Source organism: Pseudorca crassidens, chromosome 2, assembly GCF_039906515.1.
Source record: "Pseudorca crassidens isolate mPseCra1 chromosome 2, mPseCra1.hap1, whole genome shotgun sequence".
Lineage (NCBI taxonomy): Eukaryota > Metazoa > Chordata > Mammalia > Artiodactyla > Delphinidae > Pseudorca > Pseudorca crassidens.
Window position 1 is genome coordinate 139204163 of NC_090297.1, and position 556795 is coordinate 139760957.

At 38.4% G+C, this 556795-nt stretch overlaps 5 protein-coding genes, 2 long non-coding RNA genes, 1 other non-coding gene and 1 pseudogene across 32 annotated transcripts; 5 read left to right on the plus strand and 4 right to left on the minus strand.

The window, feature by feature from the left end:
* Positions 1–21807: 21807 nt before the first annotated feature.
* NIBAN1 (niban apoptosis regulator 1) lies at positions 21808–183255 on the minus strand. Of its 2 annotated transcripts, none has more exons than XM_067728909.1 (14): positions 183076–183255; positions 118314–118444; positions 114115–114246; positions 108296–108410; positions 103936–104103; positions 52611–52726; positions 46502–46606; positions 46040–46202; positions 39685–39872; positions 36359–36520; positions 34671–34781; positions 32200–32307; positions 28259–28370; positions 21808–26345 (listed from the first exon to the last, which is right to left on the minus strand). In XM_067728909.1, the coding sequence occupies exons 1-14, from the start codon at positions 183128–183130 to the stop codon at positions 25246–25248; spliced, it is 2766 nt and encodes a 921-aa protein (XP_067585010.1). In that variant the 5' UTR covers positions 183131–183255; the 3' UTR covers positions 21808–25245. The 2 variants fall into 2 exon arrangements, with proteins under 2 accessions (XP_067585010.1, XP_067585009.1); XM_067728908.1 differs by lacking the exon at positions 183076–183255 and adding an exon at positions 182403–182514.
* Positions 183256–183315: 60 nt separating this feature from the next.
* LOC137219809 (reactive oxygen species modulator 1 pseudogene) lies at positions 183316–189640 on the plus strand (annotated as a pseudogene).
* A 6799-nt stretch (positions 189641–196439) lies between these two features.
* On the minus strand, positions 196440–253203 carry LOC137219816 (uncharacterized). Its single transcript, XR_010941258.1, has 3 exons — positions 252834–253203; positions 251600–251703; positions 196440–196507 (listed from the first exon to the last, which is right to left on the minus strand). It is a non-coding gene; the product is annotated as an uncharacterized lncRNA (long non-coding RNA).
* On the plus strand, positions 239942–240046 carry LOC137220278 (U6 spliceosomal RNA). The gene has a single exon (XR_010941589.1). It is a non-coding gene; the product is annotated as a U6 spliceosomal RNA (small nuclear RNA).
* Positions 253197–354642, plus strand: RNF2 (ring finger protein 2). 6 transcript variants are annotated; one of them, XR_010941257.1, is made up of 8 exons: positions 253200–253489; positions 294858–294946; positions 297671–297831; positions 298478–298693; positions 304860–305132; positions 306204–306375; positions 306724–309862; positions 351009–354642. XR_010941257.1 is itself a non-coding variant. In XM_067728933.1 (7 exons), the coding sequence occupies exons 2-7, from the start codon at positions 294860–294862 to the stop codon at positions 320520–320522; spliced, it is 936 nt and encodes a 311-aa protein (XP_067585034.1). In that variant the 5' UTR covers positions 253197–253489; positions 294858–294859; the 3' UTR covers positions 320523–331595. The 6 variants fall into 6 exon arrangements, 5 of the variants coding, with proteins under 5 accessions (XP_067585034.1, XP_067585032.1, XP_067585036.1 ...); XM_067728933.1 differs by lacking the exons at positions 306724–309862; positions 351009–354642 and adding an exon at positions 320496–331595 and having other exon boundaries at positions 253197–253489; XM_067728931.1 differs by lacking the exon at positions 351009–354642 and having other exon boundaries at positions 253197–253489; positions 307886–308745.
* On the minus strand, positions 331141–366504 carry TRMT1L (tRNA methyltransferase 1 like). 8 transcript variants are annotated; one of them, XM_067728921.1, is made up of 16 exons: positions 365981–366499; positions 364412–364549; positions 361451–361561; positions 360034–360147; positions 357066–357130; positions 355323–355452; positions 353740–353863; positions 353171–353250; positions 348322–348571; positions 347709–347921; positions 346593–346783; positions 336920–336998; positions 334819–334985; positions 334092–334154; positions 331623–331749; positions 331141–331398 (listed from the first exon to the last, which is right to left on the minus strand). In XM_067728921.1, the coding sequence occupies exons 1-16, from the start codon at positions 366195–366197 to the stop codon at positions 331329–331331; spliced, it is 2139 nt and encodes a 712-aa protein (XP_067585022.1). In that variant the 5' UTR covers positions 366198–366499; the 3' UTR covers positions 331141–331328. The 8 variants fall into 8 exon arrangements, with proteins under 8 accessions (XP_067585022.1, XP_067585019.1, XP_067585018.1 ...); XM_067728918.1 differs by having other exon boundaries at positions 331141–331519; positions 334092–334151; positions 365981–366489; XM_067728917.1 differs by having other exon boundaries at positions 331141–331519; positions 365981–366484.
* A 97-nt stretch (positions 366505–366601) lies between these two features.
* Positions 366602–470915, plus strand: SWT1 (SWT1 RNA endoribonuclease homolog). 8 transcript variants are annotated; one of them, XR_010941254.1, is made up of 20 exons: positions 366603–366773; positions 369842–369943; positions 371420–371503; positions 372684–372742; positions 377660–378398; positions 382212–382271; positions 383839–383968; positions 384924–385025; positions 385427–385615; positions 391696–391789; positions 398262–398407; positions 400015–400178; positions 401541–401679; positions 406354–406502; positions 410158–410345; positions 413022–413153; positions 439286–439352; positions 443328–443392; positions 456707–457373; positions 457774–470915. XR_010941254.1 is itself a non-coding variant. In XM_067728913.1 (20 exons), the coding sequence occupies exons 3-20, from the start codon at positions 369851–369853 to the stop codon at positions 456834–456836; spliced, it is 2730 nt and encodes a 909-aa protein (XP_067585014.1). In that variant the 5' UTR covers positions 366603–366773; positions 367333–367432; positions 369842–369850; the 3' UTR covers positions 456837–457758. The 8 variants fall into 8 exon arrangements, 6 of the variants coding, with proteins under 6 accessions (XP_067585014.1, XP_067585012.1, XP_067585016.1 ...); XM_067728913.1 differs by lacking the exon at positions 457774–470915 and adding an exon at positions 367333–367432 and having other exon boundaries at positions 456707–457758; XM_067728912.1 differs by lacking the exons at positions 366603–366773; positions 457774–470915 and adding exons at positions 366812–366843; positions 367333–367432 and having other exon boundaries at positions 456707–457758.
* Positions 462952–482981, minus strand: IVNS1ABP (influenza virus NS1A binding protein). Of its 5 annotated transcripts, none has more exons than XM_067728926.1 (15): positions 482895–482981; positions 476438–476658; positions 475360–475487; positions 474969–475138; positions 474765–474840; positions 473497–473670; positions 473026–473151; positions 471563–471670; positions 467508–467637; positions 467047–467271; positions 466452–466573; positions 466229–466355; positions 466014–466145; positions 465735–465908; positions 462952–464414 (listed from the first exon to the last, which is right to left on the minus strand). In XM_067728926.1, the coding sequence occupies exons 3-15, from the start codon at positions 475468–475470 to the stop codon at positions 464161–464163; spliced, it is 1929 nt and encodes a 642-aa protein (XP_067585027.1). In that variant the 5' UTR covers positions 475471–475487; positions 476438–476658; positions 482895–482981; the 3' UTR covers positions 462952–464160. The 5 variants fall into 5 exon arrangements, with proteins under 5 accessions (XP_067585027.1, XP_067585026.1, XP_067585028.1 ...); XM_067728925.1 differs by lacking the exon at positions 482895–482981 and adding an exon at positions 482571–482711; XM_067728927.1 differs by lacking the exon at positions 482895–482981 and adding an exon at positions 481747–481875.
* Positions 482982–528899: 45918 nt separating this feature from the next.
* LOC137211884 (uncharacterized) lies at positions 528900–536666 on the plus strand. Its single transcript, XR_010937263.1, has 3 exons — positions 528900–528953; positions 533005–533075; positions 536613–536666. It is a non-coding gene; the product is annotated as an uncharacterized lncRNA (long non-coding RNA).
* Positions 536667–556795: the final 20129 nt, after the last annotated feature.

Sequence of the window (556795 nt, forward strand, 5' to 3'; positions counted from 1 at the left end):
GACCACATGAGAATTATTATCCTTGTTTTACTGATGTAGAAAATGAAGTTCAGAGAGGTTATATCACTTTGCACAGGTCAAAAGCAGGGAAATGGTACAGTCAAGATTTGGATATAAGTCCAGACCATTTCTACCATATTAGGATGACCCTAAATTCTGGTTTGCCTGTGACAGTCTTGATTTACAATATTATCCTATCCGATTAGTGCCCCCTTTCATTTTCAAAACTGTCCCAGTTTAAATAATAACATATAATCATCCAAACTATATTACATGGCCTTCAAAATCTAGGGATCTCCATTCCCCAACTATATCAGATTCTCTCAGATGTATGAACACACCAAGCAAGTGCGCCTGGCCTGGCTTTTTCTTGCCCCATCAGGCTATTTTGAATAAAAGGGAGAAAAAACAGTATAATTAGGTGGCACAAATTCAGGAAAAGAAAATCCTACTAACAGGAAATATAAGTCTCCTCCTTTATTAAGAAAGATGTAATAATGAGTCACCAAGAAATTGGACAGACTGAAGTAACTGATTATAAAATGCGATGAAAATTATGGGAAAAAGAATAAGACCATTATTGAAGTTAAGCTATATTTTCAACCGTGTTTGCCCAAGAACATTCATATTGATTAAATTCGGTGTCTGTTTTGTCTGTTTCCATTTATCCGTACTAAAAGAGAAAAAAATTGCACCCAATTTTTACCACCTTAGGTATAATATAAAAATCATACCTTTGGTTACAAACTTTCAGTTATAAAATCAATGTCATGGGGATGTAATGTACAACATGACTGTAGTTAATAATACTGTAATCCATATTTGAAAGTTGCTAAGGGAGTGATCTTAAAAGTTCTCATCACAAGGAAAAATTTTGTAACTGTGGTGACAGATGTTAACTAGACTTATTGTGGTGGTCATTTTGCAATATATACAAATATTGAAGCATTACATTGTCACTTGAAACTAATGCTATGTGTCAGTTATACCTCAAAACACACACGCACACACGCACACACACACGCGCGCGCGCGCACGCACATCTTCGGTATAGAATTAGATTTACCTCAGTTGTGGGAACTAGAAAGCACTTCTCTAGGATTCCTTGAAAATTGTCTCAGAGCATTCCTTCTTTAAGCAATACTAAAATTCCTTACCCTGCCATGACCTTTTCTTACAAGATAAATACAGCCATCTGTGGATGTATATGGGTTGAGAAATGCTGGCCTTTGCTCATCAGTGGGTTCCCCATGGCAGAGACACATCACCACGTGATCCCATAGTGAGCGGGCCTCCAGAACTGAGAAGCGCTCTTGTGTGAGGCAAAGGCAGCCCTCTGTCACTCATCATCCCATGACTGGGTTGACTATCAGAGGCTATTGTTTCAGTGTTTCTAATGGTTCCCTCTCTGAAGTATACTATTCTTTGTAGCTTCTGCACTAAGGTTAAGCTGCAGCCACACCCTCTTCCCACCTCTGATATTGCCTGAAGTCTTGCCAACAGTGGGCTGGCAGCAATGGCAGATTGAGAACATTCTAGAAGGCCAACAAGACCAACTAGACAACTTGGGATTCACTGATTAATTCTTTGCATTGTGCCCTTGGTTAGATCCAGCCTCTTTCTTTAAATTCTAGGAAGCTTTTTGGGGTAAAGGGTGGGGAAGATGGGAGAAGGGAAGGGAACAACCACACAGTAAAATCTGTTACCTTGGTCTTGGAGGGGAAATGAGTCTTTTTTTTTTTTTTTTTTGAGTCTTTTGAGTAGGGAATGCTAAAAAGGATAGAACATGGTTTGTGTGAAATTTACACCTATTTGATTGATAATAAAATGTGTTTCAACTCTTACCTACATCTTAAAAATACCCACTAGGCATTTGTGGTGTCATGGTCAAGACGGAGGTCCTGGGAGTGTTTCGAGCTTGGAAGATAGGACAGATCTTGTCTATATCATATTTCCAAAGAAGAAAATCTCATTCTTTCCTAATCTAATAACGTGATCGTGATCCCCCCCTTTCTTCTTGTTGGGATTGTAAGAAAATGATGGCTAGTGTCTAATGAATTTGAACACCATTCTGTGTGCATTGTGTGTATACATTATTTTTTGTCCTTTTAACAATTCTGTGAAGTAAGTACTATTACGATTCTCATTTTCCAGATGAGGAAAGTGAGACACCAAGAGGCCCTCAGCCTCCCAGCCACTGAATGGCAAAGCCAGGTTTCAAAGGCACGCAGTCTGGCCCTGGAGGCGGCGTTCAACCAGCCAATTCCTTGCTTCATGACAAACTTTCTAAAATGGGTTAGCATGTTCCCCGCTGCCTTAAAGTACTAAAACAAACATCTGTAACTTGCTTAATTGTTCCACATGCAGCTGTCATATTGGAAAACATGACAAACTTTATAACACCAATTGTAACACAATTTCCTTGACTTATAGGACATTTGATATTATCTTTAAATGGGTTTTTGACATTGAAAAACATTCATTGCCTCAATATTTTCTGTTTGCCTTCCAGATATAAGACACAAAATTGGGTAAGCACAGAGTCTTTGGGCAGAGCGGTGCCGGGTGGGGCCTGTCTAAGAGAGATAAGAGATGCCCACAAAGCATTATAAAATGAAACAGAAAATAAGTGCTATCAGAGAAGGGCAAATAAAGAGCTAAGGGAGTTCAGGGAGGCAAAGCTGCCCAATCTAATGATCTTAAACTCCAAAGAGTGTCCCATTTCCTTGAGTATCCATTGTCATAGCTGCTATGTGCAAACTATGATGAAATCTGTGAAAGTATCATAATAAGGACCTAAAGAAGCTGTTAGTAATTTAGCATTTCTTGGTCATGAGGTAAGATTAATTGGATTTAAGTAAATAATATTTATCTCATTTGAAATACTGAGATTACTCTTTTCTGACAAACCATACTCCTCATTTCCTTGAAAATATTGTTAAAGTCTTGGGCTTCCCTGGTGGCGCAGTGGTTGAGAGTCCGCCTGCCGATGCAGGGGACACGGGTTCGAGCCCTGGTCTGGGAAGATCCCACATTGCCGCGGAGCAACTAAGCCCGTGCGCCACGGCTACTGAGCCTGCGCGTCTGGAGGCTGTGCTCCGCAACGGGAGAGGCCGCGACAGTGAGAGACCCGCGCACCGCGATGAAGAGTGGCCCCCGCTCGCCGTAACTAGAGAAAGCCCTCGCACAGAAACGAAGACCCAACACAGCCAAAAATAAATAAATTAATTAATTAAAAAAAATATTGTTGAAGTCTAATCCTTAATGAAGTCAGTGCCTCGCCCTAATAGGTGCTTAATAAATACATATTCATTTGGTTGAAGACTTTGCTTAATTAAGCCAGCCTTTAGCACTCATTTGTACAGTTGAACATGTCTCATTATATCATGCTCAATAGTTATCCTTTGTTGTCTTCATCATGCTTGATCCATCTTTCCATTCTTTTAGTCATTTGACAAACTCTTTTTCAGAGGTAGTAATCAGGGTTGATGCTTTTATTTCTTTACAACTTGAGCAATTTATTGGATGGTGGTGCCACTCACCAAAACGGAAACCATAGGATGGGGGCAATTGGGGAGAGAGTGACAGATGGTAAGTTCAAATGGGACATGCTGAGTTTGAGTTTAAGGTACCTATTTGACATCCAAGTGAAGGAATGCATTAAGAAGCTGGATGTCTGGGTCTGGAGAGAGCCCATCTAAATATAAAAGATTTGAGAGTCATCAAGCACCATAGGTAGTAGTTCAAGCCATGGAAAAGTAGTTCTTCACCTGAGGGGTAAGGACCCACAGGGAGTCACCAGGTGCTTCAGGATGTCCATGTAATCCTAAAATTATATGCAACAAGCCCTCCCCACAGGACATATGTCATCACATTCTCCAAGGAATTTGTGACTCCAAAAAGGCTAAGAATGAAGGGTGAAAAGAAAAGGTTCAGGAAGAAACAGCAGTGATCTCCAACATTTAAGAAGTGGAAGAACAGCAAAGAAAAGATCATAATATTTGGAAAGAGTCACAGAAGTCAAAGGATGAGAAAGTTTCATGGAGGGAGTGGTCAATAGTGTCCCATGTGGCAGAAAGTTCAAATGAGATAAGGACAGAAAGGTCCTTATCTTTCTTGCCACTTCCCTCAGGAGTGTTCTGTACGCAGTGGATACTCAGTAAATGTTGACAGAAAAATTATATCCATTAAATCATTTGAGAGGGGTGAAAGAAAAATTAATAGAGTGATATGCCAATGGCAGGTTTAATTAGGTTTGCTGTCACATTAACACATGAAACATATAAGAACTTAGACAGTTAAGACCTTATGAGGCCACTTTATAAAGTCTCTTTTAAGTGGTGAACTGACTCAATCTCCCAAATAACTAGAGCCAGCTCCAGTTGGCTCTAAAGCTGTTTAGTAAACAGCCCCTTCTATGACGTGAATGAAAAGACAATGTCTCTGTACACTTCATTGTTCCTCCTGCTATACTACAGTGCCTGAAAAACTGATTATTCTGGAAGCAAGTGCACGTCGACTGGATTATGTCACCTGGGAGGTGGGCTACAAACATTAGCTGGCTAAAATGTTTGCAGAAATACCATTAACCCACTACTATTGTGGATTGTTAGCTTGAGATTAACATCCTGACTTTTTATTTGCAACCCTTTTAAGTTTATAAAGATTTCATAAACACTGTATAGTATCATTTAATACTAAGAGTCGCCCACCACCCCCCTAAGCAAGTAGTCATAGAAGCCTTTCTTATAAGCTAAAAGAAAAAAAAAGTCCCTATGTCTTTTAAGCATGTAGTCTCATATAGTATAAAGATGGTTAAAAATAATAGACAAGGGCTTCCCTGGTTGCACAGTGTTTAAGAATCTGCCTGCCAATGCAGGGGACACAGGTTCGAGCCCTGGTCCGGGAAGATCCCACATGCCGCGGAACAACCAAGCCCGTGTGCCACAACTACTGAGCCTGTGCTCTAGAGCCCGCATGCCACAACTACTGTAGCCCGCGCACCTAAAGCCCGTGCTCCACAACAAGAGAAGCCACCGGAATGAGAAGCCCGCGCACCACAAAGAAGAGTAGCGCCCGCTCGCCGCAACTAGAGTAAACCCGTACGCAGGAACAAAGACCCAACAAAGCCAAAAATAAATAAATTAAATAAGTTAATTTAAAAATAGACAAAAGTTTTGAACATAGTTCAAATGATAGTGGTGCTGATGGTAAACCCTTTTATTAATTATGATATAAGCCAAGGGACTGCAAGAAAGAGATGCCAGATACAGTGATTTATACAAGATAGAAAGTTGTTTCTCTCCCAGGTAATATTCAGAAGCAGATGCGTGATTCAGGCCTGATAGACAATTCTACTCCACGAAGTCATTCAGGAACTCAGGATGCTATTCTGTCCCCTGGTAGGCATCTCAACAGTAGAAACTGGTTCACCAGCATCATATAAACCTTCCAGCTCCCCTGAAGGGAGAGAGAGAGAGGAGGGCAAGCAGTTTCCTTCATAAAGGAATGTGACCAGGAAGGTGCACACACAACCTAGGCTCACATCTCATCGGAAAGGAGTTATTCAATTGGTCACACAGAGCTGCAAGGAAGGCTGAGATTTTTAGCCTCTAACTGAGCAGCCATGTGCCAAGCTTAAACTCAGGAGATTCTGTTACTGGACAGGAGAAGAGGATAACAAATATTGGGAGACACTTGGCAGTCTGTGCCAAACTCTTGCTTTGGTGTTCTTACAGTCATGATTATACTTACAGATGCAAGTGTGAGGTTTTTTGTTTGTTTGTTTGTTTTTGCGGTACGCAGGCCTCTCACTGCTGTGTCCTCTCCCGTTGCGGAGCACAGGCTCCGGACGTGCAGGCTCAGCGGCCATGGCTCACGGGCCCAGCCGCTCCGCGGCATGTGGGATCTTCCCGGCCCAGGGCACGAACCCGTGTCCCCTGCATCGGTAGGCGGACTCTCAACCACTACGCCACCAGGGAAGCCCCAAGTATGAGTTTTTTGTTTTGTTTTTTGTTTTTGTTTTTGTTTTTTTTTTGCGGTACGCGGGCCTCTCACCGTTGTGGCCTCTCCCGCTGCGGAGCACAGGCTCCGGACGCGCAAGCTCAGCGGCCATGGCTCAGGGGCCCAGCCGCTCCGCGGCATGCGGGATCCTCCCGGACCGGGGCACGAACCCGCGTCCCCTGCATCGGCAGGCGGACTCTCAACCACTGCGCCACCAGGGAAGCCCCCAAGTATGAGTTTTTTAGATTAAAAACTAAAATAGGATAACTCTGGAAAATCCTGTTTTACTTTTAATTTTGCTTATTATATATAGTTTATCTGTCAAATCCCCAAATACTGTAAATAAATAATAGAGTCTCCTGGGAGAGGTGTTAAAAAACATTATTTTGACTGAACCTTGGAGAAAGTTTGGTTACAGAGGTAGCCCAGCTTATCTTTATGACTTTCCTTATCCTGTCTCATGTGTATAAGATGCATAGAGACGGTGTGTTACTAGAAATACTGCGAGACAGCTTCCCTTGAGAGTACTTAAATCCCGTGGGGAGAAGAGACAGCTAGTAAACAGTAAAAGCTATATTATCAGTAATTGCAGTCGCTCCTGGAATAAAAGAATTAAATATAGTAGGATTAACATAAAAGTACTAGAGGGCTATTATTTACTGTTTCACTTTTGGAGGGTGGATCCTGTTGGAAGTTGATAAGAAAACTTAGTGGTTTGCCAAGTTATTTACTTTACTTAATATTAGGTTTTCGTAAGAAAGCGGGGAAATTAGGAGAATAATCACCCAAGTAAGTGTGAATCAGAAGTGTTTTCCCAACACTTGCATTCTTCCAGTATTCCAGGAAACCTAGATTTTAGAACCATTTTAATGCATTTATGAAGTTTTTTCCAACTCCCAGAAATCTGATTTGTGATTTCATTAACAGCAAATTCAAGAACTGTGCTATTCAACATGGTAGCCAGTAGCCACGTGTGGCTGTCGAGCACTTGAAATGTGGTTAGTCCATAAATGTAAATATCTACTGGATTTCAAAGACCTGTTGTGAAAGAATAATGTAGACGATCTGATGATTTTTTAATATCGATTCCATGTTTAAGTAATACTATTTTAAATACATCAGGTTAAATCAAATATATTATGAACACTAATTTGATCTGTGTCTTTGCACTTTTTTAATGTGACCACTAGAAGAATCTTAATTATATTATGATTTCATACCATATTTCTATTGAACAGGGCTGATTTAGAAGCTACATCAGGGAGAGGATAGACAATCTCTTTTTCCAGGCTTGAACTGATCTAGTCTAGGGCACATTGTCTTCATTCGAAGGTTATAGAGTTTTAAACCAACAGCCTCTCCACCCTATACTCTCTCATTCCCCAAATCAACAGAAGGACACTGATAATGTACCCCAGAGTCATTGGCCTCGGGTTGAAAAATTTCTAATGGTGGCTGCTTTCCTATTCTGCATGATGATCCTTTCCGTTTATGGACAATTCTATCAGAAACCCTTTCTTCACAGTGGGAAGAATATTGGCTCTCTGTAATTTCAACTTCTTCTAAGACTTTCTCCTTTCGCATAATTAAAATAAATCTTATCCTTCTTGCCATATGAGTCTTACCATTTGATTTAGCTTAAAAAGTGTGAGGTACTGTATAAGTAACTGTAAACAGTATCATGCCCCCTTCATCTGCCCCAGCTCAAGTTGACTCCACCCCAGAGCAAACAGAGCAATTCCTGTTCCCTTTACTTGTTTGACACATTCTCATTTGTTAATGGAAGTTCTTTTATCAGAATATTCAATCTCTATAGATACAACTTTGTGGAGAAAAGCAAGAGTCGTTATAAGATAAAAATATTCACTAATGAACTGACCTCTAAAAATGTTAGCCTGCACTAACTTCAGTTTAACACTGGTGTCTCTAGGACACAATAGTTTCTTCCAAAAGGAGTGATTTAAATACCAAAGGATTGAGAAGCACCAGGGGAAAACTGATGAAGCCCTTTCAAAGAATGATTTTTTATGATGGTGTAGCAAAATTCATATGATGTGAATTGTCTCTCATACAATCAAACAATTTTTCTGTCAGGAAAATTTTTTTATAAACAAAAAACAGCACCATACTTGTGTGATAGGTTGAAAAACATGGCCCAAATGTTAGATTAGTTAATGAATTAGTAAATATCTAGGAATGTAAATTTTATATCCTGGAAAATAGGATACTGTATTTTCTTGAAATTCTACTACATTTTCTTCCTCCATTCTGCATCCTTTATTTTTGAGAAGAAAAATACCAAATCATTACCCTTTCATCCCTTCCCTTTTGCCACCCTCTTGATGTTTTTAAGTACCATATGGTACCTTATAAGGTCTTTGTAGTGGTATGAATGGTGGCCCCCAAGAGATATGTTCATATCCTCACCCCTGCAACCTGTGAATGTGAGCTTATTTGGATAAAAGGGTCTTTGCAGATGTAATTAAATTAAGGATCTGTGGATTATCTTTGGTGGGTCCTAAAGCCAATGATAAGCATCCTTAAAAGAAACAGAGGAGAAGACACAGAGGAGAAGGCCAGGTAAAAACTGAAGCAGAGATTGGAGTTGGGTGGTCACAAGCCAAAGAACACCTGGAGCTACCAGAAGCTGGAAAAGGCAAGGGAGGCTTTGCCCCTAGAGCCTTCAGAGGGGGCACTGCCTTGCGGACACCTTGATTTCCAACTTCTGGCTTCCAGAACTGTGAGAAAATAAGTTTCTTTTGCTTTAAGCCACCAAGTTTGTGGAAACTGTGATGGCAGCCCTAGGACACTAGTATAGCCTTGCTTGTGATAAAAAGCCTTAACTTGTAAACTAGCTGAGGAGGGGGGAAGGAAATAGTCAACTTTCAACCTTCACTTTCGGCCCAGGTAGCCATTATACTTTTATTGGTATCAAGGTTGGATTGAAGGTATAACATGTCAAATTACTCAGCCCTAATCATACTAATTACTGAATAATAATCATTACTCATAATCCCTACTCTGCCATTATCTTGATAATTTAAGCAAGTTATTTACTTTTTTATTTTTTGTGGTAGGTGGGCTTCTCACTGTTGTGGCCTCTCCCGTTGCAGAGCACAGGCTCCGGACGCACAGGCTCAGCGGCCATGGCTCACGGGCCCAGCCGCTCCGCGGCATGTGGGATCCTCCCAGACCGGGGCACGAACCCATGTCCCCTGCATCAGCAGGTGGACTCTCAACCACTGCGCCACCAGGGAAGCCCCTAAGCAAGTTATTTTATCTCTTGCCTCTCCCTAAAATTCAAGGAGTAAATTAGATCAGAACATCCCAAACTGCTATCTTGAGGAATTCTCTTTTGAAGGATATAAACGGGTATACCCCACAATACCCTTACCCAGAGCCAGGGACTGGGGGTGGGTAGTGTTCTCTGTTCAAATAAATATAGGAAGCTCTGGGCCAGATGTCTGCTATGTCACCTTACCCCTTGGCTATCGCTGATTTCGATACTACGGCAACTAAGCAAACTGGGCCCAGAAATCATAGTCTTTGCTGGTTCCTAGAAATGTGGATAAATAAACTCAGGGGCCATTAGTTAGTCACAGTCCTACCTATGTACAGAAAAGTGGAGAAAGCTACTCTGCAGATAGATGATAATGGAACAGATGAGCAGAGAGGCAAAAATGGGAGATCAGGTAGCCTCAGAGATGGGAAAAATGGAGAAATTATCTCCTGATGGATTTGGGGTACTTTAGTTCCAGCAAGATACTTCTATAACCATAAAATCAACTCTCGTCATTTTTCCTACATAATTTGAGTAGGATTTTGTTACTTGCATCCAAAATAGCATTTACTGAGACAGGAAGGTTAGCATTTGGTAACTAACATCTTATTGGTGCATCTAAAATACTACAGAGAGAAAAAGTACTGCAAAACGAATCCTAGCTGAAGGCCTAGGGATGGGAATTAAAGTTCCAAATAAAGAGAAGAAAGGAAATTTTGCATACTTCACAATTAACTTTATCACTTACATTTTAGCACTAATTTAGTCAGCAAAAGTTCTAGCATAAAATTTAATGCATAATCCCTGTTCTCGGGGATTTTACTATAATGCTACTGATTCCAAACTAATATTAATCCCAATAGTCTCAGGTACAGCTGTGTGTAATTGATAAAGCGTCACCAGTTTTAATTAAGTGGAATAAGGTTACTGCTTCCATGATAGCCATTGTATAACTAGAAGTGAAAAAAAAATTTCATTTAAAGGAGTGTCCCTACAAATTTTATAGGTTTACTAAATTTTAAAGAGATTATCTTTTTCATGTAGAAGTATTTAAAATGCTTTGTGTCCTGAAGTAACTGGGGGCAAGACGGGAATAAAGACACAGACCTGGGCTTCCCTGGTGGCGCAGTGGTTGAGGGTCCGCCTGCCGGTGCAGGGGATATGGGTTCGTGCCCCGGTCCGGGAGGATCCCACATGCCACGGAGCGGCTGGGCCCGTGGGCCATGGCCGCTGGGCCTGTGCGTCCGGGGCCTGTGCGTCCGGAGCCTGTGCTCCGCAACGGGAGAAGCCACAGCAGTGAGAGGCCTGCGTACCGCAAAAAAAAAAAAAAAAGACACAGACCTACTAGAGCATGGACTTGAGGATATGGGGAGGGGGAAGGGTAAGCTGTGACAGTCAGAGAGTGGCATGGACATATATACACTACCAAACGTAAAATAGATAGCTAGTGAGAAGCAGCCGCATAGCACAGGGAGATCAGCTAGGTGGTTTGTGACCACCTAGAGGGGTGGGATAGGGAGGGTGGGAGGGAGGGAGACGCAAGAGGGAAGAGATGTGGGAACATATGTATATGTCTAACTGATTCACTTTGTTATAAAGCAGACACTAACACACCATTGTAAAGCAATTATACTCCAATAAAGATGTTAAAAAAAATGCTTTGTGTCCATGTGTTTAATGTCATCCCTTTAATGGAGTCTAGCAACTTTATCTTCAGGCATTTTTTACCCACTGAGGGAAAATTCCCATCTGTGGTTTTGATCTAGAAACCCTTATTTTTCAAAGAATCAGAAAGGACACGGTTATACACCAAAGGATATCCGGATGAAAAATTTAAAACTCAGCAATTTTTTCAGACTTCAAGTGACCATATGTTGTGTTTTTCATAGCATGTCACATTGTGCTTTAATGAGTGTGACCTCTTTCGTATTTGCAATTCCTTAAGGCATAACAAGCAAGCGGTAATGGGCTTAAATAAATTGTCTTTCATGTAAAACCTCTTGGGGGATCCCTCAGTAATACACGGCTAAAAATAGAACCTAGGAGGTCCTAACTTCCCACGGGACGGTCTGTCAGATCTTGCACGCCGAGGCGCCTGGCTCTTCATGGTGGGAAGAAAGTGCTGGCAAGGTGGTCTGGCAGATGCCGGGGCATCACCTTAGGGATCCTGATGAAGAAACTTTGCATCAAGATCAGAACTTCAGGGCTTCCCTGGTGGCGCATTGGTTGAGAGTCCGCCTGCTGATGCAGGGGACGCGGGTTCGTACCCTGGTCCAGGAAGATCCCACATGCCGCGGAGCGGCTGGGCCCGTGAACCATGGCCGCTGAGCCTGCGCGTCCAGAGCCTGTGCTTTGCAACGGGAGAGGCCACAACAGTGAGAGGCCCGCGTACAGCAAAAAAAAAAAAAAAATCAGAACTTCAAAAGAAGCAGCGGATACCTTCAGAACAGTACTCATCAAATGGTTATTGTGAGGCCAATTTTAACTTGGCAAAGGTTTCCAGTGACTATCTCCCTTTTGCTGATATATCATTCCCAGTTATGGGAGTCAACGGGCTTAAGACTAGAAGTAAATGCACCCAAAGAATCCCTTAATTTATGGGATTCTAGGAAAACAGGACATTTTTGCTGAATTTAAATTCAAATTTCAGATATTTTGAAACATTCATGTTTTTCTGATTTTTGACAGTAAGACATCTTCATTTTGGAACATGGAAGGGGAGAAGGGAGGCGGCTGCAAAAGACAATAAGAACCATTTAAAATCTCGCCAGCCCAAGCCACTGTTTCCATTTCAGCAAATTTTCTTCCAGGCTTTTTTGACTATACATATATATTTAACTTCCTTGTGATTTTTTAATTTTAAACTCAAAACCATGGCTAAGCCTCTCCTACATTGTTGCAGACTCTTTATAAATGATTCTTTTCAAGGATGGTACACCTAGATATATTGAAAATAAAATAGCTCAGCAGAAAGATTTAAATGGTTCTTCTCGGTGTTCTGAAGTTCAATGCAGCTATGAGTTTGGAAACCTATAGGTGAAGACAGTTCTTTCTCCTCTCTCTTCTTCCTGCAGTTTAAATGGAGACTCGGAATCCATTTTATTAGAAGAGTGATGTAGGCTGTACCTTGTTGTAGAGCTTCTTGCCAAGGATGAGGACATTCACCTCCTACATGTGCTCATGGTGTGGAAGTCATTGCCAGGCACACGTCACGTTTCTCCATGATGGTCTAAGCCACCATATCCATGAGGTAGTCTTAGCTCATGTTAGTAAGGCTCTGGTTGTAAGCATAATTTTTAATGATTGTTCTATCACTCGAGGTTCTTGGTTGCAAACAACACTCTAGCTAATTAAATTAATTAATTTAAAGTTTACATCAATGTAAATATGTTAATCTCTTGGAGGGCCCAAGAACTGGCTTGAGGAATATACAGCTCAAATTAGAGCACCAGGATGCTTCAGGAATTTAACTGCACCACTGACTTTGGAGTTCGAACGCTGTTGCTAGCCCCTCTGTCACTGCCCCTCTGAGAGCTGGATATCTCTCTGCTAAAACCTACCACCCTCAGCAGAATGGATCGTTTTCATGGACACGTCTTTTTTCTTACCACTGTTTTGAATTGAAGTTTTGAAAGAGTGAATCTGACTAGAGGAACATACAACACATAACCATGCCCTAGCTGCGAGGGAAAGTGGAAAAACAAGTTGGTGACTTCAAAGTTAGGAACAGAGAAATTTTGCCCATATGTAAAGGCTCTTCATAAGCTACTGGGCAGAGAAAAAGTATAACAAAACTCAAAACAACTGTGTAACGCTTTATTGTATAAATGTTTCATAATATATTTAATAATTACTTTATTGTTGAAAACTTGGGCCACTTAAAACATATTTTTAGTCATGTTTATTGATGTATAATTTACATACTACTAAAATCTGCCCTTTTCAGTACACAGTTTTATGAGTATTGATAAATGCATAAAGCCATGGAGCAACCACTGTAATCAAGATATAGAATAGTTCCATCACCCTCCAAAATCCCCTCACATGCCACTCCATAGTCAGTCCCTCCCACGACCCCACCTGCAGGTAACCGATAACCTATTTTTATCCCTATAGTTTTTCCTGTCCCAGATTGTAATATAAAAGGAATCATACAGTATGTATCCTTTTTTTACTCTGCCTAATTATTTTGAGACTCATCCATGTTATTGTAATATGTCAGTAGAGCATTCCTTTTCATTGTTGAGTAGTAGTCTTATATGCATGTACCAGTTTATTCATTCATTCACCAGCTGAAGAACATTTGGGTTTTCCAGTTTTTGACAATTATTAATACAGCAACTATAGACATCGGCATACAGGTTTTTGTGTGAACAAGAGTTTTTATTTCTCTTCAGTAAACACCTAGGAATGGAATTACTGGGTCATATCGTAAGGGTATATTTAACTTTTTTTTTTTTTTTTTTTGCGGCACGCGGGCCTCTCACTGTTGTGGCCTCTCCCGTTGCGGAGCACAGGCTCCGGACGCACAGGCTCCGGACGCACAGGCTCAGCGGCCATGGCTCACAGGCCCAGCCGCTCTGCAGCATGTGGGATCTTCCCGGACCGGGGCACGAACCCGCGTCCCCTGCATCGGCAGGCGGACTCTCAACCACTGCGCCACCGGGGAAGCCCCAGGGTATGTTTAACTTTGCAAGAACCTGCCGAACTGTTTTCTAAAGTGGACATCTCTCTCTTTTTTGCATTCCCTCCAGCAGTGTATGAGAGTTCTAGCTGCATCCTTCCCGGCACTCAGCCTTGTTTTCATTTTAGCTATGCTAATATGTGTTAAAAATAATACTGATGCTAATCTTTGATGAAATTCCAGGACAGAAAATAAATACAACATGGGAACCCCAGTGAAAAGTCATTCTCTTTTCCTTCCCTTGCTCCCCTTTGCTCAACTCTTCTTGCTCCCCGTTAATTTTTCTTATAAAATTTCGTCTCCTTGGGGACAGAAAGGGAAATATGAAGTAGACACCAGTAGAGTTAGGTGAATTAGTAGTAGCTGGTTACCTGGCCAACCCCAAAAATGTTTCACATGAGAGAAGCTACTTAGGAAAGAGCCAGAAGACCTGTCTTGTACCATATTTTTATTTATCAAAAACCCTTAGAATTTTAAAGGACAGACACCCTTGCACGTGGAAGAGAAAAAATAAAAGCCACCTGGAAGTCCAAAAATCAGTGTCTATATATGAACTTTCCCCCTTGAGCCTGTTATAACTTTAGATATTCTTTTAATTTCTCTAGCTTCTAGATTTGTCCTTTGTATTGAATCTGCTCATCTAGGTTGTGATTTGGCTCAGTTCCTGGCTTCTGCCCCATTATTTGTCCACTGCCCTTACCCCCTTGAACAACACCTAGTACCACAATCACTAACTCCCCTGGCTTCAGACCTGCTAGTGTCAGCATTTAGACACTTGTTATTGGCTTCAGACCCAGCCATTATCTTCCAGTTTCCACCCAGCCCTTGCCTGAATGCTTGGGACTTGACATTATTGATAACTTGGATGGAAACACCAAAATAAATCAAATTTATGGATGCCATAATGCCAGGAGGATAGCTAATATGTTGGATGACAGAATTAGGACAAAGAATATTTCATTGTTTGGAATAAAGAACTGAAACTAATAAGGTGAATTGTAGCTGGATGAGGTTCTGAACTTAGTTTTAAAACTCAGCTGCACAAGCATGAGATGGGAAGTCATGAATTAGTTCTGCCACATATGGAAATAACATAAGGTTTAAGCAGACCACTTTCATGTGAGTCACTGGAGTGCTGAAGTAAGTGGGACTGCCAAAAATAACTGAGTGTGGGCTGAAGCTTCATTACCAGACACAGAGTGAATTGGTCAAAGTGGACATGATCTCACTTTATGCCACCAGTCAGACCATGCTTGGAATATCAGGTTCAGTTTTGGGTCACACACTCTAAGACAGTAAGACAGACAAAGACAAACTGAAATGCATCCACCTTCACCTCCCATTACAGTCTGGTTTCTCTCTTACCGAGGCACTGGTGAATTTTTCGTGAGCCAGTGGACACATTTCATGCCTTATCCTATTTGACCTCGCTGCAGTATTTGACACATGGACCACTCCTTCCTCCCTCAAGTTGTCTTCTCCTCTGGTTGCTTGTCATTATACCCTTTTACTTTTTTTTTTTTTTTTTTGCGGTACGCGGGCCTCTCACTGTTGTGGCCTCTCCCGCTGCGGAGCACAGGCTCCGGACGCGCAGGCTCAGCGGCCATGGCTCACGGGCCCAGCCGCTCCGCGGCATGTGGGATCTTCCCGGCCCGGGGCACGAACCCGTGTCCCCTGCATCGGCAGGAGGACTCTCAACCACTGCGCCACCACTGCACCACCAGGGAAGCCCCCTTTTACTTTTTTTTAACCACTTATCTGACCGTTACATTTTCTCCTTCTGCTCTACAAATATGGAAGTTCCCTAAGTTTCCTAGCCCACTTTTCTTCTATAAATTCTCCAAGGGAGATCCTATCATTTCTGTAGCTTCAATTACCAAATATATGCCACTGACTAATTCTGGGGACTATTTCCCCCAGATCCCTATTTCTAGCCCTGATTTTTTTTGAACTCTTGTTCTATATACCCTCATTTTTTTTTTTTTGGTGAAAAATTTTGATCAGTAAATGCCCAGAAGTCAACAAAAGGTCTCTAAGGAGAGAGATAAAATGTTAAAAGGAGATAGACTTCCAAAAGTAGGACAAATCTAGTGGAGATTATTTGCAATCTGGGACCCCTTCTAGATATTTAACCACTGAGGCACTTGCTTCGCCTGATTCACGTTCTGGGCAGAGATGCTTCTTGCAGGAATGGGTTCATCATGGCCTTCTCTAAGCTGCGGTCAGAAGTGGAGTGGGAACGTGGACGAGCCCCACCTTTAGAAATAAGTAGTGGGCTGACAATTAACCAGGCTTCCTTTTACCTTCTCAAAAGGACTCAAAAATGGTCGACCTGGGAACTTAAATCTACGGACTTAACTTTTTTGTAATTTTTAGAGTTTTTATTTTTATTTCATGTATCTTCCCACAGTGCTTGAAAGCAAACACTTTACCATAAAAAAATGCTCTTTGCTTCCCTTTGAAGATAACAAGGAAGGGAGGAAGTGACAAAATTGTGCCTTACTGGACTGGGCTAGGGGAGAGAACATTTTCGAGAGAAGGCGTTTTGGCTATGAGGTGGAGGCTATTGAGGGAGAAGGGAGTTTTGAGAAGCCAGCTTCAAAGAAGAAAGGAAAACACAAAGAACTAGTTTGTAATTGAGCTGTAAAAAGACTCAACAAAGGAAGTCAAAGCCGTGATTACATAAAAAGAGACAAATTGGGGGATATTTAGTCTGGAAAAGGGATCTCAGTTGTTTGGAGATGTTTGAAATCTGTCAGGAGGAAAAGAGCTTAGATCGCTGTGTATTTCCCTGATGGACAAAATCGGACCCATGGGATGGAAATTATAGTTAAGGACGGTGGCAGAGGAGGAGCAGAGCATGACAGTAACATTTCTGCTCTCCAAACATCAGAGCTGTCTGAAAACAAAATGATCTCCTTTGGGAGATAGTGAGTTCCCCACCCCTAGAGGATGACCAACTAGCAGGAGGTTTTTTAAAGGGTAAATGCAAGCACTGTGGAAGCATTTGCCCTCGATGAACATTAGGGTATCTTCCAACCTTGAGAGTCTATGATTCTATGAATATATTGAATATCTAGGCATGCAGGGAAAACTCCCTCTCTTCTAAAAGTTATGAGTCAAAACATATTAGAAATCATTAAAAATTTCTTGGTGATACATGATGAAGTGCCAAAAGTTGTCAGCATAAAAGCTGAAGGAATTCTGAGAAAAAAGGCTTGAAATGATGCAGGAAGCAGAATGTGAGTCCTGATGCAGTCCTTGGTGCTGGACAGACAAGAAAAGACATTCTTGGTGAGATGGCATACTTCAAGATGTAAAGGAAAATTATTGTAAGCCCCAAAACCTTTTATTCAGCTTTCATTAAAATTTTAAAAGAAACCATGGGTCACTAGGTACAATAATATTCTAGCAAGAAAGCTGGAAGTGCAAAATCTGATACAAGTGCTTTTAAAATGTTATATCTTGGGGATCATATTTAAACAGGAAAAGGAGAGGGATTAGGAATATTTACAAATCAGTTACCTTAGAGTTACAAAGAATATAGAGTACTAACGAGGTAGGATAAACTTTTAAGTAAGATTTATCCTTACTTAACTGCTTTGTGGCAGGAAATAAGAGTTTCTAGCTGGTTTAAAATTTGGGTTTACTTTTGTTTTATTTTCCTTTTGAGAAGGGAAAAGAACTTTCCTTCAGAAGTGGGTGTATGTTTATAATTATCCCCCAAGGACTGTAACCTTCCCTGAAGACTACCATTATTTGCTATAGAAAACTGCATCTATTATGGGCATGTTTGTTGTAGAGAATGGTGCTTGTTTATATGAAGTTATATACTGTTTGTCACCGGTCCAATTTTCTCACTCTCCTGAGATAATTAACATGTTGATCATGACCAATGACCTTGTTATAATTAATCTAAGCAATATATAAAGTATATATTGCTAAGATGGGGGGATCTCTTTTAGACCTTTCTTCTTACAAGGTTTGTAAGTTTAAAAAATACTTTTAAATAGAAGACTCATTTTCCAAACCAATGCAAAAATCAAGATTCTTTGATAGATCAACGGATTAAGGTTGAGAATGATTGTGTTTTGTTCACCTAATGGAGAGTGGGGCTACAGCAGCACATAGACATTGGGGAAGGATGTGAGAGGGACCAACGTTCTGTTTGAGTGTTCATAGTTAGTATCCTACGGAGGCAAGAGTACCGTTTTAGAATCAAACAGAAGTCATCTGAATCCTGGTGAGGCAGGCTGACTGCACTGACGCCCCAGTTAATGGCTCCCCTGAACTCTTGCCCAATGCAGTGTGTGACTTTGCAGCTCTTCCATCCCTGAATCTCGCCCAGCCTTGTGACTTGCTTTGGCCAATAGAATGTGGCAGAAGTGATGTTGCACCAGTTCTGAGCCCAGGTCTCAAGAAGCTTTTTGCCTCTCTCTCTCTCTTTCCTTCTCTCCCTCTCTTTTCCTGGCTTCTGCAACAGGAATGCGCCTGAACCAGCCTGCTGAAAGATGAGAGACCACACGGAGTAGAGCCCAGTTGCCCAGCAATGGATAGGCTCCACCAACATACAGCCAGTCACCTCCAACACATGTTGAGAGAGCCAGCCAGGATGAGAAGAGCCGTCTACCTGGTGTTTGACCCATAGACTTCTGAGCAATAATAAATGCTCACTGCTTTAATCCACTGAGTTTTGGAGTGGTTTCATTTTGTAGAGATTGCTAAATTATACACCTGGTTCAACTAGTTACTAGCTGTGTAACCTTCAGAAGTTGCTTAACTTCTTTGAGGCTCCTTTTATTCATTGTGCTTAAATGCACATTATCTCTTTTAATCCTGACAATAACCTTGTGATTGGGTGCTATTATTCCCATTTCACAAACAAACTAATTCTTATAAAGGTTAAGTGGTTAGCCCAAGTTCACACAATACGTTGACAGCCATACAATTTTCTCATAGAGGACTTCAAAGCAAGTAAACCAAGTTTATAAGCAAACTTTGTGAAGAATTCTAAATTGTAATCTGAAAGGCAGAAAGGCTCATGAATATTAAGAGTATTTCCTTACATGGAATAATTGAACATCTCAGTGCAGAAAAGATAACCCTCAAACTGAAGGTAGTGCTGGCAGGGGCTGATTGTTTTGTTCCCAGGGCCTGGCAGAGTCCATGGCACATTAGCAGATATCGATAAATATTATTTGAAAAAAATTAATCCATGAATGAATCCTGACAGTACCTGGAAAACATCATTTACTCTAAAATCTGAATCAAAAATTTAAGGTTCAAAACTTGAAGCGTCCAGCAGACAGAAATGAAAATACCTTCATTTTCCCTCACATGATCCCTCTCAAACTGTGCTGAAAAAACTGTCCCCCACATGATTCAGGCAGGAGCACAAAGGAGGGTGAGGCAGGGAGTGGAGGTGTTGAAGTCTTACTAGGAGACGTCAGCTCTTAGCTTCAAAATCATCCCAATGCCTTGTAGAAATTCTCCAACACATAAACCCACTTTCCTACCCCAACAGTTACACTTGGAATTGCTAATACAAAGAGAGCTCTCACTACTACATATGCATACCCCTTTGTGTAGAGACCAGAGGGGGGAAAAACACAACTGGATCTGCAGAAGGTCTGGAAGAGCTTCCACAGAGGACTCAAGGTTCCTGGGAAAAGTGTGTAGAGACTAGTAGATAGCAATCTCGATAAAAATTTTCTTCAGGGTATCTGTAGGCAGCTGGATTTTGGATTTTAGCTCATGACAGAGAAGAAATAAAAGAGGCAAGAAACAAAGGGCAAACGTTAATAGGTTCAACAATCAAACCTGCAATTTCTTGAGTAGAGTCCTCAGTTGCCACTTCTGCTGCCAGAACCCTTCTTCCTCTTCTTGCAGAACCACCATTTTCTTCCCAGATTTCCCAGCTGGACTGAATTCCCCCAAATCAGGGACCACATCTTCTTCCCTGCTCCTTGGCCATCCTCAAGAAGAGGGCTTGCTAGAAGGAAGATGCTGTCCATTAATTCTCAGGCATTTGCTCCTGCTTCACAGATTTGGATGCCATTCAATGGTAAACTTCTTAAACTTTTTGCATTGTTGACCTCATAGGAACCTCAGGAAAACCCAGTGGAGGCTACTTTCCTGAAAACTAGGAGGTGGTTCATAGTAGCTAGCTTGATTTGGGGGCAACTTGGCTCTGATGCTCCCTCACAAGAGGGATGGGTGTGCAAAAACCCATGATCAAGTCCCATCACTAAAACAGAACTATCTAAGTAGACTGAGGGTGGGTAAACTTCCCAGCATCACAGATCCTTATTATGTGCTAAGGGATCACCAGCTATATCTCCACTTGTCTCTTACATCTGGGATTGGGGATATTTATTCATTTATTCAACACTTCTTGAGCACTTGCTATATGCAGGGACCTATGCTGTGCTAACGATTCAAAGACTAAAGGCAGGGTCCCTGCCCCAAGGCACAGGACAGGTATATGGCTGCAGCAGTGAGAGGAGATGAGCAGAAGTGAGCACGTACATTTGGCTGACGGTTCAGCAAAGTGTTATTGGGGGTGGGAGCGGGATGGGGAAACTGGCCTGACTTGTACTGACTCTTACAGGAGAAGTAGTGGGAACTGGCCGGGTGGGGAAGGGAGGGACAGATATTCTTGACAAAGGGGAGGCTGTGGCAGAGGTTGAGAGGTGTTCAACCAGGAGGGGCTCGAAGCTTGTGCGGAGAGAAAAGCTGTAGTCGACCTTCCCCGGGACCTCCGTCAGTTCCATCCTAGCCACACCAGATAAACATAGAAGAAAACACATGCAGGGCTTCCCTGGTGGCGCAGCGGTTGAGAGTCCGCCTGCCGATGCAGGGGACGCGGGTTCGTGCCCCGGTCTGGGAAGATCCCAGCTGCCGCGGAGCGGCTGGGCCCGTGAACCATGGCCGCTGAGCCTGCGCGTCCGGAGCGCAACGGGAGAGACCACAACAGTGAGAGGCCCGCTTACCGCAAAAAACAAACAAACAAACAAAAAACATGCAAAAGTGCTTTCAAATTCCCCCCCGCCCCAATTCCAATCTGATTATTGGCCCTAAATAGAAGTTCTGGAGGAGCCGCCCTGAGACTGATGCTTGCGTACCGGAATCTGGGTTTGGACGGAGGAGTGGGAGTGGTGAAGCTTGTGCTACACAGTGTCCCCATCACCACCAGACATGATTTCTCCAGTTCTTCTTCCTCTCTTGCCTGAAGCTGTTGGTGTAGATAAAGTTAAAGCTGAGATCATAGACAACGCTTATGCCAGATAAGGAAGCAACCACCCACTCTGAGCTCTCCCTGGCCGTGTCCACCCTGAGAATTCGAGGTTACTGATACAGGGATCATGTCCACCGTGCTCACCTCTGTTTCTCCAGCACTCACTAGAGCGCCTGCAGACACAATCGTTGTTTTTTGGATGAATGAATTTATGGATGAATGAGCAACTGTGGATATTGGTGAGTAAATATTGTTTTAATTATAATTATAGAAAGAATAAATATTTTGCTCAGTGTTGCCCATTGAAAACAAATTTGTTTGAACAGCAGTTCAATTACATCAAGAATAATTGCCCATTGCTGTATTATAGACGTAATCCAATTCCTAGAGAAATTAGCACATGCATTTTAAAAGCATAATTACAACTGACATTAAGTGACTTCCCTGTGGCTTCTTTCCTGATGACAGAAAAGTAAAAAGTTCCATAATACAGCAACAGTGACTCACCTTTCTGTCTCTGAGGACTCTTCCTCCCAGCTCAAGTATGACATATGCTTAAAACACGAAACCAGCCCCATTCCAAATAAATATGACATTAGACACTTCTTCAAGGACAAACATTTTATTGCAATATAGGCACTTGGCAGGGTAAATATGTCGTTACAAAGTGTTTTAAGTTTATATGCTTTCTACAGTGACCAGAAAAATCAATCCACAGTGTAGATTTCTTTGCTGAGGTTGCAGACTTCAGAAGGCAAATCGTAAAACCCATTTGTTTATGGTAAAGTAAGAAGCCAACTCCATGTAGCCAACTTTTTTACCTGGTGAAATTGTATTATTTAGTCAGTGATGTTCTTCTCTTCCCCAAATTAAAATTGCTATGTAGCATATATCACTTATCGTTTTTTATAAAGAAATAAAATCACTTGTCTGAGAGAACTGTGGAACCCTTTGAAATCACTGGCTCCAATCTGAGGGTTACAAAACCAGACTTGAGAATCTCTGTAATAAAATGTAGAAGATCGAGTCTGAAGACCTGTAGTTCTTCACACTCAGCCTCTTTATAAAGCTTTTGGACAAACTGGAATCTTATCCTTGTGGTCTCTAAAATACGTTTTTTTTTTTTGAAAAGAGAGTTTACTCTGCATAATGCAAAGCACTACTGTCTTTAAGCTGCAAAGGAAAAAAATGACAAGCTAATTATTTTTCAAGGAAAATCTTCTTTCTTTGTGAAAAGTCAATAGTAACATAACTAAAGTCATGGAATTTTTGCTGAAGACCATGTCTTGAGGTTTTATGCATTTCAAATGATTTGCCCATAAGAGAGATCCCCAGAGCAGCCTGCAGAGGCTTTTTGAGCTGCTCATTTAAATCACAATAACCTTGCTCCAACCTGGAAACCATTGAAGCAATACAGATAAATCTGTATTAAAAGCAAGACAAACTTATGGTAATATGAAGCTATTCCACTCAACATGTTAAAAACAGATAAGGAAATTTTAATGCACTTCAATTTCCTGTTCCATCTTCAAATGGAACAATCATCGGACTTAATCTAGTGGACTTGTCTTTTGTGAAATATGTACAGAAAAATTCCTTGTGTTCTCAGCTACATCCTTCCACTTGGTGTCTGGTCTACGGATGGGTAAAGGGAGGGCACTGATTGGGTACTGATTGATATTCATCCATCCAATGAAGTGACAGGTACTCTCATTTAGGGTTGGAAAAATCTCTTAGCTTTCCAAGGTGTGCCAAAAGCCCCGAAGTGAGCAAAGGGAGGAAGCTGGGAAGCTCCGGTGTGGGCTCAGCCTGGGCCCTGACCTCCTCGCTTCCTTGTCACAATGCTCCCGGAGAGAAGGGCAGTCCTGGGCGAGGCTGGGTACTGCTCCTTTGGCTCCTGGCCTTAATGGGCAGCACATCGGACCATCTGGCCACCTGCCCCTTGGACTTTGGACTTGATTTAAGAGAAGACTCCCCAAGGGCAGAAAGCCCAAGTAAAAACATCTCCTTGCCTGACAGCAAGCCCCAAATAGCCCCGGCACAGCGGTGTGGTGAGTGATCAGTTCTCACATTTCCTGAGCACCGGGACACAAGCAGTTCCTTGTTAGGCACTAGGGATATTCAAGTGACTTGAGAAGGCAGGGAGCCATTATTCAAGGCTGTGTGTGCAGGAAGTACACAGGATGACTAAACCCTAGTGTCTGTCCTTGAAGGAAGGAGCCCCTGGAGAGACAGGAAGTAAACATAATTGTAATATTCTAAGCCAAACGCAAGGACATGAGTGAGCACGGGCACTGCGGGGACCAGGGGAGGAGTGACATCCACCTTCTTTACCTACAATGAGATCCTTCACAAACTGAGGATCTAAACACTGTAAAAGGAGTTGAAACAATTCAATGTGAGAGTATACTGATCCTGATTATTCTTCATCCCTTATGACCTAGAAATCCAAGCAATTCTTCATGGAGAGGTGGAGAGGGAGACATTTTAATTCCTGGTTAAATGGTCAAACTATGAGACAAATTCTTTAAAAAACTGATATAAACTACTTGCTGATGATGACCAAAACAAGCTCTTAGGAGAGTATGTTGGGATCTAATATTAAAATTTGTGGAAGGAAACTTCAAGATGTGGAACTGGGACTAAAGCCTTCAGGAAATAATCTGGTATTTTTCTGAAGGACAAGAGGACACATCTTTTTAATCTTTTACAAGTAAGTCCATTCCACCTTTAACATTAACAGGTAAAGGTCAAGATCCATTTAGAGGACGTATTTCCGTCTATTTCCATTACAGTGTAAGCTCTGGGGGAAAGGAGCAGAGTCATTTTCACCACAGTATCCCAGCACCTGGGACATAACAACTTGCTGAACAACTGAACAAATAATTTCCATTTCTGGTAACATCTTTGGAACTTAATGATCTATAGCTTGGTTTTTCTCTCCCTCTCTCTCTTCCTTTCTCGTTCCCTTTTCTTTCCCTCTTTTCTTCTTTCTTTCTTTTTTAATTCACTGTATTCACTTCATTCCCTCCTGAGAATAAACCAGGACTGTTTCCATGGAAAGACAGAAAGTTGCCATATTTTTTCTTTTAGATTAAGTTCCTTTGGGCCTTTTAATTTATACTAGACAAGCACCTTATCTTTTCATTTTTTTCTTTCTTTCTTGCGTCCTTTTGTTGTTGTTGTTGTGACTGTGCCTAACACAGCATGTGGCCTAGAATAGCTGTTCAAATGATGTCTGTTTAATTGGTAGGCTTTATGCTCGATAATTCAGCTAAGCTCTTTCTCTGCACAGTCTAAGGCTAATTTGGAACGCTTTCAGGCGTAAACATGCCCAGGAAATTTCCTTGTCTCATCTGATTTTCTCCAAAAAGTGATTAATTTGTAAGAATTAACAAGATTAATTAGTAAGAAATTGATAGCACAATTAGGAAGAGGCCCAGACAGCTGCACAGACCACAACCTTCCTCCGTTTCTGCTCCCCATCTCAGCTTCCCCTGAGATGTCTCAGGCTCTGTGGGGCTGCACACAGCAGGGGGGACTGACGTTCACCACCTCCCTTTCTTGCAGCCTGAATGTGGACTAATGCTGAGTCCTTAAGAGACCGTGAGGCTGGTATAGTAAGCAGACGGCGAAGCTGCGTTTACGGTATGCCTTTGCATTCTTACAAAACATTTAGAAGCCTTGAAGTGCATTAGAGGAGAATGTGCAGAGCGCTCCGACTGTCTTCTCCACAGCGACCTCCCTCCCGGGACACCCTCAGCTGCCTCTCACCCCACACACTCCGTTACCTTTGTAATTCCTGTCAAAATGCTAAAGCAGTAATTCATGGCAGAACAGTTCCACTGCACAAAGGGTTGCCTCAGCGCTCATGCTCTACGCGCATTCCCTCTAGCTTCATTACACAAATTAAGGAAGCACTTCGTAATTTTTTTTCTTTCTGTTCTGGTAACAACTTGCAGGCAACCCCGAAGTGTATCCTTGAGCTGTAGCCTTTCGGCTGAGTTTGTTCAAAGAAAGACTTTTGGCAAATTGTCCCTTTCACTCCTCCGAGGGCCGCTCTGGGGGATCTTCTCTCTGTGAATCTAGGCTATCAGCGTCTGCGTCACTCTCAACCACCCACTGACACTCGTGAACGCGGGTGGCCTTACTCTTCTTTGCCTCCACGCTAGCGGTAGCCTGGGCTGTGCTGTGACTCCCTCCCACCGCCTCTTCCTGCAGAGAAACCTGGCTCTCACCGGGGCTGACGGGGTCACAACTTAACTTGCAACCTTCTTGGGGCATAGCCTCAGCCTCCACAGCGCACCTGGGCCCTCCTCCCTCAAGGGCGTCCAGTCCGGAGGACCCGGCCGTGAGCTCCCTCTCCGTGGGCTCCCCGGCCTCCGCTGGCTCCTCTAAGGGGCCTGGGCCCCTGGCGCCCTCGCTGAGCCCCCCGCAGGCTGGCTGAGCCTCTGGAGACGCCCCCAACTCTACCCCACCAGCCTCAGCCTCGGGAGAGGGAGGATGGACCTCCCTCTCACTGACTTCACTTTCTTCGCTGTTGACCTGACTAGAGGCAGTTGCTTGATCGGTCTCTGTGTAGATTTGGGTCATTTCCTCTTCTTTTTCAATTTCTTGGGGAACAAGGGTCTCCTTACTTGTATCTTTTTCAATCTCAGGCGCGGCAGATTCCCCTGGTACTTCAGTGGTCACCACCAACAAATTTCTGAGCTCTTTCAAGGAGCCCAAGGAGGAGGTGGGTTCTGGCTTTTCCTGGGTGGGTTCTTGGCCCTCATGAGTCTCTCCAAACTCCAGCTCTGACGAGTGTTTGCCCAGGGCTCCTGCTCTGTCTTCTGCAGCCACCGGATTCACAACAGGGTCATCTGTGCTTGAAATGATGACCTGCCCGTCCCCATCTGGGGGCGGGCTGGGCATAGGGACCCCCGGCTGTTTTTTTTCCCCTGACTCCTGGAATACCTCGTTACTCAGGATCTCACTATCTGGAACTTCCGGCAGAATGGCCGAGGCTCTCCTGGCAGGGCTGGCCTGGTTTGACCCTGCAGGAGTTTTTAGATCAGTTAAGCTGGACACGCTTTCACTGGGCAAGGCCATGTTGTCTTCAAATAAATTGTGTTTCTTCAGGATAGCAGCTTCCTTTATCACTGAGGGATACCAGAAAACAAAACATAATGTTAATACTCTGCCCTGGCCAACCTGGATTTTCTGATTTTTATCCAGAAGCCAAACTCCCCTCTCAGCTTTTCTGGCCATCAAAATTTCCCAATTTCAAGTTCCAGCTTACATTCACCCTCTTCCAGGTAGTCTTCCCTGATGACCAGAGCCTACAAACGCGTGCCAAACCCTGAACCTCTGTAATGTTCCTTCATTCATTCCTTCACTCATTTACTTCTTCAGACAGCACACATTGACTGGACATCAACTATGGGACAGACTCTGAGAATCCAAGGATGAATAAAGTATGGCCTTGGCTTTCAAGGAGCTCAAGTCTATAACAGCATGATCTGTAGCACCCATGGAGGCCCCCATCACATTTCATTAGCTGCTAGTATGTGGGGCTCCAGTTTGCCTACTTTGACTGAACTCCTTTAGGGCAGAACAGGCCTTAACTTTCTCTGCTTTTACTCAAAGTCCAGTCCTGAAAGTGTAATGGGTCCTCAGTACTGAGCATGCAGAAAGCTCTGTTGACCTGCAGTGTCCAAACTGAAGGCCTATGTACCTCTAACTCAGCCCTAGAGGCCTTGAGAGGAGTAAAATCAACAGTAACAACCAGCAGCTGACATTTCTGACAACCAGCCTCCACCTCTGGCTGTGCAGGTTGCACAGTGCCCAGTGATCTCACACCCAAGGGGATGCCATTCACATCAGGGACAGCATAGATGTGGGTATTCAGCGTAGTAATTTTCCAGCAGGCAGCAGTAGCATGTCCTGCTTGAACCAAATCAGTATGTCACGACAATTTTTTGACAGAGAGCAGTCAGGTGTCTGGCGGAAGGGAGCCTTTTTCTAATTTGCCCAAAGGTGCTATGGTGGGCTACCTGTGGCCTTGACTGAGCCCTTCCTTTGTGCAGATACTGTGCTGACGTCTTTTTTTTTTTTTTTTTTTTTGCGGTACGCGGGCCTCTCACTGCTGTGGCCTCTCCCGCTGCGGAGCACAGGCTCCAGACGCACAGGCTCAGCGGCCATGGCTCACAGGCCCAGCCGCTCCGCGGCCTGTGGGATCTTCCCGGCCCGGGGCACGAACCCGCGTCCCCTGCATCGGCAGGCGGACTCTCAACCACTGCGCCACCAGGGAAGCGCTGTGCTGACATCGTTATACTCCTTATCTCACTGGATGAGCTACTTGGACCTGGGGCTGATGCTTGGTCAGCTTTCTGTGTGGAGGGGCTTTGGTGATGCTCTTTGTGGAGACCAGATATGTTTCAGGCCTATAGTTTTAGGGATGGCCCTCTCCAGCCTATTTATATCCAAGTTTTCCTATCTACACTCCTATCCCAAACAAGGACTGATTCCATGGGACACTGGGTGCTAGAGTCTTAACAAGACCCACAGAGGACGGAGTCATCGCCCAGTGTCTTTCTGTCCAGCTGAGCGGAGGTGAGGAATGTGCTGAGAGAGCAGAGCAGCTGGGAAGCCCTGCTACTGAATCACCCTCTCCAGGCTCGGGAGGGGTTGTGAGCCTGTGGCTAAGAAGAGCCCTTTTTCCTCTGTTCTGTCTGCAACAGCTGGAGGAAGATAGCTGTTCAGGAGACACCCTGGGTTTAATGTCTCTAAGCCTTAGTTTTCTCATCTGAAAAATGAAGCTTAAAAATCTCCTCTCATGAGTCCTTATCTGGATTGAAAGAGAAATAATACCTAATGGGCCAGTGGAGTCAAATCATATGACTGCTCAGGGGACGTCCCTTCTGTCCCTGTTCTCTGTCTCCCCAGCTCCTCCTGTCCATTTCCTCTTCCCCTTTCATTCCTGTTGATAAAACCTAGCTGGCCTCCCAGGGTCCACTCAGGGGTACTCCCCTCTATCTAGAGCTTTCTCCAGCACCAGGGAAACCTTCCTTACCTTTCAGAGTTTCGTCAAGGAGGATCTGATGTAAAATCTCCTCGTAGACGTTTTCAACATGGATCATATTGGTGTGATCTGCAAAGATGAACTGCTCGTATTTCTGAAGCTCCTGTAGAGGAAGAGATAAGAAGACGAAGGGGACAAAGCATGAGATGCCAGTTCTCAGAGGAGCTATGGAAAGGACGGCTGTCACTCGTGGTCCCCCCTTGGAGTGTGATGCCTTGGTCATTCCCCTTCCCTTTCCGCAGGCACCATTCCCTGTACTGGGGACATGCTCTATGCCCTTCGAGGGGGCAGACGCCAGAGATTCTGATCATCTCAAGGCCTTGTCAGTGGGTCTGGGGCCCTCCTTGTTTTCATCATAACCAAAACATTTCCTCCCTCTTCTGCTTCTGCTATTTTTTTAAATGCCAAAAGTACTTTACTAAGGTATAAGTTATACCCAGAAAAATGCACACATTTTAAAAGTACAGCTCAATGATTTTAAATGTATAAATATACTCATGTAACCATAACCCAGATCAAGACAGAAAACACTTCCATCACCCTCATACCCTTTTCTAGTCCACACTCCTCCCACCCCAAGAGATAAGCACTGATCTTGTGTCTATCACAAAGATTAGTTTTTCTTGTTCTTTAAAATTATATAAATGGAATCCTGTATTCTTTTTTTGTGTGTTTTTTTTGAGATTCATCCATGTTTCCACATGTGGCAGTAGCTCATTCCTTTTTATTGGTAAATGGCACTCATATGGGTAAACTAAAATTGTTTATCTATTCTCCTATTGATGGATATTGACTTATGAACATAACTGCTATGAATATTCTTGTGCATGATTTTGTGGATTTAGGACTTATTTATCTTGAGTGTACACCTAGAAGTGAGATTGCTGGGTCCTAGAGTAGAGGTATGTTTAACTCTCTTAGGATGGGACCCCTTTTCAGGTTTGGAGAATCTCTAGTCAAAGACTCTTCAGAAATGTTCTCCTCTTTCCCTCCAACTGGCCCCGGAACTCACTGATTCCATCTAAGGCAATCCAGGCATCATGCAAAATCCTTTAACACTTCCTGCTTTCCAAGAGTTTCCACATGGCTTGCCTGTTATTGGTATGAGGTCAAGTCGTGGATCAAAATGAACTAAATCATATCCTAGTGATTAACTCAGTAATCCTTGCACCTGATGGTGCTGGAGGAGGGCTCCTGACATCTGGTTCTCAGAGAGCCAGGGATTTAGCAGTGGGATTCAATGCCTTTTGCCTGGAGGGAGAAGATTTACAGCAGGTGATCAGAAGCCACCACATTCAGACAACTCTCAGTGCTAGGACTTGGGGTTCTGTAGCCCAGGACCAGATCACAGTGGGTAATAATGGGACCCCTTTATACCCACCCTAGGGAAAGCCACAGGACTGAAGAGACATGAGCTTCCATGATCTCAAGAGGGTCTGTGGGACAGGACAGACACACAGAAAAGTGCCACATGGGAAGAGCATTGCCCAGGAACTGGACACTGCCCTGGACTAGCTGTGGGACCCTAGGCAAGCCAGGTCACTGCTCTGCGCCTCTCTCTACCTCTGCAAAATGAGGGGCACAGGCTCACGTCTGCAACACCTTTCATCTCCCCATGTGGTCTTCCGCTCCTTAGTCCCCTGACTGTTATTCATCCCTCAGGACTGGGCGAAAACACGACTCTGGGAAGTCCTCTCTGCCCCCATAGGCAGAGTTGGGCACCCTCCTCTGAACTCTGCGATCACTCTTCCCCACAAGGCTTCTGCTGTGCTCATCACAAAGTCCACCGTGTACCTGTCTCTGTCTCCGGCCTCTAGGCTGTGAACCCCAGGACAGCAGGGACACTGTCCTGGCACAGCGCCTGGATCGTATTGGATACATATTTTATATATGTTTGCTGAATAAATAAACAGTAGACCTTTAAACTTTCAACCAGCTAAATAATCCTGCAGAGAGGAATCATTTCTAGGGGAACTTACTGTGATGCGTACAACTTTACAAAACAGGTCTTCTATACTGAATTGATCAAACTGTGACATACATTGAATTCCCTGGATCCACTAAATTGGAATCCCTGAGGGTGGGTCTGGGAGAATCAGAATTTAAAAAAGAATCTCCCCAGGCAATTCTAAGGTGCAGCTTGGGTTGAGTACCGCAGATCTTGGAAGCTGTGACTTAAAGAACCAAGGGAAACACACTTCAGTTAAAAATAAAGAATTCTTCTCTGAAGCAGATGCTCCCCTAATTTATTTATTCTGTAAATCCAGATGTTTTTAAATTTCTTGACCCTGATACAATATCCTTCATTACTGAAAACGCTGGGCCTTTCTCTCGAAACCAGTCTCTCTTGATTAAAAATCACAAGAGCCTCTTACAGATTGGGTACAACTCTGCGGATTCCTGGAAAAAGGGGAGCAGACTGGAAGGGGACTGCCCTCATGGGAGGGTGTGGCTCCAAGGCCCCCAGATGGCCTTTGGAATTGGAAAAGAAAGCTCGGCAGAACATCTGCGTGCAGACATGTCCAAGGTGCACTGAGTCATCCTTTGGATGGCTGGACTGTTCTATCCAACAGGCAAGAGACAATCATATAGACAGGTTCTTTACTGCCCTGATTTGACCAGATCCTTTTCTATGAAAGAAATATACCCTCAGAAAGGAGTGCCAGGTACTAGAAATGCCCAGGGTTTTCTGAAGAAAAACAGCATTTACAGAATATAAAAATGACCAAAGAAATTTCCGCAGTAAAATAACTCACGCAAAGGATTTTAATGTTCCAATGCTTGGAGACTCTCTAAGTTGCCAAAAAGCCCTTTTTAAATTCTAAAAAGCTCTTTATCGTTTGTGCCAAGAGGGAGCCGGCCTTGCAAATGTCCCAGCTCATAGATCATGTAGCAGTAGTAGAGGCAGTAGTAAATACCATTTTCTGAGTACATACCATGTTATCAGTGAGTGGGATCTAGGTTCACACTCTGGCCGTTCCCAGCTCTGTGACTTTGGGCCCATTCCTTAGCCCCTCAGGCTTCCTCATTTGTGCAATGAGGATATAAATAGTACCTCCTCATAGGGTTGTCATGAGTGTCATGGAGACAACCCATACAAAGTGCCAAGCACATGCAAGCACGTATCAAATGTTCACTGTATCACCCCAGCCTTCTCAGTCTTAAGAAGGATACTGCAAAGTATTATAATCTCCATTTTCTTGACGAAATCTAGGCCAAGAGAGAGGAAAAGTGATCTGCCCGAGGCCCCAGAGCTCATACACAGAGGAGCTGGGACTTGAACCCAGGTCTTGACCCAGCCTCCACAGTTGGCTCATCCATGACCCTGCTCTACAGACTAAGTCACATCTTCACAATCATGGCTGTCACTGGTTGCCTAGTGTCCGTGGCAGCTTTAAATGGTCTCAGTTTCATTGATTTCAGTAAGCATACGTTACTGGATTTAACAGAACAAATAGCCTTCTGTAATCGTGTTACTTAAGGTCTCTTCGTGGATGTAGAGGTCAAGTTTCAGAGGACACGTTGGACCTGTGAGTCACACCATAATGAGGAACCCCTGGTATCCTCAGGCATTCTGCGGCAACCCTTAACGTGGCTCAAACTCTGATCATTACCCTTTGAGATTCTGTCTCAAGGGTCAGCAAATCCAGCCAGCTGCTTGTTTTTGTAAATAAAGTATTACAGGAACACAGACTGCCCGTTTGTTTATGTATCACCTATGGCTGCTTCAGTGCTACAACAGCAGAACTGAGTGATTGCAACAGAAACAGTATGGCCGGGAAGCCTAAAATATTTACTCTCTGACTATTTATTGGAAAAGTTTGTTGACCCCTCCCTGGTCAAATACTGTGTGTAAGCACATCATGACCAAAAAAAATTGCTTGAACTTCATAGGCAACGACAGCAGGCTCTGGAGTAACCCATCCCCTTACTGGTTTGCACACGGACGCCAGTGCCTTCTGCACGGTGGGAAGTGTGATTTGAACCAGCGCCTCTTGAAATATCCTCTTCCGGATGGTGCTGCTGTCATAATCATATTGCTGTCAATACAGAGACAGAAACATAGGCTAAATAGCAACATTACAATCTGTTCACTTTTGCTTCAACAAAAAACTCAGCTACTCACTTCGTCTCCCTTTCCCCCCTTAATTTCTGAGGACCCTTGTGGTGTTCCAAGGTTTCAGAGATCTTTCTGTGCAATTCTCTCACACTCTAAGTAAAGGTTATGACTGATAATGACCCATCTTACCCTCCCCTCTTACACATGTGGAAACTGAAGTAAGATAAAAAAAAAAAAAGAGTGACTTCTGTGTTAGAAAGTTGAAGACAGAACTGGGGGATGAGTTATTATTTCACCACCCCTGTCCTGAGTTGGTCCATGGGAGTCATGATCATCTCCTTCCTTCACTCTACATCCTGAAAGCAGGATTGGTAGGTTGTAACGATTTCCACAAGGAAAGAGAGCATCTGGCTCACAGCTACATTAACACCATGGCATGTTAACCAAAGAGTGCAGTATCTGGAACTGGAAAGATGATGATTCACTCTGTTCTACATGGAACATCCATATCCAGAGACCAGGGTTTGGTTTTATGTGTTGCTTTAAAGTGGGGAAGGCACAGACAAACTGGAGCATAGTCACAGGCATGTAAGCAGAATGGTCAGGCCAAATAAAGAATGGTTAGGGCTTCCCTGGTGGCGCAGTGGTTGAGAGTCCGCCTGCCAATGCAGGGGACACGGGTTCGTGCCCCGGTCCGGAGGATCCCACATGCCACGGAGCGGCTGGGCCCGTGGGCCATGGCCGCTGAGCCTGCGTGTCTGGAGCCTGTGCTCCGCAACGGGAGAGGCCACAATAGTGAGAGGCCCGCGTACCGCAAAAAAAAAAAAAAAAAAAAGAATGGTTAAAGAGATTTATACTGGAGATAATAACTTGGGGCAAAATCATAGCTCTATTCAAACAACCAAAGGCTACCATGTGGAAGAAGGACATGAGCAAAGAGGGTAGAACTAGAATTACCAGTGGTGAGAACTTTGGCTTAGCATTAGGAAGTATGTTCTTGTAGATAAAAGTGTCCAGGAAAGAGATGGACTGTCCTGAGAGGTAAAAATTGTGTTGATGTGGCAGGTGGCATTGACATTGGGACTATCTTTTCTTTCTCAACGGCAGGTTCATTATTTTGTGTGTTACCGTGACAAATATTGCTTTTAATCTCAATGATTTGGCTGCCAGAGTTTCCTACTGCCTGTGAGGCATTAAGATCAGGTCTGAAATTCAGGGACCACCTCCTGGGCTCTGTGAGACTTTGATCTTCTGTTCCAAAGCCCTGCTTAGGGAAAGTAGGTAATAAAAAATTAGTGGACTAGGCTTAGGGATAGTTTTAGCTCTAAGCTCACCACGGACTAGCCTGTTGAGCTTACGTAAGTCACGTGATATCTTAGGAGGTCAGTTTCCTTATCTCTACAATGGAGACATATTCCAGTGATCTCACAAGTTCTTGTGAGGATCAAATGAAACAAGTTTTTAAAAAAATTTATCTTGGCTGTGTTGGGTCTTTGTTGTTGCGCGCGGGCTTTCTGTAGTTGCAGCGAACGGGGCTACTCTTCCTTGTGGTGCGTGGGCTTCTCATTGCAGTGACTTCTCTTGTTGCAGAGCACGGGCTCTAGGTGCACGGGCTTCAGCAGTTGTAGCACGTGGGCTCAGTAGTTATGGCTCATGGGCTCTAGAGCACAGGCTCAGTAGTTGAGGTGCAGGGGTTTAGTTGCTCCGCAGCATGTGGGATCTTCCTGGGCCAGGGATCAAACCTGTGTCCCCTGCGTTGGCAGGTGGATTCTTAACCACTGTGCCACCTGGGAAGTCCAGGTTGTTTTTAAAGAAGCTTAAAGATATGACCTATATATGTAAGTTCCTATTATTACAGCCATTTTAATATACACTTACGCATGAAGCACATTTAAAACAATTTCATAAAGCAGGTATCATGATGGTCAATTTAAATAGGTTTTACTACACTGTAAACTCCTCGAAGAAAGAGGGTGTGCCTTGCCTATTTTTATATTCCATGCAATACCTATCACAATCCTTTGCTTATAGTGGGTAGCCAATAAATATCAAGTCCACTTGCTATGCAAGTAAGCCTGGACACGTCACTTCTGGCTGAGGAAGTGACAATGATGCTGAGGACCTGTGGTCCCTAAAGTAGCCACTAGATGGCAGAATAGGCATGAAAGTCGTGGAGGAACTGCTGCTAGGTGATAGTCACGGGTGTCTCAGGGAGGAAAGAGAAGGGGAAAGATTTTTAAAAGGCGAGGCAAGTGAAACAGAGAACTTGGTATTTTCCACTTAACAAAACAAATGGGTCACATTCTTGCTTCATGCTTCCCACAAACGAGAGAGCAATTTTACCTTTAAGACTCGGAGCTTAACCTTCTCAATGGCGACTGTGGTTTTGGAGGCCTCTCCTTGGAGATGTGGGGAAAGCAACTGCTCAAAAGTGAATACCGCATTCTCCATTAGCTAGAAACCAAAACCAACACAGAAACAGACCGCAGTTACAGGCTGGGATCACTACCCTCTCCAAGTCTACATCAACTTGGAGAGAAGGAGACGATGGCCACCAAGGATGGTCACTACCCTGTGGACGACCCAGGGCAACAGGTCCTCATCCCACTACATGGATAGTGAAATGCATAGGCCCATGGCCACAGTGGCATCAGTAAGAGGCTGGGAAGCACACACACACATACCTATGCATGTATGTACACATGTATGTATCTTTTCTTCTCATCTCTTCTCCTTCCACCCTTAACTGGGAAACCCAAGACTGTGGGGTTGAGGATATCATCATTTTCTGTGGTCATCCCCTTCCCGTGTTCTCTGGTGCCTGTGGTCAGGGCTTAATGAAATGAGGTGGCCCTTTAGTTCTGCACCTCCACTTTCAGATGGATGTAAACCAGGCCAGCACATCTCTCGCTCCATTTTCCAGCCTCCCACCCTACTTCTCTTCCTTTCTCTGCCAGGCTGGGAAGGGAGGCAGGGTCAGAGCTCAGTGGAGACCGTGGCTGACATGCTCGTGGGTTAGGGAACGGAAGTAGTTCAGATTTCTTATTCTCTGCACTTGTGCCTGTACCTGTTTCACCAGGGTCCAGTACTATCAAAGGGACTTCAGTCAAACCGTTGACCAATTTTGTTCCTTGTCTGTCTTTAATCCCTCACAACTCAGAGGTTAGATAATAAAGTGTGCCACTTAATCCTGCCTATAACTTTTAAGAAGAAAAATCTCCTTTCTTCCCCAAGCCTGTGATCCGAAAGCATCCAACACAATACCTTTCTCTCAGCACTTTCAACGCTGCAGTGAATTTACCTAAGAATCTGTCTCACTATCAGCTCCCCAGAGTGGAATCTGCCACAGTGTCCAACCCACAGAAAGCTCCCTTTGAACATTTGTGAAGTAGAATTGTGCTCTTAACGGCTTCAATGATCCACCCTTCCTTCATTTAGAAAGCATTAGAATATGGAACGAGTTTGAGCTATTCACTCCTGCCCTGGAGAAAAAGTTCCTTGTGGAGAAAAAAAGGAACCTATCAAGGAGATCCAAGAAATCCAAATTTAAAGCTCTGATTGACTGATTGATTGATTTACTTTTAACTAGGTTAGGGAATTGATTCAAGCCACTGGTTCTCCATCCTGGTTGCATATTAAAAGCAGTAGGGATGGGAGTGGAAGAAATTTTTTTTTAATTACCAAAAAGATAATATCAAAATCACTTGGAGTGTGGCCTAGACATCAGTATTTCTTAAAAGCTCCCAGATGATTCTAACCTGCAGCCAACATTAATAGCACTGATTTGACAAATCAAGTAATTATCAATTAATGCTACTTTATTTCCCTGAGATATCTCTTCTTTCTGATGCTCATCAACATGGAAGAAAGATGAGCCAGCTGGAAGAGCACAAAATATGTCCTCAGTCAACATGGTGACTAAAGAAATGGGCCTCATTTCCCTGAGCTACAGTAGTACACCTGTCTCATTTGCCGCACTCGTTTCTCTGCTCCCCCATCCTCATCCACGTGGATGAACTCACCGCCCCTACCTCTTGCATGTAGTTCTGCGTCCTCTGGACCACCAGATCGATGTGGGGGAATCTGAAGCGGCTCTTGAGATCCTGCAGGTGCTCCTGAAGCAGGTTGACTTTACTATAACAAGGTTCCATCTTCACGGAATCCAATGGAAGATTCATAAGCCGGTCTAGATGCTGCATTTTGGTGAAGGGAAAAATTACACACCTTCAGACTTAGGAACTATATTACACGACTATTACATATTACATAAATTCTAAACAATCACACATGTTATTAGACTGAATCACTTCTCAGATCACTATATCTGTGACATCTTCATTGTCTTATTTCCGTTCTTGGATGGGTTCCTAGGGCAGCTCTATTGCTACGATAGAGATTGGTAGAAGAACCAACTGGACGATGGAAGCTCCCAGGGCTGCGTTCAGTGGGGCTCAGTCTTGTCAAGCTCTTGATGGACTCCAAGTACCCACTACCAGAGCTCAAGAGTTCAGGAAGGCTCTTTGGCCCATGGAACTGCTGTGGGCTCACAAGCCTCCACAGCCTTCTTTAATGAGTGACATCCCTCTCAGAAAATCCCAGGGAGTTCAGGATGCCCCCTGGACTCTAAGAGTAAAGCCAGAGTCCCCACAGTTCTCTGAGGCTCTGTCAGTGCCCAAGGGCTTCCCTCTGCTAGTGGATGGGGAGGTGGGTGAGATAGGAAGAGGCCTAGCCTAGAAGAGGTATCCAGTTTTAAAACCTGAGGTCCCCCCTCCTCTAGTTTGTACACGTGATAACTTGATCGATGAGGCCATACGACTTCCAGCAAGAGGACAGCAACTGACCTCATCCACTAAGGACCTCAAGTATTATCAACAGTCTTACACTATGAGTGTTTTTGCCAACAGAATGCATCTTATTTTCCAAGCTTATTTAAAAGTAATTTAAAAAATTGAATATTGGAGATCTAGAATAAACAGGAGGGTGGGTAGAGAAAGAGAAGACAGAAAGAAAGGTGCTGAAAATGGAGGCCTACGGAGAACTGGGGAGTAACACAGTAACAGGGTGATTGTGAATAATACAGGATGTGCTGTCTGAGTTTCAGGTCACAGAAAAGAGATAAATCTAGAGTTCTAGATTTCTCTAAACAAGAATTTAACAAGGGGACTTCCCTGGTGGCTCAGTGGTTAAAAATACGCCTGCCAATGCAGGGGACACGCCACGACTACTAAGCCTGCGTTCTAGAGCCTGCGAACCACAACTACTGAGCTTGCATGCCACAACTACTGAAGCCCATGCGCCTAGAGCCCGTGCTCTGCAACTAAGAGTAGCCCCTGCTCACCGCAACTAGAGAAAGCCCACGTGCAGCAATGAAGACCCAACACAGCCAAAATTAAATATTAATTAATTAATTAAAAAAGATACAGAAACTTGGTTATTTATAAGAAAAAAAAAGAATTTAACAAGGGCTCACTTTCATTGTGCTTGTAAAAGGAAAATATTACTCCCTTTAAGAAGTGAGTTCTGGGGCTTCCCTGGTGGCACAGTGGTTGGGAGTCTGCCTGCCGATGCAGGGGACACGGGTTTGTGCTCCGGTCTGGGAAGATCCCACATGCTGCGGAGCGGCTGGACCCGTGAGCCATGGCCGCTGGGCCTGTGCATCTGGAGCCTGTGCTCTGTGACAGGGGAGGCCACAACAGTGAGAGGCCCGCGTACCGCAAAAAAAAAAAAAAAAAGTGAGTTCTGGAGAACCTCACTGAAGTAGAATTAATGACCAGAAGCATGCTGTCAAACTTGCCCCTTGACATATAATTTGTAATGTAAATATCATTAAACAGACAGGAGAGGAAAAATCAATCGGTTACCACTTTGCTCCTGTAAGATTGGCAGAAGTTAAACAAGTGATTCCCTAATGCTGACGGGAATATAAAGGAGAAAGTCCTCTGCCATGTACAATTGGTAGAATTGTAAAATTTTAATTCTTTTTTGGGGAAGCAAATGGAAACATCAGTTAACATGAGGAATATTCCTATCTTCCAACCTAGCAATCCTGTCCTAGGCATCTATCCCATAGAAATAAAAGCATCAAAGTAAATGAATATATATAACAAGATTATTTATTGCAGCTTTGTTCATGGTGCTAGCAACATTTGGATGATTGAATAAATCATGGTGTATTCATACATGAAATATTATGCGGTTATTACAAAAAATGATTTAGAGCTAGAACAGTTAACTTAAAAATTGTTTCATGAGGTATTTTTGAATGAGAAAACTGAAAAGCAGAGCAGTACATATAATATAATCCCATTTTTCTAAGAGTAAACTACCTAAAAAAACATAACCTACAAAATGTGTGTGTTTTATAGGCTATATGAGCATGGAGAAAAGCACAGAATAGCATATGCTAAGTTGTTAACACTAGTTGCTTGAGTGGAAGGAGGGGATATGGGGGGAGGTGGGAGAGTAAAGTTAAGTTCAAAAAAAGGCTACAATAAGAAACCTCAAAATATTTACAGATGATCTTGTTTATATACAATTTTGTGTACGTATGCATTAAAAAAAAAAGAAAGGGAAAGAAACAGAGGTGTCTGGTTTTATCCACTGACTTGTAGGGATGTCTATCGTGATATGGCAAGTGTAAAACAAAGCTGCCCAGTTATGTCTGTCAGTGATTCTCAAATTTTAGGATACATCAGGTCCTCTGGAGGTCTTGTTAAAACAGACTGCTGGGCCCTACCCCAGAGTTTCTGATCTGGTAAGTCATCAGTGGGGCAGCCGTATGATGATGATGATGCTGGTCCAAGGACCATACTTTGAGAAACACTGGTTTTTATCATGAGTCCATACTTTTGGAAGCAGACAAACCAACAAACAGAATTTATATAAATGAGGATATACGTGTATATATTTGTATGAACAAGGGAGAAGCAGGTGAAAACACATACTAAGCTATTGATATTAGTTAATTCAGGGAGTTGGAAGTGGAGAGGGCTTAGGAGTTGGGGGTGGACTAAAATCAGGTGGGTGATTCATTTTGCCTTTATGTAAGTATTTTTGTATATTGTTCACCTTATACAAGCATGTTATTATTTTTGCAACTTGAAAACCATTAATAAAGGAAAGCAGGTAGATAGATGGATGAATGGATGAATGAATAATGTGTTTGAATGAATCGCAGAAAGGCTAGATGAATAGATGGAAGGGGAGCTGAATGGAAGGAAGGAAAGAAGGAAGGAAGGAAGGGAGAGAGGGAGGGAGGGAGAGAGGGAGGAAAGAATGAATGAATGCAGATAAAGACCCACAAAAAGGCAGTCCCAGGCAGACAATTCACACTCCACTCCCTGGCTTCGTATCCTACCTCCTTTAGCTGGGCACTGTCTTTGGTGGTCTGAAAGTTCTGGTTAAGTTCATCCACTTCTTTTTCAAAGAGTGAGCGTACTTCACTGAATCCTGAGCTCACCGGTCCCATGAGCTCCTCCAGAATGGATGCCAGGAATGGTTGCACACTCTCTGCACAACTTCTCTCTGCTGGCTGAGCCACCATCGCTGAGGTAGGAAATAGTCAGAAAACTGTGAGTGATGGCAGAATTGGGTTCAGAGGCACTGGAGCGGGGCCAGGCTGGACAGTGCCCCACAGAGCCCTTTAACAGCCAAGGCAAGCTCAAATGGGCAAGACAGACCAACACAGTGAGTCCTGTGCCAGCACTCACTAGAATGGAAAACCATCAAAGAGAATCTCTCTTTGAGAATTGGAACAAGGAGAATCTCTCCCCTCCCCAAGATTACCTCTCCCCTGGGATGAAATGCATTTTTCTGCTTGGTCCCTATGAATATATAATGCCTATTACAAAAAAAAAGAAAATGCCAAGGACCCATGTATTTCCTATCAATCACCATCATTATAAATTCATAGTTTGTCTTCTAAAAACACAATTTATTAAGTTTTAATTCATTTTTCTAAGCGTTAACCAGTCGATATAATTCAATTCCCCTCCCCGCTTCTCCAGGGCCTTTTTAAAAGCTCAAGTACCATCTTTTTGTGGGGCAAATGGAAACAAATTCTAACTGGTTTGCCACCCCGCCTCCCATCCCCACCCCCAATTTTAAAACACACGCTATTTTTTCTGATAATCAAGGATGACATGCTTAGTGACAGAAACATAAAGAGTACAGAAAATCATAAAGAGGGATTAAAAAAAAATGTAACCATATTCTTACTTCCCAGAGGAAATACTGCCGTTTGATTAATTGACTTATTTATTTATTTATTTTTTTTTTCAACATCTTTATTGGAGTATAATTGCTTTACAATGGTGTGTTTCTGCTTTATAACAAACTGAATCAGTTATGCATATACGTATGTTCCCATATCTCTTCCCTCCTGCATCTCCCTCCCTCCCACCTTCCCTATCCCACCCCTCTAGGTGGTCACAAAGCACCGAGCTGATCTCCCCGTGCTATGTGGCTGCTTCCCACTAGCTATCTATTTTACGTTTGGTAGTGTATATATGTCCATGCCACTCTCTCACTTTGTCACAGCTTACCCTTCCCCCTCCCCATATCCTCAAGTCCATTCTCTAGTAGGTCTGTGTCTTTATTCCCATCTTGTCTGTAGGTTCTTCAAGACATTTTTTGTTCTTAGATTACATATATATGTGTTAGCATACGGTATTTGTCTTTCTCTTTCTGACTTACTTCACTCTGTATGACAGACTCTAGGTCCATCCACCTCACTACAAATAACTCAATTTCCTTTCTTTTTATGGCTGAGTAATATTCCATTGTATATATGTGCCACATCTTCTTTATCCATTCATCTGTTGATGGACACTTAGCTTGCTTCCATGTCCTGGCTATTGTAAATAGAGCTGCAATGAACATTTTGGTACATGACTCTTTTTGAATTATGGTTTTCTCAGGGTATATGCCCAGTAGTGGGATTGCTGGGTCATATGGTAGTTCTATTTGTAGTTTTTTAAGGAACCTCCATACTGTTCTCCATAGTGGCTGTACCAATTCACATTCCCACTAGCAGTGTAAGAGGGTTCCCTTTTCTCCACACCCTCTCCAGCATTTATTGCTTCTAGATTTTTTGATGATGGCCATTCTGACCGGTGTGAGATGATATCTCATTGTAGTTTTGATCTGCATTTCTCTAATGATTAATGATGTGGAGCATTCTTTCATGTGTTTGTTGGCAGTCTGTATATCTTCTTTGGAGAAATGTCTATTTAGGTCTTCTGCCCATTTTTGGATTGGGTTGTTTGTTTTTTTTGTTATTGCACTGCATGAGCTGCTTGTAAATTTTGGAAATTTACCCTTTGTCAGTTGCTTCATTTGCAAATATTTTCTCCCATTCTGAGGGTTGTCTTTTGGTCTTGTTTATGGTTTCCTTTGCTGTGCAAAAGCTTTGAAGTTTCATTAGGTCCCATTTGTTTATTTTTGTTTTTATTTCCATTTCTCTAGGAGGTGGGTCAAAAAGAGAAGCGTAGTAAAGATCCCGATTCAGTAAGTCTGGATACGACATGGAAATCTGCATTTATTTTTAAGTGCTAAGGTGATTCTCATGATTAACCAGGTTTAGAAGCAGCAATGCAGTAAAGGAAGTTTGAGTTGGAAGAGGCTTGAGCTCACTCTGTGGATGGAAGTCTAGCTTTGCGGAACTCTTTAAGTCACCTAACCTCATACAGGATCAAAGAAGTACAAACTCATCTCAGTGTCCAGGCCCTCATTTTACAGATGTGAAAAAGGGGGCCTGGAGATGTTAGCTGATTCAACCAAGGTCACACCCTAATTTTCAGATCCAGAATTATAATTCAAATATATTTGTTTATTTTTATTGGCAAATAACTTGCTTATGGTGAGACAAATGGCCACATTCTTATTTCAATTTGCAGAAATATTTCACACAGTTACAGAGGGTCAGACTGCCTCTTACTCTGAGAATCCAAGATGACCAATACTATTGATACTATGAGTAACTCACAAATATTTGATATAAAATATTAACCAGGTCATACAATTACTAGGGAAAAACCCCTTTCTATTGTATGATTCAAATATGAAACAATCTATGACTCCTAAAAATAACTTACTTGATACCAAAATGCAAAATCGTTTGCCAGGAAGATAAATGAATTATTTATAAATTAACTCTGAGAGAAGAACTATTTGAAAAGTGTCTAATTGAAATTTCAGAATAATCACGAACACGGGTAATATACATAAAAGATTTAGCAACTGGCTGATGTCCGCTGCTGCATGGGGGCAGAGAGAGGCACAGGGAGGGGTCATGGAAGGCCATGCTCCTCTCTGCTTGATCCCCCCTTGCCTATGTACCACCATGTGCTCCAGCCCCCTCTCTGTGCCTTTATTCAGTGTTCCTTTCACCTGTGCCTTCCTTCCTCCACCTCTGCTTGTAAACATCCTACTCACCTCTTCAAGGCCAAGTTTTTTTTTTTTTTTTTTTTTTGCTGGTACGCAGGCCTCTCACTGTTGTGGCCTCTCCCGTTGCGGAGCACAGGCTCCGGATGCGCAGGCCCAGCGGCCACGGCTCACAGGCCCAGCCGCTCTGCGGCATGTGGGATCCTCCCGGACCAGGGCACGAACCTGTGTCCCCTGCATCGGCAGGCGGACTCTCAACCACTGTGCCACCAGGGAAGCCCTCAAGGCCAAGTTTAAATTTCACCTACTCAGGACAGCCTAATGCCCGGAACCACCACACAGCTTCCTGAACTATGGTCTGCTGGTGTTTCCTTAATGATTGAATAAATTTTACATCCCACACAGGTATGCTCTGCTATTTTTCAAGGATGCAGAGATGCTGCTGTAATGATTCATGTGTTGTGACACATTAATTCAAGAGCCATACATTAATTCAGTTGAGCAGAGTGATTAAGAGAGAAAATGCTGGGGCTGGGGGCTGGGTTTGTTCTGACTGTCACACTCTACCTTTGGAATCTCAGGCAAATTACTTAATCTCTACCTCAGTTTTCTCATCTGTAAAATGGGGATCATAAGAGTAATTACTCTGAGGGTTATGGTGAGGATTAAATGAGTTCACTGTGTTCAAAGTGCTCAGAACCCTATGTGACCCTCTGGAAGTACTCAGTAACTGTTAGCTTTTACTATACCTGTTAGCATTACCATTCTTTCCCATCAACTGACACTAAAACAGTACTCTTATTGTGAGGAGCCCACATGGTTTTTTGAAGTCGAAATGGTTCCTGCTTAGGAACCGCTGTGCTCTCCGTTCTTGTCTCTTTTATGGCATTTATAATATTTTTCCTTCTCTTTCAGTATCTGTGACATGCTTTTTATCCTCTTCTACTTGTAAAATCATGTCTTCTTCTTTGACTCTTCAAAGACCTTGTATTCAGCAGGAGCAGAATAAATGCTTATTAAATGAGTCGGTATTTGTGGGGCAGAACTTAAGCCAGTTGCTTCACTCTCAAGAGTCATATGGGAAGAAATGGAGAGATTGCTACTTTAATACTCCCAAAGTTTTTTTCTTGAAATCCAAAGTCCTTTATCAATGCAGGCTGATGTGCAGTTGCTTGTTTTAAAGGGAGAGAACCAGAGGCCTGGTTACAATGTGTTTCTGATATTCCGTTTTAAAAAGACCTGATCACGATTTCCTTTCAAGGCTTCCTTTAGGAAACAAACACTAGTCCAGGGCAGAATATTTTTCCATTTTATGTGAAATACACTGGAGCCACAGAGATTTAGGCAAGAGAGAAAGAGAGACCGGTTTAATTCAGGCCATGAGAATGGCCACTGTTAGGCTCAGCTCAGCTCCAGACAAACAGAATGTATCCGGGCACAGGAGTTGGGTGTTGGCAGTTTTAAGCTGTATAAAGCATTTCAATATACAGTCAACTCTAGATCTGTTGAGCTAATAAAGGAATAAGAGATCTGGATAATAGGAAACAGAAAACACTCTGAAGTTAATTTATTTCTGGCTTTAGAAGGCATCACCTGAACAGATAAACAACAGATTCAGACACACACTCCTTTGCTCTAGTTATGCCTCCTCCAACCTCCTCTCAGGAGGACCTGTTAGAAGAGCCTGGAGCGAGCTGGGCTGCAGTATGAACAGGGCCTGAAGTGCAGAGGATGACCCACCAAGCAGAAAATCCCATTAGGTTCTAAGTCTCTTGAGCACAGGAACTGGGTCTTCCCTGTTCACTGCTAAAGCTCCATCGCCTTGCTCAGAAAGCACTTAGTGACTATATTTTGAATGAACGAGTGAGTGAATAATTTGAAAACTGACTATCTAAGAAGATTGCTGATAAACCATCGCAGATGAGCCGGCGTGCTTCCCCTCTGAAATGATGTTCAGTGTGGTGTGCTTTTTGGGATGTAGGAATGCAGAACCATAGAATTTTATCCTGTAGGATTCCTCAGAGGTCATCTAAGTTCTCTTGTGTGGAAACATGCACACTTCTTTCTTTCAAGGGCCAGATACTGAACATTGTCAGCTTTGCCGTCCCTAAGGTCTCCGTTCCAACAACTCAACGGTGCCTTTGTAGCATGAAAGCAGCCTCAGCCAATACACAAACGAGTGGGCACAGCTGTCTTCCAAGAAAATGCTATTTACAAAAATGGGCGGCAGGCCAGCTTTGGCCCAAGGGCGAGTTTGCTGACCCCAATCTCACAGGCCCTCCCATGTGATTTCAGAGGAGGATACTCAGGCACATAGAAGTCGAGTGACCTCCCTGAGCACACAGGACCATCTACCATTAGAGCTGGGACTATAGACGGTTCCCTACTTAGGATGGTTTGACTTAACGATTTTTCAAGTTTACAGTGGTGTGAAAGCAATAGGCGTTCAGCAGAAACTGTACCTCAAATTTTGAATTTTGATCTTTTCTGGGGCTACTGATAAGCAGTAAGATTCTCTCTCGTGATGCTGGGCAGTGTCAGCAGCCGCAATTCCCCATCAGCCACCGCATCATGAGGGTAAACAACCGATACACTGACAACCATTCTGTACCCAGACAACCTTCTGTTTTTCATCTTTGGTACAGTATTCAATAAATTAAGTGAGATATTCAACACTTTATTATAAAAGAGACTTTGTGTTAGATGATTTTTCCCAACTGTAGGCTAATATAAGTGTTCTGAGCGTGTTTAAGGGAACTATGCTAAGCTATGGTATTTGGTAGGTTAGATGTACTAAACGCATTTTCAACTTACGATGGGTTTATTGGCATGTAACCCCATCATAAGTGGAGGAAGATCTGTAGGATCCAGATTTATTGACTCTAAGCCCAAAGTTTTTTTCTTGTTAAAGGAAAATCCATTATTCACTGATTCAAATATTCACTGTGAGTCTGCATATACCAGGCATGGTACTAGGCACTGGGAATACCTGAGTGAACCAGGGCAGCATGGCCCTGCTCTTCGAGAGCTTACAGCAGGGAGAGGGCAGGAGCAGAGCCATTACAATTTGGTATGAGAAGTGCTACAACGGGAGAGGTGCAGGAGCAGGATACACAGGCACCACTACAAGGCAAGCAGCAACGTTTCCTCCACCCTGTGTCCTTGACGTTTCCATGCGGAGGCCCTTCAGAGCACCACCAGTACACTCCTATTTCAAGTGTTATCATCTCCTTCCAGGTCCCTCGTGTAATTCTCCTCTAAAACTAGGAATTCTCACTATGTGATGGAGCCTTATCTAGTTTGTAGGAGCATGGATTATCTCCACTGACCTTTGATCTTTCCAATTAAAAAGTTCTTTGAGTTCACAATCTGATCCATGTCTGAACGGATGGTGCCTTCCAGGCCTTTTGTCAGAGCCCTGCATTCCTCCTTCAGTGCACTTAACCCTTCTGAAACTTGATGCCGAACCAGGTTGTAGGCCTCTTCGAGGAGCTGCAACAGAGAACAACACAGAAATTGGGGCTCTGTCGTGCGTCAGCACCTGAGGGAGTCAAGTAGAGGCGGGTGGGTTAATCGCAGACAATCGCAACATAAACAAAACTGCACACACATTCTAATTTGTCTTTCAAAGTTTGAGTCTGTTTGGGTTAGTCCTCGTGTAAGTGAGACTGAGCAGACTGGGCAGTTCTCCACCCAGGGAAGGAATTACGTATTTAAAAAAAAACTAAAAAGAGAAGGGAAAGGCATGTTCATTTTGAGTAGCACAGCTGCAGGGCAAAATCATCGCTTACACCGAACCAGGCCCTCTTTCTGTCGTTCTTCTTCCCCTTCATTTTAGGCAGGATGTCTGTCTGAAGGGTTGGCATGAGCTCCTCCATCACCAGGTTACTCAGGATCTGTCAAGAGGAGGAGAGCCTCAGAGCTGGTTTAGTCGGTGACGCCTAAATCTCAGCATCAGGCTAACTGAAGGTGTCACGACCGGCCAACCCCATCCTGGCTACATAAGATTGTCCTGTGCTACGTGAAATCTGTTAGGTTAATAGTTTAACTCTGGGTCTGAGGCCACAGAAATCTCTAGGAAGACAATCCTAGATGGTAAACGTTCTTAAATATCTGCAAGGAACAGTCACGCCTGTTGACATTTTCCCATTGGAAAGGACAAATTCCTCAATTCAAACTTCTACTAGTCAAACTAGAAGAATCTAGCCCGTTTAGGATAAGAGGGGGAACTTCCATTATAGATAAGGGTATCCTTAGCAAAATTGTGAAGGGGGTCAGGCTTGGTTTTGGTGGCTTGAGTTCTTGTCTGTATCCCCTGAGACCGTCGTTTCCCCTGGAGCTTTCTTGGGATCTAAGTGTCTTCATGCTCTTTGTCCCTACTGCACCCTGAATCCCACCTCCATCTTCTTTAAAGTTTAGAAAAAGAAGGGGATAACAAATACTTTGGAACAACTGGACATTGGTGGGATGAGTAGAATATGGGCGAGGCTTGTCTACAGTTTTCAGGGTGTTTTTAAAAAAATATTGCTCCCAAGTCTTTCCTAAAATGCTGAGGTGAAGCAGCATTTTTGAGGAGTTTAAGAGGAACTTGACATGTGCAAACTCCATAGAAATCAGCAAGTCCAAACATTAGGTTCAAGTACATCATCAATAATTCATGAACCTCATCTTGCCCAGTGGAGCAAATTCTTGTTTGGAACACATCTGCCCAAGAGTGATGGAAGTGTTGGCATGGGGAGAGTGAGCTGAGAGAGTAAGGACACTGAAGCCAGAACTTCAAATCAATGGGAAATATTGTCTTAGTTTAAAAGTATTAAATTCAAGAATTATAATAATTGTCCAAATTTATCCTTTTGCAGAGATTGGCTTGAATCTGATCATGAGTGTGAAAGGGATTTGAAAGATGAAAATGTTATACCGTCCAAAGAAAAAGAACATTCCATCTGGGTGGGCTTATAGTTTTCTTTTAGTCTTTCCCATACAATGCTCCAAGAAATTTGGTTCTATTTTATAACTTAAGGGATTGGAAAGGAAATATGTCTGGAAAAAAAAGGAGGGGGATGGGAGTGCGTTGAAAGCAGGGGGAGGGGGTTGGTGATGAGGGAATAGCTCTGGGGCAGGCAGAGGCCAACTCTGTCTCATCCCAACAGCTCTTCTTCCTGTAAACTTCAGCCCCACCACATCCTGACCTTGTGAGGATCCTCACCTGCCCAGGATCTGCTCTGAGATTCCTTACCTTGGTCAGCCCTCCATGAGCAGGGTCCAAAACCCTGGGGCTATCGGAAAGAAAGTAGCTAATCTCATAAAACCAATCATACTAATGAAGGAGTTTCCCCAACCTTCCCTCTTCAGAATAGAATCCACTGAGTTTTACCATAAGGAACCTAAAGATATCTCTCGTGCTTTAAAAAGGGGGGTGGGGGGTGTAAATTTAATTGCTGGGATTTAACTGGGAGATTTTAAAATTCCACCACACATGTACGAAACCAAACCCGGCATTAGGTTGATCGAAACCAAGAAACGCAGGCCCGCTCCCTGAAGGCCATACCACCTGTTACCTTCCAGATGCTGCAGCTGCGAGGAAGGTGTGAGGCCCAGAGAGACTGCCCTCCTTCCTGAGGCTGGCCCCATGGTCTGATCAGGCTGTTGGCCTTGTGCCCTTTGTGTTACTCAGCAACCATGGGTGAAAGAATCCATTTAAATGGGTCACATTCAAGGTCATTAGACAAAAGACAACCTGTGGACAAGGCCTAAAAAAATGTGGATAGTCTTCTGGTCTTGAAACCACCCTGATCTGTGGGAATTTTGAACTGTTCTCTTGGCCCATCTGGTTAATTTAAAGGCAAATAATAAGTATACCACATAGCTTGTACTTACATTTTACAAAATGCTTTCCCTCGTGACTTCATTTGATACATTTTTTATTAAGCAGAAAATATACTGATGCTTTTACTGGTGTACAAATATTTTCACCTTAATAGTCTGTCAGGCAAGTTATTCTAAGATATTTGCTTTGCCTAGACACTTGCCTAAAATAACCATCACCACGAGGGCATGCCATACTAGCTGTGTGAGTCATTACTATGAAGATAATACTGTAACAATGCTGAAAATCTTCTGAATACAGTCCCCTAGGATAGAAGGGGTTAGGACAATGTTATGATTAAGTTCTTAGCAGACATGAAAAAAATGCAAATAAATTCAGTGCTTTAAACAAAAGATGTCATATTCTCAAACTCAGTTATGCTATGCCCTTTTCTTTAACTACTTGGTAGCTTCTTTGGGGCGCTGACCTCTTTTTTCTGTGGGTCGTAGGACAGACACCTTTTCAGCTCCATGTGCGAGTGGTTACAGTGAAGCTTACCCTCACCAGGCCCCACACAGTAAAGTCTTGAAAGTTATTTCCTTTTACCAGCTTCTTAAAGGATCGCCTGACATGGCTCAAAATGCGTATCTGTCACAGACTGGCTTTGTGACTCGGGCCAACTTCTCCGAATGTTCTTTCTCTCGCCTGGAGGGTACCGGACAAATCATCCTGAAATGCCTTTCCAGTGCTCACACCTGATGAGTCTGTGATTTCACCAAAGAAACTTAGATTCCTGGGGGAGCAACACTTCATATTGGGTCACTTGATAACTCCAGATTTTACTGATTTCTTCTCTGGTTTTTGTTTTGTTTTGTTTTCTCCTTTAAGGTATTTTTTTTATACAGCAAAATTAACACCTTCCTGTGACTGCTTTGTGCTAATGCTTTATGATGTCCATATATGAACAGACCCACATATGTACCCGCACACACTGCTAAGGCTGCCTTGTTCTCTGGATGTTTCTAGGTATGTCTTGCCTCACCACGATGGCAAGGGATGAGTCATTTCATTCTTTTACACTTTAGAGCAATTCACACCTATCAGCCCAAACTAAAGAGCAGAAAGTCAACAAAAGAAAACAAACTCAATACTTAACTCCCAGAAAGGACTTAGTACCTGCTTTCAATGCAATCGTGAAGGAATGTGAGCTGATGTGAGATTTCAAATGAAAGAAAAAATCAAGTACTCTGGCTAAACTCAAGAAGCTAAATAACTGTTTAACTTGGTATAGTCCCATGGTTGATGTTGATCTTTCACTGAACCAGAAGCCATCATTTGCTTTGCCATTTATCCACTTAGCATGTGACCAAAACAATCAGCTCCACAAGGCAAGGATCATGCTGCCTTGTCCATCTCTGGTTCAAGAGCACCCAGCATAGTGCCTGGAATATAGCAGCTCAATAAATAATTGTTGAATGAATAAAACTGAGCAAGTCACTTAATCGCTCTATTCTTCCCTCAGTTTTCTCATTTACAAAATGGAAACAATAACTGCTCTACATATCTCATGAGATTGATAAAATGAACAGAGCTGGATTTGAACATAAAAAGTACACCATACAATGGCATTTTAATACTGGTATATCTATTAAATATGCATGTTTATATAACAGGCCAATCAATGGCAAGTAGTTCAGCCTCCCCTATGCTTTCGTTTTTCTTTTTGGCATAAGTATGGCTAGTCATTAATCCTCTCAGATGTATAAATGGATGTGCTTCCTCCAAATATCAGAAACCAAGAATTGATTAAAGTTCTTGAGTAAGTCTCAGGATGGGAAATAAATGAGTTTAGAATCCACCAAAAAAAAAAAAAAAAAAGAAAAAGAAAATAAACAAACGGGACCTAATGAAACTTAAAAGCTTTTGCACAGCAAAGGAAACCATAAACAAGACCAAAAGACAACCCTCAGAATGGGAGAAAATATTTGCAGAAAAAGCAACTGACAAAGGATTAATCTCCAAAATTTACAAGCAGCTCATGCAGTTCAGTATCAAAAAAACAAACAACCCAATCCAAAAATGGGCAGAAGACTTAAATAGACATTTCTCCAAAGAAGATATACAGATTGCCAACAAACACATGAAAGGATGCTCAACATCACTAATCATTAGAGAAATGCAAATCAAAACAATGAGGTATCATCTCACACCGATCAGAATGGCCATGATCAAAATATCTACAAATAAATGCTGGAGAGTGTGTGGAGAAAAGGGAATCCTCTTGCACTGCTGGTGGGAAATGTAAATTGATACAGCCACTATGGAGAACAGTATGGAGGTTCCTTAAAAAACTAAAAATAGAACTACCATACCACCCAGCAATCCCACTACTGGGCATATACCCTGAGAAAACCATAATTCAAAAAGAGTCACGTACCAAAATGTTCATTGCAGCTCTATTTACAATAGCCAGGACATGGAAGCAACCTAAGTGTCCATTGACAGATGAATGGATAAAGAAGGTGTGGCACATATATACAATGGAATATTACTCAGCCATAAAAAGAAATGGAATTGAGTTATTTGCAGTGAGGTGGATGGACCTAGAGTCTGTCATACAGAGTCAAGTAAGTCAGAAAGAGAAAAACAAATACCGTATGCTAACACATATATATGGAATCTAAAAAAAAAAAAAAGGTTCTGAAGAACCTAGAGGCAGGATGGGAATAAAGACGCAGACCTACTAGAGAATGGACTTGAGGACATGGGGAGGGGGAAGGGTAAGCTGGGACGAAGTGAGAGAGTGGTATGGACATATATACACTACCAAACGTAAAGTAGGTAGCTAGTGGGAAGCAGCCGCATAGCACAGGGAGATCAGCTCGGTGCTTTGTGACCACCTAGAGGGGTGGGATAGGGAGGGTGGGAGGGAGACGCAAGAGGGAGGAGATATGGGGACATATGTATATGTATAACTGATTCACTTTGTTATAAAGTAGAAACTAAGACACCATTGTAGAGCAGTTATACTCCAATAAAGATGTTAAAAAAAGAAAAAGAAAAAGGAAGAAGAAGGGGGAGAAGGAGGAGGAGAAGATTCTGAGTCATATGGTAAAACAGTAAAGAACAGCCCACTACCATGAGAAAATGATTTTGGCTTTAGATGTTTAATGACCATACAAAGGCAAGACACCATCTGGCATCTTCCAAATATTGTTCCCTAATAACAAATTTCACACTTGCTATTCTGGGATATGAGGGGAAATTAAAGAATAGCATTCTTGGACCCTGTATGCCTTTAATTAAATAATGCCCATACCCAGCCTCCTCTTCCTGGCTGAATCAGCTGTGTGATTGGTGTCCTTATGGAGGATGAGGTCACATCATGAAATACAGTCTCCTTGGAGATTGTAACAAAGTGCCTGGTACCAAACCAACCGAGACACTTAGCCTATGACTGACATTTAATCAGGGTCTTGGGAAATTATACTGGACCACAGGGAATAGAGTACCAGAAAAGGTAAATGAAACATATAGAAAACTACCTAATGCTTTCAAAATTTATTTCCTTTAGAAATCATTCCATAGATAAAGACAGCTATTGGCCAAATACTTTTCCAACAACATCTCATTTAATTCTCACAACCCTGCAACACAAACACTGTCATTCCTATTTTTTTCAGAGGAGTAACCTGAGACTAAAAGCGGTTAAATAAGGTTGGCAGGCTTTAACCCAAGTCTTCTGACCTAAAGCCCCACCACACACTTGCACTATGCCACACTGCTCACATTTGCTTCTAGTCTGGAAGCATGAGGTCATTTGAGAGAATATGCATTTTCCAGAAAGAAACTGGAAGTAGCTCTTCCATTGCAGTTGCAGTATTTTGGACTGCCCTATTTAGTGTCTGGTCTGGAGGTCTTTAGAGAAGGTGTCCAATAGTTTGCTGACCAAACGCTTCTAGACAATGAGAGAAATGGCCTTTGGAACCACATCCTCCATGCTTGCAACTTTTTAAATTTGCTTATTTATTATGACCCTGACCTCCTACCACTCAGATGGAGAATAGGATCCAAAAGTCTGAGCCCCATGTTACCTGGACTTCATCTCCAGTGATCATTTCCCACGAGCCATAGTGTCCCTTCTCCTGTCGGAAGAATTGCACAGCTTCTAAAAAGGCTTGGACTTCAAATGTCGTCTGCTTCATGTAATCTAAAAGAAAGAGGCAAGGGCATTTAGCAAACAAAACCACTTTATTTTACATTTTTCCATGGTTCAGAGACCCAGCATTACCTGAATATTACAAGGGATAGAATTATGAGACACAAAAAAGTTAAGCAAGTACTGAATTCCAAATTCATTTGCAGGCGTATATCACATGACTTGCTCACTCTACCAGCTGATTAATTCTATCAGTTACTAGACATGCTGGTTATGACCAGAGCAAATCTATCCCCCTTTATCTCTCTTGTATTTCCCTCAGACACCCAGGCACTTAGTGGCTTTATGCCACCAACTATAACACCTCAGTAAGGCAGACTATTCCTCAAAGTGCCTCATGTACCCAAGGTATCCCCTCCCAGTTTCCCAAATAAAATTCCAATTTCTCTGTGACCTGATATCAACTTTCTGTCAAAAGGACATCAATATAATAGGCTGATTTATACAAATGAAGGATAATAATTGCTAACACATATAGCAAGATACTGTTCTTCTAAGCATGTTACATACTTCATTGAAACCTCACAGAAACGTCTGAGGTGAGTATTATCATCTCCAGCTTGTAGATGAGGAGACTATAGCACAGGAAGCACAGAAAGGTGAATTAATTGCCAAAGGTCATATACCAATAAGGGTATGAACTCAGATAGTTTGACCCAAGAGCCTGCTTCTAAGCACTACACTATACTACCTCACATACTGGTTTTTTGATTTGCCTTTCCAAACATATTGGATTTTAAAAGGTGTTGTATCTGAGAGGTAATATCCTACCACAAAGGAATGGATACCTAATGGTATAGGATTTTTTTTTTTTTTTTTGCAGTACGCGGGCCTCTCACTGTCGTGGCCCCTCCCGTTGTGGAGCACAGGCTCCGGACGCGCAGGCTCAGCGGCCATGGCTCATGGGCCCAGCCGCTCCGCGGCATGTGGGATCTTCCTGGACCGGGGAAAGAACCCACGTCCCTTGCATCGGCAGGCAGACTCTCAACCACTGTGCCACCAGGGAAGCCCGGTATAGGATTTTGAAGTGTGCTAAATGGCCTTCCTGGAATTCCACAAATCATACCGTGCATGCAAATATCTTCATTTCTGCAATGGACTGAATGCTTGTGTCTCCTAAAATTCATATGTTGAAACCCTAATCCCCAATGTAATGATATTTGGAGATGGAGGCTTTGGGAGGTAATTAGGTCATGAAGGTACAGCCCTCACGTTGGACTTAAGCCCTTATAAGAAAAGGCTCGCTCTCTTGCTCTCTCTCTCTCTCCTCTCTCTCTGTCTCTGTCCAGACACTGGATCTGCCACTGCCTTGATCTTGGACTTCCAAGACTATGGTATTTTTGTTAGAGCAGCCCAAACTGACCAAGAGAATTTTCATCACATAAAACTAGCTCATGGAGGATACAGTGATAACCGAATTATAGAAATATTAGCAGGAAAGTGAATTTTAGAAATAATCTAATCTAACAATAAAGAAATCAAATCTTAGAAAATGGAAATAAAGTAGGCAAAGTGAAATGACTGAAAGGGTCAAGTCTCCTGCCTCCTGCTTCTCCCCCAGTAGGACACAAAGTTCTCTTGCTAATAGCATATGATCTGTATTAATAGGGCAATATTAGATAGGTCAGTTGAAGGCAGCTGATTCACTGGTGGGGGGGACCTTCAGAGCTTTAAGCCAGTGGGATTGCTCAGTCAAGGACTCAATGGTTGATTCGGGGACTGGGCAGAACTAAAAGAGGATCAATCTGCTCTAAAAGGGGACAATCAATTCATGGATTGTAGATGACTCTTTTGAGATTGGCTTACTAGGTCATAAACCTCAGGAACTTGGAAAAGAGAAAATACAAGGAATAGCCTCTATATGAGTACAAGCAGGGCTTCCCTGGTGGCGCAGTGGTTGAGAGTCCGCCTGCTGATGCAGGGGACACGGGTTCGTGCCCCGGTCCGGGAAGATCCCACATGCTGCGGAGCGGCTGGGCCCGTGAGCAGTGGCCGCTGGGCCTGTGCATCTGGAGCCTGTGCTCCGCAACGGGAGAGGCCACAACAGTGAGAGGCCGCGGCAGTGAGAGGCCTGTGTACCGCAAAAAAAAAAAAAAAAAAAAAAAATCTAAATCAGAAAAAGGGCATGTCCCAAGAATCAGGTTTTCAAATTGAAGTGTTTTCTTCCTTGCCATTTATTTATTTATTTATTTGGTTTGGCAATTGATTTAGTGTTTAATCTTAGAGGTTTGGAAAACACAATTTAAGGTCTTGGTATAAAATTGACAACAAGGGGGCTGTGATATGGGGCTCAGTACACTGGGAGGAACTATACCAATTGAGATGGAAACTGTAATTACTACATTGAGATTCAAAACTGACTCATGTGCTCTTATTTTTAACAGCTGTTTTCATTTCCAGCCTAAGGAAACAAAGAGATGGAAGAAAATGTGGTACTTAGATGGAGTGAGTATTGCCAGACCCATAAGCCTGGGAATGAGGTTTAAGTTCTTCAAGTCCTTACAAGAAGCATCAATTTACTTCTTTCTCCCCTAGCTGACCTCAGTAACCGGAGAAGGTATCTGAAATCATGGCCATACCATCTATATCTATATACATATATATGTAAAGAAAACTATGACACTCCCCCTGATGGCTGCTTTTTCAAAGACCTTTGGAGAAAATAACTGAAGAAATGAGATTTGGAGGCAATGATGTGGGAGCCAGAGAGAAGTCAAGGAAGAAGTGGAAGAGCTAGAACGCAGCAGTGGTGCAGGATGAGGCATGTTAATATAGGCAGAGAAGAAAAGTATTAGCAATCAAATGGACCACAAAGGAAATTATAGTCTTTGAACAGCAGTAATGAAGTTTAAAAAAATAAGGGCATGAATCTCCATTCTGGACTCTACCATTAAGCCAGACTTACACTGGATTTTAACTACTCTTTTTCCTTATGGTAAAAAGGACCTAATCACTGATTTCATCATTAGATTTTTAGATTATAAACGGATTAAAGTAATTTATATAAAACTTTTAGAACACTATCTGTCACGTAATAAGTTGCTTTCTGGATATTGGTTCTCATGATTATAAACAAAGTCCAATAGAAACTGCCAGATCATTAAGGAAATAAAGACAAAGGTTTGCTTTGTAAAGGACAGAACTACAATGCAATGCTCATATGATCTTCACTTCTTCTAAGCTGTTTGCCAAGGCATTGCTGAACTCAGCCAGAATGTACAGGTGTTTGAAAGAAACCAGATTTTCAGTTATTTAATCTACTTCCTGCCACAGATCCCACGGGAACAAATTCTGGGCTCATAATCACCCATGCTCCTGCCAACAAGAACTTGAGAGTTAGTTCCATGGCCCCCAGAATCAACAATGGGTTTTGGTCTTTCGGCCCTCTCCTGCAAGCTGACTTAGAAAAATGGCAGGCATCAGCTCAGACTCTACTTTTCCAACGTGCTGTAGTCATGAGGATGCTCAAGGAGACAGACGTGCTGGGGAGAACTCAGGCATCATTAAATCCAGCTCCTTCAATTTACGGATGAGGAAACTGGAAGAAGAAATGGTTAATTTCTTAGCTGAAGGTCACACAGCTGGTCAGAATCAGAGCCAAGAGTTGAAAAAGTGGCTCTGGCATGTCATAAGCAGCCTTGGCATTCATGCTTACTTAAATCATAGACTATGAGAGTTAGAACTGATCTCAAAGGTCACCCACCCCAAGCTCTTTTCAATGCTGGGAGACTTCAGAATCCCTGAGACACTCGTCCAGCCTTAGCTTGAATATTTCCAGTGACAGGAGGCTCACAATTTAATGAAATAGTCTTTTTTGTCACTGAACTGCTGTAATTATTCGAAAAATTTTCCTTCTGTTGAGCCAAAATCTGTTTCCATGAACTCTCATTAATCCTGCTTCTGCCTTTCAGAGCAAAATAGACAAGTTTACTCTTCTTCCATATGGTAACTAAAAGATAGCTGAGTCTCCTTATCTTCCTGCAATCATTCTTTAAACAATATAGTTTGGGGATTTTTAAAAACTTGGCCCTCCTCTTTCCTTCCTTCCCTTAGTGACCAATTTGAATCTGTCAATATCTTTCTTAAATTTGGACCTAGACTGAATACAACACAAAGAGTATTGTCTAACTGGTGCAAATATTGTAAAATGGAAAGATTACTTTCCTTTTTCTGGTCCTTAACCTCTTTTTTAATCAACGATAGCAAGCTGTTGGCTCATACATTTCCTGTAGTCCAATAAAATCCCTACAACTTTTTCATAAAAAACCCTTGTCAATCTAAGCCTTTTCTAACCTATACTTCTGCTTTTGATTTTGAAGTGCAGGCTTTAACATTACCCCTGTTAAAGTACAACTTACCGTGATCAGTTCAGTGCCCTAGAGCCTGCCAAAATCATTAAAAAATTGTAATTCTGTCCCCAGACTCCCTTTTTTACCTCGGTATCATACGAAAATTTGGTGGGCTTAACCTTCTGTGTTTCTATCCAACTCACTGACAAAAACATTCATCAGATCAAAGGTGAGGACAGAGCCCTGGGAAACTCTAAACATTTTAGGAGACATGTGGGAGACACATCTTGGCCATTCACTCAACAATCACATCCTCGGGACCAAGACATGTCTATTTACCTTAGTCCCTCCCTAGTTCTCATCTGTGCAGCTGCATGGAAAACTCATATTTGGGAGACATGATTAAGGACTTTTGCAAGGGAAAGAAAGCTTCTCTAGGCCCCTTGGGGACAATTATTCAGGGGGCCAGCCAGAGAGAAATCGTTTTTGTTTTTTTTCCACTTATACGGATTTACTGCATGTCTGAGTCAACTGAAACGCCAAAGCTCCAAGGCCTATGTAGTCATCCTGGATTTTAACTCTGGCTGCTGTGTCGGGACTCCCTGACTCGGGCTGGGTTTGGAAGCTGCCTTGTTATTTTATTTTATTGGTAAACGGTGCCAAGCCATGTTAGCTGATCTGCCTGGTGATTTGTGAAAGTTATGTAACAGCATTACTCACTACACTGCTATGGGGTTCATCTCACTAATGTATGCTTCCAAACTGTCTTCAGCTTCAGGTCATATGTCGTCTTTTTTTTTAGGAGACCTGCAGCAAGGCTGTTTGTCCTAGTTTCTCTTCCAGAGCACAGAAGCAGCCCTGGGGAAAGTAACCAACACTTACTGAATACTATCATGGAGTATGAACCATAAGAGTTGTTTACACACACTATCTCATATAATCCTTCCAATAATCCCATTAGGTAGGAATTCATATTCCCACTTTAAGGCTGACAAAGAAACTGAGTTTCAGAAAGGTTAACTAATCCGTTTAAGCTAGTATATGGACAAGCAAGGCCTATTTGCTTCCAATGTCCTGTTATGACACTCTATGGTTTTATCTTTTTAACTTTTTATTTTGAGATAATCGTAGATTCACATTTTTATAAGAAATAATACAGAGATATCCAATATATCCTCACCCAGTTTTCCCTAATGGAAATATCTTGCAAAAGCTATAGTACAATATCACAAGCAGGAAATTGACACTGATTCAATCTAGCCACCTTATTCAGATTTCATCAGTTTTACATGCACAGGTGTGGTGCGTGTGTGTGTGTGTGTGTTGTGGTTTAACTTTAAAATTATTTTATTTTTTTATATCTTTATTGGAATATAACTGCTTTACAATGTGGTGTTAGTTTCTGCTGTACAACAAAGTGAATCAGCTATAGGTATACATATATCCCCATATCCCTCCCTCTTGAGCCTCCCTCCCACCCTCCCTATCCCACCCCTCTAGGTCGTCACAAAGCACCGAGTTGATCTCCCTGTGCTATGCAGTAGCTTCCCACTAGCCATCCATTTTATAAAGTTATTTTAAATTTTATTTCCTTCTCAAAGTTTAGAATCATATAATTCTAGAATTTGACTATATCACAGGGATCATTTAGTCCAAACCACTCATTTAATTAGTGAGCAGATTGAGGGCAAGATAGAATGTGATATGCATTATTAAAAACAAAACAAAAGAAAAAACCCTCTCATTGGAATTAAAAATGAATGATGTCTGTTCTAATGAAATGGTAATAAAAGTTTTTATTTTTATTAAAAAACTTATTTATTCATGACCAACTTAAGCCAATATTTATTACCAAATTGTAAATAATAACTCTTATGAGAACTAGCCCCAGGTTTACTTAGAAGTCCCTGAACAGTATTCTGTAAACTGCCAGACGAAAATATTCATCTACTGGCCAAACCATGTCTGTGTTAGTGAGCACAGACCTACCAGGAAGAGAAGAGGAATAAGCCAAGAAAGAATGTACACCTCCTGAAGATCCAGGGACCCCAGAATGAATTATAATGGTGTTACTCTAGTTGAACATACAAAGATACGAGAACTCACTCTGAGGATATAAAAGACTTCTTAAATAAATGGAAAAAAGGTGTTTCTATTGTTTTGATAGAATGTTTTAACCACGCAGAAAAACTGTATGCCTCATATAGCTAAAAGTGGTATATCTCATGAATTTTTGACTTGTCAATAAATATTAAAAGGCTGTTTGTTAACACAGAAAATGAAGTGGGAATTACTAAAACAAGTGAAGACAAACTAACCTCATTTCCTTTAAATAAATTACATTGGTAGGGCTTCCCTGGTGGCGCAGTGGTTGGGAGTCCGCCTGCCGACGCAGGGGACATGGGTTCGTGCCCCGGTCCGGGAAGATCCCACATGCCGCGGAGCGGCTGGGCCCGTGAGCCATGGCCGCTGAGCCTGCGCGTGGGAGCCTGTGCTCCGCAACGGGAGAGGCCACAGCAGTGAGAGGCCCGCATACCGCAAAACAAAACAAAACAAACAAACAAACAAACAAAAAACGAATTACATTGGTAGAATAGCTGCCATTGACTTTGGAGACATCCTGTATCTAGATTTTAGCAAGACAAATATTAGAGTTGTGCATAATTTTGACTGACACACTGAAGAAATTTAGGTTAGTTGATAATGCAAACGAACATAATGAAGTAGGTAAACAGCCTAAATGATGGGTGCTGGTTAAAGGGCTGATGTTACTGACATCTTAGAGGAAAACATTTTCAATTACTTGGAAAAGGTAATATATAGACAGACAGACAGATAGAGATAGATAGGTAACCAGGGTTTCACTTAACTGTGAGCTCAGTACAAGTCAGTGGTGTGATACAGTCGTACATAAAGCAGGTGAGGTTGGACCACAGGAATGTGGAATATACCAAAGACAATGACATTTATAGATAGATCCTGAGATAGACCACTCTGAGCTTATCATTATATACTTCCAGCTCATGCTGAGCAACAGAATATTTTACAAAAAGTTTAAAAACAAAGAAAAAAAGGTGGAGTATTCTGAAGAAGACCAAGTAAATGAGGAATCTCACAGCCTTGGAAAGAAAAAACCTAGAGGGAAGAATTCTTTATCTGTGTGAAGATCTGCAATGTAAAAGAGGACTGGATTTGTTCCTTGTAGATTCCAGATACTAGAGTCAGGATAGCATGGTCCGAAGTAGAGTGTGGCAGATTTTGACTCAATATTTTCACTCAAAATTTCTAACATTTAGATTTATCTTAGAGTGAAATAGGCTCCAATAAGTTGTCAAAAGTTCCCCTGCAAGAGGAAGTGCTCCATCAGGGCTGAGTTACCTTGTAGAAGGTGTACGGACTTGCTTAAATCTCTCTATTATACACTACCATGACATTGTGTACCTCCTCACCATAGTACTTAGAACAGTTATAATTTCATAGTTGTTAGTATAATCATTTTAATATGCCTTTTCCCTAGACTGTAAGCTCTAGGAAGACAGGAGACTGCTGTTCACATTCATCACTGCATCCTCAATCCCTGGTCTAGTGTCTGGCACATAAGATAGAAAGAGAAAGAGGGAAAAGAAATGAGGGAAGGAAGGAGGAAAGAAAGAGAGGAAGGGAGAAAGGGAGGAAGGGAGGGATTCAAATACTAGAGAGAGGGCTGGATTAAATCTCCTTATAAATTTCCTTCTAAACTGAGATTAACAAAACCCAGGCATGGCGAATGAATCACATTCTCTTCATGAGTCTTTTCCCTACTGTTGTAAAGAATTTCTGAAGGAAATGGATGTCCTCATCCCAATGCTTCTCAGACTTTGGCGAGCATCAGAATCCCCTGCAGGGCTTGCTGAAGCAGACTGTTGGGCCCCACCCCAGCGTCTCTGATTCAGCAGGTCTGAACTAGGGCCCAAGAATGTGCATTTCTAACAAGCTCTCCAAGTGATTCTGCTGCAGGTGGTTTACAGGCCAGATTTTGAGAGAACAAATTACAGAGAAGAAAGAGATACAGTAGAAGACCGTGGCTCTTCAATGCTTAGGGTCTTAATGAGGGCTTTCCCTCATTATCAGGTTAAGAAATGTCCCCTCTGCCAACTGCTCACCTATTTAACACAAATGAACCCTTCTACTTACTCAAAGTGATGTATAAAAATAGTACTATGACGAAGATTTATCAGCGGTATGTGGATAAGGAGCCACTTTAGGCAGGTTCAAAAGGACATCATCTCATGCAACTAGAACTCTACCCGTGGAAGGGAACTCCCACTCACTTCAGAGTCAATCATTGTCTGGACATAAATCCTCAGATGCAACCCTAGTTAAACCTCATTTTCCCTTTTTTGGTACTCAGTGGATATGTGGACTATATTTTCTGTGGCAGCCTTCTTTTCTTCAGCATATATTATCTCACTTTCTTTATCTTAATTTTTTTCAAAGTCTCAAAGAGATAGAAATGACCTATGCTCTCATCTCTTCCAAAGGTAAGGATGGTGTAATCGAACTCCTGGTAAGGAAGGAGGAAATAGTTTATTCTTTCCAAATATCGTGAAGATACTCTGTGCCCTGAAGCTAGGTTCATTGACTATGTCTTCCGTGGCCCTGAAAGAATTTGTCTATCACCCTATGTATCTAAGACACCTGGGCAGAGTCAGGCCAAGAGAACAATGACACAATCAGTCATTTCCTATCTGCCCAGGACAAACATATATGGCTTTACATGGGTGAGATTTATATTCTAAGACAGTGAGTGCAGAACTGTTTCCCAATCCTCTAATAACTATTTGTGGAGATGATGCTGAAATGCCTCAGGAGGAAAAAGTAATTACACCCAAAAACCTAAGCAAAACAAATGAAGACTATCTAATTTACTCTTTAAAATGTGAATTTTTAAAGAGTTCCCTATGTCATGTTTATAGGCCGTTGTGGCAGTGCCCACAGTCGGGTAATCTTTCAGCTCAGACCATGGAAACTGGGTCAGGTGCCTCCCACTGAAATTGTGGGGAGTTGTGTGGCTTACTCCCTGCAGGCAAAAACTTAACCACACAACCTGAACACAATTTAAAGCAAGCCTGAGTGTTCAAATGCATAGGGAAGATGCTCCTCTAGCCACAGACTTTTCTTCCATTTTTGATGACACTGTCTCTTATTCCTGGAAATAACTGTTTACACATGGGTCTTGGTATAATTTGTCACTGCAGAACACAAAAATATTAGGGAAATTCTTCCTGGCTGATTCTCTGGATGACCTTAATATTGTGAGTTCAGAACACCTTGCCTAGTCTGTGGAAGCATGCTTCCACAAGTAAAGGAAGAGGTTTACATTAGGGAACAAGTCACTGGTGCTAACTGGCATCACTTCACCATATCCTAGCCTGACACACCCACAGAGTGTCCTGCTGTCTGATGATGTATCTGGGGATTTCTCACTCATCATCATCATTTATCATCACCAGTGATTAATAATAGCATTCACCTTGCACTTGTCAGAAGATTTTACAGTTTACATCTCATTTGATTCTCACAGCAATCTCATGATACAGGTAAGCCAGATGTAATCATTCCCAGGTAGAAAATGGAAAGAAGTGAAAATCAAAGAAGTTTAAGTCATTCCCCAAGGTCAGATGAATACATAACTCCTTTTATCAGGTCATCAAATGAAAGTTAAAATAATCGGCAGAAAGAAAATTTCTACTCCCATACAGACTCAATATCAAAAAGACCTAACCTTACTTAAAACTTCTAACTACAACAGAAGTTGTAACTACTTTTATCTAGGATAAAATATCTTAGTTTCCTATATTATTTATAACAGTTTTCCAAAGACCTAAAAAATTAAGTTGACCCATGCTCCATTCCCTTCCTAAGTAGGTACGGCAGCCACAGACTCCTGGAACCCATTATCCTGCCCTGATTAAGAAAGTGATGAGCCTAGTTAATCCACGGCCTCCTCCTTAGGTTTGGGGGGTCACTATATAGTTTAGTCCTCAGATTCTTAGGGACCAGATCACTTTATAAAAACTAGGAACTTCATGGGCTTCCCTGGTGGCGCAGTGGTTGAGAGTCCGCCTGCCGATGCAGGGGACACGGGTTTGTGCCCCGGTCCGGGAAGATCCCACAGGCCGCGGAGCGGCTGGGCCCGTGAGCCATGGCCGCTGAACCTGCGCGTCCCGAGCCTGTGCTCCTTAAAGGGAGAGGCCACAGCAGTGAGAGGCCCGCGTACCGCAAAAACCAAACAAACAAACTAGGAACTTCAGCAGTCATGTACCAATAAAAACAGTGTCCACATTCCTGACCTATTACAAGAAGGGGCAGTGCTGCCAACAGAGTTCTTTTTAATTTCTGGGTTAGCTGAGCCTATTATATGTACCAATTTTGCAAAATCGTTTTAAGCCAAAAGACACTTTGAAAGCATCTTGCTATTGGGGAGGCTGAAGGCCTGACTCTACAGCAGCATATACTGTGCCACTAAATGATCCACTGAATGTACTTTATAGGGTAAGTATGTGTTTTATCATGAAAACTCTTAAGCATTCACAATGATTTTCAGTAAAGTCCAAGGAGCATCTTGTTTAATAAGTTGGTTAACAACAAGTTTGAGCAAAACATGATCAGATTACTGAACGGAATATTATGCAGTCACTAAAATAACAATTATGATGACTTAGACAAACTGTGGAAAAACAGTTTGGGGAAATTTTTCATTGCAAAATCCAGGTTATAAAAATTACACATACATCCTGATTAAACAATGTAAAATACGTACCCATAGGAGCCTTGACTGGGAGGGAATGCATAGGAAATGGGAAATGAGTTATGGGGACTTTGTATTTGTGACTCAAACTTTATGAGATGTATTATGATCCTTAGGAAGATTCGTGATGACCTAATGACTTTTTTTGTTTTGTTTTGTTTTCTTTTCTTTTACCAATCCTCTCATGACCATGAACAATATTTGCCCCTCCAGAGTCAAAACAGTCCCGTGGCGGTTTGTCTCTTAAATCCTCAGAGCACCAGCAGTTGCCACATCGTGGCACGTTCCATGATCCCCAACATTCAGGGTCCATAGTGAAGTGTTTGTCAATTAACTGATGTGAGTGGAACAGCCTTTCTCTCCCTCAGGACAGGTGGGACCCAAGCCTGGTTCCCCATGCAGTCCATTAAGCAGTTTCCAGTGTGATTTCAACTGAAGAGGTCATGCGTTTTGTCCTCTCCTTAACCATACTGTTTAGTGTGGTTCACTCAGAATAGGTCTCTGCTGACTCCTTCAAGTGTTTCTCTTCACAAATGGAGGGCAAACCCTTACATCTTGGAGCCCTTTGAGCTTGTCACAAATATCCTTTGAAGTATTCCTATCCTCAGCTTACCATGAAAATTGAACAGGGTCACAGGATGACATCATGTCCTTGAGGACAAGGATGGTCGTATTCATCACTGTATCCTAAGGCCATAGAACAGTGCCTGGCACCAAATGTTCTTTTGAATAGACCAATGAACAAAGAAATGAATGACTCAATAATTCAGAGGCAGCATAGAATAGTGCGGACAACCGTCTACAGGGAATAAAAACTGGGTGCTATTTCTACTTCTGCCACTTCGGCTGTGGGACTTGAGGTGAGTTAATTTGCTACTTTGGGCCTAATTCATCTCACTTGAAATGAGAGGCTGTCAGGTCTCCGTTTTCGGCTATGAAATAGTGTAATCCTATGATAAACTGCAAGTACAGTTAGTTTATCAACACCTGGCTAGTACTTTCCATGACAGTGTTCCAACTTGGGGATATAAAGTTCCAGCTGCAGGACCACTTCATCCTTTACTTCACACTAAACTTTCTTTCTCTCTCGCAAATAATGTGTCTTTCTCTGAGCTGCAGAAAGTAATCAGTGTGGCTATTAGAAAATATTAACTTACAGATGTGGCTTTCATTACATATTCTATTGGCTAGCGCTGATCTAAATTTCTTGGCCCTCCCCTTTCCCCTTTCATTAACCTAAATAACAGTTCAGTTTGTGGTTATTATCACTGGGCTCCCCACCTGGGCTATTTAATTAATTATGCTAATAAAATGGTGAAAATACTTGTTTGCCATTTCATGGTCTATGACAAGATTATAGTAAACCTGATTTGTCTTATGTAGAATATTAAATCATGGACTTAAGTCATATGGGCTTGGTCTCTAAAATACCCTTATTTTTTTCTTGAAAAAGTAGAATCTGCCTGATATCTTAACTTTTAACGAAAGCATCTTGATTTACAAAATCTTCCAGTTCTCCAGGAACACCATCATATTAGTTTGGATGTTTATTTAAGCGTAAACTATAAGATCATTAAAAGACTCTAACGCAGCCAGAAACTTCTCTTTTATAAAATGCTGCAGAATAGAACATATTATATCCTTTATCCAAATCAGAACTATCAGGTGGGATATAGGTCGGTTCTTAATTATCTTTGTTGACTAAGGAAAGCGATGACAATGATAATTCTTTAAACTTTGTTTGCTTCTGTTTTTTTTTTTTTTTTTTTTTTTTTGCGGTACGCGGGCCTCTCACTGCTGTGGCCTCTCCCGTTGCGGAGCACAGGCTCCGGACGCGCAGGCTCAGCGGCCATGGCTCACGGGCCCAGCCGCTCCGCGGCATGTGGGATCTTCCCGGACCGGGGCACGAGCCCGTGTCCCCTACATCGGCAGGCGGACTCTCAACCACTGCGCCACCAGGGAAGCCCTGCTTCTGTATTTTGTGTCTACATTTTAATTCAGAAGAGTCTGATGTCCCAGTGATTCACCCTCTATTAAAACAAAGAACAAAGTTGCCTGATGGGGAACCAATTTGTGCTCGGCTCTTCCTCCTTCCTTACTTTAAGTGATGGCGTCTGAGACCGATGCTGGTTGAAACGACTCCCTTCCTTTTCCTTCTTTTTTTTGCTCCTTCTCCAGCTCCACCACCCCTACATGTGCACTCACATGTATGCACACATGTGTACACACACCCAGAAACAAATCTTTCCCTGGGCTGCGTGAAGTAATCAATACTGGCTCTAAAGGCTTCCCCCAGGATAACAGAAGGGAAAGTGGGAGGGCAGACTCTAGACCAGCGCTGCCCAGTAGAAATATAATGAAAGCCACATACGCGATTTTAAATTTTATAGTAGCCACATCATAATAGTAAAAAGAAAGTTAAGATTAATAATATATTTTATTTAAACCAATATATCCAAAATATGTAAGCAATAAAAATTATTAATGAGATAGTTTACATTCTTTCTTTTTTTTTTTTTACTAAGTTTTCGAAATCTGGTGAGTGTTTTACACTTGCAGCACATTTCATCTCGGACTATCCACGTTTCAAGTGATCAGTAGCCACAGGCGGCTAGTGGCCACCATGTTAGACTGCACAGCTCTGAATGTTCATGGTTTAAGTTCTATTGTTTATCTGAGTGGGGGCAGAGGAAGGAGACAATAAAAGAGGGCACGCCACTGCACGCCTGAACGGTATTCAAGCAGCATGATTGCAAAGGAGATGTATTCAGATGTATTCCTACTCTAAATCAATAAACAAGGAAGAAACCTGACTTTATCTCTAATTCATTGTTACACACATAGCACAGTTCATCTACTAGAATAACCCTAGGAGTACAATAATGCACGAAAATAAGAAAGAAGATGACTTGCAACAAGTCCTTATATGGATTAAGGTTAGAGTTGAAGACCCTTGACAATTACATCTCACTCATAAGCCCTGCCCCATGGGCAGTGAGGAATCCTTACGGCTTTAACTTTGAGGGCTCTCTAACAACAATGCCGTATCATAATAGTTCTGCTTAGTGTGGCTAACCACCAACGGACATATCAGATGAGATCATTTCCAAACAGGATACAGCCTTACAACAATCTGCTATATTTGTAGCAGCAAATTGTTCACCCCTCTCTTATGTTCCACCGAAAAGAAAAAAAACAGCTAAAATGCTTGATGGATTTAGGTGCCTCCTGTTCCTACTGTAGACAATCTCAGTAGTTGCTATAGACTTGAAATACATGATGTAATCAACTCATTCCATGGAACTATTTGGAAGAATTGGCCTGATGATCTAATTCTCTTATGGTAAAACAGAGAAAGAGGAAATAAAAAGAAAACCTCAACTCCTGTGTTGGAAGTATCAAAGCTTCTGAATGCATAAGAGAAACAGAGAGAGAGAACGTGCACGCACATCTCTTACCTTGATGTGTTAGTTATAAGCAAATACCTCTTGAGTATTCACAGCTCTTAATGGTATTTTTACCACTAAGGAAGACATGATGGAATCATAGAACTAGAATGGACTTTTAATGTCTAGTTCATTTCTCTACGAGTAGGGTAGCATTTATTTATTTAATAACTGAAATACCATATAAATTATTCCAGACCCATGATCATTATTCATAATAGTAAAAGCTAATACTTATTAAGTAGTACATTCCATGTGTGGGTTTACAAATCAAAATTAATCAAGTTTAAGTCATTCAGAAGACTTTCTCTCAGTCTTTCCATACATCAAATTTTAGAACACAAGAGTTCTCGTTCTCAGGCAGTTCTCCCTTGTGGGGGACCTACATTTCTCATGTTACAATTGAGAACATTTCTGCAAGTAGCATCTTCAATGGAGTTAGAAACACCATTGGAAAATCATTATTGTGTCTTCCCAGACCTTTTCTTTCAAGCTGAGTAATACAAGTATCTCTAAGATTCCTTACAGTTTTTATTTTTCAACCCCATACTTGCAGTTTTGAATCTCCTCTGATAGCACTCTACAACTCCACATTTCTTAAGTTTTAGGCTGGACGTAGTTCTTCCTATTTAACTTAATATTAACATAACCTTATTTAATATAACCTTATTATATTTAATATAACCTTATTTTATACTGCAGCCTGCCCTGACCCCTTCACTTCCAGCACCCTTAAACCCCCATAATCTCCCCTACTATTTTTCCATAGCACTTATTACCTTTTATCATATTTCATAATTTGCTCATTTACTATATTTATGGTTTATTTGCTGTCTCCCCCAGCAGCCCCTAACTAGAATATAAGTGCACAAGAACAGGGATCTTTGTTTTGCTCATTGCTGTACCTGAGTTCCTAGAATAGTCCCTGGCACGTAGTATATGCTCAATAAATATAGACCTGATCAATGTAAATTCACAGTTTCTAATTAAGTTAATGTAGAAGTATTCATCTAGACACATGTTTCTAGCTGAATTGTAAGTATATCGGGCAAGACACAATTAAATGTCTAATTTAAAATAAATGTTTATTTTATTACAATAGAGAAGAAAACTGGGTTATACTGGAAGTATTCATTCTTTAAAAAGTTTGTTACTCTTCAGTAGCAAGGATTGGGAGCACTGATTATTTCTGTTTTATTCCCATATTTTTCTAATTATGAACACTAAGTCCACAAATCTAGAATATTCAGAGTTATGTTCACTCACTTCTCAATTTAAATATAGGTATCAAATATTAAATCTATTTTAGGCTCCTAACACCTTTACCTGTATTATAAGTTAGACCTCATAATTTTAGATTAAAAAATATTGTGCCTACATGCTATCTGGAGAAAACAGATCCAACTTCCATCTTTTAAACAGCAATTTTATTGATGTGGGTTTATTTTTGATCCCCATTTTATCCCCAATGCTTTTTATGGTGACTAAAATATAGTAGGGGGAAATCTTAAATTATTATTTTTTTTTTGTAAAAAACGAAAAATAATTCTGGCAAACTAGGAAAAATTTGACGAAAGACATTTGGGGGAAAAGCAACAAATACGGTGTATTCTAAAAAATTTTAAAGTAGGGAAAAAGTGATAACTGATTGATGTAGAACTGAGAAAAATCATATTTCAGCCAGAATCATTGCACCTATGGCCTAATCCCTATCATATATTCACTCACTCACCAAACACCGGTTGAACATGTTCTATGTATGAGTCACTGTGAAGAATTCTCTGAATAGAAGGGAAAAAGATTTGGTTCATAGGCATGAAGTTTAGTGTAGGAAATAACGATAAATCCACCATCTCTTCACCATTGTATCCCCAGCACCCCAAACAACCACAGGGCAGATGTTCAATTTGGTAAAAGTGGTACAAAGAATGGCTAATTATCCATAAGACAATAAAGGGTGTAATAAATGCTATCAGAGAGAGCAAAGGGCCACGGGAGTTAAGAAGGGAAAGGAGTCTCTGGTTTGGGATGGGAACGTTTTTCTGGAACAGGGAGCTAAGTGGACAAGGATAGGTTGAATTGTGGGTGTTCAAGGCAAACGGAGGGGCATGATCTAAAGCAAAAAGGCAAACCACACAGAGCACACATGAGCTGTCCTCACCAAACAGCATTTCCTGTTTTCAAATATCTGAGCTATGAAATCTTCAAACCTACCTGCAGAAAGGGTTTTTAATTTATATTAAGTGCAGATATAAAATTATGTGTATGAGGCACCGTGCAAAGGACTGAGGACAGAGACTGGCACTTGTGGCTTCTCTACAGCTGCTAGTAGCTTTCCTTCCTCTCCTTCACTCAGTGTCCTAACTGCAGCCTTGAGCTTACTTGGCAGGAAAAGCGCACATTACAGGCATACCTTGGAGATACTGCAGTTCGGTTCCAGACCGCTACAATAAAGCAAATATCCCAATAAAGGGAGTCCCATGAATTTTTTGGTTTCCCAGTGCATATAAAAGTTATGTTTACATTATACTGTAGTCTATTAAGTGTGCAGTAACATTATGTCTAAAAAACAATGTATATACCTTGATTAAAAAATATCTTATTGCTAAGAAATCCTAACCATCATCTGAGCCTTCAGTGAGTCATAATCTTTTTGCAATAGTAACAACAAAGATCACTGATCACAGATCACCATAACAATAATAATAATTAAAAAGCTTGAAATATTGCAAAACTTGCCCAAATATGACACAGAGACATGAAGTGAGCAAATGCTGCTGGAAAAATGGCGCCAACAGACTTGCTTGATGAGAAATAGCCACAAGCCTTCTATGTGTAAAAAACGCAGTATGTGCAAAGTGCAATAAAGCAAAAGCACAACCAAACAAGGTTTGGCTGTACAACACTCTAGTGTATCCCCATTAGTGTGAGTCTGGTCTTTAAAGAGTTTTTATAATCCTCCACTGAATATGACATGTAATAAGTTAATACTTTCTAAAGTAATTTATAAATTAATGCAATTGCAATTGGAATTCCAGCAGGCATTAGGGGATACTTAGCTACAATGAGTGTGAATTCATAAAAAAGACTATATGCCTAAAGTAGTCAAGAAAAGTATAACATGAATGAATTGTAAGGGGAAACTTCTCTTATCAGATATAAGAACATACAACAAAAATCTACCGTAATAGAATCAAAATCACATTAACATGGGAATAAGTAGATCAACAAAAAATAAAAGAGAATATTTAGATAACCTAAAGATTATATATATAATGTTATATGGCAAAGATAGTAGCTTATTCAATTATTCAGTGGGGAAGGTTAGATTTAATAAATGGTGCTGGCACAACTGGTTATCCACTAATTTACATATATACAAGTGATTTTCAGGAAGACTAGAGATTTAAATATTAAAAATAAAGCAATATAAAAACTTCAAGAAAAATCAAGGGAAATTACATAATAAGCTAGGGGTAGGGGAAATATTAACAAAGGCAGAAAATCCAAAAGCCATAAAACAAAAGATAGACACATTTGACTGTATAAAAATGAGACATCTTTGCATGGCAAAATATATCATAATTAAAGGTTAATGACAATATGATTAAATTGCTCCCAAATTCCTATATAGGTCCTTGATGTATTACATCTAATCTGAAAATATCTTGTTTACATTTATTTCACAGTTTTTCCTTCTTTAAAACTTGTAACTCCTTTGAGAGAATGTGGGTGACAAAATATGTTAACTGTATTATCAGTGCTAATAAATTAGATTTTTCACTTTTCTCTGGATTATCTGGGGGAGGGGGGGTTCCATTCCAGACACATGTGTGTCTCCTATTGTAATCATAGTTTGTAACTGTAAACTGACATGTTCCTTTTGGTGTCTGTAATCCTGGTTCATTTAAGAACGATTACTATTAAAAAAAAAAAAAGAAAGATTACTATTACAGAAAGTGTAAAATTTTCTCAAAAACTTTCCCTATGCCTCTGTAGAGAAAAACATCTTTAAATAAATGTGAAATATTCGCATTTTTGAAATATGGGTGGCAAAAACCCCAATATGATTGGCTAATGACAACAGATAAATGATGAATTTGAGAAAAATGTTTTTAATGAAGAGATAGAAAAGAGTTACTATCTGCAGATGAATGGATAAAGAAGATGTGGCACATATATACAATGGAATATTACTCAGCCATAAAAAGGAACGAAACTGAGTTATTTGTAGTGAGGTGGATGGACCTAGAGACTGTCATTCAGAGTGAAGTAAGTCAGAAAGAGAAAAACAAATACCGTATGCTAACACATATATATGGAATCTAAAAAAAATAATAATAAAACAAATGGTCATGAAGAACCTAGGGGCAGGACAGGAATAAATATGCAGATGTAGAGAATGGACTTGAGGATATGGGGAGGGGGAAGGGTTAGCTGGGATGAAGTGAGAGAGTGGCATGGACATATATATACAACCAAATGTAAAATAGGTAGCTAGTGGGAAGCAGCCGCATAGCACAGGGAGATCAGCTCGGTGCTTTGTGACCACCTAGAGGGGTGGGATAGGGAGGGTGGGAGGCAGGGAGACGCAAGAGGGAAGAGATATGGGAACATATGTATATGTACAACTGATTCACTTTGTTATAAAGCAGAAACTAACACACCATTGTAAAGCAATTATACTCCAATAAAGATGTTAAAAAAAATGGTTATTATCTGAATTTTCACAGAGCTCTTACAAGAAAATAACCAAAATAGGGAGTGGGGGTAGAGAACAAAAGAATGAATGGATGAATGAAAATGGTCAAAGAACATCGATGGACAATTCACATAAAAGTAAATTCACAAGGCCAATAAATACTGGATAAGACGCTTAGACTCACTGGTAGTCAAAGAAAGGGCACTCTAAGTATCAAGGAGATTCACACCCCCGCCCCCATCAGCTTGTCACAGCAGAAAAAAGAGCAAAAAGGCCTATTAGTGACAGGAATGCAGAAACAAGAGTGCTCTCATATGCTGTAGAAATGTGAAATTTTACAATTCATCAGAAAATTAATCTGGCAACATCTACTAAATTAAAAATACATTTACCATTAAATTTAGTAATTCTACTTCCTTTTCACTGCCTCAGAGGAAAAAGAACATGAGGATACATGCACAAGGATATCTATTTCATCATGAATCGTAGTGGTAAAGCAGGAAGCAAAGTTAAGGCTGTCAATAAGAGAATGGTTGAATAATGTAGGACACAAACCATGAAATATTATTATATGGCCACTAACTAATGAGTCATAACTATGCCAATTGACTTGGATAGATTTCCATGAGGTCCTATTGAGTAAGAAAAAAAAAATGCAGAAAAGTATGTATCACATACTTTTAATACAGTCTTATTAAAAAAAAACAGTGACCACAAAAACCCCCTATAATGTATGTATGTATATGGAGAAAAATATGGAAAGATACATATAAGGTTTTTAATATTGTTTACAGAGAAATGAAGAGAATAGGAAGGAGAGAGCAAACAAAAAAGCCTAGAATTTATGATATCCAATTTATGCATTTATATAAACTTATATATGTCTTTTATATATATATATAGATGGATAGATAGATGAGAGAATTTTAAATAAAATAAAACAAAAAGGAGGAAACATTTGTCTCAAAAAAATCACGTAGTTCACTAAAGCCCTCTGCTGCCTGCAAATTGGTCCTCCTCCCACCCACGTTTATCAATGCTGCTTTTCCTCCATGTGATCCTGGGTAAGGCACCCAGCCTCCCTGTGTCCTTATCTATCAAATGATGGCGGTGGAGCACATGATTTCAAGGTTCTCTCCAGCTTTGGCATCATCATCTGATGCCTCTGAAAACACAAATCTATGTTTGTATTTCCCAGGTAACCATGCAGCCTACAGAAAGGGTCAGAAAGCAGAAGCAGACTATACCCCACTACCTGATTTCTGTTTTAACCGTTCTCTTTTTAAAAAGTTTTCTTGACTAGGTAATCAGGCCAATGTTTATTTTCATGTTGCTGTGAAACCATCACCACGGTGTGCAAGCAGGCTCACTTGCTGTACATTGCTGATGTGCTTTGCAGGGTTCACTGAATTTCTGTTGGATGACTTCTGGCCACCAAATAAGCATTTTAAGGGAAGCGCTGGGTGCCAGTTTCATGAACAGCATGGTGAGAACTCCATCGCTCAGCAGGGAACTGAGGCCTGGAACTGGAGGAGGGACAGCTGAGCAGAGTGCGTGCGAGGCAATCAGCTTTCACTGTTGTCACCCCAACACCTCACGGTTCTTCAGATGATAATCAATCAGCACCCACGTGCTCGGCACATCAGAGTCATAGGAAACTGGAACCAAAGCTGGAAATTTAGGGCAGAATGGGCTAGGGTGAGATGGCGGTGGGAGGAGTGGACATCAGAACAGGGACTATAGACAACAAATAGAGAGAGAGAGAGAGAGAGAGAGAGAAAGACAATAAGAAAAGGTTACAAGAATTGGCCCTCTCTTGAATAGCTGAAAATAAACCCAAGAACTGTTGTGTTGGGAGGGGTTGGACTTAAAGCTACAGGGTTAACACAGGCTGGAGTTGTAGACTGAGGAAGCAGTAAGGAGGAAGACATGCCTCGATGGGCATTCACAGATACGCAAAGCTGCAGGCAGTTGGGAATACGCAGTGAAGTTCAGTAAGAAGCACACACCCCCTAAATATAGCACTGGGAGAGGGAGATGTGGCAAAACCCTCAAATTTCCAGAGTTTAAAAAAAATTTAATTTTGTGAACATGCTAAAAGTTTCAAAATATTATAACATCAATTTCAATCATTGCAAAATTGTGACTTAGATGTCACCTCTTTTATTTATCCTCAGACATCATGAAAAAAATGTGTTTATTAGAATAGAAAATAAAAGAAAAACTGTGAATACTGTTTATGGGATGACATTACAAACACTGACATGTCATTTTATGAAAATGTTTTTGTATCTTAAAAATAATTATAATGTATGATATGTATTCAGCATTTACTGTATGTCAGTCATTGTACTAAGTACTCTTTTGCATTATTATCTCACGGAATTTTCACAGTAACTACATGAGGTCAGCACTATAAGTACTTCTCTCTTACTGATGAGAAAAGCGAAGAATAATAAGGGTAAATAACACAGCACATAAGTGAAGCTCCTAAGTGGTAAAGCCAGTATTTGAATTCAAAATAATCTGATTCCATGTAAAGCTCACATCACCATGCCATAACACTCTCCACAAATAGAAAATCCACTTGAATTATGCAATGTCAAGTTTCAGAGAAAGCTTTTTTGCTTAAAGCCTACTTCATGAAGAGACATATGCCATCACGTCCAAAAAAAAAAAAAAAAAATGGTGCCCACAAACATTTCAGTCATGCAAAGTCTATGGCCCACATTGTCTGAAAATGCATGGGTCAAACTAAATATCATAGCTCTTATTTTCAAGTATTTTCTAGACCAGGGGTCAACAAGCTTTTTCTGTAAAAGGCAAAATAGTAACTGTTTTAGGCTTTGAAGGCCATATCGTCTCGGTCACAACTACTCAATGCTACCATAGTATTGCGAAAGCAGCCACAGGATACCTAGGTGAACAGTGTGGCTGTGTTTTACACAAAAACAGGTGGCGGCCAAATCTGTCCCATAGACCATAGTTTGCCAACTCTTGCTTTAGACCACACGTTCTTCAAGGCTAACTTGCCATGTTACTCCTTCAGAGAATCTTTCCCTTGAACCAACCTAAATCAAGCCCTCTATTAAAATGTTTGGGTGCATCTTTTACACACACATCTCGATTTGTAATTCTTTTCTTTATTATTACTAGTTTGTAACCTCTAAGAAGGCGGGGGTCATATCTGTTCTGTATACCATTGGATTCCCAGAACCTAGCAAGTGCTCAAAATAAAAAAGGTGCTCAGTGAGTATCTGTTGGCAGAAGGAAGGGAGGGAGAAAGAGGGAAGGAGGAAGGAAGGGAGGGAGGGAGGAAGGACGATGGCAGCTTCTCATACTTAACGTGCTTCTGCGTTCTGGAGTGGAATGAGTGTGCTTCAGAAAGCCACCTTCCCCTGCACCACTCTGACTAGCACTGCGCAGTCTTTTTTTTTTTTTTGCCGTACGCGGGCCTCTCACTGTTGTGGCCCCTCCCGTTGCCGAGCACAGGCTCCGGACGCGCATGCTCAGCGGCCATGGCTCACGGGCCTAGCCGCTCCGCGGCATGTGGGATCCTCCCAGACCGGGGCACGAACCCGTGCCCTCCACATCAGCAGGCGGACTCTCAACCTCTGCGCCACCAGGGAAGCCCCTGATCCTTCTTCTTTGTGACAGAAGATAGTTGAAGATTTTTTTCCTCTCCTCAATCATTGTGAGGCCACATACCCAGTTTTCTCATCACACAACCTGGTTTCCTGACCTCGTACTATTCATCACTTCTCTGAACACACTCCAATACGTTGCAGCAGCAAGAACACAGATCTATGCATGAATCAGGCTGAGCTATTTAATAATCTTGTGACCTTAAACAAATTTCTTTGTTTTCCATGAGTCTCAGTTTCTTCATCTGCAAAATGGGGCTAAAAATGAAGTCTCCTTAGTATTGTCATGGGGACTGAAAGACCATATATCAAGCACCCAGTACATTGTCTGGCCTGGCTGACATTATTCCACTAAAGCTTTATGGAGAGGATAGGGGTTCAGAAACCACTTCAATGTGAGAGAAAAGTCTGTGCAGGTGAAGAAATGTTCTTTGTGTTCTTCTTTTGTTAAGTTACTTATTCAAAAGTGACTCTACCAATTACAATTACCAATGTAACTGTAAAGGATTATATGTAAAATGACCACCAATGTACAAAAATAATTTTTTTAAACAAAAAGAAGGAATATTTAATGGGGCACAACCAGCAAAACAATTAATTTAATAGCACAGTGCAACAAATTTCACTTTGCTTGGCCAGTCTTAGTAGTCAAGTAAGATAGATTTTCATGAATTACCCAAATAATAAGCTAAAAGTACTATTCTATACCAAGAAAAAAGACTAAACAGGAATCACAGGAAGTGATAAGGAACATGAGGAAAAGTTGCAAAGCTGATGCACCTTTGGAGAAATGGAAAATAATCAGATGATTCATAGTCAAGTGGATAGTCAAGGAAGAAAGCTGAGTCTTCCAAGGAAATTGCCTTTGCTGTTAACACAAATAAAATGTACCTTCCTCCCAACACTCTGGATAGCTTTAATAGCTACTTATCATTTTCAGACACTTCTTCAAATAATGACCTCCTCCCTAAGGTCATTCATTCAGTTAAAAAAAAAAAAAGAAAATGTGTGCATGATTATTATACCCCAGGCCTGGGGCTAGCGCTGAAATGCAATAGTAGATGGGCCCTGGCCCAGCCTCCAGGAGCTTCTAATTTTGGGTAAGTAAGGCAAGTAAGCAGTCAGTGATGATATAATGTAGTTAGTACTGGGAGGAAAGAAAGATGGACAGACTGGAAGAAGGGCTTTCATCTAGCCCTTATAAATTAAGGAAGGCTTTCCAGGGGAAATAGCACATAAGCTCAGGCCTTCAGAAAATGAAACTAAGGAATCCCAAGTGAGCTACTAGCCCAGGATTTATTCCTTAGGCAGAAAGAAGCAAAGGCAGTGAAAATAGTGTTGTAATTCTAGGATATATTCTTTGGAGGAAAATTAAGAAGACAAGAAATATAATTTCAAGATTATAATGTGTAACAGTCCATTTATTTCCAATTGCTAGCTCCCTATTATAATATTTCAATTTCAAATCTGCTCCTTTCTCTTCAGTTATGAAATTCACACTTCTAGGAACATCTTAATTAGACCATAAGTGACTTAGATTCCTAACCTGGTAAAAGGAAAATTGTTTGAATAGTGTAGTACCATGTTCAGTTAAAATCACCAAATATGGAATTAGAAATCAGAAGAGGAACCAGAAATGGAGAAACTTTAGACCACCTTCTCTATCCAATGGCAACTTACTCATCTATGCTGGGAATTTCCCTATACTTCATCATGACCAAAGCCAACTATAAATGTCAATCAACCTATCACAAAATTAATGATATTCAAGATATTTAGAACCTTCTGGCAGTCCTAAGAAGGTTTTGTTTGCAAGGTAGCTATAGAAGAAATAATGGAAGTTTTGCACTTGTTTCAGCCAACAAGAATTCAATTTCTTTTCCATTTTAATGTTGCTCATTGACCAGCACAAATGCAGGTAAATTGATTTATTTTAAAGTCAAACACTAAATATGATGACCTGCATCTGCACAAAAGATACACAGTGCAGCACCTGTACTAAGGCTGCGACATCAGTGAGGCCAACCAGAAAGCTGGGATGTAGCCCCCATTACACACGGCACACACACACGCACACACACATTCTCACACACACACACATTCACTCACACACACACATTCACTCACACACACACACACACACACACACAGAGACTACACATATCAAAAGTGGCCCAGCTGTAATACTGAATGCGCTTAATGAATGGCCTTGTTGCAAAATGTTGTGGTTTCTGACTAGGGTACATAGTGCCAGGAAGTACGGCTCACTCTGTCTATGTTAAGCTTCTGCTGACAAGAAGTGCTAGACGGATGCAAACTACCTATGTTCTCGGCAAGAGTGACTCATTACAATTGCCAAAAGGAGTCTACAGCTTTGTGGAAAGGCTTTTGGTGCTCAGAACTTGAAAATATCTAATTTGATGTCTTAACGAGTGGAGAAAAACAGAAGAGGGGAGACCTTCAGCTACCATCCTCCTCACAAGGAAGTGAAGAAGGAAAGGACAATGGCTTAGGTGTCTTATAGAAGCGCATTTGGGCTGATTCGCCATGTTCTCGGGAACCAAACCACTTCAAGTTGGGCAGGAGTGGCCTTGAAATGAGATGGAATGAGGTAAAATGATGTTCCTGGTCGACTTTCCAATTCTGTTATTCCACCTATCCTTGACAGTCAGAAGAAAATAATTCCAAAACTCTCCACTACTGATTGAATGGGCTAGCCTTACAATGGAGCCTTGCTTATAAGCAGCAGCTGTATGTTTTTGGTTTGTTTCCTCCCACCAGCATCTAAGACAATGTTCTGGATATGATAGGCACTTAATAAGGTTTTTTGTTCCAATTTTTGACTACCTCCTCACTTAAGGTGTCCTTTATCCCTGGCATATATGCACAAAACTAGAAGAAAATTGGTTACACCAGTCCAGGCATTTGGGCAGTCCTCTACCTTGTATGGAAAGCTAGGGAAGGAACCGAGAAGTACAAATGAAGAGAAGTCTCAGTTCTTTTCTTAGTTGGTACTTGCATAGCTCATGCCCTGATCTCCCACAGGAAAGGGAACTTGGTAGGGAGTGGCTTGGTCAAAAATGCTCCTCCCTGACTTCCTTCTCTTTCACTCCCTTTCTAAGCCCCTTAAAATAGGAATGTCCCACTAACAGGCAGATGGTGGTCACTTGAAGCATAATTTGTGGTCTCCAAAAGAAAACACTAAAAACATATCAGGTCAAGTCAGGACTTCCCTTCAGCAAAAGCCAATATAGGAATCCAGCTGGCACAAGAAAATGCTGAAAGGAAAAAAATATATAAAGGCTAAGTACTTAAAACATAAGGAGATGGTAACACAGAAGTACCATGAATTTTCATTTTCACCCCTGCACTATACCCCACAAAATTATTCTCAGCTGTATATTTGCATAAGCCAAGAAAATCCTGACTTTGGAAGAGCATTTTTATAGTACACAGTTTACCATGGGAACACCCATCTGGGTTAGGACACAACTTCATGCTTAAAAGCAGAGAAAACACTGAACTTCTGTATCTCAATTGTCACCTGAATTTCAACAGATGGACAGAAGCTCACTTCCCTCTTGGATAGATATTAGGAAATTAACCACGCTAGTATGGTGCAGTGAGAAGTGACTAACCTCAAATCATCTGGGCCTGAATAAGGAACTGGACTAGATCTTTAAAATAGCAGCTAGTCAAATAAAGAGCACACAATAGGTGCTTAATAAGTACGTGCTCACTGAGAAGCCACAGTGGTACAGAGAGATAGAGCGGGGACTTTGGAGTCAGACTGCCTGGGTTTAAAATCTTGTACTAATTACTAGCTGTCTTCCTGGCTGCCTCAGAATCCTCATCTATAAAATGGAGATGTGATGATAATGGTGTCTACCTTACAGGACTCTTGTGAGGGTTAAAAGAGTTAATACAGTGGTTTTCCAAGTCTGGTCACCACACCAGGAATATCAGCGATACCCAAGAACATAGTAGAAATGCAAATTCTTAGGACCTAAGAATTTGCAAATTCTTAGGACCCAATTCTTAGACCTACTGATTCATGAACTTTGGAGGTGGGGCCCAGCAATCCGGGCTTTAACAGGCCTTCCAGGGGATTCTGATGCCACCAAAGTTGGAGAATCACTGAATTTATGCCTGTAAGCAAACAGCACAGTTCCCTTTGTTCCCAAGCTCACGGGAGCATTCAGGGAGCCCTCAAGACCATTAACATTTAAAGGCAACAACGAGGCTAACTCAAGTTTTCAAAACCCAAGTTTCCTCTCCTCTTGTGAGAGGTGCCTTCCCTCTACCTGGAGGAAGGAACTTCCTTATCCCCAAAACAGGGGGACACCAAGAAGAATCTGAACAAACAGACCATGCTAAGGTTCCCCCAGTTTACTGAACTTAGCTCATATCTTTTCATGACTTTCCACTCTTCATCACACTTAAAAACACTCAGGTTTAACCGTTTCTTCAGGTCTTCATTTCCTTACGAAGGTTCCCATGTCATCTAAAACTTATATTAAATAAATCTATAAGCTTTTCTCCTGTTAATCTGTCTTTGCCAGTCTAATATTCAGAGCAAGCCAGGGACCCTAAGAGGGTGGAGAAAAGCTTTTTCTCCCATACAGTAGTTAGAAGAAGAAGACACAGGCAGAAGGGGAAAGAGTCCATCTTTTAAAGGAGATCGTCCATACACACACACTCAAGGTACAACTTGGCAGAGGGAGCTTTCACGTAAAATTGGATAATTCAGTAGAAAAGAAAAAGGCTCACATTGGAAATGTAAAACTCAGTAAGTAAATAAAATACATCCCAGTTTTACTTGCTGTTAGATTTAAGATAATTCTCAAAAAGGAAATTCTATGAAGTTGTAGTACCCTAACTGAAATATTATAAATGGTTCAATTTTATCACATAATTGCTAAGCACATTGTGGCCCTTCTCTGCTTTTTAACTATTAATTGAATGTCACTTCAAACACTGATTTCATATTATAAAAATCCTAACTATCAGGAATGTAATTTAAGAAAAACAAAAATTAAGTTGCTTAAAGCAAAATATCTTACATTTTAGAGGAGACCCTAGGCAGTAACCATCCTCTAACTTTGAAGTGATGCTGGTTTAGAATACAGATTTCTGGGCTCCACTCCTCAGAGATTCTCATTTAGTAGGTGTGGGGTCAAGCCAGGGAATCTGAAATTTTAAGTATCTTCACCTCCACCCTGATCCCACACCAGGTCATTCAGGGACAAGTGGTTCACAGACCACATTTTGAAAAACATGGCTAAAAATCCTTGTCTACAGATAACCCTAAACAAATAAGAGCTTCAGATTAAGCAAAGTTTTCAGAGCTGAGACTTAACCCTTTATACACAGGAAAGGTTTGAACTATTTTTAATGGAAAGCTTTGTAAGATGTAGTCCACATTTTTCTATCATCTTACCCATAGCATATAGGGTATAATTTAATCTTGATGACAGAAGACTTTATGATTATTGTCATGGCTGACATGTGCTACAGTTGCAGACAGCATTCAACAGAGTGGACCAAAACACTGATTCCTAAAGTGGCCCTAGAACTTGAAAATGTTCTATATGTCAGCTTTAGCTTTTAAGTCTTTTCCCCAAGGGCAAGGAGGCAAATGTGCAGCTGCAGAACCTCAAGAGCAATACAACACGGTTGCAAAATGAATGGGGGCTTACAAGATGGAAGTGGCCTTTGTAAAACTGCTATTAGTGGCAATTAACTTTTGAACACTGTTCAAATTTTATCTGTTGGTATCCAACAATATGGTAGGCTCTCCACTTTAACCAATCCTCTAACTGAAAATAAAAATATGTTGGATAAATTACACTGTAAGTAATATTTTTAAACGCCTTAATGAGCTGGCAATAAAGTAAGTCATCTGTTATGGGTTGCATTGTGTTCCCCCAAAATTCATATGTTGAAGGTCTGACCTCCAATATTTTAAAAAGTGACCTTGCTTAGAAAGAAGGTCCTTGTAGAAGAAATTAGTTAAGATGAAGCCATTCTGGGGTTGGTTGAGCCCTAATACAATGACGTCCTTATAAAAAGGGGAAATGTGGACACAGACATGCACATAGGGAGAATGCTTTGTGACGATAAAGGCAGAGATAGAAGGGATGCTTCTATAAGCCAGGAGAGAAGCCTGGAATGGATCCTTCCCTCACAACCCTCAGAAGGAACCAACCTTTCCAACATATTCTTGCCTCCAGAATGATGAGACAAGAAATTTTTGGTGTTTTAAGCCACTTAGTCAGTGGTACTCTGTTACATCAGCCTTAGCAAATGGATACAAAACCCAAAAACAGTCCTAGGAAACTAATATAAAACACCAAAATGTAAGCCAAGCCTTGAAGCCACTTTTAGAAAAGTAAAGGCATTATTAGACCTAATGCCGTTACTATCTTTAAGCTAATAACCTTTAGCTACTCTTTTCATAGCCTCCCAGGATGCTGAGGACCACAAACAAAGTCCCAATCTGTCACTGGCAAAACCTACTGGGGTCCCCAGGAAACTAAGATGGAATCTAAGTGATAAGGTCTAACCTCTTCCTTTGTGCTTAGTCTAGTTTCACTTGCCTATAGGGGGCCAGGTGCAGACACCTCGTGCCTAACACATCGGGTTAGAGCTCCCAGTGAACGACTGCTGCCACGTGCAGAAGCCCTGCATGCCATACTGCAATTCAAGTCGGTGGCAGCAGGCCGTGGGTAGAGATGCTCTGCCTGGAACTTCAGTCTGGCACACCACGTGCAACATGCCTGTGCTGCCAACTGGCAAGAACTCTGCCCCCTCCCTCCACAGACAGGACCCTCTAAAGCAACCCCGCCAAGGGCCTGCCCAGGAAAGCGTGAGTTGTAGAGCACGAATGTCTCCATTCTTTGATCAAAGAATAAAGCTTTCCTTTGCTTCTGAACCGAAATCAATCTCATTCTATTGGCACAAGCGACACCAAGCAGGAGGACCCTTGTCGGGGCCCAACTCAAGAGGGTTGGCAACAAATCCATATAAGGTACTAAATTAAACTGCAGAAACCACCTGCCTACAAATGGTCTTAGACCATGACACGGAAAATTACCTGTCTCGAAACCTTGGCACTGAGTGAAGGAGATAAATATTTCTCATGAGAACGCATATTCATAAGCCTGTGCCCACAGGCTTTATGGCCTAAATTCACATGAGATGAGTGGTCCAAATATCTAGCAGTGCCCTCAAGCATCTGGTGAGAGGTAACACAAATCCTCTCTAGAGGAATTCACCTTCAATTGGCCTCAGTGTGATATGAGCTTATCATAAAAAATCACAAAGTACACAAGTTAATAAGGTGCCATGAGCAAGAATGAAGAGAAATAAGAGACAGCAGAATACAGCCCATAAAGATCTCAGACGTTGGAATTAGCAACCACAGGATACAAAATATATTAAGTTTAACATGTTTAAAAATAAAAGAAGGAATTGAAAATGTGAGTGAACAGAAAGAGACAATTTAAAGATGATTCAGGTTAGAAAAAAAAATCAAACTAGAAATAAAAAATATAAAAATTAAAACTCAATAGATGTGTTTAAAAGCAGATTAAGTACAGTTGAGAATAGAGATCTGTAGAAACTGTTTAGGAAAAAATAACATGGAAAATCTTAAATAAAAGGTTAAGGGAATAAGAACATATAATATATATCTAATCAGACTCCCCAAAGGAGAAGAGACAGAGAATGAGGGAGAAGAAGAGATAATGGCTAAGAGTTTTCCAAAATTGATTAAATAATAACCCACAGATAACCTCAAGCAGTATAAATAAATAGGAAATCACAGCTAAGACACATTCTTGTGAATTTGCAGAATACCAAAGACAAAGAGATGTTTAAAAACAAATAAGAGAGGCTTCCCTGGTGACGCAGTGGTTAAGAATCTGCCTGCTAATGCAGGGGACACGGGGTCGAGCCCTGGTCTGGGAGGATCCCACATGCCGTGGAGCAACTAGGCCCGTGAGCCACAACTACTGAGCCTGCGCATCTGGAGCCTGTACTCCACAATAAGAGAGGCCGCGATAGTGAGAGGCCCGCGCACCGCAATTAAGAGTGGCCCCCGCTCGCCGCAACTACAGAAAGCCCTCGCACAGAAACGAAGACCCACACAGCAAAAAATAAAAATAAAATAAATTAATAAACTCCTACCCCCCAAAATCTTTTTTTTAACATCTTTATTGGAGTATAATTGCTTTACAATAGTGTGTTAGTTTCTGCTTTATAACAAAGTGAATCAGTTATACATATACATATGTTCCCATATCTCTTCCTTCTTGCATCTCCCTCCCTCCCACCCTCCCTATCCCACCCCTCTAGGTGCTCACAAAGCACCGAGCTGATCTCCCTGTGCTATGCGGCTGCTTCCCACTAGCTATCTATTTTACATTTGGTAGTGTATATATGTCCCTGCCACTCTCTCACTTTGTCACAGCTTACCCTTCCCCCTCCCCATATCCTCAAGTCCATTCTCTAGTAGGTCTGTGTCTTTATTCCTGTCTTACCCCTAGGTTCTTCATGACATTTTTTTTTCTTAAATTCCATATATATGTGTTAGCATACGGTATTTGTCTTTCTCTTTCTGACTTACTTCACTCTGTATGACAGACTCTAGGTCCATCCACCTCATTACAAATAGCTCAATTTCATTTCTTTTTATGGCTGAGTAATATTCCATTGTATATATGTGCCACATCTTCTTTATCCATTCATCCGATGATGGACACTTAGGTTGTTTCAATCTCCTGGCTACTGTAAATAGAGCTGCAATGAACATTTTGGTACATGACTCTTTTGGAATTTTGGTTTTCTCAGGGTATATGCCCAGTAGTGGGATTGCTGGGTCATATGGTAGTTCCATTTGTAGTTTTTTAAGGAACCTCCATACTGTTCTCCATAGTGGCTGTACCAATTCACATTCCCACCAGCAGTGCAAGAGTGTTCCCTTTTCTCCACACCCTCTCCAGCATTTATTGTTTCTAGATTTTTTGATGATGGCCATTCTGACTGGTGTGAGATGATATCTCATTGTAGTTTTGATTTGCATTTCTCTAATGATTAATGATGTGGAGCATTCTTTCATGTATTTGTTGGCAGTCTGCATATCTTCTTTGGAGAAATGTCTATTTAGGTCTTCTGCCGATTTTTGGATTGGGTTGTTTTTTTGTTATTGAGCTTCATGAGCTGCTTGTAAATTTTGGAGAGAAAGCCCTTGCACAGAAACGAAGACCCAACACAGCAAAAAATAAAAATAAAATAAATTAATAAACTCCTACTCCCAACATCTTAAAAAAAATAAAAATAAAAAATAAGAGAGAAAGGAATCAAATTACTCTCGAAAGAACAGCAATTAAGCTGATAGCAAATTTCTCGACTTAAGTGACAGAAGCCAGAAGATAGTGGAATGAAATATTCGATGTGGTGATAGAAACATAACTGCCACCCGAGAATTTCATATGTGGTGAAAATATCTTTTAAGAATAAGGATGAGATAAAGACATTTTCTGATAAACAAAATCTAAGAACGTGTGATCCTAAAGTAAAGAAAATTCTACAGGATGTACTTGAGGAAGAAAGAAAATGCTCCCAGATGGAAGGTCTGAGATGTAAGAAGGAATCATGAACAAAGAGTGGTAAAGCTGTGGCAAACATTAAAAGTGTATAAAGCAGTAACAGTAATACACTGGAAGGTTAAGATAAAAAGATACAATTAAAATTCAAGCCAACAATAGCCTGCCTATCAGTGGGGGGCGGGGAGGGTTAGTGTTAATGGAGTTAAAATGTTTTAAGTTCTCTGTATTTTTTGAGAGAAAATTAAGGATACTGGTTAATTTTTGACTTTGAGAAGTTAAGTTATGCAGGCTAACAAAATATAAGTGGAATATACACATGTCTATTGTAGAGCGATAATAATCCAGAAGAAGGCAAGAATGTAGAGAAAAGGCAACGGGGTATATATAGAAAATACAAAATAAGATGCTAGGTCTATATGAATAATTATAGTAGATGTAAATGGACTGAATGCTCCATTTAAAAGATTGCTGTTTTTACTAACTAGATATTCCATGCAAGCCCTAAAGGAAAAGAAAGTTAGTGTAGCTACATCAATATCAGACAAACTAAACTTGAAGGCAAAAAGCATTATGGTAAAATGGGTCATTTCCTAATGATGAAAGGTTCAATTCACTAGGAAGATAAAACAATGTCAAATATGTATTCATCTAGTTATATATATATATGTTACAAAATATGTAACAAAATATAATTCAAGTGTTAATAGAAATGAAAAGAATCTACCATCATAGTGGCAAATTTTAACATACCTCTCCTAGTAACTGATAAACTTAGCATGATAAAAGATAATTAGTAAAAATACAGAAGATTTGAATGACACAATTGACACACTTTAGCTAACGGGTGTATGCAACTGTTGAATATATATTCTTTTCAATTACCTATGGAGCTTTTATAAAAATCGACCACATACAGGGTCATAAAGTAAGGTGCCACAAATTTTAAAGGATTATATCATATAGACTATATTTTCTGTTCAAAATGCAGTTAAACTAGAAATCAATAACAAATATACAATATATATTTGGAAATTATGAAACATAATTCTAAGTAACTCATAAGTCAAAGAAGAAGAAATAATGGAAATCAGAAAATATTTAAATCTTAATGATAATGAAAAATACTGCCTATCCAAATTTGTGGGATTTAGTTAAAACAATATGTAGAGGGAAATTCATAGCATTTAAATGCTTATGTCAGGGTAGAAGGGCTGGTGATTAATGAATATATTATAATAGTTTCTACTGTTGCAAGACGAATTACACCAAAAGCTAATGGTGTAGAGCAACAATAAATATCTATCCTCTCTCATAGTTTTTGTGGGTCAGGATTTCAAAAGCATGGCTATGTGGTTCTGGCTTGAGGTGTCTCGTGAGGTTGCAGTCACATCATCTGAAGGCTTGAATGAAACAGAAGCATCCACTTCCAAGGTTGTTAGCTGGCAAGCGGGTGCTGGCTGTTGGCAGGGAGGCCTCAGTTTCTCTCCACGTGGCCCTTCACAGAGGGCTGCTTGTGTGTTCTCACTAGATGGTGGCTAGGTTCTCCCAAGTGGGTGATCCAAAAGAGAAAAAGCCAGGCAGAAGCTGTTCTTTTTGTGACCTATTCTTGGAAGCCACATACCATCATTTTTGCCACATTCTATTTGTGAGAAGTGAGTCACTAAGTCTTGTTCACAAGAGGAGGAAAATCAGGTCCTTTTTTTTTTTTTTTAAGGAAAGGGTGTCAAAGCATTTTAAAACAATCACAATGAGCTGAGCACCTATTCATTGTAGAGGTGAGAAAAAAACTCTAGCAAAATAAGCCCAAGGAAACAGGAAAAAGGCAATTTTAAACGACAACATTAGAAATTAACAAAATAGAAAACAGATACACAATAATCTGCAAAGTCCAAAATTGGTTTTTTGAAAAAGTTGACAAAACTGACAAACTTCTAGTGAGACTGAACAAGAAAAAGAGAGGAGGTACAAATAAACAACATGAGAAATAAGGAAGGAACAAGTACAGATGCTACAGAGAATAACGGGGGCCCTGTGAGTATATTCTTTAAAAACAAGAGGATGTTATACATAACTTTATGCCACTAATTTTTTAAAATCATAAACAAAATGGATACATTTCTAGAAAACTGTAACCTATTAAAACAGACTTAAGAAACAGAAAAACTGAATAATCCTATAACAATTTAAAAATCTGTCAGTAGTTTAAAATCTTCCCTCAAAAAGCATGCTAAATTAAGAAGGTCTTACAGGCAAGCTCTACCAAATGGAAAAATACACTAGTAATTCTAGTCTTAAACAAACTATTCCAGATTATATAAAAGGGAAAAGAAGAGGTAGGAACACTCTCTAACTCCTTTTCTGAAGCAAGAATAACCTTGATAGCAAAATCTAAAAATGTCATTGCAAAATAGGAAAATTACAGGTCAAACACATGATGTGAACATTCCTCAAGACGTTAGCAAATCAAATCAAAAGTAAATTTCTATAAACAAGCAGCAAACAGAAAGTGTTCACAGCAGTACCACTAATAATAAATAATGGAAACAGCCCAAATGCCTATCAACAGTAAAATAGATACTAGAAATTATAGCATATTAACATAATGGAATGTATTCAGCAATGAAAATCAATGAAATACAGCTACAAGCAATAACACGGGTGAATCACTGGAATATAATATTGAAAAACAGAAGCCATGAAAGAAAATGTCATAAAATTCCATAGGATTAAGTCTAAGAACATGCAAAATGATTAAACACATGTGATAAAACTACAAAATCCAGGATGGTGCTCTCTCAAAGGGAAAAGAAGTTAATAGGATCAGGGAGAGGCACATAAGAAATAACAGAGGTAACAGTAATGTTCTTTATATCTTCTGTAAGCTTCATAAGCTTTCTTTTATAGGTACTCAATACTTAATTTAAAAACTTCAAAACAACTAACAGAATGAACAATAGCTCCTAGTATGGTCTCTTCCATCTCATATGCTCTAAATTTCTTTACAGCATAGGAAGGAGTACTGTAGCTCACCATTCTATAACAATAGGTGAGAATTTTCTCCAAGCTCTCCTGAATGTTGATTTTTAAAAGAAATTTGGAATACATGCCAAACAGAACTCTTTCATAATGTTGATTATCTAGCCACATATTAAAACAACCATACCATTTGCTCTGTCATTTTAATAAGTGTGTTTCAGTCTTAACCATATTCCAGCTACAAGTAAAAACACTGGAAAGCTATTCAAGCTTTCAGTCATAATAATGTCAAAAACTGTCCTGTGGTTTTTGAATTCACCCAATCCAAATGGCACAGACAAAAAATTTTTGCTTGAATTCACTTTAACTCTCTGGCTGTTTAATCTTTTCTATTATTGTTCCAATTTGTCACCCTTAACTACCATAATAACACAATTTTTAGACCTTCATACCAAAATAACTACTTGATTCCTTGAAAGTGGAGGGGGAAGATGGGCAGGAATCCATGGTTTCACTGAAACTATAGCGTGTGTTTGACAGGCCAAAAGAAATATTCAAGAGTAGTTCCATGGCAACATAGCTTTAGACAACAAATGAACCAAAGACTATATATGAACTGGTGGTGATAAATGCTATATGGCTGAGAGGAGCAGTTCTATTTTTTCTGGTCTCTGATGGAGACCTGTTCTTTCAGGTCCAACTCTTAGACTGTTTTGAGAGCTTCAAGTAATTTAAGTAAATCCAAAAGTATAAACACTATGAATAAAACATGTTTAGACCTATTATTTCAGCTTTATTGAGGTATAATTGACATAAAATTACAAGACGTTTAAAATGTACATCGTGGTGATTTCATCTATGTGTACACTGTAAAAGGATTCCACCCATCTCGTTAATTAACACATCCATCACCTTACGTATTTATCCTTTTTGGGGGGAGGTAAGAACATTTAAGTTCCACTTTTTCAGCAAATTTCAATTATACAATACAGTGTTATCACTACAGTCGCCATGTTTTTCGTTAGATCCTCAGACCTTATTCATCTTATAGCTGAAACTCTGTACCCTGTTACCAACCTCTCCTTATTTCCCCCACCCCCCACCCTGGCAACCACTTTTCTGCTCTGTTTCTAGCCTTCGAACTTTTTTTTTTTTTTTTTAAGATTTCACATATAAGTGATTCTATGCATTATTTGTCTTCCTCTGCCTGGCTTATTTTAGATTAATTACATTTAAAAAGTATTCCAACCCATGTCCTCAAAAGCTGTATAATCTTCCTTTACAAATCAGAGTTTTTATTTAAATTGTATAAAAACCATATATGGTTGGCATTTTTTTTTTATTAGTCATCCATTTTATACACATCAGTGTATACATGTCAATCCCAATCTCCCAATTCATCACACTACAAGCCCCCCCGCTGCTTACCCGCCTTGGTGTCCATATGTTTGTTTTCTACATCTGTGTCTCAATTTCTGCCTTGCAAACTGGTTCATCTGTACCATTTTTCTAAGTTCCACATATATGTGTTAATATACGATATTTGTTTTTTTCTTTCTGACTTACTTCACTGTGTATGACAGTCTCTAGATCCATCCAAGTCTCAACAAATGACCCAATTTTGTTCCTTTTTATGGATGAGTAATATTCCATTGTATATATGTACCACATCTTCTTTAACCATTCGTCTGTTGATGGGCATTTAGGTTGCTTCCATGGCCTGGCTATTGTAAATAGTGCTGCAAGGAACACTGGGGTGCATGTGTCTTTTTGAATTATGGTTTTCTCTGGGTATATGCCCAGTAGTGGGATTGCTGGGTCATATGGTAATTCTATTTTTAGATTTTTAAGTAACCTCCATACTGTTCTCCATGGTGGCTGTATCAATTTACATTCCCACCAACACTGGAAGAGGGTTCCCTTTTCTCCACACCCTCTTCAGCATTTGCTGTTTGTAGATTTTCTGATGATGCCCATTCTTACTGGTGTGAGGTGATACCTCATCGTAGTTTTGATTTGCATTTCTCTAATGATTAGTGATGCTGAGCATCCTTTCAAGCGTTTGTTGGCAATCTGTATATCTTCTTTGGAGAAATGTCTATTTAGGTCTTCTGCCCATTTTTGGACTGGGTTGTTTGTTTTTTTAATATTGAGCTGCATGAGCTGTTTATATATTTTGGAGATTAATCCTTTGTCTGTTGATGCGTTTGCAAATATTTTCTCCCATTCTGAGGGTTGTCTTTTCATCTTGTTTATGGTTTCCTTTGCTGTGCAAAAGCTTTGAAGTGTCATTAAGTCCCATTTGTTTATTTTTGTTTTTATTTCCATTACTCTAGGAGGTGGATCAAAAAATATCTTGCTGTGATTTATGTCATAGAGTGTTTTTCCTATGTTTTCCTCTAAGAGTTTTATAGTGTTCAGTCTAACGTTTAGGTCTCTAATCCATTTTGAGTTTACTTCTGTGTATGGTGTTAGGGATTGTTCTAATTTCATTCTTTTACATGGAGCCATCCAGTTGTCCCAGCACCACTTATTGAAGAGACTGTCTTTTCTCCATTGTACATCCTTGCCTCCTTTGTCATAGATTAGTTGATGATAGCTGAGTGGGTTTATCTCTAGGCTTTCTATCTTGTTCCATTGATCTATGTTTCTGTTTTTGTGCCCGTACCATATTGTCTTGATTACTGTAGCTTTGTAGTATAGTCTGAAGTCAGGGAGTCTGATTACTCCAGCTCTGTTTTTTTCCCTCAAGACGGCTTTGGCTATTCAGGGTCTTCTGTGTCTCCATACAAATTTTAAGATTTTTCATTCTAGTTCTGTAAAAAATGCCATTGGTAATTTGATAGGGATTGCATTGAATCTGTAGATTGCTTTGGGTAGTAGAGTCATTTTCACAATGTTGATTCTTCCAATCCAAGAACATGGTATATCTCTCCATTTGTTGGTATCATCTTTAATTTCTTTCATCAGTGTCTTATAGTTTTCTGCATTCAGGTTTTTGTCTCCCTAGGTAGATTTATTCCAAGATATTTTATTCTTTTTGTTGCAGTGGTAAACGGGAGTGTTTCCTTAATTTCTCTTTCACATTTTTCATCATTAGTGTACAGGAATGCAAGAGATTTCTGTGCACTAATTTTGTATCCTGCAACTTTACCAAATTCATTGATTAGCTCTAGTAGTTTTCTGGTGGCATCTTTAGGATTCTCTATGTATAGTATCATGTCATCCGCAAACAGCGACAGTTTTACTTCTTCTTTTCCAATTTGTATTCTTTTATTTCTTTTTCTTCTCTGATTACTGTGGCTAGGACTTCCAAAACTATGTTGAATAATAGTGGTGAAAGTGGACATCCTTGTCTTGTTCCTGATCTTAGAGGAAATGCTTTCTGTTTTTCACCATTGAGAATGATGTTTGCTGTGGGTCTGTCATATATGGCCTTTATTATGTTGAGGTAGGTTCCGTCTATGCCCACTCTCTGGAGAGTTTTTATCATAAATGGGTGTTGAATTTTGTCAAAAGTTTTTTCTGCATCTATTGATATGATCATATGATTTTGCTTCTTCAATTTGTTAATATGGTGTACCACACTGATTGATTTGCATATATTGAAGAATCCTTGAATACCTGGGATAAATCCCTCTTGATCATGGTGTATGATTCTTTTAATGTGTTGTTGGATTCTGTTTGCTAGTACTTTGTGGAGGATTTTTGCATCTATATTCATCAGTGATATTGGTCTGTAATTTTCTTTTTTTGTAGCATCTTTGTCTGGTTTTGGTATCAGGGTGATGGTGGCCTCATAGAATGAGTTTGGGAGTGTTCCTTCCTCTGCAATTCTTTGGAAGAGTTTGAGAAGGATGTGTGTTAGCTCTTCTCTAAATGTTTCATACAATACAGTTGTGAAGCCATATGGTCCTGGACTTTTGTTTGTTGGAACATTTTTAATCACAGTTTCAATTTCATTACTTGTGATTGGTCTGTTCATATTTTCTATTTCTTCCTGGTTCAGCCTTGGAAGGTTATACCTTTCTAAAAATTTGTCCATTTCTTCCAGGTTGTCCATTTTATTGGCCTAGAGTTGCTTGTAGTAATCTCTTAGGATGCTTTGTATTTCTGCAGTGTCTGTTGTAACTTCTCCTTTTTCATTTCTAATTTTATTGATTTGAGTCCTCTCTCTCTTTTTCTTCATGAGTCTGGCTAATGGTTTATCAATTTTGTTTACCTTCTCAAAGAATCAGCTTTTAGTTTTACTGATCTTTGCTATTGTTTTCTCTGTTTCTATTTCATTTATTTCTGCTCTGATCTTTGATTTCTTTCCTTCTGCTAACTTTGGGTTTTGTTTGTTCTTCTTTCTCTAGTTCCTTTAGGTGTAAGGTTAATTTGTTTATTTGAGATTTTTCTTGTTTCTCGAGGTAGGCTTGTATAGCTATAAACTTCCCTCTTAGAACTGCTTTTGCTGCATCCCACAGGTTTTGGATCATCATGTTCTCATTGTCATTTGTCTCTAGGTAGTTTTTGATTTTCTCTTTGATTTCTTCAGTGATCTCTTGGTTCTTTAGTAACGTATTGTTTAGCCTCCATTCGTTTGTGTTTTTTACGTTTTTTTCCCTGTAATTGATTTCTTATCTCATAGCGTTGTGGTCAGAAAAGATGCTGGATATGATGTCAATTTTCTTAAATTTACTGAGGCTTTATTTGTGACCCAAGATGTTATCTATCCTGGAGAATGTTCCATGCGCACTTGAGGAGAAAGTGTAATCTGCTGTTTTTGGATGGAATGTCCGATAAATATCAATTAAATCTATCTGGTCTATTGTGTCATTTAAAGCTTCTGTTTCCTTATTTATTTTCATTTTGGATGATCTGTCCTTTGGTGTAAGTGAGGTGTTAAAGTTCCCCACTATTACTGTGTTACTGTCGATTTTCTCCTTTATAGCTGTTAGCAGTTGCCTTATGTATTGAGGTGCTCCTATGTTGGGTGCATATATATTTATAATTGTTATATCTTTTTCCTGGATTGATCCTTTGATCATTAGTGTCCTTCCTTGTCTCTTGTAACATTCTTTATTTTAAAGTCTATTTTATCTGATATGAGTATTGCTACTCCAGCTTTCTTTTGATTTCCAATTGCATGGAATATCTTTTTCCATCCCCTCACTTTCAGTCTGTATGTGTCCCTAGGTCTGAAGTGGGTGTCTTGTAGACAGCATACATATGGGTCTTGTTTTTGTATCCATTCAGCAAGCCTGTGTTTTTTGGTTGGAGCACTTAATCCATTCACTTTTAAGGTAATTATTGATATGTATGTTCCTATGACCATTTTCTTAATTGTTTTGGGTTTGTTTTTGTAGGTCCTTTTCTTCTCTTCTGTTTCCCACTTAGAGAAGTTCTTTTAGCATTTGTTGTAGGGCTGATTTGGTGGTGCAGAATTCTCTTAGCTTTTGCTTGTCTGTAAAGCTTTTGATTTCTCCATGAAATCTGAATGAGATCTTTGCCGGATAGAGTAATCTTGGTTGTAGGTTCTTCCCTTTCATCACTTTAAGTATATCATGCCACTTCCTTCTGGCTTGTAGAGTTTCTGCTGAGAAATCAGCTGTTAACTTTATGGGAGTTCCCTTGTATATTATTTGTTGTTTTTCCCTTGCTGCTTTCAATAATTTTTCTTTGTCTTTAATTTTTGCCAATTTGATTATTATGTGTCTCGGTGTGTTTCTCCGTGGGTTTATCCTGTATGGGACTCTCTGTGCTTCCTGGACTTGGGTGGCTATTTCCTTTCCCATGTTAGGGAAGTTTTCAACTATAACCTCTTCAAATATTTTCTCGGGTCCCTTCTCTCTCTCTTCTCCTTCTGGGACCCCTATAATGTGAATGTTGTTGCGTTTAATATTATCCCAGAGGTCCCTTAGGCTGTCTTCATTTCTTTTCATCCTTTTTTCTTCCTTCTGTTCTGCAGCAGTGAATTCCACCATTCTGTCTTCCAGGTCACTTATCCGTTCTTCTGCCTCAGTTATTCTGCTGTTGATTCCTTCTAGTGTGGTTTCATTTCAGTTATTGTATTGTTCATCTCTTTTTGTTCTTTAATTCTTCTAGGTCTTTGTTAAACATTTCTTGCATCTTCTTGATCTTTGCCTCCATTCTTTTTCTGAGGTCTTGGATCATCTTCGCTATCATTATTCTGAATTCTTTTGCTGGAAGATTGCCTATCTCCACTTCATTTTGTTGGTTTTCTGGGGTTTTATCTTGTTCCTTCCTCTGGTACGTAGCCCTCTGCCTTTTCATCTTGTCTATCTTTCTGTGAATGTGGTTTTTGTTCCACAGGCTGCAGGACTGTAGTTCTTCTTGCTTCTGCTGTCTGTCCTCTGGTGGATGAGGCTATCTAAAAGGCTTGTGCAAGTTTCCTGATGGGAGGGACTCGTGGTGGGTAGAGCTGGCTGTTGCTCTGGTGGGCAGAGCTCAGTAAAACTTTAATCCTCTTGACTGCTAATGGGTGGGGCTGGGTTCCCTCCCTGTTGGTTTTTTGGCCTGAGGCAACCCAACACTGGAGACTACCTGGGCTCTTTGGTGGGGCTAATGGTGGACTCTGGGAGGGCTCACGCCAAGGAGTACTTCCCAGAACTTCTGCTGCCAGTGTCCTTGTGCCCATGGTGAGCCACAGCCACCCCCACCTCTGCAGGAGACCCTCCAACACTAGCAGGTAGGTCTGGTTCAGTCTCCCCTGAGGTCACTGCTCCTTCCCTTGGGTCCTGATGCACACACTAGTTTGTGTGTGCCCTCCAAGAGTGGAGTCTCTTTTTTCCCCAGTCCTGTTGAAGTCCTGCAATCAAATCCCGTCAGCCTTCAAAGTCTGATTCTCTAGGAATTCCTCCTCCCATTGCCGGACCCCCAGGTTGGGAAGCCTGACGTGGGGCTCATAAACTTCACTCCAGTTGGTGGATTTCTGTGTTATAAGTGTTCCCCAGTCTGTGAGTCACCCACCCAGCAGTTATGGGATTTGATTTTACTGTGATTGTGCCCCTCCTACTGTCTCATTGTGGCTTCTCCTTTGTCTTTGGATGTGGGGTATGTTTTTTGGTGAGTTCCAGTGTCTTACTGTCGATGACTGTCCAGCAGCTAGCTGTTATTCTGGTGTTCCCACAAGAGGGAGTGAGAGCACGTCCTTCTACTCTGCCATCTTGGTTCAGGCCCTATATGATGGTTTGCATTTTATACTACACAAAATTTAACCATTAAACAGCTACATTACCAAATATTTTTTTCCCTGAACATATCTGAACTAAAAAATATAGTCATGTTTAGCCGGTGGACAAAATACCAAGTTAACAGATGTTGCTACTTATGAAAAAAACAGACATATCCCAGGTCTCAGATGACCTCCAATGAATGGTACAGGTTTGCTTCACTTTAGATCATGCAAACGTATCATAAGAGTAACTTGATTTAATAGTAATGTGCTTTAATTGACCAAAAGATGAAAAATTCTTTTAAGAAGTAATGTTGAAAAGACAACACGGTAATGTATAACTGAAACAGAAGTCAAGGACTAGGTGTCAGGACAACTGGTCCTCTACCACTGACTAGCTGGGACCTTGGGCAAGTAAGTTACTGTCTGAGCCTTATCATAAATAAACTCTGAGGAGATAGAGTAGGCAGTCACTAAGAGCTCTTCCAAATTTAGAGTTTTATGAACAGTAAAAAAGGGTCAGAAAGGGGAAAATGGTAACTTCCTAAGAAAAAACGGCATATTCATATACGTCACATATTTATAATGTGTCGAGTATTACCTATGTGAGGCAAAGAGTATACACTAAACTCAAAGAGAGGCTAATCTCCAAGCAGAGAGAATCCTTTTAAAAATGTTTGTTTGGGACAGTTTATGAAAACTAGAAATTGGTATCTAGTTATTTATTAAACAGTAATTAGCAAACATTTTTGTTTACAATGCATAGAGGTTTTAATGCATTGAAACAAACGTACACTATGAAATACCTTTTATAAGTAAAAGCATTCAAATAGATATTTACAAAAATTATATTTGTTTATCTATGTCCAGTCAAACATCATTCATTTGCAGTAAAGTGTCCAAAAGAGCCCAAGTACTCTTAGCATTTTGTAATTCATAGATATGTGTGTGTATATAAATATAAGTATGTGCCATAAATTCAGAAATATGTTTTCATATATTACAAAAGGAAATTCATTGAATATTTTCAGGTAAAATTTATTGATGCCCACGTCAGACACTTAGTCCCTCAAGTAATAAACTTGTTTCATGAATGGTAATGGGTGTTCAAATAAACACACCAAAAAGGATTTGCTCTAGCTAATTTGAATCATACGACTCTTTTCTGTTTTTTTTTTTTTTTTTTACTTCATTTATTTATTTATTTATTGGCTGTGTTGGGTCTTTGTTGCTGAGTGTGGGCTTTCTCTAGTTGTGGCGAGTGGGGGCTACTCTTCGTTGTGGTGCGTGGGCTTCTCATTGTGGTGGTTTCTCTTGTTGTGGAGCACGGGCTCTAGGCACGCAGGCTTCAGTAGTTGTGGCACACGGGCTCAGTAGTTGTGGCACACAGGCTTCAGCAGTGGTGGCACATGGGCTTAGCTACTCTGTGGCATGTGGAATCTTCCCAGACCAGGGCTCGAACCCGTGTCCCCTGCATTGGCAGGTAGATTCTTAACCACTGTGCCACCAGGGAAGTCTGACACTTTTCTGTTTTAAAATTCAATTTAGGGGCTTCCCTGCTGGCGCAGTGGTTAAGAATCTGCCTGCCAGTTCAGGGGACACGGGTTCAAGCGCTGATCCGGGAAGATCCCACATGCCGCAGAGCAACTACGCCCGTGTGCCACAACTACTGAGCCTGAGCTCTAGAGCCCATGTGCCACAACTACTGAAGCCCGCACGCCTAGAGTCCGTGCTCCGCAACAAGAGAAGCCACCAAAATGAGAAGCCTGCACACTGCAACGAAGAGTAGCCCCGCTCACCACAACCAGAGAAAAGCCCGTGTGCAGCAAAGAAGACCCAACACAGCCAAAGATAAAATAAATTTATTTATTTAAAAATAAATAAATAAAATTCTATTAAATTCAGCATCATTAATTGAACACCTAAAACATGTAAGTGTCAAAATCCAATCTAATAAAGGTATTTGATTTGACATGGGATTTCTGGGATAAGAGCTCAAGGCATACAACCCTGACAGCAACCAATTCCAAAGTTTAACCGTCTATTATAGCTCCACATTCAGCCTAACTCACTCCATCACATGCACCCTTGAATAACATAAATGTCATAGGCGATTGAACTAGTCCAAGTTAAAGCAGAAGTTTGCAAAGTGTCTTTACATGATTGTGTTCTCTTCATGAAGAAAGATGTGTTTTTTTTTTAATAGTATCTTTTCCAATGCACGTGCCCTTATGCTTCCCAGATGTTCTACTGTGCCCTATTTCTTAGTGTTCATGATGATGGGAACCACTGGCGTTTGTTCAGTGGCAGTTCTGACTGTCCTTCAAGCTAGCACAGTACTGCTGAACAAAACGTGCCATCATTCCACCTTCCTTCCAGAATCACCGTCTTCTGATGATGGCTGCCTGACATGTGATTCCCTTATTCCTCAAATACTTTATGCTTTGTATTGACAATTCTTTCACTTACTCATGCCAGTGTGTTTATGAATTAGGCCAAACCACATTTGTAACTGTCATCTCTAAAATCACACTTCAATTCTGAAATCAGCTTTACTTTGGTACTAAGTTATTAATTCATTAGTGTCTTTGAACCATTTTATGAAACACAAGATATATGTCTGAGCACTGCAAAGGGACACAAAAGATGATACAAGATTCTCCTTCAGGGATTTGCAATAGAGTTGGAGAAATAGGACAACTAGACATGAAAATGAATAATGTAAGGCAGATTGTGGTGAGCATCCAATCAGTGGAACAGATAATAGGCACTAATGAAGTTAGCCCTGTGGCCTTCATGGCAGGGGTCAGACTGAAGCTTGTTCTTAAGGAAATAAGAGAGAATTCGAATAGGTGAGGAGTGGGTGTTTCAGGTGTATGAGAAGGCCAAAAATGTCTAGGTAAAACTTTCATTAAAAGCAGGTGGGTGGAGCTTCCCTGGTGGCGCAGTGGTTGAGAGTCCGCCTGCCGATGCAGGGGACGCGGGTTCGTGCCCCGATCCGGGAAGATCCCACATGCCGCAGAGCGGCTGGGGCCGTGAGCCATGGCCGCTGAGCCTGTGCGTCCGGAGCCTGTGCTCCACAACGGGAGAGGCCACAACAGTGAGAGGCCCACGTACCACAGAAAAAAAAAAAAAAAAAAAAAAGCAGGTGGGTGGGGTCGGGTAGCAAGGTTGGGGGGAGAGGAGGCTTGTACTTGAGAATAGTAGGAAATCAGGCACACAATAGCCAGTCTCTTTGGAATTTTCATCTTTTTGAAAATGGCAGTGCCACTGAAGGATTTTAATCAAAAATTGTGTGTAAATATGATTTATCTGACTGTCACACATGGAAGAAGGTGGCAGTAACTGGGAAAAGTAAGATCAACTAAAAGCCTCTGGGAATATTTTTTATGAGTCCCAAAACAGATTGGTAGCAATGAACTTGAAATAAAATACAGAAGAGACACTGGCATTTGAGTATTATCTCTTGAAGGGGGTGAGTCAGAGACTCTGATTTACTGAATTTCACAGACTTTGTATTCCTAAGCAACATGTTGTTTAGATACTGAACAGTAAAATCATAGGCCCATGTCGTGAGTGAAGTTAGTATTTAACACAAAGTCACCAACCTATTTTATATTAATGCTTACAGATTTTGGATACAAACATCTTTAATCTACTTCAACACACATGCCCCATGCTTCTCCCACGTGGGCATATTTGCAACTATACATGAGGATGGAGGGTGGACATGTTTACAGAGCCTGTACCAGATGCCAGGCCCTCAGCCAACTCCATGAGCACAGACAGGTTGCTGACTTCCCATCTGTCTCTACTCTAGATTGTGCTCCAGCTCTCCAGCCTCGTCCAGGCATCTGTCTATGAGACGCGCTCGCCTGGATGTCCCTAGACTTCTCCAGCTCAACATCTGCAACACTGAACACGTCGTTTCCTTTCCCTGGAGGCTGCTCCTCTCCACACAAGGTTCCCATCTCAAAGAATGGCAGAAACCTGGGGCTCTTCCTTGGGTTCTCCCACTGCCTCACTCCGCACATGATCTATCCTTAAGTTCTATTGATTCTACTTCCTGGATATCTCTCTTATTCAGCCACCTCTTGCCATTTCCATTGCCACCTCTTTGGTGCAAGCTACCGCCATCTGTAGGCTGCCAAAGCTTCCTAAGTGGCCTCCTGGCATCCCAGCGGCTACCCTCCCATCCACTGCCCACACAGCAGCCAGTACGTGTGACCTTTCTAAAATGAAAATATGTTTGAGTTGCTTATCTGCTTAAAGCCCTTTAATGGTTTCTTATTGATGCTAGAGTAAAGTGCAAACTCCCTAATATGCTCCACAAAGCCCTTTACAGTCTGGCTCCTGCCCACCTCTCCATGCTTGCTTGGCACCTCTCTCCTCTCTAAGCCCCAGCCACATGAAATTCAGTCAGTTCCTCTAATAGTCCATGCTCTGACTCTCTTCCTGGCCCCAACATATCCTATTTTTCCTGCCAGGAACACTTTTTCCCCTTCCTGAAAATTCTTATGCCAAGAAATGATAATCCTGAGCTGGAAGGACAGATTCACATTGATAATGATCATTATTCCACATTGCATGTATACAGTCTTCCATATGTGTTAATAGTTTTAGCTATATCCCTGTAACTACAAGAACCATATTTTGCAAACTACAGTTCTGAATAGGACTGGATTTTGGACAATAGGACTGTCTTAGAATATTTTGGCTTTATTAAGTCCCATTTTTTGTAGAAGTGGACATTCCAGAACCCTGGACTTCTCCCATCAGGGACAAGGGGCTGCAGTAAGATTCCAAAAGGACAGAAGACAGCAGCTGCTCTAGGTACATGTCACTTGATGGGGTTGAGGGCAGGCTGCCCCAAGTTGTGCTACTCTAGCATGAGGATTATTTTGAGCTGAAAACAATCAAAGCCCAAAAGACTCAGGAAGAGCCTCTGAACTTCCCCTTTACTGCCTAAAAGAATTTAAGGTAGGAGGACTGTCCCAGGGAGAAGCTATCACCATAGATAACTGTAATAAAGTATTGAAATTAGGAGTGGTAGACAGGGAGGAGCCTAAGCAAAGCTGTTTGATCAGAGTCCTCTCTGTGTCCCACTGTCTTTGGATGGCCCAGCGAACATTAACTCTTCCTATCTTCCTGTGAATTATCTTACTTTCCCTCAAGGAAAAAAAAGCCTCAGACCCCCAGCTCTTTCTCCTTAGTCCAGAATATATATAAACCTCATCTTGCCTTGCTGTCTTTGAAATTCTTCATACTTAAGTGAATTCCCCATCTGCATGTAATAAATTTGATTTTTCTCCGTTAACCTGCCTTGTGTCATTTTAATTGCCAGCCCAAAGAACCAAGGTGGGGAAGGGGAAATTTCCCCTCTCCCTCACACAGTGGGCTTGATATTTAGTCCAGTATGTTGCTGAAGATTAATCTTGTGGAGTTTTCTTATGGCTGCTCAGTGAAGGGGTGCCCAAAACAACACACACACACACACACACGCACCCCTCTATGGCCCTTATGAGTGTAAATCATCTTTGAGGCACCCAGAGGAAGATCTGTCACTTGAAGGAAGGAGGAGCAGAGAGCCCTCTACTTGCCCTTACCTACCTCAGGATATAGCCTTATTGTCCAAGAGCAGGGTGTAATTAAGCCCTTTGTCAGGGTTAAATAGGAAAAAAAAACCATTTCATAAGGAGGAACAGGAGAAGTGGTTCCAGGTTCAGAATGAATGGACATGGGTACCTAGACCGATTTGAACCCAGAACTCCCGGGGCAAGTGGTCTGGGCTGTGTGGTGGGATTTGAGCACCTGGGAACCCCAAGTAACAGAAATCGTTGGCAGAACTTACCATGAAGGCAACGAGATGATCTTCCCTGAAAGATCCCTTCAGGGCATTATGCTAAGTGAACTAAGTCAGACAGAGAAAAACAAATACTGTATGATCTCACTTATATGTGGAATCGTAAAACAACGGACTCACAGAAACAGAGAACAGATTGGTCGCTGCCAGAGGAGGTGGGGGGAGGTTGGGTTAAAGGGGTCAAACTTCCAGTTATAGGATAAATTAAGACACAGGTTGTAATGTACAGCATGGTGACTATCGTTAACAATACTGTACTGTATATGAAAAGTTGCTAAGAGAGTAGAGATCAAAAGATCTCATCGCAAGAAAAACTTTTGTTAACTACGTGAGGTGATAGGTGTTAACTAAACTTATTGTGCTGATCACTTTGCAATGATCATACATTAAACCATTATGTTGTACACCTTAAACTAATACAATGTTATATGTCAACGATATCTTAATAAAAGTGGGAAAAAAAGATCCTGAGGACTTGTGAATGGACAGATCAATAGCGGCCCAGCATCAGCTGCTAGAATATCTTGGACCTAGTTGTCAACGGCGGCGCATGCTGGCCTGAGAGCCAATGGGGCAATGACAAAGGCATACAGCCCTGGCTCTGGTCGCCTGGGGATGGAACTCAGCAGCCTCTCCAAAGCCCCCTCAGGGTTTCTGGCCCTTATCACAGCACTCATTTTATACCTATTTCTAAACTCTTTTGGTTATTATGGAAACAATAATGGTTAACTGGGAGTTTGTGAAATCTCTTACTGGTTTAGTCAAGATCCCACAATGAGTAACAGGCAGAGATTGAAACCAAAAAGAAAAAAAAAAAAAGTGTGACACAGTAAAGATGGGTGGTACATTGTGCCGTCAAAAACAAAGAAATAGAGGCGAGAAGGGAGAGACTCATGAGCTCATTGGCCCATGACAGTCAAAGACAGTTCCCTACAATGTTTTGATGGTCTCTGGTTCTGACTGGAGCCACTGGAAGCTATGCCAAATCACGTTAAGTCTGCATAAAGTGAGGTTTCTGGACAGAGGAATGTGACACAGAACAAGGGCAATGTGACTAGACCCCATTATCTCAGTGCCTTTGATAACATACTGGAAAGCAGAGTGGGGTTGTGAATCGACTGAAATCTTCCATAAATGGACTCTAAATACAGGCTACATAACTTCCAAAAACTCCCCAGAGAAACTCCTATTATGGACACGGAAGGGGGAATGAAGCCAGTCCCATCTGGCTGGGTGGAGAACATTCTCTGCTTAGTGAAACTTCATGGTTCTTGTGCTTAGTGCCAAATGCATGTTCATACTAGACAAAGGCCCTGCACACAGAGGTGTAAGTGTACTAGTTAGACGGTGCAGGCAGTGCTGGGGAATTCTTTGTCTCTAAAACATCAAAACCACAAAGTAAGATATTAATAAGGTTATCATTTTTGTAAAGTCCCTAATGAGTTATGAGCCAATATTATGATGAACGTTGGTCAGGGTTTTGCTAGAGCAAAATAGAGTGACATTATCTTTTTCCATTAGCCTTCTGTCATTACACAAGCTAAAATCAAGAACAGACTGAGATGCATCACTAGTGACTTTTGCTCCGTGGCACTGACCCTCTCAGGGAAACCTCAGAACTTTAAAGTAAACGTACAATGAAATTATTAGGAAATACAGTAAAGGCACAGATGGATGAGGTGACTCAACTCAAATGTCACCTGCCCAGAAAGGCCTCCCCTGACGAGCCTTCTCCCTTCTTCCCTACATAGTAACCTCTTGTTACTCTGTAACACATAACTTTGATAACTATCAAGTTATCTTGTGAATTTGTACGTGTGTTTGCCCCTCTTTCCTGTTTGAATGTAGACCCCAAAGAGGGGAACTTTGCATGGTTCATTACTCTGTTCCTAATACCTTTATAGGTTGGCACAGAGTAAATCCTCAATAACATTTGACTGGCTACCTTTCCAACTGCCAAGTAACAAAGAGCTCAATTATCTGTACCTGAAGGTTTTGCAGAGTCCAGAAAAACCAGCATTCACATCAATTTATCAAAAACATCACATACTGGAAAGAGAAATCTTTTTTATTATGGACCCTGTAGTAATGAAATCGGTACGTAGAGGCAACAGGGTCTGAAGCAATGCAACTCCAAGTGTGGTCTACAGACTAACATCATCAGCATCCCTTGGCAGTTTGTTAGAAAACCAAAATCAGGGCCCCAGTATCAGTATATCTGAAGGTGGACCCCCCAAAAAATCTGTTTAGCAAGTTTTCCAAGCGATTCTCATGTACCCTAAAGTTTTGAGTAACTTCTTCAGAAATAAAGGTGAAAATAAACAAGAAATGTCAAAAGGACTAGGATTTTGCCAGGGACAACTGGTACATTCTTGCTGTCACTGAGATTTTTAAAAATCAGGAAAAAGGAAGAGGAGGAATTATACTCAAAATTATATGCATGAATACAGTGCTCTGTCTACATGTGCCATCAGATACCTACTCCACGTCCTGTTGCGCTGAGGCTTCCCTGCCCTGACTAAACAACCAGCAAGCTGGCCTCGCTCTTTGCGCACAAAACCCTCACTTCGTTCGATTTCCCTCTCCTTCCAGAGGCAGCACCATCTGCAGCTCTTTCTTGGAATCATTCTAACAGACGACTGACCAGAACAACTGAGAAAAGGCAGCCCAAGTGGGAACCAGAGGGCAGCCGTGCATACCGTGATTCAGATGTCTGATGCAGTCACTCAGGAGAGCACTGAACTTCCTCTGGTCAGCGGCATGCTGGAAGCAGAAGTAGCCATGTCTGAGGAATGGCTGCCACAGGTACACCGGGAATTCCTTGGGCAGGACCACAAAGGGCTGCGTGTTCTCCTTCTCACTGGACGCTGAAGAAACATGGAAAACACAAAGATGTTTTAAAACATGTATCTCTCATTTAAAATATTTATTTCAGGCTGTGAAGGTTTATTTCCGGCTGGGGGGCAGCCAATGCGATGGAACGGTGGTGTGAGATGTCTTCACAGGGTGGGGGAAAAGAAGAGTTCAGCTTCACCTGTCTCACTCTAGCAGGTGGCCTCACCTCCTATCCACAGGGACAACCAAGGTCGTCAGACATAATCTATCTCAACTTCCTCACCAGGCATGACCCACAAAAAGAGCTCACTCCTCCCTACCGGTCCTCGGCAGTTGATGTGTCTACCTGTCAGGCACTCACCCTACTCTCCCCCAGGCTCCCATCCCACCAGGTCTGCTCTCTGCCCTGCACTCTCTCCCGCCTCCTTGTCACTGCTACACTAGCATTTGCTGCTTTGATGCCATCAACCCCTATTCTCACCCTAGTCTTGTTCCTGCTCCACCAGTCCCAAAACCAAATTGCCTGTTACTAATGTCATCCTGACTGCCAGCCTATGGCTTCTTCATTACCCACCCTTTCAACCCGATTGGAAACATCTGTTGCTGTCAATTACCCCTTCTTTTGAAAACATTCTCTTGACTTCCAGGGGCACCTCTCTCCTCAGTGTCCTTCATGCTTTTTAAAAATTGTTTCCCCTTTTCAGCTTTATTGGTTCCTCTGCCCCTTCTCTCCATCTCCCTCTTTAAGTGTTGGTATTTACCCTGTTCTGTGCTGGTTTCTGCTCCATTCTCATCTCTGCTCTCCTGAGGTGTCATCATTCTTCCCATGACTTTGCATATTGCTTCTGCAATTCATATTTCCTTTTCCTCCTTCCTTTCCACCATGCTTTTGCATAGAAAACTCTCATTCGTCCTTCAAAAGTCAGTTCAAAAGCCACCTCCTCTGGGGTGCCTTTGTTGGCACCAGAGACAGAGTTGGGTGCGCCCTACCTTGTTCTCCCAAAATAATGTAATGATCTGTTTTCGTGTCTGGTACCCACATTCAGAGTGAGAGACATAAAGTGAGATAAGCCTCCCCAGCCAAATAATTTTCCCTGGGAAGCAGAACCACTGCCCCGGAGCTCCTAGAGGATGGAGGCTTCATCTTACTTATCTTTGTATGCTCAGCCCATAGCAGAGCCATGGGACCTAGTAGATGTTCTACTACGGTTTGTTGAATGAATAAATGTGCTGTGTTGTCCTAGGAAATTTTAAAAGCCTTAAACAATGGGACTTTCACCTCTTCCCTCAAAATCAATTCCAAGAAACTGACGTTAACCCCTTATCATTCAGATCCCCTGTCTAAACTTTATTCCCCTCCGTGCATTCCAATTCTATGATACTGCACTAGGATAAATGAGCCCCAGCTTAGTTCCAGAGCCACGGAAAACAAGCAGAAGAAAAAATTAGTTCTGTGCTCTCAGCCTACATAATGGGCACAATCTCAAGGAAAGCAAGGGAAGAGGGACCCAGTAAGAGGCAACTGAAAGCACTGGGCATAGCAAGAAATGGATCATAACCCTAAGGAAGGCTCCGGAACTGAGTCTTGCTACTGGCAAATGAATAAATCAAGATTGGCTTAGATAAAGAATAGATTTCCTGGGGCATACATTGGAATTCTGTTTCTGAAAGTAACAGAGTCAGATGCACTGGGAGCACAAACTTCGGCCCACCAGTCCCTAGCAAAATGCCTGGCACATGATAACATAAGAATGAATCGACACATGAAAGACAACAAATGAATAAATGCTTGAATGCTGTAGTAGAGACCTCTTAGTTGTGACACATCTCTATTCTCTCCTCTTTCTCAGTAACAAAACCCCTGATTTTTAGTTTAGCAAGTGCCTGCATACAATAAAGACTACATTTCCAGCCTCCATTGCGGTTTCGTGTGTCACAGCCACTATGTTTTGGCCAATGAAATGTAAGTGGCAGTGAGACTTCCTAGAAGCATCCTTAAGGAGAGGGAATGTGCCGGCCTCCTCATCTTTTCTCCTTCCTCTTGTCTGGAATGAGAAAGCCATGGCTGGAGTTCCAGCAGCCACCTCGGACTATGTAAATCTGGGCCACAACCCAGAGATAAAGGGGCAGAACGCTAAAAAGAGTCCCTGACCTTTATGGAACTGCCACACCAGCCTGTACTGGTAATATCCAAATATTTTTAGCAAGAAAATAAAAACATATGTATTTACTTTGAGATTTTTGTTGTGTGCAACAAAAGTAGATTCTAGCTAATAAAATGCCAAACAAGTGAATCATTTTAGCAAAACATGGGACCATTTTTGAACATCATCTTAGCACACTACTGTGTAAAGAAGACCTATATTGATAAACCTCCAGTGCTTTACCTCTAGTGAGGTTAATTTCTCCCATCTTTATTGTGCCTTTATTCTTTCCAATAAAATTAGAATCACACTGCTGTTAACAGTGTGATTCCTGCTAACATAGTTTTGTGAAAACACTCTCCTTGCCCTTTCCAAGATGTCACAATTTTGTACAAACAATTAAAAGCAACATTCACCACTTACATTTAAAAAAGCCTTAGGAAGCCCCATAAAATTCATTCCTATTAGCCTCTTGTTATCATTCATTTAACATTTTACAACAATTTTCCAGATACCGTTAGTCTGCATTTTTTCTGAGTTGAGTATAAGGATAACACAAATGATCTACTGTAGAATATTCTATTTTTAAAACTGAGAAGGGCACAACATACAATTTAAAAAGTCTTTGAAATGTCCAGTCTGAAGCCCTGGGCCAAATGGCACTAGTCACACAGGCCTTGTGTTTTTTATTCCTTTTCATTCCTTCTGATATATTTCATCAATAAATCAATAAACGTATTGTCAGTTCTGACTGATTTCATTGGAAAGTTCTTTTGAAGTGGTTCTAAAGAGTCAACGTATTGGCATCCCCATTTCTAAGTGGCAGCTCCAAAGCCAAGATAACATGTAAGTAGATGTTAAAATACAATAATACGTATAGTGTACATAAAGTGTTGTTTTAGCTTGAATTACTTAGTAAGAGTTTGTTAATCTAGGTTTATGGTTCATGTACTAATCCTATAACAGTGTCATTAAAAACACTAAGCATTCTGCACTGAAATAACAATTGATAAAATAATTTTATATTTTCTCCATAAATTCCAGTGAAATGATTATACCTATTAATAAGAACCAGGGTTCTCTCCAAGAAACTAAGTAATTACTGTGCAGTGTGATTTACACAAAGCCAGATGGTGTTATTACATTATCCACAGTTCATGAATCTCTATGAAACGCTCTATTTCGTCTGAATATTATCCATCACACTCTCTACATGGAAAAAGTGAAATGAATGAGAATCAAAGTATGTTAGAGCTGGTAATATCCTTCTAGATGTTCAATTTCAAGGTGAAACAGAAATCAGAGAGGTTCAGCAACAGCTAGGGAAAATGCTTGATGAGCGTCACAGATAGAACTAGATAAAAATCCAGCCTTCAAATTCTCAGTTCAATGCTCTTTCCACGGCAGCATTCAGCTATTATTAAAGATATGCTAATTAATGCAATGCTTTTTTACACAGTAGCTATGAGTTACTGTAATGCTTGTTAAAACCATTTTGTTGATTTAGGATATTTTATTGCATAGCATCCTAAAATTAGAAAAATAATATTCTCTGACAGGTCTTACTGAAAGATGGGATTATACATTTCACAGACTGGGCCCTACATATTTATTTCTGCTGTCTTGTGTAAAGCTTGCAAGATGTTCCAAAGCTTCAAGATGCCTGACCAATGGTATATTTTCCATGCGCTAGGAGCACAGTGACTGACTTGTGTATTACCAAATATGATTTAAAGTAACAGAATTGTTACAATGTTTACCTGAACTAGAGAAATTATATCTTCCATTTGCCTATGGAGAATGTGTGTCTAGCCCAGGGTTTCTCAACCTTGGCAACTACTGATATTTAATGCCAGATAATTCTTCATTGTCAGGGGTGGTTTAGCGAGCATCACTGGCCTCTACCCACTAAATGCCTGTAGCATGATCCTCCCAAGTTGTGACAACCAAAAATGTCTCCAGACACAGCCAACTGTCCCTGAAGAGTGAAATCATCACCCCTCCCCTTGAGAAGCACTGATCTAGCTAAACAAAACATGTTTAGGAATTTTGTCTTGGGAAGGAATGTTCTGCAACTCACCAATGGGGTCTGGGAAATGTCGATCAGATAATAAACCGTATTCATCTTCTGAGGTTAACACCTTGCCACCAGCTGGAAGAATTCGGCTTTTAGGGGGAGCTCCTCTCTGATAGGCCTGGGAAAGGAAAGGCATAAGTGAGTGGATTTTTTCCTCATTTGGATTTTTGGAAAATATCAGGAATATTAGAAATAGACAAATATACTCAGAGATAGAAATTCCCACACTATGTCAACGAGTAAGAGGCATTTATTCAAAAAATATGTTTTGCACTGGAAGCCTCTGTCAGAGACAGCATCAGGACTTGCTCCAGGACCAAAGGAAGAAAGGCTATTACACTTTCCACTGGCTATGTTATAGCTGCAGTGATTGTGTCAGGGAAGGTCACATGACCTCAGCATGTCCAATCAGAGTGAGAGTTAGGGTTTGTCCCAGGGCCAGCGAGAACAGCTCTTATAGATTCCACTGGCTATATCCTGGCTGCAGTGATTGGGTCAGGGTCAGTCACATGACCTGATTCAATCCAATCAGAGTGAGCTTCAGGCCTTGCAAGAGGGGCTGACAGGAAAGCCTCAGCTCTGCGAGGAGGTGAGAACAGGACACCACCACCATCTTGTTACTGTGGAGGACTGTGAAGGAGCCTGACAGTGGAGATTGTGGCCTGTTAGGGAAGTCAGGCTGAATGAAGGCAAAGATCTGAGATGGAAGAAAGAACAAACTGAGTTCTGATATCACTGGAGCTGTGGATCCAAATGTGCCTGAAACCGGACCTGTGCTGTGGAGATTTCAAGTCAGGAGCCACCAATCCGAGCCCCTTTTTCTTTTTTTTATCTTAAGAAAAATTTTTTTTTAATTGAAGTATAGTTGATTTACAATGTTGTGCTAGTTTCAGATGTACAGCAAAGTGATTCAGTTACATATATATATATATATTCTTTTTCAGATTCTTTTCCATCATAGGTTATTATAAGATACTGAATACAGTTCCCTGTGCTATACAGTAGGTCCTCATTGATTATCTATTTTATGTATAGTAGTGTGTATCTGTTAATCTCAAACTCCTAATTTATCCGTCCCTTCCCCTTTCCCCCTTTGGTAACCATAAGTTTGTTTTCTATGTCTGTGAGTCTATTTCTGTTTTGTAAATATGTTCATTTGTATCATTTTTTTAGATTCCTCATAAGTGATACTGTATATTTATCTTACTTTAACTTACTTCACTGAGTATGATAATCTCTAGGTCCATCCATGTTGCTGCAAATGGCATTACCTCATTCTTTTTTATGGCTGAGTAATATTCCATTGTATATATACACCACATCTTCTTTATCCATTCATGTCATGGACATTTAGGTTGCTTTCGTGTCCTGGCTATTTAAATAGTGCTGCTACGAACACTGGGGTGGATGTATCTTTTCAAATTAGAGATTCTCTGGATATGTGCCCAGGAGTGGGATTACTGGATCATATGGTAACTTTATTTTTAGTTTTGTAAGGAACCTCCATACTGTTCTCCATAGCAGCTGCACCAATTTACATTCCCACCAACAGCGCAAGAGGGTTCCCTTTTCTCCACACCCTCTCCAGCATTTATAATTTATAGACTTTTTGATGATGGCCATTCTGACTGGTGTGAGGTGATACCTCATTGTAGATTTGATTTGCATTTCTCTAATAATAAGCAATGCTGAGCATCTTTTCATGTGCCTTTTGGCCACCTGCATGTCTTCTTTGGAGAAATGTCTATTTAGATATTTTGCCCATATTTTGATTGGGTTTTTTTTTTCTTTTTTTGATATTGAGCTATATGAGCTGTTTGTATATTTTGGAAATTAATCCCTTGTCAGTTGCATCATTTGCAAATATTTTCTCCCACTCTACAGGTTGGTTTTTCGTTTTGCTTATGGTTTCCTTTGCTGTGCAAAAGCTTATAAATTTGATTCAGTCCCACTTGTTTATTTTTGCTTTTGTTTCTATTGCCTTGAGAGACTGACCTAAGAAAACATTGGTATGATCTATGTCAGAGAATGTTTTGCCTATTTTCTCTTCTAGGAGTTTTACGGTGTTAAGTCTTATAATTAAGTCTTTAAGCCATTTTGAGTTTATTTTTATATATGGTGTGAGGGTGTGTTCTAACTTCATTGATTTAAATGCGGCTATCCAATTTCCCCATCACCACTTGCTGAAGAGAATAACTTTTCTCCATTGTATATTCTTGCCTCCTTTGTCGAAGATTAATTGACTGTAGGTGTGTGGGTTTATTTCTGGGCTCTCTATTCTATTCCATTGATCCATATGTCTGTTTTTGTGCCAATATCACGCTGTTTTGATTAATGTAGCTTTTTTTTTCTGGCTGTGATCATGTGACCAGCTCTAGACTAGACCAATCACTTCAGTCAGGGTAGAGCTTTACTTGACCCCCATGTGGGTCACAGCCCCTCCTGGCCCCAAGGGTGAAGAAAATGTTTTGCGACCTTGCTACTTGTGGGTAGTACTTTAATACTTTTGTGTGACGGTCACAAGATGGTAAGTCAGAGTCCCTAATCTCAGGGAGATTCACTGTAGATATGTTTCTCAAAGGGGGTGAAACATAATCTCAGTAACTTCAGAAATTCTGCACCACACTTATCATTTCAGATGCTAGCGCCTGAATCATTCTAATAACCAAAAGGATGATGACGCATACAGACATTTACCACACAAAATTCTTGGAGACTAATGACAGATGAGACTGTGGGGCATGTAACTTCAATTATGGTTGCCAAGGATTTTTACCAGAAACATAAAAATGTAACCATGATAAAATATACCACCACTTTGCCCTCAGGCGTGAGACTGTTTTGCAGTAAAATGATCTGGGATGGAAGTGTGATACCAAGACATGACATCAGAACAAATTCCGGCCAGCACACAAAAAGCTCTGCTGTTTGAGAAATGTAAAAGGGGTACAGAGCATCGCTAAAGCAGTGAAGCAGTTGGTTAAACAGATATACTCACATGGACATGCAGATAAGATAAAATGTAAGTATGTACATCTGATGGGAGGGCATAAGTCAAGGGAAAATTTTGAGACTAACAAGCTAAAAGCAAGTTGAGAACTGAAACCACGAAACTGTGGGACCCAAAATCTGTAGTGTACTCGCGAATAACTAAAATAATGTTGATCAGGGCCATAAAATCAGAGTAAACGCACATTCTGCAAGTAGCAAGACTCGTTCTGCATCAATAAGATAGTGACTGAAGAAACCCAAACAAAACAAACTCTTGTATACCTAAGAAGATTGTTTTCATTCTTGTAAGAACTACTAATCAAGTGCCCAAGCACATCAGGACCCAGAGCAGAAGAGAGAAGAATCCAAAATGGTGTGATTTTGAGAAAGTCTAGGAACAGGTTGATTCAGATTGGCCTCAAATGTGAATTGTGTTATCTGTGAAAACAGGCCTAATCTAGGCTTTAATAAACATTATATATTATATTATTTAATCCTCAAAACAGCATTGTGGGGCTTCCCTGGTGGCGCAGTGGTTCAGAGTCCGCCTGCCGATGCAGGGGACATGGGTTCGTGCCCCGGTCCGGGAGGATTCCACGTGCCGCGGAGCGGCTGGGCCCGTGAGCCAGGGCCGCTGAGCCTGCGCGTCCGGAGCCTGTGCTCCGCAACGGGAGAGGCCACAGCAGTAAGAGGCCCGCGTACCGCAAAAAAAACCCCCAAAAACCCCCAGCATTGTGAATCAGACATTATCTCCATTTTATAAACGAGAAAAATGAAGCTCAGAGAGGTTAAATAACTTGCCAATGACCCAGTGGTGAGTAGGTGACAAATCCAGGATTCATACCTGGGTTTGTCCAGCCCCAGCGCAAGTGTATAGGAAGTAGGAAGTGAGAATGAGAATGCTCGTTTTTTTCCTCCTCAATTACCAGCCAAAACTGGATTCTCAATAAAAGAATAGGCAGTTTATAGATAGAAACTTAATGTATACCTCTTAGGTATAATTTTTTTTAAAAACCTTCTGTAATTAAAAAGCAGGATATCATTAAAACTTTAAGGAATTATGGCACACTGCATGGGCATTTTTCTTCCAAGTGTAAAAAAAAAATTGGTTATTACCAAATTCAGTGACTATATCTTAACAATCGGAACAAGTTCACCTGAAAATGATGAGCAAAGTAAAGAAAGCAAAATAGTCCATAAATTGCAAGTTGAGGGAGCAAGCGTAAAAAAATGAAAAGGGGAAAAAAACCACCAAAATTTGATTTAAAATGAAACTTCCATTAGTGCCGAATGTGGTGAAAACCTTAATAAGTACAAGAGTGAGTTCTATGAGTGTTTCCTCCACATTAGTTAGTTGTCATGCTGACAACTGCTCTATATTGGGCTCTGCCAGCACTTGGCCATATGCTAAGGGGTTCAATGCATTCATGTCTTTAATCCTCACAACAACATTGTGATGAAGGAATCATGCTCACCATTTTACAGATGAGAAAACTGAGGCTCAAGGAGATTTATAACTTATGCAAGGACACACATCTGGTAACTGGTAAAGGTGTGATTCAAAGTGCATAATATTAACCATTAGGCTACACTGCCTCTTCTCAAGCTTCCCTGAGAGGACAGTATAACGGGCCATATGAAATCTAAAGTGATTTGTTATTATTATCATTATTTGTACTGTATTGATCATTTGCTTCAGCGAGCAAATCAAATGTTGACTAAAATCCTAAAATAGATCAAGCAGAGAAGATACTGGCTTAACAAATGTTGAAAAGAATAAGACTACCCAAGAAAGCACTCGAGTACTGCCTGGTAGGTGGTATAATAAGTTTGTATTATATTTTATTTCTATTTTCCATCAAAAATTGGAAGGAGACACATTATCTGTCAGCCTGAAGCCTCTTCCTAAAGGTTTAGCATCAGGGGTAATTACTCAGAGTATCTGCAGAGGATGTCCTGACTAGTTTTGAACTTAGAGTGAAGAGTGCAGAGTTTTAAATATGTTACTAACTTTAACCCATAAATAGTAACTATTCATTTCAAAGGGAGCTTGAGAATCTATGTAGACTGAATATGTGTACAGTATGAGACCTGGAAGGAATCAGTGGGATCATTCAGCCTCACACTCTAGTTTAATGGAGGCCTGACCTCAATTTTAGTTTTCCAAATTCTCTGTCCAATGTTCTTTCATTTACACCACATTACCTCCCTTGATGGGGAAAGAAATGGGAACCAATAAAAACTAAGGTCCTCTCAGGTGCTAGGCACTGTACATATGCTATCTCATCTCTCCACATTTTACAGACAAGGGAAAAAATGAGATAACCAGGAAAAAGCTAGTGAAAAAAATTCATACGTAGAAGTGAAATAAAGTAAGTGAAAAGTTCTGAATTTTTAGGAACCCATGCAAATCCAGTCACAATCTTAATAAATAATTCCTCTGCCAGAGGAGGCTTAAGAGTGGGAAGACATGGAGACACAGAGCAGAGAGGGAGAGATATCAGGGAGGTGACTAAGACAGGCCTCGAGGCCCAGTGATCATAGGAAAGGCTCCCGCACTGGCCACTCAGTATAACCTTCTATCTTTACACTCACTTGCAATTACTTGTTCAAAGTCTACGTTGCCCACTAGACTGCAAGCACCTGTCTAATCTACAGTGATATGCCTAGAACCTACTATAACCCACAATAAATATCTGTTGACTGAAATGAATACCTGAATCTGTTAGTGCTCACTGAATCAGTCAGTCTCAAAGGAGAGGGCTTATCAGTCAACCCAGCCAACATTTAAGAAAATTGCAAGAATCAGTGGTAACAAGGAAATGTCTTACCTCTTTGTTCTCATAGCTTTCCACAGCAAAGTCATTTTTAACCACAACATATCTCTCCTTCCATTTCTTTATGTCCTCAGCAAACTGTGATAGCTCTGCTTCATACAAAACAGTTCCAGGCTCCAATGGTGGCTTAAAGAAGATGAATGCAATTAACTGTCACAACAAAAGATAGCATATCATGCTACCACTGAGTCTATTCACAGTATTTCAAGGAATATTTTCAGAAACTATCTTGTGCTGAGATCCTGGGGAAATTGTTGCTTCCCCCCACCTCCCTACACATTTCCCTTTCCTACTTCTCCTGACCAAATGCAAATATTTGTCTTATTGATATTTTTGTGATTTGCATTCCCTTCATTATCCTACAAGAACAGAAGCATATGCTAGAAGGGATTATAGTAGCAAGGTTATGCCTTGCATACCTGTGGCACTTAATAAATCCTTGGTAAACTCTGTGGAAGAGAGGGAGTGAGGCAGTTAACTGTAAGTTGTGGACATCTATCCCAACACCCTGAATATACCTCAGGGTTAATTAAAACAGGCGAGTTAACAGGCTGTTCCCCTCTTTGTCAACCTTCAGGGGCTGCCTCAAGAGTCAGTGTTCAGTGGTTTCCCCAGATCCAAAGGTCTGGGAACCAAGGCTAAAAACACTTAACCCACCTTTGTGCTCTTCAAGGAGACTCTGTTTACTCTCTAATTAAAGAACAAGCAGGCAAGCCAGCAAACCTTCATTCTACCTCTTCCACTTAAAGGTCTAGGGATTTCTCGTTCATAACCCCGGCTAAAAGCCAAGTCATCACTGATTTCTCTCTTCTATTATTTGTGCTGTAGGGAAGTCTCTGTTAGATACCTAGTTAGGTCTTCTGTTGGGCTAACCGTGTAAGGGGTAATTCCCATCCTACCTCATGTATTATCTCAAAATATAGGAATGGGCCTCCTGTCTTTCACGTGTCACTGACTTTACACTGATGTTATTCAAACACTATAGTGCCTTTAAAACAATATTGTAAACCAACTATACTTCAATAAAAAAAGCCATAGTCCCTTTAGAAACTCATGCCTCCCCTTTCAAGCAAAATTTACATGAACCATACAGAGAAGAGTGATATGCTAATCTTTTTAAGAATCTGCTAAGGGTTGAAATAAATAAATAGCTTTATAAATTCCAGGGCTTAATATTGAGGCAGATAATGAGGCGCTCTCCTATATGGACTCATTAACACGTAAAAGAGGACCTCACTCTCCTCTTAAAATGAGACTGCAACCATATATAAGCTGAACTTTATAGTTCTTAGGTACAGCATTTCTTAAACCTGGGCCACTTTTTTTCTTTTATTTATTTATTTATTTATATTTATTTATTTATGGCTACATTGGGTCTTCATTGCTGTGCACGGGCTTTCTCTAGTTGCGGCGAGCAGGGGGGACAAGCGGGGACTACTCTTCGTTGCAGTGTGCGGGCTTCTCACTGCGGGGCACAGGCTCTAGGTGCACAGGCGTCAGTAGTTGTGGAATGTGGGCTTCCGTAGTTGTGGCTGACGGGCCCTAGAGCACAGGCTCAGTAGTTGTGGCGCACGGGCTTAGTTGCTCCGCGGCATGTGGGATGTTCCCGGACCAGGGCTCGAATCCATGTCCCCTGCATTGGCAGGCAGATTCTCAACCACTGCGCCACCAGGGAAGCCCAAACCTGGGCCACTTAGATCAACTGATACGCTTGTTAAAAATGCCGCCTCACCAACCATCCAGATAGTGGAGACTTGGTCAAACTGTGTCCCTGAGCAAGGACCCTGTGGAGCAGAGCAGCTCTCTGCAATCTACGCAGTGGACACGTAGGGCATGTAATATGAGGGGAAAACAAACTACTGTTTTTAAGCCAGTGAGATTTTGCTATTGTCTTTTTACCATACCATTTATTACTGCATCCTGATCGGTTTAATCTTATTAATTTAAGTCCTTCATTATATTGAGTATTTTTTATTGTGGTAAAATACACATGAACACAGGATGCTTTTCCATTTATTTATGTGTTGTTTAATTTCTTTCAGCAACATTTTGTTTTCAGTGTACAATTCTTTCATCTACATGGTTAAGTGTATCCCTAAGTATTGTATTCTTTTTTTCCTTATGTTATTTTTTATTGTGGTAAAATAAATACACATGGCACAAAGTTTACCGTTTTAACCATTTTTAAGTGTACAGTTCAGTGGCATTAATTATATTCACAGTGTTGTGCAACCATCACCACTATCTATCTCCAGACCTTTTTATCACCACAAACTGAAATTCTGTGCCAATTAAATAATAACCCTCTATTTCCCTCACCCCCACTCCCTTGTTACTACTATTCTACTTTTTGTCTATATGAATTTGACTACTCTCGGAAATTCATGTAACAGGAGTTGTACAATATTTGTCAAAAAAAATGCAGCCTCACCCTAGACTTATATACTATATACTATACTATACTGATACTGTATCAGAATCTCTGGGGGTACAGACCAGAGGTTGCATTTTTATCAAACTCCCCAAATTTTGTCAATCACTGTTTTATGGGGATGACAATTAGTTATCCCTACAAAGCCACGCTGCTGAATCTATTGGTCAACTTTCAGCAATACCTGACCTACTTATCACTCCCTCTTTCTTGAAACCCCTTCTTTACTTGACTCTGGCACATTGCACTTTCCTGATTTTTTTTTTCCTACTCCACAGGCTATTTTTCTGTCAGTCCATCTTGCTGAATCTTTCTCCTTTTTCTGATCTCCAAATGTTGGAGGGGCCAGGACTTGGTCACGGAAGCTCTCCTTTTCTCTGTTTATACTTTCCCTTGATTATGTCCCATGACTTTAATACCAGTTATGAGCTAAGAACTCCCAAATTTCTATTCCCTAGCCTCAACCTCTCCACTGAGCTCCAAATCAGAGCATTCAACGACCTAGTCAGTATTTCCATGGGTGTATGTGAAATAAGTATCTTAAACATAATGTGGCCAAAAGTGAAATGATTCCCATCCACTTCTGACTCTTCTGAGTAAAAGACAAGTCCATCTGCTTATTTGTTCAAGCTAAAAGCCAAGTCATCACTGATTTCTCTCTTCTTCTATTATCTCATACCCAACCCATCAACAAGTTCTGTCAGCTCTGACTTGGACTCTTCTCACAACTGTTTCCATCACCACCCTAGTCCAATTGGCCATCGTCCTTCTCTTGGACTGCTACAGTGTCTTCCTTGCCAGTTTCCAGTTTCTTCTCATGTCCCTCCCCATAGTCTATTCTCTATAGAAAGGCCAGAAAGATCACTTAAAATTATAAGTCACTCTGTATTCAATACCCTCCAATAACTTCCCATCACACTTAAAAACCTTTATTGTGGTCTATGGGCCTACATGATCTGGTCACTCTGCATTCCTTTTTCAGCTCTCCTCCCTTGCTTATATGGCTCTCAGCACACTAGCCTTCCTGCTATGCTTCTGACTGCTGCAAGGTCTTTGCACTTCTGTTCCATGTGCCTGGAACACTCTTCCCACAGATATTCACACAGCCTACTCTCTTATTTCACTCTAGTTTCTTCTCAGATGTCATCTCCACAGAAGGCTTCACTGACCACCTTCTCTGAAATGAGACTCCTGCTTTATTTTACTTTGTAGCATTTCTTATAACCTGATGTTCATTTGTTTATTGTCTGTTTTCTATTTGAATATTAACAGGAAAGCAGAGAATTTGTCTTGTTCTCAAGTTCTTAGACTAGGGCCTGGCACATAGTGTCAATAAATATTTTTTTAGGTTGTGGATAATTATTATAATGGAGCAAAGGAGAGAGAATAAGTTACAGGTTTAGAAGATAAAATCACATTTGATCAATGACCAAAATAAAAACACCCATAGTATGAGGCACTGAAATTATGACTTTTTTTTTTACTGTACTTCACCACAGCAAGTCAGATTTCTGACGTCAAAGCATCAATGTGGCAAAAACATAGTAAAACTGAAATCGTGTTCGTTTTCTTTTTATGTGGATTACACCATCAACAAGAAATCATATGTTCTAACTTCCAGGCAAATAGTTTTTTGAGCATGAAATGACTGGAGAACAGATTTTTTAAACTGTCATTCAAATTATTGTTTATTTCAGAAATATTATGGGTTATAAACCATTCCTCAGTGGGAGAAATATGGAAACCAAATTCCATGGGTTACCTTGGTCTTCAAAAATTGTGATGTTAAATCTCTTTGCTGTTCTACTTCACTGCGTACATAATTGCAGAAAGCCACAGAGTACTGGCGACTGTAGTAGGGACTGAAGTTTTTGATAGCAGCCTCAGTTTTCCCTGGAAAAATATGAAAATGAGAATTTACAAATGTAGCATCTGTCTCCATAATTCTATATATACCCCTCTAGGCTCCCCAACACCTCTGCTTCCTAGGGATTTGTTATTAGCCCACATGCCCTGAGGACTTTGATACCTGCTGCCATGACTTCCTCCCCCTCTGGCATCGTCCTGAGAGACTTGGAGGTCCTTAAGGACCATCTATTCAGTAACCAACTTTCTTCATTTTACATTAACAACCCATTGCCATGACCATAAACTCAACCATCCTCCTAGTTCTTCTACAACCACCATTCTACCTCACCCTGTTCTCCACTTCAACTTGCTCTTCATTATCTTCTACCTCCAGTCATTCAACTTCTCCTACACAGCAATACAACAATAATCCCAGGGTTCACCATTTCAACTCTGCACACACATCACTCCATTTGTCTTCAGATCCTAAGGCTCCACTTCTAGTCCTGCTGATCCACAGCCCTGGATAAAATCAACAAACTGTTTCTTCTAGTTCTGCTCCTACGTTTTTGGTTTTAAAATTTTTTTGTTTTATTTTATTTATTTATTTATTTTTTGGCTGGGTTGGGTCTTGTTGCTGCATGTGGGCTTTCTCTAGTTGTGGCAAGCTGGGGCTACTCTTCGGTGCGGTGCGTGGGCTTCTCATTGCAGTGGCTTCCATTGTTGCGGAGCATGGGCTCTAGGTGCACAAGCTTCAGTAGTTGTGGCACGAGGGCTCAGTAGTTGTGGCTTGCGAGCTCTAGAACACAGGCTAAGTAGTTGTGGCGCACAGGCTTAGTTGCTCCATAGCATGTGGGATCTTCCTGGACCAGGGCTCAAACCTGTGTCCCCTGCAATGGCAGGCGGATTCTTAACCACTGCACCACCAGGGAAGTCCCTAAAATTTTTTATGATTCAGAGAATGATATAACTACCATGGGGTAGAGGTAAAAACTTTGGATTAAGAGTCTCAAGACCTAAATTCTGGTCCCAATTCTAGAAGACAGAGAAGTGAACCAGCTGTATGACCTCAGTTGTCACTCATTCTCTCTAGGCTCCAGCATCCTAACTGTAAAGGAAGATGCTCACTAGTCCACACTTTTCTTGGAATCTACGTGACAGTGAAATATAACCATGCAAGTACAGCTGCCTCACAACTGTGACCAGCAACGACAATATGACCTCTTAGCACCAGAAGAAAATAAATCTGAGGAATAATCATGTGGGAGGAGCTTGAGGACTCGAGATGGAGGGAGAGGGAGAGTCAGGCACTGGAATACTCTTGAGCTTTTCCAACCTGTGCTTAACTTTAGAAAGTAGGGAAATTGCAAAGGCAGGAAAGGAGAAGGAGAAATAGGGGAGAAAGGGCAAACAGGCATTCTGAAGCAGATGAGAAGTTCGCACAATATTTCAAGGACTTGCCACAGAGTACACAAATAAATACAGGTCACACTGACTGTGCTTACAAGCTGTTAGTCCTTGGAATAAGATATTAGTTTGAGAAAAAATAAACCTGATATAACATTCCAAAATATTTTAAAATACTCTCATGTGAACTTGGCATAATTTTTGTTTTCAAATTTGATATTATAGTCAACAGAGAAATATTAAAATATAAGGACATAGCTACTTATAGCTCTGTATGGTTTTGTTTTTTTTTTCGCGGTACGCGGGCCTCTCACTGTTGTGGCCTCTCCCATTGCGGAGCACAAACTCCGGACGCGCAGGCTCTGCAGCCATGGCTCACAGGCCCAGCCGCTCCGCGGCATGTGGGATCTTCCCAGACTGGGGCACAAACCCGCGTCCCCTGCATCGGCAGGCAGACTCTCAACCACTGCGCCACCAGGGAAGCCCTGTATGTTATATTTTATACTTATATTTATTTATAGCTGTTTAGAGCTATTACACATGTAAAATTTCAAAAATAAGTGAAGGGTTCTAACCACATAGATCAAGATACTCAATATGAGAAACTTGAATCCATAGCTGCCGACTTCTATGCCTATGGAATCATTGCCCCAAACACCCACAGTGTATAAATACTCTCTATAAGGAAAATCCTTCTTTAGTTTAGGCGTTTAGATCTCATAATACATATGAGGCAAAGGGGAATTCTTGCTTATTCCCTCAATAAAATGACATTTTCTGGTTGCATTTATGAGCTTTAATAATTATTACTTGTAAGGTGCTTTGATACCCACTAATAATAGGTTCTGTAGAAATGCAAATAAAAGTTCCTATAATTTGAATCAGGTATACTTTTGCTTGCTTTGTGAGTTTATGGTATTACTATTAATCAGTATTTGCATAATACTTTAATATACTCAGGCTTTATGTGTCTAATTGGTTATTATTTTTTTTAGCTTTTATACAGTGAATAAGGAATAAAATTCTATACACTTGTCTATAATTTTCTTGTATAGGCGTGGGACATCTTTGAGAATCCCCACAATGAGAATGGTCTCACCTCACTGAAACATATAAATGATTAACAAAATTTGCCCTTAAGATCCAAGTAACCACTATTTAGTCGCAGGAGAGCAGCCAGTTAATTTCTGATTAATTTTTGCACTCTTGCAAGCAATTGGATCTAAATAAAAGGAGGTGGATGTCATTTTATGATGAGCTCTACAAAGCCTTGAAACCTGACATCCTGCCACATCACCAAGCCCCCTCAAGGATGCCCTGCTTATACTGAGATGCTACAATGCCACCACCCCCTCCCAATGTATGAGAAAAATGTTTCTGTGATTTGAATATCTGCATATACTATCAGCACAGCATCCACCAGGGAGCGTTTATAAAAAAGAGATTACAGCTTCCTAAGGGAATTAACCTAAAGACTGGTTCAAAATGTAAATAAAACAGCTAACAACATCACAAGTTCTAAGAGGAAAAGAACCTAAAGCAATTCCCAAAATGTATCTAGATTTTAGATCAAGCTGATCTAAACCCAAATAAAGGAATGCCCAGTGTAGGGATCTTGACAATTTGAGAAAAGCCTGGTGTTGGGGCAAAATACCACTGTAGTTAGGAGGACGGACTCTGGAGTCAGACAGACATGGGCTGACTCTAAAGAGTCCCATCTCTGCTACTTACTAGTAGTGGGACTTCACACCAGTTACTTTCCCTCATATAAAATGAAGCCAACAAGAGTAGCAATCTCATGGATTAAGATGTTATATCATTCAATCATAAAAAAGAAAGAAACACTGCCATTAGCAGCAACGTGGCTGGAACTGGAGAGTATTATTCTTAGTGAAATGTCAGGCTGACAAATACTGTATGATATCACTTATATGTGGAATCTAAAAAGTAATACAAATGAATGTATATGCAAAACAGAAAGACTCACAGATATAGAAAACAAACTTGTGGTTACCAAAGGGGAGAGGGAAGGGGGAAGGACAAATGAGGGGTATGGTAATAACAGATACAAACTACTATATATACAATAGATAAGCAACAAGGATATACTGTACAGAAGAGGGAATTATACCCCTTATCTTATAATAACCTATAATGGAATATAATCTGCAAAAATATTGAATCACTTTGCTGTACACCTAAAACTAACACAATATTGTAAATCAACTATACTTCAATTAGAAAAAAAGAGTAGCAATCTCATAGTGCTGTCTTTTTTTTTTTTTTTTTTTTTTTTTTTTTTTTTGCGGTACGCGGGCCTCTCACTGTTGTGGCCTCTCCCGTTGCGGAGCACAGGCTCCGTCCGGATGCGCAGGCTCGGCGGCCGTGGCTCACGGGCCCAGTCGTTCCGCGGCATGTGGGATCTTCCCGGACTGTGGCACGAACCCGTGTCCCCTGCATCGGCAGGCGGACTCTCAACCACTGCGCCACCAGGGGAGCCCTCATAGTGCTGTCTTAATTACATGAAACAACACAGTAAAATAAAAGTGCTCAGCACTGCATTTGGCACATAGAAAGTTTTTGGTAATCCCTAGTAATTAAATTGATGATGAAACACCCAAGCCAACCACCCAGGGAAGGTCCTTAAACTAAACTGAGGAATCAAGGAGAAGCCAAAAGCAAGTTGTCTATTGTAACTCTTTAACTGGGGCCATCCTGCCCTGCTGCATACAGAACAGCCGTCCTACTCACTGCAAGCTCAAGACAAACATAACCTACATTTTCACAGATGTTTTAGGAATGCTAACCAGCACGTAAGAGGCCCTCAGTGCAACCTGACTTAAAACCAACTAAATCAAACATTAGCCTTAATGAGTCAAAGTGAAAAGCGAGTTAGTAGCTGTGTTACATTGAGCGCCTCTCTCCGAGCCTCAATTTTTTTATACTGAAGTATAGTTGATTTATAGTGTTGTGTTAATTACTGCTGTACAGCAAAGTGATTCAGTTATACATATATATACATTTTTTTTTATATTTTCCATTATGGTTTATCATAAGAGATTGAACATAGTTCTCTGTGCCATACAGTAGGAACTTGATGCTTAATCATTCCACATATAAAAGCCTACATCTGCTAACCCCAACCTCCCACTCCATCCCTCCCCTAATCCCCTCCCCCTTGGTAACCATCAGCCTGTTCTCTATGTCTGTGATTCTCTTTCTGTTTCACAGATAAGTTCATTTGTGCCATATTTTAGATTCCACCTGTAAGTGATATCTGTGGTATTTGTCTTTCTCTGTCTGACTTATTTCACTTAGTATGATAATCTCTAGTTGCATCCATGTTGCTGTTGCTGCAAATAGCATTATTTCATTCTTTTTTATGGTGGAGTAATATTCCACTGTCTATATGTACCACATCTTCTTTATCCATTCATCTGTCAATGGACATTTAGGTTGTTTCCATGTCTTGGCTATTGTGAATAGTGCTGCTACGAACATAAGGGTGCATGCATCTTTCTGAATTATAGTTTTGTCCAGATATATGCCCAGGAGTGGGATTGCTGGATCATATGGTAATTCCATTATTAGTTTTCTGAGGAGCCTCCACACCGTTTTCCACAGTGGCTGCACCAACTTACATTCCCACCAACAGTGTAGAGGGTCCCCTTTTCTCCACACCCTCTCCAGCATTTGTTAATTGTAGACTTTTTGATGATGGCCATTCTGACTGGTGTGAAGTGATACCTCATTGTGGTTTTGATTGCATTTCTCTAATAATTAGTGGTGTTGAGCATCTTTTCATGTGCCTATTGGCCATCTGTATGTCTTCTTTGGAGAAATGTCTATTTAGATCTTCTGCCCATTTTTGGATAGGGTTGCTTCGTTTTTTTGTTGTTGAGTTGTATGAGCTGTTTGTATATTTTGGAAATTAATCCCTTGTCAGTTGCATCATTTGCTAATATTTTCTCCCATTCTGTAGGTTGTCTTTTTGTTTTGTTTATGGTTTCCTTTGCTGTGCAAAAGCTTGTAAGTTTGATTAGGTCCCATTTATTTATTTTTGTTTTTATTTCTATTGCCTTTGGAGACTGACCTAAGAAAACATTGGTACTATTTATGTCAGGGAATGTTTTGTCTATGTTCTCTTCTAGGAGTTTTATGGTGTCATGTCTTATGTTTAAGTCTCAAAGTCATTTTGAGTTTATATTTGTTTATAGTGAGGAGAGGGTGTGTTCTAACTTCACTGATTTAAATGTGGCTGCCCAGTTTTCCCAACACCACTTGCTGAGGAGATGGTCTTTTCTCCATTGTATATTCTTGCCTCCTTTGTCGAAGAATAATTGACCATAGGTGTGTGGGTTTATTTCTGGGCTCTCTATACTGTCCCATTGATCTATATGTCTGTTTTTGTGCCAGTACCATGCTGTTTTGATTACTGTAGCTTTGTAGTATTGTCTGAAGTTTGGGAGGGTTATGCCTCCTGCTTTGTTCTTTTTTTTTCAGGATTGCTTTGGCAATTCCAGGTCTTTTATGGTTTCATATGGATTTTAGGATTATCTGTTCTAGCTCTGCGAAAAATGTCTGAGCCTTAATTTTGTCACCTGTAAAATGGGGATTATAAGACACCCCCTTTCATAGCGTTTTGTGAAGACTCAATAGGATATTCTACAGGTTAAAAAGTACCTATAGCAGTGTCAGACACTTTAGTTACTCAATAAATTTTGACTATTATTACTATTATTTAATATTCCACCATGACAGCATTCAAATAAGTGGATCATCCCACAGGCACCACACAAAATAACTTCAACTTAAACCAGCTTGTTTCCACAGCTTCCAAGATGCTTGAGTATTGAATTGCCACTATTTAGTATAATATTCCCTTTCCTAAATTGTCTGTAAAACACAGTGCCAGGTCTTTCTCTAAAAGGAAGTTACTCAATAATATAAAGACTAGAGCCACAAAGGGCTTCTTCTGCATTTTCTTACCCAAGTATTTTTGGCACAGGCATATTTCTTCTAATCCTACTCAATTACTGCAGCATACTATGCTGGGTGTGGTGCTGCTACCATTTACTTGACCAGGCTGCTCTCAACACCCTTCAGGGTGATCATCACTAATGTTAAAAGAAGCCTCCATGACAGGTCTGTCTGCAACACTTAGCTTCAGTTCAACTCTGTAAAAATAAGAAAAGTATCTTCTGGACCTCTTAAAACCATTTGAATTCATACAGACTCCAAAACTCAGCACTATTATTTGATTCCTTTTCCCTCGCTCCCATATTCAGTCATCAGGTATTGTCACTTCTACAATATTTCTTGAATCCATCTTCTTTTCCCCATCCCAACCCCCATGCCTTCTATCAAGTCTTTATTATCTTGAAACAACACTGTAAAAGTCTCTTAATCTGCCCTATCTCAGAAACACAGCAGAGCAACTATGCAAAACAAAACATAGCAAACAAACCAGAAAAACCTTTCTAGCTCTCAGTTCTAAAAGAGGAACAAAAAAGTCAAAGCCAGAGTGGGAGGGGGCAGTGCCACTGCTGATACATAAATCCTGGAGGATTATGGGAGAAAGACAAACCTTGGTCTGTGTTGCAAAGGCAGATTCTAGAAAGTGGCCAGAGCGAGTCCAGAGTTGATGGAGCAGAACAGGACAGGCTGAATCCTATCTGGCCACCATGGTTCCACTCAAGAGAAAGCTGACACGAATTATCAAGGCCCAGATGTTAGACTGGGGAACTGGCCTTCAGAACCAAGTCTTGCCATTAATGCTCCCAGGAAACTCTTTTGAAATACCTCACAGTCGTAGAACCATAATCCTCTGCATCCCGGCCCGACAAGTTTCATTTGACATGTTGTTGCAAGATCACATTAATTCCTTTGTAAAAACCTTCAACGTTCCCCACTGCCTAGAAAAGTAACCACTTAGCCTGACACCAAAGGCCCTGTGATCTGGCTCCCACTATCTTTTATTTCTCACCTCTCTACTCAGACTAACCCTCCTCGTCCCCTGTACATGGCCATGATTTCTCCCTCCTTTAAAGTCCAGGTGGCAATCCCAACCCAAGAAGAAGACTTTGGGGCTCTCCCCAGCTGGAAACACTCACCTTCTTTTGTATTCTCCCAAAACTGCACCACTTTTGCTACAGCTGTTTAAATATAGCTTATCTCTCCTCCAGGGGTATAGTGTATTTATGTACTCAGCAAATATTTGTTGAATGAATGAGAAAATGGCTAAGTAAATATTTAAGAGTAAAGCAAAGTACAGTGCATCACAATCATGAAACCCATGCTAGTACCCCAAGAAAGGAGAAAGGTCCAGTTCTCAGCCTGACTATTTATTAGTAAAACTATGCACTCTCACAGCACAATTCTTTTGTTTAAAAAAAATATCTGACTCTCACAGGTTAACTCCGTTTAAGCTTTTAGATGAATTTTGTCCCTGAAATGATAGGTGGGGAATTATTTACAAACAAAAGCTTTTCTTGGTTTGTTTGTTTTTCTTGACCAGTTTGTAGACATGGGAAATATATAAGGGCCTAGGTAAAACTTATATAAAGTCTGAAGAACCTGACAGATTTGTATATTTCTCATTCTAGAAGGTTGTTTGTCAATATTCCAGTCCTTCAGTAACTTATCTCAATTCTACACTTTATCAATAGTTTTCTTCCTTGAAAGATACTGTTTCTAGTGGATTATTCCTAGTTCCTTCATTATGGTATATTAAAAAATCTTCTCCAAAATATTCAGATTCTATGCTGTTTCAATCACTTTTAGAAATGTAGCTCATAAGTACAGCAAGATATAAAAAATCCAAGCACTATTTTTGCTATATATCCTTGTCTTTTTTCAATTATTTTTTAAATAGTTGAGATTATTACATTTTGTATCCAATTTTATTTACTTCACACTTCACCTTTGGTGTTTCCTATGATACTACAAAAAACAAAAAATTACATTTTTCAGATGTTACATTTCCATTGTTACTATGAAGGAGAAAAATACAGAAATTAAAAAAAAATAGGTTCCTTTTAACGAAGTGGCTGTTTCCTGAAAACTGAGGCAAATTCACACATGAGAAGAGGGTTAACTAGGCCTTTGGCACACTATCCTTTTTTTTTTTTAACATCTTAATTGGAGTATAATTGTTTTACGATGTTGTGTGAGTTTCTGCTTTATAACAAAGTGAATCAGCTATACATATACATATATCCCCATATCTCCTCCCTCTTGCATCTCCCTCCCACCCTCCCTATCCCACCCCTCTAGGTGGTCACAAAGCACCAAGCTGATCTCCCTGTGCTATGTGACTGCTTCCCACTAGCTATCTATTTTACATTTGGTACCGTGTATATGTCCATGCCACTCTCGCACTTCGTCCCAGCTTACCCTGCCCCCTCCCCGTGTCCTCAAGTCCATTCTCTACATCTGCATCTTTATTCCTGTCCTGCCCCTAGGTTCATCAGAACCACTTTTTTTTAGATTCCATATATATGTGTTAGCATACGGTACTTGTTTTTCTGTTTCTGACTTACTTCACTCTGTATGACAGACTCAAGGTCCATGCTGGCACAATATCTTAAAACCTTTCTAGGTTTCAGGTGAAGATTCATTCGGGAGAATGACAAAATTAGCTCTGAAAATAAAATATTTTTAATATTTATAAAAGTATAATAATATCCACTATTGTTTATTTTCCCCAGAGTTTCTCAGATTATAAAAGTTTAAAAGTCCTGATGAGTTATAACATCGGCTTTAGTTTCAGGTTTCTAAGCACCATCACTTTGCACCTTAGGGTGGAGATATCAGAAATCCCAATTCACAATACAAAGGTGCAAAAATGTAATTACACAAAATACTGCCCAAGGGCTCTCTCGTTCTTCTAGTAAATGCCTTAGAGAATGGGGATAAATTGGATTCTCCATAATTGAACTAAATGATGTTTTATTTTTTAAAGCACATTTATTATTGGTGCTTGAGTGACAGGTTTTCTTAACAGACTCTACTACAAAAATTCTTCATGGGCAGCACTGATGCCAGCAGGTCCCTGTATCCTAGCTGGCAGAAACTCCACTTTGAGTTAAAAATGAGACATATAAACCAACTAAAGTTCTCTGTGATTTACTTCAGATATTAATCCACAGAAGAGAAGCACACACTTAGGCTCCCAAGAGCTTCTATTTAATATATCAGAGTCATGCCAGGACCCTCCCCGGACTCAGAAAGCATCTGGATAGAAAGCAGATATACTTAGGAACAAGCAATAAAACAGTTTCCTTGTTTCCAAAACTTACACTCATAGAAATCCTAAACTCTGAGTGTACTTGCCCTTGGACTGTTAGAGACCCTCATTTTTTTCCAATCCCTATTCTAAAAGCAGGCGCATTATCTTTAATATAGCCACAAAGCTTAGCCCATTAAGGCATTCAGGGAGTCCACATGTACTTACAGATGCTACGTAAGGGGCCAGGCACCAGCTCCAGTTGGTGAGGCAGAAGCAAAAATGGTGTTTTCTACAAATGATCAAATGATCACAGCCACTGAAATGAACTAAGGTTCCCATCTGCACTACATATTTACTAGAACGATACTTTGACAGGTTAATATAAGAGAAATGGGAGGAGCTATCTATGGGGGGAAAAACACACTACCACATTATATTACAATCCTCACTACGTTGACTCTAAGGAAAAATAAAAATCCTACTGTGGTCAGCTATTCAAGAGAACAGATTTTTAGAACTTGTAGGACCTTAAGTCTGGTTTCCTCTTTTTTAGGGGAAGAAACCAACTGCAGTGTTAGAAAAATACATATGCCTGTACTTTTATGCACACATTTTTCTTTAGCCATAATTAGATGGAAGCTAACTTTAAATTTTCTTCCATTTCATTTGGGAAAAGTGCTTGGAAATTTTCAAGATTATTTTGCCATTACTTCACAGCATGCCTCCAATTTCCTCATGACACATTTGATGAGAATAAATCATGTTTATTTTGCTACTTCTCTAAATTGTCTAATTTCCCCTAAGGAAGTTGCTGATTGGCTGTCTTTTTTTATTTTTAAAAAAAGGAGAGGGAAGAGTGTGAAAAAGAAAATTAAACCAATCTGATACAGCTACTTTTTCAGAAAGCATCACAAGAACTATGAATTTAGGAAGAATACTAATATTTTGCCCATTAAACAATCTTTTTTGGTTTTGAAGAAAATATAAAACTGAAATGCAGAAACTGAAAAAATGAAATCCCCTTTCCTCTTTTTGAGTCTAATTATGGTTATTAAAGTTTTTGCACATATTTTATCAGAGGCTCTCAGATTATTCCAAAATCCTGAAGATAATCTTTGCTTTGAGATTGCAGCCATGCAAATGAATACAACATGCACATTAATAGAAGTCAGGCCATATTTAAATGAAGCAACAAGCTTAGGAATGTTACTAAGTGATTCTCCTTCCAACATAATAGGTTCTCTGGTGTCTCCTTCAGATTCTCTTTTATTTTCCTAACTATGCCCTTTCTTTTTTCTTATTTTATTCCACTTTTCTTCTTTCTGCACAGAAGTATGTTTGTCTGAAATGCTTTCTGTTACAGTTTTTACTTCTTCTCTTCAAGAATTTATGCTATTGGGCTTCCCTGGTGGCGCAGTGGTTGAGAGTCTGCCTGCCGATGCAGGGGACACGGGTTCGTGCCCCGGTCCGGGAAGATCCCACATGCCGCGGAGCGGCTGGGCCCGTGAGCCATGGCCGCTGAGCTTGCACTCCGCAACGGGAGAGGCCACAACAGTGAGAGGCCCACGTACGGCAAAAAAAAAAAAAAAGAATTTATGCTATTAATGCAAAAAAAAAAAAAAAGAAAAAATTCAAGAAAACTATGTTTGGGACCCAGATACACTTGTGCTTTGTTAGTTTGGGGAGACAGGTAACAATAAGAAGGAGTGGACTTTGCTATAAAATGAAAGGTAGCATTGCTAGGTTTGGGAAAGTCCAGGAAAACTTCATGAACTAGTCAACATTTCTGCAGGCCAGCTAACTTTCTGAAACCATTTACAAGGCAGATAAAGTACTCATTAGGGAAAATTATTTTAGCATGATCTAACTTATCCTCACACAAATTTCAGAACTGCCAAAATGGTTCTGACCCCTGTCCACTTGATTCAGTCAGGCACTGAGTCCTCTGAATACAATTTTCTTGATGATAACTCAAACACCTTCAACTTTGCTTTTTTTGACAACCTAATGACAGCCAGCCAGTATATCAGTTAATCACTAAATTTAAAAATTCTTGAGTAATGTACGCTAGTGAAAAATTAACTAAAAGCTATTGTATGTGATGCTCTAAAAACAGAAACAGAAAAACCCCACCAAAAACCCCACCAGTACTATCTAAATAGTACCAGGTTATTTAAAGTCACACATTTTTACTGTGGGAATTGCTCTTCTATAAAGTGAATTCGCATGGCGCTTAATAGATGTGCTAGGACCTCATACGATTAGCTCTGCTTGGAGTCCAAGCCTCACAGGTAATTCATTTACTCTAAACTAGCATTATATGCACCAAGGGGGTTAAATATGAAGTAGAACTGTAAATAACTGAGACTACCTTCCACAATAGCCGTACAAAAGCAACTTGAGTCCATCTGGACAGTAGCACAGACATGCCAATGCCAGTCACATTCCAATTTCCATATATTGATGAAAAGACCAAAGATTACAGACTTCTAGAGCTGGATGGGATCATAAGGGTCATTTCCAACCTTTTCCTATTTTCAGAACAAGAAATTAATTGGCCCATGGTCACAAAACTAGTTAGTAATAGAACATTTATGAAAATTTTTAAAGATCATTATCAATGTTTTTAACAAAGTTTTTCTCTCTACTAAGACTAAATGATTTTTATGGAGGAATTCAAGCATTCCCTTTTTATTAATGGAGGAATGTAAGTACTCTTTCGTAATAAAAACCACATTGTCAAGAAGCCTTGTGAAATCATCTTAAATTTAGGTAGAAAGATGTTGTTATGTTTAATCTTATGTGTCCACTTTAGTGGGCCATGGGATGCCCAGATATATGCTCAAACATTATTCAGGAGGGTGTCTTTGAGGGTGTTTCTGGATGAGGTTAGTATCTGAATAGGTAAACTGAGTAATGAATATTGTCCTCCCCAATGTGGGTGGACCTCATCCAATCAGTTAAAGGCCTAAATAGAACAAAAAGGCTGCATAAGAGGGAATTACTCCTGCCTGACGTTTGAGCTGGGACATTTGTCTTTGCTGGCCCCTGGACTTAGACTGAAACAGCTCCTCCTGGATCTCTAGGCTGCCAGCTTTCAAACTGGAGCTACAACATCAGCTCTTCTGGGTGTCCACTTTGCTGCCCTCAGATCTTGGGACTCATTAGTCTCCAGAATTGTGTGAGTCGATTCCTTATTTAAAACATCTCTCCTGTCTCTCTCTCTCTCTCACCCTAATACAGATATAATCAATTGAAATACATTATTGAATCCTCACAAAAGTCTCAATTTATTTCATTAAATGTATATTAAATTGTTGGGTCAACAAGTTAAAAGTAATGAAAATGTCTAGGGCTTCAATGTAATGAGCTCTAAATTTTTCAGTAGAATCTGCAAGCCAGTGTGTTTCAGAATACTCTCTGAAACACATGGAATCTGTATTTAAAACATTCCACTAAGTGATTTATGAAGGACAGTAAAAGCATTTGGCTCAGCTTCATCCAATTGGCAGAGGTTGCCAGCAAGAAGGCAGAGACCCAGCAAAGCTCTGGGTACAGGGGGAACAAGCTGACCTTATCTGAGTACCCCTTAATCTCATTAAGGTGTTCCAATTAAGTGGTATCACTGTCTCAATTAAAGCTGCAGTCTCTATTGGCTAATGCCATAGAACTCCCTGGGAAATACACTAATTAGGTAGATTTTCTTATCTGCTGATTAAGAATCTGTTTTTTGAAAAAAAAAAAAAAAAAGAATCTGTTTTGCACCAAATCAAGGTTGAAACTTACTATGGACCAACCCCATCATCTGTAGAATATTCGAAATGTCTTTAACAAAGTTCCTCTCATCTCTTCTCTATATTCTACTTTATCTGAGACAAGAGATGAGGTATGTTGAATCACAGACCACTAATAACAAGGGTTTTGTATATGTGTATATTTCAATTATGAACCATTTCAACATAATGAACAATAAAGTGAGTAACATATATTCCCACTATCCATCTAAATAAATTTTACCATTACACCATATTTACCTCAAAAAAATTTTAAACAAAACACTACAGCTAGAGCAAAACAAATGCCGTATGCTAAGACATATATGTGCAATCTAAAAAAAAGTTCTGATGAACCTAGTGGCAGGGCAGGGACAAAGATGCAGACATAGAGGATGGACTTGAGGACATGGGGGTTGGGGGGGAGAGTAAGCTGGGACGAAGTGAGAGAGTAGCACTGACATATATACTCTACCAAATGTAAAATAGCTAGTGGGAAGCAGCCGCATAGCACAGGGAGATCAGCTCGGTGCTTTGTGACCACCTAGAGGCGTGGGATAGGGAGGGTGGGAGGGAGACGCAAGAGGGAGAGGATATGGGGATATATGTATACATATAGCTGATTCACTTTGTTATACAGCAGAAACTAACACACCATTATAAAGCAATTATACTCCAATAAAGATGTAAAATAAAAAGAGCATCAAGGATTGCCAGCAGCCACCAGAAGCTACAAAATGGCAAGGAAGGATTCTTCCCCAGAGCCTTCAAAGATCATAGCCCTACTGACACCTTGACTTTGGACTTCTAGCCTTCAGAACTGTAAGAGAATAAATTTCTGCTGTTGTATGACAAAAAAAAAAGAAGAAAGAAAAGGCAGGAGAGTCATAAAGTGCTTCCAGTAAAAGTAGAACATATGTCCAAGTACCTTATTAATTAACCAGAGTAGAGAAATTGGGTATTATCTATAGAGGGATATAAGATGAAGTGAAGGCATTTCTTTCTAACTCTTAAGACAGGGCATATTTGACCATATTTCCATGTTGATGAGAAAGATCCACAATGAGAATGCCTGCAAATACATCCTTGCAACAGTAGTACACATTTTTCACAGTCTATGAAACATATATTTCACTGTGTCTTCAGTGAAATAAATGAAAAAAATTTAAGAGGTAAAAAGGGGTATGCTGGGCTTCCCTGGTGGCGCAGTGGTTGAGAGCCCGCCTGCCGATGCAGGGGACACGGGTTCGTACCCCGGTCTGGGAAGATCCCACATGCCGTGGAGCGGCTAGGCCCGTGAGCCATGGCCGCTGAGCCTGCGCGTCCGGAGCCTGTGCTCGCAACGGGAGAGGCCACAGCAGTGAGAGGCCCGCGTACCGCAAAAAAAAAAAAAAAAAAGGGGGGGGGGCTATGCTAATGACCTTACTTTGCAATTACTTCATTGCCCATGCATCTGAAAATATATGTAGATCTTTTAGCCATTTACTTTATCTCAAATTATCTGAGTCCTTTGATTTACACAGTAGGATCAGAGAATTTTTACTCCTGATTTTGATTGCAGTCTTTCAAACAAAGAATTGGCGTTTTTTAACAAAGTGGCTCTTTGCCTTTTCGTTATTTTAAGTATGTATAGATGTACTTGAGGAGAAATAAGAGTGTATATAATTTTGTGTGGTCAAATTTATAAATCAGTCATACTGTATTCTCTCAAAAAAATACTAGGATCGGGGATTTATAAACTGAATTTTAATTGAATACCTAATACACAGTAAATGCTATAATGAATACACTTGATAATTTAAGCAACTTTACCTATAGTTTTTATTTATCTTTTTGAAATTTGGTACAGTTGTCAAAATATTACATCTTGAAATAAATCAGTAACCCTGAAAAACAAACAAACAAACAAACCCTACAGCTACATTTTTAGCCCCCTTTACCCTGCCTCACAACACTACTAGGCACCACTATACTCAAAGTGATGTTTATTCCTTTAAGGCATTTTAGACTCTTACAAACATGCGTAGGTATCCATATGAAACTAATAGCATTGTTATGCATATTTTCAAACTTGATTCTACCTGTCGTTCTGCAGCTTTTCTTCACCCATATTATGGCAGATAGATAGACATCATATGTCATATACATATATATAAGGTATTTAATTCTAGCTTATTCATTTTAACTGCTATCTATACTTCTAACATATACTACAATGTACCTCCTTGTTGATGGACCTCTCACTTGTTTCCTCTTGCTTTGCTCTTATAATCAATGCTGGTGTGAATATTTACGGTGCAAATACACAAGAGTTTCTCTAGCGTTGAGTGTAGAATTCTGGAGCAAAATGTGAGCATCTTTACCTGACTTGGTATTGCCAAATTTCTCTCCAAAGTGACTGTGGAATTCATATCCCACCAGCTGAGTACAAGAGTTTCCTCCTCGCACGTCATTAGAAACTCTAGGTATTGTCCCACTACACATCTTTGTCTATTTTGATATGTGAAAAAATGGTGCTTTAATTTACATTTATCAGATTACTAGTGAGTTGAGCATCTTTTCATACATTTATTGGTCATTCAGGTTTCTTATTCTGTGAATTCACACCCTCTCTCCATATGTATTCTTACTGATGTGCAGGCATTGTTTATCAATTTTAGGTGTGAATCCTTCTCAGATATAAACATTGCAGTTGTTTTTTCCCAGTCTGTGGCTTGCCTTTTCCCATTGATTATAGTGTTGAACAAAAGTTTTAAAGTTTAATGAAGTCAAATTTAACTATCCTGTCCTCTCTGGTTTGTAATTTTAGGGTCTGGTTTAAGAAATCCTTCCTTACTATTTTCTTTGTAAGGATGTTTTCCTATATTTTCTTCTGAAAGTGCTTTAGCATTAAGCTTTTACAAACTGGAATTAATTTTTGTGTAGAATATGATTTAGGAATCCATACTTTTTCCTACAGATAACTAATTATTCCAGCACTATTTATTGAATAGTCCACATTTCTCCCAATATGTATAACCACAAATGATATGTATCAAGCTCCCATACATATCATGGGCTGTTTTTGCACCCTCTACCCTGATCCATTTGTCTATTGTCTATCTCTGTATCATTAGGCTAAAGAGTAATTGCATTTTACACTTGCAATTGCCTTTCCAATTCAATCCGATAAATAATTAGCTCCTTTTATGCTTAAGGTCCTTCCCAGGTACTACAACTGTTAAAGCCAAGTAAGAGTCCATGAGGTCAAGGAGCAGACAGCCTAGAAAAGAGAAATAAGTTGTATTCAAGTGACTATGACATAAGGAAGACTATGAGAAGCATTAAAAGAAAAGCACCAAAAACATGGTTTCTGCCTTCATAAAGGAGGGATGTTTGACTGGACCATTTAAGAGTTTTTAGGTTTTTGGTGAGTGGAGTGGAGACGATGAGGTTATCAGCTATGAACTTTGCACTCCCTTTGACATTATATGGAGTTCTAGGGCTTCTACTGTTGTACAACTAGATATCTCCCAAAATGAGATCCTTGAGCCTGGAGTGCCCCATAGAAGGGATCCTTGTTCTACCCTCCTAACTGCAGAATGTATGACAGCCAGGTGCTTATGAGAGTGTGTAGGAAGAGCTAAAATAATGTTCAAAGAAGTATACGAGCGATAAGAAAATAATAATAGTTAGCATCCTAAACCCTTTATGTTATTAACTTATCTAATATACCTATTTTACAGATGAGAATATTAAAGCAGAGAAGAAATGCTTATAGTTTGGACAAAAGTAGAAATTGAATTGTTTTGAATCTTGCACATCTCAGAAATAGCAGAATTCTGAGGATCAAAGGAACAATTCATGTGGAACCTGGCAAAGTGCCTGGTACATTATAAGCCCTCAATAATTAGTAGCAAATATTTGAAAAAGTGCCATTAAAAAAATTGTGAAATGGCCCTTCTAGTCCCTATTGAGAATCACTGACCTTGAATGATTTCTTTTTTATCTTTCATTCATTTTATTTTTAATTGTGTTTATTTTATTACATAGGTAATATTCATACAGTTCAAAAATAAAAGTAATATAAAAAGATATACTTTGAGATATCTTCCTCCCACCCCATCCTTGTCCATTCCATTTCCACCTGTCTCTTAAATGCAATCACTTTTATTAGTTTCTTATATATCTTTCCTGTGTGTGTGTGTCTGTGTGTGTGTGTATATATATATATTCTGATTTTTACCTATGTATTATGCAAAGGTTAGCATATTTATACACTGCTTTGAAACTTGCTTTTTCATTTAACAGCATATCCTGAAGACTTTTCAATATCAATACACAGAAAGTGTCCTCATTCCTTTTTTTAACTTTTGCATGGTATTCCATTATATGGATAAACCAGTTATTTAATTTGATGATTCTTGAAGTGTGGGCCCTAGACCAGCCTTATCAACATCACTTAGAAACTTGTTAGACATGCAAATTCTCAGGCCCAGCCCCAGACCTACTGAATCAGAAACTCAAGGGGTGAGGCCCAGCAAACTGTGTTTCAGCAAGTCCTACAAGTGATTCTGATACACAGTGAAGTTTAGAACCATCGGTCTATTCAGTCCTCTACTGATGGATACTTGGACAGTTTCCTCTGTCTAGTGTAAGCAATGTGGTAATGAATCATCTTATATGTGTCTTTTGTACCTGTGCAAGAATGTACATTAAAATGTACACTGTACAGTCTCACAAAAGAAGAGTGGTAAATGGTAGGTATATGTAACTAACACTGTTTTTATACTTCCTTATTACAATTTAGGTGCATCCATTTCTTTTCTATACATTGCAGATTCTTGTAGGCCAGCCTGGAAACCAAACAGTTATAAGTTGTTTCTACAGGAAAAGGCCTTCCTAAATCCAAATCACTGACTTATAATTGAAACATTTGGAGTACATGAAGGACTATCTAGATATGAGAAGAGAAACCGTTACTTCCACTTTGCAAAAGGGAAACACTTTAAAAGGAGGTTCTCTCTTGAACAAGATGAACTTCTGTGGTTGACTGAATGTAGATCAGAGGTGGACGCCTCCTGTGGATGCAAACTTGACTTACTGTGTAATCAGATCAGTGGCTGTCATCTGTCCGCAGTCCCCCAAATAGGTCACCATTTGAGGTTAACACCAAGCACTCAGAGGGCTCATTTGGTTTCAGAACTAAGGCCCTAAATGAGAGACTTCTGGGGTTTCAGATACAGCTGAAGAAAGCTGGCTCAGTCTCAGCACTGAGCAGATCCTCAAGCCTTTCCCTTGGGCGGATTCTCCTGAACAAGGCTGGACTTACAGTGGCCAAAAATTCTGTTTCAGAGAGGTGTGCATCCAAATACCCATTAAGATGGTTCCACCACTTATTCATTATATGACCATAGGCAAGTTACTTTATCTCTAGGGCAGTGTCATTTAATAGAAATTTCTGCTACGATGAAGATGTCCTACATCTGTTCTACGTAGTATGGTAGCTACTAGTCACATGAGACTACTGATTATTTGAAATGTGGCTAGTGTGACTGAGAAACTGAGTAATATTTCAGTTACCTATAGTTACCTTTAATTTGAATAACCATGGCTAGTGGCTACCAAGAGTACTGCAGCTCTAGAAAATCTTCATGTCTTCATTTCAAAATGGGGATTAAAAACCACCCATCTCAGTGTTTTCCTTCATCTTTCTGCTCATAAGATTCTCCTAGGCTGCCTGATTAAAACAACAACAAACAAACAGAAAATTCCATTTCCTACATCAGACCTACTGAATTGGAATGCACTCAAGAAAGGCTAGAGATCCTGTACCTTCAATATCTTCTTCCAGTTGATTCTTATGATCAGACGAGTTTGGTATTTAATAATAGCATTATAATGAAGAGTAGATATGGATGCCTGCACAGTACACATCCCAGAGAGAGAAGAATCTGGTTCTGGAGAAGTCAGTTTGTTGTATAAACACATGTGCTCACTAATATCTAAAGTACTGAAGGGGATCAGAATATGCAACAAAAAAATATGCTACTTTGACATAAGGATTATTTTGAGCTGAAAGCAGTTAAGAAGCAGCAAACACAGAAAGAGCTCTTTTCCCTTCCCCTATCCATCTAAAAGCAGGACATAAATTTCCCTTTGTGAATGTGTTCCCCTTCGCATCTCCCATACAAGAGGGAGAAAACAACCATTAACACTGGAGAAAGAAAGTTAGCACCAAAATGGGTCTGTACAAACAAACCTTACTAAGATAAACCTTGGGACTTCCCTGGTGGCGCAGTGGTTAAGAATCTGCCTGCCAATGCAGGGAACACGGGTTCAAGCCCTGGTCCGGGAAGATCCCACATGCCGTGGAGCAACCAAGCCCATGCACCACAACTACTGAGCCTGCACTCTAGAGCCCACATGGCTCAACTATTGAAGCTCGTGCACCACAACGAAGAGGGCAATGAGAAGCCCGCGCACTGCAACGAAGAGTAGCCCCTGCTCGCTGCAACTAGAGAAAACCCGTGTCCAGCAACAAAGATCCAACGTAGCCAAAGAGAAAAAAATTTATAAAAAATAAAATAAACCTTAACTTTCATTATTTTCCCCCATATATTTACCTTCCCACAATTTACTGCCCTAGAAGCCCAAATCCCTTTTCCTTTGTCTTGTCACTTCTCCACAAATTTATCACCCTTTGTTAAGGTGGTATAAAAGCCCCAAATTCTAACTACCCAACTGATACTCAATACTGAGTTGAATATATGTGAATTGCACACTTAAATAAACTATTTTTTCTCCTGTTATTGTCTCTTGTCAGTTTAAATCATAGGCCCCAGCCACCGAATTTAAGAGGGTAGAGGAAAGTTGCTGCTTTTTTCTTCCTCCCCTACAGCACCCAATTCAAAGCTCTCTGGCATATGGTAAGACAGTGTAGTACTTCTGGGGGTGGGGGATATTCCAGAAGGCTGAGGGCACTTTATCAGTTTTCCTTTGTTTGTTGTAATGGAAAGGAATAGAATAATATAAGCAATGAATCTCTTAATGGTAGCTTTAAGGCTGGATGATCTTGACGCTATTGGATGGGGTAAATTATTTTGGAAATTTGGTGAAGGAAGTTGGAATGGGGAGGTAAGAGAAAACTAATATGTAATTATACCACCAAGATAATTTGAAAAACAGATGTAAAAGAGGGATGGGGATAGAGAAAAGTTGAAAGAAAAATCTTTTATAGCAAAAAGTCTCTTTAATGTCAAAGTTGTTAACTTCATGAAATAGAAAAAAGAAGGATCTCAGTAGGATTAAAGGATGGCTTTTTGTCAAATAGCCTGCATTCTAGTCCATTCCTAAATTTGTTGCTGTTTCAATGAATATATTACATAACCACCAAAGGGAATTCTGAAATTTCAATATAGTTCCAGAAATCTGTGAACATTCCCATTTTGCAGATGTGGAATTCATCTGCTCATTTACTTTCCTTAAGGGAACATAATGACATTCTTTCAGAGTACTTGAAGCTCTCCTAATAAAAGATACAAACAGTACCAGAAAGTTTGTTATTTGTAGAAGAAACATCATAAGCTAATAAATGTGTCTATTATTGCTCTGTGGGCTCTTCTCACAGAGACTCTTCTCACAGAGTCTCACAGAGACTCTCTTCTCACAGAGACTGATCTGGAATAGTATAAATAGATACCATTGGGTCTGCTTTATAGTAGATATACAGAAACAGGAATAAAAGATGGTAATTTGGGGAAGAAGAAAGCTGCAATGAGGTAAATAAATATATATGTGTAAAGCTAAAAGAAGCTCAGGTTGGGAACTTCACTTGAATTTCCATTTTAAATTTCACTTTAATTGTAACATGTAAATTATAATGTTAGGCTAAACTGCAAATTTTGACTTTTACTACTACAGTAGATGGGAGATAACCTAGCTATGAGCAAAAATGTAAAAGAATTCATTAATTCTTCTTTATCCCTTTTAAATAATGATTTATGTTAAAAAACCAAATAAATTATATATAATTTGGTCTAAAGCTTTAAAATGAGGCATTTTTAAAAGTAAAATATTTAATTTCCTAGATAAGATTGGAGGTTGTTTGTTCCATCTAATATAATAACAAAATATTAATATTTTATATTATAATAACAAAAATAAATATTTTTAGTGAATGAATGAACTGGCTAAGTATGAAAACACTACTCTTTTGCCCACAACATCCTCTCTTCCTTCTTCCTCATATTCTCTTTCTTTCTCTCTCTGTCTCTCTCTCTTTCTTCATTTAAACCTAATATTCTACTATTCACCTCCCACCCCTTAGGCACTTGCCTGTCCTGATTCTCCCAACCAACCCCTAGAATGCCTCCAAGCTTAACTTCCTGCACTACCTATCCTAGCACTCTGGGATACCATGGTTTACCCTTTAATACCACAGTCAGGAACACCTTTTATTTTCTTACCCCTAACTATCTACAAAATCTGCCACATCAGTTTCTAGCCCTGGATCAACTCCTCTGCCCACTTTCTCCAGCTGCTGCTTGCAGCCTTCCCAGCAGTACAGAAGACATCACAAAGCCGTGCATTTGGCTCCACTACAAACAAATGAGCTCCAGTCTGGGCTGGACGCATCACTATTCAGCAAACCTTTTCTCATCCTTGGTGACTGCCTCTTCCACTCGCCACAGCAGCTATTGCATCTTCATCAGTATCCTCACTCCCTCCTCCAATTTCCCTTTACTCTCAGACTTCCTTTTTTTAAGAAAATAGAGATAACAAGTGTCACTTCTCTCATATCCACTTCCAAGTTCATCTCATTGTCAAATATACTTTCCTCCTTCCTGCCTGTCTCAAAGGAAGACATCCCAACTTCTTCCTCCAAACTCTTACCCCATCAACTATGTCCTTTTTCTTGCATTGTCATTATCTTCCTCTCCACTGGTTTTTATCTCTAAGCCCACAAATGTGCTCACGTCCTGAAACAAAAACAAACCAAAGCAAAAAATCCACTTCCAAATCCTTCACCTCCTATCTACTTCTTAATCAGCCACTTTCCCCCTTAGAAACACAACCCCAAACCACAGACTATACACCTTGATGACTCACCCATGTACGTCTATCATCCCACCCTCTCCTGAACACTCTCATATATTTCCAACTGTCTCCTCCTAAAGACTCCACATGGATGTCCTTAGAGGCACTTCAAACTTGCTTCCTATGTCACTTAACAGATCCACCATTACCTGGGTGCCTGTAGTAGAAATCTCAGTCATCCTTTCCTCCTTTCGGTGCTACAGACACCAAATCCTTCCCAATTGACCTCAGGAATCGCTCCCAATTGCAGCCCTGCTACCAATGATTGCTCAGACCCTCATCTCCTGCAAGAACAATTCCTGGGCTCCTATCTTGTCTCCTCCCTCTGACCTCTCCCTTTTCAAATCTGTTTTTCACACCACCAATAAAGGTAACGTCATGAAAAGTGCTGATCAGACCCCTCCCCTGGTAAGAACTATCTTGGGCTCTTCAGGCCTTTCTCAAGTTGTCCCCAGCCCTCCTCTCCAGGCTCTCCTCTATCCACAGAGCACAGTGTGCACTGGCTACGCCACGTTCCCCACTGCTGTTGAGCATGTGCATCTCTGACCCTTTGGCTCTACCGTTTGCTCTTCTTTTTCTTTTTTTTACATCTTTATTGGAGTATAATTGCTTTACAATGGTGTGCTAGTTTCTGCTTTATAACAAAGTGAATCAGTTACACATATACATATATCCCCATATCTCCTCCCTCTTGCGTCTCCCTCCCTCCCACCCTCCCTATCCCACCCCTCCAGGTGGTCACAAAGCACCGAGCTGATCTCCCTGTGCTATGCGCTGCCTCCCACTAGCTATCTATCTTACACTTGGTAGTGTATATACGTTCGCTCTTCTTGGAACCCGTAGGTCCAAACTCCTATTCATCTTCAAAGTCAAATTGAAAACCTACCCTGAAGCTTCTCATGACTTTCCTTCATGCACCACCTCAGTCAGAATTAATTGCGCCCTTTTGTATATTTACAACCCAAATTGAACCCCCAGTTTTCCCCTTTCCACTGTAGTGTACTGTAGTGTAGTTAATTGTTTACATCCCCTCTTTCGCCAGCACAACAGCTCAGTGAAAACTCCTGAGAGCCTAGAGAGGTTAGTACCAGGCATGTAGTATGCCTCGATAAATATCTGAGGAATGGATATTGTAGATATCAGCTCTATTTTGAATGCATTTTCTGCCCATCCTCCCAACATCCGTCACCACAGGACTAAGGAAAAAGCAAGTAGAAAATTAATTTGGGAAACAAATGGAACATTTGCACCAACATTTAAATTTGTAAGTATCTCTAGAATTCTTTAGAAAGCTCCATTCCAAAACTGTTCTGTTTCTTGCATACTGTGGAGGAAGCCTTCATTTAAATAATAATTTGTCAGAAAGAGTCATTCTAAAGCAATATGCTTAGCTATGCAAGGATTTAGTACGAGACAAATTGCAAACAAACAAAATCAGTAATCTTAAGTGTTTAGGTAGCTGGTACAAACTGGACTGTCGTGACCTCCTGACGAATCAGGCTGATCTGCTCCCCACAGCCTGGGGCTCCAGAAGAGGAGCTCACAGAGGCAGCATTTTATTCCTTTTCTCCAAATCTGATCTGAAGTTTACTGTTCTACTGGGAACAAATCATCAAAGCTACACATTTACAAAGAAAGTTGTGAGGTAGAAATTTAGATTAAGACCATGCTGAGGTGGCACAAAAATACTTAGTTGATTTAATCCCATTCAGCATGAAGTGCGGGGCAATCAAGTTTAAACAGTGTGAATATTTGAAATTCACTTCTTATTGGAAAAAACCCCCAAATTTATGCTGGAAATAATTTTAAAAGAGAGACCTTTAAGAAGAAAAGAAGTGAGCTCCTCTGTCATCTGTTCTGCTGTTTTCCATGAAAGGTTTCTATGGTGCTTTGGACTTGTCTATATTTGGGTAATGGCAACAGGTGAGGCATAAAGAGCAGCTGCATATTGACTCCCTGGGGGAGAGGGAAATTCTGCAAACATCCTAGGTAATGAGTATAAAACATATCTCTACACACAATGCCTTCTATGAGTCACAGGCTCTTTAAAAATCTCCAGATAAACAAACAAATAAAACAAACACTAAACAATAACCACAAAAAAAAAAAATTAACCAAACATACTCAAAAATAATTTTAAGATTGAAGGAATTTCCCTTAGGAGGGAAAGAGATGAAAGTCTTCTCTCAGTTACCCAGGGCTAGAAAAAAATATCTATATATATTTGTTATTAAGGCTTTAAATAAATAACACCTGCCAACCAAAGCCAGGGAAATGAATGCACAGGAAATGAGGCAAACTTTAAAGAGGAAGTGGTTTTGAGCTGTCAACTGGAGTGGATTAAGGAGTAGGAAACCCACAAGGTGTGTAAAAGTGGTAAATCGAGGACCTCATCTTAAAAGAGAGACTCAAAGCCCAAGGCTAGATTATCACAAAGATGAATAATACAACATATTAGACTTTTACGGCTATTTGAAGAGACTATAAGAAGAAAATCAAGAGACATCAAGAAGATAGAAGGTGTATTATATATAAAACCTTCTAAGTTTGCCATTAAAATCTATGTAAATCATCAAATCATTAAAAATCTAAAGGAAACATTTTAAAAGTAGAATAAGAACACCTTTTTATTATATAATTCTCCAGGATTATTTAAAATTCAGTAGTCTGAACTTAGATATCTTAATGTTATAAAACTTGGTAGTTTATCTGCTGCTTTAAAGTTATAATATAAAAGTTGAAGCAAATAAAAATTTTCTTCCATTGAAAAGCAGTGTATTTCCCTATCTAATTATGCATAATAAAGTATAAGAAAGTGGTACTGTCGGGGAAGTAAAGTATGGTATATTTTAAATTGAAAGCAACCACTGAAAATATATTTGTGAAAGGGTACTAACATTTAAAATGCATGTCATAAAAGTAAGCAACAATAACGAAATAGAGAGAGAGTTCACAGAGAAGTAAACAAATGAAACAAAAACAAACAAAGAAACCCAGCTGGACAGAGGGGAAAAAAAGACTGAAAGAAACTACAAAAATGATAACAGTGATTATTGAATAATAAACTCATGGATGAGTTTTTTCCATCTATTTATATAAAGCGCTATGCTTGGTCGGTATATTTTATTTTTAAATGGGTAAGAAAGAAAACTTTCTCCAGAGAAAAAGTACAAAGTAATAACCTGCTTAGTTAAGGTCTAAAAAACCAGATTAGAGAGCACACAATTGCCCCAATAAAACCATTACATATTATTAAATTAGTATTTGAAAATCAAAGTAAATGGGTGTCCCATTAACTGACAAAGCATGGCATAATCAATTCAATCACTTTAAGAGTTAATCAATAGTAATCTCTCAAACAGCATCGATTCTGCCATCATTTTCAAGAATATTTATACAGTTGAAATAAGGGATTGATTTGGCTAAGCTATGATGCTGTGCTGTGGTTATTTTAAGCATGTAGTCCCAATTTTAAAGAACAAGTAATTACATAATAATAGCAATTTTAACTGCTTCTTCTATATTACAGTTTTAACACATGATTCTTTCAAAATATATTAAATGTTCATTATATGCACATAATTATAGTAAGTGAATTGATAGGAGTAGAAGGAATGATTCTCCCCACTTTCTACCCTTTTTACCTTCCTCATTCTTTTTACATTTCTGTGAGGCACACCCACCACCCACTCCCTCATCCCCATCCCATTCTACCTCCAGACATACAAATGATTATAATGTCACTGGGGAGAGAACTCAAACATACTGGGAAGTATAAGCTTGTAAAATACAATGACACTAAATCATTTTTCTTAATAGTTTCATTACATTTGACTTCTAATTAAAATAATAATTTCTGTTGCCATCTATGACCTTGGTGTTATAGTTTATCCATAGAAACTCCTTTCCTTGGAATTCCAGCCAGTCCTTTTCTAATTCCCAAAATACTTAATTTTTTTGGTCAGCATTTTTTAAGTATAATTTACATACCATAAAAGTTACCAATTTTATGCTTTGTGACCACCTAGAGGGGTGGGTTAGGGAGGGTGGGAGGGAGACGCAAGAGGGGGAGGATATGGGGATATATGTATACATATAGCTGATTCACTTTGCTATACAGCAGAAATGAACACAACACTGTAAAGCAATTATACTCCAATAAAGATGTTTAGGTCTTCCCTGGTGGCGCAGTGGTTGAGAGCCCGCCTGCCGATGCATGGGACACAGGTTCGTGCCCCGGCCCGGGAAGATCCCACATGCCGCGGAGCGGCTGGGCCCGTGAGCCATGGCCGCTGAGCCTGCGCGTCCGGAGCCTGTGCTCCGCAACGGGAGAGACCGCAACAGTAAGAGGCCCGCGTACCGCAAAAAAAAAAAAAATGTTTTAAAAAAAAAGCTACCAATTTTAAGAGTACAATTCAATGAGTTTTGACAAATGTTTATAATCGTACAACTATCACATGATCACGATGTAAAATATTTTTATCGTCCCCAAAGACTCAAATAAAAAAAAATTCAGGCTATCCATCTAACAAATAATAACATTTAGTCCCATTTAAATGTTGTAGTACTCTAAAATCATAATTTTAAATGATTCCAAACAGTGTTGTCCTTTGACTTTCTGAGATTTAGTAAGTCTGCTTTCTAAAAGCTTGAAAAGAAGGTCTATGCCACTTAACAACTTACTAGAAGATTTCTTTTCAAAAAGAAGAAATATTAAGTTTTAAAGCACTCATTTAGTTTTTAAGAAATCTCACTGATTTAAGAATTTCCTTCTGAAAGTATGTCTTTTTCTCCACCAAACAGATTTTACACTTAAATTTACATTTGGGGGTTTTTCTTAATACAAAAAAAGCCAATGCTGGCTAATTGTATCAGCTCCATTAATGCTTAGTCAAAAATGTTAAAGTGTACTGGATGGATTAGATTGTCATGAAATGTGAATAGGAATAAGATTTGTCTAACTTTTACTGAACATTGTGCTTGGTGCTTTAAACATTATCACATGTCATCACTTAACCAGCCATAATACCACACCCAGCAGGTTACAGCACAAGCAACCCTCCAGAGATAGTAATAGGCATAAGATCAAAAACAGGAATCAAGAACCCCTCCACCCCAAGGGAACATCCAAAGGATCAGTATATCCAGCTCCAAGCTGCAGTTGTCCTCTTCATGCTTCAGTGACCTTGGCTGCCAGAAACCAAAGCCACTACTATGTTTTCCTTACACATTGTCTCTCACAGACTTTACAGGACTATCCGGTTTACTGGGCTTTTCTTTATCCTCTTTCACAACTTCCTACTCAGCGACTATTTTATCAGTAAGAGACTGGAGAAAAATGGATAGGGTAAAACTCAAACCTATTTATCTTTCAAATAATCAGCAATGAAATAAAAGTCTTCGGAGATTAAACTCCAGGTAGACTACTGAGAGGAAAGTTTGAAATCTGCTCAATTCAAAGTGAAGGCTGCTAAAACACATGTATCTATCAACCTTCAGCCTGGAAGACAGAGAGACTGACAGTCTGATTTCTTTTGGCAGATTTCCCACATATCTATCTGTGGGGCACACTCCTTAGTACAGAGATGGCCTGAAATGAGCATGCTCAGAATAGTAAGAATGAAACTGACCCAAGAAGAGCAAATTATATGATTTCAACACACGCTTTCCTGTGTGTATATGAAAAGATATGCTTTCGTAAATAAGGAATCATCAAGAAGTAATTCAGACAAGAAGTAAGTCAGACAGAAGCACAAAATCATCCATTCAATAACTCCTAACAAGTGCATATTATGGGTGGAAGGGAGTAAGGGCAAGTATGCCTATGATGACTCTACGTAAACATACAACCACCAACTTGGGAAGGAGGGTTCAGGAGTATGGATGCTCAGTGCTTTGGCCTCCCTCCTGCAAGAGCCTTTGGTAAGATGACTGCAGTCACAGATTTACATTATGGTTTTAGGACACGTGTTAGTACATTTCAAGAAACCAGAACCACAAAGGGCTGTGGCTCAACTAATTTAGTCTTTAGCGGTAGAGGCAATACTTCAGTAAGAGGTAGATTGGTCCCTGGCACGTTTTAAAGTAAGTGTATTTCATTGCTCCTAAAATGCACAGTTTCTTCATATTTTAACATCTCTAAATTGGGACTGTGTTTTATAATCAATGGGGCCTTATAATTGCCTTCCACGAAGTTGCTATCATGGCACGATTGCATGTACACAAACTTGGTCATAGCTGTTCACACTGCTGTCACTTTAACTGAGCTTTGTTTATAGTTAGCATTAACTTTAATTGGCATTTTTATATGTCTTTAAAAGATTATACTGATTTGACATCAAAACAAAAAATCATTGTACAAATAGGCATGGAAATGGAGTTGCAGGATAAATTTTAAGTTAATGGAACAAATATTTACCTTTGGAGAAATGACCATAATTCCTTATTTTGTTGTGAAGCAACAATCAATTTTTAAATGAGATTTAAACAGTCAGTAGAGGAATTTGAGTTGCATGTTGTTACAATGATACAGGCAAAGGACTGTCCACCTAATGCCAAGCTATACAACTGAGAGCAGGTGGAAATGCCAAATATCTCAGAAGAGATGCAAGAAATGTCCAAGCAATGATAATCCAATAGGGCCAAATCATGTATAGTGCAGGATGATCGTTAAACATAATTGGCAGCACTTTTTTTTCATAAAATAGTTGTGCGCTCACAATTGAGATCATACACAAAGCAGTGAGATACTATAGTTAGATTTGGCTTCAGTACCCTCTCCATGGTTCTCCCCTTCTTCAGGTACCTCAATACACTCCCAGCTGTTCCTGCACATTAGTATTACCCCTCTGGGAGATACTAATATTTGAAACATAATATCTAATTATGAAATAAGTTATGGACACAGATGGCTAAAGCTATAAACTGTATTGCATTATTCCTTGAAACAATCTAGAATACATGGAAAATCATAGGTTCAAATATATTTGATTCCCTTATTGGTGGTTCTAAGCAGAGTGCCAATTCAACCAAACATGATGAATTCTTCCCTTTTGTATGTTTGGCTTCTTTGACTTGAATTTATGATTTTCTAAAAGCTTGAAAGTTATTAATGTTTAGCACAGGATTTAAGAAAGACAAAGTCTGGGCATAATCAAAGAAAAACTTAACTGCCGCTCTATTCCTTTTTAGTACCAGTCTCTTTATATCTGTTTTCTTTGGCATATAGAAAAATTTTCCCTTTATCCCTACTAAGGACTACCTACAACCCTGCCAACAAAAAATAGAAACACAACAGATGATCATTATAATGGTAAACTTTCAATAACCCAGAAAGCATGACCAAAAAAAAAAAATCCCTCCCCCCAAATTTGACTGAAGACATTGAAATTAAAAAGTAACCAGACTGAATTAAGTACAAACTTCCCTCTCTAACACTGGAAACCCTTTAAATACCCATATGAATTCCCAGCTTGCATTTTACTCTTACTTCTGCTACTGCCCTACACTCCCATCAAACTAGACCATTATTCTGCCAACAAGACTTGCACCTTCCCATGTCCATGCTGTGCCCTCTGTCTAGAATGCCCTTTCTTCAAGTCCAACTCAACCCTCCAGAAATCCTACCCATCCTTCAAAATCCATTCATTCAATATATATTAAGCACAGTCTAAGCGTAGCACACTAAGGATTAAAAAAAAAGTAATTTGGAAGGTTCCTGTCCTGAGGAGCCACCGGTCTGACTTATATTAAATGCTACATCATCCACAGAGCCCTTTTGGATCCACTCAACCACCTGTGATCTCTTCTTCCTTTAACTCCTCTTCTCTAGTATTATTTCAATTTAACAATCTCTTACTGATCTCCTATTCTATACCAGAGATAATACTGGGCACTTGCACATGCATTTACATCATTTAATCCATATAACAGCCTAACTAAATAGTGTTACCACAGACCCACTGGTCATATGAAAAAAACTGATGCTCATAAATTCACATTCATGGCAAGTGTCCTATTAGGGGCCAGAAGCAGATCCTACTGACTTTTGTATCTGGCGCTATTTCCATCAATATTTCAGCAGCATTCACTTGATCTTATTATTTGCATAGTCATCTTACTTTCTCTATTACAATGACATCTTAAAAGAACAATTGAATCTTACTCATTCTAATGTGTAACTTGACCCTATATGAAATATCTGACTTATAGTAGGTGCTCAATATCTGTTTACAAGGAAAACTGTGTCCCAGGTATTCTGGTGAATGCCAATGATGGTTCACAATGATGCAAAGATGAGGGTCTTAGGCCAACTGATCTCCTTGACATTGTGAGAAGTGGGGACGTACCAAATCCTTATCAGAAGTTGGAATGAGAGAAAAGATGAGGGTTGTGAAGAATCTCAGAGTGTATGTGGGAAAATCACTGGTTCACAAAAGGGAAAATATGTTGACCTGATTAAGACTGGAAGGTCTAAAGTAAGTAACATACTAGAAAAAGTATTAAAAGAAAGAAATGTGAACAAGAGAAGAAAGTTTGTGAGAATTCAGACTGGCTTCATCAAGCTGTGTTCACAGATGCTGAGTAAAATGTAGATCCTGGGGACCAAAGAAAGGCTAGTTGAATAAATGTCAAAGTCTGAATCCAGGGACACCAAATTAGTCAAGAGCTAAGGGTTTTTTAAGCTTTGACTAGGATTTGAGACCCAGAAAGAAAAACAATCCTCCTTCTCTAGGAACTTAAGTAGCTGAGAGACATCTTAAGTTACTCCGAGAGCTCAACTTGAGTCAGGAGGTAGAAGCAGCTACACAGTGAGAAAGAGCTACAGGCTCATGGTTGAAAGCAAATGTAGGTAGACTAGGGAGAGGCTGACAGGATTTTAGAGCTGGAAGGGACCATAACTGCTATCTAATCAAAACTATTCTTATGATAGACACAAAAACGAGAAAGTTGAGTCTAAAGGTTTACACTTATGCTAAACTAAGTAACATGAGCTTGCCCACTTATAACTGACCTCATCTAAATATAGCTGTGCTCCCACATTCCATCACCAGGCAGTGAAAGCCATATGCACCCAGAAGGAATGCATATATGCCTTGCCTGAACTGTGATGGATACTGGGATCAGAGGATCACGAGACAGAAAAGAATTACTGGAGAGCTCACAAAATCCAGCAGTATAGTTCTGGAGGCAGACACTTTCCATTTTTGATCTCCTGGAAAGTGAAAGTATAACACTTTCCAAGGGAAGTGGGATGGAGAGCCATCCAAAGGAGCTCTCTGTTGGGACTTCCCTGGTGGTCCAGTGGCTAAGACTCCGTGCTTCCACTGCAGGGAGTGTGGTTTCAAACCCTGATTAGGGAATTAAGATCCCACATGCCATGTGGTGTGACCAAAAAAAAAAAAAGGAGCTCTCTATTTATGGAATTTCATGTTTATCACACTCCCAGATTGCTGCTTCCCAGTGTATACTAATTTCCTATGGCTGCTGTAAAAAATTACTACGAACTTAAAATAACAGAAACTTATTCTTTGCTTAAAATAACAGAAACTCATTCTCTCATAGTTCTAGAGGCCAGAAGTCTAAAATCGGTAGCATTGGGGCAAAATCAAGATGCAGCAGGCTCCCCTCCCTCTGGCAGAGTCATACTCCCTCCAGAGGCTCTAGGGGAGAATTTGTTCCTTGCCTCTACCAGCTTCTGGTAGCTGCCAGCATTCCTTGGTTTGTGGCTGCATCACTCAAAACTCTGCCTCAGTCTCCACATTGCCTTCGTGTGCATGTGTATGTGTGTGTGTGTGTGTCTAATCTCCCTCTGCCTTTCTCTTGTAAGGATACATGTGATTGCATTTAATCACCTCGTCTCAAGATAATTAATCACATCTGCAAAGACCCTTATTTTAAATAATTTAACATTACAGATTTCAGGAGTCAGGCCCTGATATCTTCTCTGAGGGACATTCTTCAGTCTACTACACCATGTTAACAAAAGTCACTCTCACTGTTAACATAAAAATATTTTCAAATAAAGAGACTGATGGTCTCATATGAAGCCACACTACAAGACTCCATCCTGTTTCTATTTCTCCTATGCCCCTTTGTTACTTGCACATTTCTTTGTAAGAATTAATTATAAGTTCATCTAAGGAAGCATGTTAGGCAGTATAAACATTCAAAAAATCTAACAAAATTATCTAGGTATTCATCCCTGACTTCTTTTAGCAGCTGATTTTTAAATCCGTCTTAAGATGGTTCTGGAGATTGCACAACCCTTCTGTTGTCCTCCAATAACACTTCTACTCTAGAAAATGGCCCTCATTAGTTTTCCCCTTCTTCTGCTTCCCCATACCACCATTCAGAAGAGATCAAGTTATATTTTCCTTCACAGATAGTTAAAATTTATATATGGTTTGCATGTTGTTTGTTTCATTCATTACCTCAGTAAATATTCTTAACTTCCTACCGTGATCCAGACACTGTGCTAATCCTTGCAGATACAAAGATGAAAGGCGGGCTGGTGTCCCCAGTGAATGTAGCAGATATGGAGAATTGCCAACACAGTAAACGTGATGAATGCCAGAATGAAAGTAAATACAGGTACCAGGGGAAGCTACAGCAGTGAAGCAACACACTGCAGAAAGAGCTCAGGTTCTTGAAACAGAAAGAACTGGATTCAAATCCCAGCTTACCACTTACTGCCTTACTCTGGGACCTTAGGCAAATTACTTAAGCTCTTTGAGCCTCACTTTTCTTACCAGTAAGATGGAAACAAAGACTACTCACTTTAAACAACTATCATGAGAACTAAATAGTATAATATATATAAGGCAAGGTGCAAGGAGCATCTAAGTGGCCTGAGGGAACTGGGGAAGCTTGACAGAGACATAAGGCTTAAACTGAAACTCAACATGCACGTAAAGGTTTGTCGGGCCAGTTCAGGCAAAGACTAAAATCTCAAGGTAATTAGAAAGAAGGTTACAAGGTGAGGCTGGAGAGGCGGGCAGGAGTCAGTCATGAGGTTTACAAAGGGCCACTGGAGACCTTCTAAGGGGGAAGTGACACGCTCAGATTTATGCAGACGTGTCAAGGATGGTTTGGGGTACACACAAAAATGAGAGTTGGGAAGATCAGTTACAATTTGGTGTAATAATCCTGGTAAAAGTTCATAAAGGCTTGAAGTTGGGCAGTGACATGGAAGAGGATAAGAGAGGCGGAATATTAAAGACACTTTGGTGGTAGAATTTACTATTTAGTGGGGGATTGTCCGTGACAGGTAACAGAGAGTAAGGAGATCAGGATGGCTCCAAGATTCTCAAGTGACATCTGCATATCTGTGTTTTTCTATGTTTTCTTTCTAGTAAAATCAAACGAAATCTTTCTTTTTGAATCAAAGAAGAAATTCAAACTGAGATGTAAATACAAAAATATGTTGAACATACTTTCCAGCTTTCAAGTGGTTGTTGTGACAGCATGAAGCCACTATAAATGTATTTTTAAATCCCATTAAGCTTTCTTTTCAGAAATTAATTATTCTGATGGAATTCTTTTCCTTTCTTTTCTTTTTTCTTATTAGTCATCCATTTTATACACATCAGTGTATACATGTCAATCCCAATCGCCCAATTCATCACACCACCACCACCCCCCCTGCCGCTTTCCCTGCTAGGTGTCCATACGTTTGTTCTCTACATCTGTGTCTCAATTTCTGCCCTGCAAACCGGTTCATCTGATGGAATTCTTAAGTTAAAGCATTCTCTTCACTAATGGGAATTATAGAGTGCTGAGAGGCTGTAGATACCAAATGTAAATACAATATTAAAGGTAGAATTTTAGAGTTCACCCTAGTAATCATGACCCACATCCCATGGACGGCAGATAAACTGTAACTTTAAAAGTTAGCTTCAGCAGCTAAATCAAGTTACATTGTAGGTTACATTATCAAACATCCACTGGCTAATTTACTCCTGAACTAAACTGATTACCATTACATCTGGCAAGGATTATGGATTATTTTTGCTTTCCCAGTAATTTTACTTTTCTTGCCCTGATTAACATTCACTCAGTATTCAGTAAATGTGTATTGGGTTGCTATTACATGCAACCCCACAAGAAGCCACAGAATTATATAGAAGAACACAATTTGGTGCCAAGGTAGAGGTGAGATGCAGCATGTTCTGTACAAGGCAGAATGCACCGGGCACCACGTAAGTGCCGTAAACAAGGCTCTGAGAGTTCAAAGGAGAGTTACACTTTCAGGGCAAATAACTGAAGGCAGAGACGAAGAGAGAAAAACTCTCAGGCAGAGAGAATCACAGAAACAAATAGGCAGAAGGTAATAAGCCCAAGGTTTCTCCCCTATTCTTTCAGTTCCTCCAATAGAGCTTGTTCCTTCCCACTGAGGCTACTTTGGCTAAAATGCCTTCCTTCCTTCCTTTCTCCTTCTGCTGATCTCATTTCAAATGTTACTTCCTCTAGGAAGCCTTCTCTGACAATTTTAGGTAGAATTTAAAGTTTCCTTTTTAACTCACAAGGCCCCTCCAAACACAGTTTAAATGCAGGTATAAGGTATTATTTGAGAATGACTGCCTGATTTTAAGTCCCTCACTTTTGCCACTTGACATTCAAAGGACTTTGGGCAAATTACTCAATCTTTCTGTGCTTTGATTTCCTCATGTATGAAATGGAGATAACTATATTATCGGTTAGGATTACACGGGGTAAGTTATGTCAAGGGCTTAGCACCAAACCTACAAAGGTCAATGCTCAATAAGTGCTTTATCACATACTTAAAACTGTCTCTGACACTAGACTGTAAACCTCTGATGGGTAGGGATATATCCTATTTGTCTTTGTAGTTCCAGACTCTTGCACAGCACTTGGAAAATGCTGAATAAATTAAAATTTTCAGTGACCAATACCTGATTCTGGGAGTGTCTCGAGAAGATCTTGAGGAGAAAATATCAAATAAGCAGATAGTGATTCGGAATTAGCACTCAAAAGAAAATCATCTACATTGATGTGTAGATTTGAGCTATGTAAACAGTAGTGATATCAAAAGGTGGAATACAAAGACAGAAAGAAAAAGAGAGAATAGAGCCTAGAATAATCTCACATTTTCCAGTTTGGAGACGAAAGAAAAAACAGGGATGGTGCAAGAAGGGAACTGACTAGGGAAAGAGGAAAACCATAGGACAGCCTTGCTCATGGAAACCAAGTTGAAAAAGAGATTCAAATGAAAGCAATTATCTCAACAGTGGGGAACAGGAAAAGGAAGGCAAAAAAAAAATGGATTTCATGAATAGAGGTCACTGATAATATGAAAGTAGTAGTTTTAGTAGACAAGGGAAGGTGGGAAGAGGAATATAGGGTGATAAGAAGTGAGAGTGAGAGAAAGCAATGAATACAAAATTCTACTCTTGAAAAAAGGTTGGTGGTGAAGGAAAAGAGAGCTATGTGATGGCAGCTCAAGGGATAACAACGCAAAAGGTCAAAGGAAGGATTTCCTGGTGGTGAAGGTGGAGGTGGTGATTATGGTGTGCGTGAGATAGGAAAGACTTTAGCCGGTTTCCAAGATCAGAAGAAGAAACCAGGGAGGAGGGAAAGGCTCCGGACAGAGAGGAAGAGGGAATGGATGAGGAGGTCAGGTCCTAGGCTAACTTGAGATTAAAAGGAGACTCCTCTTGCCCTGAAAAAGGACAGTGTGGGTAAGTGGCCATTCAGAGACCATTATGACAAGAGAGCCCAGAAGCCAAAGCCCCTGGATTTTACTAGAACAGCTCTTTCTGGTGCTGGCCCAACAGAACTGTAGCTGGACCTCAGAGACTAAACAAGAATTCCCACATTCACTGTAGGACACCTGGTTTTGAAGATATCAGCAATTGTGCATGGTAGCAAGGAAGCAAATTTACTTTTGCAGACCTGGGAGTGACTTGGAACTTTGAAAGTTCCTCAAATCGCGTAATACCACAGACTACCCCCATACCACTTTTAAGCAGCAAGAAGCTTAAAAATATGGGAAAGAAAACAATTTATAATGTATTGCTTTAAAATGCTTTTCTGATGAAAGCACAGTGATAGGTATATCCTAATTAGTATAAATTTGGTATACCCTAATTTATTTTAGTAGAGGGCAAGCAAGAGGACTACTATTGTCCTATTGTCCTAAGACCATGTGACAGTAATACAGTTCATATTAACTATTACAGCAGGCATTTGGCAAGAAAGTTAAGCAAAATACTTGTACAATATTTTTTTACCTTGTCCTCATTAGTTCTGTGAGTAAAAATGCTCAGGCACATTCTGCATTCTAATAGACAAAATAGATAATCTTTGTAAAAATGTGAGGAGGCTCTTTCTATTTCTGACCGGAAAATAAGTGAAATCATCAACATTTTGTCACTTACTCTGCTTGAGATGCGTCCAATGGGTTACTTCCTACATCTCCTGGCTGCCTACATAGATACGACTGAAAAGGCACTGCACCCCCTTCAGTCTACCCTTTCTGTGTCCCAATTATTTCCTGGTTCACATTATGGAAAATGTGATAAACATTTTGTTGACTCTGGACATCACTTAGAACAATACCCAAACCACTCTGGGATTTGGCAAACAGAAGAAGGAAAAGGAAAAAGGAGAATTTAAAGGAGAGAAGATATTGAGGCAAGTAAACTAAAGCCCACTGAAGCTCTTCGGCATTCCTTTCCCTCTCAATGCCAACAAGTCTTGTTCTAGATTATGAAAGTTAAACCTATAAAATGTCAACACTTTTATTTAAAGAATCTGGGAGAGATTCCATGGACCTCCTGAATTCAGATGGGGGTGGGGACATAATACATATATCTTACAATACTAGTTACTTTACTGTGGTTACTTAAAAGCAATTAGAAGTGCTTCCCTATGTCCCATGCTAAATGATATCATAGATTTGTGTCTGTTGTCATGTTCCTGCAACATTCTCAGAGATGCATCTATAATTTGGCTTAAGGTCTGCTGCTGGGAGATGAAGGAAATATATTTGCCCTAATTTGTAGCAAATCTTCAGCCATTCATTTTGCAGCTCTCCGACCTCCTCACTCCTAATTCAGATCTTGTCTTCCCAATTCTATTTAAGAAAGAGGTTGTGTAAAGATATTAGTCTCACCATGAATTGTGTCTCTAGGACCTAAAAAGGTGTACAATAGTGTAAGTGATGATAGCCAAGTCTGTAATTAAAGTGTTTGAGGTTACAGCTAGGTTTATGGGGTCGGTTGCTCAAACAGGGAAGTGCAGAGGGCGTGTGAGTCTCTGATAAGAAGGATGTTCATAGTTCTCAGGAGAAGGGGGAACTTTTGAAGTTTTTAACTTAAATTTTCAATAGGGAAGGATACAAAGACAGCTGAAATACAAGGATGTTAAAATAGAGGACCAATCTTGACTCAACTTCCCACAGCTCGCAGCCCAATAACAGAAACTATATTAAGACAATGCATAGTACATACAAGGCCTGAAGTTTACAAAAACAAATTAACTGGTACAATTTAAAGTCTCCTGAGGTCCCTGAGTTATCCTTGATTCAAATACACAAAAATTATTGATCTGTAGAATAATTTCTCAGGGAGCCTATAGAGTTCATAATGAAAGCTGGGTAGGCCAAGAAATACAACAGTAAACTATCAGAAAGAGAACATAGTAACCACTGTATCTTTGCACTTCCTGTGTGCATTAAAGTTACGCTTTTTAAAGTCCATTTGGCTGTTTTCAGCTTTAAAAAGGAGATGCATTTTGCAGGTTATAAAATACAACAACACTCAGCTTTAAAGAAAATCTGTAGCACAGGAGGAAATAGACAGGAGCCTTGAATTTTATCACCTCTTGGAAGAAATCTTTACAAATAAATGTAATGGGTAAACTTTAATCTCAGACATATGTGCAGTAAAAATATGTTTAAAAGTGCCATTTTTAAAAGAATCACATTTCTCCTGGATGCTCTCCAGGGATATGCTTGACTAACTGTCCACATGTAGAACCAAGGCAATGACTGGTGGGAACAGTCTCTCATACTCAAGCTCTGTAACTCTGTGCACTAACAAAACAGCCAGCCCCCGTGATGTGTCACATCAAATATGAGAAGGCACCTCCATGTGACTTGAAAATCAGTGATGTTTTAGAAAAATCCTCAACCCAAAACAAGAAAAAGAAACGTGAAGAACATCAACGAGAATGTGAGCTGTTTCGTTTATTTTCGAGAGAAAGTGATACTTTTTATTGTAATCTAACATGTCTAGAAAAATGGTTAAGCTTTTTGGGTCACAGGCCCATTTAACAGTATGCTGAAAGTTTTGGATACCAGAAAAAGGTATATAGCACAAAGTTATGCCACTTTAAATTCTCTGGCTCCAAGTCAAGACATTTTGATTTAGATGTCTGAGAAGAATCCTTCTGAAGCTAGCATCACTAATACTCTCAGTTACAAAATTAGACCAGAATGAGTTCTGTGGGAAGCCTGCATTGGCCAACAAATGGAAAAATAATGGGCTTGTCCTGAAAGAGAAAAGGAAAAGAGGAGATTACATCTAAATTTTATTAATATTTTAGCTCAGACTTAAATTCAACATTTAAAATGGTGACTCTCTGGAATTAATGTAGGCCCCAGACCACTGCAACTTGAATATAATACCAATGCATCAAAGCCATTTCTTAGAGAGAAAATTCTATTTTCTTAATGGAAACAGAAAGTTTGTAGCTGAAGTTGGTTAATGAAGCTAGCAAATGTTACTGCTGAATGACACAGAAAAAAACATCCATACTGTTTAGAAGTTGACCACATATCCTGAGGTTTGAATATTTGCAACCTGCTAAGAAAATGCAATGTAGCAAGTCAAAACCAATAACCCAGCAACTGCAAATTACTGTTCAAAAGTGGATTCCAAAATCTTTGCTCATATAGTTAGTGGGCTCTTTATGAATTAATTAACTTAAAAAATCTTTATTAAGCGCTAAATTATCTAGCACACTATGTTAAACAATGCAGGTGATACAAAAGAGTACAGTTCACTGTGGAAGATGATGCTCCAAATGAAAGCTCAGCATTTGAAACTTACCACAAAAAGGAAGGGAGGGAGGGTAGGATGAAATTCCAAAAAGAAATATGGAAAAAACATTTACTACATTTATCTCTATCACATTGTATAGCAACTTCTATATAGTTACCTCTACAGCCACTGCTGATTTCTGTCTTTGTGTATGTGCAGCACCGAGTCACATCCAGAAGATACCCAAGCACCACTAGAATAAAGAAACCTGCTACCCGCCCTGGGAGGAAAAGGGTGGGTGATGATTATCACTCTTTGTTGGGGGTATTAAAGGCTCTGTGCAGACAAGATAAAGTCAATCTTGCTTGCCGTCCATCTTTCTGGTGACTAGCTCTGGAATATAATAGTCTACTGAAACATACTAAGCCCCATTAACCCAGGATTCAGTCCTTGGATCTTCATGGGAATGAATGCTTGAAGACAGAGAGAACATCATCGTCATCTAAGAAGTCCCAGGCTGGAGACTAAAAGACCCAAGAGTACAAGTGGGATTCTCACACGTCTTCCTTTCAATGGTTAGGACTTTGGAAAAGTGAGAATATTAAGGAAGTGAACTTACTAGGAAGAGGTGTTTAGCAAACAGGATGTCATTTTCTGTTTGATGACTTTATGTAGTACAATGATGGACTTTGGGTAGGGCTGGAGTACCTCTCATGAGGACATGGAAGAAAGTCTTGGAGACTATTAGGTGGTCTTTAAATTGAATATGGAAGAAAAAAAGAAAGCAATATTCATGCAAAATCATGAAACCAGTTGCCAGAAATGTCTGCAGTCTTGCCATGGGAAAATGACGAATAGTTCAGGAGGAGCCATGAGGCTCCTATAAGAAAACAATAGGGAAAAGTTCCCAAAATGACACTCTCAAGGGTCTCATAGTTGTTGTATGGGACCAGAACAGAGCATGGGAATTGGAGAGTAAGATGGTAAATACAATCTCATAATAATTACTAGGAGTTGGTAGCATTCCAAAGAAATATCTGTAAGGAAGGGTGCTAAAGAAATATCACTTATCATCTGTGTGAAAATCCATGAACCTAGGCGGTAAGGGTGATGAAAAAGCATTTGAATGAGGATTAAATGAGAGGAAAAGATATCATCTTGTTGATGAAATCCATATTAACAGACTATCTGGCCAAATGGAAGAAATGGATGATGTGTTCCTAATTTAGTTTACAGTGCTGGCACAGAGGTAAAAAAGAGTTGTGATGGGAAACTTCAACTACCCAAACATTTGACTGGAGACTCTAAACTGAAAACAGAATGTCTGACAAGTTACTGCCTGTACTGGATAGCAACTTTATTTTTCTATAAAGAGAAGCAGTAACCAGGGGAATTGCTACTTGAATCTTATTCTAAACAACAAAGATATCAGCTAGTGAAGTAAAATAAAGAAAGTTGGGTGAAGGCAATGATGCCATTGTATCACATGTAAAGTCCCCTTAACCATCCTTCACTCACCCAAGGCTTTTCACTCTCTTCATAAAACACACTTGTTGATTCACAGAATCCCAGGGCTCAGGTTTGACAGACTACCCTCTAGTACCTCCACTTCACCTGCCAAGCTGTGTGCTTATCAAACATCTGTTGTGTTTCCTTCCAAAGCTATTCATGCCAGTTGTACTGGCTATTGTGGACAAGTAATTTAAATTAAATATTACACAAACTGATTAAATATTAGTACAAAAAGAAAATAATTGTTGTTAACTAAGTTAAATGTTTGGGAAAGTTTTGATAGAGTTCTAATGAGAATTGTTGTTAAATTAGGTGTAAAGCAATTCAACAGTAAACATTGTTTGAAAACCTAAAAACCACAAAAAATGGACCTAGATGGATTTTGTGATCAGATTTCTTTACAAGATCTTACCCAACTCAAAGGAACTCAAAATTGAAGATTATAAAAATTATAAATGATACAGAAATTATAGATGATAAAAAATTACTGATGATACAAAAAAAACTTTTGCCCTATGTCAAAGATTGGGGAATGAATATATTTGTTTCATTAATATATTTTTAAGTTAAAATACAATATTCAAAGTACATGTATCTTGTTACAATTTTCTATTTTAACTGTTTTTGATAATAGTTCCACTCCATTCCAACAGCAACATATAAAAGGCATTCTTGATAGCCAGGTAGAGGGTGGTTGAAAATATGATGATAAAACCTGGACTTCTGTAAGGCAGACTTCAAAAGAAACAGAACCAAGACTTTGGGGCAAGAGACCCTGAAAGAGGGTTGAGTGGCACCTACGTGCCCACATAGTCTGTAATTCTGTCTATACAATCACAGATAGTGATTCCACCAAGGGAAATGATGGGCGTTCCTACATAGTTCTATCATGACCTCTGATTTAGACAGCCTAGGATAATAGGTAGATTGAGACCTATAATTTATAAGAACAACAAAAAGGGTTCTTTTAGTTATGTTAGGAACGAAAGGAATATCAGGAAGAGATAAGCCCGACGTCTGGCACCAAGGCAGTGATGTTGCTGGAATAACAAAGAGAAACAACTGCTCCACTATTATTTTTGTCCTAGTCTTCTCTTCCAAGAAGAATGATTTTGGGACTTAAAATAGTAGACTAAATATGGTAAGAGAAAAAGAAAGCCCAAGATTGTTAAAGAGATTTAAAGTGAGCAGTGGAACACTATAAAGTAACTACAATCCAGTGTACTGAGAAAATTCACAATTAAGATTGCTAAACTGTTGGAACTTCCCTGGCGGTCCAGTGGTTAAGATTCTGTCCTTCCACTGCAGGGGGCATGGGTTCGATGAAGATCCTGCATGCTAAGTGGTGCAGCCAAAAACAAAAAAAAAACAAAAACAAACAAAAAAAGATTGTTAAACTGTTGCAGACCAGTAGAGGTGCTGGAAGAGTTGAATGGATAAATGTAGATCTGATTCTCAAAAAATGAAAAGAGGAAGCATGAATGCAGACTTTGCAATCTACAGGACTTTGAGCTTAATTTTAAAACAAAGCTAATAGAGTCAATATTAATGGGATAGTTTGAAATTTCAAAATTAAAAAATAGATCATAAATAGTATCTGTTGCAAACTAAAAGCAACTATCAAATTTATTAGGGAAATAATAGAAGCACTTCTTTTAAAAAGCAGGATCAAAACCAGAATGACTGCTATGGGGGAGGGGGGCTCATTCTCTCCGTTCTTCATATTTTTATAAAAGGGAATCTTGTACAACAGAAAGGAGAAATAGCCTAAAGATGAGTTTAGAGTCCAAGACAAAGAAATGCATTGTTTCTCCTGCCCTGCTTTCTATTGGAGCAACTGACATGCAGTCAAAACTTTTGAGATCTTTGTAAAAATGCGGCAGCTCTCGGAATTAAATGAGTTTAAGAAAATTTATACAGGCAAAATGAATTAGCAATAGCAAATGATGCTATGAAGTTAGGTGCTGTAGTAAAAAGAGGTCTGGCTTTAGATACAGAAGGACAAATACTGTATTATTCCACTTCAGTGAGGTACCTAGAATGGGCAATTCATAGACAGAAAGTAGAATAAAGGTTATTATTTAATGGGCACAGAGTTTGCATTGGGAATGATGAAAAAGTTTTGGGTATGTAGATAGGGGTGATAGTTACACAACATTGTGAATGTACTTAATGCCACTGAATTGTACACTTACAAATGTTTACAATGATAAATACTGTATTATGTATACTTTACCAAAATAAAAAAATAAAAGATGTCTGGCTTTGACCACACAGACCTGGGTTTGAATCCTAGGTTCTTACAGATTGAGAGCTCCCTTCTTTTTGTTTTTTTTCTTATCAAAGTATAGTCGATTTACAATATTATATGTTTCAGGTGTACAACATAGTGATTCAATATTTTTATATATTATAGTCCATTTAAAGTTATTAAAAAATAATGAATAGGACTTCCCTGGTGGCGCAGTGGTTGAGAGTCCACCTGCCGATGCAGGGGACGCAGGTTCGTGCCCCGGTCCAGGAAGATCCGACATGCCGCGGAGCGGCTGGGCCTGTGAGCCATAGCCGCTGAGCCTGCGTGTCTGGAGCCTGTGCTCCGCAACGGGAGAGGCCACAACAGTGAGAGGCCCGCGTACCGAAAATAATAATAATAATAATAATAATAATGAATAGGACTTCCCTGGTGGCGCAGTGGTTAAGAATCCGCCTGCCAATGCCGGGGACACGGGTTAGAGCCCTGGTCTGGGAAGATCCCACATGCTGTGGAGCAACTAAGTGTGTGCCACAACTACTGATCCTGCACTCTACATCCCACGAGCCACAACTACTGAGCCCATGTGCCACAACTACTGAAGCCCATGTGCCTAGAGCCTGTGCTCCGCAACGAGAAGCCACCACAACGAGAAGCCCATGCACCGCAACGAAGAGTAGCCCCCTCTCACCGCAACTAGAGAAAGCTCGCACGCAGCAACAAAGACCCAACACAGCCAAAAATAAATAAATAAACTTATTTAAAAAAAATAATGAATATATTTCTTTGTGCTATAATATATCCCTTCTTATATACACAGGAGCCTGACTGCTGACCAAAGGCCAAAGACCAGGGAGAACTGGCTGGGGCTGGGCAAAGGAGGTGGCAGAGGGCCTGACCCAGGAGCTAAGTGTGAGCCAAGAGGCAGAGGGTGGAAACTAGGAAGAATTCAGTCCTAGCACAATTCACTAACAAAATAATAATCCAAATACGCATAGATTGGCTTTAGGAGATAATGAGTCTCCTGTTACTGGAGGTATTGAAAGCTCCTCGCAGCCTTTTAAGGGCATTCAAGCATAAGATGACCTTTAATAACTTTTAAATTCCCTTCCAAAGGGGTAGCAGGTGATGTTTATTCCTTTACCATAATCTCCTTAAACTATGGGACATATACAGTGATGCGCCCAAATAATGGTGAAGTGGAAAAATAATGGGGATGGAAAAAGAGCTCTCAGATTATTTGGTTATTCAACCTACTCCTGGATAAGTACAATCAAGATATTCAAGAATATGCAGCAAGAAGAAAATATCCTTAAAAATAAGAATTGCCAAATACAATGATCACTATTAAATATGCCTATGGAATTTTTTTTCAAGAGATACTTAGGTATACACGGTGCTTAGAAAGGTGCTTAGATTCCGATACATTTCTGTCTGAAAAAGGTCTGGAGATTCAGTTAACTCCAGTTCAATGCAATTATTTATTCATTTATTCATTTCATTCAATAACTAAGTTTTGAGGACAGATACCATGGAATACAAAGGGGGTAGGAAAATGCATAAGTAAAATTTCTCCTCCCAAGAGCTCGGATTACTTACTGCCAGAAATTCAGTGTGGGTGATACATTGTGCATCTATTATGCCTTTTGTTTTAAAGCTATAATTTAAAATTTTTTCACACTCTTTGACACCCAAGCAGTACTTCTAAGAGAATAATCAGAGATGCACATAAATATTAATGCATTAGGATGCTCACTAAAAATTTATTTTTAATAATAAAAATATGAAAATGACATGTCCCACAGAGGAGAATGGTTAAATAAATTATAGGATATAATTTACAGAAGCTGATATCATCCACAGCCAATAAAACATGCTTTAGAAGAACATTTGGTGATAAGAGAATTGTTTGTGGCATAATGTGGAGTAGCAGTAGACAGACTTGCATGCGAAATACGATCCACAGAGATGGCACACTGCACTTCTCTCTCAAAATGAAGCAGTTATTAATTTTGTGATAATGCTGTCCTTCAGAGTAACTATGAAAACTGAACTAGGATGATGCTAAGGGGCATGAATTGCACCTATTCAAGTGTAAAATCACAAGTTAGAATTTAAGTCTCAGTTCGTAATCTGGAAATTGAGGATGATAATATTTGTAGGAAATTATGTATAACTGAGTTTGGGTCCCTGCTCTGACACAGACCAGCCACATATACGGCTCTAGCACCACCAGGCAGACAGCAACCATCACCATCACTACTGCCATCATCATTATTGAGTGGAGGCCAAAAAAGAAGCAATAAAGAGAGAATTCAATGGAGTGTTTATTTAAAACAACTCAATCAAGACAATGATTTTTTTTTGCAGTTTAGTTTTATTTTTGGCTGCATTGGGTCTTCGTTGCTGTGCGCAGGCTGTCTCTAGTTGCGGACAGTGGGGGCTACTCTTTGTTGCGGTGCGTGGGCTTCTCATTGCGGTGGCTTCTCTTGTTGCAGAGCATGGGCTCTAGGCGCACGGGCTTCAGTAGTCGTGGCACACGGACTCAGTAGTTGTGGCTCGCAGGCTCTAGAGCGCAGGCTCAGTAGTTGTGGTGCACGGGCTTAGTTGCTCTGTGGCATGTGGGATCTTCCTGCACCAGGGCTCGAACCTGTGTCCCCTGCATTGGCAGGCAGATTCTTAACCACTGCGCCACTAGGTAAGTCCCCAAGAGAATGATTTTTATATCTGCTTTATCTCCAAAATAGTTTTTTAAAATCAAGGGTTATAGGGGAGTGATCAAGGTTACCAGTGAAGAGGAATCTTCATTAATTTAGAAGTTGATGGTCTCATGATTGACCACCTATTAGCTTGATGCTGAACAAGAAATCTGAACCTGTTGGTGAAAAGGTGCACAATTTTTTTTTCAGGTCATCCAGCACTGTTTAGCCTCGTAAGACGAAATTTGCAAAAGATAACTGAGTAATAAGAAAGAGTAATGTAATTTATTCCCCACTGTAATTTACTCCACATTCTTAAGAAGGCAGGCCATGGACACACTGCCTTTTCGCTCCATCATTCTCCTGATATATACTAGGGGCCATTAACCTAGGTAAGAAGATGAATTACTAGAGATGATTATGTATGCCTTCAGCAGCTCACGAAACGTACCCGAGAACAATAAAGATATCTGATGACCTGTCAGGGAGATGCTTATGGAAATGAGAACATCATGATTACACTTCTGCTTGTTCATCTAAAGGCTATCATGATATATAGATGGAAAAATTTCACTTGCTCAGTAGCATCACAAATAAGAAGCTGGTTTCAGATTAGGATATGCTAGAAAGGAAAATTCATGACCAAATTCCTAGTTCAGCAGTAAAAGAGGACAATAATGAACATAAATCAGCATCCAAGCTTATTTCCTTTGAAAGCAATAATTTCATTAGATGACAGTTCTTACTGCTCTTCTGAAATTATAGAATTTGGCACTAAAATTATTTGTAATCTCGGAAGTAAAATATATTATAAATATATGTATCATCAGCATCTTTCTGCTCTTAAATAATAAATGATATTTCTGACTGGAATTCAACAACCTTCAAGGTATCCATGAGAATTAAGACAAAAAGAGGACGAGGCAACTGATATCAAGCCATACAGCAAACTCCTTTTGGGAGCAGGAACTCAATTAGGTTATTCTGAAGCCCAGCCTCTTCCTGTCATGGCAATACAGTGACACTGTTAAGAGCAGGGCCTTGGCTTCAGAGGGAATTCCATCCACTAAATAACACACATGTGACCTTAACCACAGACATAATCTCTCTGGGCCTCAGTCTTACCATCTGCAAAATAAGCATGATAATAGTACCTTCTCAGAAAGTTATTGTGAGGATTCAAATGAGATAATGTGTATAAGTTCTTAACATAGTGCCTGGCAGGTAATTAAAGGCTTACAAAACAGAAACAGAGTCACAGACGTAGAAAACAAACTTATGGTTACCAGGAGGTTAAGGCGGGGGAGGGATAAATTAGGAGATTGGGATTGACATATACACACTACTATATATAAAATAGGTAACTAATAAGGACCTACTGTAGAGCGCAGGGAACCCTACTCAGTACTCTGTAATGACCTATATGGGAAAAGAATCTAAAAAAGAGTGGATATATGCATATGTATAACTGATTCACTTTGCTGTACACCTGAAACTGACACAACATTGTAAATCAACTATACTCCAATAAAAATCTTAAAACAAACAAACAAAACAACATTTATTATTAGAGGAGACATTCATTGTCTATCTGATATCTCCACTTGGATCTCAAACGTAGCATGTCCAAAAATGAACTCTTCACTCTCAAATGTGTTTCCCTCAGTCTCCCCTGTTTCAGTAAGTTGCAACTCCATTCTTTATGTTGCTCAGGTCAGAAATCTTGGAGGTGTCCTTGAAGCCACTTTTTTTTTTTCCTCCTATACCACAGACCTCATCAGCAAATCCTAGCAGGTCTACCTTCAAAATGTATTTATAACGCAACTACTACTCACTACCTCCAGCTACCCCCTAGTCCAAGCCTTCCCTAACCTGGATCACAGATCTAGCTTCCTAACTAACCTCCAGCTTTCTCCCTTTTCCCTCTTACAGTCTGTTCTCTACACAGGAGTCAGAGAAATCAGATTATTTCACCCTTCTGCTCAAAACTCCCCATGGTGTCTCTTCTCATTCAGAGTAAAAGCCCAAGTCCTTACAGTAGCCTGCAAGTCCCTCTGTGATGTTGCCCCACCTACCCCCTGCCCTCCATCTTCCATTAGCACTCATTGCTCATTCCTCTCTAACCACACTGGCTTCCCTGCTGTCCCTAAGGCAGGATAAGCTCCCTTCCAAATTCAAAGCTTTCGAACTTGCTTTTCCCTCTGCCCAGGATGTATCTACCCCAGATATTCCTGTATCCCACTCTAGCACTTCATTCAAATGTCAGAGAGGGCTTCCCTGGCCCCTTCTCTGAAGTAGCAGCCCTCATCACACCCTCCTCTTCTCTGTTCTTACGTTTCTTCAAAATACTCATTACCACATATCATCTTATTATTTGTTTATTTTTCCCCACCAATACCTCCATGATAAATTCCCTCAAGAGCAGTTTAGTGTGTTTTGTTCATCTCAGTTCATGAAACAGGGCACATTCTCTTTGATGACTAAAAGGAAAGATACACAGTGAATGCCTCACCAGAAGAAATAGGTCTGTTCCATGCCATTTTATAAGTTCATCCTAAGTAAGATGCTTTAGTGAGACTTAATCAATAATATGACTTGTTTCACTAATAGGAAAACTGGGGCCTAAAGACAAGCCCAAAGTCACATGGTAAGTGTTAGAACCAGGACTCAAACAAGTTCTTCTGCACCAAGTGTCATGCACTTGTCCCTAAAGTCCATGCTTTCTATTGAGTATGGCACATGCCGTAGTCTCAACTCCATGAATTATAGAAAATGGGCATCGGTTCAGTTCTGGTTCTAACTGGCTGACTAAGGATTTTAAGGGAAAAAATTTTATATGCTGTACAGTTTATTTAAAACCTTTTACTTTGGTTTTGGAATAAATAAGATAAACTATTATAAATGATAAAACAGCTAAGAGTTGAGAGTCTAAGTCCCTAAGAGTGTTAAGTATTTTGCAAGGATCAGAGCAGTGAATCCTTACAGCCTCCATCTGGGGCAGTACCATGATCCCCATTTTACCACTGAAGAAATGAAGGTCAGAGGAGGTTAGGTAACTTTAAAAGCTTGCACAGCTAGAAAGTGATGGGCCAGAACCTGAACTAGTAGTCTGCCTGCAGAGCCAATGTTCTGTTGAATCACAAAAGCTGCAGAGGTAACATGTCTGATGAAAGTTTTATAAGGATTTATCTGCTCTGTAAGTTCATTTTATTTTGTCCACTTTCCTGAAAAATGGAACAGATACATATTATAAATACCATTTTGAAAATTTTTATTAAACTTAAACGTCTTACACTCATTTGCAAAATATATCATTTCTCCTTTTAATTCACAATGCAAAGTTGAAAAAATATCCCTAGAGAAACAATGAGTTTGGCTCTCAACACATCTCAAGACGTCAAATATTTTCATAGATACCGTACAGAGACACTAAGAGTTTGTGCTCTCTTTCTCAGACATTCGTTGACGTCAATAACTGTGATGATCTGAAATAAGCAAAGTAGTTATGGTATGCCTCAAGAGTTTCTCATGAAAGTGCTACAGAACAATACTGAAGAGAGGAAGTGCCAAGACATGAAACATGTTGGTAAGTGGGTCACCAGGTTGTCATGGGGCAAGAGGCATTCCTTATGGCTCTTCTAGAACTTACAATTCTAGGGACCACTGAAAATGCCGAGAAATGCAAGTTTAGAGACATCCCAGAGTCTAGGTGACACATAATACTTTCCAAAGAGTGCTGAGTAAGGGAACTATTTATTTCAATTGCAACAGCAAATTATATCATTCAAGAAGCACTTACATTTTCTTAAATTCCTAAAAGGGGAAAAAATGATTTACTGGCAATGCATCATTTAAGGTAAGGGTTTTTTGGTCTAAACTCTTATCTTAAATATTATTTAAATACACAATGGCCCAAATGTGATCCTATGATAATTGGTGCATCATAGAGGGAGAAGGAGCTGGAGGAAGGAAAAAACCCGGGGGAAGGAATACTCTGGAACAAAAAGGTCAGCAAAGACTTAAGACATCCTCTCAAATCTGGCTATAGAATCCACAGTGGGAGCCAAGAAGAGAAAATGGGAGAAAAGAAAATGAAGCCCACCATTTAGTTCTTTTAATTGCTCTCCACTGTGCTCCCTCCTGGCTGGAAGAAAGGGGTGATCATGTTAAGTACTAGGGTTCCAAATGTTTCCATTCCTTTAAGACAAAATCCAGAAGAGATGAGAATAGTGTAGCATTTCTTTACGAGCTTAAACATTCAACAGAGGGAAATACGGGAGGAAGAATGATCTCAGGGCTTCTTTTATACGGGATCATGAGGGAGGAAGTCAAGTACAAGCCAGTCTGTCTGCCCACCTGTGCCTGCAATTCTTCAGTAGCAAGAGGAAGCTGTACTTAAGTTTTAAACCTGGGGCTGAACAAGACATCAGATTGAAAGAAGAAACTTGCCATTTTCAGGATTTTATGTATAACTATGAATTAGAGTATATTCTGGTATGGACTGGAAACTTAAAATTAGAGATTTTTGGTTTGGTTTGGTTTGACTGAAATACCATGGACTATGAAAAGAGCTCTGTCCCAGAAGTGAGGGGACCTGAGTTCCAGTCCCACATCTGCCATTACTAGCTATGCAGATAGGAGCAACTCAGGCTCTCAGATCACAATAAAGTGATTGGGTTAGATGTTTACCTCTAAGGTCCCTTGCAGTTCTGTGAATCTTTATTCAAGAGTAGGAGCCTAAAAGAATTATGTGAGCCATAAACATGAGTCTCAAATGTAATCTGAAGTTTTCTAGTAGCAGATTAAAATTTTTAAATGGATTGGATTAATTTTACTTTATATTTAATGTATTTTATTTATATATGTATTTAACCCAGAAGGACCAAAATAGTATCACTTCAATATGTAATTGCTATTAAATAATATTACTAAGATATTTTACATTCTTTCCTTTGTACTAAGTCTTCAAAACCTGATATGTATTTTGTACTTGCATCATATCTTTATTTGGACTAGCCATATCTCAAGTACTCAATAGTCAAGTTTAGAGGGCTTGAGCTTTTCTTACCTAAAGATAAAGATATAGCTTATCTTCAAAGTGAAATTACATTTAAAGTAGAAAAGCTATTCATTAAAATGTTAGGGTCAACATATTGAAGAGATGCAAGGGAAGATGTGATCAACAAAGGGATTGGACTTTTGATGGTAATTGCCAAATGGAAAGATACAGAAGGAAGCTGTGTCATGTGGAAATTCAAGGGTTAGACAGAAATGATGTATGCCACCTCCAGGCCTGATAAAATGTTTGCACCTAATTCACCACTGTCCCTCTTCTCTTATCTAGACATATGCAGGTGTTCCATTAAGATCTATGTGGCCATAAGAATAATGGAGCCACCAGATCAGGGGTTTCTAATCTGGGGTCTATGGATGTTTATGGAATCTTCAGATAGAATTCAGGGAGTCCAAAAATTGAATGAGGGTAAATAACAACTTTATTTTTATTAACTTTCAACTCAAATTCAGCATTTCCTTCAATTATGAATGTAAGCAAACCACAGCAGAATTTAACAGTACTTGTGACCTCATCCTCAACAGAGATCACAGATGTCTTCTTAGCACATTTCATTAACTGAATATCATACAATAGCACTTCATCAAAGTGACAGCAGTTATTAGACCCACCACGAGACCTTGTCATTGACTGCATTAATAAAGAAGCACATATATTATTATGTCACAGATTTTTAATGTATTTCGATATCTGTATTTCAATAAAATTGGTTTCTTTTGTAAGCCTGTGTACTTTTTTAAATTTAAAAATATTATTCTGAGAAGGGGTCCCTAGGTTTCACCAGACTACCAAAGGCTCCATGGCACAATGCACTAGAGGGAAAGACTCTGGGTCCTTGAATGACCCCAACCCCCTTCTCTATCCCACACCAGATCACACTGGATTGTGTAATGAGTGAGAAATAAATCATTATCATGTCAAGCCACTGAGATCTGAGGAATGTTAGTTTCAGCAGTTAGCCCACTCTAATGTACAACTGAAATGTGGCTGCAGGCCAATGCCAACTGGTTACAACTGTGACCAGATTCCATACACTGAAGAGACAGGCACTGGCAGTTACAAGCTGGTAAACTGGGTCTCAAAAAAAAAAGAAAAGGACCCCCCCCCCCATGGATTATTTATTTATTTAGTTTTGGCTGCTTGGGTGTTCATTGCTGCGCGCAGGCTTCCTCTAGTTGCGGCGAGCGGGGGCTATTCTTTGTTGCGGTGTGCAGGCTTCTCATTGCAGGGGCTTCTCTTGTTGCAGAGCACGGGCTCTAGGCACACGGGCTTCAGTAGTTGTGGTGCATGGGCTTAGCTGCTCCACGGCATGTGGGCTCTTCCTGGACCAGGGCTCAAACCCGTGTCCCCTGCATTGGCAGGCAGATTCTTAACCACTGCGCCACCAGGAAAGCCCCCCCATGGCTGATTTTAAACTACCAATATGATGTCACTGAACTCTGAATTAGGAAGGATGCCCAGCCAGCGTGAGTTGACTCCTGGGACATCACTGGGACTACTCTCCCTATGACATTTCCTAGAAGGGCGTCTTGCTATTACCCTCCCCTGGTTGGAGGGGAGAGGTGTGTGCAGAATCTTGAGAATAGTTGTTTAAAGGCTCCTATTTAAATCATCATATCTGACTTTTTCATGATGAATAAATAAAGCAGAATACCCTAGATGCAGTAATTTGTACATTCAACAAGCTGTTGAAAAGAATCTAATTAGTACTAATTACAATATTAGAGTGTCCCAACAAATTATAATGCCATTGCTTCTGTAGAGGCATTGTGTTTAAACACTCTGAAACATCAATTAGTCTACAGAACAAATGTGGGAGATAGGTATTATTCAGCAGTGTCTGAAAGCCAATTATTTACTCTGGGAAAGCCTCATGCTGTTCCTGATAGTAAAAAAAAAAATTGATTATCATAATAGTAGGATTGGGAAATTCCAGAATTATATGACCTTCATTTCTGACCTTCCTTTATTTCACTGGGCATTACTGCTGTCCCCATTTTACATATGAGAAACTGAACGCTGCCAGTTGACAGATCCAAAATCTTCAGAGAATCCAGCTTCAGATTCAGCAAGTCCTCAGGAGATTATCACGCCTATTTTTCAAATTTGAAAGCTCCATTTATGAGTCTTTTGTGCCTTACTTCCCAAATATATTTTCTTTTACAATGAAGAAGTTGTTTAAAGGCACAATTTTATTAGAGTTAATTTAAAGTGACCTACTATGCCTGCTTTCACCTATTTGTAAATTCCCTACTATGTTTTGCTAACATTTAGACAAATTTTACTTTCTGGATTAAGCTATTTATAATCTCATCCACTAAAAATATTCACTTCAAAAAATAGTCAAATCATTTGGGGTTAAGATATGGAATCAAGGGTTTAGTAAACGTTTCAAGGGATAAATTACTGGCTTATCTCATTTAAAGTTAATAAGTGACTGTTCAAATCTTATTAAGCTGACGCTCCTTTCCATCAGAAAGGAGTTATGTGGACAAGAAAAAGCTATGTGGACAAGATTTGTAATTTCTGGAAGAACATTTGATATTCCATTGGTTATCCTTTGAGAAATTTGCTTGCCTGGAACATAGTAGGCACGCAATAAATATTAGTGTTTAATGTTGTTATTATTATTATCATTCCTCAGACCAGAAGTTATCATTTTTAGTTAAGAATTGACATCCCAGTTGATATGCACAGGTCTTAGTTATGCTCTAAAATTATCTGCTTTAAATTTAAATAGTACAATTTAAATTCCTCTACTTTAGAGAATGGACCATATTTATAAAAACTGTCTTAACATCCTTGTCTGCTAATTTCATCATGTCTGTAATTCCTAAATCCATTCTATTGATGGATTTTTTTCCTTTGAGCTATGAATATTTTCCTGCTTCTTCATTTGCCTGGTAATCTTAGATCAGATTCTGGGTATTGTGAATTTTACATTGTTGAACGTATATTTTATTGTATTCCTATAAAGAATGTTGGACTTTGTTCAGGCATGCAGTTAAGTTACTTAGGATCAGTCTGATCCTTTTGAGGTTTGCTTTTTACATTTTTTATTAGACAGGTCCAGACCAGTGTTAACGTCTAGTGCTAATTTCTGTTCACTACTACAATGCCCTATGTAATAGAAGGTCTTTCTGTTTCATTTTGTTGTTGTTGTTGTTGTTGTTTTAAGGTCTTTCTGTTTTGGATGATGGGAATGTAAACTATTCCCAGTCCTGGATGAGTGCCAGGAATTGACTCTATAAAACCAGATACACATGATCTTCTATTCTAGAAAATGGTCTTGTATTATTTTTTTGCTAATTTTCTCCTCTTGATTTTCTTTTTTTTTTTTTGCGGTACGCGGGCCTCTCTCTGTTGTGGCCTCTCCCGTTGCGGAGCATAGGCTCCAGACGCGCAGGCTCAGCAGCCATGGCTCACGGGCCCAGCCGCTCCGCGGCATGTGCGATCTTCCCGGACCGGGGCATGAACCCGTGTCCCCTGAATCGGCAGGCGGACTCCCAACCACTGCGCCACCAGGGAAGCCCTCCTCTTCATTTTCTTTGTTCTCTATTTCCTAGGACTTCTGTGAGTCAGATATTGAAATTTTTGGATTGACCCTTGGATTTTTTTTATTATTGCCTCTTCTATTTTCCATATTTAGATGTTTTTGTTCTATTTTCTCCAAGATTTTCTCAAGTTTGTTTTCCAGAGCAACGATTGGATTTTTAAATTTCTTGATCATTAGATTTTTAATTTCCAAGAGATATCTCTTATTCTATTATTGTCATTTCTTCATTGCATCCTGAACTTGTTTTCCAAACTCAATACTTCTCTCATTTTTTAGGATATTCACTATAGTTAATTTTTTTTTCTCCTTTCATTCATTTATTAAGCAAATATTTATTGGTAACAAACCATATACCAGACACTGATCTCTCAATACAAAGACCCTGCTTTCGTGGAGGTGAAAGTGCTGATAGGCAGGCAATAAAAAACTGACAAATAAATATATTTTATGTCTGTTAGTAATAAGTGCTATGAGGAATCCCCTCCATCAAAAACCTTTCCCTCGTGCTCACTACATTCCACCCATACCACCCTTTCTTCAATTCCTTCAGGTTCCTTCTCCTCTTCCCTTTCTATACACTGTTCTCTCTACTCCAAATATTCTTCCCCATCCTCCTGAGCACTATATCTTAAGTATATCTCATCTCCGTGCTCTATCATTACCATCAGTTTTCTGTCTCAATACCCTTTTTACTCCGTTCGTAACATTTATCAAAACTCGTAATGTTGCTTACTCACCATTTAATAGCCATTCATGCTTCTTCCTTGCCAAGTGAGCCTTATTTTGTTCAGGTGTCCCTATAGCCATGTGCTTCAGTGAGGATAGGGCCCAGCCCCAGGCAGGGGTGAATCTGGATTAGTCTAACCAAATCATGATAATTCCATACTCTTGCCAGTAATAACTTAGGAAGGAATGTGTGACCCTGTTCTGATCAGTGGGATATAAAGGCAAGTCTGCTTGTAAGGCATCTGGAGAAGGTTTGTTCTTATAAAGAGACTCACAGAATAGACAGTCCTCTTCTCGACCTCTGGGACATTGCTTTACTGAAGAACGTGATATCTTTTGCTACTCTAGTCATCTTTCAACCATAGGAGAGCTAGCCCACAGAGAGTAGAAAGACAGAAATAAGCTGACCTTTGATGATATCGCTGAGCCACTAAATTAGTCCTACCTTCATGTTTCTTTATGTTCCCATGAGCTCTACTTGAGAAAGCTACTAGATAATGAGCTTCAAACACCAATGAGACATCAACATAAGGACTGATGTCTTCAGTAATACTTACTTGGAAAACAAAGATTAAATGAGAAAAAAAGAATATAATATAATGGTTATATGCCCTGACATAGTAAAATCATAAAATAAAATTGGGGGAGAATTGGGATAGCATATACAAAAATTTTGTTACTAATTCTTAAATCAGCTTGTTCAACATTTTTCTACAATCATAATTGATGGTGGTAGTATTCACATTATTCTCTGAAATAGTTGTATATATTAAGTGGGATAACATAGATAACAATTTGAGGATATTTAATTCTACCATCTATTGTGCCTTTGAGAACCAAGAAAAAGGAGATAAAAATATAATGTAGGAGATATACCTTTTTTTTCACAGTTCTGTCCACTAAAAAGGTCCAGAAACAACGGCCAACCCAGGCATAGCAATGAGCCTCTCTAGGCCCAAACTGTCTTCTTGAATACCATTTTCCACTAAAAGAAACCAGGGATTCTTATAGATATTGCTTATTCCAAGTATGGAATAGGAAATAAATGTGATGAACCAAGAACATCTTGACTTACTGGAAGGCAAGGAAGCTATCAAATACTATTAGGGTAATTTCAAAAGGACTCAGGAGCCAACTTGAAGAGGCTTTCATTGCCAATGATGGGAAATTTGGGCTTCAACAAGGATAAGAATTACAACGGAATGCATAAGTTTACAATGATATTTTTTAAGTTAATTGATCACCTTCAGGGGATGACAGGAAACCAACAAATTATCTTGAAAACTGGTAAATAAAATGAAAGGGTAAAGTTTTTATCCTGCCTTTCCTATATGAACTATCGTATGAGGCAACCAAATAGTAAATAAGGAAAGTATCACTCTATAAAACTATTCCAGCTAATAAGTGAAAACAAAGTGACATAATTAGAATATCACCATTCTTCAATCCCAGTGAATTAATCTATCCTGGCAATGAGCATCAATAACCGCTAACATCACAAAAAGAGACAACCAAATGTTAGGTGCCTCCAAATGAAGAACACAGCACCACCTATAGCCTTGACAAAAGTATGAATCCTCAGTCTGATCACATCTCACTATCTCTGTCGATTTGTAGAAAGTACAGGAGAAATGCGTGGAACTGCACCATGAAAAAATTCCAGACTGTGGAAAACCCTACATGTCCAAGAGCCCAGATCTGTCAACAGATCATTTGCAAGTAAAAGTCAGAGACGTAAGGGAAACCTGTAGTTTAAAAGAAACCTAAAAAGATATCTTTATAATGGGCAAGACTAAACTATAGTGTTTAAAAATGCATTGTTGGGTGATAAAACTATAGGAAGTATAAGAAAGTCATTACTATAAAATCTAGGATGAGTAATGTGGTCATCTGTTACACTGGCAGCCCCTAACGAAACACAGCTCATAGTTTCATGACTTTGTGGAGTCCTCTCCTCTTGCATCTGAACTGGCCCTGAGACTTGCTTTAACCAATAGAATGTGGCAGAGTAATACTGTGCTGTCCTAAGGCTAAGCCATAAGAAGCTGTGGCAGCGTCTAGAAGCTTTTGCATTCTTGCAAACCCTGACCTAGCATTTTAAAAGTTCAGGACCCTACTGGAAAGACCATGTAGAAAGTCCACCTGGAGAGACAGCTTACCCAAGTTCAGACTAGCCACGAGCCAATCTGCCAGCTGAATGGACTCACAGGACTGACTACTAGGAAATAAGTAGAATCACCCAGTGGAATCCGAGGCAGATAGCAGAACTGCGAGGAAATAAATAGTTCTTTTAGGAGCCAGTATCTTCAGGGGTAGTTTTTTTTGGAGAGACAAAGGGGTCTAAGATTGGGATGGGGTACATGGAGGCTTCTGGGATGGCTAGTAAAGTTCCTTCCATTTCTTGACCTGGGTGGTGGCTACAGGACATTTGCCTTGTAATGATGCACTAAGCTATGCATTTGTTTTGCATGGTTTTGAAGCCTATGTTTTATTTTTAAATAAAAGAAAAAAAAATCCACATGGTTTGGCATAGAAACTTTTACTCTTTTTCCAAAATTCCTTCAGACTATGGACTTTTTAAAAAGCACTTCAAGCCTCCTAGTAAAAAAACTATTGATTTATTCTGATCCTATCTACAGCAATATCCAAACAACATCAAGCATAGAAGTATAAACTTCTTTGGGTCTTAGACCTTGCAATTTGCAAAACTGAATTAATTTCTTTCATATATCTAAATCTTTTCTTCTCTCCTGTAAGTGAGAAAAAACATGTAGTACCAAAAAAAAAAAAAAAAGAGGTACTTTTATAAGCTGGCCTGCAATTTCTTATTGGCAGCAACTTGCTAGTCTCTTTTTAAAATGAATTTTCCAGTTTCACAGGAGAAAATCTGTATCGCATTTGGGATTGTGTGTGTGTGTGTGTGTGTGTGTGTGTTTTAGTTTGGAACTGTTAGAATTTCAGCCCTCATGTCATATGTTTTACTAAAGTGCTTTTAACAGACTGTGGCAGATGAATTGTGCTTTTTTATTCTTTTGTCTTCCTTTTCATTATTATCCTCACCTCTGACTTCATTTTTCATTTCACAAGGCAAACTGCTGTATGTACCTTTTTCCTTAAAATGGTGTTAGTTAGCTTCACTGATCAAAAATATTAAAATTTCTGATTAGGAGATTAAAATTCACTGTCATAATGCACGTTGCATATTTTGTAAAACTTTCACAGTACATTTATTTTAATTAAATTAGAAACTACTGTCACAAATCCTGCTCCTCCTGTTGCACTTTTTACCTGGGAACCCAGTTCAGATCTTTCCAGAGAACAACAGAGTAAAACCATAATCAGCTCAGTAGTCCACAGCAAAACTAAATAAAAATCACTATTGTCATTCTAGGAGTTACTATTACTAAAGCACCCGTGATGAAGTGATCCTCTTGTAGCCAACGTCGATAGGCAAAAAAAAAAAGTGTTTCATCAAAACCAGATCTTGATTTAGCATCTGACTCTATGCGTTCATCAGAACATGAATTGGGACCAAAGAGGGAAGATCACTCTTTCTTCCAAAAGCACGGGAGAAAATATTGATTTGTCTCAGCCTAGGGTCTTTATTTTTGATGAATCTAAGAACCTCAATTCACATTGAATTCCCAAAGTCTTGATTTCCATTCGCAAAGACTAAAGGTAGTAGAAAGTAATAATTGCCACCAGAAATTCCTAATCAGCAATAGCTTTCCTAATGCAAAACTCCTGCCAGCTGCACTAGTAGACTGTCATTTCTTAAATTAAAACATAATGGGATCAATATATCTTTGTGCATTATTTACACAGGGCCCTCTCCTTCTTTTCTCCCGTCTCTGCTCTTCCCACCTGAGGCACTGCAATTCCTCACTTCTTAGGAGAACCCATTTATTTCTACAAATTAGGAACTGAGACAAACACTAATGGGATAATTCTTACCCACTTCCTACTTTCTTTGGATTAATTTTTCTTGAGGGGGACCTAATAAGGCAGCACTTAGTGTACTGGCTAGAATGCTTTGGGCCATAAATAACAGAAGAAAATTATATTAGTTAGGATAAGTTTGACTGTGGATAACAGTAATAGCACAGATAACACTGGCTTAAGTAAGATAGAAGTTTATTTCTCCCTTATTATGGTCCAGAGGTAAGTAGTCCAAAGCTGGTATGTAAGTTCTACTACATGAAGTCCTCAGGAACCTAGGCTCCTTTGTCCACTTATTCCACTTTGCATGAATTCCTTCTTAAAGGACAAGCCATCGTCCAAGATGGCTGCTCCAGTCACTTTCGCAATCTAGCCAGCAGTATGGAGGACAGGACAAAGAAAGGCACACCCTTTCCCTTTAAGGTCACTTTCTGGGGACTGCATACAGCACTTCTACCTACATCCCATTAGCCAAAACTCAGTTACATGACCCTATCTAGTTGCAAAGGAGACTGGGAAATATCTTTATTCTAGGAGTTCGTGTGGCCAGCTAACATTTGGAAGTTCTATTATTTTAAAAAGCAAGAGAGAATTATATTAGGGGATAACTAGCAGTCTCTACCAGCCCAGCTCAAAGAGGACTTAGTATCTATCATAACAAGATGTACTCAAGAGTAGGGCAGGCAATCAGTGAGGTTTGCTGGGCTCCAGCTTCTCCTCTCTGAGACTGCCTCAGCCTGGCACTGCTCCAGGTGTTGCCTATGTCTTAAGCTAGTGCCCCTCCTGCTCATCAAGATAAAAACAGCAGTTCCAGGCATCACATTTCAGACGCAACAAAATCCAAAAGGAGAGAATACATCTCTTCCCTTTGTCTCCTTTTGAAAAGGGAAGAAAGTTTTCTTAGAAGCAGCCAGCAAAGTTCCCTTCAAGCTTCAATGGACAGGGACTTCCCTGTTGGCGCAGTGGTTAAGAATCCACCTGCCAATGCAGGGGACACTGGCTCGATCCCTGGTCCGGGAAGATCCCACATGCCGCAGAGCAACTAAGCCCGCGTGCCACAACTACTGAAGCCCGCACGCCTAGAGCCCGTGCTCACAACAAGAGAAGCCACCACAATGAGAAGCCCACGCACCACAACGCAACTAGAAAGAAGCCCACACGCAGCAACGAAGACCCAACACAGCCAAAAAAAAAGCTTCAGTGGCCAGATTTCATCACAATCCCATGCCTTGTATACAGCTGACCCTTGAACATCAGCGGGGAGATGGGTGTGAGAGGCGCCCCCCCTCTGCACAGTTGGCCCTCCATATATGCGTTCCTCCATAACTGCAGTTCCTCCATATCTGTGGCTCCACATGCCCAGATTCAACCAACTGGGGATCATATGGTACTGCAGAATTTACTATTGAAAAAACCCTGCATATAAGTGGACCCATGCAGTTCAAATCCATGTTGTTCAAGGGTCAACTGCAATCACTGACAAGAACACACCACCATGATAGGCATGGACCAACTAGCACCCATCTCTCAGAAGCCATAAGTGGGGCTAGCCTCTCTGAAACAGAGGGCTGCCCTAACAAAACTGGGGCTCTGTTATGAAAGAGGAATGGGGAAACGATGCTGGGTTGGCATCTTATAGTGTCTACCACACTCTGTATCCTAAAGTTCCATTACAATATACAGTTGACCCTTGAACAACATATGGGTTTGAACTCCGTGGGTCCACTTACTTTTTGTCAATAGTAAATACTACAGCACTACATGATCCACAGTTGGTTGAATCCGTGGATGTGGATCCGTGGACAGCAAGGAACCGCAGTTACGGAGGGCCTACTATAAGTATACACAGATTTTCGACAGTACAGAGGGTCAGCACCCCTAACCCCCATATTGTTCAAGGGTCAACTGTACTTTTACTAGAGATAAATTGAACTCTGAGCTTACATCAGACCAGTTCTTTTGCCCATCTCCTACCAACAAATCACAGCTGAAGAACAAGCAAATGTGTGGACTAATAACTACGCATCTAGGGTGAGGAGACTGCAAACTCCCTATCTTCCATTCACCTGGTCTAGGGAGACTTTATTCCAGACACTATCATCAGCCTAAATTTCACATACAGCCACCTAAGTTAACCCTTATGGTATAAATATGAGAAAATTCCTCTGAGAGGAATACATGTTGTTTTTAAGCTGAAACTCATTTCTTCCTTTATAAGCATCAGATCACTGATGAGTATTTCAGAGGAAGCCGCTTTACAGGTGAGGTGTGGCTGACAATGTGATAGTCAGTCTAGGAGAAGAACAGTTTTCTTGACTGCTATTTGCTGCTACCAGGCCTAGAGGTGTCCTCCAGCATCCCCCAGCCCACCCCAAGAACCCAAGTATCCCTCAGTTCTCAGCCGCAGCATTGATTTTCCAGTACTTTTCCGACCCTCCACAGGACATATGTGAGAGAGTTTTCAAGTTTGTTTTCTTTTGATTCATCAACAATTCAATGGTAATTTTTTAAAGGAAATAAAATTATTGCTTTAACAGGAAAACGCTGTGTTTTTTGACGCTGTAGTTCACTTTTAGGCATACCAAAAGTTTAAAAGGAAAAAAACACAGGGCAGGAAAAGAGAAAAGTGCCCTAAATTGACCACTGATGCCTGGATTTTATGAGCTTTCTTTCTCATTAAAGCAAGATCCTTTTAGGTCACTGCTAAATGCATTCCTGACGGCTAACAGATGACACTACCCATGTGATTACAAGCTGGTCTTAGTAATGTTTATTAATAGCAACATCTCATCAAGGGAAGTTACTGAAAGACTTCTAGACACATCCCCAAAATGTATTCTTTTGTTAAGAAACATGAGCGCGGTACTAATTTTCAAAACTAACATCTTTAGAAATGAAGTAACTCCTTTAACACTTCTGGTGCCCCTTTACCTAGAGCTTTACCAAATCTTAAGAAATAATGTACTTTCAAAATATCCATGGGACAAAGATCACTAATAATACAAAGTTTTGAGGCACACAAACCAAGTGGCAGCTATTGAATGATTTGGCCAAAAGTAAGTGCTGATACAGAATCATTAGCCTCCTAGCAATACAGCTGCTCATAACACGTACAAGATTAAGTTAGCAAAATTCACTCCAAATGTATTGACTAGTTATTCTCCATGTTGGCAAAGTTTATAAAGCTTGAAAGAAAGTTATTTTCTCAGCTACAGGAGATTTCGAATCTATAATATTTCACTGGCGGCTACTTTATGAGAAAGGTTATAAAATCATGCTTAAACTTTACTGTCATACTTTCAATTGTTCTGCTCACAATTAAATCAAAGCTTGAGAATATTTGTGGGCTAACGGATGGGCAAAGCAGTGAAGACAGGGTTATGGTTTTTTTCAGGGATCTGGGGCTTCAAAACCATCAGGAAATCACAGCCTCATGAACTTCTTTTGCTCATGCACTAACAATTCACAACACCATGCATTTTTCCAGTGCTCTTTTCTCTTTTTGGCAAGACTAGTATTCTCAAATGAGGCAACTTCTCATTTTCTCTGGAGGTATTCTAACTTTAACTCTTCTCTTCCCTCCACCCCTACATACCTTGAAAGTGCCCTCCCAAACAAATAATGAGGAGATATAACTGAACAAGACTAGAGGATATAATGACTGTCACACAATCTGCTTATAGTTTTATGCATTCAGAATACATTTATTACAAGTCCTTCCTGTGTACTAGCTAGCTCATATTTTTGTATGTCATAATTTAATTTCAGAATGAAAAAGGTAACACATTTTCTTATCACATGAGTACAATGCTTGCGTCTGCAGCAACATCCATGATAACCATGAAGTCTTCTTCAAGCAAGTTAACCCCCTCACATTGCGGGACTTCCACTGATTACCGTAGAGGCCATGCTGCAACTTGATGTTTCTATGCTTTTCAGTGAAACCAAGTTTTATAAAATAAATGCCATAAACATATTTTGCTAATAATTAAATGCAAGCCCCTTCTCACAATGTTCTAGTACATTGTTCTTTCAGTCCCCTAACCATTGGTGTAAATAACAAGCATGTAGCCAAATTTGTAAGATTAAGGCAGACTTGGTTTAGCTCTTTTTCTCATATAAACAAATCATCCATCTTTTCCCCATTTTAAATAAACAACAGCAAAGGGATACTTGACCAAGTTTTATTCCCTGACAGTAGGGGTTGTTGATGATCTTCTACCTCTCAAAGCACCAGAGCAGAAGTCTGGAAAATCAGTTAAATTGCTCTCAAGTGCCCTAATTTGATATCCTTTTTAAATGGTTTTAAATGTTGTGACTGAAAGCAAATTTGGAATAAAGACACTAAATAAATGCTTTCCTCTTAGGAAATGGTTCAGGGGCCAGAAAGAGGTACCAGAAAGACCTTTTTTTTGCAGAATTAGGGTAAAACCTAGAGTATAATACCTAGTTTAGCAGGTATTTCTAAAGCCAGAAAAACTAAATTCACAAGATAACCAACTGTTAGGTAGTGGTTGTCGGCAAGGTTTGCGGGGGAGGGAAGAGAAAGAGGCCAGTTACACCCAGGAGATAAAGAATCATGATTTCCTGCAGTTGCAGCTCAGTTTGGGTTTTGTTTTCTTCTGCCTCACACTCTTTACTGTATCACTATATTCCAGAAAGGCTCTCGAATGAGTTTCTCCCCATAAACAATTTTAGCAACTGTTACCCAATATGCCAGTGTTCCTCTTTCGGTTTTCCCCAACCTCTCACCTCCGGGAAGAGAAGGGAACCGCACAACCTGGGGGCCTGATGACATTGTCCTTTCTGCCTCTGATGAAATCATCCCACAAGTGACACTATGAAGCTCAAGTAAAGCTGTGGCCGACGCTGCGTCTTACAAAACCAGGCCAGGGAAATTCTGCCTTATATGCCGGGAATCCCCAGGGGAATCTCTAGAAGCGAGGGGACATCCCCACTGTTCTCTCTGCGGCAAGTTCAGAAAGAGCTCAGAACTGAGTCCAATGCCAGGTACAGGACGGCGAGGTGTTGCTGGGCGGGGGGCGGGATGTGCAGAACAGACAACGAAGCGGCCCGAGTGGAGGCAGCTGGGTGGTCCTCCTCTCCACAACCTTCACCTGCGTCTCCCAACCGCCCGGCGGCGCTTCCCTAAGCACCCCCAACCCCTTCGCCCTGGCTGCCCCGCACCCCACCCGGGCCAGGGCGCGCAGGCCGAGCTGCCGTCCGGTTGCGGGAACCCTGGCTGAGCGCCCCGTGCGCCCCTGTCATCCCCGCGCACGCCGGTGGAGAGCGGGTCGTGGCGGGCAGGGGCGCTGCGGACGCCGGTCGGGTCGCCCCCTCTGGGGCCAGTGCCCGGGGGCCCAGCCTGGCGCAAGGCTCCGGGCGGACGGGCGTCGCGCTCCCGGGAAGCCCCCGGCGGGCGTACCTCGGATGTAGGCGCACTTGCCCTCGTCCAACTGACTGGAGGCCGAGCCGCCCATGGCGACGGTGCGGGAGAACGCTGAACGCCGCGGCTGCCCGACCCAGTCCCTGGGCGGGAGGGACTGACACTCCCGTCGGCGCCCGCTGCCCGCTCCTGGAAGTTGATGAGACGGAGATCTGAGCTCTGCAATTAAAGGGCAAACTTCCTCCAAGAGGCGCGGCCTTCTCGGGCGCCTCCTACGGGTCCGCGCCCTCTGAGGATCTGTGGGCTGGCCCGGGGCTGTCTTCCCGCCTTCGTTTCACTGGGAAGCTCCGAGGGGATGTCTGGTCTGGAAGGACTACTTCCCGCTTCTTCTCTTCTCTGGCTTCTTATTTTCACCTTGGGGTAAGAGGACAATTTCCCTAGTGACTGGAAACCTCTGTGAGCTGGAACCTTCCCCCTCACATTTCACGAGGTGGAGTTCCAGAGCTCCTTGCTTTGCACGCCCTCCTCTCCGGTACGGAAGCAACAGTTCTTCTCAAGCATAACCTAAGAACTTGTTAGAAACGCAAAATCTCGGCACCTTTCCTCTCTACCGCTCTACACACACGCACGCGCGCACACATACACACACACACACACACACACACACACACACGGCGCCCCAATTAGAAACTCTGGGAGTGGAGCCCAGCAATCTGTTTTCACAGGCACTCCAGGTAATTCTGATGCCTGTTGACGTTTGAGAACCAGTGGTAAACTGTCCCTTCCTGCAGCCAAGAAGTTGGACCAAGGAGGGAGTGGGGGATGAAGGGAAAAAAAGAGGGAAATGGAAAAAGCTAGGGAGAACCGAAGGCTGGGCCTTGATCAGAGTCTGCTCTTAACATCTTTAGGTTCGGTTCCTCCCCTCCGCAAACTAGAAATAGTTCATTAGAAAGTGCACTTGTTCTTTTCCCACAACCACTGTTTAGCTTGGCAGCTTCTCCCAAACAAGAACCAGCTTGGTAGAAGGGTCACCACTTATTTCTTCCTATTCTTAGCAGTCAGATTTTAGTGATTCCTGTTGACTTAACCTCCAAGGTCAAATGGTCTGTTCACACAAGAACCAGGCCTGTGGAGGACTTTGAAGGCTTTTCCCTCCAAGGTTAATTATCTAGCGTTTTAGCACAAAGATTTCTCATACCTCACACCCAGTCTCTCACACCTTACGTTCCAATCCATCAGTAAATCCTTTCAAATCTACTTTCAAAATACATCCAATATCCAACCATTTCTCATCCCCTCCACTGCTATCAATCCCATCATTTCTCACCTGAATGATTACAATAGCCTCCTAACTGGTCTCCCTCCTTCAGAGAAAAAAACACAAAGTCTGTCACAGACACTCGGCTCTGCCCTCATCTATCACACACTCTCCCTCCCCCTTGCTCTCTCTATTCCAGCCCTACTGGCCTTTTTGCCTCTTCTAGGACACACCAAGCTCAGGGCCTTTTTTGCACATGCTCTTTCTTCACCTAGATTTCTCTTCCCTCAGGTAATTCACATGGCTTACTCTCCAACTCTGTCACTTCATTCATAGCTCTACTTAAATGCTAACACCTCCGAGAGGCTTTTATTAACCCCCTATTTAAACACCAGCCTTCATCTCTCTGCCTCTTACCCTTTCTTATTTCTATTCATATCACCTAGCATCATCTGACATATATTTCATTGTCTGTCTCTCCCCACTGAGATGGAAACTCCATGAGGTCAGGGATTGTCTTTGTTGATACTGTTGTTTCTTGGGATTTTTAAAAAATTATTTGTTTTCTTTTTTATTATTATTTTTTCTTTAAGGACAGGGATTTTATGTTCTCTGATATACCTTAAAAGCCTAGAACAACACCTAGCACATAGTAGGTGCTCAGTGGACGGCTACTGAATAAGTGAATGCGTGAAATATAAAATGTTAAGAATCTGCAGTCAATGAAAGCTGTGATCTCAGTGAATAAAGAGCATTTCCAGATAACTATTCAATGATTTAAACAATTCAATGTTCAACTCTTTTCTCAATATTCTAGTTGGCTCTATTAAGTATATTTTCTCAGAGTAGTAATTCCTTTCATTATATAAATTGCTATAATTATGCCTCAGAATACTGTTATTGTTATTAAATAAAACTTGTTTGGATCTCCTGCCAGAGTATAGTTTTAGCTTGTCTTAGCTCTTTAGCTCTTATTTGGGAATACACTGAGAAAAGGCTGATTATACTGATCTATCATTCTTTGCTCATTTGTAGCATTCACAGAATGAACAAAGTACAAGGAAGGACTTTGTATGGTGTAGTTATTAACAAGCTTTGTAACCAGACAGTTCCAACTTGGAATCCTAACCTAATAGATTACTTAATAGCCATGTGACCTGGTCAAGTTTCTTAACTTACCTGTCTTAGTCTCCTTATCTGTTAAACGGAGCTAATAACACTTACCTCATAGTATAGTCAAAATTAAATTTGATTGGGTCTGTGAAGCACTTAACATATTCCGAGGAACATAATAAGTGTTCAGTAAATGGAAACTAGGATTGTTATTATCAGAAGGACAGAGTGGTCAAAGAGGCAATTTTCTAGAGAAAGTGTATTTTAATTGGACCTTGAAAATCACTGATGTTACATTAAGCAAGAACTTCTGCTCCCTTTTTTCCCCGAATAAAGCTCTTTTTCCCGAATCGGTTTACAGGAAAAATTAAGGAATTCATTATTTTAGTGATAGTATTTAATATTTGCAAATCCTATGTGGGAATCATTTTATTAATCACACACTAAAATGAGTCTCCAAGCAGTTCAATAACTTTATGAACCAGATTCAACTTCATATGATTCAAATCAGCTAGTTTAGAAAATTTCCTTTACAATGTTAGTTTTTGTATCGCATCAGTGTTTTGGGTCTTAAAATACTCTTGAGACCATTTCTTTCAGGTAAGTTTCACATACTAAAATGATTACCTTTTTTTAACATCTTAATTGAAATATAATTCGCCCATTTAAATTACCTTTTTTTGAAGGAACAAATTAGTTTAATAGACATTTAGCACATTGAAAATGTGACTGTGTTTTGGGATTCCCTTGCATGTCATAGAACTTTGAACCCCTTGTTTGCCATGTTCTCATTTGAGTTAGTGACATCTGTCTATTTGGGAATTTAACTGCCTGCAGAGCAGGGACAATCTCAAACTGTGCATTTCCCCAAGTACCTTGTACTGCCCTGTAATATCCGAGTATAAGCTCTGTAATTACTTGATTGACTGGTAATCACAAACAGTAGGTCACATCAGCTGTCTAATTTAATCTTCACAAAAAGCCACTGAGGTAGGCACTATTATTATCACCATTTTACAGGTAAGGAAACCAAGATTAAGAAGTTTAAGGAATTTATCGAGGTCACCCATCACCTGGGCTTACCTGACTCCAGAGTTCATCCTCTTAACCACGATACTGCTTCTTTTATTTTGAATCTTGCTTTTGTTTATTTACATAAGTAACCAGGTTTTACTATAGAAAAATTAGACACTACTGATAAACAAAAAGAAAAAACCTGGAAAATTCACCCAAATCCCAACATCAATATCTTTAGATAACCCCAATTACCAGTTTGATGTAGATTCCTACAAATTTACATACAAATGTATATGCAATTATAATTTATAATTATATACACATTTATTTATAATTATTTATCAAAATGAAATGATATTCTATATGTATTCTATAATCTGTATTATAATTTTTCATCTGGAATATTTCCATCTAAATATTTAGATATAGGTCCATGATAGTTCATTGTATAAATGTAAATTAATTCACCTATCTACTAGCAATGGATGCATACCTATTTCCCTACTCCTCAATCACATTGGACTTTGGCATATCTTTTATTATTTATTATTTTCATTATTCCTTTTAATATTTGGCAATTTGGGGAGTTGAAATTGGTATAACGTTCTATTGTTTAATTTTGAAATTCTTAACGAGAAGGTTAATTAGTTTTTCCATGGATTTTCTGGCCATATGTGTTCCTTTCTGAATTGGCTATTGTTATACTTTTCCATTTTCCTATTGATTTCTTATTCTTATTGATTTGTAAGAGCTTTATATATATTAAAGACATTTACCTGTTTAACACACACGGCAAATTAAACACATTAGGCTTATTAAAACATATTTCCTTATGTTCTTTATTGAATAATCTTCTTTGAAGATTGTGCTAAACATAGGCAAATTGTAAAATCAATTTAATTTGTCTCTGACCCTCTCCCATCTTTACTTTACACTCTCTTCCCCTCTCCTCTTTGTACAACTTCTAAAGAAGGCCTAATCTTAATATCTGTTATAGGTTGTTGTACAAAATAGGGTTAACTATTGAAAGTCATTTTATGAACTGTTTTTGTTTTTTTTTTAAATAAAGCTCCTTCACTTACTAACAAGATTGTTGCAATACTCTAATATGTTCTGTCTTTTTCAGGGGTAAAAGCTTTAGAAATCCTCATTCTGATACTGACTTGCCACATGACTTGGGGAAATAAAGTTTGTAAGCTTTATATTTCTTTTCTTCAACTGGGTATCTGAAAATTAAATGATATCATATATGTAATGAACTTATTACATATGAATATGTCTAGCACATATTTAGCACTCTCTAAATGTAGCATGTAGTAAGAGGTAATAAATGAACAGGTGTTTTGCTGTTTGGTTATTAATTGCTTTTATTAACATATCAATGTTAGTTCTTTTTATTCTTGTGCTTATTATAGTACCTTTAATTTGTGACCAGCAAATCACTCTCTCCAGGAGGCAGGACATTAGGATCAATTTTGAAAGGGAAAAAAATGTGCCCATTATGTTTTAATTGTATATTTGAAAGACACAAAAACCTGTTTTTGTAATACAAACTGTAGAAAATTAACTGGATAAAATCTTTTCTAGAAAGAATATGTAGAAGATGGAATCCAACTTCTCATCAGTGATTCTTGAGGGGAAGTTTCAGAAGCTCCAAGAATGTGTGGAATTTTTATTAGAAAAATATTTTGTTTTAATTGAGAAACATTACTTTTGCTCAACCTGCTTTTCAAATATGAATCATCACAATTTTATGTAGACCTCCAGCATTGTGCAAGACCTTAGACATAGCGTAGAAACCGATAAAGGCTTAAAACTAAGGATGACAAACTCTAGACCCAATGGGTAGTTAGATGTGTATGGACCAATCTTCAAATCTGACAAAGACCAAAAGTGACCAAGGCCACAAGCGAGATGCTGGTGGCCTTGAGTCCCTATGCACAGTTCCAGCCAAGCTGCTTCCACCTCGTGAAGATGGGTTTTGTGATGGGTTGCACCGCGGGCATGGTGGCGGGGGAGCTCCTCAGCATCTTTTCCTGTCTCAGGATCGGAATACGGGGTCGGGGTCTGATGGGCGGTGTCAGGAAAACCATGATGCACAGCGGCGGCACCTTTGGCACATTCATGGTCATCGGGATGGACATCTGATGCTAATCAGGGCAGTGGTTGCCCACTACGTCCACCCCCTCACATCAGTCCCAGTCCGTGTACCATAATAAAACAAGTCTTTGATTTAAGAAAAAAATTTGACGAAGACCAGACCAGCAAAGTTGCCCTTGTGAAATCTATAACCATATTATTGCCATAGATAAACAGATTATAGGGTTCTTCTGAAGGCAGGACTCTAAACTACCTTGTACTTGGACAAGTTAGTTGTTAGTTTAGTACTAGTGCACAAAGAAAAGAGTGCCACCTGCTGGACCACCAATGATACTCCCTCCCGGGCCAGGGCTACATGGCAAGGAAGACAGACACTCTGATCCAAATCAAATTCATATGCTTGCCTTTAAATTAGTTTAACAGACATTCGGCATTATTCAGCTGTTCCTTATAAGCTTCTTTTGCTCAGCTGAAAAATGAATTGTTCTTCCAGAATAGACTTTTCCTGTCGAATTTATTTGAGGGGCTAATTCAATTTTATATTTCAAGATTATACTTACTGCTTATAACACATGGATTGTAATCCATTTTGTAAAGGACTGTCTCTTGAATTTTTCCTCTTGCAGTCTCAGTTCACTCTTTTCTTTACAATGCAAGTCACCAATATATTAATTCCCCTAGTCATGTATCAATAGTTGTGAAAAGTAATATGCCAGGGCTCTGACTTCTATTCTGGCATGCTTGAATGGGGAGATGGAAGGAAGTATTGGCAAGGAACCCCAGGGGGATGCAGGAACAGTGGGACTGGTCCATCAAGGTGGGGATGGATATTATATCACTGATATTGTTTAGAATTTCTGTACATGATGATAAAAAAATACAAGCTGACTTAGTTTTATTATTTCTTTTCTGTTCTCTACCATGTATCTCTTATTGCCTGAACCAAGGACAGACCACTCTCACAGCATCTTCCCAATACACCGCCAAATATTTGCACTCACAAATAGTGTGAGGAGAAGGGCAGAGATGTCCAGATTTCTATGCCTTGTGTATGAAAGAATGTATCCTTCTATATTGGCATGATTTAGTGAACCTGATTAAAACTGTCTTTATCCACACTGCCTTAAGTCCTTTTCTTATTCTGACATTGTACCAATTATCAGTTCATTTATTGATAAGTTGCAAATGATAAAGCTATCATTTTAAATACCTTAAGGTGAATCAATTTAATCAGATTACATTCTCCTAAAATTTAGCTAAGATCAGCTCACTGCAAGAATAACCGTTTTGAAGGAGAAAAAGAGTAATCTAGGAGTGTGAGGACCTTTGAAACACATTTTGTTAGTTTGTTTCCAAACCGGGCCAGTCAGAATCTTGCCCAGGATTTCTCTATTGTAGCTATTGAAAAAGAACCGGTTCTTTCCCCTTGGGTTGATAAACTGGTAGGATATGAATCCTGAGCTGCTAGTGAACATTAGTTCACCAGGAGAGCCCCTGATTGAAAGAGAAGAATTCTCTGATGACATTACATTAGTTGAGTTCTGGCTTTCCCAGTTACATGAAACAATAAATATTCCCCTGAATTGGATTTCTGTCTTCCTTCCCAACCAAAAGCATTTTGACCAATATATAGTGCTTTAAATATAGTGCTTGTATGCAATATTAAAACATTATATAGCTATACTATACCTCTTTATATAATTGATTAAAGCAAATATAAGTAGACATTGCTTTCTATGAGTGATTTGTAGCCTGTGCTGACAAATGGCAGTTAGCACAATGTATAACAATTTGCTTTTCTTTTCTTAATCATTTTTCATTCTCTACAGTTTTGAAAGTGATTTATTTTCATTCTAGACATTTGATTAATGATTGGCTCTACATATACACTCATTCTAATTCAAATTTAAAACCAGCTGGCTCAAATTTTGGCAAGAGAATTAGCAGTCCTCTGCACATCTTGACCTGAATATATACAAATTTTGTTCCTTATTAATCTCTTTTTTAAAAAATTAGATTCATAAAATTCAAAATTTTAGTTTAAGTCAAGCTGCAATTAAATTTGGAAGCATGGCAGCGTTTGGATTAAAACTAAATCAAAAAAAAAGAAAAAAAAAACTAAATCAGATTGGCAGAAAATCTGCAGCCTTAATGCCTATGTTTTACATGGTGTTATTAAAGTTATAGCCACATAAATTATGTCACTTTATCGTAGAATTCTTGGAAATTAACTATGGTAATAGTGATAATAACTTTAACTTAAAGGGAGCCCAGTGTAGATAAACTAAGCAAAATTGAGAAAACTGTTGTGAAAGTGAAGTATCAGTAGAAAATCAGCTGGAGAACAAGGATAGCATTAACCGTCTAGGTTTTCTGTTTGTTGAGACTGATGCGCTATAATCTTGATGGCGATGACTTGGCCTCCAGTGCCTAGAACAGTACCAGGCTATGGTCAGCACTCAGAAGAAGCTTGTTGAATGAATGAATGAATGAATAAATGAATGCTCTTCATGGGACTTCCCTGGTAGTCCAGTGGGTAAGACTCTGCGTTCCCAATGCAGGGGGCCTGGGTTAGATCCCTGGTTGGGGAACTAGATCCCACATGCATGCTGTAACTAAAAGTTTGCATGCCACAACTAAGAAGTCCACATGCCACAACGAAGATCCCTCATGCCACAACTAAGACCAGGAGCAGCCAAAATAAGTTTTTTTTTAATTTTAAAAAAAGAATGTTCTGGGCTTCCCTGGTGGCGCAGTGGTTGAGAGTCCGCCTGCCAATGCAGGGGACACGTGTTCGTGCCCCGGTCCGGGAAGATCCCACATGCCACGGAGCGGCTGGGCCCGGGAGCCATGGCCGCTGAGCCTGTGCGTCCGGAGCCTGTGCTCCGCAACGGGAGAGGCCACAACAGTGAGAGGCCCGCGTATCGCAAAAAAAAAAAAAAAAAAAGAATGTTCTTCAGTAGATACAAATCTTTGATGCAACAAGATTTTTCCTGTAATTACTGTAGGTTTTAAGACATAGTCATTGCAGACTGAGCCAGAAGGAATTTCAGGTATCCTTTTCTTCAAGCTTCCTCATCTTAATATTGAAGGAACTGAGATCAGAAGAGGTAAAGTGACTGCCCAGAACAAAGATGGGGTAATAAATCAGTTAACAAACATTTACCGAGTACCCACTACTTGATAAACATTTGGAACTGTTTCAAATAACGGGAATATAGCAGAGCATAAGACAGCCCAAGTCTCTGCCTTCAAAATAATTTATATTCCAGTGGAGAATGATGATTAACATGTCAATAAATAAATAAGATTTCAGTTCCTGATAAATCATGCTTTGAAAATACTAAAATAGAATACTGTGGTGGAGAATGACAGAGGGTGGGGAAAGACACAAGTGATTTAGTAGATTACTCAGCACAGGACTCTAAGAACTCTCATGTGAGCTGAGCCCTGAATCATGAGGACACACCCACACAAATGTAAGAGGAAGAATATTCCAAGTGCAAGTGCAAATGTCCTGAAATGGGAACAAGCTTGGTGTGCTTGATGGAAAGAAAAATAGCCATAGTGCTTCAGCTGGAATGAAGAGGGGATAAAATGAGGTTAGGTGGGCAAATACCACACACTGTAGAACCCTGGGTACCAGGAAAAGGAGTTTTATCACAGAGGGTGATGAGACACCATTTAAAAAGTTTTGAGGAGGGAAGTCATATAACTTAATTTTCATTTTAGAAAAATCACTGAGGCTGCTGTATGGAGAATGGACCAAGGTGAAAAAGAGAGGAAGCTGGAGACTGATTAGACTATCCTAGTAATCCAGGCTACTAGGATGTAGCAGTGGAGAAGGGAGAGCAGTAGCCAGACTAAAGACATATTTTGTTAAGTACCTATAGGACTTGCTGATAATTGCACGTGGGCAGTTGGGCAAATGAAGATGCCATTTACTGTGATGGGGAAGACTCTGGGAAGAATAAATTGGGAGGAAGGGAAAAATAATTGGTTCTGCTTTAGACATGTTATGTTTGACATTTTTATTAAACACTTAAGTGGAAATGCCAAAAGGTAATTAGATAAACAAGTCTAGACCTCAGGATAGAGGAGAAGAGGTGTGGATTTGGAAGTCATCCATAAATAGATGATATTTAAAGCGTGGCTGTAGGAGAGAGTGCAGGTAGAGAGCCTGGAGCATTGCTAGAGGTCTGCAGCCAGAAAAGGTGCTGAGAAAGCTACCAGGCCAGTCATAAGAAAATCAGAAGAGTTCGACTGCATGGACATCTACACTGGCAGCCTTAATAGGAACTGTCTCTTATCAATGTGGGGATGGGAGAATGGAGTAATGAAAGCCTGACTGAAGTGTGTTGAGGTGGAATGGGAGGCAAGGACAAAAAGGTAGCAAGTTAAACTTGGCTTTCAGAAATTTTTCTGTGGAGTGGGGAAGAGAAATGGAGTGGTGATTGCAGGAGACTGGAGCACCAAGAGACATGTTAGACTGCTAATGGAAACAGTGCAGTAGAGAGAAAGAATTTGATGATAAATGAGAGCAAAGGAAGAACTGAAGATACACAGCCATGTGGAAGCATTGGCCTTTGGCCTTGGCTGGAGCAGGGATGCTTCTTTCACTGTAACTCAAGGGAAAAACAGATGCCTAAGTTCAGAGGCACGTGAGCTGCAGGATTTGGTAAGGAGCTGAGGCAGTTCTTGGCCAATTCCATCAAAGTTGTATCCAATTTTGTCAAATCCCACTCCAGAGGGAAGTCACATACATAGCCATTAGAATGACAATGTCATATTTCTTGTATTGGACACAATAGCTGAAACTTTTGATAGATGTGATTCCTACTTCAATTAATTTGCAATGTGAAAGATATTCTGCAAATCTGATAATAATATGCTCAGTGCTACAAAAGCATCATTATCGACATAAATGGAATTCTTATAGAACTAACCTTGTTTTGAGGACAATGTAGAAGAGACAAAGCCCTCAATTTTTAGTTTGAATAAAGGAATGAAGTCAACGCACTGAAAATGTGGAAGGAATCTGGGTCCATGAAATCATTGTTGAACCACTGAATTCACCAACTCTGGAACAACCCTACCCCAGATTTCTTGTTGTGTGACTTGGTAAATGTACCAACTGCTTAAGCTGTTTTTCCGCTGGTTACAATCACAGCTGAAAGCATTTTAACTGATATAGTATTTTATTGGGACAACTGGTAGCCATCTGGAAAAAAATAAAATAAAGCTCAAAATTTATACAAAATCGATTCCAGATAAATTAAAATATAATTTTAAAGGTACTGGACAAAACTATGAGGGAATTCTTCTATAATCCTGGATTAAGAAAAGCCTTTCCAAGCATAACACAAAATCTAGAGGCTCCACATGGATGTAATAATGATTCAATAAGCCATGATACTTCAAGATATGTTGCAATGTTTATGTGAACAAAAAAGAGAGTAAACAACATGTACAGAACATGTACACACTATATATACCTTATATAAGAATACGGCTCTAGGTTCATTGGGTTCTTTTTTATTTTACTATAAAGTTTCTTAGATTTCTGATTTGTTTTAAAGATGTCGATTTAATTATCAATATAATGCCTCCACCCCCCAAAAATCTAGAGTCCATACAAGGAAAGATTAATGTCCACATAAATATTTTAAATTCTTCATTTAAAAAAATTACAAGTCAAATCTAAAAAAGCAAAAAAAATGGTTCTGATGAAACTAGGGACAGGAGAGGAATAAAGATGCAGACATACAGAATGTACACTTGTAAAATTACATTTGATAAGGTTATTCTTTGTAGTATTATTAGTAAAAACAAAAGATTTGAAGACCAGGTAAAGGTCCATCAAGGAGCCAGTTAAATAAATTTTGGAGCAATTGTAAAATTGAACACCATTGTAGCTGGGAATAAAAAAAGAATGAAATTTTCCTTTAAATTCTGGTATGGAAAGATCTTCATGATTTAGTGTTAAATTAAAAAAAAACACAAGATACAGTATGTATAGTATGCTACCATTTGTATAAAAAGAGGGAGAAATATATGTACATACTTGCTTGCATATACCTATCTGGAAGAATATACAAGAAACTAATAACGTAGACTCCCTATGGCAGAAATGTTGGAGACAGACAGGAAGGGGAAAAAGACCTTTTACAATATTTTTTTATACATATTGGATTTTAAAGCATATAAATGTATTATATATTTTAAAAATAAATTTAAAGACGCTGTGCAGATTAGACAAACTAAATCTCTGTTATTAAATACTCACGATTTGAGAAATACAAAATTATTTTTGTTAAAACAAATGTTTGGAAAAAACTTAAATGTCCATTAATAGCAGACAGATAAAATAAATTATGGGACATTCATTCCATAGAAAACTAGGCAAGCGTTAAAAGAGAAAGAGAAAGCACTTTATGTAAAAATATAGAAAGATCTCTAGGATACATTTTTTTAATATAAATTTATTTATTTATTCATTTATTTATTTTTGGCTGCATTGGGTCTTCGTTGCTGTGCGCGGGCTTTCTCTAGCTGCAGTGAGAGGAGCTACTCTTTGTCGCAGCATGCGGGCTTCTCATTGCGGCAGCCTCTACCATTGCGGAGCACAGGTTCCAGGCGCACGGGCTTCAGAAGTTGTGGCTCGAAGGCTCTAGAGCACAGGCTCAGCAGCCGTGGCGCACAGGCCCAGTTGCTCCGTGGCATGTGGGATCCTCCCGGACCAGGGCTCGAACCGGTGTTTCCTGCATTGGCAGGTGGATTCCCAACCATTGGGCCACCAGGGAAGGGAAGTCCCTCTAGGATACATTTTTAAGGGGGAAAATAAAGATATGAGGTACTTCCCTGGTGGTCCAGTGGCTAAGACTCCGTGCTCCCAATGCAGGGGGCCCGGGTTCGATCCCTGGTCAGGGAACTACAGGGATGCCATAGAACTCACATGTCGCAACTAAGAGTTCGCATGCTGCAACTAAAGATCCCTCATGCTGCAAGGAAGATCCTAAGTGCCGCAGCTAAGACCTGGCACAGCCAAATAAATAATAAATAAATAAATTTTTTTAAAAAAAGAAAGATATGAAATGGGTCACATAGTAGCCTACCATTTATGTAAAAAGAGGGGAAAATTAATTTATGCATGGCTTATTGGTTGCCTGTGAGAAGGGGGAGTAAGTAGTTGGCAGATGAGGTTTGGAGCAAGCTTTTTTACTGCATATCCTTTTATACCTTTAAAATTTTGAACTACATAAGAGCATTGCCTACGTTTTTAAATAAAATAAAATGTGACTACATGCATGCTCATAGTGATGTCTCAGTATTTTAGGACAGTTAAAAAAAATTCCTATAAGATGGTAGTTCAAAGGGTTCTGGAGTCAGGCTTTCAGGGTTCAAACTCTGATCCTACCAGCGACCTTAAGTAAGCTACTCAAACTCTCTGTGCCTTAGCTTTCCCGTTTCCCAAGATGGGGATCATAAAGTCATTTTGAGAACTGAAGGACAGAATGCTTGCACTGCTTAGCACAATGCTAAACCCATCATAAGGCCACACCAAAGGTTAGCTGGCACCATTCCTAATTTGCTGTGATTATCAAAGCAGCAGAAATTTTAAAGCAAAGGTTGTTCTCCTAAGTCTTAATTTTGTTATTCTAAGTGATACTTAAGTAATTTAAACCGGTCCATTTAACAAATAGAACATAATGGATGGATAATATAAATGCCAACACTAATAACTGACAAATATTTTGTTATTAAGATATTTTTTCATCATCTATTGTTTTCTTTTTCTCTCTTTTAGTATGTGGTATTTTTCTTAAGCTATAAAATATTATTTACTGGATGCTTACAGGAGACATCATTATCCTTTCCACAATTAAATATGAAACTATCAGTAGACCCTAAACCTACCTCTTTCTGTCCTCTCTGTTTTTTTGTGTCAGCAATCCTGGTCACCCCATCATCTTCTGTGAGCCCCTGAAGAACAAAGACCACAGTAAGTGATCAGTATTGTATCCCCAGTATCTGTCATGATGCCTGGAGCATGAAGGCATTCAGTAAAGGTTTGCTGAGTGAATGGACAAATGAATGAATGCATACATGCATGCATGAGAGAAAATGGAGGGAAAGTAACCTTCTTTCTACTTCTGCAGTCTTGCAGAGTCAAAAGAAAGAGAATGAGATGCTGAGGGTTCATGGAAAGTTCAGCAACAAAGAAAGAGGTTTCATCTTCTTAGCTAGTGCATGAGCTCAAGGAGCTGTTGCTCAGAGGTCCTCCCTGGTGGCAGTTATGAGAACTATTGTAGGACGAGTGAAGAAAACAATTATGGAGCACCGACTGTGTATGAGGCACTGTACTAGACACTTCAATACATTGTTTAAACTTCTCAACAATAATACGAGGTAAATGTTATTCCTATTTTGTAGATAAGGAAGGGGTTATCTAAAGGAAGTACACAAACTATTCAACCATGGAAATTAGCAAATCCTAATACATTCCATCTATAGCTCAATACCCTGAACTCTGCCTATCTAAGTTCAAAATCAACTATCTTTCTCAAGCAAATGTTCTAACTTGGAAGCCAAATTGTAGCGTAAGATAAAAATAATACAGCAATACCTTTTCAAATGAAACCATTGTACAGCTCTAAGGTAGCTGCTCAAAGGGTAATCGTAACAAAGTAGTCCAAAGTTCCACTAGGACTACCTTGGTAGATTTCTCTTTGACTTTCTACCCAGCTGTTTTGTGGGTGAAATTAGAGACACAATGAATGATTATACTATAGCTTTTTGTCATCCTATGCTAATGAATATAACTACTAGGGTAGCTGTGATGGTTAAATTTTATGGATCAATTTGGCTAGGCCATGGTATCCAGTTGTTTGGTCAAACAGTCTAAATATTGCTGTGAAGTTATTCTGCAAATGTGATTAACATCAGTAGACTTAAGTAAAGGAGATTACCCTCAATGATGTGAGTGGGCCTCATTCAACTGAAAGCCTTAACAGCAAAAATTGAGGATTTCTGGAAAGGAAGGAATTCTGCCTCAAGACTGTGACATAGAAGTCTTTTCGGTGTTACCAGCCTGCTGGCCTGCCCTGTGAATTTTTTTTTTTAAATACATTTATTTATTTATTTATTTTTGGCTACATTGGGTCTCGTTGCTGCACGCGAGCTTTTCTCTTAGTTGCGGCGAGCAGGGGCTACTCTTTGTTGCAGTGCACGGGCTTCTCATTGCGGTGACTTCTCTTGTTGCGGAGCACGGGCTCTAGGCGCACGGGCTTCAGTAGTTGTGGCATGCGGTCTCAGTAGTTGTGGCTCGTGGGCTCTAGAGCGCAGGCTCAGGAGTTGTGGCGCATGGGCTTAGTTGTTCCGTGGCATGTGGGATCCTCCTGGCCCAGGGCTCGAACCCGTGTACCCTGCATTGGCAGGGAGATTCTTAACCACTGCGCCACCAGGGAAGCCCCTGCCCTGTGAATTTTAGACTTACCTGCCCCCACAATCAATTCCTTAAAATGAATCTCTTTATATTTATTTACATATTTATGTATATATATATATATTTATACATAAAATAATTTGGGAGAAGAGCATCCAAAATACTCAGCTGTAAGAATTAAAAGCATTCAAAAATTTTGTTTGTTTGTTTTTAGCCGCACCTGGAGGCTTGTGGGATCTTAGTTCCCCGGCCAGGGATTGAGCCCGGCCCGGCAGCGACAGTGGCGAGTCCTAACCATTGGACCGCCAGGGAATTCCCTAAATACTTTCTGTTTTGATCAGAAGTTGCACTGATATTTTTTAAGCTTTGGGGGTAAAAATATTAATATGGGGGCTGTGACGTGACTTATAATAAGAAATATATTTTTGGTCTTCATCCCCATTTCTGGCACAGAGCTCCTAAAACCCTTGGAATTTCCTAAGAGTGAGAATGATAAAGGTGTCTTTTTTATGTTAATGAGTGACTTTTGGAAAGCCCTAGGTAACCAAAGGAGGGGGAGGCGCGGGGGGCGGGGAACTGGTTGCCAGGGAAGCCAGCTCTGTGATTAGAGGGTTGAAACTTTGACTCCCACCCCTCTGACCTCTGGGAGGGGAGAGGGGCTGGAGGTTGAATCAATTGCCAATGGCCAACGATTTAATCAGTCACGCCTAGGTAATGAAGCCTCCATAAAAAAACAAATAGGGTTCAGAGAGCTTGGAGGTGCTGGGAGAATGGTGCTCAGAGGACATGGAAGCTTTGTGCCCTTACCACATGCCTTCCACCTGGCTGCTCCTGACTTACATCCTTTTATAATACACCAATGATCTAGTAAGTAAAATGTTTCTGTGAGACATTGGCAAACTAATTGAATCCAAAGAGGGAATAGAGGGAGACTTTAATTTTTAACGAGTTATTCAGAAGTACAGGTAACAACCTGGGCTTGACATCTGCATCTGAAGTGGCGGATGGGGACAGTCTTGTCAGACTGAGCCCTTAACCTGTGGAATCTGATTCTATCTCCAGGTAGATAGTGTCAGAATTAAGTTGAATTGTAGGACACACTGCTGGTGTCCAAGATGTGTGGGGGAACCCCTGCCCACACTGAAACTGGGTCCCAGAGCACTCTTTAGGGGCAATCAGAAATAACAGTCGGGTGCCCCAACTATCTGGCACAAATATTGGGGGATCTTGGTCCTGTACATCCTGACTCCCTTTGCTTCAATTACTTATTTCTCTTGGATTCACTCTTGTTGTCTCTCCAGTCTCAGCAACTCTAAATGAAGCTGTCCTGCTCACACAAACATTATATAAATATACATATGTATTAGTTCTGAAATATATTAGTCGTGTTTCTCTGGAGAACCATGACTGATATACAAGCTATGCTATTTGCAACGGATCAAAAATAAACTAGTATTAAGAAGATTGAAGTAATTAGGAGTCTGTGTCTCTCTTTTGGTAGCATTTATTCAGAAACATTAACTCCAAATCTGCTTTGGAATCCTACAGTCTCTAATTATAGTACAAAAAGACCCAAGATTTAAAAAAATAAAATTAATTGCAGGTCATTTTAATTTTTAAAACACATGATTTATTGCTTTGATAAAGTGCTAAGGTCATCATTAAATCAGACAATGAAAAAGTGATGCAACTTTAAACACCCTGAAGCGCTAATTTTAGGGATCCCTTAGGATTTTTTTTTCAATCCTTAGGTTGCATCCGGGTTGTGTTGCAATATCCATATTTAGATGTGCCCCTAAACTTTTAAACTTTCCTAAGTTTAAAACCACTAAAATATGAAATAAGAACTATCAGGAAAGCATCTGGAGCAGCCACAGAAAAACTGGAGGGAAGTACAATTACAACAAGGCCCTGAGCGGTTAGGTGATAGTCGCTTAGCAATATCTAACAACAAAGAGAGAATAAAACATAAAATGGATTGACTCTTCTGAAAAGTGTTTGAATCTCAAGTGTTGAAAAAATGTCTAGTTCTCTCAAGTTTATAGAGGCAGACACTGTAGCTCTTTAAGGAGCACCTACCATGGACCAGGGTGCTGGCTGGGAGGTGGACACAATCCCCACCTCTAAAAAGATTAGAGTCTAGTGGAGGAGACTGTCAGACAAGTAAACAAGCAATTGCGATGAATTGCAACATGCTTTAAAAATTATTTCATTTACACTGATTTGAGAGAACACTTTTCCCAGCAAGAAGGACAGAAAGATGATTGTGCTAGAGAGAAGGGGATTGCAAAGAGAAGATAACAGCCTTCGAGAGAAGGAGAACTTTCACTCAGGTCTTGAAGTAGAAGGGGCAGAGAATTTGAGGGTGAAGAGAAAAGAGATCAAAGCAAGGAAAGTCATTCTAAAATAGTCCAGGCAGGAGATTTCCAAAGCACAGAATTCAGTTTAGGGCCAGGCTAGCAGCTTAGCCTTGCTGTAGGGTATGTGGTGGGACATTGCACAAGGTAAAATGAGAAAAATAGGGCTTAGTGAGAGACTGGAGGTGGGAAAAGGGGAGAAACGCCTGAATGTCTGGTTTGGGAAACCGTGGCTGTAGAAAACAGAAGGCTAAAAACAGACGGAGGGATAAACTGCTCCGGGAGGAAGAGGATGAGTTGAGTGGGGGAATGATGAGATTGAAGAGCTAGTGGAATACCCAAGTGGAGATTTCAAGTAATCGCAGTAACCTGGGTCTGCCACTTGGGAGAGAGTTTAGGCTAAAAATTTAAGTTCAGTCCTCATTAGCAAATTGAATGAGATTCCCCAGAGGAAGAGGGCAGGACAATAAAAGGAGAGAACCAAGGAACAAAACTGCTGAATCCTAATATTTAAGAGGCAGACCCAAAGAGGGCAGCCCTGGAGAACGCTGAAGAAGGTCAAGGAGATATTATTGTGCCTTTTTGTTTTATTGTGGCAAATTATACATGACATGAAACATATCGTTTTAACCAATGATAAGTGCACAATTCAGTGGCATTAATTACATCCACCATGTTGTACAACCATTAGCACTATTTATTTTTGAAACTTTTTCATTACTCCAAACAGAAACCCGGTAACCATGAAGCAATAATTCTCCATTGCCCCTAACCCAAGCCCTGGTAACTTCTAATCTACTTTCTGTCTCTATAAATTGGACTACTCTAGGTACCGCATGTAAGTGGAATCATTCTTTTGTGTCTGGCTTATTTCACTTAGCTTAGTGTCTTCAAGTTTCATCCATGTTTTATCATTCCTTTTTATATATTGTGCCGTTCTAAACTCAGGAAATTGAAAAAGGGAGAATAGATATTATGGGTGTACTAGGACTGTTATTAAGGCTCACACGCTGGGGCTTGCCAGAGGGAGAAAGGAAGGAGATAATCAACTGGGAGGCCAGAACTGAAAGCTGAGTGCAGAAACCATGATCCGTTAGTTAAGAACTCTGTGGTAGAGCAGACAGGCATCTGGGAGCTGGAGGTTGCTGGGCAAATCTTCATCTGAGAACCAGATAGAGTGTATTTGGACGGATGACTGAACCCAACACAATATTCCCCTCTTCTGATGGGAAGCCCTGGTGGAAATAGTTCTGCCTGAACAGTTCCACAGGCCCTGGGTGGAGGGGGTAAGGGGTGGGGAGGGGGCTGTGACCTACAGTTACTGTCTGAAGGAGGGTGAAGAGCATGAGCCAGAGAAGCACATCAAAAAACAGGTCACTGAGCAAAGTTAGACAGAGGAGCTGAAAGGCATGCTCAGCCCAGGTGAAAGAGGAAGAGGAATATGCAGATGCAATGGTGAAATACTCAGAAGCTAACATCAGAGGCTAAGTTCTATTAACATAAACTTTGTGTGACCAGGGCAGCTTCATTTAGAAGTGCTAAGACTGGAGAGACACAGTGAATTCAAAAGAAATAAGTAATTGGATCAAAAGGAATCAGAATGTACAGGACCATGTTCTCCAAATATTTATGCCAGATAGTTGGGGCACCTATGTATCATTCCTGATTGCCCCCGTGTTAATATTTTTGCCCCCAAGGCTTAAAAGATAACAGTACAACTTCTGACCCCCCGGAAAAGGTACTCTGAATGCTTTTAATTCTTACAGATGAACATTATAAATATTCCCTCACTCAAATTATTAAATTATTGGTTGAGAAATTGAGTTTCTCATTATATAGCATCTATCTCAAATAATGTAATTTTGTCATATAGTGAATATGCTCACTGGGCTTCTGAATCCATAAATCTATCAATTTTGCTGAATAACGAAGCCAAAGAATTATAGAAGACTATAGAAGATGTAAATAACAGTAACAAACATAACAGACATATACAGAACACTGGCTCAAACAACTATAGACAACAAGTTATTTTCTAGGACACAATAAACCTTTACAAAAATTCTCCATATACTGAGCCATAAAGCAAGTCATGACAAATTTCAAAGGACTGAAATCATATATGGCTGTGCTAGAAATCAATAATTTAAAAATGATAACTAGAAATTAAGAAATATACTTCTAAATAACCCATGGATCAAAAAAGAAATAAATGTGGAATTTTTAAAATGTCATGAATCAAAACTTAGAGGATGCTTCTAAGTATCCAAAAGAAAATTTACAGATTTAATTGCAAAAATTATAAAATTTAAATTGCTGAAAATGTATGAGCTAAGCAGACTTCTCAAGATGTTGGAAAAAATTATAGCAAAATAAACCCAAAGAAGGAGAAGGAAGAAAATAATAAAGTAACAAAAAAAAAAAGGAACTCCAAAATAAAAATATAGTAGAGAGTATCAACAAAGCCAGATGTTTCCTTGAAAAAATTAAAAATTGATAAAATTCTATTGATATGGATTAAGAAAAGAAAGAACAAATAATCATATCAGGATGAAAAGGGGGACAAAATTATAGTTACTACAGACATCAGAAAGTTAATAAAGATTTGAATAGACATTTCTCAAGAAAAGTATGCAAATGACTAATGAACATCAAGGGATGCTCAACATCATTAGTCAGTAGGGAAATGGATATCAAAACCACAGTGACATACAATTCACACCCAGTAAGATGGCTATAATAAAAAACAATAGACAATAACAAGTGTTGGCGAGGATTTGGAGAAATGGGAACCCTTGTTTATTGCTTGTGGGAATGTAAAATGGTACAGTCACTTTGGAAAACACTCTGGCAGTTCCTCAGTATGTTACACATAGAGTTACCATATGGTCCAGCAATTCTTCTCATAGGTATCCAGGATAAATGAAACCATATGTCTACACGTGGTACATCCATACAATGGAATATTATTTTTCAATAAAAAGGAATGAAGTGTTGATTCTTTCTAAACCTGGATGAACCACTAAAATGTTACACTGGGTGACAGAAGCCTATCACAAAAGACAACACATTATACGATTCCATTTACATGAAAAATCCAGAATAGACAAATCTATAAGAAGGAAGTAGATTTGTGGTTGCCTAGAAGTGGGGTAGAGGGGTGGTGGTAGTCAATGAGGAGTGACTGCTAATGTTACAGAGAATCTTTGGGGTGTGATGAAAATGTTCTAAACTTAAGATTGTGGTATGATTGCACAATTCTGTGAATATACTAAAAATGTTGAATTACATGCTTTAAATGGATAAATTTTATGGTATGGAAATTACATATGAGCTGTGTTATATCTCTCCAAAATTCATATATTGAAGCCCTAGCCCCCAGCACCTCAGAATGTGACTAGATATGAAGACAGGGCCTTTAAATAAGTGGTTAAGTTAAATGAGGTCATTAGGATGGGCCCTAGTACAATCTGACTGCTATTCTTATAAGAAGAGGAACTTTGGATGCACCAGGGATGCACGTGCACAGAAAAAGACCATGTGAGAAAACAGTGAGAAGCTAGTCATCTGCAAAATAAGAAGAAAGGCCTCAGGAAAAAAACAAACAAACAAAAAACACCAAACCTGCTGACACCTTGGCCTTGGACTTCTAGCCTCCAGAACTGTGAGAAAATAAATTTCTGTTGTTTAAGCCACTCAGTCAGTGGTATTTTGTTATGGTATCCCTAGCAAACTGTACATATCTCAATCAAGATCTTTTTTTAAGTATTTTGCCAAACATACTTGGTTTTCCCCTAAAAGAAATTGTGTATTCAGCTCTCCAAACTATTAGAACTATTTAGGTCTCATGTAGAAATTTCCCTCTTTTTTACCTTATTTTCTAAAATTCTTGCTTGGATTCTTTATTTTTCCATCCTTCCTCATGATAATAGACCTCATTAATATCGGCTCTGGTTTTCAGGGAATGGCTTATTGATTTAGTAAAGGGCTGGGGAAAAGGTACACACAAAGATATGCAAAATCACTCTACCAGAAAACATAGGCAGAACACTCTATGACATAAATCACAGCAAGATTCTTTCTGACCCACCCCCTAGAGTAATGGAAATAAAAACAAAAATAAACAAATGGGACCTAATGAAACTTCAAAGCTTTTGCACAGCAAAGGAAACCATAAACAAGACCAAAAGACAACCCTCAGAATGGGAGAAAATATTTGCAAATGAAGCAACCGACAAAGGATTAATCTCCAAAATTTACAAGCAGCTCATGCAGCTCAACAACAAAAAAACAAACAACCCAATCCAAAAATGGGCAGAAGACCTAAATAGACATTTCTCCAAAGAAGATATACAGACTGCCAACAAACACATGAAAGAATGCTCAACATCATTAATCATTAGAGAAATGCAAATCAAAACTACAATGAGATATCATCTCACACCAGTCAGAATGGCCATCATCAAAAAATCTAGAAACAATAAATGCTGGAGAGGGTGTGGAGAAAAGGGAACCCTCTTTCACTGCTGGTGGGAATGTGAATTGGTTCAGCCACTATGGAGAACAGTATGGAGGTTCCTTAAAAAACTACAAATGGAACTACCATATGACCCAGCAATCCCACTACTGGGCATATACCCTGAGAAAACCGAAATTCAAAAAGAGTCATGTACCAAAATGTTCATCGCAGCTCTATTTACAATAGCCCGGAGATGGAAACAACCTAAGTGCCCATCATTGGATGAATGGATAAAGAAGATGTGGCACATATATACAATGGAATATTACTCAGCCATAAAAAGAAACGAAATTGAGCTATTTGTAATGAGGTGGATAGACCTAGAGTCTGTCATACACAGTGAAGTAAGTCAGAAAGAAAAAGACAAATACAGTATGCTAACACATATATATGGAATTTAAGAAAAAAAAATGTCATGAAGAACCTAGGGGTAAGGCAGGAATAAAGACGCAGACCTCCTAGAGAACGGACTTGAGGTTATGGGGAGGGGGAAGGGTGAGCTGTGACGGGGCGAGAGAGAGTCATGGACATATACACACTAACAAACGTAGTAAGGTAGATAGCTAGTGGGAAGCAGCCGCATGGCACAGGGATATTGGCTCGGTGCTTTGTGACAGCCTGGAGGGGTGGGATAGGGAGGGTGGGAGGGAGGGAGACGCAAGAGGGAAGAGATATGGGAACATATGTATATGTATAACTGATTCACTTTGTTATAAAGCAGAAACTAACACACCATTGTAAAGTAATTATACCCCAATAAAGATGTTAAAAAAAAAAAAAAATCACTCTACCAGAGCAAGGCAGCAGATAATTCAGAAGCTCCCCTTGGTGTAATATATACCCAATCTAATGTGAAAATCCAAGTTCAGGCAATATGAATTTACTGACCCAGGCTTGGGAACTAATACTTTCTTACATTTACATTTCCTCTAAGTAGAAGAAATAGCTTAAAGAACATAATTTGTGTATTTGTCTATTTTCCATTAAAATAGCATCATACAGCAAAAGTTGTATAAAAGCTATTTTAGAGGATATAAACTTTGTGAAATAAAGGCCACTTGTGAATTTGAAATATAAAAAATTAATAAGATAATATTATGAACAACTTATGCCAAAAATTTGAAAGTTTAGATGAAATGGACAAATTCATAAAATATTACAGAGAATTAAGACAAATAAAATTTAATTATGTAAGCATACTAATTTAAGAGGATTATTTCTCCCAATAACTCTTCAAATATGTTACAGTGTATTACCTATAAACGTAATCAAAACCAGGAATACTTTACATGCACAGGATATGTCAGTTGGGATCATCCTGTCCATTGAAATATGGATTGGATCAGCTCAAATATTCACTGCACTATTAGAAAATCCCATATCTGACTTCCCTGGTGGCGCAGTGGTTAAGAATCTGCCTGCCAATGCAGGAGATGCGGGTTCAATCCCTAGTCTGGGAGGATTCCACATGCCACAGAGCAACTAAGCCTGTGCGCCACAACTACTGAAGTCTACGTGCTCTAAGGCCCTCATGTTGCAACTACTGAGCCCGTGTGCTACAACTAGTGAAGCCTGCTCTCCTAGAGCCCGTGCTCCGCAACAAGAAGAGAAGCCACCACAATGAGAAGCCCATGCACCGCAACAAAGAGTAGCCCCTGCTTTCAACAACTAGAGAAAGCCCAGGCACAGCAATGAAGAAGACCCAATGCAGCCAAAAATAAATTAAAAAAAAAAAAAGAAAAAGAAAAGAAAGGAAGTCCCATATCTTCCTCAAAATTCCTGAAAATTTCTAGGGAGATCATATTCATGTCGTTACCTGGCTCTGATAAAATTTGACCAAACTTTAGTTAAGCACCACTGAGTCCTCTTCTCAACAAGGCCTGTAAGAACTGCAACTTTTAGTACAATTTCATCCACCCCCGTCCCCTTCACCAAAAAACGTGAAGAAACGCTAGCATAGTTTCTCAGTTAGAGTTTACGTCCCTAGGACGATGGCCCCAGACCCCTTAAGTTCCTGCCTAATAAAGCTCGACGCTGCCAAAAGAATTTACTATTTGTTCCAGCCAACACTTGACTATAGGGCCCTGGCCTCCTTTTTCTTACAGCATTTACTTTAAAAAAAACTTGCAATCATAAATTCTTTCTCTGTCTCTTTGAGACCTATCTTCTACACTCAAGAATGTGTTTCTCATGTACCTGGGAGCCATCTCTTTGAAATGTAGTCATCAGGAAAGATACAACCCCTGTCTCCCAGTTTCTGGAGGGTAGGGGCCTAAGTTCAATAAGCATCACTTAGCAAACTGATGACCTCATCATATTGACTAAACCTTCCCCACTGATGTCGTCCAGTACTTTTTCTTTCACACATTCCAGCATTTAAAAAGCCTCCCACCTTTTGTTTTGCTGGAGTTGAGCTCAGGATATACTGAGGTCTCTCCTCTACTGCAGTGGTACTAAATAAAATCGGTCTTGCTGTTTTTAACAAGTGTTCAGTACAAAGTTTTTCTTTCATTTTTGCTTCTGCTGGGTTAATTTAGGTAAAGGAAGGTCTCACTGTCCCACATGTGCCATTTCTTTTTCACATACCACGTGGATCCTGTTGCAAAACCCAATACCTCTCCCTAATTTCCTTAAAAACAAAACAAAACTTCTACAAGTAATTAGTGTGAACAGCCAGTTTTACTGAAACATGAGGGAGAAAGAGGTAATTTACATCACAGAAAAGTAAATGCTTAAAATAGAATATCATAGATCCTTTTACAGAGCCCTTTACCTTCTTGCTATATTGTTCAGCCATCCTCTCTCCTTCCTCACCTCCTCTTCTCCTAGCTTCTTGGACACCATTCCTTTCTTGTACCAAGCAGTCTGCTACCTCTTTTGTTCCCGTGTCTCCCGCTGACTGCTGAGATTCTCACCTTCCACCCCAAGAAGTTGACTGAAGTATTTCCTAAAGTAAGACAATTCCCTCCCTAAGATAAATTCCAGTGCCACTTATAAAGAGAATTTTTTACCTTGATACAATTCATATAAATCTTCATATTTACCTATTTGCATATCATTATTGAATCCCTTATCACCATGCTGATAAAAGAGGATTGTAATACCTATAGGTACCAAGAAGCAAGTAAGTATTCTCTGCCTTATCAGAGAAGCAAAACCATCGACACACAGGGGAGAAATTTCACTAAATTAAAGACACTTACTAGTGGCAATTAAAAAGTCCATTACTTCACACATCAAAAAGCACTTAAATAGCTATTTATTTTGCTGCATAAAATACATAAAAATAAAAATCATGTAGCTATTTAACACATTATGAGTCTATTAAATGTAATACATAAAAGGCTTTAGCACTAACATATGTCCGCCCAAAGTACAAAATTCCCTACACATATCTAATGCTATTTCTCATTTTTAAATAAATGTCAGCCTTGAAAGAATCCATTTCCTCAAAATTCTCCAAGAGTTACTTTTTATTCTATTGCCCATGGACCTTTAGTCTCCATTTTCATTTTTCATCTCTGGAGACTGGCTTGGATAACTATTAGCTGAAAACCACAAACTACAGATTGTTTACGTCACACCTAGTAGAACCCTCAGTGAGAATGACCACTTGTTGTAAGTAAGCAAATAATGATGAGTCTGGAATGGCTACTCTATCTACCAAGAACATGCTGAATGATAAAGGTAACACTTATTAGCTATCTATTATGTCTAGTCATTTTAGATGCATATTCTCTTTAAGTTTTACAATCTGGTGGCAGGTGAGTATAAGCATACCGATTTTATAATTTAGGAAATGACAGTGAAGGAGGTTAAGCAACTGCCCCTCGCCCTCAAACTAAATAGCTAAGACATGACAGAACTTGATATAAATTCAATATTTTTTTCTGACTCAAAAGCCTATGCCCTTAATACAATAAAATTTTGTCATGTGCTACTTTTCACATTCTACACGCATTTGCACTATGGATATTTTTATCCAAAATTAGGAATTCAGTTAGCTCCACTGTAGATACTGTGCCTCAGTCTGTTGAACAGAAACAATTAAGGTAGCATTGCACTATTTACAAAAAATGAGCCACTTGTTTTAAGTAATTTTAATACCTCCAAGAAACATTTAAATTGCTTTTCACATAATAAACTTATTTGTGTTTTAGCTGATGAGCTACACTTATTTTCTAGACATTACTTTAAAAAATCCTGGCAAGTTTTTATTTCTCCTAAAACATACAGAAATATACAAAATATTTTTAAAATTTTATTTCTTAACAATTATTATTAGGAAAAATGTCACTTTTTGGAAGTATAGTGAATTTGCAATGTTTCAGGTATACAGCAAAGTGATTCAGTTATATATATATGTAGGTAATATATATGTATTCTTTTTCAGATTCTTTTCCATTATAGGTTATTATAAGATATTGAGTATAGTTTCCTGTGCTGTACTGTAAGTCCTTGTTTATTTTGTATATAATAGTGTGTATCTATTAATCCCAAATTCCTAATTTATCCCTCCCTATTCCCTTTCCCCTTTGGTAACCATAAGTCTGGTTTCTTTGTCTGTGAGTCTAGAAAAATGTCACTTTTCATCATCACTCCTTCCTTTTCCTAAATGTCATTCATATTTTACAATAGGTCACCTATCTTCTGCTCCTGCCCATACACACATAAGCACATATTCAGGACCACAAACACAAGAGTCCCCAATGACTTCATGTTTACAAAGAAGTTAAAGAATAGTGCTTTCTGGAGAGATAGGTATGCTTCCAAACTCATTCTATGAGGCCAGAATAACCCTGATACCAAAAGCAGACAAATGTATCACAAAAAAGAAAATAAAAGGCTCATATCATTGATGATCATAGATGCAAAAATCAACAATGAAATATTAGCAAACTGAATTCAACAATACACTAAAAGAAAAAAATACATTAAAAGAATCATACGAGGGCTTCCCTGGTGGCGCAGTGGTTGAGAGTCCGCCTGCCAATACAGGGGACATGGGGACCGGGAAGATCCCACATGCTGCGGAGCAGCTGGGCCCGTGAGCCATGGCCGCTGAGCCTGCGCGTCCGGAGCCTGTGCTCCGCAATGGGAGAGGCCACAACAGTGAGAGGCCCGCGTACCGCGAAAAAAAAAAAGAATTATACGAAATTGATTCAAGATGGTGGAGTAGAAGGACGTGCGCTCACTCTCTCTTGCGAGAGCGCCGGAATCACAAATAACTGCTGAACAATCATCGACAGGAAGACACCAGAACTTGCCGGAAAAGATGCCCCACATCCAAGGACAAAGGAGAAGCCGCAGTGGGACAGTGGGAGGGGTGCAATCACAATGAAGGCAAGTCCCATCAAAAAGCGGGTGGGTGACTCACAACTGGAGAACACTTATACCACAGAAGTCCACCCACTGGAGTGAAGATTCTGAGCCCCACGTCAGGCTTCCCAACCGGGGGGTCTGTCAATGGGAGGAGGAATTCCTAGAGAGTCAGACTTTGAAGCCTGGCAAGATTTGACTGCAGGAGTTTGACAGGACTGGGGACGTGGAGGCTCCACTCTGGAGGGTGCACACAGGGAGGTGTGCACATGAGGACTCAGGGAGTGGTGACCCCATGGGAGACTGAACCAGACCTGCCTGCTAGTGTTGGAGGGTTTCCTACTGAGGCGGGGGGTGGCTGTGGCTCACCAAGGGGCAGGGACACTGGCAGCAGAATTTCTAGGAAGAACTCCTTGGCATAAGCCCTCCCAGAGTCTGCTGTTAGTCCCAACAAAGAGCCATTAGGCTGCACTGCTGGGTCACCTCAGGCCAAACAGCCAACAGGGAAGGAATCCAGTCCCACCCATCAGCACATAATTGGATTAAAGTTTTAGTGAGCTCTGCCCACCAGAGCAACACCCAGCTCTACCCACGACCAGTCCCTCCCATCAGGAAGCTTGCACAAACCTCTTAAGATAGCCTCATCCACCAGAGGGCAGACAGCAGAAGCAAGAAGAACTACAATTCTGCAGCCTGTGGAATGAAAACCATATTCACAGAAAAATAGACAGAATGAAATGGCAGAGGACTATGTACCAGATGAAGGAACAAGATAAAACATCAGAAAAACAACTAAATGAAGTGGAGATAGGCAACCTTCCAGAAAAAGAATACAGAATAATGATAGTGAAGATGATCAGGATCTCGGAAAAAGAATGCAGGCAAAGATCGAGAAGATGTAAGAAATGTTTAACGAAGACCTAGAAGAATTAAAGAACAAACAAACAGGGGTGAACAATACAATAACTGAAATGAAAAATACCCTAGAAGGAATAAATAGCAGAATAATTGAGGAAGTAGAACAGATAAGTGACCTGGAAGACAGATTGGTGGAATTCACTGCTGTGGAACAGAATAAAGAAAAAAGAATGAAAAGATATGAAGACAGCCTAAGAGACTTCTGGGACAACATTAAATGCACCAACATTCGCATTATAGGGGTCCCAGAAGAAGAGAGAGAGAAAGGACCCAAGAAAATATTTGAAGAGATTATAGTTGAAAACTTCCCTAGCATGGTCAAGGAAATAGCCACCCAAGTTCAGGAAGTGCAGAGAGTCCCAGGCAGGATAAATCCAAGGAGAAACATGCCAAGACACATAGTAATCCAACTGACAAAAATTAAAGACAAAGAAAAATTATTAAAAGCAACAAGGGAAAAACAGTAAATAACATACAAGGGAACACCCATAAGGTTAACAGCTGATTTCTCAGCAGAAACTCTACAAGCCAGAAGGAAGTGGCACAATATATTTAAAGTGACGAAAGGGAAGAACCTACAATGAAGATTACTCTACCCAGCAAGGATCTCATTCAGATTCCATGGAGAGATCAAAAGCTTTACAGACAAGCAAAAGCTAAGAGAATTCAGAACCACGAAAGCAGCTATACAACTAATGCTAAAGGAAGTTCTGTAAGTGGGAAACACAAGGGAAGAAAAGGAGCTACAAAAACAAACCCAAAACAATTAAGAAAATGGTAATAGGAACATACATATCAATAATTACCTTAAATGTGAATGGATGAAATGCTCCAACCAAAAGACACAGGCTTGCTGAATGGATACAAAAACAAGACCCATATATATGCTATCTGCAAGAGACCCACTTCAGACCTAGGGACACATACAGACTGAAAGTGAGGGGATGGAAAAAGATATTCTATGCAAATGGAAATCAAAAGAAAGCTGGAATAGCAATACTCATATCAGATAAAATAGACTTTAAAATAAAAAATGTTACAAGAGACAAGGAAGGACATTACATAATGATCAAGGGATCAATGCAAGAAGAACATATAACAATTTTATATATATATATGCACCCAACATAGGAGCACCTCAATACAGAAGGCAACTGCTAACAGTTATAACACAGGAAATTAAGAGTAACACAATGATAGTGGGGACTTAACACCTCACTTACAGCAATGGGCAGATCATCCAGACAGAAAATTAACAAAAAAACACAAGCTTTAAAGGACACAATAGACCAGACAGATTTTATTGATATTTATAGGACATTCCATCCAAAAACAACAGAAAACACTTACTTCTCAAGTGCTCATGGAACATTCTCCAGGATAGAGCCCATCTTGGTCACAAATCAAGCCTCAGTAAATTTAAGAAAATTGAAATCATATCAAGCATCTTTTCTGACCACAACAGTATGAGATTAGAAATCAATTACAGGGAAAAAAACATAAAAAACACAAACACATAGAGGCTAAACACTATGTTACTAAATAACCAAGAGATCACTGAAGAAATTAAAGAGGAAATAAAAAAATGCCTAGAGAAAAAAGTCAATGAAAACATGATGATCCAAAACCTATGGGATGCAGCAAAAGCAGTTCTCAGAGGGAAGTTTATAGCAATACAAGCCTACCTCAAAAAACAAAAAAAAAATCTCAAATAAACAATCTAACCTTAAACCTAAAGGAACTAGAGAAAAAAGAACAAACAAAACCCAAAGTTAGTAAAAGGAAAGAAATCATGAAGATCAGAGCAGAAATAAATGAAATAGAAACAAAGAAAACAATAGCAAAGATCAATAAAACTAAAAGATGGTTCTTTGAGAAGATAAACAAAATTGATAAACCTTTAGCCACACTCATCAAGAAAAAGAGGGAGAGGACTCAAATCAATAAAATTAGAAATGAAAAAGGAGAAGTTACAATGGACACCACAGAAATACAGAGCATCCTAAGAGACGACTACAAGCAACTCTACGCCAATAAAATGGACAACCTGGGAGAAATGGACAAATTCTTAGAAAGATATAACCTTCCAAGACTGAAACAGAAAGAAACAGAAAATATGAACAGACCAATATCAAGTAATGAAATTGAAACTGTGATTAAAAATCTTTCAACAAACAAAGTCTAGGACTAGATGGCTTCACAGGTGAATTCTATCAAACATTAAGAGAAGAGCTAAAAAAAAAAGAGAATAGCTAACACCCAACCTTCTCAAACTCTTCCAAAAAATTGTAGAGGAAGGAACACTCCCAAACTCATTCGATGAGGCCACCATCACCCTGATACCAAAACCAGACAAAGATACTACAAAACAAGAAAATTACAGACCAATATCACTGATGAATATAGATGCAAAAATCCTCAACAAAATACTAGCAAACAGAATCCAACAGCACATTAAAAGGATCATACACAATGATCAAGTGGGATTTATCCCAGGGATGCAAGGATTCTTCAATATACGCAAATCAATCAATGTGATATACCATATTAACAAACTGAAGAATAAAAACCATATGATCAGGCTTCCCTGGTGGCACAGTGGTTGAGAGTCTGCCTGCTGATGCAGGGGAAACGGGTTTGTGCCCCGGTCCGGGAAGATCCCACATGCTGTGGACCGGCTGGGCCCGTGAGCCATGGCCACTAAGCCTGCACGTCTGGAACCTGTGCTCCACAACGGGAGAGGCCACAACAGTGAGAGGCCTGCGTACCACAAAAAAAAAACAAACAAACAAAACTTATGATCATCTCAATAGATGCAGAAAAAGATTTTGACAAAATTCAACCCCCATTTATGATATAACTCTCCAAAAAGTGGGCATAGAGGGAACCTACCTCAATATAATAAAGGCCATATATGACAAACCCATAGCAAACATCATTCTCAATGGTGAAAAACTAAAAGGATTTCCTAAGATCAGGAACAAGACAAGGATGTCCACTGTCACCATTATTATTCAACAGAGTTTTGGAAGTCCTAGCCATGTCAATCAGAGAAGAAAAAAAAATAAAAGGAATATAAATTGGAAAAGAAGAAGTAAAAATGTCACTGTTTGCAGATGACATGACACTATACATAGAGAATCCTAAAGATGCCACCAGAAAACTACCAGGGCTAATCGAATGTGGTAAAGTTGCAGGATACAAAATTAATGCACTGAAATCTCTCACATTCCCATACACTAATAATGAAAGATCAGAAGGAGAAATTAAGGAAACAATCCCATTCACCACTGCAACAAAAAGAATAAAATACCTAGGAATAAACCTACCTAAGGAGGTAAAAGCCCTGTACTCAGAAAACTATAAGACACTGATGAAAGAAATCAAAGATGACACAGATGGAGAGATATACCATGTTCTTGGATTGGAAGAATCAATATTGTGAAAATGACTATACTACCCAAAGCAATCTACAGATTCAATGCAATCCCTATCAAACTACCAATGGCATTTTGTACAGTACTAGAGCAAAAAATCTTAACATTTGTATGGAGACACAAAAGACCCCAAATAGACAAAGGAACCTAGAGGGGAATAAAATGGAGCTGGAGGAATCAGACTCCCTGACTTCAGGCTATACTACAAAGCTACAGTAGTGAGGACAATATGGTACTGGCACAGAAACAGAAATACAGATTAATGGAAGAGGATAGAAAACCCAGAGATAAACCCACACAACTATGGTCAACTAATCTATGACAAAAGAGGCAAGGACATACAATGGAGAAAAGACAGTCTCTTCAATAAGTGGTGCTGCAAAAACTGGACAGCTACATGTAAAAAATGAAATTAGAACACTCCCTAACACCATACACAAAAATAAACTCAAAATGGATTAAAAAGATAATGTAAGACCAGACACTGTAAAACTCTTAGACGAAAACATAGGAAGAACACTCTTTGACGTAAATCATAGCAAGATCTCTTTTGATACACCTCCTAGAGTAATGGAAATAAAAACAAAAATAAACAAATGGGACCTAATGAAACTTCAAAGCTTTTGCACAGCAAAGGAAACTATAAACAAGACAAAAAGACAACCCACAGAATGGGAGAAAATATTTGCAAATGAATCAACAGACAAAGGATTAATCTCTAAAATATATAAACAGCTTATGCAGCTCAATATTAAAGAAACAAACAATCCAATCAAAAAATGGGCAGAAGCCCTAAATATACATCTCTCAAAGAAGACATACAGATGGCCAAGAGGCACATGAAAAGCTGCTCAGCATCACTATTTATTAGAGAAATGCAAATCAAGACTACAATGAGGTATCACCTCACACCGGTTAGAATGGGCATCATCATTAAATCTACAAACAGCAAATGCTGGAGAGGGTGTGAAGAAAAGGGAACCCTCTTGCACTGTTGGTGGGAATTTAAATTGATACAGCCACTATGGAGGTTCTTTAAAAAACTAAGAATTACCATAGGACCCAGCAATCCCACTACTGGGCATATACCTAGAGAAAACTGTAATTCAAAAAGACACATGCACTCCAATGCTCATTGAAGCACTATTTACAATAGCCAGGTCATGGAAGCAACTTAAATGCCCATCGACAGATGAATGGATAAAGAAGATGTGGTACATATATACAATGGAATATTACTTTTTGTTCCATAAAAAGGAACAAAATTGGGTCATTTGTAGAGACGTGGATGGACATAGAGACTGTCATACAGAGTGAAGCAAGCCAGAAAGGGAAAAACAAATATCGTATATTAACACATACATGAGGAATCTAGAAAAATGGTACAGATGAGCTGGTTTGCAAGGCAGAAATAGGTACACGGATGTACAGAACAAACATGGACACCAAAGGGGGAAAGTGTGTGTGTGTGGGGGGGTGGGATGTACTGGGAGATTGGGATTAACATATATACCCTACTATGTATAAAATAGATAACTAATAAGAAACTTCTGTATAAAAAATAAATTAATTTAATTTAATTTAATTTAAATAAATCCTAATATCAACAGGAAATGACAGACACATGTAAGTGAAAACTAACTTTATTAGAAAAATAATTGCACTGAATTCCTATAATTGGATGGCTCTAAAAATCACTGAGTTTCAGTTACTCAAGGATAGTGATGGAATTTCACCTCATGAAAATTCAGGAACATAACCAAATTATTTATTTCTTTTAAATGGTGTATACCATGAATAAACGTATCATTATGTTACTTAAATCTAATTTTAAAACATTAAAAAAAAAGAATCATACATCATGATCAAGTGGGATTTATCTCAGGGATGCAAGGATGGTTCAATATCCACAAATCAATGTGGTACAACACATCAACAAATTGAACAATAAAAAATATATGATCATCTCAATAGATGCAGAAAAAGCTTTTAACAAAATTCAGCATCCACTTATAATAAAAACTGTCAACAAAGTGAGTATGGAGGAAACATACCTCAATATAATAAAGGCTGTATATGACAAGCCCACAGCTAACATCATACTCAATAGTGAAAAGCTGGAAGCATTTCCTCCAAGATCAGGAACAAAACAAGGATGCCCACTCTCACCACACTTATGCAGCATAGTATGGAAGTCCTAGTCAAAGCAATCAGAAAAGAAAAAGAAATAAAATAAATCCAAATTGAAAAAGAAAATGTAAAACTGTCACTGTTTGCAGATGACATGATACTCTCTGCAGAAACTCCTAAAGACACCACCAAAACCTACTAGATCTTATTAATGAATTCAGTAAAGTTGCAAGATACAAAGTTAATATATAGAAGTCTCTTGTATTTCTATACACTAACAATGAACTATCAGAAGGCGAAATTAAAACAATCCCATTTACACCTTGAGTGCATTATGTTAAGTGAAATAACTCAGAGAAAGAAAGTACTATATGATGTCACTTATATGTGGAATTTAAAATAAGACACAAAAAAGCAAGCTCATAGAAAAAGAGATCAAACTTGTGGTTAACAGAGACAGAGTGTGGGGGGAGGGGAGATTGGAGGAAGGTGGTCAAAAGGTACAAACTCCCATTCATAAGGTAAATAAGGAGAGGACCTTCAAGATGGCAGAGGAGTAAGACGTGGAGATCACCTTCTTCCTCACAAATACATCAACAATACATCTATATGTGGAATAACTCCTACAGAACACCTACTGAACACTGGCAGAAGACCTCAGACTTCCCAAAAAGCAAGAAATTCCCCATGTACGTGGGAAGGCAAAAGAAAAAAGAAAAAACAGAGACAAAAGAATAGGGATGGGACCTGCACCTCTGGGAAGGAGCTGTGAAGAAAGAAAACTTTCCACGCACTAGGAAGCCCGTTCACTGGCAGAGACGGTGGGGATCGGGGGGAAGCTTTGGTGCCACGGAGGACAGCACAGCAACAGAGGTGCAGAGGGCAAAGCGGAGAGATTCCCGCACAGAGGATCGGTGCCGACCTGCACTCACCAGCCTGAGAGGCTTGTCTGCTCACCAGCTGGGGCGGGTGGGGGCTGGGGGCTGAGGCTCGGGCTTCAGAGGTCAGATCCCAGGGAGAGGACTGGGGTTGGCTGCATGAAGACAGCTTGAAGGGTGCTAGTGTGCCACAGGTAGCTGTGAGGGAGTCTGGGAAAAAGTCTGGAACTGCCGAAGAGGCAAGAGACCACTGTTTCTGGGTGTGTGAGGAGAGGGGATTCAGAGCACTGCTTAAACGAGTGCCAGAGACAGGCGTGAGCCACAGCTATCAGCGCGGACCCCAGAGACGGGCATGAAACACTAAGTCTGCTGCTGCAGCCACCAAGAAGCCTGTGTGCCAGCACAGGTCATTATCCACACCTCCCCTCCCGGGAGCCTGTGCAGCCCGCCACTGCCAGGGTCCCGTGATCCAGCGACAACTTCCCTGGGAGAACACATGCTGCGGCTCAGGCTGTTGCAATGTCATGCTGGCCTCTGCTGCCGCAGGCTCACCCCACATTCTGTACCCCTCCCTCCTCCCGGCCTGAGTGAGCCAGAGTGCCCTAATCAGCTGCTACTTTAACCCCATCCTGTCTGGGTAGGGAACAGACACCCTCAGGTGACCTACACGCAGAGGTGGGGCCAAATCCGAAGCTGAACCCCAGGCGCTGTGCAAACAGAGAAGAGAAAGGGAAATCTCTCCCAGCAGCCTCAGGAGCAGCGGATTAAATCTCCACAATTAACTTGATGTACCCTGCATCTGTGGAATACCTGAGTAGACAAGAAATCATCCCAAAATTGAGGCAGTGGACTTTGCGAGCAACTGTACACTTGGGGTTTGCTTTCTGCATCTAACTAGTTTCTGGTTTTATGTTTATCTTAGTTTACTATTTAGAGCTTATAATCATTGGTAGATTTGTTTATTGATTTGATTGCTCTCTTCCTTTTATATATATATATATTTCCTTTTTCTCTTTTTCTGAGTGTGTATGCTTCTTTGTGTGATTTTGTCTGTATACCCTTGCTTTTACTATTTGTCCTAGGGTTCTGTCTGTCCTTTTTTTTTTTTTTTTTTAAGGATAGTTTTTGGAACTTGTTATCATTCGTGGATTTGTTTTTTGGTTATGTTGCTCTCTTCTTTCTTTCTTTTTTTATTACATTTTAATTTTTTATTTCTAATAATTTAAAAATTTTTTTATTTTAATAACTTTATTTTATTTATTTATTTTTCTTCTTTCTTTCTTTTTTCTCCCTTTTCTTCTGAGTCATGTGGCTGACAGGGTCCTGGTGCTCTGGCCGGGTGTCAGGCCTGAGCCTCTTAGGTGAGAGAGTGGAGTTCAGGACATTGGTCCACCAGAGAACTCCCAGCCCCAAGTAATATCAATCAGCAAGAGCTTTCCCAGAGATCTCTGTCTTAATGCTAAGACTCAGCTCCACTCAACGACCAGAAAGCTACAGTGATGGACACCCTATGTCAAACAACTAGCAAGACAGGAACACAACCACACCCATTAGAAAAGAGGCTGCCTAAAATCATAGTAAGTTCACAAACACCCCAAAACACACCACCAGATGTGGTCCCGCCCACCAGAAAGACAGGATCCAGCCTCATCCACAAGAACACAGGCACCAGTCCCCTCCACCAGGAAGCCTACACAATCCACTGAACCAACCTTACCCACTGGGGGCAGACACCAAAAACAATGGGAACTACGAACCTGCAGCCTGTGAAAAGGAGACCCCAAACATAGTAGGCTAAGCAAAATGAGAAGATAGAGAGATACACAGCAGATGAAGGAGCAAAGTAAAAACCCACCAGACCAAACAAATGAAGAGGAAATAGGCAGTCTACCTGAAAAAGAATTCAGACTAATGATAGTAAAGATGGTCCAAAATCTTGGAAATAGAATGGAGAAAATACAAGAAACACTGACTAAGGACCTAGAGGAATTAGAGAGCAAACAAACAATGATGAACAACACAATATATGAAATTAAAAATTCTCAAGAAGGAATCAATAGCAGAATAACTGCGGCAGAAGAAAGGATAAGTGACCCTGAAGATAAAATATTGGAAAAAACTACTGCAGAACTGAAAAAAGAAAAAAGGATGAAAAGAATTGAGGACAGTCTCAGAGACCTCTGAGACAACATAAAACGCACCAACATTCGAATTACAGGGGTCCCAGAAGAAGACGAGAAAAAGAAAGGGACTGAGAAAATATGTGGAGAGATTTTAGTTGAAAACTTCCCTAATATGGGAAAGGAAATAATCAATCAAGTCCAGGAAGTGCAGAGAGTCCCATACAGGACAAATCCAAGGAGAAACATGCCAAGACACATATTAATCAAACTATCAAAAATTAAACACAGGGCTTCCCTGGTGGTGCAGTGGTCGAGAGTCCGCCTGCCGATGCAGGGGACACAGGTTCGTGCCCCGGTCCGGGAGGATCCCACATGCCACGGAGCGGCTAGGCCCGTGAGCCATGGCCACTGAGCCTGCGCGTCCGGAGCCTGTGCTCCACAACGGGAGAGGCCACAACAGTGAGAGGCCGCGTACCACAAAAAAAAAAAATTAAACACAAAGAAAAAATATGAAAAGCAGCAAGGGCAAAACAACAAATAACATACAAGGGAATCCCCATAAGGTTAACAGCTGATATTTTAGCAGAAACTCTGCAAGTCAGAAGGGAGTGGCAGGACATATTTAAAGTGATGAAAGGGAAAAACCTACAATGAAGATTACTCTATCCAGCAAGGATCTCATTCAGATTCAATGGAGAAATTAAAACCTTTACAGACAAGCAAAAGCTAAGAGAATTCAGCATCACCAAACCAGCTTTACAACAAATGCTAAAGGAACTTCTCTAGGTAGGAAACACAAGAGAAACAAAAGAACTACAGTAACAAACCCAAAACAATTAAGAAAATGGTAATAGGAACATACATATCGATGACTACCTTAAATGTAAATGGATTAAGTGCTCCAACCAAAAGACATAGACTGGCTGAATGGATACAAAAACAAGGCCCGTATATATGTTGTCTACACGAGACCCACTTCAGAACTAGGGACACATACAGACTGAAAGTAAGGGAATGGAAAAGGTATTCCATGCAAATGGAAATCAAAAGAAAGCTGGAGTAGCAATTCTCATATCAGATAAAATAGACTTTAAAATAAAGACTATTACAAGAGACAAAGAAGGACTCTACATAATGATCAAGGGATCAGTCCAAGAAGGAGATATAACAATTGTAAATATTTATGCACCCAACATAGGAGCACCTCAATATATAAGGCAAACGCTAACAGCCATAAAAGGAGAAATCAACAGTAACACAATCATAGTGGGGGACTTTAACACCTCACTTACACCAATGTACAGATCATCCCAAATGAAAATAAATAAGGAAACACAAGCTTTAAATGATACATTAAACAAGATGGACTTAATTGATATTTATAGGACATTCCATCCAAAAACAGCAGAATACACTTTCTTCTCAAGTGTTCATTGAACATTCTCCAGGATAGATCACATCTTGGGTCACAAATCAAGCCTTGGTAAATTTAAGAAAATTTAAATCATATTAAGTATCTTTTCCGACAACAACGCTATGAGACTAGATAGCAATTACAGGAAAAAATCTGTAAAAAATACAAACACATGAAGGCTAAACAATACCCTAGTCAATAACCAAGAGATCACTGAAGAAATCAAAGAGGAAATCAAAAAATACCGAGAAACAAATGACAGTGAAAGCATAATGACCCCAAACCTATGGAATGCAGCAAAAGCAGTTTTAAGAGGTAATTTTATAGCAATACAATCCTACCTCAAGAAACAAGAAACATCTCAAATGAACAATCTAAACTTACACCTAAAGCAATTAGAGAAAGAAGAACAAAAATACCCCAAAGTTAGTAGAAGGAAAGAAATCATAAAGATAAGTTCAGAAATAAATGAAAAAGAAATGAAGGAAACGATAGCAAAGATCCATGAAACTAAAAGCTGGTTCTTTGAGAAGGTAAACAAAATTCATAAACCATTTGCCAGATTCATCAAGAAAAAAAGGGAGAAGATTCAAATCAATAGAATTAGAAATGAAAAAGGAGAAGTAACAACTGATGCTGCAGAAATACAACATGAGAGATTACTACAAGCAACTCTATGCCAATAAAATGGACAACTGGGGGCTTCCCTGGTGGCGCAGTGGTTGAGAGTCGGCCTGCTGATGCAGGGGACACAGGTTCGTGTCCTGGTCTGGGAAGATCCCACATGCCGCGGAGCAGCTGGGCCCGTGAGCCATGGCCGCTGAGCCTGCACGTCCAGAGCCTGTGCTCCGCAACAGGAGAGGCCACAGCAGTGAGGGGTCCGCGTACACACACACACACACACACAAAAAAATGGACAACTGGAAGAACTGGACAAATTCTTAGAAAAGCACAACTTTCTGAGACTGAACCAGGAAGAAATAGAAAATATAAACAGACCAATGTGATTGGTCTGAATTGAACTGTGATTCAATTTAAACTGAAATTGAAACTGTGATTAAAAATCTTCCAACAAACAAAAGTCCAAGACCAGATGGCTTCACAGTTGAATTCTATCAAACATTTAGAGAAGAGGTAATACCTATCCTTCTCAAACTCTTCCAAAATATAGCACAGGGAAGAACACTCCCAAACTCATTCTACAAGGCCACCATCACCCTGATACCAAAACCAGACAAAGATGTCACAAAGAAAGAAAACTACAGGCCAATATCACTGATGAACACCGATGCAAAAATCCTCAACAAAATACTAGCAAACAGAATTCAACAGCACATTGAAAGGATCATACACCATGATCAAGTGGGGTTTATTCCAGGAATGCAAGGATTCTTCAGTATATGCAAATCAATCAATGTGATAAGCCATATTAACAAATTGAAGGAGAAAAACCATACGATCATCTCAATAGATGCAGAAAAATCTTCTGACAAAACTCAATACCCATTTATGATAAAAACCTTCCAGAAAGTAGGCATAGAGGGAACTTACCTCAACATAATAAAGGCCATATATGACAAACCCACAGCCAACACTGTTCCCAGTGGTTAAAAACTTAAACCATTTCCAGTAAGATCAGGAAAAAGACAAGGTTGCCCACACTCAACACTATTATTCAACATAGTTTTGGAAGTTTTAACCACAACAATCACAGAAAAAAAAGAAATTAAAGGAATCCAAATCAGAAAAGAAGAAGTAAAGCTGTCACTACAACCCTCAGAATGGGAGAAAATATGTGCAAATGAATCAACAGACAAAGGATTAATCTCCAAAATATACAAGCAGCACATGGAGCTCAATATCAAAAAAACAAACAACTCAATCCAAAAATGGGCAGAAGACCTAAATAGACATTTCTCCCAAGAAGATATACAGATTGCCAAAAAACACATGAAAGGATGCTCAGTGTCACTAATCATTAGAGAAATGCAAATCAAAACTACAATGAGGTATCACCTCACACCAGTCAGAGTGGCCATCATCAAAAAGTCTACAAACAATAAATGCTGGAGAGGGTGTGGAGAAAAGGGAACCCTCTTGCACTGTTGGTGGGAATGTAAATTGATACAGCCACTATGGAGAACAGTATGGAGGTTCCTTAAAAAACTAAAAATAGAATTACCATAGGACCCAGCAATCCCACTACTGGGCATATACCCTGAGAAAACCATAATTCAAAAAGAGTCGTGTAACACCATGTTCATCATGGCACTATTTACATTAGCCCAGGACATGGAAGCAGCCTAAGTGTCCACTGACAGATGAATAAAGAAGATGTGGCACATATATACAATGTAATATTACTCAGCCATAAAAAGAAACGAAATTGAGTTATTTGTAGTGAGGTGGTGTAGTGAGTCCTAGGTGGACTCTAGGTCACACATAGTAGTGACCTAGAGTCTGTCATACAGAGTGAATTAAGTCAGACAGAGAAAAACAAATACCATATGCTAACACATATATATGGAATCTAAAAAAAAAAAGGTTCTGAAGAACCTAGGGGCAGGACAGGAATAAAGACGCAAATGTAGAGAATGGACATGAGGACATAAGGTAGGGGAAGGGTAAGCTGGGACGAAGTGAGAGAGTGGCATGAACATATATACACTACCAAATGTAAAATAGATAGCTAGTGGGAAGCAGCTGCATAGCACAGGGAGATCAGCTCGGTGCTCTGTGACCACCTGGAGGGTGAGATAGGGAGGGTGGGAGGGAGACTCAAGAGGGAGGGGATATGGGGATATATGTATACGTATAGCTGATTCAGTTTGTTATACAGCAGCAGCTAACACAACAATGTAAAGCAATTATACTCCAACAAAGTTGTTAAAAAAATAAAGGTAAATAAGTACTAGGGATGTAATGTAAAACATGACGACTATAGGTAACACTGCTGTATGTTATGTAGGAAAGTTGTGAAGAGAGTAAATCCTATGAATTGTCGTCAAAAGGAGAAAGGTTTTTTCCTTTCTTCCCTGTTTATTGTATCTATATGAGAAGATGGGTGTTAGCTGAACCTATTGTGGTAATTATTTCATAATATATGTAAATAAAACCATCCTGCTGTACACCGTAGACTTATACAGTGATATATGTCAATTATTTCTCAATGAAACTGGGGAAAAAAGAATTTTAAATAAGAGAGTTAGTTTACATTGAAAATAAAATCCCATTTTCAGTCTCATCAAAAAGAATAAAATACCTAGAAACAAATCTAACTAAGGAGGTAAAAGACCTGTACTCTAAAAACTATAAGGCACTGAATAAAGAAACCAAAGACAAAACAAATGGATGGAAAGATTTACCATGCTCATGGATTGGAAGAATATTGTTAAAAAGACCATATTACCAAAGCAATCTACAGATTCAATGCAAAACCTATCAAAATACAAATGACACTTTTCACAGGACTAGAACAAATAAATCTAAAATTTGTATGGAAACACAAAAGATCTGAATAGCCAAAACAATCTTGAGAAAGGAGCATAAAGCTGGAGGTATCACACTCCCTTATTTCAAACTATAACACAAAGCTAGTCACCAAAACAGTATGGTATTGGCACTAAAACAGACACAGAGATAAGTGGAACAGAATAGAGAGCCCGGAAAGGTACCCACACCTATATGGGCAATCTACAACAAAGGAGGCAAGAATATACAAAGGGAAAAGACAGCCTCTTCAATAAATGGTGTTGGGAAAACTGGACAGCTAAGTGCAAAAAAATTAAAGTGGACTACTCTCTCACACCACGCACAAAAATAAATTCAAATGAATTAAAGATTTAAATGTAAGACCGGAAACTATAAAACTCCTAGAATAAAAAATAGGCAGTACAATCTTTGACATGGGTCTTAGTAATATTTTGGGGGATACGTCTTCTCAGGCAAGGTAAACAAAAGCAAAAATAAACAAATGGGACTACAACAAACTAAAAAGCTTTTGCACAGCAAAGGAAACTATCAACAAAATGGAAAGGCTGTCTACTGAATGCGAGAAGATATTTGCAAATACTATATCCAATAAGGGATTAATATCCAAAATATAGAAAGAATCATACAACTCAAAAGCAGGAAAACAAACAACCCAATTAAAAAGTAGGCAGGGCTATATGGGAAAAGAATCTAAAAAAGAGTAGATATATGTATATGTATAACTGACTCACTTTGTTGTACACCTGAAACTAACACAACGTTGTAAATCAGCTGTACTTCAATAAAATTTTAAAAAAATAAAGTGGTATTTTATTGCTTTAAAAAAAGTAGGCAGAGGATATGAATATACATTTTCCCAAAAGAAGACACACAAATGGCCAACAAGCACATGAAAAGATGCTCAACATTACTACTCATCAGGGAAATGGAAATCAAACCACAGTGAGATACTCCCTGATACCTGTTAGAATGGCTATTATCAAATAGGTAACAAATAACAAGTGTTGGCAAGGATGTGGAAAAAAAGGAACCTTTGTGCATCGTTGGTGGGAGTGTAAATTGGTGCAGCCACTATGGAAAACAGTATGGAAGTTCCTCAAAAAATTAAAAACAGAACTACCATACAATCTAGCAATTCCACTCCTAGGTTTTTATCCAAAGAAAATGAAAACACTAACTTGAAAAGATATATGCATCCTTATGTTCACCACAGCATTTTTTTACAACAGCCAAGATATGGAAGCAACCCACGTGCCCATCAATAGATGAATGGACAAAGAAGATGTGGTATACACATATGCAATGGAATATTACTCAGCCAGAAAAAAGAATGAAATTTTGCCATTTGAGACAACATGGATGGACCTAGAAGTCAGACAAAGACAAGTACCATATGATTTCAGTTATATGTGGAATCTAAAAAACAAAACAAATGAACAGACATAACAAAAGAGAAACAGAGTCATAGGTACAAATAGGTGGTTGCCAGATGGGAGAGGGCATTGGGGAGAGGAGAGAAATACATGAGGGAAGTTAAAAGGTACAAACTTCCAGTTGCGAAATAAATGAGTCATGGTATGAAATGTATAGTGTTCGGAATACAGTCAATAATTACATAATATCTTTTTAGGACAGATGGTAACTAGATGTATCATGGTGATCATTTTGAAATGTATAGAATATTGAATCACTATGTTGTATAACATAGTAGTGGTTCAAGAGGAATTAACATAGTGTTGTAGGTTAATTATACTTTAATAACGAACAAAGAAACAAACAAACACAGGAAAAGAGATCAGATTTGTGGTAACCAGAGGTGGGGGGGTGGAAGGAGGGGAAATTGGATGAAAGCAGTCAAATGGTACAAACTTCCAGCTATGACTAAGTACTAGGGATGTAACGTACAACCAGATCAATATAATGAACACTGCTGTATGTTCTATATGAAAGTTGAGAGTAAATCCTGAGTTCTCATCACAAGGAAAAAATTTTTTCTATTTCTTTAATTTTGTATTTATATGAGATGTTGGATATTCGCTAAACTTATTGTGGTAATCATTTTATGATGTATGTAAGTCAGATTATTATGCTGTACACTTTAAACCTATATAGGTCAATTATATCTCAACAAAACTGGAAGGAAAAAAAGAATAGTGCTTTTTTTTTTTTTCTCTCTCCTTTATAGAAGGAATTTCAGATATGGATTAGTCAAAAGTCTCCTGATGGACGAGTAATTGTCTTTGGCTGAGCAATGCTGCTGACCTGAATTAAATAAATTTCAGGAACTTAACATGAAATTCTTAATATAAATTTGTTTTTGTGGTTCAAGAGGGGCTAACGTTAAATATGCAAATGGGTTATAATTAATTATTGCATCATTTGTTATTACATTAAATACTAATACCAAATGAGGAACACCTAGGGCTTCTAGAAGACCACAGATCTAGCCAATTATTGGGGACTCCGAGTTCTTGAGGTTTTGCTGTTAGATTGACCAAAAATTCTAAAGATACAGTCCCCACTGTGTGAAGATTTCAGGGAAACAGTAACTTTTATACATTATAGGTGAAAGTATAGTTGATAAAACTTTTCAGTTGGAAAATTTTATTATGTTATCAAAAACTTTCAAATGTTTAAACTGTTTTGATGAAAAGTATTTCCTCTTTAAGGAGTTTGTCCTACAGAAATATTCACTGTTAAAGAGATTCAGGTGTAAGGATGTATGTAAATCTTACGTACACAAGATTATGTGTAAGGATATTCACCATAAATTATTGATATTAAAAAAATTTGAAGCAACTTAAATGCAACAATAAGGATTTTTTTTATTTTTATTTTTTTACGGTACGCGGCTTCTCACTGTTGTGGCCTCTCCCGTTGCAGAGCACAGGCTCCGGACGCGCAGGCTCAGCGGCCATGGCTCACGGGTCTAGCCACTCCGCGGCATGTGGGATCTTCCCGGACCGGGGCACGAACCCGTGTGCCCTGCATCGGCAGGCGGACTCTCAACCACTGCGCCACCAGGGAAGCCCAGGATTTTATTTTATTCACTGATGGCACATCGACATGATAACATACAGTAGGAAAGGCAGTATAATATGCTAGTTAGAGGAGAGGTTTCCAAATCAGACAAACTAAGGTTTGATCCTTACTTGCTGTGTGACTTTAATATTTTCTAGCCTCATATTTTTCATCTACAAAGTGTTGATAATTATACCTACTTCATATAGATATAAAAATTAAATGAAGGAACATATGTGGGCTTCCCTGGTGGCTCAGTGGTTAAGAATCCGCCTGCCAATGCAGGGGACACGGGTTCGAGCCCTGGTCTGGGAAGATCCCATATGCCGTGGAGCAACTGAGCCCGGGCGCCACAACTACTGACCCTGCGCTCCAAAGCCTGCGAGCCACAACTACTGAGCCCAAGTGCCACAACTACTGAAGCCTGCACGCCTAGAGCCCGTGCTCTGCAACAAGAGAAGCCACTCAATGAGAAGCCCGTGCACCGCAAAGAAGAGTAGCCCCCGCTCGCCGCAACTAGAGAAAAGTGTGCACAGCAACAAAGACCCAACACAGCCAAAAATAAAAAAAAAAATTTTTAATTAAAAAAAGAAAGAATGTATGCTTCTAAACATTTAGCACATTATCTAACACTTGAGAAATATTATTTTCTGTCCATTACAAATGATATTTAGAGTAATATTTCAGAATATGGGAAAATGCTTATAATACAATAAAGTAATATTTCAGAATATGGGAAAATGCTTACAATACAATATTAAGATTTGAACTATATGCAGATAACAATTGCAGTTGTAATATAATCCAAATATACCTGTAACCTATTGGTATTACTGTATTAATGTCCAACATTTTTTTCTCATCAGCCCCTCTCTGGGTAACTGCAAGACCTCAGCTCTGTCTCTCCAGTATTCCTAGGGATTTCTGGGAAGCCCCAGGGTATATCTTGTGTATATTACATTCCCACAACATCCAGGCTATTCCTGGTGTAACCTAGTCCATAGCAACAGGGTTGAAATTTCTTCTGCCTCCGAGACCAGTCGTGTTATTAAATATGATCTGAAATTCTTTGCGCTTCTTGGCTTTGGTACCTGAAACTAAACTGAAATGTTCTTTAACTGTCCACAGAGAATTAATGCTGCCTGACTTCTACTAACTTTCCTAGTAATTATTCTCTCCTTTCATTTACTTTTTTGTCATTTGTACCTCTAAATCAATCTTATATGCTGCCCTACTTTTATTTTTATTTTTTTAATTTTATTGAATGAAATGTTCTTTAAATTCTACAGTGCTTTCCAATCTCCAAAAGTTTCACACACACGATTTCATACAATCTCATAATAACCCTTTTTCAAAATACCCTATTCCTATATTGCTCCTCTCCTCTTCCCTCTCCCCACTGGTAACCACTAGTTTGTTCTCTATATCTTTGAGTCTTATGTTGCCCTATTTTTAAATTGTCTTTCTTTCACAGTATATTTTTGCCCTTTATTGAGTTGACTTCTTTACTGTTAGTGACTTAATCTCCTAGATTATAAATTCTTTATGAGAAAAGACTAGGATTTCTTTTTCTTTAACATCCCCCATAGCACCCGGTGTAATTCTACCACAGACATAAAGTAGGAACTCAGGTAATTCTAATGAATGCAGCCCCAAAGATGCAGTAAGGAATAAATTATGTAATAGGTAACTGACTCAGCAAGAAATCCCTTTATGCTAACAGAGTGGGTCTTTACATGTTGACTTCTCCCATCATTCATCATACTGCCATGATCCAGCGCAGCCTAAAATAGTGGAAAGGCAGCAACCCTCTGCTCTGGGCTCCTCTGACCTCACAAATTCCTCCCCTACATGGGCTGCTGAGACATGAGCTGAATGTGAGACATGCTTCCATAAGGAACAAGGCAGGTTCAACATGCACTACCCTGTATTCTTGATCAATTTCGCATGTATCCTTTCTTCTGCTTCTTTGCTGGTTACAGGTGAAAATGAAAATGATCTCAACCAACTCGTCATTCAAACCAAGCTTTAAACCTGAATCAGCCTTTGTGATCTGACCTGCCTCTTCAGGTACAATTGTAAATATACATCATCTCATCTAATCCTCACAAAACAAGGGGTGATGTGGAGAAGACAGTGCTCAACAATGACTCTATAACCTCCTCCGCATTTCCCAGACTCCCTTGCAGATAGGTTAGGGCCATGTGACTAGTTCTGGGCAATGGACTGAGTAGAAATAACATATGTCTCTAAAGGCCAAGGAAGTTAAAAGCCGATATGGAGGTCCTCCATACCTCTCCTGCTATAACATTCCTGGATTGGAAGCTATTAGTCACAAGAGGGAGCACAGCTGTCACATCCACATAGGAATCTATGAAAGCAAAAAATATAATTTGGTTGTGTTAAACAGCTAAGATTTCACAATTTGTAACTTCAGCATAGCCTATCCTGTCCTGACTAACATAGATAATATTCAGAGTATTTAATAACTAGTACAGAATGGGCACTGACATATCAGAATGAATGTAACGAACAATCAGAACAGACATGGGCTGTACACAGCTGGTATGGCCATATGAGTCCATACCAGTTGAACAGCCCAGAAAATAACTCTACAAACTTATCCCAATTTCATAGTTGATGAAATTTATGAAGTTCAGAGAAGGTCAACTGGCCCGCCTAGAATCAGTGATTTCTAAGTGATATTCAATCCAGCTCTTCTTGCTATAAAGTCTGTTTTCTTCTAACTCTACATTCTATTTCCTACTTGTTGCATGCTTAAATTATCTCAACAACTCATCACAAGTTGTTTTTGATGCTGCAGTAGAGCTGTCCAAATAGTTTGTTCATCTAAACCATGGTGGTATGGTCCAATAGTATCTGTTTATTATTGCTGAGTTTTCTTTAAATTGAGCCCCTTCTTGTTTCCTATAGAATGTCAGCATTATATTTTGCTTTTCTTTTAAATTTTCTTCTGTCATTATTCTTAATTAATCCTGAAACTGTAGTATTTAAGTTGATACATCCAACTTTATGATATATATTTAAAAGGCAAGGGAAAACTAAATTGGATGAAATCCTGGCTTTTGGCAGAGTTCTTTTGCTCCTGCTGCTCATTCTTCATTTAAATTCATAAGTCTCTTTTCTCCATGACAGGATAATCATCTCCACAGCAACTGACTATTACACCACAAAGGAAGATGCCTGTGAGTGAGAACTGACCAGCAGGAGCTGAGCAACACTCAGGCAACAGAGATTCTATTTTCACACAAATATCTCTAATTATAAAAAGCTAAGGAAGAACTATATCGTTCCCTCCATCCCACCCAAATACAAGCAGAGCTATTGCTACATAGTTTCTCACAAAAATATGGTACTTTCAACGAGAGCTTTAATAAGCATATTCCTATGTAGAGATGGTATCACCTATTACTGCAAGGCAAGCATGTATCTAGACTGAAAAGCAGGCACTAGTTAAATTAAAATCACACAGATTATGGCATGATTCAAGAGTAGAAATTAAAGCAGGATATGTTTTACAGATTGCTAATAATATTTAAACAAACAACAAGCCAAAAGTGAAAGGAAAGGTACAGAAATGGTTACTGGCCAAGCAATAATTATTACCAGGGTTGCTCTTTCCAAAGAGGAAATTTGGAATGGGCATGGTGGTGGTCAGGAGCTTGTATGGGTGCTAATCACAGCAATGATAACATGCATTACATTTGAAATGGGTCTGAACACTTTACAACACAATTTCAAGGCAGCACTTTCACTGGCAGGCAGAATTCTCTAGGGAATCTGAAACCATAGTATATACTGGTGATGGAGTCCAGGAGAACATTGGATGATTACTAGATGCTGTCTACTACCCACTGTTTTTACATTGGTTTCATAGAATTTTAAGTCAAATCATATTTATAATCTATAATACACAATCTTACAAGTGACATACGTTGTTTGAAGAATATCAATCTCTTCTCTCCCACTAGATGATAAACATCTTGAGGGCAGGCACCATATCATATGATTATGCTATTTCCTATAATGTTCAAGACAACCCACGATAAAGAGGTTCTGTCTCAATATAATATTGAAATGACAAGTTCCTCAGATCTGTTACAGCAGGAAAAAAAAATTGTTGAAGTAGACACTATCTCTCTGCCCTTTTAGCCCCAAAGCTCAGATTAGTTGGATGGTAGGGTGACCCCCATTCTGGATTCTCTCAACACCAGAGCCCTCCCAAGTTGTCTAACCTGTTAGTCTCCTAAGAACATGTAACCCTTAAGCTGGATTCCATTATCAACCATGCCAAAGAAGCTTCCTCCTAGCACCTTAAGTCTCTAGCCCCTGTACTCTTCTGACTGCATCTGACCTTCCTGGATTACCTCTGTTGCCACTTTCTGCATGCTGGTCCCCAAGCTGACAAATGTTGCTGGAAAAAGTCAGTGAACTTTGTTGATGTTGCTTTCTCTAACTTCACACTTGTCACCTCCACAGAGCCCATACTGCTGCCCAGGAATCTTTTGGGTCATCTCTTACTGATTCCTTAGCACTGTCTATATTGGGGATAATATTAAAAAATTTTAACTACTATAGCAGAGGCACCATCCTTGAACTGATACAGCAAGGTCTGAGAGAGAATCCCAGCTGCACCCTGTATTTACCTCCTTTTAAAAAAATTTATTTTTATTTTTTATTTTGGCTGCACTGTGTCTTCGATGCTGCGTGCAGTCTTTCTCTAGTTGCGGTGAGCCGGGGCTACTCTTCGCTGCGGTGCGCGGGCTTCTCATTGCGGCAGCTTCTCTTGTTGCGGAGCATGGGCTCTAGGCACGCAGGCTTCAGTAGTTGTGGCATGCAGCCTTCAGTAGTTATGGCACACGGGCTCAGTAGTTGTGGAGCACAGGTTTAGTTGCTCCGCCACATATGGGATCTTACTGGACCAGGGCTCGAACCCATGTCCCCTGCATTGGCAGATGGATTTTTAACCACTGTGCCACCAGGGAAGTCCCTGTATTTACCTTTTAGTTGCTGATTGAGGCAACTTGGGAGAGAAGCGAGGTTGCAGGAGCAGCAGATATTTACCAGCTGATATGAAAGCATGTCAGTATTTTAAACAACCAGTACAGCTGTATGGTTTGAAACAACTGAATATCAGTCCTGCTTTCAACTATGACTTTTCTAAAAACTGTCTCTCCTTTTTTTCCTGCCCCCATTCAACATCAACCTTTCTATTTATTCATTCAAAAAATATTTATTGGGCTTCCCTGGTGGCACAGTGGTTAAGAATCTGCCTGCCAATGCAGGGGACACGGGTTCAAGCCCTGGTCCAGGAAGATCCCACATGCCGTGGAGCAACTAAGCCTGTGCGCCACAACTGCTGAGCCTGCTCTCTAGAGCCCGCAAGCCACAACTACTGAGCCCTCATGCCACAACTACTGAAGCCCGCGCACCTAGAGCCCGTGCTCCGCAACAAGAGAAGCCACTGCAATGAGAAGCCTGCGCGGCACAGCGAAGAGTGGCCCCTGCTTGCTGCAACTAGAGAAGGCCCGTGTGCAGCAACGAAGACCCAACGCAGCCAAAAAAAATAAATAAATATATATTTTAAAAATAATAATATAAATAAATAAATACTTATTGAGCACCTTGCATCATTTTAAGTAAACAAGAGACCCAAAAAACCCCCGTCCAAATGGCCTTACATTCTAGTGGGAGTCATAGGTAAGAGAAAACAAATACAGTAAGTAAATACATAGAATGTTTAAAAGTGAGAAGAGCTATGGAAAAAAAGAAAAAGGAGAGGGTAATGGAGTTCGGGACGGCAGGGAGCAGGTGAAGATTTTAGACATGGTGTGAGGGTTGGGCTCACTGAGAAGATGAGGAATGAGCCATTTGATGGGGAAAAGCTTTCAGGACAGAGGAAACAGGCCATGCAAAGTCTTACATTCTAACAACTCCTCATTATGCAGAGATAATTTAAACTCCAACCTCCTGCTGTATAGAGATCAAAGTTATTGGTAAATGATCTCTTTGGCTTTTCTTCCTTTGCATCTCTAACACATCCTTACATTTTTTCTTTTCCTTCACATCTTAGATGAATAAGTGCTCCTCCTTCCAATGTCCACTGCTTTCCTGTGTCTTCCCCATCCTCCTCACCTCATTTACCCTGATTTCCACCATCTACAATCTCTTCCCATTCTGTCTCTTCAGATAGGCAGCAGTCTTTTCTAAATTAAAACACCATTGTCACTTGACCTAAATGTTTCTTCTAAGTATAGGCTATTTCCTCCGTTTAAAATCAAATACTTTCAATTTCCTCACCACCGATATTCTCTTTGGCCTCCGATTTCTGCCTTCTGCCCGCTTCAGACAACTTAAACTAATCTCTTGACTCCTGAAGTCAAATTGCTCCTGGACCCTGTTCACAGTTCTGTCAATTGATAATTATCACTGTCCAGGGAAGATTGATTTGGAAAGGGATACCCATCTACAATTACTTGTATTAAAATCAGGATTCCATTTGTTAAAGTTGTAAATCTTAAAACCCTGGGGTTTTTAAAATGTAATTTTATCTTTTATTGTGGTAAAATACATGCAACATAAAAGTTACCATTCAATCATTTTCAAGTGTAGAAATCAGTGGCATTAGTACTTTCATGATATTGTATAAACACCACTGCCACTATGCACTTCCAGAACTTTTTCATCACCTCAAGCAGAATCTCTGTACCCATTAAACAAGTATGCCTGCTCCACTCTATCCCTGCTGGTAAGCTCCATTCTGCTTTCTGTCTCTATGAATTTAACTATTCTAGGTGCCTCATATAAGTATTTGTCCTTTTGTGCTTGGCTTATTCTACTTAGCATGATATTTTCAAGGTTCCTCCATGTTGTAGCATTTATCACAATTTAGTTCCTTTTTAGGGCTGAATAATATTCCATTGTGTATATATACCACATTTGTTTTTCCATTCATCTGTTGATGGACATTTAGGTTGTTTCTACCTTTTGGCTATTGTGAATAATACATCTGTGAACACTGTTGTATAAGTATCTGTTTGAGTCCCTGCTTTCAATTCTTTGAGGGTATATACCTAGGTGTGGAATCCCTGGGTCATAGTTAATTCTATGTTCAACCTTCTGTTAAACTGTTTTCCACAGAGCTGCACCATTTTACATTTCCACCAGCAATGCATAAGGATTGCAAGTTCTCCACATTCCCAATGACAAATGGTATTTCTCACTTTTTGATAAACGATGTCATAATCGGTTAAAGTGGTATCTCACTGTGGTTTTAATTTTTATTTTCCTAATGAGCAGTGATGTTGAGTATCTTTTAATGTGCCTATTGGGCATGTGTATATCTTCTTTGGATAAATGTCTATTCAAGTCCTTTCCACTCCTAAAACATCTTTATACTTTCTAATTGGGTTTTTGTTGTCACTGTTGAGTTGTAGGAGTTCTTAACATAGTCTAGATATTAATCTCTTAACAGATACATGATTTGCAAATATTTTCTCTAATTCTATAGATTATTTTCACTTTCTTTTTTGATTGAAGTATAGTTGCTGTACAATATTATATGTTACAGGTGTACAATATAGTGATTCACAATTTTTAAAGGTTATACTCCATTTATAGTTATTACAAAATACTGGCTATATTCCCTGTATTGTACAATATATCCTTGTAGCTTATTTTACCCCTAATAGTTTGTACCTCTTATTTCCCTACCCCTATGTTGCCCCCCTCCTCTCCTCTCCCCACTGATATCCACTAGTTTGTTTTCTATACCTATGAGTCTGCTTCTTTTTTGTTATACTCACTAGTTTCTTGTATTTTTTAGTTTCCACATATGAGTGATATAATGCAGTAATTGTCTTTCTCTGTCTGACTTATTTCACTTAGCATAATGCTCTCCAAGTCCATCCATGTTGCTTCAAGTGGCAAAATTTCATTCTTTTCTATGGCTGAGTAGTATTCTGTTGTGTATATATATACCACATCTTCTTTATCCATTTATCTGTTGATGGACACTTAGATTGATTCCATGTCTTGGCAATTGTACATAATGCTGCCATGAACATTGGGGTGCATGTATCCTTTCGAATTAGTGGGATTTTTTTGTTTTTTTCGGATATATACCCAGAAGTGGAATTGCTGGGTCATATGGTAGTTCTATTTTTAGTTTTTTGAGAAACCTCCATATAGTTTTCCACAGTGACTGCACCAATTTACATTCCCACTAACAGTGTATGAGGGTTCCCTTTTCTCCACATCCTTGCCAACATTTGTTATTTGTGTTCTTTTTGATAACAGCCATTCTGACAGGTGTGAGGTGGTATCTCATGGTGATTTTCCTTTTCACTTTCTTGATAGTGTCCTTTGATGCACAAAAGTTTTAAACTTTTGATGAAGTTTAGTTTATCTATTTTTTCTTTTGTTGCCTGTGCTTCTGGTGTCCTATCTACAAAATCATTGCCAAATCCAATGTTATAAATATTTTACCCTATGTTTTTTAAGAGTTAAACCTCATGACAAAGCGATAAAGAGGCATGGACATATATACACTACCAAAAGTAAGGTAGTTAGCTAGTGGGAAGCAGCCGCATAGCACAGGGAGATCAGCTCGGTGCTTTGTGACCGCCTGGAGGGGTGGGATAGGGAGGGTGGGAGGGAGGGAGACGCAAGCGGGAAGAGATATGGGAATATATGTATATATATAACTGATTCATTTTGTTGTGAAGCTGAAACTAACATACCATTGTAAAGCAATTATACTCCAATAAAGATGTTAAAAAAAAAAAAAAAGTTAAACCTCATTTTTAAGTTCAACATATTCTATTTATAAATCGAATAATTTAAAGTATAAAAGGTCACTTTTACTTGTTATTAGGCTAATAATATTCAGCTAATTATGTTTAAAAAAGTTAAATTCCCCTAAAATATTTTAAACTATGTTTTCCAATTTTATATAATCTTCAAATACTTCAAATATCTGACAGAATAAACAGCATAATTTATCTAAATATTTAAATAATCAACAAACACATATGGATTATCACAATATTATAAAACATAGCCCTAAACTACTACAAAAATGGGAATTCAATACTTCTGAGCTATATAATAATTTTCTATATATTCCCAGGGTTACAGAATCACTTATCCAACCAAAGATAGCAGATTTTCCATCCTACTTGGCCTAAATTTTGGGGCACAAAAATGCCATAGATTGAGGTCTATCAGAGATTATGAAGTTAGGGCTCTTTCCTGAGCCCTTTCTTTCAGTGATGGTCATTCTCCTGCCTGCCCACTTTCTTCCAACCTAGTAAATAGATATCAAACACAGAATGAAATCAGAAAGGAAGTTAGAAAAAGAAATACAGATTGGAAAGTCCTAGTCAGAAACTGAGAGTTAGAGTTGCTGAAGATCCCAACAGACAGAGCATATGCCCTCAGACAGACCCTTTTTTCCTTTTAAACAACATATTTTACAACCTTAGATGTTACTGTGACTTGGTAAGAATCTCCTCTCTGCCTAATTGAATTCTATATTATTTTTTTGTCTTTCTTTTGGCCTCCCTGTTATTGGCAAACCTCTTAAACTTAAAATACTTTAACCAATATGGACTGTGATCCTCTTTTTTTTGGAAACTGTTTCCCTTGCTTTCATGAGGCTACAGTCTCCTGGATTTTCTCTCATCTGTCTTCACTGCCTCTTTTGTTCTTGGATCCTTTCACTCTTTTTTCCTCCCTACACTGCATAGAGGTGACCAAGCTCCAAGTTTCACAGCAGAGCCCTCTGGCTCTCTCTATAACCACTTTCCATTGGAATCTTCAGCAACTTTAACTCTCAGCTTTTGACCAGGACTTTGCAATCTGTACCTCTATTTCCAATTTCTTTTTTGAGCTCAGATCTGTGTTTTCTATCTACTGCTGGAAATTTGCACCTAGATTTCTTGCCTTTAGTTCACACTCAACTCATCTGAAATAAAATTCTTTATCCTTTTCACAAATGAACACCCTCTCTGACCTTCCCTTATGGGTACTAGTATTCTCCCAGGTGCAAGACCTGAAAAGTGGTAGCCTTATAAAAAGAGAGGATTGGGAATTGTAAGGGCAAAGGGGGCAGTAGGAATGATAGAACAGAATTAACATATCTAGAATAGAATCTTCAGAGGGAACAAAGCAAAACACCAGGACTTAAGGGTTACATTCCGGATCCCATTCTAATTCATGGCTACGTGTCTTGCTAGGTTTAGTTGCTATGGAACAGAGTTGCCCCAGACCAAGTTCAAGCTTTGTAACTCCATCTGTTGGGGAAGGACAAGCTTCCTGGTGGGCTAAAGCTTTCTCCACTAGTTTTAAAAAACAAAGCTGTTTTAATACAATAGAGCTCAAGAGTTTTTCTTTTCAGAAGCATCCAAGCAAATCCACCGACTTCAGGGCCATAGCTCTTCCTGAACATTGACTCTGAGTATTCTGTTCTCAAGCACCCTGTGGAATTTTTGGACTCCTTTCTCTCACTTCTCACATTCAGTCTGACACTAACACAGGTTTTCTTTCTCAAATATGTCTCTCAAATGTGTGTTTTCTTTTCCACGCCCTCTATTACCACCAGGTCCAGGTTCTCATTACCTTATTCCTGAAGTACTTTGGCCAGTATTTGCTATCTCTGCCAATTGTCTTTTTCTCTCCAATGATCAAGTCTTATGGTCAGAAAACACCTTGGAGTAAGCTAGTCCAAAGTCCATCTAACTCTTGTATCACTTCCCCAGCGTCTCTTACTGTTCCTCTAACCTAGGATAATTAATCCACCTCAAGCACAGTGATGAAGTTGAGTACCATATTACTTCCTGTTTTCAAAAACTTCCAATGGGCTTTCCAGAGTAAAATTTGAACTCCGGAGCTCATATTTAAGTAAGGTTCACACGACATAATAGTCATCAACCTCTTCAGCCTCACACCTCACCGCAGCCTCTCCACCACCCACAGTAGACCACTTACAGTTCCTCAAATACACCGTGCAATTGAACTCTGCTTATCTGCCCACTTGGTTCCCTTTATCCAGGAATGTTTCATTCTCTGCTTACCAAAATCCTGCTTATTCTTCAAGATCTAAGACTCAAATTCTCCTTGTTTGAAATTGTCTTCTCTTCTCTGCTCCCACAGCATTTCACTAATATTAAAGAGGAGAGTGGCTTTACTAGTAGTTGTGCATATGTTTCTCTCCTTCAGAAACTGTGAGCTCCTTGAGTATATATATTACGTGGTATTTTTGGTTTCTTGAGAAATTGAGAATCCCCTATTCTCCTGACTTTCTGCTTTTCAGACATTTTGGTTGGTCTTATATGCGGCAAAGTGTTTTTACATAATTATTAATGAAACATTCAGTCTCTCACTCTGTGCTAGCAGTACAGGGGCTGCAAGATTGAATTCTTGGCACAAATAATACATTGGGGCTAATGACTATAGCAGTAAGAGTACAACTGCTTTCCTGGCACAAAATTGCAATGGGGTAAATTGTAACTTCTAGTGCCTGGTGGTGGCAACATTTTCCTCATTAGACCTGCTCATGGAATGTGGTTTTGGGCAATCTTCCTAAAAGTTTAGCCTTGAGTTTAATGTTCCAAATATTCCAACCATTCTGTAAACTATTTCATACCTTTTAATAAAAATCCTTTCCCACTCCGTCAGCTAAAGTCAGCTTCTGTTGCTTACAACCAAGAACGCTGACTGATAAAGATATTTTCCTTAATTCCCCATAGACCAACTAAGTCAGGATCATAATATTTAAAAGACTTTACTGAAGGGTCAGGGATAACAAAATGAAAATACTGTATTAAAAGTAACCTATCACAGGTTACTAGATAATTGCTGCTCTCGGGGGCTACAAGCCCAGCCTGCGCTCACAGAGAAATTTCATAGGCCCCTGTGCCTAGTCTCTGACATGGCTACGGGTGCAGAAGCTAGCTTTATCCCTACCACAGCCAATTATCCTTAATCACAGTGTACAGTGCCTAGGGCCCACAACACTTTTAGGAAGCCATGAAAATGTTTTTGTTTTAGTTTTTTAAAATAGAATTTTAAAATGAATATAATTATAATAAATATAATATGTAAATTATAGTAAAAATATAATAATGAATCCAGCCTGGATTATACAACACAGTCATAAAATAAAATGTGTGTGTGTGTGTAAAGCAGAACAGTGAAATAAAAAATAGACCCACACATATACGGTTAATTGAATATTTATCAATACAAAGGTGCCAAGTCAATTCAATGGGATATGAAAGCCTCTTAAACAAATAGTGTTGGAACAACCGGAAAAAATGTGTGGAAAAAATAAATCTTGAGTACTCATTTCAGTGGCTTGTATACTAAAATTGGAATGATACAGAGAAGACTAGCATGGCTTTTGCACAAGGATGACATGCAAATTCGAGAAGCAGTCCATATTTTTAAGACAGTTGATTTTAAGTATTCTTACCACACACACAAAAAATAGAAACTACGTTAATTAGCTTGATAGTGTCAATCTATTCACAATGTGTGTATATACCAAATTCTTTAATTAGAACAATCTAATTAAATAATGGGCAAAAACCTAAACAGACACCTCATTCAAGAAGATATACAGATGGCAAATAAGCATATGAAAAAGATGATCAATAGTATGTGTCATTAAGCAATTACAAATTAAAACAACAATGAGATACCACTATATACCTATTAGAATGGCCCAAATACAAAATACTAACAACCGAATGCTGGTGAGGATGTGGAGCAACAGGAACTCTCACTGTTGGTGGGAATGCGAAATGATGCAGCCATTTTGGAAAAGAGTTTGGCAGTTTCTTACGAAACTAAACATACTCTTATCATATGATCCAACAATTGTGCTCCTTGGTATTCACCCAAATGAGTTGAAAAGTTATGTCCACACAAAAACCTGTATATGGATGTTTATAGCAGCTTTATTAATAATTGCCAAAACTTGGAAGCAAGCAAGATATCTTGCAGTAGGTGAATGGATAAATAAACTGGTACATCCAGACACTGAAATATTAATATGAGCTATCAAGCCATGAAAAGACATGGAGGAATCTTAAATGCATATTTCTAAGTGAAAGAAACCAATCTGAAAAGGCTACATACCGTATGATTCCAACTATTCTGGAAGAGGCAAAACTACAAAGACAGTAGATAGATCAGTGGTTGTCAGGGGTTCAGGGAAGAGAGAGATGAATAGGGAGAGTATACAGGAATTTTAGGGCATTAAAACTACTCCGTATGAAACTACTCTTTATGATACTATAATGGTGGATGTATGTCCAAATCCAATGAATGTACAACATCAAGAGAAAATCCTAATGTAAACCATGGACTTTGGGTGCAGAATGTTGATAGTGAGGGAGGAGGTGTAGGGGCATGAGGTATATGGGAATTCTCTACACCTTCTGCTCAGTTTTGCTGTTAATCTAAAACTGTTCTAAAAAATAAAGTCTATTAAAAAACTGAGAGAGAATATTCTTATACATATACCTGATAAAGAACTTATATCATTATACCATTATAAAGGACTCCTACAAATAAAAAATAAAAGGATTTAAAAACCCAATTAAAAATAGGCAAAAGACTTGAACAGACATTTTACAGAAGTAGACATACAAGTGGTCAATAAGCTCGTGAAAAGATACTTAACATCATTAGTCATTGGGGAAATATTAATTCACACTACATTGAAATTCTACTTCACACCCACTAAAATGGCTAAAATTAAAGATTGGCAACATCAGTTGTTGGCAAGTGTATGGTACAAGTGGAACTCTCATACACTGCTCATGGGAGTATAAAATGGTACAGCTTTTTTGGACAACTGTTTGGGAGCTTATAAAATTATACACCCACTTAATGACCCAGCAGTTCCAATCCTAGGTGTTTATCCAAGAGAAGGAAAATATAAATTCACAAAAACTTGACCAAGAATATTAATAGCAGCTTTACTCCAAAAACTGGAAACAAACACAAATGTCCATCAACAAGGTTATGGATTTTTGAAAAAATGTTGCATATTTATACACAGGAATATTACTCAGTAATAAAATGGAATGAACTACTAATACAACAATATGGATGAATCTCTAAAACACTGGACAGAGTAAAAGAATCAGACACAAAAGAATATGTATTGTATAATTCCATTTATGTGACTTCAAGAGCAGACACACTAATCCATAGTGATAGAAATCAGAACATGACTGCCTATTTGGGAAGGGAGATTGACTGAAGGAGGACATAAAGGAACTTTCTAGGGGTGATGAAAGTGTCTTATATCTTGATTGGGGTGTTGGTTACATGGTTACATTTGTTAAAGCTCACCCAGTTGTACACTTACCAGGTATTGCATTTCACTGCATGTCACTTTTACCTCCTTAAGAAACCTTAAGCTTGTTAAGCAAGACATATCATTTATACATCTTTTTCATTTTCTTTCCCCCTCATGCCTAGAAGAATGTCCAGAACACAATGAGTACTCAATACATGTTTGAGGAAAGTTAAACAAATGAACAAATCGTTTTGGCAGTTTATAGACGTGCAATGAGAAATTCAGGTAGCTTCTTCCAGGCATGTGTCTAGTTTCCTTCAATAACTTCTTACAGGGAGAGGGACCTTCCTTCTCTGCTTTTCTTAGACTGTCAATGATCACTCTAGCTTTGAGCAAATTAACTCTCTTTGGTGTTCAATATACATGTATGTGTGCACATGTGGACGTCTCCACAGTATGATCAGTTGTCTTGAGTTTTTCTCCTGTGATAGAAACTGTCTAAATTGATGAATTATTTTTAAAATTTTATCTGATCATATAAATGGATAGTAAAAATAAACTGAAAGCTAAATCACAGGTACTTTTGAGAAAAGCATTTTTGCTTAACTAATGATTTTTAAGATAATTTTCCCTCAAAACTAGACGAATGACTACAAAGTTATTCTATATTGTGCATTTTTTGTCTCAAGACTGTTTCCAAACTAAAACACTTATTATGAGAAATCTCTACGAATAATTTCGAAGTATTGAAAAATAGAAAGTTTATATAACTGTAGGTAGATATGTTAGGCTAATGTAGAAAAGAATCTTTTTTTTCCTTAGATATAATCTTTAAAATGAAATTACTTTCGGTACTTAAATGTGATCTGAAAAGAATAGACTTCTTTATAGCTTCAGTTAAAAAAAAAGCAGATGTCAGACAAAGATGTGTTATTGAATTCTAGCTATTGAAATGTGATGTCTGAAATTACAGATGAGAACAGAGAAAATAGGGATGTGTAAATATTTACATATCAAAGCTGTATTTTCCGAGGATATTTTGCTTTAGATTAAGTAAAAGTTACTCAGAAAATCTTAGATCTTTGAAATATTTTTCAAATACAATTGCATTTCAATGAAAATAACGGCATTTCAAAAGCCAGAAGTTTCAACAAGTTCCAGATTAAGAAATGAAGTCCCAGTTAATTTGAAAAGATGATTGGAGAACTTTTATTTCATTATATGACTAGCATAAAAGGAAACTTCTGAACCATGTACGAGTTCTGATTCTTTACTTTCAAGTTGAGGTCACATTCCTCTCCCCTGTCATGGGATAGTCTCCTCCACAAAACACACATCTGTTTTAAATTCCCGCCACATGTGATAAATCAATGCATAACAGATAATAAATTTGGAAGACTGTATTCCTATAGACTTTGGCTTCTATTCTTTTAGCCTTTGCAAGTCTGATGATTTTTCCATTCTTAGCTCACACAGAATGTGCTTTAGAACTCAGAACTTGTCTCCAAAGGCAATCAGTGGGAAACTTCAAATGATCAATCCTTGCTGTGTCTCTATGAGCTTTGAAAAACTGAACCACCATTTCACAACTTCCTATGCTATAGTCCTTTTTATCCAGTTATGTTTAGTAATTGGGGATTATTACTAAAGTGTACTGGATATTCACTATTTCGATTATTCATACGTTTATTCTCTTATTTTAGTACAAATATCCAAAAAAATGTATCCCCATTTTTATTAATTAAAGTAGGACCACCAGTTGTGAGAGGGCAGTTTAAAATAATGGTTAAGGACATGAATTTGCACACCCTATTGCTTGAGGTGCCTTAGGCAAGTACTGAAATGCTTTAAACCTCTATTTTCTTTTCTTATTTTTTCTTTGGCCACGCCGTGTGACTTGTGGTATCTCAGTTCCCTGACCAGGGATTGAACCTGGGCAATGGCAGTGAAAGCCCAGAATCCTAACCACTAGGCCATCAGGGAACTCCCTAAACTTCCATTTTCTAATCCATAAAATGGTAGTTATGACGATAGTAACTTCCTCATAGGTTTGTTGTAAAGATTAAATGAGATGATGCTTATAAAATACTTAGCACGGTACCTAACACATACAAAGTTTATGAGGTTGTTGGATATTAGCACAGCTGTGACTCTGCCTACACCTCTTCCAACTTCTAGGATTAAAGCCGATATTGCCAAGAGTGGAGTCTTATGAGAGAAAATGCTGTTCCATAGTGTGTAATTAATAATGGCGGTCGAGGGAGAATTATTTCTGTGGCCTTTCTCTTATTGGCCTCACCACATTTAGTATGTGTCTGTTTCCCCTACTAGATGCTGGGTTCTTTGAGGATAGGGTCTATCTATGTCTTATGTCTCTGAATTACTGACTCTGGTTATTTGTCGACTCTTGCTAAGGGAATGTATAAATGAACATGTATGTGAATATACTTGAAACATTCATTTTAAATTTGAGTTATTTAAATGGTTTTAAGTAATTAGAAGAAGAATTTCTTTTAACTGGGTCCAGTAGAGCAATATAGACATTACAGCTACAAATAAAAGGACAGTTATCAATCACATTTTTCTTTGTTCACATTTCAAAGATGAAGTCCAGTTTAGGTATTTTATGTTTGAGATGCCCATTGGACATCCAAGTGGAGAGACTGAATAGGGAGTTGGACATAAGTTTGGAGAGGTCCTCAAGTTTCCAGAAACTTACAGAAGTTCATAGTTTGGAGAAAATGGGGAGTTGTCAATATGGGTAGTACTTAGAGCCATAGGATAGGCTGAATAGGATCACCAAGGGAAGGGATATAAATTAAGAGGACATAAGGTCCTAAGACTAAACCCTGGGACATTCCAAAACTTAGAGTTTGGGGTAATGATGAGAAGCCACAAAAGAGACTGAGCTAGAGAGGGTCAGAGAGATTAGAAGAACCAAGAGAAAACCAGTCATCACATGTTCAGCTCTCATTGTCCCTGGCTCTTTTCAACACGCACTCTGATTGTTCTCATCTATATCAGGAGCTTCTTCCAACTTCGGGGCATCATCACTAATTTTCCTATCTGCCCCTCTGCTTCTCATGACCCTCACTCAGTAATTCTCTGTTTTGCCTTTGTCTTCAGATTTGGCCCACCTGCAACTTGAGGACATAGGGTCGGGGTGTCCATCTGCAGCCTCAGCTCACATAAGCCATGCTGTACGTTTCCCTTATTCCTCACCTCACCTCTCGTCTTCTCAACTGAAAGAGACAGAGAGATAGCTACTCCTGATGTTCTTTGCTTCAGACCCTCTGATTCAGCTTTCAGGTTGGGTGCCTTGCACCCCCTTAAAATTATCCTAAGCCCTGCTTTCCTGGACTTTCTCCTTGCCTGTGTATTGTATTCTGGCTCCAGCTCTGGGCATTCGGCCACTTTGGGAAAACCACCTGTACTTTCCAGTCAGTCCCTGAGTCCCTCTATTTCTGCACAACCCCATCCCCACTCTTCCCCAACTTCAGTGGATAGCACTTTTTGCTGTGACCCCTCAGGTCATTTGAGCCATAGTTGGAGGGAGGTCAAGTCTCCTGAACCCACCTTAATATACTGCCCAAGCTTTTTACTATATGGTGATCTCAAAGAATCTGGGGAAAAAGTTCCCTGGAATAGAGATGTATAAGATGGAAAATTCAAATATTTGATTCTCAGCCTACAATTTGTACGTGCTTCCTGCAATCACATGCTAAATCAGTAGGAATTTCTTGAGGGAGAACTAAGGAGTCTAAATAGCAAACGACACCTAACATTTGCCTTAGAGACTGTGGGATATAAATTAGTAGGAGGAGAAGAGAATCCCAAAATAATTATATTGGTCCTAGAACTCTTTTTGAGGGCTCTATAAGCATTGGTTGGTCCCTGTTTAGCTTAAATTCTTATCAAGTAGGGTTAGGAATGTTTAGGGGAATAGAGACTGAGGTCTAGTGACAAGCCATTTGAATTCCTGAGTTTCAAGCCCACTACACTACCAGATCTCTTAGAAAGTCAAGAATTCCCAAGTTCTAGTTTTCTTATTTGTTTTGTTGATGATGCCTGATCTAGAACAATTGTTTTCTTTACCTCAGTCCTTCAGTTAATAATAGGTAGATATGTGCTGAAATTTTCACTCATTTTTAACAGATAAGCATGTAATTGTACCTTTATTACTGTTGTGATAAAACACAATGTTTTATTCCATTGTGAAACATTCAAACAATACAGAAAGTAAACAATTTAGAAACTGAAAGTCCTCTAAAGTCCTCCTCTCCTTAAATATACTCAATCCCTCCTAATAGTTTGGTGTATATTTAAAAAATATTTCTGTATTACAAAAATGGGATATATGGAACATATTGCCGAGAACTTTTATTTGATAATATACCTTTGATACCTCTCTACGTCAGTACTTGTAGCTCTGTCTCATTTTTAATGGGTATATGATATATTACTGTATGGATTTACCAAAATTTGTTTAGCCAAAAATGTAGGTTATATTAAGTTTTTTACAAACACAATCAATGCAAAAATTAACGTTCATGTATATATTTCTTTGTACACTGTGTGAGTACTTCTGTAGGATATATTCCTGGAATTGGATTTCTTAGGCTAAAAATATACACATTTAAAATTTTGAGAGATAATGACCAAATTGCCTTTTTAAGAGGTTGTGTCATTTTTCATGAACATCAACAAAGTGTGCAATATCTGTGTTCATAAACATTGACCAACAGTGAGTATTATAATTGCCTGAACATGGTAGGTAGAAAATTATATCTATTCAAGTTTGCATTTCTCTAAATGTTATGGTAATGATCAAGTTAGATACTTTTTGTAAAATATATAAAGTATTTTTATTGACTGCTTTTACAAAACTGTAGTTATCATTAATTAAAGGTATACCAAATGTATCTTAGGAGCAAGGCAGAAACATATATGTATATATATATATACATATATACACATATATATTCAATATCTACATCTATATCTACATAAAATATATAAAACCTTGTTTCAAGTGCTGAATAATGACTGGTGTTGAAAGATGAGTAATGACATTTTGCCCTCCTGCTACTTTCACTCTGGGAGGAGGGGGGACATACTTGCACACTGCTAATCTAAGCAAGCGAATTGGGGAGAAAAGACACTAAATGTGGTTTGAGAACTAGTCAAACTTTGAGTCCCAATTGGAATTTAGGATTAATATATAGCATTTTAAACTTCTACTCTTGGTATGAAATGTTACTGTGTTTTGACAAGACTTTAAAATCAACATCCAAATGCAGTTCTACCTGAAAGTCCCCCAATAACAAACTTTTCTGTTGGTCAGAATTTTTCTTCAGGTAGCTGCAATAACATCACATGACATTCCTAACATGGGCTCTCCTGACCCAAGATCATTCCTGGAGTATTCATTTCTAAAGATAGCAATCTCATTGCTTCTCTGTTCTTTTCCACTGAAGAGGTCTGTATTTTCTGTTTGTTGACAGAGATGGCTCTTTTTCTATACCATGAATGACATGGTGTCTACAGGTTATATTTGTGACATCTTCTTGTAATGTAATTTGCATTCACTATGTGTGAAGCCACAAGCTAACGGCTTAGATGAGAATATGGCCAAGCCTAATTAAAGAGCCAAGTCAGGAAATGAATAGGTTGGCAAATAGCTAAGAACTGGATCATGTAGAAGAAAGGACAGCTGTGTTGAGCTCAGGCCCAGAGAAGTCTTTTGAATTTTAGGAGAGGGACAGTCAAAACAGGGCAGCTAATGTGATGAAGTCCAAAAGTGAAACTGGAGCTAAGGATGTATGAGTCAAGAAGTCAAGGAATTGGAAATCCACTAACTCTGAACATCAATACTGTTCTAGAACAAAAGCTGATTAGATCAGAGGATGAGTGAGTATTGGAGAGGGACACAACCAGGTGAGTTAGGCCACCCGTATATACCTAACAGGATACTATGACAAGAAGATTTATTTGCAGCTACCTGTATCTTATCTTACTCCATCTGTGGCAGAACTCATAATTCTTAAGGAACCACAGTCAATTCTGATCTTATAAGCATGACTTATGAAATGTGTTTATTTAAAAATGATGAAACAATATATACAATGGAATATTAGCCATAAAAAAGAATGAAATCTTGCCATTTGGGACAACATGGATGGACCTGGAAGGTGTTATACTTAGTGAAATAACTCAGACAGAGAAAGACAAATACTGTACGTTTTCCTTTACGTGGAATCTAAAAAATGAAACAAACGAACAAATATAACAAAACAGAAACAGACTCACAGAACAAACTAGTGGTTTCCAGAGGGGAGGGGGCAGGGGAGGGGCAAAACAGGTGAAAGGCTTAAGCGGTACAAACTAGCAGTTATAAAATAAATACGACACAGAGATGTAATGTACAGCACAGGGAAGATAGTCAATACTTTATAATATTGTATAATATTTGTGGTGTATAGTCCATAAAAATATTGAAATACCATGTTGTACACCTGAAATAATATACTATTATTGTAAGTCAACTATACTTCAATAAATTTTTTAAAAAATATAAAACAAAAAATTTTCTACAGAATAAAATCCTTAGGAAAAAATCTCTTCCTGGATGTAACACATAAAACCTTGGTATTCTAGGTTGACCAGAATGGTTTTCAGATTTACCTGAATTGTAACCTACTTCAGTATGTTATTCAATGTATATTTCAATGGTTTACTTTTGTGGAGTATTAAAGGCTAATGGATACTGCAGGGTTTTCTACATCTTGATGTGGTCTAAAATAAAACAAAATTTTCTTTGTATGGTTGGGATCTGGCAGTTCTTTTAAATTCTTTACTGAAAAACATTTCCAAGAAATGTGTTAGATAAGAAATGTCTTTACCCTCCACTCTCTCACCCACAAAAACTATTCTTCCATGCTTGTTTTAAGTGGGAAAAATTAAATTGTCCACAAGGGCAGTTTGAGCAAGCTGTAACTTGATTTAAATATTTCGCACTCTTCATCTGTACTTTCCCCTGGGATCTTCCAGCCTTCTTTTCCAGAGAAATTTCCATTTTAGTTCTAAGTTTTGATCTTAATTATCTATTCCTTGCTAGTTTCCAGGATTATTCTTGGTGTTCCTAGATCAATGCCAAGGCACAGTTCTCATCTCTTGCAGTAAACATTTTAAAAGGAAAAACCCTGCAAAGTTTCTTTGAATAGAATAAACTTACTTCACATTAGAAAACTAAAGCCAGTTAATTATTAAATCATACTTTATTTTATATATCAAGTTGGATATCACAATAATATCCTACATTATTAACTACAAAGAAACAGTTGGCTATTTGTGCCGCATCAGAATGAAAACTTTTATTCTTTTGCCTTTTTTCAAACACAGCCTAGTTCATTATTTTACTAAAAGGCACTAACAGATGTTAGGCAGAATGTGGCCACATCTGGGACATATAAAATACCATTCCAAGTCTCCATAGAAGGGAAATAGCAGTATTGTTTAGTTCTCCCCAAAAGCTCTACCAGCCCATCTCATTTAATCTGTTTAAGCTGAAGAGTTAAGACTAGCACCAATTATTTTGGTTGTCTTAGGAATATAAAAAGGAACAATGAATTAAAACACCAAAAGGGAAGTGTCACAAAAAGAAATGCACTATGTTGAAATACAAATTAAAAAAACTTCACTAAAGCTTGTGGCTAGAGCTATATTTTTTCAGCTGAAGAGGTAGTAAATCTTGAGTTGCCTGCTTCCTGAAGCCACCTTGAATTATAGGTCTCTTTAGGCCTTTCTACAATGTTTCTACTTAATTTGACCCTTTCAAAGAAAGCACAACACATCTAAAAGATGGCAAATAAAGATTCTGGTAGAAGATATATTTTGACAGTATATATATATATATATATATATATATTTATATTTATATATTTATATATATATAGTGATTAAATCCCAAGATATTCCAGTCTTTTAACCTACCTTTTAGTTTTAATTTTGTTTTGTTTTCTTAAAGTAACTTTTCTAAGAAAACAAAAACAAAACCTGATGGTTTTTTGTCAACAGATCAGGTTCATATACTATTATATTTAGCATTATCTCTGGCTTCTTGAAAGTAGACCACATTGAGGACTGGAATAAATACTAGTGTTGAGAGGAAGCTCTGGAGATGTTTGCCTCAGACTGCTTACCCATTAGAAAGAAGAAAAATGCTGGAGTTGTGTATGCAGCACAGAGTGGGAAGGCACGTGTGGCATAATGGAATGTATCCTGGACTTGGAGTCAGATTACCTAGGTTTGAGTCTCAGCTCTGCCACTTATGAACTCAATGTTTGGGAGAGTTAGTTAACCACAGAAATCACATTTCCCTCCTCTGTGAAGTAGGAATAATACCTTGGAGAACTGTTCTGAAGAGTCAGTGAAATAATGGATATAAAAGTGTTCTGTAAACTGTGATATATACATAGCTTGTTATTAACAAACTATTGGTGGCCTGCAATTTTCATCTCAGATAAGCAGATAACAATTAGATATTTGGAGCACAGCTGAAAAGAAATCCATGGAGTGGATATAGAATAGGCAGGCGTGAATTTCCATTTGAGACACACTGCCTAAACAGAGAAAGCCTCTGGGGGACTAAATGCAATCTTGATAGGAATGTCTGCTTTTAAGTGGTAAAGCGAGGCAAACCAAGCTCATATGAACTATTCTATTTCATATACACACTGGGATCAAAGATTCCCAGTCTTTCATTCTCTTAACGCCTATTTAAGGAGCATCTATTACATGCCAAGCATTGTGCTAGGTATACGCTGGTGAACAAGATTTCTGCTCTTAAGGAACTTGTGCCCTAGTTACATTAATATCTTTATTCCAAGCACTCGGCAAAGTGTTAGCACATAGTAGATGCTCAGTAAAAGTCGACTGAGCTGAACTAATCTAATTTTGTAGCATTACCATAGCAGAAAGCCAGTAAAGAGATGATTTTTGTGATCAGAGATATCTACCCAATTCACCATGTGATTAACAGGGTACTACTTCTGAAGTTTTGAGGGAAAAGAAACTTTCTAACTAGAGTTCATCTAGTATTATACAGTATTAATTTAATGTCTTCCTGCTTAAAATATAGTTATCACTTCCAATTAGTACATTTAACAAAGGAGAAGGGTGTTAGTAGAAAATGTTTTTCAGGGTGGTATCCCTCATGCCAGGTCGAAAAATTAGCAAAAAGAATATAGCCTGGATATGTCAAATCACTACTGACAGGCTGACTATGGACTTGACATTGATTTAATACACAATTAAAACAAAAGGGAAGAAAAATGGAAAGACCTTTCTATTTATATGATAATCAACTCTTAACAAGTACAGAGAGTTTATGTTTTGAAAGCATACCTTTCTTGAAGCCACTCAAAAGCGCTAGTGTTATGAAATAAAACTTCTTAGAGTTTTTTCATAATATCTAGAAGCTGACTGGTGGGGTCAGGGTGACTGACATCAGTATTGGCCACCAACATCACCACTTCTTCTGAACTCGGTTCAGCCTCAGCTCAAGGACTCAGTCCCCTTGCAGATGGAGGAGGCTATGTAACTAGTTTGGGCCAATGACATGTGATCAGCGATCTGTTTCCTTCCCAAGCTAAGGCTGTGAAAAGTTCAAAGGGATTCTTTACTCACTTTCTTCCTCTGCCACAGAGACTCAGTTGCTGTGTTCTGGGTGATACAGCTACAAGATGGTGAGCCCTCTGTCAATCTGGAGCCCTCTGTCAGTCCTGGAGTGACTGAAATAGAATGAGTCTGATTCACATGAAGCATGAGCAAGCAATAAACTTCTGTTGTGTTAAGGCATGGAGATTTGTTACTATACCATAACACAGCCTTTCCTGATTAAGGTAGTCAGGGAAGGCCCATAATACTCAGTCCAAGTTTCTGAGTAAGAGATAAAATAGATAATGAGTTCCATTAATTTGTCAGTAGTGTCTTTCATATTAAGGATGCTAGCCTGAGGTCTAGCTTTTTAATCACATTTAATCCAGATATCCCATAAGTTTTCCATCAATTGTCCTGTGAATTTTTTTAAAGTACCATATTTAACTTTTATCCATAAAGTTCCTATGCTTTTTACAGATGATCACTTTCCTCAACATCAATTGAATTTCTTAAACTAACCACACATTATTTTCATAAGCATTTTGACTAAAGCAAAATGTTCTGAATTATGAGCAGCATTAATTGAACATGTGCAGTTGTGAACAAAGAAGGGAGATGCTTCTGCAACTGCCCTGTCTCTAGAAAGTGGACCTTGTAGAAGCAGAAGCATTCCTAATTATTTTGATTTTTTTTTTTTTTTCCACATTGGAAAAAGACCTTAACCTTGAAGGGCTGGTAGAATCTGAGAACTGTCATTTCTTATTTAAAGCTTTAGATAGTTAGTGACAGTTTTGAAGTCACTGTCTTTGCTCTTGTTTACCTTAATGGATTGTTAGGTAGGGCACACAGTGTGTTGTGTTTAATATTTTAATGCCTGTCTTCTTTCTTTCTACCTATCCAAAGCTAACACTCACAGTCCTACTCGACTCCGAGCTCCTCAGGAAATCTCCCCTGAACACACCAGCTGGAACGGTTCCTTTGCTTTTCCAAAATCTTATGTAAATTCATACCATTTATTTGGCATTGCTTGTAGAGAATTTTACAGAATTCAAAAGCTGGAAAGGACCTAAGAATCATTCAACACAATCCTCTCATTTTGCAAATGAGGAAAGTAAAGTCCAGAGCTATTATATAATTTAGTTAAGTCACATAGTTAAGAGACACATTGGAAGCTATAAACCCAGTTCGCCCAATCCCCAGTGCAGTCCATTCCTTCGTGCCACAAGTGCCTTCACATTAACTATCTGGTAGCGTTGGTTACCTTTTCCAGAGAACAGGTCATCTCACCAATAGTATATCTTGAGTTCACGGAACTCTTTCGTTACTTCAGTTTGTAGCTTAATTTATACACATTTTATATACTCTTTGGTAGACTAACTGGTTGTGTTTTAGGGCGTCACAGGCGAGAGGAGGAGTCCTAACCCGATCCCCAGCAGCCGGCCAGGGAGGCTTAACGGGGGTCACAGGTAGGGTCAGGAGACCTCAAGGAGAGAGAACGCCGAGTACGAAGTTGCGCAGTCGTCATCCGGGCATTGGCCGGGGGCTCAGTTGCCCCGCGGAGGGCGCCGGGGGGCGGGGCCGGACGGCCCGGGGCGGGGCGGTGGCTCGGGTCCTCCTGGCAGCACGCGGCGGCGCCCCCTCCCCTTGCGCCACGGGCCTCCTGGCGCAGTGCACGTCCCCGTCCCGCGCCTCCGCCCCCTCGCCCACTCGCTCCTTCCCGCCCTCTCCGCTGCGCCGGCCGAGCCGGCTTCCCCTCGGTCTCTCATGAATATTGAGCGGCCCCTGTTGTATTTCCCGAGCTCCATTGCGGAAGCCGAGGCTCGCCATATTGTGCGGCGGCGCCGGCAGCCGCGGCACCCTGTACCTGAGTCTCGCTCCGGCCGCGGCTAGCGCAGCCCGGGACTGGAGCAGGAGCCGGTGAGCGGGGCGGGCGGGTAGGCGAGGGGCGCGGAAGCGGCGGGCTCGGCCGCGCGTTAGCTCGGCGTGGCTGCGGGAGGCTGACGGCCGCCCCGGGGCCGGGGGGGGTGTGTGTTCGCGGGGGTGTGAGGAGAGATGGCGCCGCCACCCCCGGCCGCTCTCGGGGCGGGGATGGCGGGGGAGGCGGCTTCTCATTGTTCCCGTTTCTTCGAGGGTCTTGGCGGGGGTGGGGAGTCCGGCTTGGGGAGGACCCCGTGGGCGAATCTCGGGGATTCCTTCCTTCGTGCGAACCGCTCGCTCCTCTGCGCGGAGGCCGGGGCTGCGGTGCGGCCCCCTCGCCTCCCGGGGCGGGGACCCCAACCTCTCCACGTCCGCTCTCCGGGGGCGAACCGCGTGGAATGCAGGGTTTTCCTCCCCGGGCTTCCCCCTCGCAACCGGGTGTGTGTGTCCGCACTGTGGAGGGTGAGGTAGGGGCGCTTTGTGCAAATAGCCCGCTTCTCCCCGGGGTGCTGGAGTCAGGGTTCGAGTGTAGAGGCGCTCCTCGGCGTCGGGGTTCTCTGTAGGCTGCGGGGAGACCCCTCCTGGTTAAAACATTCCTGGACTGCCGCTTGCTTGCTCGGGAGTATCTGTTGCTGCTTTCTGAAACCTCGAGGTTGCCCCGGAGGAGTCGTGGGGGGAGGGGGTGTCTTGGTTTGTTTCTGATGGAAGCTTCGCGTTTTGAACCCAGTCGTGTACGCTGAGGTCTTTGGTACCGACTGTCGCCGGGGAGCCCTCGTCCTGGTTGTCAGGATCATTTCCCTCCTACAGACGTTGCATCCATGCTCCCAGAGATACTGTTAGTAAAAATTGGTCTCTAAAACTTTGAGGTTCATTCCGATTATTTGGCCCCTAAGACCAATTATAGGCTTATCTCCTTGAATCTTTTTGGGGTATCTATTGCCTGGCTGTTAGAAGTTTTAGAGAATGTGTACCTTTACGTCGTAAAATGGTTTGAAAATGTCAGGTTTCTCGAAGGTGTGTAAAGATACTTGTTTGCTGTGAAAAGGGTAGCTTTGCATTCGGTATTGTAGTAATATGGTTTACTTCTTTTAAAAAGTAAAAAAAATGAGACATGGTTTCATTGTTTTAGACTGAGAATTATGTTTAAAACTAATGTGTGTGTGATTTGCATCACACAGTCTACTTTTGGTAGTTCCAAGATGATCAGCTGGAATACTTAGTGTAATTGGCAGATAATCTACTTTCCTCACTTGCATTAGAGTGTAGTTGTTGAGTATTTTAATAACTTAGATTGGTGTTAGAGCTTGGTTTTAAAGTGAGTGTTTCATCCTTTGACTTATAAAGCATTTAAATGGCAGCAATATGACTCTTGGTTATTCCTTTTTTCCCCTAAAATTTCTACTTGTCACAATCAACAGGTATCTTTTAAAATCTTGTTTGTACATTTAATGTGATTTTTAGTAAAATAATGGGTAGTTATATAAGACTCCATTTTCCAAGGCTAACACAGCAAATATGGCCCCTTACTTTTTCTAAGGATTGGAGATAATTTCCTTCAGGTACCGTTGTGGAATACACATTTGAGGTAAATTATAGTAGTTGTGAGAGTGAAATGGAGAATTTATGAAGGAAAACTGCCTGAGTAGGCTAGTCCGCTTGAGTATTAGAAAAATATGCTGATGGTCCTCAAATGTGCTGCAAAGAAAGATTTTAAATTAGAACCATTAATATACTGTAGGCAATGCAGACATTCAACAGACTGCGAATTTTGAGTTTTTTCCTCTGCCTGTGTGGAACACTCAGACTGCTAGCTCCCAGCTTTGTGTGGATAGAAATATGGAGCAGGTCAGCAAACATCTTTGGAATTTCATTTGTCTATTACTGACCTGCAGCATGTGGTGTCAGGTCTGTCTCTTTAATTTGATTTATTCGTGATTTGTGTTTATATTATGCAGTCTTTGGAGTAAAGGTGATATATGTCTAATGAATAATATATAACCAGATGTTTCAGTGACAGTTTCTTTTCTATACATTAGCACAGAAGCATAATTCCTTCTAGCAAGAAAAGTGAGTTAACATTAAAATGCACTTTATTAAAATTACGGCAGCATTTCTGGTGTGACTTAAAGCACCTCACACCTTTGTATCGACTCATTTGTTAAATATGGGGAAACTAGACAATGTATCACAGTTTGCAGTTTTTAAAAAGGGAAAAATACTGTGAGATTATGTACAGTATGAGGGCATACAGATCTACACTTGATTTTTAATTAATGTTTGTTACGCATGGTGTGGAAGACAGACATTGTCGTCAGACATTAGTTATTTAATTTCCTGATGTTTTTCATTTCTTTGGAATCTTTCAAGATATCAATAAGTTATTATAGTAACTTATTGAATGTTTATTTGCATTTAAGTGAGTAGATCCCCATATAATTTGGGTACAAAGGTACAGTAAAATTTACCCTGTCCATTCTCTGTAGATCCAGCTATCCTGTCTATTCCCCACCGTCCCCCCCTCCCCCCAGACTTTCACTTTGTCTACCTAATGTGTCAGACGGGTCCTCTGGTGTCTCTTGTAAGGTGTATAGCTTGGTTGATTTTACATGGATATACTGACTGTGGTAATGGGACTTTTGGCAGTTAAGTAGCAGCTGGTGTTAGTATGTCCATGGGCAGGAGCTAGGTGATGAGTCCCCGAATTATGCTAAGGGAGTAGGTGGCCCCCTCTCCACTTCTGTGCTTTGTGGAGGAACCCCAGTGGAACTGGCATGGACTTTCAACTTTAAAATTTTTTTCACTTCTCTTTTGTCTTATGGATGTTAGGCAGCCGAAGTGGACTAATAATGTCTCGGGCTAGTGATACCTTTTCTTGGATGTTCAGGAACTATATACATACGTTACTAAGAATTCTGAGAAAGATTCTCATTGCTTGAATTTTCCTTCTCTCTACGTATCTGCCATTTTGTCATAATTTTTAAAAATCAATTTATTAAGTACAATAATGAAAAATTATTATTATTTTTTTTTTGCGGTACGCGGGCCTCTCACTGTTGTGGCCTCTCCCGTTGTGAAGCACAGGCTCCGGACGCGCAGGCTCAGCGGCCATGGCTCACGGGCCCAGCCGCTCCGCGGCAGCTGGGATCTTCCCGGACCAGGGCACGAATCCGTGTCCCCTGCATCGGCAGGCGGACTCCCAACCACTGCGCCACCAGGGAAGCCCGAAAAATTATTTTTGATATTAACCTCAGATTAAATTGTCTAATGAGGGCATTTTATTAAATGAAGTAACAAACCATAACATTTGAACAAAGCATTTTGGTCGTTTGTTTTCAACAGTTGTGTTGATTTGGGGCTCTTCTGCAAGAGGGATTTCTTTTTGTTCCTATGCTGTAGCGTGTAGTTATAGTTTATGAAGAAGTTGGATTCTAAACGTCAGTGCATAAAATGAAAAACACATGTAGTAAGAAATTATGCTTGAAAATCCCTTAGGATAGGAAAACATACCAATAAGTTCAGTTCAGCTTTAGTGTTGGAATAGATTGTTGTTTCTTTTGTTGAACATTAGATGAAGTAGTCAGCCTGCAGTATGGGCTGTGTTGAACACAGCAAAAAGAAAAAAAGTCTTTAAATATAAGAATCACATTCAGCGTGGCATCATGCTCATACCAGGAGAGGCTTGTGGGAACTGAGACCACTGAGGAACAGCAGACCAGCTCCACTATCTCACATTTTCTCTAGGATACATGTGCTCTAGTGAGAGGATGTGGGGTTGTGTGCTTGGAATAGCCTGAACTGTTTAAGTGTTTCTCATTTCCTCTCTTTTTTTTTCCTTTGCAAGCTGGATAGTTTAAATCACAAAAGTTAAATGATTTTTTTGTTGCAATTTAATAGACACTAATTTAAAGGGTTTGGTGGGTTTTTTTCCCCAAAATATATTTTACCTATAACTCCAATGTTCCTTTGCTTTTCCCTTCAGTAAAGAAGCAAGGTATCTCAGAGGAGAGCAGCTAGAATCACTGTGATTAACAATGTATTAGTGTCCAACAGAGAAAACAAACTTCAATAGGAATTTGAACAGAGGGGATTTAATATAGGGAGATGGTTAGATGAGTGTTAAGAGCAGAAAGAGAACGTTATAGTAATCAGTTAAAGAGCTCAGAGAAGAGGTTCTACTGGCCTGGTTCTGAACTTTTGAGGTCAGCCTTGTTGAGCTGCTGATTAGTTCTGGGGGATACTGATAGAAGCTGGAGGCTGGAACCAATTGCTGCTGCCAGTAACTGGAAGGAAGTCCCCTCACCCATCTTCCTGCTTTCCCATCTCCATTCATTACCTCCATTGGCAAAGCCTAACAGGGAGCCCCCTGGCAGAAGAGTTGGTGAAATACAGTTGCACAGTCTCAGCCTAAGCACCACAGAGCAGTCTAGAGTGGTGGTTTTGGAGTTGAGAAACAGGGAGTAAATTACCTGCACAAGTAGTATAGATTCAAATAATTTAAATAGGGAATGCTGTCCTTACCTGGCCTGTTCAAAAAACATATATTGATTATGTTCTGTGTGCCAGACCTTCTGCTAGGGATTAGGGATAGAAAAATGAAGCGAATAGGGTCTCTTATTCAATTGAATAAGCAGAGATGACAAACTACCATACAGTGTGTTAAATGCAGTAACAGATAAGTGATATGCTTTGGGAACCCAAAGGACATAGCAGCCCACTTGCCTCTTCTCTTCCCAGCTAAACCTAATGACTGCTGTTTTTATTTGGTATCTTGATCAAATCCAATTTCATTCTGTTTGACTGCTGTCCTATGAAAGCTGTTTCTCTGAGATGCCTCAGATTTATCATGCAGTTATTGTCATTAGTTAAGCATTTCTCTGTGCTTTATTTTTCTAGATTATAAAGACCATCATTTTCTCTGTACTTATAGCCTAGCCTAGTATTTCACACATAGAAGATGTTTGAGGAATATTCATTTTTGCAGTGGATAATGGGAATTAAAGTATTGCTCATTACCTTTGTAGACATTGTTTCCTCCTTCCAAGGTCACTAGAAAATAGTTTGGCTAGAGTGTTATGATCTTATAGATATGAGAATTGAAAGATTTAAATAATTGGTTAATATAAACTATATAGTACAAGTAACTGATCTACAAATAGGACTTTGGATTTCTGATGTGTTGTATTCCAGATCCAGCAGTTTTGGCAGGGATTTTGTTTGATGGCTAAATAACATCCTCTTCTACTTCTCATTTTAGAGCCTAATGTTCTAAAATCTCAAATTATTTTGGGGTGGGGGGAGGAAGAAAAGAAGCCCCTCCTTTTATTTCTTAAAAATAAAAACATCATGCAGTTTCTATTTACATTGTTCTTTTTAGCTGTCTACTGTTTTCTTTTTTCTACTCACTGTGTTGATTACACTACCTCTATTAGCTATTGTAAAATGTGCAAATCTGCATACTTCATTTCGACTTCTTTTTTAGAAGAGTATTCTGCGTGTTTCCCCCACCATACACAGACTATGTTGATTTAACTTAAAACCAACTGATTTTTCACTTATAAAAAGATGTATGCCTCCATGCCAGTAATTGCATTAAATCCTCACTATTTACACTATTTACTGTATAGAGTCTAATTCAGTCTGGGACGGCTGTCTGTATAGAGTCTAATTCAGTCTGGGACAGCTGTCTGTATAGAGTCTAATTCAGTCTGGGACGGCTGTCTTGGAATCCAGCCAAATGTTTTGTAGGCTTTCCTGTATTACAGAAAGGGTAGTGTTGTGTATAGTAGAAGGAGCTTCAGAATTGAAGGCAGGAGGCTTGGTTTCTAGGTCTGGTTCCACTACTAGCAAGATTCTTGGCCTTTCTGTTTTCTTTTCTATAAAAATAATAATAATAAAAAATAGCACTCTCGTTGACCTTCCATGTTATTTGTAAAGGTTTAAGAGGTAATGTAAAGAGCATTGTAAATGTAAGAGGGTGTATTTGAAGAAAGAGAGAGGGACAGATTGATCTGTGGCATGGATCTTGAAAGAGAGAAAGACAGAGATTGATCTGCGGCATAGTTGTGTGTCTACTTTCAAGTTTTTGAGTCTCCATATTTAAAAGAAGATTTTTAGGGTGAAATGGAGTGTGGGAGGAGTTGTAGATGTCCTATAACCCTACTTTTCCCAAGTCTGGTCAATAGTGTAGTATTCCCAATCTCCTTAAATAACTGTCTGTTAAGGTTGATGTGCTTCATTAATTTCCTTTCACCAGGGCTAAATATCTTATGTCATGAGACAATACCCCAAATTTATACACTTAGGCACAGAACTACCACTTTGCAGATTGTTTAAATGACAGGGGCCTAAGGGAGTAGAAGAAATAGATGCTGTTACTATTTTGACTGGAAATTACCTATTTTGGTTTTGTTTTATTTATGTTGTTTTATAATATCAATTACAGAAAATCTCCGTGCTTTTATTTTTTTGGTTACGTCAGGACTTAGTTGCGGCACGTGGGCGCTTTAGTTGTGGCATGTGAACCCTTAGTTGCTGCGTGCATGTGGGATCTAGTTCTCTGAACAGGGAGCAAACCTGGGCCCTCTGCATTGGGAGCTTGGAGTCTTAACCACTGCACCACCAGGGAAGTCCCTCTCTGTGCTTTTAAAAAGACACTTAGCAAGATTAGAAATTATACCTGTTGTTTAGTTTTTTTTTTTATTAACACCTTTATTGGAGAATAATTGCTTTACAGTGGTGTATTAGTTTCTGCTGTATAACAAAGTGAATCAGCTATACATACACTTATATCCCCATATCTCCTCCCTCTTGCGCTTCCCTCCCACCTTCCCTATCCCCCCCCCCCCCCCCCCCCGCCAGGTGGACACAAAGCTCGGAGCTGATCTCCCTGTGCTGTGCAGCTGCGTCCCACTAGCTATCTGTTTTACCTTTGTAGTGTGTAAATGTCCATGCCACTCTCTCACTTCGTCCCAGCTTACTCTTCCCCTCCCCATGTCCTCAAGTCCATTCTCTAGGTCTGTGTCTTTATTGCTGTCTTGCCCCTACGTTCTTCAGACACATTTTTTTTTTTTTAAGATTCCATATATATGTGTTAGCATATGGTATTTGTTTTTCTCTTTCTGACCTCACTCTGTACGACAGTCTCTAGGTCCATTCACCTCATTGCAAATAACTCAATTTAGTTTCTTTTTATGTTGTTTAGTTCTAATGAATTTAATTTCTTATCCTTGATCTTAAAAGCTTTTTTGTTTCTTTGTGGGTAAATATGAACAATTTTTTTTGAATTTTATTTTATTTTTTTATATAGCAGGTTCTTATTATCCATTTTATAGATATTAGTGTATATATGTCAATCCCAATCTCCCAGTTCCTCACACCACCACCACCACCATCATGCCCCGCCACTTTTCCCACTTGGTGTCCATACATTTGTTCTCTACATCTGTGTCTCCATTTCTGCCCTGCAAACCGGTTCATCTGTACCATTTTTCTAGGTTCCACATATATGCGTTAATATACAATATTTGTTTTTCTCTTTCTGACTTAGTTCACTGTGTATGACGGTCTCTAGATCCATCCATATCTCCACAAATGACCCAATTTCATTCCTTTTTATGGCTGACTAATATTCCATTGTATATACGTACCACATCTTCTTTATCCGTTCGTCTGTCGACGGACATTTAGGTTGCTTCCATGACCTGGCTATTGTAAATAGTGCTGCAGTGAACATTGGAGTGCATATGTCTTTTTGAATTATGGTCTTCTCTGGGTATATGCCCAGTAGTGGAATTGCTGGGTCCTATGGTAACTTTATTTTTAATTTTTTAAGGAAGCTCCATGCTGTTCTCCATAGTGGCTGTATCAATTTACATTCCCACCAACAGTGCAAGAGGGTTCCCTTTTCTCCATACCCTCTTCAGCATTTGTTGTTTGTAGATTTTCTGATGGTGCCCATTCTAACTGCTGTGAGGTGATACTTCATTGTAGTTTTGATTTGCATTTCTCTAACAATTAGTGATGAGCAGCTTTTCATGTGCTTCTTGGCCATCTGTATGTCTTCTTTGGAGAAATGTCTACTTAGGTCTTCTGCCCATTTTTTGATCGGGTTGTTTGTTTTTTAATATTGAGCTGCATGAGCTGTTTATATATTTTGGAGATTAATCCTTTGTCCGTTTATTCGTTTGTGAATATTTTCTCCCATTTTGAGGGTTGTCTTTTCGTCTTGTTTGTAGTTTCCTTTGCTTTGCAAAAGCTTTTAAGTTTCATTAGGTCCCATTTGTTTATTTTTGTTTTTAATTGCGTTACCCTAGGATGTGGATCAAAAGAGATCTTGCTGTGATTTATGTCAAAGAGTGTTCTTCCTATGTTTTCCTCTAAGAGTTTTATAGTGTCTGGTCTTACATTTAGGTCTCTAACCCATTTTGAGTTTTTTTTGGTGTGTATGGTGTTAGGGAGTGTTCTGATTTCATTCTTTTACATGTAGCTGTCCAGTTTTCCCAGCACCACTTATTGAAGAGGCTATCTTTTCTCCATTGTATATCCTTGCCTCGTTTGTCATAGATTAGTTGACCATATGTGCGTGGGTTTATCTCTGGGCTTTCTATCCTGTTCCATTGATCTTTATTTCTGTTTTTGTGCCAGTACCATACTGTCTTGATTACTGTAGCTTTGTAGTATAGTCTGAAGTCAGGGCGTCTGATTCCTCCAGCTCCATTTTTTCCCTCAAGACTGCTTTGACTATTCGGGGTCCTTTGTGTCTCCATACAAATTTTAAGATTTTTTGTTCTAGTTCCGTAAAAAAATGCCATTGGTAATTCGATAGGGATTGCATTGAGTCTGTAAATTGCTTTGGGTAGTATAGTCATTTTTGCAATATTGATTTTTCTAGTCCAAGAACATGGTATATCTCTCCATCTGTTTGTATCATCTTTAATTTCTTTCATCAGTGTCTTACAGTTTTCTGCATACAGGTCTTTTGTCTCCCTAGGTAGGTATTTTATTCTCCCTTATTCTCCCCTAAGTATTTTATTCTTTTTGTTGCAGTGGTAAATGGGAGTGTTTCCTTAATTTCTCTTTCAGATTTTTCATCATTAGTGTATAGGAATGCAAGAGATTTGTGTGCATTACTTTTGTATCCTGCAACTTTACCAAATTCATTGATTAGCTCTAGTAGTTTTCTGGTGGCATCTTTAGGATTCTCTGTGTATAGTATCATGCCATGTGCAAACAGTGACAGTTCTACTTTATCTTTTCCAATTTGTATTCCTTTTCTTTTTCTTCTCTGATTGCAGTGGCTAGGACTTCCAAAACTCTGTTGAATAATAGTGACAAGAGTGGACATCCTTGTCTTTTTCCTGATCTTAGAGGAAATGCTTTCAGTTTTTCACCATTGAGAATGATGTTTACTGTGGGTTTGTTGTATATGGCCTTTATTATGTTGAGGTAGGTTCCCTCTATGCCCACTTTCTGGAGAGTTATCATAGATGGGTGTTGAATTTTGACAAAAGCTTTTTCTGCATCTATTGAGATGATCATATGTTTTTTATTCTTCAGCTTGTTTACATGGTGTATTACATTGATTTGCGTATTTTGAAGAATCCTTGCATCTCTGGGATAAATCCCATTTAATCATGGTGTATGATCCTTTTAATGTATTGTTGGATTCTGTTCGCTGGTATTTTGTTAAGGATTTTTGCATGTATATTCATGAGTGATATTGGTCTGTAATTTTCTTTTTTTGTAGTATCTTTGTCTGGTTTTGGTATCAGGGTGATGGTGGCCTCACAGAATGAGTTTGGGATTGTTTCTTCCTCTGCAGTTTTTTGGAAGAGTTTGAGAAGGATGGGTATTAGCTCTTCTCTAAATGTTTGATAGACTGTGAAGCCATCTGGTCCTGGACTTTTGTTTGTTGGAACATTTTTTTTTTTTTAGCGGTACGCGGGCCTCTCACTGTTGTGGCCTCTCCCGTTGTGGAGCACAGGCTCCGGACGCACAGGCTCAGCGGCCATGGCTCACGGGCCCAGCCGCTCCGCAGCATGTGGGATCTTCCTGGACCGGGGCACGAACCCGTCCAGGGAAGACCTGTTGGAACATTTTTTTTTGTTTTTTTTGCGGTACGTGGGCCTCTCACTGCTGTGGCCTCTCCCGTTGTGGAGCACAGGCTCTGGATGCGCAGGTTCAGCGGCCATGGCTTACGGGGCCAGCTGCTCTGCGGTATGTGGGATCCTCCCAGACCGGGGCACGAACCCATGTCCCCTGCATCGGCAGGCAGACTCTCAACCACTGCGCCACCAGGGAAGCCCCTGTTGGAACATTTTAAATCACAGTTTCAATTTCATTACTTGTGATTGGTCTGTTCATATTTTCTATTTCTTCCAGGTTGTCCATTTTATTGGCATAGAGTTGCTTGTAGTAGTCTCTTAGGATGCTTTGTATTTCTGCGGTGTCTGTTGTAACTTCTCCTTTTTCATTTTTAATTTTATTGATTTGAGTTCTCTCCCTCTTTTTCTTGATGAGTCTGGCAGTGGTTTATCAATTTTGTTTATCTTCTCAGTGAGCCAGCTTTTAGTTTTACTGATCTTTGCTGTTCTTTTCTTTGTTTCTATTTCATTTATTTCTGCTCTGATCTTTATGATTTCTTTCCTTCTGCTAACTTTGGGTTTTGTTTGTTCTTCTTTCTCTAGTTCCGTTAGGTGTAAGGTTAGTTTGTTTATTTGAGATTTTTTTTGTTTCTTGAGGTAGACTTGTATAGCTATAAACTTCCCTCTTGGAACTGCTTTTGCTGCATCCCATGGGTTTTGAATTGTCGTGTTTTCATTGCCATTTGTCTCTAGGTGTTTTTTGATTTCCTCTTTGATTTCTTCAGTGATCTCTTGGTTATTTAGTTATGTGTTGTTTAGCCTCCGTGTGTTTGTGTTTTTTACGTTTTATTCCGTGTAGTTGATTTCTAATCTCATAGTGTTGTGGTCAGAAAAGATGCTTGATACAATTTCAGTTTTCTTAAATTTACTGAGGCTTGATTTGTGACCCAAGATGTGATCTATCCTGGAGAATGTTGCGTGCGCACCTGAGAAGCAAGTGTAGTCTGCTGTTTTTGGATGGAATGTCCTATAAATATCAATTAAATCTATCTGGCCTGTTGTATCATTTAAAGCTTCTGTTTCCTTATTTATTTTCATTTTGGATGATCTGTCCATTGGTGTAAGTGAGGTGTTAAAGTCTCCCACTGTTATTGTATTACTGTCAGTTTCCTCTTTCATAGCTGTTAGCAGTTGCCTTATGTATTGAGGTGCCCCTATGTTTGGTGCATATATATTTATAATTGTTATATCTTCTTCTTGGATTGATCCCTTGGTTATTATGTAGTGTCCTTGTCTCTTGTAACATTCTTTATTTTAAAGTCTATTTTATCTGATATGAGTATTGCTACTCCAGCTTTCTTTTGATTTCCATTTACATGGAATATCTTTTTCCATCCGCTCACTTTCAGTCCTAGTTCTGAAGTGGGTCTCTTGTAGACAGCATATATATGGGTCTTGTTTTTGTATCTATTCAGCAAGCCTGTGTTTTTTGGTTGGAGCATTTAATCCATTCACATTTAAGGTAATTATCGATATGTATGTTCCTATGAACATTTTCTTAATTGTTTTGGGTTTGTTTTTGTAGGTCCTTTTTTTCTCTTGTGTTTCCTACTTAGAGAAGTTCCAAATGCTCTACAAGCATTTGTAGTAGAGCTGGTTTAGTGGTGCAGAATTCTCTTAGCTTTTGCTTGTCTGTAAAGCTTTTGATTTCTCCATGGAATCTGAATGAAATCCTTAGTTAGAGTAATCTTGGTTGTAGGTTCTTCCCTTTCATCACTTTAAATATGTCATGCCATTCCCTTCTGGCTTGTAGAGTTTCTGCTGAGAAATCAGCTGTTAACATTATGGGAGTTCTCTTGTATGTTATTTGTTGTTTTCCCTATTGCTTTCAGTAATTTATCTTTGTCTTTAATTTTTGCCAATTTGATTATTATGTGTCTCGGCATGTTTCTCTTTGGGTTTATCCTGCCTGGGACTCTTGTGCTTCTTGGACTTGGTGGCTGTTTCCTTTTCAATGTTAGGGAAATTTTCAACTATAATCTTTTCAAATATTTTCTCAGGTTCTTTCTCTCTCTCTTTTGCTTCTGGGACCCCTATAATGAGAATGTTGTTGTGTTTAATGTTGTCGCAGAGATCTCTTAGGCTGTTTTCATTTCTTTGCATTGTTTTTTCTTCATTCTGTTCTGTGGCAGTGAATTCCACCAGTCTGTCATCCAGGTCACTTATCCGTTCTTCTTCCTCAGTTGTTCTGCTATTTATTCCTTCTAGTGTATATTTCATTTCCATTATTGTATGTTTGTTCTTTAATTTTTCTCACTGTTTGTTCTTTAATTCTTCTAGGTCTTTGTTAAACATTTCTCGCATCTTCTCTATCTTTGCCTCCATTCTTTTTCCGAAGTCTTCGATCATCTTCACTATCATTATTCTGAATTCTTTTCCTGGAAGGTTGCCTATTTCCACATCATTTAGTTGGTTTTCTGGCATTTTATCTTGTTTCTTTATCTTGTACATAGACCTCTGCCTTTTCATCTTGCCTGTATTTCTGTGAATGTGGTTTTTGTTCCACAGGCTGCAGGATTGTAATTCTTGCTTCTGCTGTCTGCTCTCTGGTGGCTGAGGGTATCTAAGAGGCTTGTGCGAGCTTCCTGATGGGAGGGACTGATGTGTTTTGCTCTGGTGGGCAGAGCTCAGTAAAACTTTAATCCTCTTGTTTGCTTATGGGTGGGGCTGGGTTCCCTCCCTTTTGGTTGTTTGGCCTGAGGCGACCCAACACTGGAGCTTACCCAGCTCTTTGGTGGGTCTAATGCGGACTCTGGGAGGGCTCACACCATGGAGTACTTCCCAGAACTTCTGCTGCCAGTGATCTTGTTCTCATGGTGAGACACAGCCACCCCCCACCTCTGCAGGAGACCCTCCAACACTAGCAGGTAGGTCTGGTTCAGCCTCCTGTGGGGTCACTGCTCCTTCCCCTGGGTCCCGATATGCAGACTACTTTGTGTGTGCCCTCCACGAGTGGAGTCTCTGTTTCCCCCAGTCCTGTCAATGTCCTGCTATCCAATGCCACTAGCCTTCGAATCTGATTCTCTACGAGTTCCTCCTCCCGTTGCCGGACCTCCAGGTTAGGGAGCCTGACGTGGGGCTCAGAACCTTCACTCCGGTGGGTGGACTTCTGTGGTATAAGTGTTCTCCAGTTTGTGAGTCACCCACCCAGCAGTTATGGGATTTGATTTTATTGTGATTGCCCCCCTCCTACCATGTCATTGTGGCTTCTCCTTTGTCTTTGGATGTGGGGTATCTTTTTTGGTGAGTTCCAGTGTCTTCCTGTCAGTGATTGTTCAGTTAGTTGTGATTCTGGTGCTCTCGCAGTGAGAGCACGTCCTTCTACTCCACTATCTTCAGTGTCGATCTTAAAATTTTTAACTGACATATTTGTGAAGAAAGCATGCCTCATAGAATTAGTGGAAAGATGCTTTTTTATTTTTGTGAGGTACTGTTCTCTAGGAATGTTTCCTCTTGTGATTGTAAAGTAATGGAAGCATGTTAAAGGCTCTCAAATATTGATAGTTGAATTTTGTCTAAAATATTAAGACTAAATTTCTCCATTCTTAATGTTATTATGATCAGTTATGTTTGTATTCAGATGTGGGTCTCATTTACCAGTTTGAGTTAACTAGTCATAATTTATCAGTTTAGTGTCCTGAAATATTTTTTTTTCCTGAGAAGTCTCTATAACTTGAAAATTTAATGTTACAGTTTTGTATAATTTAAATAACATGATTGTCAATTCCAGTTTACTTTATTCTGAAGCCTTTGAGTCAAGGATACTGGAATAATTGATTTAGGAGAATTAAGACAATACAGTTGTGCCAGTGAGAAAAAAACAGTTTTACAGAGTCAAGAAGCTGTCATTCACTTCTTAAATGGATTGTTTTTGGTTTTAATCCCTATGTGCAAAATAGTGCTTAGTCCTTTGAAAAGTAATTAAGAGCTAAGAATGGGAAAAAAATCCATGAATTAAGTTGTCTTTTTAATGAAATATAATAACTTTCAGTTGTCACTTTATTAATTAAAATTTTTTTACTGGAAAATTTAAGAAATGGAAAAAATCATGCTTTCAATACTCAGTTTTAATTGCTCTTAAATTTTGATGTATTTCCCTTTGGAAATAAATTTTAGCCTTTGGCTTTTGTTTTGTTTGAAACATAGTTTTAACTGTCTTTTGTATATAGACTTAAATTTATGTTTATTTTAAAATCTAACTTTAGATATCACTAACATTTTCTATGCCATAACCAATTTGGTAACATTTTTGATGATTACATAATATTTCAGGTGGTTGTACCATAGTGTATTTATACACTTCCTTGTGGTTGGATCCTAAGGTTCCTTTTAGCTTTATGTTGATGGTAGGGAAGTACAACATTCATTGTGGCAACCAGATGGAAGTAATTAACAAGTAGTACCTATTGTCTCCATAAGTTTATCTTTGCAAGAATAAACCTGTGTTTTTTTAATTGAAGTATAGTTGATATACAATGTTGTGTTAATTTTTGCTGTACAGCAAAGTGATTCAGTTATATGTATACATATGTTCTTTTTTATATTCTTTTCCATTATGGTTTATCACAGGACATTGAATATAGTTAGTAGGACCTTGTTATTTATCCATTCTATATATACTAGTTTCCATCTGCTAACCCCAACTCCCAATCCTTCCCTCCCTCACTCCCCTCCCCCTTGGCAACCACAAGTCTGTTCTCTATGTCTGTGAGTCTGTTTCTGTTTGATAGCTAGGTTCAGTTATGTCACATTTTAGATTCCACATTTAAGTGATATCATATGGTATTTGTCTTTCTGACTTTACTTCGTATGATAGTCTCTAGGTCTATCCATGTTGCTGCAAATGGCATTATTTCATTCTTTTTTTTATCTCTGAGTAGTACTCCACTGTATATATATACCACATCTTCTTTACCCATTTATCTGTTACAGACATTTAGCTTGCTTCCATGTTTTGGCTATTGTAAATAATGCTGCTGTGAACATTGGGGTGCATGTATCTTTTCGAATTATAGTTTTGTCTGGATATGTGCCCAGGAGTGGGATTGCTAGATCATATGGCAACTCTATATTTTTAGTTTTTTGACGAACCTCCATACCGTTCTCCATAGTAGCTGTACCAGCTTACATTCCCACCAACAGTGTGTGGGAGGGTTCCTTTTTCTCCATATCCTCTCCAGCATTTGTTATTTGTAGACTTTATGATGGCCATTCTGACTGGTGTGAGGTAGTGTCTCACTGTCGTTTTGATTTGCATTTCTCTAATAGTTAGCCATGTTGAGCATTGTTGAGCATCTTTTCGTGTGCCTGTTGGCCATCTGTATGTCTTCTTTGGAGAAATGTGTCTTTAGGTCTTCTGCCCATTTTTCAATTCAGTTGTTTGTTTTTTTGTTGTTGAGTTGTATGAGCTGTTTATATATTTTTGAAATTAAGTCCTTGTCAGTTGCATCATTTGCAAATATTTTCTTCCATTCCATAGGTTGTCTTTTAGTTTTGTTTATGGTTTCTTTTCCTGTACAAGAATTTGTAAGTTTGATTGGGTCCCATTCGTTTATTTTTGCTTAAAATAAACCTGTCTTTGATGGCAGTGGCTTGTTGTGCAGTACAGCTGAAGAAAACTGAGAAGCAGTTAGAGAAGGTAGCCTCCGTTTCCCTGTTTAAGATTTGGAATTCTTTTTTAGACAGTGTGTAGCAAGTGTTTTTGACCTTCAGTCCAAGGATCTCTTAAGGATCCATGAGTAGTCTGGAATTTTGCTTGTGTGTTCTTTTGTATTTTTTTTTTTTTTTTGTATTCTGGACCGCACCCCCCAGAGATGAGAGTTCCTAGCTTTCATCAGATTCTCAAGGGGCATATAGACTCAGAAAAGTTAAGGGCCATGGACTTACAGGATTTTGTTTAAAAAGTGGAGGTAGAGGGAAAACTATATTTAAAAAGTGCCTGAAAACAGTAAAACAGTGTCTGTTGTATCAAATTACTGTTAGTTTTCCTTTCCGTTTATTGTTCAATAATATTGAATCAGTTTTCCTTAGGAGAGAAAGGGTTTTGCTGCTTTCGCTACTTAAATTCTTCTTTACTGTAGTATTATTATGGTTTTCTTTTTTTAACATTGGTTGTTTGAAGAACTCACATTAAGATTTTCAAAGTCTAATTGCTAATAAGTAACTTTGCCCTAATAGACATATACATATGTCTATATATTTTTAATGTATACATATTTGAATATCTTTAAATTGCTAACCAGGAACTCTGCCGTAATGGACATTAAAAATATATGTATACACACATATATATCACCTAAAACATGCTCATTTTACAGATAAAGAGGATAAGAGGTATATATCGACTTGCTCAGTCATGTTGATTTCTCGTATATATGAGCTATGCCAGATTTTTGCTGCTTTTATGAATCTAGAGGTTATGCTAATCTTTATATTTATTAGAGCTATAAGACATCTTTCTATCCTTAAAGTTTCTGGTTTCTTTTTTCTTCATCTAAGACCCCGGCCTTTGAAACTGCAGGAGCTGCTTTTTGCCAGTTTTAAACTTTTTTTGATGCAAGTTGCAGAAACCAGGAGATAGGGGCAGAAGAGAAATCAGTTTACCTTTTGAAATTGTATCAAGAGCCCAAAATGAGAATTGAGGTCTCCTGAATCCCTGTCTGGCTGCTACTGTTTTCCATAACAGTTGCTTTTCTGCAAAAGAAAATCTACCCTAAGTAAAGGGACACCAGAAACACATTCTTTACTTCTCCAATCTTATCTATTGTTTTAAAACTGTTAAAATCTGTGCTTGTTGTATTTTGGTAATAATAGTAATGGGAGTTGAAAAATAGAGGGAAACCCCCTCTACAAACTCCAGCAACTCCGTGTTATCTTCTAAAATAGAACTTTTACATAGCTATGATTGTAGCACAAATGCAAGTTAGTGGCCTCTCTCATCTCTTTACAAGTATTACTACTTATTGCATATGGTATTAATAATTGTTATTTTTAATGATTGAAGAAATTTCCCGATGTTGATGTTGCAGCAGATGTCTCCATGCTGATGGCATCATTATTGTAGTAGTAGTAATAATAATAATTGGCGTGGTAGTTAAAGGCATGGCTTTCTTAGTCAGATAGACCTGAGTTTGAGTCTTTCCTCTGACCCTGTGAGACCTTTAAACAAGTTGCTTGCTTGTTTGTTTATTCAGTTATTTATATTTTGGCTTGATTTCCTTATTTATTAAATGTGGGCAGTAATAGTACATATTTCATAGGGTTGTTAGAATTAAGCAAGATTTCACATAAAGTGGTAAATACTCTGTAGATGTTACCTATTATTATTAATAGCATTATTTTCTGGGACTGGTATTACTGGGTGCAAGAATATGAATGTTTTGTATCTCTGGAAATGGATTGCCTAGCTGTTTTCTGAAAGGGTTATTCCAGTTGCTGTTGGGAGAATGTGGAGGCATCAGCCTTCAGCTTTCTTATCTTTCTCAATCTTATTTTTTCTTTTCTGCCCTTGTCAGAAATTTAGACCCTGTTGGTATATTTTCTGTGACACAGGGAATGTTGCTGTTACTTTGTACGTTGTTACTTGCTAAACCTAATGTGTGTTCATCAGCACTTCTGCTGCTTCTGACAGGAATCTGCACTTGATAGGCATTTCTCTTCCCAAGAAAGGATGACAACCTTGGTATACCACTTTTCAAAAGTTGTTAACGTCAGACTTCCCTGGCGGTCCAGTGGTTAAGATGCTGAGCTTCCAAAGCAGGGGGCGTGGGTTGGATCCCTGGTCGGGGAACTAAGATCCCATATGCTGTGCAGCCAAAAAAAAAGTTAACATCTATTCTGACATGTTGGGTTTTGGACTAAAAGTCATTAGTTACTAGAATTCTCTTTTTAGCTTTGCCATTAATGATAAGCATATGTAAATCTTTAAGCTTTGCTTTATGCTTTGCTTGTGTTTCATATCTCTCTTTCAAAAATAGAAATACAAATCTGTTTCTGCTGTTAAATCTGCAGGTTTTTATTGGGAGCCAACCATGTATGCTGATGGCATAGAGCAACAGTCCACAGTCAGTAGTAAGCTGGTTACACACATCAATATGCTCCCCTGTTTACAGTTTCCTGTAATCTGGGTACGGATGTGAAGTGAAGTTGGTACTCCCTCTTGCTCTACTTAGGAACTCAGAATTTTTCTGCTCTGCTCAGCAAATTATCAATGTCCTTTGTGTCTCTTGGTCTTGTAGCATGGGGAGAATGAAAATTAATCTCTCTCTAAGAATGTGGTTAGTTTGTGGTATAGAGCTGGTGCATGTTCAGGGCTGAGGACCTAGATTATGCTAGAGTTTGAGGTCTAAACTATAGTACTAGTGAGTCAGTAGTTTGGCAGTAGGTCGCTAGATTCAAATAATTGGTTGAAGCAGTTGACTGGGAACCCCTTAGGCAAGCAGAGGTTGATACATGTTACAAGAGTTAGAGAATCCAGACTGGCAGATGAGAACCAGGAGGTAAAGTGCCACTGTTAAGGACTGTCTTGTCAGAGGGACAGACAACTAAGAATTCAGGAAATCAACAAAAATGGGAGGTTCTGACCAAATGGAGCAAAGAAGAAAAAAATAACAGGAGGAAAAAGCAAACAAAACCCGCCACGCGTACAGCCTCTAGCACAAAGATACCAGTTCAGAGGAAAATGTATAGCTAGCTCACTGTTTAAAATATGTATGCAAGCATACCAGATGAATGTGGAGAGCTATGGTATCAGCTCTTTTCTTTAAGACAAGGAAAAAAGTGCAGAAAGCTTTGTATATGACTTGGAATGCTAGACGTGTGAACTTTAATGCACAATACGCCTCTTTTTGACCTGCTTTGAAAAGAAAAGAGTGGAGGAAACGACTGGTCGAGGTTGGTTGAAGTGTTCAAGTTGCTAAAGGTAGAATACCTTCTTAGCTCAAGAGGACACGACTGTGTTAGGCTTTGTACTATTAAGGATATTTAAGCAAGCTTTTTTTTTTTTTTGCGGTACGCGGGCCTCCCACTGTTGCAGTCTCTCCCGTTGCGGAGCACAGGCTCTGGACGCGCAGGCTCAGCGGTCATGGCTCATGGGCCCAGCCGCTCCGGAGCATGTGGGATCTTCCCGGACCGGGGCACGAACCTGTGTCCGCTGCACCGGTAGGCGGACTCTCAACCACTGCGCCACCACGGAAGCTCTTAAGCAAGCTTTTTGATCCACAAAATATGAGAGCTAAGGGGGCTCTTGATATTACTTAATGTAAATTCTTAAACTTAACAAATAAGGAAACTAGATCCTCAGTTAAAGTGACTAGCCTTAGTTCACCCAAGAATTTGGAAGCAGACCTTCGTTACTATTTGAGTATATTTGTAGAAGATTTGTGGCTATTCCTGTTTCAGTAACCGATCTTCCTATTATCAAATTGTCTCCACCTAGTGGCAACAAATATTTTGCAAGGCTGAGTACAACCACTGGGGGAAAAACTGCAGGGGGCCTTTATTCCTCACTGCTTTTGAGGAAGTCAGCCTGGTGACAGTTGTGTTGTTTTGGGGAAGGGAAAGGAGACAGTGTGCCTAATGCTTAGTACATTTTCTGTAACCTTACAGGAATTTGTAAACTCTTTATACTTGAATTAGGCAGCACATTTATCGTTGACCATGTAAGAAGTTCGTGTGTTAAGCTTGTACTCTTTTCATGTAAACACACACACACACACACACACACACACATATAAGCAAATATGTATATATACTCACATATATACTTTTTCCCCCTCTTTTCCCATCTTTATAATGAGTTAAAAGATAGCATGATAACTTCATCAGTGGAGAATAGATGAACTAAACAATAAATGATGTTGGGACAATTGCCAGTGATGTTGGCGGGGGGCTCTGTGGAGGGGAACAGGTCCTAACCTTTGTAAAAAATGAAATTCTGAAAGTATTAGAATAAAGTATGGGTGGATGGTGGATATTGTGTACAATTTTAGAGTATGAATTAGCTTTCCAAAGAAGCCATAGAGGAAAAGATAAATACATTAAAAATATATAAAAAATAAAATCTATGGCCTAAAGAAGCCAAAGGCAAAAGACAGCAAACTGGGGGAAAATATTTAACAGTCATGACAAGCAAAAGGTCAATTTCCTTAACAGAAAAAGTTCTTACAAATTAATTTTTTAAAAAACTAATAGAAATGGATATGAATAAGTAATTGACAGACCCCCCCCCCCCAAAAATGGCCAACAAAGCTCTGAAAAGATACTCAGCTTCACTCATGGTTGAAGCCTTGCAAATTAAAACAGCAATGAAATATCATTTCCCACCGATCAGATTCGGCAGGCTTTTTAACAGTGTTGCTAATTCTTAATTGGTAAAAGGGTACATTGGTCTAGCAATTTAGCAGTATTTGTCTGAATAAAAGAAGTTACCTAGTTTTTGATCCAGTAATTACACTTTTAGGAATTTGCCTAGGCAGCATCTTATCTAATATAATTTTCTGTCCAATGTAAAGTCAACAAAACATACATTAAACTAATGAATGAATGAATGGTAAACCACATCTTTATTGGGGAACAATTTCAGGAACTTATAGTATCATTTGGAAATGCCAGGAGTTTCCTAAGGTCACTTAAAACTAATCTTTAGCTAGAACAGTTCTCAACCCTGGCTATACATAAAAACCATCCGGTTGGCTTTCTAACCATACCAAGAGCCCCAGAAATAATGATTCAGTTGCTCTGAAGTGGGACGTTGGTATCAGAATGGTATCAGAGCTCTCCAGGTGATTCCTGTATGCAGCCAAATTTGAGAACTACATCTCTAGATTAAGGTTGTTTTTCCTGTGAATACATTAATTTTCTTCTGGCAGAAGATAAGACTTTATTGGGCAAGTAAGCTGAAGTTCATATTTTTTCCACCTTGTCCCACCCTGCCTTTGACTTTCGCTTACAATTTGGGTTCAGCTGGTACGTTAGTTTCCTATTGCTGCTATGACAAACTACCACAACATAGTGGCTTAAAAATAACACAAGTTTGTTATCTTACAGTTCTGACAGCCAGAAGTCCACAGTGGGTCTTGGGGAATTAAAATCAAGGTGTTGACGGGGCTGTGTTCCTTCTGGAGGCTCTAGGGGAGAATTCATATCCTTTTCTTTTTTAGCTTCTAGAGGCTGCCTACACCCTTTTGGCTCATGAATTCTTCCTGCATCGTCAAGCCAGCACTATAGCATCTTCACATTTCTTTCTTTGACCTATACCTCTGCCTCCATCACATTGCCTTCTCTCTTTTAAGGACCCTTGTGATTACACTGGGCCAAATCCAGATAATCCATAAACTCCCCATATCAAGATTGTTGATTTAATCACATTGGCAGAGTCCTTTTTGCCATGTGTGGTAACATGTTCACAAATTCTGGCCATTATTCAGCCTGCCACAGTTGGAGACCTAATTCAGAAGCCGCTAAAAATTTACAAATGGAATATTTTATTGTATTTTAAATTGATATCATATTGCAGCCCAAAGGAAATTAGCCTTTTTATGGTAAGTTATGATTAATGTTTATTGCGCCTCAGAAACAATCTGCAGTTTTTCTTTTATTGTTAGAAATGTGGGTTGGATAGGCTAGGCATTCTTGTTTCTATTATAAAATCAATAATAGCTATCATATATTCTTCACAGAATGGTACAAAATAGGTACATACTTTATTTCAACCCTGGCAGGATTTTATATTTTGATATTTGTAGTATCTCCAAAGAGTAGTTTATAGCAGGGTTGAGGTTCACCAGTAGGTTTCTTCCTATTGCTGATGAGTTGTTTTCGAACCAGCTGCAGATAATCCATAAAGATTGATATATGGTGGGATAATTTTAACTACTTCTGTTCCTACACCTGTGAGTTCAGTTAACAAGCCCAGAATTTCCTTTGACCCTTACTCCACTTTTTCTTTTTATACTGCGCAGTTCCTTTCTCTTATAGTTTTGGCTAATATAAGCTGAAATTTCCCACCAGAACCTTTCTTCAGATGGGTTTATTCTTCTGGATGACCTTGCATGTACCTTATGTGCAACAAGTCCAGAACTGAATTCACCTTCTCATCCCTTCCTAGAAGATGCATACCATTTCCTGTTTAAAAAACATTTAAAATATTTTTTTATTGCTGTAAAATATATACTATGTAAAATTTACCATTTTTAATCATTATTAAGCATAGTTTGAAGTAGCAGTAAGTACATTAACACTGTTAATGTAACTGTTACTACTGTTTATTTCCAGAACTTTTTCATCATCCTACACTGTAACTACTCATTACCAATCCACCCCCGCCCCCAGCCCCTAGTAACCACTATTCTACTTTCTATGAATTTGACCATTCTAGGTACTTCATATAGTGGAATCGCAATCTTCATTCCTTTGTGTTTGGCTTATTTTACCTAGTATAATGTTTTATTTATTTATTTAATAGTTTAATGTATTTTAATAGCAAACTTACAGGAAGAGCACAGAAGACAGACAACATTAAAAACATGTACTTGCATATAGGACAACTCAGAAAAGCATAGTGAATGAATGGAATCTACTATATGATAAACATGCTACAAACACTAGTTGCAGTCAGTAAGAAATTTACTCGTTTTAAAAGAATCCAAATGCTGGCATTGTCCAGAAAAATTTAACAGGTTTATTTATAATTGTTATAAAGTTGAACGGCTGAGACATTTTGACTTGCATTAATGCTTTATGTCCTCTCATTTATATTAAAAATTCACACACAAATGAAAATGGAAAAACTGCCAGTACCTGATTTCTGTCCCCTATTTTTCCAGTCATGTACTTAGGTACTTTTTGACCTCATTGGGGGGTGGGGGGGATCTAACATTCAGAACCACCAGTAACAGGAGGATAGCGTTCTTTGATGTGCAAACGTTTTTAATTTTAATAGAGTCCTATTTATCAGTTTTTGCTTCTGTTGCCTATGCTTTTTGTGTCATATCCAAAAAAATCATTGCCGAATTCAGTGTCATGAAGAATTTCCCCTGTGTTTTCTTCTAAGAGATTTATAGTTTTTGCTCTTACATTTAGATCTTTTATCCATTTTGAGTTAATTTTTTTATGTGGGATAAGGTAGGGGTCTAACTTCATTCTTTTGCGGGTAGATAGCCATTTTTTTCCAGTAACTTTTGTTGACAAGACTGATCTTTCCCCATTGAATGATCTTGGCACCCTTGTCAATGTAATTGACCATAATACATGAGGATTTACTTCTGGGCTTTCTGTTCGATTCCATTGGTTGGTCTGTATGTCTGCCTTTGTGCCAGCACCAAATTATTTTGAATATTGTAGCTTTGTAGCAAGTTTTGAGATTAGGAAGTATGAGTCCTCCAACTTGTTCTTTTTCAAGATTATTTTGGCTATTTGGGGTCCATTGAGATTCTATATGAATTTTAGAGGGAATTTATTTTTTCTGCAAAAAATATTGTTGAGTTTCTGTTAGGGATTGTACCAAATCTGTAGATTGCTTTGGGTAGTATTGTCATCTTAACAATATTAAGTCTTCTGATCTATGAACAAGGGATGGGATATCTTACCATTTATTTATGTCTTTAATTTCTTCTGGCAGTGTTTTGTAATTTTCAGTGTACAAATCTTTTTTCTCCTTGGTTAAATTTATTCCTAAGTATTATTCTTTTTGATGCTTTTGTAAATGGAATTGTTTTATTGATTTCTTTTTCAAACTGTTCATTGTTAGTATATGGAAGGTCAGCTGATTTTTGTGTTGATTTTTTTTTCCCCCCTTTGCAACTGTTGAATTCATCAGTTCAGTTTTGAACATTTTTTTGGTGGAATCTTTAGGGTTTTCTACATATAAGATCATGGCATCTGTTAACAGATACTTTTACTTCCTTTCTAATTTGGATGCCTTTATTTCTTTTTCTTGCCTAATTGATCTGGCTAGAACTTCCAAAAATACTTTGAGTAGAAGTGGTGAAAATACCATTTCCTGTTTTGTTATCTCACTTTCTTAGCGTCAACATCTTAAAAAACCCACAAGCTTGTGGCTCTACTCTCCTCTTTTCTTATTTCCTATATCCCATGTATTTTACCTTCTCAGTATTTTTCAGCTCTGTCCCTCCTAAGTCCTTATTATTACCAGCCCCATTCTAGGCATTTCTTATTTGGATACTAGCCTTTAACTAGTATGCCTCCCTCATCTTCCACTGTTGCCAGAGTTGGTCTTTTTGTCCTAATGCAAATCTGCTCTTGTCATTGCACTGTGAATTTCTCCTGACACCTTTGCATGTCATATTGGGCCTCCCTGGTCTCACCCGCAGTTTAATTCTTCAGCCTCACTCTGTGCCACTCCCTTTCTCCCTCTTATCACCAATTTAATGGTGAACTACTTGGAGTTTCACAAACACCATGCTGAGTTGTGCCTTTGCTTTATGTTGGTCCTTCAGGACTGCTTTCCTTTCCTCAGTTGGTTAACTTCCACTTAACTGTCAACTCTCCTCCTCCAAGGAGGAATGTCTTTCTCCAGGTTTCTTTGTGCTCTTGTAGCATTTATCAAACTGTGTTGAAAATATGTTCAGGGCCCACTAGCCAGTAAACTCATGGAGGGTCTCATTTCCATCATGTGCTGTGGTAGCTCTCAAATGTTTCCTAAACTTTTGAACTCAACTGTTTTTCATTATGGATCGGTCTGTTAGTGTCTCATATGGGTAGGCAGAGGGACAGAAGGGAAACCAGGCTGCTGCTGATATAACTGGTGTTGGCTATTAATAGCCCTTGATAGGTGCTTTCTGAAGTCTTGGGGAGAGACTGAATTGGGCCATTAAAGTATCTGTGGGGGCTTCCCTGGTGGCGCAGTGGTTTGAGAGTCTGCCTGCCGATGCAGGGGACGCGGGTTTGTGCCCCGGTCCGGGAGGATCCCACGTGCCGCGGAGCGGCTGGGCCCGTGAGCCATGGCCGCTGAGCCTGCGCGTCCGGAGCCTGTGCTCCGCAACGGGAGAGGCCACAGCAGTGAGAGGTCCGCGTACCGCAAAAAAAAAAAAAAAAAAGAAAGAAAGAATCTGTGGGGGTGGGGAAAGTGAAGGAGTAGTGTTTGAGAAGATGAGATAGTGATGAGAAGTATTATAGGAGGGCACAGATCACACTAAATTATCTAGATCTGCATTTTAAATGCTTTAAAAAAATCTTAAAACGTTTATTTTTCCTGTAACTATAACTTAATTTTATATAGAGACCAGAAAACATTGTCTGTTACCAGTAGTACTCAGAAACTTAATTAAGACTGGATAATGAAGATATGGTAAATCACCTTTGAAAGGTTCCTGCTTTGTGTTCCACAGCGTGGAAAGATATAATCCAATTAGGAAGTGATTATATTACCTTTTAAAATAAAGCTATTGGGTTACCAAAAGTAATTTAGCTTTTTATTCCAGATGTTTAGTACAATGACAACTTTTCCAATAAAGAACACTTTCTTTGTGTTTTTAGAAACTTACAGAAATTAATGTCTGTCTTACAGCTGTAGCGTTAGATTAAACTGCTGTGAGTGGCTTTTATGAGGTGATGCCTATTGCAGGCAATGTTATGATGGCAGTTGGATTGCTTACTCAGAATTATTGCACCCTGGTTTGCCTAGTCTTGAATAAATTTCTAACACCTGTATCCTGTGAGCAAGCAGTGTTTTAATTAAGGAACAAATCGTTTGCTCATTCACATGTTGTATAATGTAATGCAAGAGGAAAAGAAAAATGCTAAAGGTTGGGAGAGTTGATTTGATGTGACCTTTATTTACTTTATGTTCAGAGATGGCAATAACTATGGAAGAAAAAGATAAATTTCTTGTTACAAAAAAAGAGTTTCATAGTTTTTGTTTCATAGTAGAGAAATAAATCTCAAACAAATGAAGAAAAATGCTTTATAGGAAAATGGGATAATCTAAGAAATTTTAAAGTGATTGTATTTTCTGATACATGGTTCACAGTTTAAAAAACAAATTAAGGAAACAAATCATATACAGGATAAAGACAGAAGTATTGACTGTGAGGAGTTAGTTATATAGTTACTTTTACTTTTGGCAGTTGTGGTAGGCTGAAAAATGGACCCTCCAAAGATACCCACATCCGAATCCCGGGAATCTGTGATGTTACTTTATTTGGGGGTGGGGGTCTGTGCAGATGTCATTAAGTTAAAAATTTTGATATAAAGAGATTACCCTGGATTATCTGGGTGAGCTCTAAATGTTATTACATTTGTCCTTGTAAGTGAGAGGCAGAGAGAGTTTACATGCAGGAGAGGAGGAGGCAATGTGACCACAGAGGCAAAGATTGGCATGTTGTGGCCACAAGTCAAAGAATGCCAGCAGTTACTCCAATCTGGAAGAGACAAGGAACAGATTCTCCCATAAGATCTCTGGAGGATGCACAGCCCTGCCAGCACCTTGATTTTGGCCCAGTGATATTGATTTAGGATTTTTGGCCTCCAGGACTGAGCGAGAGAATTTTCTGTTGTTTTAAACCACAAAACTTGTGGTAATTTATTTCAGCAGTTGCAGGAAACTAATACATCAATCTTTCTTCAAAGTATGAATGGACATTTCTATAAGTAACTTCATATACCTTAACTCTTTGTTAACTCTTTGTTCTTTTGTGGGGGTATATTTATAGCTCAAGCACGTTAGACTGTAGTTCTATTTCAAATACTCTGAATAGACCAGGTAATTTTTATGATTAAAACAACTGGTAAACATTTTTAGGCACAGAACTTTGAGGTTTTAGCTCAAAATAAGTTACATTTAAAGCTCTTTTTTGGGGAAGAGTGTTTTTATTCATTCTGGAATCTCCCTGGTGGCTACTTTGAATAGCTACACTCTGGTGAGAGTACAATTTGGAGTCCTAAAACTTTACAACACAGTGTCAGCCCTTTTGCCTGTGTATCTGCTGTTTGATAAGAATTTTTCTTTCACCTGTACTACAGAAAATGTACACTTGAGGCTTTTATTGAGAATGGAGTTATGAGTTTTTTATGACCCAGCATGTGTCAGGGAGTCTTTGAGACTTGACACGTTGGTTTATTAGGAGTCTGACCAAAGTGTAAAGACCGTATAGATTCCCTACACTTTAGCCCTGTATCCTTAATGATCAGACAGCAGTGTACCTGGCCTATATTAATCTTCTCGATTATATTTGTGTTTGGGGAAAGAGAAGGATAATTCAAGAAACATCCATTTGAATGCCTCTAAATGTTCTTCAAAGCTGTGGTTAAAGATGCCCTTCTTTATGTCACCTAGTGCCCCTTTTATAAAGAATTCATAAGTTTCTAATGGGATTTGAGCCAGAAATGTCTCTATCTAATACTTCTTTCTTTCCCTTAAGCTTCCAGGAACTACTCTTAGTATTCAGTTACATACAGGTGACTAGCAGTAAACAACTGACAAAGATATCTGCCCTTTCTGGCAACTTCTGTTTGTTATAGAAAAGGCCTTAAATAAGTAGTCTTGGGAACAAATAAGCCTGTTGATTGATTTTCTTTTTTTAATCACATGAGGCACATGATCAAGCATTCTTGAGTTCCTTTCTAAAATAATAAAATTATTATTTCTGAAAGGGGTTTTATGTAAAAATTTTTATTTTTAATAAGTTAGGGGGTAGCTAAGTCATTTTTTCCCCTAGTCTTTTACATATTGGGGGCTTAAGAAATAATAATTCCTATTTATTGAAATAAAGGAAATTATATCTTTTCAGTTTTATGGGTTATCATTTATAAAATGCCAGACATTTTATATGAACATCTCATTCAGCTTTACCAATGACACTGAAAAGTTTTGTCATTTTGCAGATTAAAAAAAAAAAAGCATTGAGAGACTGAGATGCTTGTGGATCTATAGCCAGTAACAGCCAGCGTTAGCATGCAAACTCAGGTTGATCCAGTTCCAAAAACACTCTGCTTTCTAGTTGTCTCATTTGTTGTACTATAACAAGGATATCCCTAAAATATGAAGTTCTCTGACTCTATGCTTGAAGAATTTATGGTTTAGTGGATCTGTTTTTCCTTCTAGGGGAGCCAGAGAATGATCTTCGGAGCAAATGCATGGCCCAGTCAAGGAATTTGAGGGTCTTGGAGGTCTCAAAGAGTTTAATGGAATCTGTATTAGTATTGTCCTTAGTTTTTTCATGTGAAACCTGCTATTTGCCACATCTAACGTCTATAGACTAGACTATGGGTTTTTAATACTCCCCTCAGCCAATTTGAGGATTATAGATGAGAGGTGGGATAAAAATGGCACTTTGGGGATCCTTTACATTACTTTGCTAGGTACTATTAAGAGAATATTTATGTGAGACGATGTTATGATTAGTGTCTAAGTCCCTAGATGAGTCTTCAAAAGACTAATCCATAATGTAATTGAATTAGTATACAAATACAAATTTTCCAATAGTTTAGACATGTAACTTAAGTATGATATGTTTTTAATGGAAAAACTTAAAGTGGAAATTTTAGTTTCTAAGTTGGGGATTAATGACAAAATAATTTGTATATTCATTTAAACAAATTTGTCACTCTTCCTAAAGCCTGAGTTACAGGATATGTTTTACCAATCAAATTCTGTTAGAATGATAAAATTTTGATATCTATATTTGTTCATATTATCCTGAAAGTAGACAAAATTTCTGGGGCCAGGATAGATTTTACAGTAGTAACCACATCAGTTCCCTTTTGCCCCAGTTCTTCACCCCTAGAGTGATGCAGTGAGAATGGGATGTTCGTTTAGTAGGTGATGAATCCCCAAAATTTGATTCTAGGTGCTTGTATACCAGTTGCCCAGCTCTCCTCCTGAGAGAGGGAGAGAGACCTTTGCTCCCAAATAAAAACAAATTTTCTTTGGTTACGGAAGGGGAAGATCCTAGATTCTTAATCTTTGGACTATTAAATGAATGCTTCTGGGGGGAAAATTAGACGAGTCTCAGAATTTACAACCCCTGGAATGTCTCTATAGTCTCACAGCTGTCCCACCCTGAAATATAAACACATATCCTAGAGAGGTGAATCTCTTATCTATAAGTTTTCAAAGCTTGTCCTTTGAAGGACAGATTTCTTTGCTTAGAAAGCCCTCACCATGCAGAAACATAGAACTATTTTCTCTGCACATAGAAAATAGACCAACTGATAAATCTTCCTTTTTGTTTTATCTTTTCTCATGTTAATTTGAATTGACTTTTTTTTTTAGTCATGAAAATATGAAATGTTAAGGTTGCCTAATTTGAGCTCCTTTCTTTATGTAGTCATCACCATTGTTGAGTTGTTCAGCAAATACTTATTAACTATTATACGCTAGGCACATTGCAAGGTACTGGGAATATTGTGGTGAATAAGATAGGTAACTACCCTGCTTTCAAGGAGCTTAGAGGCTATAAAAGTGTAATGGTGAAAAACAAACAAACAAGGGAAGACTTGAGAGAATGACAAAGTTAGAATTTTGTTAGAATGCATGAAGGAGCTAGCTGTGGGAATATAGTGGAAGAAGAGAGCATTCTGTTCCAGGTAGAAGGATGGGCTACTGAAAAGATTCTAAAATTAGAATGCGTTGCCAAGATTGATAAAGATGGCAAATGTGGCTAAAACACGGAATTTGGATTTGGATTTCCTTTTTAATTGCTTAAAAGAGGTCGATCACATTATACATTTTGCTCTACAACTTGCTTTTGTTTTTAACTTAATGTATGAGGTATACATATGTTGAATTCCATGTCAGTGTGTATAGTTACATAGTATTTTGTACTATGGATATATTCTAATATATTCTAATATTCCCATTGATAAACAAATATATATGTACATGATTTTTTGCTGTTACAATGCTGTGATGACTCTTCATGTATATATATTTATTGCATACCTGTATGAGAATTTTTGTCAGGTAGATTTCCTAAGAGAACCATTATGAGGTCAAAACTTCGGTGCATTAAAAATTTTGACAAATATAGGCTGCTCTGAGTGGTGATGGTTCAACCAGTACCGTACAGTGAGTTTTATTTTTTGATTTGGCCAAAGAGCAGACAGTTCTTTTGGTGTATTCTTTCATTGGCATCTATTTTTCAGATACTGACTTTTGATTCACAAGTTAATTTTATTAAATTGTTTGAAGGATAAACGAATGTGATTATTTTGTAGTTTAAGGTTGCCTTCGTGTGTTAAAATACATGTTGTACTAAAGTTCTAAAAGCTGATGTGTCTACTATTAGACTTATAAAGAATGTGGATAAAATGACATCAACCAGTAAGTTAATTGTATGTTGGTGAAAGGTAATAAAGTGAAAAGTAGGGAATGCATTTCCATAGGGATTTCTGTAACAGTCGTGTATAGCTTGATTCAACCAGTTTCCATTGCAAAGAGTACATTCTTAATGCCAAAAACCGCAGTTATGCCTTAAATGCCAAATTGCTCTGTCCCCAAAACCATGCCACTGTACACTTCCAGTGATTTGAGAATTCCTGTTTCTGCACACCCTTTTAACACCCAGTATTATCAGTCAAATTAATTTTTGTCAGTATTGCAGACAAAAAATAGAGCATATGTAGATAACATTGTCTTGATTTGCAATTTAGTGATTTGTAGTGAAGTTAAGCACAATGTAGTTCTGTTGGCCACTTGTATTCCTCTGTTAATTACCCATTTATCATTTTGCCTATATTGAGTTGTCTTTTAAATTGACCTGGGGGAAGATTTGTTGTGTATTATGGATTTTGGGCTTTGTTTATTATGTATGTTGCAAATATTTTCTCCGTGTCAGTTGTTTATTTTTAAATGTGCTTATATCTTTTGTTGTTTTTTGTATATAAGTTTAAAACTTTTATGAGGTGAAATGTGAACTATTTTTAAAGCCTTCTGGATATTGCATCTTGCTTAGACTGCCTTCCTAATCCCAATCATATGAAGACATTCTACCCTCTTCTAGCTTTCATATAGTTTTTAAAAAATGTTTAATCCTTCTAGAATTTTTTTATTTATCTGTGTAGGTACATCTGATTTAATTCAAAAAACTTAAAACTTTTGTTATCCCTCTGATTTAAAGTATCCTAAATTACATAAATTCACATGCTTTGAACCCTCTGTTTTGTGCATTATTTCATTCATCTTTGTTCATTAATTCATTTGTCTTTTCTTCGGACCATAGTGTTGCTTTTTATTAGGCTTTATTGTTAGATGTAAGGTAAGCCTCACTGATTATTTTTCTCTTTTAAAATATCCTGGGTGTTCTTGTGCATCTTCTAAGTGAACCTTAGAATCACTTTATCTATTGATATTTTGATTGGGATTGCCTTACATTGGATTTATATGTTTATCCAATTTAGGTCTTCTTTAATGGCCTTCAGTTAAGTTGTAGAGTTTTGTCTGGTCAATATTTTTTGAAATTTACTCCTAAATATTTCATAGTTTTTGTTGCCATTGTGAATGGTTGTGAATGGGAGCTATTAAAAAGTACATTTCTAAGTGGTTATTCCTGGTTTATAGGAAACCTGTGGCTTTTTGGCCTGGTTTTCTCTCCTCAAGCCAAACATGTTACTGCCCTTTTTTTTTTTTTTTTTTAGGCCTAGTAGTTTTTCATTTGATGCTACTGGACGTTCCAGGTAGCGATATTATCTGCAGCTGATAATTTTGTCATTTCTTCTTCCACTGTGTGTGTGTGTATGTGTGTCTCTTTTTTTTTTTTTTTTTTTGTGGTGGCATAATTTAGGACTTCCAGCAGAATGTTGTAGGGCAGTCGTGTTTTGCTCCTGACTTTTTAATAGGAATCTTCAAAAGTTTTAACTTTGGGGCTTCTGGCGTATTTTCATCAAGTTAAGGATATTTCCATTTATTTCTAACTTTCTAAGACTTTTAATTAGGAATAGTTGAATTTCTTAAGTGTGTAAAGATGAATATAGCATTCCCTAATAATCTAATTTAAAAATATGTTTTATATCTATGTATGTGCATTTTCTAACGTTTTTTCCCCTTTTGATTATGTCAGAAATTTAGCTATTGGATTAGCTGTATCAGGTTACTAAATTTTGCTTTCATGAACAAGTCCTTTTTTTTTTTTTTTTTTTTTTTTTTTTGCGGTACGCGGGCCTCTCACTGTTGTGGTCTCTCCCGTTGCGGAGCACAGGCTCCGGACGTGCAGGCTCAGCGGCCATGGCTCACGGGCCCAGCCGCTCTGCGGCATGTGGGATCTTCCCGGACCAGGGCACGAACCTGTGTCCCCTTCATCGGCAGGCGGACTCTCAACCACTGCGCCACCAGGGAAGCCCATTTTTCTCATTACACATCCTATACATTTTGATAAGGTTGTATTTTCACTTTATTAATTTATAAAGAACATATAGTGTCAATTTTTTTTTTTTTTGGCGGTACGCTGGCCTCTCACTGTTGTGGCCTCTCCCGTTGCGGAGCACAGGCTCCGGACGCGCAGGCTCAGCAGCCATGGCCCACGGGCCCAGCCGCTCCGCGGCATGTGGGATCCTCCCGGACCGGGTCACGAACCCGTGTCCCCCGCATCGACAGGCGGACTCTCAACCACTGCGCCACCAGGGAAGCCCCTATAGTGTCAATTTTGCTTTCCTTTTTAACCCATTCCAGTGTGGCTTTTGCCCCTCAGCTTAACCCCATTTGATTCTTGGGAAGATCACCATCATGGCCCCTTCTTTAGTTCTGTGTATTTTCCCATTTACTTACCTGTCACACTGACCTTTCTGTCTTTCCTACATGTCTGTTCCTTTGAAGTCTTTCCTTGATCCTCTGTTTTTAATAGCTCCTTTTCTCTTCTTGACTATCTAAACCAATGCCCTTTTTTGTATCTCTTATTTAGAACTTAAGAATTTTTACTTTATTGTGTACATACTTGTGTTTACTGCTATCATTCTTAGCACCTTGTACAGTGCATGGGGTGCAATGGATAATCAGTATTTGAATGAGTGAGTAAATGATATGTAATCTTATGAAAGGATTGGGGTAGGGAGAGGGACCTACCCAGATACATAGGCCTTTTGTCAGGGCAGATCAATTTTGGTAAAAATACTTCAGGAAAATTGATAATCTGGAAATTAAATTCCTTTCAAAGTATCGAAGACTTATAGCCTTTTGTGTAGCTCAGGAGTACACATGCATACCCCGCGTTGAAGAGTCCTAGTTAAATCATAAAAGATCAGCATTAGGAAATTCTTTCCATTTATGTATTATTTAAGGTTCATTTTTTTTTCCTTTCTAAATGTCTTCCCTCATTTATTTAACTTTTATTGAAAAGCAGGCTCATTTCTGTGTGTAGGAGAAAATATTAAGATGTGTCAAATTATTTAAGTCAGTGGGATAGACATGTAAGCAGCTCTAATGCATACAAGTAAGTTCAAAGTACAGAAAATACTTCGTACTTTGCATCCCTTTTTTTCTACTCAAGTAAGTATAACCTCTTCCTCTGGCTTCTTCAGGATCTTTTCATTGTCCTTGAATATCTGTAATTTGAAAATGATATGCTGAGGTGTGGTTTTTTTGACATTTATTCTGCAGGGTATTCTTGGAGCTTCCCGGATTTGTGGTTTGATTATCTGACATTAATTTGGGGAAATTAATTCTCAGTCATTATTGTTTCAAATATTTCTTCTGTTCCTTTCTCTCTTCTCTTCCTAGTATCCCCATTACATGTATGTTACATCTTTTGTAGATATTCCACAGTCCTTGGATATTTTGTTCTGTTTTTCTCAGTCTTTGTTCTTTTTGCTTTTCAGTTTTTGAGGGTTCTACTGGTACATCCTCTGACTTAGAGATACTTTCTTTAGCGGTAGGCAGGCTACTAATAAGACCATCAAAGGCATTCTTTATGGCTGTTACAGAGTTTTTGAGCTCTCATTTCTTTTTAGTTCTTTCTTAGGATTTCCATCTCTCTGCATACATTGGCCATCTGTTCTTCTGTGGTCTTTATCCTTTAGAGCCCTTAGCATATTATTCATAGTTATTTTAAATTTCTGGTCTGATAATTCCAGTGTCCCTGCCATATCTGGTTCTGATGCTTGCTTTGTCTCTCAAATTGTGTTTTTGTCTTTTGGTATGCCTAGTAATTTTTTCTAGAGCCGGACATGATGTACTGGGTAAAAGGAACTGCTGCAAAAAGGCCTTTAGTAATGTGGTGGTGAGGTGTAGGGGGAGGGCAAGGGTTCTGTAGTCCTGTAATTGGTCTCAGAGCCTATGTCTCTGGGCGCTGAACTTCGCTAGTGGTTCTTAGTTTTTTTCTAACCCCTTTTAGGTGGGACAGGAAGACTAGAATGGACTGGAGTTGGGTATTTCCCTTCTCCAGTTCACTTAGGTTCTGGTAATATCCCAGCAGGTTAGGTTCTGGTTAACTAATTTTCCCTGAGGGCAGGACTTGTTACGAAGAACTAGAATGCTCTGGCATATTTAGAAATGGTTCCTTTTCCCCTTCCTCTGCTGGAAGCATGAGGGGAGTTTTCTCTGATAATTAGTGTGGGAATCTGGTTGGGCTGCTGGAGGTAAATTTCACAGTATTGTGGGGGCCTCCCTGTGACTGGATCCTCCTGGAGTTTTTAACTCTCAGACTTGTCCACACTGAGCTTCCTCCAACCATTTTTCAGTTATAGTTCAAGAGTTTCCTATCTGACACTGCTTGCTACTGCGGTTTCAGTGCCTCAGTCTGCTCAGATATGTTGAGATTCCCTGTATTCTGTCTCTTCAGTTTTGGGGCAGTGATTTGCCTTGTGTCCTCCTCTCGCTTATGGATCCCAGAAGAGTAGTTGATTTTTCAGTCTGTTCAGCTTTTTTACTTGTTAGGACTGAATGGTAACTTACATGCAGAACTGGAAATGAAAGTCTAACCTTTTTCTTGTTTAAAAAAAGGTACGCTTACTAAATCTTTTTGTGTAGAATGCATAGGAGTTTTCGTCTCTTTTGCCTGCTCTGCTCTTTGCTTTATGGGTAGTCACTTCTTGAGGGTGTTGTATTGAAAAAGGTTTTGAAACCACATTGAGCCTCCACAAAAGGACTTTGTGATCTACCATATGCGAAGATGTGGAAAGTCAGCATGAGTGCCAGGTATTTGTGGTCCTTAAAAGAGCATTCTGAATATCCTATTGCTGTTTCCCCTTTGGTTATTGAAGCCGTGAGCTTTCAAAATTTAGCTGTGACTAGATCTTTCCTCAAGATCTATTTTCTGTTTCTGTCAGTGCTTCTAAAGTTATCTTGTCCAAACTATAATGCTAACATTCTCTCCACAAATTTGAGTGCCTACTTTGTGCAAGAAACATTTCTGTTTTGTTGGGGGTATCTTTTATTCAGAAGTATAATTTAGGTGGGTATTGGGCCACAGGTAGACCTAGATCTTCCATTGTGCTGCAGGGATCTTCAGGCAGTAGTCAACTGGGAAGCACATTCCTGTTGCTGGAAAGAATCCCTAAGATTACTTTGTCTGACACCTAATTTCCCTTCTTTGCTGGCTTCAACTCTACTCTCCATCCTTTCAGATTATAATTATTACCTAGGCCATCCATTCTTGTTCCTTTCCTTTTTCGTTGCTCTGTCTGTATACATAGATGACTCCCAAATACCAGTCATCAAAATCACAATTTATTCCCATCCGAAAAACAGAAGCTAAATGTCTTTTACATTGTTGGCTTGGGCAAGAGTGAGCTGCAGACAGAAATGCAGCTTCTCACTAAACCAAAGAAGAGGAAAGGTTATACATGATTTGGGGGAAGGGTAGAATTTAGGTTAAATTTAAATGAAAAAATATATTGACCTAAAGCAAAGAGGAACTAATTCTAGAGAGCTTATCTGTTCAGTAACTGCCAAAAGTAGAAACTTGAGCTTCCTAAATACATGTAGATAATGTGCTTTAGGCCAGAGTAGAATTTACAGCTTCCTCTGTATATGTAGATTGTGTCTTGAGGCAAAAAACGGCATTTTTCATTCTCAGATCACCTTTTGACCCTCCTTGGCCAGGTCACAGTAGAGGTCACTATTGTTCAGATTTACACTGCTGACATGTTCTTAAAAATTAAGATAGCAGTTTTGGTGATCAGCAAGACTGTATCCTTTTTTTTGGTCTAGGATTACCTGCTGTATTATCTGATAAGATGGCATCCATGCAGTAGCATTTAAGACTCTAACTATCAGGGAACATATGATTGATTGTAATACAGATTCAAACAGAAAGACTGGAAAATTTTTAAAACTCGTGTAGATCCTAGTTTTCCAAATGATGATACCAGGAAGTTCTGGAACTACAACTAACTTGTGAATTACTTCCTGAATCTTAGTTGCCACAGGAATACAAATATCCAAATCGGATATAATTTGGCTGTGTTCAGGAGAACTGGCATCTCTAGAAAGAAGACTTTAAAAATATATATATATATTTAGGAGAATATTTCATTTGACAGTTCCTATTAATTTTCTGGGGAAGCTTTCTAGATACAGATGAAAGGAGTGTTCTGTTTATAGTTGACCCCAGGGTAACAGTGTTGAGACATGGGTTAGGATTTAGAAGTCTTAGAAATTCCTCCTATCTTAGTAGTTTTAGTTCTTCGATAAATTCATTATGCTATTGTAGGATTTATGGTAGAAATAGTGGTACATGTATCTACAGGGGAGCTGTATTTAAAGGTAGTTCACTTTGAATCAGTGAATTCTAGAGTCAACTTCAGAGCAGCATCATCGGTAGATTTGGGGCCATTGTTCTTTACACACACACACACGTGCGTGCACGCACACACACACACCACGCTTTATTTGCTAATATGGAGCAGTGCCTCTTCCAGATATTTTTCTGATTGCTGTATCTGCCAGTATCTTTATGAATAGGTCGTTAAAACTTAGAGGCTGAAGGATCTTTGATTTTTTTTTTTTTTATCTGAAGGATCATATGTTTGTTTTAGTTTGTCAGTTTTCTAAAGGTCTTCTAACATTTTCTTTCAGCTCTGTGTTGGAAATCATCCAAATTTGCAATTTTCTGTTCCACTTTTTTTTAAATCCTGTATTTTAGATTTTAGCCTATTAAGAAAAAGAGGGGGCAGGTTCTTTTTACATTGCCTCTTGGGTCTATCCCACAATACAGGTTGAACACCTTGAAGCCAGTTTCTTATGTCTCCTATTTATTGGTCCATTCCTTGTTTGCAGCCTAGAATTTTAGTCTAAGTTTTAAAGGAAGGGCACCAGAAAAGGCTTTATTTATCACCCTGGTTTTCTTGATTTCTCTAGTCCCTGTTGAATGTTTTGCAAGGTTTTTTTTTTTTTCTTTTTTCCAGCCACTTTTCAACTATTTTTATCCATCTGAGGGGCTACAAGTAAATGGAATCATTAATATAAGCCTGGGATTCCTGGACAGTTTCTTAATAGAATGAAATTCAGTAGCAGCCATTGGTCTGTCTGCCTTTTGGTTTTGGAAAGTCTTTTATTGTGACTGTTAGCCCTAAACTGTACCTTAACTTAGTTTCCATTGGTTTACCTACCATTGTAGCAGTCTTAAGTGGGTATGGGTCATTGGTTGTTTTCTTGGGGGAAGACCTTGAGGAAAGGATATTTCACTTAGGATTCTAGGGGTGGCAGTAGAGGGGAACAGAGGGAATATAGGTAAAGGTGGTGATGCTAAAACATGATAATGTTGGATGCATAAGGAGGGCAGTTTGAATGCTTATTTTCTTTGGTCTTTGCTAGAGAACTTTAAAGGGATGCTACTTTGAAGTTTGGGTTTAATTTTGAGGCCTCAGCATACCAGTCAAAAAGACTGCCCATTGTGTATTTGGTACTTTTTCCCCTTTCTTTTCTAGAGCTTCTTTTAGTTGTATTATCTTTGACATGTCCAAAATTACCAATAATAGCTAAGGTAATTATAAACATCCTTGGAGAAATTGTGCCGTCTAGCCTGGTAAGCAGAATAACTAGGATTATAATAAGAGTGTATATAGGGGCAGGAGTTCTGTCAGGAGAAGTTTGTATCGTAGATGTAGAGAAACCCACATCAATACACAAACTACATACAATAAGATCAAGTGATGCTTATAAAATGGTGGCTAGGGGGGCTTCCCTGGTGGAGCAGTGGTTAAGAATCTGCCTGTCGACGCAGGGGACATGGATTCGAGCCCTCGTCTGGGAAGATCCCACATGCCGTGGAGCAATGAAGCCTGTGCGCCACAGCTACTGAGCCTGCGCTCTAGAGCCCGTGAGCCACAACTACTGAGTCCACGTGCCACAACTACTGAAGCCCGCATGCCTAGAGCCCGTGCTCCGTGACAAGAGAAGCCACCGCAGTGAGAAGCCTGTGCACTGCAATGAAGAGTAGCCCCTACTTGTCACAACTAGAGAAAGCCCGCACACAGTAACGAAGACCCAATGCAGCCATAAATGAATGAATGAATGAATGAATGGTGGCTAGCGACCATGATTTAGCCCCTAGAGTACAGAAATGTTAACCTTTAACCCCAGAGTACAGAAATGAAGGAGAAAGTCCTCCTACATTAAACAAAGTGATCTCTATTTTAGTTAATCTCTTCATGAAGGCTTTTTAGAGAGGCTTATGGCAACGTTTTTTGCTCCAGAGAGCAGATACTGGTCTGTTGGGTCTCTTGTATCCATCAGTTTGACTAGATAGCAATTAGTAGAGTCTGTGCCATCATTTGATCCTCTGAAGATTGAATGATAGAGAAAAGACAGTATTTCATGAAGGAGAAGTTTTCTGTCACAAAGTTCTTTCAATTTGTGATTCCCACACTCAGGGAGATACTCAAAGAACCACAGGCTACTAATCATAGGATAACAAACTCAGCTAGATTAGTGACCAGAGCTCTGTGAAAAATTGCTCAGATTTCAGGCTACTGTTGGGACACTGATCAGGAACCATGATGGAGCTGAAAGATAATTGTATTTCAAGCACAGAAGATTCAAGGAATGTTTGCTTGTTTGGGAGTCCACTGGTTCTGATAAGCAAAATGAGTGAGTCTTCAAGGTAGACTCAGTGGACAGCCTCAAAATTATAAACAAAAGCCATGACTCACTCACATTTGAAAAATTTGAACATATTTCAAATTTTTGCTTGCACAGGGAGAAACTTCATGTGGAAATGTAGCTGTTTTGAAGAGAAAATGTATATTGAATTTTAGAGGGGGCTAGAATTTAGGTTAAATTTCAGTGAAGTGCTTTTACTTATAAAAGCAAAGTAAGTTAATTGCTCATTGGGTGGGTTCTTGAGAGCAGGGTTTTTTTTTTAATTAATTATTTTTGGCTGCGTTGGGTCTTTGTTGCGGTGCGCGGGCTTCTCATTGCGGTGACTTCTCTTGTTGTGGAACACGGGCTCTACGCGCGTGGGCTTCAGTAGTTGTGGCGCATGGGCTCAGCAGTTGTGGCTCCCGGGCTCTAGAGTGCAGGCTCAGTAGTTGTGGTGCACGGACTTAGTTGCTCGGCAGCATGTATGATCTTCCCGGACCAGGGCCCGAACCCGTGTCCCCTGCATTGGCAGGCAGATTCTTAACCATTGTGCCAACAGGGAAGTCTAAGAGCAGGTACTTTTAAATGGTAGCTGCTAAAAGTGGGAAATTCAGCATCCTGGATACAAATAGATCATGTCCTTCATTGTTTATGTGCCAGTGTAGAATATATGCCATACTGTGATTGTGCAAGTTGTGTCTTTAGGCAAGTGTGATATTTTTCTTTCTCACTATCTACTGGACAACTCTACCTCCCTCAGTGCTCCATTAAATAACTGGAACTCAGTGTGTGTAGCAGCTCCACTTCTCTTCTAACCCACACCTTCCTTCTGTGTTCTATCTCAGTAAAGGATGGTTGCTTTCCTAAAATCTTATTTGACCCTTCCCTCTTAGACCAGTGTTGTATGTATCATGTAGTGATCTGTCTGATTCTTTCTCTCTGTCTGTGCTTTGCTGCTTTGGTTCAGATAGTTAACATCACTGAGGTTTTTTAACAGCCTCCTCATTGTTCTTTTTACTGCTAGTTGCTTTCTATTCTGTCTTCTACATACTGCTTGAATTTCTTTGAAACTATTTGATCATGTCATCTCTTGTTTAAAACTTCCAGTGGCTTCCAGACTCATACCTACATACATGTTGCTCGACTTTGCCTGGAACCCCGTTTCTTTTTTACTCCCATCCCAGTGTAGTATTTTTTTTAAGGCTGTTTAATCTCCATTTAAGCCTTCCCTGACTCCTTAAATTTCCTGATCCTTCTCTAATTCCATATTGTTTTTTCCATATGGTTGCTTAGACTCGATCTTGTCAGTTTGTAGTTTAGCTGTTTACACACATTTCTTTGTTTATAGGCTTTGAATTCTGAGGCAAGGACCTAGAGCATTCTACTTGGCCAATAATAGATGTTTACTGAATACTTGAATGATTGGAGCCTCTTCCTTTGCCCTAGAGGAGTTAGTTGTCTAAGACCATCTTCCTTACATGTATACTAGATCTCGTCCCCCTATTCAAAGACAGGCAGAGAAGTTGGCTGTACGTTGTTCATTCATAGCAAGAGGAAAGTCACAGTGGTGAGGAGACCTTGAAATTGTGTCACATGGTGAGCAGTAGGAAGAACTAGGACATTTAGCCAGAAGTAAAGAAAAATCAGGTGGAATATGATAACAGTGTCCAAGTATTTGAAAGACTGTTTTGTAGAAAAATTATTCGACTTAGTCAGTTTGCCTCCAGAGGACAGCTGTAAGGTGAATAGGAAGCAGTTTTGGGCTCATCATTAGGAGGAGATAAGCTGACTTATTAGAAAGGGGATTTTTCATGAGTGGAGCTGTGAAAGTAGAGGCAGAATGACCTGTGGCTTAAAGTGCTTTAAAGTAGATTTTGTATCTTTGGCAAAAGTTGGACTAGATGGCCATGCTGAAGAGTCTGAGATTTTCCTGACAGTTCTAAGTTCCATGACTGCCAGTTTCAGAAAGATACTTCTTATTTTGGGTGAAGAGAGTTTCCTATACATCAGTAATAATTAAGCATTCTCTGTGTGCGAGCTGTTAGGCATTCAGAGATCAGTGATAACTTCTTGCTCTCAAGTAGCTTGTATTTATAAATGGAAAGATTCTTGAACTTTTCTTCTTCTTCGTTCTTGAGGAGCCAGTGTGTAATTTCTGTTGGTTTTACTCTCAGGATTTACAATGTCTAAAAATTAGTTTTGAGATTTACTTCCCTTTCAGATACTAAAATTGGTTTTCTCTCTTCTTTATTCCTAGCAATGTCTCAGGCTGTGCAGACAAACGGAACTCAACCATTAAGCAAAACATGGGAACTCAGTTTATATGAATTACAACGAACACCTCAGGTAATATAGATTAAGATAACTTAGGGGAAATATGAGGCATATAAACTGGGATATAGTTTTAGAAAGTGAAAACTTGAAAGAACATAACAGTAATAATAAATTTATATACAGTTCTAATTTATGTATGTTTGGTTGACACTTCATTTCTTGAACAAATAATTTGAGTGCATATTCTGTACCAGGTCCTAAGCTAGGCAATAGGTAAAATGGTGAATAAAACAGATGTGGCACCAGCCCAGGGAGTTTATGGACATCAAACAAGTAAATTACACATATGAGAAGTTATGTAAAGGGAAGGTTCTTAATGCTGTAATAAATAATAACGGGAGAACCAGGGAAGACTATTTTGAGAAGGTGAAGATGGGGAAGACTGGGAGAGGAACAGGTTTGAAGGAGAAAAACATGCTTAAAACTGAAGTCATTTTCAGTTTGAAATGCCTATAAGACAAGAAGAGATGCTACCTAGGGGTCTGGACTAAATATAAAGTTTTAGGACTTGTCAGTACATTTTAAGCATGAGAATGCCAGATCACCTAGAGAGAGATGAGCAGAAGGCCCAGAACTTCATCCAGAGGAGCTTCAAGATTTAGAAATTAAGTAATGGAAAAGGAGCCAGCAAAGGAGACTGAGAAGGAACGGCCAAAGAAAAGTAAGGAAAAATGGAAGATGAAGTGAGGAGATCAAAACATAGGACAAAGTGTTTCAAGGAGGATGCAGTTACTGTGTTCAGTACTACTGAGAGGATGAATAAGGTGAAGATTACAAAAGTGAGCACTAGAGTTGGCTGTATATACTTGGTGACCTTGACCAGAGCAGATTCACTTGAGTAGCTTTTGCTGTGTTAAAGGGGAGGGGGAGGTGAAAATGAATAGGTAATGTTTTAGAGAAGTTTGGCTGTGCAGAGAAACAGAGAAATGGAGTGAAAACTTGAGGGCAACATAGAATCGGGAAGTTATTTAAATTTTGTTTTGTTAATAAGATGAGAGATGGAACCACTCTCACCCCACCCTCCTCTACACACAGCTCTAAGCTCATCATTCACATTTCACTATGCAGCAACCCTATATTAATCTAGGCTGATTTAGTGAAGAGGGAGAGATTGCTGAAGTCTGAGATCAAATAGAAATCCAAAGAGGGATATACTTGAGAAGGTAGGAAGGAATGGACATGTGATAGGAAGAGGTGTACTTTCTCCTTGTAAGAAGAAAGAGGAAGATGCTTTATAAAGGTTTGGTAGAGAGAAAACGAGAGAGTTCTTTAAATGAAATTTGAGGTAAGGTAATTAATCTATTGAACATTTAGGTGGTAGGTCTGCAGATAGAAGAAAAGTTGTAAAATAGTGCAGTGAAAAGAAAAATGAGTTTTTAGTGATATCAGTCTGGTTGTGTGATTCCTCCCTTTTTTCCCCTGCAGTGCTATGCAGATGCACAGGTATAGGCATGGAAAATATGGATGGATGGTTTATCCAGGGTTCAGATTTTGCTAGGCAAATTCTAAAGAGGAAGAGGGGACCAGACTTGATTACTAGCTAAGTCATCATCATACTCTCTGTGTGATTTATAAAATCGAGGTTATAATTCCTAAATCAAAAGTTTGTGTGTATATTAAACTAAGTAAAATACAGAAAGTGCTTTATATAGAGAGGTTGAAACATAATGGATACTTGATAATGGACAATATCTGTAGTTTCGATGGCTTTCCTTGTGGGGTCATCAATCTTTGACCCTATAGAGAAAACACAAGTACGACGGAGAGCCAGTGGAGACAGGAAGTGTAACATATGGAAGCCCCTTATTCTACCTGCATCTTCCTTTTCAGTGGCCACATACTAGACCTTTTTCCTCAATCCATAGGAGCCTGTATTGGTGCCTTTAGAGCTACATAATCTTTGTTCTCAGTGCCACCTTGTGGGAAGGGCGAGTAGTGGTAGTGGCAAAGAAAGTTGGAGTCACTAATCTGTGCATTTGGGAGGTTTGTCCTGAATTCTACATTGGAACTCCAAATGCATTTTCGCACTGAAAACATTTTTAGACATGACAATTAGAAATACTAATACTTTTTATACTTCAGAGGTGCTGTGGTTTAAATCAGTTTGTAGGTTAGCTTGAGAACCTGACCACTTTGTATGAAACTTCTCTGTGGATCAAGACTTTTTAAGGTTCAAAAGGTGATTTTAAAATTAAATCCTGTTAAGCTGTGTATAAATAGGGAATACTTGTATTTGAATTTTAAAATCTTTTAATGGATGGCGTGAAATGTATAGTTTATTATCAAAATGGTGCAGTTTTGCAGATGGAAGAAGTTTTAGGGTTCATTTAGCTTAACTTCCTCATTTTGCAGGTAAGAAAACAATGTTAAAACTAATTATTTAGTGTCACAAAGCTAGTTGTAGAACTAATAGAACCTAAGCCATCTGATTCCATATTCAATGCTTTTTTTATTGCTATACCAGGGTGATTTAACATTAGTTATCTTTTAAATATATAATATGTTATCTTTAGCATTAAAATAAGGGCATTTATATAATGCTTTGGTGCTGGGGCTGAGGGGAGTTGGAGGAGATTATAGCTAAAACAAGATTGGTTGTGAGTTGACAGTGATGGTGACTGGGTGATGGGTATATAGATGTTCATTTTTGTCATTTTCTATAGTCTTATGTTTGAACTTGTCCATAATTTTTTTTTAATTAAGTAGCATTTAATTTTAAAGTGATGCTTTTTACAGGAGGCAATAACGGATGGCTTGGAAATTGTGGTTTCACCTCGAAGTCTACACAGTGAATTAATGTGCCCAATTTGTTTGGATATGTTGAAGAACACCATGACTACAAAAGAGTGTTTACATCGTTTTTGTGCAGACTGCATTATCACAGCCCTCAGAAGTGGGTATGTTAAAATGAATTATGCTAGGTACTTAAATTATACAAGGACAGTGTTCTAGTGCTCTGTGGGTTTTGAGAAATACATTTTCTATAAGTGTTCATTTGAGAATTGGAAATTTATCTAAAGTCTAGGTTTTAATTATTGGAGAATCTTTGTTTCGAAACAGTTGATTTTATATAGTTTTAGAAGCTTTTTAGGATGAGTTTTTGTTTTGAGGAAATTACAAAGCATGAAACCATGATTTTCTCACTTAAGTATAATGTCCTGATGACTATTTTAATAAAATAATTCATAACATATAAATTAATATATATTAGTGGATAGTTTTTCCATGTGTAGCATGGATATCAGAAACGGGAAATTTAGGAAGGAATAGATTTTTATTTCTAAAATGGTTATATATAATTTATCATGGGGAAGTATTTAGTTTTTTCTCTATTGGCAAGTAGTATGGAGAGTCTCATGTTTCAAAAATCTTGCTTAGTCATTAGTCAGATATTCAAGGAAAGTCAGGTTAATCAGTTTAAATTTCTGCGACTTAGTAAAGCTATTGGAATAAAGATGATAATTATCTGGAAGCTGGCTATTTTTGTCTTTAGCCCAAAGATCCTGGCATTATTTACATTTTCTTTTCTCTCTTTTTATTTAGCAATAAAGAATGCCCTACCTGTCGGAAAAAGCTAGTTTCCAAAAGATCACTAAGACCAGACCCAAACTTTGATGCACTCATCAGCAAAATTTATCCAAGTCGTGATGAGTATGAAGCTCATCAAGAAAGAGTATTAGCCAGGATCAACAAGCACAATAATCAGCAAGCACTCAGTCACAGCATTGAGGAAGGACTGAAGATACAGGCCATGAACAGGTATATGGGAGAGAAGGCCAGGCAGGTGGCCATTTTTCCACTCTATTAAATACTGAATTAACACCCTCCATTTTGAGATAGATAAAATGCAGTAACAAATAGTAGTTCTGTGTGGTTACCTTTTCTTGAAGGTATAAAATATGTCTCTAGGCCTAATACGGTATTCGATTTAAAGTACTAGAGTCTTAAAAAAGACAAGACAAGACAAATACCCTCTTATACCCACTTCTCCCTCCACTTACCATTGTATTTCTTCTCTTTAAAAGAGTTGTCTGTGCTTACTATATCCAATACTTCTACTGTCCCATTTTGAACTCCCCCAGTCAGGCTTTATCCCAATGCCTCATATCACCCTTGTTGAAGTTACCATTGACCTCCACATTGCAAAACCCAATTGCTGATTCTCAGATCTCATCTTACTTAGCAGCATTTTATACAGTTAATTTCTCTTTTCTGTTTGACTGGTTTCCTTCCGCTGGCTTTCAAGAGACGATATTCTCCTGGTTCCCTTTGTATATGTCGTTAGCTGTTCCTTATTTCAAACTTAACATGTTCAGTACTGAACTTGTAATTCTTATCCCCTACTTCTCTTCATTCTTGCTCATTTTAGTTGATGGCAACTCCATCATCCTACTTGCTTTAGCCAAAAACTTTGGAGTTACCTTTCACCTCTCTCTTTTTTCCCAGTCCATATTCCAGTTTGTGAATAAATATATTTTTAGCTTTTTCCATAATATATCCAAATTGGTCTAGGCAACCACCATCTTTCATTTGAAAGTGTTGAAATAGCCTCCCAATTGGTCTTTCAACTTTCCATGCTTACCTCCACATTGTCTGTGCTCAGCACAGCAGCCAGAGTGATAAATTGGAAGTCAGGTCGTAGTTCTCCTTTGCTTTGAAGCCTGTAATAGCTTCTATTCACATTCAGGTTAAAAGACTTTAATGATAGCTTCCAAGACCCTATATAATCTGAGCACTTTCCTCACCCCTATTCTCTTTTCTGCTCTGACATCTCCTGATATGTTTAGGCCTCAGGGAGAGTCAGCATCTTCCAAAGCCACATTGCAATAAAGTCAGCCACCAATAAAGCCACATCCCAATCTAGTGGCTTTCACCTTGGCTGAATATCAGAATCACTTGGAAAGCTTTTAAATCCTAGGGCCCCAAAGGCATCACTCCAGACTAAGTAAATCAAAATCTTTGATTGGGGTACAGGCATTCGTATTTTAAAAGTTCCAGAAGTGGTTCTGAAGAGTAAACTTTTAGTCTTTTACCAGGAGAAAGAACCCCCTTCATAAAATCCTTTATAGATAGACCTTTGATTTTGCTTGAACATTTCTAGTGGTGGGAGTATGTGATAGAAGCTTCTTTCATTTGTTAATAACTTTATTAAAGCTTCTTGGCTGTTTTTGAGACTTAGCAAGCTTGTTTCTGCCTCAGGGCCTTTATACTTCCTGTTCTCTCTTTCAGGAACCCTCTTCTTCTAGATAGTCCACATGGCACACACACTCATTCTTCAGGTGTCTGCTAAGTTCCCGTCTTCCACCACAGGACTCCATACTTTCTTACCCTCTCTGCCTCATTTTTCTTCATAGCACTTATCATTCTCTGAACATGTGTGTGTTATTTGCTGTACTAGAATAATATAAGCCCTAAGAGGGTAGAGACTGTGTGAGTATTACTGATTCTTATAACACCAGTACATAGAACTACGTTTGGCTTAAAGTAAATAGTTTTGTATAAATATATATATTTTTAAAGTTCTTCCCTTATATTGAATTAAAATTAGTCTTTTGTGTGTAGCAGTCTTGATATGTCTTTGTCAAAATACTTATGTTGGGTTCTATATTTATTTCAGATTCTGCTTCTATCTACTAGTCCTCAAATAATTTCATATAAATATACATTCTTATATGCTCCTCTAAAGGCTAAGTATTTACATTCCTAATTTCTTTTATTCCTCATATGACATTCAAGTTTGTTGGTGTATAGTTCTTGAAATGCTACCTCTAGAACAGTATGTAGTGTTATGGATATGATTTGATAAATGCAGGACATGATAGGCTATTGATCTACCTCCATTATCTGAACATTATTTTATGAATGCTGCCTGAAATTACATTAATCTAGCTCTGTTCTTTGGAAAGAAGTGTGAGGTAAAAATAAATACATTAGACAAGTAACCCTGTTGAGTTTTTTGTTTGTTTCATTATTTTGGTCTTTCCATATCACAGTAGAAAATTATGATAAAAAACATAAAATTTACCATATTCAGCATTTTTAAATATACAGTGCAGTATTGTAAGTGCATTCACACAGTTGTACAATCAATTTCCAGAACTCTTTTCATCTTATAAAACAAACTCTGTACCCATTAAGCGACAGTTTCTCATTTCTTCCTCCTCTCCTCAGCTCCTGGTAACCACCATTCTACTTTGTGTTTCTGTGATTTTGATTACTTTAAATACCTCATATATGTGGAATCATACAGTATTTGTCTTTCTGTGACTGGCTTAATGTCTTCAAAGTTTATCCATGTTGTAGCACCTGCAGAATTTCCTTCCTTTTTAAGACTAATCCATTGTATGTGTTCACTTTTTTTTTTTTTATATAAATTTATTTATTTTTGGCTGCGTTGGGTGTTTGTTGCTGCGCACAGGCTTTCTCTAGTTGCGGTGAGCGGGGGCTACTCTTCATTGCAGTGTGCGTGCTTCTCATTGTGGTGGCTTCTCTTGTTGCGGTGGCTTCTATTGTTGCGGAGCAGGGGCTCTAGGTGTGCAGGCTTCAGTAGTTGTGGTGTGCAGGCTCAGTAGTTGTGGTTTGCGGGCTCTAGAGCGCAGGCTCAGTAGTTGTGGCACATGGGCTTAGTTGCTCTGAAGCATGCGGGATCTTCTAGGACTAGGGATTGAACCTGTGTCCCCTGCATTGTCAGGCAGATTCTTAACCAGTGTGCCACCGGGAAAGTCCCAGTGTTCATATATTTTTGAATCATAGTTTTGTCAATTAACATATTAGTCACCCCCTCTTAATTTTGAAATGCTGTATAGATTTCATAAACAGTATTTTATTTTTGGGGGGGGGAAGTTCTTGAGCATCTTTCCTAAGCAAGGATGCTCACTCGCACCACTTCTATTCAACATGGTATTGGAAGTCCTAGCCACAGCAGTCAAAACAAAAAAGAAAGGGAGGGAGGGTATCCAAATAGGAGGGGAAGAGGTAAAATTGTCATTATATGCAAATGACATAATACTCTATAGAAAACTGTAAAGACTCCACACAGAAACTATTAGAACTAATAAATGAATTCAGCAGAGTAGCAGGATACAAGATTAATATACAGAAATCTGTTACATTTCTTTACACTAACAACGAAATATGAGAAAGAGAAAGTAACAAAACAGAACAATCCTGTTTAAAATTGCTTCAAAAAAAAAAAACCCTAGGAATAAATTTAACCAAGGAAGTAAAAGACCTGTATGCTGAGAACTATAAAATTGATAAAGGAAATAGAAGATGATTCAAAGAAATGGAAAGACATCCCATGTTCTTGAATTGGAAGAATTAATATTGTTAAAATGGGCATACTGCTCAAAGCAGTCTACAGATTTAATGCTATCCCTGTCAGATTACCCATGGCATTTTTCACAGAACTAGAATAAATAATCCTAAAATTTATATGAAACCACAAAAGACCTAGAATTGCCAAAGCAGTCCTGAGGAAAAAGAACAAAGCTGGAGGCATAACCCTCCCAGACTTCTGACAAGACTACAAAGCTACAGTTATGAAAATAGCATGGTACTGGTGCAAAAACAGACATACAGATCAGTGGAACAGAATAAAGAGCCCAGAAATAAACCCACACAACCTGTGGTCAACTAATCTTTGACAAAGAAGGCAAGAATATACAATGGAGAAAAGAGTTTCTTTAGCAAGTGGTGTTGGGAAAGCTGGACAGCCACATGTAAATCCATGAAGTTAGAACATGGCTTCATACCATACACAAAAATAAACTAAAAATGTCTTAAAGACTTAAATATAAGACATGACACGATAAAACTCCTAGAAGAGAGTATAGGCAAAACATTCTCTGATGTAAATTGCAGCAGTATTTTTTTAGATCAGTCTCCCAAGGCAAAATAAATAAAAGCAAAAGTAAACAAATGAGACCTAATCAAACTTATAAGCTTTTGCACAGCAAAGGAAACCATAAACAAAACAAAAAGACAGCGTACAGACTGGGAGAAAATAGTTGCAAATGATGAGACTGACAAGGGCTTAATTTCAAAAATATGTAAACACCTCATACAACTAAGTATCAAAAATCAAACAACCCAATCAAAAAATGGACAGAAGAGAAAAGGGAGCCAGCCCTCCTACACTGTTGGTGGAAATGTAAATTGGTGCAGCACTGTGGAGAACAGTATGGAGGTTCCTTAAAAAACTAAAAATAGAGTTACTATATGATCCGGCAGTCCCACTCCGGGGCATATATCCAGAAAAGGTGAAAACTAATTCGAAAAGATACATGCATCCCAGTGTTAATTGTAGCACTGTTTATATTAGTCAAGACATGGAAGCAACCCAAGTGTCCATAACAGATGAATGGATAAAGAAGGTGTGGTACGTACACACACACACTCTCTCTCTCTCTCTCTCAAATATTAGCCATAAAAAATGAAATACTGTCATTCATAGCAAAAGTGGAGATTATCATACTGAGTGAAGTAAGTCAGAGAAAGACAAATATATGATATCACTTATATGTGGAATCAAAAAAATAATACACATGAACTTATTTACAAAACAGACTCATGGACATGGAAAACAAACTTATATTTACCAAAGGGGAAAAGGGGAGGGGGAGGGATAAAGTAGAGGAGTATGGGTTTAACAGATACGCATCACTATTTATGAAATAGATAAACAACAAGGATTTACTGTATATAGCACAAGAAACTATATTCAATATCTTGTAATAACCTACAATGGAAAAGAATCTGAAAAAGAATTTTATATACATATGTACGTATGTATGTGTGTATATAATTTACTTTACACCCAGAACTAACACAGAATTGTAAATCAACTATAGTTCAATTTAAAAAAAAAGTTCTTGAGCATCTTTCCCAAGCAGTGGGCTATTATTTCCTTGTTCTGGCAATAAAAATGTAGTAATGACACTATTCTTAGAAGTGCATGTCGTTCTTTCATATTTCTTTTTCATCACATATTCCCTCCTTTTTCTTGTATATACAGCTGGAGAGGCAATACATATGGTAGAAAGAATGTATCGAGTTCTTCCTCTGGTTCTGGTGCTTACTAGCTTATAGCCATGGACCTTGGACCTCAGTTTCATTGGTTTTTCCCAATTATAAAATGATAATAACGTTAACTGCCTTGATAGTTGTTTTGATGGGTAAATAAGATGTATACACAAAGTACCTTGCCCAGTTACTGGTTTTTAGTATTTGAGCTTGTTAGAGAGCTGCTTCTGTGTTTATGCTCCATATTTAGATACCATCGCATCTTCTGCATTGGAATAATTTTGCATTGCATTAGCAGACTTTGGGTGAGGTCAGCAGCGGGCAGGTAGTGCTTACCATTACTCTTAAATCCTGTTTCCCTAAGAAATTCTAATTAAAAAGGCATAAATATCTTCCCTCAGAACTGTAAATTTTTCATAACTGAATTATGCCTTTCTTTAGATTTAAAATCTCATAATAAAGGAAATCATCAAAATGTAAATATTTGCCAATAATTCCTATAATCAATAAAGAAAAGTTTTAAGGGAATATAAACATTTGTTTAATTTATTCAGATGTTTGCCTGTGTATAAGTGACATTCCCTAGACCTTTCAGGGACATGTGGGAAATAAATGACATTATTCAACTTGGAGCAAATTCAGTTATCAAGATGTTTTTAGAATTTAGTTTTGGGGTTTTTTTTTTTTTTTTTTTTTTTTGGCTACGCTGCGTGGCTTGCGGGATCTCAGTTCCCCGACCAGGGATTGAACCCAGGCCATGGCAGTAAAAGCCCGGAATCCTAACCATTAGACCACCAGGGAACTTAGAATGTAGTAAATTCAGTAAACATACTTCAAAATTGATGCATTGAAAAGGCCTAAATGAAGATTTCATGTTTTTTGTTTTGTTTTCCTTAACTAGATTACAGCGAGGCAAGAAACAACAGATTGAAAATGGTAGTGGAGCAGAAGACAATGGAGACAGTTCTCACTGTAGTAATGCATCCACACATAGCAATCAGGAAGCAGGACCTAGTAACAAACGGACCAAAACATCTGATGATTCTGGGCTTGAGCTTGATAATAACAATGCAACAGTGGCAATTGATCCAGTAATGGATGGTGCTAGTGAAATTGAATTAGTATTCAGGCCTCATCCCACACTTATGGAAAAAGATGACAGTGCACAGACAAGGTAAGCGTGTGGGTTAGTTTCAGATTATCTGAATTTAGAATGTTAAGGAGTTAAAAGGCAACTTTAGATAAGAATTAAGGGTGACATTTGTCATCCCATTGATTGCCAGGGTTTGGTTGGATATTTTGGCTGCCTGAATTGTTGTTTTCGTCTTTCCTCATGTGCTTCCCACCCACAGTTGCGTATCTGAAAGGAATGACCCTTCTAGGTAGAGGAGGAGAAAGGATCATTTAAATTTCTTAACAATGATGCTAGGGTGTCAGAAGGCTCTAAAATTCATGCTGGCCAGGATGACTGCTTTACCACTATATAACTCTAGAGAGCCTGTCCTTGAGTGCATATAAGCATCAAATATTTGTTGAGTGAGTGAGTAAATGGTATATGATGCTTTAAAAAACAATTAGCATTTCAGTGCTTTGTCTTAAAAACCTAAAATTTATTAATTCTTAGACAAGAAGAAATTTGCTCATATTCTTAGTTTTCTTCTTGCTGCTGTAGACTCAAAACTTCTGATCATTGGGATTGAGGGGTATGTTCTTTTTTTTCCTCTCGGTACAGTGTTATTTCTATTTGATTTTTGTCATTCTGTGTCATATTTTATGGATGGTAAGGTAGGTAGAGCTTTCATGGCCTGGTAGATAGTGAGCTTGTACTTTTACCGTTTCTGTACCTTTTCAATAAGAAATTTTTAGATAATAGAGGAATAAATTTCTGGTATTTTGTCAATAATTGAGACATTTTACATTTTATATACCTTTTTAGAAATGTATTAGTTTTGTTTTGTTTTGTTTTGTTTTTGCGGTACGCGGGCCTCTCACTGTTATGGCCTCTCCTGTTGCGGAGCACAGGCTCCGGACGCGCAGGTTCAGCGGCCATGGCTCACGGACCTAGCCACTCTGTGGCATGTGGAATCTTTCTAGACTGGGGCAAGAACCCGTGTCCCCTGCATCAGCAGGTGGACTCTCAACCACTGTGCCACCAGGGAAGCCCTTAGAAATGTATTAGTTTTATAATTTATGTATGTTTTATCACTAATCTAGAAAGTAAGGTTTTAATGATTTATTTTTCCAGATACATAAAGACTTCAGGTAATGCCACTGTTGATCACTTATCCAAGTATCTGGCTGTGAGGTTAGCTTTAGAAGAACTTCGAAACAAAGGAGAATCAAACCAGATGAACCTTGATACAGCCAGTGAGAAGCAGTATACCATTTACATAGCAACAGCCAGTGGCCAGTTCACTGTAAGTATTTAAAATAATAGGCTGTTGAAATTGGGAGTACATTGATCATCTGAGAGTGGAAGGTTGTGGGGTGGGGCCTAATAAAATGGTACAGACTCTGGAAGGAGGAGAAATTGCAACAGGTAGTTAACTTGATATATCCTTTGTTCTTTTATGAATAGTGTAAGTGACAAGTTTATCTTAGGATTTTTTTTAAAGATGGACTTTTTTAAAATTGGGGTATAGTTGTTTTACATTGTTGTGCTAAGATGGACTTCTCTGTTTGTTCCATCTCACAATTTTGTGCTTTGAGCAGTTTTCATAATTCTTTCTTTTTTTTTTTTGTTTTTGTTTTTGTTTTTGTTTTAGGTGTTAAATGGCTCTTTTTCTTTGGAATTGGTCAGTGAGAAATACTGGAAGGTGAACAAACCCATGGAACTTTATTATGCACCCACAAAGGAGCACAAATGAGCTTTTACTAAAACCAATTCTGAGAATGAACTTTTTTATAGCCTATTTCTTTAATATTAAAGATGTACCGTCATTACTTTTATGGACAGAACATTGGATATGTTGTTCAGTTTTCTTTCTGAGCCAGATTCGTTTACACTATTAGAATCTTTTCCCCTTAATTTAAGATATCCTTTTTTGGAAGGGACTGCAGTTATTCAGTACTTTTTCTTTCCTTTTAAAACTATATCTAGGGTTGTATGTTTTCACAAAGTGTGGTTCCATTTGGAGCATCTTGGAGCTTTTGACCCAGGAATTTTTCATAGTTCTGTATTCTTAAGTGAAGATTCAGTTGGCCGTCCTTTCCCCTCCCCTCAGAAGTTTTTTAGGCCTACAGAATGTTAAATAATATGTATTTTGACTTTTTTTCCTGGAGTCTTGTATATTTATAGTTTTCTATATAAGCTGTAGTATCTTCATGAAGACCAAGGCTCAAATTTACTGTGCGTAAAAAACAATTCTCATAGGATTATTATTTTCATGGTGTTTTCTTCCATAATATCTCATTTTTTTAAAAAAAGTTCTTTATGAACTTAGTGTCCATTGTCATGCAATGTTATTTTCTTCCATTTTTTTCTCTCTAATTTTGGAATTTCTGATCCTGGGGAAGAGAACCAAACAAGATCTCAAGTTCTGTGAGAACTTGGTTCATTCACAGATTTCATTGAAGAAAGAAAAATTAAATTGGTCTTATGTAGTCTTCAAGTGTATATTTAAAGAAGTCTTTTTTGCATTAGTTCTACTGTCACCTCAGTTCCTTTATTATGTGTTATGTTTTTTCCTATTAAAATACCAGAGACATGGAGATATTTTGCACTTTAGCCTTGATGAAAAGTACAAGATATGTTCAAAGCTTCCCTGATTCTTTTCTTATTGGTAGCCACATAAGTTTCAAAAATAACATGGTACATAGAAGTAACAATGGGGAAAAATTTGCTTCTGTTTGAAAAGTGTGTTTAGCATTTTGGGTTGCCATATCAGTTTATAAATTTTGGTGCTCTGCTAATTATACTCTTTCTAGAGAAGCAAGTTAATGGAGCTTGAGCCCTGCCTTGATGTGTAGTGAAAGATAATTCTGTAGAAGAATGTCAGCCAGCATGGTAAAGTTGTTCTACTCTTCTTAATTTAGTTTTATATTGAAGGACAGTGTTTGGTGTTTAGAGCCAAAAGGCTTTATGATTACAGGTCAGAAATAAGATTGACTTGCGTTTTATTTTTCGTCCCTGTCCTGATTCCAGGTATGTTTCCAAGTTTATATTATCACAGTATTTACAAAAACATGTTTGCATTGAGAATTAACCATAAAAGGTTTTTGCCAGGGGAGAGTCATCCTCTAATACCATTGTAACTAAAGCCTGTGTTGTCATTGTAAATATTTACCTGTCATTTTTGACAGATTGGGGCCAGCTTGATGTTTTAAATCTTCACCCCAATACGAAAATTAAAAGGCTTGTGAAATTTTTTACCATTTTATCGAAAATATTTAAAATCTGTTTTTACCTTGGGAATCTGTGCCATGAAATTTGAAAACCACCAAAAATCAAGGGAAATTTTGTAGTCAGTTCCTTTTCTGGTATAATGTTAAATTGTATAGATTATTAATGCATGTCCACTGAATATAACCCTGGTTTTGTGATATAACTGCTTAGATTTTATTGGTGACATTAGGTTAATGGTTGCATTAAATAACTAAATTCCCATTGTGATTATTAATTGAAATTTGTCTTTAGGCAAAAAGTTATTTGTGAATATAAGCTTTGTGCTTAGAGAATGTATGTGTTTTTATCTGTCAGTATGGGAGGATGTAAATTCTTTGCATCATTAGTGAATTTATTGGATGTGTAATCCTTTGAAAAATATAATTATAGGTATTTGATAAGAGCATTGAATGTGTAGTGTCGTGTGTGTGTATGTATGTGTATGTGTGTGTGTTTTGGAGGGTGGGTACTATTTACTATTAACTACCAGCCATTTCATAAAGTATTTATTATTTAAGTAACTTCTATAACCACCGTCTCACCTGAGGAACAAAAGGCTCACTAAATAGGACCTTTGGATAATACATTATCATTTAAAAATTTATTATGGTAAAATTTATATATAACCTAATTTATCATTTTAACCATACAGTTAGTTCAGTGACATTAAGATACATTCACAATGTTGTATAACCATCACCACTATCTATTTACAGAACTATTATCCCAGTCAGAAACTCTGTACCTGTTAAATGATAATTCCACATTACCACTCCTACCCCCAGCTCCTAGTAAACTCTGTTCTACTTTCTCTCTTTGACTTTGACTATTTTAGGCACCTTATATATGTGGAATCATACAGTATTTGTCCTTTGTGTCTTATTTCTCATAGCATAATAGTTTTAAGATTCATCCATGTTGTAGCATATATCAGAATTTATTCCTTATTATGGCTGAATAATATTCCGCTGTATGAATATACCACATTTTTTTAATCCATTCATCTGTTGATGGGCCCTTAGATTGCTGGACACTTTTTGCTGTTGTGAATAATGCTGCTATGACCATTTTTGTACAAGTATCTGTGTGAGTCCCTGCTTTAAATTCTTTTGGGTATATACCTGGGAGTGAAGTTGTTGAATCACATGGTAATTCTATATTTAATTTTTTGAGGAACTGCAAACTTTTCTACAGTGGCTGCACCATTTTGCAATTCCTCCAGCAATGTAGAAGGATTCCACTTTCTCCACATCCTAACTAACACTTGTTATTTTTGTTTTTAATAGCTGTCGTGATGGATGTGAAGTGTTATTTCATTGTGGTTTTGGTTGCATTTCCCTAATGGCTTGTGATGCTAAGCATCTTTTCATGTACTTATTAGCCATTTGTATATATCTTCTGTGGAGAAATGTCTATTTAAGTCTTTTGCCCATTTTTAATTGGGTTGTTTTTCTGTGTGTGTTGTAGGAGTTCTCGATATATTCTGGATATTAATCTGTCATCAGATACATGATTTACAGGTATTTTCTCCCATTCTGTGGGTTGCATTTTCACTCTTTCAGTAGTGTCCTTTGGTGTACCAGTTTTTAATTTTGATGAAGTCTAGTTTTTCTTTCTGTTGCCTGTTCTTTTGGTGTCATATCCAAGAAGGCATTGCCAAATCCAGTATCACGAAGATTTTCCTCCGAGAGTTTAGATCTTTGATCCATTTTGAGTTTTGTATGTGGCGAAAGGTAAGGATTCACCTTTGTTTGCATTTGGATATCCAGTTTCCCCAGCAACATGTGTTGAAAAGACTGCCCTTTCTCCATTGAATGGTCCTGGCAGCCTTAATTAATTAATTTTCAATTGATGAAAATTAATTGACCTTATATGTCATGGTTTATTTCTGAGGTCATATTCCGTTGGTCTGTATGACTGTTCTTTTGCCAGTACCAGTCAGTTTTGATTATTGTAGCTTTGTAATTAGTTTTACGTTATCATTTTAAATCTTAAGGCTGGGGAAGACAATATTTCACTTGTACGTTTAAGAAAATTGAGGCTTAGGATTCTGACTTGGACAACTAAACAAGAAATAATTAAAATGCCAGATGAGAAGAGGTGTCTCTTTTGAATTCCCATCACATTTCTAGTTAGAAATATTTGGTTTTCTAAGTTTTAGAAACATGATTATTAGAAAGGAATAGTAATTAGTGTTCCATTGTTGTAATTATAAAAATGGCTTCTTTGAGAACTTAATGGAGTAAGGACCTCTGAAAATCTGATGTTCCATAAAAGCAATGAGAACACTAAAAGTTGTCAAAATCAACTTTGTCAGAACTCTAAAAATTAACTAAAGGCTGCCAATAGTCTAAAAAGCACTTATTAAACAGAAACCGTAACAATATATTTTGTAACTTGTGTGTGTGTGTGTCTGTGTGTGTGTGTGTGTATGTATGTATGTGTTATACTGCTTAAGAACCCTGCTTTAGAGTCTGGATTTAAATTCCAAAATTCCAATGCAATCTGCCTGTATTTAAATTCCATGCATCACTAGCCTTGGGCAGGTGATGCCAAGGTCATCATTTGACCTTGGGCAATTCTTTTTTCGTTTCTCCAGCACCCAGCCGCAATGGGCAAGTTGGTTTGTAACATTTTATATTGCTCTATCTTTCCCTAGTTCCAGGGTAGCCTTGAAAACAAGTAGCCTTGCAACTATGGTAGCTGTTAAAACCAGCAGCCTAGTTGACACTGGAGGGGACTTGAAGCTAACCAGAAAGCCCACCCCAGAGAACTGTCACTATTTGACCTGTCTGGTACCTCACTGAAAAGCTCTATTCTCAGAGCTTGTCTTTATTTAACCTGACTCGACTCACTGTGTGCAAATAGCTCTGTCTTCAGCCTGTTTGTGGAAAGCAGCTGAAGTTGTTTACCATAGAAGCTGCCTGAGGCAGTGATAACAATTGGGGCTAAAAAGACACTGACCAAAAAAGAAAAGGAAAAGCTGAGGAATGACATATCTGTAGAGGACTTTGAAAAACTCCAGCATATTCCTGGGAATCTAGAAGGCCACATGCGCAAGGCTGTATGCATGCCCAAGAGAAAAATGAAGAAGGCACCATTCTCACCTGTGACAGAACTTGAGGCTCTGCAAGTAGAAAGTGAAGGCTAGGGCAGAGTTGTAAACTGCGTGTTGGAGTGTTGAAGGCCTATCCCAACACATTCACAGAGCACTTCTTCAATGCTAGGAGAGTTATTGTTTGAAGGCATTTAAGGAGATTTCTGTCCAATCATTAGCTGACTTCTAAGCTAACAAAACAGAATATAATGGTCACACTCAGCAAAGAATGCAGACTTTACAGAATTAGTCCAAGAAGTTCACTAACAAATAGCAAACACAACAAACCCTGGGGAGGGAAGGGATTCTGTTGTTCAGAGTTGCCACATCATATTAAATGTCTAGTCTCAACAAAAATTTACAAGACATGCAAAGAGACAAAGTGTCTGGGAGGAAGCCCAGATGTTTGACTTACTAAGCAAAAACTTTGTTAGCTTTTAAAAGCATGTTCAAAGAACTAAAAGAAAATATCTTAAAAGCTAAATTTGAGGGTAATCTTTCACTAAATAGAGAATAAAAGTAAAGAGAAATTATGATAAAAGAACCAAATAGAAATCCTGTTTTGGAAAAATATAACAAGTGAAATAAATTCAGTAGAGGGCCTCAAAAGCAGATTTGAACTGGTAGAAATATTCAGCAAACTTGAACAGAAGTATCAAGAGGTATCAGTTGAGAGTGTCCTCTCAGAAAAAAAGGAAAGGAATAGAAACTAACACAACATTGTAAATCAACTATACCCCAATATAAAATAAAAATTAAATTAAAAAAAAAAGGAATGAAGGGGAAAAAAAGCTGCAGAGATCTGTGGGACACTGTCAAGTGTATTAGCATAATTGGGGTCCTAGAAGGAGAGAAGAGAAAGGGGCACAAAGTGTATTTGAAGAAATAATTGTGCAAAACTTTAGAATTTTATGAAAAAGAATCCGCACATCTCAGAAGCTTAACTAATGCTAAGTAAGACAGACTTTCAGAAGCAGCAAGAGAAAAGTGATCGCATACAAGGTATCTTTAGTAAGATTAACAACTCACTTCTCATGGGAAATCATGGTGGCTGGGAGAGTAGTGAATGACATAAAAAGCACTGAAAGAAAAAGACAGTCCACCTAGAATTCTGTATGCCACAAAATTATTCCTCAAAATGAAAGAAATTAAGATGTTCACACATAAAAACAGAACAAATTTGTCACTAGCAGACCTGCCTGCCTTACAAGAAATACTAAAGAATCCTTTAGGCAGAATTGAAAGGTCATTAGATAGTAAGTTGAATCCACACAAATAAGTAGCACTGGTAAAGTTAACTACATAATTAAACATAAAGGACAGTATATTTGTATTAGCTTGGGCCGCTATAACAAAATACCATAGACTGGATGGCTTAAACAGAATACATTTGTTTCTCATAGCTTTGGAGGCTGGGAAGTCCAAGATCAAGGTGTGGGTAGCTTCAGTTCCTGGTGAGGGCCCTCCTCCTGGCTTGTAGACAGCTGCTTTATCACTGTTTCCCTGCATGGTAGAGAGAGCTCTGGTTTCTTTCTCTTCTTATAAGGACACTAGTCCCATAATGGGGGCCCCACTCTCATGACCTCATCTGAACCTAAGTACCTCCCGTAGGCTCAACCTCCAGCTACCATTACATAATGGGTTTGGGGAAGAGACATTCAGTCTGCAGTAGTACTTCTTATTTGTAAGTCTTCTGATTTAAAAGAAAATCACATACAGTAATAAATATGAGACTGTTGAATGGGTTATAATGTGTATAGTTGTAATTTGTATGGCAATAGCATAAAACATCACGGAGGGAAGAGCTATATTGGAGCAAAGGTTTTATTGACTATGGAAATTAAATTGGTGTTAATCTGCAGTCAGATTATTTTAAATTAAGATGTTATCATCCCTAGCACAACCACTAAAACAATAACTCCAAAATTAGTAAAAGGGATTAAAATGGTATATAAGAAATTAACATTTAACACAAAAGAAGGCTGTAATAGAGGAATAGAGAAATAAGACATAACAGAGAAGACGATAAGCAAACTGGCAGATACAAATCCTGTTACTATGAATTACATTGGATGTGAATGGACGAAACAGTCCAATAAAAGGCAGTTGGCAGAATGGATTAAAAACATGCAACTATATTGCTGTCCACAAGAGACATGTTTAGTTTCAAAGAAACAGATTGGTTGAAAGTAAAAAGGTGGAAAACCTCAACAGAAACCAAAAGAACCTAAATAGCTATACTAATTTTAGACAAAAGAGACCTTGGGCTTCCCTGGTGGCGCAGTGGTTAAGAATCTGCCTGCCAATGCAGGGGACATGGGTTCGAGCCCTGGTCTGGGAAGATCCTACATGACGTGGAGCAACAAAGCCTGTGCACCACAGCTACTGAGCCTGTGCTTTAGAGCCCACGAGACACAACTCCTGAGCCCGTGTGCCACAACTACTGAAGCCTGCACACCTAGAGCCCATGCTCTGCAGCAAGAGAAGCCACCCAATGAGAAGCCCACGCACCACAACAAAGAGCAGCCCCCGCTCCCCAACTAGAGAAAGCGCAGCAATGAAGACCCAACACAGCCAAAAATAAAGAAAAACAATTTATTTAAAAAAAGAGACCTTAAGACAAAAATTGTTAGTAGAGACATAATCATTTATAATGATAAAAGAGCCAGTCTTCAGGAAAATGTAACAATTGTAAATATGTGTCCACCAAACAACAGGACCCTAAAATACATTCCCAGATGAGGCAGAAAGCAGCATAATTGAAGGGAGAAATAGACAATTCAACAATAATAGTTGAAGTCAACACGCTGTTTTCATAGTGGACAGTTTAACTTGGTAGAAGGTCAACAAGGAAATAGACTTGAACAGCACAGTAAACCAACTAGACCTAACACAGCAAGAGAAAACTTTACCCAACAATAGTAGAATACATATTCTCAAGTGGACATAGAATGTTCTCCAGGGTCGGTGATAGGCTAGATCATAAAACAAGTCTCAGTAAATTAAAAGAAAAAATTATTCAGTTTATGGACTTTGGCTACAATGAAATGAAATTAGAATTCCATAGCAGAAGGAAATTTCGTTAATTCGTAAATATGTGGAAATTAACCAATACTTAAAAAAAGGTCGGAGGAAATATCAAAAAGCAAATTGGAAAATATTTTGAAGTGAATGAAAATGAAGACACAACATAGTAGAACTTATAGGATGCTGTGTTTAGAGGGAAAATTACAGGTGTAGATATTAACAAAGGAAATCTCAAACTAATAACCTAACCTTCCACCTTAAGACTGTAAAGAGCAAACTAACCACAAAACAGGCATAAGGGAGGGGGGAACATTGAAGCAGAAATAACTGAAATAGGTCATAGGAAAACAAAAAAATAAAAGATGGTTCTTTGAAAACATCAACAAAATTTACAAACCTGTTGAGAAGACTCAGATTACTAAAATCAGCAATGAAGAATATCAACTACTGACGTTATAGAAAGAAAAATGATTATAAGGGAATAATATGAACAGTTGTATGCCAACAAATTAGGTAACCTAGATCAAATGGACAAATTCCTATAAAGACACAAACTCTGAAACTGGCTCAAGAACAAATTGAAAACCTGAATAGATTTATAATAGATTGAATTAGTTACAAAAAAATAACAACTTCCCACAGAGAAAAATGGCCAGACCCAAATGACTACACTGGTGAATTCTACCAAATGTTTACAGAACTAAAACCAGTCCTTTGTAAATTCTCGCAAAATATAGAGTATACTTGTTAACTCATTCTGTGAGGCTAGTATTTACTCTGGTACCAAAACCAAAGGCATCACAAGAAAGGAAAACTACAGATCAGTGTGTCTTATGAATACAGACATGAATCTCAAACAACAACAACAAAAAGCCCTACTAGCATGCCAAATCCAACAACATATAAAATGATTAATGTAGGACATCTGATTCTAGGAAGATGGAGTAGTATTTTCCCAGAATAGGCAGACAGAAAATCAATTAGTCATTGCTAAGGGCTGGAGAAGAGTTGAAAATTATGGCTATGGGGTTTCTTCTTGGGGGAATGAAAATTAGTAATTCTAAAGTTGGTGATGCTTGTATAACTCTGAATATTTAAACCCCCCTGAAACAATTCCTTAAATAATATTTTAAAAGGGTGCATCTTATGGTAAGTGTCTTATATCTCAATAATGTTATTTATTTATTTATTTTTGTGGTACGCGGGCCTCTCACTGTTGTGGCCTCTCCCGTTGCGGAGCAACAGTCTCCGGACGCACAGGCTCAGCGGCCATGGCTCACGGGCCCACCCGCTCCGCGGCATGTGGGATCTTCCGGGCCAGGGCACGAACCCGCGTCCCCTGCATCGGCAGGCAGACTCTCAACCACTGCACCACCAGGGAAGCCCAGGTTGTTATTTTTTTAAATGACTCCCTTTATAGAAGACAAATGGGTCTTCAGTTACAGATATAACTTTCAGTGCCATTCAGCATACTTTTAGTCTAACCCTACTTGCCTTTTGGGCCCAGTTAAAATTAGAGATGTATCTTAGATGGTGTCTAAGGTTGCTTCCAGCTTAAACATTTAATGATGCATTCTCATGCTTACAAACAGCATGTTTTCTTATCACAGATGATTTATTTGGTATAAAACTGTGACCTTTTTGAATATGGCTATACATTTTATTACTGTTACAGAAATTCTCCTGTAGCTGCTATGTGTTTGAAAGTTTACAGCTAGAAACCACAAGCTTCCTTTTGTAATTTTGTTTAATTAGGAATTGATTTAATAAATGAGTTGTGTAGCTAATCTGTGATTATTTTAGCAGAATGTAATTGAAGAGCTCTCTTCAGTGTTCTTAAGTTATACCAAATTTCTTTCAAATGAGCTCCTCAAAATCTTAAGTGGTATTCTTTCATTGTGTATAGCCCTTAATACCAGTCTCCACTTCAGGTGGCTGGTTTAGTTTGCTAGGTCTGCCATAACGAACAGACAGATGGCTTAAACAACAGAAATTTATTTTCACACAGTTCTGGAGGTTAGAATTCCAAGATCAAGGTGTTGGCAGAATTGTTTCTTCTGAGACCTTTCTCCTTTGTTTGTAGATGACATCTTCTCCTTTTGTCATCACGTGGTATTTCCTCTGTGCATGTGTGTCCTAATTTCTTATAAGGACACCAGTCATACCAGATTAGGGCCCATTCCCAGTGACCTCATTGAATCTAAATTATACCCCTTAAAAGACGCTATCTCCGGGCTTCCCTGGTGGCACAGTGGTTGAGAGTCCGCCTGCTGATGCAGGGGACACAGGTTCGTGCCCTGGCCTGGGAAGATCCCACATGCCACGGAGTGGCTGGGCCCGTGAGCCATGGCCGCTGAGCCTGCGCGTCCGGAGCCTGTTGCTCCGCAACGGGAGAGGCCACAACAGTGAGAGGCCCACGTACTGCAAAAAAAAAAAAAAAAAAAAAAAAAAAGACGCTATCTCCAAATATAGTCATTCTGAAGTACTCAGGGTGTTAGGACTTCAATATGAATTGGGGAGGGTGGGGGGGCACAGTTCGGCCCATAACAGTGGCTAATGCTTGTTATTGGCCTAGACACAATTTAGCAGGCAATTCCTAACATAAAGATGAAAGCATACTACTAAATTATGCTAAATTTATCTTTTAGCAAAACATAAGATGGCCGGAGTCTTAGACTAAATTTTATTCATTTGGTGACCAGTAATAAAAATATATTGAAAGTACTGCTCAGTTGGCAAGTAAAAGTTATTTTCTAAAAGTGTACTTTTTCTGTTTAGTCAATGGATTAAATTTTAAACCAAACTCCATTAAGATGGTACCAAAGGAATACATTTTTTAAAAAATGAGTAAACTCAACAGGTCAAAGATAAGGATTTTGGAGACAGATGTTAGCTGTCAGCACATTGGGAAGACGAATGTTTTCACATGGATGGTGAATGGTCAGTGGTAACTGATAGAGCAGCATAAAGAAAGATCAGGAATGTCCACAGAAACCTTAAAAATTGGAGCCCTTGGACTGCTGGAAAAGATAAGGGTACAAAATGAGCATGAAAATTGGATTGGTTGAATGTGTGTATAAGGAGTATTTGGATCCACAGAAACCATCCTCACCACTAGAAGACTGCCTTTCCATTGTCCCATCAGGAGAAGGGTGATTGGTTCTCTATAAAATATGAGCCAGAGCTGTGTGAGACTTGGGACACCAGGCATAGCAGAGGGGGCCCCATCCTGAATGTTGAGATGACCCTGTTCCCTTCCCATACAAAGTCCCCAGAATGCTGGCATTCTGATGACCACTAGGTAGAAGACTGGAGGATTCCTCTTGGAGAAACCCACAATGACATTTGAGGGTAACCCAAACAAAAAAGTTGCACTTTCTCAGTCGCCTTGCAGTATGGTGCACCAGTAAATAGACTTGAATAGACCTTTGCACACTGAAATATAAGAAGCTAGCCCAAGTCACCAGGCATTTGAGGAAAGCCTCTGACATGAAAGACAGGCTGAAACTATAACAGATCAAAACTGATGAAAGATGAAAAGATGAAAAAATGAAAAAGATAATGCAGGAAGCAGAAAAAAACCCAACTTTAAAATCTCAGAAACTCGGGGCTTCCCTGGTGGCGCAGTGTTTAAGAATCCACCTGCCAATGCAGGGGACACAGTTTCGAGCCCTGGTCCAGGAAGATCCCACATGCCGCGGAGCAACAAAGCCCGTGCGCCACAACCACTGAGCCTGCACTCTAGAGCCCGCGAGCCACAACTCTTGAAGATCGCGTGCCTGGAGTCCGTGCTCCACAACAAGAGAAGCCACCGCAGTGAGAAGCCCGCGCACCACAACGAAGAGTAGCCCCCACTCACTGCAACTAGAGAAAGCCTGCACACAGCAACGAAGACCCAACGCAGCCAAAAATAAATAAATGAATTTATTAAAAAAAAAAACCCTCAGACTCTTACATTCACAAATTAAAAATATCTTTTAAAGGAAATATGCGAGAATAAAAGAACTTGGAGATTATAAAATACAATAGGAAAAATGTTTAAGACCAACAGAAGTATTGGAATGCAAGTCAGATGCATCTCACAGAAAGTGGTAAACAAAAAGGTGGAAAATAGAGAAAAAAGTTTAAAAATCTATCTAGAAGGCCCAAAATTTAACTGTAAAAAGTTTTAGGAAGAGCGGAAAGGTTAAATGGAGAGGAAATTATTGAAGAAACAACGTAATAAAATGATTCAGAAGTGAAGGACCTGGGTTTCCAGATTGAAAGGACCCCAAGAGTGCCTAGCACAAAGAATAGTAAGAAGCTGCATATCAAGGACAGGAGCATGTGATAAAAGGATTCTGAAAGATCCAGAAAGGAGAAAACACATGCACATGTTCAAAGAGGTAAAAAAACATAGTACCAGGCATCTCAAAAATAGTATAAGAAAATTATATCCTTATCTTCTACAGTATTTAGTATATAGGAATTTAATAGGTGGTGCCTAAAATTGAATTGAAAATTCAAAATTGAAAATAAGAGGACTGTTAGTATATTATGTAGAAATAAGGAGTGGATCTTTGGCCCACTCGTTCCACCTCTAAGAATTTACTTAACTTGTGAAATAATGTATATGTACTACTTCGGTAAAAAAACAAAAACAAACAAACAAAATTTGCCTTCTGTTCTCATTTCTGTATGTGAATCTGATGTAACTGTGGCCAAGTGTCTTAGTTCCTCTACCCCATTAGCAGTGTCATCTGTAAGATGAAGGGGTTGATGTTGCCTATGGTCCTTTCTATCTCTAAAACATGAACTTTTATCTTTGAAAGTATGGAATAAAATCTTTACAGGGTTGAGCACACACTTAATAGATTCTTATCAAATGTATTGAGATTTTCAAGTTGTGACAGATTACTGAGAGAGCTCTGGAATTTAATGCAAGTTTACCTGTTATCTTCAAAATGTTGCTTGCAATGATTTTGCTGTCAATTGAGTCCAAAGTATAATGAATGGTTGACGGTTTCAGATATGGAAGATGCTCAGTAGGCCAGTGGTTAACCATAGTTTTGTAATAATTCTGTTCCTGAAGTTTCTATGGAACTGCCTTTAGTCAAAAGTTGACAATTAAACTTTACGTATGTCTATATTTCCTTTAATAAGGGTTGATCACCAAGTGGCTAAAAGCATGAGTACTGAAGTCAGCCTGGGATTGGATCCTGGCTCTTTCATTTGCCAGTTTTAGAGTGGAATTGGATAAATCTCATTGAGCTTTGCTGTAAGCTTATATGATATAATCTGTGTAAAGACAACAATGTGTAGTGCTAAATCTCACATAAATATAAGCTATTAAAATTAACATGTCACTTCCTAGGAAATGTTTTTACTTGGCAAATTTTATTCTCAGGTCTCTATCTGGGGTCCCCAACCCCTGGACCAGTTAGAAACCAGGCTGCACAGCAGGAGGTGAGCGGCGGGCAAGCAAGCGAAGCTTCATCTGTATTTACAGCCGCTCCCCATCGCTTGCATCACTGCCTGAGCTCCGCCTCCTGTCAGTTCAGCGGTGGCATTAGGTTCTCATAGGAACGTGAATCCTACTGTGAACTACACATGTGAGGGATCTAGGTTGCGTGCTCCTTATGAGAATCTAATGCCTGATGATCGGAGGTGGAGCTGAGGCGGTGATGCTAGCGCTGGGCAGTGGCTGCAAATACAGATTATCATTAGCAGAGAGGTTTGACTGCACAGAGACCATAATAAATCAACTGCTTGCAGACTCATATCAAAACCCTATCAATGGGTGGCAAGTGACAGTCAAGCTCAGGGCTCCCATTGAGTCTGCATTATGGTGAGTTATATAATTATTTCATTATATATTACAAAATAGAAATGAAGTGCACAATAAATTTAATGTGCTTGAATCATCCCGAAACCATCCCCCCTCCCCCTGACCGCGGTCTGTGGAAAAATTGTTTTCCACGAAGCTGGTTCCTGGTGCCAAAAAGGTGGGGGACGGCTGGTCTACATGATCTAAAATTCTCTCTTCATAGGGGCTTCCCTGGTGGTCCAGTGGTTGAGAATCCGCCTTCCAACACAGGGGACATGGGTTTGATCCCTGGTCGGACAACTAAGATCCCACATGCCATGGGGCACACTAAGCCCGCATGCCTCATCTAGAGAGCGCGTGTGCTGCAAACTACAGAACCCACACCACGACTACAGAACCCATGTGCTCTGGAGCCCACATGCCACAGCTAGAGAGCACATGTGCTGCAACTAGAGAGAAGCCCGTGTGCCACAACAAAGAGCCTGTATGCTCTGGAGCCTGCACACCACAACTAGAGAGAAGCCCGCACGCCACGATGAAAAATCCTGCATGCCGCAACAAAGATCCCGCATACTGCAACTAAGACCCAATGCAGGCCAAAATTAAAATAAATTTTAAAAAAGTCTGGGGTGGAGGCAAGCCCCCTAGACCTCTTAAAAAAAAAAGAGTGATTCACTGGGGGCCATTATATAGTAATCTACCCCAGCACATTAAAAAACAATAATAAAAAAATTCTTTCTTCACAGTCAACTTCAATTGCATAAAATAGGTTGAAGAAGTTTACAGTTTTGGGATAACTCACACTTACAATTTACTCACATTTTAAAGTTAATAGTCTTATCATCCCCCCACCCCCACCCCCAAGAGCCAGAAAAGGATCCTTGAGCTAGAAGAGGAGTTTCTTTGTAGAGTGGGGAAAGAGAGGCAACAGAGAAAGGGAACATGGCTATGATTGTAAAGCGGCGTGGGCAAGTGTAGACAGTCTTTCTTTCTAGATGTTCAGCTTTTGTAAACTCTTCCTGGGCCTTGTGATTTCCCTTTCCTAAAGAGTATGGGAGTCAATCTCCGTATGAAGTCTAACATTGTGAGATGCCCACTTTTCCAGCCTCCTTTGTAACTTTAAGGCTGAGATTGTTATAAAAGACAATTTGATCCTACAAATTGTGTGAATTTGCTGTCTTGCTGGGTCTCTTCAATGAGAGTAGAGACACTGGGCAGGAAAGATTGGCATTCTCAGAATTGGAATAAGAGTTTCAGAAAGATTTGGATGAATGAGTATCTTAAATCCTTAACTCCACTGAGCCTAACTTAAAATGAAAGAAACTCCTTAGATATTTGCTGCCTTGGTGTATGACTGCTTAATAACCTCACTTCAGGTGGTTAGTTACCTGGGAAAAAGCAGTGTATATGTTCTGTTATCCTTAAAATCCCCCATTGTCTCCAGGACATACAGAAACAAAGTGTGACCTGAAAGAACGTTTTGCTTTTTTTTTTTTTAATCATATATACTGATATGCGGAGAATACCAGGGAAATAGATTTTGAGTATGCTGGCTCCTGAAGGGAGGAATGTAATTTTAAATTGGGTCAGGTTATCAATATGGGTATACTTATACCCAAGGTTAAGGCTCAGTTTGCCAGCTTGAACAGCTGGGGATAGTTCTGTTTGCTTGTTATTTTGACTCAGCAATGGCTTATCTAAATTGGAAGTAGGATGCTAGAAATTCCTTGATATAATGTAGAGAAGGGAAATCAAAGACTTAGGAGGGGGAATGTTGGGGAGGATTTATAATATGATCTGCTCAACCAAATCTCACTATATCCCTCCTGAGGGCCTGATTCACTCTGTTTACCAAGGCATTGAGAAATACACTGCTGAGCAGAGAACTACACCCTTGAGAAGCTTTATAGTATGTCTGTAGGCCATGAACGCCAGTGGGAGGTGCATACATTGAAATGGACTCCTTGATGCCGTGACCGTTGCCAGAACTTCAGTGTGTCAGAAACCAAGTAGTTCCCTTAATGCTAGACTAGAAAGGTGGTGTAGTTACTATAATAGGCAGTAGGACTAACAGGGTGGTCAGTATAGTCTGTTTTTCTTGGGTTTGGCTAATTGATTGTGTGATCCAAAGGACAAAAGTGGTTCTATTTGATTTATATAACTGAAAACTATAGATCTGACTTGAGCCAATATTGTAGTCACCATCTCTTACCCAATTCCCAGGCCCGATATTTTTTTTGCGGTACGCGGGCCTCACTGTTGTGGCCTCTCCCGTTGCGGAGCACAGGCTCCGGACGCGCAGGCTCAGTGGCCATGGCTCACGGGCCCAGCTGTTCCGCGGCACGTGGGATCTTCCCAGCCCAGGGCACGAACCCGTGTCCCCTGCATCGGCAGGCGGACTCTCAACCATTGCGCCACCAGGGAAGCCCCACAGGCCCGATTTAATGCCTATTCCCAGAGCCTTAACATCGCAAGTATAATATGTATGTTCCTCTTAATCTTCTCCAAAGTAACCTGTGGCCGTTTACCAGAGCAATTATGCAACAAGGAAATAAATTCCTAGACATTTTGGGATTACTGAACTGGTCTTGAGTTAGTTCTAATTTGTGGGAACCAGAACATCATGCATTTATTCAGAGTGGAGGCTTATGAAAGTCAGGTGATAAAATGGAGTTCTAACCCATATCTGCTACAGTGGCCCCTAAACCCATCTCTTGGTTACTTCCCATTCATTTCATGAGTGTATGGTTAAGAGTATTAACAATAGCAACTAGCAGAGTCAACACACTGGTTTCCTCATGGTGGAATAGGAACTGGTTTCTTGTGTTTACCAAATTTTAATGGAGGGATACAACTGATATTACTTTACAATGTGATCAACATTTACAGTGTCCTAAATTGCTACTACTGTTATAGTAACAAGGTGCTAATGTAGAATTAGATGGAATTTAAAAGGTATTTCCTCTTTAGGTTGGTAAAATACCTTAACAGAGTTCCAAACTACTTCCTACCAAACTTTCTTTGGAAAATCTGCCTGTATATGTGATATTAATACATATAGATATGTAAGTGATTCAGTATTTTTACAGATTATACTCCATTTAAAGTTATTCCAAATGGGGCTTCCCTGGTGGCACAGAGGTTAAGAATCTGCCTGCCAGTGCAGGGGGCAAGGGTGCGATCCCTGTCCGGGAAGATCCCACATCCTGCGGAGCAAATAAGCCCGTGCACCACAACTACTGAGCCCACGCGCTGCAACTTCTGAAGCCCGCGTGCCTAGAGCCCGTGCTCTGCAACAAGCCACCGCAATGAGAAGCCTGCGCACTGCAACGAAGAGTAGCCTCTGCTCGCCACAACTAGAGAAAGCCCGTGCGCAGCAACAAAGACCCAATGCAGCCAAAAATAAATAAATCGAAAAAATAAAGTTATTCCAAATGCCTATATTTCCCTGTGCTGTACAATATATCCTTGTTGCTTATTTTTTTTTCTTTTCCTTTTTTAAAAAAATTGGAGTATAATTGCTTTACAATGTTGTGTTTCTGCTGTACAATGAAGTGAGTCAGCTATATGTATACCTATATCCCCTCCCTCTTGGACCTCTCTTCCACCCCCCCGCCCCATCACACCCATCTAGGTCATCACAGAGCACCGAGCTGAGCTCCCTGTGCTATATATAGCAGGTTCCCACTAGCTATTTATTTTACACATGGTGGTGTATTTATGTCAAACCTAATCTTCTTCTGGGCCTCCCTGGTGGTGCAGTGGTTAAGAATCTGCCTGCCAATGCAGGGGACACGGGTTCGAGCCCTGGTTTGGGAAGATCCCATGTGCTGTGGAGCCGCTAAGCCAGTGAGCCACAACTACTGAGCCCGCATGCCTCAAGTACTGGAGCCTGTGCACTGCAACTACTGAAGGCCATGTGCCTAGAGCCTGTGCTCCACAACAAGAGAAGCCACCACAATGAGAAACCTGCGCACTACAGCAAGGAGTAGCACCCGCTCGCCACAATTAGAGAAAGCCCATGCACAGCAACGAAGACCCAACGCAGCCAAAAGTAAAATAATTAAAAAAAAAACCCTAGTCTCCCGGTTTGTCCCACCCTCCCCTTCCCCCCTCAGATGTCCACATGTCTGTTCTCTATGTCTAAGTCTCTATTCCTGCCCTGCAAATAGGTTCATCTGTACCATTTTTCTAGGTTCCATATATATGTGTTAATATATGATATTTGTTTATCTCTTTCTGGCTTACTTCCCTCTGTATGACAGACGCTAGGTCCATCCACATCTCTACAAATGACCCAATTTTGTTCGTTTTAATGGTTGAGTAATAGTCCATGATATATATGTACCACATCTTCTTTATCCATTCCTCTGTCGTTGGACATTTAGGTTGTTTCCGTGTCCTGGCTATTGTAAGTAGTGCTGCAGTGAACATTGGGGTACATGTGTCCTTTTGAATTACGGTTTTCTCAGTGTATATGCCCAGTAGTGGGATTGCTGGGTCATGTGGTAGTTCTATTTTTAGTTTTTTAAGGAACCTCTATACTGTTCTCCACAGTGGCTGTATCAATTTACATTCCCACCAATAGTGCAAAAAAGTTCCCTTTTCTCCAGTATTTATTGTTTGTAGATTTTTTGATGATGGCCATTCTGACCAGTGTGAGGTGATACCTCATTGTAGTTTTGATTTGCATTTCTCTAATAATTAGTGATGTTGAGCATCTTTTCACGTGACTCTTGGCCATCTGTATGTCTTTGATGAAATGTCTATTTAGGTCTTCGGCCCATTTTTTGATTGGGTTGTTCGTTTTCTTGATACTGAGCTCCATGAGCCCTTTGTATATTTTGGAGATTAATCCTTTGTCAGTTGCTTCGTTTGCAAATATTTTCTCCCATTCTGAGGTTTGTCTTTTCATCTTGTTTATGGTTTCCTTTGCTGTGCAAAAGCTTTTAAGTTTAGTTAGGTCCCATTTGTTTATTTTTGTTTTTATTTTCATTACTCTAGGAGGTGGGTCAAAAAGGTCTTGCTGTGGTTTATGTCAAAGAATGTTTTTCCTCTGTTTTCCTCTAAGTTTTATAGTGTCTGGTCTTACATTTAGGTCTTTATACTTAATAGATTGTATATCTTTTTTTTTTTTTTTTTTTTTTTTTTGCGGTACGCGGGCCTCTCACTGTTGTGGCCTCTCCCGTTGTGGAGCACAGGCTCCGGATGCGCGGGCTCAGCGGCCATGGCTCACGGGCCCAGCCGCTCGGCGGCATGTGGGATCTTCTTGGACCGGGGCACAAACCCGTGTCCTCTGCATCGGCAGGCAGACTGAATCACTGCGCCACCAGGGAAGCCCTCCTTTTTATATATTATTGAATTCAGTTTGCTAATAGTTTATTGAGGATTTTTGCATCTGTATTCATCAAAGTTATGGCCTGTAATTTCCTTTTTTGGCAGTGTCCTTTTCTGGTTTGGGTTTCAGGGTCATAGTGTCCTTGTAGAATGAACTTGGGAATGTTCAATTTTTTGGAGTAGTTTGTGAAGGATAGGTATTAGCTCCTCTTTATATGTTTGGTAGATTATCCTGTGAAGCTGTCCAGTCCTGGACTTCTGTTTGCTGGTAGTATTTTTAAATTGAAAATTCAATTTCACTACTAGTGATTAGTGTGCTCAGATTGTCTATTTCTTCCTGATTCAGTCTTGGAATGTAGTATGTTTCTAGAAATTTGTCCATTTCTTCTAGATTGTCCAGTTTGTTGGCATATTGCTGTTTATAGTATTCTCTTATGATTTTTCTCTGTGGTATCAGCTGTTATTTTTTGTTTCATTTCTTATTTTGTTTATTTGGGTCCTCTCTTTTTCTTGATGAGCCTGGCTAAAGGTTTATCAGTTTTGTTTATCTTTTCAAAGAACCAGCTCTTGGTTTCACTTATCTTTTCTGTTGCTTTTGGTTTTTTTGGTCTCCATTTTATTTCCTTTCTGATCTTTATTTCCTTCCTTCTCTGCTGACTTTGGACTTTTTTTGTTCTTCTTTTTCTAACTCCTTTAGGTGGAAGGTTATGCTCTTTCTTTGTGATTTTTCTTGTTTCCTGAGGTAGGTCTGTATTGCTATAAACTTCATATTAGAACCGCTTTTGCTGTATCCCATAGATTTTGTCTAAGGGATTTTCTGATTTCCTCTTTGATTTCTTCATTGAGCTCCCCCACCCCCAGTAGCATGTTGTTTAGTCTCCATATGTTTGTGTTTTTCCCATTTTTCTTCCTGCAATTGATTTCTAGTTCCATATGGTTGGGAAAAATGGTTGATATATACTTTCTGTCTTCTTAAAGTTGTTGGGACTTGTTTTGTGTCCTAGCATGTGACCTGTCCTGGAGAATGTTCCATTGCACATGTAAAGAATATATTCTACTCTTTTGGGATGGAATGTACTGTAGATATCTGTTAAGTCCAACTGGTCTGTTCGGTCATTTAAGACCACTGTTGCCTTATTGATTTTCTGTCTGGATGATCTGTCCATTGATGTAAGTGGGGTGTTGAAGTCCCCTACTATTATTGTATTATTGTCAGTTTCTCCCTTTGTGTCTGTTAGTATTTGCTTTATATATTTAGCTGCTCCTGTTTTGGGAGCGTATGTTAACCAGTGTAATATCCTCTTTTTGTATTGGTCCCTTTATCATTATATAATGCCCTTCTTTGTTTTTTGTTATAGCCTTTGTTTTAAATTCTGTTTTGTCTGGTATGAGTATTGCTACCACCACTTTCTTGTCGTTTCCATTTGCATGAAATATTTTTTCATCCCCTCACTTTCAGTCTTTGTGGGTCTTTAGCTCTGAAGTGAGTCTCTTGTAGGCAGCATATCAGCCACCCTGTGTCTTTTGATTGGAGCATTTAGTCCATTGACATTAAAGTAATTATTGTTAGGTATACACTTACTGCCATTTTATTACTTGTTTTCTGGTTATTTTTGTTATTTTCTTCCCTGTTCTTTCTTTAGTTTCTTCTCATGTGGTTTGATGATTTTCTTTAGTGGTATGTTTGTGTTCCTTTCTCTCTTGTTTTTGTGTATCTATTGTAGGTTTTTGATTTGTGGTTACCATGGGGTTCAAATATGTTGACCTATATCTATTTGTTTTAAATAGTAGTCCTTTAAGTTCAAACACATTCTGAAAAGATCTTTTTTTTTTTACTACCTTCCCCTACACTTTGTATTTCTTATATTTTACATCTTCATGTTTATCCCTTTACTGGGATATCAAGTATCCCAGTATCAAGTATCAAGTTATACTTGATTTTAATAATTTTTTTGTTTTTTAGTCTTTGTACTAGCTTATTTAAGTGGTTGATACTCAGCTTTTACTACATATTCGCCTTTACTAGTGGGATTTTCCTTTCCTATAGGTAATTCCTTCTTGTTATAGCCTTTTCTTTTCCACTTAGAGAAGACCCTTTAACATTTTATTTTAGGGTTGACTTAGTATTGATGAATTCTTTCAGCTTTTGCTTGTCTGAGAAATTCTTTATCTCGCCTTCAATTCTAAATGATAATCGTGCTGGGTAGAGTATCCTAGGTTGCGGGTTTTTCCCTTTCATCGCTTTAAATATATCATGCCACTCCCTTCTGGCCTGTGGTTTCTGAAGGAAAATCAGCCGATAGCTTTATGGGGGTTCCCTGGTGTATGACTGTTTTTCTCTTGCTGCCTTTAGAATTCTTTTAACTTTTGCCATTTTTAATTTTGATATATCTTGTTGTGGGTCTCTTTGGATTCATCTTGTTTGGAACTCTTTGTCTTCCTGTATCTGGGTATCTGTTTCCTTCAGGCTTTGGAAGTTTTCAGCCATAATTTCATTAGTACATTTTTGATCCCTGTCTCTCTTCTCCTTCTGGGACCCCTATAATGTGAATGTTGGTACACATGATGTTACCCCAGAGATTCCTTAAACTGTTTTTTGTTTTTTTAGTTTTTCTTTTTGCTTTTCTCATTGGGTAATTTTCATTAATCTATCTTCCCAGATCACTTATGTGTTCTGTATCACCTAGTCTGCTGTTCATTCCTTTTAGTTTGTTTTTCATTTCAGTTATTGTGTTCTTCAGTTCTGACTGGTTCTTTTTTATATTTTCTAGTTCCTTTTAAAAATTCTCACTGTATTCATCTGTTCCTTTCCCTAATTCAGTTAGCATGCTTATTACTAATGCTTTGAATTCTTTATCTGGTAAATTGTTTATTTCTGTTTCATTAGTCCACCCCCCGCCCCCAGCCATTTTCTCTTGCTCTTTCAATTGAGACAGATTCCTCTCTCCTTATTTGGCTTATCTTTCTCTGTCCCTATGAAATTAGGTGTGACAGTTACCTATGGCATTCTTGAAGGGGTCCTTATGTGGGAGTGTCTCTATATAGTCTGCATGTTCTTTGGTGGGAGAGCTGTATCTGACATAAACACAGGTCACATCTTTCTTCAGTGTGTGCTGGCAGTTATCACCTTGGTGGGAGGTGGGGCTGGAGATGGAGGGGCTAGGGCTGGAGTCAGGTGTGAGGCAGGGCTTCCCATGTTCTCAGTGGCCTATCAGGGGTGGGGTCAGGTCCCAAGTTGCTGGAGCAGAAGCCCTGAGGGTCAGGTCTAAGCTGGCTTGGTTACCTTTAAGTGTGTGCTTTTGCCCCTCCCAGCACTGTCACCCTCACACCAGAGGGGAGCAGTGCTGGAGCAAGAGGTGCAGAAATGGGTATTCAGCGAGGGTCAAGGGTTGAGGTGCTGGCTATGGCAGTCTGGCCTGTCAGAGATCCTGAGTGCCTCTGCCACACTGCCTGTGCAATTGCTAGTAATGGCTGCCCCCCTCCCTGTTAAGACAGCCCTTAGGGTTTGAGCTGCCTTGGCATCTTATGGCCAGCTGAGCTTTTTCCTTGGTTGTGGCAACCCTTGTTCCAATGTGAAGATGTGATGCGAGGCAAGCAGTGCTGGAGTATCTGCTCAGCTCAGGTTGGGGGGTATACCAGGGCGTTCACAGGAAAGGAGTCAGCCACTCGAGAGGTTTCAAATTCAGTCTCCCTTTCCGCCCAGCTTTGCGAGCAGGTGAGTATCCACGTGCTCATGAGTGGACAGCAGCCTTCCCACAGCCCACCTGTTAGTCTCACTGGCCCTCCAACCAGCCAAGGGGGCTCATCTTCCCTTTGTTGGACCCCAGGGCTGAGGCATCCAATATGTGGCTTGAACCACTCACCCTGCAGGGAGGGCCTTTGCCCATGTAATCTCCCTTTTCCTCTGAGTTCCCTCCCAGGGTCACAGGTCCCAACCTGATTGCTTGTTTTCCCTTCTTACCTGTTTCTGTGTGAATCTTTCTTACAGCCTTGGTTGTACAGGAGTCTTTATGACAGTTTCCAGTTTTCAGTGAGAATTGTTCCACGTGTAGATGTATTTTTGAAGTGTTTGTAGGGGGAGGTGAGTTCCACATCCTCCTCCTCCTTCACCTCGATTCCTCTCCCCATACACATATATTGTAAATAATCAGATGGTCCATGTGCTGGTTTGTCTTACGGATTTATAGTAATTTTTCTTAAGTATACAAAAAATAGTAATAACTTTTTATTTCTTTTTGTGTTCTTTTGTGAGTTATAATTTTAACTGGCAGGAATAATAAAGGTTTTTTTAATGGTCATTATAGAGACTAATTTGCACTTCACCTGTTCCTTTATTTTACTAAAATTCTGTTAATTGGAGACAAGAAAAAGCAACCTTCTAGGACTATGCTGTAATAACACAAAGAGATTTTCTTTTATTTCCTCTAAGTTAATATTCTATGTTGATGCAACCTAGACTATCTGAATTTCTATATATGTCATGGGAGTGCTTACATGGTGTATTTAAACCTTTCAGTTGTTACTCTCCCTTAATTGTCAAGCTTACTGCTTGTAAAAAGTTACTTCCTCTAACAAGGTAAATATGTATTAAATCCTTGAGACAAAAATCTAAATTTTTGGTATATCTTTTTATCCAAAGTCTTACATTCAAATGAAGCAAGAACAATATTTATTAATGGAAATGAGATTTTTTTCCAACTAATTTTCATAGTCATGTTAGCCTGAGCTACTTGTACAAAAAATTAGCACATACACACACCAAAAAACAAGCAAAACAACAAAAAAGCCAAACCACCCCCCAAAAAACAAGAAAATCCTCACTTCAGAAAGTCATAAGGTGACAAGTTTTACTCCTGAGAGGTAGACAACCAAGCAAATGAATATTGTACGTGCATTAACTGAGGCACTTGAGATCACCCAGTTTATTTAATTCATAACAAAATCTCTCTTCAGAATTTAGTGCCTGTGAACAATCACTATATAAGAACAGTGGTCTCAATTTACTTTAACAAAATCTTACTCTGAAGTTTAGTCATGTAGACCTTAAACTTATAAGAAAATGTATTTCTATCTCAGGCAATTATTTAATTTCTCAAAAGCTAGTAATGAAAGATCAGTGTGGGTAGAGATATGATTTCTTGAAATTGGGAATATATTTTAGCTTGTATTTGTGAAAAAATATATTAGTGACCTGAAAGGACATTGTTCCTCCTATTCTATTTAGGGTCATTTTAATAAAAGGCTCTGGCTTCATCTTATACACTACAAACAGAAAAACATAAATATCATGAATCAGTTTAAGTAGAGATGTGATTAAGTATAGTAAAGGATGGCTTCCATAACATAAATAAAATTCCAAACACTTTGCATGTGAAAAATTTCTGAGTATTAAACAGTGGGGTGATCTCAGTCACAAACTTGGCCTTCACGTGAAATGTTTTCATTAAAATTTTAAGTTTTCTTTAAAATAAGAAAAACTTGGAAAGCATAGCTCCCAAACCAGCTAAGTTAGAAACTGCTAATTTTCTGAATGAAAACAGCACTGTTTTTTTTTATTTTTACACAACTGAATTGAAAGAATAGAAAAAGCACTACAGTTGATATAGAGAACTATTAGGCCATCAACACAGACATCTGGGTACAAACTTCTTTTATATTTACCATCTTCTGCAGCCACTTGCTTCTGCTTTGTCATTCACTGACATTTCAACCGTGTCAGCTACTGTATCTTCGGACGCTGGTTGGACGTGGCCCTCTGACTGTCCTCCAGTGTAGGTGGGGGTGCTGTACTTTAAAAGGATAGATTTAAACTGTATTAGAGGTGCATCTGTACGGACACCCATCGGGTCAAAATGAGTTCGGCTTACTCGAAAGCCTGCTTGAGAAAGACAGCACAAAAACTTTTTTAACCTGGAACAAGGAAAGGAAAAAAATGAGGTTCTTGTACTTTTATTTAAATCACAATGTCATTAAAATATTAAATATATACACTGTCATTCACTGACTGTCTTACTTTGGCATATTCATTCCTTTAATGCTGTGTCTATGGATGTTGTAATAAAAGGGAGGATGTTCAGTATTCACATCAGTCTTTTGCCTCTTGGCTAAATTTGTGGTGGTTTCGTTACTTCTTCTCTTCCCTGAAACATACATATATAAACACAGGAAGTTAGCATTCCCTTAAAAATTACAGCCAAATACTTTTATAACTACATACTGTCTTCGAGTATAAATCCTCTGACACACACCATTTCAACCTATCTAATCTTAATTCTAGACAGCTTTTATTGTAAGAATAATATATATTCTTGATACTTTCACTGTCCTTCACCCATGTAATTTTAATATTTAACTGTTTGCTGAATCAGAACTTCTTTTCTACCTTCTTCAATTTTAAGCCTCAAGTCTATTTCCACCTTCTGTAGAAAGCCATTTATGAATTCTGGGCCAGCCATCCCACACTACACTACTCAGAGTTTAAGTTCTGTCATTTTTTTGTTTTCCCTGTTTCACATATTTAGGTCTTTTATGTGTATAAATCCTTTCTTCCCAAATTATATTCTAATCTAAGTTCCTAGGAATAATGTCCTTTATTTCTATACTTGTATTCTCTACTGAATGCCAATACAGTTGAACAATGCAGGTTTGAATTGTGTGGGTCCACTTCAACATGGATATTTTTTAATAGTAAAAACCACAGTACTACATTGTCCATGGTTGGTTGAATCTGTGGATGAAGGGCTGACTCTAAGTTACACATGGATTAACCCTGGGGTTGTTCCAAGCGTCAACTGTATTTGATATACAGTAGGTCTTCAATGAACACAAAACAAAACCAACACAAAATCAGTCTCAAGGGCTTGGATACAGGAATTTAAAAAGGTATAATGTATGATCTCATTGCCTACTTCTTACCGCAGTACTTAGCCTTTACATTTTAAGTGAAAGGCAGCTAGCAAGTTAAGTTTCTAGCAATGTATCCTTCCAAAAATCACAAAAGGAAGACAATTGAGATATCCAAGTTACTATGAGATTTTTTCTGAATGTTCAACTCAATTATTTCTACAAGGATGTTATTATGGCCAAATTTTAAATTTTTATGAAAACTAACATTCACTTAAGCAAAAGTATTCAGAAGCAAAATTTGATGCATGAAAATGATAAACTGCAAAGATAAATATAAATTATTGTTGAACTGTTGCCTCATGACTCCCCCATTAAATCAAATAATTAAAACTTGATTATACTCTCACATTAAATCTAAGAAGATTTAGGAAAATCTGAGACTAAAAATCCGATATCAAACCTTAATAATTACTATCATCAGCAGTACATGGATTTTTTTTGCCTGATATTTTCTATCATGGAAGATTCTGTATGTTGATATACTAGTTTAGAATAATCATATAATTTCAGAGCTATAAAAGAACCTAAAGAGATTAGTCTAATTCCCTTAATTTATACATGAGAAAGGCTCAGAGATTTAAAATATTTTTAAAACTTATGTTTTACCTTATTCTAAAAAGGTTTTATGACAACTCTTTTGAAGGTGGGGGACCTGGCTGAGGTTATACAACAAATGACACAAGGAAGTAGAATGATGCTCTTAAATCTAATGTGCTTCAGAGTATACCATAATGCCTTTTTCTTCCTCCAACAGAGAAATTAAGGAGAATAAATCATTTAAGTGATTTGAATCTTCGCTAATTAGTTGAAGATGCCAAATGAACATGACTGTTGGCAAGAGTATGCAGTAATTACTAAACTGTAAGCTATTAGCAGGAGTTGAAATTTTCTTGTCTTTGAAGATCAACACTAAAATGTTGAGCAACTAATACAAAATTATAGCTTGTAATTATAGTCCTCTGTTCTTTCAGTCTTAACACTGTGTTTTCTTTTTACCTGTATACAAAACACATTTAGAATCTAACATTGTCTTTTTAAAACTTTAGACATTAAGGCACTGACATTATAAATCTTAACACCCTTTTGATATGAATTTGCAGTGTCTAATATAAGTAAATTTTAAAGTATGCACACACCCCAAATTGTAAGAAAGGCCACGTAATAAATTCTTATGGCCAGAGTATAGGGTCTTCTGGTTAATCAATGGAATTCCTATAAATCATATGTTGATGAGAAAGTTTATAAGAATTAGAATAAAATTTAATCTTAACTCTATAACCTTTATCAAATATAATTTGATCTTATTTTGGTTCATATGGTTCTTTAAGATCTTATAGCTCTTGCAAGGGGATCACCATATATTAGAGATGTGAACAAAGTACACATTAATAGAAACCTTGAACTGTGCAAATGCCAGATAAACAAGGTTGATTATAATTTTGTTGTTGGTGTAATATGAAAATGCATTTTGAAGTACGCTACCAAAGCAATCTCTTCCCTTCCAATTATCCTTCTGCTATGTGCCCTTTTGCACAGACACATACATACATATATACGCACACATATACATACATACCTTGTGCAATGTAATTATCTGTTGTGGTATCATCTGTAGTTTTAATAAATACACCATATTCTTCTTAAATAAAAACAAATGGAAATGATAAAATATTTTACAGAATAACAGTAAGCAACAATTCGAAGTTTAAATAAAAGCTTACTTAATTCTGTGCACACTGCTTTTATGAATATGAGATTCTGTGACCAAAACAGGCTACAAGAATTCATTTTTTAATCCTTTAATAAGAGCTGCTGCTTGTAATGACTCATGACAATGCTAGGATGTCTAACAAGCCCACCCTTATATCAATAGCCAGATAAAACAAAGGAGAAAAAACTTAGCTTTACTGAGTGATAAATGTAAAGCTAGTGTCCATGTCTTAATGGATATTACAAAATTTTTGGCCACACTATTCTGAGTGATCTCAGAATTCTCTCTAGAAAGTGGATGTAGGGTAATAAAATCACAACAGACTTTTAGTTCTTTTCATCTACTAAAATTTAAAAAATACATCTGTCTTAACAAAATCATTATTTATTTCATGCCCCTAATATAAACCTGAAGAAAACTATGCAATTAAAAAAAAAAGTTAACCGGATTATGATGAAACTCATTAGGATTTACTTAAAGCACACAACTTATAATTATACTGCTTTTGATTATAACATCAAATAAAGATAAAAAGATGGGATATTTCTGATAACCAATTTGTAAGCTAGTAAATTAGTGTTCAATTAGTCACCTTGCTTGTTGAGATTTGAAGGTGCATGAACTGAAAACTGACTTTGAGGAGTACACTCTGACTCAAAGATTAATGTCTTTATTAGGGTCTGAATGTCATCTAAACCATGGTGAAGAGATTCAAATAGCATTCTTTTGAGGAATCCAGTATTGAAAAGGGAACTTGACCTGAAAAAAGAACATAGAATTGGGTTTGAGAAATGTTTTCTTTAAAAAAAATGTCTTCATAATTTAACAACAAGTAAGATAATTTGCCCACACCTTTTATCATGTCAGTTCTCTAAGCTAGTGGGATTAGTCAAGGATATTTTATTCACATTATGTCAACAAGAAATTTATTGAGCCCTCATAAGGTGTTTAAGTCCTGTGGTACACAGAGGTGTAAGATATACCAAAGTATAAAATTCAGTGTTTACCTTATGAAAGCTTATAAATCTAGACAGAATCTAGACAGGGACATAGTGTAAGGCAGAGGTTTTCACAATGCATATTCCAGTAATAGTAAACCTTAATTCCAGTGTATACATGGTGGGACAGGGTGAGATACATGAGAATTACATATGCAGGTGGTGATGTAGTTAAGAAATGGCTCAGGGCTGAGTCTGATATGCTTCCCATTTAATTTGAGAGTCACAGGTATAATGGACAGAATATCAGTTCCAAGTCAGATAAACTTGAATTCCTGTCCTCGCTCCACCACTCACTAGCTATGAAATCTTGAATAACTACTGCTTTTGAGTCTCACATTCCTCATCATAATATGGAAAATAAAACCTCTGACAGACTTGTTATGGGAGTTAAGTGAGATAGTAGTACACTTACGATCCCTAGTACAAAGTATATCCTCAAGGAAGAGAAGCTATTAAGGTTAGCAAATTATGAAAGGATACGTGATTTTAAGTGTCAAATGAGTGATCAATATAAGATTTACTAAAAGACAATTTAAAGATTATTTTGGGTTTAAACACTTAAGGAGAAACTTCAAAGAGGATGTATAATTTAAACTGGAGGTGGGGAAGGGGTAAGAGCCTGGATGAGTGTAAAGACATGAACAATGGCTTTAAGTGAGAAAATCTTAAGTCACAGTTTAGACCTCAGTTTTGGAGGTCAGAAAACCTGAGTTCTGGCTCTGCCTGTGCTACTAACTAAATTTTAGGGGGTCAGTTTTAGCCAGCACTTAAATACACTGTGCCATAATTTTCTCATCTGTAAAATGAGGGAGGAGTTGGGCTAGATCTTTCTGGATCCAGCAACCTGTTGTTCTTAATTTCCCTAGTTCCAAGATCAGTGAGTAGGATCAATGTGTGATATAAGTAAGAGAGTACTAGAAGGTAAGGCTGGCCAGGTCATTCTTAATCTACAAGTATTTACATGAAATGAAGATAAAATAATGGGTATCAGCACAAATATGTTTACTATTAGGTTAATTTTTAGGCTTAGTAGATGGCCAAACCTTGGCCTGGTAAAGTAACGAGGTTGAAGTTTGCAGTGATTCTTGTCACAATGCTGTCAGGAATCTCAAATTTCTACAAGAATATCTAGTAACAGACGCTTATGGGAAGGTGTCTGAGTAAAAGCAATTCAACTTTAAGGCATTAAAAACACAATAACTAGTTACTAAGGATGCAAAAGCACACATACATTGAATATTTGCAGCTGTGTCCTGTCTAAACAGCTTTACCTAACACAAAAGCAGACGTTTACTTTCACATGCCCTTCTTACTTAAATTCCTCAAAGATCTTTTATTAATATATTACTTGACTGGTCTATAAAAGTGACACTTTACAATCACACCCTAGTTCTATAGTTATTACCTGAAAAAAGCCTCATTCTTACTATGCAGAAATAAATTATTTGCAGATCAGCTAGGCTTCTCTTTGATCCTACTGCATCTTAGCCCTGTCACGAACTTGGAAGAATAATGATATAGAAAAATGTGAAAACAAAACACCTCAGGTTCATAGGGGGAAAAGAATCATAATTATTTTCCTATACTTAAAAAAAAATTGAACCTTAATTTGCTTGTCTTTTACCACACATAATCAAAAGTAAACAATCAATACATATATCAGTTTTGAATATATTATGCTTAGGCACATACCATAGAGGTCCAAGTTCTATTGCTGTCTTTCCAGGCATGCTTCCATGACAGTTACAGGGTAGCTGTCTATATGGGTTTTCTGTGAAAAGATAATAAAAAGAGAAGTCAAGGGGGAATTGACAATGTAAACAGTAGTAAGTATTATATTAACAATAATTTGCAGCTACAATATACTGAGGATCTACTATGTGCCAGGTATTGTGCTAAGTATTTTATATGCATTAAAAAAATTTAATCCTTACAACTCTCTGAAGTAGGTACTGTTAAGATCTCAGTTGTATAGATCAGAGGATTAAAGCTTAAGAAAGATGTAGAAATCCACATCAAACGACTTATTAGAGGCATAGCTTTTAGTCAGTATATACTACCTGAAATAATTTAAGTAGGAGCAAGTCTTGTAAATTCCACAAGATATCCATATTTTAAAATCAACTGGGATATAATTTACACGCAGTAAAATGTATACATTTTATGTGAAAAGGTTGATGAGCTTTAACAAATGTATATACCCTGGTAACTAACATCCCATCAAAATAAAGACATTTCTTATAAGTTAACTCTTCCGTAACTGGGAAGAAAATGAATTACTCTATTCCCTAGGCTCGATGCATATTCAGCCCCAAAAATCTAGGCTAGAAGAAACTAATTCAGTTTAAAGAGCAATGAGGGGCCTGATGTAATCACAAGGTGACTGGGGAGGTACGAGAGCTATTCTTAGTTTCCAAAAAAGGGTGATATTCTACCATGGACTTTTTCAGTTCACTTCAGACCCAGAATAGTCATTTTAAATCAGACTCTCTCTGAGTTCCCGCAGGCCATTCCTGGGTTGATCATTCACTTTCTTGGAATGGCCTCATCTGATCAGTGGGTCCTAGATATATCCAGAACCCAGGATTATGGTGGTAGGGACATGGGTCTATAACCTCTTGCTATCTGATATCACTCTGTCATTCAATGCAATTAAATGGCAAAATGCACAGTTGTAAAATCTTATATTTACTTAAAGGCTTCCTTCATTGTTCATTCCTAGGTCTACCTTTCAGCCTTAAAAGAAGGTGTGGTTATCATTGACCTTAGCTTTGTTGAGCATGATGTTCCTCAGTTATTATATTAATATATTCAAGAAGTTCTCCCTGAAACCATTAAATAACTAAACTACAAATACTACAGGCAGGGTTACTGAAATTAGGGCGATTTACAGTTACGGTTCTGTCAGTCACACCAACTTACCGCCGACAGCACAGACATAAATTTGTATTAGTCAGTTTGTTTCCTGATGCATTTTGCAAAATGCTCCCATCATATAAACCTATATCTTTTTTCAAGCCCCTCACCTAAGATTTCTCAGTGCCTGGTTAGCATCAGCATCTTGAGGGATCAGGGCTATCATTTCAAGTTACCAGTAGCAAAAAATGAAGGGGTAAAAAAAGAAAACTAGTATTTCTATGTCACTGGTAAAACAGGCTATGAAGGTAATTCCAGATAAGGAATTCAAACATATTTAGAGACTTTTATTTAAATGCAATGGACTGAACACATACTTTATCTCTGCTGTTTCTTAAAGCATTATTAAAATGAGAACAAAGGAATAAAATTCAAACCCCAAAGATAAATAAAATGGTAAAGGAGATGACAAAAGATGATGAGAAATGTCAATAAAATTTTAGAAGTGGGAAGGACATACACAAGGGGATTTAGCAGGTCAGAGAAAGCTAAAGCCTAAGCCTGAAATGGGTAGAAGGGCTACCAATAAACAGCAAGCCCACTGGTGTGGGGGACCTGGAAAGGCTTGAGAATTGAAGGTATTGATGGTCTCTGAAGATGGGAATAGGGTGGTACCACACAAAAAAAGGCCTCGTTTAAAATTTTAAGACTTGTGGATCTTCTCTAATACCAACAGTTAGGCTTCTGCATCTTCTCCATCCCAAAAGAGGAAGTTAATCTTGGGTGAGGCTCAACCGCAGAGAATCTGGGACCAGGGACATTAGTCACAGTTAAGAGTGAGGAGACATATGAAAAGGGACTAAGTAAAAGTCTGTACAAATGTTAAGACCTTTCAGTCTCCTTCTTCAACATGGTTCCTAGAAAGCTGATAGAAGACTGCAAGATTCCTCTGTAGAAATACTTACCAATCCAAGAGAAAAGAGATACACACACAGACACACACACACTTACTGACTGACTGACTGGCATTTGGGTTCTTGTAGTGAAAAGGCAGACTGCGTTCTCATTACAGTAAAGTCTATCTGTTTATAAGCCCTGCCGCAAGTACTTCCACATAACTTTTCAGCATGGAAAACTAAAGACCACTGGACATTTGAGATATACTACAACAGAGAACAAAATTACAAGAGAGAAATAGGAAAGAGAACTAAAACAAAATAATGGCAACAATACAAAAATAAGCAAAACAAAAATCCTATCCTTCCCTAAAATATAAAATATACCCAACTATAATCAATAGTCTTAGAGAGGTAAGATTAGATTTTACATCTCTGAAACAAGAATAGGATACTACTAAAAAGGGGGCAATGAAAAAATATGAAATAACTCTTGGAAATAAACCAAGTATGACAAATTTAAGCAGGAAAGTTGGAAAATAAAACTCAAGGAAATCTATAAAGTAGAACTAAATGCCAAATAAATTAATAGTAGAGATACAAAAAAATTAGAGAATTAATCTAGAAGATCCATCATATAACTAAAATGAGTTCCAGGAAGACAGAAGAGATATTTTGAGAGAAGAAAATTATCAAAGAAATAATAGAAAAAAATTTACCAGAACTGAAGAACTCAAGTTTAAGGGCTCACAGATTGTCCAGCACATTGAATTTAAAAAGATGAATTCACAAACAAAATGAAGTTATTTTAGAATACTGGGTTAAGAAGAGATATTTTAGGAGCACTCAGAGACAAAAACACAAAGGACCATATATATAATAACAATAGCAGACTTGTCAGTATTGGAGGCTAAGAGACAATGGAATAATATCTTAAACATTCTGAGGAAAAACGATTTCCAACCTAGGCTTCTATACTTGGCCATGCAATCCTTCTCAGGAAGCTATGGGAAAAAGTGTAGTTTCAAAAGGCGAAAGTAAAGAAGGAAAAGTGGAAAATACATAAGATTTAAGATATAGGAAATTCTTCAGAAGGAGAAAGCCAAAGAAAATTTCCAGTATGATGGTCTAAAAGGAAGCCCTAGGGCAACAGCTCTCAGAAGACCTAGAAAACAACCCAAACTAGAGCAGGAGGACTGTCTCCAGGGGAATGAAATGAAACCCAAAGATTACTTGATGTTCTTAACCAAAATCACAGGAACACTGAAATTGGATTATGGATTATGAAAAGTATATATACACAAAAGGTGACAAATACATAGTAATTAATTCCAGAGTAAGCAAAGAGTTGTATAAAAAAAGAAATGTTATTACAGCATATTAACTGGTTCATCTGTGTTGTAGCACCCTTCTAAGATAGATAGGCAGCAATGATTCCTGTCTCTGGCATTCATACCCTTCTATAATCCCTTCCTCTTGAATGTGAGATCACTGGATCTAGAGACTCATTTCTAGTGACTAGAATATGGCAATATTCTCTCTTTTTCTCTTTCCTTCTTTTCCTTTCTCTCTCTGGTTCTTGCTTAATCCTTCCAACGAAGTGAGCTGCTATGCTGTGAGTATGAAGAGGACTGCATGACAAGCAGTAACCATGTGAATGAGCTTGTAAGCAGATCCTTCCTCAGTCAGGCCTTGATGATTGCAGCCCTGGCCAACACCTTGACTGTGTCCTTGTGAGAGACCCTCAGCTACTGGACCCAACTGAACCATACCCAGATTCTTGACTCAGAGAAACTATGAGATAATAAAAAGTTGTTTCAAGCCACTAAGTTTTGGAGTAATTTGTTACACAGTAATACATAACCAATATGACTTGTGAACAATATTTTTGTATTTATAAAAATATAAACACTGAATATTGATTAAGCCAACACTGGAGAGGAGAACTACATGCATGTGACTGGGCTGGCTTGAGATGCTGAATACTCTTCTTCCATGAAAGGAAGTTACAGGCAGTATAAGCATGCTACTTAGAAATAGGGAAGACACTAAACATTAAAGACTTTAAATATTAGAAGAAACAGCTATGAGGTTTTAGCTGTTGACTTTAGGCAGTGGGGCAGATATCATTATTTTATTAATAAGACTTATGGAACTATTTGACTTTTTAAATTATGTATTACAAATTGATAAACATAAAAAATTCTAAGTGACCTGACTTTTTTGAAAGACATAATCATTTACACTCTGCAAGTCCTGTATGATTACAAACAAAATGCAGACAACAAATCATATTGCTTTATAGCAACTTATTAAGTAAAAAATCCTTTAAAATGTTTAATTAGGGGGAGGGGGAGGGATGGATTGGGAGTTTGGCATTAGTAGTTGCAAACTATTACATTTAGGATGGATAAACAACAAGGTCCTACTGTATAGCACAGGGAACTATATCCAATCCCGTGGGATAAACCATAATGGAAAAGAATATAAAAAAGAATGTATATGTGTGTATAACTGAGTCACTTCGCTGTACAGCAAAAATAAACATAACACTGTAAATCAACTATATGTCAATTAAAAAATATTAAAAAAAGAAAAACCACTGTAGTAACAGTCCAAAATTATACAGCAACATGAAGCACTTCTGATGGAGAGGGAAAGATGTTAGGTTTTTATGGATTCAGGATCAAATCTGAACAGAGTGTATTTGAGTTTAGTTACTTGTCGATACTGTAAAACACACATGGTGAGATATGAAAGGATAATAAACTCCATGTAAGAAAGAACTGATTCATAATTTTAAGGGCAGGAACACTGTCAGTAACACCGGGGTATGAGGTAAAAAACACTGAGATTCTTTTTTATTGAGGGAAATTCACATTACTGATACCCTTTTAAACACTGAAGAGGTCTGTTATTTCTTACATAAAGGAAAACTGAATTAGGAAAAAACAGAAAAGAAACCATAGGGCACTAAACCAATTATCCAGGAGGACCAAAACTTTCCAAAGTTTCATCAAAGATATTTATGAAATCTATATTTTAAAAAGCCAGAGTGGATTCTGTAACTCCTCTGATTATGTTGCATTGAAACCAAGATTAGGATGGTGGACTGAGCATTTAAACCTGTCTTCTCTTCTTATTCCAAATCTCTAGAAATGATAGAAAATATATTTTTATGAAAAATTCCTAAATAGTGCTGGAAAATAAGATGAGCCATCACACATCCCAAATCATTCAGTGCTTTCTGAAAGCCTACAAGCTGTGAGATCATACTACTGGAAGAAAACCACACTGGGGAGAATAGCTATTAAAGGCAGAAATAGCCTAGGGGCTATATGAACCTAAAAAGCAAGGACGAATGGCACTAGAGTAGCTCTAGGACAACTGTTAAAGGGATTGGTTAGAAACTACTTGAAGCAGCTTACGATTATATAACTCCTCTAATCCATGATTAGTAATTACAGAAGATATTTGTCTTCAGTTTGAAGTGATAAAGGTTTAGGTTGGAGAAGCAAGATAGTGCCCCAAACTTGATAAAAAACAATTATCTAGGGCCCTAAGAAGCTCTGAATTCCAAGTAGGATAAACACAGAGAGACTCACTCAGACACATCATAATCAAACTGCTGAAAGCTACACAGAAAATCTTGAAAGCAGTAAGAGAAAAATAACTCATCAAGTATGAGGGAACAACAATACAATTAATGGGGACTTCCCTGGTGGTGCAGTGGTTAAGAATCCGCCTGCCAAAGCAGGGGACATGGGTTTGAGCCCTGGTCTGGGAAGATCCCACATGCCGCGGAACAACTAAGCCCGTGCGCCACAACTACTGAGCCTGCGCTCTAGAGCCCACGAGTCACAACTACTGAAGCCCACGTACCACAACTACTGAAGCCCACGTGTCTAGAGCCCGTGCTCCGCAACAAGAGAAGCCACCGCAATGAGAAGCCCGCGCACTACAACGAAGAGTAAACCCCGCTCGCTGCAACTAGAGAAAGCCCACGCACAGCAACGAAGACCCAGTGCAGCCATAGATAAATAAATAAATAAATTAAAAACAAAAAAAACCCAATTAATGGCTGACTTTTAATCAGAAATAATAGAGGCCAGAAGGCACTGGAATGACATAGTTGAAGTGCTCAGAGGAAAAAAAAGAACTATCAACCAATAATTCTACATCCAGCAAAACTATCCTTCAAAAAAGAAGGTGAAATAAAGACATTCTCAGGTAAACAAAAACTAGGAGAATTTGTTGTAGCAGACTCACCCTATAAGAAATACTAAAGGGGGTTCTTCAGGTTGAAAGGAAATTTTACAGAGTAATTTGAATCCAAAGGAAGGAATAAAAAGTACTGGAAAGGTAATTATGTGGGTAACAATGAAAGATATGTGTGTGTGTCTCTTTTCTTAATTTTCTTTTAAACTCATAGGATTTAAAAAATAATACTATATTATTGGATTGGGTCTGTAGATGTAATTAACATATGACAAAAATAGCACAGGAGGTGAAAGAAAAATAGAATTATATTAGAGCAAAGCTGCCACATTTTGCCAGTCTTAAGTCAGTATTAACCTGAGGTAGATCAAGATAAGTTAAAGGTATATATTATAATCCCTGGAGAAACCATTAAGAAGATAACTGGAAAAAACATAGCTAAGAAACCAACAGAGGAATTAATTTAAATGACACAGTAAAAAAATATTTAACACTATGAAGGCAGCAAAGGAGGAACACAGAAGACATGAGATACATATAAAACAAATAGTAAAAGTGCTGAAAAGCCAGACATTTTAATAACTACATTCAATATGAATGGTCTAAACACTCATCAAAAGGCAGAAACAATCAGATTGGATAAAAAAAGCAAGATCTAATAAGACACAGATTAAAACTAAAAGGATAAAAAATATATTATGCAAATAGTAACTATGAGAGTGGTATTTGTATTAATATCAGACTATAGGCTTTCAGATAAATATCAGGGATAAAGACAGACATTTCATAATGACAAAAGAGCCAAAGATGATACAACAATTATAAATATATATGAATATTTTTAGATAAAATGATAGTAAAGAAGACAGGTTGAAGAGAGCACACGCATAATAGTACAACGTAAGACAAATTTTAGAATTAAAAAATATTTAAGAAAGCTTTCTTGAAAGGATATTTGAAGCTACATGATGAAAGGGGATGCCATGATTAGGAAAAATCCTAAAATTAAGGTTAGAACATAGTATTTCAAAAGTAAATATTCCTTTGGGAAGCCAGGCAAAATAATTATGTCATATAAAAGAAGGAAAAGTTACAATAATATTCAGTAATAGAAGACAATAAAAGAATTTTGACAAGGCACTCAAACTCTAAACTTTTTAAGTATAAAGCTATAAACAGGGAGCTTTAAACATGCAAGAAATCAAAGAGTATTTTCCCCATGAACCCTCTTGACTAAACTCAGAAAGTTAAATTTAGCCAACCAACACATAATTCAAGAAATTATGGCAAGAACACTGATGATGAGCACTGAATATATTTAATGTGTGGATTATACTGGCAAAATAGAATATAAATGTTACATATAACATAAAAATGGTATAATGGACAAAAATTAGGAAGGGAAAATGGAAAATGGCAGGCTATTACCTCATTTATGTTAGCAAAAAGCCAAAGTATATTACTTAAAACCGATAAATCCAAATTACAGAAACATACACATATTTGCTACTACAAAAGTAAACGTTAAGAAAATAAACAACAGACTAGATAAGTCAGTATCTCATATAGTTAAGAGAAAAGGGCAGAAAGGACAAATACTAAAACTTTAAAAAAATAAGGAGAATATAACCATAGAAACCAAAGAAATGAGAATCATTAGACAACACTTGGCTCAACTCTATGCAAATAAATTAGAAAAGCTGAGTGAATACTATTAACCCTTTAGTGAACAAATAATTCTGATGCTAGCTAAACTGTTCCCAAGCATTGAAAAAAATGTAAAAGTTCCAAATTCTTTTTGAAGGGAATTTAAACTAATTCTAAAGCCCAACCAAAATTATTCTAAAAAGGAAAACTATATACCATCTTATTTATGATATTGAAACAGAACTCCTTTAAAAAGTTAGTAAACAGAATCCATAATAAAAGAATACTTCCTGACAGAGTAGTTAATTCTAGAAAGAATGATTTGATATTGGAAAATTTTATTACAATCAATCAAATTAATAGATCTAAGGAGAAATACCATATAATCACCTCCACAGATGCTGAAAAAACATGTGACAAAATTCAACATCGTGATAAAACATAGTAAAATTGTAAATGAAGGTTACTTTCTCAACATGATAAATGATAGGTATCTCAGATTCAAGTATGAATCGGAAAGCACCAGAGGGAACTAAAACAAGGAACATGACAGGATGCCCTCCATTCCTACTATCAATTAACACTGTAGCAAAAGTATTAAATCTTGGACAAAAGAAAAGCATACTGGGTTCTTAGGAAGCTTCAGAACTGTAACAATATCTCTATCCTCCTTAATGTGATCAAGATAAACCACCAACTGGTTTATTTATTTATTTTTTGTTAAGCCAAAACAAAGGATCCAATGTCAGAACACTGAAAATAGAGCTATGAGAAGGGATTGTCTTAACAGATATTAAACAACACTAAAAGTCTTCTGTAATCAAAACAGTGGGGTAGAGGTGTATGAACATCCAACCACTGGAAAAGAATAGAAAATCCAGAAACAAACTCAAATACATGTGGGATTTTAGTATAAGATAAATATGGTAGTCTCAAATCACTGAAGACGTGAACTATTCAATGAAACATAACCTTCCTTGAATAATATAGGATAGGAAAGCTCTTTCCAACTACAGACAAAATCCAGAGTACATTAAAAGTTTGATTAACTTAACAACAGCAACAATGAAAAATTTCTGCATGAAAACGTAAAAAAAAAAAAGATGCAAACACAAGTGACAAAATGAGAAAAAATATCTGCAACTATCGTATCATATCACAAGGGTTAAACTCTAGTATATAAAGGAGTTCTTAAAAATCCATATTTAAAAAATGCCAAGAACCTAACAGAAAACAATGGGCAACTCTATGTCCCAGAAAAGCAAAATAGAAACAGCTTGATGAGGGCACAAGCCACATCTTTTTCCTTGATTCCCCAGGCCTGGCATATAGTAGAGGCTCAATAAATGTTTACTGAATGAATTTTATAACTGATGGCTTTTATATTCAGTCAGAAACATGAAAATTATTTTTATAGAATTAATGATTTGAAACATCCTAGATAAAGAGGTAATCTGACTTAATGTTCCTAAAATTAGTGACACTGGAAACTAAGTTATTTCTAGATGTTTCAACAGAGGGCAGGGCTAAAGAGCATTAATTATGATGAGTAAATGATTTTAATGAACTCACACGAATGTCTTGTCTGTTGATGAAAGGAAATCCAGTATAGGAAATAAAGTTAGCACTGTAATCTTTAAAATCAAAGGACAACAATATGTATAATTAGGGATGTGATAAAGGCTTATTCATTGGAGGCTTATAGATAAATTAAACCGAATATACAGTCAAAAGAAACTTGAATTTACCTTCTACCATATTACCATCCTTCTGAAAAATTCTCTCTTCACACCACTGACAATGGATTAGGTACTGAATCTTCTTGGCTGTTTCATCTGCAGAAGTAGGCCCCCTCAAAACTCTCACAACAACCAATACAAAATGTTCCAGAGCCACTGCAAACAGTACTTCTATGCCTTTGTTACATCGGGCTGCAGCTCTGGAAAAATTTATTAAAGTTATTTTGGGAGCTTATCATTTTCCTTTGTTTGGCATTATACTGACAGTACTAACTTGGACACTAAACTATGGATGGGTTATGGGAAAATAAGGAAAATTCAATTCTTAGTAGCAGTGATTTTAAAAGATCATTACTATAACTTCTACACAAATTGAAACACAGGATATATAGGATGCTTGGCAGGATTTTAGTAACTACACATTTTCCCTTATGAAATCTTCTCAACATTCTCTGGTTTTCAGTGTCACTTTGTTTCTTGTCATCACAACCATCTTTCTTTCTTTTTATCTACTTTTTTCTATAAAAGCTTCCTCTAAACAGTATATGTTTATTGAGTACTAACTACATGCAGGAACTGAACAGTCAGTGAAATATGAATAAGCAAAGTCCTTGCCATTATTACTTTTATATACTTTTGGATTAAATTCTACTTGACACACCATTTATGTACTTAGTTTTCCCTCTACAGTTCTAAACTAACTTAAACTTTGTATGTATTGATTTGAATCAAGTTTATAAGCCATCATTTTTTTAAACTACATAAATAAAAGATGAAATGGACAAAAAATGATTGTTTCTAAATCTAAAAACAGGCTTTGCTTTCCCTTTTCATGGTGCTGTCCCCTACATTGTTGAAATAAACTGATTTGAAATTAACTTTTAATATTTCCTTTCTTAGTACTTTAATTATTTTAATAACATTTTAAATTGAAGAGTAAACTATTTTAGGCACAAGCTTTCAAATCAAATTCTAACTTAAGATTACCAAACAAATCAAGATTACATATATGGAATACGGAATTTGTATTTCGTGCATATTTTGAAGAATGAAATAAACACTTCTTGTAATATTATTTCGTTTTATCATATACCCAGACAAGGTACACTGTTGGCCATTTGGTACCTTGCCACTGCAGCTACAACAATTCTGGCTGCTAGCTCCTTGTAATATTCAGTTCGGACAATGTTACAGCCGTAGTGACGCCGGGCAACATGTTGTGCCTTGGCATATAAAGAACTGATATCTGTAGAAGTCACTGACACTATGCCAAGGTTTCTTATATTTCTGAATGCAGAATCAAGATAGTTCACAGATGTTCCAAAAGGGTCTAGGTGTCTAAAATCACAAAGAATACAGACATATTTAAAATCATACTAGTATCCAAAATAATACCATTGTCATTATTTCTAATGACAAAATTCCATGGATTCAAAAGGACTTCATAAATCTATTTTAAATATATAATTATGTTTTTAAAGTAAGCAATAAAATGATCATATGATAGGTTACACATGTAAAAATAAATCAGGCTTAGAGGAAATTGTCATGCCCAGGCATTTTATTTCAAATGCTAGAAAATGTTCTTACTGCTTTCCTTAGGCCAATGCCAAAAAACTTTATTAATTTAAATAAACAAACAGTGACAAACTATGTTAATTTTTAACGGCCCCCTTCCTACCCCGTCTCCCGCCAAATCCAAGTCAGTTTAGAAAGTGACACAATTTTTTTCACTTACATGAAATCAAAAGATCTCAAATGCATCAGTACATTGGCATCCATTTTGGTCACCTTAATATTACCAAAGTTTTCCTCTCCTTCTTCAGGAATATCATCATTCTCTTCCTTTTCCTTACAGTCCACTACCACTTTCAGTTTGTTTAAATGGCAGTTCTCCTGAATCAACGTCACAGAGTTTTCATTCAAATCATTAATTGTAACCTTGACTGCATTCCCAAGGTGTTTTGCCCATTGTAATCCCATTATCCCTTGGGAGAAATTGGAGGAAAAATGAGTTTTTAAATTGTAATAAAGAATAAAAGTAGTATAATAATAAAGAATATAATTTTATAAACAACAAAAACAATTTTCAAAATCTTAATACTTTCATAAGTAATTCTTATTCTACTTTCTCACTAAAATGCCTCTGAAGAAAATTTACCACAAGAAAATGTGTCCAACAGATTTCCATTAATAGTTTGTAAAAAAACTTTTCTATAATCCATGTTCAAATAAAATATCCATGTATGTTCTTTATTTGGGCTTTGGTAGGATTTTTTTTTCTTTCTTTTTACAATGGAATACTTTTTTGAAACAAAATCTTACAGAGAAACCCAATATACAATATGAGTAAGAGTGCAGTTACTGTACGTGAAGGGAAGATGGGTAGTTGGAACTCCTCCTGCTGAAGTTTACCCTAATGCACCAAAATATGAAAACAACTTTCCTGGATCAGTGCTTTTCAAATACTACACAACAGCATCATTGTGAATGAAAAAGAACAACTTTGTATGTGTAAGCAAATGACCAAGAGGAATTGAGACCAAGAGGGCCCTTCTCACAGGCTTTCTATTCCTATTGGACTTGAGTCATAAGGGACATTCACTACACAGTGGGAGATGGTGACACAAGCCTAGCCAATATGGAGTAGAAAAAGCCCTATTTACGGGAAGTATTAACCATCTTCTCCCTACATGTGCTTCATAAATGTAAAAAGTTAGCATTTACTATGTGCCATGGTCTTTACATACATTTTCCTACTCTTATAACAAGCTTGTGAAGTAAGTTCCAATATTCACATTTTATATTTATTTATTTGGCTGCGTTGGGTCTTAGTTGTGGCAGGTGGGCTCCTTATTTGTGGCTCACCAGCTTCTTAGTTGTGGCACGTAGGCTCCTTAGTTGCAGCAGGCAGGCTCCTTAGTTGCGGCTCACTGGCTCCTTAGTTGTGGCATGTGAACTCTTAGTTGCATCATGCATGTGGGATCTAGTTCCTGGATGAGGGATCAAACCTGGGCCCCCTGCATTGAGAGCGCGGAGTCTTAACTACTGCACCACCAGGGAAGTCCCTATCCACGTTTCAGAGATGGGGAAACATGCAAAATGACTGCTATGAGCTTGATTTTAGTTTACCAAGGCACATTAAAAAGAAAAGGCTGAGAAGATCTTACTTAAATGATAGTTTTAGGGATTTCAGGTAAAAAAAAGAGTAGTTCATTGCATCATTATTTACAGTAGCCAAGACATGGACACAATCTAAGTGTCCACAGATGGATGAATGAATAAAGAATATGTGGTATATATATATATACATACGTATATATATATATATATACGTATGTGTGTGTGTGTGTGTGTGTATATATATATATATATATATATATATATATATATATATACCCAGTGGAATACCATTCAGCCATAAAACAGAAGGCAATCCTGCCATTTCAGACAACATGGATGGACCCTGAAGGCAGTATGCTAAGTGAAATAAATCAGAGAAAGACAAATACTGTATGATCTAACTTACATGTGGAATCTAAAAAAACCAAACTCACAGAAATGGAGATCGGATTTGTGGCTGCCAGAGGTGGAGACTGGAAGGGTGGGAGAACTGGGTGGATATGGACGGGTACAGACTTGCAGTTATAAGATAAATATGTTCTGGGGATATAATGTATAGCAGGGTGATTATAGTTAATGAGACTGTACTGTTTATTGGAAAGTGACTAAGAAAGAAGAACACAGAAGTTCTCATAAAAACGGAAAGAAAAATCTGTAACTATGTGAGGTGATGGATGTTAATTTTTTTTGGTGATCATTTTACAATATATACATATCATTATGTTGTATATCTAAAACTTATACAATGTTATATGTTGATTATATCTCAATAAAACTGGAGGAAAAAAAAGAAAAAAAATGACTCCACTATCAAGAAACGTATACAGTACCCAGTCTAGGATAGACATTTAATAAATTTTATTGAATGTAAAAAGAGAGAGAGAGAGAAGTTGTGTCAGGGAAAATGCTGGGAAATAAATCTGGAAAAGTAGATTGGGTCAGATTATAGAGGATATTAAATTGCAATCTGAGAAGCTGAACTCTATTTAGACAATAAAGATGCATGATTTTTTTGACTGAGAAGTAACATTATCAATTCAGTGTTTCAGAGGAAGGGCTGTTTACAATAACATACAAGACAGACTGGGTGGGAGAGATATCATTGCCAAAAATCATTACATTGGTGGATATGGAATGGAAAAGGAGTATGAGTCATAATAAAAAAATAATTAGAACAGATCGGTGGTTGAGTGTATGTGGGGACAGTGGCAGAAAAAGGAGTAAAAATTGATTCAAATTTAAAATACGACTGGTAGGACTTCCCTGGTGGTCCAGTGGTAAAGAATCTGCCTTCCAATGCAGGGGACGTGAGTTCGATCCCTGGTCGGGGAACTAAGATCCTACATGTCACGGGGCAACTAAGCCTGCGCGCCACAACTACTGAGCTCACCCACCTCTACTGAAGAGCCTGCGTTCTGCAAACTACAGAGCCTATGTGCTCTGGAGCCCACGCCACAACTAGAGAAGAGAAAACCCGCATGTCACAACTATAGAGAAGCCTGCATGCCACTACGAAGAGCCTGCGCACCACGAGTGCTGCAACAAAATATCCCACATGCCGCAATGAATATGCTGCATGCTGCAACAAAGACCCAACCCAGCCAAATAAACAAATATTAAAAAAAAAATCCAACTGGCTCAGAGGATGTGATCAGCTTAAAATCACTACTTCATCACTTTTACCATATTTACAGAGACATTACTAATGATGATGATGATGGTAGTAGAAGTGGTAATAATACAATAATGATGATACTGAGTACTTTTATAGCATTTGCTATATACCAGACACTGTTCCAATTTCTTTACATGTATTAATTTACCTAATCTTCACATTATTTTATGGTGGGTACCCTCCTTTAGATAGATGAGGAAACTGAAGCTTAAATTTCCTGTGGTTAGACAGCTAACACGTTATAAAGCTGGGATTTGAATGCAGCCAGTTTGATTCCACAGTCCATGTTTTTCACCACTAGTTCTCCCTGAGGAGAGGAACATGAGAGCTAAGTCATGCTTTCATCCCATTGGTACAAACTTCCCAAGAATACACTCCTATAACCTTTAAGAAGTAAGATGTGGATTAGGTACAAGTGGCTTCTTAGAAATTTTCTACTTTTTCCATTATCTTTTCTCTACTGTTAAGTCCTTTTGGGAAAAATGTTCTCAATCTTTAAAATTTCACCTTACCCCACTGCCTAATGACTAAGCAATATTTACTGCATCACAAAAAAGAGACAACCAAATACCAACTGATAGCTGATTGCAGTAGATGTGTATTCTTGCAAAAAAAAAAAATATCCTATCTGAATCTGCAAACCTGAAGATCCAACTACCAATTTACAGAAATATGAGAGACAGAGGAACCATGTGATGGTTCATCTTATATGAACCATGGTGATGCAATCAGCAAAAATCTAGACTGTGGGAAACTCTACAGGGCAAATGACCTGTTATATCAACAAATAATTATCACACATACACACAAAATGATGGAAGGTAATATAGATTAAGAAGAGACTTAAGAGACATACTAAACAACTGAAATATATAGTCTTTGTTTGGATTCAGATTTGAATTTAAAAAAAATTATGAAATAGGTATATCTAAACATTTGATGACATTAAAGAATTATTCTTAATTTTTTAGGTGTGATATGGTATATGGGTTTTAATTGTAAAAAGTCCTTGTCTTTTACATATCCCATTGAAATATTTACGGATGAAATGATCTGTGATTTGTTTCAAAATAATGGGGATATAGAATGGAGGAATGAGGTATGAGGGAAAGTGCATGGGAATACATATATAAGACTGAGTATGAATTGGTAATTTCTGAAGTGAGTGATGGATATAAAGGGATTCATTTATTATATGCTCTACTTTTGTATATATTTGAAAATTTTCCATAATAAAAAAATTTACCTTGGATCTTTTTTTTATATCAAAATATTTTGCTACATATGATATCCATATAAATTTCCTAAGAAAAGATACTGTACCAGAAGGTGGGCAAAAGGTACAAATTTCCAATTATAAGATAAATAAGTACTAGGGATGAAATGTACAACATGATGACTATGTATAGGTAACACTGTTATATAGGAACATCAAGAGGGTAAATGCTAAGAGTTCTCATCACAAGGAGAAATATTTTTTCTTCTTTCTTTTCTTCTTATGGTATTGTATCTACATGAGATGATGGATGTTAGCTGAACCTACTGTGGTAATCATTTCACAATATATGTAAAGCAAATCATCATGCTGTACACCTCAAACGTGTACACCTGTACAGTGATGTATGCCAATTATTTCTCAATAAAACTGGGAAAAAAATCTCTTCAGGTTCACATGATATAAACAAACCCTTAGTTTTCAAAGTGGCTAAACAACAAGAAAAAAAAAGGGAAAGAAAAGATACTGTACAGATCTGATAAAGTGGGGTTCCAAAAAGGCTTCATTACTTACCAGTAGCTCCAAAGGCATCTAGACATTCCAAAGGTTTTCGTTCCTTAGCCAAAGCAGCCAGTGTACAGAATATTAGCTGCCTAGAAGAAAGTATAACAATCAAATAATTTTACGGCACCATGGTTTCATCATTGTAGATTTTATTTTAAGAATAGTGAGAAATGGGGCTCCTATTTACTATGCAAACTATTTTGGAAAGAGACCTAATATTATATTCCTTACTTAACAGTACAAGAACTAAAAATCTGTGAAATTAAACTACAAATCGAATTGGGTTTTATTAACAAGTATTCACGATGAATAATGATTTTATAAATAAAACTTGCCCACAAACTTGCCCAACATGTTCATTTAATTATATAAAGTTAGACCTGTTTTACTCTCTGAGAAAGAAATTGGTTTGGCAGAAAAATAAAAGAGAGAAAACAATCATTCTGAGAAAATGCTAAAATAAATGATTTTCAATCTATACCTAGTTTTGTTTCAATATATTAAAACAAAAAGATTAGGAAAAGGTACATCTGTAATTATTTGAAACATCCCATAACCCTGTTTTCAATTTACCTTACCGATTTAGTTTCATTTTGGGATTAAAATAGGAATCTGTTTTCTGAGGTACAGAATAGTTGGGACAAACTTGTACATCTGTGTCTGCCTCTTTCAAAATTTCATTAGGTGGTTTGGCAGCAGAAGCTAAAATTACAAAAAAAAAAAAAGATTTCCAGTGAAATACAAAATAATTCTAAATATCAAAAACAATATACATTAAAAAAATAACCTTCCTTTATAATATTTCATGTTAATGAAATCAGTTGAGTAGATGCCAAAAAAGTCCCCCCAAACTGACCTACCTAGGACTGTCTCTGGAAAAGAGTAGTACTCAGTTAAGTATTTGGTGAATTAAAGTTTGTCAGCTTAAAATCTTAACTGTCTAGCACATCAATATATCTGTATACCTAGTTAAGAATAATCAACCTAAGATAGTACAAAATCCTAAAATACCTTTATTACTCATCAAACACTACATTGTGTTTATATAGGTTGGTTGCTAAATATATTTTATTGTGGTTTAAACATTAGAAAATTAACCTTTCTGTGTAGTTACATTCCATTAGCCGGCATGGATAACTAAGAGTCACTATATTTCCTGAATGTGCTTGACTTCAGAACACTTTCTCATAATTATGATTTTAAATCACAAATTATATTCAAACAGCTATAAGCTAATGTAAAAAAATTATTCTATATTTAATATACATTAGAATCATTTAGCTATAAACCCAAATGAAACAGTGATGTTTGTGTGAATATATTTTAAATATTTAAGAAAGGAAACATATGTAATATGTGTGGAGGAAATATAATTGAGATTCTCTATGTTTGGATTTCTTGATAACATTACTATCAGAATGTTAACTAAATGGGAACCATATTTCCCTTTCTACAATGCCAAATAAAAGTAATCTTTCCTAGTGTTGTGTTATATATCTTTCTATACTCAACAGTGTCAAGTCACATATCTTACAAGATCAGCCTTTCTCAAACCAGGTTCTGTGAGCAAATTAAGCCCTTCAAATAATTATTTTAGTGACTTTTTTTTTTTCAATTCTTAAAGGGAAGGTCCAGAGTACCATTCTAGACGTATAAGAGAGAAGTTAATTCATTACATATAATGGATGCCTTAGGGCAGGAGGGCTTAATTCTTAATTCTTGAGAAGGAACTGTCTCAGTATTAACAAGCTACTAATAACTCGATATCACTCAGGATAATAAAGAGTCTTTATATATCACTCTACCTCCTTTTTCCAGTGTTTTTCGATAATAAGTATAACACAGTTATTGGTACAGGAGCCGTCATTCGTAATAAAATTCTATAGTCTTTCATTAAGATACCTATATTTACTTGAACATCAGTTACTTTTTTCTACCCATATTTAATATCTATCCCAGATATTAAATATATCTGTTAAATTGAGAACAGTTGAATATTGTTGGGAGTCTCACAGAAACAAAACAAAACCTGACAGATTAGTAGTTAACTAAATGATTTGGTTAAGTCACTGTATTTTGTCTGCTTGATATCTGAAAAGAATAATTAGACCATTGTTTAAGAATTTAATTATTAACATGTTAATGAGATTGCTCAACTTACCAGCAATATAGGTGGATTTAGTCTCTCCTTTATTCACATGGCGCCTAACATGTCCTAGCATATCCGTCCTTCTGGTGATTGTTGCTGAACAAATAATACAATGATAATGGGCTCCCATTTTACTGGACATCTATCAAACAGAGTATTTAATTTAAATATATAAATAAGTTACTAAGACAATGAAAGAAAAGTTTATTTAATGTTGTAAATTTATGTATGTTAGTGTATTTAGAGTTTAACATATAGAAGATAGTATTCACTTTGCCATGTGACTTTGAAAGGATTTTTACTTCCTTACCTATATTTACATATGCTTTTTAATCTTACTTTACAATAGGCCACAAGTTTAATTTCTTAGTTTTTTCCATTCATTCTAATCAGCAAATAACTGTACTCTATCTTCTATAAGCAGCACTTAACAAACGGTATGACACTAGCAGCAATGTGCTGGTAGATGTATAGCAACTGGCTCTCCAGGAAAATAAAGCCCTGTTGTAGTGTCTGCAGCTGTCTGTGGTTTATGGCCGATGTCAAGCTACAACCGTGACATCTGAAGCTACCAATGGGACATCACTGAACGTGAATTTGGGAAGAGATGTGCAATATCATACCAGAGAACACTGCCACCGTGCAGATACAGAATACATAAATAACGTTAAGAGCACAGGTAAAAGTAAAATGTAAAATAAATGGGAAGTAGTGAGTTGTGAGTATTCATTAACTTTGTTTTTAATATAATTTATTTACTTTTAAGTTTATATAATTTAATTTTTGATGATGGCCACATTTAACAACGAGCTTTCAAGATTTCTGGAAAATTGAGCTAGTTCTAGCACACTACTAAATGTTAGAGACAGGATAAAAAGTCTATTTTTCCAAGTAAAAATTCTCACTTTATAGTTCCTCATTTAGCTAAGAACAAAACCACCACTCCAACAGCTCTTCCTGCTTTTGATGCCTTTTTACTCTTACGTCCTGTTTACTCGGGATTATAGAGCAAGGAGAGAATAGTCAAGAACATTGCGCAAGGTTCCTTATGGCATTGTGGTTATCATATTCAAAATAGATAGGGTTAATGGACTAAGCATTATTCTAACTACTTAAGAAATGTTTGTTCCCCACCCCCCCCGCCAGTTCTTTACTTTTTTTAGTGACTTGAAAGGAAAGTTAATAATGAGGACCCATTAAACTAATATGCATTCAGGATAGTGTCACTATAAAATATTTTACAATTTGTATTCCCCAAAGGTCAAATCTATCCTAAAAGTAAACACATGTACTTTAAAAAAAAAGTTAGTGAGATTTCAGAAAGTTTCTTCCTTCTGTCCTTTGACAAAGTAAGAGGAAGAACATAGGGAGGATGAGTATGAATCGACACATATTAAGATATTTACTAACCCACAGAAATTAAAGGCTCTTATTCCATGATCAAAATTTATTTTGAAAGAAAAAAATTACTATTTAAAAATCTCCATTCCAAAATTAGTAAGTGGGTTAATTTTCCTTTTGAACACAAGAGAGCAGGTGATCTGACTGAAATTAAAAACTTTAAAATGAAAAGTTCAATACAGCAACTTCTTTCATACATTTCATATTTTTCCTACTATGGTAATCTGAAAGCCCTTGTAAACAAAATCTTAAACTCATTGCTGAATACGCACATTTTAGTCGTAAAGCAACTCAAAATTGCACTTTCTTTACGGACAGCTAAGTCTAAAAAAAACAAATCTACCATGTGATTACCTGTTCTCCAATAATGTTTGGTTTCACTGGTCGACAAGGTAAGTGACAGATGCACATCCTGTAACCTAGAATGAAGAATGAAGAATTGCTGCTTGTCTATCACTGTTCATTAAGTATTCAGTTATTATTAAAAATTACTAGCAAATTTTATTTTATAAGAATAATTGAGATTATTCTTATATTTGTAATGTCATAGTTTATTTGAATGAGATTGCCTTAGTTTTATGTACTTGCTGTATATGACATAATATAAAAACAAATACAGGAGGATCTAGGGTCAAAACCTGGTTCTGCCAAAAATATCTGTGTTACCTTTGTTTAGTCATTTAGCTTCTTTGGGACTCAGTTTTATCGTCTTTCTGCCATCTTGACTTTTTCTTAGGCTTCATCTTCTCTGCCTTATGCTGCATTTACCATTATACAGCCTCTTCTTCATTTATGATACAGCACTATCTTAGTTCTCTTCCCATCTTTCCTACTTAATCTTCGTTACAGATTCTTTTCCCTCTCTTACTCGAAAATGTAGATTTTCTGTATGCTTGATGTGCTACAAAAATTTTTTCTCATTTCCTTGGTAACTGTAGTACCTTTCATGATTGCAACTATCTCCCCTGTGAGAAGGAATCCCAAATTATAGCTCTCTTACCAACTCATTCCTGAGGGCCAGATCTCTACTTTCAATTGCCTATTGAAGACATATGACTGGTTATTTCAAAACCTACTGTCGGGAATTCCCTGGTGGTCCAGTGGATAGGACTCCACGCTTCCACTGCAGGGCACATGGGTTTGATCCCTGGTCCCTGTTCGGGGAACTAAGATATCACAAGCCATGTGACGCAGCCAAGAAAAACAAAAACAAAAACCCAACAACAACAGAACTCCAAAAAACCTACTGTCAAGGACTAAAATTTTCACTTCCTCTTGAACCAGGTCTCTTTTTCGCCTTTTTAATGAATGATAATGCCTTCCAGTTACTCCCAATTCAAAAACTAAGTTATCTTTAACTCCTTTCTTCTCATACTTTACATCCAATCATTTATTTGTATATGTTGAAGTGTCTCAGGACTCAGACCTTGGACAACAACTTTTTTCCACCTATATGTACTCTTAAGGTTATCCCACCCAGTCTTACGGCTTTAAATACCATCTATATTCTGACAACTCCCAAATATGTATCTCTAGCCCAAACCTTTTCCCCAAAGTCTAGATTCATGTAGCCTCCAGGCTACTTGATATCTCCACTAGATGCATCTCAACATTTGCATGCCGAAATCTGAGGACCTGTCCTTCTTTCTCATACCTAATGCAGTCTCCTCCATCCCAGTAAAGGACAACATTTTTCTAGTTGCTCAAGTCTCCAACACAAGCATTCTTGGCTTTTTCTACCTCATCTCTCTTCTATTCCTTCAGCAGATCTTATTCAACATATTTGCCAACTACTTTGAAGCCTGCTCACAAAGACAAAATCATGTTCACCATCTACCAGATGACCACCATGTGAAAGAACCCAACAACCTAATGTACATGACAGAGTAAAGCAATACTATGAGCCATCAAAGAGAAAAGAATAACTTGGAGGAGGGAGACCAAACCTAAAGATTAAACAATGGCTTAAATACAGCAAACGAAAGAGACCTTTGTAAATGAAATGAGATCTTTCTTTTTTGATAAGAAGTCAATATGGTTTACTATACATTCTTATAAATAATTAAACATAAGACATATAGCTTCTGAATTAGTCTCTAATTCCCTTTTCTCTAAGTAATTAGTGATAATCTAAGAAAATAATTCTGGTATAGTTCTGGCTTCTTTTTTGGGGTGTCTTATAATGGCTATTTCATTCAGTCTGGTTGAAACCCCAGATAAGCACATTTAACAATGACTATACTTATATAATCATATATAAGTATATACGTGTTTAAGATTGGTATTTAGGGCTTTTTTGGGGGGGTACTTTTTGTTTTTATCCCATATATTGCTATTTTCATTAGTAGTTTACCATGGAAATCCTTCCAAGTAAACTGGTATAGATGTAATATACTCTTTTCAATGGCTGCATAATATTTCATGGTATGTATGTACCATGTACCATGAGCATAATTTATTCAATCTCTTATTTTAGTTCCATGTTTTTGTCACTAAGCACATGCTGCAACGAATATTCTTGTACACCTATCCTTGTGTATTGCTGCTTTTACTCCTAGGAAAGAGTGCCTGGTGGATGAATATTTTAAATTTTTTAAATGTTGCCAGGTCTCTTTCCAAAAATGCTGTAATATATAATTCACTAACTCAGAATCTAATAATTCACTGTCTCTAAGAAGTATTTTAACTTGGTAAGATGTTGTTTTTTGTTCTTCAACTTTATTCATTTCGTTATATGAGTCCTCTCGTTAAACTTACTCCCTCAAATTGTGTCATTTTTGTCACTATTACAATTGGTTTTTTCTAATTTCCATTTATCTAGAGTAGAGAGACTCTGATCAATCTTGTATCTCACCACTGTTCCAAATACTCTCGTCAACTGGCTTTTTTAAGCCATCAGCAGAAAAAAAAAGATGTTTCTTCTTTTTTCCAATGTTCATACCAATTATTTTATTTTCTGTTTTACTACATTTATTATATCTTCAAAAATATGTGTAAAATTGTAGTTGTTCTAATATAAAAGGAAAAGTATAACTTATTAAAACATGGTTCAATAAGTAATGTGGACCTTCAGCACCAAGCAGGTACCTGGTACAGAAGAGATGCTTAATAAATGTTTGCCACACTAAACTATTGGTGTCACATCTATCTATTGCCTAGAGAGCTATATGGTCTTTTATTAATAAATACATTAAAAGAGGGGCATTAATCCTTCATAATTTTAAACTGAAAATATTTGATTATGTTTTCATTAAAATTCCAAAACTGGTACCAAATCTTTAATTTCGTTTACATCACTTTTAGCAAGCACAAAAATACTAACCTTCAAATTCAACTGAGACTTTCCAGTGTAAATTTTGAAGGTGACGATGAAGCTTATGACTATTACAAGCTCTGAATTTTTCCTTGGGGCACAATGGACAAGCCTGTTTGTTTCCTGTTAAAGGAAAAGGAACTAATAAAGCGGAGAATATACTAGTTGTTAATGCTTAAATTTAGCTACAAAAGAAGTAACGGGGAACCTCTCTTGCCTCTGCCCTTTACCCCCCAAAACACACACTCACACACCTTAGATAATATCTTTCTTAACATTAGGGAGAAGTCATTCCTGCCTCAGCAGGTACTTAACAATAGTTGTTTTAGCACATGGTCAGTGACTTATTTTTTTACCTAAAACTCTCCTCTCTGTGGCTAGCAGATATCCTTGTTGCCACTGGGAGCAGAGAGGATGAGGAAGTGATAAACTACATGATATCCCTCCAGCCAAAGTGCCTGCCAGAGAGAATGTCATTCTGTACTTTGGACAGGAGAAAAGGCAGCAGTTGTCACACTCTCAAAGGGCTAGGAGCTGAGCAGAGAGCATAAGTATCTGCTCTGATACTCTTCTACTCTAGCAGCAACAAAAATAGTTAATGTGCGGAGTTAGAAAAATGGAAGAAGGAAGTGGAAGGAGTACCTTGGATCCTATATAATTGCTATTCTGAGACTGGGGTCATGGTTACAACCACTGTATCCTATTACTAAATTTGTAAGTTCTTCCTTCTTTATTAACATATTCTTGGAAAGATTATGTATTAAATAAGTTTTATTTAATTAGAAATGTAATGTACCTTAATAAAAACTTTGATAGTATACAAGAGACTTAAAATCTCAAGTCCAGGTTTAAAGCAATAAAATATACAGAAATAATAACTCAATTTTTAATCCAACAAATATCTTTCACACATAGCACATGGCAAGTATAAGCACAATTTTATTTCTTTTTATATATATATACTCTGCCTACTTCAAAAACCTGTGAGGAGATCTTGAGGATGGAATCCAAGCACTAAGGATGGCAAAGTAGAAAGAGAAGAGCTTGGGGCACTGACAACATTGTGAAACTCTGTACCAGCCCTAAACTGCCAGCCTTGGGACTTCTTTTACATGAGAGAATATAAGCCTCGATACTACTTTCTGGATTTCTGTTACTCATAGTAAAATGTAATTCCTAACTTTTAGCATACAAAGCCCTTATATATCCATGAGACTGTAATTTCCTGGAGAAGTTGTGAAATAACTTATCTCATAGCACCTTTGCATATAGAAGACTATAATTTCCTAAGTAAAAAACCATTATTTTACTTCTGCTCTAGTTCAGTGAAAATAAACAAGTCTATGCTTAGAAAAATTTTCATGTGTTGAAAGATGACAAATCATTAGAAACTGAGAAAAAACACATTTTCAAATCATGGAAATACCTGCATCAAGATTATCTGAGTTCAGTGAACTGGCAGAGTCAAAATCCCCTTCAGTTACAAAAGCTAACTTCTCTAGATCAGCAAGCTGCCTTTGAATTGAGATGTGTCTCTCTGAAAGGAAATTTTAAGAGTTAGAAAATTATGCTTTAACAATCTGTATTCCAACTTCATTTTTATTTGATCATGTCACATGGAATTTTACACTTATTTCCTATAGCACAGTGCCCTAGTACCTAGATGGGAAACTCAGTTTATAAAATGACAAGTGTGCCTAAGAAGGCAGAGTTGGGGGAAAGAACTCTGCTGTTGGGGGAAAAAACTCTGCTGTGTAACCTCACAGCTTTCAAATTCTATCCTATTATTCAATATAATTCTACAAAAGAAAGGTTCTAGTCTGTACAAAACACTGAAGCCATGTTTCCTGTTTTCAAAGAACTTTCAACCACGTGAGAGAGATTAAAACGTTAACTACTAACTAGAACACAAGGCAGGATGAAATGAACACTAGGGGTAAAGGTAATATAATGGTGGCCTACAGAGGAAGAAGTAATTCATTCCAACAAGTGCCCCTGGGAATGTCTTCACTGAAGAAGTGGCATTTGACTGAAATTTAGGGTATGAATAGAATTTCATAAGGTAGGAAGAGAATTTCAATAAGTAGAGATTTCATGTCAGGCCTTATAAACTGAAGTAACCTAATAAACAAAGGCATGTGGTATAAAAATACACAGCCACCTCTATACCACTCCTGGCTGCAAAGTAGTATGTTTGGGGGATAGAGTTGGTAGAAAGATATGCAGTCAAAAATGTATCATGGAAGACATAAATTTTATGCAAGTTAGTTTGGACTTTACTCTTCAGGCAATGTTAATTCAGGTTTCTGAGGAAATCAAAGACATGATTTGAATGCATTTCAGGAGGGTATCTCTGGCTGTAGTACCAAGGATCAATAACTGAGGTGAGAAATTAGTAACAGAAAAGTACTGGAGAAGAGAAGGTAAAAAAAGAAGCAAAGAACTTGGGATGTGAAAGTAAAGGTGAAGATTAAAGGACGATCCTGAGATTTAATAATACTGTTAACCAATAAAGGAAGCAGAAAACACTTGGCAGAAAGGAAGAGGAAAGAGGAGACAAGGGAATTTAGTTTTTTACACAGTGTGTTTGATTACTACTGGTATTAGGTACTCAAGTCCAGTAGGCAGTTGAATCGTTTTTGGAGCTCAGGAGGGATTCTGAATAGATATAACTCAAAAATACACGTTAGATGAAACTATGAGCATGAATAAGAAAGCGTAAGGGAAAAATTTTGTGAAACAGAGAAGAAAAAAGCCAAAACTCAGTCCCAGTAACACATTTTTGGGTTACTGAAATATTATACATTCTTCAAATTACATACCTGTAAATTTTGGAATATATGAATAAATCTTTCCAAAATATATTTAACATTCTTGAGTAAGTCGTGTGTGGGATGCATTCCCCAATGCTGCTGAACCCACTACTGATTAATATAAATGGATACAATTTGTAAGTGAGATATGGAGGTATGTAGATATTTGTAAGAGACGTTGAGGAAAATCAAGAGGGTACATTCAAAAAGGAAAAATGGTATGGAGAATCAAGATAATGCAGAAGCCAAGAGAGAAGAGACTGTAAAAGAGAAATGCTCAACAGTAAGTATCACAAATAGTTGCAGAGATCAAGAAAAGACCACTGGATTTAGTATTTAGCAAGTCTCTAGTGACCTTTAAGAAAGAAGGTTCAGTGAGGTGTCAGAGTACAAATGGGACTGGAAGGAGAAACCAAGTATAGAAAATCAGCATAGATTATTTTTTTCAAGAAGTTTGGTAGTATAAAAAAGGAGATGGATGGGATTGTAACTTGTTTTTTCTTTCTTTTTAAGGATAGAAAGACCTGAATATGTGTAGCCCCAAGGAAAGGAACATTTACAAAGTGGAATCCTGAATATGCAAGACTAGGAGATGTAACTGACAGGAAAGGATCCCAGTGAGATAGGAGTCAATGGAGGTAAACCACAAGGCTAATATTAATTATATAATTAGATTATACAATTTCTTGGCACTGCTGTCTTCCTGCCTATCCCTCTCCAAGCTTCATGCCCATCCCTCTCCAAGCTTCATGCCCAGTTGCTTTGTTTTCCTTCTGTATAATTTGTGTTCTTGTTTGTCTCCTCTACAAATAAGCAGTAAGTAGGCAAGGGCTATGTCTTATTCATCTTTGTAACAGTTAAGTGCCTAGTGCAATAACTTGCACACCGCAGGCACTAAAGTTTTGAACTAATTTTTTAAAAAAAATCATTAGTCTTTTTGGATGCAGCAGCACACTGCGTCAATAATTTTGGAATTCAATTCAGCACTGTCAGACATTCCTGCTAAAATTTATTAAAAAACAATTTTTACTTAATTCTAAAACGAGAAAAACAAGGAGCAACAAATGCTATTGTTTAACTTCTTATACCAGGTATTGTTCAAATGACTTACAATGAGATATGATTTCTATAAACAGGTAAAATTTTTTCCCACATTACAAAAACCTTTAATTGCTAGGTGTCTGACCTTACTGTCTAGTAAGATTCAGGCAATGAATCCACATGTACAAACCAATCTATTTAATTTGAAATCATAAAAGCTTTTGGCTTCCATAGTTCAAAGATCTTTGTGCGTGAAACAAGATATATAGTGCTACATAACGATGTGCTTATTTAAATCATTCCAACTACTAAGTAGTACAAAGTAAGCGAAAGGGGCCTGGTAAGCTAGAAAACTGAAAATCCTGTGGTCCGCTATTGAAGTAAATTCTAAAAGATCTATCTAAAGAGTCCTGATATGCCTATGTACATCTCTGAAATCACTTTCTGGCTCAACACAGTAGTTATCAGTCAATCTGTACTTAAAATCACTCAATCTTTTTGTAACACACTAATCCAGAAGTCAATAGGCAAACCTCTTGTTAAATCAGATGAGTCCAAGATGCTAGGAGGTTCTTTTAAAACTTCTTTTTCCTCAATTTTCAATTCTATTTCAGATATGCCATCTTCATCTTGCCCAGTTAAGTCTGATTTCAGAGGGCTAACTAGACCATCTAAAAATAATTTTTAAAATGTGATTAATATGTTTCTAATGCATTTCAGATTCTCAGTCATTACCTACTTGTCCCAGCAATGCATTTTCAGTTTTCTCAAACATCATGCATTCTTCAAATTAACACACTTGTAAATTTTGGAATATAGGAAGAAATCTTTCCAAACTATATTCAACATATTCTTGATGGTGGGGAGGTGGAGAAAGCATGCATTCCCTAAAGCTGTTCAACCACCTCTAATAAACATAAAAATCCCCCATCTAGAGATGAGTTAGGGAGGATACCTTACTCAGGAGAGTGTTCCTCCTCCTCCCCCATTGTAGTTGTGGATGAAGAAACAACTGGCCTTATTTTGCACCTACTAGCTCTGATCTTCTGTGATAAGGAGGGGCCTACCAGAGGCCTGCTGACTTTGTCTTTTCTGTGATCTGCCCTACTCTTAAATCTACTATAACAATTTATATGTTGTTTTAAAATTGTAAAATAATTCTATTAGATTATAACTGTCCAAATGTTTTATAAACATTAATCTCACAAGTGGCTTAGAAGTAGGAAAGACAACGAATTAATTTAAGATATTTTGTTATGATTCAGAAAGAGCATAAAGGTCAATTTTGGGACTAAATTTTTAAAGAAAACTTTCTTAGACCTAACATTTCAAAATGTTCAGAAAATTCCTAAGAAAGTGTTACTTATCAATCTTTTAAATTCCTTTATGGTCCAATAAATCATCACTTAGAAAACATGCAAGCATATTCAGAAGCACAATAATACGGGCTATTAATTTTCAACAGCTGACTTCTGACGGAAAAACGTACAAAATTCAATTGGTATTTATGTCTGAGGGAAGACACCTGTAATTTAGCCGACTCTTTCTTAAACTGTTCATCAGCCTCAAATTCTTTTTGGAAGCAAGCTGCTAAAGAAAATGAAATAATGAGAAAAACCCATCTCTTGTCTCTGTCGAGGCACAAAAGCTAATTGACAGCAACAGTTGCTAAATCTTGGCAGTTAGCATCTACTACAGTAAACAGGTTGCCTCGGTTACTCTATCATATTTTAAAGGACTTAGCGAACCACGGCAGACGGGGCTGAGAGGGAAACTACCAAATTAGGTGTAACTTCTAATTTTTGTACCAAAAAGACTCCCTTTAACGAAGAAGCCCACAACCTCATTATTTCCTTCTATCTGCAGCACACCTGGCCTCCACAGATCCTTCACTGTGAGGTCCCCAAGGTTTGTGGAGATGCCTTCCCCCATCCTACACCCGTTTTACCCGCTATACGGGTTCCTCCTTCCTCCCCCCATTTCTCTAAAACTGCCTTTACCCATAAAAACCATCCCAGGGGAGAAGGGCCTCCCCTACTCCCCAGCAAGGCGCACTTTCTCGCTTCTCCTGCGGCAGACAGATCTGGGCCTCCTGCACTTACTGCTTTCAGCCTCATCAGGGGCAGAGGCTAGGGACGGGGACAGGGTCGGAGCCTGGGCCAGGGCAGGGGCTGGGACTGGAGCCGAGGCCGGAGTCGGGGCCGAGGCCGGAGCTGGGACCCGAGCCGAGTCCGGGGCCGGGGTCGGGACCTGGACCTGGGCCACTTCCACCTCCTCCTTCTCCTGGGGCAGCAGCTCCTCCTCCGCCATATTCTCCATAGTTACCGCCTCCGTGCCAGGCCCGACCGGGGACCAGGAGGGGCTCACGGCGGGGTGAGACAACTGGCGTGAAAGCCCAGAGGGCCGGATCCGAGGAGTGGGGAAGCAAATGGGGAGGGCGGGATGCGTGCAACAGACAAAAGACGAAGAACCAGTGACCAAATCCAGTCAGCAGAAAAATAAAAAGCAACAGACAGCGATTCTCGGTCCCATCCGCTTCCTTTTCCCCGAGACGTTACGACGCCAGCCCAGACTGCGCAGGAGCGGGCTGGGGACGGCGTCCAATGAGGTCAGAGAGTTCCGTTTCCGCGGTGCGTCTCCGTCCCAGGCGTCAACCACGGAATCCAGCCAAAACTACAGTACCCAGGGTGCACCGCGCCGCACGGGGGGGCGGGGCCGGAGTTCCAAGTTCTCAGAGGAAGTGAACGCAAAGCTAAACGAACGCTCGGGAGCGATCGAGCGGTACCCTGCCTCTGGGCGCAGAACTACATTTCCCAGCGGGCATCGGGGCTCGGGGTCCCTTTCCCTTGGCCCGGGAGTCCAGAGTCGCCACCGGCGGGAGCGCTGGTGAATAAGGTAGGGAGCCGGGGCGGGGTGTGGGGGGAATCGTTGACGTTACGCTGGGCAGGCTCCGCGCCTCACTCAGGTACCGTAGCGGGCGGCCGGCGGGACGGACGGAGGATTCCGGGTCCCTTCGAGCCTGGGCTGGGCGACTCTGGGGGCGGACCCGGGGTTGAGCCTGCTCTGTGGAGGGTGGGGTTCTGGCCCAGCCCTTCTTCTGGGGCTGCCTCTCGCCCCGGCTAGGGTGAGGTCTGTTAGTACGCGAGCCCGTGGGCCTAGGCGGTTTACAGGACGCTGACAGGCTCGCCTGTCAGTCGGGTGTCTGCTCCTTATTTCGCACCTTCACGCACACCGTGACCCGAACACTCTTTTCCTTTTGTTTTTATTTTTGCCCTAACCCACGTATTCCCAGTATCAGCGCTGCGCCGTGGCTGTAAGATTCCTGCGGATAGGGAATTTGGCGGGGTGGGGGCGGGGGGAGTGCCCTGCGCTTATATTTAGGCTGTTAATACCCAAAGCTCGTTAATATGTTGAGCTTCGGGGCACTTGACTGATGGGATTCACATTCCTCAAGGCGTATGCAAGTGAGTTCCCCGGCCCCCGTACTTCTCTTGCCTTTACTCTCTGAGACATCCTGAAGAAGGTATCTTCAGAGTTTGGAAGAATCATATTAAGTGAGTATATTACTTATCTGTTGCTGCCTAAGTTACCTCAAAACTTAGTGGCATAAAACAACAAAAACATTTATTACCTCACAGTTTGTATGGGTCAGGAATTCAGAAATGGCTTTCTGGTTGTATCTGGCACTGGGTCTCATGAGACTGCAGTGAAGATACCGACCAGGGATGCTGCCACGTGAAGGCTTGCTTAGGGCTGCAGGATCAGCTTCAAAGGTAGCTCATTCACATGCCTGGCAGTCAATTCATTTTTGGCAAGAGGTCTCAGTTCTTCCTTGGTGGCCTTCTCTTTGGGTTACTTGAATGTCCTCATGATATGGTGGTTGGCTTTCCCTAGAGTGAACAATTCAAGATAGAGAGTAAGGCAGAAGCCACAATGTCATTAGACCTAGCCACATACTACCATATAGCAATATCCTGTTGGTTACGTGGGTTGTCTCTATTTATTGTGAGAGGGAGCTACATAAGACTGTAATTACCAGGTAGCAGAGATCATCAGGAGCCATTCTGGAGACTGGCCGGCACAGGAAGTCTCCCCTCATTTAGTTTGTATTCTGATTTCCATAGAATCAATATGAATTTCACACTAATATGAGTATAAAACATTTGTCAGGGCTTCCCTGGTGGCGCAGTGGTTGAGAGTCCGCCTGCCGATGCACGGGACACGGGTTCGTGCCCCGGTCTGGGAAGATCCCACATGCTGCGGAGCGGCTGGGCCCGTGAGCCATGGCCGCTGAGCCTGCGCGTCCGGAGCCTGTGCTCCGCAACGGGAGAGGCCACAACAGTGAGAGGCCTGCGTACCACAAAAAAAAAAAAAACATTTGTCATAGTACACATATGGGTGTTTTTCCTTTGATAGTCCACTATCTGCAGTGTTTTTTTTCAATTTGTCTTATGGGTAACAGGTTCAATTGTGTTCTTTTTGTAGTCACAGCACAATGTGAATGGGTTTAAATTGTAAACGGTAACATAACCAGTCCATTGCCTCTAAGCAGTTTATCTCATGGAAGTTATTATTTTTCATTATGCCTTCTCCCGCTTCACCCCCCGCCAAGCCCCCCATGGAATGGGATCCTTGGAACAAGAAAGAGAAATGAAGATTATTCTTCTAATCTGAAAGCTCAACTGTGAATTCAATTATTGCCATAAATTATCTTACAAAGCAAAATTTCTGGGTAATTTAGAATTTGTTCTTAGAAGTTTACGTTGGCTACTCTTTTATTAATTTTTATTATTATTAGATTTCTGTTAGCTATCAGCATTTTTATTCTTTCTTCCATAATCATCAAAACATTCTAAAAGTTTGATTTAGTGTAATTGATCATTCTTTTTTAGAACTTCACTTAGTGTCATCGTGATTGACCAGGAGTAGTTGCAATTGCTTGGTTTCTAGTCTTTGTTATGTTCATAGTGTCTATACATATCACTGCCAGCAATAAACTCTCCTTTGGACTTTGCTTCTGGACCCCTTTTACATCCTCTTGCCCCAGCAAACCTGGTGATATTCCCAGTCTCTGGCCTCTATGTTCCAGTACAGGATGGTTGTATACACTATCTTGAGAGTGTTTATGACCATAAGGAATGACTATGTTTGTGTGTTTGTTTGTTTGTTTTCCTATCAGTAACTAACAGTATAGACTTGATCCAGAACAGGGCTGGAAAAGTGAGACTGGGAAGTGGACAGAGGGACTGGATCAGCAAGAGTTGGAAGTGGCTCAGAGTGAACAATGAATATTCTGGGGAAGAAAAATTCACTCATTCATTCACTCAGCAGACATTTGTGAACACCTCAGTTTTCAATACAGCATATTCTTCAAGAAGCTCAGGGTCTAGAAGAAAGACAACCACGTAAGCCAGTATTTGTTAAGACCCTGCTGTGTACTATCCTGTACAAGGTATCTTTACATCCATAGCTTCATCTGAGTTCTTCAAAAACCTTCTCGGATGAGTTATCTCTATATTACATATAATGAAACTAGGGCTCAAAAAACGTATGTATTTTGCCTGAAGTCGCACTCAGTGAGTGATGGAGGGTGTGTTGGGAAAATGAAGACTTTTGACTAGTTGGTTTTGAGGTATATATAGGTGGGGCAAAATACAGCAGTCTGGCAGGCAGTTGAAAATGGTGTTGTGATGCTTGAGAGAGAAATCAGGGCTAAAGGCATAGTTTTGAGAGTCATTCCTAAAAAGGTAATAGATGAAGCTGAAGGAGGGGAACAGATCATTATGAGGGAGAATATAAGTAAAATAAAGTGGAACAATGAGAGAATCCTGTCACCTTGAGAATGAGTAAAATATGGAAATTATTTTGTAAAACTCCAGTCTTTAAGGAACTGAAAAAAATAATTTCTAATGTTTTTGTTGTGGCAGTGGTAAAACATAATGTGCTTTTGATATTTATTTTAGCTTTTCAAAATGTCCAGCAAAGAATCTTACGGAAAAAAAGAGAAATCTCTGAGAAAAGGCACTGCCCCATCACCCAATGTTGATGAAGAAGTAAGAATTCTGGTTTGTTGCCCTAAAGATACCCTTTTTTACAGTTTATTTTTGTGTAATGAAAAAAATACACCTCAGTTTTAAAATGAGATATGTAAATATTTTGTTCTTCCCTTCTGACCCAGGAAAAGTCACTTGTTATTCTCATTCTTTACTTGCATTATTTTATTTATTCCTCACAGCTCTATGAGGTAGGTACTGTTTTTATCCCAGTTATACAGAGGAAGAAACTGAGGCTTGGCGGTGTCCTTTGTGCTTCCTTCTCATCTTCTTAAACTATAATCTTGCAAGTGCCCAGCCTTAGTTCTCGCAGCGTAGTAAACTTCAATAACATTCTTTCAGTTGCTTGGGCCGGAACCCTGGTCATCATGCTCTACCTGCATCCCATCTATCAGCAAATTCTAACAGCAGAGTCTGACTCCCGCCTCTACTTCTATCACCATGATCCAGGCAATCAACTTGCTTTCCTAGGTTATTTCAGTAGTTTCTAAATTGATCTCCCTGCTTCCACCTTTGCCTTCTTGTGTTCTTGACATAACAGCAGAGTGATCCTATTAAACTGTAAGATCATGTCACTCCTCTGCTCAATATTTTCTGATGGTTTTTCGCTTCAGAGAAAAAGCTGAAGTCCTTGCTGGGGCTGACAAAGTGAACTACTCTCCCCATCTCATCTCCATTACATTCTCTCTTTGCTTTCTCCACTTCTTGGCTTCCTTCTTGTTGTTCCAATAAGCCAGGCACATTCCTGCCTCAGGGACTTTGTGCTTGCTGTTACTCCCTTTAAATTGAAAAATTTTCCCTAGATATCCACAGGGTTTGTTCCTTCATTTCTTTAGGTCTCTATTCAGATATCAGCTTACCAGTGGGGCCTTTTTTGACTACTCTGTTTAAAATTGCAACTGCCTCACCCTTGCCTGTCAGCCCTTCCTGACCCCTTTCTCTGCTTTATTTTTTTTTCCGTAGCATCATCTGACACACTAAATATATTATTTGCTTATTTGTAAATACCTGCACTAGTTTTTAACCTCCATGAGGGCAGGGAGTTTTATTGTTTTTTCATTAATCTGTCCTCACTGTCTAGAAGAATGTCTTTGACACATGGTAGGTACTCAAAATATGTTTGTCCTGGGTCTATTGAATTTAGGATCCACTGAAAAATAACTGGATATATGGTTTTGCTTTGTAGAAAATGGAATTCCACCATGGCAGTGCCACTTCTCAATGTCCTTGTCTGAGTCGTCTGCAGCCTTCTGCTGTAGCACCTGTATCCCATCTCATCCCTAGTTCAAGAGCACCTACATCTTCTGATTTCTAGTTGGGTCTTTCTTCCTCTTACCAATGTTTGTATGCCCTTAAACATTGTTCTCCTCTGAAATTTATTATTAATGTAGAAAGAATCTTGATTTATAGTAAGTGATGAAATAATGCTCTCTTATGCTGTGCTTTATTTTGTGCTTTTCTTTCCTTTTTTCCAAATGGCATTCTTAGGATAAGAAAGAGAAAAAAACCTCAGCAAATTCTACTAGTTCACCTTGTTCTGTAATATCAGTTTCAACAGAGAAGAGAAAACTGGTGAGTGTTTAGCTACTGTAACTAACTCTAAAAATTATTTATATTTAAGTTTGAATGTGCAGTTAGAAGGTTTATGATATAAATTCCCCCACTACTTTTCCATTAATTTTTTTCTTTATATTATTGTTACTTTTTGGTAGCTGATAGACAGAAAACGAGTTTTTTCTTTCTGCTGCTCACTAAAAAGCGTTTATCAAGTTCTTTGTTTCTTTGTGCTAATAGACCCTATTATGTGGGATTAGACAGCATGAATATAAATTTAGACAGTTTTTAGGTCTTTCCCCATATATGGTTATATTTCTCTTTACAATTTCATTTTGAGATAGCCAAGGCACATACAGTGTTTGCATTTTCAGATTCAGAAATAGAGATCCAGAAAGTTAAGTGATTTGTCAAAGGACACAAAATTATTTGCAGCAACAGAGCCAAGTCCAGATTTCTTTCCACTGTCTGACAAGTAATTTGAAACAGTGACAGCAGACCAAACACATTAACCTAGTACATAGGTGGTTGTGAAGTACTCAGCATATTCAAGTGAGAGTTAGGTGTATATCAGGATAGCTACACAGTTGTTGTAGGTAATAAGAGAAGGTAGTTGTGAAAGTTCCATGAATGCAGAATTGGGTTTTTAAGAATTTGTTTTCACATAATGAAACTGCTGTTGCAATTTATTCTTGCTTTATTAAACTTCTTAAAACACTGATTTCATCTTTTTACAACTTACTGTTTATTGTCCTGCTTTGATACTTATGTCCTTTATATTAGGTTATTTGTACATATCCTTCTACTTCTTTCTACTTTATCCTTTTACTGTACTCTGAACTCTTTAGGACAGGGACTATACCCTCTTTCTCTATTATTTTTCTTGTGCCTAGCTCTTGTACCCAGAATACATAGAGAGACAGGGTGGTAGAATAGAGAGGGTAGACAGATCTGGTTTCAGATCACGGCTCTGCTACTAACTTGCTCTGTGATGTTGAGGATATTTTTGCTCTGTTTGAGCCTTTATCTGTAAAATGGAGATGATAATAATAACTGTCTCACAAGATTATTGGAAAGATTTATTAAATTATTGTGTCAACCTATTCACTAACACATAGGTATGGAAAAAATACCGTCTCCCAATCTCCTTCCCCAGTGCACAATTTATATTTCCTAAATGATATCTTTTTTCTTTCAGAAATCAGATGATACAGATATTCTGTACTGTAATATAAAAAGAAGACAAGAACTGAAAAGGTAAGTTTTCTCTTTTTCTTGATATATTTTCACTTTTTTTTAGCTTTGAATTGTGAGACTAAATACTTAGATTCGCAAAATCCTTTATTTTGTTTAGTACTGTTTTACATGCAAATATTTATAGCTAAATCACAGATTATGGTTAATTTTCTTAATATTTGTATAAATTTAAGAAAAAGTTGAGTGAAATGAAAAGTCTATCAGAATTCTATGCTATGTAAATACTACTTTCAAATAAAATGTAAATTTTTATCTCAAATAATTTGATTTTGATGCACCCTTATAAGATATATAACTTCATTATATATAGTAATGGAAGGGGTTATGAGGCTGATTTAATAATTTTGGATAAATTATCTTTGCATATTACCCACAAAGAGAATATGTAACTTATTGAATTGGTAAGGGTCTAAAACCACGTTAATTAAAAACAGGTTATGGCTACAACTAGAGAACTTGGGGAATAGTGTTAGAAATAATGGAGATTATTTCTCCTTAGTTTTCTGTGTTCTTTGGATAAAAAATTCAGAGAATTTTGTGGTGAAGGAATTCTTGCCACTAATGGGGGTAAATAAGTATAAAAAGTATAATGCATGATAAAAGTTGGTAAGATCAAAGTTTCTCTGAAAATAAGGAGTTACAGGAAAACAATTAAAGTGGCATTAAATCTATGAATAAAACTTTTGCTTCCCTGACAAGCTCAGTTAATGTTTGCTAAAATCAAAAAATCAGCTTGCCTCTGACTCTTTTTCAGTTTTTCTTTTGGATCATCTTCTTTTTTTTTGTGAATCTTCGTCTCTATATTATTATCTGTTGAAGTATACTCTGTCACAAATTTCATGTTATATTGACTATCACTTTCTAAATTTTTCAGATTTTTAATGCCTTTGTACTAGTATCTGGTTTTTTAAAAAAATTTTAAGTTTGAAAACACTGCCTGATTTTTCACTAGTTACCTTTTGCTTAAGAACACATTTTCTAGCCTTGATTTTATATCCATGTATAAGAGTGTAAATGGAGTTCTGATCTATATACTCAACCCCCTTGGACTTATTCATATAGTCTCTGGGAAGAGGAAAAAATAATGTTGAGTTATTTTGAGAATAGGATCAAAATTATTCTAAGGATGCAATGAAGTTCAACTTGGTGTCAGTATTTACTCAAAATCTGCTCCTTGGCTTCAGCCCTTGCATCACTGAATAGTTGAATGTCTTATTCAATGACATTTCTGTATCTCTGAACCCAAGTGTGATCAATGACCATGCTATTGTGTGAGTTATTACCATATCTAATCAGGGTAACAATATCAGTAACATGAACAGTGCAAAGCATCTAGATTTATTGTTAATCTCTGATTATTTACTTTCAGATGTTGGTGAGTAGTTTAGATGTAACTCGTAGTGAAATTTTCTTTTGTCAAAGACAAGTATACAGCATACAATATACTTCAGAATGACCTTGTCGTGCATTTAAACAATGTGATATATATTTGAAACGTTGATTGGACAAAAGAAAGCTGTAATACTGTGCTTAGTAGATATCAATATCAGTAATGCGGGATTTCTCATGACCATTGGTTGCTTGCAGAGAAAATGATTCATTTGAGATTGTGTTTACTTCCTGGAGTAGTAAACAAACTTATTTGCCTTAAGGTTATAAATATTTCTTTATGATACATGGCATCTTCTGAAAAGATCTCCCTATTCAACTACAGGAAAGGTCCCGAAATTGATGTGCAAACATTGAAAGCTGAGATGTAGGTGGAAAATCAGAGAGAATTTTGTCATGCTGAAAGCCAGTTACATTGTATTGTTACCACAATTCCAGATCCTTGGTTGAATTTATTAGCAATAAAAATATAAGCAAAGGCAGCAGTCTCTTGAAAATATTCAGAAAGCATTTCGTCAGGTTGCACACAGTTTGTGGGATTTCTTCAATAAAAATTGCATCATAACCATTGGCCAAATCTTTAAGTCTAGGAGTTGAAAAGGAGATAAGTTTTATCTCAGTTAGTATTAGAGAGATGGTACTATTGCCATCAGCAGTACCCATTATTGGCAGAATTAACCAAAAAGTACTTTATTCTTCATTTGACCTAAGTTGAAAGTAAGTATGTGATTTAATATCCTAAATGTGCATTATGATGGCTAATGGAGTAATCTAGCCACTGGTAATGTTGAGCAATTATTTTTCTTGCTGTATATCATGTTTTAAAACATTGGTTACTAAATTTTGGGACTTCCCTGGTGGTCCAGTGGCTAAAACTCCGTGCTTCCACTGCAGGGGACATGGGTTCGATCCCTGGTCAGGGAACTAAGACCCCACATGCTGCATGGCATGGCCAAAAAAATTAAAATAAAACCTTGCTTACTAAATTTTAAAATAATCTAATTATAACAATTAAATTTTTGACAAGATTTCACATTTATTTTTGTATCACAAGAGTTCAATCTAGGATGGTGATATTTAGCTTCAGCTGATACTGAGTTTATGCTTAAGTCATTCATAAAAAATAAGTATTTGCTATATGTCTAACATGTCTAAAAAGATCTCAGAACTTTAGTATTTTGGGTTGCAAATATACAACTACATTATCACAATATAGCATTTTGCAAAACTAGTTGATAAGAGGTAACTTCTAAGATTTAATTTTGTTGGTCTTTTAAAAGGTATTATAATGCTGAGTTTTTATTAATTATGACCATATGGACCATGGTGCATAGATTGCTGTGATATATGCAGTACAGGGCCGTTGTGAAGAAAAAAATAAAATAGGAATTTTAAACTGCTCAGAAAACTACAGGGTCCTGTTAAAATTTTTCTTTTGTTTGTTGTTTTTCTGATTTTTCTTTAATGCAGTTGATGTCTTATATGATATACTATTAAGTGTCAAGCTAGGGTCCTATTAAAGTTTTGTTTTATTGCTACTTATTAACAGATAAATAATGTTAGGCAGTCTTTTTGTAGAAAGAGATAGTAAAGAATGTAAAACCAGATGAAGACTCAGGTGAAACTCCTATAGAAACTCTGAGATGTTTATAGTTTGCTCTTGCATAATTAATTATTTGAAAAGTCACTTATTTACCATCTCTTTCTCCCTTGCTGGACGGTAAATTAATTGCGGGTACGGACTGTATTTGTTATGTCCTCCGCTGCCTCCCAGTGCCCGGCAGAGTGACAGGTACTTAAAAGGCACTTAAGGATTTACTGATATAAATTAACGGATTGTGGTTCCTTGAATTTTTTTCCCCTTTCTTTCTGACTACAAAGTAGTATCTAGTTTTATTAAGCAGGAAAATGTTATCACTTCTAGCTATTGCTGCTTCTAAAAGTTTTTAGCACATTTCTTTCTAGCTTTTTTACTATGCTAGAAAACTGTTGAGACCACATTATGTATAGAGATTTGTACCCTACTTGTTCTCTGCTTAATATTATATCAATATGTTTCGTTATGTCATTGAAAACTTTTCATAAACATCATTTGAAATGACTGTGACACTCTATCATATTCGCTAGAATGACATGTTTTTTAGTCATTTCAAAAATTTTAGCATTTATCTCGTACCTGATTTTTTCCTCTTATAAATAGCCCTGAATTGAATATCTTGCTGTTATTATTTTTTAGTCCATTTCTGCTTTTTTTCCTCCTTTGTATAGAATTTCTGAAGTGCGAATTACTAAGAAGTCAAAGGATAAGAACATTTTTAGAATTCTTAATTATATTGTCAGATTCCTTTGTGTAACTGTTAAATCATTTTGCATTTCTACTAGCAACATATGAGAGGGTCCATTTTACAATTTCTTGCTGGTGTTTAATGTTATTTAAAAATCTTTGCTAATTTGATAGAAGAAAATGGTATGTTGTAATTAGCATGTCTGTGACTTCTAGGGAAGTCAGACTTTTTTCCCCAAAGTGTTTATTAGCTATTCCCTTTTTCTCTTTCATTAATTTTCTGTTTATGCCTTATTCTAGAGTCTTAGTACTTTATTTTTTGAATTTTATTTTATTTTTTTATACAGCAGGTTCTTATTAGTTATCCATTTTATACATACTAATGTATATATGTCAATCCCAATCTCCCAATTCATCCCACCACTACCCCTGCCCCACCACTTTCCCCCCTTGGTGTCCATATGTTTGTTTAGAGTCTTAGTACTTTTTTTTTTTTTTTGCGGTACACGGGCCTCTCACTGTTGTGGCCTCTCCCATTGCGGAGCACAGGTTCCGGACGCACAGGCTCAGTGGCCATGGCTCACGGTCCTAGCTGCTCCGCAGCATGTGGGATCTTCCCAGACTGGGGCACGAACCCGTGTCCCCTGCATCGGCAGGCGGACTCTCAACCACTGCGCCACCAGGGAAGCCCTTAGTACTTTTTGATGAGCTTTTTATTTACTAAGGCTAATAAGCTGTCACATGTGTAGTAAATACCATTTCCAAGTTATTTTAATTTTATTATTTTTTAATATGCTAAAGTTTTAAAGTAAATAGTCATTTATGTTTACTGTTTTCCTTTGTGATTTTTCCCACTGCTATTAAGTTTAGGAAGTTCTCTATTAAGAAATCAGATAAATATTCCCTTTTTCCCCTGTGGTTTTTAAGTATTTAATATGAAGTAGAGCAGTTATGGAAATAATAATTATTTTGCACTTAAGTGTTTAATCTGTTTGAAATTATACCATCTGGTATTATATAAAGCTGTACGTTTGTGGGGTTTTTTCCAAATAGCAAACCAGTTCTTCCAATAACCGTTTGTTGAGTAATCCTTTCCACTTCATTCTTAATGTAGCCATTTCTTACTTTTTATGAAGTTCCTATCAGGCCAGTTCTTTCACTTCCTCACTAAAATGATACAGTGCAATATTACATATTATCAGGTACAATTGTAATGTAACCTAGTTTTCTGTGCTGCTTTACAGACTGAATGTAGAAACTGACACTCCAAGAAAGAGACCAAAAATTAGTTCTTCATCCCAAGGACTTGCTAAACTCCAAGAAACATCATACTCAAATGATAATCAAATTACTTCTCAGAGTCCTTCTTCAAATGGAACTAAAAATGGTATAAGTAAATGTGTAGATTTTAAAGTTAAAGATATTAAATTGACAAATGTTAAGAGTGAGCTGGACCATGGAATTAAAAACTTTAGCAGTCCTAAGATTGCCAAAGATGTGAGACCTAAAGCTGAAGGCCAGGCAAGTGAAAAAAAATGGCCTCATCTACTTGCTCAGAGGAAGAAGATGAAGGAACTCAAGAAAGAAAGGTACAATAAATTTAGAGACAGTTGTGAAAAATATGTTTTGGAGAAATGCAAGAGAATCCAATTTTCTCAGTATTGTAAGTCCAACAAGATAATTAAGGAACCCCTTGAATCTAGAAGAAGAATGATCAATTTCAAAATCCTAGGAGAATCCTGTGAAACCCTTCAGAAGCTTGTAGAAGAAGATGTCTTCAGTTTAGATTCTAACACGTTAAAGACCAAGCAGGAGAAAAAAGAATGCCTGGAAGGCTCCCAGTTTTCGTTAAATTTGACAAGGCACAAAAGTGAACATTTATTTTCAGATTCCACGTATAAGCAGACTGTTCGTGAGTGGGAAGGAAAATATCATGAGCATCAAAGAAGTAATGATTCAAGTTCTAGTGAAAACCTAACCAAGGTAAGGTAGTGCAAAATGAATATAGGCTTTAGCAAAGAGTTTTAATGTACTTAGGTTTGTGTTGTTTCTATTATAGATAATGATCATAGAGAGCTGATTCTATTTAGTCAGGAAGATAATGTTGATTCTTTTATTTTACCACGATAATTCCAACTTCCTTAGGAGGCTATCCTGGCAAGTATCAAGGATCCAAAATAAGAGGGAATGTGTAAAAATATAGAAAGAAGCCATTATAGATCGTTCTATCAGAAAAGCACTGTGACAGTCTTAGGCTCTTCTCTAACTCCAGGAACTATAGAACATCCAGGGCTTATTATTCCAAATAGCTATTCGTTTAACAAATTTTTTTTTGAATGCCCTATATGCCAGGCACCACAATCACTGTCTTTCTTTTCAGAGACTTACTTAATATGAGGAGACACAGAAACAGCCACCTCAGGTCTGATCAGTACTTTCACCTAATATGGGAATACACAGCAGGGGATTAACATGGCCTTGGTGCACCGTGGAGGGATTAATTCAGGAAGGTTTACTGGAGGGGATAACAAGTAAACTGAGAACTGAGGATTGAATAGGAGTTATTCACGTGCAGACAAGATGGAGTGAGATGGGAGAAGCAGGGATGTTCCAGGCAAAGGGAACTGTGTGTACAGAGATCCAGGCTAGAAAGCTTGGCATATCTTGTTTTGCTTCTAAATTATGTAATAAGTCAGCATTTGTGGACTAATTTGAGAACCTAATTGCTACAGCCTTGTTTCTATGGCAAATAAAATTATTTATTGATACCTTTAAGACAACTTTTAGAACTTTGGAACTTCAGAAGTTCTGAAATTTAGAGACTGCTTAAAAACAGGTGGTGGTGGAGCCTACCTACTTTTAGGAATCAAGACTACAGAGTGTAGTATAAGATAACTTCCTTTGAAAAATGTAGGAATTGTAACTAGGGAGGCCAGAAGAGCTTGAGAGAGAGTACTCTTTGTTCACTGAACTTGAAGGAGTCCAAAGAAGGAAAGAATTGAGTCTGTTCTTTTTATTGCTTTCTTAAAGGAAAGCTACAGTTTTCTTCTTGTGCTCTGTAACCAGTTCTGTAGAGTAGCATGCAAGCAAGGAATCTGAATTTTCCAGTATCAACATCTGAATCTGAATTTTCCAGTACAACATCTTTGTATCATTGTTTGGTGTTCCCCTCGTGCTGTACATCTGAGGAACAGTATGAGAAATCCCTGCACTGCATCTTACAGGTTTTTTTGCTCTCTGTGTAGAATTGCTACACAAACCAAAAGAGGTACATAGCATGAATATTAAGTTGTAGGGGAAGCAATTTTTGCATGATTACTTTTCAGTTATTGGAATTAAAACTCTTTATATTCCCTTGATAGCAGTCTTATCTGACTCAAAGTCATGTAGACACAGGAGCAGCAAGTAAATATTGTTCTTACCTTGAATATATTATCTTTAGCATATTATTGACAGAAGCTAATCATCTTAATATTATATTTGTTGTTTTGTTTTCCTCATATATTCCTCAGTAGATAATTATCTTCCTAAAATAATGAGTGTACTTTACAAAGAAATAACTGTATTTTCTGGATTTAGTAATCCTGTTATGCTTTCCTAGGAGAAAGTGACTTATTTTGTTTCTTAGGTTTTATCGTCCTTTGATACAGACCCTTCTCAGTTTGCACCATCCCCTCACCATTGCTAACTAATGTTCTAGAGATTTGTGGTTTATAGGCCACTTTTATAAGTGGTATCCCACTTAATTCTTACGAGCCTGTGGGGTAGAGATTCATCAGTTTATCAAACATTAATTAAAGATACCTATTATGTGTTAGGTTCTAGGCATTTAGAGATGAATAAGATGCTTTTTACCCTCAAGAAGTTCCCAGGGAGGTAGATTAGTAAACAAATACAATTGCAAATACAGTGAAGTAAATATTAGAGCCCTAGGAATTTGGCTGGTATTAGTATAAATTTGGGAGTGAGTTAAGGAAGGGCTTATTAAGGTGGAGGTTCTTAAGCTTGGTATTGAAAAATGTGTAGAGCAAAGAATAGAAGTGTTGTCCTGTCAGGGGAGAGGGCCAGTTGTGTAATGGCCCAGAGTTACGAAATTGCATGGCAAGAGCCTACGTGGGCACTTAAGTTGTTCATTTTGCCTTGAGTTGTGTAGAGAGTCTATAGAAGAGGAAGTTGGGGAGGAAGCGAGGGTCCAGAAAATGGATTTCTTTATCTCTCATGGGAAAGGTGGTTTTTTATCTTGTAGATAGTACAGAGCCATTGAAATGTAGTCAGGGAAGCAGTATAATCAGGTTTTTAGTTTGGAATCACTCTAGCAGATAAAACCATTTATACCATCATTATTGTTATTCCCTTTTGTCATCTCTAGGGAAGGCTTTATCCAGGTCCATGTATTTAATAAAGCATGGTAGGGGAAGGCAAACATTTAACACCCACTAAGACTTTCTTTTATAATAAGGAGGAGGTTTTCCAGGACAACTGACACGAACTTTTCTGGATTTGGAGGTAACAGAAAATTTATTGAAACCACTGAAAGTGACCTGTGATCAACGAGAGTGAAGGGTAATAGTAAAAGAATGAAAAGACTTCAAATGTCACGAGTTTCAGGAAGTTCTATAATAATCTCTAGCTTGGTTGGCACTCCTTAGCTGAAAAGAACCTAAAGCTCTAGTGAGATTTAAAGTCAGGTAGAAAAGGCATTATAAAACCCAGGGTCATGGAATAGTAAAGCTATAATGGGCCTACGTGTGTGATGTATGTGGTGTTGTTGTATCCGGTGAAGACTGATGTTAGGTAGTTTGGGTAGAAGCTGAATTCCCAATAAAGCAACATATGATACACTTGTTTAAAGAGGGTCTGTAATTTTTATACAGTGTCTTGTAAAATACCTGTGAGTTTGGTGCTTGGAGAATTCTTAGAAGATGATTTCGTTTAGTAGTGGCTTTTGCTGAGTTCCTTGTCACCTGTATGTAGGGTTGAGTAAGTCTCATCCACTCACCAAAAGTGCCAGTGAAAAATTGAGATTTTCAATCTTTGCTAGGAGACAAAAAATAAAACACCCATAAATGATAACATTTTTCAGCTTTTCCTCCCTCAGCCATATAATAATCTTCAAGTTCCCTTTGTTTTGTCATGTCACTTTTATAAATGGCTTACTTACTCCTGGATAAAAATTTCCCACCACCGAAGGCCAGCTCTTTTTACCTTTGCCATGGTTGTTGTGTTTCTTAGGGTGACATGTTTTATCCTAGAATACGAGTATTTTTAGGAATGTATATATATAGATGAGTAAACCCTAAAGAATTTCTACTATGTTTCATAACTTAATAGAATGAGGCTTTTCTATTCTAGGGGCAATTTTTCATCTGGGGGCAGTTTTGCCTCTTAGGAGGGCATTTGGCAACTGACTTGATGGAGACATTTTTTTTTTTTCAGTTCATTGTTTTTCTTTTTATTGTGACTGTTTAAGTATGTACCCCCAAACAGCATAGTTTTCTTGTCTTTAAACTGAAGTATAAATCCTTTTCTCTTCAACTCTATTTACAATCAGATTTTATCTCTATTACTCCACTGAAATTGCTTGGGCAAAGGAATGGAGACATTTTTGATTGTCAAGGTTGGGAGTGGGTAGATATCTAGTGGGTAGAGGGAAGAGATACTTCTAAACATCCTACAACGCATAGGATAGCCCCCAAAACAAAGAATTACCTGATCCCAAATGTCAGTAGTGCTAAGGTTGAAAAACCTTACTCTAGGTATATGCTTCGTAACTAATAAAATTACTTTTCATTTCAGAGTTTTGAAGCACCGTGTTCTTCAGTGTCACTTGAAAGTATTCAAGATACAGATCAAGAGGTTACTGATATATTTATTTACTCTGAATATTTTTAATGAAATTAAGTCAAAGGTTCCTATTTCAATAAAATATAATGAGTATAAAAACCTTGATAGTATGAAAATAACAGTGATGTCACTGCCTAATTCAATACGTAAGTTTTTATGAAGCCATGAAAAACTGTTTGGAGAAGTATTTACATTTACTTTATCACCTTTTGGGCTTTTTTTCTAATAACCTCTAATCTGTTTTGACAGAGTATCTTTTTTTTTTAATTAATTAATTAATTTATTTATTTTTGGCTGTGTTGGGTCTTCGTTTCTGTGCGAAGGCTTTCTCTAGTTGCAGCGAGCGGGGGCCACTCTTCATTGCGGTGCGTGGGTCTCTTGCTGTCGTGGCCTCTCTTGTTGCGGAGCACAGGCTCCAGATGCGCAGGCTCAGTAGTTGTGGCTTATGGGCCCACTTGCTCCACGGCATGTGGGATCTTCCCAGACCAGGGCTTGAACCCGTGTCCCCTGCATTGGCAGGCAGATTCTCAACCACTGCGCCACCAGGGAAGCCCCTCTAATCTGTTTTGAATAAAGAGCATGGAGCCTGTGGCCCACAAGTTACATGAATTTTAAATTAATGTTATGTTTTTGCATGCTTATGCCTTGGCTTGCCAAAATGCAGTATGATATTAGCATGTTTTGCCTCATTTTTCTAATTAGCAACAAGATGGACATTTCTTCAAAGAAAATGAGGGCACATACATTTATTTTTTACCTGTTGCTTCATTTCTCAGCTAGAATCTCCTGGTTGAACCTCATAGAATTATTGCATACAATTTTATCTTCCCTGCTTCTAAATTAAAATTAGATTCATAGAACACTTTGTGTTTTTCTATTTAAAGGAGACTTTAAAACCATACTGATTGCTTTTTATTTGTGACAGTCAGTTATACTTTTATGTCTTTTGGGTCAATGCCCCTTGAGAGAAGAAAGATTTCTCACCTCTGCTCTAAAGTTAGATTATACTTTAATTTCTTTGCATCAGAATACATCAGGGAACTACTTCCCTGAAGTGAGAAGGGTATTAAGATCTGGATTTCAGTTTTTGATGGTTCATAAACAATCTTAGAAATCTTAGGAAAAGTGCTCATCATCCAGATAAAAACATATTTGGCTCCTAAAATACTTTGAAGTGAGAATGGGAATGAGAATTAACTTGTTTTGGAAGTCTGTTTTGTACTAGGCTCTGTGTGAGGTTCTTCACATTATTTCATTTAATCCTTACGAAAAATACTAAAAGGATACAGATATTTAATATTCCTATTGTGTAGACAAACTGAGACCCATGGTTGTTAAATAATATGCTTGTCTAAGGTTGTAGAAATAATAAAGTAAGAAGAGAAGAGCTATATTAGAAACCTTGTGTATGTTTATAAATCTGTATTCTTTTATCATGTGGCTTTCATATTTTTGTAAATATTTTTCTTTCCACAAACTATCTCATATTAAGTGAATTAAGAATTAATTGCTTTTTTCTCTTACTAATCTGCAGAGAAACTAATTCAAAATATTTTGCTGCGGGTCTTTTGCAATTTAGATGCAGATTGTAGAAGAGCTTCACGCTGCACGTGTGGGAAAAAGTGTGGATTTAACTGTGGTTCCACCTTCTGGAGAGTTAACAAGTATGGAGATTGACTTGGTGGAAGATGATGTACATTCCTCTTCTGGTATATCCTATATGCATATGACAGTTTTATGATCTCCTATGTTTTCTTAAGAATTAATGTGCCGACATTCAATTTTTATAATATTTAGAGGAAAAATGTTAAAATGTGCTTATTTGAAATAATAAAGTATATTTCTTTTAGCTACAGGAATCAGGTCTAAGGTTTGTCTTACCATCATTTGCTTTATATATCTCACATTATTAGGCAGTTAGACATATTTTCTCTTTCACCTTTTGCCAAGGGGCAGTAATCAGAGTTATGAGCTGTCTTTTATTTTTGCTCTTAATCATAACTTTTAACAATTTCAGCTTTGTAAACACTGATCAGAAATAATGCAAATTGCTCAAAGGTATTATATTCATGGATTTCTTATTTATATAGTAAAATTGTGATTATTCTCACTCCTTGGAGAAGATAATGATAGATATTACCCAAAATATGTTAGTATACTGTTTTGAATTGTATTTGTAAAAATAGTAATGCTATGTTACATTCACATTGCATTTTTCAATTTATTAAGTGTTTTCCTATGCATCAACTTATCTGTTCCTCACATGACCCTATGAAATAACAGTGCTAGTATTATCTTTTTTCTTTCATTTACATATATTTGTTTTTTCAGTTATATTTCAGAGTACATTAAAATTAGCTTATGATTCCTAAGTACATAACTACCAGTGATCGAGTACAGGGTTTGGCAACATAGTTACTGCTGGTGCAAGTTAATTTATGATTTAAAATCCACCCGTAAGCAATATACAATATTCTATTGGTGGATAATTAAACACTGATTACTGTTCTTTCTCTTAAGAATTGGAGTAAATGCATTTTTGTTTTTATTGTCTAAAGTACTGCCTTAAGAATGCTATCAAAGTTCTGTGATACCAAAATTGTAGTTATTATACAAGTCTGTTATCAAATGTCATGAAATCCTCACTTTGCTCTTTTTCTTTAGCAAATACTGCTTCAGACAAAAAGCTTTTAATTGTTGTTGACACAAATATACTGATGAATCATCTCAAATTTGTTAGAATTTTGAAGACAACAGAAATCTCAGGTATTTATAGAACATATTTACCGATTCTGATTTTCTTATTTGAGTTGGTACTTTATATGAACAGTGATGTGGGTTCCCCCCCCCACAAACTTATTTCCATTTGGATATGTTATTAAGTATGTGTGTGTACATATACGTGAAGCATAATCAACTTAAGTTAAAAAAAAAAAAAGCCTTTACACGTTAACCTAGCTTCTAAACTTACTCTTTTGTGATTTCCAGTAGTATTTATTTTTGTAACATTCTCTTGACACTTATATCTGGTTTTAGTTCCTATTTTTATCTATTATCTCTTCATTCAGATTGTGAATTTCTTTAAAACTTTTAATTCTCCTATAGCAGTTTGATTTAGTAGCTCAATACATATTTGTTGACATCTAAGAAATCTTTTTATTTTTTAGGCTTTGACAGGCTTGTGTTAATAATTCCCTGGGTTGTTGTGCAAGAGCTGGATCGTATGAAGGCAGGAAAATTACTGAAACGTGCCCAGCACAAAGCTATACCTGCCGTTCATTTCATCAATGACGGTCTCAAAAATCAAGATAGAAAGCTATGGGGTCAGTCAATACAACTTGCATCTCAAAAACTTTGTAAGTATTGTTCTCTTAGGGTGCTTCTTGATTAAGATTTGTTTGGACGCTGACTCATTAATGAAGGGAAATGGTGCAGAACTTTAAAAAAAATTAACAGTATTACAGTGTGAAATGGCAGGGCATAGTGATGCTTTGGCATATTCTGTTAGGCTTGGTTTGGAGGCCTTTGATTTTTATTTTCTGCTTCTCCTAGACCTTCTTAGGTTATGTCCATATTTCACAGAGACTGACTGTATAGTTCTGTATGCATAGTTGTCTATATTATAGTACTTTGGATTCTTTTTTTAAAATACCATGTTGAGTGATGAGGCCACTAAGTGATCTATGTTTCTAATCATCACTGCATGCAGTTAATATAATGCAGAGGCAGGCATTGTTTTCCTCTCGTTTGTCACAACCTGTAATAAGGAGGTATTTTTATTATAGAGGTCTATAGATTTTCTCCTGATTTTTTTCCATATTAGTTTTTTTTTTTAGTCATTTAAAAATCTTAGAACCTAAGTATGTTCTTCATGTTTTTATATTTTTTATACAATTTTTTTAAATTAATTAATTTATTTATAACTGTGTTGGGTCTTCGTTTCTGTGCAAGGGCTTTCTCTAGTTGTGGCAAGCGGGGGTCACTCTTCATCACACATGCAGGCTCAGTAATTCTGGCTCACAGGCCCAGTTGCTCCGCGGCATGTGGGATCCCTGCATCGGCAGGCGGACTCTCAACAACTGCGCCACCAGGGAAGCCCCCATGTTTTTATTTTATTTTTTAATTTTTTTTTAACATCTTTATTGGAGTATAATTGCTTTACAGCGGTGTGCTAGTTTCTGCTTTCTAACAAAGTGAATCAGCTATACATATACATATATCCCCATATCTCCTCCCACTTGTGTCTCCCTCCCACCCTCCCTATCCCACCCCTTGTTCTTCATGTTTTATATAACTATTTGGAAAAAGATCTGTGTGTAAAGCAACACTGTTGCCTCTGCAGAGTTTATACATACATTTAGAGGATATATTTCATTCTTTAAAAATTGGTTTCTTTCCAACTCAGAAATATTTGTATATGTAGATTTATCTTATTTTAAATATGGATTTATGTTGTCTACTGTATCCATATTTACTATAGGATATGAAATAATTCATCTTTAGATGAATCTAATCACGAAATTAACCCTGAGAAGACTTTTGGCACAGCTGTTTAGTCTTAAATCTTTGAAGAAAAAGGGCCTCTCCCATTAATTTCTTTATTTATTCTCTTTACAAATATTTATTAGCTCTTAGTATATTCTAAATACAATGCTTATGCATTTTGAGTAGGAACATCATGTGCTGTTTAAGAGCTTTTAAAGGAAACCACTAAAAAAAATCACTTATTAGAGTTAAGAAAATATTAAAAATATTAAAATTAAAAACATATTAAATTGAACACCTTAGATGGTCTTTTTTTTTTTTTACTTTCCGTTATGAAAACTTTCAAATGCAGTGTAATATAATATAATATAATAATGAATCCCTATGTACCTCTCACTCATTTTCAGTGATTCTCAACATTTTGTCATTCTTGTTTATTCTCTCATTTCCTTTTCCCCTTCTCCCCCAACTCCTGGAACTCCTGTAGTACTTTGGTATGTATTGCTAACAGATAGGACTTTTTAAAAAAACAGCCATGCAGTTAACAAAACCTCTGATCTAAACCATCATTTCAGTAAAACCCCGATCCTTAAGAAGAGGTGGGAATTTTTTTTTACTCTTAACCTTTTATTGTTTTTCTTTGTTAGTTGATACAAATTGTGTTTTATTATATAATTATATAGATGATGATAATAATAGACAACATGGCCATTACTCTCCAGACCTTTTTCTAAGTGCTTTACAGCTAATATCTCGTTCAAACCTTATAGTACTTGTGGAAGATAAATTCTTATTAGATCCATTTTATTGATGAGGAAATTGAGACATAGAGATGTTAAGAACTTGTCCTAAATGGAATATCTGTCCCTTCAGTAGATTGACTTTGAGACTTATTTTAGAAGAGCTAATTTTAGAATAGATATTTTGGCCACATTTATTATTTATTGATTCTTGTTATGTTTCTTTTGATTTTTCCATTTTTATGTGCTTTTTTGATACTTTGACTTCTTCAGTCTATGCTTTTTGGGTTATTAAGGAGGATAAATCATAGTAGTGGTCTCAAACTTCTGTGCTGCTTCGATTTCTGGGTCTTCCTTGATATCCATATTTCACTTTAAAGCTTAAATTGATATTATTTGATCTTTGTTTTGTTAAATTGCACTTTTAGTTGTAAGGTTGTAGATAGATTATTTGTGTAATTGTCTGTGTCAGATAAATCCTTTATGTGTTTCACTGTATCATTGTTATCTGTCAAACTGATTATTTAAAACATTCTTTATATAAAATCTAATGTAACATTTATTCTGTTGATAGTGATTTTATGATATCCTTTAGAAATATCCTTAGTCACTTTTATCATAATAAAATTATATTTTATATTCTAATGGTAAATTGAAATTCTTATGTAAAAACTTAATTCAGGATTATTGAGTGAAATTAAAGTACTTGCTTGGAGAAAAGCAAGAACAAAACAGTCTTTACACTTTACATCTGTCGAGCACATTTGCCACTAACTCTAATAATTGCTTATCTTGCTGTATTATTATCTTTTACGTAATCACAGTATTATAACAATGTATTTTTTTAGACAAGCATTTTCCATTAAAAAAAAGAAAAATGCCACAAATTGAATGCAGATAGTCCATGTTAAAATAGCCTTAGTTGACCATAATTTTAGTGTTGTCCTTACTCTTTTCAAAATTGTGTTTATTTGATGTAGTATGCATTATGGTGAGAAGAGAATAGGATTTGAAATGTGATTGACCTGGGTTTATAAGCTGACCTAGGGAAAGTTGAAGGTGAGGAAACGGAGTAAATGAAATGGGGGGAAATGACCTCTCCCTGAAAAAAATGGTTGTGAAGATTGGTTGAGCTAATATATTACTTAATGATTTATGGTCTGGAATAGGCGATAATTCTTTTGTGTCCTTTTACATGAGAAGGTTATACAGATTGATTAGAAAAACTAAAAATCCCTTTCCCCTAAATGGACATAGGTTATTAATAGGTAATTCACAAAAGAAGTACAACTAGTCAGTCCTTTGTTCAAGGCAAATATTTTCCTGTTTGCTATTTTTAATATTGTTAATTTCTTATGTATAAAGTTTTAGTTTATATCTTTCACTTTTTCCTTTGTTTTTTTTTTTTTTATTGCTTCTATGTTTAGAAAGCTGCTCCTTCCCAGCACTTGATAGGAACACAGTGCTCAGTGCATTGGGAATATAAATTAGTAACTTTTCAGGAGAGCAATTTATTAGTGTGTATTAAGAAGCCAAAAGAGATGGTTCTCTTTCTAGAAATTATTTTAAAGAAATAATCAGAGATGCTCACAGTGGTTTATATAAATAATGTTCATCACAGCATGATTTATGCAGCAAAAAAATTGGAAACAATCTGTCTAACAGTTGTAGAAGTTACGTATAATGATGTAGTCATATGAGAGAATATTGTATTTTGAAAAACGTTAATGATGTGTGATATTAAAATAAGATTTAAAAGAATATAAAGTGCAATCCCAAATTTCTTAGATTAAGTTAGAGAAAAACAAATATCATATGACATCACTTATATATGGAATCTATAAAAAATTAATACAAAAAAACACTTAGAAATTTGTCTCAGTTCTGAAGGCTAGGAGTCTAAAATCAGTGTGTCAGCAGGGTTGTTTCCTTCTGAGGGCTTTGAGAGAAAGATCTGTTCCAAACTGCTCTTCCTGTCTTATAGATGGCCATCTTCTCCCTATGTCTATTCACATCGTCTTCTCTCTGTGCACGTCTGTCTCCAATTTTCCCCTTTTTAATAAGAATACTAAGTCCTATTGGATTAGGGCTGACACTAATAGACTCACTTTAACTTGCAAAAAGAATAAAAAACAAAAATAAGATTTAAAAGAATATGAAGTACAATCCCAAATTTCTCAGATTATGCATGTATACTTATAGATGGTGGATATTGGTAATATTGAGCTGATGGAATTATGAGTTATTTTAATTTTCTTAATATTTGCTGAATTTTCCAGATTTTCTATAATTATTTTATTTTTATAATTAGGTAAAAATAATTAAAAGCAAAAATAAAGTTATCTGACACCTCCCACATGAGACATTTATTCCATCATTTTTATATTTTCTTTTATTATATTTTTGTTGAATCATTTATCTGCCAAATATTTGTACCAGACACTTCTAAGTGTTGAGGCTGCAGCAGTGAATGAGACATACGAGGCCTGCTGTTGAGAAGCTTTAATTCTATTAAATGTTAAAAATCATATTAACTATAATTTATACAGAATTTATTTTGGTGTTGAATGTGAGTAGAGGTTGTTGCTGTTGAAGTGCCATTTAAGCTGAGTCTTAAGTAATAAATATATGCTACTTAAGGAACACATGATATAAGCATATATTGGGCCAAGTGTTTCATAAATTTTCTCATTTAATCATCCTGTTAAGCAGTTTGTCCATTATTACATGTCCAGTATGTGGGAAAGCAGGGATTCAAACCCAGATCAGTCTGTTTTCAGAGTCTGTTTTGTTCACTTTTGAATAGTACCTGAGCAGGTGCTCAAAAATATTTGTTGATAAAATATTTCATGAATATTCTTGTAGTTTTAGGTATATCTTCCAGGCCCATGTGTCCTAGAAAAAATGACAGAACAGGTAATCTTGAACTTTGATACCTTTAGGGCATGTACTGTAGCCTTTAAACATCCTTCTTTTGGTCAAATTGAGTTACTAAAGTTAACTAGTGATTTTGAGCTGCCCATTTTGCATTATTGTGGTATTTACTCTGTGAGCTAAAAGAAGGAAAATTGACTGCTATAATACATGGCTGGCTGGCTGGCTGGTTGTCTGATTAAAGAACTGAATCACGTCTCCCTGAGGCTTATGCTGTGAGATCAGTTGAGTTCTGTCTAGATTTCACCACGAGATTGTGAGATCCCAAAGAGCTTGTCTTTTGAATGTCCAGTTACCTAGCATAGGCACCTGGTGCAAATTAGACCCTATATAAATATTTATTGAATGCATGAATGAATTTTCTAATTTGATAGTTTAGAGGACTAAGTGACTGTAGGCTAAAAGTTGAGGGGAAAAAAGGTTATAATCTGGGAACAAAGTTGAGTCTCACTGTCCAGTACATCTTGAATTTCAGTGTGTAAGAGAGTTGCCAAAGGCTTAAATCAATTTTTGGGTCCAGGCTCCAAAGATTCTTTTCCAGAAATGGGTCTGGGTAAGTACCCCAGGGAGTTCTGAGGCAAGTAGTGTAAGGACTTATAAGAAATGCTGTCTTTGGTCCTATTCCTACACATTACATTATTTTCACAAAAAAACAAGCTTACTACATGCTTTAAGGCTTGGAGAATGCTAGAGGACACTCTGTCAGCCACATATTAGCATTTGTTAGAAATTACTTTTTGTATTCTCTGCCTAGCGCCTGTGTTGCCTTCTTCTGTACATCTCTCTCTAAATGTTATTGCTTAGAGTTTAAGAAAAAGCAGACACATGAAAGTGGTTCTGTTGTTGGCAGAACAGTTGCTTATAATTTTACAGACCTCTTTTAAGTTGTTAATTTTAAGCATGATGTAATCATATAATTTACTTATGTTAAGTCACTAAGTGACTGAACTGAGACTAGATTCGTAGCTTTTGGTTTCTAATATGGCATTTAACCTACTGATCAGAGTTTTTCCGTTGGGTTTATTAATAGGCATATCCTATTCCATTTTACTGATAGTAGCAAACTAATCAGTTTATTAAACCCACAACTATATGCTGCCTGAATTCTAGATCCAGAATTTTCAAGGCATTGTTTTTGTTGTGTCTTATCTTCCTCTTCTTATTTAAAAAGTTTTCTTTCTTTTAGATGATTTGATTTGTATATATGGCCTAGATTATTCATACAGTTCCCAGATTTTTAGTGTGCTTATTGATTGTTGCTTTTACTAAATTTGCAGATGGATTGAGCGATGAGAACAATGATGACCGTGTATTAAAATGCTGTCTTCAGTACCAAGAATTATTCCCTTGTTCTCTTGTTATTTTGTGCACGTGAGTTTCATTATCATTTTACTCTTTTTTTAAAAATAGTGACTTATATTAAAGAATTTTTAAAAATCATACTGTGTCCCCCATACCAAGATGAAAAACATACATACTTTTCTAAATCTGCCAGTAAGTATATTCAGTTATATCTCACATTCTTATAATGTGCAAGCTATAGAAGAATGAGATTTGAATCTCATGGTTTCATTTCAACTTAAGTTATTTGATATTTAGAAAACTTTTGAAAAAGCAGGGAAAGTCAATTTAACATCCCCAAAAAATAGAAATAAAAATCTGACATTTTTGGTCATGAGGCAGGAGAGTTAATTAACTAATTAATTAATTTGTGGAGAAGGGCTAAGTTTGTTGCAGTTATATCCTTGATGCCTGTGATAGAGTTAGAGTTGGAATTTTGGATCTACCACTTAATCAGCTTTGTGTCCTTGGAAAGTTGCTTAATGTTTCCTCATGTGTAAAATATAGGGAGGATAATAATACCTGCCTTTATAAGGTTATTGTGAGTATTTAGTCAGAAAAAATATATATATGACTTAGAAGAGTGCCTAGCACATAAAATTATCTCAAGAGTTTTTTCCTCCTCCTCCCTTCCTGATTCCATTCCTCCATTCCCAACTAATGTATTCATAACTTAGTTCTAAGGTAAAAGTATCATAATGTTAAGCAAAATTGTATTCATCATGTATGAGAAAAGGCTTTAAAGGAACTGATAAGAGCAATTTTAATTTGCAGTTTTAGTCTGAATTGTATTCACTGAAAAATGGGCTTTTTACAGTTTCATGATCATGCCTAAGTTCTCTGAAATGGAGTGATTATAGAAATGAATAGCCATAGATTTTTCTTGTAAGGGGGCTTGGTCAATTATCATTTTAGCTGTGTTCAAAGATAATGTTATTTTTTTATATTAAAGGAAATATTACAGATTTCTATCTCTAGTTTCAAATTATTTTTTAATCTAGGACATAATATATCATGTTGGAGTTTGTTGAAGGCTGAAATAGAATTAGTAATATGTTAATCATTTTGAATTTGTGATAAACTAAAATTGAGAGATAATTTTTATATATTTGTTATTTTTTTAGTTCAACTTAGAATGAAAATTAAATTGGTGAGATTTTGTCAGTCCTCCATTATTTCTGCAGTCACTGTTTTGGAATTAACAGATGTAACAGTTTTTAGTGAAATGAAAATTTGTAGTCAGACTTTACTTTTAACTGACATCATCAGGCAAGCCTGTTTTTTATTTTTTCCTATAAAGTGTGATAATCATACTGTGTTAAGTCACACATACTTAATGTGAGGATACATTTATATTACTTAAATGGATGATGATTATAATAATTAATATTAATAACAACACTGATTAGGGGAACCCTTCTATAAACACTATATACTATACCTCATTCTAAGTGCTTTACTCATATTTACAATCCTAAATATGGGCCAGGAACCCCCAGTTAATATCTCTAGTCCACATCTCTCTTCTAAAGTCTCGACTAGTATATTCATCTACTTATTTGATATCTCTGTTTGGATGTCTCCTAGACATCTGGGACCTACCATCTCCAAAAATGAACTCCTGATCTTTCCTTCTAAACTGTTCTCCATCTGAATAAAAAGTGCCATCTTCCACCCATTTGCTAAAGCCAGAAACCTAGGAGTCATTTTTGATTCCTGCCTTTCCTTCGTAATCTATATCCAGTTAAATAGCAGGTCTTGTATGGTCTTCTTTTCTTTGTCTACTCTGCCACCATCCGATGTCAAGTGATGTTATTTTTCCTGTTCCTTTTCTGTTCTAAGACCCATTATGCTCTCTACTTCAATACTTACTTTCCATTTATTTTTCAAAAAGTAATAATGGTATTTTTAATTTTTAAAAAGTTTCGTTTTGAAGAATTTCCACAACTTTCAAAATGAAGAAGAGTTAATAAACTCCTAAATACTCAGTTACAACAATTATCAAGATTCTACCATTCTTCTATTATCTATATTTCTGTCCCCCTATATGATTATTTTTATACAGTTCTTTTTATTTTAAGGGAAAATGTATAATATTAAAATGCCCAAATCTTAACTATACAGTGTTGACAGTGGATACCCTGGTGTAGCCCACATCTCTCTTGATACATAGAATATTTCCATTACCCCAAAAAATACTCTCATGCCCCTTTTGTGCTCTTTTCCTAGTTTCTTAAGGTGGACGCTTAGATCATTTTTTGAGACTGCTGTAAATTTCTCTTTAAGCACTGCTTTAGCTGCGTTCCACAAATTTTGATATGTTGTGTTCTTATTTTCATTCAATTTAATATATTTTATAATTTTCAGGAATTCCCGGGCAGTCCAGTGGTTAGGACTCAATGCTTTCACTGCCAGGGCCCTGGTTTGGATTCGATCTCTGGTCGGGGAACTAAGATCCTGGAGCCATACGGCATGGCCAAAAAAAAAAAAAATTATAATTTTCCTTATAATTTCCTTTTGACCCATAAGTTATTTAGATATTTGTTACAATTAATTCCACATATTTTCAAAATTTCCAGTTATCTTTTGTTATTGATTTGCTCTTTAATTCTGTTATGACTTGAGAACATAATTTATATGATTTCTATTCTTTTAAATTTGTTAAACTTTGTTTTATGACCAAGAATAAGGTCTAACTTGGTGAATATTTTATGTGCACTTAAGAAGAATGTATTCAGCTCTTGTGGGTAGAGTATTCCATAAATTTTAAATAGGTCAATTTTATTGATAGTGTTGTTCATGTCTTCTATAACCTTACTAATTATCTGTCTACTTGTTCTATGATTACTGAGAGAGGAGTATTGAAATTCCCAACTGTAATTGTGGATTTGTTTACTTCTCCTTTCTGTTCTCTTTGTTTTATTTCATGTATTATGAAGCTCTTTAGTCAGAGGCACACACATTTAGGATTGTCTTCTTGGTGAATTGACACCTTTCTCATACAATGTCTCACTTTGTTACTGATAATATTCCTGGTTCTGAAGTTTCCTTTGTTTAGTATTAATATTACTACTCCAGTTTTGTTTGCTTAATATTTATATTGTATATCTTTTTCATCCATTTACTTTTAACCTATCTGTATCTTTATATTAAAGTATTTTGTGGATAGCATGTAGTTGGTACTTTTCTTTTTTTCCATTCTGACAATTTCTTTTTAACTGATGAGTTTCTACTATTCACAGTTAATTGGTTGGATCAGAATCTACCATTTTGCTAATTATTTTCTATTTGTTCAGCTATTCTTTTCTTCCTTTTCCTTTTTTTTTTTTGCTTGGATTAATTGTGGTGCCATTTTATCTCCATTATTGACTATACCTTTTTGAAAAAACTTTTTAATGGTTACTTCAGTGTTTATAATATACAACTTTACTTGATCAAAGTCTACCTTTAAATAATATTATATTGTTTCATGTATATTGTAAGGATTTTAATATGCTTCATATTTCTCCCCCTGTTTTTGCTATCATTGTCATATATATAACCTTTACAGAAACAATAAACACAATACTTTGCTAATATTTTTGCTTCAGCCATTTACCATCTAAAGCAATTAAAAATAAAGTGAATATTTTAATCTTGCATTCCATTTTTAGCACTCTTCATTTCTTTTTTGGATCCAAGTTTCTGTCTGGTGTCAGATTTCTGGTCATATTAATTTTGCCCAAACAACTTTCTTTGACATGTTAAATCTGTTGGCAGAGAATTTTCTGGTTTTATTTGTCGGATAGTGTATTTATTTATTTATTTTTGAAAGATATTTTTACTAGATGTACAATTCTGGGTTGATTTTTTTTTTTTCTTCTGGTATTTTAAAGGTGTCGCTCCATTTTCTTCTAGCTTGTTTGGTTTCTGATGAGAAGTCTGCTGTAAATGTTGTCTTTTTCCTCTGTGTGTAATGTGTCTTTTTTTCCCCTCTCATTGCTTTCAAGACTTTGTCTTTTGTTTTTTTAGCAGTTTGTTTTAGCAGTCTTTAGCAGTTATGGCCAGTTGTTTGTGTGTATGTTTGTGGTAGAGGAGAGGAAATTATCCTGCTTGATACTCTCTGAGCTTCTTGGATCTATGGTTTGGTGTTCATTTTTAGTTTTGGAAAATTCTCAGCCAAATATTTCTTCAGATATTTCTTCTGCCCCATTCCTTCTTTTCTCCTTCTGGTATTAACAGAATTACATTGTAGTAGTCAGCATCCATGATGACTCCAGTGATCCCTGCCTCTTAGTATTTTTTGTTTGTTTGTTTTTGTTTTTTCTTTTTTTTTTTTTGGCTGCACTGCATTGTGAGATCTTACTTAGTTCCCTGACCAGGGATGGAACCCAGGCCCCCTACAGTGGAAGTGCAGAGTCCTAACCACTGGACTTCCAGGGAATTCCCTGTGCCTCTTAGTGTTAATGCCCTTGAGTAGTCCTTTTCTACATTGTACCAGGATTGGTTGTCTGTGTGACAGATAGCATGCATCAGAAGCGATGGTGTGTCACTTCTTAGATTAGGTTATAAAAGACTGGGAATTCCTTCTTGGGCACTCTTGTTTCTTCCATCTCTCTTGGATCACTTGTTGTGGGGAAGCAAGTTCCATGCTGTGAGGAGCCCTGTGGAGAGGCCCACATGCTGAGAAACTGAAGCCTCCAAACAAAAACCAGTGAAGGGCTACTCCCTGCCTATAGCCACATGAATGAGCAGCAATTAAATCTTGAGATAACTGCAACCCCAGGCAATAGCACGCTTCACCTTTGTGAGATACCGTGAGCCAGAACCATTCAGTCAAGCTACTCTCAGATCCCTGACTCTTAGAAGCTGTGTGAGATAATAAATGTTTTTTCAAGCTGCTAAATTTTGGGGATTAATTGTTACACAGCAGTAGACAACTAATGCATGCATGTATATTGGACCATTTGATATTGTCCAACAGCTCTTATGTATTTTTTTAACCTTTTATTCTCTTTTTGTTTCAGTTTGGATAATTTCTTTTGACCTGTCTTAATGTATGTTGTTTCTTTCCTCACTTGTGTTGAGTCTGTTGAGGAGCCTGCTGAAGGCATTCTTCATTTCCATCTGGTTTTACATGCTATTCACCTTTTTCATTAGAGCCTCTAACAGATTAATCAAAATTATTTAAAATTTCCTATCAGATAGCTTCAACATCTGTGTCATGTCTGAGTCTGGTTCTGTTGATTGCTTTGTCTTTTGGCAGTATGTTGCTTTTTTTTCTGGGCAGAATTTATATGCAGATTTTAGGACTCACCTTCTCTGTGGTTTCCTCCCTTCTTCAGATTCCGCCTTAACTTTCTGTATGCTCTGGCCTGTCCTGAACAGTGCCCTCTGACATTTCAAGCCATAAATGCTGTGGCTTTCTGTTGTAAGGCAGTGATGAATTAGGGAATACCCTCAGGCAAAAAGATAGAACATTGTAGCTCTTACCAGTGCAGCATCTGCTTCTTGAATGTAGATTCCCCTCCACCTTCTGCCTACATTTGATTGCCTTCTAGTGCCTTCAAATAGGGTTTTTTGGGGTTGTCTTTTTTTGTTGCTTTTGGTCCAGATTTTCTAATTCTTGTTGTGGGAGGGTTGGTTAGTCTGACCAAACTACTCTGCCATTAACAAAAGCTGGAAGCCTACTAGTTGCAAGAACAACAGTTTGGTAAACACAGATCTGATCATGTCATTTCCCCATTGAAGCCCTTAAATCTCTTTCCATTTATTAATGTTCTTGCCTTTCTCTGTAGCCACGTAAACTGGTCTCATGCACTATGCTCTAATCATACTGGCTCTTTCAGCAAATAGCAAATTCACATCATTTGTCTTATGCTCACTCTAAGGAAATTTATAATTGCTTACCCTGTGTAAATTATTTATCTTACTATGGCTCTCTGTGTTTATCTTGGGATGATCATATTCTTGTGTTCAAGTCCATCTCCCACTTACCGGGTATAACTATGGACAAGTTACTTAACCTTTTTATACCTCGGTTTCTTTCTTTCTTTTTTTTTTTTTGGCCATACCGCATGGCTTATGGGATCTTGGTTCCCCGACCAGGGATTGAACCCAGGCCCTCAGCAGTGAAAGCATGGAGTCCTAACCAGTGGACCCCCAGGGACTTCCCATACACCTCAGTTTCTTATGTGTGAAATGGGGATAAAAATTAGTATCACTCCTACCTAAGAGGTTTCTTGTGAGAATTAAATGGATTGATATATATATATAAAGTGCTTAGAACAGTGCCTGGTAACTGGGAAACATTCAGTATATAATAATAATAATTATTCTCAAAAGCTCAGATGATTTGATTCTAGTGTATATTTATTTATATTCTATATTAAAAAAATTGTTATCGTTTCTTAATATATATGATGAGAATCACCAACCTCTGATTAGATTCCATGTGTTTTTAGTTGCCATGTGATTTATCTTATAAAAAATAAAATATTTTTTCCTCCTAACCCAACCTTAGGGATGATAGAAATTTAAGAAACAAAGGCCTAATAAGTGGTGTGAAGTCACTCAGTAAAGAAGAATTGAGTGCAGAATTATTAAACTTATCTCTGAACACAGTTGTATGTCATCAGCCTTGTATATCTAAACAACAATTGAAAGCAGGTAGTATTCTTACTACAAATAATTAGAAATATATCATATTTTATGTACTAAGAATATTGATAACAGTTGGAATTAATAGTAAATTTTTATTTTGTACATTGAAAGTAACATTGTTTGGAGTATTTTCTGGCACAAATGGTAGAGATGAATGAATATTATAATGGTAATCCAAGAGAAAATATAACATTATTGCCTTCTACATATACTTTTACAAATTAATTTGAATTTTTGTCTGTACACTCACATACATTTTTATATATTTATAATCACTGTGTGCATCCTATTTTTTACCTCAGAGTATACCTTTTAAATTAATAGTAGCCACAGGAAATAATTCATTTGAGGTAGAGAGAAATTTTTAGTTTATTTTAAAAATTAGTTCCATATTCATAACTTTCTATTAATACAGTAAAAACTCAGTAGTAGAGAAACTTGAAGGACTCTAGTAATAATTTTTTTAAAATTTGAACAAATATTTAAGAAAGCTAAAGGCAATACTGCTGTTTTATCTCTTTTTTTCCACCAGAATAATCTGTTCTATCGCTTGATATTTGTTGAAATATATTAAATCTTACATAATTTAAAAATACATCCCTCAATTTCCCTCTGTGGGAAAAATAATTATTGAAGTCTCTAAAAGCATATGTATATGCTTCATGTATTCATATATCACATGCTACTTATTTGACCTTTTTGGTAATAAAATTTCTTTTGTCATAATATTCAAAATGGCATTTAGAGGGAGTAACAGAATATTCTAGTATATGGTTTTTCAAGGGAAACATGCGTTTGGTTTGCCCATTATATTACTCTCATTTTAAATCCTTGGTTTGTATTTGTAGGGATGTGCCCCTTAATACATTGAATTTTGCCATAAAGAAATTGCAGTTGTTTGCAGGTGTCAAAGTAGTAATTATATTGAAATAATATCAATTAAAATAATCAAAACTTATTTTAGAAGGGGAAGGAATAAAAGTGGTTAAGTCAGAGCTTTTAGTCTTTTCAAAGCAATTTATTAAATGTGAGTTGCAATTGGAAGAATATATTATCTTTGGAAGAAAACACATTTTGATCCATAGTTCTTGGTTTTCTATTATAAATAGATGCAAAGCATTATTTTAATTTTTACTTTTTTTGAAAATAATAAAATTTAAACTTTGGTTAAAATATCACACACATTTCTCAAATTTCTATTTTAGTAAAAACATTTTGTCTCCTTTTGTCAAAAGGTAAAGCTTTTGCTAATGTGATATATTTATGTTGAGTCTAAAACAACTATACTAGAAATAAATGTTTCTAAATACTGTTTTATTTTTATTTTAAAAATTATTTATTTATTTATTTTGGCTGTGCCGCATGGCTTGCGGGAGTTCCTCAACCACGGATTGAACCCCGGCCACGGCAAGCGAAAGCCTGGAATACTAACTGCTAGGCCACCAGGGAACTCCCATGAATACTGTTTCAAAAATAAAGTATTCATTTGTTTTTAGGATCAAACACTAATTATATCCATTAAATGTTTATTATTTATGGCCAAATACTAATTATATATGTAAAATATTTACTATTAGTGTCCTAAATAAAGCCTGTAACTATTTGTTTTAAAGAAGCAACACCTTTAGAGAAGAGCTGTGAGGAGGAATCTACAAACTCTGGACTCTGCATTCCACTTGAAAGCATTGTATCTGATCTTGAAAAATCTCTTGGAACAGCTTTATCTTCAATATTAGAAACAGAAATGAAAATTGCTTTTGGAAACCTTTGGATGGAGGTGATTATTTCAACTCTTAGTTGAAAATTTCCTTTTTATTGCTGAAGATTTATTACCTTATTTTAAGAAATATTACTTATATAAGATGTGTAAGCTTTATTGTAATAATCTACATCACATTATATTTTTTTCTTGAAGTTTTTGGAATAACTCTTTGAACGCTAAGTGTTGGGCATTTCCTAAAGATTAGGACTCTATTTTATCATTCATTTATTTTGAATTTTTATAGAGCAGGTTCTTATTAGTTACCTATTTTATACATATTAGTGTATACATGTCAATCCCAATCTCCCAATTCATACTACCACCATCACCCCCACCCTCCCTTCCCCCCTTGGTGTCCATATGTTTGTTCTCTACATCTTATCATTCATTTTTTTCAGTGAACAAATATTTATTGTGTGTCTTCAGCGTATCAGACACATTGCCTCCATGGAGCTTAAATTGAATTCAGAAAACCTCTCATTTTAAGTTTATTTGAGTCAAAATGTCTAGTATAGGGAATTGCCTTAGCAATATGTTTTCAGAAAGAGAAGTTAAATGTTAGCTTATGTCATGTAAATATGAGAATCAGAGTATAAATTTGATATTAGTAAAATATTTTGAATTTTCTTTAGATTCACATCTTTTCTGCAATCAGTAAAACACTACATTTGGCAATAGTGGCCTTCTTAGTTTAATGTTTGTTTGCTATTCACATTTATCATTAGGAGAAACTTTGTTTCCCATCAGTTGTATCTCTTCCAGATATTCAGTGAGGTTCTAATATTTGCCAATGTGGCTTGATTATATTATCAAGTCTTGAACCAAGATGATGAAGAATGATCAGATTCTTCTAGGAAGGTTGACGTAAATTAGATTTCATAACAGAGTCTAGGAAAGTCATTGCATATGAACGGTTCAAAAAAGGATGTGCTGACATCTTGTAGTACTAAGTGATCAATCTTCTTTGTAAACATGTCTTTACAAGAGTGTAGCAAGTGTCAATTATAGTTGGCAATTTTTTTCTATATAGATTATTTTCTCTAGTTTTATGAAATAGATTGATTTCCTCATAGAAGTGACCATGTTGAAAAGTAGATCGACAACTTTTGCTGATTAGAACTATGCTTCTTCTGATTAGAACAGTGTTTTTGCACACATAGTTTCTGAAGCTGTAAGGATTAATACTAATATGAATTTTACAAAAGCAATTTGCAGTGGAATTAGCATTTTAAGATTGTGATTGGCGTTTAATGAAACATCTTTTAGTTTTAAAAGAATTCAACTATGTTTTGCCTGGAAATATATGTAGGAATTCCTAAATAGGTACTTTTAAATAATAGGAATAATAAATAAATCAATGATGCTATTTTTTTCTAGGTGCTGTACTTGAAACCACCATGGACTCTAATACATTTATTACAGTGCTTTAGAAAACATTGGTTGGCTGTATTTGGATTAGTTGTGGAAAAGAACTTGCTTTTAACTGTTGAGAGCCTATATGAAAATCTCTCTAAAGGTTTGAATCTTTTATCTTGTCTTTGGAAGTGTTGTATTAAAGTCAGACTAATAGATATACTCCATGGAATGTGAAGATGAATTAATAAGAGATTTGTCAATTAGTTCTTAACCATTTATACTTCTAATTTCTTAAGGAAATTTATGGCAGCTGGATGCAGTTCCTAGAGCTTGTAACTGTTAATTGTATCATTGTTGATGTTCCTGGATATTGTGAATATATAATTTTTAATAATGTTTGAAAACTTTTAAAAGTTTATTTAGGTATGCAAATAGAATTATGTGGATTTTTTTTCATTTCTCATCGTGTTTAACACACAAACTTTTTTCTTTTTTTTTTTTTTTTTTGCAGTATGCGGGCCTGTCACTGCTGTGGCCTCTCCCATTGCAGTGCACAGGCTCCGGATGCGCAGGCTCAGCGGCCATGGCTCATGGGCCTAGCCGCTCCGTGGCATGTGGGATCTTCCCGGATCAGGGCACGAACCCGTGTCCCCTGCATCGGCAGGCGGACTCTCAACCACTGCGCCACCAGGGAAGCCCAACACACAAACTTTGACTACATTTCATGTACTAATTTAAAAAATAGTTTATCAAGGTTTCTATTTAAAATACATGGATAAGGAATAGGAAACGTTTGGCTTTGGTGGAGAGTGAATTTTAGAACCAAGACAAGACTAAAATCAACCACTTAGTTGGTAGTTTTAAAACTATGTTGCACAGAACCTTCTTGAAGTGCCTCTGGAGTTGCCACAGATTGGAGGTGGAAAGGTTGATGGGGAGCCTGATAATAGCGAGCCTTTGGCCCTCAACCCCAACTTTAGCCATTCATCTTTCTTTTGTTTGTTTATATATAGAGATTCCATGTATGATTAAAAAAGATTTTCTGCTAAGAAGCAAAAGATGCGAAAAGCCCTGGTCTAATGTTATTAAAGTCTGTGTTTTATTGATATGATTAAGGAAATAAGACTTGAGAGGGTAAGTGATTTGTCCAAAGTGAACAACTAGATTTGTCTTGCTATACCTTTAAAAAGCAAAGTATAACCATTGTTAGGATGTTCAGTTGGTTCTTGACTGTTCTTAAACTTCTAACATGAAGTGATCTATTTTGTTTATTATTATATGTATTAGTTATATCCTGTCTACTTTTAAAAAAATAACTGGGTATATGTGAGCCTTTACATGACCACCTGAGTACAGGAGGTTTTAAGTTAGGCTTTAAGGTACAAGAGCCAGGTAATGAAGAATAAGAAAGATAGTTTTACTATAAAGCATGTGAAAATAATTGAACACCCTTGAAGACAGATTTTGACACTAAGCTTCCTGGAAACTAAGATAAAACAAAAACATTCTATGGAGGGGTATGCCAGTTCTCTCTCTCTCCTCAAGTATAAACTCTTTGAAAATGTTTTACATCTTTAAAAACTTCCCCAGGGAATTTAAAGTGCCTAGTCAATACCTTATGACTTATATATGGAATAAGTCATAAGATGTAAGTCAATACCTTATGACTTATATATGAATATCTATTTTTAAAAGCTACTGATTTTTTTAAAAAAGACACACTTTCCAGGCATTGATCTTTAACTATGGAAAATATTTATTGGGATATTATTATATAAGGAATATATATATATGGAATGACATGCTGGACATGTCTCCAAAGCAGTTTTACAAGATATATAGAGACATTGTCCATATCTTTTACTAGTTGGTTCTATCAAAAGAGAAAGTCCATAGGGTTTCCCTGGTGGCGCAGTGGTTGAGAGTCCGCCTGCCGATGCAGGGGACACGGGTTCGTGCCCCGGTCCGGGAAGATCCCACATGCCATGGAGCGGCTGGGCCCGTGATCCATGGCCGCTGGACCTGCGCGTCTGGATCCTGTGCTCTGCAACGGGAGAGGCCACAACAGTGAGAGGCCCGCATACTGAAGAAAAAAAAAAAGTCCATAAATCATCTTGAACAAGATTTTCAAAAATGGGATCTTGAACAAGATTTTCAAAAATGGGATATCTAGTTGCCATGTTCCATTTGTCCGTTTTTCCAGGGCTGGGCACTGTTTTGCTCTTACACACAGCTTAGAGGTAGTAGTCAGCAGCTCTAACTATTTCTTTCTAGTAACAAGAAAACTGAAGAGACAGTGACTGCTCCTTTTGCTAAAAACTCATTTTGAGGATTATTGTGTGCATAATTTATTGATCCTTGATCTGAAAGAATCTGATGCCTAATATTTACTGACTTGTGAAGAACACATAATAGAATTATAAAAATGCCTTCTGCTCTAAAATAATTTTGAATTAGAAAAACTCACAGTTCATGATTTTGTTTATAATCTTTTAATAGTATCCTCAGCTGTTGAATTATACATGTGTTTAACTACAGTATACCAAGCGTGTATCTTTAGATCAATTTGTAGAAATTTGTGTAGAAGATGAGTAGTAGCTTTTTCTGACTTTGTAGTCCCTATTAACTTTAACCTAAATAATTATTGATCTTATATAAGCATTATTTCAACTATATAGATTTTATGTTGTGTCTAGGTACTGAATTGATCATTGTTATTATACTTTTGCCCATAATCTTAGTAAAGAATTCTTGTAAGACAGAAATCAAATGATTAATTCAAGGATATAAGCCTTACCAAACATAGCCTACACTGGAGAAGCACCCTTAAGAGAAGTTGTGCCCAATTTCTTTTTCTGAGGAGATTTACCTACGTTCTGTCTTCTGTAGCATCTCTCATCTCTTCTTTTCCCACAGGAATTTAAACTAGTCATTGATTTAAAAAATAACTAGGGGCTTCCCTGGTGGCACAGTGGTTGAGAGTCCGCCTGCCAATGCAGGGGACACGAGTTCGTGCCCCGGTCCGGGAAGATCCCACATGCCGTGGAGCGGCTGGGCCCGTGAGCCATGGCCGCTGAGCCTGCGTGTCCGGAACCTGTGCTCCGCAGCGGGAGGGGCCACAACAGTGAGAGGCCTGTGTACCACAAAAAAAAAATAAAATAAAATAACTAGAAGTGTTTTGTAAGGAGATAGACTGGTTGTTTGCTTGATAAAAGGGAAGCCAGAAGCTTGGCTATAACCATCACATTAGATTAGAATTTCTGAATTTGTGTAATTAATTATGAAAATCTATTTTTTATTTTCACTTAACCTTTCAATATTTCACAAGCAAATACTTGTTGTGTAAGTTATACAGAGAAACTCTTTATTTTTTTTAACTCACAGTGCCAGTGAAAAACCATGCCAGTGTTTCAGACTATAACAGAATTTCTGAAGCTGTGAGCATTAAAAGAAAACAAAACAAACACATTGTAGCATGGTTATTTTAAATGCCTTCAAAATCTATTATGTAGTATTCTGTCTTAATAATAGAAATAGTTTTTTTTCTGTTCTGAATTTTGGTGACATTAGAAAGTTATTCAACTTCATTGTTCATAACTTTTTGAATCTGAAATTATTGACACCACTTCTCCCAATTGGTTTGAGAACTTAATGCAGGCGATTTTAGTTCCTTGAGAAAAAATTGTTATATCTTTAAATTATTACTTGTAGATTAACTCACTTTGCTAATTTATGGGGGAAAAAAATTCTACTAGCGTCTCTTGCCCACAGCTCACTGTTACCCAAATTGCTTACTTTTCGCTGAGGTTATATTGTGTCCAGAGAGAACACATTTTCAATAAATCTAGTATTACCTTTCAAAGTTTGAAGGTAAATCACTACATGATAACTGAGTTGATTATGAAAGGTTCTGCATATAATTTAAGTGCTTACCGCCAAAATGTGACTCTCTGATACCTCAACAGTAATATGTATACAAACAACCTCAGTTTTGAAAATCTGTGGTTTAACTCGTTTGGTGGTTATCTCTTTTCTGAAGAGTTTAATGTTCTTTCATTTTCTTTTACTTTTTTTAAATTGAGGTATAGTTGATTTACAACGTTGTGTTAGTTTCTGGTGTATAGCGGAGTGATTCAGTTATATATATATATATATGCATATTCTTTTTCATATTCTTTTCCATTATGGTTTATTAAAGGGTATTGAATATAGTTCCCTGTGCTATACAGTAGGACCTTGTTGTTTGTCTATTTTATATATAGTATGTTGCACATTTTACTTTTACTTTGAAGTTGACCTTGTTAAGGGACATTCTGGAATCTGAATATAGTCTCGGTATCCAGGACCCACAAGGATAGCAAAATTCTCAATGCTCAGGTCCCTTATATGAAATGGTATAGTATTTGTGTATAACCGACACACATTCTTCTGTATACGTTAAATCATCTCTAGATTATTTGTAATACCTAATACAATGTAAATGCTATGTAAATAGGTGCCAGTGCACAGCAAATTCAGGTTTCACTTTTTGGAACTTGATGGAACTTTGTTGCCAAATATTTTCGATCCATGGTTGATTGAATCTATAGATGTGGAACTGGTGGATATGGAGGGAAGGCTGTACAGAATACCAGAATGAACCCCAAGAACTTTGTCTAAAACTAAGTCTAATTGTTGCTTTTTACACAAGAGAGATAAATTAGGAGTAGCCTATAGGTGTAAATGCATACGCTTCTTAAATTTCATAATTATTATTACATTGGTTTTCCAAAAACATTTTTGTGTTGTATACTCATTCTTACATATTTTTTCCTCCTTAATTTTCTGTTACCAGCTAACAATGCAGTGGATTTTACAACAGTGAAATTGCTGCTTCAGGATTCTAAAAGTTTGCTACATGCTTTCAGTACAAGGTCAAATTATGATGGTATTCTTCCACAGGCCTTTGCTCAAGTAAACAAACTACTCCAAACATTTATAGAGGTAAGATACCTTTGGAATGCCACTTAGAGTAGCTAATCACATGCGTTCTAAAAATGTATTGGGCAGACAGCAGTAGGTAAAAGATTTTAACTTATTCTAACATACTAAAAGTAAATATTAAGTGAATTGAATGGCAAGTAAGCAATCCTTATTACAAGTTATAAAACACATCCTCTTGTGGAAGCAGTGTCACAGCAGTTGTTGGGATTTTATGTTATTTCATTTATGAATAGAAGAAAGCTATGTATTGTTGCTGACTACTCATTTTTCAGTGCTCCTGACCAGTGGATCACAACTTGCATCAAGATACTTTGGAAATTTTTTAAACATTCAGATGCCAAGGCCCTCTCAAATTTTACTGAATAAAACTTCTGGCAGTGGTACCCAGTAATGTTTTTGTTCTTGTTTCATGTTTTATTTTGAAATAGTTTCAAACTTACAAAAAAATTACAAGAGTAATATAAAGAATTCTCATATATATCCTTTACCCCGATTTCCCAATGTTAATATTTTATCACATTTGCTTTATTGTTTTCCCTATCTACCTGTCTACTTATCTAACCAAAATATTTTTTCTGAACTGTTTTAAGAGTATGATGCAGATATCATTCTCCTTTACCCCTAAATATTTCCATATATTTATATCCTAAAGAATAAGGGTATGTTATGTAACTAGTATAATTAATCAGAAAATTAATATTGACATAATTATCTAACCTGCAGACCCTATTCAAACTTGCCAATCGACCTACCAATTTTTTAACAAGTCTCCTCGTGTGAGTCTTACGCAGTTCACCTAGCACTGATGGCCTTTTTGCCCCTTTAAAATGACTATGGGAGTTTTGTCCCTGGTAATACTGTATTTCTACAGTCTCCTAATTTCAAATCTAGAAAATTCTGGATAGCTTATATGCCTGAAATTGCTCAAAAAACTCAGCATCACAATTACTAGGTAAGCTATTAATGGTACTTTCATCTAGTATGTATATATCATATTCTTTTTTTCTTTGAGTTATTGGCCAGGTTTTTCTCAATGATTTTTTCTGGTAACATAGGTCCCACTACTTATGAAGTAATGAAAGGATTAGATGATATTATACTTAGTCATAGTTGGTGAGGAAAGAACTTACTTGCTTAAGAGAGTATCTTACAGAGTGAAAAAGCATCTTTTTGATAAACTCATAGGAAATATATGATAATTCTTGAGGAAATAATTGATTTAAGGGGTGAATGATCTTTTGGTTTAAGATGACCAAAACATCGGTAGTTATATTTTTCTATGGCAAGTGTGACTTTTAGAACCTTTAGTAGGGAAGAATGGACCTGGAAATGTAGGAGTTGCAGCTTGAGTACTGTACTTGAACTGTGCAGGGGAAAATACATTATCCTTTTCCCTCACAGAACTGAGCCCTGAACCCCATCTTTACTGAAACAGACATGGTGAACAAGATGAAAAGTTCACGATACTCACAGGCTTAGCAGTTTTTGAATTAAAATTATTGAGAATAAAAAAAATTAGGATTGACTGAGATAAAAATGTTAATGAATATCAAGATTCTTTCATCAATTGGAAACCTAGCAATGGGAGTTACTATGAAAATGTGATGTTAAAATTTAGTGTTGTTTATCACATAATGGTATGCCTAAGATATATTGCCTCCTTTTAAAAATATTGAATTATTACTTAGTAAGTTATTTCTTCTTGGATCCTGATTTTCCAGTTGTCACATTGGTAAGCTTCAAGAAGGCAAGTGGCAAAGAATCTAGTATCCTCATTAGTGCATTTCCCTCAACACTTGGCATTAGTCTGATTGCTTGAAACAACCTGTGTTGTTTCCACAGTTAGAGCTCTCAAGTGTTGCTTTATTTTCATGTTTGAAACAATTCATTGTCCCAAGTCAGCCAGGAACATTGTGATTTAGCTTGGGCTTTTAAAATACACTTTCAATAGTGTTTTGTCTTGTAGAATACATTAGATTTGATATATGACCTGAATACTTAGTCATGTGTCACTAACATGAGCAACAACAACAAGTAGATTACCTCCAGGAATAGAGTATCTAAATATAGTAACTATAAAAAAAAATTCCCCCTATCTGAATTTACCAAGTGTAGAAAATCTGGAAAAGAGAAATATTCATTATTTGTTTGCTTCTGAGAAACAAAAATGGGAAGTTAAGTAGCATCATTTTCCAGATTTTTGTATAGATGGGGTGGAGAAAAGGATATATATTTTTTTCTTTTATAAGCCTTTTAACCACCATAAAAAAAAAAGACTTGCTCTTCCAGGAGATAGAATAATTAAAATAAGTCTTGTTAATAAACTTTAGGCTTGTGTGCCTCAGACTTCCCATGCTGACTAGTTGTGTTTTTACCTTCTGGTTATTTAACCTCTCTGAGCCTTAATCCTTTCTTTTGTAAAAAGAGTATAATAATCTCTGCTTCAGACCTTTCATGACAAATAAATTAATATTTGTAGAGCACTTAGTGCCTAGCACATAGTCAGTGCTATATAAGTGTTTGAAAAAGCAATCCATTTGCATAGTTGTATACACTACTGTTTGACAGCTGAGGAAAAGCACTATGTGGTGAGTAAACACATTTATTTCAGAACAAAATACATCTTTCCATTCATGTGTATTTATTAAGTTCATAATTAATGTAAACAGGCAATTTTCTTCCTGTCTCAAAAGAAATAAAAGGGAAATATTCTCTTTATAGTTGGAGAGAGATTATAACCCCATTCATAGACTACTGAAGGTCAAATTCTGTTCATGCCTCTTAGCATCTGTGTGACCTTGCATGAGTTACTTATCCTTTCTGTGCCTCAGTTATAAAATATAGATAATCACAGATGTAATTGTGATGGTTAACTTTCTATCTATATATAAAGTTCTAAGAAAATTATAAGTAAAGTTCTTAGAAAATTCTTGTACATGAGAATGCTAAATAAATATTAACTGTTACAGTTTTGGAAATTTCCTTTCTTTTTAATTTGATAAACATGAAATTAATAAACCATGAATAATCCATGAAGCTAACCTTTGAAATCATACTTTTATCAACAAAGGAAACCTAGAGATTTTATTTAAGTTCACAAAGAAGTTATAGTAGTGCCAAGTCAAAAAACCCAAGTTAAAATCATAGTTAAAACTTTTTTTCCATTCTATCAGATATATTTTTCACCTAAGTTAATATTTTCCCCCAAGGTGATATTTTTAAAAAATCACTTGAACCAGTAGTATCACTCTTTTACCCTGCTTAAAAATATGCTCAGATCTATTCTTAAATACTTTTAATTGGTCATGCTATTTACTGTACCATCTCCTTCCATCAACTACCAAACTTCTTAAAAGAGCAGTCTATAACAGTTGTTTCCATTTCTTTGCTCACTTATTTCTTCATCCCTTACAAGTAGAATTCTACTTCTATACTCTGTAATAAATAGATTGGAAATATTGTTTGATATAAATGGAAAAGGAAATTTTTTTTTAGCTCTGATGCTATTCTGGGAATATTCTATACATAATCAAGGACAAAGAATAATCAGCACTTCCCAGAAAGCTAGAACATTTGTAAGCAACAATTAGCATTCTTTTTCTCTCACTTACTAGTGAAGGATTAGCTGCATATTATGTAATTCTTATTTCCCCAGGTCAAGGCAAAACTTAAGCAAAATCCTTCAAAAAATACAGCGGGTAAAAGGCAAGAAGATAATTCTTTGATGAAATCTAATAACCAAGAAATCACCATTTCCTCAGGTTCTCATCTTCCCCAACCCAACAGGCATCAAGAGATCTGGTCTATCCTAGAGAATGTTTGGATTACAATATATCAAAACAGGTACTAAATTTCCAAGAATTTTTGAATTTTAGGGTTTTCCATCATTACTCTTATTCATTAAATAGTTAGTGTTTGGGTTGTGAGTTTAACAATATAGTTTGTACTAGATTATCTTAAGGGGGCCTTTTGTCAAATTTGTACCCTTAGAAACAGTGGTGCTTAACTAGGGGTGCGCATCACAATTATCTGGAGAGTTTAAAAAATATATATGCCTAGGTTCTAAGAAGTGCTGATTCAGTAGGACTTAAGTGAAGCCGAACTAGTGCTTCTCTCCAGGTGATTCAGATGTGAAACCTTGATGAGAATCATTGCCTATATATGTCAAAACCAATGAATAGTCACCAAGATTAGCTAAACGAATTAGCAGGATACAAAGCCTTAATCAGATTTAAAATAATGTAAAGAAAACATCAGTCTGGATAAGGGAAAATTCATGTAAAATTTTTTTAAAAGAAAGATAAATACTTTTACTTAAAACGGAGAAATACTTTTATTTCATACACATGAAGTATTATGGTCTTGGTAAAATGAAAAGATAGAGACCATTTGTGAGTAGTCTTTAAATAGGCTGCTGCTAGAGTAACTTAAAAAATTATTGAAAACAACTGGTTTTAAAGTAGGCCGACGCTCCCTTCCATACTTTTCCCCAAGCCTATAGTCTTTATATAATTAATATGTTAATCTTACTACGTGCTTTGTGGTATGATTTTGTCTCGAGGGCCCAGTTTGTTGTTTTGGATTAAGATCATTTATCTGTTCGAGTTGTCTACAAGAGCAGCAAAGTAATATTAGCACTCCACTTAAACATCTATTCTCAATCGGTCATAGATTTGGGACCCATTTTTAGTCCTTGACAACAATTAAAAATCTTTTTCAAACAAATATATAGTCTGTTATCCTAAAGAAATAACGATATCTGACATGTGAGGTAAAGAAAACATTTAAAATTTTGTATTTTCATATAAAGCAAAGGTTTTGATTTGTCCAGTCTTAATGTATTTTTAATGTTGTGGCTTATCAGATATTTTTGTTAGCCGAAAGTTGTATATGCCAGAAATGATCACTTTAAAAATAAAGTAGTTTAAAACAATATCTAAGATATTTTAATGTTCCTTTCATTTAGAAAACATTTGAGTACTTTATGTACCTTAGAACTGACCTATAATATACATACAATTTGTGTTGGATGTTACAGAGTTCTTGGTAATTTCTGGATAATAGACTTACATTATAGTACTTCAGTAAGTGGAAAATGCTTATATTATTTTATCAGTATATAGTTTTTAAAGCCTACTTTATTGTTTTCCATGCCTGGTTGTGTACCAGAGTCACTGTAGAACTTCTCAACATATTCATGTTTGAGCCTTTCACATAGAGATGGTCATGTGAAGATCTGGTAGGCCCTATGCACAATTTTTATAAAATAAAAAAAATAATTTTTATAAAACTATTATTAGAGCACCTATGCACAACCTTAAAGAGGTTGAGGTTAGCAGATGTAAGCTTTTATATATAGAATGGATAAACAACAGAGTCCTGTGACATAGCACAGAGATCTATATTCAATATCCTATGATAAACCATAATGGAAAAGTGTATAAAAAAAGAATGTACATATATGTATAACTGAATCACTGCTGTACAGCAGAAATTAACACAACATTGTAAATCAACTATACTTCAATAAAAAATATTGAAAAATAAAATAAAATAACAGAAATCTATTCACTCAGTTCTGGAGGCTGGAAAGTCTGAAATCCAGGTGTCTGCAGAGTTGGTTCTTTTAGGAGGTTCTGAGGGAGAATCTATTCCATGACTGTCTCCTAGCTTCTAGTAGCTGCCAGCAGTATTTGTAGATATATCATCCCACTCTCTGCCTTTGTCTTCACATAGGGTAGTGCCCACCCTAATCCAGAATGACCTCATTTTAACTTAACTAATTATAAAGATCCTATTTTAAATAAGGCCACATTGAGGTTGTGGGTGAACATGAATTTTGGGGGGACACTGTTCAGCCCATACAGTATATGTTTTGATTTTTTATATGGTTGTTATTATTTGAGTACATTTTGTATACCTTAATTTTTCTGTTTCCTAGATGGCATAAGCATCATTTTAATAGTTGTTTGGTCTTTCATCAGGTGGCTAATTTACTATTTATTAACACTTTTTTTATTGTTGAACATTTAGGTGATTACTAATTGTTACCCAGTTATGAATAATTATTAATATGTGATAGATTTCTAAAATTGGAATTACCAGAGTAAAGTGTATGAACACTTATAACATCCAGTTTCAGCAAACTCTAAATCTGATGTCTGATTTTTTTTCTTCATCCTTATGTACAGGAGTACTGTCAGTACTTACGTACTGACTTGAATATAAATTGATATTATTACTTCCCTTCCATCTCTTATGGTCTCTTAGAGTGAAACATTATTCACATAGCTTTTACAGTATTACTTTAGATTAGACCTGTATAGTTGTTGATCCATATCTTTTGCATGAATGGTAGCCTGGACATTCACAAGTTAGTCTTTTATTTCTAATTTAAATAGATTAGCATTATGAGAGAGGAGTTTTAAATATTACCTAATTTTATACACTAGAAATCGAAATACTTGAATTACACTAAATACGCATGTGTACCTACGAGCATTTTTTTCTCTATTTTAGCATGGATGTGTTTCAAAGATTGGGCTCAAATTCAGCTCTGATGTCTTCAAAAATAGCATCATTTGAAGAAGCATTTGTATATCTTCAAAAGTTAATGGAAGCTGTTAAGGTTATTCTTGAAGGAATTCAGAGGTAAATACTAACTAATTTTAAAGTTTATTACTTTCATCTTTCTTTTAGGTTTATCAGCTTTTTCAGAGTTGCTGGGAGTCTTCCAGCAAGTTTTATAAACTAACGGCTTTTAGATTTAACTTCTTTCCCTCCCTTGCAAAGAATCCCTGTTTCTAATTTGGACCACACGAATGTTTCCACTTTTTTCCTTTCTAGGAAAAAATAGACCAGATTATAAGCTTCATAAGGAAATTTATTTTCTTTATTGCATAACTATAGCTACAAGAACAGTGCCTGACACATAATGGGCACTCAGTAATTACTTGTTGAATGAAAAATATGTGTTAAGGTAATTATCACTGCCCTTTAAAAACAAATATATGTTAATGTTTGTAAACATGATTGATTTCATCCAATCCAGTCTCACAGTACCACAAACTGAAAAAGTTTGAGAAGCAACCTAGTTTTATGATGCTTTGAGACTTAATACATACGTGATTATTTTAAATATTTGTGACGTATATAGAAAACATAGTTCCAGAAAGGTATAGAATGGACCATACCAGCTGTGTCGTGTGAAGTCAGATGTTTTCTTTTGTGGCACTGAAGAAGAATACTAAACTTAATCTTGCAATTTTTTTCTTTATATTCCAAAGTTGCTTGACCTGAATTGGCATGCAGCTTGCTGACAGAAGAATACTGTTCTTTATAAATTAAAAAAACAAAATCAAAACTGATTTAATTTTAGCATGTCCAAGTTTTAAAAACTTGGATTTTTGAAACAATAGCAGCTTTTGGTTTTGTTTTCATTTCTCTTTACGGGTTTTTGGAAACTTCATCTCGTTGTTAATGTACAAAGCATTTGTACCTCTTTTTGGATCACTTGGCTAATATGATTCTTAGAATAAAAAATTACCAAAGCTTTTTGCCACTCTTAAGTTACTAATGAATTGAAGATGTAACAGATCCCAAGACAAGTATCATCTCTAAGTGCATGTAGTCTTTTTTTATTTAAGGCAATATCAAACAAGAGTAGCTCTATGAAGAAGAAATAATTCAGTTCTGATGTTAGCTATGTAAAAGCTGTTGCACATGCTACATTGCATAAAAGCCATGCTTGACACATTACCTTTTCTACAGAAAGTAGGGATATTAGTCTGAATTCAATTACTCAACAAATGTTTATTGAGCACTGCCTGTGCTTGGCATCATGCTAGCTCTGGGGAATCAAAGATAAATGAGATGCAAACTCTGACTCCAATGAGCTTGTAGAAATAGTGCAGTCACATTGAAACAGATAATTGCAATAAAGAGTTATTGATATTTTAATAGGATTACAGGCAGTGGAGCCAGGGAGAGTCTGGGAAAAGATGAGACTGGATCGAGTTTGGAGGGGAATGACTTATAGGCTGCATAAAGCAGTTTCCACTTTATCCTGTAGGCTAGTATTTCACACATCCAGAGCTGTCAATTATGTGCCTTGACAGAAGTGTTTCTGGTCCAAAAACTTCAGAAATATTGCATATTATATTACCCACTCAGAAAATCACTTTACATCCATTAATAGCTTTTATAGACTTTGCTGTAGAGAAAGCTTCTTAATTTTAGAAGCTTTAAACATATTGTTCCCTCGACCCCACCCCAGAGATTCTGATGGAATTGGTCTGAGGGTGTGCCTAGCTGTCAGGAGTTTTAAAATTTCTCCAGGTGATTCTAATGTGTAGGCAGTGTTGAGAGCCACTAGCCATTATGCTTAACCAGGTGTTCTCAGAGTGTGGGCACAGAACTAGCATCATCATCACCACCTAGAACTTGTTAAAAATGCAAATTCTCAAATTCTACCAGACCTCCTGAATCAGAAACTCAGGGTAGGGCCTTGCAGTCTGTGTCCTCCAGGTGATTCTGTGCAGGCTAAAGGCTGAGCACCATGGGCCTAAGTGGTGCTCAGCCCTGGTGGCCAATTCTAATCATCTGGGAGCTTAAAAAAAAAAGAGAGAACAATGGCTGGGTGCTGCCTTAAACCTATTCAATCTGATTCTCTGGGGGTGGGACCTGGGTGTATGCATTTTTATAAACTCCCCTGGTGAGTCTCATGTGGAGTCATGGTTGAGAAAGTATAGCATGTACTGCTTTCATAAACTGTATCTAAGGAAGTAAATACTTGAATTTTAAGGCTGATTCAGTTTTGTTAATCTTTCCTGTAAGTGTACATACCTCCAGGAATAAGAAAATGTTAGTTGTTCTGCTACTTTTTATAATGTGACCTGGAGTAAATTGTCTTGAGCCTCAGTCTTCATCTATAAAAGAGGCATAATAATGCCTTCCCAGAGCTTTTCATAAAGTTATTGTGCTTTGAAAGTCGGGTGTTAGTATAACTAACCAAACCAGCGATTCTCTGCTTATTTGTTGGGGAAGATAAGAGTTCTAGATCTTATCCCAGATTTACTGAAATCACAGTATCTGTAGGTATTTTGTAGAGGAGGGAAGTTGTATTTTTAACAGGCTTTCCAAGAGATTTATATGCAGTTGGTGGGGGACCACAGTTAAAGAAATTAATCCAACCTCCTGTAATAAATATAGTAGAACCTCTTGAGTTACCAGCAGAGGGCATTATGATTAAAACGTTTGCCCATTTAGGCATTCATTAATCAATGGAAACTACTAAAATTGCAAGTTTTTTTTAAACCTTCAAACAGTGGACATTTGAAAAAAATATAGTAAAAGTTAATATATATTGTTTTGTCAAGTGAATATGTGGTCTTAAAATCCTTTAAAAAACAGTCATGTTGGGGCCTCCCTGGTGGCGCAGTGGTTGAGAGTCTGCCTGCCGATGCAGGGGACACGGGTTCGTGCCCCGGTCCGGGAGGAACCCACATGCCGCGGAGTGGCTGGGCCTGTGAGCCATGGCCACTGAGCCTGCGCGTCCGGAGCCTGTGCTCCGCAACGGGAGAGGCCACAACAGTGAGAGGCCCGCGTACCGCAAAATAAAACCAGTCATGTTAAAGTAAGTTCAGTTAAAAAATTGGAGGTTGGCTAACTGAGTGGATTTTTAAACATTGAAAAATACACTCAAATTTGTAGTGACTACAAATTCATTAGTATTTTGGATGCTTACTAAAATGAAATAGTTTCATTTAGTTTTGAGATGCATGCTCAGTGAATATATGTCAACTCTATTTCTTTTTATTATAGCAGATGATTTATAGTGTTACATTAGGAATCAATAATAGATGACCTGTTAACTGGGTCCTTCATTTAAAGAAGTGAATGAAAATGTGTTTGTTGAACTAAGAGTTTGGGCTTCTAGTTCAGATCTTTCCCATTGTAGCTGACTTCAGGCATGTCATCTACCCTCTCTAAGCTACAGTTTCTTTCCTTAGTGAGAATACTCATCTCTTCTTCACATGATGTGTATGAAGATACTTTTTAAACTGTAACATATTTATAAGCGTTAGTCTTTATTTTCTCTTTAAAGCTGATATGTTAAATTTGAAATGTTTAAAAGTGTGTTATTTCAATTTTAATAGGGGTCTAAACATGATTGTCATAAGTTAAGATTGAAAATATTGATGTAACAGTTGTTCACACAGTTATACAATTAGGAACAGAATACCTAATTTGGTAAAAGTTGAAAATGGGATGGGAATATTGCTGATTTCTATACTTTCTGCACACTTTCTTCTTGGGTAGGAGAGTGAACTTATTTGCTATTGGTTTAGAGATTGCTTCTCTCTTATCTTTCCTTTTATACATATACAGGATTAATTTGAACACTTTTGTTAATGGTTTTCTTATCTAAACACTAGTGAACTAGTCAGTACTCTTTCCATGTAAACAAAAGTGCTTTAAGATTTATTTTTTAGGGCAGTACAATCTAGTCTCATATTATACTTCAGTGAACTTATGTCTAGATTGATCAAGTTACTCTCAAGATCACAAAAACCTTTTGTTTAGTACATAAAGATTATAAAGCTTCATTTGGAGTGAAAAATTAATCGGAGAGTCCTATGGCAAATTCTAAAACTAAGAAAACTTCTACTTGTACATTAATCAAAAAACATTAAATGTCTTGTGCTTAGATTGACATATCTACAAAGTTAACTAAACAGGTCATGTAATCCAAATCTGAGGCATACTATAAATGTGTGCAGCTTCAACCTGAAAGATAATACTCACAACAACCATGAATGTATGTTTTTGTGTCTGTGAAGTAGATGATGAGCTGCCTGGTTTAGCAGCAGAGGAGAGGAAAGGGGAAGAGTGAGGGTAGGAAATTGCAGTCTGCCTACGTTTTATAATCATGTTTGTGTGTTTCACCTTTATAAAATAAGATTGAAATTATTAAAAAGAAAAAAAACGCAAATTGTAGCATTTGAATCCAAAACTATAACTAGACCATGCTTAAGTGTGTATATTCATTTTATCACTTGGTTTAATATGTAAAACTTTGTATTTCTGTGTCAATTTCATGAACTCTAGATTTCCAGCTCAAGTAGCCTTGGATGAAGTGGTTAAAATAATGTTTTCTCAATTTCATATTTTGAATCTTATGGGGGAGTTATCAATAACTTGGCACATTTTTGGGGGGAGGGAGCTTTTTTTATATGAGGGGATATCTCAAGTTGAATTAATTAACTTTTATCTCTTAAGCTAGATGATTTTTTTCTCTAGCTGTCATATTTGGTTTGATTATTTTAAAATGTAGACTGAGTGCTAAATGGTGCCTTGGACACAGTCATATTCTGAGTGGACATTCATTTGTGATCATAGTACATGATTGTGGAAAATGAGACTTCTGCTTGAATTTAGGAAAGGAAGATGATTAATTTTTTGTCATCTTCAAATGCTTTTAGTAATCTTCAAAACCTTTGTAACCTCTGTTACATTTCTGTGGCTTTGGTTTGAAATACCTTATAGAGCTGGTTTTCTAAAACAAAACAATTATAATCATGAAACTGGGGATTTTTACGTGTGTGTGTGTTATTTACATATATAAATTCTTATTAAGTCTCACAAGAATTTCCCTATTACTCTCTTACCCCATTTTAACATAAGAACGAAACATATACTGGTATAACCATACATAATTCCTGGGAAAAGGACTCCTACAATCACAGCAGTTTTTTATATCTACTAATGAATTAGTAGCTTCAAAGAGTGTGGAGTTCGCATTTGAGAGAATATTAACTTAATATTGTATGTTTTGATAGCTGACCTCTTGAGATTTTAGAAAGGTTATTTAGGGAAGGTCATCCTTTGGTTGACACAAAGATAACACTCTTTAGGCTGTTTTATAGATGAAGTTAATTGTTGAAACAAAAGTTTTTATGAAAGATGTAGAAAATAAAGACATTAAAATTAGTGGTTTTTTAGCATCTTGACTCATTGCAGTGTGCAAGATGTTCCGCCGTTGATAAAAAATTTTCCTTGTCTAGGTTAGAGAGGTTTATCCATGTTTAGGTCTGACCTACTTTCTTTGAGGCTTGGCCTTTCTACCCTTAGATAATTAGACTTCACCTTCCCTCCCCCATTAGGGTTTCCACAGATGTCACTGCATCTCTTTATCAGATTTTTCATATACCCCATGTCCTGTATATCAGTCACTATGTTGAATAAGAGAAAATAATACAACCTTTTATTTTAAAATGAAAAGGTTTAGTTGCTTCACCCTCCATGCCATCATTTTAGACCTTTTTCATAATTTATTTCATAATCAGCTCCCTAAGGCTTTGACCACTTTTAGGGCAGGAACTTTGCTTACTTTTCTTCATTTTACTTTTCTATACCTAGATTTATACCTGTATGACGCATAGCAGATGGTTAAAAAAAAAAAAGCAGGGGAGGTGTGTTGAATGGTTGAATGAGTCTTTTATAGTATATCTGGTGGAGGACAACTTCTTGTAGGGCTGAATGCTGCTAATAGTACTACATTATGACATTAGATCAATAGGTAATATAGAGGTTCCAAAAAAGATACAGAAGAGAGAAGCGCAAGCTATGAAAGGGTAAAGAATAAGAAAATCAGGAGCGGGCTTCTCTGGTGGCGCAGTGGTTGAGAGTCCGCCTGCCGATGCAGGGGACACGGGTTCATGCCCCGGTCCGGGAAGATCCCACATGCCGCTGAGCGGCTGGGCCCATGAGCCGTGGCCGCTGAGCCTGCGTGTCTGGAGCCTGTGCTCCGCAATGGGAGAGGAAGAAGAAAGACTGGAACAAAGAGATTGAGGAGATAAAAAAGGTATTTGTGTCTAGAACAGATGATGGAGCCTCCAGTAATTTGCCCAAATGGCTCTTGTGGTCCCATGTTATCCTTAATTGTTTAATTCTGATCTCTCTATATCAACTATCTAAATTAGGGTTAGTAGAAGGAAAGATGAGATGTAATGGAAGTGATTGAGACTTAAGGAATATAAGCAGGTGTTTCTTATATAAGACATATAATGTATATAAAATATAGACAATAAAAGCTTTTTATGGTATCTATATTACAGTTTGATAAACACAGCTTTAACATAACATTTATATCAAATGTATGTAATACATAATAAAATTTGTATTAAATTAGCTGACAAAATATTAGGCATCCACATATTAATCTGACTGAATTATCCAACACAGCTGATACTTTTTTAACATTCCTCTTTAATGCTACTGAAGGTAATAGATCACACATGACTTACGTTTTAGAATAACTAGATTTCATTTTATACATTCGAAGCTCTTATCTATGCTTCCTAGCATTTGTAATTCAAGAATAGGAAATAAGGACCTTTATTTTTATCCTAAATGTCAGCGTTGTGAGGACGTTTATTTTTATCCTAAATATCTGCGTTCTGATGCCAGTTATTCCTGCTACCCCTAAAGCATTTCTAAGTGTTGGTGTTCTTTTGTTTTAGTCAGTAAAATCCAGTTTTGGTGATGGAGTTAAATATTTCCCATCATAAACTTCTTGATCACACCAGAATCAAATAATCAAATATAAATGAAGATTTCTTCTTGAAGATAACAAATATTTTACTTTGTTTATAGAGTTGTTTTTATTTAAAATCAATACTTGAAAATTTTTCTTTTTTAGCTGATTATTTCTGCCTAATGATTTATTGATCTGATAATTTAACTAAAATTCCCTGCTATCCCTGCTATTAAGTCACCCTAAGAAATTCTAAAACTACCAAACACTACATTTTTCAGAGAAGCAGATGGGATGAATGACTGACTAAATCAGTGGGGTTAGACATCAGTAAAATAAATGAAATGGGGTGGGGGGATCAAAGGTGCTCAACAAGGGCTCTATCATAATAATTTTAACTTAAATAATAAGTATATAATAAATACATGGATAAAGCCAGATGATCAGTTCTAATTCCTTCTTACAGAATAGTTGTACAAAAGGTTTAACATTAGAGTGTACCCTAGACTCTAGGATTAGTCTCATGTATTTTGAGAAATATCTTCTTGTGCCTCTAAAGAACTTTTAACACTGTAGTAGACCAACCATCTGCCCATAGTGAGAAGTGATGCAATCAATGTTCTCAAGGCTGTTTCTAGTAATATAAAAGGTTGAGTCCAACTCAGGACAATGTTTTCTCCCTAGAAGATAACTCAGTAAACATTTATTATACATCAGAAACCCCTGGAATTATGTTACATTTTGATGGTCCAATCCTTGTCAATAAGGCATAATAAACCTTCAAGAATCAACATATACTTAACCATTAGTAATAATGTAACTGGAACTATAAGTTGTAGATTTTCCAATTAATGTTTCTTTTTTGCTAACATTAAGATTATGTTTTGACAGCACAAAGCTATATATTTTCCCCAACTTGATTGTTGAGCTAAGACAAATAAGTAAAATCATCAAAAGTATATTTTTATATTAAAGATAGTAATTTATGCAGATTTTATTTAAACTCTTGAGAACGTAGATGAAAAAGTGTGAGTACTTTTGTACAGCATTGGAGTGTAAGGTAGTATAAAGAATGTATCAGTCTTCTTTAAAAGGATTTGTATCCACTTACTAGGGTGACTCTATCCTAGAAAAAGTGAAATACTCAGACCTTTTGGGGGGTTACTAGATACTGACTCTGAGTTAATACTAATCTCCGGGGACCTAAAATTTCACTGTAGTTGGAGAAATGATCAGGGAAACAGATCTACCTTGATTAATAAGCAGTGACTACTGGTTTGTTTGGAAACTTGGAAAAAACAGAATTTGAGGATTGGTGACAGGAAGTCTAGAGGAGAGATGTGTGGATGGGCATCTTGTAATGGGCACATGTGTCCCATGTGAATACTCATCAAAGACTACCCACTGCAGTGGAGACTCTCAGTAGTCAAATGGACAAGATCAGCTGTCCTGTGGATGTCAGTCACCCTCTTCCCCTAGCCACCCCAGTGTTTGGTCAGTGATCTCATATGCAAAGGGACAATAAATAGCAGCCTGGATAACATGAGCTCAAACGTGGGACTTCCCCTTAGAAGGCTGCTCCGGATGCTACCACTGCTGAAAGCCCAAACTGCCAACAGCTGAGGTAAATGCTAAGCAGTCTATAAGGCACCATTCCCTAGGGTACCATCAAGCCACTAGTGGCAGTGATTCAGACCCCTTCCATCATGAAGGGGGCAGTGATTTGTCCTCACTGGAATAGACACCTCTTTTAAATATGGAATTAACTTCTCTTACTGCAGTGCTTCTATCAGCAACTCCATCTGTCGATTTAAGGGATTTGTTGGTTACTGTCTTGATAACCCATACAGCTAAAAAACTAATTTTATAGCAAAAGAAGTACAACTATGGTTACATGGAATTTGCTGGCTTTATCATATACTAATCTAAGGAACTGGCTTGGTAAAACAGACTTATTTTCCATACCAGCTGTAACCTATGAAGTTAGGGTGCTGTCCTAGATAATGCTGTATATGATGCTGTTTCTCCCTTAGTCAGAATGTAGATCCAAGAATCAAGGGAAGTGGTAGTGGTTTCTCTACAATTAAACCAAGTAACTTCTGTTAACAAGTACTGTTTCAGTCATTGCTGAGTCAGGAAAACAGAAGCCACTCTAGGTATTTCAAACAAAATTTAATATACAAACTTAATTTCAGTGCTATTGGAAGGACTGGAAGAGCAAAGGGGAGAAAGTGGTAATATCTGGAGGGGCAAAAAAGAGGAGGGTTTTTAATGAATTTTGAAATTTTCTGTATCTTGGTGCCCCCTGTACCATAGGAGCACGATATTACATGATTACTGTACTTATTTTTAAAAAGTCAACAGTTCCTCTAGATTGCTTGGAAATAGTTGTAAACAATTACAAGAAGTGGATGTGATCCTATAAAATATTTTGTGTATAGAAGTAGAAACATTCTTCAGTCTAGTGTTCCATTCAGTTAAGGTGTAATTGTTATGCTTCCTTTACATATATAGGCTTAGGACCTAATGTACAAGCAACCATCTGTTCTCAAACAAAACAAAGAAAATCCAACTTATTTTCAGAACCTTTAATCAGGAATTAATTTTCTTTCATAAATGTGTAAATTTTCAAAGAAGGTACAGAAATTTTATTATAACCTGAGCCAATGCATTTTTCATACCTATGTGTTTTCAACTTTCCATTGAAAAGTCACTTAAAATAGAACTCCATGTTCAGAAATTTAACTGCCAGTTCTTCAACTTAGATACCTCTGTGACAGAATGACTATGTAGGAAGGGGCCATTGTTTATACACCTACTCCTTATGGATTTCTACACTCCATCTCAGGTCTATGTCTTACCTGGGCTCAGGGGTGATTGGCTCCTGCTGCCACGATCATATCTGTCTACCACCAACAGAGGTACTAATTTCTCTTCTCATGCTGAGATATGGAAAATATTCTCTCTTAGTTCAACTAAGATACCATAGGACTTTATAGAAGGAACCTTCACTAAAAGGCTAATGAATATATGACTAAGCAAAAGGAAAAAAAATAGACAAAAGGAGTTCAGCAATTCCTTGTGCTGAACCAATCAAATGATTAGCTGCAGAAGAAATTTCATACTTTGCAGTTTATGTAGTTGATGGTTTTTTCCCTTACCTCAGTCCTCATGTTCTGGGTCACCTATTGCTACATCCCAGAACTTACTAGCTTAAAACAATAGCGGTCAATTATTTATTTTCTCTAATGGTTCCAGGGCTTGACTGGACACATGTGGGTAGTTCTCACTTGAGAACTACTCTTGTGTGGTTGTGGTCAGATGGTGTCTGGAGTCATCTCAAAGGCTGGCTGGCGCTGGCTGTCGGCTAGAACACAAACATGTAGCATCTCCATGTAGCCTGGGCTTCCTCATAGACTGAAGGCTGGTTTCCAAGATCGTCCCAAAATAACGGGTGGAAGCTCTATTGCTTGTAATGACATTGCCTTTCTGACTGAAAGTGTTATTTTGCTTTCATTCTTGATTGATACTTAACTGTGTGTAGATTGTAGGTTGACAGTTATTTTCCCTAGGCACTTTTAAAAAAATATTTATTTATTTATTTGGCTATGCCAGGTCTTAGTTGTGGCACGCGAGATCATTTTAGTTGTGGCATACAGGGTCTAGTTCCCTGACCAGGGATCGAACCCGGGCCCCCTGCATTGGAAATGTGGAGTCTTAGCCATTGGACCACCAGGGAAGTCCCTCCCTAGACACTTTGAAGATGTAATTTCATTATCTTATATCTTCCTGGAAATGAGTAGTCAGCTGTCAGCATACTCCTTTTTTCTTAGCTGGTAGTCTGTCTCTCCTCCCACCCCCGTCCCACCCTGGAATGCTTTCAAGATTTTCTTCTGTAACGTTTATGTTTGGTAATTTTATCACAAGATGTCTAGTATAGGTTTTGTTTTATTTATCTTTCTTGAGATGTGGTGTGTTTTCTTCAATCTGAAGACTCACATCTTTAACTCTGGAAATTCTCAATTATTATCTCTTCAATTATTCTCCCCCTCATTCTCCGTAATTCTCTTGTTTTGGAATTCCTATTGCTGACTCTCCTCATTCTGTCAGCCGTATCTCTTGACTCCTTTTTTCCATCTCTTTTATCCCTCTGTGCTGTATTCTGAATAATTCTTCAAATTTATTTTCTGATTCATTAATTATTTTTACCAATTTTTAATAATTTTATTTAATCATTAAAAATATATAATGCCTTCACATTGCTTAAAAATAATTCATTAGGTGAAAAAGAATATACAGTGAGTGAAAATTCTTCTTTCCATGTCTTTTACCTCAGTTAGCTCATTATCTTCAAGGACAATCAAAATTAATTAGTGTAGACTCTCTCTTGTCTATACTTTTGCTTATGCTACCTGTTTTAAAGTGAGACTAGCCTGTAAGCTCTATAAGGACAAGAACTCTTTGTTTCGGTTTTTGATATAGCCCCACCTCACCCAGGAGTTAATGTATACTGAGTAATCAATTAGTACAGAAATAAAGAGAAAGAAACTGCCTGGTCACCTGGATCTTAACACCATGATTTCATAGTTTTGGAAGAGTTCATCCTCAAATTTGTAAGTTTAGGAATTTTATTTTACCAGTTTACTGAAAACTTACCAGACTCAACAGTAACCAAATTTAGAAGCAAGCTGATATATCAGAATGCCCATTTATTTATTTACATTGAAATCAGTAACTGCCAGCTGAACTGAAATATTTATAAATTAAGTGACTCCTAGAGGAAAGTTTACGCTGCAAACTAGATTACTACCAAGTTTTCTTGCTGACTGCTGGGGATGTTGACCTCAAGCTAAAGTAATCTCTTTTCTTCTCTGGAATTTTATTTGCCAAATAGTCAGCCTTTCCCCTACACAGGGATATTCTTTTTCTTTAATTCCCTTTTCTAAGCTCTGTGCAGACTACTACTTTTTGTCAGTTGTGTCAACTAATAGTTATCTGAAAATGTCAAAACACAACTGGTCAGATTTCAGTGTTATTTACATTGCTTAAATTACATTCCTGTTTCCCTAAGGTGCTATCTTGATGACTGATTAGAATTGGCTGATTACTAAGGTCTATCAGCAGCATGTTTGCACACTATCTCTTAGGGTTGGTATTAATCTCATGTGTTACATATCTAGAGGCACTTTGTATACTGGGTAGGAAAGTGGTCCTAAAGCCATCTTCCCTGGGTTCATATCACTGCTCTATTACTTCCTAGGATTTTGACCTGGAGCAAGTTACTTAAAACCTTTGTCCTCCATTTTCTCAAAAACGGAGAAGTAAAAATATCCTCTCACAGGATTAATGAGGAAGTGAATTACTATATGTAAAGGAGTTAGGACAATTTAGAACAGTACCTGACAAATAGTATATAAATTATTACTATTGCTGTTGTTTTGTTGTTATTATTCTTACTGATTTATATTTCAGAAAAAAAATTTTTTTTTGCCTTGGTTCTAAATTGTGGAGGTTTACTCTCTTTGGAAACCATACTCTCTGTGTGGACTAACTATAGGATCATTTTTATACTGTTCTTGTTCAGATCCAGCATTACCTTAGATTACTGTGTATTCCATAACTGATCCTGTTGATAATCCCTTTACTACTTTTCCATATTAGTGCCCTTTTTTCCTACTGTTAACAGAACTTCTGGTTCCAGCATTAACTCCTTAATGCCTGGACTATTGTGATAATCTTCTAGTAAGTCTCCTTGCCTTTAGGCTCCTTTGACAGTTCCTTAAACTCCTTAAATCATATTTTATGGTTTCATTTCTTTCCTTTGTTCAAAAACATTTATTTTCTCTTATTCCCCTCTGGTTCAAATACAGCCTTTGTCAGACAAGGCTTTTGACTGCTTGGTCCTAACATACCTTTTTAGTCTTATAGTCCTCTAGACTACTTTGTAGTTAAGCCAAATTAATTTTTTTGTGGTTTTCAAGGCAGGCCTTATGTTATCTTAATTCTGAACCTTGACACAATATCTTCTTAGAGCTTGGAGTGACCTCTTAATCTACATGTATTTTTCAAAGTTCTATCCATTTGTCCAATCCCAGTTCAGAAGCCACCTACTACAAACAGACTTTACAGTTTGTTTGTATTGAACCCTTAAGATTCTTAGCACATGTTGCCTCCCATTATAATTATTTGCAGACATTTTATCTCTGCTCCTAAACTGTGAACTCCATGAGGCAGGATCAATATCTTATATCCTTGGTGTTCCCGAGATATCTTGCATGTTGCTTTGAACCCAGTACTATTTGATAATAGTAATAAATGAATAAATAAGTAACATTTATTAAGTAGTTAGTATGTCCTAGTCACTGTACATAGGTAAAGCTCTTTACCTATGTGATCTTATTTAATTCATACAATAACCCTCTCAAGAGATGCTATTGTTACCGAACCAGGCTCATTTGCCTTTCTCATAACGAGCCAAATGCTGAGATGTCAAGGTTTGCAACAGAGAAAGAATTTATTTACGAGGCAGCCAAGTGAGGAGACGGGAGAACAGATTTCAGATCCACCTCCCTGAGGGCTTGGGATATTTATGGGCAAAGCGTATAGGGTGGTCAGAAGTGCAGGGGAAGGTGACTGGAGGTAGGAAAAAGGTGCGGTAACTGCTGCTTTGCTCAGCTGTATCTGAATTACGTGCTTCTTCATGGGATGCATGTTCAGAAAATGGCAGCGTTATCATGCTCTGAAGATAGAGTTTTTGACCCTCTGACGTGGAAAGGTCATCCCCTGGACAAACAAGTCTCTTCTGCGCAGACTCTGATTGGCCCCATTGGTTCCACACAGTTTCAGCCAGTTTTGTTGTCTTATGAGCAGAGGGGTTTTTAACAAGCTGTTCCCTTATCTGCTCTTCTGTAAGACAAGCTCAAGAACTTCTGTTAGTCACCAGTTTCTATTAAACCTATGGGGCATGGTTTCAGGAAGGGTTTTTTAAGCCTGTGGGGGGCAGGCTTTCACTATCACACCCATTTTACACATGGGGAAGTAGGATCACAGGCATTATATCATTCCCCAAGGTCACACAGTTTATACTTGGCAGAATGACTTATTGAAATTGGTCTGCTTCTAGAGGGCTCACTTTTTAAATACACTAAACTTTCTGACTGAAAAAATTACTTTAATGTTAGTTATATTCCAGAGGTATTTTTTAGTTGGTTTCATAGAACTTTAGAAAACTTCTAAGTTTAATTTAAAAGAATATTAAATGACTGATCAAAAAAATACAAAATATCTTTGCCTTAGAAGGAAATTTTCCTTCTTTGTTTTTCCAAATTTGTCTTTTCTACCTTTCATTTTTCTGGGAGGAGAATGAGTCCAGTTACCTTGGTTGAAATGAATATCCCAAAAAAGGTTTCCATTGGTAGATGATCTTGTCTCAAGAGACAGATGTTAACAAATGAAACAACTGGGGTAACAAAAGCATGAAAGAAAACTGTATCTGGGTGATATTGCTGACAGTCAGCCCCATGCAATTTGGAAGAGCGGTTAAGACCTGTCTTAAAGCTGGAATAAAAAGTTCCATCCTGTGGAATGGTCAGACTAGGTCAAGAGTAAGTTAGCATCCATGTACCAACACAGTGGGTTATTCATAGAAAAAAAAAATAGGTAAATTTGTTGTTTTCATGCATTTTAAAATGTGTCATTTGCTTACATTTTTTACTTTGTAATGGATTAGATATGTATTTCAGAAATGCCTTAGAATTTACGATGCGTAGTTGGATTGGAAACAGTATTTCTACGATTGAGAAGAGAAAGGAAAACAATGGTTATTTATTTTAGAGGAAGAGTGCACATGGTATCTTAGGTAGTACCAGGGGGGTAATAAAGATACGTGAAACTATCCTTAAGCCCAAGGGGCAAATGTGATGCTAGAAATTTGAGGTAAAAACGCCTAAGGAAAAAAAAAAAAAAAACGCATAAGAAAGAAGCCTGGAACACATTGGAAATTAGTAGAGAACAAAGGACAAGGGAGGAAACAGGATGAAAAGATCCAAAACGTTCTTGTTTGAACAGTGCTGGAGTGCTCGTGCCTTTTTAAATTGGCCATGCCTATGTAGCAAGGGTGGATTAGCCCAATTTATTATTACAGATCTGTAAAAGCAGACTGAAGTTGATTTAGCAGAAAGATAGACTGAAAAGTTCCAGAGACTGGCAACACAAATATCTGGAAATTCCCTGGCAGTCCAGTGGTTAGGACTTGGCACTTCCATTGCTGGGGCCTGGGTTCTATCCCCGGTCGGGGAACTAAGATCCTGCCAGTCTCGTGGTTCGGCCAAGTTAAAAAAAAAATCAAGGAAGGAAGGAGTTCCAAAAAAGAAGGAGGAATCTTTAACAGTGTCTTGTTACTACTGAGAGGCCAAAAAAAAAAAAAGGCTGTCTGTTAGATTGAGCAACATAGAAGTCGTTGGTGAATTTGTTGGTGGCAGTTTCATGAGAGTGTGGGGGCAGACGTTAAACATCAGTAGGCCGAGCGGGGGCGGCAGAAGGATGCTGTGAAACTGCGGGAGGTCATGAGGCCAGGGGAAGAGACTGTGTTCCAGATTTCCTTGAGAAAACAGTCAAGTCAGTGTAAATATTTCTTAGATAATATCAATATATGAAAAGATAAAACCATTTATAATAAACATCAGAGTTACAGCAAAGACAGTGATTTTGTAATAACAGTATATGAAGTTATTCTTGACCCCTTCACTGCAATAATTCTAAAGTCTTCTGGTTCCTCAAAAAGACCTTTCTGCTAGGATTTGCCCTCTTATAAATGGAATCATACAGCATTTGTCCTTTTGTGACAGGCTTATTTCACTTAATACAATGTTTTCGAAGTTCATCCATGTTATAGCCTGTTGTACCCAGAATTTCCTTTTTAAAGCTCAGTAATGTTCCACATATATGCCACATTTTGTTTATCCATTCATCTTTTGGTGGACACTTAGGTTGCTTCTACTCCTTGGCTATTATGAGTAACGCTGCTGGGAACAAAGATGTACCGATATCTCTTTGAGTCCTTGCTTTCAGTTCTTTTGGGTACATACCCAGAAGTTGAACTGCTGGATTATGTGGTAATTCTATTTTTTAATTTTTTTGCGGAACTACATACTGTTTTCCGTAGCAGTTGTACCATCTTACATTCTCACCAACAGTGCACTAGGCTTCCATTTTCTCCACATCCTCATCAGTACCTGTTATTGTCTGTGTTTTTAAAAATAACCATCCTAATGGGTGTGAGGTGGTATCTCCTGATTTGGTTTGCCTTCTTTTTATAAAAAATCTAATGCATTTTAAAAGCTCTTTCAGTGTTGATTAGTTAAATGTATTTGTATTACAAAAGAGGTATTTTATTTTCAATTTTTTTTTCCTCAGATTTATTCTAAATAGAACATTTCTCTAATGTTTTTGATCTATTATCAATGTCTATATATAGTGAGGTGTGCTTATAATAAGGCAGTAATAAAATTGTGTCTCAGCCCCAGCTGGATATATTGAGATCTTACAGCACTAAATGGTGGGAGCACAAGATAACTCAGTCTTCTGTTTCTTTCACTATGAGCTCATATCTTGGCTCTGCCCCTTCCTTGTGATCTAGAGAGGTCTTATTTGCCATGTTACAATGGAAAGATAGTAGGTACCTGGTAGTGAGGTATGATTAATCATCTAGGAAATAACATTCATAAAATATTAGGAGGAAATGTGATTGAGTATTATGCAGATTTAGCTGGCATATAGTGGGCATAGGACTCACTGAAGACCTAGTTATGAAGATCTAAATTGTGAAAACATCGTTGAGCCCGATAGGGGCCTCAACACTAAATAGAAGAGAAATGAGTTGGTTTTTCATACTTCTGGCCCCTTTGAGTACATTGTTAGTACTACGCCTGGAACTGGCCTCCAGCAGCACCACCTCGAGTAGTAAGGTTATCTTTTAGCAAGAAGCATAATGCTATGAAGCAAAGCAAAGTAGTTACTTGGCAGCTAACTACTCAATGAATTCTACAGCGGTCTCACGTTATGGGAAGTGGTCCATCTTGCTTCTAACCTTGAGGTCCATGGCTCCTCAAAGCTGAGCCCTCAGTATTTAGGAATGTCAGTTGTATTCATTTGCTAGGGCTGCCATAAGGAAATACCACAGAATTGGGTGGCATAAACAACTGAAATTTGCTTTCTCACAGTTCTGGAGGCTGAAGTCCAAGATCAATGTGCTGGCTGGGTTAGCTTCCTCTGAGACCTCTCTCCTTGGCTTGCAGATGGCTGCCCTCTTGCTGCCTCTTCGTATAAACATCCTTTTGTGCACCTGCATCCCTGGTGTCTCTGTGTATCAGAGTTCCTCTTATAAGGACACCTCTTATAAGGACAGTCAGGTTGGATTAGGGCTCATCCTGATGGCCTCATTTTAACTTAATCACCTCTTTATAGGCATCTCCAAATATGGTCACATTCTGAGGTACTGGGGATTAGGACTTTGACATATGAATTTTGGGGGAACACAATTCAGCCCATAACAGTAGCCAAGGCCCAATAATAAGTGCTGGATTTGAGGAAACTGCGAGTGTTGTGATAAAACTCTTGGGACGCATGATGGCTGGCATTTTTCAGAATTTCCTGAATAATGGTATAGGATCCTAGGGTCTTCTGACCTAGCCTCACTAGACCAATCCAGATCCCTTTGCTAAAAAATGTCTCTTTAGTTATGAATGAAGAGCCATCCATCCAGTACTTGACCAGTGTATCACAGAAGAAGATGTGACAGAGGCTTGGATTGTACCTTATTATAGACTCATTAGCTGAGGTAAGAATATGCTGCTTTGTGAACATAGTTAAGATTTTTCTGAAGATGGCTTTTAATTGAACACTAAACCTAGTGAGATGGATTTTTGATATCACCACAAGCTGTCTTTTCGTCAGTCAGAGATTCTAAATATTTTAGAAGGTCATTTCCATGACCTTTCTGGGAATAAATTGTAGTACTGATGTCAGTTCCCATAATTCCTGTGAAGTCACATAAAGATAAAACTGAGGCTAGGAATATGCATGTTCTGTCTGGGTGTGGCCAACACAGCTAAGCAAAGTTCAGTAATATGGCTGCAGCTGATTATCATAGTAACAGCTTTTATTTCTAGGGGTGCTCCTAGATCCTGGTGATGTGAAACAGTATGCTCTCATCTGGTTGGCAGCCAATGGGTAGGGCATAGTTCCTGTGTTTCTCCATGTTCAGATCATATTTTATAGATTATGTTCTGTATTGATAATAATCATGTTTTTGTTAGAGTATGGCTCCACCTTTACCTTAATTGCAATAATTAGGGATTGAAAATGTTATTGGTTACATATTGGCCATCTTCATTTTTCTGGAATTCCCTTATTGATGTTTACATCAACATCCAAGACTAAAGAGAGAAGATTGTCACCGTTCATATAGATCACATAAAAGTTCACTGCTGGACAGACTTTACAAGGAGATAACAGGTCCCCTAACGGTTTGAACTAAATATTTATTTAGTTCTCAGTTGATAAGCTACAGTGATAATTGGGGGTGGTTTTTTTTTTTTAAATTTTATTTATTTATTTATTTATTTATTTATTTGTGGCTGTATTGGGTCTTTGTTGCTGCCTGCTGGCTTTCTCTAGTTGTGGCGAGCGAGGGCTACTCTTCCTTGTGGTGCGCGGGCTTCTCATTGTGGTGGCTTCTCTTTGTTGCAGAGCACGGGCTTCAGTAGTTGTGGCTCACTGGCTTACTTGCTCCGTGGCATGTGGGATCTTCCCGGACCAGTGCGCTGGCTCGAACCCGTGTGCCCTGCATTGGCAGGCGGATTCTTAACCACTGCACCACCAGAGAAGCCCTGGGGGTGTTTTTTAAGATAAGAGGTAGAAGAAGAATAATAGCTAACATTTTGTTGAGCCAAGAACTGTTCCAAGTATGTTATACATATTAACTCATTTAATCCTCTTAACAGTCCTGGGAGATAAGTACTGTTATTATCCATGTTATACATGAGAAGCATAGGTGCAGAGGAGTAAAGTAATATACCTGATGCCACTCAGCTGGAAAGTGGTAGAACTATGATTTGAACTCAAGCAGACTGAGTCCAGAGACCATGATCATAATCATTATATAGTTATGCTTAAATGCCAATGTAGAAAATACATTGGCGGAAGAGGCTGGTGACCCTTATAAGAGAATTAGTGGAAAGTGTATGGCTATATGGTGTTTTAACCTTTCTGCAAAATTAACAGAAAGCTGTAGTATTTGCCAGTATGTTCTAATTGTATGTATGTTTATGTGTAGCACACATGTAAGCCGTATAATCTTTTCCTTAATCTAAATGATATTTTCTTTCTGTAGAATTTGCTTTTATAATTAAATTTCAAATGTAGTCATTAAAATTACCTATAAACTCTCCTTGTTCCTACCACCAACTTTATAAAAAAAATCTCCAGTGTTCTGAATAGATCAAATTTTAATTATTAACTGTATCCAAACTAATCCAAAGTTCCTACATTTAATACCTATATCTACAAAATTCTTCGCTCTAAAGGGAAAACAGGAACATAAAATAATTTATTTTGTTTAAGTTGTTTAACTTTATTTTTTGCTTTTTAATTGCATATGGTGTTCTTTTAAAATCTGGGGCTGATGGATATCTTCCACTTGCATAGCTGATTTCACCGAATTAACTATAGAAAACATATGATTTTAATTTTACTTGTAATAAAGGACCCCCAAAAATGTACTCTAAGATCCAATAACATTTTCCTGATGAGCATATCCTATTGTTAATTTGATAAATTTTCACCCAGTTTATCAGTAATACAACTTAAATTCATCATCAGCAAAATTCAGTTTGCATGTCACTGTATTAAAATAAGAGGAACATGGATGGAGCTAGAGATTATCATACTAAGTGAAGTAAGTCAGACAGAGAAAGACAAATACCATATGATATCACTTATATGTGGAATCTAAAGTATGATACAAATGAACTTATTTACAAAACAGAAACAGACTCACAGACATAAAAAACAAACTTACGGTTATTAAAGGGGTGGGGGAGGGATAAGTTAGGAGTTTGGGGGTAGCAGATACAAACTACTATTTTTAAAAAAAGGAAGGAGAAAAAGGACAGAACTCTAGGGTCAGAATGATCTGAAGTTGAATCCTAGTTCCATCCACTTACTATCTCTGTCACCTAGATATGTTAATTAACCTTTTTTGTATTTGTTTCCTAATCTATAAAATGGAGTTTATAATAATTGCTTTATTAAATTGCAGAAATTAAAGGAGACAGCATTTGTTCCATCCCTGGCACTTGGTAGATGCTGAATAAATATTGTCCTCAATAAAGATGTAATAGTTGATTCATAGTAAAATTTAAGCTCTGAGTCAGTTCTTAGCTTTGGAGAATGTACAATGAGTTTTTAAAATAATGTTGTAAACAAACATTTTTACTTCATGTAATTATGTATTTTTTTAAAATAAATTTATTTATTTCATTTATTTTATTTTTGGCTGCGTTGGGTGTTCGTTGCTGCGTGCGGGCTTTCTCTGGTTGCGGCGCGCGGGCTTCACATTGAGGTGGCTTCTCTTGTTGCGGAGCACAGGCTCTAGGCACACGGGCTTCAGTAGTTGTGGCTCGTGGGCTCCAGAGCACAGGCTCAGTAGTTGTGGCACACGGCCTTAGCTGCTGCATGGCATGTGGGATTTTCCCGGACCAGGGCTCGAACCTGTGTCCCCTGCCTTGGCAGGCGGATTCTTAACCACTGTGCCACCAGGGAAGCCCTAATTACATATTTTTAATCTAACTTCTTTATTGTAGTAAAATACACGTAAAATAAATTTACCGTTGTTACCATTTTTAAGTGTTCTTAAAAATGTATTAATGGGGTATTAAATACATTCATAATGTTGTGCAACTGTCACCGCCATCCATATCCATAACTCTTTTCATCTTGTATAACTGAAACTCTATTCCCATTAAATAGTAACTCCTCATTTCCACTTCCTGGTAGCCACCATTCTGCCTATCTATAATTTTGACTACTCCAGGTATATACACAAAAGAATTGAAAATAAAATCTTGTTTCTGTGCAAAGGGCTTGCTGCCCAATTCGCATACAAGCCAGTACCATGACACCACCTTTTGAGAAGAGGAAAGACTTTATTGTAAGGTTGACTGGCAAGGAAACAAGGAGGCACGGCTCTCAAATCTGTCTCATCAATCTGGGGTTTGGTCAAACTTTCATGAGTTAGGGGAAGAGGGTTGGTTTGAGCCCTGGTGGGGCAGGTTTCCATTGGAGGGCTTTGGAACTTGGCCATTTATGGTAAGGTTAGGTAAAGGGGCTTCAGCACTGGATCTTCCTGAACAATGGACCCTTCACTTCTGAAAGGGTTCTGGTCACATCTGGTCCTTTGGTTCTGTGGAGGGGAGAAACTTTGGTTCCAGGTGTTATTTGAGGTCAAAATTTTCTCTTCTGCGTGTGCTTCGGCTGCATGACTTGTGGTTTTGTTTTGTTGTCTCTGAAAAACAACTCAGTATCTTGTTAGATACAGGACAGGGCCAGTTTGGGCTGGTTCTGCAATTATAGTGTCAAAGAGATATTTACATACCTATGTTCATAGCAGCATTATTCACAGTAAGTAAAACATGAAAGTAACTCGTGTCTGTCAGCAGATGAATAAATAAGCAAAATGCAGTATATGGATAACAGTGGAATATTATTCATCCTTAAAAAGGAAGGAAATTCTGACATATGCTACAACATGGATGAACCCTGAGGACAGTATGCTAAGTAAAATAAGTCATATAATTAGTTTTTAAACTTATTTTTAATTTTCTTCAAGCATGAAAAACTATTTAAAATATTATATTAATGTGAAACTGCCTTGCCAGCAGGGAACATAATTTATTCAGTTCTGTGGGTTGTAAGTTAAGATTTATAAATATCCAAGAATATGCTCTCTCTTCTTTTGAATTTCTAGAATTAGATATTAAACTTGAATATTCTAGACTTATTTCCCCACTCCTGAGTCTGATGCTTTATTTCTCCTATATAGGAGAAAAGTTTTATTTGAATTTTTAAAATCCTTATTTAAAAATTAGTCCATTTTAATGCATTATTTGATTTTTTAATTTTAGTCAGATTAACTTTCGTTTCTTTTTAAAATTTTTGAGTAGCATAGTCTTTTTCTTGATGAGATACATTGATATTTGTCTAATATTGATAAGATGGAAATGAAATTTGTTTAACTCAGATTAACTTGTTGCTTACTTAATGTTAATTGCGCGTAAATAAATAGAAAACTCAAAGTGCTTATGTGGTTAAGAGTCAGGACTTGTTGGTTCTGCTACTGACTTCCTTTGTGGTTTTGAAAAAGATATAACAACTACAAAGATTTAGTGTTTGAACATACACAGAATAGTTTGCCAGAAGCATTTGATACAAGGCAAATTAACGAGGTTGTTTTTGCTTACATATGAAATTCTTAAAAGATTTTAAAGAATTTTATTTCATTTAATTTCATAAAATCATTTAAGGCAAGAAGATGTGCGGGTTATCCTTTTTTATTAGTGGAAAAAGCATGGACTCCAGAGTCAAACCAATAGAGATTCAGGTACCTACCACCACTCTGTAATCTTGGGCAAGTTTTTTACAACCTTGAGCCTTGGTTTCTACATCTGAAAACTGGTTTTCATAGCACCTAATATTTATTGACATGTGCCAGGCATTGTGCTAATAAACATTTTGGTATTTTAGATACATTGTTTTATTTACTTCATATAATAACCTTATTCAGTAAATACTACTTTCTCCTCATTTCACAGGTGAGGAGCTGGGGTACAGAAAAGTAGGTAACTTGATCAACTTGGTTTGTAAATAATCTGTGAGCAGCAGATTAAATCCTACTTCAGTCTATTTCCTAATTCTGATTCCAAAATTCTAAAGTGAAATTTCAAGATTATAACAACTTGAAGATAGGCAACCATGTCTTTTTTCTTTTATATTCCATAGCTCTTAGTATCATATACATTTGAGAGAATAGTATGCATTTGATATATACTTATTGATTGTTATGAATTTCTCTTGAAAAACAGATGTGGATATATTTATAAATTAAAAAATGGCCATTTTCTCTAAGGGCTAATCCTTTCTATTATTCTTTTTAAAAGTTGCCATTGAAGGGTAATTTTAGGGCTTTCATTCTAAGAGTCTTTTGTCTTTGTGCTGGTATTTTAAAAAGAAATGAGAAAGCTATAGAGAAGGCTGACCTCTCAAGAATTTTTGTGTGGGGAATTACTAAGGCATGAAAGTCCATAAACTATTTTTCTCCATTTCATTTTTTGTGTATTTTCAACAAGCTGTACTTCTAGTTAGTAAAAGTTGGCAGTTTTTGTTTATACCAGGCCAAATTCCATTCTCATAAACTCAAACTTCATTGGACATAATGAAGTCTAAATCCAACCCTAAATTGAGTGTATTTTAATAAATATTGTCTAGTCTCTTTGGGGCTCAATTTACCTCAAAACATTTTTTTTTAATTGGGGTATAGTTGTTTTACAGTGCTGTGTTTCTGCTGTACAGTGAATCAAAACATTTTTAAGAGTAGCAAATTTTATAACAAATCCTATAATGTGTATCCTTGTTTTAAAAAATAACATGTACAATTTTATTCTGATTATAATAGTAATATATTTGTGAATGATGCTGACATCCCAATAAGCCTTTTTTCATTAGAATATAATTCTGTGGTAATTTTGTCAAATAATCAAGTATTTAAGTTTGTACAATGTACATCATTGTACATCTCAGTAAATTTATTTATAAAAATCATTGAATTGTTAAAATGAGTGAATAGTAAGACTGTTAAAAAATAAACAGTAAGATTGTTAAAAAATAGTTTTACAGTCTTGAACAGTAAGACTGTTAAAAAAATAAAACCATGCTGGGAGTTTAAAATATTTTCAGTTTTTGCTAATTGGAAAACTAGGATGATGTAATTGTTTTCTTTATTTCGTACTATGGCTATGACTTGTTGCTATAGATAAATGACTATTTTACCTAAAACTAGTTTTTCTGCAAAGTATTTCAGTACAGAGAAATGTTAACTTTATTCTCTGGCAAAGAGCGTACTTTGCTTGAAATTTATAAGGCTCTCTTATAAAACATCTTGTTTTATCTATTTTTTTTACCCTCTTTATGGACAGTTTGGATTATTTCCAAAGCTATAAAAAAGAATGGGTGTAAATTATTCTACATTGCTTATAGTTTGTTTACACTAGGTTACAAAGTTGGAACACACTATTTTTCCATTGCTTTTCTAGAAGATTAGTTTAGCTTATCTATATAGCTTTGTTCTCATATTTGAAAACAAATTATTTATGGACTCTGTCCAATGTATTTATCCTCTTGTTTTTTCTTTCTTTTTTTCGGTATTGAGATTGTGTCTTAAAATTACTTGTTGGGAGAATAATTTTTTCTATGAAACATTTTTAGGCAGATTTTTTTTGGCTGCACCGTGAGGCATGCAGAATCTCAGCTCCCCAACCAGGGATCAAACCCGTGCCCTTTGCATTGGGAGCACAGAGTCTTAACCACTGGACCTCCAGGGAAGACCCATAGGCAGATATTTGTTTGTTCTTAAAGATATTCTGTATGTGTCTCCTCCAAAAGAGTATGACCCATTTAAAAATTTGACTATATCCTGAGAAATTATTTATAAAAGCTCTCCCACAAGTCTGATGAGGGCCAACTTGTTTAAAGATCTAATTAAGTTTATTGAGATGAGTTAACTCTAATGTCTGACAGCATCAAGCATTGGCAAGGATGTGAGAACCTAGAGACACTGTTGTAATTAAAAGGCACTTGGAATTTAAGAATTAATTGGGGTGGATTGATTTCTCATAAGTTAAATCATCATGAACTTATTCTGTGGCTTGAAAGTATTAGGCATTAGATGGTAATAGTTGTTGTTGTTACTATTTTATATATACATATATATAGTACTTGCTGTATATCAGACACTGTTATAAAGACTTTACAGTAACTTGTTTAATTGTCACTATAATCCTATGAAGTAAAGACTGTCACCATCCTCATTTAGCAGATAAGGAAAATAAGTCGCACAGAACTCACTCAAGAACACAGAACCCAGGCAGACATTGCTCTTAACCACTTTACCATAATGAAAGGACTGCTTTCCTTTTCTTTCCCTTTTTTCAAAAGAAAAAAAATTCATCTTGAAAGAATTAAAAAAATACTTAGTATAAGAAAATGAGAATTAATACTTTACCGCTAGAGGGAGAAACATGGTCTTCCATTTCCTTCTTATTTCTTGTTTCCATTTTATGTTTTTATGTTACTTTATTTATTTATTTTTTCGCGGTACTCGGGCCGGGCCTCTCACTGTTGTGGCTCTCTCGCTGTTGTGCTCCCGGTGCGGAGCACAGGCTCTGGACGCGCAGGCTCAGCAGCCATGGCTCACGGGCCCAGCCGCTCCGCAGCATGTGGGATCTTACCGGACCGGGGCACGCACCCGTGTCCCCTGCATCGTCAGGCGGACTCTCAACTACTGCGCCACCAGGGAAGCCCTGTTTTTATGTTATTTTTATGAGTCAGTGTTACTTCTAACAACTGACATAGTCTGATTACTAATGCTTTTTCATCAACTGCTATGCTGTTAGTTCAAACAGTATTATTTGAATTTAGTCACAGAATCTTTATTAGGATTTTTTTTTATGTGTTTGATAGTTTATATCAGTTGTCCACTTGGATTGGTTGCACATTTTTGTGGAAAATCTTTAAGCTTTATCTGCAGCTTAAAAGATAAGGAGTGTAAAGGTACTTCACATTTCTACCTACCTTTTGAAAAATATGTATCATTGTAACTCAAAATGTGAACTATAATTTCATGTTAGAATGCTAATGGTTGTTGATTAACTGATGATGTAAATATTAATATAAGTAAACAAAAATCTTTTAATAATTTGATATCAATTGATAATCGATATTTGTTGAAGTAAGCTCATGGTTTTATAACTGTAATTGATAAATAAAGCCCCCAAAAGATTGTAAACATTTTAATAAGCTTGTTATACAATAAGGTATCTCTCACAGTATGAATATGTGCTGGGAGAAAAGTTCAAGGTATTGTTTTTTCTTAAATCATTCATTCTTCCTCCTTTGTTTTTATTTTATTTTTTAGGATTTTGGCACCCAGTAGTAATTATCAAGATGTTGAGACCCTCTATAACTTCCTAATCAAGTATGAGGTAGGAGAAATATTTTTAAATGTTTATCATATTTCCATTATAATCAAGCTTTAATATAAACAAACATAGGTGTTCTAAAATGTAATCAAATGCTATTTAATTGATATTTGCTTTAAATTCTTGAATGCCACAGAAGTTTGCCAGTGCCAGTCAGTTTTTTTCTTTTTTTCATTCTCTAAGTAAAAACATACAGTAGAGACCTATAATAATACACTTTATCCAACACAGAATTGTTTCTCATCAGGGGTGCTGTTGGCATTTTGGACAGGTCATTTCTTCATTGTGTGGAACGTTGCAGGATGCTTTAACATCTCTGCTCCTCAGATACTAAATGCCAGTAGCTCCCCCAGTCAGTGTGACAAGCAAAAATATCTTCCCACCGCACCCCACTCACTCAGATGGCCCCTAGGGAGGAAGAACCACCTCCGGTTGAGAACTACTGATTGCTGAAAAAGAAAGCTATAATTTAGTTTCCTCCATAGCAGCAGTATAGACCTTGGAATTAAAGTTCTGGTGAGGCTCCAGTGTATTTTGTAAATTAATCTGCATGCTTTTCTTATCCGTTGATCTTCAGTTTTTGTTTGCCTAAAGTTCTTTACCCATGTGCCCATATATTCTTTCTTTTTAAGTGTGTGTGTGTTTAATTTTTAAAATACTCTAAATAAAGGAATATGACATATTTTCAGGTGTCACTTTTCTTATGGAGTCAAACTTCTTTAAATATATTTCTTCACTTTTATTCCTGGTTAGCTCTTTATTTAACTTTTTTATGCCACATCTTACATTAAGAACCTAGTGACTAAGAACACAGACTCTGAAGTCAAACTACTCATGTTCAAATGTTGCCGCCTATTAACTGTATGATCTTAGACGAGTTATTTAATTCTCTTTGCCTCAGTTGCTTCATCTGTAAAATGGGAATAACATAAGTAGATAAATTACAGCTATTCTTTAAAGACTAAATAACTTAATATATATAAAGTGCTCGAAACAGTACCAAGCACAGAGTAAGTGTTCAATAAGTGTTACTTATTTTATTTAAGGAAAGAGTGGTTGTTTACATGTACTTTTTTAAAGTTACATGTACTTTTTAAATCATCTCTTTTGAGATGATTCAGTGAAATAATTATTTCATTATACTTTCTGAATTTCAAATTCAATAAAAGTATATTTGTAGAAACAATGGGGACAATTTTAAAATCACATATCCTTGAAAAATCTGATATATAGGTCTTCTTTGGATTTAGTGCTTTCTGTTGCTGAGAGCATTAGGAGAAAATACCCAACTTGCTATTTATAAGAATATGTGGATCTGAGTCCCAGATTTTGAAAGTATTTCTCTTAGCAGAACTTCCTCCCCAGTACCAGTTACTACATTGGATATATTTGTCTCACATCATAAACAGTGATACAACGATTTAAATTTTTTAAGATGTTTGGCTATTTTTATACTTAACCTTTGCCTTCTGATCTTGATTTTTTAAGAATTAAAAATAATATAGTCATTTCTGATATTTGGCATTCACTGTAAATAGTACAGCTAAGAATTAACGACACCAATTCCATAATCCATTTACAATCACAACTCTAACGTTTACTGATGGGGAGGCATCTTTTAGCTCTTTGTTTTCTGGGAATTATTAAATGATATTTAATAGCGTAATTTAAAATGTCCCAATATGAGTAATTTAAAATGTCTTGTATCAGAATTAATGAATAGAATGAAATGGTATATTTCAGGCTAGAACCTGTGATGTATGTCATGAATTTGTGTTTCAGTTTTCCTTTATTAGTAGTAGATTAACTGCCTACTTTATAAGTCATCTGCTGTAACCTGGAGCCACATCACACTTACACTCCAGCCACGTTCTGGGATAAGTGTCTAAATGTACGTGGATGATTGTTTTTTAAAGTAAAGATAAATCTAAATACTTTTTGCTAAAAATCTACTAATGGCTTCAAAAACTATTTTGTATTCATATTATATCAGGTTCAAAATCAGTTCTTCAGCTGATTTTTCTTAGCAGTTGATAGAGAATAGATTATTCCATTCATCTTCTGATCAAAGATCTGCAGTGTTGATTGTTGAAATTTGCTGGCCTAAGTTTGGATACATTATAGGTCCTAGCATGTTGGGGCAGTAGTGAAAATATCAAAGGCCCTTGAGACCAGGGCAGAATATGTAAAGAAATAGGAATTGGACTGGTCGATAAGTTAACTCTAAATGTATATTTTAGAACATTTTTGGAAGATTATTTTAATAAAAATTATAAAGTACTTAATCATGATCAATTATACACCAATTTCATAAATCATTAAATATAATAGTAAATATTATGTATAATTAAATAACATTAAATTATATATAAATATATAATCCTAATTTTAAGTGAAAATTTAGGATTATATACATTTCAACTGTTATATTTAAAAACTAGGTGTTTTTAACCTTCAGTGAATGGAACATTTTCTATACAAATATGTTGACCTTATGAAAATACTGAGGAAGCTCGTAGAACTTTTGCAAATAAGCAAAACCCTAAAATCCATAGAAAACTTTCATGATATAAATCTTTAAAGTAGTGTTAATTAAATCTGGGTAGGAGCATTTTTCCTCATCAAAAAACTGCATACGGGGCTTCCCTGGTGGCGCAGTGGTTGAGAGTCCGCCTGCCGATGCAGGGGACACGGGTTTGTGCCCCGATCCGGGAAGATCCCACATGCTGCGGAGTGGCTAGGCCCGTGAGCCATGGCCGCTGAGCCTGTGCGTCCGGAACCTGTGCTCCGCAATGGGAGAGGCCACAACAGTGAGAGACCTGCGTACAGCAAAAAAAAACAAAAACAAAAACAAAAAAAACCTGCATACGGCTAATAATAGCTTGAGTATTTTTAAAAGTAAATCGAATAGAAGATAGTCTCATTTAGTTTCCCTTCACTAATACGGAATCTCTAAAAACTTAGACACTGGGTTATATCTTGAGTAATCTGATAAAAAGAATTTCCTTCTACAAATTTCCAGATTGTTCCTTGCAACTTAAGTACAATACTGTCTAAATCAGTGGTAAGTCGCAAGAAATACAGGATTCCTTCAGTGTGTTCTCCACGTGTGCCACAACAAGTTTTTGTATGATGAAGGACTTTTATATTTTTATAGTGTTGTAAATTGTCTCTGAATTATAATATTTATAAACTTAAACATATTAGTTTAAATACTTAGACCTCAGTAGTCTGAAAAACACATTTCTTCAGAAAATGTCTATAAATCAGGCTTTTTCCTAAACAGGTAAATCTTTCCACACAGTTTATAACCTTAGTGTTTAAATGAAAGTTATTCAGTAATAACTTTCAGAAGTGTCAATCATAGTATTCAAATATTGTTAGAGTTGAATATTTAACTTTTTCTTTCACCTTGAATTATTTCTATTCATGAAATAAGAGCTGGCTGATTCTGCTTACAGTAGTCTACCTATGATCTACTAGTCTCTAGACTAGTAGACTCTAGACTCTAGTCTTTTAAGTACAGCTGTTAAAATTTTTTTTAACAATTTATTTACTTCTCCCAGAAAATAAATATTGAATAAATACATTAGGGCTAGGCTAATTGATGTATGAATCTGTTTATAAGAGCCAGTAGTGGTAGCATTTAGTGTTTCATGTACTACACATTTTTTTCTGTCCGTTTGATGTATAAAATGATCATCTGCTTTTTGAGATTCCCACTAACCCCAGGACCATCTCACTTCTTCTGGTTCTGTGAACAGATTAAGTTGTAACAATAGGACTAATATTTTTACACATAGTTCAGTGTTAGTATTATGGTCACTGATCTTCTAATTGTTATTATTTAGTCATTTTTATGCAAAAACTGGAAACTTGACATTCTGCTTCCTCAGAATATGGGCCATTCTAATTGTGCTCTCACCACTCATTTGACTTAATATGCATTTTAAATAGCTATATCTTGGTTCTTTTCAGGTAAATAAAAATGTCAAATTTACTGCCCAGGAACTTTATGATTGTGTTTCACAGGCTGAGTATCGGTAAGTCATATCTGTGTGTAGATATATCAGTGTAACACTCTTTTACCATGTATAGCACCACTTGGTGGTGGTGCTGAAGGGTTCTTTTTATGTCTTCACTAAACTATGACATTTTTTTAACCTTTCTAAATATGAAATATCTCATACATACATAAGAGCTGTGTGTGTATGTATGTATGCATATAGCAAGTTTAAGTTTGAAAGTGGTTCTCAAGCTTTGGGGCATCAAGGTTCTTTTATATTTTTTAAAAATACTGAACACCCCTAAGAGCTTTTGTTTATGTGGGTCTTATCTATATTTACTGTATTAGAAATTAGAATTGAGAAATTTAAAAATATTCATTTAAAAATAACAGCTAATTACATGTTATGATAAGTAACATAATTATGAAAATAATTTTTCCCAAACACAAAATATTACTTACAAGCATGGCGTTGTAAGAGATTTTTGCAAATCTCTTAATGTCTGACTTAGTAGAAGACAGGTAGATTCTCATTGCTTCTTTTGCATTTAGTCTCAGTAATCCCATGTTACATATCTATGGAAAACTGTTGTACACTCTCATAAGGACGAGAATTCAAAAGGCAAATCACGTCTTAGTCTTACGGAAATACCTTTGACCTCACAGACCCTTTGAAAGAGTCTACATTCCCCAGTCTATGTTTTGAAGAACAGCTCGTATAAAGAATACTCATATGCCTGCCATTCAGTTGATAAAATAGACCTTTACCCACCTTTATTTGTATCCTCCCTCCCACGTTCTCCTTAGTGGGGATATATACGTAGTACACACAGGGTATAGGTGTAAAGCCCTTCAATCCTGGGCCAAGGCAGACAAATTCATGAGGATTAAATACCCATTTAACCCTTCCAGGGTTGCCCTCCAGTCCCATAACCCCTGCCCCCAACCCCCAAACCATATTGTTTTTTTTTATAATTTTATTGAAGTACAGTTGATTTACAGTGTTGTGTTAATTTCTGCTGTACAGCAAAGTGACTCAGTTATACATATATATTTATATTCTTTTTCATATTCTTTTCCATTATGGTTTATCACAGGATATCGAATATAGTTCTCTGTGTTATATGGTAGGACCTTGTTGTTTATCCATTCTAAATGTAATAGTTTGCATCTGCTAACCCCCAACTCCCAATCCTTCCCTCCCCGACCCCGCCTCCCCCTTGGCAAACACAAGTCTGTTCTCTGTATCTGTGAGTCTGTTTTTGTTTCAAAGATATGTTCATTTGTGTCATATTTTAGATTCCACGTGTAAGTGATATCATACAGTATTTGTCTTTCTGACTTACTTCACTTAAAAGGTCCATCCCTGTTGCTGCAAATGGCATTATTTCATTCTTTTTTATGGCTGAGTAATATTCCATCGTGTGTGTGTGTATGTCTGTGTGTGTGTGTGTGTATACCACATCTTTCTCCATTCATCTGTCAGTGGACATTTAGGTTGTATCCATGTCTTGGCTATTGTAAATAGTACTGCTGTGAACACAGGGCTGCATGTATCTTTTCAAATTATAGCTTTGTCTGGGTGTATGCCTAGGAGTGGGATTGCTGGATCATATGGCAACTCTATTTTTAGTTTTTTGAAGAACCCCCATACTGTTTTCCATGGTGGCTGCACCAATTTACATTCCCACCAACAGTGTAAAAGGGTTCCCTTTTCTCCACACCCATTTCCATTCTGACTGGTGTGAGATGGTACCTCATTGTAATTTTGATTTGCATTTCTCTAATAATTAGGGATGATGAGCATCTTTTCATGTGCCTACTGGCCGTCTGTATGTCTTCTTTGGAGAAATGTCTATTTAGGTCTTCTGTTCATTTTTCGATTGGGTTGTTTGTTTTTGTTGTTGTTGAGTTGTATGAGCTGTTTGTATACTTTGGAAAGTAAGCTGTTGCCAGTCGCATCATTTGCCAATATTTTCTCCCATTCTGTAGGTTGTCTTTTCATTTTGTTTATGGTTTCCTTTGCTGTGCAGAAGCTTATAAGTTTGATTAGGTCCCATTTGTTTATATTTGCTTTTATTTCTGTTGCCTTGAGAGACTGACCAAAGAAAACATTGCTACGATTTATGTCAGAGAATGTTTTGCCTATGTTTTCTTCTAGGAGTTTTATGGTGTCTTGTCTTATATTTAAGTCTTTAAGCCATGTTGAGTTTATTTTTGTGTATGGTGTGAGGGTGTGTTCTAGCTTCATTGGTTTACATACGGCTGTCCAACTTTCCCAACCCCACTTGCTGAAGAGACTGTCTTTACCCCACTGTATATTCTTGCCTCCTTTGTAGAAGATTAATTGTCCATTGGTGTGTGGATTTATTTCTGGGCTCTCTATTCTGTTCCATTGATCCATATTGTTTTGTTTGTTTGTTTTTACTTAAAAATTTTATTTATTATGTAATCAATATAATACATGCTTATAAAAATGCAGAAATTGCAGATAAATTTCATTTTTTAATATACTTTTACATAGATTATACTGTATATATATGGTTCTGTATACTATTTATTTTCCAACTTAACAAACCTCAATAACCCACACCTCTGTAACCAGAATCTCAACAAGCATCATTTTTAATGTCTATATATACTTACATTGTCTAAATGTACCATTATTCAGTTAAGTATTTCCTTAAATGTTGGACATTGACCATATTTCCATTTTTAAACCACTTTATGTAATACTGTGTTCAGTATCTGCAGAAATCTTTGACCATGTTTCTATTTCTTTAGACTATGAACATCTTAAAAGATCTTGATAATCTGTTGACAAATTCTTCTCCCCAAAGATTTTCGTAGTTTATTTTTGAAACTACTAATGTATAAAGAAGTATTTAGGGTTCTTATCAAAATACTAGCTTTACCAAAATTTTTCTTTTCTTTTTCCCATCACACCATTCTGCCCTTTAGCTCATGTTAAAGGAGGGGAAGGGGGCTGGTGGATGGGGAGGAAAGACAGCCAAAAAACAAACAAAAATTACATACAATAATAGTGGTCATATATTCTACAAGTGATAGCCATTTTCAAATTTTCCATCAGCCTCCATCTTTAAAGGGACCCTCTCAGATGATATGAATGGGGAATCAAGGCTTATTTTGTTTTTATTTATTTTTTGAATTTTATTTTATTTATTTTTTTATACAGCAGGTTCTTATTAGTTATCTATTTTATACATATTAGAGTATATATGTCAATCCCAATCTCCCAATTCATCCTACCACCACCACCACCCCCGCCACTTCCCCCCTTCGTGTCCATACATTTGTTCTCTACATCTGTGTCTCCATTTCTGCCCTGGAAACCTGTTCATCTGTACCATTTTTCTAGGTTCCACATATATGCGTTAGTATACAATATTTGTTTTTCTCTTTCTGACTTACTTCACTGTGTATGACAGTCTCTAGATCCATCCACATCTCTACAAATGACCCAATTTCGTTCCTTCTCATGGATGAGTAATATTCCGTTGTATATATGTACCACATCTTCTTTATCCATTCGTCTGTCGATGGGCATTTAGGTTGCTTCTATGACCTGTCTATTGTAAATAGTGCTGCAATGAACATTGGGGTGCATGTGTATTTTTGAATTATGGTTTTCTCTGGGTATATGCCCAGTAGTGGGATTGCTGGGTCCTATGGTAATTCTATTTTTGGTTTTTTAAGGAACCTCCATACTGTTCTCCATAGTGGCTGTATCAATTTACATTCCCACCAATAGTGCAAGAGGGTTCCCTTTTCTCCACACCCTCTCCAGCATTTGTTGTTTGTATATTTTCTGATGATGCCCATTCTAACCGGTGTGAGGTGATACCTCATTGTAGTTTTGATTTGCATTTCTCTAATAATTAGTGATGTTGAGCAGCTTTTCATGTGCTTCTTGGCCATCTGTATGTCTTCTTTGGAGAAATGTCTATTTAGGTCTTCTGCCCATTTTTGGATTGGGTTGTTTGTTTTTTTAATATTGAGCTGCATGAGCTGTTTATATATTTTGGAGATTAATCCTTTGTCTGTTGATTCATTTGCAAATATTTTCTCCCATTCTGAGGGTTGTCTTTTTGTCTTGTTTGTAGTTTCCTTTGCTTTGCAAAAGCTTTTAAGTTTCATTAGGTCCCATTTGTTTATACTTCCATTACTCTAGGAGGTGGATCAAAAGAGATCTTGCTGTGATTTATGTCAAAGAGTGTTCTTCCTATATTTTCCTCTAAGTGTTTTATAGTGTCCGGTCTTACATTTAGGTCTTTAATCCATTTTGAGTTTATTTTTGTGTATGGTGTTAGGGAGTGTTCTAATTTCATTCTTTTACATGCATGTAGCTGTCCAGTTTTCCCAGCACCACTTATTGAAGAGACTGTCTTTTCTCCATGGTATGTCCTTGCCTCCTTTGTCATAGATTAGTTGACCATAGGTGCATGGGTTCCTCTCTAGGCTTTCTCTCCTGTTCCATTGATCTATATTTCTATTTTTGTGCCAATACCATATTGTCTTGATTACTGTAGCTTTGTAGTATAATCTGAAGTCAGGGAGTCTTGATTCCTCCACCTCCGTTTTCTTCCCACAAGACTGCTTTGTCTATTCGGGGTCTTTTGTGTCTCCATACAAATTTTAAGATTTTTTGTTACAGTTCTGTAAAAAAAATGCCATTGGTAATTTGATAGGGATTGCATTGAATCTGTAGATTGCTTTGGGTAGAATAGTCATTTTCACAATATTGATTCTTCCAATCCAAGAACATGGTATATCTCTCCATCTGTTTGTGTCATCTTGATTTCTTTCATCAGTGTCTTATAGTTTTCTGAGTACTGGTCTTTTACCTCCTTAGGTAGGTTTATTCCTAGGTATTTAATTATTTTTGTTGCAGTGGTGAATGAGATTGTTTCCTTAATTTCTCTTTCTGATCTTTTGTTGTTAGTGTATAGGAATGTGAGAGATTTCTGTGCATTTAGTATTCTGCAACTTTACCATATTCATTGATTAGCTCTAGTAGTTTTCTGGTGGCATCTTTAGGATTCTCTATGTATAGTATCATGTCATCTACAAACAGTGCCAGCTTTACTTCTTCTTTTCCATTGTATTCCTTTTATTTCTTTTACTTCTCTGATTGCAGTGGCTAGGACTTCCAAAACTGTGTTGAATAATAGTGGCTAGAATGGACATCCTTTTCTTGTTCCTGATATTAGAGGAAATGCTTTCAGTTTTTCACCATTGAGAATGATGTTTACTGTGGGTTTGTTGTATATGGCCTTTATTATGTTGAGGTAGGTTCCCTCTATGCCTGCTTTCCGGAGAGTTTTTATCATAAGTGGGTGTTGAATTTTGTCAGAAGCTTTTTCTGCATCTATTGAGATGATCATATGGTTTTTCTTCTTCAATTTGTTCATATGGTGTATCACATTGATTGATTTGCATATATTGAAGAATCCTTGCATCCCTTGATCATGGTGTATGATCCTTTCAGTGTGTTGTTGGATTCTGTTTGCTAGTATTTTGTTGAGGATTTTTGCATCTATATTCATCAGTGATATTGGTCTGTAATTCTCTTTTTTAGTAGTATCCTTATCTGGTTTTGGTATCAGAGTGATGGTGCCCTCATAGAATATGTTTGGGAATGTTGCTTCCTCTGCAATTTTTTAGAAGAGTTTGAGAAGGATAGGTGTTAGCTCTTCTCTAAATGTTTGATCGAATTCACCTGTGAAGCCATCTGGTCCTAGACTTTTGTTCCTTGAAAGATTTTTAATCACAGTTTCAATTTCATTACCTGAGATTGGTCTGTTCATATTTTGTTTCTTCCTGTTTCAGTCTTGGAAGGTTTTACCTTTCTAAGAATTTGTCCATTTCTTTCAGATTGTCCATTTTCTTGGCATAGAATTGCTTGTAGTAGTCTCTTATGATACTTTGTAGTTCTGTGGTGTCTATTGTAACTTCTCCTTTTTCATTTCTAATTTTATTGATTTGAGTCCTCTCTTTTTCTTGTTGAGTCTGGCTAAAGGTTTATCAATTTTGTTTACCTTCTCAAAGAACCAGCTTTTAGTTTTCTTGATCTTTGCTATTGTTTTCTTTGTTTCTATTTCATTTATTTCTGCTCTGATCTTTATGATTTCTTTCCTTCGACTAACTTTGGGTTTTGTTTGTTCTTCTTTCTCTAGTTCCTTTGGGTGTAAGGTTAGATTGTTTTTTTGAGATTTCTCTTGTTTCTTGAGGTAGGCTTGTATTGCTACAATCTTCCCTCTTAGAACTGCTTTTGCTGCATCCCATAGGTTTTGGATTGTCGTGTTTTCGTTGTCTTTTTTCTCTAGGTATTTTTTTGTTTCCTCCTCAATTTCTTCTTTGATCTCTTGGTTATTTAGTAACATATTGTTTAACCTCTATGTGTTTGTGTTTTTTACGTTTTTTTCCCTGTAATTGATTTCTAATCTTACAGCGTTGTGGTCGGAAAAGATGCTTGATATGATTTCTGTTTTCTTAAATTTACCAAGGCTTGATTTGTGACCCAAGATGTGATCTATCCTGGAGGATGTTCCATGTGCACTTGAGAAGAAAGTGTAATCTGCTGTGTTTGGATGGAATGTCCTATAAATACCAATTAAATCTATCTGGTCTATTATGTCATTTAAAGCTTGTGTTTCTTTATTAATTTTCTGTCTGGATGATCTGTCCATTGGAGTAAGGGAGGTGTTAACATCCCCTGCTATTGTTGTGTTACTGTCAATTTCCTCTTTCATAGCTGTTAGCAGTTGCCTTATGTATTGAGTTGCTTCTATGTTGGGTGCATATATATTTATAACTGTTATATCTTCTTCTTGGATTGATCTCTTGATCATTATGTAGTGTCCTTCCTTGTCTCTTGTAACATTCTTTATTTTTAAGTCTATTTTATCTGATATGAGTATTGCTACTCCAGCTTTCTTTTGATTTCCACTTGCATGTAATATCTTTTTCCATCCCCTCACTTTCAGTCTGTATGTGTCCTAGGTCTGATGTGGGTCTCTTGTAGACAGCATATGTATGGGTCTTGTTTTTGTATCCATTCAGCGAGCCTGTGTCTTTTGGTTGGAGCATTAATCCATTCACATTTAAGGTAATTATCGATGTGTATGTTCCTGTTACCATTTTCTTAATTGTTATGGGTTTGTGTTTGTTGGTCATTTTCTTCTTTTGTGTCTCCCCCTTAGAGAATTTCCTTTAGCATTTGTTGTAGAGCTGATTTGGTGGTGCTGAATTCTCTTAACTTTTTTGTCTGTAAAGCTTTTGATTTCTCTGTCGAATCTGAATGAGATCCTTGCCGGGTAGAGTAATCTTGGTTGTAGGTTCTTCCCTTTCATCACTTTAAATATATTGTGCCGCTCCCTTCTGGCTTGTAGAGTTTCTGTTGAGAAATCAGCTGTTAACCTTATGGGAGTTCCCTTGTATGTTATTTGTCGTTTTCCCTTGTTGCTTTCAATAATTTTTCTTTGTCTTTAATGTTTGTCAATTTGATTACTATGTGTCTCAGCCTGTTTCTCCTTGGATTTATCCTGCCTGGGACTCTCTGCGCTTCCTGGACTTGGGTGGCTATTTCCTAACTATGTTAGGGACGTTTTCGACTGTAATCTTTTCACATATTTTCTCAGGTCCTTTCTCTCTTTCTTCTCCTTCTGGGACCCCTATAAATGCGAATGTTGTTGCACTTAATGTTGTCCCAAAGGTCTCTTAGGCTGTCTTCATTTCTTTTCATTGTTTTTTCTTTATTCCTTTCTGCAGCAGTGAATTCCCCTGTTCTGTCTTCCAGGTCACTTATCTGTTTTTTGCCTCAGTTATTCTGCTATTGATTCCTTCTAGTGTAGTTTTCATTTCCGTTATTGTATTGTTCATCTCTGTTTGTTTGTTCTTTAATTCTTCTAGGTCTTTGTTAAACATTTCTTGCATCTTCTCAATCTTTACCTCCATTCTTTTTCCAAGGTCCTGGATCATCTTCACTATTATTATTCTGAATTCTTTTTCTGGAAGGTTGCTATCTCCACTTCATTTAGTTGTTTTTCTGGGGTTTTAGCTTGTTACTTCATCTGGTACAAAGTTCTCTGCCTTTTCATTTTGTCTGTCTTTCTGCGAATGTGGTTTTCCTTCCACAGGCTGCAGAATTGTTCTTCTTGCTTCTGCTGTCTGCCCTCTTTGTATTGTTCCTTATTTCAACATTGAGATTCATCCACATTGAGGCATGGAGCAATAGTCAGTTTACACTCAGTTCTATTATAACATGACATATGTGTTCCTAAGTATCACTGTTATGCAGATTGCATACTGCATACTGAACTATGCAAATTCATGCAATAAAAGCCACAGGTCTCATAGAAAAGGTAGAGTTGGGGTACATCACTCACAAACTTAATAAGTGGACTTCCCTGGTGGCACAGTGGTTGAGAGTCTGCCTGCCGATGCAAGGGACACAGGTTCGTGCCCCGGTCCGGGAAGATCCCACATGCCGCGGAGCGGCTGGGCCCGTGAGCCATGGCCGCTGGGCCTGCGCGTCCAGAGCCTGTGTTCTGCAACACGAGAGGCCACAACAGTGAGAGGCCCACGTACCGAAAAAAAAAAAAAAAAACTTAATAAAGGACATTGAAAAAAAGATAGGAACCTAATCTAAATAGTATCACAGTTTTACACATTTTAGGACACATTTGTCCTAAAATGGTTAAAAAATGGTTAAAAAATACATAAGTCCTAAAATAAATCTAACACTTTACCTTTAAAAGAAGGTGAAGTTTGCTATGGACGTGATCATAGGAAAGGTTGTAGCCTGTGGATTAGTGTGATGTGGTATAATCTGAAATTGGATATAAGGGTGTAGCACCAGATATGAATAGTTGTGGCTCATAACAGGAGGAAAGCTGAGGTAGCTGGTACGTATTTGAAGTACATGCATGTGTGTATTGTGTGTATTCCTAAGCAGTTTGGTTTAGCTGCTGTGCAGTTTTCTCTGTTCATCTAGCATTTTTCACTGTTGAAATCCTGTTTAAGAAAATGCAAAATTTTTGTTGTGCTCAAATTGTTCCTTAATGTATTGATGGTGTTGCAACAAATTCTTGTGTTCTAAACAAGAGCTGTAACAGAACTGATGGTATTTTTACTGCTATGTAATGTGCCACTGTATCACTAAACCACAGTTTATTTGCCATTTGTAATTTGCAGATGTATTTGTGTAGCTATAAAATTGTATGAGAAGACATGGTGACAGAGTTAATTATCAAGGTGCTTCTACTGGTAAAACTCTAGATTGATAAATATATTTGATGATATCAAGACACTAGGATTGATAATCATACACAAATGTTACTAGGCAGCATAACTATGAAAATTCACTCACTCACTAGATTAAAGTAAGTTTTCTAAGAAAATCTGAAGCCAGTGGGGCATGCATTATCTGTTGTAGCTGGGGGTGAAAATGGTTTTTTACCCTGATATTCAGACTCTCAATTAATCAGTTGTACTCTTATTTATATATCTTTACAAATACTCCACATTTAAAGGTTTGTGTACATGAGATTTGTGTCAAAAATATAATGTCTTCCAACCTTAGTGATACTTTTGAAGGTGTAGAAAGGTCACCATATATAACTTGGAGGGCAGAGTCCCTTGCAGGATGGTTTCAATCAAGTGTCTAAAATTATTTTGACTTCAGCTTACTGTTTAAATACTTTGGAGGTTTTGGTTTTTTGTTTGTTTGTTTTTTGCAGGGGGGAGGGTGCAAGGGTCAAGCTTGAATGTTCAAAGTTAAAGTGGTAGTACCCATTTTTCTCTTTGTTTTCCCTCCACTTACTATGCCAGGGATTTGAATTATGATATTAATTAATAAGCTCCCTCTTATATCCTAAAAATGTGAGTTTTAAGAGAAATCAAATACATCTAATATCTTGAATGCATTAGAAAATGGGGATTGCTGTTCAACGGGCTTTTGGTTATTAGCTTTTAGATTTGTTACTCTGTTGTTTGTTTTGAAATTATTTGCCATATTTTCAGTGAATGGTCCCTCCCATATTAGCCTCTGGTGTACTCCACAGCTCATGTAAGCTGCCAGAAGACAGAAGTTCTTTTCGTTTCAGTAGTCTATACTAGACACAGAGCCAAACACAATAGGTACGAGGTAGCAGAGTTTCCCTGTGACTCAGAGGTGAGAACAGAAGAATGATTTAACTTGGCAAAGACAGTTACTTAGATTGTCTGAATTTGCTAATCTTTGTTTTTGATTTGTAAAGTGTTCCTTGTGAAGGAAGAGGCTATGATGTGCCCAACACCATATTTATTGCAATAGGGAGGAAATTAAGTAGCTCAAGAACAGAAAACTATTTTGTAGGTTCTGATAAAGCAAGTAATTAAGGTTTCAGATTGAAAGTAGCTTTGATCAAAAGTTGAATTCCATGACACAGTAGAACCTTGATGTTTATATGTATAAATCAGTGTTTTCTGTCTTCTGCAGTTTGTAGGTTCTTTGTTATAGCTTTTGCTCTTGCCAGTGGGGTCTGAGCACTGCTTACCCTGAGCAGATGAGGAGTTTGCTCAGAAAATCCAGGATGGTAAATTATAACAAGATTATCAAACAAATATCTTATGTGTGATATCTTCTACATATATGAGAAATAGGAACAGTATTTAATTCACTTTGTTTGACAGAATGTTCTGACATGTTGGCAAGACAAGTCTCTAAGGTCATTTTTTCTATGTGAAATGCACATTAGTTTGTGACATCAGCTCCATAAAGTACCTGGCGTATCCACGTAATATGCTGCCTGAGGCATGTGTATCAGGAGCAGCCTTGTTTTCCTTCTAGCAGGTGCTTTCAGGGATTACTGCTTTCTGACTCCAGGAATTGGCTCCATGGTAGTATCTTCTAGATTACATTAGAGCTGTGGTTCCTGGACCTGAGTGTCAGCACCACCTGGGAACTTGCAAGGAATGCAAACTCTAAGGCTCCAGCCCAGACCTTCTGAATCAGAAACTGTTTATATACTGTTTTTATATGCACTACACTGTATTCCATTTTTCCTTTATTTGAGATGCACATTGCAAATGTATAGAAACATTGAGAGAGTTGTAAAACATATCCATTGTAGACTTTTTTCTTGTACCTAAAAAGGATTTTGGAAAAACTGCATCAAATATTGGAGTTAGGGCACTGAAATTCACTACTGCCATGCCACTTTGACAAAACTAGCTATGGAAATGAGTCAGATAACCACTGGAATTATTTTTTAATTGATCTGATCAAGTTTCCAGTTATTTTGACCCATCTGAGATTTGGTCAAATTAAGTTTGATACTCATAATAGGACAATTTAGAAAGACAGCGGCAGTTCTTTAGAAGTTTCATGAGCAATATGGAATTGCAGAACTAGAAGCAACCTCCAGTCTCGAGCTTTGTTCCAGAAAGGATTAGGAGTTGGGATTGTTTAGTTTGGAAAAGAGAAATAGGGTCACTATAAGGGACATAAAATATTTGTACTATTAGAAGAAATAAGAATAGCAACTTTTTGTTTTGTTTTAATTTAGGCAGACAGGTCAGATAGGTAATTTTTTAAGGCCCAATGTAAAGGAAGAACTTTCTAGCAATTAAGAGATATCAAAATATGTAATGGCCTTTCTCTCAGTTGTAAATATCTCATCACCTGGAGGTGAAAGCCAAGGTGAGATGATTCATTGGGGATGCTACAGAATGGTAGACAAAAGTGTTAATATTCTGCCATATCTAATATTCTGCCATTCTACTTATAATCCACAGGGAAAAGGAACTCAAGAATTACTATCTTCATAGTCTAGTTATAGACCCAACACATGTGATGAAAAACACCTGGTACTTTCCTCAGCCAGCAATGACAACTTGATGCAGGAAGCAAAATCTGTAGGTGATAATCCATTGTCAGAATGCTGACTCCCACAAGTAAAACCAAATGCCATTAGGATGAAAAGAGGGGATAGGGCTCTCCTCTTAGCTATGAGAGGAGGAAAAAAGAGGAGAAGAAAAAGAAAAGACATCGAAATAGATTAAAAGTCTAGTTACTAAGGAATTTTCTTCCACATGTGGAATAAGTAACCAAGAACAGGAATAGGGGCCTGCCCTTTTTATTTCATTTTCAAGTTTATAAGAAGACATTTTACATCTCTCCAATTTTGGACCTCTTAGGGTCTTCGGAAAATCATTTTCTGAGCAGTTATAAAGAACTGGCAACGACATAACACTGATTTTAAGCACTCCAAATGCAGGAAACAGGACTAGAGTAACACAAAGCCAAAAGTCAGGTTTCAGCCAGCCCCAGGGAAGCCACACGTCTTCAGGAAGTGAGGCTGCTCAAAATACAGTGTATTTACTTTGCTGCGGCTCCTAGCTCTCATCCTAGTCCTTGAGCTCTGATTGACTTCTTTTTTCTTCATACCCTGCATCAAGGGATCCGTGAGGGAGGAGGGGCAGTGTGCAAAGGCAGCTGGAAGTCCTCCCCGACACTCTGGACATGGTTCAGAGCAATCTTAGAAGCCAAAGAAGTCATAACAGCGTAATTTTCATAACTGCCATTTCTTGAACACCTTTATTTACCAGATGCTGTACTGGGTACTGGGTATTCTTCGTGAACTTATGTAGACCATCTCTCAATAGATTTAAATAGGTTTCCATGAGATTTGAACTCTATAGACACCATGTATAATGGATTGGTGCTCTAACCGATAACTTAAAGACCTCACAGCTTGTAGGCCTCCTGTCAGCTTTTGAGAGTCCAGCCAGGCTTCATCTTAGATAAAATTGTGAGTAGTCATGGCAAATATCAGGCCTTTACTCCCTGCTTCCCCACCTCTGGTTTAGAGTAATTATCTAGTATTCATTTGTTAATGACTAGGTTACCTATCTTGACAATTCTCTTTAAGAGTTGAAGCTCTGTCAACTTCCTATCCCCTCACCAGTGTCTGCTCCTGTCTGGAGTTGCACCCTCTTAGTATCCTCCAGTTTACCTGTTCTCTAACTCCCAAGCCAAATAAAACAAAAATATGTGATCTACTCCACAGCGTTCTTGTTGACAGCAGGTCTGCCATGGGAAGCTTTATTCCTGAATGAAGGAATTGCACCAAAATCATCTCCATGTTGACTGTCTGCGAACACGTGCTGCTAAGTGCTTATCCTCCCATGTTGTTTGGTTTGGGCTAAGGATCCATAACTTTGGCATTTTCGCTCTCAGATATCAAATAATGTATTTCAACTCCCAGTGTTCTCCTGTTGTATTAAGATTTTTTTTATTTATCTGACTAGCTCTCTTGTAGTGATATAAAATTTCTTTATCCCCTAGGGAAAAGTTAACCATCGGATGCCGCCAGCTGGTTGAGATGGAACACACCATGCAACAGTGCAATGCCTCCGTCTATATGGAGGCCAAAAACAGGGGATGGTGTGAAGACATGCTCAACTATAGAACCTAAGTGCTGATTTTGTAACTTAGAAGGAATGCATCTGTCTTCAGGAACAACAGAGTAGCTTTCAACCTTTTGTGCCAAACCCGGGAGACTTGCAAGAAATGTCTTAAGAAATGTCTCAAATGTCAATGTCTCATAAGTACAAAAAGATGATTGCCTATTACTGACAACCTCATTGAGGTTCTGATGTGTCCATTGTGGGATAAACTGTGAACTCAACTTGTCTGAAGTTGACTTTACCTCCCTACCTCTACTCCTAATACTGAGCCAGTGTGTCTAAGGAAAGGAGAGCCATCTTTTTGGTCATCTTAGGGCAAGAGCCACTGCGGCATCTGAGGAAGGCCCAGGACACAGTGTTAGCATCTCTCTCAACAATAAATTTGGGTATGTGACCAGAGACGTTTCCAAACCTCAAGAAAGAATTAGGACATGACCATGCTCACCATATTCCACAAGAGAAATCTTACCCTGGGCTGTTCTATGATCAAACTGTCTTCCATGTAGACACAATACGTAATACGTATCCCTTCTACTTCCCCCAAGGTAAGGGAAGTAGAATTTTGACTTTGGCTCCAACTTGCTGCAGTAGCCTCTTTTCTTCCCTGGCCTTGTCACTTCTCAGTGCATTTCTCATGGGATAAACAGGGAGACCCCTCTGCTCAGTGTCCTCTTAAATGTGAAACAGCATGGATTTATCAGGTAGCAGTGGCTGATGTTTGCCCCTGGCTAAACCAAGTGTTTAACTGACTTCTTTAGTTATAAATACCATCTATGGAAATCCTTGTTTACTAAAGTATATTATGCTTTTGTTAATACATTAGATTAAATCTAATTTGGTATTCTATTATAAATGTTAATTTATTTTTTTTAAAAAGCAATGAATTATTTTTAGTGATTTTGCTTTTCATTTTACTTCCAAATTTTTTTTCTGAACTGCATACAGGTATGATTATAAAAGTGAACCTCCAATGAAAGAGAACTATGCAGGATGCCCACTAGCAGGAAGAAGGATCCGATGAGCTTTGTTTGCTTAGAAAGCCACACCTCCTCCTGGGGCTCAAAGTGCCCTCAGGGATATGAGCCTGGGTAGAAGGAGAAGCTTCCAGAGCACCTCTGCTGTCTGCCTCTTTCCTTTTCCATCCCCTCCCCCTACCAAATATGTCTTCAGACTTTTATCCCTCAGCTGCTTCTAGTTGTTATTGAGTTTTGCCCTGCTTTGTTTTTGTTGCTGTTGTTGTTGTTTTGGTCGCAGCTTGCAGGATCTTAGTTCCCTGACTAGGGATTGAACCGTGGGCCACTGCAGTGAAAGCGCAGAGTCCTAACCCCTGGACTGCCAGGGAACTCCTTGCTGTGCTTCATTACCTCCCTTTTTCTCTCTTATCTTTTTAATATGTTATACTTTTTAGGAAATTTCTTTTCACTCCTATCATCTGAATACTTCTACGTATTTCACCCTATGCATGTGGATTTTAATTTTATCCTAATCTATGTGTCTTTCACTTTGTGCGTTAATTTGTCAATTTTCAACCTTTTTAAATTTTTTTTTTTTTTTTTTTTTTTTTTTGCGGTACGCGGGCCTCTCACTGTTGTGGCCTCTCCTGTTGCGGAGCACAGGCTCCAGATGCGCAGGCTCAGCGGCCATGGCTCACGGGCCCAGCCGCTCCGCGGCATGTGGGATCTTCCCGGACCGGGGCATGAACCCATGTCCCCTGCATCGGCAGGCAGACTCTCAACCACTGCACCACCAGGGAAGCCCTAAATATTTATTTTGATATGTGAAAATGTTTTAACTTTTCTAGTCTTATTTTTATCTTTAGAAGACATTCTTTAAATTTTTTTTAGTGTTTGTTTCTTTGAAATGTAAGGGTTTTGGGGTTTTTTTTCCTTCTTTTTGTTGCCTTCTTTTCTTAAACTTTAATTTATACTTTTTTTCTAACAGTACAGTGTGGGAGTTGAGGTATCCCTTTCCTCCCATCCCCTGCTCGCTCTTTTCTGGGTCTCCTCTCTGGATTGGAGTAACTCAGTTGACATAAGGATCCTAAGCCCCACCTTGGTAAGTTTGTTTTCATGGGAAATTATCATATCTTTAGAACTCCAGGTTTTAAAATCTCCATTCAGTAAACATAGCTATTATATTTGGGGCAGAAGCTTCATAAGCATGCCATGAACCAGAAGGGACTGATGGGAAAAGTCACATGAGGGCAAGGGCTCTCTACATAAAGTCTTGCCTTAGTGAGAAGCTGGTGATAACTTCCTGAGAAGCATCCCTGAGGATTTTGACAGCAAAGTTCCTGGAACCATTTTACTGTAGCCTTTTCCAGCTTACCTCCACAAGATAGTCCATTTCCTTCTGGAAAGGACCAGGGAGGGTCCCCTGGCTTGGCCAGGCCACAGCTCTTCCAGCATTCTGAGCCAAAGAAAAGTTGGCTAAAGACTTAGAGTCTGTTGTACCCTACTGGGTCCTCCTGTTAGGACCTGCAGTGGGCACTTGGGACTGCACAGATTGGAACTTCATAGATGGGTTAATTTCACTCTCCTATCATTGTCTTTGCCTGTCATGAAAGACAGGGGACACAAGACAAACCTGAAACTTTATTTCCTTGATCTTTTGGCCATCATCTTAAAACACAAGTTCTTTCACCCTTTCAGGGTTGATCCACAATTATTTAGTGTCATGGTCTCCCTTAAGAACCTAGTTTTTATTGTTTATACTCCTGATGTGACATCTCCCCACGCCCACCTATCTATTGGAGCCTTTTAGCTCCCTACCGTGTGAGATGGGATGAAGTTACCTTTATCTTCTCAGAGGGAATATACCTCACTACTGAATAATGAAATGCATCCTCCACTTAGGAAGTGCTGCCACCCATACTCCTTTTCCGATTTAGATTGGACTGACAGTCCAGTCTCCCTCCCAGTTGGTGGCTCTTTAAGCTATTTTGCCAACAAACAACAAAAAACCCCACTCCAGTGAAAATAAACAACTCCATGAGCTTAAGCAGAATTTACAGCTATGAACCTATAAGGTAAGGCAGTAAGACACTCAAATCTCAGTTACCAACATGGCTCGCTGCTCCTAACTACAAACCAAATTCAGTATCCTAGCCTTTGCAACTCTTATTGTAGACTAATGGTTATCGCTGAACTACATTAACTCAGTACATACCCTTGCATGGCCAGTGGGGATGAACGGTTCCCTGATGTGATTTCCAGTCAGGTAAAATATTGACATGTCCTAGACTTTTTAAAAAAGGCTTTTCCCTTTAAAGGTTTGGTTAAGCTAGAAAGACAAAACTTTTTCAAGTGTAAAACTGTAGTTTTGAGTTTTGTCAAACACAATCACATAATCACCAGCACACTCAAGTAATGAGTTCCATTGCTCCTCGAAATTCCCTTGTGCCCCTTTGTAGCCAACTCCCATCCCCATCTCAGGAAGCCACTGATGTGTCTGCTATCCATGTAGCTCTTTTCCAGAATGCTATGCAAATGGAGGCTTTTGAAGCTGGCTTTTCACTTAGCATGATGCTTCTGAGGATCCATCCATGTTGTTTTATCAATAAATACTTCAGTGTTTTTATTCCTGAGTAGTATTCCATTTTATTCATGTACCCTTCCATTCATTCACCAGTTGGAAGGATATTTGAATTTTCAGTTTTTGGTGATTATGAATAAAGCTGCTATATTCATACACAGGTTTCTGTAAGAAGAGGTTTTCATTTCACTTGGATAAATACCTAGGAATGGGATTACTGTGTCATAGGATATTTAACTTTATAAAAAACTGTCAAACTTTTTCCAAACTGACCTTACAATTTTGTAATTCCTCCAGCAATTTGAGAGTTCCAGTTGTCATTTTGCTTTTTACATTTTCCTAATGATCTATGACAGTAAGCATGTTTTCATGTTATTATTAGACTCCATTTATCTTCTTTGGTGGAGTGTCTTGTTCTAAACCTTTTGCCCATTTGAAAACTGGATGGTTTTATTGAGCTTAGAGAGCTCTGGATGCAAATCCCTTATCAGATGTTTTCTTTCAAGCCTGTACCTTGTAAGGATTTGGCATCACTTTTGGTTAAGATAGAGACAGAACACTTGCATAATGCAGAAGGTAGATCTTACTATCATGATTTGAGAGTAGCCTTAATGGATAGCTGGCCCTGTTAATTATTGATTGGATGACCACCATTACATTTGATAGATGCCTTCAAACTTGGCAACTCTTATTCTTAACTTGCAGGACAGTTCAGTTCATCTCGTAAGAAGTTTCAGTCTCTCGCTCACTGAAGTTTGGTATTCTGTGTGCCTTTCTCCAGGCTAAAATTGTATTAGTCCTGTTGTTCTCTCTGAGCAAATATCTTGTATTTCCACAAGATGTCAACTCTGTATATACTCAACTTAATAACCGAGGTTTTGCTTCTCACCCTTATTCAAACCCCCAATAGAGAATTGAGCTCCTAACAGTGAAGCCTAAGTACTTTATTGGCCATTGTGCTAGTAACGGTAAGTTAAAGAACCCATGATATGCACTTGAATACATCCCTCTCTTTATGTACTCTACTTATTGCTCAATGTATCATTATCATTTTTAAGACTCTTAAGAAACTTCTGGTCTTATTAAGAAAACTGATGCTTCACAGTAATTGCTTTTTAACCTTCAGATAATTGATTTAATAGATCTCCTGTTAACAGGACCAAATTTGTGGCTTGGCCTTACTATTTGAGATTGATATATTTGATTCATATGTTGGCATTTTCTCCTCTTTTTTCACTCAGTTTACCCTGTATCTTAAGTCTCAATGAGAGACTCTTCAAATCCTTTTTTGAAACAAAGTAGGGTACAAAAAATTGACTAATAAATCCTATAGAGACCGTGTTTTCTGTGACTCATAGTCTTCTAAAGGCAACTCTGGAATTACAGTAATGTCCTAGAGGGACTTTCTCCTTTGCCTACTTCAGTTTTAAGTTAAGAATTCTGAGATCTGGAGAGATTATAGGGCGTACACCTAATATATTAAGCACTAATGATATTCCCAAATCCAGGTCTTTTCCTAACATATGATTATGTAAGGAATTCTAAAACATTGAAAATGGTAAAGTATTTAAGACATACTAGAAGCCAAAAATCAAAACCCTATCCTTGAAAATCACAGTAAAAGAATTTATTGTGATTTATGCTTGAGTATAATCAATTGTTTTGTTAATTCAAACAGGTATTTTATAGTTTTGCTACTTTTAGAGATTTAGTCTAGTATGTTTTGTGCACTATTACTATTGATTGCAAGAGTGGTTATTACCAATATCATTTCTAAACTATTCCAAAACCCATACTGGTTTAAAAAGAAAATAATTTATGCTGAGGCTATGCCATTTTGTCCTTCCCTCAAAAAAAAAATTACCTTTTAAATGTGGATAAACAGAACTGGTCACTGAGCACTATTGTTTTCTTTATGAAACTTTCTTATATTCAAAACATACTTAAAGAACATAATTTTGGCTACCAAACTACCTGTTTGGCATCAATGGTAATATAGGTAAACTTTGACCCAAAGTATTCCCACATATTATTGCATTAAGCATGTTACATAGGAATTGAGAAGTGATTTCAAGGATTTTACACTGACTCCCCCCACTAAAATTTTATTTCCTTGTGCTAAATAAATAGAACATATACAGATCTATTTTAAAAATATTTCATCATACTAGGCAAATTCAAATCTGCCAACCCAGTTTTAGCCCAGAACCAAACCAGTGATAGTCAGGAACTACACAGCCACCAGGCAAACTGATTTCCTTTCTCGTTGGTTCTCTGTGGGGATAGATGAGTGAAATAAGGTGTCAAAGTCCCAGCGGAACATTTGTTAAAAAAAAAAAATACCTAATTTTCTTCTCACCCAGGTTAGCCAGTGGATAGTCATGTTGTCCCAGTTGGCTCATTAGATTCCTGTGTGCCTCTTTGTCTTCCCAGAGAAAACAAAACTAAAAAACCCCCTTTACATCAGTCCTTATTTCAGATATAAGATGCCAGTTAACTATTTTCCCACAAATACCTTAAGCTCATTTTTACTTGAAAAAAAAAAATTTCCCCTCAAAACTTTTAGTAATGAATGAGTACACAACAACATTTGGATAGTAATCCCATGGTGCAAGGATTTCCTGCAAAGTACCTTTAATATGTTTGCATCAGCAGCAAGCATTAGGATGTTCTAATTTTGGCACCGTAAGTTATATGTGTAGCATTACACATTAGATACCAAGTCACCACCCCAACCAGTATTTATCCATATGAATAGAAAAACTGAACAAAAACATAGTTCTGATAAAGGCTGCATTCATAAACCCAATACAGTTTAAGGTAATTTTTTTTTTTTTTTTTACAATCAAGGGCTGCCATTTAGGATTGTTTTTTTAATGATAAATAAAAAATAGGAATTATTTAGAAGATAAAATACTTCACTGTTCTTTACTGTTATTAATACAATATTGAGTGTTTTGCTATATAAAATATACTCCCAAGAAGTCAAAGTATTTAAAAACAGTGTATCAAATAAAAATCACAGCCATGTTACTGTTCAGCAACTCCATTCCAATAAACATTGGTATTGCATTCTCAAAAAAAAAAAAAAAAAAATTGCAGCTGAGGCAAGAGCTCTCTGAAGCTTGCATTCTGGGCGTGTAAAACACCTCACTGCATACTTTTAAGACTGTCACTCTGCTTCAGTAATTTGAACCTGCCACATTTTACTTCAACAAGTAAAGCACTCTGCTGAGAATACAAAAATTTATAAAAAGGCCATCATAAAAGATTAAACCTCAGTAGGCATGTAAGCTTTCTTTTAATAAAAACAAAAATAGTCATTGTCATCTAGTTAAATAAGTCTCTTTGTTATAGAATGTTCCAGTTATTGAAAAAGGGACCTTAAAAAACCCAACTGCCTATATCTTAAAACCCTACCTCTCTTGCCCCATAATACACACATTTGAGGGAAGAGTCATTTAATGTGCAAATTGGCAAACAAATGTGGAGGAGAGGGGACTTCTTGAAATGACGTGCCCAATCAATTCTTGGTTTATTCTTTTACAATATCAACTTCCAGAAAACTAAAATAACCAAAGTAGCCCTAAAAATACACAAAACAGACCTTCATCTTTGCATTCCTTTCCCAATAAACACAAAAAGTATGTACAGCATGTTTAATAATATGCAATATGCAAAAGCTTTGTGTTGCTGTTAGCAACATCTATACCCACCCACCCTCCTTATTCACAAGTGTACCTCTACCTAACACAATTACATCACTAAGCCTGTTAGTTTGAAAGGGTCTTCAATTTGTTAAAACTGGAAAATCTTGGTATAGGGGCTCCACTCATTTGACTCAAGGTTATAGACTTCCACCGTATTCAGAAACTCATTGCCATCAAATCCTCCCACTGCATAAATAGTGTTCCCTACAGTTGCAATCCCAGCATTGCTCCTTGGTGAAGTCATGTTTCCCATCATCTTCCATTCATTTCTAGTTGGATCATACATCTCCACACAACTAATGGCATGAGAACCATCAAAGCCACCACCTACAAACAGTTTTCCTAAAAGAGAAAAGAGACAAGGTTAATCTAGAGAGGCTAAGAAAGAAACCCTTAAATTGATCTTTTGCTAAAACAGTGGTTCTTGGTAGAAAAGACTGTTCATTCTGTCAGAAAGTATTTATTGAATGCCTACTAATGTAGCAAGCACTCCCTAGAAGCTGGGGATACAAATGGAATAGAGTTGAAAAGAACCCGTTTGTATGTGTAAGTCAGGCAATTTAAAGGAAGGGGAGGCACCATCTAACTACAGTGCAATTCTCACAACAATTCTATGTGGTTGTTTCTATTACTGCCATTTCACAGATGAAGATATAATGAACAAAGAAGTTGGACAACTTGCCTAGAGATGCAACTAGTAAGTGGCAAACCAGAGTAGTTCTGTGCACTGCAAGTTTTGTTATTAGTCCAGTGCATAAGAACTAAGATTCAAAGTAAGTTCTAGGAAAGCAGGTTTCAGATAACTGAACATTTTCTAGAGCTCTCCAACTGTATAAAATGATTTTGGCATGGAAATTTCTTCTTGGAAACAGACTGAACTGTGACTATTTTCAAATATACATGCAGGGCAGTTAATAATTAAATTAATTTCAGACAAATAAAATGTTAGCATTAAATATTCTCTGGAGTTTAAGGAAAAACCTTATTAGTGATTCTCGAATTCATTATTTTCTCATCTGATTGTCACTTAGCCTACCTGCATCCATGTACTTACCCATAAAAGAACCGACAAGGCTCATAGTAGGCCAGGGGTTGCAGGCCAGTAGGCTACTTACTGGTGTGCCTACACACTTAGGCTCTTGCCAGTTGAGCCACAAGCTTTGTTCTAAAAACAATTCTAACTGAATTCATTATTGTAATTATGTAATTAAACATTATGTAAATCCATAAAATGGATGTGAAAACTGTGTCTACATATGATGATTTGCAAACACTTGTTAAAAATAATCTAAAAATACTGCTTCCAATTAGGCATGGAGTAGACAATTAGAAAAGACTAGATTTAGATGATTTCCATTTCTTTTGTTTTACAAATCAAATTTTTTAAAATTCTTGCTCTAAAGAAACAAACTCAAATTCCAAGATGATGCATTATGAGTATGATTTATGGAAGAAGATGAATTAATGTTATATATCCAGTACTGAGTGATTAGAAAAGACATTTCTAAAAGACAAACCACCAATCCCCACTGCGTCAGAAAAGAAGGCTAGTTCTGAATTCTTAATTATACAAGTGGATAGTTATCACTGACATTCTCTTGGAATTTTAGAACAAACTCTTGCTACTACCTACTCCTCAGCTCTCCAAATCCCAACACTCACCGCCGAGAACAGCCACTCCAGCTCCTCGCCTAGCCACATTCATGGATGCAATTAAAGTCCAGGTGTTATTTTCAGGATTATAACGTTCTACTGTGTTCAGACAATTCCAAGACTCTGCGCCTCCAATTATGTACAAATAACCACCAAGCTCACAGACTGCAGACTGGTGTCTACCTATAAAATCAAGTCAAACCAAAATTATTATTCTATCTCCCCAAACTGTAAGTGTGCACTACACATACCATTGATTCAGAGGTCTTAAAAAAAAAATCAACTTACGAATGTTAAGAGGAGCACAGCTTGTCCATGACTTTGTTATAGGATCAAATACATCACAATTTTTCAGTCCTTTTTGACCATATGGATCTGAGCCACCAACGATGTATAATTTCCCGTTCAGAGCACACACTCCTATGTGAGTATAAAATAAGGTTATAAATTGATAACTTAATTATCATACTTAAATACTGATGATCTCAGCAGAAAAGTATTACCTGCATTACAACGATTAGTTCTCAATTCTGGAATAGGAGTCCAGTCATCTATGTTTGGATCATACATCTCTCCACATCTCAGGTCATCTGAGTGGCCATTTGATCCACCCACCACATAGAGCTGGCCCTATGCCAAAAGCGAGAGATTAATATTTCTGCCATTCTCAAGTTCTTAGAAAAAACTAAATGTGGGCTGCTTCTTCCTGCAATATAGTGCACTTACCATGAGTACGGCCATTTGAAATCGGGCTCTTGGTGTCCTCATGGGAGCAAGAAAGGACCAATGATCTGTATGTGGATCATAGCATTCAACTGTTCGAAGACACTCCTCTCTGTTATAGCCACCTGGTACAAGAACCACAAAGAGTTATGCTTAAAGTATTAAACTGGACCAGCCTTTCTGGTCTAGAATGGTTTAAGTAATCTGTACAAATGAGAAAAAGAATCTTTGTCCACACACTTAATAAGGCCACATTAGTTAATGTTTTAACTAAGTGCCTGTAACAGCTGAATGACAAAATTATGAGTGTAAGTAAATTGCTTAGTCTTGACTTGAAAATTAGGAGGGAACAATTACCCACTTCATAGTTTTTTAAGAATTAGAGACAGACATTAACTTGAAGGCTAGGCAATACTATAGTATTGACTTTTTATTTCTGTCTTCTTAGAATGTGGTAAAGTGGAATGTCACAGAAGAAGGCATATTAAATAAACCCTGTCTTCCAAAGTTTGCATGTCACAAGCAAGCATAAACGTCCACTTATAGAGGCTTAGCCAGTTGAAGGTTTCTGATAAGTCACTCATCCTTCTATTCTTACCTGCAGCTATGAGTTTGCCATTCATCTCTGCTGTCCCCAGACCAGATCGTGCGTACTGCATAGGAGACATGGGCTTTTCTATTAACTCATCTGGTTGCATCTCAAAGCTTAAACTTTTAATGAGTTTTGGAGTACTTGTTGGTGAGCTCTGTGGGCTGTTTCGCCCATGAAGGAAAATGACACAGAAAATACCATCCAGCACAGCCAGGCACAAGTAAGTGTTATCTGTAAGCACAAGAGTTCCATGTTTAAAGATGCAATTTTTATTACTTTTGGTTGCTGTGTGATCCTGAATTGGACTCCAGATTCCAGACAGGGGATGACCTGCTACTCTTTTCCAAATTTAGTTGCTTCTGAGTTTTTTCCTCAATCACTTTAGAAGTGTTATATGGTTCCACTTAAAACTCCTTCTTAAAAAAAGAAATAAATTGAAGGCAATCTGACAAGTGTAATACACTTACTTGAAGTCTTTTCCGAAGCAACGATTTTCCACTCGTGCTTAGGGCTTTGTATTGTAGCATTTGGAGAAGACAGACATCCAATGGAACTGCTACTTATCTGCTTATGGCCATTCTCACGTGGTGGCTTTTTCTGCAAAATCAAAAGGCAGCTACAGAAACCTAGCCAAAGACCATACCTGGTGTACCTTTGCTCCTGAGCTATTCCACAACACTGAGAAAACCCTTAGTACCCTCCACTTATGCATGACATTTATAGCACACCTAGGTTTAACACAAAACAACACTTTCTGACTGACACATATCACTGGCATTCTTCCATCTCCACTTAATAAGGAAACAACTACACCTACCCTGGTCAAGAAAAAGTTCAAGTTCAACAATTAAAAAAACATGTTGTGGGTCAAGTATCAGAATAGTCAAGAGAGGAAAAAACGGAACCTCCTCCTTCATAATCCACATAGTCTTTATATTAAGTATAGAATTTTCCAAAATGTTATAAATCTAAAACAGCATGAATTAACTGAGAGAATACATTTAACCCACTATCTCCGTGAAACTGCGAAACTTAACTAAATCATATGTACTGGTATCCTTCATATTAGCAGACATATATCCATCCAATCTCTCTGAAAGTTATTTTATAGGAAAAAAAAGTGGCAATTACAAGAAATATTTACAAGTATATTTCTTTAGGATTACCTTAAAGGTATTATAGAGTGGTTTTCTAGACAAGTAAAACTACATCAAAACACTGAAGTAAAAATGGTAATCAGAAATTAAGGAAGCAATAATACTAAAAGAACCAAATATTTTTAAAGGAATACATGAGAACATAAAAGAGGGAGAAATGGGCAAAGCTGCAAATTTTCAAATGACTGTAAGAAGATTACATTGTACCCTCGTGTATGAGTTCTCTGATGGTTTTCTTCCAATTACTTTAGCTCTTGACACTTCCAAAGGATATGATCACATGTCATTAGAAGAGTCAAGATTACCCTGGTAGGAACTGCCTGCTGAATGAATAGGTACCACCTTCAGTACCTGGCCAAGTTTGCTCATCCACTTATTTTGATCCCCAGGGCCACAGCCTCATGGGTAGACAGAATCTCTAACGGAAATTTCTGTTTCGAGTGGAAGAAAAAGGCCATGAAACAATAGAGAAAAAGATTTTGATAGCTACTTGAAGCTGTGAAAAAACTATCAAGTTTGGTGTAAGCAATTCAGCAAATGTGGTTATAGCTTAAGTAGGCTATTTTGAGAAAAGGCGGAGAATGTACCATGCTAATGGTTATAATTACATTCCATTTAGACATTTATTATGTACCTAGGTGTTATTAGGTACTTTATTCACACTGTCTCTTTTAATCCATTAAGGGCAATATATCTCCCCATTTTATAGGTAAAAATACTGAAAATAAGAGAGAAAATACGCATTGCCTAAGGCAATGCAAGAAAAATAAGGATTAGGAATTCTGAGTATAAAGCCACTCTTTTATACTACGATAGTCTGGTGTGTCCTGTGCTACTAGGAAGTACAAGGTACATAAAACCCTATCCCAATCTGTGGGAAGAAGGGATCCAAACTAACACAAGTTGATGATGCTTGATTAAGAGCTTTCACTGTAGTAAGAAACCTGTTCTAATGTATGGCTTTAATTGAGAGAAAATCAAATGTGAAAAAAAAGCACAGTAACAATGAAGACTACTTGGTGTTATGTAACTAAGCCTTATATAGAAATGCTGGTTAACTCTTTTATGTTCCTTCCAGAACACTTTCAAACCTAATTCTTTACTCTCCTTTATTTTCAAACTTTACCCTATCAACTCCTCCCACTCAGCCCACCCACTGGCCCACACTTTCTTTGCCTCTGACCTCCCCAAGGGGTGGTCCCTGGTAGCTCTTTCTTTGTCAGCCACCATCACTTCTGAAGCTAAGCATTTCTTAACCTTAATACTCTCTGGAAATTATACCCACTAAAGGTTACAAAGTGGCTTTCTAAAACCAATGTAGAAGAGATATCCCTAATCTTCTTTTACATGACCTCCCAGAGGATGATTTGACACAGTTAACAATCCAGTCCTCCTTCAAACTTTCTTTTCCTATGTTAGCTAGCTTGTACAACACAATTTGATTCCAATGGCGGCTTCTCAACTTTTTCTCTTCCTGAAGCTTAGTGTGTTTCCTCATCCTTTTTACTTTATCATCTCTATTCATGGCACTTCCCTGGAATAAGTCACACAGGTCAGAGTCCTACTCACCCTCAAATTCTTCGTTTCCTTAATTTTCCGAATCTAAACAATCATTAAAGACCTTTGTAACTATAAATGTCTAGATTCCACCCTTTCCCCTTCTCGTCCTTAGATCAAGCCCTCATCTTTTCACCTGAACTACTGCTTGTAATAGTCTACAAATTGTTCTCACAAGCTTTAATCTACCCTCTGTACCTGGTCATAAAAATAGAAGGGTTCGATGCATTAAGTAAAACAAACAAACAAAAAAAACCCTCAAATGAGCTAGACTCCCACGACCCAGAGACTGCCACCTGATAGTTAACTATCTGTCTAAAATATGATAATGAACATATAGATCTCTGCTGTATGGAAATACCATAATTTAACCAATCCCCCTATTGCTAGACTCTTGTCCAGTTTTTCACTATTATTAAAGTTGTGAAATATATCTGTTCAGATCACTCTACTCCCTTGTCTAAAATTCTTTGAAAGTCCCACACTACTTGTAGAATAAAGTATAATCCTCGATCAGATGTTATTTACCTACTCTCCCAGTCATGTGACCTGCAATTCCAACAGTATCCTCCTTTCACAGGTATCCTTTGCTATCTGACACACCTCCATCTGCTATGCAAACTCTTCCACATCCTCAGATGGCTCAAATGTCGCCTCCTTTGTGAAATTTCCCTAGTTTTTCTCCTTTTGGTTCCACCCTCCCCTTAATGTCTTCCGTAGGTAATTCGTACAAATCTGTTCTGTTTTACCTACTCCTGTAAGGTCCCGGAAGCAGAAACTGTCTCTTACACATTTCTGGGCCCTCTTACCTAACATCACGGCCTGCCACTTATCAGGCACTCAACCACTGCTTGTTGAAAGAGTACTTTAAGAAACCATTAAATTACAGTTTAGAGATGTTTAGAGAGAAGAGGGAAAATATCCTCAATGTTCAAAATACACAAACATGGACAAAATTCTCAACTAACTCAGCCCCAAAAGCTTTTTGTGAAAATAAAAATATTCAGCCACTATTGACACAGAACACCTGATAGTATCACCATACACGTTATTTCTGAGTCTATCATTTACCTTCTAATTATTAAAGGAAAACACCCATTAACTTGGGTCGACTCAGCCTACTTTATAGTTATCCCTCACAAATACAATGTTGAGCTAAAGGCCAAACAAAAAGAATACATATTGTATAACCATTTACATAAATTTCAAACACAGGCAAACTAATCTAATGCTTCAGAAGTTGGGATATAATGGCTTCCTTTGGGGTAGTGTAGGGCAGTGACTGGGAAGGGGGCAAGAGGAAGGCTTCCAGAGTGCTAGAAGTCTCTTCTTGACCCAGGTAGTGTTTAAACCAGTGGGTTCACTATGTGACATTTATGATTTGTATTCTTTTCTCTATGTTATTTATCCATAAACTGAAAAAGTTTATACCTGAGATATTTTTTTTAAAAATTGTGTCTAACGGTCATTCCCAATACAAACAACTATTTTTTATAATCTGACCAAAATAACATTTAATTTCTATTTTGCTTCATCTTATTGGCCCTTTTCTTACTGCTTATAAATCCTATTTGATTGAGAAAAAAATCTTAAGTGGGGTTCCCTACTTTGTTCTGTTAGTTTCTTTTTATGTGGCAAAAATGGTAGTAATGGTATGAAAGGTATGCTTGTTTTCTCCCACAAGTGTTTCTGTGCAGTCATACTAATGAAAGTCTTCCACTTTCCTTTATTAAAGGAAAATTTCAGTATACTATAAAATGCTCTAATCAAATTTTAACCTGAGGTTACCTCAGATGTGCAATGTGTACCTGCACAAACTGAATGTGGTCATCATCACTGCCAAACACCTCAGCCTGTCCAGCTAGTAGGTTCCCATCAAGCAGCTTGTGATCGGCTGAGTAGTACAAGGTTTGAACCTGCAAAACAGCAACAGAACACCCATGTGGCTACTGTCTCCATGGCTACTCCACTAGTATGCAGATCACACAAACGCCTCAAGGTAACCTCCAGTGTGCTTCTTGAGCTTCTTGACATCTTACTCTGGCAGGATCCCAAAGTAAAGAAAATACATGTCATGGTGGTAAAAATTTAAAAAACAAAAATAAGATACAGAATCTTCTAATACTGGCTGAAGAGTCCTTGGCTTGGTTGGCTTGAAAGAAATCTTCGTTTTTTCATAGCTTCTATTATACAGCATTAAGAAAAAAAGGCACTAGTACAATATATAGGCTCTTAAAGAATATACATATTTATAATAAAATACTGAATATGGTTTACACCTTTGAAGAGTAAGTAGTCTAATGTGCATAAACATATTTCCGTCCTGCGCAAGCAATGTCAAGAAAAACAGATAAAAAACAAGTGCAAAAATTCAAGCAAGCTACAGAGATACCTCCCTTAACAGATGCAAACATATGGCTAATGCATCTGATTTTCAAGTGGGAAACCATATAGAATTTAAAAATCACCTGTTAGCCTTTTTAGAGCATAATGATAACTGCATTTTTAAAGGCCTAACAGGTTTGGTAAGCCTTTAGTGAATCCGAAAGGCTTAAGTGGAGGGATAAACTCAAGGTCACTCCACTGTTCCATCTGCATGTTTAATTCCCACCATTTCTCTGTCAATTTTTTCTTGTGTATTTTTCAAAAAGTAGCCCAAGTTAAGTGAGTGACTATATGTATGAACAACACCATTGAAAAACACAAAGCTTTAAAGATAAGAATCCTGTAAAGGAGTAAACACCATTAAATCATCATCGTTCTCTGCCCACAGCGGATTTTTCTTAGGAGAACTGGGGCAGGACTGCTGCTTCTTTACGTGTCAATACACTTGAGGATTCTTCTTGTTTCTTCAGTCTTGGGTATCCTAGTTTTGTTAATAAACCTATGGGGAGATAAATCAATGGGGAGGAACAACCATTAGAAGCTTTTACCTACTTGTCAATTTAAAGCAAAAACCTGTGAAGAAAAATTAAGAATCTACAGAAAATTTCAGTACCACCTCCCATTTCTAAAGCAAATTACATGCTACTTTAAAGAAAGTTAACAGCACATAATAAGCAAAGAAATAAAAAAAGAAAAGCAGAAGACCAAACTGAACAGTTCATTCAGCTCACCTGGACACCCCCCCTGTTTCTCAGCTTAGGGGTACCTATAGCAAAATTTAAATTCTTTAGGGTCATGGTTATAAAATAAAAGTGAAAGGGAATCCTTCATGTTATAGCAAAATAATTTTTAATAATTGTTGAATCCCATTTACTTTAAAACTAACCTCTTCCATCAGCTCTTCCAGACTGTCTCCATTCTCCCAGATGCTACGCTGCACCCAGTTGATTACCTTTGTGTACAATTTGCCATTGCTGGGCAAGCAAACATTATCTTCAAGCATTACCTCCAACTAGAGTTGGGAAAAAACAAAGACACATGGATCAGTGTTGAGCCTCTAATTCTCAATTTCATAATAAAGAGGTCATAGATGCCCAACTGCACTCCATACGCTTACTCTATTTTTTAAGGAAACCAGTAGCCAAAAAAAAAAAGAGAAGAAAAAGAAAAGAAAGTAAACAAACTGGTAGGCAGAAAACCATTACACTGCTAAAAATAACCGTATGGTTTCAATGTATTGTCTTTTTCATAACCATTACTCACTTGCTTGAAACATGGAGAAAGATTACATTCCTGGAACTAAGTAGTATGTATCTCTTTATTTAACCTTTACATCTTTCATCTTTATAGATTTTACCTTTAGCCGTGGAAGTTTAAGAAACTCTTCCTCTTCTGAAATTTGTAACAAATGCTCCTGAATATAAGCATCAACCTTATTCAACAAACGGGAGTCTCCCATACAACTTGCAAAATTTCGGTAAGAGATGCAGCTGGTAATATCCATTCTAGATAGTAAATAATCACCACAAACCTTGGAAGAGAAATACACGAATGCCAACATTTACATACATTTTATTTAACAAATATTTAATACTCAGTGTGTAAGTACTATGTGGATATATAAAGATTAACCAAAAATCACTGCCTTAGAACAAGTTTAACAGTAGGAAGAATACATGTATACAAATGATAAACATCAAAGAATGCCATTCAAATATATAAGAAAAAAATGCAACAAACTGAAATGCTATGAAAATGCACATGAAATGTTCAGACAAGTATTTCCAACTAGAATAATAGATAAGACTTCATAAAGGCAGTAATCTGAATGGGGCTCTACAGGGGAGATGACGCTGAATGTACACAGAAACTAGGGAAGATGCTGCAACAATTTAGTTCGGCCAGAACAAAACATAAGACAATCAAAATAGTTTTGGAAGAATAGCAACTATATTAAGGAGAGCCTGGAATTCTAACCTGAGGGACGTGTGCTATGACCACAAAAGGATTTTTAAGCAGAGTGAGGGGCTTAGCAAACTTCTTCTCAAAGGGCCAGACAGTAAGTTTTTAGGCTTGTGGGCCGTACTTTCTCACAACTACTCAACTCTGTCACAGCAGGTGGAAAGCAGCCATAGACCGTATGTAAATGAAGGCTATGTTACAATAAGATGTTATAAAAGCAGGCAGCTGGCCTCAGGCCTGCAGTTTTCTGACTCCCACATTAGAGGATTAAATGCCTTTTTCCTGTAAATTATTAAGCACTTCTCAGTGGCATTAAATTCTAGAAAGAATACTTCTAAAGAACAACCGAGAAGTGTAGAAGAACGGAGAATTAAGGATATGAGTTATATGATTAACTGAGAAAATCAAGACTTACCCTGCCAGAGAAGACTACTGAAAGAGCAAGATTGTAGCTTGAATTATCTGAGAGGAAGTGTGACCCAGCTGTGTTACATTGGCTAAACAGTTAAAATTACATACATATTTGGTTCTCTAGGGGAAAAAAAGGGACATTTTCAAGTTCTTGAGTCCAACAGATGTCTTATAACAAACTGTACACACTAATCATATAAAATAAGACCCCCTAGTAACAGTACTCCTTGTATATTACTTCTGTTACTCTACCTGCTTTACTCGGTCCATCTTCAGCTTTTTTGCTGCAGAATAAACGTCTTTGACTAATTCCTTATCGGCTTTCAACCTATTAGAAAAAAGGTTCTTTATCATTTATCATACCAAGGCCTTGAAACACAGACACTTAATTTAAATAAATTTAGAGGGACTTGGAATTTCATTCCCTAGTTATATGATGTACTTCAGAGAACTTACTGAGCAGTGTAGGCATAATTCAACAAGACTTCAACAGCTTCCGGATTGAGATCATCAAACTTAACATGAGAAACTCGGTGAGGATCACTATCATTATTAAAGATTTCAAATAAATAGGGGCTGCAGCAAGCCAGGACTGCTCTGTGTGCTAACATCTCATGGCCACAGACCTGCAAAGTGAGGAATTAACATTAGAAGCATTGTGGACTATGTATTTCTCTAGCTAATTACTACATCGTATCCTTCATCTTACATTTCTGGGTAAATCATTCTTTTTTAAACTTATTTCATTAAATGCCTCCTGTGAAAAACAAAACAAGCCAATCCAAGAACATACGGTTTTTAGTAATGAAAGATCAATTCTGTAAGTTTCCAATTACGTTTTAAATACCTGAAGTCGAACATCACAGAACTGGCCACTTTTCCTCAGGGCATTTAATTTGGCAACAGAAGACTCAATGAAATTTTCGTCTTCAAACATTAAATATCCATTGGGAATCATTTTTCCTTATAATTTGGCTAAAGGGCAGAAAGAAAGAATGAATGGTGATTTTTATAACATTTTAAAGAGTAATGCAGTATTTTTAATTTTCAAATTTCATCCTATCAACAACACATAAAAATGTTATCATACAAAAACATTGCTAAAACACCACTGACACTGAACGTCTAAGCCTTTGTACCCCTATACTTTGGTCCTAAGTCTTTTCAAGGATTCATACAGTAGTGTTATGGTGTGCCAGCAATTTTGGCCAGGTTTCTATTCCTATTAGTACATTCATTGTGAAGGAGAAAAAAATGTAAACCCAGCCCTGCCCAAACCCATATAACAAGCAACTGAAAAGCCTGGAAGGATGTGAAGTGGTCATCACATATAGATTCCTTGGTTGGGGCTGCAGTCATTCCTTTACTCACTGATATATACGACTAACTTACATTCTGTTCCCTTTGCTCTACTCAATATTCTGTGATAACCTATGTGAGAAAAGAAGCTAAAAAAGAATCAATATATGTATAACTGTATATGTATATATATAACTGAATCACTTTGCTGTACACCTGAAACTAACACAACACTGTAAATCAACTATACGCCAATAAAATAAAAATATTTAAAAATTCTGTTCCCTTTGCAGGTTTCATATATTTTAAATCACTTATCTCATAAACATAGAAGATAGAAATGTATGTTCTTTAAAAAATTTTCCATTTCACCGTTTCTTGTGAACAAGTGACTAATGGCTACACAAAATGCATCATTAAAAAGTGGTAATAGAAGATTTCACTTTGAAGTAACTGATTTATTTAAATTCAAAATAGTTTATAGAAAGGAAAATATAGGAAAAAAATTTTTTCTATGAATATTACTGACTTCGCCTTTTAAAAAAATTATGAAAGGCTGTTAGTGTACTTGGCACAGTCTTCAAAAAAAAAAAAATGTGTGCACTGGGCACTGACTATCCACTTACCTACTATACTGGTGAGAAATGTATTTCCGGGGTGTTTTAAATAATCAAGGACAAAGGAAACTCAGCGCTTTGTTGAGGTATGAAGACAGGTGGCTGAAGTGAAGGCAGAGGTGTCTGAAGCTCTAATGGTGATTCCAAAACTATCAGGCTTGAAAATGATGTAATCAAGTCCTTTAAAGCTATAGACACGAACTTCTTCTGTGATAATCATGCATCATAATCTGTAATAATGACAATTGTTGGATATTCAGAATGATCAAAGACTGCCAATGATCTAGGTAGATCAGATCATGCAAAGTCCTGATCTTGAAGACATTTTGAGGTAAATGGCACAATACAGAAAATAACACGAATGCTACTATACATAAGCATTTTCATTTAACCTGCAACCACTCAGGTGATTAAAAAAAATAAAATCCCTCCCCAGAAGGAGCTAGTAACTTTTACCATTTAAGTGAGATACACAAGCACAAAATTAGAGAAAAATATAAATATTGGTTAATTCTAATATTCTTTACTATTAGATTCCAACTAATATACAAACATGTGTTCTGTCTGTTACCAGCCAGCAAGCAACCATCATTATTCCCCGACATGTATACAATGTTACAGTCAAACCAGATATACTGTTTCCCAAAATGTGCTCTGTAGGTACCCACCTCTGTAACTTCAAGTTTCCTTTTCTTGGAATACCCTTAACCCAACCTCTGCCCGCTGAAATCTTACCTCCAGAGCCCCTGCCAAATCCCTTCAGCTGAGTAGTTCCTCCCCATCCTCCACATACTGAACCCTCTCTGAAAGTGTGTATGTGTGATCTTCCAGCTGGTCTGTACTGGCTTATCTTCCTTGATTCAAGGCCTCTTGAAGGCAGAGCCTCTGTTTTCTTTATCTTTGTATCCTTCCCATCTCCCCCCACCAAAACAACTAGCCTAGAAACCTGAATATAAAGATGAGTAATTTGTTGAAATGAACTAAATAAACAAAAAGGAAAATATTAATGTCTGTGCTTTGTATGATCATTTTTCTCATATACAGTAATAAACTACCAATGGAACAATTCTGGTTCAAATCAAATCTTCAGGGAAATTACATTCAGTCCTCCCCCCATTTTCACATGTCATTAACTAAAAGTGTCAAAGTCAGATGGTACTTAGTTTTTAATCATCTGAACTGCTATTACACCACTAATTCAACAAACCAGAACTAAATAAGAAATTATGTGAAAGATGTGCATACTTTTTAAAATGGACATCTTCAAATTACCTGTATTTTCCTTATATATCAATCAAGCCCACAATTCTAAATCTAACAATTATGTTAATGTGTATGGTCCCTTACCCCAGAACCCACTTGAAGGCTAGTCCAGTTCCATTTCAACAAACTATTGTATTAAGTGCAACACACGCGCAATCTGTATCCCGTACGCCTTCACTGGTTTCTCCATAGCTTAGGTTTTATTTCAAGGAAACCTGAGTATTCTGACTCAGGTTGGGACTGTTGTCAATGCTTACTCCTGCAATGAAAGTATTTCATACCTTTATGTAATATTGATTTCCTCTGCTCTACACTTGCATCCAGATTAGTTAATTCAGCTTTTCTTAAGAAACCAGTTCTAACAAAACAAATGTTTTCCAAGTAACACACAATTCTATGTACAGAGAGAACACACTATCCAAAAGAAACCTTCAAACATTTTCAGCCAAGACCTAGCTCAAGTTGGGAAAATCTATGCAAGGGTGAAAGGGGGGGACCCCTCCATGCAAGTTATGTTGGATATTATTAAAATGTATGCCCTCTGAAAAACCAAAAACAAAAGGAGATTTATAAGTATTTTAAACTTTGACCAGTTTTATTCAGTATTTATTTGTAAACTAGCCTTGATCTTACCAAGAATAAAAGTGGCATCTATAAATATATAGACATACCTCGTTTTACTGCACTTCACTTTTTCTGCTTCACAAATACTACCTTTTTTTTTTTTTTGCAAATTGAAGGTCTGTGGCAACCCTGAGTTGCCAGCTGATGGTCAGCATTTTTTAACAATGAAGTATTTTGAAATTAAGGTATGTATGTTATTTTTAAAGACATAATGTTTTGGACACTTAATAGACTCCAGCAGAGTGTAAACATAACTTTTATGTGCACTGAGAAACCAAAAAATTGGCGTGACTCGCTTTACCACAGTGGCCCAGAACCAAACTCACAGTATCTCTGTGGGTGTATTTGATAAATTGAAAGTTCTACCTTAAATTTATTTTGGAAAACAACAAGAACAACAAAAACCTGGATGGTTAAAACCACTTCAGTCCTTTGGGAGAAAATACTGGAGAATTTTTGGAGCAACTCTTGCCATACAAATTTGTACAATATTATTAGTTCCGCAATAGAGTGAGTACTACTACATTAGTACTCGATGATTTTCTCGTACATTAAGGTCTTAACATGAACCTCATCTCTTTAACATCTGCTGATCCGTATAACCCTACTTGATTTTAAAAGCTAGCCCAAGTCCACTCAACATTTAAGTTAATGCAACAAACTTTATCTAATTACGGTCCTTATATACTATATGCCCCTACTCTCACCCACCCCCAAGTTGGAGGTCACCTCAGCTTCTGCCTGCAAAACCATGTCTTTCAAAGTTCACATTCACTTTCAGTAAAGTTAGTGTGGACAAATTGAGTTTTAAGCCATTCCACAGAGTCACAGATCTCAGTTTGGTCTATGAAACTCAAGCTCAAAAACTGATGGAATAAAAATGTGCGGAGAATTTTTTATCTTTGAAAAGCCAAACCAAAAGCCCCAACATCCCAGGCTTACATACAATTATAAAATTTAGAATTTTATTTGATATTTAAAAAACACATTCGACTAATCCACTTTTAAAATTAAAACTGAGATCAAATGCAATATATTCTGGTAAACAGTCTTCAGTTTCTTCATATGGCCAGTGCAAGAAAAGGGATACAGATGACTTATAAATGAGTAATTAAACTGCTTTAGTAAAACCCAGAAGTTCACATGTTACCACAGCCCCCCCAAAGATCAGCTGAACCCAAATACAGTTCAGTAAGCCTTATCAAGGAGCTGTAAAAAATGTAGGTACAATATGACCTGCCCCCAAATTCTTCTTGGGCCTTCAGTAAGAGCAAGATAAAATGTTATCAAACTTTCAAAGAATCCTTAAAACCTCAAGGCAAATTACAAGTATTATTTAAGTTTCAAGGCAATCTTTTGAGGGTAGCCAACTCACAAAATAGTAACCTACTCCATTTTTAAAGGACAGACGTTATAATACAAAGTAAGTCAATGAATCTCTTAAAAACCAGAAGTTATAGATTCCCAATGTCTGAAACGATCCATCTATATCAAAACTCACCAAACTCACTCACTCACTCCATGCTTTTAACCTCATTGTTCTGTAATTCTTATATCCCACAAACATTTATGGCTCCAAACATATGGCAGGCACAGTCTGGAATGGGATGCTCATAACACAATGAAGTTAACTCCATTCCCCAGCCTTGAACACTCCACAGACCAATCAGAAAGACAAACCAAGCAGTGAAAACAGTTCAAACAAAAGGGGGAAAAGGTATGAAAGCACACATATTCCAGAAACTGCAGCGATCTCTGTTTAAGTAGACTGTAGTTTGCAGGATGCATATGGTAAACAGTAGGAGAGGAAGTAAAAGAGATCAACATTAAGGTTTAAACAGAGCAGAATTTTTAGCACAGAGGCATAGGACACTAGCAGAAATATAGGGGATGGTCTGGAGGAATGGGTAAAACATGGATGCAAGGAAATTATTTATAACCCTTGCTTATCCTAACTAAGGTAATAAGGATATTTTAGAGTAGATATGTGGCATCAATATCAAAATTAGAATTCCAAAAAGCATAATAGAGACATTTTTAGTTTGCTGCATGCTTAAAGTCAGGAAGGAAAAGAGGAGTTTGCTTTGGGACATTATAAGGCTGAGGTACCTGTTGGGCATCCAGGTTGATACCAAAAGTGTAAGTAAGGATAGTGAGCGATGTATCGGTTTATAAATCATTTACAAGGCGGTAATTGAAGTTTACAAGTAAATATAATCGTGTACTTTCTGTGGTTCTAACAAAAACTCAGAAATACTCCCTTATTCATTAATTCCTCCATTTACACTCTCTAGCACAAGGTAGGAGGCTCCCCAACCCTCTTGTAGATTTGACTATACAATCATACTGTTGAAAAGTCAATGAAATTATTTTTAGGGGTACTTCATCTTAATATCAATGATTAAGACAGTTCCCCAACAGGAAAACATTTTGCATTAAAAAAAACAACAACAACACTTATTTGCGAAACACATTCAATTGCCACCTAAAATATCCTTCAATCAAGAAAAAACAAAACCCCACTCCAAAGTATTGGGGCGCCCAAAAAGTTCGTTCGGATTTTTCTGTAACTTCTTACAGGAAAAACCCGTACGAACTTCTTGGCCAACCCAATAAGTAGCCAAAAAGACACTAATTTAAAACTAAAACCAAAACCTGGAACACTTTGTTTTGGGGGGAAAAGTCATAAAAACAGACCTGCAAATTAAGGCAATTAAGAAATTAATATTAACTAATGATAGAGATTTCATCTATTAGGAAAACAGAGGAAAAACCATTCTGGGTCTCCTTTAGGTCAGTGATGCTAGTCCAGTTTTACCTCTCACTACCAAATTATAGACATTTGACAAGTAGCCTGCCAGCTGGTATTAAGTTATAGTATTCTCAATCCAATTCTAAACAGTGTACACCTCATCTCCAGATATACAAAGAATAACTTTAGGCATGATTATGCCTAAAGCTACTCATACTGTTATCCTTAAACAACCACCAGTGCTAGAATTATTTTAAAAAAATATGTCTCTGGTAGTCTAGTCCATGCTGTACTTGTTGAACTGTTTAGAGTAGTACTATGCTTACAGGGTTGTTATTTACTACTAGACAGAAGATCACCACACGCAAGTTCTCAAAGAACAGCTTGATGCCAGGGTGTTCTAATCCTCCATGACTGACAACAGACATTAAGGAAACAAAAATAAACCCTTTAGGCCTCTGATTTCTACTTATCTAGTTTTTGAAACGTCAGCGCCCTCAAACAATAGATCTGTCTACTTTGTATTGGGGGAAAAGTAAATCTATTTCTAAAGTATTTGTGGTTCAAGTTTCCCTACGGTCTATCCTCAATCTGATACTGCCTACTACCTTCCTACCATCATGAGCTTACAACCAGAGTCCCTTTGCAAGATGCGCAGAAGGACGGAAAAACAGCAAACCTCTCTGCCGATTTTCTTTGGCAAAAACAAAGTGGCGAGCGCCCCAGAGTGACTGGAGAGTCCTGCAGTCCCAGGCCTTCATCCCCGCGCGGCGGGGCGGGAGCCCACTCCGAAGGCTGGGAGGCAGAGCGCCCAGCGTCTGCACACCCCCGCCCGGGATTGGCCAGCCCCGCAGTCATTCAGCGCGACACGTCAGGGCAGCCGCTCCCTTCCTCCCTCCTCCCGCCCCCTTCTCCCCGCGCTTGGCAAGAAAAGCGGGCAACGTGGAGCGGGAACAAAGGACCCCGCGGCCCACGGCGATCAGGGGCGCGGTGCCACCGTACCCCAGGCCCGGGGTACCGATGGGGCCCTGGACCAGCTCCCCGCCCACACTCGCCGGGTCCTGGGAAGGCTCACGGAAGAGAGTCCAGACCCCGGGCCGACCCCAACACTGGGCATCGATTCTTGACAGCAGGAACGGAGATTCCCGCGCCCTCCTTCTGGGAGGTCATCCCTGGCCCGCGCGCGGCGTCTTGACCCAGGCCCCTGAGGACCCCTCGTGTAAAAACTTCTCGCTCCTCACGCCCTGCTTCCTCGACTCCAGCGCTCTCCGAGGCGGCCCGAGCCCGCCCTTGGCCGCTAACGCGATCCGGCAACCACAGCAGCACCGGGAGCGCGAGGGCCGCTCGGCTGCGGCTCCTCGCCCCCAGAGAGCGACGGCGGCAGCGGCCGCGGCTTGGGGCGTCCTCCTCCCGGCACCCGGCACCGCTCCGCGCCATTCCCCAGTTCGCAGTCTGGCTGCGCCCTCTTCCTCCTCCACCGTCGACGGGACCAGCGCGTATTACCTGGTTCATCTCTGAAGAGATGGAAAAACTCATCTCTGGAGCTTCAAAGGGGAGCAGAAGGAAGCGGGCGGTAATCGGCCCAACGGAAAGCGTCTCGAGGCCACCGAGAAGGGAGCGACCAAGCGGGGAGACGAGCGAACAGCCCGCACAGGCTGCGAGGAAGGGGAGCGCACCGGAAATTCGCAGGGACTCGCTCGCTGGCTCGCTGGCACAGCGACGCTGAAGCCGCAGGCGGCGAAACTGTGGCCAGCAGTTCCGAGAGACCGACCTCCACGCGCGTCCCGGAGACACTGCCCCCGCCGCAGCCGCCCGCTAGCGCCTCACCCCCTCGCACGTCACCACGTGCGCCGCTGCCGTAGCCGCCGCCAACGCCTCCCCGACGCTTCCGGCTGGAAAGCGTCGGCAAATGACTGGCGAGCACAGCAATATAGCGCTCGAGGCCCCGCCCTCCGCTGGCCCCGCCCCCACCCTTTTCCCCCGCCCTGTTTGGTTCCGTCCTGCGCAGCTCAACTAGGTCAAAGCAAGGTGATCTTTGGAAGAGCGGGTGCTCGGGGCCCGACACTTGTCGCGCCGTCGGCCCTCGCCCTTTCAGGGCGGGAACTGGTTCCCTCCAGCCGCCCTCACCTGTTCTGCCATCCCCTGGAGGCACAATATAGCCAGACAGATTAGACGTGAGAGATTAGATTTTTCGGCGTCAGACGTACATCTAGGCAACAGCCCTAGGACTGGAGCTGGCCGCAGTGGACCTAAGAGTCTGTAGCTGCCCGTCTGCCCTTACCTTTGTAGGAGGGTGGTGCGAGGAGGAAGCGTGATTGTGAGGAAGAGCAGAGGCACGCCGACGAAAAGGGGTGAGAGGATTCAGTAACTTAGAGAAAACAATTGGAGAGGTCAGAGAAGGCCTAATATTATATCAGTGTTGCTCTGAAAAACTGTTTACTTCTACTTTTCGTCCCCGGGATTTGTTTTGTCTGAGTGCAGCTCTCCTCTCGGCGACACTGAGTCAGCTCTTTGCTGGACTTGCCCTCTTGGAAAAAGAAAATAACCTTGAGACCAGATAGCAACCTTAATTATCCCCACGCACTCACCCACCTTGTCCCCAGAAGACAAACCTGTTCAGGGGGAACGTGGGGTATAGCAGGCTGACAGCAACTTCATGGGACTCTGAAGGGCACACTGGAAAGCTTCCTAGATTGAAGGTGAGGGGATTTCGTGAGGTAAACTTGTTTAGAGTTTGGCAAAAGCTTCCAGGTTAATGTCCTGTTAAGCCTATCCTGATTTGGTGAGGGCGCTTAAGCCATCTACACCTAACCTTGTTTGTATCTGATCCCTCTGCTTAATTAGTAGACATATTTCTAGGAGCTCTTTGTCATCACTCCCTACCATTCTTTATCATTAACTATTTCGTATATGCTTATGGGAGCAGGAAAAATGTTGGGGCCCTTCATCTGCAATAGAAGCTTTACAACTTTTTAGTCTAAAATATTGAGGCAAGGAGATTTTTGTTTTGTTTCCAATTCAATTGTGGAAGGAAACAGGGTCTAAGATATCTATACTTCTTATACCTTTCTTAAGGAGAAAAAGACTGACATTTGCCACTGGCCTCTTGTTTTTGTCTTCTGATAATAATTGACAGCAGTGTTCACTTTTATTGCAAATGAAACTATTCGAGTACATACCTTTTACATTCCTTTAATACCATAGACTTCATCTTTCCAGAGAGAGAGTATGAACTTCCCACTTCAGGTAGGCACATGACTTTGTGGCCTGCTGGACACATGGTCCCACTCACTGTACTCTAAATAGTGCCTCTGTGACCTGAAACAGTCACCACTTTCTTAAAGCTACAGTGTGATCAGTCAATGCATTTTTGCCTTGTATGGAATTTCACATTTGCATATTACCTTCTCTATGAATAATGACAATTTATGCATTCCATTTGTCTTCCAGGCAACTCCAGATTTAAGCCTATCTTTCCAATTACTATATAATCCAGATGAAAATTTAACAATGGAACATTGTGGACAATTTCAACCCAGTAAAGTAATAAATTATAAGATTTCACTCAATATTTTAATTACACAACGTATATTTGGACAGTGTTTAATAAAAATAAAAACTATCAACTTCTATTTTATGTCAGGCACTGAGAGAGATAAATTAGGGATTGATGCCAACCTGCAATCTGCCTGTTTTCCTCTCTGATCCTGCTTTAAATGTTGTCCCAGTCCTAAACTCTGGCTTGTGTTTTATTCTTTATGTATTAGTTTGCTAGGGCTGCTGTAATAAAGTACCACAAACTGAGTGGCTTAAACAACAGAAATTTATGGTCTCACAGTTTGTACTTCTAAAATCAAGACATCTGTAGGGTCCTGATTCCCCTGTAGGCACTTGAGAAGGATCTGTTCCAAGCCTTTCCCCTGGCTTCTGGTAGTTCCTTGGTTTGTGGCACCGTAGCTCCAGTTTTTACATGGCATTTTCCCTATGTGCCTGTCTGTGTGTCCAAATGTTCCCTTTTTATAAGGACATCAGTCGTACTGGCTTTGAGGCCCACCCTAACCCAGTATGACCTCATCTTAACCAAATCTCCATTTCCAAATAAGGTCACATTTTGAGGTACTGAGGGTTACGACTTTAACATGAATTTTGGAGGGGACATAATTCAACTCATACCACTTTAGTTCAGTGTTTCTCCAAGTTTGGTCCACGGACCACATTTATCAAAATAACGTGGATATTCTTATTAGAAATGAAGGTTCCCAGGCTTCACCCTAAAAAGTGATTTTCAGATGAGGGGAGTGATTTTTTTTGCCCCCAGGGGACATTTGGCAATGTCTGGAAACAGGACTGGGGAGAGGTGCTACTGGTATTTGCTGCTAAACACCCTACAATGCACAGGACAGTCCTCCACAACAAGAAAATGATCCCACCTCCAATGTCAACAGGGCCAAGCTTAAGAAACTGTACCCTAGAACTGCTAAATCAGAATCTCTGGGGCCTTGAAACGTACATTTTGACAAGCATCTCAACTACTTTTACCCACACTAAAGTTTGAGAAACACTGCACATACAAAAACCTTTTCTAGGCGTATGTGCGTGCTCCATTTTGTTCCAGATATCAGTTACCTCTCTTATTTATTAGCCATGCTAATTATGATAAGATAATCTAATTAAGTATTACAATTTAGCAATTCACACAATTTATATGTCTTCCTGTACTGGAAACTTGTTTCTATTTTAAAATTTCGATACCATATTACATTATTTTGGGTCAACTGTCTACATCCTCTGGATGCCCTTTGTCTGAAGAAAATTGTTGCCAATCTCTGGCTTTGGCAAAGCAATGCTGCACCTCCTCCAGTCCACTAGTTTCTCCTGTACTCAGAGTGCCTGCCTTGTCTGTTTCATATATTTCTCTCATCCCTTGCAGTCATGCTGCTATTCTCTCAATTTCTTTCTCTTCTTTACTTCTGGCATTTGAAAATATTTTTAGGGTACATTAGTGGTGCCTTAAAAGCAGAAACAAGAAAATGGTAGAGTCATAAAAGACACAAGAAGCACAGGGAAAAAATCTTAAAACTTCCATTAAAATAGGTCGTTGGACACTGTTATGTATTTCAACGTATGACAAATTGAGAACTTGATGCCTCTCTAAAAAATTGTTTTAAATATTCCCTTTTAGAGAGAATCTTCCATTTTCCTGATAAAACTTCCATACAGAACAGGCAAGCTGTTCAGAAATATATATATATATATATATTTAATCCAGAGATTATAAAATCAGATTATTTTGGTCCTGCATTATCCTTACTGACTATTACATTATCCAAGCTGACTATTTTACTAATGACTTTTTGCTAGTTTTCTAAAGTCATCACTGCTAAAATTTTGAGAACAACTCTAGCCTCCTGTTCCAACAACCAGAATCCCCTAATAGTTTCTTTCTCTTTCAACAATTTCTTAGGAATTAAAACTTCTCATGTCATTCAAACATACTTTCTGTGACGTTATATGACCTTTAAGCCAGCTACCTCTTTGTGGCCAGCAATCATATATTCAGCTCTTGAATTCTAAAATGCAACCTAACCTTTCCAAAAGCCTTCATCCAAAAAGTCTTTTCTTTTTTTTTTTTTAAATCGACTGCTGAGAATAAGCAAGGCATGGAATAAGCAGCCTTTATACTAAGCTGAGTTTTTAATATAAATATTAAAATCAAACGTATAAACAAAAGTGTGGTAACATATAGCACAGTCTGTACAGTTCGATCCAGAAAGAGATCTTTTGTGATATTTGCATCCAAAATTTGACACCTGATGGAGGAAAGTTACACAATACAGTTCAGCCGGACTAGCCAGCCAACTGTTGCTAGTGTAAACTGATCACTTAACATATGAAGTCAAGAGACTACTTCAAAAAAATCAGAAAGGATAAAGCAGTGGGGTTGTAACATCAGTTCTCCCTTCTTCTATAATGCTTTCTACTGTCTGAAGGAGACCAGAGTGAAGCACAGTGAGAAAATGATGAAATTTTACGAGATTCTTGTGAACTGGGCTTTCGAAACTACTGAAGACGGAAAGTCATAAAATTGTCATCTAAGAATTCCTACCCTGAGAGTAATCCCTCCTGGCCACAATTCTCCAAAATTGGTACCCTAGGGAACAGAATTATCAAGTGAAATGTTATCTTTCCCAGTCATCTCTAATGTCTTACTAGAGAGAAAAATGTGAAAGAAAAACTTTGGTGGTGACATATTCTACCAGTGCCCTTAAAGGTGACTATGCGTAAGATACCCTCCCTCTCAGTACCCACCAATCCTTCAAGACCCAATCAGCACTTTGCCACTTCTAAGAAGTGGGCTCAGATAAATGGAAAGAGTGCTGCAATTGGAGGTCTAGGTCCAAATCTTGGCTTTGTTACTTAACTATTTAAGGAAAATCTCTTGTCTTCTTGGTGACTCTGTTTTCTAATGTTCAAGGTGGGAACAATAATACTTGCCTCACAGAATTCTATACTTGGCGCATGGAGGGCAATGAGTAGATATTTCTTTACTTAAAAGCCTCCTCCAATTACTCCAGCATACATGACTTTTCTCCCATCTCCCTGAACCCTGGCACATCGCCTATAAAATTCATTTGTCTCTTAATCTACCTTGGGGTACCTTTATGCTCGCAGAGTTAAGAGATGAGTGGTTTGAAGCATAGCAGCAACCCAGGCTCTTAAGCAGGTTGCTCCTCTGCCCTCAGACACCTTGAAGTGTTGGATGAATGAATGTCTAAACCACATGTGCCTCTCGTGCCTCTTTCTGTCAGACTGATGTTTCCAAATAGTGAAGATAAGCGCTAGAGGAAGCTGGAATGATAGAGGACTAGGGAAATAAGGACGGAAGTGGTTATTGAGGCATATCACAAACCAGAGGGAATAAAGGCACCTCAAATGGCAGAACAAGGACGTCGGATCTCCTTGGCTGATTTCCTTTCTCTGTCTCAAAGTGGTCTCCAATGTGCTGAAGGGGATGTAGGATTCTCAACTCCATCTTCCCTTCACCTAGGGAAGTGTGTATACAAACATCCTAAATACTGCTTCCTGTGTCTCTTCCAAGTGGAAAAGTGTCATTATGTAGCTGTTTCTCAGATTTTTTACATAAAATTATTCTTTGCCATAACAAAATAAATCCTGATTTTTTTGCTCCGTATTTCCTAGAAAATTAGGAGAAGCCTATGATCTGAAATACATTGGGGGTCAAGGTTCTTCCCAGGACGCAAGATCTGGCCCTAGCAAATCTCAATGTTCAAGTTCCTTTTCAGCCACACTGAACCTCTCCCTTCCTTAATACACCATGCCTTTGGGTGTGCCATGGCACTAACTGAAGCACCCTTTACCTGGTTAATTTCTACTCATCCTCCAAACCTCAGTGTAGAACTGTAGAAAACTCAGTTCTTCCACTGGGCCACTGGGCCACTGTCCCTCCTATGAACTCACGCGATATCCTGGGACATCTCCCCTCTTTGTAGCGTTAATCACACAGTAATGAAAGTACCACTTGTAGGCACCCCATCTGTATACTATGCTTTGGGAGGACAGATGCCATCCTGTTCACCGTCACATCTTCAGTACCTACCCTGGACCAGGCATGTAGAGATCCTCAAAACACATCACTACAACAAACGAAGAAGGGAATGGTATGCGTTATTGTTATTGCCTTGAGCTTTGAAGACACGAAAATGTACAAGACAAGAAGTGACTTTTGCCTGAATTTTTGTAGTGTGATGATCAATTCGTTTTAGCTTTCAAATTCTAAACTAAAATAATACGCGATGTTCACAAAGCTTGTAGTCAAGAAAGTACCATGTAGGTAATTCTCTGTCACTTTTCGGAAAAATGCATCAGTGGGGCCACTGCAAGCCTTTGACGTGACTCTGTTTACCTACATATTATGGCCCACATGTCAACATTAGTCACCAAACAGCTAGTCAAGCACACAAATTCTTAACAGTTTGAGTCATTTCATTTTCTGGAAGGTAATGTATCCACAGTTTTGATATCAGTCGAGGGAGGTCTCATTATTCTAATGTTGCACATACGAGAAGCCTCTCCTACTCTGCAGAGCCTGTTTCTGGGTTTCTTAAGCTCCTCCATTATATCACAAGCTTCTGGCATGTCTTCTCCAGATTTTAACAGCCACAGTGCCAAGCATGATGCCGGGCACATAGCAGATGATTGAGGGAATTACAGAATAGCAATTTTGACTGTTATAGGGGCATATAGTCACTTCTGATGTTATTTTATTCACTTCTCACAACAGCCTCAAGAAGATATATTATCGGGCTTCCCTGGTGGCGCAGTGGTTGAGAGTCCACCTGCCGATGCAGGGGACACGGATTCGTGCCCCGGTCCGGGAAGATCCCACATGCCGCGGAGCGGCTGGGCCCGTGAGCCATGGCCGCTGAGCCTGCGCATCCGGAGCCTGTGCTCCGCAACGGGAGAGGCCACAATAGTGAGAGGCCTGTGTACTGCCAAAAAAAAAAAAAGAAGATATATTATCATTCTTATCTTATAGGTAAGGAAATGGGAATTTAGAGATGTTGGGATGCTTGCCTGAAGTCATGTTACTTGAATGTTGGTGCCAGGAGTTCAATCCAGGAGAGTCTGATCTGAAGCTTACCCCTGTTCTACCACCACACCCTGCCTTTCAGTACATGTTTACTAAATTGATTTATTACTAATTTCCGTAGGAGACAAATGAATCAGGTAGCACAACTAATTCATCTAGGGGAAGGGGCAACAGAGAGGATATTGATAGGTTATATAAATGAACTTTTGTCTTTGGTGCTAGTGGAATTAGCCACTAAGAGTAATCAGAAGCATAATGTAACCAGTACATAGAGCTGCAAACACACCAATTTGGCAGGCAGACCTAAGAAATTGAGTAACACTTCTTGGTAAACAGCATTAACCTAACTCTGTGAACAGGTCTCTAAGAGAAACAAGGGGAGGCAGACATGGCTGGTTGCCTATGTTGTCCATCCATTCTCCTTTTCCTCCTTAGAAACGCGGTGCTAAAGGCCACAGTTCCTAGTCTCCCTTGCAGCTAGTTACGGTAAACTGAAATGTGAAGACTTCATAAAAGTGCTCTTCAAAGGAAAAAGGAGTACCTTTCTGCCTTTCCTCTTCCTGCTGGCTGGGATGCAGATGTGATGGGTTGAAGTCAAGTAGCCATTTTGGATCAGTCGAGGATGACCAGAGCAGCGTGCCATAGGAAGAGTCTAGCTTCTGATGACCTCTGAGCTGCCATCCTGCTCTGGTCTGCCAAACTCTAGAATTACTCTGTGTGAAAGAATAACAAACTTTCACCTTGTTTAAGCCAAAGGTGGAAGTGGAAATAGCCAGTTTAGTGATTTCCATCATTTGCAACAGTGTCCCTCCTGCGTGTTATTCTGTTTCTGTCCAATTTATTTCATTTTACAATACTGCAGATGTTTATATTTCCTGGAACCTACACTGCACATTTGAAACTAGCAAGCAGCAAACATCATTTCTCTGTCACAGACTGTTTGGTTATTGATCCTATCTAACAAGTTCACGGTAAGTCCTTTGGAGGTGACTCTGACTAAAGGTCAGGAGGCCACATGTAAACTCTACAAATAACCTCAAGTTTTGAATTATACAATTTAGAAGTTTAGGCCCTACCTCAGCTTTCTCTTATCTGACCATCGATCTAATGCCGCATCATTTTTATTCTCCCAAATGGCATATTAGCCTACTTGATGGTTAACTGCAAATGTTTACTGAGTTTACACATAATAAAGTGTAAAACATGTGCTGTATACAGTGAGTTCACAGCTGGATTGTAAGGGTTTTGATTCTTTAATAATCAGTTTACTGAATGGGGGTAAACTCTGTGGGGTTACAAATAGGGAATGGGTTTACTTTTCTCTAACCTTCAAATATGGATTTTCTCATTATAGGTAACCCTTCAGATAGATCCTATAGTTTTTTAGTCACTTTTTAGTATTTAAGGATTACTTTCAGGTATTAAAGACAAATACATTTCAGTCTAAATCAAAACCTTACATTGAATTCTCTAATCCAACTACATCTAATCTCACATGTAGTTCAGAGTTTCCCCTGGCCTTCCCCACCCCCAGCCCAGGCCTGATCCAAGGCTCAGGCACCCACAGTGGGCATGAGGAGGGGGTGTGATCTTTTTCTCACTCTGCCTTTACTCTCTACCCATTGCATAGAGAGGAATCTCTGCCCATTCTAATCTCTGCCCTTTTTTCCTGTCGTGTGCCCCCCTTGCTCAATTCTCTCCAGTCCCATTGGCCTCCTTTGCATCCCAGAACATATTAAACATGTTTCTGCCAAGGGCCCTTGAGTTTCCTGTTTCTCTTCTTCTCTCTTCCCCCAGCCATCTGCATGGCTTGCTCCCTCACTTTTAAGCCTCTGCTCAAATGTCCCCTTATCAGTGAGGCTTCCCCGACTACTCTATCTCAAGTGACACACACCCACACCCATCACTTCCTTACTCTGCTTTAAGTTTCTCATCTCACCATCTGATAAATTACACTTCTGCTGGCATCTCCCCTCCTGCTGTCTTTATGAGGCAGGTCAGGAGGTAGCGTAGCTTTCTCTCTTTGTGAGAAGAAAAGCCAAAACGCTCTCTGTTCCTTTGAATTCCTGTTCTCCTTGACTTTTTTCAACCAACTTTCACAATTTGGTCTTGTTGTATAGAGAAGCTGGAAGTGAGAGTTTCGTAGATACTGGACTGATCTGTTTTCTTTTACTAAGTCTGCCATGGATGTGTCAGGCACTCTCTTTAGAACATGGGGGCAATTGTCTCTTACTATTTTCAGCTTTGGGACTTCAGCTCAGATATAGAGATGAAAAGTAAAACTTCATTCAACATGCTGTTAAATAAGAACATTCTCACAGTCTAGTGTGTTCTAATTGACACAGAGAGAACATTTGAATTTGAGGTAACCGTTGTGATATGAGCAAGAGGCTCCATGGATTCAGGATGTCCAATTTTTAGGAAATAGGAACCTAGGCATTTACACAGTTCAAAAGCAATTAAAACTGGTTATGCAGTGGTATTGCCACTAGATCCAGCCATGCTAAAGTCAATGCCTGGACTTTTTATATGAATCAATTAATTTCTCTTTTTTTCTTAAGCCAGGTGACTTGGCTTTTCATCACTTGCCACCCAACAGCCCTGGCTGTCCCCATGCCACTTCTTGACTTAAACTGCTGCCTGTGTATCGTCATCACAGTTGCTACATTCCTGGCATATTTTCTCAAGTTGGACTTTTCCCAGGGAGTGCTGATAATTGAAAGGATTTATTAATGTCCCACTCTCGAATTCTTCTGGCCACAGAGCACAATAGAAGAAATATTGTCAGTAATTGTTTTGACAAATTCAGTAATGCTATGTTTGGATGCATAGTTGTGTTTGCGGTTCTGAATTATATTGCTCTACACATGGCTGAAGAAAATATTTTCTTATTCATTTTCCATAATAATCCAACAAAGTAGGCTCATATTCTTGGTAATCATCATTTGCATTAGTTAGTCTTTAGATAAGCATACAAATATCTTTAGGTTATTAATCCTTTATATTCAAATATGAGTTATATACCTAACTCCAAAGGTACTATAATCCTTTAAGGAACTTAAAGTCCTCTAACATTCATTCGTTCTCCCTAGTGCCTGAGACATATTCCTCTAATAAAGAGATTTATAAAGTAATATATAACCCAGTCAATGTGGTTTACATCTTTGAGAATTTTTAGCAATGTTACTGTTGGGAGAATTAATTTTCTGGAAGAAATTGGAAGTTATTGCTAATTTCAGATTTTAGCCATAATTCAGAGTGTGATAAAAACCAGGGTGTGATATTATACACCCACCAAAGTTCTAACTTTAATTTCCTGTTTTTACTCTGAAAAGAAAATGTTTATGGGAAGAAGTACCAAAACTTGAGAGGAAATTTGAAATCAAATTCATTATAGATTCACCCCAAAGAAAGAACTTTGAGCTCCAGATAACATAAAATACTACACGGGGTCTAGTTTTGGATTCCCCCTTCTGATAGGGATGTGGAGATAATAGAGAGGTTTCTAAGAAAAACAGGAAAAGATTGTGGGGTAGGATTGGTAAAGTAAGATCCAGTGGTTCTTTACTGAAAAAGAAAAGCTGATCTCAAATTCTTATGTCTGCTAGTTTATAAATTAATTCATTAAACAAATGTTTATTACATGTTTACTGTATACCAGGCACTATGGTGAGTTTTCATCCTGTAGAGTAGGAGACAGACAGTGAAATAAGTGACTATAATCACTGTAATAATGCTGAGGGAGTGAGGGAGGGTCCAGGCCCTATGGAAGTCTGGAAGAAGAGCAGGTGAGCCTGTGAAGGCAGCGACCAGAGAAACCTCATGAGGTGCGGTTTGACCTGAGACTTGAAGGATGGGTATGAGTTTTCCTGGTGGATAGGGAAGGGCATTTTAAAAAGCATATGCAAAATAAAAAGTGTGTCTGAGGACCGGGTAGATTATGATAGGGAGGGAGTAAGACTGGAGAAGACTGATCAACGAAATGAAGGTGGGAAGAGAAGCAGTTACCTTACTCCTTATTCTTTAGAGTTTGGATTTGTCTTAAAGGCAATGGGGAGTGGCTGAAGGATATTAATCTGGGGAGGAACATTATCATATTTGAATTAAAAAAAGCTTTGTGGAGTGTTTTCATAAGGAGAAAGCAAATGAGTTCCCCATATCCACAAGAGAGAGAATAAGATGGAAAAAGATGAGATAAAAGGATTGAATCATTGCAAGAGAGAGTTCGATAAGACAAAGAACTTGACCCTGTGGTCAAGACAGGTTGTGAAGACCTGACGATGTTTTATAAAGGATGGTCATCTTTCACATTTTAAAATATGTGTCTGGTTTGAGGCAAGAGGTTACATATGCTGAGATTTCCTAAAGTATGTTCTTTAGAAGAGTTGTTAATGTTCCTTGAATAAAAAACAAAATTTTACTGCTCTCCAAAAGTTTGGCTTGGGTGCACTGGAGAGGCCTATCTATTTGCTGTAGGACTTTTTACAGCCTTTAACATGCTAATGTGCCTTGTGAATCTTTGAGTGGGACATTGGATTCAGGGTTTCCAAACTTAATTTATCACAGGACCCCTATGGTCTTCTGTCCTATAGAGAACACTTGGTAAAATAATGAACCAGATATATTTGATTCTTTTACCAACTCCAAGATTTTTCCCTTAGGTTCTGAAATCCTAAAAAGTATTTAAGACTTGGAATTACTTTTCCAGAGTGCTTATCCATTACAAGTCCATGATCTTACAGTTCTCAAGCAAGTCTGTCAAAATTTAATAAAAACTAGGCAATGACTACTTTTTAGATCCCTTATTTTTAGGATAGAATCAGATAAAATATGAACATATGTGCTGGCCTTAAACTCAAATCAAACTAGAATCCTAAGGGCCAACTTCTTTTTTTTTTTTTGACTGTGCAGAATGCGGGATCTTAGTTCCCCGACCAGGAATAGAACCCGTGCCCCCTGCAGTGGAAGCACAGAGTCTTAACCACTGGACCGCCAGGGAAGTCCCCTCCTAAGGGCCAACTTAGTAGACAATTCAGGAAACCAAAGGTATACTCATTTCAAAAAATTAAAAGAAAACAGGGAATAGATAAGCTGTCCCTCATCCCTCCACATAAAGATATTTCCTGACAGCAATTCAAAACTCAGAGAGGGAATTAGAATTCTAATGTGTAGTTTTAACAGAGAGATGGAATTTTGGAGTCATCTAAAGAACGTCACCTTTGGGAATGTGACATTAGGTTGCCGGGCATAAGACTTGGGACATTCAAAAAAAACTCTCAAAAATAGATTTTCTAGTGATTTAATCTAACCCTCGAATTGCAAATAGACTTCAATTTAGATGTCAATTCCAATTAGTCGGCAGTGTTGCTTGAAGTATTAGGTTGTGAAGAGTTGAGAGTCTCCATCCACTTTTGAAGTCATACTTGGAGGTATGTTAGGTCATAAAGTGTGCTGGTAAGCTGGATTGGATGAGAAAAAATTATTTGAGAAATATAGGCTATTTAAAAATGATTCAGAAGATCTTATCATTCACTCTTAAGATGATTCCTAATTATTTGTTTTTGTTTTGCTCTTTTGAGATATTGTTTAATTATTTTTCTCTCAATATCACTTGTATGTAGGAAAACTATTCATTTTTATAAAAGATATTTTTTAACCCGCAAAAAAAAAAAAAAAAAAAAAAGAAGATCTTGTCAGGTCATTCAATGTATGTAACCCCAGAGGTCTGGAAGAAGCTGGTGTCCAAGAGAACCATATTACATTGATGCAAGTTAAAAATGTGAACTTTGCAGAAATGTGGTACAACAATGCACCCCATAGAAAGGGGTCCTTGACAAGGAAGTTACAAATCTCTTTTACCACATGATGTGTAAGTCTTCAAATTTAATCTAGTGTGTATATGCAAATTTCTGTATGGTTGGTCTTTTCTGTGAGTACATCGAGTTTGTGTTCATTATTGTGTTTTGCCAAGCAGGACTGTAAATCCTTAATGAAATTCTCAATATAAGGAGTAAAGGATTTTCTTTCCTTTAGCAAATGGGGCCTCTGTTACCCACAGGTATCCCACAGTCCCTGCAATGGGTGACACTGTCAAAGGGAAGGATATTTCACTGGGAATAAAGAAGGAAAACAGTAGTATGTCCTTGTTGATTACACAGTCCAGGCAAATCCTGGCCACCATCTCCTGCAGGAGCAGGGGGCTTGCTCTGTTGGTAGACAAGCTGCTACCCAAGTGGAGTGATGCACCTGGTGAGTCAGGACCCCTTACAACTTCACACCCAGCTTCCTGCCCAAATCGGAGTCAATTCTGTTTCTTAGCCAAATGACATAAAAAACAACTTGAGGAAAATATAAAGAAAGTTATGCCCTTTTGAGACAGTTTATTTCCAGTAGTGTCTAGCCTGTGGCTAAAATTCTGGATTTGAAATTAGGAGAGCTGAGTACAGACTAGGCAAAGACAGAAATGGAAAGTTCTCTGGGCCTTTCCCACCTTTAACAGGCACTACTTCAGAAACTTTGACAATTCACCTTCCCTGGGTCTCAGTGTCCTCATATTTTTCTTTTTCTTTTTTTTTTTTAATTTTATTTATTTTTATTTTTGGCTGCGTTGGGTCTTCGTTTCTATGCGAGGGCTTTCTCTAGTTGCGGCAAGCGGGGGCCCCTCTTTTTTTTTTTTTTTTTTTTGCGGTATGCGGGCCTCTCACTGTTGTGGCCTCTCCCGCTGCGGAGCACAGGCTCCGAATGCGCAGGCTCAGCGGCCATGGCTCACGGGCCCCCCCGCTCCGCGGCACGTGGGATCCTCCCGGACCGGGGCACGAACGCGTGTCCCCTGCATCGGCAGGCGGACTCTCAACCACTGCACCACCAGGGAAGCCCAAGGGGGCCACTCTTCATCACGGTGAGCGGGCCTCTCTTGTTGCGGAGCACAGGCTCCAGACGCGCAGGCTCAGCGGCCATGGCTCACGGGCCTAGTTGCTCCGCGGCATGTGGGATCTTCCCAGACCAGGGCTCAAACCCGTGTCCCCTGCATTGGCAGGCAGATTCTCAACCACTGCGCCACCAGGGAAGCCCAGTGTCCTCATATTTTTAATTGGGATGAGAGGAAGGCTGGGGTTGGTGACAGTGAAGAAAGGGATTTCATATTTCATAAATTCTAGATAATTTATCTAAAGAATTCCCTGCTCTCCCCAGACAACACCCAATGGGCTCATGAGACCAGCAGTGAGATGATCATCCCACAAACTGGATGAAATAGAGAGACCCCCCCCCACCCGAATCCCCTCGCAACTGCTGCAGGAAGTCCCCAAGTTTTGTCAAACAAGTGATTTGGAATTTCTGTCGTCTCTCTGGCTGCCTTGTGGTTTCAGATATTGCCAGTGCCCTGAGACTCCTGAGATGCACACCGTCACGAGCGTAGTACCTCACTCCTCACTCTGTCATAGTGTGCCTTACAACAGTGCCCACAGAGGTCTGGGTAATGTGGCCCCAGGTTATTGTTTACCGGTACTACTGCAGGTGTCCTTTCCCGAGGATGGACAAAAGCTTCTGAGGATCAGGCTGGAAACAATCCAACTGCATTCAAAATCACCTTTTCTGTCAGAAGACCTGTTTCTAAGCATGGGTATAGACTGGCATAGAACTTCTTTCCTTAAGTTCCTTGGACCACTGGCCTTCAAACTTTCTGCTCTCCAAAGCTTTAAAAGACTTTTTGTAAAACTCTGTATCTCTTTATGCATTATCAAGGCAACATCTGAACATGTTGTACAAAGAATCTATTTTATAACATCTTCATTCTTTAAATACTTTTGCTGAAAATCTTGGAGTTGCAGGTTTGCCTCATTCAGGTCAGATGTTATTCATTGTAAAATGAGAGAGCAAAATATCTGGCCAAAGTAGAATGATTCTTTTTTTGGTCAGGAGAAGGCTGACTTCATTTTTATCTTTTTTATTGCAAGTAAGTGTGGTTAAATGCATATCTGTGCAATGTTACTCCTTAATTCAAGTTGAGATTAAGTTGAGAGAGAGAAGGTTTGGAGCTTCCCGGTGTCTTTCTTTGCTTTGCTCTTTCTCTCCAGAAATCTCCTCAGGAAATCTCCATTCCTTCATGGTCCCTCTGTTTGTGGCCTGGAGTTGTTTACCCCTGGAGCAAACACGCAAAAGTTATATGCCCAGTGGGGCTTTGCTTTCACTTTCTTTTGTAAAGTGGTTGCAGGGCCTCTGGTTGGGAAAGGGGATGTGGAAAAAGGAAACATGGGCCATGCCACTGCAGTGTTCTCTTCAGTAAACCAGTGTTATGAGAGGACACATGGGAGTTCAAGATTTGAACACTGATTCTGTTCAAACAATCCCTGCCTGTGAAACCCTCCAAAGTATGTGTGTGTGTGTGTGTGTGTGTGTGTGTGTCTATGTGTCCACACATACCCCAGTTAAGTTATGGGCACCCCAGTTTGAAGACCACTGCCTTACACCCCCTTATTCACCCCAGCTGGTAGGTTTGATTGCTCTCTTTAACTTAGGCTTCGAAATTTGAATATTTGCAATGTACCAGTCAATTTAGCTACCTAAGTTTATCTTCCTGAAGATCTTGTTACAGATAATTAACTGTGCCATCCAAAGTCACTGTAGCAAAAGACTCAGGAACCAGAGTGAAGTTCTCTTAGTGTTTTTTTTTCCCCCCTACCACAAAGGCATTCTTAGTTGTACAAGACTTGGTCAGCTGAGTATGTGAATTAAGGGAAGGATTAAAAAGGAAACCTCAGCCTTTATAAACTATTTCTGATTATTTTCCTCGTCTTCCGTCAACCCCACATAATATCTCATCACTTTGGCCTGCCTTCAGCAAGAATCCTGAACCCTTCATGTTTCCTCTTAGGACCTTTCCATTCACCAATCCTCCCCTGCTCTCTGCTCCCACCCCCTTCTCTGCTCCTTGGCTTTTCCTTGTGTTGGGAGCCCATGTCTCTTCCCTACTAAAAAAACCCCATTGTACTAGCCCACCTTGAATAAAGTCTTCCTTACTGTCTTTAACAAGTATCATGAATAATTTTTTAAGATTCCAGTAGGGCTTTAGAGAATCTTGTGAAGCAGTTTGATTTACTTAGAGAAATCTTCATAATATTATATTAATTAGATATAACTCATAAAACAGTGACTTGTTAATTCATAGAACAATTTTCTAATGTCTTTTTGAAATTTACTATGTAGTAGAATAAAAGATTCGACAGCTCTTAAATAGCTTTTATTGAAAAAAAGGTAAATTGTATCCGAATTACTCCTAAATATTATAAAAATCATTTCCCTTTAAAAATAACTGGCCAAGAATCCAGAAAAATTCTTCATTTTAGAGGTTCTCCCTACCTTTTGCTTTTCTTTTCTCTTATACCAGTCATTTTATTTGTTTATCGTGGACAGTAAGAAATCAGTTTTTACTTTGAAATTAAAGACACTCACTTTTGTCTTTAAATTTTTTAAACTATATTGCTTATTTTTTTGATAATGTCTTAGGCTAACTTGGCAATTTCTAGAGTTTTATTAATGAAAAATTATTAGATTTACTGCCTCTCTCCTGTTGGGTATAAAAGGAATGGTATCTAATTATACTCTAATTTCCCACTTTTTTTTTACTTTTAATTGTTTATTTTTTCCATTCAAAAATTGAGCTATAACTCACATAGGCTTAACCCTTTTGAAGTGTACAATTCAGTAGTTTTTAGTATACTAACTTTCTTTTTAGATAGCATCTAGGGTCACCTTTTTAAAGGGCAGATTTCTACACTGCAGTTCTTCCAGTTTACAAATGAATGGCTTTTCTGTTCTTGAAGCACAGAGCCCAGCACAGTGCCTGGCAATTTATTGGTCCTCAACAGACATTTACTGAGTGAATGAAAGAATTGAAATGTCTGCCTTTGGTTACTGAGCTGCCCTTGAACAAGCTTAGAAATGAAAAGCTTTGAAGGATTTCAACGTCCCCTTGAACATCATGATTGGCTGCTGTGGATTCTTCATCTTGCCCCCTTTTTGCGAACCACACTGGCAAACAGAGCACAGACTAAGGTTACTACCCTCACTCAAGTTACATTCAAATCTGGGTGTTGAAAATGTCCTATAGTTAAATGGCACGGATGTCACTCATGTTTCTTTAGTCGTATTTCTATTATACATCTCTTTACGGGCTTTAAAGAATTTATTTGCCATTAAAGATATATCTGATCATGGAACTTGAGCCTGAAGAAAAACCAAGCAACTTTCAGTGTAGGGTCTACCAATCCACCTTGAGAATGTGTATGTGCATATGCAGTTGCTCGCTTCTTCCTCTCCCGGGAGCTCTCTTGAGACAGAGCCCTGGGACAATGGGGTCTTCAGTGTTTGCTGAAGATAGATCAAGGCCTGTGGAATTCAGTTTATAGTGTATAAGGCATGAGGAATACAGCTGCCCTGAAAGAAGAAAATATTTTGTATTTTGAAATAGTTTTGATATGTTGGATTTATTTATTTATTTATGGCTGCATTGGGTCTTTGCTGCTGCACACGGACTTTCTCTAGTTGCGGCGAGGTGGGGCTACTCTTCATTGTGGTGCGCAGGCTTCTCATTGCGGTGGCTTCTCTTGTTGCGGAGCACGGGCTCTAAGCTCGCGGGCTTCAGTAGTTTTGTGGAATGTGGGCTCAGGAGTTGTGGCTCGCGGGCTTAGTTGCTCCACGGCATGTGGGATCTTCCCAGATCAGGGCTCCAACCTGTGTCCCCGGTATTGGTAGGCAGATTCTTCTTCTTTTTTTTTTTTTTGTGGTATGCGGGCCTCTCACTGTTGTGGCCTCTCCCTTTGCGGAGCACAGGCTCTGGACGCGCAGGCTCAGCGGCCATGGCTCACGGGCCCAGCCACTCCACAGCATGTGGGATCCTCCCGGACCGGGGCACGAACCCGTGTGCCCTACATCGGCAGGCGGACTCCCAATCACTGAGCCACCAGGGAAGCCCCGGCAGGCAGATTCTTAACCACTGTGTCACCATGGAAGTCCCCGTTGGATTTATTTTTTTTGTTTTCATCAGCTTACTTTTAAAGCCAAATCATGAGTCTATATTGAAAATTTGTGTGGTTTAAAAAGCGTTTCCTGAAGGAAAGCTGTATCAACTATCAATAGGGACTTTCAGTTTTCTTATTCATGTCAAGTTCAACACAGTAAACAAGTTCTACTGAAGCGAAGATGCACATAGAACTTTCCTCTTACAGATAAGTCCCTTTAGGACAGCCTAGCAGGGTGTTAGCTCTTCACTGCCTCTCCAGGGGTAAGTGTTCTGTGAGCTACTGCAGCCCCCAGCTGAGCCACAGCAGATGTTGGGGCCCCTCATGAACCAAAGCACACAGGTATAATCCTGACCCTGAGGGAGCAGTACCTCTATAGGAAATCATTATGCTTCTAATCAATTCAAATTAATTGATTCAATTTTACAGTTTAAAATTTGCATTTATACTAGTCAAGCAAAGGATCCTTTATGAAACACTAATTTTAGGGCTTCCTCACCTCTTGCCTGGATTCTTGTCATTGTGTCCTAACTGGTGTATCCGCCTCTTTTCTCAGGGCAGTTGAATACTGATTAGAATTGCCAGATAAAATACAGAATGCCAAATTAAATGTAAATTCCAGAAAAACAAAAGAAATTGTTAGTATAAATTTGTCCCAAAATATTTAGTATATTTTGCCCCCAAATATTACATAGGATGACTGTAATATATGATGGAATGACTTATCATGCAATCTTTAAAAAATTCTTTCCACCTATCAGTGCTGACCACTTCCAAATCTCAGTACCCAGCCTCATCATGTGCTCTAAACCAGCAGTTCCCAACCTTTTCGGACCCAGGGACCGGTTTCGTGGAAGACAATTTTTCCATGGATGGTGGGTGGGGCATGGTTCAGGCAGTAATGCGAGCGATGGGGGAGCGGCAGATGAAGCTTCGCTCGCCCGCTGCTCACCTCCTGCTACCAGCCGGGGACTGGTACCGGTCCGTGGCCCGAGAGTTGGGGACCCCTGCTCTAAACTGAGTATCTTCATTGTGATGGCTTGCAGACAAGTTGAAATCTAAACTCATAATCTTCCCTATCCATGTTCTCAATTTCAACAGTGTTGCCACCATCCATCTAGCTCCTGAACTGCCCTGGACCATTCCCTTTGCTCCAGTCACACTGGCCTTCTGGTTACTCCTCTAGGTTGGCCAAGTTCCCTCCTATCTCAGGATGTTTGCACTTGCTAGTTTCTGTACCTGGAACACCTCCCACCTCCAATATTTACATGGCACTCTCATTTCTACCAATTTTATCAAATGACACCTTATCAGTGAGACCTTCTCTGATCACCTTATTTAAAATTACGTCCCCAACTCTGACAATCCTTATTTTCTTCTCTGCTTTATATTAATTAATTTTGCTTATCTATCTCTCTCTACTAGGAGGTAAGCTTTTTATGATAGGGATTTTTTTCACTGCTAAATTCCCAACACCTGCAATAGTGCTTGGTTTGTAGCAGGTGCTCAATAAATTTATTTGCTAAATAAATGAATAAGTCAATACATACATCTATATATCCACTTTCAAACCTCATTGTCTTCTTACAGGAGAAGATGCCTGTTCTGTGCATCAATGTACCCACCTTATTGCCTGGCACATAGTAGAGATTCAAAAAGTGATTTTTTTAAATTAAGTTCATTTAAGTTGGGAGTGGTAACAATGGAGAGGGAATAGTGTGTGTCACTTTAAGAATACTTATGTTTTTATTCATCGTGTTTATAACCCTGACATTACTACTGTGTACACAATCCTTAAAAGAGAAAACTACCAGTCATTGTATTCACTTGTTTACTGGAATGAAAGTTTGGCTTACACTGTTTGTAAACACTAAAAAATTGGAGGGACATATATGGGAGCATTGTGGGAAAAGAATTTTGTTGGTTTCAAAGTAGTGACACTTTCCTGCACACAGTTCCCATTTTTGCTTTAATCATAATCAAATAGAATATAGGTCCACAGTTCTTTATTGAAAACCTTTAGGAAGCTGGGTTCAGGATTCAGACTTTTCACCTCAGGTTTTAGAAGGTAGAATGTGCTTCCTTATTCATTACATAGTCAGCAGTCTCGGGCAGACTTGACCAACCATGTCAATACTTCTGCAGAGAGAAGTCCGAATAGTCACGCTGGGTAGGATATGGACCCTTAACAGCCCACATAGGTTCCATTCAGGTTTTTCCACAATAATAAATTTGACGCCAAAAGCATGGGAAAAGTTGGTTTTCAGAGATTTTGAGTTGTTCTCCTCGCCTGGGGGTGTTATTGTTGCTGGGTGGTAACACTCAAGTGTTGTATGACCCGGAAGGCTTTTGACTTTAGGAAAGTTCCTGTTCCTGTTCGGAGTTCCAACCCCAATGACGGAACAAATGATACATGATTCTGATTGAATGACAACTCAATGTCACCCAATAAATCGATCATTTAATTTTGAATGATTTAAAATATAAATAATTCAAGCAAATAGATGCAAGAAGGAAAATGTCCTTTTCTATTCAATATCCCAGAACCGTAACTAAAAGAACATGGTCACATCATTAGTTGTGCAGAAATCAGCGTTTTCATTTATTGCTTCCAGTTTGAAGTCCTTACGGCAGAGTTTCTCAAAGTTTAAGTGTTTAGACTCTACAGCAGGGGTCGGCAAACTTTTTCCTGCTAAAGGGACAGATAACAGATGTTTTTGACTTTGCACATCGCATGTCTTGTCCGTATGTGAGTGTGTTATTTTCTATACCATCTCTGCCCCAGCACCTCCATTTTCTGCCCAGAGAAAACTGCCTGACCCTGGAATTGTCAACATGTTAGGATAAAGCCGTCAAAGAAAAATCTTGTTGGCATTTGGCATTTGGATTTATATTTTGTAGGAGTTACCCTTGATCAGATAACCACTCTTTTCACTCTAATGGATGACAACCAAATCATTTCTTGCTGTCAGAAAACAGCTTCTCAATGAAAAGGCACCCCTGGGAAGAGGTTCACCTCCAGAAGGAGATGGCCCCGATAAAGACCGTGCCGTCAGCGAGGGGCTGGGTGATGTCATATCCTGCCTCCTGGGTTCTAGATGTCCTTCTCTAGGACACTGTTCAGGTATCCCTTGTTGGATCCATAGCATCTAACTAAACAAAATTCTGATTTTTCACTTTTTCAAAGTTAACTGCCAGCCTGGGATATTTCTGTTAAAGGGTACTTTTAAAAATAGGGAATATTTCTGTTAAATAAATAAAATACTACTTAGAATAGCTACCATTGTGCTATCCACTGTATTAAAGCACTTTACATCAGTTCTTCAGGGTAATCCTCACCACAACCTTGTGAAACAAGTATTATTAAGAAACCAAGGCTTAGAGCAAATGACTTCTCCAAGGTCACCCAGTTAGTGTCAGCTGAGCTTCTAACCCAGATCTTATAGAGTCAACCTTATACACTTAAGTATTATAGAATATGGCCTCATAAATATATATAATTTTTTGCATGAGAAGAAGAAAGGCCTATTGATTATGCCTTGATTTTTTTTTGTAGATGATCTTACCATGAGGAATATTTAAAAACTGGCTTTGCAATATAGTGCAATTGATGCCATTCTTTTTGTCTGAGGAATGATGGATGCCATGACCTTTTCCTTTTTTAGGGATACTGACTCTTTTCTTTGTAGCATAATCTTCTAGCAGGTTGTTGTTGATTTTTTTAAAATGTGGCTTCTAAAAAATTAGCTTGAATTTTTGTCACAAAGATTTTGTTTCTAAGAGAAAGTTAAAACCTTTCTGACATTTTTTCTATCCTAAGCCATTAAGACAGTTTTAATAAGGTTTGAACCTTCCGTAATATTCATGAAAAGTGGTGAAGAAATAGAAAACAGTTAAGTTGTTAATTTAGTACCTATGGTATGGCTAATAGTCTTTTCTCAATTAACTTATGATTAAAGGCTTTACATTTCTTTTTAAAAAATTTATTTATATTATTTATTTTATTTTTGACTGGGTTGGGTTTTTGTTGCTGCATGCAGGCTTTGTCTAGGTGCGGCGAGCGGGGGCTACTCTTTGTTGCGGTGCGTGGGCTTCTCATTGCGGTGTCTCCTCTTGTTGCGGAGCACGGGCTCTAGGCGCGTGGGCTTCAGTAGTTGTGGCTCGAGGACTCTAGAGCACAGACTCAGTAGTTGTGGCGCACGGGCTTATGTGGAATCTTCCCTGACCAGGGCTCAAACCCGTATCTCCTGCATTGGCAGGTGGATTCTTAACCACTGCGCCACCAGGGAAGCCCTGGCTTTACATTTCTTTTCCCCTAGGTTTTCTGTACCTAAAGTAGAGAAGCGACAATAGTACTAATTATTTTAAGCTCATTGAAATCTTTAAGAGCCTATATTTTATCGTTAGTGCATGGGCTAAAGGCTGTTTTTCTCATTATAGGGTTGAAGACTGACTGACCCTAGAATAGAAAAGTAATAAACATCCCCTTGGAGACTTTCTCCCGAGAGAGGAGGTAAGAAGCTGCCTTGTAAAGGTAATTCCCTTTATTTTCTCCAGTAAATACCCTGTTGGAGAAAGTAATGAAAGAGAAAGAAAGAACAACTATGCTCCTTTTGCCTTTTGTACCTAATACAGGGGATTCCAAGTATCAGAACCAACAGAAAGTATTTTCCAGACAAGCCTCCTTTTGCAGAGGCAACTATTTTAAGTTCTGCTGCTAATTTCTGTTTCTTGATTTACCAGTTCTGGGCCATATGTACTGACTTCTTGCTGTAAAGGATGAGAAGAATTCTCATAGAACCTTCTGTCTAAATTACTGTCTTTTGTCTCCTGATATTTGTTACCTCTAGCATCATATTCAGTTCTAGAGGTTGCCTGTAATGACTAGACAATATAGATGGCCTCTGTTTTCTGACTGACTTTTAGATATACCTATTGACTCCTTTCCTATGAAAGTTGAGGAAATTAGCACAGGTATTCATTTTCTACTTTTTTCCTCCCAATTTTCCTTAGTTATGTTTTTATTTTTAAATGGCCATGGTTTATAACATGCTTCATTGCCTTATCAGCCCCTGATTGCCCTCAGGATAAAGTCCTAATTCTCTACTATAGTGAATAAAATCCTTAACCACCTGGTCCCATCCTATCTCCTAATCTGCAGTACAGGAGTTCTCACTGTCCTCAAGGTACCATAGCCTTTTCTCTCTCTGGGACTTTGCACATTTTATTAACTCTATCTCTGGAATTCCAACTCCTTTTCTTTCTGGCAAATTTCTGCTCATGCTTCAAGGATCCCACGGACCCTTTCATAGAAGCCTTCCTGCCTCCCATTTTCTGGGGTGGTCAATCCCATGGGTCCCCATAGCTCTCTTCCTATCTCCATTCCAGCACTTTTATATTGAACTATGATTTTGGGTGTATGCATCTCTTCTTGAATATGAACATTAGATGTGTGCATTCCATTTCTGTGTCTCTGGCCTCCAGGGTAGTTTCCTCACACAGAATGAATGAATGAATACACAGAAAAGAAAACGTTTTAACCCCAAAACAAATACATTTGGGATATTTTTTCTTTCCTAAACCAATTTTATTCAGCAAAGTTTTCAGTGGTCCTTTCCTGGTCTGGTTTATATTTTTCTTTACTTTGAATACCTTGTCTACCTCCTTGGGGTGGGAATAATTGAAGGAGAAAATAATTTCTGCCTGTATTGCTGGTAAATGCATTGCTACGCTGAGCTCAAAAGTGAGGAAGGAAAAGAGAAACATACACCAGAACATGACTTTTTATCAACATATACCATTTTAGAAATTTAAGTCACAGAACAAAGGGAGGATAAAATTACTTTGAAAGGACGTTTGTTATCAAGGGCTCTAAATAAAAATAATTTGTCTTTCATTCTTACTTTTTCTCTTATACTAAGTCAGTTGAAAAAAAAATCACTCAATATGCATTTGAGAAGAGAATCAATTCCCAAAAGTGTTATTTATTTAAAACAATCCCTTAGAAACTACTACAAATGCATGATCTATTTTGAGTAAACACAGAATGTGGCCACAGGTTCAGTTGAATTGGCACAATTTCAGTTCTCTGTTGACTAAAATCAGGCCACATGTTGATCCTCATACACTTGTTAGATTTCTGTTATGCTCTTAACTCCTACTGATGTAAAACCGATTAAGGCCAGTGGTGAAAAGATGCTAATGAACTGAGTACCCAGATATAATTGTAGTTCTCTGTGTCCTGAAACAGTGTGATTTTTTTTTTTTTAAAGAAAGGTATTTAAGCAATACATGAACATACACCAGTAAATTATAACACAGATAATTCTGGGAGCCTGTCTTCCATCATTCTGATGCCACACTCATACACCTACTTTTCTTTTTTTGCTAAATTTATTACTTTTACTTGTGTTAAATAGATTTTCTGTTTCAATAATATAAAATATATTATTACTATACAATATTTACAACTCCCAGGATATCAGATTAGCATTTACAGTAGCTCTCGTCAATTAAAGTTCAATAATGAGTTTTGGTTCTTCAGTATCTAATTTATTAATCAATACTTTAGGTTTTTAAAAATCTATTTAGAATATGTAAAATCCTGAAGTTGGTTGGGGGATTCCAGTGTAATTAATTCACTAAGGAATACTTCATCTAAGTCACACTGCAGTGGAAAAGGAGAAATAAACATGATTTCTCAATGTGAATATTCACTAACAATTTAGGTAATTTTATACCCAATTTATAAGAATCACAATACTAAAGGTATAATGGGATGAGTACAGCCAGAACCCGGGACTCATCCACGTCCCAGTTTGCCACACCTCACTGGTTAGAACTTGGAAATACCAGTGTTTGCACTCACACATCAAGGCTTGTTCTAGGGAAAGAAATGAACACCATGTTTCAGATTAATCTGATTTTACCAACTTTTATACATTTGAACAAAACAATCAAATCAGGAGTCAGGGAAACTGAAAGAAGCTGAGTTGAGGAGAAATAAACCAGGAACAGAGTGAGAGTCCTGACTTGGAGTCTCTTCTCTACTCTGAAGCTGATGAAAATGAATGACTTGCCTGGGTCATGGTTTTCACTTCTAAAGAATCAGGAAATAGTCAGAAAATCTTTATGGTTCTTCACTGTTCAAATACCCTATGCTCCTGTGAGTCTACAATGATCAGGAAAGCAGACTAAGATATCAAGAGAAATTAGAAACAGAAGATCGACCGCAAACTCAGGCAAGAGGAGAAGAACCCTTGTTTTAAAGATTAGGTTTATACTTAGGCCATTTAAGGGAAACTGGCCTATAAATTCACTTAGGAACAAATACTGGTCTGTCCTTTGGGCATTTTTTAAACTGCAGGCCTATTATGAAGGTAAGTTATGACCAGCTAAGTGTGCCTATATAATCAAATCATCTTTGTATAAGTAAGGATGAAGGAGATGCCAGTCTATTACATCATGAGTCATTAAGTAAGTGACTTAAGCTATGTCAGTAGCTTGTGTAACAAGAAAAAAATCCACCGTTATTAAATAATAGGGAAAGATTTGTATCACATAATTTAAAAGTCAGGATCAAAGCTTTGTTGTGGCACATAGTATAGACTACCGGCTCATTACTTCATGATCACATCTCACTGTAATAAGATTATTAGCAATATTTTTTCCTTTTATTTTTATTTCTAGTAAATATTAAGTCTTCATGTTTGGGGCAGTTCTTAAATCTAGACCAGTCTAAAACATAGTAAAAAGTTCCATTCTGTCAAGCTAGTCATTATTCATTCTCCAACTGAATCTTAAAAGAAATCTATCTTTTAACTTCATCCTCAGTAACCAGGGTAAGAAGGTTAATCATATAAAAGATGTAAGGTCAAATCACTTGTTTTTTCAGAATCACCAAGTGAAATCCATCCCTGAATGGATGCATCAAGTTGTAGCTTGCATTTACCAAAATGTTGAAAGAGTACCTCTTCATATTTGCTGAAAGAGTACCTCTTCATATTTGCTGAAAGAGTACCTCTTCATATTTGCTGAAAGAGTACCTCTTCAATCATTTATTCAATTTGTACTATGTTCCAATTGTACCAAACATTTACATAAATTATCCTATTTAACCCTCACAATAATTTAGGGGGTAAATATCATTATCCTCATTTTACAGATGAGGGAACTGTGTTTAAGGAAATTGGATGTCAAAGTGGCAAAGCCAGGCTTTGAAGTCACTTCTCTTAACCTGTCTGGAAGTGGAAGGGTGACACATGGAAGGTGAGTAGTTATTAAATTCAGAAGAATAAGACCTTGCTTGTTCTAGTAAAATCAGGAAAAGTGAAATTCTACTTACTTGGTGACGCTTTGGAATATCCATCAGGCACTCAGTAAAACATAGTGTTCGACAACTGATGCCAATCCTGGCATTCAACAGGATTATTATCAAAGATGAGAAGAGTTTGGTTGTGATAGCAATTGTGTTAAGTAAGCAGAAAAAGTGTTATTATCCTTGTTTTACAAAGGAGCAAACAGAAGCTCAATGGGTAAATAATTTACAGAAGGTCATGCAGCCAGTAAGGAATGAAGCCCAGACATATAGCTCTTCCAGAACTAAATGCAGTATTCTTTCCACAGTGCCACACAACCTTCCCAAGATGGTGCTCTGTTTAATTCAGGGAGGGCTTTACCCCCTTTACTTGTGGCTTACCACGACTGTCTTGGACTTTCCCCCAATCCCAAATATTCTGTTAAGTTATATATTTGTGACCTTGAATATAGCCTTGAACTAGATGCAGCACCACTCTGCTGCCTGGAGGAGATGAGCTGAACACTCTGACCCACAGAACCTGGAAATAACAAAGTGTTTAGACACGGTGAGGTAGTGATGTTATTAGTGCTTCAATATGACAGAAGGAAATGATCACTCACAGTGAGCCCTTGAGCCTAGAACAGGCTTGGCATTTGGAAAGAACACTGTAAATGTTTGCTTAATAAGTGATTGCATAAACACAACCATAGGGACCACTGCTTGTTTAGCTGCTGGTCTCCAGGTTAGGGAGTATGAATCCCAAAGGATATACCATATGATCCACTAGGATATGGGATGAAAATATTAAAATTTATACAAAAAGTTTTTATATCATCTTTTAAAAAATTTCTATTTTGTTTTATAATGTATAGGATATTTAGCATCATGGTACATGTAAATAATTTATGAATAAAAGTATAAATATACAAACATTAGGATTACATTATACAATAGGTTTTATTGATGGGGTACATAATTTTTTAAAAGTTGGAAACTTCTGGTTAAGATCAATTCAGCTGCTTTGCCTTCTGTGAGCTCCATAAGGGTTTCAAAACATCTTTTGCTGTGGTTCTCAAATTTTAGGGGGCATAGGAATCATTTGGGCTGCTTGTTTAAAAAGCACACTACATGGTTCCAGACCCCGATATACTGACTCAGTAGATCTGTGGCAGGATCCAAGAATCTGAATTTTTTACAAACAACCAGGTAATTCTGCTGCAAGTGGTCTCATGGGAAACACTCCCTCACAAGGCTGCAGTAAACTGGAGCATCTCCCCCTTCTCCCACCATCACTTTTCAGATACCTTGATGCAGTTTTGAGAACCAAAGGCATAAAGGTTCTCCTAGGTTCTCCTAGCCTATTGGTTATGAGCTTAATGCCTTGAAGAAAAAATATGATGGTTATAATAATAATTTTAAAATCAGCTACCATTTATTGAACACCCACTTAGTATAGACTTTTTCTAATTATCACAGTAATCCTACAGGGTTGCTATCATCAGCCTCATGATAGAAGAGGAAATGGGTCTTAGCAAGGTTAAATAAGTTACCCAAGATTTTCCATTAATTTTTCTGAGGCTCAGAAGAAGAAACTTTCTGTATAATTTCCCAACAATCCATTGTCCCACTCATGTGTGGGAGGATTAGGTTTATAATCTTGATCTCTTTCTGCATTCAGATTCACATGACTCAAAGGTTGCTAAGAATCATATTTCTGGTTACCTTGTTGCCAGCCACTACCTTGTCTTTGTTCACAATGAGCTTGGAAAGTCCAGAGGTGGCTTATCTATACTCTACTGTAATAATCTACCCACAAACAAAGGTTAAAGATAGACGACTCTTTTAAATACAAATACTCTGAAATATTTACGTAAAATTACCCTTCTCATGCCCTCAACTGCCATCTTTGAAATGGAAGGTTTGGGCCAAACACATGCTCAAATCCTTCTATCCCAAATGTTAAAAAAGGATAATTTACCACTGCTTTCAGCAATGTGTAACAGTCATTTATTTAAGACTTCTCCTGGTTTCAGTGCCAGAGCTATCTCCCACCTTCCACATCTTCCGACATGGACTCATCTGCTTCCCACGTTAAAGCAAGTTAGTCACTCTTGTGAAGTCCACACTACTGCCAACTATAGTGGCTGTTACAGGCATGAAGAAACGAAGCAACTTAGTAGTACCAAGACTGTATAAACTCAAAAACCCATTTCCAAAAGCCACGTTAATTACAGTCCTACTTCCTCTCTTAGACCACTTACTTTGAGAGAAGCTATCTGTCTTGTCATGTCACTCAAGCAGGCCCACAGACAGGTTGAAGGCAAAATGGAAGGAACTGAGGCCTCCAGCCAGTTGCCATGTGAATGAGCCATCTTGAGCCAATGGTGCACCATCTTGGAAGTAGACCCTTGAGCCCCAGTCAAGCCTTAAGGTGACTGCAGTCCTGGCAGACACTTTGACTGCAAGCTAATGAGAGACCATAGGAGAAAACCACCCAGCTAAGCCACTTCCAGATTCCTGACCCTCAGAAATTATGTATGATAATAAATATTTTTTTTTAAGCTTAACACACACACACACACACACACACACACACACACACACACAGCAGCAACACTCCTAGGACGTGCCTCTGAAATAGAGTGCCTAGATCACCCCCTTAGAGATTTATCCTGGAAGGGAGTCTGGCCTGAACACCAAAACAATGTTTTATAATTGTGTTTTGTTGATTCCTCTTCCTATATCGTCAACCTCCAAATGGTTATCAAGAATTAACATACCCCTCCCTTCTCACTGCATTCCTGGATCTAATCAGGAGGGGAGTGGTAAGTGTTGGGCCAGCTGTGGGTCTGGTCATGAACCATAAACTCATCAAGTGTTGGCCTGTCACTCTGACCAGGATCATTCTGACCTTGAACTATTCACCAAGCTTATGCTTAAGTGGGCTACAGCTACATGCACTCTACCCACAATAAAGACATTGTGACCACTGACCTCCGGGCTGTAGGAGCTTCTTAGAGTCTGCAAGAAACACTGGCCTTGTGGTCTTTTGGTGTGACATTCAAGCTACTGGGCCATTGTCTGTATTCTACTCTGTGAGATTCCTAGGAATTAATACAAACAAGTGTCAGAGATGAACTGTGTATTTCATATGGTCTCAAAAAGAAACGAGGGGGATTCTACTTATTCAAGCAAGGAATTTGTGAATCTTTGGACCCTATTGATACCTCTTTGTGACCGTAAATAAGACCAGTAAGTTCTTTGGCTGGGGCAGCATGCCAATGTAATAAGATAAAGATCAGCCTTGTTTCTACTTGCTCATATGGGCCTGGGGGCATATCCTCACCACAGAGTTCATTCTCTGACTTCAAAGAGAATTCTTTTGTGATGAAGTGATGCATTTAGAACTTAATGAAACTAAACTATGCCAGTATATAAGGATGGTTGGAAAGACTTTTTTTAAACTTCCTTGTCTGTTTTGCAAATCATAGGTTTTTAGTTTGAAATGTGTACTGTGCACACGAAATGGCCCAGATACAATATAGTAGTCTTTTTGATAGAGAATTCTTTTTCCATTTTACTGTCCTTCATTTTATGCAATTTGCATTGAGTTTCAACAATATGAGCATTTAGTTATTCATTATCTTTTAATTTCATAAACAAAAGTCAGAGTTTGAAATAACTTCTGTTGTTTTTAGATTTTAATGGTTATTTTTCTTTTCGCCATAAAACTTTCTTAATTGCTAGAACTGGATCTTAGAGGAGCCGTGCTGCCTTCCCTTATCACGTCATTGACACCCATCTACACCATTCCAAACAGGTGCAGGTTGAACGATTCTGCCACTAACTAGCTATGGGATACTGGGCCTCAATTTCCCCAACTTTATATTGGAAGCCCTGGACTACATGGTGTTAAAGTTGCTTTCCCATGATAATATTCTGTAAATCAAAACACAAATTTTTTAAGAAAAACTTGTGACAAATTAACCTTTATTTTTAGTTATAAAATGTAGGTAGAATAAAAATAGTCTGGCCCAAGATACTTCCCAATACACTTCCAACATTTTCTTTGATTATTTGTATCTTTTCAGAGAAGTCAGCCTTTTCTTTTACCCTCTGGATCTCCCTCTCTCTAAGTATGTTCCTTGGTTGAACAAATTTTGGATAAGCAGTTGAAAAAAAAGAACACTATAGCACTGCAATCAGTTTACTACAGTAGTTCCTAACCTGACTGTGGCCATTATATGTGGACTGTGGGGAGAGCAGAAGTGAGTAATTGGATATACATAGTCATTCTCTGTTCATCAAATATCTTCCCCCTCCTTTGAAAATGTGACATTGTGAATCCTATTCTAGTTTGCTGTCCTAATCATCAGCGGTTACAAACTGACCACCTACAGACTTTCTGTGGCTTATAGAGATATTTCCCTTATCCTCCACATTCTAGAAGGGCCAACCATCTCAGTTTTCCTGGGACTCTCTCTGTTTTAGCACTGAAAGACCCATGCCCTAGGAAACACCTTGGTCCTGGACCAACCAAGGATGATTGATCACCCTATTAAAAATGTTGATAAAAGAGTTTTTTGTTCTTTTTGTTTTTTGTTTGTTTGTTTTGTTTTGTTTTTGTGGTACACGGGCCTCTCACCACCGTGGCCGCGGAGCACAGGCTCCGGATGCGCAGGCTCAGCGGCCATGGCTCATGGGCCCAGCCGGCACATGGGATCCTCCCGGACCGGGGCACGAACCCGCGCCCCCTGCATCGGCAGGCGGACTCCCAACCACTGTGCCACCAGGGAAGCCCTTTTGTTCTTTTTTTAAAATTTTTGAATTAGTTGTCAAGATTTAAAAATCAGATGATTTCACAGAAAAATCCTGATTTCTGGCTTCTCTTTAAAAAATGAAATATCTGGCACTACTGGGCCCTCTTTCACAGCAACAATCAGCAGGTGCGGAATAACTGCTGCCCCAATAGACAAGGCATGTTATTTCCAGGGTCCCACAGGCCCTGCCACTCCATAGGACTCCCCCAGGGTGAGGCTGAACACCAGATACTCATCAATGCCCTCAGGCTGTTGTTTTTCCTATGGTAAAGTGGAAAGTGAAATAGTTCCTATATCTATATCTCTATCAGAAGGGGCAAAAAATGAAAGATCTACCAATAGGAGAAAACATACTTTTGGGTGTGGAAGTGAAGAATATTCCTATCTGTTAATAGACCTGACCCTGCACACCTGGTACACAGCCCACTGGCCCCTCCAGGCATTGAAGTCCTGGTACACATAACGGGTTCTGTCATTTATGGTGGATGGCTGGTTAGTACCTTGACTCAGGAATTTGGCAGTGTTGGCCAATGTGCCAAAACTACTAGCATCCCAAAACATTATTAAACTATGTCTTAAATGCTTGATCCTTCCTGACAGGAGCTCAATTTCTGTCATTGCTTCTGCCTTATGTAAAAATCAGATAACCCTTATTTTCCTCACCAGGGATTTCTTGAGTTTCGGCCTCTCTAATTAACTTCTGGGCTTCATTAATCTTGAAGTCATCAAGGACGCTAAGCAAACACATGTAACCTAGGGCAGGTAGTCAATTTTAATATTCTCTCACATGGGAATATTTATAAAATGGCCATCTCTGACATTTAAAAAAAAAAAGGCAATCTTCACATTCTTGTCTGTGTTTGCAGGAAGTTAATCCTCATCTATAAATCCTGAATAAGCAACCAGGTGGAGGATGTAGAGATTCTCAGCTCCATACAGGCAGGGATGGTGCCCTTCTTTTGGACTCATTATTTTAATTCCAGAAAACAGTACACGCCTAGCCCATAGGGAGTCCTTGAGCAGCGTTAACTGAATAAATGAATGAATGAGTGAGTGAATAACTAAATGTTACAGGAGAAAGAGTAAGCTCTGAAGTTGAGAGGACTTGAGGTCAAATCCCAATTTCTAACCCCAGCTCTGCCTCTTACGAGCAATTTCTCTGAGCTTCAGAGAATACCTGTACCTCATAGGGAAGCTATGAGGCTTAAAAGAGAGAATGTTCCGGGTCCAGCACACAGAAGGTACTCAAAAAAGAGTAGCTATTTAAAAAGTCCTTTGCAAAGGATATTGGAGAGAAAGAATGGAAGAAATCCTTAAGCTATTTTAAGCATGAAGTACTTAAAAGGAAGAATTTAAAAGTTGTAGAGAGTTTTGCATTTCCTAAATTTGATAAAATCGCATTCTTAAAAGTACATTCTAAAATTTTGTTTTTCTCTATCTCTATATTTTTAGTTGAGCAGGGGCTCCCTGATTATTTCATATTGATTCTATTTAAAGTTAGATTTTAAGTGTGTAAAACAGATAAACCAACAGCATCTATAATTGCAATGAACTTTTTAAATATTGAAAAGCATGCAAATATAAGGTTAAGAATAAAAAGACCGAATTTTATCCTTGCAAAAAATGAATTAAGTAAAATACATATACACACTGCATTATGTGACCTGATGTAAGTGTAGACAGTATATTTTATGAAAATAGATTCATTCAAATAGATTCATTCAAATTCATTCAAATCTATGAAATCTTTCATAGATTTCAAATAATAAAAATGAAATCTAGTAATGAATTTCTTTCTTACCAGTACAAATCTGAGATTCTGCCCAATTTAAGCCTTTCCAAAGACTTGAGTTTGAACACTGCCCTAAGTTGGAAATAAATGTACATGGCCAGCTATGAAAAACGGTGCTCAGGCTGACGGATCTTACACTTTTCTTGTAGGGCTATAGGGTATAAACAGTTCCACTATGCAGGAGAGCTCAGATCATGGCTTTATTGAGCTTAGTTTGCTGGGACTGATCTTTAGGAATGGTGACAACTATTCATCATATGCTGTTGCATCTCTGAGAAAAAGTAATCATTTCCTGAAATTGTATGAATGCTACCCATCAGTACTGTGTATAAGAGACTCTTGACTACTTGACTTGTATTTGGGGCAAACCTTTTGCCTTGCAGATATGAAGTTGAAGATTCATTTGGTTTTTTTTTTATCTCTTATCTCTCCATCCTGTCTTACCACCACACTTGCATATGGTAAACTGGCCCTCCACATTCATTCTAATCTCCTTCCAATATGTCTGCCTGTGCTGCAGAGACTGGAAAGCTAAAAGCCACATCTTCCCAGACTTCCCAGAAGCCATGTTTTTTTTTTTTTTTTTTTTTTTTTTTTTGGCGGTACGCGGGCCTCCAACTGTTGTGGCCTCTCCCGTTGCGGAGCACAGGCTCCGGACGCGCAGGCTCAGCGGCCATGGCTCACGGGGCCCAGCCGCTCCGCGGCATGTGGGATCTTCCCGGACCGGGGCACAAACCCGTGTCCCCTGTATCGGCAGGCGGACTCTCAACCACTGCGCCACCAGGGAAGCCCCCACTGTTTTCATTTGAATTTGTTCCATTAATCAGAAGTACTGCCAGGAGAGCTGGAAGATCAAGCTTGCTGGAGGGCAAGCTTCGCTGTTTTGCTCTTGTTTGCCGGCCAACACTGGCATGGTGGTATCTGGTTTTCCTGGGGGTGGTTTTCTGGTCTTGACAGCTCCTGCAGAGTGCTGACCTCCTTCTCATGGTAGCTTCCTGATCCTGACGGCGGTGGTCTGGTCTCAGAGCCAGCAGCTGGAACCTCAGCTTCCGGTTCAGCTAGAGGTTTCCTGATTGAAGAGCATTCTCTCCCTTGGTGGGACAGTCAATGTGTGGCTTTCAAAGTGGTCCATGAGAGCTCAGTGTGGAGGCTGTTTCTTCAGCCTTCTCAATGATGCTGTGAGCCACACAATTAATGCTGTAATTAAGCCCTTTCAGCTTGAACTAGCTAAAGTGGATTCTCTTCTTTGCAACCGAACCTTGACAGACACAACCTTTAATTCCTAACCATTGAAATCTCTTCCACTCTGAAATCGACTAGGAGGTAGGCTTATTTGTTCAATCAGTACACAAACTTGGGCCTGGAACTGTTCTAGACTGTGGGGTTGCCATGATAAATAAACATATAATGTCAAGCGCTCAGAGAACATTCGTTTAAGAGGGCAAGACAGAAACTCGCCATGGAAACAAATAAGCTCATGTCAGAGACGGATGTAATGAAGAAACGAAATCAGAGTAAATGATAGAGAGTAACTCTGGCGGGCAGGGAGGGCCGTATTGGATAGTGTGATCAGGGAGGAAGGCCTCTTCGAACAAGTGACATTTAAGTAGTGACCTGAGTAAAAAGCTGGGATCTGCCATGTGATGACCTGTGGTTAGAACTTTACAGGAGCGGGGGCTAAAAGAAAGAGGCAGAAAGGTGAGAATGAGCTCAGGATGTACAAGAGGCAGAAGAAAGGCCTGTGTGACTAGAGCGTAATGAGCTCAGAGGAACAAAGGTAGGAGTCCATTTCATTTATTCACTCATTAAATATTTCTTGAGCACTTACTATGCACCAGGCTCTGTTCTGGGTGCTCGCACTACAGCAGTGAATGATAGAGACAAAAAATTCCTGTTCTCCTGGAGGTTGTATTCTGGTGGTAGGGAAGAGAGGAACAATAAACAAATAAATAGGTAAAACACATATTAGATCATGGTACTAGGGGATGACTTTGGCCCTCAGGGGACATTTGGCAGTGTCTGGAGCTATTTTTGGTTGTCACACTGGGGAGGAGGAGGTGGGTTTTTAGTATTTAGAGTGTAGAAGGTAGCAACATCCCTACGTTGCTAAACATCCTGCACTGCCGAGGGCAATCCCTGCAAACAAAGAAATATCCCCAAATGTCAATCATGCCAAAGTCAAGAAACCCTGTATTAGATGATAAAAGTTATAGAGAAAAAGAAGAGAAAGATGATAGGGAATACCAGGGGCGGGGCATAGGAGGGCAGGAAGCTGTTCAGGGAAGAACACAGTAGGAATATGACATTTGAACAAAAACCAGAAGGAGGCAGGGAATGAGTCATGTGGATATCTACCGGAAGAACATTGTAGGACAGGCAATAGCAAATGCAAAGGCCTCAGGAATGAGCATGTTTGGCAAGACCCAGGAGAGCAAGATCAATGTGGCAAGGGCAGAGTGAGCAAAAGGGAGAGGAGCAGAGATAAAAATGACAAGGTTACAAGGGCCCTGAGTTTTGCCTTGCGCTCTGAGTGATCAGGAATCAATTACTAACTCAGATCAATTACGGAGGTTTGGTCAGACATAATTTCTGACTTCATTTTTTTTTTTTTTTTTTTTGCGGTACGCGGGCTGCTCACCGTTGTGGCCTTTCCCGTTGCGGAGCACAGGCTCCGGACACGCAGGCTCAGCGGCCATGGCTCATGGGCCCAGCCGCTCCGCGGCATATGGGATCTTCCCGGACCGGGGCACGAACCCGTGTCCCCTGCATCGGCAGGCGGACTCTCAACCACTGCGCCACCAGGGAAGCCCTGACTTCATTTTTAAAGGGATCACTCTGGCCGTTGTTTGGGAAATGAGTCATTAAAGAATGAGGACAGAAAGCAGGGAGACCAATTAGGTGAGACCAAGACCAATGGTGAGAGCAAGAGAGGCAGTGAGGATGACAACCAAGCTTCTGGCCTGAGCAAGTGGAAGGTCTGAGTTGCCTGCACGGAGATAGGGAGAACAATGGGGGAAGCAGTTTGGAAGGCAGTGGAGATCAGGCATTCCATGTTGGACCTGCTGAGTTTGAGACATCTACTAGAAATCCAAATGGAGATGTCACAGACTGCAGAATATGAGTCTGGGGTTTAGGAGAGAAGTCTGGGCTAAATATATAAATTCATTAAAGTCAACAGTAGGTGGTATCAGGACTTCCCTGGTGGCACAGTGGTTAAGAATCCACCTGCAAATGCAGGAAACACGGGTTCGAACCCTGGCCCGGGAAGATCCCACATGCCACGGAGCAACTAAGCCCGTGTGCCACAACTACTGAAGCCTGCGCACTCTAGGGCCCGCGTGCCGCAGCTACTGAGCCCGTGTGCTGCAACTACTGAAGCCTGAGTGCCTGGAGGCTGTGTTCCACAACAAGAGAAGCCACCGCAATGAGAAGCCCACGCACCGCAACGAAGAGTAGCCCCTGCTCACTGCAACTAGAGAAAGCCTGTGCGCAGCAACGAAGACCCAACGCAGACAAAAAATAAATAAAATTTTTTTAAAAAATCTGAAAATTAAAAAAAAAAAAACAACAGATGATATCTAAAGCCACAGGTGTAAAACTCACTAAGAAGTGTGTCTCAGGACTCGAAAGCTAAGCAGAGTAGGTCCAGAATGTGTAGAATATTTATCAAACTGCTGAAAATATACAGTCAAATACTTTGCTAGAAAAGACCAGTTATAATTATAAATTGGAAACCTGCTTATAAAATGTATTACTGCTCTTTAACCTTCATATGTTCATCTTTCACATTAATTCTCAAGAGTTGATAATTATTACTACAAATTCCTTAAGGAAAGGCTAAAAATAAGGTATTTAAAGTAATGGTATCATGGATTACTGGGATTGTTTAAAGAATTCCATAATTGGACCATAAACATCATCTAATCTGAATCCAAAATATTAGAGATGACAAAATTGAGGCCCCACATGGCCAGGGCATAGACCAGTGGGACTTCAGAGTGTCATTTGCCCAAAGTCACATGGCAAATCAGGGGCGTAGCCAGAATAGGAAGCTTAATCTTCTATTTCTTATGTTGATGCTCTTTCCACTTTATCACACTGAGAAATCAACTCAAAACAAAAAACTCTTCTGAGATAATGATTTCAGTTGGGGGAGAATTTTGATTTGTTTACAAATATTTGATATCCACAAAACTCATCCTATAGACAGCCTGTAGCATAAAGCAATGCACCTCTGTATCTGCAGAAGAATAAGAATCCATCCTGTGCACTAAATGCAAGGATGAAACACCAAGGGAAGGTAAAATAAGCAACTGACCCTGGTGCTCTAGCAGCTAGGAGGAAGGTAAGGAAGTGAGTCAACGTAGTGATGTAACTTGGTTAGCCCAAGATTTTGTTCTTACCCTGTAATAAACAAGCCAACGTTGAAAAAAGCCGCCATTTATCCCTGATGAAATATCCCATGGGTATTGTTGGTGCAACAGTAATAGGAGGGAAAGTGATTCTGTGCTTTGCCTGCAGGGAACAAGAACTAATCTCTTTTGATCCCTGTCTCAAAGCACACTGGCAAATATACTCGTTTATTTCTGTGGAATGAAGAAAGGTGCTGAGGATTGCCAGGGCTCCACTATACACAAAGGAACAGAAACATCAGAAGGGGAAGTGAGCTGGCCCTGTCATCTTGTGAGTCAGTGGTGGAAGAGGCTGCATGCTATCCTGTGGTTTAGCCACTGAACTATATGCCTCCTCTGTGCGTGGTAAGCAAACCTGGAGAGACAGAGCAGATCTGGGTCTGGTCGAGCCCAGGGTAGGGGGAGAGGAACAAGAGAGCTTACATTCAGGCAGGGAGTGACACGTATGGCACAACCAGGAAATGCAAATCAAAAAATCTCAGACCTCAGACCTCTGCTGTTCCCGTATGCCAAGGTTTTCCCTCTTAGAGAGCATTTGTGTTCTATATGACAAAATCTGAGTTGCTTGCCTTTTTGCTCATTCCTTTTTAAAATGTTCTGAATAAAAGTACCTTTAACAATATCTCCTTTGGATATTTTTTTCAAAGTGGGTATGGTTTAAGATTGCTTTCTGGAACTCTATTTACTTCCTTTCTTCTGTTCAGTATAAGATTACTCCAGGGACAGGAAATATGGTTTAGTAGGAATGTTCTGTTGAAACAGAGAACTACTAACATCATCTTTGAAAAATCAAAGAGTACAATAATCTAAATTCCCAAAGCAAGTCCTTTAATGGAAAGTTCCCCACTGTTGCCTTCTGGGAAGTAGGGTCCTTAAGCAAGAGACCTGAATCCTATTGAATTATTTTCCCATGTGATAGAACTTTGCTTATATTCTAGGCCATTCTGGAAAAGTCTTTCCAAATTCTACTCACAACTTAAGGCCAAGCTCACAAACAATCTCTTTGCTGAAAGTTCCCTGATTATTCCTCCCAGGCAGTGTGTGTGTGTGTGTGTGTGTGTGTGTGTGTGTCTGTGTGTCTGTGTGTCTGTGTGTGTTGTGTTTACATTCCTCCATTAGACTGAAATATCCTTAAGGCTAACCCAGGGGCTTCCTTGGTGGTGCAGTGGTTGAGAGTCTGCCTGCCGATGCAGGGGACCACAGGTTCGTGCCCCGGTCTGGGAAGATCCCACATGCCATGGAGCGGCTGGGCTGTGAGCCATGGCCACTGAGCCTGTGCGTCCGGAGCCTATGCTCCGCAGCGGGAGAGGCCACAGCAGTGAGAGGTCCGCATACCGCAAAAAAAAAAAAAAAAAAGCTAACCCAGGATTCTAGTCTGTATCACTCAATCCTATACTCTCTCTATAGTACCCAATAGCACTTTTGTATAAAAATAGAGGAATGTCAAATAATTATAGCTAGAAATAAACGGTTACTTGGCTACCACGTTGAAGGGAATGTTCCTAGAAGATTATAGATAAGTGCGGGGCTATGTAAAAAGTCCTAGAAAGGTTACTACGTAAATGTGTATTTAAGTGCATTCCATGTCATTGCAGGTGTGTAGGCAGAAAGTGGATAATAAAACTTAAGAGATGCTGTAGAGGAATTTATATAACAGGTAAGGAGGTAAATCAGATGACCTCTAAAACTTTTTCCAACTGTAAATTTCAAAATGACTTTTTAGAAGATTTTGCCTTAGGTGAATAATCTTGTTGCACTATTGCCCCCAAGGACACTGCCCCTATAGCAGGCAACTCTAGAAGCTTTTTTTCCAAACCACCTGATTAAAACACCTCAGTTTACAGCTTCTAAGGAATGCATCATAGAAGCCTCCTAACCTTGATGTAATCCCACCTTCACTTTACTTAGGTATCATGGAGGCCCATGGTTCAGGAAGTCCACAGAGCAGTTAGAACCTGGACTCTTAACTCTCAACCGCAGATTCAGCAGTTCAAGTTTGAGTGCCCATTTTGTACTCACTTGTTCTGTGTGTTTGATCTCTCCAAGCCTAAGCCAGATCCAGAAGAGAGTCTGAGAATGATTATTCGAATAGTCATCATTGTTGCTCGCTCTTCTCTGTGTCATCAGTGGGGAACACTGAATGGACTTTGGGGTACTGCCATTCTTTCCCAATAATTTTAAGTGCCAGATTAATGCCACAGAAAAAAAAAAGTGTCAGAAAAGTTGAAAACATGCCCGTTGAACATGCCATACTTCCTGATCATTGATGTTCCTCGAGGTAGCATCATCACTCTCTGAAGCACAGGAACAAAACACTGCTGAAGCAGACTATGCCTAACACTATCTAGAGTAAGTGGGACTTCAGGCACCACTGGGTTTGGAGACTAAGTTAGGAAGAATGTTTCGTTGTTGTCTGTCCGTCTCTTTGCCTGCCTATGTATGTATGTATCTATCATGTATCTATCTTCTAATCACAAAATATATCATAATAATGCTAGTTCCTATGTGTTGTAAATGCAGATTTATGTAGAGCAAACAGTTGAAGGGATGAAAATTAACCAGGACCTAAAGACAGCTATGTTATAATATGGTAAGCTGTTTCTCTATTCTAATTGTTCTACTATCGATACTTTAAAAGAAAGATGGATAGAGCAAAAAATACCATAACAGACCTGTCACATGTTTCTTTTTTACCAATCTGCTTCACAAAATAAATCTTTTTGTGTGATTAATACAACTTTCCCAAGCTAGAGACTATTCTTATCAATATAAGGGTAAATACCCGTATATTAAACTCTAAAGTATCACAAATTACTTAAAGTAACTCCACCTAATTGAAAAACTAGTTCTCCATTTTAAAATGATCTGTGATGTTTTCAAGAGCTTCTTTGCCCTCCCTGAGGAAATATGAGCTGTCTGGGGATCTGTGGAAGTATCAATATTTACAATGCAAAATAATCAAACCATCTCCTATGGTAAACAACCCAACAAATGACAGCAAAACCATTACCGCTTCAGCTTCTAAAAAGACTTCTCCATGGTATCACTGTCAGGCTCAGGAAGGTAGTGTGTTGATTCATTGCTTGTATATGAATATATTGGATAATGTATATCCTAACAGTGTTGTAATGAATCCAGTAAAAAGGCTCAAACCTCTGTTTTAAGGACTAAAAATATTTATTTATTTGTTTGTTTACTACATATTTCCAAACCCTTCCTGATTTCCTTGTAAATATCACATTTAGGTTTCTGTAGCCTAGCGCATGTCGGTTACACATTAAATAGTTGTTAGATTGAATTAAATCAAATGCCCACCAAATCTGGTTAATCAAACACTAAATTCACTCTTCTGCTGACCAGAAAAGAAAGAATTGAGGCATCTCACCCCAGCTGCTATAAATCTGGTGTGTTTATACAGGGACACGTGTTCAGAATCAGATTAGTTACAGGGAGGGCCATAATTTATTGTGAGGCTATAAACAAGGAATCATATCCCTTCCTTTTCCTGCTGAAAATCACTGACCAGGGCATGGAAAAATCCCAAACCCAGCACCTCTGCTTTTTTTTTTTTTTTTAAATCAGTCCTGCTGGCGTCTTGGCAGACCAATTTGGAAACCATGATTAATCCCCTGGTAAACAGAAAATAAGGTCTGGAGCCAGGAGAAGCCAAACCTGAGTCACTCTCTGGAGACTCTACCCTCAGCCAATCTAACTCTACCACCTCCTCCCTCCAGGAGCTGGCGATTTTCAGCAAACAGAAAGGCCTTTCTGTGGTGACAGAGGAGCCCAGCGAAGCCGAGACTAAAACGTCACTATAAGTGACTGACCACAAGCTGGTGTAACCCAGATACATGCAGGGGTTACCGTGTCCTAGATTATTCAAATGAAATTGGCTAGACCCCCAGGCTACATGAAACGGAAAATTCAATATCCTTCGCAATTTCTCCAGGGATTGGGGGGAAGGAAGACAATGTACCTAGATTTTTCTTTGTCACCTGCGGCTCTTAGTTTGGTCTGTGATCATCTTGCCAGTGCATGAAAGCTACCCTTGCTGTTGCCCCTTGTTGGACATAGCCCTGCTCTCTGCACTCATTTTATGTACTTCCCCAAACACCCCTGACTCAAGACTCTGGGTGTTAACTACTTTTATGGAAGAGTCAAGGCAATGGAGAAAATTTACCTGGAAGCACCAAATATAAGAAGATGTGGTACATATATACAATAGAATGTTACTCAGCCATTAAAAAGGGTGAAATAATGACATTTGCAGCAATGTGGATGGACTCGGAGATGATCATACTAAGTGAAGTAAGTCAGACAGAGAAAGACAAATATCATATGATATCACTTATATGTGGAAGCTAAAAAAATGTTACAGGGACTTCCCCGGTGGTCCAGTGGTTAATACTTCACACTTCCACTGCAGGGGGCACAGGTTTGATCTCTGGTCCAGGAACTAAGATTCCACATGCCGTGTGGCGTGACCAAAACAATAAAATAAAATAATAAATAAATAAATAATAAAACAAATGAACTTATTTACAAAAAAAAAAAGGAAAAATTAAATATCCCTGTTCTTAAAAGCCCTTTCTCCATCCTGTGGCCCCAGAAATTTCTTACCCATTGTCCTTTCCTCAAGCACTGGCCTCCTCTGGCTCTGCCCTCCCCTATTTCTCCAGCTAAGCCCCTCTCCCAAATTCCTGCCACTTTATCATGTAAATGTTGCTTTGATTTCCCTGTTTCCTTGCAAACAGTATCCTCACCTTATACTCTCAAAATATTTTCCTAAACAAACACACCCCTTTTCCTAAGAGGAACTTTATGCCAGGTGTTCATATAGTACATTTACACACACCTACACTCATAGATGAGCACACGTGTGCACACACACACACACACACCTATGACTGTCAGAAAACACTTGCACAGACAGAGCTGTAAGTTCTCAGGAGCTGTGTCCATAGGACTGGAACAGAAAAATTGGAGAGAATGGGAGGATTTTCAAGTTGTGGGTTTTTTGTTTTTTGTTTTTAACATATGAGTACTGCTTCTCCCTTACTTTTCTAGGGTACAGTGTTCACTAGAAATATTAAAGATTCTCACTGCTGTTTAACTGTCTGAAACCAGGTGGCACCAAGAAGCCCAGCTTCTATTCCTCAGGACACATCCATGGTGCTTCTGGCAGCTCAGGTGATCCCTTTCTCCCCGTGGGTTTCACAGGCTGCTTCAGCCTCTACTCTCTGGTTCATTCTCTCTGCACGGCACACCACCACACACACCCTTTGCCACCTAGAATGCTCTGAACCAGATCTATTCTTCCAAGTTTTTTTTGTATGAAGTCACCCAGATTGTGGCATTTGATCTTATTCTTTTCTTCTCGTTACTCATTGCATTTACGTAGACATTTCCTCCCTAATAGAGACGTAAATTCTCTTGAGTGCAAGGACTGTGTCTGGCCCTTTCTTTGTGTTCCCCACATTGACTAGCACAGTTCAAGACATGCGATAGATGCTCAGCAACTGCCTACTGGGTTGAATTAAACAGATCACAGGACCTCTGAACCCCAGAGTAATTATCCATAGCATAATTAACCACACACACTAATACACCTTCTTGAGGGCAGCTAAGAAAACTTGGATCCCTGGAAATGACATCGTACAGCAGATTTGGGTAGTTTCTAATCTCAAATCCAATATCTACCTTTTTTGTAACCTTAAAAGGTTACAGGTAACCTTTAAACCTTAAAAGTCATTTAACTTTTCTAAGCATCATTTTTTAAATCTTTAAAATAAGAAAAATAAAAACACCTACCCTGCTCAGCTCACATAGCAGTTGTAAGGATTAAATGGGAATATATACATATGAAAGTGATCTGAGAAGCACTGTGCACAAGACAAATTATTATGACTATTAAGATGTCCCAGGTATCTTAAAAAGAGCTTGAATATTTTAGCAAGTAGCATAGATTATCGATTAAAAGTCTTCTCATATTTATTATGAAGCATTTTCCTATAAATAAACGCCACTATTATTTTCCAAGAACATTTTCTTATCCATAAAGGAAGATGTATGACAGCTCTCTAACCTATGCAAATCTTAGCCATAAGCAAAGTATCTCTCATTTTTTCTCTTCTACCCAAGATAATTTGTTTCATTTCCTGCAGGATTAGCTATCATAGGAAAATCAAGGTATATAAAAGCCACCTTTGATGCTAATATTATGAAAATGATTACACTTTAACACTCAATGGTAAACTATGTTAGGAAAATGCTTTTAGATGTGGCAAATTTTACTTAGCACAAAAGACTATTTTTAGAGTTAAATAATAGCAGGTATATTTTTTTATTATAACAATCTAATGAATTTTTAGGTGCTTTAGCCTATAATTCTTCTTTATTTCAGTGTATATTAGTTTCCTGTGGCAGCTCTAACAAATTACCACAAACTTGACGACTTAAAACAACAGTTGCAGAGAACAGATGTTTGAAATCAGTTTCATTGGGCTGAAATCAAGGTATCAGCCAGGCCACCCTGCACTCCTTCCACCGGTTCTGAGGGAGAATCCATTCCTTGCCTCTTCCAGCTTCTGTGTAGTTGTCAGCACTCCCTGGCTCAAGGCTGCATCACTTGAATCTCTGCCTCGTGGTCATGTTTCTCCTCCTATTCTGGGTTCCAGGGATTAGAACAAGAATATCTTTGGGTGATATTTTCAGCCTACCACGTGGTAGTGCTCAATCATTTATCAGAATCACCTGGGAGGTTTGTTAAACCACAGAGTGCTGGCGCCCACTCCCAGAGTTTCTGATTCAGTAAGTCTGGAGTGGGATCCAAGATTTTGAACTATTAGCAAATGCCCAGGTGATGCTGGTGCTGCTGGTGCCAAGCTCACATTTTAAGAACCACTAACTTACGTTATCCAATGCTTTAAAAATTACATTCATGTCACTTTTCCCACCTCAATGTTTTTATCAACTTTTTTTTTTTTTTTTTTTCTGTACGCGGGCCTCTCACTGTTGTGGCCTCTTCCGTTGCGGAGCACAGGCTCCGGACGCGCAGGCTCAGCGGCCATGGCTCACGGGCCCAGCTGCTCTGCGGCATGTGGGATCCTCCCGGACCCGGGCACGAACCCGTATCCCCTGAATCGGCAGGCGGACTCTCAACCACTGCGCCACCAGGGAAGCCCCTTTATCAACTTTTTATATGTCTTTTGTGCATGTTGACAGAAACAGTGCAACTGACACTTTTTTCTCCTGTAGATTCTGCCGTGCTTTCTTCTCTGTATTAGAGCTCTGCAGTTAGACATTTCTAGAGATCAAAATGTTTCTTCTATGGACTCATTTGATGCTCCCGTTGGTTTCAGCAAGAGAAAGTATAGGTTTTATTTTAGCCTGGCATTCAAGGGCCTCCAAAATATGACTTTAAATCATGCCTACAGTCCACAGCCAGATTCTTTGCAGCTCCCCAAACACCCTCTGAACATTTGTCCCAAGTAGGAGACTTCCACACTCTGTGGTTCCTGCCTTTCTGGCAGTTTCATTATATGAGCTTATATGGTTGCCATTTTTGCCTACTCTGCTTCAAGTCAGATTCTGTCTCCTGTAGTCAAGAGTCCCGACTAATAACCTACGTGAAGGGTATGACTCATAATCCTTTAGTAACTCTTGTAAGAAAAGTGGCACCTCCATTGTCCTGATGAGAATTTCTAACCCCCTGTGTATATTAGACCATGCACTTGAAGACATGGGTATAATGGAAAATTATATATAACTCATTGTTATGAACCCAAGGCAGTAGAAAAAGAAAAACAGAAGAATCCAACTCTTTCTCTTCAGGAGAAATTTTCACAGGAATCTTGGTGTGGGAGTCCAATCTTCTTAGTTGTACTTTTGATAGTTCAAAAAGGTAAAGCCCAGAAAGGTCAAATCGCTCACTTCTCTCATTAAAAATAGCTAATGGAAGGGGAAAGACATGTAAATAAATTAAAAATAAAATGTATGGGTACAGTGGTAGAAGTATACACACAATACGCCAGTGGGGCACAAAGAAGGAGTGGGTATTTCTACCTAGAAGCAAGAGAGAGAAAGGACTCGAAAATGACTTTAGGGAGGTGGCAACTCTTGAACCCAGCTCCCCGGGACAAAGAGTGCCTTACAATGTCCGCTGTTTCTAGTCTTCTACTCATTTGCATAAAAATCATACAGCATTAGGTCAACAAGGATTTGTAAGATACCTATATATATGAGGTGCAAGTTAAATAAGGTAAGGATTCTTTTCTCAAGAAGCTCACAGAATGACACAAAAATCTCCTCCACTTTTAAAGTACAACATGGTTAGAAGATAAAATGATATGCTGCTTAGGATATTTTTCCAAAAAAAAAAAAGTGGGGGACAGGAAGTGGGTGGAGGAATAGATGAAACAAGTCTTGCCATGGGATAGAAATGGTTGAAATTAGGTATGATTGCTTTGCAGTGTGATGACTTGGCTAGGCTTAGCTACATTTCCCAGAATTCTATTCCCTCTATATTTCCGGTTAGGGTGGGCCATAAGAGACCTTCTTGTTTGGAATTTGGGGACTGGAAGTAAAGCTGCAGCCATTTTTTTTTTTTTTTTTTTAGCGGTACGCGGGCCTCTCACTGTTGTGGCCCCTCCCGCTGCGGAGCACAGGTTCCCGAAGTGCAGGCTCAGCGGCCATGGCTCACGGGCCCAGCCGCTCCGCGGCATGTGGGATCTTCCCAGACCGGGGCACGAACCCGTGTCCCCCGCATCGGCAGGCGGACTCTCAACCACTGCGCCACCAGGGAAGCCCTGCAGCCATTTTTATAACCATGCATATTGTCTTTATCTGTTGGTTCAGCAGATTGGCATGAGACAGGCCTGAAACTGCTCCACCTACTTCTGGAACTTGCTTCAGCCTCTCCAACTCCACAGCAAGGTACGTGTGCCTAGCACTGTGATGGAGGGCCCTGACTTCTGTAAGACAGCCACAAACCAGGGTCTAAGGCAAGATGAGTTTCAGTCTGTCCTCGAAGTTGCCAACTCCAGCATGTTCTTCCTGTCTCCCACTTTATACTCATCTTCCCCTCCTGACTGCCTGCCCTGTGCACTTCAAATTCCATCAATCGATTCAAGGGCAACAGCCTTACAGCGACTGTTAAACCAAGTTCCACAAAGGCACAATTGTATACGTACAAGCATACACACATATATGTATATTTAGACACACACACACATTCACACATGTCCTAGTAGTTCCACTTAACTTTTTGAACACTGACTGATACAGTGGGTGATGGGTACATTGTACTCTTTATATTATTTTCAATTTTTTGGATATGTTTGAAATTGTTCCCGTTAGTACTTTATTTTAAATTCACTATGGAAGAGTTTGGCAATAGAGTCTGTATAAGATGCTATGGAATCACCTGAGGGGAGCCATCTCCAGTATATGAGGGAGGAGCAGAAGTTTCCTCCTCACAGCCAATCTCTCCCTTTGCTTCCCCACCTCCCTTTTGTGCTCCTTCCTCCTAAATGCAGGTCACTTTAATCCTCTTAATCCTTCTTCCTAAGCATCCGCCCCCAAATTTCAACCAGGCTACGGCATAATCCTTCTTTTTGTTTGTTTTTTTCGGTAGGCGGGCCTCTCACTGTTACGGCCTCTCCTGTTGCGGAGCACAGGTTCCGGACACACAGGCTCAGCGGCCATGACTCACGGGCCCAGCCGCTCCGCGGCATGTGGGATCCTCCTGGACCGGGGCACGAACCCGTGTCCCCTGCATCGGCAGGCGGACTCTCAACCACTGCGCCACCAGAGAAGCCCCATAATTCTTAATTCTCTATAAATATATCTGTCCTGTTTCTGGATTTCCAAACTCTTGTTTCCACCTACATGTTAGATGTCTCCTTATTCATGGACAACCAACATCTAAACAGTAACATTACTTTTCAAAACTAAAAGCTAATCCTTCCAACTTCCAATTTCTCTTGGTCATTCATTCCTCGTCCCTGAGCCCAAAATCCAGGGTTATCTTGGACACCACCTCTCTTCCACCCAGTCTTTCGCCATATCCTGTCAATTTACTTCCACAGATCTGCATTCTAGGGCATCACAAAAGTTTCTCTTCTCTTTATTATCTTATCCATCTGGTCATTCTTGTATTCATTCCACAATGGTTTTCCAAGCATCTTTTAATATAGAAAATCTTGAGATGGATTGAAGGAAGAAATACATCCTTATCCTTTATCATTGCTTAAAAACTTACAGCCTCTCCCATTACTTACAGAATAAAACCCATGCTGTTAGTCTTTAAGGTCATCTAAAATCTGGCCCTGTGTGTGGGAGATGTGACTGCTGCTGGGGTGATGAAACTTTCAAAGAGGCTTTGGGGAAGGACTGTTTCCAGAGTAAGAGCCTCCTTAGAAGTCAGGCTAGGAGAATCTCTGTCTTCCCGTGCCTTTCTTTCTTTTTTCTTTTTTTAAATAATTTATATTTTTGGTTGTGTTGGGTCTTCATTGCTGCGCACGGGCTTTCTCTAGTTGTGGCAAGTGGGGGTTCATTGCGGTGCGCGGGCTTCTCATTGCGGTGGCTTCTCTTGTTGCGGAGCACGGGCTCTAGGTGTGCAGGCTTGAGTAGTTGTGGCACGCGGGCTTCAGTAGTTGTGGCTCACGGTCTTAGTTGCTCCATGGTATGTGGGAACTTCCCGGCCCAGGGCTCGAACCCATGTCCCCTGCATTGGCAGGCGGGTTCTTAACCACTGTGCCACCAAGGAAGCCCCTTCCAGCGCCATTCTGAATCTGGCTGGGAGTTAAGAGAGCACAGCTTTTAATTTCTTCCTATGTTAAAAAAACAAAACAAAACAAACAAAAACCTGTGATTATACAAATGATATGTGTTCTTTTTTTTTTCTAATTTCAAAACTACAGAGAAGCAAAAAGAATAAAATAACAATGACCTCTAATACCACCACCCAGAAACACCTAACCACTTTTCATATTTTGGTGTGCCTTCTTAAAGAATATTTTAGTTTTAATTTATAAACTTTGGATAACACTGTACATACTGTTTTCTAATCTTCATATTTCATTTAACAATATATTGTAAGCAACTTTCCATGTCAATAAATAAATTTCTGCATCTATCATTTTTGAAGGCAGTACGCTATTCTCTTGTATGGATATAACAATTTATGTACACCTTCCCTTTTTTGGGACTTTTAGGTTATTTCTAATCTTTCTCTACAACAAAAAAATTTGCAATAAGTATCCTTATAGATGAGTCTTTTTCTGCATCCTCATTGTTCTCTTTAGAACAAACTCCCAAAAGTAAAATTCCTGAGTCAAAGGGAATGTATATTTTTAAGGGTTTTGATATAAGACCATATATTTTTCTGAGGATCATTGGGAAAACTGGTATAGGATTTCAGCAACATGCCAATGGTATGAGTCTAAATGTGGGAGAACTACACTTAAAGTTGCCCTTAATCACCCACCTTCTGAGGATATTAGAACTCTGGGGTGCTAGTAGGTTAATTACTTTTTTAGTACAATATATATTAACCTGATAGTTTGAAAGACAACAGTTTAATTTATATGTAGATAATGTACATTATAAGAATTTATTCATCATTTTATAGTATTATTTAATTTGCTCCAGGGTTTGTTTCTTTGGATAGACATTTGGGTTGCTATTGTTATTTTTCAATATAGACATTTTCTGTTTTAGCACAAGACAGTAATGAGTTTGTTAATGAGATGGCATGACAGAAAACTTCCACTCTACCCTTCTATAACAATAGAACTCAGCCACCCACCTAAGAGCTATGTTTCCCACTTTTCTTGCAGCTAGGTGTGGCCATGTGACAAGTTTTTGGCCAATGATAAGTAAGCTGAAGGGATGTACGCCCTCCCCTCTACCCTCCTCAACTTCCCACTGGTTGGAATGCAGACATGGCAGTAGCTGCTGCAGGAGCAGTCATATTAGACCACTAGATGGAAACTTCACGTTGAGGGTGGCAGAGCAGCTAGATAGAAAAACCTAGTCCCTCGCAGCGTGAAACTGCTAAGTCTGCCGCAGTCTACTTAAGCTTGACTGTTCTGTGAGAAAGAAAGAAACTTCTATCTCGTTTAAGACTGTTATTTTGACCTTTGTTTCAGGAGCTAACACAGAGGGAAGATTTGGGGAGCTTGGCCATTTATTTTCACTGGCCACTAATAAAATAGTCCCAGTGGCAGATTAAAATTGTAACAGAGACTTTTTTAGGTTAAAGGACAAAGAATATGTTGACAGTCAAGTAAATCGAAGCCAAGATATGTTACCATAGAAATATGTGCAAACTCTTTCAACATCTAATGAGCTTTTTCTTTGAGTCAAAAGTTCAGTTACATAGGGCTTCCCTGGTGGCGCAGTGGTTGGGAGTCTGCCTGCCGATGCAGGGGACACGGGTTCGTGCCCCGGTCTGGGAGGATCCCACATGCCACAGAGCGGCTGGGCCCGTGAGCCACGGCCGCTGAGCCTGCGCGTCCAGAGCCTGTGCTCTGCAACGGGAGAGGCCCCAATAGTGAGAGGCCCCAACAGTGAGAGGCCCGCGTACCGCTGAAACAACAACAACAACAGCAACAAAAATCCAGTTACGTAAAAGGAATGATTAGGCTTATTGTCTTTTGGTCTTGCTTCCACACTATATAAAAAGTTAGACTCAATGACTTTGCTTTAATTTTATTTTTTTTTAATCTTTGTGATTATATAGATTTCTTCCTTGATGTTCAGGGATTTTATAAAGATGAAAAAAAAGATGAATAAAGCTTCAAATTATAAAAATTAACTCCATGTAAATTGCATATAAATATATGCGAACACCACTGTTTTATAAATTATAACTGTACTTACATATTACCTTCCTAAAATGATCTAGATATCACCAACTAAACAATAAATTTTACATTACCTAGTAAATACATGAAGTTGATTATTTCTATATCCACTTTAGAGGTAAGGAACATGAGAAGAAAGAAGCAATTATGTCACAGACGAGTTTCGTGAAGACCCAAGAGACTTACTGTAAGTCTTATACTGTGTGTGTGTGTGTGTGTGTGTGTGTATATCCATATATACATCTCCAGTACCCATTTCTTTCTTCCGAGTAGCACTCAGATTTCCTCTTGTGCAAAAGCTCACTGAGCAGTGACCATCCTATAAATCTGGATGCGTGCCTCCATGGAAGTTGAGAAGACCAGATCCTTCCCGGCCCCTCCACTCACCCCAGCCAAGGGGCAGGCACATGAAGAATCAGCCAGACAGTTGCTTTCCCATGGGTTTTTGAAACTTGAGCGACACAAGGAAACAGCAATGGCTCTGACCACAGGAAGTTTTCCAGCCTGTTTCCAAGCCCTGCTCTGCAATACCACATCAGTTCCGAGCACACCATCAGCACCACCAAACCCTTTGCTCCAATAAATATGCTTTAGCTTCACTTGGCCAGGTCACTTTTTGTTAGCAGCATCCAAGGGACTCTCACTGCCACAGAATCTCTTACCACCATAGGACCTAACCTCTCTTTCCCTAGCGAATAAGCTTTGTTTAAAACCTAAATGGACAAAGCAAATCTATGTAAAATCATGTTTCAAAGTTTTACAGGGTACAAACATAGTTTTTTGTTGGCTACAACTTGAGAATTCAGCGTATGGGTTTTAGCGTTCTCCCTTTTCATTCTAAGATGTAAATGTTTTCTATCTGAAAATTTAACCATATACTTCAAAACTTAGGTAATTTTTTAATATCCTTGAATTATTCCTTTTTTATATACTAATTTACATCTTGTGAATTAATCTGTTCCTTAAAAATAATTAGTAAATACCATGATACAGCTTCTGTCTCATATTTTATCTGTTCCACACAGAGAACCATAAACTAAGTTGGTAGCCAACTTAGTTGTTAAAACAAGTAACTCATCACTCCTAATGGACACAATGATTTGCCTTTGCTTCGCACAACTTTCCATTTTAAGCATCAGACAAGCAGAAAAGACTGGTGGCTAAGCAACAGCTTTCCTGTCAACGACCAGAAATAAAATATATAGAAGGCTAATTTATAACATATTATATACATATGTAATATATAAAATTAAAGAGAAACCCAGCCCCACAGTCTGGCTGTTCACCCAGAACGCTTGTCTTGAGTATTGAATTCATAATGACAGCGTGTGAATTCCGAATACATTTGATCCATGAATTCTAAAGTAACTATATCATCTTGTGTCTTCCTCATTACTGAAAAACCAGCAAGTAATATAGAAACTAGAGTTTTGAAGCAGATTTCCTTAGAAGAACTATTGGTGGAGTGTACACTTAGGTTTTGTTGAACCAAGTCATTGCTAATGTAGCATTCACATTTCTGTTGCAGTACTGCTCTCTTGGTTAAAACCACACATTTGAAGCCCTAGGAGGACATACCCCAAGCAGTTAGTAGTGAACACCATGGGGAAATGACCGTTTACTTTTTCCTCTGTATTCTTTACAATGAAAATTAAAATTGCTAGTAGTTGCTGGACGTTTATGAGGTGCTGGACACTGTTCTAAGATCATGTGTGTTTAGTCACATTAGCATTCTCCACTTGGCAGATAAGGAAAGAATCTCAGCGAAGTTGTGTAACTTGCTCAAAGTTATGCATATAGAGAGCAACAGAGAGCTGGGATTTGAACCCAAGCAGTGAAGCTCCAGGTCTTCACTACTTCACTAGTTTTCCTTTTATAAGTGTGTTTATAAATATACAAAGAAATAATCCCAGAAGCAAATATGCATTATTATATATTAGGGAGCAGTGTGAAGTGTGAGGAATCTTAGATTTCTAGAAAAATGTAGATTGTATCCACTTCCTTATTTCCTTAGTCTCTGTGCTTAAGTTTCTTCTCCACCATTCTGCTGAAACTGCTTGCAGGAAAGTCTCCAATGAATTACAATTTGCCACATTTCCTTTCTCAAGGAATATGATATTTGACACTATTGTCTACTTCCTCCTGGACCTTCTCTTCTTTTTAGCTTCTATGATGTTGCCATTGAAAAGTTTTCTGCTGCTCCTCCCCTTTCTTCACCTGTTCCTTAAATATTGATATCCAATATTCCATACTTAGTCCTTTTTCCTTTTAATACTATAAGAAATTATGATTTGGTTATAAATAGGAACCAAATCATGCATGCCCATAGCAGACATTGCTATTTGATTTGGGCAGTTTTCTCTGATCCCCGATGCTATCTTAGAATTCTCAAAAATGCTTCAGGCAACAATCAAATGATCAGAGTTTGCAGATGAGAAGAAACTTTTTTCCCACACCTGTTTTACATACCCATCTTGGAAGAGCTCATCTGTAATCATGACTTTAAATTCCAAAAATCCTGGGGCTTATTCATTAGTGTTTTCAGAACCTTGCATAGTGCCTGCAGAGCATGGTTTAGGTTGGATAAATATTTGAAGCACAGATGTTAAAATGTTTGATGAACTAACGATATCTAAGTATGTCCTGACATGTCTTGGGTGCTTGAATATAATTAAAATTGAAATGTAGTGGTCCTAGAGTATATACAACATAGTGACAATATTACAATGAGGTATGTACATTTTTTTAAAAAATTATTTATTTATTTTTGGCTGCGTTGGGTCTTCGTTTCTGTGCGAGGGCTTTCTCTAGTTGCGGCGAGCGGGGGCCGCTCTTCATCGCGGTGCGCGGGCTCCTCCCTATCGCGGCCTTTCTTGTTGCGGAGCACAGGCTCCAGACGCGCAGGCTCAGTAGTTGGGGCTCACGGGCCTACTTGCTCCGCGGCATGTGGGATCCTCCCGGACCAGGGCTCGAACCTGTGTCCCCTGAATTAGCAGGCAAATTCTCAACCACCGCGCCACCAGGGAAGCCCCGAGGTATGTACATTTTGAGAAATTTTATTTCTGGACAAAACTTACTTTCGGTACGCAGGCCTCTCACTGTTGTGGCCTCTCCCGTTGCGGAGCACAGGCTCCGGATGCGCAGGCTCAGCGGCCATGGCTCACGGGCCCCGCCGCTCTGCGGCATGTGGGATCTTCCCGGACCGGGGTACGAACCCGTGTCCCCAGCATCGGCAGGCGGACTCTCAACCACTGCGCCACCAGGGAAGCCCCAAAACTTACTTTTTATATAAGACTTTATAATTATTTTCAAATAAGTAAACTTAACATCTGCTCAATAATAAGAAACACCCAAGGGAACTGTGGAAGTTTCATTTGGGGTTTGAGGAGTTGGTAGCAAGCTAATCCAGTGGGATATTGTCCTCAAAATTATAAAATGCAATTCAACGGCCAGTGAGAATAAAATGCGTTTTCTATTTATTCCTAGCCAAGGTTAAAGTGGTAGCGTATAATTCTGCACTGTATTTTGTAACCTTTTGAAAGAATTATACATCCTCAGTAATCAGGGTTGCAGCCTGATATTTTTTCCGAAAATTAATAAAGTAAATAAATCTCTAAAATGTTTACTACAAAGATGCTTCCAATAAAACATGTTTATAGAAGTAGAAGAAAGTGTTGTAAACTTTGAGCCTGATTTTTCTCCTTCCTCATTGTTTCATGTTTAGATTGATCTACAAAGGAGAATTATTATACAACAGGGAAGTATTTTCGACTGAGGTAATATTGCCTAAAATTTATTTATTTATATACCACTTTTGCCATTTTTTCTGTATTCTTATAAAAGCACAATAGTACCTAGCATATAGTGCTAAGTAAATGTTAGCAGTTATAACTGTATATTATCAAAGATGCTTGGCTTATGTTGAGGGTGAGAAGTGTACATTTTTCAAGGCATGTAATAATGTGGTTCAAAGTGTGACCTATCAGCTCATATAGCATTTACACTAGTGCACATTCAATTTCAGGGTGTAGCCAGAAAACAGCAGCACAGAGGTGGTGTAGAGCCCAGGACAGGAGGGCCAGCTTGTTTATAATGTATCAATTTTCTCACGCAGGTATTGGCAAACTTTTTCTGTAACAGGCCCTTTGGTAAACATTTGGGGCTTTTTGGCCATATGGTTTTTGTTGCAACTGCTCAACTTTGCTGTTGCAATGCAAAAGCAACCACAGATAATACATAAATGAATGGATGTACCTGTGTGCCAGTAAAATTTTTTTTAAAAACTGGTGTGCTGGATTTGTCCCAGGGATCATAGTTTGTAGACCCCCTACGCCAGTGGTGTGGTTTTCGTGCTCAATTAGTTTTCTTAACTCTGCAAATTCTTTTTTCATTGTTTCATCCTCTGTGTGTGTGTGCGTGTGTGTGTTTGTGTGTGTGTGTGTGTGTTTGCCATTGCTATGTGTTTCATTTTTATGTCGCTCATTTTTAATGTGGACTGAACTTCAGTTTGCTCTGATGCAGGTAAATTCTTCTGGACACTTTCCACCTTATCTGAGATTTATTTCTCTTCCATTCAGTATGTAGTATAGGCTACATATTGAGATGGGAGCTACATGCAGTCTTTATTGGAAGACCTGAGCTCTGTACTTTGATCTGAGATTACGTTAAATATTCTATAACAAAGAGCAATCAAACTAGTCGGGAGTATATTTTATTTTTGGACGGATTCTCTCAGGCTTTTGTTCATTTTTCCATTCTTCATGAAGCCCTGGAAAATGGTAAAGTCTGGAGTATTAACTCCTCCTGACATTGCCAATGCGCTCCTTTATTTCACTGATCTCCAATTTATTTTTGGGGGGGTTGGTGTTAGTAATTTTCTGGATTTGTTTGACTCAAAATGTTAATTCAATATTGTTTCTGATAAGTGGGAATAGGATTAATAGATATTCTCAATCCTTTTTATTTATTTCTTATTTTTTTAGATGCCTCTTTTCAAAGTTTATGGCATTAAGCTTAGACTCTTTCCTTGAATGGTAACTAAGGACTTTTTTTTCTTCATCCTATTCACATTGCTTGTTTGCCTGTTTTGTCTGTGAGCAGAATAGTATGGTGGTTAAAGATACAAGCTCTGGGTTTAGACTGCTTGGGACCATATCCGAGGCCTACCAATTACTAGTTAAAACCTGTGCTTCAGTTTCTACATCTGTAAAATGGGATAATAATAGTATTTTTTCATAAATGCATTATACTATTGAATGAGGTATTATGTATAAAGTTCTAAGAATAATGCCTGGCACATATTAAATACTATTCAAATTGTAAATATTATTGATATATGTTTTTGATTTTTGTTTTCTCAGATATTGGGATAGGTGATTTTGCTATTTGGTTCATTCTGCCATATTGACCTTCAGCTGTACTATTTTTGAAGCTTTATAGTCATTCTTTATTAGAAATTAAACCTAAAAACGTATAACAAACTCTATTATAATCACTTATGGACAGTAGAAGAAAGAAAAGGGGGCATTTAATATGCTTAATAAATAAGTAAATATGAAAGAGTTAGCCTTGCAGCTCTGTTTACAAATGAAATTGATTCATTTTCAGCTTCGTGTAGACTTGATTTATTCTGCCAGCCTGGCTCATATATGACTTGACTCACTTCAGAGCATACACTTTGTACTTTGTTTTGTCTGGTTGTCTCAAAGCAAGCCTCTTCCGAATCCCCTTTCCTGACCTTATCTTTTGGCCACAAATGCCTTTTCTTATCTCCTGCCACCAGGAATGATGTTGGTTCCACTCTTTCCATTATTTCCCCGTAAAGGAATCTTTTGTACTCCTGGCTCTAAATGGCAGAGACATTGGTTATTGCTTGCTTATGTTTTCACCCAGAGTTTTAGGTACAGACTTTGTCCTTCATTTAATTTGAATGTGGGGTTTAGGGTGAAAGGATTCTATCCAAATCCAGGATACTGGTTCCTTAGAAATCTCTTAACTTATAAAAATTAATGGAATTTTTTCAACTGGTTGCACTGGGACTCAGGTATAGATAGGCCTAGTTTTGTATAGCTTCTTTACAATTCCTACCACCATGTCCTCTTACAGTATGAGTTTTTCAAATCTTAGAATTATATTATAGCAAAATGGAAATAAACAATTATGTTCAATAAAAGCAGCATCACTGGATGGGATGCACAGTTAAATTAATTTTTTGATGAAGTGAAGATCAGCTAGAAACCCATTTTATCTCTATCTTTCTCTCCAGCCTTAATATTGAACATGCAAAGATTAGCTTGACTTGGCGCTGACCCTAGGACTTAATCTGAAAATCAAAGTATACCTTTGATAATAGTTTGTTTTTGTTTTCTTCTAAAAATAGATGTTTTTCCATGAAAGAAAGTTTGTTTCTTGAATTCTCATTAATTGAGGGTTTGATATTTTTCTCTTAGCTCTTGTTTATATGCTACCATAGAACGAGGTGTGACCATAATATTTGGTCAGTCTGAGTTACTGTGGCTCATGACGTCAGTTACATAAGTCCAGGTCTAATATTTCCAAGTTTCTGTGTAGCCAGTCTACATGAGAACCACATGATGAACCAGATCTTTTAGTCATGTCTAGTTCTACCATATTCATATGAATATGACAAGAAAGGAAAGAATGGTAGCATACTTCTTCAAACCAATTAGGCAACATTTCAAGTATTCAGATTAATTCTGAAAATAATATAACAGACCCCTGGGTTACTGCTGTCCATTGAGGACTTCTAAATCCTCAAAAAAGTAAGTGTAAAAGGTGAAGGTATCTCCCTCCCCTTCATACTCTTCCTTTCCCTCTCTCCTTAGAGGTCATTGTACCGAAGATGGCGTATGCATCCCTTATTTAATGCTGTGTAAAAAAATTACCCCTAAGACTTAGTGATGTAAAACAACAACCCGTTATTATTGCTCGTGAGTCTGCAGGTCAGCTGAATAGTTTTACTGATATGAGGTAGGCTGGGCTGATCCGACCTAGGATTGCTCATGTGTCTATGGTCAATTGGCAGGTCAACTGGGTTCTGGTTTGTCTTACTACAGCCTTACTCATCTGTCTAGTGGCTAGCTGATTGTAGGCTGGGGTAATGGGGTTGACTGGGCCATGTGGTGTTCATCACTCAGCAGACTAGCCCAGGCTTGTTCACTGGACACTAGCAGGGTTCTGAGAGGGAGAGGAGAATGGAAGTGTGTTCGGCCTCTGGCAAAACATTGCTTTCAGTGTATTCTGCGGGTGAAAATGAGCGTCACAAAGACATGAGATTCAAGGGGTGGGCAAATAGACTTCACTTCTTGGTGGAAGGAGTGGTAAAGTCACATTGTAAAAGAGTGGATTTCTAGGAGGGGTGGGAAATTATGGTCATTTTTGTGACCCACTGCAAATCATATGTATTTTTTCTATGTATGTAAATGTGTTTATATTTATAAATAATATTTCCTATTGTTATAAAAATTAGCATAATTAATATCCTATTCAATATATGGCTTTACACATTTAAAAAAATCATAATTATTACTGTATCAATGAATTTAATGCATCACAACTTATCTATACCTTCTCTTGTGGATGGACACAAATTATTTCCCATTATTTTTTGTAATCACAAGCAAAGCTGCAATGAACATGCTTGTACACAATTTAGTGTGCATATATGAGAGTTTCTCTAGGTTCATTTCTGGAAAATGGATGGATTGGGTTGTGCAATACATACATTTTCAACTTTACTAGATATTGTCAAACTCTTGTCCAAAGTAGTTAGACCTGTTTACACACCCCATCAGGGAGTAGTTTCATTTCTCCTACATTCTTATGAATTACACTTTGTGTTATTAGACTTATTTTTATATTTTATGGAGCCAGTTGGAGAGTATTATCATTTAAATTGCATATTCAGTTAGCAAGGTTGAACATATTTCATATGTATACTGGCCAGATAAATTTCCTCTTCTGTGAATTAATTGTCTGCTCATATATTCCAACATTTAAATTTTATTTTAAATACTAAAAGGATTTCCATTGAGTTATTTGTCTTTTTTTATTATTTACAGTTAAAATGCATATTAATACTGGAAACCAGTCCTTTTTCAATTATATGTATCATCTTTTAGATTGTGGCACTTACTTTAACTTGGTTTATTGTGTCTTCTATTATACAGATGCTTTTGAATAGTAGTATAGTCAAATATTTCAATATTTTCATGGTTTATGGTTTTTTTAGTCTTGTTTGTAAAAACTTTTCCTACCAGGATGTCATAAGTATATTTTTCTGTATTTTCTTTTAAGGTTTAAAAGTTTTTCTTTTTGTTTAGTTTCTTAATCCCTCTGGAATCTACTTTATGCATGATGTAAAATAGGGATTTAATTTTATCTTTTTCCAAATAGAAAACCAGTTGTCCTGGCACAAGTTATTAAATACACAGTCTTTTCTTGCTCAATGACTTGTGTTGCTAATGTGTCATATCTCAAGTTCCTATGTAGACACAGATTTATTTCTGGGCCCTTTATTCTTTTCGGTTGGTCTTATTTTTCCATCTCTGTACCACTGATATGCCCTTTTAATGACTGTAGCTTTACAGTAAGTTTCATATTTGGTCGGGGTAATATCCTTTCTCATTCTCCTTCAAAACTGTTCGGCTCTTCATGGCCCTTTGCTCTTTCATATTAAGTTTAGGAGCAGCTTATCAAGTTAAAGGTGGAAAATTCCATGCAACAAAAAAAACAGAACAAGGTAAGGGAGATTGAGAGTGCAGGGGGAAATTAATACTGTTAATTAGGGTGATGAAGATAGGCCTCATTGAGAAAGGAGTAGAATTTGAGGGAAGACATATAGGAGATAAAGAATTTAGCCAGTTTTCTGGGGGAAGAGTCTTGCAGGCAGAAGGAACAGTCATTGCTAAGGTTCTGAGCCAAATATGTCTGAGAAAGAGGAAGGAGGCCAGTGAGACTGAAGCAGAGTGAACAAGGGGGAAAGTAGTAGAGTTAAGGCCAGAGTGTTTATGGGGGCCAGTAAGCCACTGTAAAGATATTGGCTCTTGTTTTGTGTGTGATGGGAAGTCATTGCAGGGTTTTGAGTAGAGTTGTGACATAGTCTGACTTCAATTTTAAAAGAATCACTCTGGCTCCTGTGTTCAGAATAGAATGCAGGGAGTAAGTATAAGAGTAGGAGACCAGCCTGCTTAAAGATGGTGGAGGAATAAGACGTGGAGACCCCCTTCCTCCCCACAAATACATCAGAAATACATCTGCATGTGTAACAACTCCTACAGAACACCTACTGAGCGCTGGCAGAAGACCTCAGACTTCCCAAAAGGCAAGAAACTCCCCACGTACCTAGGTAGTGCAAAAGAAAAAACAGAGACAAAAGAATAGGGACGGGACCTGCACCTCTGGGAGGGAGCTGTGAAGGAGGAAAGGTTGCCACACACTAGGAAGCCCCTTCATGGGCGGAGACTGTGGGTGGCGGAGGGGGAAACTTCGGAGCCGCTGAGGAGAGCGCAGCAACAGGGGTGCGGAGGGCAAAGCGGAGAGATTCCCGCACAGAGGATCGGTGCCAAACAGCACTCACCAGCCCGAGAGGCTTGTCTGCTCAACCGCCGGTACGGGCAGGGGCTGGGAGCTGAGGCTCAGGCTTTGGTCGGATTGCAGGGAGAGGACTGGGGTTGGCGGCGTGAACACAGCCTGAAGGGATTAATGCACCACGGCTAGCCGGGAGGGAGTCCGGGAAAAAGTCTGGACCTGCCTAAGAGGCAAGAGACCATTGTTTTGGGGAGCACTAGGAGAGGGGACTCAGAGCACCACCTAAGGGAGCTCCAGAGACGCAGCTATCAGCGCAGACCCCAGAGACGGGCATGAGATGCTAAGGCTGCTGCAGCCGCCACCCAGAAGCCTGTGTGCGAGCACAGGTCACTATCCCTACCTCCCCTCCCGGGAGCCTGTGCAGCCCGCCATTGCCAGGGTCCCGGGATCCAGGACAACTTCCCCGGGATAACGCACGGCGCGCCTCAGGCTGGTGCAACATCACACTGGCCTCTGCCGTCACAGGCTCGCCCCACATCCGTACCCCTCTCTCCCCGTGGCCTGAGTGAGCCAGAGCCCCCGAATCAGCTGCCCCTTTAACCCCGTCCTGTCTGAGCGAAGAACAGACGCCCTCAGGCGACCTACACACACAGGTTGGGCTAAATCCAAAGCTGAACCTCAGGAGCTGTGCGAACAAAGAAGAGAAAGGGAAATCTCTCCCAGCAGCCTCAGGAGCAGTGGATTAAATTTCCACAATCAACTTGATGTACCCTGCATCTGTGGAATACCTGAATAGACAACAAATCATTCCAAAATTGAAGCGGTGGACTTTGGGAGTAACTGTAGACTTAGGGTTTGCTTTCTGCATCTAATTTGTTTCTGGTTTTATGTTTATCTTAGTTTAGTATTTAGAGCTTATTATCATTGGTAGATTTGTTTATTGATTTGATTGCGCTCTTCCTCCTTTTTAAAAAATATATAGATATAGATATATTTTTCCCTTTTTCTCTTTTTGTGAGTGTGTATGTGTATGCTTCTTTGTGTGATTTTTGTCTGTATGGCTTTGCTTTTAACATTTGTCCTAGGGTTCTGTCTGTCCTTTTTTTTTTTTAAGTATAGTTTATAGCGCTTGTTATCATTGGTGGATTTGCTTTTTGGTTTGGTTGCTCTCTACTTTCTTTCTTTTTCTCTTTTTTTAAATTACTTTTTAATTTTTTTATTTTTAATAATTATTTTTATTTTAATAACTTATATTTCTTTCTTTCTTTTTTCTCCCTTTTCTTCTGAGCCGTGTGGCTGACATGATCTTGGTGCTCTGGCCGGGGGTCAGGCCTGTGGCTCTGAGGTGGGAGAGCCAAATTCAGGACATTGATCCACCAGAGACCTCCTGGCTCCACGTAATATTAAGTGGCGAAAGCTCTTCCAGAGATGTCCGTCTCAATGCTAAGACCCAGCTCCACTGAATGACCAGCAAACTACAGTGCTGGACACCCTGTGCCAAACAACTAGCAAGACAGGAACACAACACCACCTATTAGCAGAGAGGCTGCCTAAAGTCATAATAAGGTCAGAGACACCCCAAAACACACCACTGGACGTGGCCCTGCCCACCAGAAAGACAAGATCCAGGCTCGTCCACCAGAACACAGGCACCAGTCCCCTCCACCAGGAAGTCTACACAACCCACTGAACCAACCTTACCCCTGCGGACAGACACCAAAAACAACAGAAACTATGAATGTGCAGCCTGTGAAAAGGAGACCCCAAACACAGTAAGTTAAGCAAAATGAGAGGACAGAGAAACACACAGCAGATGAAGGAGCAACGTAAAAACGCACCAGACCAAACAAATGAAGAGGAAATAGGCAGTCTACCTGAAAAAGAATTCAGAGTAATGATAGTAAAGATGATCCAAAATCTTGGAAACAGAATGGAGAAAATACAAACATTAAACGTCTAACAAGGACCTAGAAGAACTAAAGAGCAAACAAACAATGATGAACAGCACAATAAATGAAATTAAAAACTCTTTACAAGGAATCAAAAGCAGAATAACTGAGGCAGAAGAACAGTTAAGTGACCTGGAAGATAAAATAGTGGAAATAACTACTGCGGAGCAGAATAAAGAAAAAAGAATGAAAAGAATTGAGGACAGTCTCAGAGACCTCTGGGACAACATTAAATGCACCAACATTCAAATAATATGGGTCCCAGAAGATGAAGAGAAAAAGAAAGGGCCTGAGAAAATATTTGAAGAGATTATAGTTGAAAGCTTCCCTAATATGGGAAAGGAAATAGTTAATCAAGTCCAGGAAGCACAGAGAGTCCCATACAGGATAAATCCAAGGAGAAACATGCCAAGACCATATTAATCAAACTATCAGAAATTAAATACAAAGAAAATATTAAAAGCAGCAAGAGAAAAACAACAAATAACGTACAAGGGAATCCCCATAAGTTACTGCTGAAAGATCAGACAACGGCTGATCTTTCACCAGTAACTCAGCAAGCCAGAAGGGAGTGGCAGGACATATTTAAAGTGATGAAAGGGAAAAACCTACAACCAAGATTACTCTACCCAGCAAGGATCTCATTCAGATTTGACAAAGAAATTAAAACCTTTACAGAGAAGCAAAAGCTAAGAGAATTCAACACCACCAAACCAGCTTTACAACAAATGCTAAAGGACCTTCTCTAGGCAGAAAACACAAGAGAAGGAAAAGACCTACAGTAACAAACCCAAAACAATTAAGAAAATGGGAATAGGAACATACATATCGATAATTACCTTAAATGTAAATGGATTAAATACTCCAACCAAAAGACACAGACTGGCTGAATGGATACAAACACAAATCACGTATATATGCTGTCTACAAGAGACCCACTTCAGACCTAGGGACACATACAGACTGAAAGTGAGGGTCTGGAAAAAGACATTCCATGCAAATGGAAATCAAAACAAAGCTGGAGTAGCAATTCTCGTATCAGACAAAATAGACTTTAAAATAAAGACTACTACAAGAGACAAAGAAGGACACTACATAATGATCAAGGGTTCAATCCAAGAAGAAGATATAACAATTGTAAATATTTATGCACCCAACATAGGAGCACCTCCATACATAAGGCAAATGCTAACAGCCATAAAAGGGGAAATCAACAGTAACACAATCACAGTAGGGGACTTTAACATCCCACTTTCACCAATGGACTGATCATCCAAAATAATAAATAAGGAAACACAAGCTTTAAATGATACATTAAACAAGATGGACTTAATTGATATTTATAGGACAGTCCATCCAAAAACAAAAGAATACACTTTCTTCTCAAGTGCCCATGGAACATTCTCCAGGATAGATCATATCTTGGGTCACAAATCAAGCCTTGGTAAATTTAAGAAAATTGAAATCGTTATCAAGTATCTTTTCTGACCACAATGCTATGAGATTAGGTATCAATTACAGGAAAAAATCTGTAAAAAATACAAACACATGGAGGCTAAATAATACACTACTTAATAACCAAGAGATCACTGAAAAAATCAAAGAGGAAATCAAAAAATACCTAGAAACAAATGACAGTGAAAACACGATGACCCAAAACCTATGGGATGCAGTAAAAGCAGTTCTAAGAGGGGAGTTTATAGCAATACGATCCTACCTCAGGAAACAAGAAACATCTCAAGTAAACAACCTAACTTTACACCTAAAGCAATTACAGAAAGAAGAACCAAATACCCCCAGAGTTAGCAGAAGGAAAGAAATCATAAAGATCAGATCAGAAATAAATGAAAGAGAAATGAAGGAAACAGTAGCAAAGATCAATAAAACTAAAAGCTGGTTCTTTGAGAAGTTAAACAAAATTGATAAACCATTAGCCAGACTCTTTAAGAAAAAAAGGGAGAAGACTCAAATCAATAGAATTAGAAATGAAAAAGGAGAAGTAACAACTGACACTGCAGAAATACAAAGGATCATGAGAGACTACTACAAGCAACTCTATGCCAATAAAATGGACAACATGGAAGAAATGGACAAATTCTTAGAAAAGCACAACCTTCCGAGACTGAACCAGAAAGAAATAGAAAATATAAACAGACCAATCACAAGCACTGAAATTGAGACTGTGATTAAAAATCTTCCAACAAACGAAATCCCAGGACCAGATGGCTTCACAGGCGAATTCTATCAAACATTTAGAGAAGAGCTAATGCCTATCCTTCTCAAACTCTTCCAAAATATAGCAGAGGGAGGAACACTCCCAAACTCATTCTATGAGGCCATCATTTTCACAAAGAAAGAAAGCTACAGGCCAATATCACTGATGAACATAGATGCAAAAATCCTCAACAAAATAATAGCAAACAGAATCCAACAGCATGTTAAAAGGATCATACGCCATGATCAAGTGGGGTTTATCCCAGGAATGCAAGGATTATTCAGTATATGCAAATCAATCAATGTGATACACCATATTAACAAATTGAAGGAGAAAAACCATATGATCATCTCAATAGATGCAGAAAAAGCTTTCAACAAAATTCAACACCCATTTAGGATAAAAACCCTCCAGAAAATAGGCATAGAGGGAACTTACCTCAACATAATAAAGGTCATATGTGACAAACCCACAGCCAACATCGTTCTCAATGGTGAAAAACTGAAAGCATTTCCACTAAGATCAGAAACAGGACAAGGTTGCCCACTCTCACCACTATTATTCAACATAGTTTTGGAAGTTTTAGCCACAGCAGTCAGAGAACAAAAAGAAATAAAAAGAATCCAAATCGGAAAAGAAGTAAAGCTGTCACTGTTTACAGATAACATGATACTATACGTAGAGGACCCTAAAGATGCTACCAGAAAACTACTAGAGCTAATCAATGAATTTGGTAAAGTAGCAGGATACAAAATTAATGCACAAAATCTCATGCATTCATATATGCTAATGATGAAAAATCTGAAAGAAAAATTAATGCAACCCTCCCATTTACCATTGCAACAAAAAGAGTAAAATACGTAGGAATAAACTTACCTAAGGAGACAAAAGACCTGTATGCAGAAAACTATCAGACACTGATGAAAGAAATTAAAGATGATACAAACAGTTGGAGAGATTACCATGTTCTTGGATTGGAAGAATCAACATTTTGAAAATGACTATACTACCCAAAGCAATCTACAGATTCAATACAATCCCTATCAAACTACCAATGGCATTTTTCACAGAACTGGAACAAAAAATTTCATAATTTGTATGGAAACACAAAAGACCCCGAATAGCCAAAGCAATCTTGAGAAAGAAAAATGGAGCTGGAGGAATAAGGCTCCCAGACTTCAGACTATACTACAAAGCTACAGTAATCAAGACAGTCTGGTACTGGCACAGAAACAGAAATATAGATCAATGGAACAGGATAGAAAGCCCAGAGATAAACCCATGCACATATGGTCACCGTATTTTTGATAAAGGAGGCAAGAATATACAATGGAGAAAAGACAGCCTCTTCAAAAAGTGGTGCTGGGAAAACTGGACAGCTACATGTAAAAGAATGAAATTAGAACACTCCCTAACACCATACACAAAAATAAACTTAAAATGGATTGAAGACCTAAATGTAAGGCCAGACACTATAAAACTCTTAGTGGAAAACATAGGCAGAACACTCTATGACATAAATCACAGCAAGATCCTTTTTGACCCACCTCATAGAGAATTGGAAATAAAAACAAAGGTAAATGGGACCTAATGCAACTTAAAGGCTTTTGAACAGCAAAGGAAACATAAACAAGATGGAAAGACAAGCCTTAGAATGGGAGAAAATATTTGCAAATGAAGCAACTGTCAAAGGATTAATCTCCAAAATTACAAGCAGCTCATGCAGCTCAATAACAAAAAAACAAACAACCCAATCCATAAATGGGCAGAAGCCATCAATAGACATTTCTCCAAAGAAGATATACAGATTGCCAACAAACACATGAAAGAATGCTCAACATCACTAATCATTAGAGAAATCAAAACTACAATGAGGTATCACCTCACACCCGTCAGAATGGTTGTCATCAAAAAATCTAGAAGCAATAAATGCTGGAGAGGGTGTGGAGAAAAGGGAACCCTCTTGCACTGTTGGAGGGAATGTAAATTGATACAGCCGCTATGGAGAACAGTATGGAGGTTCCTTAAAAATCTAAAAATAGAATTACCATAGGACCCAGCAATCCCACTACTGGGCACATACCCTGAGAAAACCATAATTCAAAAATCATGTACCACAATGTTCACTGCAGCTCTATTTACAATAGCCAGCATATGGAACCAACCTAAGTGTCCATTGACAGATGAATGGATAAAGAAGATGTGGCACATATATACAATGGCATATTACTCAGCCATAAAAAGAAAGGAAATTGAGTTATTTGTCATGAGGTGGATGGACCTAGAGTCTGTCATACAGAGTGAAGTAAGTCAGAAAGAGAGAAACAAATACCGTATGCTAACACAGATATATGGAATCTTAAAAAAATAAGTGGTTCTGAAGAACCTCAGGGCAGGACAGGAATAAAGACGCAGATGTAGAGAATGGACTTGAGGACACAGGGAAGGGGAAGGGGAAGGGGAAGCTGGGACGAAGTTAGAGAGTGGCATGGACATATATACACTACCAAATGTAAAATCGATAGCTAGTGGGAAGCAGCCGCATAGCACAGGGAGATCAGCTCGGTGCTTTGTGACCACCTAGAGGGGTGGGATAGGGAGGGTGGGAGGGAGACGCAAGAGGGAGGAGATAAGGGGATGTATGTATATGTATAGCTGATTCAGTTTTTTATAAAGCAGAAACTAACACACCATTGTAAAGCAATTATACTCCAATAAAGATGTTAAGAAAAATAAAAAAGAATGGGAGACCAGTAATGGGGTTATTGCAGTAATCCCGGTGAGAGATGTTGTGGCTTGGACCCAGGTAGTAGCAGTATAGGTATGAGAAATAGCTGGATTCTGGATCTGTTTTACAGGTAGAGTCAACAGGATTTCTTGATGGATTGGGTGTTCGGGTGTAAAGACAGATAGGAGTCAAGGATGACTCCAAGGGTTTTGGCTTGAGCAACTGGAATAAAAAATTGCTATTAACTGGTCAGGGAAGACTGTGGGAGGCGCAATTTTAGGGGAAGATCAAAAATCCGTTTGGGGCATGCTGAGTTTGAGATGTCTATCAGACGTCTAGGAGGAGATGAGTCTGGAGTTCAGGGGAGAGGTTCAGGGTGGGGATATAGATTTGGGAAAAATTAGTATATGTTTGGTATTTAAAATGTGGAAACCAGATGAGATCATCTAGGAAGTGAGTATAAAGACAAGTGGTTCAAAGACTGAGCTCCTTGCTAAGTCAAAGAAACACATACAAGGGACCTTTTGGGGAAAATGGAAATGTTCTAAAACTGTATTGCAATGGTGTGGTCGCGTGACTTTGTAAATTTTCTAAAAATCATTGAACCGTACACTTAAAACATGAAGTTTATGGTATGTTCCTTATGCCTCAGTTTAACATCCTTATTCATATACATTTAAAAAAAGAACTCAAAGAGATGAGAAGGCACTAGTAAAGGCTATTTGAGGAGTGGCCAGTGTTAAGGGAAAAAAGCCAGGAAATTATGGGGTTCTGGCAAACAACTCAGTATGACTTTCATTCTTTCTGTTTGTCCTTCCTTGTATCATTTCTCTACTGTATTTTTCACAGCTAAAGTTGGATAAAAGAAGTGGAAAGTGGTGTTACTTGCATTTGCTTGAATATATTCTTAATTTATTAATATATTATTAATCCAGGTTCACGTCCCTGTTCTGACAACTTGAATTCTCCCAGACTAAAGGAACTGATAAATATTGGAGAATAGGGGTAATGAGAAGGGGAAAAGGTGACTTCACACAGAAGAATCTTTGCTTAGATGAGCTCTGCAGGTGTATAAACAACAGTGGAGAAAGGGGTCATCCGGATGGGAGTCCTGGAGCCCTGGGCATCCTCCATAGTGGTGGTGGCATCTTTGTAAACAGAGAAGCAAAGTTCATAACAGTTTAAAATGACATTAAACAAATGTCGAAAATTCTGTGGCAATGGCTTTTCTTGCTTTTATATGAAGCCTAAGACATGTGGGTCATGCTTTGTGGCTTTGGGAACTGATAGAGTAAGAGACACTGGCAGATGCCTATCTTCTCATATAAGGGCTCCGGTACCATTATGCAAAGTAGTGTAGGGTTTAATCATCATCCCATGGAACACTTTGCTTTATTTAAAGGGTGTGATGTGTTGCAAGATGCATGAAGTCACTTCTTAGAGGTGTACTTAATACGGGAGGATTAAGGAGAAGCAAATACAGTTCTGAGGATCCGAAGAATAACTTGTGAGCAAGCACATATTTTAATTTTTTCCTCCATGCTCAGAATTTGTGTAAAATTTTGTAAAAGTTTTCAGAAATTATGTAAAAATCTGAGGCCCAAATAGGGAAACTGAAAAATGAACTCAGTATATTGAAATATAAAAATTAGGAGGTGAGGAAATAACCTATCATAGGTGGCAAATTAAATCGGAACAAATTCATGCCAGCCTTTTACTTTTATTTTTACATCTTTATTGGAGTATAATTGCTTTACAATAGTGTGCTAGTTTCTGCTTTCTAACAAAGTGAATCAGTTATACATATACATATGTTCCCATATCTCTTCCCTCTTGCATCTCCCTCCCACCCTCCCTATCCCACCCCTCCAGGCGGTTACAAAGCACCAAGCTGATCTCCCTGTGCTATGCGGCTGCTTCCCACTAGCTATCTACCTTACGTTTGGTAGTGTATATATGTCCATGCCTCCCTCTAGATTTGTCACAGCTTACCCTTCCCCCTCCCCATATCCTCAAGTCCATTCTCTAGTAGGTCTGTGTCTTTATTCCTGTCTTATCCCTAGGTTCTTCATGACATTTTTTTTCTTAAATTCCATATATATGTGTTAGCATAGGGTATTTGTCTTTCTCTTTCTGACTTACTTCACTCTGTATGACAGACTCTAGGTCTTACCCACCTCATTACAAATAGCTCAATTTCGTTTCTTTTTATGGCTGAGTAATATTCCATTGTATATATGTGCCACATCTTCTTTATCCATTCATCCGATGATGGACACTTAGGTTGTTTCCATCTCCGGCATGCCAGCCTTTTATATCTTCTAGATAATGTGAATCAATATGTTTCTTGAGGATGAAAATAAATGAGCTAAAGATCTCGAGTGAGATACTTGTATTTTGATAGATTGGAGTTTGGAGCATTTCACTTTTGCTGCTCCATTAACATGGGAGATAATATTTGTTTCAGCACATCTCATCCAAGAAGCTCAAGACTAATATAAGTGGATTATGTTGGTTAGAAAGAAACCATTTTTTTCCGCTAATAAACAACAGTTTGTTAGATGTGGCTAATCCACAAATCACAGAAACCTTTTAAAATTACTTTGAACATATTGCCATTTCATTTTAACTGGTGAAGGGGACCTGCCCTCCGGAAGGAGGAGGAAAGCTGGTCCATTGGCCTCTCAGGCAGGGTCTGCTAGGGCTGGGGGTGGGCAGAAAGGAGCTGGAGGGATTAAAATGCTCGTTTCTGATAGCATGGTGGCAGTTGAAGAGAGCGGGCTCCCTCTGAAGCATGGTGATTGCGCTCCTGTTCCTGCAGCCATGGGAGAAGGAACAAAGTGGCCGCCGGGAGATGTGGCTGCTTTGTTTCCTGAGGGAACAGTGCTTCTAGTGGCATTTGACTCATAAGTGAATTTCTCTTCTATGCCAAGACGTAGGGACAATAAATAAACTGTCCTGTTGAGTGGGCGCCTCCTGACCACGGGTGAGTCGCCTGAGACGGTCAGTGGGATCAGGCAGCATGGAGTAGCCGGGTGGATGCAGGTAGCCATTTGCTCACCCATCCATTTAAAATGTAAAATCAGGGCTTCCCTGGTGGCACAGTGGTTGAGAGTCCGCCTGCGCATGCAGGGAACACGGGTTCGTGCCCCGGTCCGGGAGGATCCCACATGCCGCGGAGCGGCTGGGCCCGTGAGCCATGGCCGCTGAGCCTGCGCGTCCGGAGCCTGTGCTCCGCAACGGGAGAGCCCACAACAGTGAGAGGCCCGCGTACCGCAAAAAAAAAAAAAAAAAAGTTCCATTGAGCATCATCTAGGTGCCAGGAATGGTAGTATGGTAGTAGGTGCTAAAATATAATAATGAGCTAAGTAGACATGGATCCTGCCTCCGTTAGTTTAGTAAACTAGTATAGAATTAGAACCTGCGCTAAGTACACTGTAAAGAAAAGGCAGGGGAGTCTGCGAGAGAGCACGATGGGGTGTGGGGAGGCAGGAGCTGAGGTAGTAGGGTGGTCAGGGGTATGAAAGGGAAGAGAAAGGGGGCAGCGAAATGGCCTTGCCCAGTTTTCCAGGAGGTGTGAGGCCTGCCCTGAAGGAGCGAGAGGTCAAGCGGAAGGGCCACTTCTGAGAGTGGAAGCTCACCTGCGTGAGCAGCAGAAGGAGCGTGGGGGTGGGAGTGGGGTGATGGTGGCAGGGATGGGGGTGAAACAAGGTCTTCAGAACAAAGCTAAGGCACAAATGCATCATGCACGGGGGATGAGGGAGTGCTGCCTTCCGTGCAGCCTAGTGCATGTTAAAAAAAGAAAAAAAGCAGTTACCTGCTTATTTGTAGGCAAAAAACCCTTAACACAGTGCAACAGTCCCACCTTGTCCACGGTTTTGCTTTCTGCACTTTCAGTTGCCCACGGTCAACTTCGGCCCAAAAATATTACGTGGAAAATTCCAGAAATAAACAATTCATAATTTGTAAATTGCGCACTGTTGTGAGTAGCGCAATGAACTTTCTCACTGTTTTCTTCATCCCACCCAGGATGTGAATCGTCCCTTTGTCCAGCGTATCCCACCCGTTTAGTTACCTAGTAGCTGTCTCTGTTTTCAGATCGACTGTCTCCATAGAACAGTGCTTGTGTTCAAGTAACCTTCATTTTACTTAACAATGGCCCCAAAGCACAAGAGGAGTGATGCTGACAGTTTGGATACGCCAAAGAGAAACTGTAAAGTGCTTCCTTCAAGTGAAAAAATGAAAGTCCAGCTAGAAATGAATCCCAGTGTCTCTCTCCCTGGGCAGGGCTGGGTGAACCCAGATACGCTCTTATTCTTGTGCTATCATCTTCTTTAAGTCGTCACGAACCACCATCCTTCAGTTAGCCAGTTTACATTTACCATCAAAACAACCAAATACTTGGCATCATGGCTCTGTCAGGAAGTTTTAAAAGGTCAAAAGTGAGCCATGACTTGAAATCATTTAAGGAAGAGGAATAAAAAGTTAATGAACGAGAAAGACCCCAGAAGGACATCCTCCATATTCATGATGGTCTTACTTTTTGTTCCTCATTTAATTCCACATGTTTTTATTTCTGAAACAAACTTCTAAGATTTTCTTAACATTGTCTTTTTTACTTTAACTATCCACCCCCTTTTTAAACTTCCTTCCCAATTTTAATTGACTGCTATTTTTATTTATGCCTTTGGACTGCAAAACTCAATTGGGATGTTTTCTTCTTTATTATTTGAATATTGTACTGTGTGCTTCCATCTGTGTCTTATATTTTCTCTCCTATTTTTCATGATTTGCCTCAAATCCCCTTGATACCTCAAGCCATTCAGGACCCTCACTCACACACTTTTCTTCCTTTTTACTTTTTGAATTACTGAATGACGTTTCACCACCTACTCCTTCGCCCTCCTCCACAGGTGGTTGTGATACCAGAGTAGAGCTCTCCATTATGGACTTCGAAGACTTCATCAGTGCTTGAGTGGCTGCTCTCCTGAGGGGCAGTGGCCATCTTGTGCACTTCTCTTATTACTAAGAGACAGGGTGAGGCCACAGTCTTCTTCATATTTTATTGACAGATAAATTGAAGTGATAAAGGTTAAATAGCTTTCCCAGGAACAAACAATGGGTCAATGATAAATGTTTTGCCAATTATCTCTCCATTAGAAGTTGGTCCATTTACAATATTCTTCTTCCATAATACGTCTCATATAAACATAATAAATACTCTTCTAAACAGAAATGACAGCTTTGTAAAGATCCAAATGCAGGCTCTTGGAAGGGTTCCCTGTTTCTCTGCCCTCTAGTCTTCCGAAGCACCCTCTTTTTCTCAACCGGCTCAGATGTTCAACCCAACTGCTATCCAGCCCAATCTTCCTTCTAAGCTGAGATCCTGTGACCTACTTCTCCTCCCCTTTAACAAAGCAAGTATCAGAGGTTAGAGTTTTCCAAAGATTACTGAGCACTTAATTTGTTCCTACATGCTTTGCTTAAGGTCTCTGCTATTATCTCCAGTTTACACACGTTTAATACCATATATTTAAGGCCTGATTCAATCCCTGGAACTGTATCTCTTAGTTCTCCATGTTCAAACGTACAGAATCTCATAGAATATGTCTTTCAGTTAACGTGTTTCCAGTTTAGATGTCTTGACTGTTCTGATGGTGAAATCAGTGTGGTTCTATCTGGACACTCTGGGTATTTATGTGTGGCAAGATGGGAGTGTTGCCTAAGGATTGGATGAGGCCTTCTCTCCAAACATCTCTGGATGGTTCATTGCAGTAAATCATCCTCCTTTCACCCCAGGAAGGATCACAAAGAAATTTCCCTTCTGTGTTCACAACACTGGATCTGTTTCTGCTGCATGGCATGAGGTGGTTTTACAAACTTAAAAATAGCTTCTGCTGTTTTTTCCCATTCTTCTGTTACTCCACCCCTCTGCTCTTCTTATCCTTGTTTCTTCTCTTAGCAAGTTATTGTATTTGCTGAAGGATATAGAAGTCCCATGATGGGTGAGGGGAAGGAGATGGGACTGTAAATGGGAAACACAGCTGCAAAATAGAGGGAGGTGAGGACAATGCTTTTCTCTAATTAGAAAAACAAAACTGTTTCAAGTTTTCAGTGATCATATGGCCGTGCTTATTAGTCATCATCACAACACAAATAATAGTTAACAAAGTGCCATGTACTTTTACATGTGTTAAATCCTATACGATATTTAAGACATGTTCTTCCTTTTTTTTTACGTTCACTTTACAGGTGAAAAAAAGGTTTAGAGTTTGTACAGGTTGCCCAAGGCTACACAGGCAATAAATAGTGCAGCAAGTTCCAAACCCAGGTCAGGATGACACCCAAGCCCACATTGTGCTGCTTCTCTGCATTCAAAGGTAGTGTGAGAGGTCCATTGGGAAGAACTGGTTGCTATAAAATAAAACGTATATAATAAAATCACAAAATCTGGGCAACCTGATATGTTGCTGTATAAATGTAAATGGAAGCACACACAAATGGTTCTAATTAGTATCACTTTTACGCAGTCAAATCAATTTTTTACTGTTTCTTTCCTCATTTTGCTAGTTTTCACATATCTCCAACCACTTTTCCCAGATGCCTGGAAGGTCATTTCCTATCTTCCAGTGATATGCATGTAATGACGACATCAAAGGCTGTCTCTGTTTGGGAGGTCCTGGGTGTTGCCAGGTAGTTCCTAGTTCATCTTTTCCAAGATCAAACTGTAAATAACTATTATCTCAATCCAAATGTATTAGTTTTTCATGCTACCAGAATTTTATAGTGCGGTGATGCAGTGATTGAGAGGTTGAGATTTGGCATTTCATAGGCCATTGTTTGCAGTTCTCTCTCTGCCATTTCTCTAGTTCTGTGACCTTGGCTATATGCTTTCTAAATTTCAGTTTTTCTCTCTTTAAAAGGGATATAACAAGAGTACTTAATGTGGTTATTAGGATTAAATGAGCCAAAGCTGAAAAGCGCCTAGTACAATCCTTGATGTAATAAACACCCAAAAAATGTTAGCCGTTACTATTAAGAGTAAAATACTAGTCTCATACTTTATTATGCAGTGAGAGAAGGCAAGAAATGCCTGAATGAATCCTCTGAATTGTGTAATATTAATCTAGATTTTTTTTCAGGGGCAATATTATGTTCTCTAAATCCTATAATGTAATAGGAAGTATCCATTTTGAACGGATCCTTCTGAATTAGGAGATTGAAAATATTAGTGAACAGCTTTCAGATGGATTCAGTTCATTTTGTTTTCCCTCATTTCTTTTAAATTTTATTTCTATTTATTTTTCCCAGTTTTATTGATGCATAATTGACAAATAAAATAGTATATATTTAAAGTATACAGCATGCTTTTTTATAACTGTATATTCACTTTATTTTTTTTAGATTAAGATTTAATTGACAAATAAAATTGTAAGATATTTAAAGTGCACATCAGGATTATCTGA

Excerpts from the sequence above, each read along its gene's own strand:
- NIBAN1 (XM_067728908.1), bottom strand. The coding sequence starts at position 182,475 with ATGATTTCATCAGAGGCAGAAAGGACAATGTCATCAGGCCCCCAGGTT. Across the intron at positions 108,411-114,114 it reads AAAGCTATGAGAACAAAGAG|GCCTATCAGAGAGGAGCTCC; the intron begins GTAAGACATTTC and ends TTCCTTTCCCAG. Across the intron at positions 46,203-46,501 it reads GAAAGAGGGCCTGGTTCGGT|CTCCTCGAAGAGGCCTACAA; the intron begins GTAAGCGATGAT and ends TCTCTGTTGCAG.
- RNF2 (XM_067728930.1), top strand. The coding sequence starts at position 294,860 with ATGTCTCAGGCTGTGCAGACAAACGGAACTCAACCATTAAGCAAAACA. Across the intron at positions 294,947-297,670 it reads AATTACAACGAACACCTCAG|GAGGCAATAACGGATGGCTT; the intron begins GTAATATAGATT and ends TGCTTTTTACAG. Across the intron at positions 298,694-304,859 it reads AAGATACAGGCCATGAACAG|ATTACAGCGAGGCAAGAAAC; the intron begins GTATATGGGAGA and ends TTCCTTAACTAG.
- TRMT1L (XM_067728917.1), bottom strand. The coding sequence starts at position 366,197 with ATGGAGAATATGGCGGAGGAGGAGCTGCTGCCCCAGGAGAAGGAGGAG. Across the intron at positions 357,131-360,033 it reads AGTCTCAGTTGAATTTGAAG|GTTACAGGATGTGCATCTGT; the intron begins GTTAGTATTTTT and ends TCTTCATTCTAG. Across the intron at positions 348,572-353,170 it reads AGATGCCTTTGGAGCTACTG|GGATAATGGGATTACAATGG; the intron begins GTAAGTAATGAA and ends ATTTCTCCCAAG.
- SWT1 (XM_067728913.1), top strand. The coding sequence starts at position 369,851 with ATGTCCAGCAAAGAATCTTACGGAAAAAAAGAGAAATCTCTGAGAAAA. Across the intron at positions 385,026-385,426 it reads GAAGACAACAGAAATCTCAG|GCTTTGACAGGCTTGTGTTA; the intron begins GTATTTATAGAA and ends TTTATTTTTTAG. Across the intron at positions 443,393-456,706 it reads GTTTCACAGGCTGAGTATCG|GGAAAAGTTAACCATCGGAT; the intron begins GTAAGTCATATC and ends TTTATCCCCTAG.
- IVNS1ABP (XM_067728926.1), bottom strand. The coding sequence starts at position 475,470 with ATGATTCCCAATGGATATTTAATGTTTGAAGACGAAAATTTCATTGAG. Across the intron at positions 471,671-473,025 it reads TGGAAGAGCTGATGGAAGAG|GTTCAAACCTTGTACTACTC; the intron begins GTTAGTTTTAAA and ends GCTGTTTTGCAG. Across the intron at positions 466,146-466,228 it reads AACTAATCGTTGTAATGCAG|GAGTGTGTGCTCTGAACGGG; the intron begins GTAATACTTTTC and ends ATACTCACATAG.